This window comes from Stegodyphus dumicola, chromosome 10 (assembly GCF_044657685.1).
Source record: "Stegodyphus dumicola isolate Sdum_Otavi_A_Nest chromosome 10, ASM4465768v1".
NCBI lineage: Eukaryota > Metazoa > Arthropoda > Arachnida > Araneae > Eresidae > Stegodyphus > Stegodyphus dumicola.
The window spans coordinates 115,774,424-116,351,139 of NC_140777.1; the positions used below are offsets into that span (position 1 = coordinate 115,774,424).

The 576,716-nt window shown below is 33.3% G+C and overlaps 4 protein-coding genes across 23 annotated transcripts in view; 2 read left to right on the forward strand and 2 right to left on the reverse strand.

The window, feature by feature from the left end:
- Positions 1 to 4,068: 4,068 nt before the first annotated feature.
- LOC118186624 (chitinase-3-like protein 1) lies at positions 4,069 to 134,085 on the reverse strand. The gene is made up of 7 exons (XM_085825413.1): positions 133,931 to 134,085; positions 93,380 to 93,663; positions 73,065 to 73,322; positions 67,498 to 67,601; positions 64,792 to 64,909; positions 60,938 to 61,123; positions 4,069 to 4,626 (listed from the first exon to the last, which is right to left on the reverse strand). Exons 1-7 carry the CDS (start codon positions 133,995 to 133,997, stop codon positions 4,360 to 4,362), a joined length of 1,284 nt encoding a protein of 427 aa, XP_085681539.1. The 5' UTR covers positions 133,998 to 134,085; the 3' UTR covers positions 4,069 to 4,359.
- Positions 134,086 to 155,544: 21,459 nt separating this feature from the next.
- Positions 155,545 to 351,159, reverse strand: LOC118186626 (uncharacterized). Of its 11 annotated transcripts, XR_015043512.1 has the most exons (14): positions 335,948 to 336,103; positions 290,925 to 291,156; positions 275,039 to 275,633; positions 273,490 to 273,553; positions 268,839 to 269,079; positions 238,789 to 239,383; positions 231,242 to 231,305; positions 228,154 to 228,227; positions 221,828 to 221,897; positions 215,052 to 215,223; positions 201,649 to 201,777; positions 175,136 to 175,388; positions 163,271 to 163,382; positions 161,958 to 162,085 (listed from the first exon to the last, which is right to left on the reverse strand). XR_015043512.1 is itself a non-coding variant. In XM_085825410.1 (11 exons), the coding sequence occupies exons 2-11, from the start codon at positions 291,092 to 291,094 to the stop codon at positions 160,900 to 160,902; spliced, it is 3,231 nt and encodes a 1,076-aa protein (XP_085681536.1). In that variant the 5' UTR covers positions 291,095 to 291,156; positions 351,140 to 351,159; the 3' UTR covers positions 155,545 to 160,899. The 11 variants fall into 11 exon arrangements, 8 of the variants coding, with proteins under 8 accessions (XP_085681536.1, XP_085681534.1, XP_035212625.2 ...); XR_015043513.1 differs by lacking the exons at positions 163,271 to 163,382; positions 175,136 to 175,388 and having other exon boundaries at positions 161,949 to 162,085; XR_015043511.1 differs by lacking the exons at positions 161,958 to 162,085; positions 163,271 to 163,382 and having other exon boundaries at positions 174,973 to 175,388.
- On the forward strand, positions 349,066 to 410,449 carry LOC118199392 (uncharacterized). Of its 3 annotated transcripts, XM_035371238.2 has the most exons (6): positions 349,066 to 349,292; positions 355,371 to 355,611; positions 366,835 to 367,702; positions 383,156 to 383,240; positions 385,235 to 385,394; positions 408,543 to 410,449. In XM_035371238.2, exons 1-6 carry the CDS (start codon positions 349,268 to 349,270, stop codon positions 409,657 to 409,659), a joined length of 2,496 nt encoding a protein of 831 aa, XP_035227129.2. In that variant the 5' UTR covers positions 349,066 to 349,267; the 3' UTR covers positions 409,660 to 410,449. The 3 variants fall into 3 exon arrangements, with proteins under 3 accessions (XP_035227129.2, XP_035227130.2, XP_035227131.2); XM_035371239.2 differs by lacking the exon at positions 355,371 to 355,611 and having other exon boundaries at positions 349,067 to 349,292; XM_035371240.2 differs by lacking the exons at positions 349,066 to 349,292; positions 355,371 to 355,611 and adding an exon at positions 355,707 to 356,810.
- A 56,687-nt stretch (positions 410,450 to 467,136) lies between these two features.
- LOC118198052 (twitchin-like) overlaps positions 467,137 to 576,716 on the forward strand; it is a 480,648-nt gene continuing 371,068 nt past the window's right edge. For 6 of the 8 annotated variants that reach the window (XM_085825414.1, XM_085825418.1, XM_085825417.1 and 3 more), the window contains exons 1-3: positions 467,137 to 467,283; positions 482,895 to 483,311; positions 502,867 to 502,888. In XM_085825414.1, the coding sequence (XP_085681540.1) occupies positions 482,996 to 483,311; positions 502,867 to 502,888 (338 nt within the window). In that variant the 5' untranslated portion in view covers positions 467,137 to 467,283; positions 482,895 to 482,995. Of the gene's footprint in view, positions 467,284 to 467,693; positions 467,824 to 482,894; positions 483,312 to 502,866; positions 502,889 to 551,167; positions 551,483 to 576,716 lie in introns of those variants that run through there. The other 2 variants (XM_085825415.1, XM_085825421.1) reach the window with 2 other exon arrangements.

The window sequence follows — 576,716 nt, forward strand, 5'->3', positions numbered from 1 at the left end:
AAGTAGTTTGTACTTGCAGTCAAGTCCTAATTCCCGTATATACTGTTAAAACTTTCATAACATTGAGGATTCCACCTGTTTTCTTCCTCTTCTTGGTAGAAACTCGGCAGCCGTGAATCGGAGCCTGAATTGAAATCTTCACTTTGCATGTTCACAAGCGCTACTGAAGAACTGATAAACTAAACCAACAAGTCGTCGTTACGAACATAAATAAGCCTGATGAGGAAAGTTGGAATAATGTGCTTCTTTCCTGGTATGTCGACAAAAATTGCTTTTTTCCAGTACCAAAAATCTTTCCCCGGTTGCAGTTACGGATATAAATACTTTTGCTCGTAAACTGGTTCAGAAATTAAAGATATAAATGGTCCTCAGTCTTCGCATGTGCAACATTATGCTGAAGAATAATAATAGTAGGCAACGTAAGCCTTTCTCCTGAAGCATATATGGGAGAAATAGTGCTTAACTGCTTTCAAATTCAAAATATCCATAAACAGTTGATATTTGTCTTGCTTGGAAACACGGATTTATAAATCCGATTTAAAGATGATAATAATGCTACTAAAGCATATTTCATGCTGTTTCCATAAAAATAATTAAAATCTTTGGACTAATCACGATATATGATGAAATACATTATATCATCACACAGTTAATTCCACGTCTTATGGCTTGATCCAAGCAAATAGATTTATTGTTGCTGAACCCTAAATCACGAACAAGGTTCACTGAGCTTTGCTTAGGTGATGGTATTAGGCACTGACCTTTCTTCTTATCGTTGAGTATAATCCTCATTCTTTCACACTGATGGTCACGCTATAGAATACATTTCTTTTCATCTAAGGATAGAAGTGACTGATTACTGTGGTAGCTTTTTTCCTTTAAAATAAATTCCTTTTAACTACGGAGTCATGCAAAAGTAAGAGTAGGTTATTCGATCTCACTCCAGGTCACTCACATGGCGAAAAATATGTCCCTTTCCTCTTGCTCAAGGGACGGCAGACTTCTATACTAGCAGAGCATCATTCAGAAATGTGAGAGTTCAGCGAGTACTGAAGTAATGATGAAATATCACTGCACATTGCAGTTTTTAATGGTCGCTATAGTTGCATTGCATTAAGAAGCATACATACTTTTCTTTATAATAAATGAAACAAAATTCTTCTTCCAACTAAACATTAAAATAATGGGCCTTCTCCTTAGTATTCCGTTTTTTCATCTCGGAACACAAGCTCATATATTTTGTGTCCATGTGTATTTTGTGTTTATATTTTGTGTCCATGGCAGCAAAACATTCCAAATTGATACTTCCAGGCTATTCATGAAGCATATGCTGCAGCCTCCGTAGTTGGCTTGTTTTACTGTTGTATGTATGTTCCTCATTTACATGAAACAATAGGTCCGAATTTTCTGTATATATGGACAACAATGCTACATTGTCCAAGATGACGCAACTGAGGTGAGAATAGATACAAAAAAATCCGCACGACGAGATCTCCTTATCCTCTGCACCTCAATCTGGGAATATGTCTGGGACGCTATTTGTACGCATATGGTACAGAAAAGGCCACCACATGAAAATCTGCAGAAACATCAAAATTTTTTTAAAAATTAAAATGGAAAATTATCCAATTGTTTTCTGAATAAATTATTATACGGAGAGTATACCAACTCGATATTGAGCATGTATTGAAGTTTGAGAAGCCCACAGTATTTACTGATTTTGTTGCCATTCCGATGCAAGCTTGCATCTTCTAAGACTACTTTATGCTACTCTATGTGGCATCTTCCTTTTGTTAATATGTTTATCCCTTGTGCAAAATGAGTAATATTTTAACATAAAGATATCTTAGTTCTTCTGTTTTAGTTGTGTTATTTTTACTTTCAAAACAATGCCCATCATTAGTTAAGCCAAAATATTTAGCTGTATTTTAGCAATTATCACGCAGTGTAAATATGAGGTTTCATATTCTATATTTTTTTATTTCTCGGGAACTAATAGGCTTATAATGATTACTTAGACTAAAATTATTTTATGTATTAAACTGAAACCTACATATGAAGATCAGACTGCAGTTCTTTTTTATTCTTATGATTTTTATATTTTTGATTTTGTAAAGATTTTTTATCTTTTTAAAACTTTAATAATAATCTTTTTTAGGTGTTAGACTGTAATTTCATTTTTTCAGCGTGGAATGCTTTTTATGACACATTTTAAAATTCATTAGCGTAATTGCAGAATTTTTTAAGATTTTTTTGACAGTCAGTAACAGTTTGGGTTTCATAGACCGGTTCTTCTTATATGTAACATGAATATGGGACAGTTTCTTTAGCATATTCACGTTACATAAAAGATTTTTTATATTTGCTTAAACTTTCTCCTTGTTAATAGCCCTAATGTTTTAACTTCTCATCAACAATGTGCAGGTTACACATTTGTTATGACAACCTGACTGTCAGTAGCCTCAATAATAAATAACACTTTTGTAATATTTATGTTCTTTCACTAAACTTTGGTGCTTTTCCTGCACTCCTTTTAAAGAACTCAACTATTTCATCAAGCACTTGAGAATATTACTTAACCACCAAGACGAATTTTATATTTGTTTGAAAATGGTTCCTAGATGATCCACTCCAAAGTTTATCATCGATTCCTTATGTGTTCACTTGTCACCCAATCCCATTTAATATCTCAAAAGAAATTTATCATATCAATACGCTGAAACAAATATTCATATTCATGATATTTAAGCCCTAAACTGTTTCAAATAAAATTTTCAATCCAGCATCATAGCCCTCGAAATTTTTTCTAACTCAGAAGGTCTCATTCTTGAGCAATAGTACAGAGAATAACATTTCTGTGGAACATATCAAGTGGAAGCTGCTTTAAGCTTCTTCTAGAGACACCGAATTTTAACTATTTAATGAAACGTAATGTTCGCACTTCTGTAATAAAATGATAATTTTGTTGCAGCTTTTCCAGGAAAGGTAAATTTCAGAAACAATTTTTTTTAAATGTTTTCAATATTAATATTTTTTGTGAGTATCATTGATCGATTGCTTAAATGGTATAAGTATTTTTTTTATTTCAGACCATTCTCAGACCTTGAACAATATTTGAAATAAGTTTAGGTACTAAATTCAAAACCTAACTCAAATTTGAGTGTAAGAAAAACAGTGATGACTGACGTTGATTTCTCAATAAATAGTTTTTTATATAAGTAGTGTTTTGCTTGGCGTGTCATTCTTTCTTAGTAACGGAAAGGTGTATATGATATTTCGCTGTCCAAGTACTTTTGGTATTAAACCGTATCTCTGTAACATGAAATTTACATTAACGACAGCAACTTTAATGAACATATCGGATTGGTTGTGCTTATTAAAAAATGATAGACCTTCTAGAAATCTTGTACAATTTTTCCTACATGTTTCAGGAAGCGGGTTAAACCCAGAGACACTTTATAGCTTATGCACTGAATGAATCTATTTCCAAACTTGCAGATTTCAGGTCTATTTGAGAACTGGTGTTTGCATGATAGAGTAACAAATATTCAAAACTCTTTGTAAATCATCCAAAATCTCGAACTTCAATTTTCTTCGCGAAAAATGCTAAAAACATTTTACATGCAATGCCAACCGAAATGTCCATGAATTTTAAACATTAACTCTAAATGCCGCACATGCGAAATACAAATACTACTTAAATAACAACAGCATCTAAGCAAAATATAAAATGCACACTTGCTTTAAGTTATTCTGCTAATTTGGTCGCTATACGGGTTTGAAAAAAAATCTCTGAAGCTAGAATTAATACTTAGAGTTTTAAGATTTGAACGAACATAAATATATTATACTCGTATATGATTTTGATTCTGATAGTTTACTTTTCCTAACGCTACCCATGCCGAAGAATATTGTAATTGTATATCGCTTTCTGAATGAATATATAATGTAGTTAAAATTTAAGGAAGGAACTAAAAAATTGTAATTACCTTTCCTCATATTTAATTTTACTAACTTCAATTGCATTTAATAATTTGTTTATGCAGAACAAACTACTTTAAAAGCTACTCAGGGTTACTAATACCATTTATTACACTACAGTAATCGTACAAGAATTATTTCACAGTCTTATATTATTAACGTTTCTTAAGGGTTTCGTTTTTAAATATTAATTTGCATTAAATTAATACTATAAACATATATAATAACATCTACTACTGTTAATTGGAATCTCTAGCTTAAGATTAATTTTGTTCGAATACTTTGAGGTAACATTTTCTATAAGAATGATAACATTGATTAAAATAATATATACACTTAGGTGATATTTTAGAAAATATCACTTAATTAACTGCCACATTAAAGTCTTTTGACTTTGTGTATGATTTCCATTCTTGCCATTTTAGTCAGTGGGAATGGCATGTGGAAGCAGTTTCCTTCAAAGTCATCGGTGCTGAGATCTTTCAAAAGGACTCCACCAAGACCAGACTCGACAACATACTTGGCTTTTCTGACCACCATCATGGGAGGGTCATAACAGGACCACTGGTCACCATTATGCGAATAGAAACCAACGATTTTATCTTCCTCTTCGGTCCAGTTGCCAGCATTGAGAAATTCGCACATCTGTAAGTGAGTATGATACGAATGCATTTTGAATTAATTAATTACTACATAAGTATATCAAAAATTCATTTGAGATAACTATTTATTTAATTAAAGAATACAAACACATTTTATAAATTTTTAAATGTAAATTTTGAAAATAAAAACTTTAAATTTGTAAGATTATAAGAGTTATTAAACTTTTCTGCCTATTAATCAAATAAACATAAGTATGATTAAAAGCTTTCATCCTTTCTTAAATAGTTTCACTACCTTCAATGCAAATACGTCAGAAAATTAGTAATGCTTGATTCCGAAAGGAGGGGAACCCGTTAACTAACTATTACAATGATGCACAGGTAAGGTTGAAGCAAAATCAGCACCTGTGTATCCAGGTAGGGATATTAGGTATCGCCGGGCCTTGCTAAATGCTAAAGATCGTAAACAGATAGAATTCCAAGTGAGAACACCCGGAGGTCTGTCACCCCTTTTTCCCTTACCAACAAACTCTCGATAGGATTTCCATTAGTCATATAAACTGCACGCCCCGTTGCCCCACAGGCACTATACGCTTACAAATAGCCCTGCCTTTTCCGGGATTCAAATACGGGCTCTTGGGTACGCCCTCAGCGTAACTAACCACTATACCGTCCACGAAATGCCAGTTATGTATAATTCATTTCAAGTACCGTAAATATTATAATGTATTTTTATTGTATTAACCGTAATTTAACGCATTTAGTAAGATATATTTAAAAACTAATTTCCTGTTATTAAATGTTTATTAATGCGTCAGTTTATGTTCCTTCTTCATACGTATAGAAATGCATGTAAGAAAATATCTCAGCATGAGTTAAGTAATTTTTAATAATTTTAAACTGCAAAAATAATTTATAAAGCGATTGCATAATTGAATTCCATATATATTTTATTTTATTGTTTAAAACATTTTCCTTTTTTAAAAAATGATGCAAAAAATTTTTATGACGATCAGTATAATAATATAAATGATAAAATAATAATAATTGTCACAACTCTAGGTATAGAAAAATTTCGGCAGCTTTATGATTACAACTTTTAAGCAATTTTAATAATAAAAAGAATTTTAATTTTTTAGTAACTGATAATTGTTGAATTAAAATGTTTCATGAGATTTTAAATTTAAAATGTTAATTAGCTTTGGAACTAGTGCCTAGAACTGGGAAACTCACATACTTATTGCTATTAAACTACTTCCTTATGCATATATAAATATTTGTATAAGTAAAGAAATATTATTGACTTTGCTCACGTAAACATTTGCATATGTATTTACATTATTTACTTCAGATATAAAATATTTGATGAGCACATGTTTCTCTGTTAAATTACCATCTTCCTACTTTCGCTGTTAAGTTGGCTTTTGCAATGAGCTACGGTGCATTAATGTATTTTTCACTAATTTCTTAAATTAGGTACGCATAGAAGTGGAAGAGGCACTGTCTCCAAACTAGCCACCAAATTAAGCCCCTATTCACTAACCATCTTGAGCATAGCCACCCAACCGCTGCTATGAGCGTCTGCATTGGGGATTCAATCGCTCTAAGTTCATAACAGCTGGCAAACGTTCCACATCTAGTGTCCAGAGAGCACCTCAGGAATGACCAGCTCTAGTATTCATTTGGTTCAAGAGAAGGTTAAATTACATTGTTTCACTGGTACAACATTTTTGGTACATTGATCAAGTAAACTCGTAATGATATTGGCCTCATAAACTATAATAATTTATAAGATTTCAAATATCCAACGGTTTTTTTAAGTGTTGTACATGCATACGTATACTTGCATCCTTTTTATGATTATACCATAGTTAATTGTTGATATTTATATTAATTTATGAACAGCATGTTGGAACCTGCTCATCATTTTCCAGAAGTCCAGTATCTTATATGGTAGGGTCAACCCTACAGTAACTGTAATTTCTTTTTTCATCTTCAAACAAACTTTAAAATGGATAAAAATTTACCGGGCTTCGGTCTAAAGGTGGAGCACCAGTACGTGAGACGTTTAGAGAGTAACGGTGACATTTTGGCGTATCGAGGTGAGTTCGCAATTGACAATAATATTGATAAGAACTGGTGAAGTGTTTGCTCAGCTTGTAATCTTGTCTTGAACACTTGCCAGATTATTGTCCTTTGAAAATTAGAAAAATGGTGTTAGGATAGGTTATCGTTACTAAGAAATTGGAATATCCAGTTCTTTCATAAAGAAATAAATCAGTGAAAAGAAACTTCTTTATAACAGTTACCTAGCTCATTCATGAATTATTTTATTTTCGCAACCGCTGGAATAAGTAAAATGACATGCCAAAAATTGCAACTAAATGATCATTTAAAAGGCATGATTTTATGTTCGGAAATAGTAATGAAACAATTAACTGTGCCAATAATTTTCCTCCTTCGAGTTAGCGCAATTACGTACAATCATTTATGAATGAGTTAACGTTAATGCTATACCGAAAATATTAAGCCACGAAAGTAAATAAGTTTATGTTAGAATTATAATTAAATACACATTTTCAAAAGAACAATTATTTGATACTCGGCAAACATCTAAATTATATTTACATGTACTTACAACTATATTAAAAAATCTGAGGTGGACACCCCATAGCTTCCTCGTATAAATTATAAAAGTTTTTTGCAGCATTTCATTTAAACTTTATTTCCTCGAATTTAATTATAGATGTGTTTCTCATTCAACTCAATTCTGACTTCGCGGCAAGGCAACAATTCGTAAAAGCTCAAAACATCTTCATTAAAAATTGAAAAATATAGAAAAACATAAAAACCAAACACAGTTAAAACAGGTAAAAAAATTATTTTTACAATTTAAATTAGAGTTTCTACGCAAAAACAAGCAATTCTGCCAGCGTGCAAGGGGACTAATTTTTTGGTGCACAGAACTAAAAGTTTACTTTTGGTCCCACTCGTCAAAAAGGCCCTGAAGGGTACGGAAACTGACTTAATTCACTGTTCTGCTAAATGTCAAATATAAACAAATGGCTGCTCCATTATATTATATTTAGTCTTACATAAAGAACTTAAATTGTTGATAATTCTACAACTATTGCATGCATATTAACTAAAGGCATAAAACACTTAATCGAAATACAAGAAAAACATAATTCAATCACTTTTTAAAGAAAAAAGTACACAGTTTGCCATTATATTAAAAACAATGAGTTCATCGAGCCGAGTAACGGAGTGGGTATATATTTATGTACTTTTGGTGCAGCCGATTGCCAACAAAAAACGATGTGCACAACTACATATTATAGTAGCTCCATATAACAAAATTTCAACGTCCTGAGGCTATTCGTTTTTGAATTATGCGAGATACATACATACGTACAGATGTCACGAAAAATACATGTTCTGAATCTGTTTTAAATCTATTTTTTAATCCGTTTTGGGAAAAAGTGGCCTTTATTCTGTCCATACATACAGATATCAAGCAAAAGCATCGTTGATATGGATTCGAGAGCGGTCAAAACGGATATTTTCCTTGAAATGTGATACCCGAAATTTTCCGCGATTATAATACTTCCTTTACTTCGCACAAGGAAGTAAAAATGTGTAAGGCCTTAATAAATGCTTGGTACCTTAGAATGGATAATGACTATAGGTTAGCTGATCACATTAAAATAAAAATTCCTAAAAGATATTTGATAAAATCCATGATAGTAAATAATAGGAATTTAAAAAATTAGATTATTTATACATTGTCTAATAGTTATTAACGCATCAGTGACATCTTCTTTCACGAATATCATTTAAAGGTCAACCACTTCATTCGAAGCATTCGTCCCGATTTTCTAATTTTGAAATTAATGAGCCAGTAAATGTCATAACTTATTAGTAAGTGTACAAAATATGTCAACCGCTTTATTATATATATCCAGAGAACCATTGCGCTCCAATGCCCGCACAAACAACTACATAATCCTATTTTGTTACTAGGAAAGCAAATAATTGAAAATAACATTTACTTTACAATGACAAATAATATCGTCTTCTAATATATTGCGGCAGTAAAACGGAAGAAAACTACGGCTTGTTTTTCATTCGTTTAATATAATCGGCAATAAATTATAGTTTCCATGAAAGCATGGGTTACACATAAACTGTAACCATATATTTAAACATAAAAATTTTTGTGAACCTAGAAATGATTACAAAAGCTAAATATGATAGATTATCTTTAAGTTTCTTTAATTCGTATGATGTAAGATTCTTTCAATCATCGTAAAGGTACTCTTATTTGATGCAGGAATGCAGACCGCCCGGAAAGAAAGCGTATAACTTCCTTTCCGGGCGTACGTAGGATGTTTCCAAAGTTATAGAAATTTAGCAGTATTTTTTTATTCCATCAATATTACAAAGCAGTGTGCCATTCTCAAAGAACGTTTTCGGTGCCTTTTCTCTCTCTCCTTATTTCATGGCCCACCAGCGGCCGAGCGGTAAAGACGCTGAACACTGGTAGTTCAGTCTGAGGTTCGAATCCCGCGAACGGGCTGGCTGCATGGGCGTTTTCGTGGTTTTCCCCTTGTGTAACGTGTATACGAGCCAGTTTCCCTTAGAAAGTCCTCCACGAAAGGCATCCCTCCCTTTAGGCAGATAGCCCTCTAATTATAATCTCCTTTGCCATAATTAAATACACCAACACCTTATTTCATGGTTAAACTGCCAAATCGGTTTTTTTCCCAAATGTGAGAAAAGAATACTTCTCGTAGACTTTCATCTATTTTTGAAGTTTCATCTTCTATCCACTAGAAAAAAAAAATTGTTCTTCACCTCTTTCAGGTTGCAATACTGCAAGAGATAACTTCATATACAGGTAACCCTAGTATAACACGGTAGATAGGTTCCTAAAAAATGCCGTGTTGTGTGGAACCGTGTTTTATAAGACCCAGAGCCAGTATAATAAAAGGGTTTACGTTCCAAAAACTTATGAAAAACAAATTTTTTTAAATTATACATAAACAACTTTTATTAAAAATATATATGTATGTACAACACAAAACAAAAAATATTACATATTTTAATTTAATGCAACTTTAGTTTAATAAATTTCTTAATTGTCATTGCTCAGTATAAACAACAGAGAACGTTTTTTCGGTGGAATTAGATCGTTTTCACTTTCAGAATTTCTTTTCTTTCTTCATTTAAAGTTTTCGCATTTTCTTCCCTCTTTAAAAAATCTATAATTTTACTTTACTTACCAGTTCTTACCGGGTCATTTCAAATTTCTCGATATACAGCTAGACAGTTTTTCAGCTCCCTTTTGAATTTTCGGCTTATTTCAGCAGAAGGGTCTGCACTCAAGAAAAATAGCTAGAGATTTTCAGCTAAGAGTAGGCTTTCTTTTAATTTTTTTAATGTTAAGTTATTAACTTCACAATCTTCATCAATCATAGTGTCCTCAGAATCGATATGATTTACAGCTTCGGATGCTATTTCTATCAAATCTTCATCAATTTCTTCTTCCGTTAATAAATCTTGAACGTCTTTAATAGCCATGTTCACAAAATGATTGATTGTGCATTGATTTAGCAAGTTCTAATATGCCACCAATTTCATTTTCTGACGATTCACGCACGTTTTCTATTTCAACTGAAGTAGGCTATATCTTCATCTAACATGCACTTTAGTACATTGATGCTTTTAGTTCTTTCAACGACAAAGATACGATATCGATTCAGTTCTTGATTGAAAATGTTTTCCAAGCTTTCATTACATTAATCGGTTTTTAATCGGTTACGTCTCAAATCTACCGTAATGATCTTATTTAATATGTTTCAAAGGTATAAATAATGCCTTAATCCAATGGTTGGAGTAACGAAGTAGTGTTAGGTGGTAGGAACAGTATTTTGACATTGGGACGATTCAAATCTTGTGGGTGACATGGAGCATTATCTAATAGTAATAAGCGCCTTGAACCTCAATTTTTTCTGCCTTAAATAACGTTCAGCGTCTGGCACAAAACAATTTAAAAACCAATCTTTAAATATATTCCCAGCTACCCAAGCTCTTGGATTTGGTTTCCAATATACCGGTAAGGTGTTTTTATTTACACCTTTAAGAACAAGGATTTAAAGATCTATAAACTAACAAGGGTTTTTGTCATAAGTCCAAAGTCATACTGCACAAAAGTAGCGTTAGACAATTTTAGACACCTTAAATCAGGGGGCAGTTTTTTTCTTTTTCCGATATAAAGGTTCTACTGGGCATTTTTTCCACCAAAGCCCAATTTTGTCGGCATCGAAAACTTGAACTGCTGTGTACCCTTGTTCTATAATATTTTGAAATTTTTCAGGAAACGTCCTTCATAATCAGACGATGCAGATTCTCCTTGAATTCTTATGCTATGAATTGCAAAACGCTTTTTGAAATTTTCGAACCAACCTTTACTTACCAGAAAAATCTGGGTTGACAGAGTTCTGCAATCTGGGAATTTGGTTCTCTATGTTCCTTGAGGTGCTTGAAAATGTTGATTGCTTTTTGTTTAATAACATTACCATCCAACGAAATTCATTTTTTTACAGCTATCATCAATCCAAATGCTGAGTGCCTTTTCCATCTTCTCAATTATTAGCGCCCGCGGGAAACGAACTGCACGTTTTGCGGAGGTCGAAGATCCTGTAGCACTGCATTTCTTATTTCTTTTTCATTTTTCTTAATAGTCCGAACTGTTTCTTCATTCCAATTAAAACTTCGTCTTTTCTCTTTGTGATATCTGACGACTGTTTGGTGATCAACAGAGCGTGCTTGGCGCATGTAGCTCTTCTCCAAGAAGGATTAATGTATTTATTGAGAGTTGCATGTTAACCTCGGAAGAGGAAGGTTGTAGATTTTGCCCTGCGGTAGGAACAATGTAGTGCTCTGAGTTACTGGTATGCTTTGAATCATATTTTTAATAAATGTTCTTTTCGTCTTGCTAAATGGTGTCTTATTAAACCACGAAGCCATTACAACACGCTCTCTTACGAGATCACCATAGAGGTTAGAAGCTCAGTGCGTTGAAAACGGAAATGGAGTAAAGTTAAGCCTAACTCACGAAAGAAGTGCGCGTTTGCAAAAGAAAGTAGAAACATGAGAATTATTTAATCGAGAGTTCGAAAAGCTTGATTCTAAAGGAAAATAAAAGTAAATGTTCAAAAACGCAAATAAAGAGGATTTAGTAACAGTTCTATTGGAAATTGGCGAAGAAGCATTCCCAGATTTGAAACTGGTAGAACTGAAACACAAACTCCAGAATAGCAAGGAATACATCGAAGATGCTGATTTCGTGAAAGAAATTTTGATTACTACAGTAGAGAATAGAAAAAGAAAAGAAGAAATGGAAAGACTACAAATGGAAGAAGAAAGATGAAAAACAGAGAACACGACATAGAATTAGCGAAGATTCGAGCAACTAAAAATGAAGGAAGTAGAAGTCCGACACCTTCAATCCAAAACACAGGACGAGAAACCGAAATTTCCCTCGACAAGCTGATCAAAGGAGTAGAAACACTGACTATACCAGTACCGAAGAGAGCAGAGGCATGGAATATATTTTTCGATTCTATTGAAAGAGCATTTAAGCACAAGAAGGTTCCCGAAAAATACAAATCGGAAATATTATTGCAATTAGTTGGAGAAAAAGCTTCAAATGTTCTTGTTTTTATAAAGGAGGAAGATCTGCAAAATTACGAAAAAGGGAAAAGTCTTGTTCTGAAGGAATGCTAACCTACTCCTCAAAACTGTTTAGAAAACTTCAGAAGAACTAAACGTTATTCCGGCGAAACGCATATCCAGTTCGCTTCACGACTAACAGCTACATGGGACTATTACTGCAAGTCAAGAGAAGTAAAGGATTTGGAAACACTCAAAGAGTTAATTATTCCGGATAAATTATTCCAAGCTTTATATGAAGAAACAGCTGCATACGTCGCAATACGCCAAGGAAATAAATGGTTGAAGCCGCAAGAATTAGCTACAGAATGGGATATTTATTTCACGGCCAAAGGAAAATCTTTCGACGAAGTTCGAAATGGAATTAAACGATCACCGAGATTCCTGGATACAACATGTACACAAGATAAATATATTCCGCCACCCATGAGAAAAGAATATTCAAAACAAGAAGGATCTCAAGCGAGAAGAAAAGAATGTTGTATTTGTGGAAACTATTAACACATCGCAAGAGATTGCCCAGACAAAGGAAGAAAGAACGAAACTGCAGGAAATAAGAAGGGAAAGGATGATTCCAAAACTCAAAAAAATTCAAACAGAACATCAAAAGGGGAAGCCATCGTAGCTAAAGTTGACTCATCCCATCTACGATCCGAATTCGCAAAACGCATCGTTCAACCACTGCAAAATGTAGATGTTTTTAATAATTCTGAGAAAATCGAAGCTGTCGTAGACTCTGGAACGCAGATAACGATCGTATATTCATCGCTCGTTCCAAATTTAGAGGAGAGAGAAGAAGATAAAATATTGCTAACGTCTGCTTTCGGACAACCAATTCAAGCAAACGTTTGCCGTGTACCTATTTACCATAAAGATCATGGAAGCAATATATTTAATTTTGTGGATAGATTAATTGCAGTGACTGATAAGCTAAATGTGCCTTGCTAATAACTCCAGAAATATACGAACTGTTGATTAATTCTGCGGCAGAAGAATAAAGAGCAGAAAAAAGTAATTACGGAAGCGAAAACTTACAAACTTTATTCGCCAATGCACAGTCAAACGACAGCGTCGAGTCCCTCCCCCGCTATTGCTTATGGAGGCGAAAAATGAAGAGGAGGATGGGGAGAAGGCGAATGCTTACGTAAACACAGACTTGTCGTCTGCTTAACGCCTACGCGAAGAACAAGCTAACTGTCCCTCGCTGAGAGAAGCATGGAAGCTAGCTATAGAAAAAAAAGGAAATTATTTATTTATTTATCATCTGTTACATCACCAAGAAAAAATATTAGGACAGACTTTTTCAGTTAGTGCTTCCACTTAGTAGAAGAGCACAAGTGTTGGAATTAGCACGTAGTTCTATTTTCGATGCGCATCTTGGAATAAGGAAAACAAAGGAGCGAATACGATATTCATTTTATTGGCCTGTATTAGCACAAGATGTCTAAACTTTTTGCAAAACATGCAAAGATTGTCAGTTGAAGAGTCCAGAAAAGCGATCTGACAACATTCCCATCACACCGATCAGAAGGCCAGGATTTTTTTTTTTTTGAAGAAGTTAACATCGATGTTTTTGGACCTATTGAACTTCCCTCTGCTAGGAAACATAAATACGTGTTATGCCTGGTAGATCAACATTCCCGACAGCAAAAGCCACTTGCGACGCGCTTTTGGAGATTTTCATGAGAACAGGAATCCCGAATACAATAGCTAGTGACAACGGAAGTAACTTTGTTTCAAAATTTACTAAAGAATTCCAGAAAAGACTAGGTTCTCACCCTAGGTTCTCTACACCTGCTTACAGTGCTTCAAATGGATTAGTAGAAAGATGAAACAAGTCCCTCAATCAAATGTTACATCTTGTCATCAGGACTGATCCTTCGAACTGCGATAAGCACATCCCATACCTGCTCTTTGCATACAGAGAAGGATCAAACTGCACCACGGGAGTCTCACCATTTCCGCTGATGTACGGAAGACAGCCAAGAGGTCCTTTAGCAGTACATGCTCAGGAGTCCTCTGCAGTACATGCTTAGTCTTCATGCTCAGGAGAAATACCTATACCACCTAATCTAAGGGAATCGGCAGTGGATTACTTACAACATTTTAAAATAAGGTTTAAAAAAGCCAATTTAATTGCAAGTGATAAACAATAAAAATATGCTGAGTACTTAAATCGGAGATCAATACCAAAAAATTTCAAAATCGGAGAACAAGTTTTTTTACTCATCCCAGATTAAAATAACAAACTCTATGCACGATGGACCGGACCAGGAAAAATCGTGAATCATTGCCCACCTCATTCCTATAAATTAAAACTACCTGATGGAGAGATCGAACATGTTCATGCAAATAAAATTCGGAAGTTCCAAGCTAGCGTCAATGCAGTTGGAGGGATATTTGAAAATGAAGAAAAATTTGGAGAAACTTTGCCAGGAAAAGATCTCTCGACTCCCTTGGAAGATTTTAAAATAGATGTGAATCTGAATTTAGAAAATTTAAGTCCACAGCAAAAAAGAAAATTGATAGCTCTTATCAATAAACACCGAGCACTATTCACCGGAAAGCTGAAAATAGCTAAATTTGAAGCTCATAAAATTAGATTAATACCCAATATGGAGAGGAAGAAACCTTACATTTATAGGATTCCTGAAGCATTGAAAACCAAGGTCGATGAAGAAGTAAAAGAATATTTGAAATCGGGACTAATAGAAGAAAGTAGTGCAGAAATAGCTCATCCAGTAGTTTGTGTAAATGGAAATATTAGATTGTGACTATATTATCAAACATTGAATGCAGTAACGAAGCCAGATGACTTTCCTGTGCAAAACGCCATTGATTTAATGTACAGTATAGACGTCATAACAACTTTGGATTTACTGAAAGGATATTGGGCAATTCCCATGGAGGAACAAAGTAAAGAGTACACATCCTTCAAAACTCATCGACGTCAATATCAGTTTAAAGTGCTACCTTTTGGACTAAGGAACGCGGCAACAACTTTTCAAAGATTAATGAATAACGCACTGAAAGAATTTCAACAATTTTCAAAAGCCTATATTGACAACATAGCTATATTTTCCACAGATTTCGACACTCATCTCCAAGATCTGGATAAAGTTTTTACCAAACTAGAGTCACTTGGATTTACTATCAATTCGAAGAAATGTTCGTTTGCAAAACCTCAAATTAAATATTTAGGACACATCATTGGATCAGGAAAACATCAACCAGATCCCGAGAAAATAGAGGCAATCAAGAAGCTGGAAACGCCGAAAACGAAAAGAGATCTTAAAAGTCTGTTAGGACTATGTAATTATTATCGCGATTATATCCCAGGGTATGCAGAGATCGCCTACCCACTCACAGAACTCACGAAAAACAAACAACCGGAAATACTCGAATGGAAAGAAATTCATGAGTCAACATTTCAACAACTGAAGGAACGATTAGCGATGTCAGCGGAGCTGATCACCCCAACACTGCAGGATCCGTTTGTCATTCATTCTGATGCATCCCAAATCGGAATAGGTGCATGTTTGTCACAGCAAAGGGGAGAGAAGCAATTTCCCATCTGCTACGCGAGCAAGAAATTATCGAAACCTCAACAGAGCTGGCCGACTATAGAGCGTGAAGCTTATGCTATAGTATGGGCATTGAAGAAATTTGAACCTTGGATATTCGGTTCATCGGTGAAAATTGTGACTGATCATAATCCTCTAACCTTTATAGTGAGAAATGCTCTGCAATCGTCCAAATTACAACGATGGGCCATAGAACATTGCCCTAGAAAAAAACTGTCGAACGCAGATGCATTATCCAGACTCCCCACCTGTGAACTTTGAACATTAATTTACTGTTCATCTTCACAAACATTTTGTATAGTAAACGATTAGATGGTTTTTCTTTGCTTTTCTTAATAATTTTACAATTTTGTGCAAATAAGATGTTTATGTAAATTGAAATAGATAGAAAAATTGTTGGATAAAAAATATTCAAGGTAAGTGGTAAATTTAGATATTTGTCTCCCAAGGGTATAAATCATGCTGCAGCATCATAAATTAAAGAGAATGTTAAGAATATAATTTTATATATATATAAGAAGCTTAATAATTTTACTGTCATCATTGGAATAATACTAGGGTATATTTTAACATGTTTTTAAAAGAAAAATATCCACTTGGTTCCTTTGGGTTAAGAATTAATAAATTTTTACAATAATAATGTTCGGAACAAATGAAGTTAAAAATGTGTTATATATGTTTATGTAGTAAATTGATGTGCAATTGTAGGTATTACATTGCAAATGTCTATAGTAGTTGAGATTTGAAAATTAGGTTAGAATGTATAAATGCATATGTAGATTTTTTTTCTTTTTCTCGTTGATCGTAAACAGTTGCTAGATTTTAGTTCCCAGATTGACGATTGATTTGTAAATGGTATCAATAACAATCTTACGACGGGGGTGTGATATCTGGCCCCTGTTTGGCGATCAACAGAGCGTGCTTGGCGCATGAAGCTCTTCTCCAAGAAGGGTTAATGTATTTATTGAGAGTTCCATGTTAGCCTCGGATTGTAAATTTTGCCCTGCGGTAGGATCAATGTAGTGCTCTGAGTTACTGGTATGCTTTGAATCATATTTTTAATTAATGTTCGTTTGGTCTTGCTAAATGGTGCCGTATTAAACCACGAAGCCATTACACTCTTTTTAAAAGACAGTTCAAGATTTGTATCTTTGCTTCTAAAGAAATGAATTTCCTCTTAAACGTTGTTTTTTTATCTTTATTGGGTATGTCTGGGGACTGAAACTTAATGACGAAAAAAGACGAAAAAGTTATTCTTTAACACACCGTGCCTCAACGCAGACTGCCGACCAGCAGCGCGAAGCACTTTTGTTTTCAGGCCGTGGAGAGGAGGATTCGAGGCCGAACGGGCAGGTTGTGCGTTTTAGTGCACTTATTCTGACCTCATGTTGTTCCCCTTCTGCGATAGTGAGGTTTCTTCATTGTTATCTGGGGATATTTGTTCTTACGGGTACTAGATCTTGGAAAACAACTGGCAGAACTTACGAAGCAAAGATTGTTATGTGTTAAAGGACTATATGGGTACTTTGCATAATATGGAAAAACATTCCTGCGGATTTCGTCAAATTTCTTCAGATTGCTTGGGCAATTTTCTTATCGTATTATAGCGAAACCATGTTGTATTAGGGTTCTCGCAATTTATGAAGCGAAACCGTGCTGTATTAGGGTTCTCGCAATTTATGAATCGTGTTATAGCGTAACCGTATTACAGGATGCCGTGTTATAAGAGAGCTACCTGTACATGTCAAAACTTGTCTCTGGCCGACGCATTGCCTCAAGTTCCTGAAATTGAACTAGAGCTTTGGGAACATCTCACGTATTAACGAAAATGACTTTTCGAATTGCATTCGCAAAAGATATCACATTCAAATATTATATTCGCAAAATACCTAGTAATTTACTTTCGTTTCTAAAAGAGGTGGCAGCAGTCAAAAGTATTTTCGTCTTGTACGTCTGGACATAGATTTTGTTGGTTATTCAGAAGATATCTAAATTACAATCAACTTCCACACAGACAAACTGCAGAGTAATAGCTTACGCGGAATGAAAGCTGGAGTAACGGTTTTTTTCAGCACAAATAAACATGTCCCTTTCGTTCTATAAAACACGATTTTATAAAAGCGTCTAAGAAAGATGCGACATTAGATTTATCTTCTATACTATTAAAATCTGTGTGCCTCTGTCTGTTTGTGTGTTTGTAACATCATCTCCTCGGGAACGGCTGGGTGTAGAGCTTAGCGGAAGGTACCGTTGGATTCAGAATGCCCGTGGCTCGCCGGATTGACCATCGGCATCTTCGTGCGACTTTAATTAGCCGAGATATTAATTAAAAACTGATTTTCTCCCTACATTTCCCTACGTTTTGCACTTTCTTTCACGGGTAACGGCTCCGAGTTGAGATTCGAAACGCATATCCCCGTATTCGAAAAAAATCAACGAATCCATCGATACCGGTCCCATCTTCGTACGACAATAATCCGCGGAGTTATTAATTAAAAACTGCGAAAACAATAATTTCGGCACTCAGTCTTCCGAGTGGCAACAGTCTCGGCAGTCGTCGGAGATAAAAATGCTATGGGAACGCCAAGGCCGTTCGCCACTAACAAACTAAGAATAAAAAATTAAAATAACTTAAAGGAATAAACTGAAAAGCTAAAATAAAACTAAAAATAGAAACATTCTCTTCATTTAGTTGTCGTTAGTTGAATGTAGTTTGGTTTATGCCCTTGATAAGTCGAGTAAATGACGTCATAGATAAAATAAAAAGTTTTGTTTCCCGGTCTGGCAACAGATCAAATAGAATCAAAAGTTTAGTTTCCTGGTTTGGCAACAAAAAATTTATTTACGAATTTTGGATTTGGAAGGAGACCGTCGCAATTTTTTCCAGCATTTCAAATTTCGTAAATATTCTTATTATTACTCATTGCACTTAATCTTTATTTCTTTTTACAGGATATTTGATTGTTTTTTGCATTTATATTTGTAGTTTTAGTAATTTAAAGTAGTATTTTAGACTTTTATATGCTCCTGTTAGTTTAGAACTTGAAAATTCTTCGGAACATTAACTTGGTGACTCTTTTTATATATTTAATGTATTATTTTGTATTTTTTTAAAGATCTATTCATTCGTGTTTTATATTTCTGTTATTGTTGGTCGATAAATTGCATTTACATTTTATATTTTTGACATTTTCCTGTGTGCGATAACAATTATCGTTTTAAGGCGATCGAATGTTCTATATTTTATTAGATTTGTTATTTTGTTAGGTTTGTTATTTGAATTTCAGAATTGATTTCAGAAGTTCCTAATTTATATTTGTATTTATACCTTTTATTTATTTTGTGTTTAGGTTTTCATTTTCTGTTTATGTGCATTGTTCTCAGATTGACCTAATTATTAGAAATATTTTCATAATTTTTATCTGTGCTTGGAATTTTTCATAATATTACCCATATTATTTCTTATTTGCCAGCAATTTTTTAACAGGGAAGTTTTTGTTTTACATTTTTGATTTTTTAAAATTAATTTGCTCTTAAGTGGAAAATTTTTCATTTAGTCTAGGATTATTTTAAAATTTGTGTTGTATACATATAGAATGCATTAATTTTTTTTTCCAGCAGTATTGGTTTAATGAGCAATTTTTTTCTTTCATCTGCGTAGTCAATTTTTTGAGTCGAGTTAATATTTTAGTAGTGCTTTTTTTAACGTACTGAAATGCCGAAACGGAAAAGAGGCATTACAGGAGATGCATCAAGAAGACGAAGAGCTGAAGCACAGAGTTTACGGCGAGCTGCAGAAAATGAAGAAGAAACTGCTGCGAGACTGAGCACGCAAGCGCGTCGGCAAGCAAACCTACGCGCTCAAGAAACGGAAGAAGAAACCGCTACGAGACTCGGCAGGAAAGCTCAACATCAAGAAAATTTACGTGCTGCAGAAACGGAACAAGAAACCATTAGGAGACTCAGCAGGCAATCCCAATGTCAAGAAAATTTGCGTGCTCAAGAAAGTGAAGAAGAAACCAGTAGGAGGCACAGACTGGACTCTCATCGTCATCGTCAAGTTCGAGCGGAAGAGTCGGAAGAGGACGCTGCTACACGAAGAACGCGAGACGCTGCACGCCACAGACAAGTCCTATCCGAAGAAACAATGTCCGTACGAGAAGACAGGCTACGCATGAATGCAGCACAACGTTCACGCAGCACTCTTCACAATGCAGGAAGATGTGGACTCGAAGTTTATGTTGAGCAACACAGCGCCGGTTCAATGGAAGCTTCCTGCGATCTCTGCAACGGATTGTTCTTTACGGGAGAAAGGAATGCAAGAGGAAGATACATGCACTGCTGTAACAATGGGAAAATTGTCGAAGCTGAAAGAAGATATCCAGAAGAATGGCACAATTTAATGAATGGGAACCACCCGTTTTCTGAAGAGTTTTTTGCCAACATACGTACTTACAACTGCCTGCTCAGTTTTGCTTCATTGGGTGCCAATATAGAAATGCCTTCGGGTTCGGGTCCCTACTGCTTCAGGATTCACGGTGCCATATATCATCGAACGAGCCACCTTCATCCGCCTCATCCCGGTCAAGAATAGTATGCTCAGCTGTACATTTTAGATTCGGATCAAGCCCTCAGGCAGAGAATGAACATATTTGGAAATGTTGCCCTGAACGCCGAACTCCTGAGACAGTTGGACACAGTTTTAAGGAACGTTAATCCATATGCGGAAGCCTACAAGATGCTGAAGGAATTCGAAGAAGAAACTGTACGAGAGCAAGGTGCCGAAACTGCTGCGGATATCCGCATGTACATCAAGGGTGAAAGTGTTGCTGCAGGCGAGCACAGGGGACGTTACAATGCTCCGAAAGAAAATGAAGTTGCAGTCGTCTTCAAGAGTACGGACGGCGCTTCTCCATCGAACCGAGACATCGTGATCCATCCGAGAGGTGGCGGTCTCATCAACATCAGTACCTTAAATCCCAACTTGGAACCCATGACGTACGTACTTTTCTTTCCTCACGGCGAGCAAGGATTCAGAGTCGGACAGCAATACACAGAGTTACAGTTTTACAGTCACAGGGTGTCCGTACGACGAGATTGCTACAACCCGATTTTGTATGGCCGGAAATTGTTTCAGCAGTATCTCGTGGATGCATACGTAAAAGTTGAAGGCAACAGGATTGCGTACCTCCGGAGCCATCAGACGAATCTGAGAGTGGAAACTTACATGGGTCTTGCCGATCACATTTACAGAGTTGGTCAAGAGACGGGCGTCCGCCCTGGAATACCGGTTATACTTCCGTCAACGTTTATAGGAAGCCCTCGCTGCATGCAGCAAAACTATCAGGACTCGATGGCCATTGTGCGCGACTTTGGTAAACCGGATCTGTTTTTGACTTTCACGTGCAACCCTAAATGGCCGGAAATAACAGAAAACTTATTCCCAGGACAGAAGGCTCACGATCGCCCGGACATCGTTTCGAGGGTATTTGACCTGAAGAAAACGGCTTTGATGCAAGATTTGACAAAGAATCACATCTTAGGTGCGACCATTGCAGATATACACGTCATCGAATTTCAGAAGAGAGGATTGCCTCATATGCACCTTTTGTTGTTTTTAGCGGAAGAAGACAAAATAAGAGATGCAGAGTGCATCGACTCGCTGGTGTGTGCTGAACTTCCAGATGCTACTCGACATCCGGAGCTACACAACATTGTGAAGTCATCGATGATTCACGGACCCTGCAGTGAACTGAATAGAAACTCTCCCTGCATGAGTGATGGTGTATGTTCGAAAGGATTTCCGAAACCGTTTCAGGCAGAAACTAAAGAGAACGTGAATGGCTACCCACTCTACAGAAGAAGGGACGATGGAAACTTTATCGTGATCAAGGGTCATGCCATCGATAACAGATGGGTCGTTCCTTACAATCCGTATTTATCGAAAAAGTACAACGCCCACATAAACGTTGAAGTATGCAGCTCCATAAAATCGGTGAAGTATTTGTTCAAATACGTGTACAAGGGTCATGATGCAGCTAAAGTTGTTCTGGAAGAATCTGGAGATAGAACTTTAATGTGGGACGAGATCAAATGCATCTTAAATGCAAGATACGTGTCTGCCCCTGAAGCAGCGTGGAGGCTGTTTGAAAAAAGAATGCATTCTAAGTCGCACTCCATCATACGACTACCGGTTCATTTGGAAAACCTGCAGCCCGTCTATTTTGCCGAATCCGAAGAAAGGAATGCTTTCCAGAGAGCTGCCGAGAAAAATACCATGCTCACCGGATGGTTTGAACTGAACAGGACAGTTCCCGAAGCGAATGGTTACCTGTATGCCGAAATTCCTAAACATTTCACCTGGAGGAATCATGCCTGGCAGACACGAGTTAGACTTGGAGATTACATCATTTCAAGAATGTATTCTGTTAGCCCGAAAGATGTTGAGCGTTTCCATCTGAGGTTGCTGCTGTGTCACGTTAAAGGAGCGAAGAGTTTTGCCGACTTAAGAACTTACGAAGGTGTGGAGTATTCAACGTTCAAGGAAGCCTGCCGTGCAAGGCATCTGCTGCAAGACGACGAAGAATGGAAAAATACTCTGGCGGAAGCATCAGCTTTTCAAATGCCACCGCAGCTAAGACAGCTTTTTTGCTTCATCTGTGTTTTCTGCAACCCTGCGGAACCCGTCGCTTTGTGGAATGAATTCAAAGAGTCCCTTTCTGAAGATTTTGCGAGATCTTACTCCTTAGAAGACAGTTTCAGCCTTGCACTGAGAAGTATAGAAGACCAGTTAGAAGTGCACAATGTTTCGCTATGTTCTCTTGGTCTCCCGCAACCAACATTGACTGATGCTGTTTCTCTCGAAGTCCCGCAGTTCGATGTCCAGTATGAAAACGAACAAGCCGAAGTGTTGAACGGGATGTTGAATCCTGAACAGAAATTAGTTTACGACTTGGTTTTGGAAGCTGTACGAGATGACAATCCTAACACACCGAAGACATTTTGTGTTAATGCGTTTGCCGGAGCTGGAAAAACTTTCCTTTTTAGGACGATCCTTCATGCTGTTCGAGGAATGGGCCACGTTGCCATTCCCGTTGCGTGGACAGGCATTGCTGCTGTGCTGTTGACCGGTGAAAGAACTGTACACTCTACTTTCAAGTTGCCCGTTCCACTTCTGGAAAATTCTTCGTGCCGTGTGAGACAAGATAGCGCTGAAGGAAGGTACTTCAAGACTGCGAAACTTTCCATATGGGATGAATGCACCATGACGCCTCATTACGCTTTGGAAGCTGTCGACAGATTGCTGAGAGACTTGACCGGACTGGATGTTCCTTTTGGCGGTAAAACCTTAGTTTTAGGAGGTGACTGGAGACAAACATTACCTGTTGTCGCACATGGAAACCGAACTTCTGCGATCGAGAGCTGCCTCAGGAACTCCTTTTTGTGGCCACATTTCAAACAATGCACGCTTTCCACCAATATGCGATTGAATCCGGAAGAACAAGAATTTTCAGAATGGCTTCTGCAGTTGGGAGACGGTCGTCTTAAAAATGACAGTGGCTTGGACGAAGACATTATCGAAATTCCATCTTTGTGTGTGGTCAACAGATCGATAGTAGAAGAAATGTTTGGCTGCGGTAATGAATTCGACTTACAAGACTTGGCCAGTAAAGCGATTTTATGTCCAAAGAACGAGGAAGCTCTGAAGCTTAATGAAGAAATTCTTTCCACGTTTCCAGGTCAAGTTTTCACGCACTACACTGCAGACTCGGTTATTTGCGATGACGAAGAAGAACAAGAAACGTATCAGCTGGATTTCATCCACAGCCTGACGCCTTCTGGAATGCCACCTCATCGTCTGAATTTGAAAGTTGGAGTTATAGTTATGCTTCTACGAAATCTACATCCATCGGTTGGACTCTGCAACGGAACAAGGCTCATTGTGAAGAGAATTATGCCAAACGTTTTAGATTGTGAAGTCATCTCTGGACAGAATGCTGGATCGAGAGTTTTCATTCCACGTGTTGAACTTTCACCATCAGATTCAAACCCTCCTTTCAGCTCAAGCGAAGACAGTTTCCCATCAGGCTTGCATTTTGTATGACTATTAATAAGTCACAGGGACAGACACTTAAGAAAGTTGGGATTTATTTACCGCAACCAGTTTTCAGTCATGGAATGCTTTACGTAGCTTTTTCAAGATGTTCGTCTATGAGGAATGTTCGTGTTTTAGTGAAAGACACCAAGAAGCAAGGCCGTTTGATGCCCGCATGTTCTAAAGTATTCACAAGAAATATTGTTTACAGGGAGGTTCTGCAGTAAAAAAGTTACTCGAGACATTGAAACAGTGAGATTTTTGCAACACAAAATGAAGTTAATCAAGCCAAAGCAAAAATGAAAAAGATTTGAGGTTTTTGGATGACTGGGATAAATTGAAGCAAGTCAAGATGAAGCTGAAACAGTTTGAGAATTATGCATTAGTCGGCTTTTATGTCTGTTGTTACAAAGTGGAATTTGTAGTAGTTAGGCAATCGGAAGCTGTATTATTTTTTCAATGTTGTAAATATTTTTTATAAATTTTCCTTTTCAGGTCTACATACAATTGCGTTCATTAATTTTAAAACATTTTATGTATTTTTCTTTTTTAGGTATTTATGGAACTGATTTCAATCACATAAAAATATTTCTTTTTCAGGTGTATATAGAAATGATTTGATTCAAATTAAAATGTTTTTATACATTTCTTTTCAGATGTACATAGAACTTGTAAATACTTTTTTTTCAGGTGTATATAGAAATGATTTCATTCAAATTAAAATGTTTTTCTTTTCAGGTGTACATAGAACATGTAAATTTTTGTAAATAATTTTTCTTATTCATTGCTTGCATTTTTGTAAACACATACAAATATATATATATCTTAATTGTGCGTGTGTGTATATATGTATATACAATTGCATCAATATATATATATATAGATATATATACATATTTATATATAGTGATGCAATTTTGTCTATGATTCTGTAACAGCAGACCAGGGAAGGGGCTGATACCTGGGAGAAAAAATAACCCCCTGGTCGATGAGGTTGCAGAGGAGACCCCAGGTGTCAGGCAGTTTATGCCGTCAAAAGCCCACCAATTTTTTCTGTTTACATTTTTTACCGCTAAATCTGTACCGCTAAATTTTAAGTGTCAGCGATTTCTTCTGCGGTAACAGCATCTACAAATGACCATCTGCCATGAATATTCTTCACACATGCACGAGTTTTATTTTAGAACCGCTGATGCTTTGGGTTTATGATACTACTTGCTAATAGTATGCATTATGATAGCATAAGTAAAAAAAAAAATTACCAGTATAATCAAAATAGAACAAATTCACGACTAAAATATTATCAAGAGTCTTAGAAGACCCTTCGAAGAACATTTTTAGAAGGTAAACAAAGATAACTGACGAAAACTGATCAGCTCGAAAACCCACGCTTGAAAAATGTAAACAAACGCCGCCGAAAGCAGTTACAGTTACGACTAAGATCAAAGGTTTGCTCGCAGTTAAAAGTATTACTTCCGAGCATGAAAAAATTGTAACATAATGCTTTTAAATGTTTTCTACTATTTTAAAGGCATTTAAATGCCAGTATATATTTACTGTTATGAAACATAATTACAAAAGAGATGTTAAGTATAAAATATATAGACAGCAGTTGGAGTTTACCAAAAAGAATTTAAATAAAGGAATTTTAACAACGAGTATACTGTTGGAATATCACACCCGAAAATTTTCGCGATTACACTTCGTACAAGCAGCTGAGCGGTAAAATTGCTGAACACTGGTAGTTCGGTCCAACTTTCTAATCCCGGCGAGCGGGCTGGCTGCATGTGTGTTTTCGTGGTTTTCCGCATGCAGTATCTTCTGCATGCATACGTTAACAAAGCGGGCGCAGCAAATGTAAAATCGCTGTACACTGGTAGTTCGGTTCAACTTTCGAATACCACGAAGGCATCCGTCCCCTGAAGTAATGGGCTTCAGCCCGCTCAGCTGGCGGGCTTGCCCGCTAGTCTATACTATTAAAATCTGTGTGCCTCTGTCTGTTTGTGTGTTTGTAACATCATCTTCTCAAGAACGGCCGGGTGTAGAGCTTAGCGGAAGGTACCGTTGGATTCAGAATTCCCGTGGCTCGCCATATTGACCATCGGCATCTTCGTGCGACTTTAATTAGCCGAGATATTAATTAAAAACTGCTTTTTCCCCTACGTTTCCCTACGTTTTGCACTTTTTGGTCGGGTTTCCCCTATTTTAGGGATTTGGCCAAGTGCCAAATTCGTTTTTCTCGAATAACTACGGAACGGCTCCGAGTTGCGATTCGAAACGCATATCCCCGTATTCGAAAAAAATCAACGAATCCATCGATACCGGTCCCATCTTCGTACGACAATAATCGGCGGAGTTATTAATTAAAAACTGCGAAAACGTTATTTCATTTTTCGGAGTGGCAACCGTCTCGGAATTAGCTGAGATAAAATTGCTTTTTCGAAAGCGCCGGGGGGATGACAATTGCTTCCGCTCGAGATTTGTGCTGGCGAAAGGTCACGCGTCAATTTCTTTTTTCTTAAATATCTATGGAACGGCGCTGAGTTGGAATTCGAGGCAGGTGTCTGCGGATTCCAAAAAAATTCTACGAATCCAATGATACCATTCTCATCTTCGTAGGACGTTAATCAGCTGAGATATTAATTAAGAACTGTGAAAACGCTAATTTTCGGGCTCATTTTTCCGATTGCAACAGTTTGTTGAATCGCCGCAGATACAAATCAAGGTTATATTCTAAAGTTGAATAAAGCACGCGATTGCATGTTACCTAACTGTATTTTAAAAATATTTCGTTAATGTAGGCATTTTAAATAAACAGCTGCTTTTCACAATTTTTTTTTAATTTCAGGTTAGGATGATTGTCACGTTAATTCTTTTATTGATATTGAATAAAAGTTATTATATTACATTAAATTTAAATGATGACGTTCTTGAAGTTGTACAACTTTAATCAGCTGGGATATTAATTAAAAAATCTGAAAAAGCTATTTTTTAAAAATATGTTGTTATTTTTTTAATAATAAATTTGATTTTTTGGAATAATATATTTTTTTATGTTATTAGATACGTGCACTTAATTTAGATATTATCTTTTAATGCAAATGATATTTTAAATAAGTTCGCACCAATAAAAATTAAATTCACACTTTTTTTTTTTTTTTTTTTTTTTTAGATTAAAGATTTTTCTTTGCTCCTTTGAGATGGTATACGGTAACTTTCGAATCCCGGTGAGCAGGCAGGCTACACTCATGTTTTTTGTGATTTTACGCATATCTGTTGTGTATGCAGTGTCTTCTGGATGCATAAATGAATAAAGCTGAACTCTGGTAGTTCGGTCCTAATTTCGAATCCCGGCGAACGGGCTGGGTCCATGGGTGTTTGCGTGATTTTACGCATGTGCCTCGTGTACGCAGCATCTTCTGGATGCATAAGTGAATAAAGCGGCCGAAATTCGCTCAAAACCTCTGATTACTGGTAGTTCGGTCCAACTTTCGAATCGAAGCGACCGTGTTGGCTCAATGTGTGTTTTCGGGATTTTTCGCGTGTGTAACGTGTATGCGGTATCTTCTGCATGCATACTTGAATAAAGCGGGAGCAGCCCGCGCAAAACTACAGAACACTGGTAGTTCGGTCCAACTTTCGAATTCCGGGGTACTGTACATAAAATTTGGTCGCATACGTGAATACAGCGCGCGGATACCGGGTAAAACCGCTGAACACTGGTTGTTCGGTCAAACATTCGAATCTCTGCGAGCGGGCTGGCTGCATGGGTGTTTTCCTGATTTTCCGCATGTGTATAGTGTATAAAGTGATTTCTGGATGCATATGTGATAAAAGTGGGCGCAGCCTGCTCAAAACCTCTTAACGCTGGTAGTTCGATCCAACTTTCGGTGTCGGCGAACGAGCTGGCTCCCCGGGTGTTTTCTTGCTTTAACTCATGTGTATCGTTTATGCAGTATCCTCTCCATGCTTATGTGTATAAAGCGGGCGCAGCCCGGTCCACAAAATCGCTGAACACTGGTATTTCGGTCCTACTTTCGAATTCCGGGGTACTGTATATAAAATTTGGATGCATACGTGAATACAGCGCGCGGATACCGGGTAAAACCGCTGAACACTGGTAGTTCGCTCAAACTTTCGAATCTCGGCGAGCGGGCTGGCTGCATGGGTGTTTTCGTGATTGTTCGCATGTGTATCGTTTATAAAGTATCTCATGGATGCATACGTGAATAAAGCGGGCACAGAATACTGGTAATGCGGTTCTGGTAATGCGGTAATTTCGAATCCCGACGAACTGGCTGGCTCCATGGGTGTTTTCGTGATTTTACGCATGTGTATAGTGTATGGAGTATCTTCTGGGTGTATATGTGAATAAAGCGGGCAGAGCCCGCGCAAAGACACATAACACTGGTAATTCGGTCCAACTTTCGAATACCGGCGAACAGGCAGGCTCCATGTTTGTTTTCGTGATTTTACGCATGTGTATCGTTTATGCACCATCTTCAGCATGCATACGTGAATAAAGCGGGCACAGCACGCGCAAAATCGCTGAAAAATTGTATTTCGGTCCAACTTTCGAATCGGCAGCGGGCTGGCTGGAGGGGTGTTTTCGTGATTTTACGCATGTGTACGGTGTACGCAGTATCTTTTGCATGCACACGTGAACACTGTTTTGGGCGGGCTCCCGCCCAAAAGCGCTGAACACTGGTATTTCGGTCCAAATTTCGAATACCCGCGAAAGGGCTGGAAGCATGGGTGTTTTCGTGATTTTCCGCATATGTATAGTGTATGCGGTAACTTCTGGATGCATAGGTGAAAAAAGCGGGGGAAGCCCGCGGAATGCCGCTAAAAATGGTAGTTCGGTTCAACTTTTCAATACCGGCCAAATTTAACATAGGATATCTTTTAAAAACGAACAATGATAAGCGGGCTTCAGCCCGCTCAGCTGGCGGGCTTGCCCGCTAGTCTATACTATTAAAATCTGTGTGCCTCTGTCTGTTTGTGTGTTTGTAACATCATCTCCTCGGGAACGGCTGGGTGTAGAGCTTAGCGGAAGGTACCGTTGGATTGAGAATGCCCGTGGCTCGCCGGATTGACCATCGGCATCTTCGTGCGACTTTAATTAGCCGAGATATTAATTAAAAACTGATTTTCTCCCTACATTTCCCTACGTTTTGCACTTTCTTTCACGGGTTTCCCCTATTTTAGGGATTTGGCCGAGTGCCAAATTCGTTTTTCTCGAATATCTGCGGAACGGCTCCGAGTTGCGATTCGAAACGCATATCCCCGCATTCGAAAAAAATCAACGAATCCATCGATACCGGTCCCATCTTCGTACGACAATAATCGGCGGAGTTATTAATTAAAAACTGCGAAAACGTTATTTCATTTTTCGGAGTGGCAACCGTCTCGGAATTAGCTGAGATAAAATTGCTTTTTCGAAAGCGCCGGGGGGATGACAATTGCTTCCGCTCGAGATTTGTGCTGGCGAAAGGTCACGCGTCAATTTCTTTTTTCTTAAATATCTATGGAACGGCGCTGAGTTGGAATTCGAGGCAGGTGTCTGCGGATTCCAAAAAAATTCTACGAATCCAATGATACCATTCTCATCTTCGTAGGACGTTAATCAGCTGAGATATTAATTAAGAACTGTGAAAACGCTAATTTTCGGGCTCATTTTTCCGATTGCAACAGTTTGTTGAATCGCCGCAGATACAAATCAAGGTTATATTCTAAAGTTGAATAAAGCACGCGATTGCATGTTACCTAACTGTATTTTAAAAATATTTCGTTAATGTAGGCATTTTAAATAAACAGCTGCTTTTCACAATTTTTTTTTAATTTCAGGTTAGGATGATTGTCACGTTAATTCTTTTATTGATATTGAATAAAAGTTATTATATTACATTAAATTTAAATGATGACGTTCTTGAAGTTGTACAACTTTAATCAGCTGGGATATTAATTAAAAAATCTGAAAAAGCTATTTTTTAAAAATATGTTGTTATTTTTTTAATAATAAATTTGATTTTTTGGAATAATATATTTTTTTATGTTATTAGATACGTGCACTTAATTTAGATATTATCTTTTAATGCAAATGATATTTTAAATAAGTTCGCACCAATAAAAATTAAATTCACACTTTTTTTTTTTTTTTTTTTTTTTTTAGATTAAAGATTTTTCTTTGCTCCTTTGAGATGGTATACGGTAACTTTCGAATCCCGGTGAGCAGGCAGGCTACACTCATGTTTTTTGTGATTTTACGCATATCTGTTGTGTATGCAGTGTCTTCTGGATGCATAAATGAATAAAGCTGAACTCTGGTAGTTCGGTCCTAATTTCGAATCCCGGCGAACGGGCTGGGTCCATGGGTGTTTGCGTGATTTTACGCATGTGCCTCGTGTACGCAGCATCTTCTGGATGCATAAGTGAATAAAGCGGCCGAAATTCGCTCAAAACCTCTGATTACTGGTAGTTCGGTCCAACTTTCGAATCCAAGCGACCGTGTTGGCTCAATGTGTGTTTTCGGGATTTTTCGCGTGTGTAACGTGTATGCGGTATCTTCTGCATGCATACTTGAATAAAGCGGGAGCAGCCCGCGCAAAACTACAGAACACTGGTAGTTCGGTCCAACTTTCGAATTCCGGGGTACTGTACATAAAATTTGGTCGCATACGTGAATACAGCGCGCGGATACCGGGTAAAACCGCTGAACACTGGTTGTTCGGTCAAACATTCGAATCTCTGCGAGCGGGCTGGCTGCATGGGTGTTTTCCTGATTTTCCGCATGTGTATAGTGTATAAAGTGATTTCTGGATGCATATGTGATAAAAGTGGGCGCAGCCTGCTCAAAACCTCTTAACGCTGGTAGTTCGATCCAACTTTCGGTGTCGGCGAACGAGCTGGCTCCCCGGGTGTTTTCTTGCTTTAACTCATGTGTATCGTTTATGCAGTATCCTCTCCATGCTTATGTGTATAAAGCGGGCGCAGCCCGGTCCACAAAATCGCTGAACACTGGTATTTCGGTCCTACTTTCGAATTCCGGGGTACTGTATATAAAATTTGGATGCATACGTGAATACAGCGCGCGGATACCGGGTAAAACCGCTGAACACTGGTAGTTCGCTCAAACTTTCGAATCTCGGCGAGCGGGCTGGCTGCATGGGTGTTTTCGTGATTGTTCGCATGTGTATCGTTTATAAAGTATCTCATGGATGCATACGTGAATAAAGCGGGCACAGAATACTGGTAATGCGGTTCTGGTAATGCGGTAATTTCGAATCCCGACGAACTGGCTGGCTCCATGGGTGTTTTCGTGATTTTACGCATGTGTATAGTGTATGGAGTATCTTCTGGGTGTATATGTGAATAAAGCGGGCAGAGCCCGCGCAAAGACACATAACACTGGTAATTCGGTCCAACTTTCGAATACCGGCGAACAGGCAGGCTCCATGTTTGTTTTCGTGATTTTACGCATGTGTATCGTTTATGCACCATCTTCAGCATGCATACGTGAATAAAGCGGGCACAGCACGCGCAAAATCGCTGAAAAATTGTATTTCGGTCCAACTTTCGAATCGGCAGCGGGCTGGCTGGAGGGGTGTTTTCGTGATTTTACGCATGTGTACGGTGTACGCAGTATCTTTTGCATGCACACGTGAACACTGTTTTGGGCGGGCTCCCGCCCAAAAGCGCTGAACACTGGTCTCGGAATTAGCTGAGATAAAATTGCTTTTTCGAAAGCGCCGGGGGGATGACAATTGCTTCCGCTCGAGATTTGTGCTGGCGAAAGGTCACGCGTCAATTTCTTTTTTCTTAAATATCTATGGAACGGCGCTGAGTTGGAATTCGAGGCAGGTGTCTGCGGATTCCAAAAAAATTCTACGAATCCAATGATACCATTCTCATCTTCGTAGGACGTTAATCAGCTGAGATATTAATTAAGAACTGTGAAAACGCTAATTTTCGGGCTCATTTTTCCGATTGCAACAGTTTGTTGAATCGCCGCAGATACAAATCAAGGTTATATTCTAAAGTTGAATAAAGCACGCGATTGCATGTTACCTAACTGTATTTTAAAAATATTTCGTTAATGTAGGCATTTTAAATAAACAGCTGCTTTTCACAATTTTTTTTTAATTTCAGGTTAGGATGATTGTCACGTTAATTCTTTTATTGATATTGAATAAAAGTTATTATATTACATTAAATTTAAATGATGACGTTCTTGAAGTTGTACAACTTTAATCAGCTGGGATATTAATTAAAAAATCTGAAAAAGCTATTTTTTAAAAATATGTTGTTATTTTTTTAATAATAAATTTGATTTTTTGGAATAATATATTTTTTTATGTTATTAGATACGTGCACTTAATTTAGATATTATCTTTTAATGCAAATGATATTTTAAATAAGTTCGCACCAATAAAAATTAAATTCACACTTTTTTTTTTTTTTTTTTTTTTTTTAGATTAAAGATTTTTCTTTGCTCCTTTGAGATGGTATACGGTAACTTTCGAATCCCGGTGAGCAGGCAGGCTACACTCATGTTTTTTGTGATTTTACGCATATCTGTTGTGTATGCAGTGTCTTCTGGATGCATAAATGAATAAAGCTGAACTCTGGTAGTTCGGTCCTAATTTCGAATCCCGGCGAACGGGCTGGGTCCATGGGTGTTTGCGTGATTTTACGCATGTGCCTCGTGTACGCAGCATCTTCTGGATGCATAAGTGAATAAAGCGGCCGAAATTCGCTCAAAACCTCTGATTACTGGTAGTTCGGTCCAACTTTCGAATCCAAGCGACCGTGTTGGCTCAATGTGTGTTTTCGGGATTTTTCGCGTGTGTAACGTGTATGCGGTATCTTCTGCATGCATACTTGAATAAAGCGGGAGCAGCCCGCGCAAAACTACAGAACACTGGTAGTTCGGTCCAACTTTCGAATTCCGGGGTACTGTACATAAAATTTGGTCGCATACGTGAATACAGCGCGCGGATACCGGGTAAAACCGCTGAACACTGGTTGTTCGGTCAAACATTCGAATCTCTGCGAGCGGGCTGGCTGCATGGGTGTTTTCCTGATTTTCCGCATGTGTATAGTGTATAAAGTGATTTCTGGATGCATATGTGATAAAAGTGGGCGCAGCCTGCTCAAAACCTCTTAACGCTGGTAGTTCGATCCAACTTTCGGTGTCGGCGAACGAGCTGGCTCCCCGGGTGTTTTCTTGCTTTAACTCATGTGTATCGTTTATGCAGTATCCTCTCCATGCTTATGTGTATAAAGCGGGCGCAGCCCGGTCCACAAAATCGCTGAACACTGGTATTTCGGTCCTACTTTCGAATTCCGGGGTACTGTATATAAAATTTGGATGCATACGTGAATACAGCGCGCGGATACCGGGTAAAACCGCTGAACACTGGTAGTTCGCTCAAACTTTCGAATCTCGGCGAGCGGGCTGGCTGCATGGGTGTTTTCGTGATTGTTCGCATGTGTATCGTTTATAAAGTATCTCATGGATGCATACGTGAATAAAGCGGGCACAGAATACTGGTAATGCGGTTCTGGTAATGCGGTAATTTCGAATCCCGACGAACTGGCTGGCTCCATGGGTGTTTTCGTGATTTTACGCATGTGTATAGTGTATGGAGTATCTTCTGGGTGTATATGTGAATAAAGCGGGCAGAGCCCGCGCAAAGACACATAACACTGGTAATTCGGTCCAACTTTCGAATACCGGCGAACAGGCAGGCTCCATGTTTGTTTTCGTGATTTTACGCATGTGTATCGTTTATGCACCATCTTCAGCATGCATACGTGAATAAAGCGGGCACAGCACGCGCAAAATCGCTGAAAAATTGTATTTCGGTCCAACTTTCGAATCGGCAGCGGGCTGGCTGGAGGGGTGTTTTCGTGATTTTACGCATGTGTACGGTGTACGCAGTATCTTTTGCATGCACACGTGAACACTGTTTTGGGCGGGCTCCCGCCCAAAAGCGCTGAACACTGGTATTTCGGTCCAAATTTCGAATACCCGCGAAAGGGCTGGAAGCATGGGTGTTTTCGTGATTTTCCGCATATGTATAGTGTATGCGGTAACTTCTGGATGCATAGGTGAAAAAAGCGGGGGAAGCCCGCGGAATGCCGCTAAAAATGGTAGTTCGGTTCAACTTTTCAATACCGGCCAAATTTAACATAGGATATCTTTTAAAAACGAACAATGATAAGCGGGCTTCAGCCCGATCAGCTGGCGGGCTTGCCCGCTAGTCTATACTATTAAAATCTGTGTGCCTCTGTCTGTTTGTGTGTTTGTAACATCATCTTCTCAAGAACGGCCGGGTGTAGAGCTTAGCGGAAGGTACCGTTGGATTCAGAATTCCCGTGGCTCGCCATATTGACCATCGGCATCTTCGTGCGACTTTAATTAGCCGAGATATTAATTAAAAACTGCTTTTTCCCCTACGTTTCCCTACGTTTTGCACTTTTTGGTCGGGTTTCCCCTATTTTAGGGATTTGGCCAAGTGCCAAATTCGTTTTTCTCGAATAACTACGGAACGGCTCCGAGTTGCGATTCGAAACGCATATCCCCGTATTCGAAAAAAATCAACGAATCCATCGATACCGGTCCCATCTTCGTACGACAATAATCGGCGGAGTTATTAATTAAAAACTGCGAAAACGTTATTTCATTTTTCGGAGTGGCAACCGTCTCGGAATTAGCTGAGATAAAATTGCTTTTTCGAAAGCGCCGGGGGGATGACAATTGCTTCCGCTCGAGATTTGTGCTGGCGAAAGGTCACGCGTCAATTTCTTTTTTCTTAAATATCTATGGAACGGCGCTGAGTTGGAATTCGAGGCAGGTGTCTGCGGATTCCAAAAAAATTCTACGAATCCAATGATACCATTCTCATCTTCGTAGGACGTTAATCAGCTGAGATATTAATTAAGAACTGTGAAAACGCTAATTTTCGGGCTCATTTTTCCGATTGCAACAGTTTGTTGAATCGCCGCAGATACAAATCAAGGTTATATTCTAAAGTTGAATAAAGCACGCGATTGCATGTTACCTAACTGTATTTTAAAAATATTTCGTTAATGTAGGCATTTTAAATAAACAGCTGCTTTTCACAATTTTTTTTTAATTTCAGGTTAGGATGATTGTCACGTTAATTCTTTTATTGATATTGAATAAAAGTTATTATATTACATTAAATTTAAATGATGACGTTCTTGAAGTTGTACAACTTTAATCAGCTGGGATATTAATTAAAAAATCTGAAAAAGCTATTTTTTAAAAATATGTTGTTATTTTTTTAATAATAAATTTGATTTTTTGGAATAATATATTTTTTTATGTTATTAGATACGTGCACTTAATTTAGATATTATCTTTTAATGCAAATGATATTTTAAATAAGTTCGCACCAATAAAAATTAAATTCACACTTTTTTTTTTTTTTTTTTTTTTTAGATTAAAGATTTTTCTTTGCTCCTTTGAGATGGTATACGGTAACTTTCGAATCCCGGTGAGCAGGCAGGCTACACTCATGTTTTTTGTGATTTTACGCATATCTGTTGTGTATGCAGTGTCTTCTGGATGCATAAATGAATAAAGCTGAACTCTGGTAGTTCGGTCCTAATTTCGAATCCCGGCGAACGGGCTGGGTCCATGGGTGTTTGCGTGATTTTACGCATGTGCCTCGTGTACGCAGCATCTTCTGGATGCATAAGTGAATAAAGCGGCCGAAATTCGCTCAAAACCTCTGATTACTGGTAGTTCGGTCCAACTTTCGAATCGAAGCGACCGTGTTGGCTCAATGTGTGTTTTCGGGATTTTTCGCGTGTGTAACGTGTATGCGGTATCTTCTGCATGCATACTTGAATAAAGCGGGAGCAGCCCGCGCAAAACTACAGAACACTGGTAGTTCGGTCCAACTTTCGAATTCCGGGGTACTGTACATAAAATTTGGTCGCATACGTGAATACAGCGCGCGGATACCGGGTAAAACCGCTGAACACTGGTTGTTCGGTCAAACATTCGAATCTCTGCGAGCGGGCTGGCTGCATGGGTGTTTTCCTGATTTTCCGCATGTGTATAGTGTATAAAGTGATTTCTGGATGCATATGTGATAAAAGTGGGCGCAGCCTGCTCAAAACCTCTTAACGCTGGTAGTTCGATCCAACTTTCGGTGTCGGCGAACGAGCTGGCTCCCCGGGTGTTTTCTTGCTTTAACTCATGTGTATCGTTTATGCAGTATCCTCTCCATGCTTATGTGTATAAAGCGGGCGCAGCCCGGTCCACAAAATCGCTGAACACTGGTATTTCGGTCCTACTTTCGAATTCCGGGGTACTGTATATAAAATTTGGATGCATACGTGAATACAGCGCGCGGATACCGGGTAAAACCGCTGAACACTGGTAGTTCGCTCAAACTTTCGAATCTCGGCGAGCGGGCTGGCTGCATGGGTGTTTTCGTGATTGTTCGCATGTGTATCGTTTATAAAGTATCTCATGGATGCATACGTGAATAAAGCGGGCACAGAATACTGGTAATGCGGTTCTGGTAATGCGGTAATTTCGAATCCCGACGAACTGGCTGGCTCCATGGGTGTTTTCGTGATTTTACGCATGTGTATAGTGTATGGAGTATCTTCTGGGTGTATATGTGAATAAAGCGGGCAGAGCCCGCGCAAAGACACATAACACTGGTAATTCGGTCCAACTTTCGAATACCGGCGAACAGGCAGGCTCCATGTTTGTTTTCGTGATTTTACGCATGTGTATCGTTTATGCACCATCTTCAGCATGCATACGTGAATAAAGCGGGCACAGCACGCGCAAAATCGCTGAAAAATTGTATTTCGGTCCAACTTTCGAATCGGCAGCGGGCTGGCTGGAGGGGTGTTTTCGTGATTTTACGCATGTGTACGGTGTACGCAGTATCTTTTGCATGCACACGTGAACACTGTTTTGGGCGGGCTCCCGCCCAAAAGCGCTGAACACTGGTATTTCGGTCCAAATTTCGAATACCCGCGAAAGGGCTGGAAGCATGGGTGTTTTCGTGATTTTCCGCATATGTATAGTGTATGCGGTAACTTCTGGATGCATAGGTGAAAAAAGCGGGGGAAGCCCGCGGAATGCCGCTAAAAATGGTAGTTCGGTTCAACTTTTCAATACCGGCCAAATTTAACATAGGATATCTTTTAAAAACGAACAATGATAAGCGGGCTTCAGCCCGCTCAGCTGGCGGGCTTGCCCGCTAGTCTATACTATTAAAATCTGTGTGCCTCTGTCTGTTTGTGTGTTTGTAACATCATCTTCTCAAGAACGGCCGGGTGTAGAGCTTAGCGGAAGGTACCGTTGGATTCAGAATTCCCGTGGCTCGCCATATTGACCATCGGCATCTTCGTGCGACTTTAATTAGCCGAGATATTAATTAAAAACTGCTTTTTCCCCTACGTTTCCCTACGTTTTGCACTTTTTGGTCGGGTTTCCCCTATTTTAGGGATTTGGCCAAGTGCCAAATTCGTTTTTCTCGAATAACTACGGAACGGCTCCGAGTTGAGATTCGAAACGCATATCACCGTATTCGAAAAAAATCAACGAATCCGTCGATACCGGTCCCATCTTCGTACGACAATAATCGGCGGAGTTATTAATTAAAAACTGCGAAAACGTTATTTCATTTTTCGGAGTGGCAACTGTCTCGGAATTAGCTGAGTTAAAATTGCTTTTTCGGAAGCGCCGGGGGGGGGACATTTGCTTCCGCTCGAGATTTGTGCCGGCGAAAGGTCACGTGTCAATTTCTTTTTTCTTAAATATCTATGGAACGGCGCTGAGTTGGAATTCGAGACAGGTATCTCCGGATTCTAAAAAATTCTGCGAATCCATTGATACCATTCTGATCTTCGTACGACTTTAATCAGCCGACATATTAATTAAAAATTGCGAAAACGCTAATTTTCGCGCTCATTTTTCCGATTGCAACAGAATCTTGAATGGCCGGAAATAAAAGTCAAGGTTAAATTCTGAATTTGAATAAAGCACGCGATTGCATGTTAACTCACTGTATTTTGAAAATATTTCGTTAATGTAGGTATTTTAAATAAACAGCTGCTTTTCACAATTTTTTTTTAATTTCAGGTTAGGATGATTGTCACGTTAATTCTTTTATTGATATTGAATAAAAGTTATTATATTACATTAAATTTAAATGATGACGTTCTTGAAGTTGTACAACTTTAATCAGCTGGGATATTAATTAAAAAATCTGAAAAAGCTATTTTTTAAAAATATGTTGTTATTTTTTTAATAATAAATTTGATTTTTTGGAATAATATATTTTTTTATGTTATTAGATACGTGCACTTAATTTAGATATTATCTTTTAATGCAAATGATATTTTAAATAAGTTCGCACCAATAAAAATTAAATTCACACTTTTTTTTTTTTTTAGATTAAAGATTTTTCTTTGCTCCTTTGAGATGGTATACGGTAACTTTCGAATCCCGGTGAGCAGGCAGGCTACACTCATGTTTTTTGTGATTTTACGCATATCTGTTGTGTATGCAGTGTCTTCTGGATGCATAAATGAATAAAGCTGAACTCTGGTAGTTCGGTCCTAATTTCGAATCCCGGCGAACGGGCTGGGTCCATGGGTGTTTGCGTGATTTTACGCATGTGCCTCGTGTACGCAGCATCTTCTGGATGCATAAGTGAATAAAGCGGCCGAAATTCGCTCAAAACCTCTGATTACTGGTAGTTCGGTCCTACTTTCGAATCCAAGCGACCGTGTTGGCTCAATGTGTGTTTTCGGGATTTTTCGCATGTGTAACGTGTATGCGGTATCTTCTGCATGCATACTTGAATAAAGCGGGAGCAGCCCGCGCAAAACTACAGAACACTGGTAGTTCGGTCCAACTTTCGAATTCCGGGGTACTGTACATAAAATTTGGTCGCATACGTGAATACAGCGCGCGGATACCGGGTAAAACCGCTGAACACTGGTAGTTCGGTCAAACATTCGAATCTCTGCGAGCGGGCTGGCTGCATGGGTGTTTTCCTGATTTTCCGCATGTGTATAGTGTATAAAGTGATTTCTGGATGCATATGTGATAAAAGTGGGCGCAGCCTGCTCAAAACCTCTTAACGCTGGTAGTTCGATCCAACTTTCGGTGTCGGCGAACGAGCTGGCTCCCCGGGTGTTTTCTTGCTTTAACTCATGTGTATCGTTTACGCAGTATCCTCTCCATGCTTATGTGTATAAAGCGGGCGCAGCCCGGTCCACAAAATCGCTGAACACTGGTATTTCGGTCCTACTTTCGAATTCCGGGGTACTGTATATAAAATTTGGATGCATACGTGAATACAGCGCGCGGATACCGGGTAAAACCGCTGAACACTGGTAGTTCGCTCAAACTTTCGAATCTCGGCGAGCGGGCTGGCTGCATGGGTGTTTTCGTGATTGTTCGCATGTGTATCGTTTATAAAGTATCTCATGGATGCATACGTGAATAAAGCGGGCACAGAATACTGGTAATGCGGTAATTTCGAATCCCGACGAACTGGGTGGCTCCATGGGTGTTTTCGTGATTTTACGCATGTGTATAGTGTATGGAGTATCTTCTGGGTGTATATGTGAATAAAGTGGGCAGAGCCCGCGCAAAGCCACATAACACTGGTAATTCGGTCCAACTTTCGAATACCGGCGAACAGGCAGGCTCCATGTTTGTTTTCGTGATTTTATGCATGTGTATCGTTAATGCACCATCTTCAGCATGCATACGTGAATAAAGCGGGCACAGCACGCGCAAAATCGCTGAAAAATTGTATTTCGGTCCAACTTTCGAATCGGCAGCGGGCTGGCTGGAGGGGTGTTTTCGTGATTTTACGCATGTGTACGGTGTACGCAGTATCTTTTGCATGCACACGTGAACACTGTTTTGGGCGGGCTCCCGCCCAAAAGCGCTGAACACTGGTATTTCGGTCCAAATTTCGAATACCCGCGAAAGGGCTGGAAGCATGGGTGTTTTCGTGATTTTCCGCATATGTATAGCGTATGCGGTAACTTCTGGATGCATAGGTGAAAAAAGCGGGGGAAGCCCGCGGAATGCCGCTAAAAAATGGTAGTTCGGTTCAACTTTTCAATACCGGCCAAATTTAACATAGGATATCTTTTAAAAACGAACAATGATAAGCGGGCTTCAGCCCGCTCAGCTGGCGGGCTTGCCCGCTAGTCTATACTATTAAAATCTGTGTGCCTCTGTCTGTTTGTGTGTTTGTAACATCATCTCCTCGGGAACGGCTGGGTGTAGAGCTTAGCGGAAGGTACCGTTGGATTCAGAATTCCCGTGGCTCGCCATATTGACCATCGGCATCTTCGTGCGACTTTAATTAGCCGAGATATTAATTAAAAACTGCTTTTTCCCCTACGTTTCCCTACGTTTTGCACTTTCTTTCACGGGTTTCCCCTATTTTAGGGATTTGGCCGAGTGCCAAATTCGTTTTTCTCGAATATCTGCGGAACGGCGCCGAGTTGGAATTCGAAACGCATATCTCCGGATTCGAAAAAAATCAACAAATCCATCGATACCGGTCCCATCTTCGTACGACAATAATCGGCGGAGTTATTAATTAAAAACTGCGAAAACGTTATTTCATTTTTCGGAGTGGCAACCGTCTCGGAATTAGCTGAGATAAAATTGCTTTTTCGAAAGCGCCGGGGGGATGACAATTGCTTCCGCTCGAGATTTGTGCTGGCGAAAGGTCACGTGTCAATTTCTTTTTTCTTAAATTTCTATGGAACGGCGCTGAGTTGGAATTCGAGGCAGGTGTCTGCGGATTCCAAAAAATTCTACGAATCCAATGATACCATTCTCATCTTCGTAGGACGTTAATCAGCTGAGATATTAATTAAAAACTGTGAAAACGCTAATTTTCGCGCTCATTTTTCCGAGTGGCTACAGTTCCTTGAATCGCCGAAGATAAAAATCAAGGTTATATTCTGAAGTTCAATAAAGAACGCGATTGTATGTCATTGTATGTTGAAAATATTTCGTTTATGTCAGCGTTTTAAATTAACATTTTTAAATTTCAGGTTAGGATAATGGCCACGATATGTTATTGCCACGTTAATTCTTTTATTACCATTGAGTAAAAGTTGTTATATTACATTAAATTTAAATGCTGACGTTCTTGAAGTTCTACAATTTGAATTAGCTGAGATATTAATTAAATAAACCTGAATGCGGTGTTTTTTTAAATATGTTATTATTTAATAATAAATTAATTTTTTCGAATAATATATTTTTTCATGGTTATATAGATACGTCCACGTGATTGCATGTTATCTCACTGTATTTTGAAAATATTTCGTTAATATAGGTATTGTAAATAAACAGCTGCTTTATGCAATTTTTTTTTATTTCAGGTTAGGTTAATTGCCAGGATATGTTATTGCCACGTTATTTCAATTTATTTTTGATTTTTATTTTAGATTAAACATTTTCTATGCAGATATTTAAACATAAAGTTAAAATTACTATATTTTTTTTAGATTAAAAATTTTCTATGCAGATATTTAAAGAAGAAGTTGAAATTACTATGTAAACTACTAATTTAAATTTTCACTAAAAAAAAAATATTTTCATTCAGGGATTTAAATTGAATATGTTTTTCTTGGAGATGGTATATGAAAACCTTTCTTATTATAATTAATTATGAATTATTAATTGCATTAATGTATATATTGATACAGTTTTGCGTGTGATCATATTGAAGTTTATAAAATAAAAAGAATTTTAATAACGAATCTACTGTTTGAATAATAAATGCGAAAATTTACGCGATTACACTTTCTACAACGGCCCATTTAGCGGCTGAGCGGTAAAGTCACTGAACACTGGTAGTTAGGTCAAGTTTCGAATCCCGGCGAACGGCCTGGCTGCATGGGTGTTTTCGTGATTTTCCGGTTGTGTATAGTGTATGCTGTATCTTCTGGATGCATACGTGAATAAAGCGGGCGCAGCCCGATCAAAACAGGTGAACACTGGTAGTTTGGTCTAACTTTCGTATACCGGCGAACACGGGCTGGCTCCATGAGTATTTTCGTGATTTTCTGCATGTGTAACGTGTATGCAGTATCTTATGCATGCATATGTTAATAAAGCGGGCGCAGCTCAGGTAAAATCGATGTACACTGGTAGTTTGGTCCAACTTTGGAATCCCGCTGAACGTGATGCTTCCATAGATTTTTTCGTGATTTTACTCATGTGTATTGTGTATGCGGTTATCTCCTGTATGCATAAGCGGATAAAGCGGGCGCAGCCCGCCCAAAACCGCTGAACACTGGCAGTTCCATCCAATTTTCGAATCCAGACGAACAGGCCGGCACCATGTGTGTTCACGTGATTTTACGCATGTGTAATGTGTATGCAGTACCTTATGGAATCATTTATGAATAAGGCAGACGCAGCACGCACAAAACCGTTGTACACTGGTGGTTTGGTCAAACTTTCGAATACCAGCGAAAGGGCTGCCTGTATGAATGTTTTCGTGATTTTCCGGATGTGTAACGTTTATGAAGTATCTTGTGGATGCATACGTGAATAAAGCGGGTGGAGAACACTGGTAGTTCGGACGAAATTTCGAATCCAATCCTACGGGCTGGGTCCATGAGTTTTTTCGTGATTTTCCGCATGTTTATCGAGTAAGCAGTATCTTCTGAATACATACGTGACCAAAGCGGGCGCAGCCCACGAAAAACCACTGAACACTGGTAGTTCGGTCCAACTTTCGAATTCCGGCGAGCGGGCTGGCTGCATGAGTGTTTTCGTGATTTCCGCATGTGTATCGTGTATACAGTGTCTTCAGGATGCATATGTGAATAAAGCGGGCGCAGCAAGCGCAAAACCGATCAACACTGGTATTTCGGTCCAACTTTCGATCCCGGGGAACGGGCTGGCTGAATGCGTGTTTACGTGATTTTCCGCATGTGTAAGGTGTATGCAGTACCGTATGGATGCATACGGGAATAAACCGATTAAAATCGCCAGAAACTGGTAGTTCGGTCCAACTTTCGAATGTAGGCGAATTTGAACATAGGAATTCTTTTAAAAACGAACAATGATAAGCGGGCTCAGCCCGCTCAGCTGGCGGGCTTCAGCCCGCTAGTCTATACTATTAAAATCTGTGTGCCTCTGTCTGTTTGTGTGTTTGTAACATCATCTCCTCGGGAACGGCTGGGTGTAGAGCTTAGCGGAAGGTACCGTTGGATTCAGAATTCCCGTGGCTCGCCATATTGACCATCGGCATCTTCGTGCGACTTTAATTAGCCGAGATATTAATTAAAAACTGCTTTTTCCCCTACGTTTCCCTACGTTTTGCACTTTCTTTCACCCGTTTTCCCTGTTTTAGGGATTTGGCCGAGTGCCAAATTCGTTTTTCTCGAATAACTTGGGAACGGCGCCGAGTTGGAATTCGAAACGCATATCTCCGGATTCGAAAAAAATCAACAAATCCATCGATACCGGTCCCATCTTCGTACGACAATAATCCGCGCACTTATTAATTAAAAACTGCGAAAACAATAATTTCGGCACTCAGTCTTCCGAGTGGCAACAGTCTCGGCAGTCGTCGGAGATAAAAATGCTATGGGAACGCCAAGGCCGTTCGCCACTAACAAACTAAGAATAAAAAATTAAAATAACTTAAAGGAATAAACTGAAAAGCTAAAATAAAACTAAAAATAGAAACATTCTCTTCATTTAGTTGTCGTTAGTTGAATGTAGATTGGTTTATGCCCTTGATAAGTCGAGTAAATGACGTCATAGATAAAATAAAAAGTTTTGTTTCTCGGTCTGGCAACAGATCAAATAGAATCAAAAGTTTAGTTTCCTGGTTTGGCAACAAAAAATTTATTTACGAATTTTGGATTTGGAAGGAGACCGTCGCAATTTTTTCCAGCATTTCAAATTTCGTAAATATTCTTATTATTACTCATTGCACTTAATCTTTATTTCTTTTTACAGGATATTTGATTGTTTTTTGCATTTATATTTGTAGTTTTAGTAATTTAAAGTAGTATTTTAGACTTTTATATGCTCCTGTTAGTTTAGAACTTGAGAATTCTTCGGAACATTAACTTGGTGACTCTTTTTATATATTTAATGTATTATTTTGTATTTTTTTTAAAAATCTATTCATTCGTGTTTTATATTTCTGTTATTGTTGCTCGATAAATTGCATTTACATTTTATATTTTTGACATTTTCCTGTGTGCGATAACAATTATCGTTTTAAGGCGATCGAATGTTCTATATTTTATTAGATTTGTTATTTTGTTAGGTTTGTTATTTGAATTTCAATGAATTCGTTTTTCTCGAATATCTGCGGAACGGCTCCGAGTTGCGATTCGAAACGCATATCCCCGTATTCGAAAAAAATCAACGAATCCATCGATACCGGTCCCATCTTCGTACGACAATAATCCGCGGAGTTATTAATTAAAAACTGCGAAAACAATAATTTCGGCACTCAGTCTTCCGAGTGGCAACAGTTTCGGCAGTCGTCGGAGATAAAAATGCTATGGGAACGCCAAGGCCGTTCGCCACTAACAAACTAAGAATAAAAAATTAAAATAACTTAAAGGAATAAACTGAAAAGCTAAAATAAAACTAAAAATAGAAACATTCTCTTCATTTAGTTGTCGTTAGTTGAATGTAGTTTGGTTTATGCCCTTGATAAGTCGAGTAAATGACGTCATAGATAAAATAAAAAGTTTTGTTTCCCGGTCTGGCAACAGATCAAATAGAATCAAAAGTTTAGTTTCCTGGTTTGGCAACAAAAAATTTATTTACGAATTTTGGATTTGGAAGGAGACCGTCGCAATTTTTTCCAGCATTTCAAATTTCGTAAATATTCTTATTATTACTCATTGCACTTAATCTTTATTTCTTTTTACAGGATATTTGATTGTTTTTTGCATTTATATTTGTAGTTTTAGTAATTTAAAGTAGTATTTTAGACTTTTATATGCTCCTGTTAGTTTAGAACTTGAGAATTCTTCGGAACATTAACTTGGTGACTCTTTTTATATATTTAATGTATTATTTTGTATTTTTTTTAAAAATCTATTCATTCGTGTTTTATATTTCTGTTATTGTTGCTCGATAAATTGCATTTACATTTTATATTTTTGACATTTTCCTGTGTGCGATAACAATTATCGTTTTAAGGCGATCGAATGTTCTATATTTTATTAGATTTGTTATTTTGTTAGGTTTGTTATTTGAATTTCAGAATTGATTTCAGAAGTTCCTAATTTATATTTGTATTTATACCTTTTATTTATTTTGTGTTTAGGTTTTCATTTTCTGTTTATGTGCATTGTTCTCAGATTGACCTAATTATTAGAAATATTTTCATAATTTTTATCTGTGCTTGGAATTTTTCATAATATTACCCATATTATTTCTTATTTGCCAGCAATTTTTTAACAGGGAAGTTTTTGTTTTACATTTTTGATTTTTTAAAATTAATTTGCTCTTAAGTGGAAAATTTTTCATTTAGTCTAGGATTATTTTAAAATTTGTGTTGTATACATATAGAATGCATTAATTTTTTTTCCAGCAGTATTGGTTTAATGAGCAATTTTTTTCTTTCATCTGCGTAGTCAATTTTTTGAGTCGAGTTAATATTTTAGTAGTGCTTTTTTTAACGTACTGAAATGCCGAAACGGAAAAGAGGCATTACAGGAGATGCATCAAGAAGACGAAGAGCTGAAGCACAGAGTTTACGGCGAGCTGCAGAAAATGAAGAAGAAACTGCTGCGAGACTGAGCACGCAAGCGCGTCGGCAAGCAAACCTACGCGCTCAAGAAACGGAAGAAGAAACCGCTACGAGACTCGGCAGGAAAGCTCAACATCAAGAAAATTTACGTGCTGCAGAAACGGAACAAGAAACCATTAGGAGACTCAGCAGGCAATCCCAATGTCAAGAAAATTTGCGTGCTCAAGAAAGTGAAGAAGAAACCAGTAGGAGGCACAGACTGGACTCTCATCGTCATCGTCAAGTTCGAGCGGAAGAGTCGGAAGAGGACGCTGCTACACGAAGAACGCGAGACGCTGCACGCCACAGACAAGTCCTATCCGAAGAAACAATGTCCGTACGAGAAGACAGGCTACGCATGAATGCAGCACAACGTTCACGCAGCACTCTTCACAATGCAGGAAGATGTGGACTCGAAGTTTATGTTGAGCAACACAGCGCCGGTTCAATGGAAGCTTCCTGCGATCTCTGCAACGGATTGTTCTTTACGGGAGAAAGGAATGCAAGAGGAAGATACATGCACTGCTGTAACAATGGGAAAATTGTCGAAGCTGAAAGAAGATATCCAGAAGAATGGCACAATTTAATGAATGGGAACCACCCGTTTTCTGAAGAGTTTTTTGCCAACATACGTACTTACAACTGCCTGCTCAGTTTTGCTTCATTGGGTGCCAATATAGAAATGCCTTCGGGTTCGGGTCCCTACTGCTTCAGGATTCACGGTGCCATATATCATCGAACGAGCCACCTTCATCCGCCTCATCCCGGTCAAGAATAGTATGCTCAGCTGTACATTTTAGATTCGGATCAAGCCCTCAGGCAGAGAATGAACATATTTGGAAATGTTGCCCTGAACGCCGAACTCCTGAGACAGTTGGACACAGTTTTAAGGAACGTTAATCCATATGCGGAAGCCTACAAGATGCTGAAGGAATTCGAAGAAGAAACTGTACGAGAGCAAGGTGCCGAAACTGCTGCGGATATCCGCATGTACATCAAGGGTGAAAGTGTTGCTGCAGGCGAGCACAGGGGACGTTACAATGCTCCGAAAGAAAATGAAGTTGCAGTCGTTTTCAAGAGTACGGACGGCGCTCCTCCATCGAAACCGAGACATCGTGATCCATCCGAGAGGTGGCGGTCTCATCAACATCAGTACCTTAAATCCCAACTTGGAACCCATGACGTACGTACTTTTCTTTCCTCACGGCGAGCAAGGATTCAGAGTCGGACAGCAATACACAGAGTTACAGTTTTACAGTCACAGGGTGTCCGTACGACGAGATTGCTACAACCCGATTTTGTATGGCCGGAAATTGTTTCAGCAGTATCTCGTGGATGCATACGTAAAAGTTGAAGGCAACAGGATTGCGTACCTCCGGAGCCATCAGACGAATCTGAGAGTGGAAACTTACATGGGTCTTGCCGATCACATTTACAGAGTTGGTCAAGAGACGGGCGTCCGCCCTGGAATACCGGTTATACTTCCGTCAACGTTTATAGGAAGCCCTCGCTGCATGCAGCAAAACTATCAGGACTCGATGGCCATTGTGCGCGACTTTGGTAAACCGGATCTGTTTTTGACTTTCACGTGCAACCCTAAATGGCCAGAAATAACAGAAAACTTATTCCCAGGACAGAAGGCTCACGATCGCCCGGACATCGTTTCGAGGGTATTTGACCTGAAGAAAACGGCTTTGATGCAAGATTTGACAAAGAATCACATCTTAGGTGCGACCATTGCAGATATACACGTCATCGAATTTCAGAAGAGAGGATTGCCTCATATGCACCTTTTGTTGTTTTTAGCGGAAGAAGACAAAATAAGAGATGCAGAGTGCATCGACTCGCTGGTGTGTGCTGAACTTCCAGATGCTACTCGACATCCGGAGCTACACAACATTGTGAAGTCATCGATGATTCACGGACCCTGCAGTGAACTGAATAGAAACTCTCCCTGCATGAGTGATGGTGTATGTTCGAAAGGATTTCCGAAACCGTTTCAGGCAGAAACTAAAGAGAACGTCTATTTTGCCGAATCCAAAGAAAGGAATGCTTTCCAGAGAGCTGCCGAGAAAAATACCATGCTCACCGGATGGTTTGAACTGAACAGGACAGTTCCCGAAGCGAATGGTTACCTGTATGCCGAAATTCCTAAACATTTCACCTGGAGGAATCACGCCTGGCAGACACGGGTTAGACTTGGAGATTACATCATTTCAAGAATGTATTCTGTTAGCCCGAAAGATGTTGAGCGTTTCCATCTGAGGTTGCTGCTGTGTCACGTTAAAGAGAGCGAAGAGTTTTGCCGACTTAAGAACTTACGAAGGTGTGGAGTATTCAACGTTCAAGGAAGCCTGCCGTGCAAGGCATCTGCTGCAAGACGACGAAGAATGGAAAAATACTCTGGCAGAAGCATCGGCTTTTCAAATGCCACCGCAGCTAAGACAGCTTTTTTGCTTTATCTGTGTTTTCTGCAACCCTGCGGAACCCGTCGCTTTGTGGAATGAATTGAAAGAGTCCCTTTCTGAAGATTTTGCGAGATCTTACTCCTTAGAAGACAGTTTCAGCCTTGCACTGAGAAGTATAGAAGACCAGTTAGAAGTGCACAATGTTTCGCTATGTTCTCTTGGTCTCCCGCAACCAACATTGACTGATGCTGTTTCTCTCGAAGTCCCGCAGTTCGATGTCCAATATGAAAACGAACAAGCCGAAGTGTTGAACGGGATGTTGAATCCTGAACAGAAATTAGTTTACGACTCGGTTTTGGAAGCTGTACGAGATGAGAATCCTAACACACCGAAGACATTTTGTGTTAATGCGTTTGCCGGAGCAGGAAAAACTTTCCTTTTTAGGACGATCCTTCATGCTGTTCGAGGAATGGGCCACGTTGCCATTCCCGTTGCGTGGACAGGTATTGCTGCTGTGCTGTTGACCGGTGGAAGAACTGTACACTCTACTTTCAAGTTGCCCGTTCCACTTCTGGAAACTTCTTCGTGCCGTGTGAGACAAGATAGCGCTGAAGGAAGGTACTTGAAGACTGCGAAACTTTTCATATGGGATGAATGCACCATGACGCCTCATTACGCTTTGGAAGCTGTCGACAGATTGCTGAGAAACTTGACCGGACTGGATGTTCCTTTTGGCGGTAAAACCTTAGTTTTAGGAGGTGACTGGAGACAAACATTACCTGTTGTCCCACACGGAAACCGAAGTTCTGCGATCGAGAGCTGCCTCAGGAATTCCTTTTTGTGGCCACATTTCAAACAATGCACGCTTTCCACCAATATGCGATTGAATCCGGAAGAACAAGAATTTTCAGAATGGCTTCTGCAGTTGGGAGACGGTCGTCTTAGAAATGACAGTGGCTTGGACGAAGACGTTATCGAAATTCCATCTTTGTGTGTGGTCAACAGATCGATAGTAGAAGAAATGTTTGGCTGCGGTAATGAATTCGACTTACAAGACTTGGCCAGTAAAACGATTTTATGTCCAAAGAACGAGGAAGCTCTGAAGCTTAATGAAGAAATTCTTTCCACGTTTCCAGGTCAAGTTTTCACGCACTACAGTGCAGACTCGGTTATTTGCGATGACGAAGAAGAACAAGAAACGTATCAGCTGGATTTCATCCACAGCCTGACGCCTTCTGGAATGCCACCTCATCGTCTGAATTTGAAAGTTGGAGTTATAGTTATGCTTCTACGAAATCTACATCCATCGGTTGGACTCTGCAACGGAACAAGGCTCATTGTGAAGAGAATTATGCCAAACGTTTTAGATTGTGAAGTCATCTCTGGACAGAATGCTGGATCGAGAGTTTTCATTCCACGTGTTGAACTTTCACCATCAGATTCAAACCTCCCCTTTCAGCTCAAGCGAAGACAGTTTCCCATCAGGCTTGCATTTTGTATGACTATTAATAAGTCACAGGGACAGACGCTTAAGAAAGTTGGAATTTATTTACCGCAACCAGTTTTCAGTCACGGAATGCTTTATGTAGCTTTTTCAAGATGTTCGTCTATGAGGAATGTTCGTGTTTTAGTGAAAGACACCAAGAAGCAAGGCCGTTTGATACCCGCATGTTCTAAAGTATTCACAAGAAATATTGTTTACAGGGAGGTTCTGCAGTAAAAAAGTTACTCGAGACATTGAAACAGTGAGATTTTTGCAACACAAAATGAAGTTAATCAAGCCAAAGCAAAAATGAAAAAGATTTGAGGTTTTTGGATGACTGGGATAAATTGAAGCAAGTCAAGATGAAGCTGAAACAGTTTGAGAATGATGCATTAGTCGGCTTTTATGTCTGTTGTTACAAAGTGGAATTTTGGAGTAGTTAGGCAATCGGAAGCTGTATTATTTTTTCAATGTTGTAAATATTTTTTATAAATTTTCCTTTTCAGGTCTACATACAATTGCGTTAATTAATTTTAAAACATTTTATGTATTTTTCTTTTTTAGGTATGTATGGAAGTGATTTCAATCACATAAAAATATTTCTTTTTCAGGTGTATATAGAAATGATTTGATTCAAATTAAAATGTTTTTATACATTTCTTTTCAGATGTACATAGAACTTGTAAATACTTTTTTTTCAGGTGTATATAGAAATGATTTCATTCAAATTAAAATGTTTTTCTTTTCAGGTGTACATAGAACATGTAAATTTTTGTAAATAATTTTTCTTATTCATTGCTTGCATTTTTGTAAACACATACAAATATATATATATCTTAATTGTGCGTGTGTGTATATATGTATATACAATTGCATCAATATATATATATATAGATATATATACATATTTATATATAGTGATGCAATTTTGTCTATGATTCTGTAACAGCAGACCAGGGAAGGGGCTGATACCTGGGAGAAAAAATAACCCCCTGGTCGATGAGGTTGCAGAGGAGACCCCAGGTGTCAGGCAGTTTATGCCGTCAAAAACCCACCAATTTTTTCTGTTTACATTTATTTTTTTTTTCTGTTCAAGTTTTTGTGTTTAATATAAACTTATAACTAAGAAATTATTATTATTATTATTATTTCTTTTCAGATAAATACGGATTGTAGCTCGCCCATCTGGCGTACTTACTCGGTAGATTTTAAAAATTATTTTCTGTTTTTCTTTGAACTATTGACGCAATAACTGATTTCATTCATATAAAATATTTTGTTTTGCATGATATTTAATATACTCAAGGGATAGGCCTGTAATGTCTTTCCCAAAGTTGTGTCTTTTATAGACGTAGGTACAGTAAAATATTTTACGGGTTCACACGACTGACATTTTATGAAACGTTTGGAAAAGTTTCTGTGTGCTGCCCTACTGTGTTATCCAAAGAACAACAGTTGCAGTAGTTGATGATAATGTGTGTACAGCCCCAAATAATTGGAGACAAGGATATTTTGGAGTTTGTTCAAAGCTAAAAAAATATCATTGATGCAGATTCCGACAAAGAAAACGAAATGAATAATGCAGTTCTTGTGGATGATTTTGTTTCATTGATTTTTTATTAAATACATGCCTATATGCATATCTGTGCAAATAAAATGTACTCTAATAAACTTAATTTTGTTGAAAATGTGTTTTTTTTTTTTTTTTTTTTTTTTTTTTTTTCAATATCCTTTAACACGAAAAAATTCTTCAGTCCCTTCGGTTTCGTGTTAATAATAATGAAAGTGAGAAAAACAATTTTAATCATAGATTTAAAATTATTTTTCTGTTTTTGATTTAAATACAAAATATTTCCACAAATTTCACACAGAAACTATTTTAGACACCAGCAAAGAATTGAGTGGGTGCAGCCCACCCATCTGCAATTCTTACTCGGTAGATTTTAAAAATTATTTTCTGTTATTTATTTATTTTGAATGCGATAAAAACAGGCGACTAACTAATTTGGTTTATATGTATGTACATATATATTTTCAAATGTATATACAGGGGATATTGGACACATACAACACTATTGACACAATATGAGCTATATCCACACAATGATGGAACAAGGTGTGCAGCAGATGCAAGACATGGGCATGATTCACATGATATTTGATATACTCGAGGGATAGGACTGTAATGAGCAAATGAGTTTGTTCCACAAAGTTGCGTCTTTTACAAACACCCAACATTCGAATCCCAGTGAACGGGGTGGCTGCATGGGTGTTTTTGTTATTTTCCCCATGCGTATACGAGCCACTTTCCTTTAAAAAGCCGACAAGAAGGCATCCCTCCCCTTAGGCAGATTGCACTCGAGTGCTTTGCCGTAGCTGAATACGTTACACCACTACTTTACACACGGAAGTAAAAATGACGCTTCCTGTGGTCGTTACCTAATTATTCAAAATATTTTGATAATTATTATCTGTTCTTAGAATTTCCATAGCATTGCACATATTATTATTTAAATTCTGTTATTTACCAGCAATTTTACAATCTGCAAGTTTTGGTTTTACAATTTTTGATTTTTTAAAATTAAAACCTTCTTATACAATTTGCAAATGAGTTCATTGCCAAACATTCCCTTTCATATTACATCTGAAGAACTGTTGTAGCATTATGCAACAAACATTTCGCTGTTCATTAAAATATAGGAACACATTTCACTCACATTTTGATTAGAATTTGATGTAGATTGAAAAGTTGTTTTCAACTCAGCTGCCTTTACACTCGCAGTTGTATTCACAATTGATTCTCACGCTGGACTTTCATCATTTGTCATATTCACTAAAGGAGATTTATTTTTTAAGTGTCAGCAATTTTTTCTGCAGTAACAGCATCTACAAATGACCATCTGCCATGAATATTCTTCACACATGCACGAGTTTTATTTTAGAACCACTGATGCTTTGGGTTTATGATACTACTTGCTAATAGTATGCATTATGATAGCATAAGTAAAACGAAAGAAATTTACCAGTATAATCAAAATAGAACAAATTCACGACTAAAATATTATCAAGAGTCTTAGAAGACCCTTCGAAGAACATTTTTAGAAGGTAAACAAAGATAACTGACGAAAACTGATCAGCTCGAAAACCCACGCTTGAAAAATGTAAACAAACGCCGCCGAAAGCAGTTACAGTTACGACTAAGATCAAAGGTTTGCTCGCAGTTAAAAGTATTACTTCCGAGCATGAAAAAATTGTAACATAATGCTTTTAAATGTTTTCTACTATTTTAAAGGCATTTAAATGCCAGTATATATTTACTGTTATGAAACATAATTACAAAAGAGATGTTAAGTATAAAATATATAGACAGCAGTTGGAGTTTACCAAAAAGAATTTAAATAAAGGAATTTTAACAACGAGTATACTGTTGGAATATCACACCCGAAAATTTTCGCGATTACACTTCGTACAAGCAGCTGAGCGGTAAAATCGCTGAACACTGGTAGTTCGGTCCAACTTTCTAATCCCGGCGAGCGGGCTGGCTGCATGTGTGTTTTCGTGGTTTTCCGCATGCAGTATCTTCTGCATGCATACGTTAACAAAGCGGGCGCAGCAAATGTAAAATCGCTGTACACTGGTAGTTCGGTTCAACTTTCGAATACCACGAAGGCATCCGTCCCCTGAAGTAATGGGCTTCAGCCCGCTCAGCTGGCGGGCTTGCCCGCTAGTCTATACTATTAAAATCTGTGTGCCTCTGTCTGTTTGTTTGTGTGTTTGTAACATCATCTTCTCAAGAACGGCCGGGGGCAGAGCTTAGCGGAAGGTACCGTTGGATTCAGAATGCCCGTGGCTCGCCGTATTGACCATCGGCATCTTCGTGCGACTTTAATTAGCCGAGATATTAATTAAAAACTGATTTTCTCCCTACATTTCCCTACGTTTTGCACTTTCTTTCACGGGTTTCCCCTATTTTAGGGATTTGGCCGAGTGCCAAATTCGTTTTTCTCGAATATCTGCGGAACGGCTCCGAGTTGCGATTCGAAACGCATATCCCCGTATTCGAAAAAAATCAACGAATCCATCGATACCGGTCCCATCTTCGTACGACAATAATCCGCGGAGTTATTAATTAAAAACTGCGAAAACGTTATTTCATTTTTCGGAGTGGCAACTGTCTCGGAATTAGGTGAGATAAAATTGCTTTTTCGAAAGCGAGGGGGGGGGGGAACAATTTCTCCGCTCGAGATTTGTGCCGGCGAAAGGTCACGTGTCAATTTCTGTTTTCTGAAATATCTATGGAACGGCGCTGAGTTGGAATTCCAGACAGGTATCTCCGGATTCTAAAAAATTCTGCGAATCCATTGATACCATTGTCATCTTCGTACGACTTTAATCAGCCGAGATATTAATTAAAAACTGTGAAAACGCTAATTTTTACTCTCATTTTTCTTGAACGGCCGGAGATAAAAATCAAGGTTAATATTCTGAAGTTGAATAAAGCACGCGATTGCATGTTAACTCACTGTATTTTGAAAATATTTCGATTATGTCAGTATTTTAAATAAACAGCTACTTTTTCTATTTTATTAATTTCAGGTTAGGATAATTGACACGATATGTTATTGCCATGTTAATTCTTTATTGATATTGAGTAAGAGTTGTTATATTACATTAAATTAAAATGATGACGTTCTTGGAGTTCTATAACTTTCAACAGCTGAGATATTAATTAAAAAATCTGAAAACGCTATTTTTTTTAAATATGTTCTTATGCTTCGGAATAATTAATTTTTCCGAATGATATATTTTTTCATGGTTTTAGGTACGTCCACTTAATTTACGTGTCGTGTTATATATTTCTGTTATGTTTTTTTTTTTTTTTTTTTTTTTTTTTTTTTTCAATATTTAAAATTTACTTTTGATTTGTTTCTTTTTTAGATTAAATATTTTCTTTACAGATTTTTAAAAGAGAAACTGAAATTACTATTTAAAATACTAATTTAATTTTTGAATAAAATTATTTTTCGTTCAGGGTTTTAAGTTGAATATGTGTGTTCCTTGGAGATGGTATATGGAAACTTTTATTATTAGAAATAATTACGAATTATTAATTGCATTAATATAATATTGTGTGTGATTATGTTGAAGCTATAAAAAGTAAAGGAATTTTAATAACGAATATACTCTTTTAATAAACAAACCCGAAAATTTTCGCGATTACACTTTCTACAGCAGCCCATTAGCGGCTGAGAGGTAAAGTCACTGAACAATGGTAGTTCCGTTCGGGGTTTTAAATTGAACATATTTTCCTTGGAGATGGTATATGGAAACTTTTTTTTATTATAAATAATTATGAATTATTAATTGCATTAATATATATATTGATACAATTTTTTGAGTGATTATATTGAAGTTTATAAAAAATATAGGAATTTTAATAACGAATCTACTGTTTCAATAATAAATGCGATAATTTTCGCGATTACACTTTATACAACGGCACATTCGCGGCTGAGCGGTAAATTCACTAAACATTGGTAGTTCGGTCAAACTTTCGAATCAGGGTGAACAAGCGCGCTGCATAGGTGTTTTCGTTATTTTCTGCATGTGTAACGCGTATGCAGTATCTTGTGCATGCACACGTGTATAAAGCGCGCTCAGCCTGCGCAAAACCACCGAACACTGGTAGTTCGGTCCTACTTTCGAATCCCGGCAAACGGGCTGGGTCCGTGGGTGTTTGCGGGATTTTACGCGTATGCATAATTGAATAAAGCGGTCGAACTTCGCGCAAATCCGCTGAACATTGGTAGTTCGGTTCAACTTTCGAATCTCGGTTAACGGGCTAGCTGCATGGGTGTTTTCGTGATATTCCGCATGTGTATAGTATATGCAATATTTTCTGGATGCATATGCGAGTAAAGCGGGCGCAGTCCGCGCAGAACCGCTGAGCACTGGTAGTTCGGTCCTACTTTCGAATCGCGGAAAACGAGCTGGGTCCATGGGTGTTTGCGCGATTTTACGCATGTGTACCGTGTATGCAGTATCTTCTGGATGAATAGGTGAATAAAGCGGATGAATCCTGCGAAAAAATGTTGAATGCCGGTAATTCGGTCCAACTTACGAATCCCGGCTAGCGGGTTGGCTGATTGCGTGTTTTCGTGATTTTAGGCATGTGTATCGTATACGGAGTATCTGCTGGATGAATACGTGAATAAAGCAGGCGTAACCCGGTCAAAACCGTTGAACGCTGGTAGTTCGGTCCAACTTTGAATCCCGGCCAACACACTGACTCTATGTGTGTTTCAGTGATTTTCCGCATGTGTAACGTGTATGCATTATCTTCTGGATGCGCACGGGAATAAAGCAGGGGGAACAAGCGCAAAACCCCTGAACACTGGTAGTTCGGTCCAACTTTCGAATCCACGCGACCGTGTGGGCTCAATGTGTTTTTTCGGGATTTTCCGCATGTGTAACGTGTATGCAGTATCTTCTGCATGCATACTTGAATAAAGCGGGAGCAGCCCGCGCAAAACTTCTGAACACTGGTAGTTCGGTCCAACTTTCGAATTCCGGGGAACTGTACATAAAATTTGGATGCATACGTGAATACAGCGCGCCGATACCGGGTAAAACCGCTGAACACTGGTAGTTCGGTCAAACTTTCGAATCACGGCGAGCGGGCAGGCTGCATGGGCGTTTTCGTGATTTTCCGCATGTGTATAGTGTAAAAAGTGTTTTCTGAATGCACATGTGATAAAAGCGGGCGCAGCCTGCTCAAAACCTCTTAACGCTGGTAGTTGGATCCAACTTTCGGTCCCGGCGAACTGGCTGGCTCCCCGGGTGTTTTCTTGCTTTAACGCATGTGTATCGTTTATGCAGTATCTTCTCCATGCATATGTGAATAAAGCGGGCGCAGCCCGCACAAAGCCGCTGAACACTGGTATTTCGGTCCAACTTTCGAATTCCGGGGTACAGTATACAAAATTTGGATGCATACGTGAATACAGCGTGCGGATACCGGGTAAAACCGCTGAACACTGGTAGTTCGGTCAAACTTTCGAATCTCGGCGAGCGGGCTGGCTGCATGGGTGTTTTCGTGATTTTCCGCATGTGTATAGTGTATAAAGTGTTTTCTGGATGCATATGTGATAAAAGCAGGCACAGCCTGCTCAAAACCTCTTAACGCTGGTAGTTCGATCCAACTTTCGGTCCCGGCGAACGAGCTGGCTCCCCGGGTGTTTTCTTGCTTTAACGCATGTGTATCGTTTATGCAGTATCTTCTCCATGCATATGTGAACAAAGCGGGCGCAGCCCGCGCATAGCCACTGTACACTTGTAGTTCGGTCCAACTTTCGCATAACGGCGAAATTACGATGGCAACTCTTATACACACGAACAATGATAAGCGGGCTTCAGCCCGCTCAGCTGGCGGGCTTGCCCGCTAGTAAGTCCAATACATTTAGAATTTCAATAAGACATAATACTTCAAACTACTTTTCCTTGCAGCAATATGGTCACTTATGTTTTCGTTGTTTAATGTTTCTTAGAGAAGCACACAGTGCGGAACATTTTACAACTATATGTATTTTCATAACAGTTATTTAAAAAAATCTACTAACTACTGTAATTTTTGACAATACAATATGCAGATATCTACAGTATTTGAGTATTTTCCTCTTCGCGTTTTAGCGTTAGGTTCAGAAATTGTGTTAAATATTTGCATAATTATCCCTTTCTTCTGTTGTACATAATTTTTCCTTATAAGAGCTAGATTATTAGTACATTTCAATACCTTGATTATTTTTATTCAGCCTATTCAATTTGTATTGCATTTTTGTGATGGCATTTCATTCATTTTATTTCCTCTTTCATTTATTATTTTAAATATATTTTGTGCAGATATTTCTTTAAGCTACATAGATGCGATAGGTGTTCTCTCACTTCAGAAACTTTTGAAGCATGTGATTTCATCTTACTTCTGTTATTCATGTTTCAGCTCACCTATAACTTTATTTAATGCTATTGTGTTCATTCTTTCGAAATCTGGATCTTTTTCTACCCCATTTTCTACTCCGTTCCTTCAATGTCCGTCTTGCAAGCTGCCGTTAAGACTCATTTATAAAATTATGAAATCTAAATTTAAATGAGAATTTTCTAAATTTTTACACGTCTCCCTCAGTATTTATATTTAGATAATTCTTATAACTTAATTTTTAAAACCAAAACCAAAGTTTCCGTACAGCAAAAACTGACCGAGATATTTAATTTTAAATTTTGGATATTTAACGTTATTTTCAGTTCCTCTTAGCAGTCGATTGATTAGTAAATTTTTGCAATTCGAGGTTCATTTTTCCCTTAAATACTATTCAGTTATATTCTTTCATGATTTACTAATATGTAATATTCTTTAATTTGCAATTTTGTTGCAAATGGTACGTTCAACGAATCTTTCCAGGAGTAATTTATAAGTTTTCAATCCCTGAAAATACGTTATTATTATTTTCTTGAAGTTTGTATTTCTAGAAATTATAGTTTTTGCACGTGTAAATATAGTATAGGAACATGAGAAACGAAGGAACATGAGGCATGTATTAGGAAAAACGAAGTACATAAATCCATAGTTGCCCAGCACTGTTGGTCAGGAAAATCACATTTTCCTTTTCCCATACCCAAAGTTATTTAAAAATCATTTTCCGTTTGCGAATTAGATTTTCTACAGTTGGTTTACATTCAAAAAAATCTTTCAGCTCTAGTTAATGATCCTGCTTCCAATCCGTCTTTACCCTTAGCTTTTAAGGAAATTATTTCAGAGTTGTTTCAATTGTTCATCCGTAGATGATGCCAATAGTTTGACTGCCTTCCTGTCATTATTAATTCTTGTGCACAGGCTTCTTTTTCATCATCTGCACTTCTGCAGCTGAAGAAGGTTTTATATTTAAAACCCTCCAGATTAGTCCTACGAATATAGGAATACTACGATGATTCTTGTTGTCTTAGCACCTCCAGGAATAAATATTGGGTTAGCAAGAAATTAATTTTGGTTTGCACAAATAGATAGCAGTATGTTCGTTTGTTATTTTCCGGTCAATCACATACATTTTTTTCTTTTGACATTTGGCAGTTAACACTTTTAGGTTGCTATCGAAATAAATTCCGTGTATCTTTGTTTACAGCTGTTAGTTTACGGTAAATGGCACAAAAATTAGGCACAAAAATGAACATTTTCGACATATTTTACTTTTTTATTTTCGAAAAGGCAAAAAAGCGGCTGAGGCTCACAAAGGGATGCTTGAAATTTATGGTACTGATTGCTTAACGAAACGCATGTGTCAGAATTAATTTTAAAAATTCGCTCCGGAGATTTTTCACTTGAAAATGACTAACCTTCTGAAATTGATGATGACAGAATTAGAGCCTTAACTGAATCGAATCGTCATATAGAGATTGCAAAATGATTAAATGTATCACACAAGACAGCTGAAAATGGCATAAGATATCTTGGATTCGTTAAGAAGCTCGATATTGGGTTTCACATAAATTGAAAGAAATTTACTTAATTCGTTGAATCAATGTTTGCGATATGTATTTCAAACATAATTCGATCGACTCTTTCTTGAACAGAATTATCGCTGGTGGTGAAAAATCGATCCTCTACAATAACTGTAATCAAAAAATGTTCATGGTCCGAGTATAGTGAATCAGAGCAAATTATATCGAAAGCTGAATTGCATCAATAAATATCATGCTGTCAGTTTGGTGGGATTACAAAGGTGTTGTATATTTTGACTCACACCATTTTCATTTTCACTCTCTTTTTCCATTTTTTTCCAAGCAACTAGACAATCAGCTCAGGTGTTTACTGCCAACAGTTTATGAAATTGGAGAAAGTAATCAAAGAGAAAAGGCCAGAAATTATTGGAGCTTGGTTGGGAAAAGATGTTGCATCCCACACCATAGCCCTGACTTGCACTATCGGATTATTATTTATTTCAAAGTTTACAAAACTTCTTAAATGGTAAAAATTTCAGTCATAACGATGTCTTCAAATCACACTTGAGTTTCTGCTGACAAAGACTAGAAGTTCTGTTTGTGCGAAATTATGAAGTTACTAAAAGGATGGCAGAAGTTCATCGCATAAAATGGATGATTTATTTGACTGATTAAAGCTCATTTTCTATGTAGAAAAATTAGTTTTATTTCACACTATACTTCCTAGCTAACCCGATATATAGGTTGTTATTGTCTACTACAAAGAATGGCCTAACATAATCTTGTAAACGTTTAGAAAAATAAAATCGTGTTATCGAAATACGTACATTATGTGTTATAAGAGAATTTACGCATATTCCTTAACGTGTAAGAATGAAACCGTTTTGCCGTGGTAACTATACGAAAGATTTCACAGTTTGTTTTCTTTGTAGGGATTTATTTAATTTACTTAATTTACTTTGAAGTAACCTTTTCTAACTTTTTTGCTTTCACTTAACACTTTCTTGCCAGAATATAAATGACATAGCGCGTGTATTCAAATAAGGTAGAAGGAAGTTAGTATTTAAAAAAAGGGTTTGACAGGTGAATTTATAGCGTGTTCTGCTTTCCTGAAGACCACGTTGCTATATTTGATTTACTAGCGATTAGATTTCTGTGGCGTTGAGCGCTTCTTGCCATTAAGCTTGTTTACGCCGCAGAACTAGCCTAAGCTTTAAGTAACCTGTGAAGCCGTTAGGCTAAGCTTAATTCATTTACATTTTAAGTTAGTTACTCGTTACCTTTTTAAGTTAAGCTAAGAGTGTTGCTTTTGTTAGCACGAGTTGGTCCACCTGTGAACATCAATTTGAGTTAATAAAGGATTCTTTACACACTTCTCTGGACTTAGGGATTCTTAATTCCCTACTCAAGCTTTTAACGTCCAGTTAGTTTACGCTACAGAAGACTACGAAATGTTATGTCGTGTAACAGGGAAACCGTGTTATAAGAGGGATACCTGTATGTATCTATTACGAATTTTTGCGAAAATAAAGACTAAAGACTTTTGTAGACAAGGTGTATATAACATTTCATATTTTTAAGTGTACTGCTGCTAATCTATTTTAGATTTAGCTGTTAGATAGATTAGTTATCTATTTTAGATTGACTTCCGCCAATGTTAAACTGCAAAACAAAAAAAAAATTAATCGTATCTTAAAATAATGATAATGCAAAATCCAAAAGAAAATCTACCTCGTTATAAGCAATGAATCCGCCCTGCTTGCTTCTTGGGCCAGGTTTGCCTGGGCCTTTAGCAGGAGACCTTATTCCATGCTTCTTAGGATCAACTAATGTGAATGTGTTCCCATATAAAGGTATTCCTAAAATCAATTTCTTTTTGTCAACTCCTCCGCTTATCCAGATTTGAACAGCTGATTTCTAAAAAATTACATATGCATTTCAGTTGAAGGTTTTAAAGAGCAGAAAATATATATACAGAAATACCATTTAATATACTGCATTAATTTAATCTTTTATAAATAATTATATGTAAATTAAAATTTCATTTTGGTTTAATGAATTTCATAATTTTGAGATGTTTGGCATTTTCTTTTGTTATTTAATCCGTTTCCTTATTTGCATTTTTTAATCTTCTTTGACACTTGAAATATAGCAAAAACTAAGATTGAAGAATAGAAATGGGCCCACATAAGTTGATTCTTATTTTCACTTATTTCATATTAAAACAAGCGAAGAAACTTGTGTGTCGTTGAGTAGTCAGCTGATCAGTTTTCAGGTTTACAAAGTATTAAGTGCTGCCAAACTTTTTTTAAAATTTTCTATACTATTGAGATGTAAAGTGATAAAATTATGAAAAGCAATAATACTTTTAAACGCAAATGTTTTAGGCAATCAATGTAATAAAAAAGCAAAACGCAAAAACGAACACAAAAGAACACAATAAAAAAATAAGAAGAATGCAAAACTAGAATGGAAAACAAGAAACAAGTTGAACAGTTTTGAACGAGCTAATTTTAAAATTAAGTAAAGCTGTTTTATGACTAACATTAAGAAACTTCCATCAATACATCAAGCGCAGCCATTAACATTATTAAATTCGAACTTCTAGGCAATTGGAATCTGTGATTCGGTTTCTGAAAACTTGTTTGTATTTGAAAAATGAAATATAATAGTAATACAAAGATAATAAAACATATATTTAATAAACCACTTTTTTTTTCCAAAATATTTGTTCGCATTCTTAGTCTAATTGTTATTTTTAAGTTGTTTATGTGAAATTATTTGTATTATGATTATGTTGCATTATAGAGAAGAATGCAAGGGGTCTATGAAGAAACCCTTCCTTTAAAAATATCTTTCCTTTCCTTTAAAACCATTCCTTCAAAACTATAAAATAAATGTGAAATTCTTTGTATTAAGATTGTGTTTCATGCTGAATATTACGGAGAAGAATGTAAGGGGGTTTATGAAGAAAACTATTCCTTTAAAAAGGGTCAGTGCAAGAAAATGTTCATAATCACTGGTTCAAATCTTTATCTGAGTTTGTTTCAGTGTGCATTAGTACGACTGTCTTACGGTTCTGCGAATGGACGGTTAAAAAGGTATGGAGTCGTATAAAATCACAAGAAATTAATCAGTGGACGCAACATTTTATCTCAGTGAGTCTAGGTCCTTTATTGTACTATGATTGAATATACTTTTTCTCGAAAACTTCTCTTTTTAATCGCAGTGATCGCTGTTTACTCTGCTTTTTCAAACAGGATAAGAAACGCTGATAATTTGTGTATTCACTTTATTGGTTTATTGGAGTCATTCATTTACCCGATAAGCTGAGACTTCTTTCACAGCCTTTTTTCAAAACTAAATAAAAGGTCTGTTATGATATTTCATACTAAAATATTGAGGGATTGGAATCGTTTCGCTATGTCTTGTATTTCGGGTTATTTGTATAAGAGATTTATTTGGAAGGTTTGGTAGATTTCTATCAAATATCTCTATAATTTATTTTTCATTTCATTAATTTCCAGTTCAAATTTCAGCCAGTATTGACTGATATTGTTCATTTTGGACAGATCTGAAACTGCTGGGGGACTGAAAGTGATAGTTACATTGTGGAACTTGGCGCACCGAGGATAACACTGGATGTAAATGATATATAACAAAAGGTTTTGACTTAAGTCTTTTTCTGCGCTTAAATAAAATAAGGGAATGGTGTATATCAGCCTCTGACATAAGAAAAAGAAGATGAGATGAGCATATAATATCATGATATCTGTCAGGTCCACATCGGCATTCGTTCTGTCGTCAAGCGCTTGACTATAAGTCTAAGAGTTGCTTCATAGTAGATATTGGCTGGGATCTGAATATCGTATTTTAATGAATCCTTATCCCTGTTCTTATCTTCGACAGCTAAATCCACTCAACATTTCATGCTTCGAAAACACCACTCCAAGATGGAGAGTATCACAGCTACAACAAGCAGCCAGAATGATATCCAGTGTGATAATTGAAGAAAAATTAAATAATAATTGAACTGAACTGTAATCGAAGGAAAAATATTTTGTACGATACTATTTTCTATGAATTAGTCGTGGGATAAATGAAAAAAACAGCTAAAAGAGAAATAAAAAACAAAGGCTTACTTAATTTTCTAAGAGGAGAAAAATCAGAAAAAGCTGCACTCATGAAAATTTGAATGAAACGAAGAACTCATGAAATGAAGAATTTGAAAGTTGCAATTAAAATTATGTTCGTATGAAATATCAAAACTCTACTAGCCCAAAATGCTTTTTTTAAGTACCGCATTGATAAATGCGTGTGAAAAATCCTAACTTGATGCTTCTCGAAATGATTTCGAAAATATACTAGTATTTTGAGTGTCATTACTAGTGATCATTAGAGGAAAGAAATTTACAATTAATTTTAATTTGTTTCCCTTTACTATATGTGAAATAAATTACGATTGCATTTTACACTTATTTATCAAAATGGAAAATGATGTTTGCAATATGTTCGTAACATATTTTTACGATTCGCACGTTTAGTAATAAAACGACTGGAGTATTACTGGCATTTTTTTTAAAATCAAGTGAAAGGTAACAAAGGGAATAAAATTCCCCTCAATAGCAGAAGAAATGATACTGAAGGTTTACATATTATTAAATAAAATGTTGATTACCAAACGAAACCATACTAGTTCTCCCAACTCTTAAGTTTAACTTAATAATTTTAATTAAATATGATTTAAAGCATTTAATAGAGAATCATTTTGCTAAGTGAAACTAAATATTCATGACAGCAAACTTAAAACATATAAATTGTTATAAAGACATTTAATAAAATTTTCGAATTATTTTAGGAAGATATTCTGAAATATAAAAGCTCGAAATAAAATTTCTAATTAAGACGGCAAAATCATCAGCAAATAAGAATGTGAATTTTTCTTTACTTCTTCCATTCATGATAAGAACTGCATTTAATCATACGTTAAGGAAACCCAAAAGAGGTAATTAAAATATTGTCTCGTTAAACTCCCAAGATAATTTAATAATAATCATACAGCATGAAAAATATTTATAAATCCAACTATCGATTATAAGTAATTGGTGATGTATATAAATTGTGTATATAAAGCATTTCCTTGCGCAGGAATATTTCATTTCCGTAATTAATTATGACATAAATTTAAAGAATACAGATGAGAATACTATATGGCAACGCTTGATGGATGATTTACGGGCTTTATTGACGTCGTTTAATATTGATAAAATGATGTGTGATTACAATCGTTATCGCTTCGCTGGACATCGATTTTAGTAAACTTTGTAAACGACGACTAACTGACAACTGTTTAAACGATTTTTTTTATATTGTTTTTTTGGGGAGGGGAGAGGGTGTGTTTTTGTTACTTATGCTTACTTGTATGATAGTAACATCAGGCTAAGTCCACGAAATTCCTATATACTATATGGCACGATGCCCGGTGAAGGCGTTGCTCATTTTTCAAGCCTCTTGCCTCCAAATAACCTAATAGCTCTACAAGTTTACCAAGGAATAAAAACTCAAAAGTAAGTTAAAACACTTACTACATTAGCATAAGGGTCTGCATCCGATGGAGTTTTATCAAATTGAGCATGGTGACCTGTTTTTCCTTCCCACGGTCCGTGCATGTCGTATGTCATTAGATTAATATGATGCACAGCCCTATTAATAAACAAAAATATTGTTGTTAGTTACCAGCAATAGGTAACTAATGACAGTTGCATGGATTAATTACGAAAAGGCAAAGAATACGTTTTAACTGCATTAATTTTGTTATGAAAATTAATTATATTGAACACTAAATGGAAGTGTTAAAAATATTGCATTTTTATCCTTGATCTTTTTCCTAGAGTGAACTAAAGATTTAACTCGCAGTTATATGAGTTTTCATGCACAGATACTCATGTAGTACAACTTGAAAAATACAGATAATTCGAAACAGATAGTGTAAAAGCACACCTGATGTACTCGAGTACTGTAAAAGAAATATAGAGTGTTTAAATAAAAGAATTATAAAATTTACAAATACCTTAAGTTTTTGTCCCCTGGGGAAAAAGGTATACCATGTTTCTTCTTTTTAAAGCCATGCTGACAATTTTTCAAAAAAAAAAAAAAAAAAAAAAAAAAGACAAACAATTCCGTGAAACTATGATATTATTAAGTTACAACATAGGTTTTTTAGAAGATTATTAGGTAATCAAACCTATAAATAATATGGGAGTGAAGTAAAAATATAATGTGGAATTTGAAGAAAAGCAATAAAATACTTCCCAAAAATATTTTAAATAATTATTTTGGATGTATATGTAATGCATATAAGACTTGTTCTTAATTCAATTCGATTTTATTGCTGACTGCTGAAAAACGGAAAATAAAATGGTGAAAATCGGGGCACGAAAAGATCTGTTGCTGGAAGATGGCCTTCGATATCTCAAGTACATCGCGGAAGTGTATCGTACCGCCCTGTAAAGGACGTCTAAGAACACTGGATGCTGACTTTCGAGTCATGACAAAACAGAATCATGCGCCAAATCCAGCTAAATTTCAGGCATTGAAATACGTTTCTGAAATGAAAGAGCACAGGGCCCTGTGGAGACACCTAGGTACATATATCAAGCTTGCATGATCTTTAAGCACATCTGTTCAGCTTCCAAATTATTTTGCTTCCTGAATAACAATAGAATGTATACGACGTAAAAGGGCTTTTCCATATCCAAATCTTGCAAGTGTTACCGATATTAAAACTCCAGTTTACCTGCAAAATACTACAAGGAACGAATATTTTATTCTGTGGTATTCTGGAGAAAATGATCCTGACCAAATCCTGACTTTTGACACTGAAAATAATTTGAGATTACTGGAACAGCATCATTACTGGTTTGTGTATGGCACGTTTAATGTTGCACATGAACTGTTTTTTGAACCATTTAAGATACATTAAGAAAAATGTTGTATCCCGTTGGTCCATGAGCGCATCGTCAATGGTCTTCCGAGGGCAAGCAATTCAACAGAAGGACATTCTCGCAAAATGTCGACTGCTATCATCCGTCCGTCTGCAAACGTAACGACCATTGACGGAAAGAGAGGGATTTAGGTAAAAATTCTCATAACTACCTTGCTGAGGATATCGCAGCAACCCAGACGTAATCAAAACTAAATAAGAGTATGTACAGCTTAATCGACGCTTGAAAACATTAGTGGAAATTATGTGAACATGGAACATGGTCTTTCTTCGTGACATTGCGCGTAATCTTGAAATGCAAGTGTATAATGATATACTAGTGTCTTGTATGCATATTTCTTAAAATATGTTTTAAGAAATATTTAGAATTTAAATTTTAGCTATTTTGTTCGGCTGTTTTCAATAAAAGCTCTACTGGGTTATTTCTTCGGCACTGTACAGTTGAAGTCCTGGACATTTTGAGCTTTGGGATTATACTATTGAAAACTGAGTTTCTCGTATACTTTTAAACGATATTTGTTTACTCTTGAAAGCCATTTTGATGGGGCTGTTTCGACACGATCTATTTAGTTTTGGGTTGTTCTCTTAGGGCTTTATTTTATCGGTCTCTTATGGCTCGGGCTATCTTGTCGGATAATTTACAGAAGATTTACATGTTTTGAACAAAAAAATGTATCTAACTATAATCTTGAAATATAATGCAATAATCTTGAAATATAAATGTCAATAAACACGGTTTTTGTTGCTTTTACTGGTGTTACATACCTTATTTTTATTTTTAAAAAGTATATAAAACACAAAATATTTTTGCTGATTTTTAGGTGGCAAACCTGGATATGAATTTTGTTGAATGATGTAACATATCGATATTTGCATAGAATTTTAGAACTGAAAGTAAAAATAAAATATTTAATAGTTATATTTAGGCTATTTTGTCATGGGCTGTTTCATCCTGGGCTATTTTGTCAGAACTGTTTTGCCGTGGGTTATTTTGACGAATCCCGCATACATCCACTAATGGATACATAGGATGCAAGGCATTATAGACAGTAATATTAGTGAGCTGAAACCATACTGAGTTATAACATTATTATTAAGTAATTTTTTATTTATTTTGGTGTAAAGAGACAGCATAAAGATCTAATCATATACTATATGCAAATATAAAGTTCTACATTCGTAACATAATCACAGATTAAAATCTTTAAGTGAAGGAACTTTCTTTCAAGTTTTAACGTTTTCACAACAATTTGCAATTACAAACCAGCTTTAAAGAATGAAACCTTACTTTGAAATAGCAGGAATGTCATATGCAGCTTCGACCTCACGCTTAATTGCCCCGACACTAACAGACAGAGTCAGATCAGCCTGATCACATGCTTTTCGAAGTTCCTAGAAATTCGATACAATTTCATGAAAAACACCAGAGCGTCATAATAAGTATTATTCATTAAAAAAAGGAAAGAAAATTCATTATAAGTCATTATAAGTCACTAAAAATTATTATTCACTAAAAGTCATTAAAAATAGAAAGAAAGCAAAACTGAAAAGAATGGGACTTGAATGTCGTGCCAATGGCTTTGTTAAGATTATTTAGGCTTTCGCTGAGCATCGCAGGTTACCAATTTGCTTTTGGACTCACTCCTGCTAACATAGCGTTTTTGCCTTTCTTTGTTATTTAGCATCGATATTCGTTATATTATTTCTTTTGTAAACTAGCCTAATAGAACAGTTATCATAAAAAAGGAAAAGTATATAATAATTTTGAAGGGGCACGCTAATGTCATTTCATGAAAGTGTCTAATATTTATAATTAAATATCTCATGAACTAAATGCAGTTTTATTTAAATTAATCAGAATAAAAACAGAACTATTTTTTCAGAACTGCGTTTATCGCTTTTCAGTCAGCTTTGCTACTCAGTAACAGAAAGATTAAATTTGAAACTTCAATATATTACGCTTAATTGAATGCTAAAAAGTTGGTGCATGAAGATAATAAGTTTTCTATCTGATACAAAAGCAAAGCATTGCTTTCGAATTTGTGGGCTAAAGCTAAAAGATTAAAACTTAACCTGCACGATTTTGTAATTAAGGCCTTTGTGCTTTTTTTTTTCGGTACAATATTCTTCCGCCAAATAACCCGCATTAGAAATAATAGCCACAGAAAACGATATAGTTAAATATTGTAAGTTGCTATTTATAGTATCAGTTGCATGCGATAAAATATAATAAATTGAAATAAGAATATCTTACATTTTGTCGAATGGCAACAGACTAGCTCTACGGAGGTAGATAAATGAAGAGTGTTGCCTCTTTTCGCTTTTAAATATCTGAGTTTCTTAAACAAAAGTTCATTATATCGGTACAAAATATTAAGTAAATCAAAAATAATTAAATTCAAAATTAGGGTTTCGAGGTTCAGATGGAAAATTACATGCATTATAAATGGAAAACTACGTGGCTGTAGATGCCGTCTTTTTTCCGCAGTGCGAGGAACTTCCCTATATAAATACATACGCACAATACAGATTCTTTACTATTTATTTTTTTTTCAAGTAATACACGCCGACAGTATTGGAGAGCAACAATTTCAAAAGTAATTTTAACACAAAAATGATACGGATAAAAAAAGAGTTTTGAGATTAATAGATGAAATTGATGCTGAGCGTATAATATTGCAAGGTACATTTTAAAATTTTCATCAATCCTTTTTCATTCGCAAGCTGTTTGTTGTTCGCTTTTCCTTTTTTTCCCTCTTTTGATTCGCATTATTTATAGCCAAATGTACGCAATATGTGTTTTAAAATAACTTGCAACATTGTTAAGCTTAATCTAGGAATTATCTTCTAGGTAATGAGAATAACTGAACTGTGCAGTACTAATACATTTCTACCGAAGTATTAACAGTATTAATAGCCGCGGGTAATTACGATCATCCGGCAGTCCTTTGAATAAGTGAGTTTAAATTTGCTCTGTACTTCAGAAGTTTAATTTTACATATCCTTTCAGAAAATGAAGTATAAATTAGTTATATATTTTTATTATGTTTCAGGCTGTACTCGGTGCCCAAAGATAAGCTATAGCTTAGATTTTATTTGAAATTCTATAAATTGTTTAATTATTTCTGAATCTGTTTCTCTGCTACTTAAACATTCGTGTTGATTAAAGTTCTCTAAAGGGATAGTGATATTTTGCTAGGAGCAAGTTAAATCTGTAATTATAACAGTTAAACTGGATTTAACAATTAAGCTAATTTTTTAGCTCAAAAGCGCTATTAGTTTTCGAAATATGATTTTGACCTTCACTTTTCTTTCGATTGCTTCACATTTTATCCAAGTCTTTTTACAGTCCACAAAATGCAACATATTTTTCTTTCACATGTAATCTGTCCGTTACTAATTAACAAACTAAGCTATTTAAAAGCATCAGGTGCAGTTCTTAAGAATATTATCTTCTTATTGTTGAATCGGATGGACTGAAACGAAAATGCATTTAATTCATGATACATCTAAGAAAAAACATTCAATAGAATGATGTTACATATTTTCTCGTTTCAAATATTCAGAAGATATACATCGTTCCAATGTAAGCCTAAATGTATATTCTTCTAGTACATCAATAATAAAACATTTCACGATTCCACTAAGCCATAATAAACTTTAAAAAAGCCCTTTTGGGCAATTGAACCCTTCCAATTTCTTTGCTTCCTTGTACGAAGTAAAGGAGTGATCACGAAAAATTTCAGGTATCATATTTCAACGGAAATATCCATATTGACCACTCTCGAATCCGTTTTTATTATTTTGTTTGACGTCTAAATGCATTTTATGTGTTTACATATGCTTCATGTATTTACAAGTGTTTATGCATATATATGTATAATTTCTGTTCAAATATCACGTCAGTTTCATCAATCTGTTCTTCCAGTCAGCAAATGTAAATGAAGTAACAGCCCTTGTTTGGCAATGTAACCAAATAATATTTAACATAATCTCCGATGAGATGTCTCACGGACCGAAGGAAAAAATGCGGCTGTACAGATAGTGGTGGGCGCGGGACAATACATGTTTACCAGTGTTAGCCACTAGGTGTCCCTATCCTCAGCTGTCACCTGTACATACGGAGAGAATAAAGGACTTATTTTCCAAAACGGATCATATGCATATACGGGGTGATTCTAAATTGTTTTTACAAATTAAGAAAGGTGATGATACTCATCCCGATGAGCAATAATTATCATAGAACATAGGGTCGCATTCCACTCTGAAAGGCAGAAAAGAGGAATATTAGAATTCCAACCTGAACTTGCAACAGCCTTGGGAGAGCGAATGAATGAGATCAAAATTTGTGCAATCAGTTAGTGAAAAACTCACAGAGAGTGCACAAAACGGATAAAACAGAAAACTTGGCGTTCGAGTGTTGATTCGAGCTCAGACTTTGATGGCAAGTATACAGACGCACATCTTTGGTTCGCAAGGGTCTCAACCTTGCAAACGATTACAATAAGTTAACTAACTTTAATTATAAATTAAGTTTGAAATTTGGACCTGTCTAAGAGATATCTATTTCTTAATGTAAGATCTTATTTAGTTTAGTTTTAATCTTAAATTAGGATTCACTTTTAATTTTGTTCTGTATTTACTTTTCAAATTATAACAGGGAAGAAAAATCTTTGTTCACACAAATACGTTGTGCAAAATAACAAAGTGCAGAAAGGCAATAAAAACTTAATAGTTTTATTTTAAATTCCTTTAAATTCGTTTTTTTGGTTCAGCCAAAAGTTTAGTTTATTTTCAAATCTCCAGTTAGAGTTCGATCACAGGAAATTTCTATCAATCGTTCTTTTTCTTCACAAGATTTTTGAATTTAATAGTTAAAAATACTTTGTTTCTTTGCTTATAACCTATTTTTCTGTTGCGTACCACCGCAATCGCTGGTGTATGCATAATACTCGCCGTTCTTTTTACGAGTTTCTGCAATCAAAGCATGCTATTCCTTTGCTTAATGCTCCAAGTCTACTTGTTTTATGTATGTAAAAATATTTCTCACTTTATAAACATAAAGTATTTTGAAAGCATACAAAGCATTTTTGTGGCATTATTTTGGGGGCGCATTTTTTTAGGACACCCTATAACTTCTGGATACACAGGTCATTTGAAATGAGAAAGCGATAAAAACCAATTTTTTAAAGTTGAGCGATTTCTGTCATAACACAATTTCGAAGTAAAAAATCACATTAAAATAATGTGTTGCTGTAATTATTGAATTCTTTGCGAATGAATCAGTAGTCTCAGACTCAAACTACACAAAGGCAAAATGCACGATCTGGAAGCAGCTACGGGCTGGAATTTAAAAAACAATAATATTTTTTATTAAATTAAAAAGAAAATTACTACATATTTGCCAAAATATACGTGTAAAAATCACTAGGAAAAATTCAAATTTATACTTATATTCTGTTTGAAGACTAAAGTTTTGTGCACAAATCTTTTCATTGGTCACACTTTGTAATTCAAACGTACTGACAGTTAAATATTAAAATTTTCAGATTGCGTTTATTCAAATAATTATATTAAAGTGACTACTAAATAACTCCCTTTTACTTTAAACTAGGAAAAAATGAAAGAACACATCCCAAGAGAGACAAAACTTGAGAATAAATAATGACAACTTATTCCATTTCTTTATTTATTAAATTTTGATGAAGCATACAGAAAAAGACATATTAGTGCATAAACAATTAAAAACTTCTTAGTTTCTTACAACGTCTTTCAGTTGCAACACAACATGGTATTTCGATTTCCATAGAGTTTGTAATCTTGGAGGAATGTTTCTAAAACATATCATCACAAATTGTAGATACTCGTCGGGTAGTCTTGTTCTTTTCATAAACATACTAATTTTCAGGTACGGAAAAAAAAAACCTTTCTCACGTAAATGTACAACAAAACAAAGCGAGTATTTTTATTCCAACAATTCGTAACTGAAGCTATTTACCTTTTGATAAGTACTATACATACGTTAGGTATTTTTTGGAAGCAAGCAAGATGAAAAATTAGCAACGCCTTCGCCGGAAATCGAACCAAGGACCTCTGGAATACCGGCCCACTGTGCTAGCCATTACACCATAAAGGCACGCTAGGAAGGCGGGAGAAATACCTTATAGTACTAACAACGGTAATCAAATTTCTATCTTTAAATCTTTAAATAATATTTACATCACAGTGTAAATTAATTAGCTACATTTCTACTTTTTGCGGAGCGTTACTCAAGTTCCTTTTTAGTAACAGTAAGATGTTTTTAGAATATGATGTATATTTGGATTCGAAACCATTAAAATCTTAAACTGTTCCTCCAAATTCTTGTCGTAAAAATGTTAATTAAGTTACTAAATATGTATTCGCGGATGCATTAAAATTGCTTCGCGGACCGCAAGCGCCCCGCAACTCGCCAGTTTTAAACCACTGTAATAAATCATTAGAATCTATTTATTATTATTTATGAAGAGGTTAGGTTAGGTTAGGTTATTTAATTACGGCAAAGCCTCGAGGGCTATCTGCCTAAGGGAAGGCTTGCCTTCGTGGAGGACTTTCTGAGGTTAACTGGCTCGTATACACGTTACACATGGGGAAAACCACGAAAACACCCACGCAGCCAGCCCGTTCGCAAGATTCGAACGTCGGACCGAACTACCAGTGTTCAGCGATTTTACCACTCGGCCGCTGGTGGGTTATTTATGAAGAGAATGTATTTATAATTTATAAAGAGAACACTGGAACCTCACAAAATATTCTTAAAAATGGATCTGCAACAATAGCTCAAATTGTTACGTTCTAATTTTATTATTTTCTTACCTGTAAAAATTTTGCAAAATTCTCCTTATCGTCCGGATGTACTCCAATAGCACCTTGCCAGCAATTGGGATATTGCCAGCTAACATCTATTCCATCAAATCCGTGAGCTTTTATGAATTCCACAGCTTTTTTTATAAAATTCTTCCTCCTTGATGACGACGCTACTAAATCCGAATACTTCTTTGTACTGTCTCCCCATCCACCTAATGACAGCATTACTTTCAAATTAGGATTTTTCTTCTTCAGATCAACTGCCTCCTATAGAGAAGATGAAAAAGATAAAATTAATACTCCCTTTGTCCCATAATAATAGTAGCAGTTGATGAATTTAATTTATAGGGAAGACAAAAAAAAGTTAATACTCTATCTCTTCCATTATAATAGTAACAGTTGGTGAATTTTAATAGCTGTTGGTGAAAATTAAATTTATAGAGAAGGCTAAAAAGTTAATGCTCTCTCTGTCTCATAATAATAGTAGCAGTTGATGAACTTAATTTTTCTCACGTGTTATATTAAATACAAATATGTGTCCGGTATTGGGAAATGTCCGAGAGTTTTATATGCAAGTGATTGTATATCTAGTTTTAGGCACTTTTTTCATTAACTAGAGCAGTATTAGTAAAAAAGAATTTTCGCAGCTATGAACAATAATTGATTTTGAGAAAGAGGCAGGTTATAGTGTCAGCAGTAAAGGAAATTTTACCCTTAGAAGTTGAATTTCAGATATCCATCTAATGATTTCTTGTACATATATAAAATCTAACAAAGCGTATCAGGTTCAATGTTCCTTCTAACCTTCTTCGGGAACATGCAAGGACCTGACTCGGAACAGAGAGCTTACTAAAGCTATGTTCAAAACTGTGGGAAGTAAACAGGATACACAATACACAAGAAGGGTATACAAAACCCTTTATTTTTCTCTATTTACAATGACTTCCGTACTTCGGAATACACCGACCCGCTACTTGGGGTCAAAACGTAAAAGTATAAAAATAAAACTAAACTCTAATTTAACTTTAGAATAACACACGTGGAAGATTGGCCTTATTTTAACAGGAAGCGTATGTAGTACAGAGAACTGTGAACACTACAATACGTTTAAATTTATCAAGAGGATTAAAACCTCCGGCCTGGAAGGCAACAAGCAACTGCGTAACTTCTAAGGTAAGCGGCCTGCTTCGACTCACTGCTTCCTCTCTCTCGCTTGGCAAAACGCCACAACTTAAATACTTGGCGTTCGCCAGACAAACTTTGCATAAAAACCTTAACGCTCATAATTCTGGCCGGAAATAGAAAATAAGAAGTGATAGTAAAGATTTAAAATAAAATAAACGTTAGTAAAACTTAAGATCCTTACATACTTCCCGCCAGAGTTAATTAGTTTGAAACTGAGGTCTAAAACGACCTTGTTGAAAACTTTTAGCTCTAGAATCTAACGCGAGGCCAATCTTTTACAAATATTTTTCGCTAGAAACTAGAAATTTAAAAGAAAGAAATTTGTTTTTACAATAGCAGCTCCCAGGATACACAATTTTTTTTTCATCTGTACTGCATCTAAACAGGAGCTTTTATTCAATTCTGGTTCCTTCCAGAGATCTGGAAGGAAAACTAGTTTAATGAAATGTTACACAATGAAATGGCAAGTAACATATATAATTATACTTCTCTTAACATTCTTATTTCATTCATGACTATTTTAATTATCTCTCTCTCGGTCGCGGAATAGTTTCTTTGTGTTTGATTTAAAGTTCGGCTAAAAAATGCCACGGGCTGCTGATTTTGCGAAAGTACCGCTCCTACCGCATAATCCGAAGCATCCGCTGAAATTTCTAAATTCTCATCCTTTTCAGGAAATTTCAACACAGGGGCTTGCGTTAATGCTTGTTTTAATTTTTCGAAAGCACTATTGGCTTCGGCCGTCCACGAGAATCTTGCCTTTTTCCTTTTTAATTTTAACAATGGCTCAGCGATAGATGCAAAATCTTTTATAAAGGACCTATAATATGAACAAAGTCCTAGAAAAGAAGAGAGCTTCTTTGCCGTGTTTGGAGTCGGATACTTTTGTACAGCAATTATTTTTGATTCGTCTGTCTCTATTCCTTTCTGAGATATCTTGTAACCTAAATATTTTAATTCAGGGGCTGCAAATTTGCACTTTTCGACATTAACTTTTAGACCGGCCTCATTTAATAAAGAATACACCTGTCTTAAATCCTGTACATGTTGATCGAGATTATCACTAGTAATAATGATACCGTCTAAATAGATAAATGTGGACTTTCCAAGAACAGGTCTTAACACAATGTCCATGCATCGCTGAAATGTTGCCGGGGCCCCTGAAAGGCCAAACGGCATACGCAAAAATGCATAAGTGCCAGACTTGGTTATAAAAGCAGTCTTAGGCACGTCCTCAGGCCTAACCCCTACTTGAAAATAACCAGTCGTTAAGTCTAAAGTCGTCATAAATTTGGTTGATTTTATGTTCCTTAGAATTTCTTCAATGATCGGTAACGGATATACCGGATATTTAGTTATGGAGTTTAATTAACGGTAATCAATAGCGAATCTCTACATTTTTGGATGCGTCAAAGGATAGTCATTATTTTTCTTACATAAAACCACCGGGCTAGCATAACTACTTGAGATGGGCGTTATGATCTTTTTACGTAGCATATCGGTAATATGCCATTCTATAATTTTTTCCTTATTCTTATCATACCGGTATGGTTTTTGGCGAACTGGCATTGCATCTCCGGTGTCAATACTATGGTTAGTAACCTGAGTAAATCCTGGAATATCACTAAATAACGAAGCAAATTCACTTACCACTTGTCGGATTCTTCCTTGCTCATCATTAGGGAGATGGTCAAGTTTTAACATCGGCGGTTCAGCGTTTTCTGCAAGAACTGGTTTCATTGTCAGCTTAAGGGACGCTTCATTAAAATCCAGTGTTGCTTGTGCGTCTGAAAGAAAATCTATTCCTAAGATTAAATGTGCTTGCAGATTCTTTACTATAAAAAACATCACCTTTACTTGTTCGTCCTTGATACGGATATACAAAGGTACTTTACCAATGCACTTACATTTTTCTCCTTGCGCAGCTAACACTGTCGTATTATCCGAATTATATATGCGATATTTACGAAAATACTTCCTAAAAAAATCTTCTGCCACACAGGAACACTGCGCGCCTGTATCCAGGAGTGCGGTGGCTGGGATATTATTCACCAACACTTCAATCTTCGGAAGAGTCAAATTTTTCACCATTACTGTATTTAACTTGTAGGAAGAGGGGTTTTCTTGGCCTTCGGATTTCCGCACCCTCCCGTCAGCAGAAATCCGTTTTAGTTTAAATTATTTTTCATTTCCGTGCATTCCTTCTTTTTCCCCTGGCCTTGAGACTTTTTTCCTGGGTTGCTATTGAACTGTCGACGTTCGCCGGCTGTTTTTGAATGCTCGGGTTTCCTTGCCCACTGATTCGCTTTGCCTCCGTAGCCGTGTGCTTGAGTTTGCTGTAGTCTTGGCGTACCAAATTGGTTTCGCTGTTGATATTGGCGTCTTCTTTCGACGTCCGCCGTTCTTCTACTTTCAAACTGGATTGCTTGCTCAAATAACTTTTCCAGTGTAGTCGGATTTCTCAATTCAATAAAGTCTTGCACTTGGGGCAGTAACCTCGGCAAAATCACTTGAATTATTTCGGGATCCGGACGGTTTCCATACAAAAGTTTGAAGACGTGAATTTTTCTTAAAATAAAGCTTGAGAGGTTTTCGATTCTTTGTTGATATATACTAAAAAGTTCCGTTTCTAATTTCGCACGATCCCTTACAACAGGGAAGGCTTTTAGTAGGGCAGTCTTGAAATTTTCGTAAGTATAGGTGGGACTTCCTGCTTGACCCAAGAGACTTCTGCCTATACATTTGAACCAGTTAAGCGCTTGGCCCCTCAAAGCGCTGGTGACTAAGGTAACTTTTTGAAACTCGTGTACGGGGTAGAGCATGAAGTGGTCATCCAATTTTTCCAAAAAACTGGTTACCGGTGAGCTTCCATTAAATGTTGCTTCTGGTTTCATCGAAGCGCGCATGGTCTGGACGATGTAACCAAATCCTTCCAGGGCGGCAGCTGGCATTTCTGGATTCTGAGCCGTTTCTTCTTGAACACAGGTTCTTCTTGAAACTCGACCATGGTTATTCTTCTTCGTTGGGCGCCACTATCAGGTTCAATGTTCCTTCTAACCTTCTTCGGGAACATGCAAGGACCTGACTCGGAACAGAGAGCTTACTAAAGCTATGTTCAAAACTGTGGGAAGTAAACAGGATACACAAGAAGGGTATACAAAACCCTTTATTTTTCTCTATTTACAATGACTTCCGTACTTCGGAATACACCGACCCGCTACTTGGGGTCAAAACGTAAAAGTATAAAAATAAAACTAAACTCTAATTTAACTTTAGAATAACACACGTGGAAGATTGGCCTTATTTTAACAGGAAGCGTATGTAGTACAGAGAACTGTGAACACTACAATACGTTTAAATTTATCAAGAGGATTAAAACCTCCGGCCTGGAAGGCAACAAGCAACTGCGTAACTTCTAAGGTAAGCGGCCTGCTTCGACTCACTGCTTCCTCTCTCTCGCTTGGCAAAAAGCCACAACTTAAATACTTGGCGTTCGCCAGACAAACTTTTCATAAAAACCTTAACGCTCATAATTCTGGCCGGAAGTAGAAAATAAGAAGTGATAGTAAAGATTTAAAATAAAATAAACGTTAGTAAAACTTAAGATCCTTACAAGCGTTTCTAATGGTAAAATATTATCTAAACAAAAGCATACAAGAGTAAAATAGAAACAATAATCCTAGCTTTTGTCATTGTCACCAGAGTAGACATGTTGCAAAATTTTGTAGTTTTCATTTGAATATTTCGCTGTCTTTGCACTGTTTGCTTGTTCTTCCTGTATTTTGAATATTTTCTGTCCTTAAAGTAATTCCTTTTTATTCCTTCTTAAAATCTCTTTTGTATCATAGAGGATTATATTACGTAAATGGTGTAAGATTTTCCTAATCCCTAAAAACATTTTCTTAAAATATTCTGGACATGGGCATCCACAGAAAAGTTTCAAGCAGAGGGGAAAGAGTGGAGATACATAATTACGTCAATAAACTTCTATTTAATTTTTTAATATGGGGGAGTACAAGTAGACAATAGAACATAGTGTTGTGCCAATAAAAATGTCTACTACACGTGTACTTTGCATATGTCCACGCAAAACATATTTTTTACTCGATTCCAGTGGAATCGTGTGTTCAAGTTACTCCTATTCCCCGAACGTCCATATCTTGAATTCCCTGTCCTAAAATTTAGCAGCCTTACCCATGGGACTTTTCTTGTGGACAATGTCTGCGAGAGAGGAATTTTACAACAGTAAAAGAAGCGAAAACTTTCCCAGCCAATAATATTATTCGATCATAACACCTCCTAGTGAGAAACATTAAGTACTCTTTAGTTATTTTTCCAACTTAAACATCCTCCTTAATCTTCATCTAGTAAAAACATAGTCTACCAGCTGCAAAATTTTTAATTTGCGCTCTGATCTTTCTTCTCTTGCGTTAACTGAACACGATTTTCATCATCATGCTATATTATGCTTCAAATAAAGAAGAAACGAAAAGTCCATGACTGTCTCGAATGCCCGAATGATGGCCCTCTACAGTCCCCGAAGTATGGTCACTTCGCAAAATGATTGGCCTTCCTTAGCACTGGCCATCTGGTGTGATTCAAAATGGGCAACAAATTAACGTTATTTCGGATTTTAATTTGCCATCTCTATATTCGACTGAAAGAAACGGTATATTCCTTTTTTAGCACTTGATTACACAAAATTCAAGTTTTAAGTTTATGAAAGAAGTACTTGTTATTTAATGATATAGATCTTTGAAAGTTGCGTTTATATCATTCATACTATCATTGATTCATAATAAAATTAATTAAAATACACAAATAATGGTTTTCTCAAATGTTAAAAATATCACATGAAACAAATCATATGATTAAATTAACTTTATGACTGGTTTGACGCTAGAAACATCCTTAGAAGGAGTTTTAAAAAGAATTAAGTATTACGTTATATTAAATTGCGCTATATTATATTACTATGCACATATCTGTATGATCTTCCATGTATGGCCAACGCGACAAACACTCCAATGTCCCACATCGGTGACTGTCCACCTGTAGGTCAGAGCGACTTGTGATCGACAGTGTGCTTCAATAACATTTACTTTTAACTATCTGTCAAAATTCATTACACTGTCTGATTATTACACTAATCACACTAAATGTAATAAATTTATTACACTAATGACACTAACTGTAATAAATTTATTACACTAATGACCTATGGGTTGATAACCAGTAGCCAAACGTCATAAATGACAAACTGATGCTTTGACGAGCACCAGCAGTTTTTGATTTAATTTTATGTTAAAAGGTTTCTTAGAGTCATAAGGTTATTTTGAAGCGGGAGACATGAAAAATGTGCATGCTCTCGCCGGGACTCGAACCCAGACCTCTCGAATACACGCCAAGTGTGCTACCGTTATAGCACGAAGACATGCTGGAAAGAGGAAGAAAATACCTTATATACTCCTCTTTTAAAGGGCGAATGGGGAGTAGGGGACCCAATCGCGAAATCCTGGTAGTGACAAATTAGCGCCCCTCACCCTTTAGCTCCGGGGCCACTGTAAAATCTTTCGGTTATTTTGAAGCAGGAGACTTGAAAAATATGTCGTGCCCTCGCTGGGACTCTAACTTAGACCTCTCGAGTACGAGCCGAGCTTGCTACCGTTACACCACGAAGACATGATGAAAGGAGAGAGAAAATACCTTATACGCTTACAAAATTTACGGCATCGCTGAGTACTCATGATAATATGAATTTATTGCAACTATCAGTCTGAAGGTCATCGTTGACCAGAAATTTCAAGTACCACTGGTGTCTTCATTTTCATTTTATTATTTAAATCAATTTCTACACTGCAGTAACTGTGTGAGGTACGTGCTGTTCGTCACAGATCATGAAACTGTAAGTCATTGATATCTTGACAATAGTGTGTACAACAATTTGAAAATATAAAATATAAAATTTTTTGTTTGACTTCTAAATATATATATATGTTATTGTTGTTAAGACTTATCTCATTTGTCTGACACTAACATTAAAACAACGAAATTCATCGTGGCAAGAACAGCAAGATTGCGCTTGTCGTTGGCAAAAGCCTTGAGCAGCATAGAGGTATGACTTCGCTCAGTTCCGCCCCATTTTGATGGAGAGCATTACGGAAGGATGGGCCCGACAGTCCCCCACCCCTCTTCCCTACCACTAGCCACTCCAGAGGACTTTCAGCCCGACACATATTTAGAGTGTCCCCACGCGACAAAGACACTATACATTTACAAACATCCATACCTTCTCCGGGATTCGAAGCAGGGCCCTTCGGTACCACAATAGGCTCACCTAAATCACTATACCGTATGGGCGGCATTACACTTATTTTGCTACAAATATAAAAAACATTTTTTGAAAATAAATTTTATTTAGTTTAAAAAATTACATTACCTTTAAATTACCACCATTTTGCTCTACAAACTTAAACGCTCTTTGTAAAGATTAAACATTGCCTGTCGCAATGTTTCAGGGCTTATTTAAATTTCTTCAAGGATGTTGGCCATCTTTTCATGAACGGTTCAAGGATTGTTATAGTCTTTCAAATTACTACTACAGATAAAAACGTTTCTGGAGCAAATGAGTCAGATCAGCAAAGCAGCCATCTGATTTTATAGATTAGGTTTTTTATGATACAATTTCACGAAATTCCAGACATCCACAAATTTGTCCAATCCTTCTTCCAAAAATTTGTCTTAAAATTCAAAATTGAAAAAAAAATTTACTCGACAATCGAAGTTAGACAGAACATTACGACAGCTGATGGTTTTCTCCTTAAAAAGAGGGCATCAGTATGAAGAGCAAAATGGTGATTATTTTTAAAGGATGTAATTTTCAGAACTAAATAAAATTTATCTCTAAGAAATGTAATTTCTACTTATAACAGAGTAAATGCATATTATTAATAAATAAGAAAGTTCTTTCATTCTAAAATGGTCTAGAGACTTTTGGGTCACCCTGCTTTTGGTTGAACTTTGTATTATCATTGAAATGCATTGAAATGATTTTAAGTAGCAGAGTAGCAAGCTAATGTAAATTTAGGCAAAAAAGCAACCTTTGCCTAGTTTTAACCAGCGAAAGTGACTTTTGAGTTATGAACACCATAGCTTATCTTCAGAAAATAGGAAACTTAACTAAGATCGAAAGGATGACTAACCAAATGGAACCGTAAATGACCTAAACGAAAGTTCTTATGAAAAAACCAAGACAGAAAGAAATACCATCAGTTTGAAGAAGATAAAAATAAGATGTATCTTATTAGCAGTTTTAAACACGCGAACTTTCAAAATAAAGAACATTTTCTTATGATTTCAGTTGCCGGTTTTGAAGAAGAAATATAAAAATTATTTAAATTACTGTAAAATAAATGTCGGATATGAGTATATATTCATTGATAATGAATGACATATTTCGTCGACAATTTCGTTTTAGTTTTATTTTGCGTATTTTTTATTTATTTTTCCGCTTCTTATGAACTTATTTAAATTATCTTTTCTTGTCACCATTTTCTATTGCAAGAAGTAAGAAACACTGCATTCGAATAAATTTCTTATTTTTCAAAGCCTAATGGACACACAGGCAATTCTAAAATGTTGTATATTTGAAATATAGTACTACTTGAATGGTAATGTTTGCAATTTATCCTTACAGTGTATGATCCTAGACAAAAAAGTCCTTGCTCATTCGAGACATAAAGTAGAGAGCAAATTTCTTACATGGCGATTTACTTTGGCATAATTATTGTGCTTTTACAGAAGTATATTTATAGTTTTATTGTTAAAAGAATACTTACTCTTTATTTTATTACTTTTGCAGAATTATATACAAAAGGGATAAAAATAATAATCGTGGCAGCTCTGATTTTAAATAACTTGTTTCTTCTAATAAAAAAATCATTTTTGAGAAACTAAACAATACATTTACAAAAGGATACATTCTTTCCAAAATTATACGGTTTTTGAATTTACTCATACTTCATATTGGAGCAATAACAAAGCCTGTCTAAGGATATAAATGCATTGATCATACATGTAATGCGACGATGACGTTGTTTAGTCTTTGGTAACCTTCTTTATCATATAGAGAGTATAGAACACCATATATTAAAACGTCGCTTTTAGACAATAGATTATGCATGTATTTATTCTAATGAATGGATGACAAAAATGCATGAATTACGTCTGTTTGAAAAAGATTCTCTTGTACCTTGCACTCAAGCGAATGGTTTGTGTAAGATTAACTGTCAGGTGCACTCTTGCGGAATGAGTTTCGCTGACTGTTGACGCAGCTTATTATGCTTAATAAACCTTAGCTGTTTTCCTTTTCTAAGAAATCGTAAACTATGAATGTGATTCTCTTCACTGCCATCCTCTAATTCGGTGGAAAAACTTGAAGAAATTTTGTAAGATCCGAAATATAAACGCGAGAATTTTAGATCTTAATAGATTCATCTTTCTTGCCTAACTTCCTCTGGCAACCAAAAATCTTTCACCCAGATTTCTTTATTATGCTACCAGAGCGAGATGATTTAATAAATAAAATACAATAAAAATGTTTTATACTGTAAGCTTTTACTTAAAATGGATATGATAATTAATACGCTAAAAGTAGAAAAATAATTTATGATACATTTTAATGAGAAAAAGAGATTAAATAATTCTGCTTACAAAATTAATTTACAACTTCTTATCGCAAACAATAAAAGCGTGGTACTGTCATTATATTATTTATTATTATTCTCATTATATTACATGATAAATTACTTTTCTCCTTTTCGGGCATTAATTATCATATACATTTTAAATATTAAGACTAATTCAGAAGTCAAACAACAAAAATCAGCGTTAATTTTCAAAATTTTCACAGGACTAGTTTCGATGGTTTTACCGAACCACCATCCTCAGCTGCAAAACCACAAATGAACAAGATAGGAAGTAATGATTAGATAAGATAAGAAAGCCTGGACAAGAATAAGCAAGTGGCGGCATCTGTTGGTGAAACCAGAACTAAAACATAATTTCTTTAAAGGCCAAAGGCAAAGATAAATTGCAATTAGGATCGTTAACAAGAACAGAAAGATTTTTTGAATGTGAAATGCCAGTTCTCCAATGGAAGATGTTTTTTGAATAATTTTGGCAGCAGAAAAATTGAAAGTGTGATTTTCGGACCAACAATGTTGAGCAACAGAAGACTTCTGTGTGTCCTTTTTTCTAACATATGCCTCATGTTCCTTGACGAGAAATTTTAAGGCTCTCTTAGTTTGGCCAATGTAAATTAAATCACACTGTCAAGGGATCCTATAAATACCCCCAGGATCCAATAGTGAAGTTCTTTTATGTTCTGCTTGTTCGTTATGTTGTTTATGTTTTATGTTACAAGAAAATATGTGCAAAACGCGTTTAAACATCAAATAAAAATATCTAAATTGAATTCTAAAAACTTCTCTTCATCACATGTCACTGCAATTAACCAACGGTGAATATACAAAATTGGAACTCGGTAGCTTCCCAGGAAGTAGGTTAGAAATCGATGAGCAATATTGTAACAACAGTGAAACACCATAAGGGAATTAGATCAAAGCTTATAAAAATAAATGAATGAAAGGGCGAAAAATTAATGAAAGCGTTTATACGGTATTTTCTCCCTTCACCGCATGCCTTCGTGGTGTAATAGGGAGTGTGTGTGTGATTATGGCAAAGCCTCAGGGGCTATCTGCCTAAGGGGATGGATGTCTTCTTGGAGGACTTCTAAAGGAAACTGGCTCGTATATACGTTACACATGGGGAAAACCACGAAAACGCCCATGCAACCAGCCCGTTCGCGGGATTCGAACCTCGGACCGAACTACCAGTGTTCAGCGACTTTACCACTCGGCCGCTGGTGGGCCCTCGGGGTGTAATTGGAAGCATACTCGACGCGTATTCGGGAGGTCCGGAATTCGAGTCCCGGCGAGGGCTATGGAGATTTCCTCAGCTTCTTGATTAAGAAAGAAAAAAAAATTCTAATGACTTTAAAAGTTCATTTGGTGAAGCACTGTGAGTATTTAAATATTTTTTTAATGACATACTAGTTAAATTATTTTTCACTGCGTAACATGAACGAATATTAACTGAAACCCTTTTTTATGTCAAAAAAATGTGTTTACTTAAGTAAATTTTTACATAAATAAATAACTGTTTATATATATAATTTCATCAAGCAAACTTGTTCGCTAAAAAATAAGGTGGTTCCCTAGATAAGTTTTTTTTGTGCACTACACAAAAAGAATATTTTAAATGTGCTCTTCCTAATATTATTAAAATCAATGAATTTTCGCAAAGAATGTTTTATAGACTGCATTTCGAAAACTGTCATCAAACATTTAGCCGGCAGGAACATATGTGTGATCGATTGGTTTATCATTTGATGCTGAAATCTGAAATGTTTACAATCTGGCCTAAATGTCTTTCACATTACATCGAGCTACTTCGGTATTAATTAACCATTTAATTTGGCAAATTGCTAATTGCGACAAGTACAAGTGAAACCTAAACCAGTACCTCTGTAGTGCCACACGCGTCTGCTTAATCAGTTTCGCTGCTAAATGCATCATTTGTATTATAAATGATTTTTTCAGCTTTGAAACGACATTTGGTTCCAGAAGGATGTCGATTATAGATGTCAACACAAAGAAAATATCTTAACTTGGGAGGAAATTCCAAACATTCACGCAGTTATTTTTATGAGCATATAAAAATCCAAGAAAGATTCTCGATGAAAATATTAGCTAATAAAAACTATGCAAAAGCGGAATAAAAACAAGAATGCCAGCCATATGCATCATCTTCAGAGTACAAATGCTGCCAAAAAACATGCAGCAGTTTCCCAATACCCTGAATATTTTGTTGTCAGTGTTATATAAGTTTTTTATCTGTTATATAAGCTTGTGTAATGCACATGTAATTGATTTTTAATCACAGAAACGTTGCCACATACAGAGTATCAAAAGCTTGGCTGGTAGTAAAACCAATAACACTGGATTGATAGTGGAGAAAAATAGTTCTTAATAGAGAAATCAGAGTGTTACCTAATTGTGAAGAAGTAAAGGCAGTAACTAAAATTATACGCCAAAAAATTGACATGTAAAATTCTTCGAAAATGTCGATCGGGAAAACATCGAGGAATAGTTTGATGATTCTATTGTGATTAAATGAGCTGGGCGTTCAATGCTTGAATGATGCGAATATTGCTACAAACGTCACAAAAGCAGAAGAGGGAGAGAGTATACAAGCCAAGAAGATACAAGGCAAGAATAAATACAAGCCAAGAAGATACTGATAATTATACTAGTCCTGAGACAGTAATGACATCTGTTGCAATTGACTTCATCGACCAAAAGGGGTATTCGAATACAACGATAAAACATTGAAAAATATGCAGTGAAAAAATTTAAAAGTTCTCAAAAACAAAGTAATATAGCTGACCTTTTAAAAAATAAACATATAATATGCATGAAAATTGAAAGTTGGATTATCCATGCGTTTCAGTAATCCGTGATTTGCTTCCCCTGAACAATCGAAAGTACACTATAGTGTTTTCAATAAGCATCCGGAGAAAGTTTTCCTGAAAGGGGAAGGAACTTGGGGAAAAATTACGTCAATAAACTTTTATTTAATTTTTTAAATGGGCTTTAAAAAAATATTATAAACGTTCCTCAATGCTTTGTGAATATTTAAGGCGTAGCGTTATGTTGTTATCTGTAACGTTATGCTGTTATCTGTAGCGTTATGTTGTTATCTGTATAGTACAGCTGGTAGAATTTAAACAATAGCACTTAAATTTATTATTGGTAAAAAATGTGAAAATAATTCAGCCGTGATTAGAAGACATTTTTTTACTGCCTGAAAAATATTTATATCAATAAGTTTTAATACTGTATGCTAAGCTTTAAAAAACATTTTCTATAAGAATAATATTAGCATTTTGTACTTTAACTGTACTTTCGGAATTGATGATGTTCAACAAATCGTTCCCGACACAACACCATGAAATAAATTTAAAATAATAAATATGTGCTACTTAATATGAACTTAAGATACTCTTTTAAGCCAGTCTCCATATGTCTAGGATTATCCCAGGCTCGTCAAGATTTATAATTACGTTCAGGGCGTTACTATGCTGTTACTATGTTGTCAGGATTTCAAAAAATGTCTGGGATTCAGATATAATTAAGTTAGAAGTAGATTATAAAATACAATATTACATTAACGAAAAACATGTGCATTATGTATATACATTTCATACATCAATGTAGCAGGTACAACCAACTAAAAACATACATGGTCCGGGATACTGGTTCTTAAAATATGGTAATCTTATATTAAACCTTAGTATTTCCATAAGTCTTCTTTTAGTATTTAATCTATGGTATTTCTTTATTTTTTAAATATTGTATCTTCTTACAGGTCGCAGAGGGGCAATCTAGAATTGTGATTAATGATCCAATTAAAATATTAAGCCTCTTAAAGAACCCATTACAAAAACGTGGCCAAAAGCATCATATTTTTAAGGGCTCTTAATATCTGTTTTATTCGTTTTTGTGAAGAAAAGGCGAGAATTATCGAAATATTTGAGGATTACAGGTAAATATTTGTCCACGGTTATTCTTTGAATATCAAAAAATTTTCTATTAATCCACTGACCTATGAATTAAGTTCCTAAGCTGCTTGCAATAGTCAACAGCATATCTTCCTGCATTTGCATCTAAGAATTCAGACGAATGTCCTAAGCTGTGTCAAGTGCACTTCTTAAAGTCCATGTGTAAGATACAACTCGTTTAATTTTATAAGACGTTTGAGAAAAAATCGCAACTGACTGATTAGTAAACAAAAAAGTTTTTTTTTAAATTTTATTATTATTTTATTTTTTATTTATTATTATTATTATTATTTTTCTTTTATTTTAATGTCTGAATAAATATTTATTTTAAATTATTAACGTTTTGGAAAAACTTACAAAAAATTTAATATTTTCCAATCGCATGGTATCCTTCGAAACACTTTAACATGTAAAGGGACTTGACATTTTTGACACTCCCATATCGTTTCTTTACTCTTCTTATTGTTTAGTAGAAACTCTACAAGACCTTTACGATTTTTACTTCAATGCCGTTTGATCCACATACTTTGTGAAATTCCCTCAACGTTGCGTCTCACGTCCGTTTTTATAACGGCAGTCTTAAACCAGTTCATCTTAAATGTTGATTTCTTAAACCATTATTATACATATTCCAAAATACAATTTAATTGCATTACAGTGTAGAGGAAAATACGTTTTGTCGATCTATTATCCTTCGTTTATATGGTTTATTATTTGTTCTGCATGCCAATTCGTCCCTGTTACAATATTTTTCCAAAACAAGTTTCAAATATTACGTTAATATTATTGAATTTTCTTTTGTTTCTACTTGTTGATTTATTATAGTTTCCATTGCCTAGATGTTGATAATTAGTGTGGTCTTCATCATCATTATCATCTTTAATAACCGTTGCTGCAAAATTTTTGCTTCTTTTTAACAAAATTCTCACTATCTGTGCTAAATTTCCGTTTTAAATGTGTCCAAGAATAAGTGTAACTCGGACATAAAGACATCAGCTACAACTGACCATGATCCTGACTCATGTTATTTATATTTTAGTCGATCTAGGAAGCACATGCTTGACACGTGTTGCTTGTGTTTGTCTCTGTTGATATACCACGGCTTTCACCCATGATTCTTATATTTAGCTCTATTTCTTTACAACCAGTCTCACAAGATATTATAGACGAAGAAAATAACACCATAAAATATTAAGAAACTAATTTTCGTCCATTACATAATGCGAAACTGCTTTGGTTTTTTGCATTTACTGCACATGCTTGATTATTAAAATACTATACTATATTATATTTATTATTTAAAAATTATGAAATAAAGGAAAATAAATTGACATCATTTAAAAAATGAAGAAATCGCTTTGCATATTCAGTTTCGGAAATTGGATCTGATAACAATAATGATACAAAAAGTATTTTACTTGAAGGTAAAATGAAAAAACTAATTTCGCCAATTTCGTCATTAAGTGCGTCGTCAAGATGGCAAACTCAAAAGCAATTTTTCCATGAGAAACACATTTTTTCTTCCTTCTGCTTTGGACTGCTACACCTTTTTTAAAAATATGTAGAAAATCGCTCAATTAATACTTTTTATCATTCTTTTTTTAAAAAGAGCGCTAAAAGTTTGTTTTATAATCTGTAAAAATTTCAAAATTTGCTACTTTAGTAACCACCTTGATAGAAGTCGCCAAACTGTGGCAACCATGAGCAAAACAATTCTTCAGGTAACCATATCGATAACTGTGAGTTTGAATAAGCACAATATCATCATGCTGTTTTAGTTGTATTAGTTTTAGTTGTAAGGCAAATTACGATATTTTAGGAATTCAGCTAAATTTTGAAATATGCGCTTGTGAGATTTGCCTACATACGAAAAAAGTTGTGGGAAAATTTTTTTGCAGGAATATAATATTTTGCCACAAAGGCGGGAATATTCAGATTCCCATTTGATGATATTGTAGTTTAGAAAACAACCTTTTTTTTTTTTGCAAATGCACCGTGAATAAATGTAACGAACGCGTAGGCATTCGAAGAGACAACTGGTTCGAGAATAGTCGTACTGCCATTCACTACAGCAGTCAGATTTATATACTGATGGAGTAAAGAATCATAGAATATAGATTTTTTTTTTTTTTGGAAGAGTTACAAATGGTAGGTAAGAATGTGGTAGATTGGAATAATTTCATACAAGAGATACCATTTGTAAGTAGTTTTATTAATTGTTTTCAGGGAAAAATATTGAACTAAAATTAAAATATGTACATAATAACATGTATGATATGAAAGAAGTAACTTTCTCCGATTTGAAATCACCATTCTTTTCATCATCAAAAAACACCAGGTTCCAACCTACACCAGGTTCGTTGCAACAATACCAAAGTACCCAAAATTGCACTTCTGATACATTTTTAGACGTTTAAATTTTGAAAGTGTCAAACATAATAAGTGTCAAACAGTTTAAACAATTGAGCGATTTTCAAAAATTTGCCAATATTCCTAATTTAAGTTACAATTTTCGTACAAGTTTTATTGAAGAGATATTTTTTCGGTTTTTTTGCCGATGGTGCAAACAGTAAAATTCTGATGTACTTAATTTGCTTGTTAAATGGGCGAAGATAGAAAAAAATAAAGACAAAAAAACTTAATCGAATTTTGAAACAAATCGCTTCATCACATTACATTGTCATCAATAAACAGTGTGTGTACAAAATTCAATAGCTTAAATATGTTAAAAATCAGTGACATAATTCCACTCAGAATGAAACACCTTGAGTAAACTAAATATGAGCTCATAAAACTCATGTGAAAAGCAAAATCAATTCATCGTGAGATAGCTTTGCTGTTTACCTGTTATGCACATTTCCTGCGTGCATAAATTTGCCCACATGTATGTGCATAATCAGACATCAAACAAATAACATTAAAGGTATTGTTACGACGATTCAAATGCGTGGGTGGTGCTCTGCGCACATACTAGCTTCACGATACCGACTAACTGACGCCTAAAGGACAGGCAATTGCATCACTTTGCAATTTTTTCAAAGCTGCAAAGTGTTTAAGCTGTGTGTACCAAATGATGTTTTCTCACGTAAGGGGAAGTGCTATATAAAAGTTGCTACGCCTGACACAAAATGAGATTTCAGAAGCAATATTCTTTTCATTTCACAATTATAAATTGAATTCCCCTGGCTATTTTGGATTAATAAAATAAGATAAATTAAATTAATTTGTTGAATATTAGTAGATAACACATCAATAACATAAATTATCATTTGATGGTTTAAATGTTAATTATGTCTATCATGCTAATTACCTAATCATTATCTAATATGGTATAATTAAGTTATTTTAAATTATACACAACTTACTTAATTAGCACTATTTTCTGATAAATATGGGATTAAATGCCGAAACAATTCGCAATAATATTTTTGTTTAGTTTAACAAAAGGATATATATATATATATATATATATTTAATTAAATTTTCCCACTGAATTTATTAAACCTGATTAATTTTTTTTTTCTAGAATTTGATTCCACATCGATTTTCTTTTCACATGATTTATTTCAATCACGTAAACTGATGCCTTTTCGAAAAAACAATTAATGGGATCGCGATTAATCTTCAGATGTTGCTATGGAATTCCCGAACTCTCGACCGTTTGTATAAGCACAGGGAAAAGGCATTGCTTAGCGTGAGCAACAATTTGGTTAATATTAATTTTAAGAGTGATCAGATACAGTTCTTTTTACTTCAGAAACAAAAAGATTTCCCTTATAACAATATTGCGAAACTAAGGTTACTTATTTTGCCTAATTTTAAATCTTACATTAGTATATTCTCTTCCAATGAGGGATGTTATCCGAGTATTTAAGTTTAGATGTACACCGTTAGTCAAGTCATTTTCCAAACAGTTCGTAAATGAAAGTTTGCATTGAAAAGCATTATGATTAATTCATAAAAAAGCTTGGGCATTTTCTTGACTAAATTGCAGTGAAAGTACTTGTTTATATGCTTCTAATTATATTTATATTAAATTAGTTATATTCCGTTGCTATTTTGAAGAATATTTTTTTCTCATCGGTTTATGTCATCATTCAGTTAATGTTGCCAGAATAGATGAGAATAAATAGCCTCTAAGCAGCCCCTACTTTATTTAAACTTAATTCTAAGAAAACATATCTATCATGAAATTTTCAAAATTGAATATTGATAACAAAGATATCGCTTTCAGGAGCAAATTTGAAAACATACTCTCATTATGTATTTCGTGCATTAAAATACTTCAAATAATAAACGGACGTTAGGCATAACTATACATTATATCACAGAGAGCACTTGCTACAAAAACATGAGTATGATGATCAAAATGTTTATGACAGGAAGCTTATTGAGGGTAAGTACTAAAAGTGGGTCATCAATTTTCCTACTTAAATAATAGGTTTCAGAGTCATACTTAGCAGATAACAGAGTATTGCATAAGTGTTTAACTTCTTTCTTTCTCTAATGATATCTTGTATATTCCCGACTGTTAACTAAATCATGTTTAAGCTAAAAAAATAAACATTTGTTGTATAGATTCAGCCAAAATTGAAAATCCGTGTGACAGAAGATTGTGCAATGGCTCCTAATATGTTGAAGATGGACCAAGTAGTTGTAGCTCTTTGCACGATTGGCTTAAAATTCATTTGAAAAAAGAAACTTCTAAAAAGGAAAATTTGCTCTCCTTCCTCTTTTGCATTGACGGCACAACAAAAAATAGACGAAATTTCTCATTTCATGATTTGATCTATATCACAGACATTAATCTCGATATTTTTAAATAAACTCTAACAGTAGATGAAACATAGCAACGATAATTATGAGACAAAACATAAGGAGGATTTATCACATCCAGATGTTCGATTTCTAAAATCGCAAGTAAAGGCTATGTTGGTAACCATTTTTGATTTGATTGGGAATTTTCGCTAAATTTTTCCATAAAGAATGGAAAGTGAATCTCATATAATATAAAGACATAATGAACAGGTTTCTGAAGATAATTCAGCTCGTGAGGCTTGAAAAAAAACTCAATCTAATTATTAGTTTTTACTGTAAGGCAATGCGCTGTCACTCAATTCTATTCTGGTCGAACAGTTTCTAGCAAAGGAAAATTCCACAATTCTCAGACACCTCATATATTTGATATACTTGTAACAACAGATTCGTTTCTTTTCTCTGAGTGAATTTTCAACATAAAGACCATTATTTCAAAAGCATTAGAAAATTTAGAAAACCATTAAGAAGAGACTATACCGTTAAGAAGCATTACAAGAGAAGAATACTACGGAGGAGTCAGACAGGTTGAATTACTTCGTCAAGCACTATATAAGATGTTCCAGCAAAAGCTCCAGACTTAATATGCCTACAAAAATACTTTATGTTTAGAAAATGGAAGGCATTTTCAATGTACTCTCAACAAACAAATACTCCTATTGAAGAATGTGGAGTTTGATTTAATCTAGCAAGTCGGACATTTTATTACTATCAGTTAATTTCGAAGCTTCGTTGCAGCTTAGTCGATATGGAGCGCTACACAAAGTTACAGATAGTTTGAGTGTGAAAACTCATTATAACAGTATTAATTAAATACAGACTGTTAGAAAGCTTAGTGCAGTCTTTTGACATACAAACGCACTTAACAACCAGTCGCTGATTAATAAAGAAATCTAGGGAATCGGGTTCAACAGCAGGCATTAATTTACCACGCTCTCGATCCATTCGGGTTGTTGAAAATATCGCTTTTGTCCATAACAATTTTATTTCAAATCCTGAAGAATCCGAAATTAAAAGCTAAAAATAAAAGAATTTAAAGAGGAAACAGAACGTGTCATTAGTCATCTCGATACGTAGATATGTGAGAAAATTTTTTCGAATTTTTATCGACAGAGTACGTGCTGTAGGACAAATCTTAGAGCACATATGCCAGACATTTTTCATTCTTAATGCGGAACACTTACCTATTGTAAGTACGCAATAATATTTTATATTTACTAAAAATAAAATGTTTTGTTGGGTGCATAGAAACCGGCCTTATTATTGGAACACCCTTTATCAAAAGATAAGGATTATATACTGAAGTTTAAGAAATAAGAAATTAAACTTAGTGCAAACTTTATGTAGATGTACTACTGTCTAAATTACATAAAACATATTTACAGTGATTTGTTTTGGGGTTTATCAACTATTGCAAACATTTTTAATAAGAATATCTCTGTTTTACAAATGAGAAAAAAATCACTAAAAAAGAATAGCAGATAAAAATTACTTAAGAAAGCGATATAACAGGTCTAATGTTAGTTAAAAATTTTAATAAGCAGTATTCATCACTAAAATGAATCTTTCAGAGAACCCACATTTGAAAACAGCACTCAGGAGAAAAACAATCACTATGATTTTATTGCAAAATTTAACGTACCTGATAGAAATTTTCATGAACATCCAAATCTGGCTCTCCAGTCATCAGTTCATAGGTCATATCATCTAGTATTGCAAACTCGTAATTAACATGCGTACACAGTGTAGGATCAATCATAGCTGGAGTGAAGCCTTCTTTATAGTATTTCATATTATTAAACAAACAAACAATCTTAAACCCTTTTAAAGGATCATTGCTGGGTGTACCGGTAGTAGATACACTACTCGTTAGTGAAGCTGTTGAAGCTGAAGCGTGGATTTCAGTTCCAGTATATGATGTTTGACCTAAAAAACATAACTATTATTATCACAAAATTTACCGTAAATAATTTTTAAAAATACGTCAGACCTGAATAGTACAAATCCGAGTAGAAATAAAAAGGTAAATCATTTAAAGCCATTTGGAAGCAGGACATTTTTAGTATAAAATCTTAATACAAACTCATATTGATTTTAAAAGCCCAAAAGAGCTATTGGTCTCGAAAAACGATTTTGTGTTGTACTTTAATGCGTTTGTTTCACTTTTCATTCCAGTCTGCTGCAAGTCGGAAAAAAGTAAGATATCATTCTTTCGTATTTAATCTGTCTGTTATTAATTAAAAAAAACTATAATAAAGAAGCAGATGCAGCTCTTAAAAGTATTATTATTTTCATTTTTAATGTGATTGATTTAAACCAAAATGCATTTTTGGGTCATCCGGAAAGTTCTGCGGTTTTTCAAATCAAAGAGCATTTTCTTCTAATTATTTTGTTACTACTCATAAGGAGGGATCTTGGTTGAAGCGGATATTTAAATATGGTATTTTCTGCTCGCGTTGCTTAATTCTGGCATTCATTGTGGTGTAATGTTTCCCATGTAGTGCTAAGAATGAAGAACCGAGAAGTTCAATATCGTTCAATATCATGTTCTTTTATTTTAAAACAGTAAAAAATGATAGTCAAATTTTTCTAAAATTTGTGCTACATATGTACTGTTTGTGATGACACAATTTGAAAGCTGTTAAAGAAGTTTAAGCGTGAAAATTTAAACGAGAAGTTCAGCTTCGAAGATGATATTCGTTCTGGATAACCATCGACTTGTAAACAAGGACTTATTAAAAGGAGCTATCGCAGAAATTCCACGTTATACAGTTCAGGAACTATCAAATAGTCTAAATATTCCTAAAAGTACAGTGCATGATCATTTGGAGAAGATCTGATATGTAAGCTGCTAAGATGCATGGGTACCAATACTCTAACAGAGTAGAATATGCTTGCTCGAATTTTGGCATGGGATTCTTTGTTGAAAAAAAAAGTAAGAAAGCTCTTAGTGAAGCGGTTCATTTCCGGAGATGAGAAGTGGGAGCTATATAATAGCATTACAAGAAAAAGATTATGGGTAAAACAAGGAGAACTGCTTTCTCTTTTAACCACGTCTCCGACTCAACTCAGATCCTCCCTTGCTTCAGCCACTGGAAAATTGGTGTAAGAGTCAACCGCGCGTAGGAGGCTTCACGAAGGAGGCTGTACGAGAAGCGACCAGCCATCTGAGTGTTCCTCACGTTACGTCATAGAAGGGAGTATTTGAGGTGGGGACATTAACATGCCCACTGGAAGGCTTATCAGTGGAATGCTATTCTCTTTACGGATGAGTCCAGGTTTAGCCTCCAAAGCGAAAATAGGCGTTATTTGATTTGGAAAGAATCTGGAACCGGTTATCATCTATCAAACACCCGCGAAATAGATACATACTGAAGATGCAGTCTCTGTTTTTGAGGTGGTATCTCTTTGGGTGGACGCACAGATCTCCATGTCTTTCCACGTGAAACCATGAATGCTCAGCCCTATAGAGATGAAATCCTTGATGCTTATATGCGTTCTTATGCCGAGGAAATAGGTGATGATTTCTCACTGTAGGATGACAACGCTAAATCGCACAGGACTCGCATGGCTAATTATTTATCAGCCAGCTCGATCATCGGCCTTGAATCATATCGATCATGTTTGAAATGCTTTAAGAAGATGTATAGCTGCAGTCAGTCTTCCTCTTCAGACACTTGCCACGTTTGCAACTGCTCTGAAAAAGCAATGGCTCTCGCCTTCTCCAAAATTGACATAATTGACAGCATTTACACATCCTTGTGCTTCTGGGGAAGATTATGCAACTGCTTGCAAGAGCTTGCAACTGCTCTGCAAGAGCAATGGCTCTCACTTCCTGCAGATTTGACAATAATTGACAATAATTGACAATTGATACAAGCATAATTGACAGCATTTACACATCTTTGTACTTCTAGGGGAAATTATAGTCCATATTAAAGTTAGTTTTCCTATACCAAACTGACACATCCGATATTTTCATTTTACATATATCCTAATTTCTATAACATAATAATTGTCTGGTAATTTCTTTTCATGTTATTTTATACCTATGTGTTGTATACTGTGGGTCACTTTCATTAAATTCTACATGTAATGTTTTGAGCCATTTTTGTGATCTTTTTAATTGATTATAACCAGTATATAAACCAATTCACCAATTGATTAATGATAACCAGTGTATAAAACAATTAATTAATGATAATCAGTGTATAAACCAATTAATCAATGGTAATTAGTATATAAACCAATTAATTAATGATAACCAGTGTATAAACTAATTAATTAATGATAAATAGTGTATAAACCAATTCAACTAAGATTCAGGAGCTAAAATTTGGAGGCCTATTTTTTTTTTTTTAAGTACTAGGGCTATTTTTTCGAAAATTGTCCCTTCGGCATAATTTAAGACGTAGAATTTAATATGGAAAAAACTTGGTATGTCTTTAAAGAAAAAGTCCGATTTTTGTGCCAAAATACCTATGGTAGAACAAAGCTAAACACAAATCCAATATATAGCCTAAGTAATGCTTTCGAGACATGAAAAACACAAATTGAATTTCGTCAGTCAGCCCAGTAAAACAGGATATATAGAAGTGTTTCTTTTTTTTTATATATATATATTATTATTTGAGTTACCTTTGTAATTTTTGAAAAATGATTGCCATTCTTGTTCCATTTCCTCTATGTATGTTCACCTTAATAATATTTTGACATAAATAAAGAAACCAGAAATGAATACATATCTGTTTTATCTATTAGCTTCAGCATTGTGATTATTTCCCACACCAAAATTTCATCGCATACATATATCAGTTGCGATTTACTACATGAGATGTTACATTTTACATAATACATCAAAATAAAAGAAAAGTATATTCCTAAATTGTATATTACAATTTGTATATAAGAATAAGGAAATAAAATGTCTTGTAATTTCAAAATACTGTAAAAGGAAGTGTTTCTGATGTAAAAGTTGAAAGGATTTCATAGTTTATAGAAATCTGCTTTTATTCAAATTTTGAGATTTACGAAAATTTTCTTGCTTTTTGTTTTTTTACGTTATAACTTTTTCAAAAATAATATAAATCTAAATAAATGTATATGTATTTTTTGAATTTTAGAAAGGAGGGTTGGAGGAAATAATGTTCTGGCAATGGTAAAAAGGAAAGCTTGAGGCAAAACAAATTGAACCCTACTGGCATAGTATTGTGATAAGGTCGCATAAAGGAAGAAGAAACTGAAGATTAATATGGGCAAGGATGTCTCGTGAGCATAAGATGAAAATTGTTATTATTTAGCTTCCGAATACGTTTTCAATAGTTATTAAAATAGTTGTTATTAAAATAATTAAATTGTTGGCAATGTTAAAAATGCAAGCTCGAGAGCCACGTATTGCTCTCGCACGTAAAATTTATAGAGTTTAATTTTAAGAAAAAGATTTAGGTTTACCTCTTGGATTGTATGTGGCCATTTTTTTAGCGTTCAATAAATTTTTTTATGCTGCGTTTTTTCCAACCTGATGTCACAACCCAGGGTTTGCATAGCGGTTTCGGCCACTACACCACAGTATCTCTACGACCATGAGGATAAAATACGCAGCGAGTCCTTTCAAATGGTTTCGGGATTAAGGAAGAAAGGTGGAAGGTTTTGGGAGCCGCACCTTCGACCCGCAAATTCTCCTCCAAAATTGGGATGAAACTGGGCAAATCTTTACTGTGGCCTTTAAAGTGCCCAAGCAGCATAACGCAATCCTGCGTTCCACGGCACGATAAAATTCGTGGGCTTCTTCTGATGTTACTATCAGTCAAGTGAGATTAGTCACAACACCAAAAGAATAAAATTTCCTTCCGTATATAATGAAATTTTTTTTAGAATCCGCATTATCAAGTTCGCAGATTACAAACAAACGAAAAACAGTTTAATGAGATGCAGTTTTATATTTAGCAGAGATAAAGAGATTTTTTCTTTACAATTACATGATTTTATTCTATTTAGTTGACTTGCTATCGGGTTATTTTTCTGTTCATATTTCCACTTTCCGTCTGCATCTACCAGAATGCAAATTAGTTCAAAGCATAAATAAGAGTCAAGTTATGTGTTTAGGCACATTTTTCACTTCTCATGCTTTATTATAACCTAATTACACTACAACTTTATTTAGAATGAATAATGTTTCCATATTCAGAGGCAAGATTTTGATTTTCTTTCATTTTTCTTCCTTCCATAAATTAAAGGCAAAAAATAAAGCAAAAAACAGTTAGGTTACACAGATTTAATTATGAAATGTGATTTAATTATGAATGTGAAAAGTAAAAAGCAGTTTTTAGTTATCATAATATTCTTAATTCAAATAAAATCCTTGGGCGCCCATGTATAAATCATATTAAAAGCTTAAAGAAAAATTACTGATTTTTAGAGCCTTTAATTGAAACTATGCAGTTTAAAAAAAGATGGATGTTCATTCCAACAACTTTAAAATTATCTCGGATGAGTTGCTTAAAAGTCTCCAGTTTCAAAGCTATATGAACAGCTAGTTTATTACTCTGATTTACGCTTAACTGTCACGTTATTAATAGTTCTATTCACATCTATTAAGAACTTTGATTCTTATTGAATGTATATATCAGGGTTGGCCAAAATTCATGTCAGTAAGAGCCGCACATTTGAATTCAGGAATGTTCGAGAGCCACATCTAGATTTTCTAAGAGCCCCAAGTTTATATTTACATCATTATAGAAGAAGTGTAGGAGGTTTTAAACAGAAAGAAATTCCTGATAACTTTGTAAAAAGAGTCTAAACTAATTAATTACTTATTTTTGGACACTGAATAATTTTAGTTTACCATATTTCGTACATATATTTGATATGCAAGAGCCTCACAAATTGCCTGCGAGAAGCTCGCGAGTCGCACTATGGTCAGCCCTGGTATATACCGTATCTTATGATGTCCACATAAATAATTTTAGTCATACATTTGCGACTACCTTACGAAGTAAACCTTTAACCTTTTCGGGCGCAGTATGGTCGGTGTGAACACACCAAAAATGTTCCCTCTTTACACACTGAAAATAATCGATAAATATCACGAAAAGTACACTAATGGTTACTTTTAATCTCTTTTATGAATAATAGAGGGCAGCACCACACAAGGAAATCATTAGCGTTAAGATATATTATGTTTCTAAAAACATTGATTTCTTTTTAAAGAAATGGTTCAATTTTTTTTTAAATATAAAGAATATCAATGAAAAAAATCTTTATATAATTTTGTTGTTGGTATGCTAATCTGCCTATTCTGTATTACTTTAAATTTGTATCTTTGAAATATTGCATATAGTGAAGCCTTCAATGTATGGTGTGTTCGGACTGAACACACTGTACTGGTAGCGCCTGTCACGTGGGAGTGAGTCACAGAATCTGGTTTCGTGCTTCAAACACGAGGAACACGAGGAAGACTGAGAGAGCAGATTTATTTATATTTGTTTTTATTCTTTTCTGTTTTGGGTTTTGAAGACCCCGGTGCTTTGTTTTCACTTAGCTATTTGATTTTCAGCGAAAGGAGACCCGTTTTTTACTCTTGCTTTCATCGTGCGTAGTTTGTTTAGTTCTGATTTCTGTTGATTTTTATTTGTATATATATTTAATAATTATTTTTTCTAGTCAATAATCAATTGTAAATATTATAGTATTTTAATTCTTTTTCTTATAAATTTTAAAATAGTTTAAATGGCTCGGAGAGGCCTCAGCATTGCCGAAGTAATGAGAGTTTCCTTTTTTTCCCGATTTTTTTTTGGGGGGGCTTGTACAGTAGCAGGCTTTCCCGTGGTGCACCCTGGAGGACTCCTGGGGAGGCACCTAAATCTGCTACAGAGACCAGATTCTATTGCTTTTAAATCATAGACAAAGTATTTTACTGTAATATATGCTTCACAGTAATGCTCACCTATCACAGCTCGTGCGACTCAGTGTGTTCGCTTCGGACACACCCACAAAATGGATACGGTTTGTACAATCTTTGTAAAATTATACCTGCATACTCTCCTAGGCCTACAAATTTTTTTAGTAAAATTCCAACTTTAAAGAGTAGCGTGACGGAAAGGGTTAATCAGCAGTGCTTTTGTTTCTTAAAATTGCTATTATTTCATAAAAACATTGCTCCAAGTGTGCTGGTTTTGCTATTTCTAGAAGCTAATTTCACTCTCCTGAAGACGCTACTAGACAGGGAGGCGAGTTATCCTTTTAGTCTGAAGCAAGTGACTAATTTGTAAGGAGGTCAAAATGAGTACTTTTATTTAGCTCCTTAAATCAACAGAAGGCACTTTTTGTGCTACAGCTGAAGTTCGTACTTGCGCATATTTAAAATAACATAAGATGAAATTAATTTCAAACGTAGGTAACGTAATCTGAGACTACACACAAAACAGATTACTTAAGATGGCTCAAGATAAATAACTGCGAGTATTTTAAACAGGGGTTTTGAAAATACTTTAATAATAATATATAATTAATTTTGAAAATACTTTATAATACTAAAATACATAAGTCAGAATGAAACTTTGAGGTACGTAACTGCAATGCGAAGCTGCTACAAACTCTGACTTCAGAACAATCAAACTCTCGGCTTAAGTACACAATAAGTAATTTGCATTCTGGTGAGGATTACAAAAAGAAGAATTTAAAGTAAAGGTTCAAATCATAACACTGGTTAAATAACATAAAACCCTACAAGTGTCTCAAAACTGATGGGTGATTAAATACTTTTAAAGCCATTTTGAACATTAGGCAGCCGGAATTACATAGAATACAGTTCAGTTTCGAAGGATGTAGTTCGCTGGATTGTGTAAGTGATACCTTTTGATCATCGAATACCAGTGCTGTCTTTTATTTTATTCTTTATATACATACTTTAGTAGTAAGGAGGTGAGTAAGATCAAAAGCGTTATTATGAAGTAAAAGGTCTACATAATTAGGGATGTAAAATACATCCTGTACATGAAAATTAAATTTTGTTTAAATCCTGTTTTAAAATAAATATGTTTTTTGACTTCAACTAAACTGTTAGTTACCGAATTTTAATTTTTGGTGTCATTTAAAAAAAGTCCCTGGCATTGCGATAATTATTAGGAATTAGTTTTCAGTTTTTTTTTCCAATTCCATAATAATCACATACCGTTAAATACAGCATTTTGTTAAAACGAAGTTATTGCGTGACATTTAAGCGCATTTTGTTTCTCCCACGCACATATATGTAGACAAGCAGTAGTTTGCGATCCACCGTATAACAGCTGCCAAATTTTGTCACGACATCATATTTGTTTATACAGCCACTTTGTATTTCATATGTATTCATTATCATCCGTTTAAAGAATTAATAAGTTGTAATGTGATGATTTATAGTGACAGCAAAATTTTTGTGGTGATTTCTTCCACTAAATGATTTAAGAAATAACTTAATGATGTATATCTTAGTAACGTTTGCATTAAGTAAACTCAGTATGTAAATCTTATTGAATTTCAAATAACGAATGTGTTGTTTAAGCACATGTAATGTTCTGAAAACCGATTACTACGAAACTACAGATTTTGCATATCTTAGCTATGCAAAACTTTTAGTTCTGTTCGTATTAGCTATCTAGGTCAACGGTTAATAATTTTTCAGATTGTTGCATAATCTATCTTCCAAAGAATGGATTCCACCTTTTGATAAAACCATAGTATTAATTCTCTTATCACATAATAAGAACCTTGAATCATTCAATGAGCCGATTTGTAAAGAATAGATATCTCAAATATTTTGTCAATTTGATGATAGATTTGCAGGATTTCGTAAGATCTAAAGGCGCTTGAAGGAAGAAGGGAGTTGAAAAATATTTTCCGAAAGTGTTCCTTGAATTAAGGATAGTCTTATGTTCTCAGATACTCAGCGCGAACTGAAATCCTTATTTAAAATGCTGGGTGGTTATTTAAAGTATAGATTAAATAACCACCAAAAACTTCTTTTTGGTATATGTCCAAAAAGAAGTAATAATTAGTTTAGACTCTTTTTACAAAGTTATCAGGAATTTCTTTCTTTCTGTTTAAAACCTCCTACACTACTTCTATAATGATGTAAATATAAACTTGGGGCTCTTAGATGTGGCTCTCGAACATTCCTGAATTCAAATGTGCGGCTCTTACTGGCATGAATTTTGGCCAACCCTGTTATATACATTCAATAAGAATCAAAGTTCTTAATAGATGTGAATAGAACTATTAATAACGTGACAGTTAAGCGTAAATCAGAGTAATAAACTAGCTGTTCATATAGCTTTGAAACTGGAGACTTTTAAGCAACTCATCCGAGATAATTTTAAAGTTGTTGGAATGAACATCCATCTTTTTTTAAACTGCATAGTTTCAATTAAAGGCTTTAAAAATCAGTAATTTGTCTTTAAGCTTTTAATATGATTTATACATGGGCGCCTAAGGATTTTATTTGAATTAAGAATATTATGATAACTAAAAATTGCTTTTTACTTTTCACATTCATAATTAAATCACATTTCATAATTAAATCTGTGTAACCTAACTGTTTTTTGCTTTATTTTTTGCCTTTAGTTTATGGAAGGAAGAAAAATGAAAGAAAATCAAAATCTTGCCTCTGAATATGGAAACATTATTCATTCTGAATAAAGTTGTAGTGTAATTAGGTTATAATAAAGCATGAGAAGTGAAAAATGTGCCTAAACACATAACTTGACTCTTATTTATGCTTTGAACTAATTTGCATTCTGGTAGATGCAGACGGAAAGTGGAAATATGAACAGAAAAATAACCCGATAGCAAGTCAACTAAATAAAATAAAATCATGTAATTGTAAAGCAAAAATCTCTTTATCTCTGCTAAATATAAAACTGCATCTCATTAAACTGTTTTTTTCGTTTGTTTGTTTGTAATTTGCGAACTTGATAATGCGGATTCTAAAAAAAAAATTCATTATATACGGAAGGAAATTTTATTTAATAGTCTGTTTAGACCTACGTTAAGTATTAGTCTATTTAGACCTACGTTAGAGTCCGTTCTGGTAGACCTATTTCGTTGAAACTTGTTATATGTATTATATAGGACACGGTGAACGAATATCTGCAATTACGACCGACATATTGCTCTTTTCATGCTAAGACATTATGCAAATTTGAAGGCGTTTTAAAACACTATATGTCAATGCCGTTAAATCGTTTTTCATTATGCTTTTAGGTACGAAAGATCGAACTTTACTGATCAAGTTTTTTTTTTTTTAGAATGGCAGTTATTTTTCAACTTCACTACGAAAACACCGAAGCTTGAGAGGATAATTAAAAAGACTTATATTAAGGCAGAGTTTGAAAAAATTGACATTAAATTTGAAGATATTTAATGCTGTCTGCGCTGCGAGGAAGAGAGAGAGAATGCGGAATTCTAATGAAACTGTGGAAGAAGTCTCTCTCGTCGTGGTCAAAAGAGAGTCCGGTTTCCACTGTTCTTCGACATATGCTCGAGCGGTGTCATGTGATGTTTCTCTCATCTTGTTCGCCAGTAGGAAAAATCCTGAAAGCCAGTGGAAGGTGGTATCCATACAATATACAAAGTAGTTTTGCAAGAAATGCATCCTCTAGATCTGGACAAATGTATTAATTTCGTTATTATTAGCCTTCTTTTGGCCAGAATAATCATTGACAATGCATGGTATTGGAACATTTCGTGATCAGACGAATCGAATTTCATTCACTGTCCCTTTTTCTTTGAACAGGACGCTCCTCAACACCCCAAAGGTTTTCTACTGCCGGTGCTTGTTACTACGAACTTCTTCAGCAGCAAGCCATTCCTGCATTACAAGAATGAGAATATTTAGAGTTACTATCTTCATGCAAAATGGTGCAACACCTAACCTTGCTGGACCAGTAAAAGCACAGCTTCGCGCCGAGTTTGGAGGTGATGGGGGAGATTTCGAGAAGTTTTCCGATTGCGAGGATTCGAGTCCTCGTTCTCCAGACTTAAATCCCGCTGATTTCCGGCTTTGAGAATTCCTAAAAGATAAGTGTCTAGGGAAAATGCACACGAACTGTGTCTCAACTGAAAGCAAGCATAAAACGAAATGTTACTGCAATTGATCGAGAAACCATTCGCGCTATTGTTGAACAAGATATAACACGCTTTGAATGTGCGAATGACGCAAAAGAAATGCACATTCATATGCTGTGATTAAATAAAATTTTGTGTTTTTTATTCTTCCTGCCCACCTTTCTTACTTGGTGGTCGAAATATAGACCATTATTTTTATTGCAGTTTTCTTTTCCCTGTTATCCATATAATATGTACCGAACACCAACTTAAGACTGTTTAAGGAGTCCATTTACATAGTTCAAAAAAGGTCACTTTATCCTTACGGACTAAATACCTATCTAAGTAATACCACCAATAGACAATCAGAAGTCTCTATATAATCAGAAGCCTCTATATATGGACAATTAAGATTTTTTAGCAATATTACTACCAGAGGATCAAGAGGAGGTGATTGTAAAAACAAAAAAATTTTTTCAACACAAGATCTGAAATTAATTGTTAAAAATCTTGATTCCTACCTTGAACATAAAAAATTCGCTAAAAATGCCATAAAACTTCTGCGTACCTTTGAGAATACTACCTTATGGATTCTTATTAAAATAATTGATCAACAATCTCAATGTTTCCAAATAGTTAAAGATATGATAATAGACTTTTGCAATTTTAAACTAAAGAAAAGTAATTTTTTTCACAAAAAACTTTTTTGTACCGTACAGTTCAAGCACCCCTCTTACGATCAGTTAAAAATTCCAAGCATGTTTAAAAAATATCATTACTTGCTGCCTGAACAACAACTTCAAATTAAGCCCTGTTTTAAATTTGAAAAGACATTAGGTCAACGAGTTATCAACCACCACGTTATTCAAGAATATAGCATATGTAATTGCCAACTTCCTATTTACAATAAATATGTAGATCCTTTTCACCAACATGTTGTTACTAGAGATCTCAATGCGAGCCTAGAATTGCGAGCCCTTATGCAACCTGGCACCAAATTTCGTCCTACTTTCAGTATTAATAAGCACTTTTGCCTCAAACATTTCAATAATGATCTTGATAAATTTATCATTTTAGCTAGTAATAGATCCAATTTACATACTACTACTTTTTTTTAATGGAAAGCTGCACTAATTAAATTTCATCTTTTGCTTTTCAAGTCGCCTAATTTCAATTCTTTGCAAAGTAAAAAGCATCTAGAAAATCTTATGCAAACACTGCAAGATAACTTTATCATCACGAAGATTGACAAAGCTAGCAACAATTTTAGTGTTATTTGAAAAATTGTTTTACTTCGACCTTCTGCATAATGAATTGAATAACATTTGCACCTACCAAAAGATTACTACCAGCAATAAGATTCTTCTCAATAAATTTAATGCACTACATAAAAGACTTAAAATACATCCCCGGAAATATAATAACAGGTTGTCAAATCTCTATGCACTAGCAAAATTTCATAAGTCTCCGATCAAATTCAGGTTCATTGCCAATAGTACCAAAAGTTATCTAAAAGAAATAGATTATCTATTTGCACAAAAACTACGCCTAATACGTGACCTCATTAATAACTATGATTTTAAGGACTGCATTGCAACTGGATGATTTCAAGTAACGAACAAGTTCTAAAAACTGTAAATACACTTAAAATAGAACATATCCAATCCTATGACTTTGAAAACCTCTATACTACCTTACCACTTGAAGAAATTCATAAAAGTTTACTTGCTCTTCCTGCAATAATAAATACCGAAAAATGGCAACTTTTTCTCTCAAGCGTACTTTTCAATAATTTTATTTAATTTAACAAATACAGGGAATTTCAATGGGAGGTAATTTTTCAAGTTCTGTCTGTGATTTATTCCATTTTACAAAAGAATTGACCTTTATACGTTCACTCAGTAAGGAAGAACATAAATTTTACTAACACATCTATCGATATATTGATGATGTCATTGCCTTTAACAACTTCAACAAAATAGAAATACTAATATCTATCCTTCATGCTTAAAACTAAATAATACAAATACGGTGCAACATAATGTAGTCTACCTTGATTTACATATTATTGATTACAATTTATTAAAAGTTTACGACAAAAGAAGAGAATTCAATTTTTCAACACTAAAATTAACCAACTGGAATTCAAATATATCCAAAAGAGTCATCCTCAACACAATCTATTCACAGCTACTTAGAATTAAAAGAATCTGCAATACAGCGAAACACCTTCAAGAAGAAATACTATACTTCGTGACAATCTTGAAAAATAACCTCATTCCTCAAAAAGTAATTAAAAATACCTTAAAAAAAGCTGGCATTAGCCTTACCAATTTTTAGATTTTTTGAGTTAGATAATGATATTTTATACTTAAAGCCCAATTGCGACGGTATAAAGTGGATGGCTGATTCTGAGAATCTAATGTATAAATGTAATGATAATTCTTGTCACTACGTTTTCTTTCCTCCAAAAAATTTGGCGCAATACTTTTATTACTATTGTTTAAATAGTTTTAAATTACTTTGATGGCCAATTCTACTACTATTATTAACAAACGGGCCTTTTCGTTTCGTGAAGCTTGATCGGCCTCTTGCCTGAATAATTACGACTTTCATTAACAAATGACTATTTTTTCCATTTTTCTCTTACTTTTGTGGCCATGTTAAGTAATTTTTAGCTGAATTAGCCATTTTCACTTTTGCACCAGTCCACCTTTTTAAAAACTACTTGACAGACGCCATTTTGAACTTTTTCCACGTCTTTTCCCCCCCTTTGGCTTTAGGCGGGTTACCGCCAACGGACAGTCTTTTGACATTGGGTATTGCCCAGTGACCTTGTTTTCCCCTTCCTACGTCACACGACAAGTTGGAGAGCGATGAAAAGCGCGGAGGGGAATTACAACCCCTTTTTGTTTTCCTTCACGCAAGAGAAGACAGCATTGCCTCAGGTCTGTTTTTTTAATATTTCTTTAAAAAAAATTTTTCATGGTCTTAGGAAGACCCACGCTGTTGGTTGTTTTATTTTTTCCTCATTCCCTTAAATTTAATTTCAGATTCATTTATAAAGTTTTAATTCTTTAAGCTTGCAGGTCCAGCCCGTACGTTATTGTATATTTTGACTAATAGCATACCGCTATTTATTTTTATTTTTATTTTTATTATTGCTGTACATCGGAATTGCATCTACATTTTTTACACCTTAATGTGTTAATTTATGCGGACGTGTAGGGAAATTGGAACAGAGAATTGAGACTAAAAAAAAAATTTTAGGACAGATTATTTAATTAATTAAAAATTTTGTAACGCAAAGTTTCAGTTGTCTGTTTCGGCGAAACGCATAATGGAGTTAGCTTGGTTCGATGTTCACTCAGAAAATTTCCCTTGAAAAGCCAGAGTGGACCTCGAATTGAGCTAATTTACCATTTTCCGCTTTTTAATTTTTAATATATTTTTTACTTGTTCCATCGATTGGTTTTTTACTGTGTTTTATTTTTTGCCTTTAACTTGTTCCATCGATTAGTATTTTACTGTGTTTTATAATTTATTTCACGTGTAGGCTAATATGTCACCTCATTCAATTTAATTAGTTTTTTAAAACTGTGTTAAAATTTCCGAAAATGTTTAACATATAGTTTTTTATTCGAACTTGTAAAAACTACTGAATATGCATATGTTGGATTTTTCTTAGAGCCACAGCTTTTGGTAACTTTTTGGCGAGCTAACTACAATTTCTCTACTCATTTCCTTAATTTTGCAGCACATTGCGCAAAAAAAAATTTGACCAAAATTGGTCTTTTTTGTATTGTTTTTACAACTTTGCTTATAATAATATATCAATATGTATATATATATATAAATATATGTAAGCAAAATTGTTTCAAAAATTTGAATTTAACAAACATTCTCTATTCATAAAAAGCAAATTTAAAGTTAATTCAATTTTAAATTAAATTACAAATAAATGATTAATTATTGCTACGAACTAATCTACAATATCATTTAAATTCTGAGAGCATACTTAAATCAAGTGCAAGTATAAAATATCTATGAATAAATATATAATTCCAATAAATTTTTTTGTTCTAAAAATTTATAAAAATGCATAAGTGAATAATTGTTGAGCAGGCAGCCTCCAAACCTAACTCTTCAATCAATCAATTCGTGTTTTGTCATCCATGTAGGCAAAAGGAAAATTCAAAACCAAAAGCAAAACCAAATGTTGTGAATTGCTAAAAAGAAATTTAAACAAGTGGAATTTAGAGAAATTAGCTAGTAAAGACTAGAATTAAAAATGAAGTCAATTAAGAGTTGAAAACCAAATTTTTTAGAACACCAAAGTAATTTAGAAACTCTTGCCCACAAAAAACTTCCCCGACACGAATTAGGCAAATAAATCAAAAAGAAACTAGATATTATTTCAAAATATACATAAGTAATACTAAAAAGGCAAATAAATAGTAAGCAATAATGATTCAATTTCATTTAAAATTTAATTAATTTTAAATTTGTTTTTTACGAATAGAGAATGTTTGTTAAATTCACATATATGTAAGCAATATATACATATAAGAAATATTAAAATATAGCCTAATGTGTGATCAGAATTGTTTAATTTATGCTCAGAATTGCTTTAATTAAATAATATCATTTAACATGCATTTTATTTTATTGCAAAAATTTAACAACCGCATGGAATTCATTAAAGTTTGAACAGAAAGTGAAGAATATTATAATATATAGGTATGTATATTCATTCTTAAAATATGAATCTAAAAGCTCTGTGTTAAGAATGCTATAAAAATTTAACTTAAAATTCATTGCTAAATATTTCGTAGGTTCAATTTCAGTAACGTTTCGTGAGATTGTAAGATAAATAGTAGAAAACTTGCAAGGTCTCAGAAACATCAATTGTTCAGTAAAGATAGTCATCATCAGGAAGATGTCAAATTTAGACCATGGACTACTTCATACAGTTTTTCTTCTTTCTGTTATGTATTTACCTAAAACATGCAGAAGTATTTTATATCACCTTTGCCGCGCATTCAATCGCAAATGTTTTGCGAACGATTTTAGTACAATTCGCTAGTCCAGCAAATGATAAAAGTTAATTTGCCCTGAAAATAATTCTCAGGCAAATAACAGATCCTACACAGATCCGCCTTAATAAATGGTACCCCTAGGCATTTGCCGAAGAGCTCCACAAACTTAGAGAACTATGTTTTAAATTTCATTTCTTTGAATGGGGGGGGGGGCTAAGAGGTCCAACACTATGGTTTGCTGGGAGGCCCATAATGCTGTTGTGATGGCACTGGTTAAGGGTTTTGAACATTCTGTATATTATGCAGTTTGGTAGTTTGCATATATATGCAGATCTCATCATCAATTTAAGATTTGATTTGGTTTATTAGATTACGGCAAAGCACTCGAAGGCTATCTGCCTTAAGGGAGGGATGCCTTCGTGCAGCACATTTTAATCATCAATTTAAGAGGAAGGATGCCTTTGTGGTGTCTGAGGAATAGCTTATATTTACGTTGTACATGTAAAGCAGGTTTATAGACATGTATCAGGGTCATGATTTATCACATCGAACTTCAAGCACAAATTTAACATGAAAAATGAAAAATGAAAATGAAATCAAAAAATGAAAAATCATGTTTCTGAGGCAGCGATAGCCTTCGGATTTTTATAACTGAAAGAAATTAAAACATACAGGTTGTATGTCACTTTCCAGCAATTCATGAAATGACGAAAATTCGCATAACACAAGAATAGAACCGTTCGCGTTCAAGGAGAACAGTAACCTGCAAGAAAGGGGAGTATTAAATCACTTCCACCTTCCACGCAAACGATGATGCCACAGGAACACTTCGATTATGTACATTTGCTGAGAAATTGATTCTATAATCTGTGGATGATACTACGATTTCCATTTAGCCACCTTGTCGCTTTATGTTTAGTTTTACGCAAATTTAAGATTATTTTCCATTTTTTATATGCTTTAAATTAAATTCTTTACTATCTGCAAGCTAAAAGACTTTGCACTTATAAAATGAATATCTAGGGTTTACTACTAATACTTGGAAATTCAGTTCTTTTAATTTTTTTGAATTATTTTATTATCATTACTTGAAAGTGGTTTTTGAAAATGCTGTATTACAGAAACTATAAGAATGTAAATATTTTTACCCAATTTCTCGAAGTAACTATTCTTTAACCCTTTCGATCTAAATTAAAGATTCTTAATAAACATCATTAATCAATTATATGTGCCTTTTCCTTTTTCTACTAGAAGTTCAGCTAGGTTTTAGACAGTAGTTAATTTACTTCGTACAGTCCACTGCAAGAAGGAATAACCTATTTCTATTCAACTGAATGCTTGCTATCTTGGAGAATTAAGCAAACCATTTCTTTGAAGCGTCGTTTGGGAATATTTGACAGACGAATTATCGACAAAAAGAAATTTTGTTCCAATATCATTTCATCTGCATACATGAAATATTGCCATGCAAGCACAGTGGTGGAAGATGTGCCTAAGTATAACCCATGATGGGTAACTTTAGACGATGTAATTGAGAAACCACACTGGGAACATCACTTGGAGCATATGGCCAGGGAAATCGCACCTTAGGCGAGCAAAAAGAATAGGAAATTTCAAGCATTCATTCATTTGTATTTCAATACCAACGTTTCTTAAAAAAAAATAATGTTATTTTTTCTGTGATGTATATTATTAATTAATTTTATAATTTATGTCTTCTCTAAATTTTATTTGCCATTTTTATCATTTATGTTTGCAGCACTTCAACGAAAATAACCTTTGTTATTTAATTTTTGTCGGCCAGTTTAGCACATACTGTAAACATAACATTTTCATGTTGATCCAACGCATGAACTTTTCATGTTACAAAATGACACCTCTTGTCAATACAGAACTAAAGAAATAAAATGATTACTTCAGAATGATGTTACAGTGCTCATGGTTTGACTAGCTCGACTTATTCCGATCGAGAATGCGGTGGGATGTTCTTGATAGACACATTATAGAGTTTGACTTGTTTGAGTAACGTAAACTAGTATCAAATTCCTAAGAGAAGTAGAGCGAATTATCGCTGGTCTGAAGTAACAACAGAGTCTTTCGTAAATAAATGTACGCCTTGTGCTTACAAAAACAGCTAACACTTGGGGCGAAGTAACTTAAAATAACAGTCAAATTCAAAAGTTAAACTAAGCCTTCTAGTTACGGACTGCACAATTTAATTTAAAACTAAGTTTTCTCAGAATTTCTCACCGGCGTAACTATTAAATGTCGGCAGCAGTAACACAAAGACGAAGAATTAAAAACTTATCAGAGCTGGCAAAACTTAGTAAGGTGACCCTGAAAAGCAAAAACACGCTCTGTCTTAATCCAGAGCTTTCGATTTAAATACTCTCAAATTGATTTGCATTCCGATGAGAAAACGGAAAAGCGAAGTTATAATAAAGGTCAAATCATAATAGCTGGTTAATTAAAATGATAATAATCCTATAACATTATTTTCCTCAAACTGCTAATTATATCATCGAAAACATTTATAGTTGCTTCAATGGAATATTTGTCGTTGCCTCCAACTAAGCTGATAAGCTGATTGATATCATCATAAACAGAAAAAAAAACAAAAAACATGGCTGTTAGTTTTATGTTTTTTTATAACAGAATCCCACATTCCTTGCGCATTGAATTTGTCGTCTTTCTGATTACCAACGATTTATTCTATAACGTAATTCTTGAAAAAAAACTATTTTCTGCAAAACATATTTTACGCAGTTTTAAAACTCTTAAAATACGCTATATTTCCTCCAAATTTCATAATATCCTTAAGCGCAGCTATTTTCCTATGAGAATATTATTTATATAAATTTTAGAAAACTGTGCATTTTAATTCCATTATAAATTTATGAGAAATTTAGCACATCGACTATGAAAGAGACAGAAAGGCTTTTTATACAGGAATAACCATTTTCTCTTTACCATTATCATACAATGCAAGACTACTTTGACATCCTTATAAAATACGTGCTATGAGATCGTATGGTTGATGAAACATAATTTTTAACACATCAAGAAAGTATTATTGTTTTCACTATATATGAATATCGTGTTCTGGCGAAATAAAAATTCATACCATTTCACTTATAGAAATTATTTATTGCAAACCTTGTGTGTAAACTGTTCGAAGAAAAAAATTCAGAGCTGTATCTTGAATAGTTGAGTTTTCATTTTTTTAAATAACTTGTAGGATTGCTATAGTAACTGGAAACTAGATTTAAACTTCTGTAGACTCTACTAAACAATATCGAGTTATCACTATTTTTCTGTAAACATTTAAAATTGTAGCACTGTTTTGGAGTCTCGGCTAAGATAAATTGTAACTTACTTTGAATACCTGTTTAATCTTCCCATGGTGAATAAGGCAGGAAAATAATCTCCGCGTCTCTATGTTAGATTCCAAGAATACAATACCAAGTGAATACAATAGCAGCAGTTGAAACTTAAAGTTCCTTTGTACTACAGCCAGTATTTGTACTACTTGGTAGTTTAATGAGGTAACTAAACTCTTTTGTTTGTGCCTGAGAATGTAATATTTTAAATATTTGCAAATCAAATAGTAATTAGAATTTGTAGGGTTGCTATTATAAATGGAAACTAGAGTTAAAATCCTGCAAACCTTACCAGAAAAATAGCGAATTTTTGTTACGCCTTAAATAACTCACAAAATACAGAAGAATGTTTTTTTTTAACTTTTTATTTTAGGCTTGACTTTAGTCTATCTTTAGTCAGAACTTTTTCCTTACTAGTTTCCTTTTCATTGCTGTTTAAAGCAGGCTTTTTACCATTTTTTCACTTTTAGGTAATCCCAAACATACAATTACACAGTGATTCTCATAACAAATTGCACGTTTAATACAATTTGTGCATTTATTTGCAAAAATGACCAACCTTTAAACAGCCAAAGCAGTGCCCTTTATCTTTTAAACGCTTTTGCCTTTCCAAAAATGGCATTTTTTGAAGATAAAAGCAATTAAACGAATCATGTTTTCCGATGCAAAAAACGCATTTGATAGCAGGAGAATCAACATTCAACAAACTTGTTGCCGTTGATGGTCGTTCCTGAACAGTTATAATAGATTTAATTCCATTGGACATTTCGTTCTTAAAACCAAAACCAGCCATAGCTAAATTTATGCGTTCTTCGAATTCTACTACTGATTTAAAAACTTTCAATTAACTGTCCGGTTTATATTTTCATGAAAATTTTCTGAATTTTTTTCATGAAAATTATATTTTCGTGAAAATTTTCATGAATTATTTCTGGACCATGGGTGAACATTTGAACTTCTTTGATAGGCTCAGGTAAACAAGACTCAACTAAAACATAAAGAAGTGCAGTACTTTTATCTGTAGTGACGCTAAGGGTTTCCAAAGCCCGAATTTGTTGTTCCAAATTATCATATAATGCACATGAATTATCAGAGGAATTACTAGAATTTGCTTTTTTCAGGACCAGTTTTAACTCACATAAAATTTAATGAATTCTTTAAATTTAGTTAATTCTCTCACATAAACTTCCACTTGCAAGTCATTACGACCAAAACCAATCTTCAAACATTCTATGGCCTTGGGATAATTAGGAGTTGTAGAGGGAAAGCAAAGCTTTCTATAACTCCCTCGCACACGAACCATCAACAGTTGCTTATAATAAATATTGAAATTTATCACCGCCAGAAATCTTAGCATCTTTGTCGGTTTTTCAAACTGACTCCAAAAAAAAAAATAATAATAATAACCATTCCTTAATTTCACCATACGTTTCGCAGTTCAAGATTTGGAAGTTTGAATGTACGTTTGCGTGCATTCTCATTAACGGATTCATTTAAAATTAAATTTGAAGTACTTACGTTTTTGTAGATTCTGACAGCTTTGTCTCGACAATCTTCATTAACATCAAATTCTGATTCTATCTCGTTTTCGGTCAGTCTGTTAAGAAAACGTATGTGCGTATCTTCTAAACGTTTAGCTTTCGAAACAAAAACATTAAGTTCTGACTGCAATTCGGAAAATTTTATCTCACTTTTCTTTAGTACTTCTTCTAAAACGTTGAAGAAGTTTGTAAATATAGCTCTGTGAATCTTGTTTCCAAATTTAATGGCTTCTTTAGTTTCCATTTGATACTTTACAATTTCAAACAAACGTCTCCTCTGCCCTGCCGAGGGTACCAGAAAATGTTCGCTTACGCGTCAAAATGAAGAGTGTAACGCTACCAGCGTATCACGGACTTTAAAGACTAATAAACATATTCTAAAGTTTTCATTTATTGCTGAAGTTTGGATCTTGAATAAAACATCACTCATGTAAATAACAAAACATTACTTTTAATAAGCCTACTTGCTACTACACTCACGTATTTTTGCTAAATTTATAAGTTGTTTTGTTGCCACTTCCACAAAACAAAACTAACGATAAGTATTAGTGGCCAAAAGACATGAAGTTAATCATGTTAAATGAAAGTACGCATAAAACACAAACGACATTACATATGAAATACAACAGTTGCTTGGCAATGCAAAAAGTAAACGAAAACAGTGTTACAGGAAATTGAAACAACGAGGTTGCGTGAAAATGTCAGATCTTTTTCTAATGAATTATAAATCTGTGGTTATCAACCTTTTTCGTCCCATGCAATCCTCGCTAGATGATCATTCCCCCTGCTTTCTAAAACTCGAAAAATACATTCATATTTGTTTACATTTAGATTATTTATAATGTGTTTTATAAATTAAACAAGAAAAATATATAAAAAATGTTCATAAATACCAAAACGTAAATAAAAGTAGTTTTTTATGTTCATGAAAGGCTGAAATTTCCTCCCAGGTGGTATCCCCCCTGACTGAGAATCCTTGATATACATAGTAGTATGAATATTGAAGGAAAAGTTTTAAAACGAACTTGACAATAAATTTTCGACAGAAAGTAGAAAGCTTCTAATGGTTCTTAATAACTACACATCCTTACTTCGTATTGAAAATCTATCTCTTTCTTAATTGGGATTTTTTTCCGTCTTCCAATAAAACAGTTTTACTACAGCCGCTTGACTGAGGTATTATTCTACCCTTTAAACATTTCTGTTATGAAATTTGCTGAAATATTTATTGAGACCGTGGATAAAAACGATCATCAAAATTACCGTGATAGATGATACAATGATAAAGCGTACTTGGAGTGATAAGTACTTCAGAAAAGAATCTGTCTTATGAAACTGCTTGAGAGCATAAAAATCCGCTTAACCTGCGAATTTTCCTTTGCTATAAAAATAGAAGAAAGAACTATAATTAATTTATAAATGAAGATCCAAAATTTGAATAGTATGTGACAATAGACAATGCTTTTAGTACTGTAGAAATAGTTAATAAAGAAGAACAATTCTGAGTATAGTATTATTCTTTGATATTAAGGTAGGAAAAAACTATAAATAATTTAGTAAATGAAGATCCAGAATTTGAAGAGTTTTAGAGATAAGGTCGTAATGACTTGCAAGTGGAAGTTTATGTGAGAGAATTAACTAAATTTAAAGAATTAATTAAATTTTATGTGAGTTAAAACTGGTCCTGAAAAAAGCAAATTCTAGTAATTCCTCTGATAATTCATGTGCATTATATGATAATTTGGAACAACAAATTCGGGCTTTGGAAACCCTTAGCGTCACTACAGATAAAAGTACTGCACTTCTTTATGTTTTAGTTAGATAATTGTTTTGATACTGTAGAAATAATGAATAAAGAAGAAATATTCTGAGTGTAGTATTATCTTTTCAAATGTGTAAACTCTCATGACGAAGAAGAGCTCTGTTGTGAAGATGAACTTAACATTCCTGCGTACAAAGAAACTTAAGCAGCAATGAATATGGCTCTTTGGTCGACTAGTGGGTGACTCTGTTGTAGTGATCGGAGTTGGTAACATTTTGTTTAGGTTGCTGAGCTGAACGTATACTGAGGTGAACCCACATTTATTATAAATCTATTAAACGCACTATTAACATATCATTCTAACAAATTGATAATAAATTTTAAATGCAGAGAAGAAATTATTATTAGATGGAAAGTGCAGTTATTTTCCTCATTGTGTGAGGATACTGCTCGCGGCAATATCCTCATATAAGGAAGGTAACTGATCTTACCCCCTAAAACGTCTCTTTAGTCGAGTTTCAGAGCGTTCTGTATACTTGCTTTGCCTAGAAAACTTTTCAGACTGAATTAGTCAGGCCCTTTTTAGTTTTGGTTGTGTTTTACGTGGTTCGATTCGTTATAGTCGAAGATAGTGTCAGAGTAGCTGCAGAATCATTGGTTGGTCAAACCCCTGAAATCTGGATCTCTTGACACTAGCCGTGTAGGTACTGCTTTTGTAATATCAAATGAAGGCATTACTGAACAAAATATTACTTCTGTAATGTCAGAGAATGTAGTCGCTCACCTTGAAACAACTCGATGATTGCCACTTCTGAGGAGACTACGCACATGAATTTCTTATCATTGTGTGGTCATCCTCAGATACAATTCGTAGATTTCTCCGCGTTCAAATAGTACAAAAGAAGTGTTTTGAAAGAAAAAAGTATTTAAAAAACCCGAGCAAATTACGACTGAAAATACTTTTAAACAAAAAAATAATAAATTATATTTAAATTATTAAAGTAAAACATTATCAGTAAATTATACTATTTATTCTTTAAACGTTTGAATTTTTTTTTAATTTTTCTACCCCGACTAGACAGTAATTTCTCCATGCCAACCAGCATAAATTGACATAAATTGCTTACTCCATAACATGTCGATTTACCAAAGTCTGTACTAAAATCCTCTTTAAATTCTTCATTCTGCTTTGAATTAAAATCCGTGATATTTTGAATGATATCATGCAAGTCATGTAACTTAAAAATTGGTTAAATTATCATTCCCTCTAAACATTAACTTTATACGACAAGTATTACCTAATATTTACAAACAAAAATAAGTTCTAAAAACGAGTATGGATCTCAGTCACAAAATTAATTAATTGCAATTAACAAATACTTAAAATAAATTTAATTAACTGTTCTATGAAAATAATATTGTTGTAATCAATATGTTTCATGTTATTTTATTTTATGTAGAAAATTATAATCTATTTTAGCGTTAGAGTTGATCGATAAAGCATTTTTCAAGATTGAAAAAAAACCTTTCAATAAATATAATGTCTTGAACGATAAATTTTTCAAAAACTAATAATAACTATGGAGTATGGATATAAATTGTTTCCATAAAAACGAAACTTAAGCGAAATATTATTATAATATATTTGATACATCTGCAAGGAAAAAGGTGCGTCCTGTCAATGATTTAACTAGCGCTTCCAAAGCAATTTTATGTTCCATTTTAAGTACCATTTATAATAAATATGCTCAATTATTCACATTATGCAACATAATTAAGTCTTAAAAATATTTAAAGTTTTTAGGATTAATTTATGGATTATTTAATATTTTGTTCATATATTAAGATGCTTACACATAATTTACATATGCTTTGTGAATTTGAATGATAGTGCAAATTAGTTCGCAGCAATAACTAATCTTTTATTTGTTTACAATTGAAATAAACAATACAATTAAAATAGCTTTATATGAATGAGATAATGTTTTTGTGTTTGTTAAATTCAAATTTCATTCCTTGCAGCAATGGCGCAAGAGAATTATTTAATTTTATTTAATTTCATGTTAATTATTATTATTATGTAGAATTTTTAATAAATATGTAAATTCTGAGTCAAGGTTTTTTAAGATTAAGCATATTGAAAATAAGATTCAGTACTGGTTTTGCATTATTTGAGATAAACGAAGAGACTTTTCCAGTCTAATATTATCTAAGAGAAAATATTTCACTAATAAATTAAATTTTTACCTCCTAACGGATTTACCATTTTTGCATTAACGAATATTCACAGAATTTTACCCTTTTTTAAACATTTTTACTATTTCACTTGAGTAAACTATTTTTTATATCCACTTTTTGATTCCATTTCATTTATAGTTACTTTTGGTTTACTTAATAACATGAAATATTGAAAAAATTCAAATGATTAAAACTGCAATTATTATCATTATGTAACAACATACGTATGATTATTTTGGAAAAATTTTAATATTTATAGGCAATTTTGTGTGTAACTATTAAAATAATTTATTTCAGAATATTGCTTCAATGCATATGAGTTGGTTATCTGAAATGTGCATTTACTAAACTAATTCAAGTACTTTATTCAATATCCTGCAAATCCAAAGTCGATTTTATGCTGAACTATTTAAGCATTTTATTCTGAACGTTAAACTTTTTTGATACCTCATAATTCGAAATAATATAATTAATATATTCAAAAGAATTTGTCTATTTATTCAGCATAACATTTACGGCAGCATAACAGCATAACATTCAGCATTCAGCATAACATCTGTAGCGATTTACAGCGTCATCAATAGCAGTATTTCTCAATTTCGTATCCTAAATCTGCCAAACTTCGAGACTATCTGATTAGCATCTTGAAATACTCTTTACTTCATCGATACATTTCGTCGTTCAAACAGAATTTTTCTGTAGAAGTATTCAGCTGAATACACTGCTTATTTCTGCAATCTTCTTCCGAAAGACGGTACTGAAATTCAGGAATTCATTTAAAGCATATGAACTTTAATGCAATTGTGTCTTCTAAAGATGTCGTAAATATATAGATCTATTTATTTTATTTATCATAGAAATTTCTCGGAGGATTATTGCAGTAAAGAATAATCTGATTAAGCAATGACATATGTATATGATATTTTGACTTTTTCTTTTCTCATCGTATTTTGAGCAATGCTCAGTTTGCTCTAAAGTATCAAGTAAACTTCATTAACTTAATTTAAATTACAACAATTTAATTTTTATTTAGATTTTCCTTAAAAAATAATTGCTTTATTTTTATTGCTGTTATAAATGGAAAGAAAACACTTTTACAGTTATTACCAAAGAGCGTTATTTTTGTACTGCATAGAAACAAACATGTTTTTTTATCATATTTTACTATTTTCATAACTTTAATAATTAAATCAAGTGATTAATTAGTAAGATTTAAATCAAGTGATAATAAGTGATATTAATATATAGATCTTAACGTACGTTTGTTCCGTATTTCCTTTTGAAAGTGAAATCTTTTTTACAAATTATTACGAACTTCACATAGCAGTTATAATCCTCTGTTTAAAACTCGGAATTTTAAGCCGCGATTTGGATAAAATGTTTTTTTGATCAGGGAATTATCGAGTTTAGTGTATTTAGTAAACAAATCATTTTAAAGCATTGTGAAGATATGAAGAATAATCTACGTTATATATGAGGCTAATGAGCTGATGAATCAATGACCAAAACGTGATTCTAGAGGTTTAGGGAGAGAAATTTTGTTCCAAATTTGTATCTTCCGAACTACATTTCATTGTATATAGTTTTATGTCAATCATTACTGTTAATATTGATAGGATCACTGATATCCATCATTATTTTACGCTACGTCAGATTGGTAGACCCTATATGTTAATTCCACTAGGATTTCGAGATACCTACGAAAGTCTGAACTGATCAAGAAACTCGATACTTGAATACCGCGGATAATGAGGGCATTTCATGTTACGATGCTTCATTTTGTACAGTCATTCGGTACTTTAAAAGCAGGAGACTTGAAAAATGAGCAATGCTGTCACCGGGAGACGAACCTGGACTTCTCGAATGCGCGCCGAGTGTGCTGCCATTACACCACGAAAGCAAATTAGAGGGAGGGAGAAAATACCTTATATACTCTCTTTTAAAGGGCGCCTGAGGATTAGAGGATCTAATGGTCAATCCCGGTAGTGACGAATTATTGTCCATGACCTTTTAGTTCGGATGCTACTTTAGAGATATTAGGTTTCTTTGGAACAGAAGACGGGAAAAATGTGCAGTGCCCTCGCAGGTCCTGGACCTCTCGAATACGCGCTGAGTGTGCTGCCGTTACATCACAAAGGCATGGTGGAAGGAGGGAGAAAATATTTTAAAACTTAATATAATAAGAACATCCTTTCTTAAACATCTTATCGCTCACAATGGAAAATACAATGAAAAATGTTTTGTATAACGATATTAGTCAAAAATGATCGTGGTCAAAACGAATGAACCAATACATAATACCTAATGCAAATACAGAATACAGCCAGTACACAATGTAAATTCTTCATATAACAATTAACTACTGCTATGTTATAAAAAAATTTTAGAGCCATTTTAAAAGTTGTATTACTTTTATAAGAATCACTAAAGTAATAATCTTCACCACAACCACAGCAGTTGATGTCATTCATAATTAGTGTTTAAAATCCCTTCCCATTTGTAAATCAAATTGGGGTTAAACGTTTCAGAAAAATAGTGTTTTTCTGAGTCCAAACACTAGTAGATATTGCACTCATTAGCTGTTTTGAATTTTTTAATAGATAAGAAATGTTGCATTGATCGAAACAAATGGTAATCATAAGGACTACGTTTGGATTTGAAGTTAGATGCGACAGAATTTCCAACATATTTCTCTAATTTTTTATTCGTGATTCGTCAAGAACGAGGCAATGCCTTACCTTATTTTTTCCAGGTGTAGAGTTCTTTTGCTACTAGTTAACCATTACTACGGACGTTATATGTAGACAAGTGAATTGAGTACAACGTGAATCACAATTTATTGTTTTGCTAAATCTAAAGAATTCATGGTGAATTACGGCTGTTCCTTCCCACCAAATGCACAATAATATTTTCCCTATAAGTTTTCGACTTTGCTGTTTTTTCCGTTGAAAGAAGAATTTCTCCCAACTGACCATTGTTGATCAGGAGGGGGAATTTCACACAACAGCCAGTTCCATCTCTTGCCGTTATATTATCCGAGAAGATTCATTTGTTATCTTCATAGATGTAATTAACTAACTGAATAAACTTAAGGCTTGACATGCTAAGCACATTAAGTACGGAAGGAAGACAAAAAAAAAAAAAAAAAAAAAAAAAAATCCAGAACGAAATGCCGAAATTTGTCCTTTCAGAAAAATGGGCATCACGAAATACCAGAATAGATTTTTATGACATAAAAATAACAAGATTTGCAATATATCTTATCACTAAAAAACTGCATAGAATCAACCTACAAAAAATAGAATTTAGAATAATAAAATGCATAAAATAAACAATACCTTATCAAATAACCCATCTGTAAAACACTATTTGCACAGGAATTAAAATGTTAAAAGTACCCTCAACATTACATATACATAACATAACTCCATTAATCTTTATATATGAATACAATGTTTTGGAACTGTAAATAATAATATATTGCCATTAGAAGAGATTTTACACAGAAATTATCTTCTTAATGCTAGTATAACTGGGCATTCCCAAATGAAGAGGTAAGAATTAATACCTACCTCTTCATTTAGTTCTTCACGTTTACATCGTGTATTTATTTTAAAAAACCGATTTACATATTGAATAAAAATCTGACCATGTATGGTTTTCCAAGAACTTGCGTAAACGTGTTATACATACTTCCCTTCTTCTATCTCTATAACTCGGTTATTCCATTCTTCTTGCCACTTTTCTGTGAATTCCTCCCTAACAAATTTCTGACAATTTTCTCTGAAAGGGAGTAATATCAAACATTTGCAAAGAGTGAACAAGTTCATTTCTACAAATAGCATAGTGACCACTTATCAGTATAATTTTACAACAATCTTTACTAGTGTCTTATTCAAAAATATTTTTAATTTCTATTATATCTGCTATCTTTATGTTGTGCTAAAGCGTACCAAGTACTTCAGCAAATTCAATGTCTTAAAAATATTCTAGGTTAGTGTTACCCATGTGATAGCTGCAACTAATTTGTCTTGAAGGTACAAGGAAATAGCATTAAGTCTAAATGACTTTCTTTCTATAATAAAATTATTGAATAATTTCTTGAATTTTAAAATCTTTGTACAATTTGGCTTGCTTTGGAAGTATAAGCTAGTTTCAAAATCCTAACAGATATAAAGCGCGTTATCAGGCAGAAATACGCTCCGTATTACAATCCAAAAACCGCGACCGAGTAAGTCGCTGAACACTGGTAGTTCGGTCCGAGGTTCGAATCCCGCGAACGGGCTGGCTGCAGTTTTCGTTGTTTTCCCCATGTGTAACGTGTATATGAACCAATTTCCCTTAGGAAGTCCTCCACGAAGGCATCCCTTCCCTTAAGCAGATATCCCTCGAGGCTTTGCCATAATCACACACACAATCCAAAAACCTCAGCTTAAATACTTTCTAACTCATTTACCTTTCTAGTGAGGAAACGGAAAGGAGAAGTTATAGTAAAGGCTGAAATTATAAATAGCCGATTATTTTAAATAATAATTCTTACACTCTCAAAGATAATTTCGCCTCCTCGACCACTTGTATCTCCAGAATCCAATTCGAAGGATTTAATTTTTGTCAAATGCAGAAATGCCTTTATGATTCTAGAATTTTAACGCTACTTTTCATTTCTATGTATTTGACTGTAATATTTCTATTTCTGTTCTTAAAAATATAATTTGATTTCCATTTCGACTTTTAAGTGAATCGGCAAAAGTCCAGAAAGAAATCGGTAAGCCGCCTTTCAAGCAGTATAATACGCTTTCGAAATTAAAAAATATGGTAAATCTTTGTATCTGAGTTACCTTGCTAATTATTTTAGAAGAACCAAACTAACAAACAGAATATCATAAAGTATACTCCTTTCTAAAACTTTAAGACACAAATTGTTTAAAAAGTTCTCCATTTTAAACCACATCTATTTGGGGAAAATCTATTCAATTTATTTATTGCCTTTAAAACTTGGTGTTTTACTTTCATGAAGTGCAGCACCCATGTAAGCTTGGCATCCAAAATTAACCCAAAAAAATAATAAACCATTAATAGTAATACAAATATCCAAATAATCATTGATAGTAAAACAATTTTTCGTAGGCATATAATTTAAATGTAATCTTTTATACCCTTAATTTAGTACGTTTAGCAACCGAGTTTAGGAGATATTAAATTAAGCTCATATAAATTTCTCCAGTAATGAATTGTTTACAATTAATGAGCAACATTATCATTATCATGAGAATTGATTCCATTCGTAATACACACAATCAAAAGAAATGTCGTCAGTACATGTTCCAAGGATTACATCTTATTTCAAAATCGATTTCTACAGTAAAATCCGCAATAATAGTGCACAATGTCGATGCAATTCAAGAATCTTGTGCTGCACCTTTTTTATATATATATATACTAAACAGAAAACCCTGTATGCTACTTTATAATACAAATCAGGATATTTGCATGGATTTCTAGCCCGAGCAAATATCATATCAAGCCAAAACGATCAAGTTAGAACTTAACTTAAAATTATCTATTTGTAAATCTGGGATTAATTATCACAATTATATCGTTCGAAAGGGCTTCTTTTACATAAACCTCCATGAGTTTATTTTGCTTAGATTGTGAATACTACTGTATCAAGTTGCCCAAATTAGTATAATACTAGGTAATAGTATTAGTTAGGTAACTTTGTTCTTTATGCAAGATGTTGCAAGATCTTTATGCAAGATGTTCTTTATGCATATGTTGGTTTTATTGCATGTTTATGCAGCACCGGCATTTGTCCACGGCTATTTTGATAACATTAGACGAGTGGTAATATTAATCCATGAGAAAAAGTATGCTTCAAAATATCAACGAGCCCACCAGCGGCCGAGCGGTAAAGACGCTGAACACTGGTAGTTCGGTCCGAGGTTCGAATCCCGCGAACAGGCTGGCTGCATGGGCGTTTTCGTGGTTTTTCCCATGTGTAACGTGTATACGAGCCAGCTTCCCTTAGAAAGTCCTCCAGGAAGGCATCCCTCCCCTTAGGCAGATAGCCCTAGTGTGCTTTGCCATAATTAAATACACCAAACACCAAAATATCAACGAAATTCAAATAATTTAATATAAAAATAGCTAAAAACTTATAAATAGACATTCTCACTACATTTTTAAGCAAAAAAATGTAAGTGTTTGATTTGTCCACAATGCCTGACATATTTACAATCTTCTTATCTTATTTTGCTCTTTTATTTTTTATCTTCCGACTTTATTTTAATTTAAATTAAATCTTTCTTTGATCATTTTAACTAAATTGTTGATCACAATAAGCGATGTATTTTTCATATTTTTTATATAAACGGGCAATTCGATAACAATATGCGAATGATAACATTAACTACGATCACATCAAGCGACGTCTATTGTAGCTCTAGCAGTGATCAGAAAAATAATCACCAATATTCATTGTGACAATTATTTATTTTTGGCATAACCATCAAAACATCTCGTCAAAAAACATGCAAATTCAACTACTGTAATATCCCCTCCTCATATTAACCAAACAAAAAAGAGGGAGTTATTTTATTTAAGCAACTGTTAAGATAATCATTGGAAACAACCGACCTGAGATCCAAACAACAACAGAAAAGTATGTTTGAGAATCAAAATTCTGTAACTTTTCTCATATCATGAAAATGTTTTCGAAGCATGATTCATGAAATACATTTTTATCGACCGAGTTTTATTGCATTTTTTCCCGAAAAGCTATTAAATCGAAAACTGCTTATTCTGTTCACCACGTGTAGCCGATTTTATTGCTGATATTATCTTTTTGCTGTTTACCGATAGTTTTATTGCATAATAAATATTTTAGATGCAATCTGTTCTGCTTCTACAAGTTCAATACTTTTTATTTTTATTCATAAAATTTCTACAGGCAGAAACGTTTAGTTAAGCATTTCAAAAGTTTATTAGATTTGACGACAGTTTTTTATTTTTCAAGTGTGCTTTAGATTTTTATTATCCAGGCACGAAAAATCAAATTTGATGGCATGAGCAAAATTTAAAAAGTGTTCTTTTTTTTTTTTTTTTTTTTTTTTTTCTTAATGCCTAATGAATACTGGATTGGTATTGAAAATTTTAAAAATGTACAACTTTGCTCAATCATTTCCTGAAATGATAAGCATATTTTAGTGAATATTTTACGGTCAGAGGTTAATGTAATTCAAAAAATGTATCAAACATCAGCCATAATATACACGCATAATGTAAGGCTCATCAGCACATACAGGTACAAAGAACTCTAAAGGAGTAAGTCCTATCTAAACAAATAACAGCCCTCTAACGTTCTTATCTAAATAAATCTGGGTATAGTGACCCGGACATCTGCGAAAGGGGAGAACAGCAGCCTCGATCACTACATATTCGAATGTCCACCACTCAGAACTACCGTCTCAAATTATGAACTTATAAACGCTAGATGGCTTGGGCAGAGAATACGCTTTCGAATAAACTTTTGTACAGCTTAAGAATGAAAGAGCTGTTAATTACTGTGTTTCTATCCTATGCAAGAACTTCTCATTGTCAATGAAAACTATAATGTTTAAGAAAAACTATTTCTTCACATACCATAAATCTAATTTTATGCACTTTGCATCATTATTTTTATTATGTATTTTGTTCCATGTATTACTGTATGCTTTACGTAATTTGTATGTTTCGTGTTATTATGTATTTTGTATCATATTTTTTCCTTATTTTCTCGTGTATCATAGCTCAACTATACTTTCAAATTTGTTCTTAAATACATTTTTCATTGCTTTGTAATACATTTTATACATATCCTGATGCTAGGTAAATATTTATAACAAGAATACAAGAATGATAGAGGTAAACTTAAAAATATGCATAATGATGTGTGCCGGTACTGTATACTTGGGGATAAAATGGAACAGTTCTTTATCTCCCGTTCTACTGGGCCGATTGATGAAATTCAAATTGCGTTTTTCATGTCTCGAAAGCGCGACTTAGATTTATTTACATCATTGTTCAAATATAGGTATTTTCACACAAAAACGGGTTCTTTTCTGAAATGACATGCCAATTATTTTCCATATTTCGATTTTACGACTCAATTATCCATCGTTACCCATTGTTGTTGTAGCAACATGAATACCGATTACCCATCCTTTTCTGTTAAAAAATAACAATAAATGCATTCCTTGATACCTGCATCTGCCGAGCGATATCAATATACACATCGACTGAGGGTTGGCATTACGTTTTTGAGCAAACTGTTACAAAAAAAAAAGTTGAAATAACACGCCGAACAAATATAAATTTAAAAGTCAAACAACAAAAGTCAGCGTCATATTTGCAAATTTTCACAGGACTAGTTTCGATGGTTTTACCGAACCATCAGTCTCAGCTGCCAAAGCGCAAATGAATAAGAAAAGATATAGTGAAGAGATAAGAAAAGAATGGTTGAGCAGGAGTTAAGCTACTTGGCGCCATCTATTGATGAAACAAGAAAACTAAAACTTAATTTCCTTAAAGGCTGAAGGTAAAGATGGATTGGAATTAGGGTCGTTAACTAGAACAAAAAGAATTTTTTTTAATCTGATGGGGTCTTTAAATATGGAACTCAGAATTTTGTTGATAGGAGAATAAACGACCCGAAAGATAAATTTCTGTAAAATACATGCAATTTTATACCTAATTGAGGGAAAGAAAGGAATGACAACAAAATTCATAGAATCTCTTGAAACAAGAGTGTGCGTTTTGGTGTGTTGAAATGAGATTTTTTTAACTGCTTGGTTAATAATTTTGGGTGAAAAGCCTCTGTTAATAGCTACTGCTTTTAAATAACTTAGTTCTTGATCAAGAGCCAATTTGGAAGAGCGAACGTGAAGTGCACAGAAAACAAAGGAATAAAATGAAGCTAGCTTTTGTTTAATCGGATGACATGATTTGAAGTGTGGTGGAAGGCAAACCGATGAAGGTTTACAGTAAACCTTTGTACTGAAGTTGGATGTGTTACGTGTGACCAAACTGTCGAGGAACGGAAGAGCATTGCATGTCTTAAGTTCAAATGTGAACTGAATAACAAGATCAATGGAATTCGTTACTGAAAGAACTTTATTTAAATCATCTTTATTACCGTCAAACAGGGTATAAGTATCGTCTATCTTATCTCGGTCTTTTGCACTTTGTCAGCTGAGGATGATGGTTCAGCAAAACCATCCAAACTAGTCCTGTGAAAATTTGAAAATATAACGCTGATTTTGACTTCTAAATTAAATTGAATTGGATCACATAGCTTATAAAACACACGGTGTCCTAATTCGATCTCTATTAGTTGAGTAACCTAAGACAGTGGATAAATAATCCCGAATATATATACATGTCATAATAAAAGCAAAGGAAAAACGGAACACTATAGATGCGTAGTTATCCTATTTTGAAGAGGAAGTAATCTGATTGCGTCGTAAGCTAATGTGTTGACTTCGTAAATAAAACTTGGCAGTAGAAGCGATTTTAAATCCATTTTTATTTCCAATTGATATTTGTGGCCACAATCACTTGGCACTCTAGCCGTGCCTTTCCACAGAAGATTTACATTTTTGATATTGTTGGGATAGAAAGCAAGCCAGCGAAATCACATCTTAGCAGAGTAGCAAGCAAAAGCTGAAGTGCGTAGTTATGCAAGATGGGGGCACGCGAGGAGAAAAGTTTTGGTTTACAAGGGCAGTTTCAGTTCCCAATGATTACGTCATCAGAGCTGCGCCGATCATAGAGCGATCTAGAAATGACGCAATGCAAAGAAGTTATTACGATTTTAGAATAAAGAGGAAGAATTAATGTTTATAGTTTAATCTATAATTTTGATTCATATATTTTTATCTTACATATTCCCCCCTTCAAAAAGAAAAAGGCGTAGCGACAGAGAAGCCTTTTTAAAGAGAAAGAGTGCTTTAACTAGCAAATGTAAAAAAAATTAAAAAAAAAAAAAAAAAAAACATAAATAATAAAAATTTTCTTTGTTAAGTATAATTTATAAATAGAACTTTTTTTAAATAAATTTTTAATTTTAGAGTCCTATTGAATTTTTCACCATTTCAGTCCAAAAGTCTTTTTGTTTGAGAGTTCACATAATCATAATTCTTCAGGGAAGGTTCTTGTTATTAGAGAATATCACAAAATAAACTTTTACATAATCATTACTTATAATTAAATGTAATTCACAAAAATATTTATGATACTTATTTCTATACTGATAAATTATAATTTAACATCAGATTTTCAGAATTTATAGTTTCACCGTTATTATCTTTCATTTACAATTCCTTTATTTTTCCATACTGGAAGCCTCGCAATACTTCTAAACAAACATATCCATCAATAGGGCTGTCCTCTTGAGCTAACCAGTGTGTTTTCTGCACTGGTGGCCCTTCATACATTTTTATCTTACATACACATAGTATATATGAAAGGTGGTCTTCAAAAGAGTGCTTGGGTAATACTCCGATATGTTATGAAACCACATCAGAATCAATAATGATGGAAAGATTGCAAGTTAAAATTTTTCCTTTCTGCTTGTAGTAAAAAGGAATTCATAAGGATTGAGATTCCTATGAACTCATTTTTACTACGTAGGCATGTCCTCTCCACAAAAAACGGATTATGTAATCTCTAAATATGTATGTAATGTGTGGCTCTTTTTTCCGTAATCCCTCCAAAATCAGAGAAAATTAAATGAGACCGTTTAAGATCTAGATATCAAAATATTACAAATCATCCATCTATTTTATCGCGATGGACAATTTGCAGTTTATGAATATGACTTGCTGTGTAAAACAACCATTCAGTTTTATGCTAACACTTTGCAACGACCAATAAATATTAAGGATTTCGAACAGACTCCTAGTTTTGGAACCTTTCAAAAAACCTCGCATTGATGATCGGTATCCTACAAGCATTATTGTGCGAGTTAGAAGCTATTCAAACTCCGAAAATAAGCATCATGAAAATTAACAACTTAATAATGTGAAGAATCCATACTATTAATAATTAAAAAACTGCTCAAGGTTCTTAAGAATCTAAAATTAATTCTAAGCTCAAAGGAATATAAGTGAGTAAAGTTTTGAGGATAAGAATAAATTTTACAAATTATCGGAAGAAAATTTCTGAACTGTCTAGTAAAGCCTTTATAAAATTGATTACTTCATCAAAACAATCACAAAACAAGAAAGAAAAATGTTGAAGAGCTCAGAAAAGGGATTTTTAATGTGTGCTATGTGTGACATGGAGCGTGGAAGAAGAAAGAAAAATGATGCAAACATTAAATTTCATATTAAAGCGTGAAATACCTTTTATTGGTATTTATACGTTTTCAGGTGACCTTCGAAAGGAAAACTGCGTCACGAAATTCTTTATGCAAAAAAATTAAAATCATTATAAAGGCTGTCGCTATTATAAGCACTGAAATTGCGCAGTGAACAATATTTCCTAAGACGAATATCTTCTTTGAGTGTACAACATATTTTACGTTAATGGGATATATAAAACCTACTTTGAAAAATCATCGCTCAGCCTTAAAAGCTCCTGAGACCAACTAATGAGAAAGAAGAAAATAATGTGTGGGAGCTTCAAATATAAACTATCCCACATAGTTAAATTTACTCGGTAGTTTAGATAATTTCTATGGTATTTTATAATTTTAAAGGTTTTTTTCTTCTTCCTTTTTCATGCATTTGTAATTTTTGTCTTCTCAAAACGTAAAATAGGCTAGCAGAATTTGATATTTTGTTTTTAATTGCGTGCCCATTCTAAAAATTTAATAACTCATCACTGGTCTTACCCAGTCCACTGTACTGTTTTGCCAGCACTTTGGTAAACTGGAATTTATATAAAATATAAAGTTAATTGTAAATCTTGGGAAAAGGATAGGGTGTTCGAAAAAAGTGACGTATTTAATATGATTAAAAAAAGTGCTTTATTCTTAAAAATGGAAAGCCCACCAGTGGCCAAGCGGTGAAATCGCTGAACACTGGTAGTTCCGACTTGGGTTGGAGGCCCACCAGCGGCCGAGCGGTAAAGTCGCTGAACACTGGTAGTTCGGTCCGAGGTTCGAATCTCGCGAACGGGCTGGCTGCATGGGTGTTTTCGTGGTTTTCCCCATGTGTAACGTGTATACGAGCCAGTTTCCCTTAGAAAGTCCTCCACGAAGGCAACCCTCCCCTTAGGCAGATAGCCCTAGTGTGGTTTGCCGTAATTAAATACACACACACCCGACTTGGGTTGGAATCCAAGCTAACGGATGGCTGCACGGCCGTTTTCGTGCTTTTTCCCATGTGTAACGGGCATACGATCAAGTTTTCCATTCTATCCCTTACCTTAGGCAGATAGCTCTAGTGTGCTTTGCCATAATTAGCTAAGAAAAACTTTAAAATGGAACATTTTTAGAACAGGCATTACAGTAGCGAAATATGTCGATTTAAGAATGTCGTGTGTGATTTAACCTGGTAACACCAGCATTCTATCACTGTCAATTCATTTCGCAGCTTCGTTGCAATTTAGACCGCATAGATAGGAACAGTGACTTTTGATTATAAAAATTCATTTCTCGAATGGCAAGTGTTATGCACAGGGTATTTGAAAACTTCTTTCAGTCTTTGGACGTAAAATTACTCCTAATCAAACTACTAAAAATAATTGATAAATAAATTTGAGGGCACAGGTTCGACAGCAGGCATTAAATCACCATTCTCTCGATCTAGCCGATCTGTTTAAACATCCCTGTTTTGCATTGCGGTGTTATCGAAAGTCCCAAGGAATCCGATTTTAAAGAGAAACAGCAAAATCAATTAAGAAGAACCTGAATACATCATTATCCTACCTCGATAGGCAGTTACATTTAAAATTAATTACGAATTTCATTGGGAGAGGGTGCTGCCGCAGAGTAAGTCATGGGGAACATATGCTATACATTATTCTTAAATCAGAACATTTATCTGTTGCAAGTACCTTAAAATATCTTCCATTTTCTAAAAATAAAATTATTTTAATGGACATATTAAATACGGCGCTTTTGTTAGGACACCCTATTAGACCATCTTACGGGAAAGCATTTGAAAAACGTTCTTAAATTGAACTGTTGAAAGATAAAATTATGCTGTTTAAGTGGTTATTGAGCACTATTATTTCAAATGTCAACTAGAATTTAGTGATTTGAAAACAGATGTGGAGAGGAAACAGGTACAAAGTTCTTTGAAGTTATTTTGAAAGAAATTCGTTAAAACTTAGATACAGGTTTTGATATAATATAAACACTGAATCTGTAACACCATTGGTTCATGATGGTACGTATTAATATCTACATTAAACATATTATAACTAATTATTTTTTATTCAATTTTACCTAATTTTAAAGCAATTGTACTTTTTTTCATATCTACTATCACAGGATTTCTTAAAATTAGTTCAAAGACGGATATCTTGTTTATTATTAGGACCGATTTTTTGCATCAAAAATTTTATCACAACTACATATCATAATCGAGAAATGTATCTGTATTTAAACTTATCGATTTCATTTAGATTTCTAGCCTAATCGATGATGTGAAATACGGAGTGGGGCAAATAAAAGTGGCTCGAAGAACGGTGTTACTCTGTTTTCCAAGCCACTTTTATTTACCCCACCCTGTATAAAGCATCATTAAATCGGTTTTCCCATAACACGTTTCATATTGACATCCACTTTAAGAAACAATTAAAGATTCGTTAGTTGAAAATTTAGAAAACACTTTTAGAGATCAAATACTTTAGTTAATGGTTTAACATTACAAAAATGGTGCTTGTGAACTCAGGAGAAGATGCAGATATTCTACTCTGAGAGTATGTTGCCACTAAGAAACGATGTAAAAATAAAGATACATTCTGGCATAATATAATCGATGCAAAATACTCCCAGAAAATTCGCGAACTATCATTTGATTCGCAGTACATATTTTTATCTGACATATAGCTTGTTATTTCCCTGTACACAAGGAATACTGTACCATTCTGCTGCGTATTTTCAATCAATTTCAAATCAGTGTTTTTTTTTTTTTTTTTTTTTAAGGATTAGTTAAAATCCTTATGTGCTACATAGGCTTACAAAGAAAAGTAAAGAAATAACAAGCAATACAACAGCATAACACAAAATAAAATTACAAATTCACAGACGAAAAAAGAAAAATAAATGTATAGAAAGAAGAGTATGACAGTTTATCTTGAACATATACTTAATGTTTAAAAAAATTTTCTGAGAAATGATTTCTTTTCTTTCTTTAAACAATAGAACAACAAACGTTCGACATTTTGCACACCCAAAACTACAGGAATACTAATCCGTACGACCTCACCCGAATCTCTTCAAATATGAATTGAAATTACGTTGCCCAGTTAGAAATTTAGTCTTTTCAAAATTGAAGAAAAAAATGTTTTTTATTGAGACTGTGAGGAGTAGAAGGAAAAAGTAATTTAATCAAAAAACCAGTAAAAAAATTTGTGTATAATTCATTGCTTTATTTCAGCTTGGTTTCTTGAAGAATGACTTAAGCAGTGAAATTGTGTTCTTCTCTTAAAAGTCGGTTTGTAGTTTGCTTTGCCAACCACTTGCGCTGTTATTTGCTAGATTGCCACTTTGGCTGTGCAAGTGAGAGAAGATGACGTCAATACTTTTATTAAAAATATCTTTAAGAATTTCACGAGAAGTAATAATTAATTTATTACAGAAGAAGATATTCATAAAAGAATATAAATATGAAAGATCATCAGTACAAGTAACATAGAAAGTAACACCTTAACATTGATTACATATAGACTTAACTGATTTACTAATGCACCTTAATTCGGCTTAAAAAACACTGCATTCAATGGGAATTCTACAGAGTGTGTTTCCCAGTTCAGAATCCTTTCAACGGTTGGTGTTAATTAGGATTTGAAGTAATTCAAAAATCTTTGAAACGTTTATTACAATAATGTCCAGCCCTCTGCTGTAGGCGGTGCATTATGTCTTGACATCGCAGATGGGCGGAGCATTAATGTCGTCACAACATTTGCTTTACCTAATTGCAAATAATATTATCCTAATGTGAAATTATACTTTTAGTGAAGAAATGTATAATTTTGACGAATTATGCTTCAAAATTCAATTATCTTATTAAAAACATGGCTTAAATGTTGTTTTAGATTTTATTATAGCTCTGACTAAAGAAAATGTACCTTTTAAAATTTGAAACATTTCCTATAATCCCGCATTTAATGATCTGGATTCGTAAATGTGATAAATGCAAGTACGTTTTTACAAGAATCTTTTGTAAGTTCATTTGATAAACCTGATCGTCTTACTGTCACTTTAACTGTCAGTTTTGATGCTAATAATAGAAATTATTTATTTATTTATCGATATACTTTTAAATAACACTCCAGAACAGGAACATTTCAAAAAGACTACTTGAATAAAACTATTCTAGGTAAATAACTAAGAGAATGTAAATATTTTATTCTACTATAAAAATATCAAACATAGGTATTGAAACACTGAACACTGAAATTCATAAATTCTTTATAATTTTACTATCGTTATAAACATGGAATATTATTTTATTTTCATGCTTACAACTATGTCGATAGAAAGAGTAGAATAATATCAAATATCATTTATTTAATGAAATGCGCTTTATATTCTGAAGGTACACAAATAATTCCAAAATATGATGCTGTACAATAGCATTTACCTGCTATTACATTCTGCAACTTACTTCTTTTATATTTTAGGAAGAAATATAGTTAGAACCTGAATTTACTTATGTCGACACTTTAGAAATTGCTGAAATATGAAATTTATTCAACATCTAAAATTCACTCCTGTTTTATTCATCTTCCGCTTCAATGTTCTGGCTAATCTTAGACTATAATATCTTAAAACATAAATGTAATATATCATCTAAGCATAAGAGTATTTTCGTTTTTCACGAGCCATAAAGTAACTTTTCCACTGTACTGGATTCCTCTGAAAACATCTTAAATCTGAATTTAAATATAGTAAGACGATAACAAATTATATAAAGAAAAATATTACTCATAACTGCTTACTTTTTATGGAAGCTAAACCCATAATGAGAATGCATATCGCCCGAAGTACATTTTTACTAAACGCCATTTCTTCTCAAGCAAAAGTGTAGTTATGTCTCTTTCTTAAAATCCTATCTCTCAAAGAACGTAGTTCGCGAATCAAAATGATTGAATGGCGTCACTTAGGGATGCAAAAAGCTCAGCATCTGAATGTGACGTCACACCCAGCGACAGGTGAATGCATTGAATTTGATGAAGATATTATGGTATTAAATTGCGTTTATGACCGCGCGGATTATCATACGTGGAAAGCAGAATAAAAAGTCTTGATACCGAAAAGAAGATATGAAAGAAAAGTTTTAGTGTTGTTCTGAAACATATACTTCTCCAAAATTACTATTTGGGGACATGGGTACTATTTATTCTTTTAGGAAAGAAGCCTGAGCAGGCAAGCGACATGAAAGGCGTTGTTATTAAACATAAGGGAATCATTAGAATGTAATTCGATTAACCCAGTGTTTTCTTCATTCAAGAATTCTTTGATAAATCCGAAATAGGAAATTGCTTACTTGTTTTAAAGTCAGTTCCAGAAAATACTTGAACATTTTAATTAAAGGAAAATTCGTTACTTCTTAAGTCAGCAGCTTAGTTTCAACAGTCTGTTGAGAACTTCAATAACAAAGACACCTCTTGCAATTTTCAGCCAATTTCGAAAGACAGCACTGATGAAATTTTAAACTTAAAAGAGGAAAGGTTCCTGGAAGTAACTTTTGAAACGCCTGGAGTGGGTTCTAACTTGTCGTTTCTATTACCATAAAACTAAGGTGCTACTTTTAATCTGCGCAGTGATTTATCGCCATTAATATCTCTAACCATCTAGCAAACAGACAACAAAATTAAAATGCTTTACGTTTCCCTTAGAAAGTCCTCTACAAAAGGCATCCCTCCCTTTAGGCAGATAGCCCTCGTGTGCTTTGCCATAACTGAATAATCCAATCCAATCCATTAATGTAATTTGGGCAAGAACAGTCTTTTTATCTATCGGCAGCGCAGCGGAAACAGATCAAAGCTCTTACACTTTTATTTGTACAATTCTACACTTTTACACACAAACCTGTTTTTTTTTTTTTTTTTTTTTTTTTTTTTTTTTTGTATCGGGAATAATGTATTTAATGTTTGGCAATGCTGTTTTTATATTAACAAATTCTATGATTTGAAAGCGAGTAGTGGCAACAGTTCTGGAAATAAAGCTCATTTTTATTTCCAGCGTGCGAGACTGTTGCCACTCGGAAAAATTAGAGAGAAAATTAGCGTTTTTAAGTAATATCTCTGGCTGTAGCTTTTTAAGAAAAAAGTGTACTTCGAGCTTTTCCAGAATCCAGAAAAGAATTGTAGAAAGTTAGGTGACGATAGCTATAGTAGTGACTGAGTTAATCGCGAACAAACACACAAACATTCTTCTTTGTATATATAGATAGGTATGAAGGAAAGACCTACTGCAAATAAGTTACAGAATAGGTAGAAATCTACTGCAATTAGCTTGAGCAATGTTTATGAAAGAGTAAATTTCTGTTGATTAACTGATTATCTTGAAAACTAACTCTTGAACATAAATCATAAATTACTATGAACATATCTCATAAAGTTCCGAAAAAAACACTTCGCGAAGAACCAAATCTTTAATATTTTCATAAGTATTAATGAAGCCTTATACAAAATATAATTAGCTGATATTATAATTATTTCAGTGATTATTTAAGCAGCTGATACTGTTAATTATTTTAGTGTTTGTAATAAATAGTCTGTAAACAAAAACATTCCAATTTTCCACTGAAAACAGTAATATGATATGTATACATATTTCCAATAGTTATTTTGAGTATACATGACAAAACTAGTACAAAGAAAGCAACGCCATTCCATTCGTAAACTGTATCTTCGCAGTAATACATATCAGCTAATGTAATAGTAAAGCTTACCAACCAATGGATGTACATTTTATTACATAATCATGAATCTAAATACTAAATGGGAATAAATAATTACACGCATACTGAATTATTAGCCCAAAGGAGCGTTAGCTTAAAAGGGCTATTAATTTCATTTTGGCATTTGGTTTTATACATTTCATTTTCTTCCTTCCTTTTCATTAAGAATTCTTTTGTTACTAGGAGACTTTTGAATTGCTATATGTTTTTAATACTGATATCTTAGATAATAATTTCAAGGTATTAATGCTTTACATTTCAAACGATGCATTGTGCATTTTTCTTAGATCAACGGCTTACAAACGGTTTTTGTTTGTGTACCTCCAGAATTCTACCTCTTAGTATCTGGCTCTTCATATGCGCATATGTAATATTCCGAAGTCAAATATTTATTCGTAAGATACTAAAAACTAATAATTAAACAGTTCACAACTCTTAAATGAAATATTTATTTGTAATTAATTAAAAAAATGATGAAATAGTTTCAATATAATTGCAAAAATGCAAATTTCAGACTTTGAAAATTTTAGTTGAGAAAATTGAAACATTTTTACTTACAGAGAAAATGTTTAAAAAATGTATTACATTACTTCCAATAACATATACAAATTTATTTCTAATGTTATTAAATAGGACTCTGTAAGGCCTTACTAATGTTAACCCCGTGACTGATGTGTTGATATAGCATATTTATATCTGGCTCAAATTGTTTGAGCGTAATCTTAATTGTTGGCGTTCAACTTCACGCGATTCTGTTCCATTCTACATAGGTTTTAACTTTTCGACAGCAATCTTCTAGTCTGCACTGAAGTTAGGTTCAAAATAGGGTGGTCCCCTAAACTCTCTCGAATGGGGCACTAGATTTAAGAAATGTTTAAATTGATAGTAGAATTAAATTATTAAACGTTGTTTGAATCTTGTAAAATCTACTGTCTATTTATAATATATAGTTTTCAAATTTAATTTGTGTTCGTTTCAAGAAACATTAACATTTAAGGTTTTTGTTAACATAGAACAACAAAACTTGTTAACACCTTAAGCAGTTAACATAGAAGTTTGAATATTGAAAATAAAGTCGCAAAATAAAAGTTTAAAAAAAAATATTAAAATTTAAAAATGGTTTGAAAATTAATATTGTTTTATTTTATTTTACGCAGAAGGTTCAAGAGTACTACTGCTCACTACAAGAGCCGCCTAATGCTTGTAAGTATTTATTGAGACGTAGTTTATCATAATAATAACGTTCAGTAACACAATAAATTTTACCACAGCGATACCGATTATTCGGTATATAATGAAAGGACTACCTCTGCCTGAGTGAGTAGATTAGTTGTTGCTCAAATGATTAATACTTCTTCGAGAATTTTCTATGGACAGAATTTTTTTCCCATTAACTAAAGAAGGTTTCATAAAATATGAGCATATTTTAACTGTGAATCTCTGAACTTTTCTATGACATCACTTTATTTTATTATTAGTATTAAATTATTTTATTAATAATATTTTATCATGAACCTCTTAGCTAAACCCTGAAATTGTTGACCCCGAAATACAATTTTGTCGTGTGGACCTCGATTTGAAAATTGCTTCCGTAGATGGATGGAAACACAAAACTTGAGTTCCATGATCCTTTTACAATTGGTCCATGAATGATCTTAATTATAGATTAGGTTTAACTGTTTTTATAATTTGTTTCTGTGTGGGGCTTTGTTTATAGTAGTGATAATAGTATAGCCACCTTCTGGCAGACATAATTAATTGTTTTTGCAACTAAAAATAGCCAACCATCTTTACTTATCTACGTAACATTTATCTCCGCACGTTATAATACGTAAAAGTCATGTTTATTAAGTTTTCTGTAATATAGTTATGTACCAACTTAATGTTGCACATTATTGTATTTCTATGTCGGTTGTTTTCCCGGGCAAAACTTTTACTTAATTTAAGACATTTTATGACTAATAGATATCAGTGTTTCACTGTTATTCACATATAATTCTCATGGCACTTCTTTGTAATAAACGAAGTCCGGATTTTTAGTATATTGCGTAAGTTCACAAAGTAATTACTTTCACAGATTTAAAATACATTTAGGTATCATAGTGTTTAGGAACTGTTCGGTATTGGCATTTTTTGTGGATCTTTAGATTTTCCATTCTTGACATACTTACATACCCTTAGGGTCTTAGAAAACTTTCTCGCAGATGAATGACTTTTTACAAGGTCTTTTGCCAAAAACTGCGTTCTGTGTTGAAATGTCTTGAATATTTCATGATTTCTTTGTCTCTGGACCCTAATCTAGGATACTCACCTGTTTTTTTGTTTATCCGCAACATCTTATCTTCAGCCATGATTTAACTACGATACATGTTTTGCAACAGTCGAACATTTGAACATGGAATAATTTCACTTCCTTCATTATCGATAGTCTAGTTCTCTCTACCTATCCATTATTCAGTGTGTGTTTATGCTTATTCGTATGGCTTGAGATTTATCTGTAAGATATAGCTCAGTAAATCACATCTTTTTTTATTTTTCTACCACTAATTTTGATGTTCTTACACTTGTTAACGCTATTATGGTACTCAATGAAATTCTTTTATAATCTCCATAGTTTATCTCTAACATTTTAAAAATATAATTTCAGTTAATCTTGTTCTTAAATTTTAAATGTTTTCTAACAAACCATTTTTACTTTAAATAAGGTTAAACTTTAAACTAATTCAGAGAAACTATTTTATCTCATTAATTCTGCAGCTTTTTTCTGAGAAACTAGAGAGTATTTTAGAATGCTCTTTTCACGTATCAAGCATTGCTCAGAGTATGTATTTGTCATTATGTCACTTACTGAATACTGATTTGCAAAGATCCTTATTTTCTTTTCTAATGGTCATTAGTTCTACAAATAATAGTGTTCCTTATTATTTGTCTTTGATTTTTATTTATTTGCTTAAATTTTAAACACACATAATGTGTTCAAGTTTTATGACTAAGTTGATATGAAAAGAAAAATCGAAAAAAGAATTCATTCTTCTTAGCCTTCAATTCATAATCCTAAAAAATCTACATAAGGCTTGGCAAGGTCAATGAATTGCTTGATATCTTGGTATAACTTATGTTTTGGAATATTGTTTAAATCTCTGTTTATGGTTTTCCAAACCTCTGTACTCCTACTCAATAATGGCTTTTGAGGTGATACTTCATTTTAGGACAGAGAAATTAGTCTGAGGATAAGAAATCTGGTGAATAAGGTACGTTACTGACAATTGTGATACTTGTTTTTGTCAGAAACTGTTTGACTGAAATGAAAAGTGCGATGGTGGAGCAAAATAATTATTCGACTGAGCTTTTGCTGAATGCTCTCTAAACTCCTGCCCATTACGTCTGTAAAATAAGGAGTGCACTGTTTGGCCTTTAAAAACTATCGTTTCTCGTCCAGAAACTAACACAATTATTGATCGTTACTGGGAATTTCTGCGGCCGTGGGGAACCTCCTCCACCCCAAATAGACAATTCTCGTTTTATGTCAGAATCGTATTGCTTATTAAATTCTCTAACTAAGCTTTTGTTCCGCTGTTTATTGGATTTTAAATAGTTTTCTAATTTAGATAGGTTCACAATGAGTACGTTCAGTGTACACATACAAGGGCTTATTATTTCTATGGAGCTATAATATACTACTTAATAGTTGTTGGAAATATGCTAATTTTTAAAAGAAGCCTCTACGTATCTACTGATTATATCTGAACAGAGGCTCTTTTCAGGTTAAAAGTAAAATGGCATGCAAAAGTAAAAAGCAGGAAGAAAACATTAATATAAAATTTATTAAAAAAGGAGTAGTGTTTAGATTGATCTCAGATATTAAAATATATCTATTCAAAACTTTTGCAGAAATACATATACCAATAATAAATAAATATATTACTGTTTAATGTAGCAATCGTTTTATTAGCATGATGTGCAAAATGTCTACGATGTTTTTGCATTTATGCTACGTTATTATTTTTGCATTCTACGTAATGACTAGCAAGACTAATTCTTTTCCCGTATACTACCCAATTTCACGGTGTCCACCTATTTCTTGCTCCTGGAAGTTAAAGCTCTATAACTTTAAATATGTATCTGACCAATATTTTTTAGTATTGCGAAAGGTAAGGTAGGCAAGGTTTCCGCTAGGTAAATGTAGTATTAGACTGAACATGACAAGAGAAAATATGCGGTTTTTTTTTCTTTCCAAAATTCTTTGAATGTTAGATTTGATCACATTATTTTTTTACTTCGATACCTTAAATATTACCTCAAGCACAAAACTGTGCACAGTTCAATCAAACAGAAGGTTGATACTACAACAAGATGATCTCAAAAGTTGCGAAGTTAGTCAGTGCAATTAGTAGTGATTCTCTACTTCTATCTGTATCAAAGTACCAACTGAAAACAGTTAACCTTACTGAATAAGCAAAATTCTTGAAGTGCTGAAGACAGCAAGGAATTGCAAAAATTTGTTATCCGATCTTATAGAGCTTTAAAATAACAATGAAAGACTATAGAAGGTAAAAAAATGATGAGATTTCTCTCATGCCTCAGAACTTCATGTAATGTAGTCTGCAAAAGGCGACAATGTATGGGACGGTTAGAGTAGATTTAAAGGTGCCCCTTGGATGATCGCTAAGTTGTTGTTTCATTTATGGTAACCTGAGTAGTTGATGTTATGGAAACCGTATCATGACGTAATTGGTTGCGTGATTGCGATTAATTTGAATGATGGGAAAAAATTAAGGACTTGTTTGTGTGTTAAATGTTGCTTAGCAAGGCGGTTATTTTGTGGTTTACATGGTAAAATGGTTGAATGTGGTAAGATTAATTTGAAGTTTATGTACGATTTGGAATGAAAGGGTGAAAAAGCATATGAAGGTTTACTTAGTAGCCATTATAAGTGTCCTGTTTGTAGGAAGGAAATGCATATTGTTGAGTATTTTTTTTTTCTGACATCAGTTGTTGCGTTGTTTTCTTTCTTCACGTTCAGTTCGTGTGGATTTGGAGTGAATAAGGACGACACTCGATGATAAAGTATCGAAACACACTTTATTGGCCAGTATTGTCAGGACAGCTCCAACACACGTTTTTACAGTCGTCGATGAACTACTATAAACACGCTGACACGATCAGCGGCACAACCTCCAGGTTATCAGGCTATCACGGTGGAGACAGCTTCACGGCAAAGCACTAGAATACAGCTTCCGACTCTGCTTGGTCGTTCTCGGAACTCCACGTACACTCGAGACTCTCCACGCTACAACTCGCGATGCACTCGACGACACACAGAGCAAAGATCCCGACTCTTCGGTTCAGTCGTACCCGGAGCTCAACAGGCTCTCTCGACGATGCACTAACCACGATACACTATGAGACTCTTTCGGTGCACTCGACGACACACTCGGCACTCGCTGCCCGGCTGTCAACTCGATCGACTCCGCAGCGATTGACTCGCTAGACGAGACACCAACTCGATACTAACTTATCTCGCACTCGCCATTTAGACGAGGCACACAATCAGACACTAACAGACTCCCTCGATACTTTTAGCAGATGGTACATGCTTATTTTCCTTCGTTTCCTGGGAACCAGCTAAAATTCTACATCAGAGTCATGAAAGGAACCCAATTCTTCACAAACACAAGTATCCAAGTTTAGAATCAAGTCCTTGTCTACAAAAACTGCACTATGAGAGGCACACCCAGTTTGCAAAGTGGGTGAATTTTCTTGCAGTACTGGAGCGCAATGCTTAAGCTGCACATCAGCTTCTTCCATCTCTGCATCACATGTACTTTCAAATGGTTCAACACTTGCTGCCTGCGACTTCGTAACTTCACTATCAGTTTTGACGAACTTAACAGTCGCATTGAAACTAGAGCCATAAAAGACGATTTTGAAATGAGAGAAGTGGCTTCAGAAGAAGAAAAGGAAAAACGTAACAACTGGTGTCAGAAGTGGGTTTCACGAGTGAATGCCAGTGACCCACCTGAATAAAAAAAACATGGCGGAGGAAACGAAGACTTTGATGGACTTCTTAGCCGAGATGAAGGATGAGATAAAAGCCGGATATCAAGAGATCAAGGCTGAGTTGAAAGCCGGACTGAAGGAGATGAAAGCTACACTGGAAGAGAAGAACGCCCGATGAGAAGAATTAAATGTCGGCCAAGAAAAGGTGCGAGAGCAACTCCGACAGGTGAAAGGGGAGCTTACAGAAGAAACTAGAGCCATAAAAGACGATTTTGAAATGAGAGAAGTGGCTTCAGAGGAAGAAAAGTAAAAACGTAACAATATGGTCGAACGTCGGACGATACCGGCACTACGAAGCATACTTTTGACTCTTATTTTTGTGAATTTATGTAGCGACGCCAGTATGCACATTCTAGTTCAGATAATTTTAGGAAGTTGTGTGCTAAGATGAAATTGCGTTTTTACGTTACTTCATTGTTTGATTTAAGTTGTAGTTTATTGAGATTATATATTTTTTGTTGGCTCCTCCTTTGACTTTTTAAGTGAACATATATTGATGTGTACATGTTCAAAGTCAAGGGAATACGCAATGCCTAGTTTGTGCAACTGATTTTTTAAGTGAAAATAGGTTGATGTGTACATGGATACCGAGTTTGTGCAATTCTTTGACTTGTTTTTTTTTCGGGGGGGGGGGTAATTTGTGTAGTGCCGGTTTTTGGCCAGGCCAAAACTCGCCGCTACACAAAGCCAAAATAACAAGTCAAAGAACTGCACAAACTCAGTGTCCCTGTACCACTAAAAATCGCCAATTTTTGCCAAGGGGCACCATTAAATATACTTTTACCAATGGGACTAATATGGTACAAAACAGCAAAGTATTGAGTAGTGCCGACTAAATATTCAAGGAATAGACACCTGGACTTGCAACTCTATGGTAAATCTCATCTCTACTGCCGAGGTATTTTTGCATTTGTCAATATTCTTATTTCAAAGATGCGTGATGCTATACTTCTCGGTGTAAAATCATCAAGTCTCATCATTAAAAAAATGGTATTTTATTATGAAAACAAAGAATTAGTCATCGTTAGCGTCAGTCACTAAAATAAAATTTTTATATCTTGCAAAAACATTGTATGAATAATTATAAATCATTGCATTAAAAAAGTATCCAACTGAATGGAAATTTTCTGAGGATGAAAGTGTAAACTATAAGCGGGAAATTGGACATTTATTAAGCAATATTTAAAATTTCGGATTGATGACTATATAAACTGAGACATGGCGTTTCTTCCTGGGAATCCTGTACGAAATTTAAACAAGAAACAGCTAATGCATGTGTAGAAGACAAACTGAAGAATATCATTGGACTTTAGAAGACATGTTTTATACAGCGAGGACTGTAGAAAATTGTTTGAAAGAGAAACCCCCAATGCCAAATGCAAAATTCTACAAAACGTAATATCAGATTAATATAGAATATTAAATAATATTTTATCTCATGGATGATCTGACATAGATCCCTCATCTGGTACTTTTCCATTAAGGCCATGCCATACATTTTCGGCGCCGTATTCGGGCATTTTGGCTTGCATCTTCTCTGGTAACTTTCCATGGTAGTTTTCCCTGGAAACCTTTGTAAGAAAGTGAACCAAAAAATAACTAAAGCAAGTGAAAAACACAAACTGAAAAACATCATTTAACAATAAAAGACATATATCATGTAGCCAGAACTGTAGAGGATTCTTTGGAAGAGAAACATGCCAATGGTAAAACGCAAATTTCGACAAAATGTGATCTCATATTAGTATAGGTTTTTAATAAGATTCTGCCTCGTTAATGATCTGACATATATTCTTCTTCTAGCATTTGGCCATTAAGGACATGCCATGCATTTTTGACATCATATTGGTGCAATTTGACCTATACATTTCCTCATGCCCTTGACTATAAACTAAACACTTTTCTCCCAAACATTTTTGTTTTATTATTTTTCCTCAATTGTTCTCTCTTTTTTTCTACATTTCTGTTAATATATTTTCCTTTATTTTTGTTGGTTTCATTCCTGAAACATTCTGAAAAAAGGAGAAACATGAAACAAAATCAAATGTAGGGAAAATGCGCTTATATTTATTGGTTCTTAAATGGTCAAATAAAAATACTTAAGACTAAAATAATAATAACAGTAATTGATAAACATTGTACTAAAATGGATCATGTAAGGTTAACAATAGGCATAAAATTTAAAATGAAAAGCACGATTACAGGAGAGATGCTTATAAAGAAAATTAACCATGAAAGAAGCCAAACTAAACTGTCGATTCTTGGCGCCAAGAAAATACTGCAAAATAAAAAAATACCTAATGTGTACACCACATTGACTTCCTTGCAAAGAATATTAAGTTATACGCATTTTTTTTTTCATTTCATTTAAACTTATTGAATTGAATTAAATTTACTTCGTGGATAGCGCATAAACCACAATAGAATAAATGCACTCTTTCAAGTCACTATATTTGTTTACCATAGCGACACACTCGCGCTAACTTCACTTAACAGCGTTACATTTCGTCCATATTTTAACTCATAATGCATATAAATTTATGTCATTTGAAGAATTCTCTAATCGTTGCAACATGTTCTATTCAAATACTATATTATTATAGTATTAGATTTATATCTAAAACGATGTTAAGAAAAGAAATTAAGCAAACAAAAAACAAGAAACAGTTTTTCACAGACGATTCAGTATTTCTTATTCAATTAATTCAGTTCTCACTTCCCGACAAGGCAAAAATGCATAAATACTCAAAATATCTATATTAAAAATTACGAAGTAAATCTGAAACACTTATTTCCTCGAATAAATTCCAGAATAGATTAAACATGATTTAAATTCGCAATAATAAAAGAAGGTGTTATCTTTGTTGTTGCGAAGCTTAGTTTCTCTAGATTGGCAACAAATCCGCTATTTTGCCAAATTTGAAATGTAAACAAACATGTCCGCCATCGAAAATACATTAGGCTTAGCTGCACTTAAACAACTTATAATTTGTTGACAACTTCACAAATATTGTATGCAGATTTACTAATGGCATAAAAACCTTAACCGGAAGAAAAGAACAACATAATTCAATCATTTTTAAAGCAAAAAATGCACAATTTACAAACATATAAGAATAAAGAAACTGAGTTCACTGAGCCGAGTAACACAGTAGATATATATATACATATATTTATAATAATTTATAATAAAAAATCTTACCATCTCTAAGGAACACAAATTGAAAATTTATTTTGAATTAATATACATATCTTTATATGCGCCGATTGCATCCAAAATACAAGGTGCACATCTACATGTTATAGCAGTCCTACATACAAAATTTAAACGTTCTGAGGCTACTCGTTTTTGAGTTATGCCAGATACGTACGAACGCACAGACTCCGCGAAAAGTTCCCTTCAGAATTAATTTTAAATCAGTTTGGAAGGAAAAGAGTCCTTTTTCTGTCCTTACTTGCGGGTGTCACGCAAAAATATCATTAAATTGCATTGGATAGCGGTCAAAATCGATATTTTCGTTGAAAAATGATACCTGAAATTTTTCGCGATTACCGTTTTACTTCGTACAAGGAAGTAAAAAGCGCCAAATAGAAAGGTTCAATGCGAAAATGTTGTTTTTCTTTAGATGCAAAAACGGTTTTTGAATATTCCTAGTTATTTCAGTGCATTTTGCAGTAAAAACATAAAATTACTAATTCAGTCTTATGTTACATGACAATTAATTAATTCTGTTTGGTCAGCAAAATTGCTTAGTTTGGTCATTGAAAATCAGAGAAATTAAATACTGAATTTCAGAAGGAATGGTATCAAATTTTAATCAGATTTTAGAAAACCGTTATTTATTCTATGATGCCGAGTAACTAATACAAAGTAATTTAATGAACCATTCGAATCATTGCTGACTTTAACTGATTGCCTTCAATGATACTGATGAAATGAGCTACAAAATATTCCTGTGTGAAGTAAAGAAACAACTGAAACAAATTTATAATCGTATTTGTGTCCGCCAACGGCCGGTAAGTTGATGAACATTGACAATTCGACCTGGGTTCAGTCCCAGGCAGACTAGCCGACTACATGAGCGTTTTTGTGGTTTGTGGTTTTCACATGTGTAATGTGAGTGTACGAGTGTCCGCCGAAAACATCGCGCACGGAAACGTCACGATGAAAACAACACAAGGGAAAAACGTCGTTATACAAAATATCGTGGGAGAAAATAAAGCAAAGAGAAAACATCACGGTACAAAATATCGTGGTCGAAACTAAATCGGTTTAAAAACATTGTCGTCAAAAATATTGTGGTAAAAAAAGACGTACCTACAAATCATTGCATGACGATAACATCGCACACATGCGTTTTCGAGTTTCAAAAGTTGTAAATGCATGTCCGCATAATGGTTCGCGAGCGCAAGAAGGAAAAAAGGATTCTTTTACATGTATATTTCATACTTTTGAACGAACTAATAAATTTCTGCTGAAAAAATAAGAAGAAAACTTAAGCACATAAAAATTGAAAATGATTAGAATTTAACACAACTTATAGATCTTAACAGAATTTTAAATTTACATAGTTAATTAACAAAGGCTCATAATAAATTAACCTTTTCTTTATGAAGTTTTATTGATAATTTTTATGAAAAATACAGTCTAAAAATGCTTATAAAAAGGGAGATAAATAACTGCATAATCTGTATAAAAATTACTCAGTTTATCTGTATAAAAATTACTCAGTTAATCATCAAATTATTTTTTTCACATTGCTAACCTTATATTCTTTTAGGAAAATTATATTTTGTTTTGTTTCCGTTTATTTTTAAAGTGTCGTTAACATTTTCGTGAATAGCGTGCAATCAATTTTTTGGATGTCAATTATGATGGAGTTATGAGTTATGATGAAAGTCAGTTATATAATATGTCAGTGTAGGATTTGAAAAACGCATATGTGCAATGATATCGTCATGCGATAATTTGTAGGTACTTTATTTTTTACCACGATATTTTCGGCCACGATATTTTGTATCATGATGCTTTAGAACTGCGATTTTCCGCTTTGCTTTATTTTCTTCCACGATGTTTTTTACTCGCCTTACGTTGTTTTCTCCGCGATGTTTTCGTTCGTGATAATTTTGCCACGATGTTTTCGGCCGTAGCGTAATGCTCGAGCCAATTTCCCTTAAAAGGTCTTTCCCAAAGGCGTCCTTCCAATAGGAAGATTGCTAGTTTGGTTTCCGTAATCATATCACAAAAACATTCCCATTTATGCTTGAATGTAACTCTTCAATTTCTTGCACAGGAATACTTTACATCTAAAATACGGTAATCTGACTTCAAGAAATAGTAATATTGTTTCGGGTGTTAGTAATAAATCATATTACCATTCCATATTTTCTGTTAACATTATTGATTACAGAACTTTTGCTGAAACAAATCTTAAGCAAGTTTTATCTGTTATTCAGACAATAACATTCCAGTTGTTAAGTCATTAAGACTATTTAACTGTAAGATTACGTCATTTTTTCTCTTCTTGGCGCCTTGCATGGCGCAGATGTTCATTACAGCAACCCTGTAAACGCTTACTCAGTTTTATTTTTTATTGCTGTTGTTATTAGTAGTAAGTCATCGCTTGAAAGATGGCACGCATTTGATTAAAGTCGTCGAATAAAATATTTAGTACAGTCCACTTCTAGTTAATTTGAAATTGTTGTATAACAACGCACGCCTCGCATGAACACTTTATGGTCCGTCGAGCCGGAGGTAAAAGACATTGTTGCTAAAATTAACCTTTTAGAATATTTGGAATACTTTCGTTTGGTTGTATTACGGATAACTTCATATAGAGTGTTTGGAATGCTTTCGTTTTCGTGTGGATTACGCAATTAAGATTGGATACTGTGTCATCGTTCATTTCTGGTGTTGCTGTCGAGAAATCTGCAATCACGGTAAGTGATAAATTATTTATTTGTTCATGATGAGTGAATTGGAAGCGATTAAAGCTAACAAAAAAGTTTAAAATGCAGTATCAGAAAGTTTGAAAATAAGGTAAATTCTACAGTGGATGAAGCAGATATTTCCTTATTGGAGTTATACGAATCAAAAATATTAGAATTTAAAAAGGAATTAAGTAACATTTTCGATTCTTTATTTTCACATTGTGAAGAAAAGGACACTGACGAATTCATTAAGGAAAAGGAAAATGTAGTAGATAATCTAGATGAAATTCATTTGAAAATTAAAAGAAAAATTTCTGAGATCCGTTCTCAAAGGAATAGCTGCTCAAATGAAAACGGTTCGAGTAAAGACATAATTGTTTCGGATATAAAATTGCCTAAATTGTCTCTTCCAATATTTAGTGGGAAAATCGAAGAATGGATTGAATTTGAGGATTTATTTTCCGCAGCTGTGCATAAAAATAGCAAATTAACAAATGCGCAAAAATTGCAATATTTAAAGAGTTCGTGTAAGGCAGACGCTTTAAATATTATTCAGTCATTCCAATTTCAGATTCGAATTATGACGTAGCATGGAATCTGTTGGTTGATCGCTATTGCAACAAAAACGATTTGATCAATTCTATCATAAAGAAATTAATTTCTATACCTCAAACGAGTGATTCTACTTCGTCGCTTTTAAAATTTATCGATAAGGTGCATGAATGTTTACGATCCTTGGAAGCATTGGAGCAAAAGGTGGAAGAATTTTCAGACACGTTAATTGTTTATTTATTAGTTGAAAAGTTGGATAGAAATACTCGGTGTTGGTGGGAAAGGTCACTTAAAAAAGAAGAGATGGGAACGGTTAAACAACTGACATGTTTTTTGAAGGAACACGCTCGCACCCTATCACATTTCAAACCTCCGCATGGGGAATCGAAACGCTCATTTAATACGAAAGCTCTTACATCACTTTCGGAAAATTCAAAAAATTGTCCTTATTGTAAAGCTGATCATTTATTGTTGAAATGTGCGCAATTCTTAAATCTAACAGTCAAGAAACGATTGGAATTTGTAAAGACAAAAAAACTATGTTTTAATTGTTTATCTTTGGTCCACACAATCAAGGACTGTAAAAGTTCTAATACATGCAGAAAATGTCAGAAATTTCACAATTCGCTCTTACATTTTGATCGAAATGAAGAAAATTTCGATAGAGCAAACGGCACATCGAATCAAATCACAAACAAGACTAATAAATTAAGCAGTAATCTTTCTCCAAATGCTGATACATTTACTCCAATGGCAAGCAGACAAAAGGTTAGTGACACTAATGAAACCAACCAAGCAAAGTCCATTAACGGTACTGCGCTGAATATTTCCAGTTCTTTTAATAAACAAGTTCTACTTTCAACTGCAATTATTTTCGTTAAGGGTAATGATGGAAAATTTATCTCGCTGAGAGCCTTCCTGGATTCCGGTTCTCAAAATAATTTCATTACAAAAGAAGGTGCTGAGTTATTGAATTTGAAGAAAAGAAAAATAAACGCTTCTATTTCAGGTATCAATGGTACAGTTATGAGTGTTAAGAAAAAAGCTATAGCAACCATCGCTAACGCTACGAGAGATTTTATTCGTACCTTACAATTTTTTGTTGTTCCAAAAATAACTCGCGTAACGCCTGCTAGATATATAAACATTCCTGATGTTAAGCAGTTGCAACTCATTGGTTTAGCTGATCCAGAGTTTTATAAACCTGGTCAAATACATGTTTTATTATCTAACGAAATATTTTTTGATTTACTGGGAACAAATAGAATAAATATGCAAGACCTGATTCTCCATCAGTCAGTTTTTGGATACATCGTTAGCGGGTCAGTGCGCATGCCGCAGCAAGGCTGTGTTGATAATTATTGTGGGTTTGTGGAAAATGGGGATAATTTATCTGACAACATGAGAAGGTTTTGGGAGATTGAAGGTATTAATGAAGCAAAAAAAGTGAAAAGTCAGGAGAACAGCACTTTCTTCGTACACACGCGAGGCAAGATGATGGCAGATATGTAGTGGAAATGCCAATTAAGGAGGAAGGACTTAGCCTTTTAGGGAAATCGAGAGAAAACGCTAGCAAAAGACTGAATTATCTACTTAAACGCTTCACTCGCAATCCCGCAATGAAACACTTATACGAAGATTTCATTAAGGAATATAATAAATTAGGCCATTCCGAAGAAATTGATGAAGGGGATAGCTCTAGTTTCTCATATTATCTTCCTCATCATGGGGTTTTCAGACCCGAGAAACCTAGCACTAAACTTAGGGTAGTGTTCGATGCCACTGCTCCTACGACTACTGGAATTTCGTTAAACGATATTCTGCTGAATGGAGGGTTAGTTCAAGATTAACTATTTGATATTATTTGCAGATTTCGAACGCATAAAATTGCCTTCACAGCAGACATTGTAAAAATGTATCGTCAGATTTTGATTAAAGAACATCAAAGAGATTTATTACGCATCTTATGGAAGAGTAGTGAAGAAGAACCAGTTAAGGTCTATAGACTGAAGACTATAACTTACAGTACTTCCAACGCACCATATCTAGCAACACGCACACTTAATCAATTAGCAGAAGACAAGAAAAATAATTTTTCGTTAGCAGCGCTAATAGTACAAAGGGATTTTTATGTCGATGACGCACAGGAGCCCATACTCTAATAGAGGCTAAAGAATTACAGTCGCAATTGATTAACCTATTATCACGTGGAGGAATGCGTCTGCACAGATGGTGTGCTAATCATCCTGATCTTTTGCAGTTTCCGATGGACAAGAGGAATATTCTTTCAGTAATTTCGATGACGATCAGAGCATCAAAACTTTAGGATTATTATGGAATCCAAAGATAGATTGTTTTTCGTACAAATCAACCATCAAGAAACCAACTACTTACACAAAGAGAACAGTGTTGTCTGATATTGCTCGCATTTATGATCCAGTAGGACTGCTTGGTCCAGGGATAACAAAAGCAAAAATCTTCATCCAAAGACTTTGGTTATTGAAGCTTGATTGGAACGATCCGCTAACCGAAAGGATAATTAAGGAGTGGCAACTTTTTATTGATTCAATGCAATCTATCAACAATTTGAAAGTCAGTAGCTATGTTTTACAGGATAGTTTTTCTGATATACAAATTCATGGATTTTCAGATGTATCAGAACACGCATACGGAGTAGCCATCTATTTACGCTGTAGAAGTGACAATAATTTATCTTCACATTTGCTTTGCAGCAAGTCCAGAGTAGCTCCACTAAAACCGCTGACAGTACCTCGACTGGAACTCTGCGCAGCTGTACTGCTAGCACAGCTTGTTGCAAAGGTGGTGCCTTTATTGAAATTAGACATCAGTAAAATATGTCTGTGGTGTGACTCAATCATAGTGTTAGCATGGCTTCAGAATCCCCCGCATGTACTAAAAACTTTTGTTGCTAATCGAGTGTTGGAGATCCAAGACCTAACACAGACATGCCAGTGGAATTATGTGCGTTCAGAGGAGAACCCGGCTGACCTTATTTCCCGAGGACTGAATTTTGACAAGCTGCAGGATGCTGATCTGTGGTGGAAAGGTCCTCCATTCTTGAGTGAGGGTATCATACCTAACAAGAACATTGACTTTGAACAATTAGAAAAAACAGAGACATTTTCTAATGAACTGAGAAAAAGAACTGACATTGCTTGTTTATGCACTTTGCCTTCAAAATTTATTGATAATGTCCTAGATATCACTAACAATTATTTAAAATTATTACCTGTTGTTAGTTATATTTTCAGGTAATATTTGGAACTCTAGGTGTGCAAAACAGAAAGGAGCACAGAGAAGAACAGGAGGAGTAAGTTCAAAGGAGTTAAATGAGGCAGAATCCTTTTTAGTAAGAGAGGTTCAAAAATGTAGTTTTTATTCAGAATACAACTCCCTCGACCAAGGTAAACTCATTAATAATAAAAGTAATTTACTTTCTTTGAACCCTTTTTTGGATGCAAATAATGTAATGAGAGTAGGAGGCCGATTACAAGGGGCCAATGTAATGTTTTCACAAAAACATCAAATAATTTTGCCTGTTAAATGCAAACTAACTAAGCTGATTGCTGAGCATTATTATCAGAAATATTTACACGTAGATTCGCAAGCATTATTGTATTTTATGAGACAGAAATTTTGGCCATTACAAGGTAGGAATTTAACTAGAAAGATTACCCATGAATGTATAATTTGTAGTAAAAATAAATCAGTCATTATCGAACAAATTATGGGGTCATTACCTGCAGAGCGCGTAACTCCAAGCTCACCCTTTAATCATGTCGGCACCGATTTTTGCGGTCCATTTCTTATTAGGTACAAGGGACAGAGGAAAGGAACTCTTCATAAGGTATATTTAGCTCTTTTCATTTGCCTTATAACAAAGGCAGTGCATCTCGAACTAGTGAGTGAACTCACCACTGACGCATTTATTGCCACCTTAAAGAGATTTATTGCTAGGCGCGGAAAATGCTCAATCATTTTCTCAGACAACGCAAAAAACTTCGTTGGCGCAAATGCCGAATTGCAAAGAATTAACAATTTAATTAGAAATCCTGACAAAAAATTAGCAGATTATTTAGGTGAAGAAGGAATAGTATGGAAGTTTATTCCCCCACAGACACCTAATTTTGGTGTGGGAATCTGGAATAAAATTCGTGAAATATCACTTAAAGCGGATTGTAGGTAATGCAAGGTTGACTTTCGAGGAGTTATTAACTGTAGTAACTCAGATAGAGTCTGTTTTAAATTCTCGCCCTATTACTCCCTTATCTTCCGATGTAAATGATTTAGAGGCAATAACACCAGGTCATTTTCTCATTGGAAGACCCTTGAATGCTATAGTAGAACCCGAATTAATTGATATACCTGAAAACAAACTCTCAAGATGGAAACGAACTACCAGATTTGTCCAGTTGATATGGAATCGTTGGCATAGGGACTATTGGGACTATTTAAACACACTACAACAGCGTTCAAAATGGAAGGTAGAACAAACGAATATTAAAATAGGTATGCTAGTACTAGTTAAGGAGGATGAGCTTCCTGTTTGTAGATGGGTGTTAGGACGCATTACAAGAATTTTTCCTGGAGTTGACGGTAAGGTTAGAATAGTAGAAATACAGACAGCAAAGGGCATCATTAAGTGTGGAATTACAAAAATTGCAATTTTACCCCAAGAAGAAGCTTCCTAAGTTAGTTAAGTGTTAGCTTATTATTATAAAACTTGTATTGTACATTGTATTGTGTATAAAATTTTTATTGAAAATTGAATATTATTATATTGAATTAAGAGATATTATTCGTATTGCATTATTGTATAAGTTGTAATTGTACAATTTTGTAGGTTATTATGAGTATTATCGCACGAAATTATTGAAGTAACCCTTCAATGCCGGGGGGTATGTTAAGTCATTAAGACTATTTAACTGTAAGATTACGTCATTTTTTCTCTTCTTGGCGCCTTGCATGGCGCAGATGTTCATTACAGCAACCCTGTAAACGCTTACTCAGTTTTATTTTTTATTGCTGTTGTTATTAGTAGTAAGTCATCGCTTGAAAGATGGCACGCATTTGATTAAAGTCGTCGAATAAAATATTTAGTACAGTCCACTTCTAGTTAATTTGAAATTGTTGTATAACAACGCACGCATCGCATGAAAACCAGTTAAGCCATTAATAAACCAACATAACAAAAAATTTTAGTATTCCTTAATTAAAAAATTTAACACATCATAAAAAAAATAATACATAAACTCTAGCATAGAATTAAGGGCAGGAATAATTTGTTAAACACAACAATCACATAAACTGAAATAACGCAAGCACAAAACGCCTCATTTTCTCTTCCCGTAGCTGAGTAAGCAGCAAATACATTAAAAGTCTTATTCAATATATTTATTGAGTCATGTATTGAATAATGAATTACGGGAAACTGAATGTGTAGAATGAAGTATAAAAAGGTGAAAAAAAAAGATTTTCCTCACTGTTGGCCTTTAAAATTGCTACACCGTGAAGGCCGCATGCAACAAATGTCATATTTGGATGAAACCTTGTACTTGGATGACACCTACATGCAAATGATTAGCAATACAGCGCAGGAAAGCAGGTACGAGTAACGTCATCTACTTTGTGAATAAATGAGAAGATTGCACAGTAAGTTTTTTTATTTGGAATTCGTACGTTGATTGTTCGTGTGAAGACCATGTTTGTGCTTCGAACTAGGAGAAACTTCTACAAGCGCTTGCTAAAATTCGACCGAGACAAGATCCTGGCATATCGAAACTATGTTTTATCGTTCCGCGATATTTTGCCTGTGTTCTTCGGGATCCCCTGACTGATAATCAAGAATATGGAATCAATAGGTCCAATAAGGACCACACTAAACGCCATGCAGGATATCAGGGGCCTAGGCCTACTAATACTCAAGAGACAGATATGTTGTCCTCGGCCTTGTCGGATCATACAGACACGACACGTACCCTGAGTCAGTGACTTGCCTCATGTGCAGTACCAAAACTCTTTTCAAGAACGTTACTATGACGCCTGCAGCTACACGGACTATGAACATTGCGATCACTGTGCTCCTTTCTTTGACACCGCAGCAGGGACAGACGCCCCTACCGTAGTGCGACGAAAGACGACACTGAACTCAAGAATAGCACCATACCGTCTTTTTACATCAATTCCGCTTATGCTTATAGGATCGTAATGGAGTATCCGTGTGTGGTGGTAAAGAGGAGAATGAAGACTGCAATCGTCATCTTCATACATTCCCAGCATCTGTCGTGCACCTATGGGTGCCATTGGGTACACATCAGCTCACCTCTTGTTCACATAGTAAGTAATGTAGGCAGCCGCTATAGACACGGGCACAGACACGAATCAAGGCCTGAGAGACGCCACCTGCGACCACTTTCAACAAGGTAATGCAAGATTGCATATAGCCCGTGCTGCCCTGATCTTCCTCGACACAGAGGATGTTTAACTAACCTTGGCCAGCATGTTCTTCAGATCTCTCAATCTTTAAAAATATCTCGTCATGGGCTGCCAAGAGACCGACACGCCATCTCTCACTAGCCTCTACGACTGATGAACTTTGGCAGAGTTGAAGCCGCATGCAATGAAATATCCGTATCTGTTATCCAAGCTTAGTTCGACTCTATGCATATTACATATTATTACTACTCAAGGTCGCAACTCTGTGTATTGAATTCTGCCCGTTCTGTATCCTAAATCATTTGCAAATTTAATCACGTTTTCCTCCCATTACACCATATATACACAATAAAAAAACCTGAAGACCCTTGAAGTTTTGTCCTATTTGCCGAATATAAATTGCCATTCTGGCTTATGTGAAGTTTTCAGTACTCTATTAATCAAACTAACTTATGTAACTTGAAAAAAAATCGAAAAGATTATCAAATGCAATATTCAGCTTTAAAATGAGAGCTGATTCGATAACTTTGTTGATAATAACTGCCCATTTAAATGCCTTAAATGTCAAAAGCAATTTGAACTTGCAGAAATTAAGTGTAACGTGCAATAACTAAATTCACGCTTGACCTCTGAATAAAGACATGTAAATAACAAAAAAATTTTATTGCTCTTTTATTCCAATGACTGAAAATACATTTAATTGAGAATTTCTTTCAAGTATTCAGAAAATATTAATAGCATTGCATAGTACATTTGCTGATCTTGTAGAAAATGAGAAAGGGGGCGCTGCGCCGCCCTTATGTTTAACTAATTAAGAGTTTTCACAAGAGAGAGTGATGACGGTAGGAACTAGATATCCTGTAATCTGTATGTAATACTTGTACATAGTCTTTGACTCATAAATAGCTTTAGTTAAAGAAAAGTGCCTTAATTTGATACCATAATATATCAAGATCCACCGATGCCGAGTATCGAATATTGAGTAAGTTATTACATACAACAAGTTTTTGGTGCATCGGCCGGGAAGGATTTGACTTATCTGACAGCTGCGATAGTGAAGCAGCAGAGGTACAGATTTTAATTGGGAATGATTATTTGAACTACATTTTAACGGCGAAAACACATCCTTTAATAGACTATTTAGTATTGCACGAAAGCATATTCTGTTGGACGTTGAGTGGTAGAGTGGGGGGGGGAGTAAGAAGCTAAGTTCAGGGTCAGACTCCACCGGTTTGTTTATACACATCGATTCGGAAGAGGAATTAAAAAAATCAAAACAAATTCGTCAGCTTTGGGAGATTGAAAGTCTAGGAATTTCTCAGTGCGCGTCGGAACGGAGCGCTGCCGATTAGCAAATAATTAAACAATTTAAAGAGGAGTTGAAATATGTAGATGGGAGATATGAGGCTCGCTTGTTGTGGAATAGGAGTACAGAGCATTTGGAAAATAATTTTGGTTTTCCTTTGAGAACATACAGACTCCCCATGCACCACAATAATTTTGGTTTAGCGAAAAGGCAGTTCGAAAGGGTGCGGCGAGAGTTAAAAAGTAACAGCTTTGTGACGGAAACGTTTATGGAAATAATTAAATTTCAGACACAAAACAACAATATTCAAGAGTATGAGGATACGAGAGAGGGTTACTTTATGCCATTCCGAGCAGTGGTCCGTAAAGATAAAAAAAGCGAGCAAGTTCAAATGGTATTTAATTGCTGCAGTTGCGAAAAGAGAAAGCTATCGTTAAACGATTGCTTAGAAAAGGGCCCAAACCTAAATCTGAATATTTTGGATATCATTCTTGCCTTTCGAAAATTTAAAATTGGATTCTGTGTTGACATAGAAAAGGCGTTTTTGATGATTAGGATAGCAAGGGAAGATTTAAAATTTCTGTGGTATCCTGATAATGACAGTGAGGACTTTAAAATTATGCAAATGAACAGAGTATTATTTGGATGTAATTGTTCACCGTTTTTATTCAGTGCAACGATCAAATGTCATTTATAAAGAAATACACGGAAACAAACAAAAACTGTGTCGATATGTTAAATAGCTCACTGTACGCAGACGATTTGTGTTATGGAGGGGAAAGTGTAGAGTCAGCTTTCAGTCTTTCATCAGAGGCGGTATCTATTTTGAGAGACGCGAGTTTCAGTTTGAGACAGCTAAACACTAATTCTAAAGAGTTGTATGACTTGTGGGTTCAGAAAGGGTTGTGTGAAGAAAGTAGGTTTGAGAGAGATAGTAAGTTGAAAGTGTTAGGCTTGGTGTGGAACTTAGAAGAGGATGGTTTGAGAGTAGACATTACATCATTGTTGAGTAGTTTAGAATCGTTGAGAAATAGTAAAAGATCGGTGTTAAGCACAGCAGTTAAGGCGTTTGACCCAGTCGGATTTATTTCTCCATTTGTGGTGCGAATTAAGAGGCTGATGCAGGAAATATGGGAGACAGGTTTGAAGTGGGATTCAGAGTTGCCAAAGGAATTACGGTGCAAATGGATAAAGTGGTGCGCTGAAACTGAGGTATTAAATGCGTTGAAAATAGAGAGGTGCTACTTTCCAGAAGTTCTAAGCGTCGTTTATAATGTCGAAGAGTAGGATAGTTCCGTTAAAAACGGTGTGCCTCCCTAGGTTGGAATTGATGGGGGCTGTAGTTGCAGCTAGGTTAGGGAAATATTTATTGAAAATGTTTCAGGATTTGGTAGGTAGGTTAGTTCTGTGGACGGACTCATAAATTTGCTTGTGGTGTATAAAGGGGTCAGCGCGTGAGTGGAAGCAGTTAGTGTCGAATAGAGTTTCAGAAATACAAGACTGTACTTCGTCTGATAAGTGGAAATATTGTCCAGGGTCGGAAAACCCAGCAAATAAGTTAACTCGTTTGAAACAGCAAATGCATTGGTAAAGGATAATAACTGGTGGCATGGTCCATCATGGTTGAAAGAATCTGAAGATCAATGGCCTGAGCGGAAGTAGAAACTGATACTCAAAATTTGGAACGTTTAAGCACTTATGTTCAGGTGACTGTTCCAGAAGGAGAAACTACCTTAAACATTACCAAATTCAGCAGTCTGGAAAAATTGTTAAAAGCTATAGCTTGGGTAAAGCAATTTGTCGCCAAGCTAAGAAAACGTACCTGTGAAGAAGGTCCTCTTACTGTATTGTAGATCCAAGAAGCTGAGGAGTACTGGATGAAACAAGTCCAGAGAGAGAATTATTTTTTGGATATTCAACAATTAGAGAGGAATAATCTAATAACACCAGATTCGAAGCTTTACAGTTTAGCACCATATCTGGATAGTAGAGGTATTTTGCGTGTCAGAGGTCATTTGAAACAAACAGAATTAATAGATGACGAAAAACATCCCCATATTCTGCCGAAAACGAAGTTCACCGAACTAGTGATATTTAGTGAACACATAAAAGTATTTCATTCAGTAGTCATGGCAACATTGTCCAAAGTCATGAATAAATTTTGGATACCTAAAGAAAGACAAGTAGTAAAGAAAGTTATTAACGCTTGCCTGGTGTGTAAAAAGTTCGCAGTGAAGCCCGCTAAACTGTTAACGCATCAGTTACCAAGAGATTGTGTAGTCCAAAGTAATCCTTTCACAGTTGTAGGCATCGACTTAACGGGAGCGGTTACTATTAGAGAAAAAGCAGATATCCACAAAAAGGTGTACATAGTCTTATTGACATGCGCCGTCACTCGTGCTGCACACATTGAAGTGGTTTCAAGATATGTCAGCAAAAAGTTTCAATTTTTTCATTACGACGTTTTTTAGCAAGAAGAGGGAGCTGCAAAGTGATTTATTCAGATAATGCCAAGAATTTCCGCAGCACATGCGAAATAATTAAAGGATTTAAAAGAATCAGAGCAGAGTCAAGTGTAAGAGATTTCTTGACAACGAAAGCGACAACATGGAAATTCATACCTGTGTGTGTGTGTGTGATTATGGCAAAGCCTCGAGGGCTATCTGTCTAAGGGGAGGGATGCCTTCGTGGAGGACTTTCTAAGGGAAACTGGCTCGTATACACGTTACACATGGGGAAAACCACGAAAACGCCCATGCAGCCAGCCCGTTCGCGGGATTCGAACCTCGGACCGAACTACCAGTGTTCAGCGACTTTAGCGCTCGGCCGCTGGTGGGCCCCGAAATTCATACCTGAGCGTTGCCCATGGTGGGGATGGTTCTGGGAGCGTCTGATGAGAAGCATCAAGGAACCTCTGAAGAAAATTTTAGGGAGAGCATTACTGACTTTCGAAGAGCTCTGTACAATATTAATTGAACTCGAGTGTGTGCTAAATAACAGACCTTTAAGATACGAGAGCAAAGAGCTGGGTGAACCTCGCCCGCTCACACCTTCACAGTTTTTATTGCCAGGATGCGATATATTTAATTTCTCCAAGCATTTCTTGGAAATTTTTAACAAGGTGTCCTACAAAGAGACTTTAACTAGGAGGAAGCTTTACCAACCTAGGCTCTTAAAATTAACACGGATCAAGTGTAAAGAGCAATATTTACTCCATCTTAGAAATGCACATAACTTTGCTAATCCTAAAACTGAGCGGAACCTTAAGACTGGAGATGATGCGTTGGTAGAACGATCAAAACAATCCAAACTACTTTGGAACATGGATATAATTAAAAACGTGATTATAGGAAGAGATTGATATATTCGAGCGTGCCTCGTTCGCACGCCCAAAGGACAATTCAGAAGATCGATCCAGATGTTATATTTTTTCGAGATTTAATTTAGAGCTTTTGATATTATTTGAATTTACTATTATATTATTAATTATTACGTTCATTTGTGGCTTTGATATATACTAGTATAGATTATTCTTTTATATTATTCATTTATATATGTCGTACTATTTAGTATTAATCCATTAATAATTAATGTTAATATTGTTATGTAAGTAAGTAGGTGTACTCTTATTAAAGAGTGCAGGTGGGGGAGTGATGTAGAAAAAGAGATAGAGGGCGCTGCGCCGCCCGTATGTTTAGCTAATTAAGAGTTTTCACCAGAGAGTGTTGAGAGATTAATGAGAGTGGTAGGAACTAGATATCCTGTAATCTGCAAATAATACTTGTACATAGTCTTTGATTCAAAAATAGCTTTAGTTAAAGGAAAGTGTCTTTATTTGATACCATAACATATCAAAATCCACCGATGCTGCGTATGGAATATTGAATAAGTTATTACAGGTCTAGTCTTAGTTGATATCAGTCAAACAGAATAATAAAGAGTTGAAATAAGATACGCAATTTAAAGGAAAAAAACTAAACGGATTTTTGACAAATTGAACCCACCTAAAAAAATATATTTCATAAATATAGCTTATTTATTATGCTTTTTGCTAAAAACAAGCATGTTAGCGAATGTACATTTTTTAAAATAAAGTATGCAAAACGTAAAATAAAGCCAGAACCCTCAGACGAACATATTCCTACGTATATTCTCTACAATCTTTATACTATCTGTTAATTAAATACAGATACATTCCATAAAATAATCATAATAAAGGTAATATATAGCAGCTAGCTGTTTAAACTATGGAATTAATATAAAGGAAAAACAAATTTGAAATATGCTTAGTAAATAGGTGATCGTTCTGAAATATTCTGAAATATGAACAATACTAACTTTCCTTCTTTGCAGCTCTAAGCATACAAATGAATAGATAATTAAATAGAAAAATGATTTTAGGTAACTAAGAAGTACAACATAATGGAGCTCTAATTTTTAAGGAAAATATTTCTTAATAACAACAATCAATCAATAATAAAATACAAAAGGAAATATCGTTAAAATTATAGAAAAAGATTCATCTTTCTTCTACCAAGAAAAAAAGTTATAAATATGTATCTAAGTGATGAATAAATTTTAATGTAGAACATTTGTCATAAGAACTTGAGAACAGCATATAAAATAAAATATTAAGTAAATATTTATTATTGAAATTATATATATCTTCATTTTTATAAGTCTCTTTCATATAAAATTTAAAGATGCAATTTCTGAAGAAGTTTTTGATGATTTATAAATGAATCAAAGAAAAATTTAGTAATTACAAAATGTTTGTCTCCATTTGTAGTGTCAAGAAATATGAGCCACTCTGAGAGTGGTATCAATTCCATGCATTGCGCTTCACACAGGTTATGATAAATGTTGCAAGAATAGCCACTGGGTATATTTACACCTAAATACTGACCATTAGACACAGGCTTACAACATCCCCACTTTCTGAGATTCTGGACATGGATACGAAGACTGAGAAAAAATGAGCACTTATTCTCCAATTCCGTACAGTTTTCAGTGATAATGTAATAGTTCTTGTCAGTATCCATAATCCAATACCTTATTTTATGTTTTTTTAAATCATTTTTTGTGCGGTATGAAAGCTCCAAACGCAGATTTTCTTTTGGCACAAAGCTACTACCAAATGCGAGTTCCATCATAACCAGACTCATTGAATCAGGAAAAGATTCGAAAAATTTAAACTGGACTGTAATGGAAGCGCTGAATCCCTTTTCGCCATGGAATGAGCATTTCCGAAAGGACTTGTTGCAATCAGTTTCAGGTTTCACAGGTGCTGTTTCAATAAAATTGCTGATTTCTGGGTTTTCAAATTCGATAAACCGCACGTTTGTTGAATCATTGAACCAAAGTGGCGGTTCAAATTCTTCAGGGCAGCTTAAATTGAGCAGAATACTTGATATTTCTTCTTTTGTGAAGAAAGATGGATATGTTTTAATTATGTCGAAAAACTTTCTGTCCGTCATTGAAGACATATCTATCCACGAAAACAGATCTCGATTCGGTTCATGTTTGCTTTGAATCCAGCGAATGATACCTTCAATAAATTCAGTCTTTGATGTATCTTCAAGATTCTGCTCACATACAATATCAAATACGATCTCTTTTCTAGCAGATAAAAATTCAGGAGATTTTAAGACAGATTTCCATTCCATTTTAACTAATTGTAGGCACTTCATACGTACATGGTTGTCTTCTAATATATTCGCTGCATCCAACAAAAAACACACATTCCGTACATTAATAGCATAGTTAGAAAGCAAGTTCTTACATGCTTGCTTCAAGCTCTCTATTTCATAAATGCAAGCCGCTTTTGCAATTCCAGGTAGATCTTCCTCGTTTTGAATATCTAAATTGCCGCTGTAGATATACCTGAAATAAGACATTATTAATAAGCAAGTCTACATTAGGAATCTACATTAGTTAAATTGGTTATTTCTTCCGTTATTGTAAAGTAATTCTTATGGATGAATTAAAGGTTAATAAAAGGCTTACCATAATATTTTTGTTCAAACCTATACAATTTCAATAAAATATTCACAACAGAAAATAAAACCTATTAGGATTACTAAAAAGTACTTATGATTGAAAGGCTAAATGAAGAAGCTGTTAACAGAAACCAATCTTACGTTAAAAGAAATTTTCATAAATCAACTGGACAAACCTTATCATTAAGAAGTTGTTATTGTTTATCACTAGCGTGAGCTTTCTTTAAAAGTTCTTAATTGTACACTTTAGTTTACTTTAAATTTAGCAGCTTAATAAACTTTCTACACTTAATTCAACCTTTCTGATTTTTTTGTACAGATCATATGATATTCGTTATCGCAAAACTTTTTCGACTGCCAGTGTGCTTGGTGTGCTGAAAATGCACTCTATTATTTGAACGAGATTGGGCAATGAAATGTTTTTTTTTCTTTGAAATGACTGATAAGTTGTATCTGTTTTTCTACACAAATTTATGTTTTCAAATTTCATAGATAGTTTACCAAAATACTTTTATTATCATTACTTCATCAAACGTTGATCGACGTTTCTTGTATTATTTGCGATATTTTCATTAATTTTTTTCACCTAAAGCTTCAATTTCAGACAATGTTAATCCACTCCTGCTTATCTAAATGAAAGATTCTGCTCTACAAAAACTGTTTTCCCACAGCTCAATTTAAGAACGACATATAATTCTGTGAATTCTTGTACAATTGTATTTCTAATAATAATATACATTCGGCACTTTTAAAATTTTACCAAATAACCTCGATAAAATGACAAACTGGCTGGGACGCAAGGACTACATCATCACACTGGGGCAGTCCCAGTGAAAGCCGGACGACTGGTGAGCCTAGTAAATAGTAATCGATGCGGATCGATGAAATTTTAAAAGTCGATTTAAGCAGTCGACTGGGGGCCGATAACCCACTATGCACTGACACTTGATTGGCATAATCAAGATTGTACTGATTACAGAAAATGTGTTAATAAAATTGATAATTTATTATCTATAAATTATTATTAAATATTATTAAAGCAGGAGTTTCCAAAGGGATCGCTACTGACCGCTGAATTCGATGAAATTTTACAAGGAGTCTCTGATGATTAGGAGTAACCTAGGGTCCACAACCGAATATGCAATGGCAATTGCTCGGTGTAATCAAGATCTCACTGCATACTAAAAATATTTAGTAATAATATTGTTATAAAGCTCTATAATGTAGTAAGGAACAATTCATATATATAACATAAGCACAACAGGGAAAATACACTAAAATTAAAAATCAATAATACCTTTTAAACATATAAATTTTTAAGCAATTGATGCAATATAAAAAATTTATAGGTTAGTTTTTTTCCCTCCTTCCAGCATGCCTTCGTGGTGTAAAGGTAGCACATTTGGCGCGTATTCGAGAGGTCTAGGTTTGAGTCCCTACGAGGGTATTGCTCATTGTTCATGTCTCCTGCTTCAAAGTAACCTAATAACTCTACAAATTAAATGAAAGATCGCAAAAAGATACATAATAAAATATACAAAGCAAAACTACGATGGAAAACGAGAAACAGGTTGAATATTTTTGAAAAAGGAGATATAAAAATTAAATAGACAAATTTATGTCAAATATTAAAAAAAAATTGAATCAATACATTAAGCCATCACAAGAGTTAAACTCTAACTTTTGTGCTTTTGGGCTATCAGTGATTTTACTTCTGAAAACATTTTATATTTGCAAGCAAAAATAATAATAATAATAATAATTACACATGGATCTAATAAACCATTTTTTGAAAATTTTTGTTCACCTTCTTAATCTAATTATTATCTTTCAGTTACTTATGTATAAGTTCTTGTATTATGATTATGTTGTGGTAGATTAGGTAGAAAAATTCAAGAGGGGCAATGAAGAAATCACTTTTCAAAAGGGTTTTATACAAAAAAAAGTTAAGGAATACTTGATCTAAATTTTCTAGGGAAGGCTCAGTATGCAGCAGGAAATAAGTTTTCAAAATTCCATTTAAATTCTATTTTTGTATAATTTCTAAGCAATTAATCATTCATTTTCTTAATTATTCCGGTTTAATTATTCATTCTTTTCATAATTTCTTTTAGAATTTCATTATTTTTTACAATCAGACAGGTATAATATTAATATTCCGAACGTAGTTTATTCTGAATGCCTAAAATTTATGTTTTTATAAAAACACTTCATGTGTTTTCGTTATTATTTCAAACTTCATCTTCTTATCTAAAGCATCATACAATGCAGTTTTTCTCTTTATTTTATCTGAGTTTAATTAGTTTTTTTTCTTTTCAGAATAACATTTATGGGTTCTAGTGTAGAATTTGGTGCTCCTTCGATTAGCCACAACGTTTTTTTAAATTTTGGCGATGAAACCTCACTTCTGGTTACCATGATAGTTTTAACTGTGTTTTAGCTTCCTGATTTTAGTTCAATGAAAATGGATGGATGTGTACATGTAAAAATTTAAGGCAGTGCGCAATGCCTAGTTTGTGCAATTCTAGGATGCTTTTTTAAGTGAAAACAGATCAATGTGTACATGGGCACAGAATTTGTGCAATTCTTTGACTTCTTATTTTGGTTTTGTGTAGCGGCCATCATGAAATTGTGCGTTCTTGGCGTCAAAAAAGAATCGCCAAAAAGCAAGGGGCATCCAATTGTAAACTTTTACCCATTTTTGTAGAATTTATTTCTATTTTAAAAATCTCACTTTTTACTTCCTTGTATGAGGTATTGTAATCGCGAAAGATTTCGGGTATCAGATTTCAACGAAAATAAGGATTCTGGTTGCTATCCAATGCAATTTAATGATGTTTTTGCGTGACATCCGCAAATAAGGACTGAATAAAGGACTCTTTTCCACTCAAAAAATTATAAAACTGATTTAAAATGAATTCTGAAGAGAATTTTTCGTGGCGTCTATGCGTAGGTACTTATCTCGTATAACTCAAAAACGAGTAACCTCAGAACGTTAAAATTTTGTATGTAGGACTGCTTTAACATTGCAATCGGCCGCACCAAAAGTATATAAATATATGTAATGATTCTAAAATGCGTAGATAAAAACAACGTAACTTTTAACAGCTTAGACACTGCGTAGATGACCGAGAAGACCGTAGTGTGTTGAAGGTGGCAGAGAGCAAAAGCTGAAGTACGTCGTTATAAAAGATGGAAGCAAGCGAAGAGAAAAGTTTTGGTTTGCAATTTGGTGATTGGTCAAGAGGCATCTGCATTAAGCGTTAAGTAAGATCGCATGATTAATTTGAATGACGCAGTTTAGACTTACAGCGCTATTTAAAATTTTGGATTTATTTTGTTGACAAGATAAGAATTCTTAAATTATTTTGTAATTAAGATTATTGTTTAAAAATTTGAATTTTATAATTATTTGGAGAATGATGTCTATATGAAGTATAAATGAAATAATTATTAAATGGGAGAAAGTTAAATATTGCTAAAATTAATATACAAATATCAGAGACTTGAGAAAATTGAGTAAAGGTAATACAATTTATATCAGCATTTAATTAAAAGTAAATTGTTTTAAAATTTGTTTGGAATTATGGTAAATGAATGTTATAATTATCAATAATTGTATGTTAAATATGAAGTATTAGGAGTATTGGTTCAGAAGCAGAGGCTTGTTTTACCTCTGCATAATTATTTCTTTTACCCTCGTCATGTAATATAATATAAACTTTGAAGGCTCCCACTTTATTTATTATATAGAATTTTATTTTTTCATATGATGGAGTGTGACTAATTTTTAATATAATGAAATGTTATTACGCAGTTCTTTAACCACTCATGAAAATTTAATACATGAGTTTGTTTAAAGTGGATTTGCCCAAATAAGCTGGATGTGTGTACTAGGAAAAAGATGTGGGGTCTTCTAGTTTGTGTAAAATAAGAAAATTGTAAAATATAGTAATAAAAGTAAATCCATAATTTCAATCATGTTATTCCAAATGCTAAAAGTATCACTTATATATATGAAAATTAGTATTGTGTAAATTTTAAGATTTATGATTATTCGTAATAATTAATGGGTATATAAAAGTTTTATTATAAATGTGATCTGGTGTGCAAAAAGTTTTGGAAATCTTTCCTTGGAGTATCAAAATTGTGGCGTGAATGTTCCAGAAACAAGAACTTTTTATAGATTGGACTCAAATCTTCATAGGACTTTAAAAATTATTATTGAACTCAAAATTTTACGTATTATAATTTTATTGTTCGAAAGCTAATTTCATATTTTGTATGCTTCAAAATTATATTTCTCATATTTTTGCTACTCTAATGCTTTTTCTCTCAAAAAGGCTTCTTTATCGCTTCGTCTTTTTCTTTTTTGAAAGGAGGGAATGTGTAAGAAGATAAAAAATATGAAAGCAAACTTCTAAATTTAATTCACTATAACCTCTTTTATTTTCTTTTTCATTTGGGAACTTCATCTATCTGTCCTAAAAGTAGCGCTTTAAATCTAAACTGCGTCATTCAAATTAATGATGGGATCTTACGTAACCCTTAATGCAGATGCCTCTTGACCGATCACCAAATTGCAAACCAAAATTTTTCTCTTCGCGTGCTTCCATTTTTCATAACGACGTACTTCAGCTTTTGCTCTCTATTGTGCTAAGACGTTATTTCATTGGCTTGCTTTCTATCTCAACAATGTCAAAAAAGTAAATCTTCTGTGGAAAGGTACGACTAGAGTGTCAAGTGAATAGTGGCCACAAAATGAGAATTTAAATGAAAAAGGAATTTAATCCGGCTCGACTGCTTCTTCTTCAAAATGGATGGACGCTCTAAGCATCAAGTATCTACGCAATTAGTATTTCTACGCATCTTACGTCTCAGTGTTCTTATTTCAGTGCCTCCAAAAGAGTTCTGTCGTTACATTCTTCGGCTAGTTCTAATTATGAAAAAGGTTAAATCGCAGAATAGGCTGCATCAGTTGATGCTGTGTTTACTTCTCTTATGCTCGGACACGCCTTTTTATGACGTAATATTGGTTACGCCTCTCCATAAAAACAAGTTATAAGTATGCTATAGCTTCGTATTTAAAGAAAACTTAAATGAAGTTTTAACTGAGTTGAAATGGTAGGTTTATAATGTTCTGCGCGAGATTTTTTTTTAATTATAAATCTACTTTTGTGTGGTGTGTGGTAGTGTTGGCATTTAACGCAACGAATTATCTCTGACAAATGTATTATTAAGATACCAAACGATTGAAAACGATCATTACCAAACGATTGAAAATATTGAATGCATGAGTTAAAAATGATAACCTTAACTTCTGAAAATACAGAAAAGAATTCTTTTGCTTAAAGAATGTTTTGATTATTGATGAGAGAAGCAAAAATCGGTGCTTACTGCAGAATGGATGAGTATCTGAATCTGGATTTGTTTTTTTTTTTTTTTTTTTTTTTTTTTATATATATATCAGTTGGAGCGAAGAGGCAAAAAGAGCGTTATTGAGTGGTGTATGGAGAAAAGTTTGATTGCAATATCGTATAAGTGCCCAATTTGTGGAACAAATATGAAACTGGTAGAGAGACGGTTTTGAGACGTATAGACGATTTTGAGTGGTGCGCAATGCCGAGTTTGTGCAACTCTGAGATGTTTTGATAAGTGAAAATTGATCGATGTGCACATGGGCAAAGCCAATGCTGTGCGCGATGCCGAGTTTGTGCGATTCTGGGATGTTTTTTTAAGTGTAAATAGATCGATGTGCACATGAGCAAAGCCAGTGCGGTGCGCAATGCCGAGGTTGTGCGCGATGCCGAGTTTGTGCAGTTCTGGGATTTTTTTTAAGTGAAAATTGATCGATGTGCACATGGGCAAAGGCAATGTGAAGCGCAATGCGGAGTTTGTGCAACTCTGGGATGTTTTTTGAAGTGAAAATAGATCGATGTGCACATGGGCAAGCCAATGTGGTGCGCAATGCCAAGGTTGTGCGAGATGCAGAGTTTGTGCAATTCTGGGATGTTTTTTTAAGTGAAAATTGATCGATGTGCAGATGGGCAAAGCCAATGTGGTGCGCAATGCCGAGGTTGTGCGCGATGCCGAGTTTGTGCAACTCTGGGATGTTTTTTGAAGTGAAAATAGATCGATGTGCACATGGTCAAAGTCACTGTGGTGCGCAATGCCGAGTTTGAGCAATTCTCTGATTTTTCTTTAAGTGAAAATAGATGGATGATCATATGGACACCGAGTTTGTGGAATTCTATGATGTTTTTCGAGCGAATAATGATTGTTGTGTAGAAGAGAAAACGAGGTTGTGTGTGATGCCGAGCAGTAATGTAACTTTATTTATGTGCAATGTTTAACATATCGTTAGTGTATTTTAAATTTGTATTGTTGTTTTAATTGTGAATTATATTTAAGACGTCATTTTTCATTTAAATTGTATTTTTAATTTTTTGGCTTTGATATGTTTATAACGCTTTCCGACTCACGATATATATCGATAGCCCGATGATCTACTCAATAGTAGCAAAATTATTAACTCTAACTCTTGAAGTAACGTCTATCTCATATTTTAATATGTAGTGTTTGGTATCGTAATTGCACTTGATAATATGAGTTCATTGATAATATGTGTGTGTGTGCGTATGTGAAACATTGCTTAGTGTTACAAGTTTGTAGTATTTATTTTATTTATTATTTTCTTTCATTCTGAGAAATTAGATTTTTTTTATTTATTAATGCGTAGAATTCTAGCATGCCTACACAGAATATGGCGTGATTTAGGAATTTTAGAAACTGATATGAAAGCTGTGTAATGATGTTCATATGCAATAAAAAATATTCTTCTTTTCTTATTAATGTAAAGTTAAAATTTTTAGAAATAATGAAAATTGTCTAATTATTGGTATGTAAGGAATTATGTCGTTACGTAGCAACAAGGTAATTTGTAAAAATGATAAAATTGAAATGTTCCACAATATGAATTTAAATTTAAAAAAAAAATATTTTATTTGAATAAATAAAAAATTAATAATAATAATAATAATAATAATAATTTAATAAAAATCTTTGAAAATATTGAAGCTCTACAAGTATTAGAGACTGCGACGTTGTTTATCGTTTTAATAATTGGTAGAATTCGCTCACTGTATCATGGTAATTTTAAATATAAACAATTTATTATACTTATTATCAGTAACGCCTAAGCTTAAATGTTATAAATGTAAACTAAAAGTAAAGAATTTGATATTAATTTACAATAATAAACAATTTATTATTGTTAGTTTTCAGAGAAAATAGAAAGTATACGCAGTGTAAATGCGAGACAACATTGTGACGTCATAAGCTTAGTCACACCCATTTATATAGGTCACACAGCTCCTCCTACTGAACTTTGTTGACGCAGCCTATTCTGCGCTTTTACCATGAAAAATTCTACACGAGTTTGTTAAGCTATGTTCACAGTGAATCATGGGAAAAGTCCTGTTTCATCGGAAATTTTAATGCAAGTTTGTACCGCATTCACGATCAAATCATTCATGTCGTGAGAATAGGCTGCGTCAACAAAGTTCAGTAGGAGGAGCTGTGTGACGTATATAAATGGGTGTGACTAAGCTTATGACGTCACAATGTTGTCTCGCATTTACACTGCGTGTACTTTCTATTTTCTCTTAAAAATAACAATAATAAATTGTTTATTATTGTAAATTAATATCAAATTCTTAAATTATTGTAAATTATTAATTAAAATTATTGTAAATTAATATCAAATAGTGTGGATACCACACTATTACCCGGATCAGTGAGCTCAGTTTCTTTATTCTTATATGTTTGTAAATTGTGCATTTTTTGCTTTAAAAATGATTATGTTGTTCTTATCTTCCGGTTAAGGTTTTTATGCCTTTAGTTTGGGAAGTTATCAACAATTTAAAAGTTGTTTAAGTGCAGCTAAGCCTAATCAATTTTGCGATCGCGGACATGTTTGTTTACATTTCAAACTTGGCAAAATAGCGAATTTGTTGCCAATCTAGGGAAACTAAGCTTCGCAACAACAAAGATAACGCCTTCTTTTATTATTGCGAATTAAACCATGCTTAATCCATATAGGAATTTATTCGAGGAAATACCGTATTTGACGGCATATAAGACGCAGTTTTTTTCCTAAATTTGGTCTCAAAAATGTTACCTGCGTCTTATACGTGAAGAACACAGTCTTATAAGTGAAGATAATTGCATTCAATAATTTTTATTTGGCTTTTACGTAACGTGAGAACTAAAAGAAACCACGCTATTGAAACTTTTTTTTCCTTGTGTGTGGCCGTCTAAATAAGGGTGCGTCTTATATGCCAGTGCGTCTTATATGCCATCAAATACGGTAAGTGTTTCAAATTTATTTCGTAATTTTTAATATAGATATTTTGAGTTTTTATGTATTTTTGCCTTGTCAGGAAGTGAGAACTGAATTAATTGAACGAGAAATGCTGAATCGTCTGGAGAAAACTGTTTATTTTTTGTTTTGTTTGCTTAATTTCTTTTATACATCGTTTTAGATTTATAGTATTTGAATAGAACATGTGGCAACGATTAGATAATTCTTCAAATGATATGAATTTATGTGCATTCTGAGTTATAGTATGGACGAAATATAACGCTGTCAAGTGAACCTAGCGCTAGAGTGTCGCTATGGTAAACAAATATAGTATATTTTAAAGAGTGCATTTATTCTATTGTGGTTTATGCGCTATCGGCGAAGTAGATTTAATTAAATCCAAAAACTTAAAATGAAATGCAAGAAAATGCATATAATTTAATATTCCGTGCAAGGAAGTCGTGTGGTGTACACATCAGATTTTTCTTATTGTATTCTTGACTTACAATTCAATATATGTAACAACTCTAAAAAGATCTGTGTGGCACATTTCTGCAAAAAATTTGAAGTGCACCATAACTTATCATCTTTGTCAGAATTATGTCACACAAATTCTTTTAGAAATGCTGTTCAGTTTCCATATTGGAAGTTAGAAATACGTTGCAGTCAAAATTCATGTTAGTTAAGTTACATTAGTAATGCAATATATATTACTAATATAACATGCAGTTAAAATTCATGTTAGTTAAGTTACATTAGTAATGCAATATATATTACTAATATAACATGCAGTTAAGTTCATTACTAATATACAATAAAATGCATTTATGTTAGAATATGCATGCAGACATTGGTTGCTGGATGAAGTGAGGCTCATTATGAAATTATGTTCATGCAGTCATATATTTAAATGCGAATACAAATTACGTATTTCGTGCAAAGAACGTTTGTTTCTCAATTAAAACAAAATTATCACATCAAAACGGTGTGTATATTAATATTCAATCTAACTGTATTTTGCAATATACTTCTTGTTATTCAGACCACAAAGCGTTCCATTTGAATTACTGCAGTTTTTGTTTTGCTGCTGCATCTAAGGGCGAGCGTAGGCGCCCTCACATAGATACGCGATCTCGGCAGACAACAACCCGCTCCTCTTGTTTTGGAATAGCTCATCGAAGTTGTCGAACAGTCTCATAGTATGCTTAATATCTTCCATCTTAGCATGAATTCTACAAGTACTGTGGCCCCAAAAGATAGCTGCCATTTTTGTAATCTGATTTGCTTTTTCTTTTCTGAGTTTTGAAGTAGATCTTTTGTGACGCCACATCATTGAATGGCCTTTGAATTCAGGTTTTTTGTACGAAACTCATGTCATCACCATTTTTACGGTACCAAATAAGAAAAGCAAGCGTTGCTCCCATCCGCTTTGTCTTGATGCCTTCTGTCAAAAGCCTGGAGATCCAACGAGTCCCCAAATTCTTATAGGTTATATGATCTGTGTAAAACACAAAACAGACAAAGGGCTGCGTACATAGAAAACCAGCCTTCGAAATTAATAGGATCAGGCTGTATTTTTTTCCCCAAATTTTTATAGGTTATATGATCTGTGTAAAACAGTTGCAGCCCTTTGTCTGCGTACATGGAAAACCAGCCTTCGAAATTAATAGGATCAGGCTGTATTTTTTATAAAGTCGAAAATGTAAATATACCCTGGAAAGAACCCTTGTGCCCATAAAATACAGTTCAAGCGGAAATTTTAGCAGTTGAAAAAGCAATATAAATTGCAATTAATAATAATGATGCAGTCAGCTTACAGCTCAGTCAGATTCCTTTTCTTAGCTACATTGCTATAGCGAATTTCAAACATCCTTCTCCAGTAACCCAAGAAATATTTTATCTCCTCCAAGAAAAGAGCCAAATTTAAATTTTGCTTGGCTCGGTGAAAGTGCACACACGGAATGAAGAAATAGAAGACGCTGATTTTCTTACTAAAGCTGCAGCTACTACTCCTGATTCCGAAGACAACGAACTTAATATGGCCTAAGTCATACCTAAAAGAGAAGCGCACAAGGAAATCAATATTTTGATTTCTTTGATTTGATATCTGGCAGAATCTTGCTCTCCAAGGCAGGAGAATACATGAACTAATCAAAGTAGAGGGTGTCCCAAAATTAACGCAAGATTTGAATTTGGCACCATTTTTGCATTAAGTTGTTGGCAACCCTGAAAAAAGAACAGTTTGAAAACCAGAGTTTAGGGTTAGTGAAAATGGAGCGTTATACGATACAGCATTATTGAACAATATTTTTAAAATAATGAAATTTTTGCGGCCGTAGTTCAAAAATTTTATAAAAAATATGGTTAAAATAGTGTTTTAACCTCGTCAACTGTGAAAAGATTAACTAAAAATTCGTGGAGACTGGATCAGTTGGAGACGCTAAATACACCGTTCGTCCAAAAACAAGCCATTCAGTTCTCAATATTGAAGCAGTGCGTGAGAGTGTTGGTGAAAACCCAGGAACACCAATTTGGCGTCATGGACAATAATTGCATATTTCAAGAAGCTCTCTACAGCGTATATTCACAAAAGATCTGTGTCTTCATGCTTACAAAATTCAATTAACGCAACAGCTGAAGCCTAATGACCATGAACAGCGAAGAGAGTTAGTGGAATGGATTATTAATTGTCAAAACGTGGATGCTGGTTTTGCGAACAAAATAATCCTAAGCGATGAAGCACATTTTCACCTCGATGGCTTTGTTAAATTCCAAAATTTCCGTGTTTGGGGTTCTGAGAACCCACGTGTGATTAGCGAAAAACAAATCCACCCACAAAGTGTCGCTGTTTGAAGCGGATTTTGGGGCAAGAGGCATCATCGGACGATACTTTTTTGAGAATGAGGCTGGTCAAGTAGCAACTGTTAATGATGCTCGATATCGCAACATGATAACACAGTTCTTTCTGCCGAAATTGGATGATATTGATGTGGCCAATATGTGGTTTCATCAAGACGATGCCACATGCCATACAGCCAATGAAACAATTCAGTTACTGCATGAGACATTTCCTGATCGTGTAATCTCTCGTTTAGGTAATCAGAATTGCCCCCCCCTAGATCATGTAATTTAACACCATTAGATTTCTTCTTATGGGGTTATTTGAAGTCAAAGGTCTATGTCAACAGTTCCACAACCACACGTGCATTACAAGAGAAAATTAAACGCTATATTAACGAAATTCAGCCACATTTATGCAGAAAGGTCATGAAAAATTTAGATGAAAGGGTGCGTATGTGCCAGCAAAGTCGTGGAGGCCATTTGCCGGATGTGTTATTCCATAAATAACCCTATCCTATGTACTTTATGATTCACTTAAAAAATAAATATCTAAAGACTAAAAACTCTCTTTTATATTGAATTGAAATCTTGCGTTAATTTTAGGACACCCTTTAATAAACGGAAAAATATATCTAAATAAAATCAATTCATATCTGGACGTGGACTTTTCCTCACTTATTATTACAAGAGAAATATATCTTTCTCAGATAATTGTGTTTGTGGCGAAACAGAATTTCCAGAATACAACCTCTTCTCTTGCCTATTAACACAAGCACATCACATCATTAGACCAACTACAAGGAACTCGCGTTTCAAAGATACATAATACAGAATCCAAAATTTCATAACAAAATCAATAATATTGTAAACTAACTTTTGGAATAAAGGCAAGATATTGGTGAACAGTAACTGCTACGAAAAAGTCTCTATATTATTGTGCAATTCTTCTAAATAATAACACCATGAAAATATTTTGGAAAGCTTGCACGGAGCTTCTGTAGGATGCTTCACTAGAACAACAGCATCGCTTCTGTAGGATGCTTCACTAGAACAACAGCATCATAGCACAGTACCCGTAACACCATATAGTAAAGTCCTGTGGTGTTGTATGTTTATTCCTGTCCTTTGTAAGAGATCTCTAAAATTTTGGGGTAAAGAAGCGTGCAAAGTACCCAAGGTGAAACGCCTGTGTCCATGGGTTTTGTTGTCCACTTCGTTTCCTGCTCGACGTAACAAGTAGTGGCCGGCCACTTCAATCTTATCATACGTATTTGTTCTCCCTTCTTGAACATGATCACAGACAGCCTCATTCATTGTATTGTAATAATAAACTTGTTTTATTTGCCTAGAAACCTAAGTAGGCTAAACATTTAGCACATTCATACCTGCAACGCAAACTTGATTGTACAACAACCAGGTTCAGACATATATGGTAATTTCCTTTAACTGAGACACCTTGGCGAGCCTCTCGCACAATATGCAGCCTTTCTGGATTCCTCTCGCACAATATGCCCAGATTTACAGTAAAATAAGTTATAAAGCAGCAAATTAACAATGCATGATAAATAAAAGCAAATAAGGAGCAAATATAGATATTTATATAAAATATTCAGAAAAACATTTATAAATCAGGAAAACTAAAAAAAAAAAAAAAAAAATATGCCAGTTGTGCAGAAATTTCACAACAATTCTTTATAATCACTGATATGTTATAAAATTTAACAATATTACCATATCAGAACCTCCATAGCACAAACAGAAACATCACGAATTATGAGGACATTAGATGACACTCGACAACTGTTCCCAAAGAACATGTCGAAGAATTTTGGGCTTCGACTTGCAAGAATCAACTTGTGAGTAGACAGAGATAGGTCACCAGAATCTGACTGTACATGAAGTGTAACGTCTGCGAGTAAGTTATGTTTATACATATGCAATAAAGCTTCCTGTGTGGTCTGCATATTCAATTGCCATTTGCCAGCTAAGAAAAAAAAATAATACATCAAAGAATACATCAAAAATCAAAATTATTAAAAAAACTGATGTAAACTCCAAATTGAAGTATTTCATCGATTATGAGGTGCCATGATTGTAAGATATATCTTTGAATGCCTTTTGAACCAGGAAAAATGTGCATCTTATAATCGAAGAAATACGATAAGTATTGCTTCGCATAAAAATGTGGAACTGAGGTCTTTTCTACAGTCATGTCTTAAAAAAGTTAACCTGTAACTCTGGTTCCAAACTCTGTAATAATTATGCAATGACTTTATTTACTTCAGTATTTTTCCTTACATATCGGCAAGCAAAAAGGAATCAAAATGAACGAACTATAAAATTCATCTTGCAATGAAGTTTCTAATTAGTATTCAGTTTCGAAGCAAGCACAGTTATCATCTCTACCTACTATAATAAAATAGCAATAGTTTCTTATAATAAAAGCGCAGGAAAACATTTTATTTTTAAGGGAATTTGAAAGATCAAACTTGGAGGCAGGGCATAATTTCTAAAATAAAAAGTGTCGGATCCCTATGGAAGACCATCAGGAAAGAGGAACAAAATAAAATAAATAGAATAATTTTTAAAAAATCTGAAAGGTTTCAGATTTTAAATTAACGCCGTAAGGGGCGTTTTTTTAATATTTTATGTGTTACTTTATTAATTAAATACCATGTTCTTCGCACTTAAACCATAAAATTCAGTTCAACAGCAATGTCGCAAAATAATTTTAAAATGAGCATATCTTTAGAAATTTCCGATACACAGTTCCGCGCGCTGGAGATAAAAAAAAAGGTTTTTTCCCCCGTAGAGTTTTGCCATTGTTCGCTTTTCAATTGCTTAGTTTGTTAATCAAAAATTCGTTAAAGTTTTATAAAATATGAAATCGATAATAGAACAAATTCCAAATTTCAAATTAGGGCTTTCAGATGCCCATATTCGCAATAGGTTACGTCATTCAAAATTCGATTGCTCTAGGTACCGTTGTTTTATCACAATGCGAGAAACATACATACATTTATGCAGCTTCTTCATTATTTAATTTCTTAAAATATAATGCAGTACTCTAACATTTGGTGACAATAATTTGAAAAGTGATACGCGTCTATAGTAATTCGACGCAAAATCGCAAAACGGAAACAATAGTCCTTCAGGGACAAAAGCCCTTTAGACTAATAAAATAGTAAAATAAATAAAAATCTAAAAAGTTTCAGATTTTAAATTACGTCCAAAGGGGCTTTTTTTTTAGCATTTTGTCTGTTACCTTTATTTATTAAATATCACGTTCTTCGTATTTAAACCATAAAATTCAGTTCAAGAGCAATATCGCAAAATAGTTTTAAATTGAGCATATCCTTTAGAATTTCCGGTACAGACTCTCGCGCGCTAGAGATAAAAATGTTTTTTCTGTACAACGTTGCCATTGCACGCTTTGAAATCCTTAAGTTTGTTAATCAAAAATTCGTTAAGTTTTACAAAATATGAAATCGAGAATAAAACAAAATCCAAATTTGGGCTCCCACATGCCCATATTCGCAATAGGATTACGTCATTCAAAATTCGATGGCTCTAGGTACCGTTGTTTTATCACAATGCGAGAAATTTACATACATTTATATAGATTTTTCATTATTTAATTTCTTCAAATATAATGCAGGACTGTAACATTTGGTGGCAACAGTTTGAAAAGTGAAACCTGACATTTATAGTGAACCAACGCAAAATCGCAAAATGAAAACAATAGTCGTTCAGGGACAAGGCTACTTTGGACTAATAATTAATAATTGTATTTAAAAATAGTTTAAATAATTAAATAAAACAAATATTCAGTAAAATGTAAAGAAAATAAAAACTCAATAAATTACTAAGTTGATGATAAATGGTTAAATAACAAAATAAAATACTGGACCTTGTTTAAGCCCTTGTTAAGGACCAAGGAATGATAGGTGGTGGTGTATTTAATTATGGCAAAGCACACTAGGGCTATCTACCTAAAGGGAGGGATGCCTTCGTGGAGGACTTTCTAAGGGAAACTGGCTCGAATACACGTTACACATGGGGAAAACTACGAAAACACCCATGCAGCCAGCCCGTTTGCGGGACTCGAACCTCGGACTGAACAAGGAATGATAGGAACAAAGAGCATTGGTTTTCCAGGGCACCAATAAAAAAATATATAAAAAAGTTTAAAGCTTCACTAATCAGAGTAAAAAGAATAGAATATTGGAGGAATAGTGGAGAATTTAGGAAGTTTTAACGGAGGATGTACATGTGTTACCGTGAAAGACCGAAATTGGAGAATGTCGACATTCTCCAAATACTTCGGTAAAAGACAGAGTGTGTGGTTATATTCTTATACATTCAAACCATCCCCGATTGTTATTGCAATAATAACAAATATAATTAAGTAAGTTTATGATTGGTATTATTTTCTTTTCTCACTTAGAATGTACTGATCGGTTTACTTTCAACAATTCAACATGTACTGTTACAAGCTTTATCCTATTTTCACATTATATCATAATATCATAATGTGTTTTAATAATAATAATAATCATAATATGTTTTAATAATAATAATAATTATCATAAATAATAATAATTATCATTAATAATAATAATTATCATAATATATTTTAATAATAAAGTATGATTTAAAAACGCAACAAAAATAATTTTCTTCAACTTTCACTATCAATGCATGGCAAATGTCGACATTTGCCAGTGTAAGGGGGAAATGCAGATATTCAGCAAATATTTCAGACATACACCAAGCCACTCGGTGAATGTTGACATTCTTCAGATTTCGGTCTTTCGCAGTAATATATGCATGAAAACAAAGAGAAAAGAATCCATCACTTTCTGACAATGATCCTCTGCCAATATAATTCTACCCATCAAACAGAAGGGAGTACTTCTAATACTTTCGGAAACAAAAATTGTATCATTTCTCATAAATTCATTACACTTCTTGGAGGAAATGCCTTTGACATGCGGATGGAGGCTTATTTTGTCCCTTAAAAGTTTCACCCTATGTCCAAGGTTATTTTCCCAGGAAAGATTGGCATATAGGTAGGTAGGTAGGTTACGGAGAACTGGAACGCCTGGTGTCTAACAGAGGTAAACAGGCATGTGTTTCACGCCCTCCTCTAACAACGGCAAAAGATTCCTAGAGCCACACGAGGCTGCACCAGGAGATTATTGAGGTTGTCAAAGGGAAGTACATGGCCTTACAAGGGCATTAGTAGGATTGTATTACAGATTGAAGAGGAAAGCTGCGGTGTTACAGATAGTAGGTAGTTAAACTAAAAATACTTGGATAATAAGACGTACGCATATAAAGACATAAAAATGCATAATACACAAAGCACAATGCGTAAAATACATAAACAGAGAGCACAAAAAAAAAAAAAACAGGTACATACACATAGTCACTTAAGGCACAAAAAGACAAATGCAGTACATGAAGTCACATGAAAGCTGGAGCACAATGTAGTGTAAGGCAGTTCTGTTGTATATAAATACAGGTACATCTTGAATGATGAATGATGAGTTCATGAATACTCATGTGTGCAGAAGAGTGCAGTTAGATTGCTAAGGCGTTGATTATTGTATTGTCGCTAAGAACATGGATAACAAACACTGATAAAAAGGCACGAGGATGTTGTAGCACTAATTATTGGGCAGTGCCCCAGCAATGTGTGCACCGTGAGGCACACAAGCGTTCACTAACACTGCATAAGAAGATGCCTGTTCACATGCTGTTGAAGGGATTACACACGTATCATTATGGAGGCATAACACATCTCACTAAGGAGATGCCACGTATTTGCGAATTGTTAGTATTGCCACTTTAGATTGGTGGGCACGGGAGCTTAAACACACAGTTGTGGTGAAGCCCAGATATTGTAAAATCCATTGGACTGCTCTTAGAGCTTATCGTCAGTACACCAGAGCGTCATTTTAGCACGGTAGGCAAAGGTCTGTGTCCAATGCCGCAATGGTATTCATGATGCTGGAGATTGAATTAACAGCTCCTTTATGCGTTATAAGGAACCGGTGATAGGCGTTCTATTATTTGTAGGTAGCGGGAGATGGTGTGCAGCCGTCAAAGGACATTCAAATACGTAATGGTCTGGTGACCCTTCTGATCCACAGACACAGATATCGGTATTTGAGATGCCGTGGCGATTGTAATAGCTGGGAAACGGGCCGTGACCCGTGATGAAGTAGGTGAGAGGTGCTACGGCAAAGAGTCGATCGGTAGAAACTTTTGGGAGGTGGGTGAAAGTCCGTCTGCCTCTCTCGGTCCACTCACGTTGCCATTGGTGCCTTCCTTGCTCTCGTAGGAGGCCCTTTAGATAAGAGCAGGGCGCAGGTACGGTGATGGGTTGGGCTGTCGGGTTGGAAATTGCATCTTTGGCCAACGTGTCAGCAGCCTCGTTGTCCTCATTGTTCGCATGGGCTTTAACCCAGACTAGATTGAGATGGCAATGAGGGTGTTGCATAAGGAGATGTTGGAGACTGAGTATGAGCGGTGAGACATGATGATGGTTCTCAAGTGCAAGTATAGTTGAAAGGCTATCGGTATAGATATTTGCTCGTGGGATCTGGTAATCTATGAGATGTTGCACTGCTGCCGTAATTCCCAGTACTTCCGCCTGGAAGATGCTATTGTGAGTGCGAAGTTGTCCTTGCCAGTCGTGTACAATTTTGCCATTCTCATAGTGCACAAAAGCACTGCCTACACCATTCTCCTGCTTTGAACAGTCTGTGTAGATCTGATCCCCATTCCGTGGTGCGTGTATCGAGGTGTGAGTCTGTTGCTTGTCAATTTTGATGCGGATTCCACTTCCTCTGAGAGTTGGATGAGTATGAGTAGAAGTGGAGGGACGTTCGAACTGGACTGGACTGTAGCTGGTATTTGCGAAAGTTATATCTTTGCGTAGGTGGATCAATTTAGTGAAAGTTGCCTCCTCTGCTTTTATATGGAGTGGTAATATGCCGGCTAGAGCTGTTGCTGCACTGGTGGCGGTTGTGCGGTAGGCTTTGCTTAATGCAGGGCGAAGGAGCGTTGTAGCGTTGTAAGTTGTCTGATCTTCCGAGTTCCCATTGGTTGCGCCCAGATCACTGCAGCGTATAAAGCTATTTTTTCTACAACTGTGAGGTATAGCACTTTTTGCATATGTGGGTTTTTGGCCCCAGTTGCGACCTTGAAATTGTCTTGCTATGCGGGCGATAACTGACGTCTTGTTTCTGGTTTCCATGATATGCGGAATCCAGGTGAGACCTTGGTCCCATACTACCCCTAAATACTTGAGATTCCGCACAATTTTGATGTTTCGGCCTAGGAGTTTTATGCATGGACGACGAGTTGGATTGGTACCTCGTCTGGGAATTATTATTGCTGACGATTTTCCTATGGAGATCGTGAGCTTTAGTTTGTTGCATGCGGTGGTAAATAAGGTGCAGATCTCTGTGCTGTTGAGTTCCAGTTCTTTCCTGGTGCGTCCTCTTACGAGCAGGGCTACGTCTTCTGCATAAGCAGTGATGTTTGTATGCTGTGACCAGTTGGTTTCAAGGATTGAATTGAAGGTGAGGTTCCAGAGTGTCGGTCTCGCACAGGACCCCTGCGGACAACCTTTTTCTTGTACCTTGGACGTCGTACCGTAGTTATTTACAAACTGGATATGCCGGTCGTGGAGGTAGCTGTTGAAGATGTTGAATAGGTTGGAGGGGCAGTGTGCTCCTCTGAGGGCCTGCTTAATTGCTGGCCACCAGAGGGTGTCGAATGCACTCTTTAGGTCTATAGAAATGAAGGCTGTGTGCATGTCGCTGTTTTTATTGCGTAGTATTGTATCCTGAATATCGTGGAAAATCCTGTGCGGAATCCATACTGCCGTGGGTTGAGATGGTTAATTCTGTACAGGTGGCGCTTGAGCCTGTTAACGAGGAGTTTTTCATAAATCTTGCCTAAAGCAGAGAGGAGGCAGATAGGCCGGTAAGAACTTGGGTCTTGTGGGTTCTTATTCTTTTTAAGAAAGAGAACGACATGTCCTCTTTTGAAGGCTGCTGGAAAGATTTGTTGGTGAAGAAGTTGATTGAAGTAGGTCTTAAAGAAGGAGGGGCGTGCTTTACAAGCTATATGGATGATTGAATAATCTAAGCCGTCAGGTCCTGGCGCTTTTTTCCGAGGAAGGTGACGGAACAGCTGTTTGATTTCTTTATCGCTAAAGGGTACATCGGGAGATGTCGCAGGAATAAGTTAGAATATACATTTATACCTCACTTATTATTAAAATAAAAGATACTTACGTTATGACATCGGCCGTAAAACCTGCCGCCAAACAGTGCGATTTAGCATCATTTATGAATAAACGTGACGTAACAGCGCACTCATAACATCTGCGGTTCCGTTTGTAATCTCGACCGATTTTTTTATAAACCATCTTTTTTTTTTTTTTTTTCTTTTTGAACAAGGATATAAATTAACTGTTATTGCTGTAATTTTTCATTTTGAAGAAAATGATTAAAATTTGCAACCTGCTTTCTTTAGAGTGCCAAGCAGTGGATTATTTTCAAAGTTAGGGAATCCTACCATAAATAAAAGTGTGTATTAGTTGGCACGATATGGTCAGCTGAACATGGCCTACAAAACAGTAATAGATTGGAACTAATATCTTCGGGACTTTTGTACTCATAGAACATCCGATAAAATTGGAACGCCTAACAAAGTGCTAGAAATCGACGGAAGCTCCTTTACAAAGGACAAAAACAATGCAGATCGAATACTGATTGTTTATTAAATAAAGAAGCGTCAGTTCCTTTAGAATACCATTGGAACGACTGGCGTAATTTTGGCGGTATCGCCACCAACTTTGATATTTTGGGGGTAGCCAATTTTCACGGTCAACGAAATAATACGCAACTACCTAATAAAATTTTCGAGATGAAAAGAATTTTCTGCTTAAAATTTTGGTTCAGTTACATAAAAGAAAAGCCGAAGCTTCTTATATTTAGGCTTTGACTAAAATTATAATTTATTTCAAAAATTAAGAGGTATTGAAGCCGGGCTCTAATATGCTCCTCTTAAATTTAAGCTCTGCTTGGAGACTGAGTTTTAGTTAATAAAACATCGAGAGTTATGTGTAAATCGCTGAAGAAACTACTATTACAACGTATTCGCAAATTATAAGACGAACTCTCATTCCGAAATTGTTATATAGTATAAAATTTTATCTTATTATTTAAAGTACGTACTATATGAAACTTCAAAAAACTATAAGAAGGTATTCCTTTGATTTAATTTAGGTTTAAATAAGGGTAACTTTAATTATAATTATAACCGCCCTTTATCTGCTCACCCCTATGTCAATCCTATGACTTACAAGTTAATGATGTTTAAGAATTATGTTATAGAGATAAGTTAGTTTAGGTTATTTGAATATGGCAAAATATACAAGTGCTAGTTGCCTGTTTTACATGGGTAGGAAAAACGTATATTTAGTAAGGGAATGAAAAGTAATTGATCATCTAAATAGTTGTGTATTGTCCATCAAGTGAAACTGTATTTTACATTTTAAATCTTATCATGCCTCCCAGACGGTATAGTATTTAAGGGAGCCGACTGCGATACCGACGGACTGAGTTTCGAATCCCGGAGAAGACATTGGATGCAAATTTGTTTTTACCTTCATACGAAGTAACGTAGCCCCCCCTATTAGGTGCTTCCATAATAAAATGACCACTGCTTCTGGTCTTAGTAGTGGAGAAAACCGAAAAAGGGCTAGTGTCCGCCATTAAACCTGCCGCACAACATTATTTGTAAACAGACCAGTATTTTAAATGCATGCCTGTATCACAACTATTTATTTTCCTATCTTATGGGAATGTGCAAAAGTTATTTTGATCGCGAAGCTTGGTAAGGATCACTATAAACCTGACGGTTATCACCCGATCAGTTTACTACCAGTGCTAGGAAAAATCTACGAACGGATTATTTTATCACGCATGCAGCCTTATCTTAGTTTACTACCGCCTGAATAATTTGCTTTTCGAGCCAAACTTCCGACGATCACGCAATTAGTACCTCATTACGGAGTTTGCTGGCTAAGCTCTCCATAATAAACAGTGTGTTGCTCTGCTCACGCTAGATGTGGCGAAAGCTTTCGACCCCGTCTGGCATCAAGTTTCAAAATTGATTTCCTGTCACTTTGATAGAGAGCTATTACTTACGATACATTCTTTCATCACGAACATGACTTTTTATGTTTCAGTAAATGGTGCTGACTCCTGCAAAAAGAATGTTCGTAGTGGTATTCCTCAAGGCTCGGTCCCTTGAACCGATATTTTATTTATTTTATGCTACAGATTTTCTAGAAATACCACAGAACAACTCTATTTTGGCTTGCTATGCGAATGACACCGCGTTAGCTGTGAAATCTGCAAATGTAAATCACGCAGTCAAAAAGCTTCAAGATCTTATTCCTTTGATTGAACAGTGGTATGCACAATGGAAAATCCAAATCAATGCCTCAAAATCAGAGCTCTTGATCATTCGGAAACGCAAAAGGAACGCTGCCCGCAAAAAACAACTTTCTTTATTCAACGAAATTGTTCCACTGAATCACTGAACCACTGAATATCGCGAACCACTGAATATCGCAGCTTTTCAGCTACAATATTCTTCATGAGGACCGCCATCTTCGCCCTTTTGTTGCTTTTATGCTCAACGATAACTAAAATTTCCCTACATAAAGCTTAAATGTGCTTTCGCATGTGCTGTGTCCAAAATCTCAGCCGAATATGTTTTTATAGCATGATTTTGACTTCATCACTCATTTAATGTAAAGCAAATGGTTGTGTATATTGTGTATATGGTCTTCCAGTTTATGAGAAAACTTTGTATTTTATGTATTATATCTTTTCTCCAGGACTCACTTAGGCATTTCTGTCCCTGCATCGCTACATGAAGCAACCAAACGAAGATACCCGGTATACAGCTTGAAGCTTTGCAAGCTAGACCCGGCGACAACGGCAAACGGAACGTAACCGCCATTATAAAAAAACCATATCTCAATTTTTTTCTCAGCATGATATTTCCAAACGTTATCTATACATAAAAATTCTAACATACCATTACAACAGATATTTTACATTATTCTTGGAAGCATTATTGAAGTTGATACAACTAATTCGGTTTCTACAAGTTAATCATCACATGCAGTTCAATTCAAACGCATGTTCGCTCGTCATTTCTTATATGAATTTTGTATTACTATAAAGACGGCAATTACAGTTTAACCTTATTATTATACAACTACAGTACACTATAGACCTAAATTAAGATATATAAGGGGGAAAGTAAAAACGCTTAGTAAGACACTAGTGGTTGCTGCTTATTTTTTGCAAAGTTTTGTGCACATGTCAATACTTTGAGACAACCATTTCACAACAATGTGCAGCAGTAAAGACTGGTGGTGGCGTCTTACATACTTCACACAATAGTATATTCCAGGGGTTCTCAACAGGAGATGGATTTCTTTCTTGGGGAAATTTCATAGTTTCGGGGAGAATGTGGTCAGCCTTATGTTTATATGGTATTAATCCCCATTTTCAATTCTTTTTTCGGTTTAATTCATAAAATACGTTAAAAATCATCTAAACCTAAATAAATGTATATTTATTTTCGGGTTTTGAAAAAAAAAAAAAAAAAAAAGAGGGATGATCTTCTAACAATGGTGAAAGGGTGCATGGGGCGAAAAAGGTTAAAAACCTCTAGTATATAGAGTCTGTTTCTAAGATTTTGTATTTTTATACAGCTTAGAATTTTTACTATCCTCTTTACACAACTAAACTCATAAAGAATTCAAATATGCAGAAAACTCGTAGAAGAATCGCTAAGAAATCACGATGTGATATCAAGACGGTTTTTAAGTGGCGTTTACACTGGGGTTTATCACTTCACGTATCTTCACAAACTTCACGTCTCAAGAGCTTGATGTATTTGAGCTTCACGTATCGCGAAAATCTAAATTTCATGTACAGTGGAACTAATCGATACATGAAGACACCGTTAGCTCGGATAAATCCTAGTGTGAACGGCCGTTTAAGGCTCCTCAAAGCCCTGACTAGGAACCACTAGTAAAAAGTATTACTTAAACTAAATTTATTAATAATGAAACATTTCATAGACAAGAAGAGATTTTCTAATGATAGTATATTAATTTCTTTCATTTTGATTTGGAACAGTGCATTAAAAATAAATAGAAATATAAGCAACAAAATGATAACTACAAATATTATGCATGTTTAATTTTAGTTTATCAAAACGATGTGTGATTAAACTCAATCCTTTCACATTCATTTCCTATAAATCCATTTTGGCTTTCAATTCAACCAAAAGCATTCGAGGTTTACACATGGTGAAACTTCTCAGGAAAGCCATTTCCTTAAGATGGCCACCACTGAATGTGAACAGCATTTTTCGAATATAATAAAATCATTTACGATATTCAGATTCTTTAAGGTGACAATCTCTATAAGATCAGCTTTATAATCTCTATAAGATCAATGTGATACCATATATAATGAGTGAAAGTTTTCATTCAATGTTTGGGCTGTAGTTGTTAATCATTAATATAAGTAATGAATTTAAATAAGCTCTTCTGATGTTAATATGACCACTTCAGAAATTCTAGGCATAAGAATATTTCCTTCATTCTGATATTTATTGGCAATCACTCTGTACTGATTGCTTCAGTAATTTAATGTTATTTTTGTTTCATGTTATTTTGTTATAGACATTACAGGTTTTTTTCTCACCCAACCCACATAACAAACGTGTCATAAACTTGTTATGTTATAACAGAACAGATGTGCCAGATGCACAGCTTTGACGAAAAGTTACCGATAAAAAATTTGGCGAGAACATCTCTCGCAAACTATCGGATTGGATTGGATTATTTAATTATGGCAAAGCACACGAGGGCTATCTGCCTAAAGGGAGGGATGTCTTCGTGGAGGACTTTCTAAGGGAAACTGGCTCGTATACACGTTGCACATGGGGAAAACCACGAAAACGCCCATACAGCCAGCCCGTTCGCGGGATTCGAACCTCGGACCGAACTACCAGTGTTGAGCGTCTTTACCGCTCGGCCGCTGGTGGGCCTATCGCAAACTTGTTAGGCTTAAAGTGCAACATGTAAACAAAGAACTTGAATAATTAAAGCAACGTAAAAGCATGGTCACATACCGTTCAAAAAAGGCAAATACTGTTAAAAAAAAAAGTTTATTAAAAATGTAAAATATTCAATTTCCACAAAATTTTCAGGAATTGTTTTTTAAAAAAATAGCTTAACAAAAAAAAAAAAAAAAAAAAAATTACAGAAACGCCTAAATTGGTCAAATGGGTTGCCAAAAGAAACTAATCCTGCAAAATTGCTTGGTTACCATGCCAGACAAATAACCGCCAAATTTGGCGGATGGCATATATGTACACAAAAGAGCACAGTTTTCAATTCATTTTGAACATTCATTATAATCATTCCAGTGAAAGTTTTGCCACCAAAAGTTAACTGAGAAACCCTGGGACACGAAATAATATTACACAATTTGTTATTACGCCCGATTTTTTTTTTAATTAAGTACTACTTATTTTATTTTGTAGTAACATTTCTATGAATTGTTATGTTAGGAATAGAAATAATTTAAATAATTTTATTTTCACCAAGCACAGAAATGTATTGCCTAGTAGCAAAATAAATCATTGTAGTCCTTTATCATTTATTTGAAAGTAAAATTTCTGATTAAACACTCAGTTCCTAGATGGATACACCATAAGTATGAACTTCATAGCATGTCGTAACTAAGTTATAGCTGATTTTACTCTATCTTTACGAAAGTCTTCCAACATAAATAAAAATAAATATAAAAATAAAAATTTAAAAAAAAATTAAACATTTAATTTGTTTCCGCAATGTATTTCACTCGCCTCTTTCAATCAATCAAAATAACAAAAAATAGATTAGAAAAATATACCTTACCATGAATTAAATGCTGATGCTGCACGGGTAAAATATGCTCCATAACTTAAATTTTGGATTTCTTCAGCTTACAATACGCTTACTCAGTAGTGCGCATTTATAAATAAAAGCTTTCGTTACATTAAAAATCAGAAAGTTTATGCAGAAATTTTCAGCGCGTTTAAAGACTCATAGGATGTCAGTGCTCTGTCATATGACTTATGAAGACAAGCTGAGCGCCACTGGTTTCCTGAAAGTGACGTCACGAAAACGAAACTAGATATCTTTTTTGCTGATAAAACAGCTGCTACTGCGTGGTAAGACAATTTTTGGAATGAATTCTCTTGCTCTTATTTTTTTCTCCTAATTCAACGTTATACAGGAAGTTCCAGTACTTCAAAAAATTATCATGTAAAATCATCAAGCATAAATATCTGTTGAATGGTTGATCGTAGACCCACAGTTTCAGTGTATGAAATCAATGCAATAATGCAGGCTTTCAGAATATGAAAATTTCAGCCCCTGACATCTGTTAGCTAACACATATGATACTTACATGCACCTCATAAAAAAAGAAAACCATTATTTCATAACTATCCGTTCACGTGCCAGCTTTCTAAAATGGTTATAAAACAAAAATGCACAATGATTCTAACGAAAACAGTAAATGAAATTTCATGGATCCAGCTAGTAATTAATGATGAAAATCTGCATTTATTGCTTATAAACCACTTAATTTGTTAAATAATGTAACAACAAATTTAAAAGAAAAGTTAAACATCTTATCCTTTACTGCCGCATTGCAGTTAAAAATATTTTATTTTGGGTAGAGTCTGTAATTAAGGAACTCTACAAGCTACTCCACATCGACAAAACCCAAACGATGCCTTCACATCCCCAGTCAGACGCCATGGTAGAAAGATTTAATCGAACTAATTTTTAGTAACCCCTCGCTGCTGGTGTAGAAAAAGACATAGAAGGCGCTGCGCCTCCCGTATGTGTAGCTAATTAAGAGTTTCATGAGAGAGATTGATGAGAGTGGTAGGAACTAGATATCCTGTAATCTGTATATAATATTTGTAGTTAAAGGAAAGTGTCTTTGTTTAGGCCAATAGAACACAAGAACCACCGATAATAGAAGATAAAGTAAGTTATTACATAACAAGTCTCTGGTAGCATCAGGACAGAAGGTGAGTCATTTCATTTTATCTGCATGCAATTTATCTTTGAAAATGAGTTTTGAAGAAACTATCGAGAGAAATAGGAAAATTAGAGGTTTGGTTCGTACCAGCGTAACAAAATTAATAAGGAAATTGGAAAAGGAATTGCAAAGCGAGAATCCGAACCTAGAAGTGTTGCAGGAATCGCTTTCAGTGTTAATCGAGAGAGAAACTAGCTTGTTAAAATATGATGAAATTATTAATGCTCAAAGCACTGTTCAGGAATTAGAGACAGAGGTAGAACACTGTTTAGAATATAGCGAATCAATCATTAGATGTAAATCGAAAGTCAATATATATATTCAAAATGTGGGTAAAACCGAAACAACTTCACAAGTTTCCGAAATTCACTAGTTATAATACTAAATTACCTCGCATTACTTTAGAAACTTTCAGCGGCGATTTATGTAAATTTACTGAATTTTAGGCTCAGTATAAAGCTGCCATTCACTAAAACAATGCTCTTCAAGATGTTGAGAAATTTAACTATTTAAGATCTTTACTCACCGGTTCAGCTGCAAAAGCTATAAGCGGATTGGCATTAATAGGAGAAAAGTATAAAAAAAAACATCGAAATCTTGACTGACAGATTTGGGAAAAACGAAATTAGCACGCATATGAACGTTCTCCTAGCTTTGGAGCCAGTGCGTTCAAGTCATGTATCCAGTTTAAGAAAACTATATGATGAAATAACGGTTCAAACAAGAAGTTTAGAGACATTAGATATTAATTTTAATTCTTACAGCAATCTATTACTTCCTATTTTATATAAGTGTATACCGCAAGATTTAGTGCTACAGTTTAGTAGGGAGCAAAAGGTCGGCACAGAGTCAACAGTGTCAGATTTATTGTTGTTTCTAAAGAGAGAAGTAGAAGCATGCGAAAAGTCATTTAACTCTGGGTCTTAATCAACAAACACTTTCGACATCAAGCGAAAGAAATACTGACAACTATCGTAAGAGTGTTGCTCCAATTTAAAAAGAAAATGGTATCAGCGGCGATGCTTAATACATCAGCTGAAAATTATATGTGCGACTTTTGTCTTAAATCTCACCTCTCTAAAGACTGCGACTTAAGTATTTCAGAGAAACACAAAGCGTTATAATACGATCAATTTAAGTGCAAGCGCTGTTTAAAAAAGGTCACAAAAAACCATTTTGTAAGGCGAAATGAGTTAACTGTAATATTTGCAAATCTATGTCACATTTAGAGAGCCTGTGTGATGCAGATGAGCAAGAAAATAAATTTATGAAAAATGCTGCGAGCACAGCAAAGGAGACAAATGTTAGTTTACTATTCCTCGAAACACTGAGCAAGCAAATTCCTAATGACGTGATTTATTATCAAACATTGAGAGGCCAACTACTCGGAAATAATTCCACATTTAATGTTAGGTTGTTATGTGATTCTGCTTCCGAAAGATCTTATGTTTGTCAGTCCATTTCTAGGAAAGCAAGTTTACCAACTATTGGTAAAGAAAGATTAAGAATTCATACATTTGCATCTTCGAATCCGCCAGTACGAGAGTTTAAAAGGAAGACTCGCCAGTACGAGAGTTTAAAAATAAGACCGGGATCACTCGAAACACTCGAAGTAAACACCATATATTCCAGTGCATTACTCAGGCCATCTGCAGAAATTTTACACAAGCTTCGCCAAGAAGAATTTGACTTATCTGATAGCTGGGATAGTGATGTGGCAGAGATACAGATTTTAATTGGGAATGATTATTTGAACTGCATTTTAACGGGGAAAACGCATCATTTAACACATTATTTAGTATTGCACGAAAGCATATTCGGTTGGACGTTGAGTGGTAGAGTGGGAGGGGGGAGAGTAAGAAGGTAAATTCAGGGTCAGACTCCACCGGTTTGTTTATACACATCGATTCGGAAGAGGAATTAAAAATATCAGAACAGATTCGTCAGCTTTGGGAGATTGAAAGTTTAGGAATTTCTGAGTGCGCGTCGGAAAGGAGTGCGGGCGATGAGCGAATAGTTAAACAATTTGAGGAGGATTTGAAATATGTAGACGAGAGGTATGAGGCTCGCTTGTTGTGGAATAGGAGTCCAGAGCATTTGAAAAATAATTTTAGTTTAGCGAAAAGGCAGTTCGAAAGGGTGCGGCGAGAGTTAAACGGTAACAGCTTTGTGAGGGAGCAGTTTATGGAAATAATTAAATTTCAGACAAAAAACAACATTATTCAAGAGTGTGAGAATACGAGAGAGGGTTACTTTATGCCACTCCGAGCAGTGGTCCGTAAAGATAAAAAAAGCACTCAAGTTCGAATGGTATTTAATTGCAGCAGTTGCCAAAAAGGAAAGCTATCGTTAAACAATTGCTTAGAAAAAGGCCCAAACCTAATTCCAAATATTTTGGATATCGTTCTTGCCTTTCGAAAATTTAAAATTGGATTCTGCGGTGACATAGAAAAGGCGTTTTTGACGATTGGGATAGCGAAGGAAGATAGGCAATATTTAAAATTTCTGTGGTATCCTGATAATGACGGTGAGGACTTTAAAACTATGCAAATGAACAGAGTATTATTTGGATGTAATTGTTCACCGTTTTTATTCAGTGCAACGATCAAATATCATTTAAAGACATACACGGAAACAAACAAACATTGTGTCGAGATGTTAACTAACTCACTGTATGCAGAAGATTTGTGTTATGGAGGGGAAAGACTGATGAAAGATTGAAAGTGTAAAATCAGCTTTCAGTCTTTCATCACAAGTGTTACTTATTTTGAGAGACGCGAGTTTCAATTTGAGAAAGCTAAACACTAATTCTAAAGAGTTGCATGACTTGTGGGTTCAGAAAGGGTTTGTGAAGAAAGTAGGTTTGAGAGAGATAGTAAGTTGAAAGTGTTAGGCTTGGTGTGGAATTTAGAAGAGGATGATTTGAGAGTAGACGTTACATTATTCTTGAGTAGTTTAGAATCGTTGAGAAATAGTAAAAGATCAGTGTTAAGCACAGTATTTAAGGTGTTTCACCCAATCGAATTTATTTCTCCATTTGTGGTCCGAATTAAGAGACTGATGCAGGAAATATGGGAGAGAGCAGAGTTGCCAAAGGAGTTACGGTGCAACTGGATAAAGTGTTGCGCTGAAATTGAGGAATTAAAGGCGTTGAAAATAGAGAGGTACTACTTTCCAGAAGTAAAGGTCATACGGTTGAAATTTATATTTTCAGTGATGCGTCAGTAGTGGCATATGGAGCAGTGGTATATTTTAGAAATAAGAATGAAAGATGAGAGTTATGTACGTCGTTTATACTGTCGAATGAAGAGTAGGATAGCTCGGTTAAAAAAGTTGTCCCTCCTTAGGTTGGAATATATGGGGGCTGTAGTTGCAGCTAGGTTAGGGAAATATTTATTGAAATGTTTCAGGATTTGGTAAATAGGTTAGTTCTGTGGACGGATTCAGAAATTTGCTTGTGGTGGATAAAGGGGTCAGCGCGTGAGTGGAAGCAGTTTTCGTCGAATAGAGTTGCAGAAATACAAGACTGTATTTCGCCTGATAAGTGGAAATATTGTCTAGAGTCGGAAAACTCAGCAGATAATTTAACTCGCGGTGAAACAGCAAATGCATTGGTGAAAGATAATAATTGGTGGCATGGTCCATCATGGTTGAAAGATTCTGAAGATCAATGGCCTGAGCAGAAGTTTAAAGTAAAAACTGATACTCAAAATTGGGAACGTTTAAGCACTTATGTTCAGGTGACTATTCCAGAAGGAGAAACTGCGTTAAACATTACCAAATTCAGCAGTCTGGAAAAAATTATTGAGAGTTACAGCTTGGGTAAAGCGGTTTGTCGCCAAATTAACAAGGATCAAGTGAAAAGAGCAATATTTACTCAATCTTAGAAATGCGCATAACTTTACTAATGCTAAAAATGAGCGGAACCTTAAGACTGGAGACGTTGTGTTGGTAGAAAGACCAAAACAATTCAAATACTTTGGGACATGGGTGTAATTGAAAACGTGATTATAGGAAGAGATGAACATGTTCGAGCGTGCCTCGTTCGCACGCCCAAAGGACAATTCAGAAGATCGATCCAGATGTTATATCCTTTCGAGATTTAATTTAGAACTTTTGATATTATTGAGTTTTTATTATTATATTATTAATTATTATGTTCATTTGTGGTTTTGGTATACACTAGTATAGATTATTCTTTTATATTATTCATTTATATATGTAGTACTATTTAGTATTAATTCATTGTTAATTAATGTTAATATTGTTATGTAAGTAAGTTGGTGTACTCTTATTAAAGAGTACAGGTGGGGAGTGTAGAAAAAGAGACAGAGGCCGCTGCGCCGCCCGTATGTGTAGAAGGGTTTCATCAGAGAGAGAGTGATGAGAGTGGTTTAGAGTGGTAGTAACTAGATATCCTGTAATCTGTATATAGTATTTGTACATAGTTTTCTCTTCATTAAATAGATTTAGTTAAAGGAAAGTGTCTTTGCTTAGGCCAATAGAACACAAAAACTATCGATAATAGAAGATTAAGTAAGTTATTAATTACAGCTGGTTTCCAAAAACCAAAAGGACTGAGACAAGAAGTTAGTAGTGTTCTTAAGTTACTATTTGGCCTATCACAGTGCTGTCCACGAGACTACCGGCTATTCTTCGCCGCAGATGCTATTCTTTTGTCACCTTCGTCTGCCCTGTGATCTCTTGTCTGGTGAGGCTCCGGATGCGCCTTCATCGCCTGAGGAGCACATCCAAGATTTCCAGACCCGGTTTGTTGTTACGCACAATTTTTCACGCCAGCGAGTCAATTTGGCGGCGAAAAAGATGAAGACCCGATAAACACAAAAGCTACAGGACATCGATTCAAAGAAGGAGACAACGTGTGGTCGTGGAATCTGATTCGACGGAAAGGACTGTCACCTGAACTACAATCACCTTGGAATGGTCTTTACACAGTCCTAAACAGGCTGAGCGACGTCGTACTTCTGATCCCATAGTCATCAAATTCTAACCTAAAAGCCTTTTATTACGATAGGCTAACCCTTACTGTGGCCACACTGCGTAGTCTATATAGTGTATATAATGTAAATATTATATTAACACCATGGTCAAATTTGTATATAAATTTGTAAATTTATGCATATATTTATTGCTTTAGTATTTGATTCGCTATTTATTGAAATTATTGTTTTAGTATTTCACTGATTTTTCCTCGGTCGTAAATATGGCTTATCCAGGATCCGAAGAAAGATACCCAGTTGGTTTTACAGGTCGACGCTTCAGACTTCGCGATCGGTGGAACGCTATCACACAGTCAGTTGATGGAGATTTACAGCCTCTCGCATTTTTCTCACGAAAGTTTCACAAGCAGAAAGGAATTATAGCGCTTATGATCGTGAGCTATTGGCAGCTTATGTTGATATAAACATTTTAAACATATGTTGGAAGTCCGGAATTTTTCTTTAATCACCTATTATAAGCGTTTGGATAACATTTCGATAAGTGTTCACCTGGTCAGGTTAGGCAGTTCAAACTCCCTACCGAAATTAACCATATAAAAGGATCGGAGAATATCGCTGCTGACGCGCTTTCCGGGCATAGAAGTGATAAGCATGCCTATGCCTATCGACTATGAGGAACTCTACAAGCTACTCTGCATAATAGGTACTAATTATTTTAAGAAAGCTATCTCATATATTACATTTAGCACAGGGTTCAAAGCCACATTTTAGTTAAAAAAAATAAGCACCTGTCTAATTACATTAGACACAACTGCATAACCTTAAAAATTAGACTTGTAATTTAAAATATGAGAAATGCAGTATTTATTAAGAGAGAATAAGCATTACCTCAACCATGGAAAATAATTACTTTTTTTTTTTTTAAATTTTAAATAAAAGTTCAATTTACAGAACTAGTTTACAATTATGTAATGTTTACAATTACATTTACATTAACTAGTTTACAATTACAATGAGAGAAAAAAAAAACTATGCAGAACTAAACTATATTACAAGATTCAATGATGAAATTTCAGTTCAAAATAGAGAAAATAAATAATAATAAGGCATATTTATCGCTCCCTATTTTTAACTTCGCTAATTCTTTGTCCTTTGTGTTACATGTTTGATCAGATAGCCTGGCTCAGTAAAAGTAGGCGGCCAGTGTAACTCTGATTAAAAATCCGGTTATAACCACGTGCAGTGCTGATAAGGACCACGTGTTTCTGAGACTCCTTCCCCTTTATTTTTCTTCTTTCTAGGTATTTCTTTCTCCTGATCAGGAGGGACCTTTAGCTGCCCTCGAAATCGATTGAGTGTTTCAATATACTTACGCTAAATACAAGGTTGTTTTTACGATTTTGATTGTCAGATTAGCGTGTTTCTCTTCTAGTCTAGACTTCGGTATATTTCAATAGAGTTAAAATTTTTTGGTTTGTAAAAAAAATTTTCTGTACATCATTTTAAAGGGACAAAAAGAGAAAAAAAAAATCTGAATTGTATAGAAATATACTGAAAACGGAGTTTTTAAGTTAGTTTTAATTAACACTGCACAAAATATGAATTGTATATATACTGAAAACGGAGGTTGGATGCGGTTTTCAGTAGATTTTTATACAAATTCTAACTAAAAAAAATTTTATGACGTCAAAAAAGATTTTTTTAAATTCGTATTTGTATAGAAATATACTGAAAACGGAGGTTTGATACGGTTTTCAGAATATTTCTATAAAAATTGAATTGCAAGCATTTTTATGACGTCACAATTTTTTTTTTTTTTTAATTCGAATTTGTTTAGAACTTTACTGAAAACGGAGGTTTAATACGCTTTTTAGTATATTTATATGCAAGTTGTAATAAAAATATTTCTTGTGGCATTTTACGTAACACCTAAAAAAATCTGAATGGTATAAGAATATACTGAAAACGGTATCATATGGTTTAAGAATATTCCTATACAAATTCGAATTAAAAAAAGGACATTATCTTTAAGGAACAAAAAGAGAACACACACACACACAATTTTTTTTTAATACTTATATATTATATTATATATTACAATATAACATCAACTGTTTCAAAAAGAATTCTTTGAAGTGAAAAGGAAAAACTGAAAGGGAAACGATTACATTAATTCTGATATATTATAGTCCAACTATTAACACATAGTAATTAACCAAAAATTTTACAATAAACATCAAAGGTTTCGAAAAGAATTCTTTGAAGTGAAAAGAACTGAAATGTAAAACATTACATTACAGTCCAACCGATTAACAATTTTCTGGTATTGGAATAGATCAAAGATCTGAATGCCAAAAAGAATTCTTTGAAATGAAAAGAAAACAGTTGAAATGTACAAAAGAGTATATTACTACTGATACATTACAGTTCAAAGCTATTAACAATTTTCTAGTTGGAAGGTCAACCAAAGATCTGAATGTCGAAAAACGTATTCTTTAAAGCAAAGATTTCAAAAGGAAACAATTGAAATGTAAAAGATTCCATACTTTTAGTGACGGCTTTTCCATTATGGGAAAGCTCTTATCCAGGTTGGAGGGTCATGTTGTATTGGATCTTTAACAATGCATAGTGATCTGAAGTGAAACTTTTAAGGTTTATATAGATAGAGATGTCCTCATTCTTTAAAAAGTGGTGACGTGTCATCGGCTGGGAAAATATTTTCAGACCTCGGAAAAACTCTCTCAGAATACAAAAATAAATAAATAAATAAATAAATAAAATTAAAAAAAAAAAAACTCCCTTTCTGTTCATTTCAATGTTGCCTTTTAAAGACATCATTAAAATGAACTCTTTCCTTTTACATTTTGAGTCGACATTTCGAAGATTATATGACTGAGAATCCATTCTTAGAAGCATATAATCTGATTTGAAAATACAAAAAGGAAAGAATTAATTTTAATGATATCAATAAGGACATCATTAAAATGAACAAAAAGGTTTTTTTTAATTCTGAGTCAGATATTCTCTGAGAGATTTTCCAGCCGATGAGACTTCACTTTTTCTGAATAATGAACTCATCTCTATCTATAAAAACATTCCGGGTTTCACTTTAGAACACCGCGTGCTGTTGAAGATCCAATACAAAAAACATGGGTCTCTTCGAATTCTTCACTTTCGGCAAAGTTGACTAGCACCCGAGTGGTTTGGAAATCGCGATCGGTGCAACGGCATTTATTGGTGACGTTATCAAATGCTCGCTATGAGTGTTATTTTGTTTAACCTCCATAATAATGTTAATTTTTGAAAGTTTTAGTTTTATTCCTTTGTATATCCCTAATGATCTATATTATTGCCAAATCTCAAGTATCTAAATCATTTAGAAGTGGTATGGTTTTTGATCAGTCAGTCAGTGATGATAATAATAACACTTTTCAAATTCACTTAGTAATTCTATAACTATAAGAGGTAGATTAATGAAATTTGGGATTCTAGCTGTTCAAGGGAGCACTATTAGACATAAAAAATTGCAAGTCTGTAGGTCTAATAATTTTTTAGTAATGCGGGAGTTGAAACTAACTTGAAATGTTCGTGTAACATACACATGGCCGGTGTCCCACTGTTTTCTTTCCCATCTGTTCCGAATTTCGTTGAGACACTGCCGTTTGTCTAAATGTGTGTATTGTAATGAAATCATTTTTTGACAAGGATGCGAAAAGCCCATTCCAAAAGAGATTAGCTGCAGCTAATCTCTAATTATAGCTGGTTTAACACCTTTTTATTCTTCCCACATACACAGCTAGACTTGCTTAAAACCTATACTGGTTCTTGATTAGTTACATTGATACTTTTTATATTTTTGTAATACGCTGCTCAACATTGAAAATGCAACACCAAGAAGGAGAGGTCAGAAATTTATGCAAATTTTAGAGTAGACGCACGTCACCGAGTTATGCAAATGATGTGAAATGCGCAGCTCTCCGACGCACGTGAAGTGAGATATAAGGGAAGAAACGTGCAGAATGGGCAGTATTCGTGTCATTATTTCTGCCAGACGAACTATCGAAGAAAGTTGGTTTTTGTCCCGGAGGATGCGTGTAATAGGAGAGAATGCCAGGCCGCCGTCAACGAAGGAACTTCCAGCAGATAGACTATTTTACGAGAGGTATGGTGATTAGACTGAGAAGGACGGGTTGCACTTTACGTCAAATAGCAGCTGATACCCACATGGATGCGAGCACGGTGCATCGGCTATGGCGAACATGGCTGGAACAAGGAAATGTGGGAAGAAAGAGTGATGCAGGTGCAGCCAGAGCGACGTCAGCACGCGTGGATCGACGAATCCGCCGACAAGGTGTGGTGGTCCTGCAAGTCACTTGTACCGCGATTCTGCAGCAAGTGCAAGATAGTCTGGATGTTCCCGTGTCAACCAGAACCATTTCCTGTCGATTGGTTGAACGTGGCCTGCACTCACGGCGTCCGTTAAGAAGACTGCCATTGACCCCACAGCATAGACGGCAACGTTTAGAATGCTGCCAGATTGGAGCGATGTGGATGACAGAATGGCGAAACGTCGTGTTCTCAGATGAGTAACTCTTCTGTTTATCCAGTGACAGTCGCCGCATACGTATATACCGTAGACATGGAGACAGATCTAATCCGGCAATAACTGTGGAACGCCTCACCACGCGACAACGTGGCATAATGGTTTGGGGCGCTATTGCCTACGATTCTAGGTCACCTCTAGTTCCTATTCAAGGCACTATGACGGCCCAACGATACTTGGATAATGGACTGCGACCGGTGGCAATCCCCTACCTTCAGGGGCTGCCTAATGCAATTTTTCAGAAGGATAACACCCAACCACACAGTGCTCGTATCTGCCAACATGCTCTGCAAGGTATACAGATGCTTCCCTGGCCACCATACTCTCCTGACCTGTCACCAATCGAACATGTGTGGGATGTCAATAGACGCCGTTTGCAGACTCTGCCCCTGCCTCGTTCAGAAGACGAACTGTGGCAAATGGTTGAAAGGGAATGGAGAGTCATCCCTCAGGACACCATCCGCACTCTTATGCCTAGACGTGTTTCTTCGTGCATCGCTGTCCACGGTGGTCCTACATCCTACGACACCCTTCTCGCTCTGACTATCATTTTGAAATAAAGATCACTTATTGCTGTTTCTGTCTTTTTTCCAAATTTCATCATTTTCTGACCACTTCTTCTTGGTGTTCCATTTTCAGTGTCAAACAGTGTATATTAAAAGAAAAGAAGAGCAGCTTGCAAGCCAGAGAAGTGGACGAAGCGTACATAGATTTTAGTGCTGAAGGATTTAGAAAGACTAAAATAAAACTGGCCTGGAAAAGCAATTTTGAATTTCGTGAAAATATATTTCAAATAGCAAAGAAATCAGAAAATGGAACAGATGTTATTTAATAAGCAGTTGAATGCAACACAAAATGGTGCTAATGATAAAACCAAATATGTTCATTGTCGAGCAATGTGAAGCACAATTTTTGAAAAACGTATGCTGAGCTATTTCTTCAAAATTTTAAGATTGGAAGTGACTTGACAAAAGCTCCAGCAAAATATGCAATGGAAACCTTAGTGACAAAATAGACCGAAATGGACTCTGCAGCAAAAGGCAGTTTTCCTGTTCATTAACAAGGGTAAATTTATTATCAGAATTACAAAAATTTTCCAAATTAGGTTTCTTTTGGCCATCTTTTATTAAGAATTGAACTTTGAAGGATTAGTTAAGAATAGTAAGTTTAGTTAAGAATAACAGAATTTCGATTTGACTTCATTCCCATAGGGTAATTTAAGTTTCAGTTCACAAATTTTAACATGATAATTGGCTAAAGTATGGCATTCTTATGTATTACATTAGAATGATATTATTAATAATGCATTCTTATTTAAGTACCTTACATAAGAATCAAGTGAAAAGGAAATGATACTGGCCCTCCCAACAAATTTCATCGAAACATTCAAGGGTGATCAAATATGTGAACAAGAAACAATGGCAACTTACAATGAAAGCAAATCTCAGAAAAAGCATGTAAAATAGTGCCTATGTCTGCTAAAGGCTGTCAAATCTAATATATCTGTGAAAATTGATATATTCTATCAACAACAGATATCATGTCTCCTATCACAAAATGGTAGATCATTCCATGGCAACATGAAAGGAGGTAAGACTGCAACAAAGATAATGCATGCGGCAGCACTAGAGTTACAGGTAGGAGTATTACACATGGAACGCGCAGTAAAGTTTATGTCCAGAATTGGAAAACCACTTGATATGGAGAAAGAAATATGTGCTGGATTTAAAACTGTGTTAGCTGTTTCTTTATCCCACTGTCAATAATGAATTGCAAGTCAAATTATGCACCTTCTAGAGTTAGATTCACATATTCACAACAAAAGTCCTTAGCAACGATTGCCTGAAAATAAAGCTGGATGAATTCATGCCAGCTTTTATTTTCAGGCAATCGTAGCTTTTATTTTCAGGCAATCGTTGCTAAGGACTTTTGTTGCTCTAAAAGAACAAACAATGCCCATACAAAGCGATTACAAAAAGCATTTCATCATGTAGAATGAAATGTGAACCAATAGCATAATGCTATCTGGATGGATGAAACAACACTTTCTTAGAAGCCCAATAAAAAAGCTACATTTGTATGAAAGATTTAAATCTTATTACACTACATCAATAGTAAATCATCAGATTGCATTTAAAATATTAACTTGTATCTCAGCATATAGAATGGTTCGACCTCACATTACAGAAGGAAAAATGAATGCGACACAATAAAAATATATATGAATGTGCTTCAAAGAAAAATGCTTTTTTTCAGTTTCAAAACAATGTTTATACCTTTTAGGATGAAATACACAGAGCCATCGAGCATAACTAATAAACAGTCAGTTTTCTTCCAAATTATTTAAAAAATTGCACTAAATTTTTTACAGAAAATATCTGGAAAAGAATTGAAGAATATAGTAGAATTCATTGAAGTTGTATTTTATGTTGGTATCATTTAATTCGAAAAAAAAAAAAAAATAACCCAGCCAAACTTGTGATTAGTATGTCAAAATGATGTGAATTAATAGATAAAAATAAAGGTTTTCCTATTAAATAGTAATGATATATATAACTTGAAATGCATTTAAAATTCACTGAATAATTCTACATGCTTAATATTTTGTATTGTTACCTCATCACTTTCTTTCAAATTTAAAAATAATTAGAAGAATTATAAAAGATATATTACTGTACAGTTTTTTTCCATTTTCTCAAGCATAATACAAGTATAAATAATAATGCTATTTTAAATTTTAAAAAATATTTTGAAACCTCTATAAAATTATCTTTGAATTGATATATTGATTATTAATGTTAAAAACAATTAATATTCATTAACAATTTTATATATTAATTTTAATAAATTAATTTTTTAAATGTGATTAGATGCCCACATTACATTTTTCATGGAAGTGCAGCAGAACTTTTAGCACCATGTTTATGTTTTATTTTAATCCCATTGTTATATTATGGCAAATTTATCTACTTGTACAAAAAATATCAATTACGTATGTGTTTCCAGTGTATATATGAAACACTTATGTATAGGCAGAATAGCATTTATATGTTGAGTATTTTACAGGAGTGATTTTTCAAAATCAAAATAACATACAAGAATAAAATAGTTGTATAAATCAGTTGCTAGGAGCATAAACTGCTATTTTCAGAGAAAATTTTATATATGCATATAACTTTGTTCTTAGAATTAGTTTAGGTAAAGGCATCATTTATTATACAAAAACACTAGTTGCTGTCACATACTGCAAATTTTTTCCCTTCTTTAAAGTTGCTAAACTAAAAACTTTATATTCCATTTCTGTTTATCATCTTATATATATATGATATTCCATATCATCTTGGTCAAAGGCAAATCCATGAGGTTGCAAAAGGTGCCATTCAGAGGCACTCCAAATTCCAAGGAGCACACAAATCATTAATTAATTTATAAAAAGTAGTAAACACTCATTCTTACATGGAGAAGTCTCCCAAAAGATCAAGTGAGGTGCCCCATGTCATCCCAGTATCATTTTAGTGTGTGACTTACTATGCATGTATTGTAACTTGCATATTCAAAGGGACTGACCAAATGACAAACTTCATCCTTAAAAGATAAAATTTAATTTTAAGTAATGTAAAAATATGCAGATAACAAATATAATTTTAAATATGAATTTAGCAAGAGAAGATACCTTTATCCATACTAAGTACACACATTTATGAACAAACTACTGAACAAAATTCTCAAATAGTCAGCTTGTTTAGTTCAAAATTTATTGGTGTCTTTCATAACACTTTAATCATTAATAACTCATTGGATTGTAATGCATAATTTCCAACATAATGGAGTTCATAAATTTAAGAATGAATATGGCATAATAAAAGGAGAAGACATAAGAGGAGAATAATCTACTATACCTATTGGTATAAAGGAATGAAACTGACTAAAGGATAATTTTAACTAGTTTTAAATTGAATAGAGAATATTTTTATTTAAACCCTTCCAAAAAATCTCCTACATTACAACATAAATACTAAAACTTTGCAAGTTCGGTAATTTAAAAAAAAAAAAAAAAAAAAAAAAAAAAACTCTAAGGGAAAAAAATATTAAAAAAAAACATTAAATTTAATTTTTTTAAACCTTTAAAAGTATTCATCAACTAACAATGGTAAATATAAATTTATTATTAGAAAACATTTATCAATTATAAATATGAACATCTTTCAAAGATTTAATTATGACTGAAAAAATTATACTGTTGAATATGTACTCCATGCTGCATGAAGTGATTAAGTCCTTGCTGCAGATGTGGTTACATGCTCTGGGTGTTCATGTGATTGATCACTGTGCTGGTAAGCATTTACTGCACTATAAGGCACATTAAGGACTTTCATGGTATTAAATTCCATACATAATTTAATGTTTTCTTAGGGTGTGCAGTACACCAAATCTTGTTCCCAGCCAATAATTATCACTGCTGGATTCACTTTTATCATTTGGCTTGATACTCTCTATCTAGTAGCACCATCTTGTACTAAGCGGTAATTGAACCACTGTGATTATTCACAGTTTAGCAGTTTCATTAAGTGATGTTTGTGTAACCACAATGAGTGGCATAGAAACTGGTTATAGTATCTTTGAAACAAAATTACCCTTATAGATTTTAAACTTATTGATCTATTTTTAGTATAAATACTGATTACTCCATCACCCACCTGCGACTCCCTCTTATGAAAGCAGATTTTCCTGGGAGTGTTGAATCCAGTATTTGAAAAAATACAGGAAAGAGAAATGGAGTAGACATAAAATGATTTTATTTTAAGCGATGCAAAAAGCGAGCTACACAAAACTGAGGACTAAAATACAGAGTAGAAATCACAGGTTCTTCAACTTCATTAGCATTTTTAACAAACACAAAATCTGTTTGGTTTGCTGAGAGACAATAGTTATTGGAAATGTTACAAATTCTATTGCATAAACCTCGTCCAAAGGTTTTTTGAGCATTAGAATGTGTTTGAAATTCTATATATAAACATAAACGTTCAGACATTTTAAATGCAATTGGATTTGAAAGTATAAGGTAATAACTAGAACATTTATTTATCAAACTAAAGTTGCATTTTTTTTTCTCATCCCATTTCGATTCAGATAAACTAGCATAGAGCCTGACCGTAAATTTTTCTTGAGTTGCTGTGCCAAATGATAATTTTACAGCTATAAAATATGATACCTTGTTTTCCCACTGATGCAATTCTAAATTATATTTACATTTATATTTTCCATAAAATAAATGATTTTCCATTTGTGGAACTTTAAATTCACATGTAGAAAGTCCTTTAAGTGATGATGGTATTGTGAAGTTTCTGCAAACACTTTGTGACGTAAGTGAGCCATTGCACCATAATGGCAATGTGTTGTTGCTAGAAGATTTTTTGAATTCTTTTAATGTTAAGATCTCTGAGGTGTTAAAAAAATCTGGAAATTCCTTAATTATATCTTTAAACTCTTCTTCAGTAAGTGATACAATTGCTATCTTATTTAAAGCTTCATTACGATATTTATTATTTTCTTGTTTTTGCAGCCATAGGATGACGGACTTCAGCAAGACAGCTTCACTCTGCAAAGATAGTTCTGTTTGCTCTAATAAATGAAACATGGTCAAAGCACTAATATTTAAAAGACTGTCAAGATTTAAAATCTCCTCAGTCTGCGATCTCATTACAGAGTTACAACTATTTTGCACTCCATACAAATTCATTACTTTAGCAGCCTCCCAGATCTCTGTAACATTAGATGGGCTGATGTCCTGTTCCACACATTTCATTTCACAATAATCTTGCAGTTGTTTTATTTCAAATCTTTTAGATGCTTTCCAAGTTTCTGTAACATCTTTAAATCTTAATAGATGGAAAGCATAATCATTGATAAAACTGAGGAAGAAAAAAAAAATCTAAGTAACCATAATAAAATATAAATCATCTCACAAATTAATGAAAACATTTAAACAGATGTAAGGGAGAAACATTAATTTTGCTATTTAATAAATAATAAATTAACTTGGTTTAGCACTAAAATATAAAAATACAGAAGACACAAGATTTTCAATAAGATATATAAATTATTCTCTCACTGGGGGAAAAAAAAAAAAAAAAAAAAAATCTGTCATCTGGGAAAGAAAAGAAACATACAAATCAAATTTGCAATGCAAACATATTTTAAAGAAGAATATTTTTTTTCCCCTCTTACATGCCACTTAAATAATGCACCTTGTGCATATAATATAAAGTTGTAATAATTAATTAACTTTGAATTCCCACTTGCTCTCATTCTAAGCAATACCAAAACATCATTCATACAAATGCACAAGCTTTGAAATGTGGTCTTTCCTTAGAAATATTACAATTGTAACCATCAGATGTGAGCCAGAAGCTTCTTTCCCATCAACTGGAAATTATTGCATGAATCATAACACAAGCATAAATTTGACTGGAATGTATTTAAATACAGTAATAAAATAATTATATTTCTGAACAACTGAGTAATCACTACAATGAAAACTTCCTACATGCTGCTTATTCAAAGATTAAATTAGTGGTAGGAAGGAATTTTCAAAGTTAATAAAATTCAACCTCATAGGTTTTAATTTTAAGAATGCTTGGATTTTAAACAGCTGTTGGAGCCTTGCATCTCTCAACAATGCTTGAATCTTCTTTAAATCCCTCCTCTTTATCTCAAACTTATGGTAACATACACAATTATATCTTGTCACTTTGTATGTAGAATGCTGTCCTTTCAGAATATGTTACCAATTTATTTGTATTCAAATACTATAAAGTATGTGTAAATGTACTTCCACTGTTAAATGTTGTTCAAATATAGAAATTCAAATCCAAAATAATGGCAGTAAGGAAACATTAAACACTTTCATTATCGTTTAAATCTTTCTCTTGTTATGGTTTACAACTGAAATTTCAGATGGTGAAGCATATGTGTGCTGCAAAATTTAAAGTTAATTAGCTTACATTATGAATCCACAATGATTCTAATAATTTATGCTGACATTTCTAACTTAGCAAAAGCAATTCTTTCAAAAACTATCATCAAAGCAATTCAATTTTCTTAGGCAAAACATTTGAATCCGTTATCTGAACTTCAAACATATGGCTTAGGACATTTAACAATTTTGATCCAAGAAACATATTACATAAATATTTATGATAATGTTTTGAAACTTGTTTAGATATGAAAAAAGAAAAGCTTCAAATAAAGAATTATGTGCACAAGAGCTTCTTAATTTCATAAGAGTTTCGAGAATTTTCTTAGAATTACCAAAAACTTTATCAGAATTAGCACATGAAGAAACAATTGATACTTTCAAAATAGTACATTTCTGCCCCAAAGAAAATAATCTAGTATCAAAACACAAATTTCTTTCAATATGCAAAAAAGAAAATTAATCTATAACTAATATCTTTCTCTCAACTATGTCATATTATTGCCTATGGATTTATTTCACTATATGAATACAAGGCAGTGATATAACTAATTTATTTTTGGATGCAAAATTTATTCAAAGTATTTTAGATAACTTAATTCTAGAAAGATTTTGTACATGAACACAGATACTTTTGAAAGCATTAAAAAAAAAAAAAAAAGAAAAAAAAAGAAAGAAAGAAAGAAAAAGAAAATTAAAAGCTTTGAAACCTGGCTGTGAAATACCGAAGAAATTGAGGTTTATTACAAGTATAACAAATAGCAATGTAAATAAAATTGCAATATAACAATTTATCTGTTACGAGTCCAAAACTTCACCACAAACAATGTGCTCCATGTCAAAGCTAAGGTAACCTATGCTAAATCAGCACTCAGTTTTTAACTGAAAGTAAATTATGAGAAATTCAGAAGTAAGAATCTCTGTTTTTGCATTGGCTGATATAAACACATTACAAAGACTAGAAAGATATGATTGAAATTCATTAAAATGATTTTTATTAAAAATTCATTCAAACTCATTAAAATTAATTTTCTGTATGAAAATAGGGCATGTGAGGTGAACGTGAACTTTATGGGAAAAAAATAAGCAATTACATCAGAATCCTCACTATTTCAGATGTACAAGGGTGGAAACATTATGATATGAATCAAATTACATTCCAAGAATGAAAAGAAAGACCAGATGATCTTGATGAATACTTTTTACCATTAACACTGAAAGTTGCAAAGAAATTTTCAAAGTAAATTTAGGTGAAGTATTTACCTTCCTTCCTTGGGGCTAATTCTACAAACTTATCATCTCATCTATACTTCAAAACACAGTTGGTTGCATTTCGATCACATACCGATCATGTATTTCTGCTAAAAAGAAAATTTAATATAAAATATTCGGGAAACACACCACATGAAGTACGTTTCCTGAATTAAGATGAGTCTGAATAAGAAATCTCAAAATTAATTTTCGAGAACTTGATTCTAAGAGGTTTCTATAATGAGAGTTGCAATCCAGTATTTAAAGTATCCTCATATCTTTTAGAAAAATATGCAAGAAAGTACACTACCATACATTGTCTATGAAAAAGTCAACAAAGAAACTAATGTACTTGAACCTTGAGTATTAATTTCAAAATTAATTACAAGCAAGTGAAGATCACTTTTCGTAGTGATACCAAAAGATATGCTTCATTCAAATGTGCTTGTAAGGTAGGAGACACAGAAAAAAGTGAACAATGGGAAAAACATGAAAAACTGGCTATTCATTTTTGACCCCCAGAAAAAGTCAGTCATGTTTGAAAGTGGAGAAAAAAGTCATGGGAAAAACTGGCCAGAAGAAATAGGTTTCTTTCACTAAATGTATTTTCATTAGTAAACCACATTTAATCCACTATTGCAATACAAATTTAATATTTCATTTTCTGCATAATTTAACTATCCTCATTTATATGTACACAATAACCTTTTGTTGGTATTTATTTATTTAGAATATCTGATTTTAGATATCTGAATCTGAATTTAGATAGATTTTGAAACTGAATATCAGTTCATATCAATACTTAAAAGAGCAAAATAAGTATTCAGAAAGAATAGAAAACGAAATTGAATTTAAAAAAATATAGTATTACACAAATGAATCTCATTGTAAAAACAATTTAACAAAACAAAGCTTTGTGCAATTGTATATAACAACCTATTTTGCAGTTCTGAGTGGATAAATTAAAAACAGGAGGATCTAATCCTTTTGAAATTTACATCACACAGTTTATGTGAAATTTGATTAAATGGCAGTGCTTCTATCGTACAAGATTGAATGTATTGCAAGTGGCATCAATATAAAGTAAGCTTTTAAAAATGATATATTCGCAGTACAGTAAGCAAGCTTCTCTCATAGTGGAGAAAAATCTCTCTCACTTACTCATTCACTCACTATAACATACATACACAAAACAAAACAAAAACTTCTTTTTCCCAATTTCATATTAACAGTATTATGTTTATGTTTCATTCGTATATAACACACTATATTTCTAATCAAATATTTTTATTATAGGGACTTTGCAGGGAATATTATATAATTAGTTTGCCTTTTAATGAAAATAATAAACTATTTATTTCCAATACGTTAGATCCTTGTTAGTAAATTCATTCCCTTTAGTAGCCTCACGGTTGAATCAATGTTCATTTCTTCCAGCTTCTTGCATATCTTCTTTCCTTTCAGTTTCTTAACAGTCCTAGATGAAACTCAACCTTAGTCCCAGATCAAGAAACCAACATAATTTAAATGTACCCAATACAAAAAATACTAAATGAATGGATTATTATGACATTAAAACATCTCCCACTAAGTTTAATCCAGTTATCAGTTAGGTACCAATTTTTAAGATCGGCCAAAACCCTACTATAACCATTGTACACATAACTGTGCATCGGAAGAAATGGATGAATGCCAAAATAATCTTTAATTGTATCTTCAAAGATTGACCTGATACAATTTACATCTGAATTGAAACATCTTATGTTACAGCAATTATAGATATGTCAAGGCTTTCAAAGCAGAATAATTATGCTATTTCTCAGCAATGGTATCTTGCCTTACTTGATTTTTAATGGTTTACCCTCTTTAACAGCTTCTTCATAAGAATATGAGATTGTGATGGACATCAACATATGAATTCCATTCCAGTGAACTCAAGTTGGAAATAAGAATTGACCATATTCTTACTGCATATAATCCTGCACTACTAAATGTTCTCTTGTGCAATACCAGTTCAGTAAATATGTATTTTAGCAAATACTTTTGAGCAAGTATAGCCAGTTTCTTTTACATTAAAATCTTAGTTGAAAGTTCAATTGAAATTTAAACTCAACTTCTCAGTAAACCATTTTTCCAATTTTGTGTACAAAAGGTATTTCAATGTAGAATTAACCTCTAAAAAAATTTTCACCAATATACAAAATTACCTCAAATAATATATATATTTGCTTCAATATACTACATTCTGATTAGCATTTGAATATGAAGTAAGTTTCTGAAGAGGATAATTACTTATCCCAATTATTTGAGAGAATTAGTCCAACACAGCAATCAACTGTGAGATTAGACAGATAGCATAGCTTTTATAACTGATATTCAACAGAATTATTATATTTCAACATGATGAATAGTTGTCACAATTTAAATAGGAAACTGAAGATAATACAAAATTTACATATAAATATCCTCTTGAAGATGGCATATTTTTTAACAGTCAGCAAGTGATACCCATTAATAGGCTTATCAGATATCTTGTTTGACTGGGACAATTTTGGATTTATGATGCAATCCCCACATCCAAGCCAGTTTGTCATTTCGTCCCAGTTATATGGTAAACTTTTAAACTCTTTCTTACATAAAGCTTTGGGAAATAGTTTTGGTGAAGCAGAATCTTTTGTTTGGATAAACAACAGTGAATTAAAATGGTCTGAAATTGAAGCTTTAGGCGGAAAAAACTAATGAAATCATCATGAATAATATAATAAGCAAGGATTAATGTTGTGATTATGCAGTAATTGCAAAAGATTTCTAGTCAGTTAAATACGATTTTGTGATAAATAAAAGCTATGGAAAAAAAATGGATACAACTTTTCAGTTATCTAAAAGAAAAAATTATTTCATTCTCCAATCTTACTCAAAAAACAGAATACATTTCCAGCATGCCAGAAACATTTGCATCATTTGAAAGAGTGTTCTCAATAATGAATATCATATTGTCTGAAGAAAGGGGTAAAACAGCTGAATCAACCGTAAAAGCTTTACAAGCTGCAAAATTAGCAGTGAACTAGATTGCAATGAATTTTTTCATGCCATTAAAAATAAAGAATTTTTAAAGAAAGTTCATATCAGTCATTATATTAACAACATCTTAAAAATAATATATGTTGAGTTATTAAAAATTCCTTTTAACTCACTGTTGCTTTTTGTTAATAACTTCTTTAGAGTTTTCAATCATACATATTTATCTGAGTATGTTTTATTCTCTGCTGTGAATATTTTCTCAAAACTGCCTTGGTTGCAACAAAAATATTACAGTAAGCCTATTTATAAAGTGCTTTATGAGTCTGAAGAACTATACTGAACTCACACTGCAGTTCTTCTAATACAGACACCTAAAGCACTTTATGTATAGGCTTACTACAATATTTTTAGCTACAGCCAAGAAAGTTTTGAGAAAATACTCACAATAGAGAATAAAACCTACTTAGATAAATACCTATTACTGAAAACTCTAAAGAAGTTGTTAACGAAAAACAACAGTGAGTTAAAAGAAATTTTGAATAACACAACTGAATATATCTTATTTTTAAGAAGTTGTTAAAATTTAATAACCAGTGTGAATTTTCTTCAAAAATTCTTTATTTTTAATGGCATGAAAAAATTTATTGCAAACTAGTTCACTGCTAATTTTGCTGTAAAGCTTTTACAGTTGATTCAGCTCTTCTACTCCTTTCTTCAGACCATATGATATTCATTATTCTTCCGAATGGTGCTGATTCTGCTCCTGGCACAAACAAAATGAAAATGATACCCCAGCCTAATGTTTATTGGAAAGGAATTAATTGTTAAAATTTGAATTATTCATGGGTTAAATAAATGACATAGTCTAGGTTGAACAATCAGGTATATATTCAGAATATTTATGTTACATGAAAACAATGCACACCAGATAGGAACGAAGCGACAACACTACTGTTGCCAACTAGCATAATGTAAATATTGGGATTGGCACATATATATTATTTTTAACATGCTCCCTTGCCAGTCACACTATGTGCAAGATATTTGCATGCTTCCATAAAAAATTAATCATGCAGTGGTTGTACACATTTACAAAAGAACAATGTAGCTGCTATTACACGTGTGAACACTATTGACCTCTACTTATGAATTGTATCATTAAATGAACACATATTAAGTTATACTAGGAAACACAATGTTTACATAGAAATAATTAAGAAAAATTTGTATCTAGGCTTCTTTCTGGAGATTTAAGTCAAGTGTCTACACAGTTACAACCATAATGGTTTATGTTCGGTCATAAACTTCAAAGGAGATCATTTTTACAGGCAAGTCCTGGCATAGTTCATGTCATGTAAAGGTCTTTTCGAGGTTTGCTTAGTTAGGAGATCAGTGAGTTTGTCACTGGATGGCACATGATCAAATACAATCACATTTTCTTTCACTAGGTCTCTCAGAAAATGAAATTTAACATCAATGTGCTTACTTCTTTCAGAAGTAACATGGTTCTTGGCTCAGAAGATTGCTCCCTGGTTGTCGACTAGCACTTTTTGAGGTGAAGCAGCTAATTCACTACAGATTTCCTTGATCAAATTTTTAATCCATAGGATTTCCTTGGTAGTGTGACACATCACCAGATACTCTGCTTCTGTCGACGATAAAGCTGTTGTGGATTGCTTCTTGCTCGACCATGAGATTGGAGCACCTGCGAGTAGTATTATATAACCACTGTAAGATTTATGGTCAGGTCTGTCACCTCCCCAGTCGGCATCTGAGTAGACTTGAAGTGGCTCACCTGTCTTCTGGAATTTCAACTTTCTGTGTCATGTTCCCTTTAGGTATCTTAGAATATACTTCACACCTCTCCAGTGTTCTTCAGTGTGTTTTTCATTAAATTGACTCATGTAGGTGGAAGAATAAGAAGCCATATCTGGGCAAGTACCACAAGTCAGATAAAAGAGACTTCCTATTAGCTTGTCTATAAGGGACTTCCTTTCTGTTTCCTTTGATTTCCTCCCACTGTTGTTCATCTACCTTCTTATCCCCATTGGCATTTATTTTATGCTGGGGTCCAATGGCATGAATGCACATTTTGGGATACACGCTTGGGCATTGTACAGATAAAAATCTTCGAAATGTTTAGGAATTCTGGTGTTTCTTTTTTCACCTCTCTCACTCCCATGGGTAGGATTTTTCTGGCTGCTGCTTGGACTTCAGGGTCTAGGTTGTTAGCAACGTCTTGTATCTGTGTAACTGATTAGCCTTCATCTTCGTAATCTGGAGTATTTTCAAGCTGTAGGTCTGGACATCTTTCAGAAATTTGGTCAATTTTGGTATTTAGACGTTGGGTTTCATTCGAGTTACTTACATCACGAGTTATCTGATCTAGAGATGAGTCACGAGCTTCTGTTTCAGGTAGTCCAAGGGATATTCTGATTTAAAGCCTTCAATTTTAAGAGTAGCTTCTTCTGCAGGATTGTCACACTTGCTTAGCTTTATGGGGAAAACATTTTCTTCAAAAATGACATCTCTGCTGACAAAAAAAAAAAAAAAAAAAAAAAGTTTCTTCTTCAGATCATACAATTTGCAGCCTTTAACTTCTTTAGGATATCCCACAAAAACACATTTTGTAACTTTAGGATCAAGCTTGCTTCCTCTTGAGTGTGAGCAAACATGGCTCCAGCCTCTGCATCCGAAAACTCTGAGGTGGCCTGTTTTGCTTCCAGACCCTAACCATCTTTCCTCTGTAGTATCGCCATCAATTGCCATAGATGGGCACTTGCTGTGGAGATAGGCCGCAGCGGCCATTGCTTCAGCCCAAACCTGTGATCTGCTCCAGACTCGATAAGTAAGCATCTTGTCATGTTTATCAATGTTTGGTTCAGTCTTTCTGCCAAACCATTTCGTTGGGGTGTATCAGGTACAGTTACTTGTCTTTGGATCCTATGCATAGCGAGGTACTTATCAAACCTTATATACTCCCCACCATTGTCATTTTTCAGGAATTTGATTTTTTTTGTTTTGGAGATTTTCTACTATGGTACTCCTCAAATTTTTCTATTACTTCACTTTTGGCTTTCATAGAGAATGCCGTGGTATAGTGAGAAAATTCATCCGTGAATGTTACAAAGTAATTTGAGCCTCCAAAGGAAGGGGGAGAAATTTTACAACAACATCTGAATGTATAACTTCTAGGCTGTCTTTTACTAGTGGCCTCTGGAAATTTCTTCCTTTTCATTTTTCCCTGGATACAGACTTGGCAAGGTGCATTTACTAATACTGTTGATTTCAGGTTTCTGCCAATGGGGATAGTTTTCGTAACGTAGGCAGTTGTGATCTTTTCTTCGATTATGTACAGTCTTCCTTTTTTTCACCAGATAGAAGAGCGTTTCCATTCTTACTTGAGCTTTTCCTTCAGCAAATTCTACTTCAATTTCAGCAAATTCTACTACTAAGCCTCTTTCTTCAATTCTACCCCCAATGGATAATAGGTTTTGTCCTAGTTCTGGAACATATAGGACATTTTCAATAGTGATGTTTTTTCCTCCATCTTCTTCTCCAACAGAAAATGAAATATTTCCAATTCCAGTGACCTTTATTCTTTCTGAATTAGCAACTTCAACTTCAGATGTATACTTCTTAAGGTCTGAAAATTTTCTTTTATCAGAGGTCATGTGTTCTGTAGCTCCACTGTCTAAAATCTACAGATTACTTTTCCTTGATTTTTCTTCATTTGCCAGAAGTACAATGTTTGTCTTTAGGTCAACTGCAGTCTTGGCAGTTTTGGTTCTGATATTTGGCCTCTTCACAATTTTTAGAGATGTGCCCCCACTGGCCACAGCTGAATCATTTAGTATTTCTTCCTCTGTTAGTTTCTTCTTCATTTGGCCTTTTAGCTGCATACTTCTTCATGGGTCTTCCAAAAGCAGGCTTCTTCTGGTTGGTGGCAAAACTTTAAGTGCATGTGTGAAGAGCTTGCTCTTCATGATACACTTTGCCTGAACTCTCATTTCTAACTATACGTTTCTTTTCTATGAGTAGCTTTGGTTTCACAATCGTAGTTGTCAAATTTGCTTCGTCTTTTTCCAAACTTAGGATGAGCGATTCATAAATTCTAGGCAGTCCCAATAGCACCACTAGGATCACTTCTCTATCTGTGAAGGCATATCCACCATTAGCTAATTTGATTTGTTTATTCATTAATCTTGCTAGATACGACTGAACAGACTCATTTGGCTCCATATTTATGTTGAAGAATTCTCTCATAAGCTGCAGTATGTGAAGCAAACCGACAACAAACTTATTTTCTATGGTACTCCTCAAATTTTTCTAGTACTTCACTTTTGGCTTTCATAGAGAATGTTGTGGTATAGTGAGAAAATTCATCCGTGAAATTTACAAAGTTACAACTCTTTTAAACAGTTCCAGGCATCTCTGGCTCTAACACAATCTCCGATATCATCTAGAAATGTACCTTAACCTATGAGGAATAATAGGGTAAGAGCTTTGTCATTCTTTTTCCTCTCTGCTTCATCCATTTTAATTCCATATCCGAGTTCCACTGCTTCCCAACATCTCTTCTGCACCAGCAGGGCACGCGAACGGATACACCATATGCGATAATTGTCACCATTTAGTTTTGGCATTTTATAATCTTCAGATGTTATTCTTCAAGTAAATATATCGAGCTAAAGTCGCCAAAAAACATTTTTATTTACTTCATCAAAGGATGGTTATCCAGCTCACTTCAGATTCACAACGTGGTTAGGCTTTGGTGCGATCTTCAATCTAAGATCGTAATGGCATTTCCTTTTGAGCTTCGTGCTGATAACTTGTTAAAATTTCAATTATTTGTGGGTTAAATAAATGACACAGTCCAAGTTGAAAAATCAAGTATATATTGAGAATATTTAGGTTACATGAAAGCAAGCAACCACAGCAATGCACACAAGATGGGAACAAAGCGACAACAACACTACTGTTGCCAACTAACATAATATAAATACTGGGATTGGCACATATATATTATTTTTTAACATTAATCAGGATATAAAATATATTTCACAGACAGTGGGCTGAAATCAAAAATAAACCTTGAAACCTCTTATCCAGGAAGTCTACAATTATTCTATGATATCAAGAAAATAAAACAATTTGCAATGAAAGAAAAGTTTCTAATGAAAGATGATTAAAAAAAGGGGGCATTTTGTAATTTTTTTAATGAAACCTTTTGCAAAATTTTCAAAAAAATATTTTCTCTATACATTGCTGCTGACTTTTTTTACTCTCTCTCTATATATATATGTATATCTTATAGTTTTTGGTAATATGGTCATTAATTTTCAAATGCCTCAAGTGACACTGCAGTCAGTTTCATACGATACAGGACAATAACTTTATCACAGGTTGACACAACTTCTGCACTCAAATGTTATTTCCGTGTCTGTAAGGCTTTATTATCACTAAACTTTTACTATCCCTTTTTACACAAAAAAAAAAAAAAACTGTATTAAAACTTTTATGACCTACAATGTTCTACAAACCATACTTTGAGAATCATAAATATAAAGCACTCTACAAAAATAACATGTTCAACAGCATATTTTCTCACCTAAGCATATGACTGATACCTGTGCAGCTCAAATCTTCAAAATAAGCAACAGGATTAATAAGAGTTGGTACTGAAAGCAATTCTTTAAAAAAAATGCTTTTCTCCTTCAGAGGTGCGAATCGTGAATAAATATTTTTCTTCTCTGTTTCATCAATTACTACAAACTCTACACCTGCAAAGGAAAAAAAAAATCAGACTTGTTTATAAATTAGTTTATACATAACTGTCATAATAAAAATTGTGCATAAATAAATTGTTTATAAATACCTTATTTTATAAAATAAATTTATAACACTTTTCTTAAGACTTGCTTATTAAAAAGTACAGATAAATTACTTTATGAAATGGTTTACAGAGTTATGCCTAGATATTTATTACACCCCTCTATAGAAAGCAAACTTAGTAATTCGTACATATTTTATTAATTTTACAATAAGTATTTTAAACTATAACATTATAACTATCATGGCAACATTTAATACTTTTCTCCATTTAGAAAAATAATACATACAATGATTTGTACTTTAAGAAAGAAAGGGGAGAATATACATTCATAATTCAGCCACAATAGTAAGTTATGTAGAAACAAAATAACTCATACAAAAATATTACTAATAATACTAATTTCCTGATCATTTTGTAAAATATTACTGCGCTGACTACATGAATTTTTTCAAAATTATCAAAAGTTTTGCACAAAAGTGGTAATGCAACATAAAAATTGCTAAACTTAATAAGAGTTGGAACTGAAAGCAATTCTTTAAAAAAAAAATGCTTTTCTTCTTCAGAGGTGCGAATCGTGAATAAATCTAAAATATTCGCAAATTTTTATCCAATACATCCATTACCTTTTATTTCATATGAATATGTAATTTAAGGCGGCATCAGTTTGCTTTACGACAGATAAGTAATATTTTGTATTAATCTATTGGGAAAAGGAGAATTGAAGCAAATGAAGCTGCATGAAATATGTATGCATAAGGATAAGTAAATAAAGTTTTTTAACTATTTTTTTATTTTTCATAGACAGTTTTGACATATCTTTTAGTTGTTCTCCTGAGAACAGTGCTTCATTTACTAGTCTTTTTTCAAGCCTGATGAATAGTACAAGAAAGTACTTCAATTACAATGCTAGTCCCCCTACCTATTCAAGAACATTTAAAAACAAATAAATAGAAGGTATTTGCTGCAGAAATTCCTTTTAACACAATTTCACTTTATAAAAGAATTGAACTAATATGCTTTTCACTTATCAAGAAAAATCAAAAGAGAATTTTTTTCACATATACAGAGGGAGGGGGAGTCACCATTTGCTTTTAGGAACATAAGATATTAATCCTGAAAAATTAACTAAGCAAGTCAGTTAAAAGGAGTGGTTGAAAGGAATCCTATGACAGGAAATATAATATCATGTTTAACATCTTTGATTAAGCCCCAGGAAAGCAATAATTCTTATCTTCAGTTCTGAGACTGACTAATTGATTGAATAATTTCTGACTGATTGAACTATGCACAACATTGTGTTAGAAATAATATTTTGGATCTCATAGTAAAACACGTTGAGTTGAAACTCACTCTTCTAATAAGTTTGGCAAGGAAAAAACAGCATATTGTTTGTGGTGATGTTCAAGCTCAGAGTGCATTTAGATAATGAATACACAAAGAAAGTGCTCTAAAACATATTTAAATAGATATTCAGTTCTTAGGGGCAGAAAATAGGTAGAAGATCTGAATCTAGATATTATACAGGAAAAAATGATTTATTTATTATTATGTTGGCTTATTAAAATGTTTGATTAACAAGAAATAAAAAGAAACATTTAAATCCAGCCCAAATTATTACAAATATACATGGGGATATACACTACTCCTTTATAGTTAATATCAACAGAAACAAGAAATTGTAAAGTTGCCTTTGGTATGATTTTTTGTAGGGTCACCAGATGCAAAAGTGAAAAAGGAAATCATTTATTTTGGAAGGGAGACATTTCAAAATAAAATTCAATTAAAGATATATAAAACTTTATTGTGAGGAAAAATAACTTCAACATTAAAATAATTTTTCTAACTAAAACATCTAACTAAAAAGTAATTTAAACATACTTTTTGGAGCTGCCTATTTTTGAAAAAAGTTCTTCATTTCTTAATAATTAACTATAAAAATCCAAGCATGCCTTACTCCTAAGTTTGTATTATGTGAGTATTACCACCTTCACTGTCTCCAACTCAGTCTACTCCATTCCTTGGTCCATTGAGTGTTCATCAGTGAGAAAACCCTCTTAACATTTGCATTGTGAGTAGGAATGCAAAAATAAAATTCACAAATATTTAGTAATTCCAAAATGCAATTAATACTGGGATGAAATTTAATAAATACCATCTACTGTTGTTAATTACAACCTTTAATGGACTTTGCTTTTGGATTTGAGGTATGACAATGACATCAAATAGCAAAATTTGTCATACAATTTCACATCATGGATTATAACACCTCTTTATTGCAAGAACTCGATGCAAAGAATCAGATCTTCAAATTTGGGCTTATTGTATTCTTTAAGTGCCATCCATTCAAAACACAAGTGAAACAGTGTAAATGTAAATATAGTGAAGGAGTACTTTTATACTGCACAAACAATTTCAAAAAGGAAGAATATTTTAAGGTTGATGGAAGACATTATATTTTAATTGAAAAAGAAGAACTTGTACCTCATTTTGTATGGTAAGTTTTTAGTCATTACTATCTTGCTTCTCAGACATCTGCTAAGATGAAGCTCATGAAACTTGTAAGCATTGCAAAACATCATTAACAAGCTTGGCTCATTAATATCAGTGTGAACTAAACATTATGATGCTCTGTGCTGTACAGTTGTAAATCTCTAAATCAGCGCAACATCAATAATCACAAGTGTGCATTATAAGCATAATGGAAATTGCAAAATTAAAGCATATACAATATATATTCATATTAAAATGTTATCACTTACCACTTGCTTGAGACTTTCAAAGACACATCAATGGCAAGTTAATTTTAAATTTATTTTGCTGAAAATGCCACAGACAACATCCCATGAACTCACCTGAAACATTTCCAAGATGCAAGATCCTCAAACTCCCAATACTGAGATGTGACAAATTCACATATAACGAAATATGCATACATCAAGTACACTTATTTCATTTGCGATGTCAGATATAAAAAAATTTTCATAACTAGAACTATGTTCCTTGTGAATCTTCAGCAGACTTAAGCATTACTTTCAACTGCTATGTAATCCGGTAAATAACTGACAAGTGATCAATCCATTAAATACAATGCAGTACATCATGTTTCAGTTTGACAACTTTTAACCTACATGTCTGTAACTAGTTTTTCATTTTTCCCTATGGTTTGCAATAATGCTAAGTTTCAATTACTGTGTAAAATGGACCACAAGATTATCTGATGCTTTTCAGAAGATATAAAAGATCAATTGCATGCCACATAATTTTGCACTTACGACAGATTTAAAGGAGTGCATCTTCAGAGCCAATAAATCTGTAACTAGAGCAACATTACACATAGTTTAAAATGTGGTTCTGTCTCAAATTAAGATGTACAATATTGCTGTTTATGCGCACTGTATTAAAAGACTTTTTAGGATGTTAACTGCATCCATATCTCATGAAATTGGTATTATTTCAATATTATTTTATAAATAACTTTTAAATCTGCTACTTACACATCTTTCCCCTTATATATACTCCTATGTCATCAAGTATTATTTTACACTTAATAAAACTTTAACCATTCTTCCACTCAGTTATTTATATTCCATACTTTACTATTAAGAACAAGTATAAATGTTTAATTCAGTGCACATAGGTGTAGTGGTGTATTTAATTATGGCAAAGCACACTAGGGTTATCTGCCTAAGGGGAGGGGTGCCTTTGTGGAGAACTTTCTAAGGGAACTGGCTCATATGCACGTTACACATGGGGAAAACCACGAAAACACCCATGCAGCCAGCCTGTTCGTGGGATTCGAACCTCGGACCAAACTACCAGTGTTCAGCGACTTTACCGCTCGGCCACTGGTGGGCACAATTCAGTGCACATAATCACATTCTCAAAGTACATACTATTTTCAATGTATTTTACATGATAAAGCAATTTTTGTTATAAATAATAACTAAAGTAAGGGAATCAGATATGCTCAAAGTTGGCCTTGGATAGAAGTCATCTTATGCAATACAATCAACTGATAAAATTGCTAAAACTGGCATGAGGAATTCATTGGGAAAAAACAGCATGCTAGCTTCTCAACTCTAATTTTGAATTATAATTTTCTAAACCTTCAGAAAATTACAGATTGGTTTTCAACAAACTGTTAACACTAATTTATAAAGTTACAGCATTTTGAAATTAATCAACCAACATGAAGATCTAAGACACAGAGCAACGTTATATTTAATAAACTGGAAAAATTCACATCTATAAATTTATTTTATATTTAACAACTCACATATTAAATTCATTCACAGTTGATGAAAACAATTTTCAAAATTGCATGCATATTATTTAATATACTAAGTTATTAATACATAACAGTAATGACAAACTAGGCACTACTGGTAACACACTAATGAGCAAAAATACTTTTAAATTTTGGGTCCTTTGGAGGATGAGGCTTTATTTTTCTTAAAATTTACTGTTTTTCAAAATTATTCCAATGATTCAGAAATAATCATTTTATTTACACAAAGAACAGAAATATATGAAAATATATATTAGTATATAACCCAGGGATTTACAACCAGAGAGAAATACAGTCAGCATTTTATTTTGCTGTCAAGAATTTAGTTTATGAATATAAAAAACTACTTTTATTCGGGTCGTGTTATTTATCTAGATTCTCTATATTTTTCTGCTGTTTAATTTATATATCCCATTAAAAAATAAGCAAAAATCAAAATAAATGTATATGTATTTTTCAAGTTTGGGAATGGAGGGGGGAATGATCTAACAATGGTGAAAGTGGTCAATGGAACAAAAAGATTGAGAACAACTGACATAAACAAAGAATTACCTCAAAAGTAAACACAGACATTCAGATTATTTTCTGAAAAACTGTCATAAATTTCTTATTTATGAATACAATTTGTGGTCTGTAGTGATTGCTAGGAGTTATGATTTGTTTAACAGTCTTCGAATGACAAAGATTAATTAGAATAAAGATTCTATTTAGTACTTCATCGATACAATTTTAAATTAAAGAGTCATATTTGAGTCAATAACCTAAAACAGAAATTTTTATATCTTTTACAGGACCATTCTACTAACCTTGAGTATTTAGCTTTTAAAAAACTATTTCTATAAATTTCCCATAAGTTTCATATCTGGAATATATGATGGCTCACATCATCATATGCACACTGTGACAATGAAATGAGTTCAGAGCAGAAGAAGCACCACAGACAGGCATTGTCTTATATCTAGGCTGGTCTGCATATAAGTATTTTACATCATTTTTCTACCACTCGCTGGCATTTCTCTATGGTCAATTTTTGATTTATTTGTAATCATTCTAAAAATAAAGGCATCCTTGCATCATTAATGAGTTTCCATCATTTTAATTTCATATTTCTGTTCCGTCCTGATGCCATGCCATGCTGACTAACTAAGAAAGTGAGCGTGAAAATCTGAGAGACGCGGGTGTCACATACCCAAACGGTACAATTCCTAGAAAAGTATTCAAACAATCACTCTACGAACTCCCCGGCTTCAAGAATGTGACCTTGAATTCAGTTACAAAAGGTTTCGCCCATTTCCAGGAAAGAGGTTTGGAGATAAGGGACAAAGAATATGAGATACCCGGTGCGTGTGCTCACGGGTTAATAAAGTATTTTTTTTTTTTTTTTGCTTAATTAGCACTAATTCAAAATTGAATCAGCTTTTTCTTAAATAAGTTTTCCAATATCCAAAAAAGTATAAAATGTACTTTAGTGTACAGGTTTGAGTTTAATTCAGCTTTTGCAGTCATATCAGCAAGAATTCCATCAAATTATTTAATTTTATTATTTGCACTAATTCAAAAACATTGCATCACATTAAAAATTAAGCAAACTGATCTTAAAATCAATGGAATTTTATTCAAAATTTATGTGAATCTTAGGGTTTCTTTCTTTCCTCCCCTCCTCTAGCATTTATTTCTACACTAGCATGTTTTTTCTTCCAATTAGATAACACCAAATGGTAAAAAAATAGCTATTATCAATAAAGAATTAATGAATTCAAGGAATATAACAAACCTATTTATAATTCAGGGCTGCTATACCAGCAGCAAAAAGATTTAGGAATTTGAAAATTTTTTACATATTATATCAAAAGGAGCACACATAAGATTCACCAACATCCATATATATATATATATACTGTCTTCACAGCTGTAACATGTCATTTTTCTATAACTTTGTATACATTGTTTTTTATAAGTTAAAAATTAATAGTAATTCTATGAAATAAATCTTGCATCACAAATCAATTTTTAAATATCTTAAATAATTTCCATAATATGAAATATATCATAAAAATTTAATAGCTTGATTAGAATATATTCATATAAATTATAAGAATATAACAATTCATATAATAATAAGTTATGTATAAGAAAGTTATGTAAATATAAATGTATAAGAAACGTGAGGGAATTGCATAATCTACAATATCAAATAACATTTTTAACAGGGGGGTTTTTTAATTCCTATTTTTAGAGAAAAAGCTCTAAAAAATCATATTACCTTTTATGTTTTTCAATTCAAGATTACCATGCAGCAGAACAAATACTCCTGCTCTAAAATCTTCTGGTATCTACAAAAAATCAAATCATTAAAATATTGTCCAAACAATATCTTAAAAAAACGGTGTTTATGTTAATCCTCTGACAATAAAAAGTCATAAAATATATTCAGCATCTTTTTGTGCCTCTTTAGCAAAAATTTTAGTTGCAATTAAAATATTTTGTCTGAATATATTAAATAATGAGATCTTAAATGGAGCAGGCTGTTGTACGATACAATGTCTTACAAAATTTCTACATTCCAATATTTTTTATCTAGAAATTTCATTGCTAATTTTGTTGTACTTCCATGCCATACCTTCAAACAGACAAATTAAACCATAAGGAAACAGGAGAAAAAAATGCTTTCTGTTCAAAGTGAATTAAACATAAGGTATGTCATTTTCACCTCTTCTTTAGGATCTACAAGTAACAGATTATAAGATTGCAGGTAACTAGTCTGACTTATACAGACCAATTTACTGGATCATCTGTAGCCCTAGCCGAAGTATGCGACTTCTCTTTCTATAAATTGGTAAATTTATTATTATTTCTGAATCAATAAAAATAAAATTTTTTTCTCATGTGAACTACATTACAAAAATATCCTACTTTCTAGGGGGGATATTAAATGAAAAACCAACAACTGAAATTCAAGAAAAAATAATAGAAATGCAACTTGACGATTAGTTGGACTATCGAAATAAATGAACTCAAAAATGAATTAAACAGTTTCATGCCTTCCCCATACACAAACAAGCTGCAAAAACAAATCAATATAAAACACAACTTCTGTAAAATAAAGCCTTAAAATAAATACATAACACTCCTAGGTTTGTAAGAAATATCACATACAAAGCATGTGTTCTCAATAGATATTCTCAAAAATTCATATTAATTATGAAAATAATCAGTATATATGTGACAGCAGTTTGATCTGTCTAACTGCAGTTTGTTTTTGGACTGCATGCACATAATGTGAAAATAATAATACACACAATATCTAAACGAATGTAAATACTCTTTCTTTCTAGCATAATTTTTGTTTAATTAGACTGAAATACCTTTTTGAAAAGGATTCCAAACCATAATGATCTATTAATTTAAAAGCACTGTATGAATGCACTTAAAAGAAAAATAATGGGTATTGTATTTGAATCTAAATGTCATTTCTATACTAATTCCATTATCTTCAACAAAGTCTAATGAGGAAGTTGACTCATTCTTGACACTGCACACACCTTCTAACATCAGAATTGTAGAATGTGGCACATGATTTATTTAGTCACACATTTTAAAAAGTCACCCAGAAAAAGTACAAATTTGAGCTTCAAGGCAGATTCTAACAGTAATATATGAAAAATATAGACCTGTCAGGTGCCTCTATATCCAAGATATCGCAGTTTATATTGCTTATTGACACTTCTTAGCATTTTGATATTCAACCTGGATGTGAAGTGTAGCTTTGATCTGATAATATTGGCTTATGTTATTTTAGCAAACTCGGTCGAATGAAAAATGTCAGTTAAAAAATTGCTACTTTTCATTCGACAATATCAGTATATCAATTATAAAAATCACAATTATATAGAGAAAAAATATCAGTACCTATGTTTGGTTTGGTTTATTTAATTATGGCAAAGCACACTAGGGCTATCTGCCTAAGGGAAGGGATGCCTTTGTGGAGGACTTTCTAAGGGAAACTGGCTCATATACACATTACACATGGGGAAAACCATGAAAACGCCCATGCAGCCAGCCTGTTCGCGGGATTTGAACCTCGGGCTGAACTACCAGTGTTCAGCGACTTTACCGCTCGGCCGCTGGTGGGCTCAGTACTTATGTATTTTGTCATCTACCATTTCTGACAATGCTGCCAAACAATGCAATGTATCATCAATAATGGATAAGTATGATATCACAAACATACTCATCAGAACTTCACTTTTGTTTTTTACATAACTTTGATCTTCAGTAACTAGGTTAATTTTAATAAGAATGCTATTAAATTAACTGCTATTTCTATGTTTTTATCTTGCATTTTGAATAAAAGATCTAAAATTTGAGACCTGCCTTCTACAGAACAGCAAGTTGTGAAGTATTTTAAAAGTCGCTGGATTAGTTATACTATTGTGCATAATGAAAACATTAAAAGACTATGGAATTAAATAAAAAAAGACTCAATTGAAAACATATCAAAGCAGAATGACATCAAATAAATTTGTATTTAAGGGAAATTATGTGATGTTGAGTTCATAAAAAAGGTGATAATTTTATTTTATTTTGTATTCCAGTGGGGATTTTTGCTAACTGGGAAATGAATGGTACAGTTTCAATGAATTTCTGCAAAGAAATTCAAATAATCTTAAAGCTTGAATTTGTAGTTATTTATACTTTCATATGCCATACTTGTATCTATCAATTATCTAGTGAAAGAAGAATCTGTTCCATGAAACCTCCCCTTTAATCATTGGCACAGCTTTAGTGGGAACTTTGCAAACTTTCACAATTGATGGGAAAATATGGTAGCATCAAAATACATTTAAAAAATTATTTAAATTCTTATTTAGCTATAAGTAAAATATATTACTAGCCTAAAAGGCAATTCATTAGCTAAATAAATTAATTTACGATAGATATACTATAACCCTGTATATCAAATGTATTTATAGTGTATTACTAAAAATACTGATGAAAGGAATTATTAATTTGATTTTAAAAGTTCTAATTTAATGTAACATGATTAAAACAGACTGAGTTTTAGAATACTTATTAAATTGCTTTTCAAGAATTATACTATAAAAGAAAGATCTTCCTGAGTATGCACTTGAGTTATCATAGCAAATTCATATCGCAAATATCATCATATATATTAGAGAAAGAAAGGGAATAAGAAAGAAAGAAAAGTTCTTACAATCAATATGCATACTATCTTGAAGTATGCGACATCATAATAAATGTTTTTAAAAACTTGGGTTCATATTTAAATGCATTTGTAAATCACATTCTTTTGTGGAACAGATGCCAAAATACGTACATATCATTTATATACATGTGTATATAAATGTACAAGTTCCAACTAAGTGAATTTAAGATCATACATCTATATTTATATACATATGTATAAGTACATATGTAAATATATATGTATATAAAGGGCAAAAAATTTAATTTACTAGGGTTTTCAAATATGACGGGACTGTTGCTGTTACAAGCACTACCAATGCACAGTGCTGTGTATCCATGGATGAGTACAGCAGCTACATCACCCTTATCTCTCTTGCAGATTAGAATACACTCAGTCGTGCCTTGCAGTCATGAAAGTGATTAGCAAGCAACAGCTGCTTCTTGGCATAGAACAAAGTACTGTGATCAAATTTCTCATTCAAGAAAACATAGAGTCATCAGAAATTTGGCAGAGACTCCAAGCATAGGACAAGAAAGAGTGTCTCCCTAGATAGGACAAGAAAGAGTGTCTCCCTAGATAGGACAAGAAAGAGTGTGTCCCATGTATTTGAGTGGTTTGAGTGCTTCATTGAGATGCAAAAGCATGTGCATATGTGCACTCAGATGTAAAATCATTTGTCACCCTCATAAACATTAATCCTGTGAATGGGGTTATTCATGAGAATAGGTGCATCACTATCATAGAACTTTCATCAGTGCAGAAACCATTATGAAAATCATTTACACTATGGCAAAGTGTATGCCTGGAGGATTCCATGCATGCTGACAGACAAGAACAAAAAGATGCACATCAAACCATCAGTTCTCTCCTATGGTAGTTTGAAGATGAAGAATATGAATTTTTGAAGTCCATAATAACTATCAATGAAACATGAATCCACTATTTCAAGTCCCAAGCTTAAATCCCACTTGGGAGGCATGCTGTTGTGGTTAATGATGCCATCACTGTTAATATCCAGGCGTGGCTTTACAATCAACTGAAAAGCTTCCATGAAAAGAGCATGAAAATGCTTCCAGAACATCAGCAAAAATACACCGACTGCAGAGGGATGTACTTTAAAAGGTCATATATTCAACTCTTCCATTCCAATGAAAGTTTTGGCAAAAAAAAACTAATCCCAGTCATATTTGAACAATCTTATAATTTACAATAGAATTTTTTGGATTCTTAATAATAACTAATTAGTTTTGCACATTTGCAGCAACAATCAAATTCATATATTATTGCGATAATTAAATCAATTTTAGTACTTTCCATTTGGAAACAAACATAAAGTAAAAATCTTAAAACATCAATGGCATTGGATAAAAAATGATTACTTCAAACTCCATTAATAATTTGAATTAAATTCATTTAAAATGTCATTATAACAGCATTAATAATGTCATTATTAATGCTGTTATTAATAATTCCATTAATAATGTCATTATTAATGCTGTTATTAATAATTCCATTAATAATGTTATCATTAATAATTTCAGTTAAATCTATTCACAATCCACTAACAAAGTCAAAAATAGTTTCATTGGTACAAAAAAAAATTCATTAATTGATAAGTTAATGATGGGAAGAAGAATACATAAAGGCAATTTAGCTTGATTCTTTCTCAAGGGAATAGACCAGACAGAATAAATCTTTTTATCCAGTAATATTTCTGACCCGCATCAAACACTAAAAAGTGAAGAAATTTCAATTAATGAAATTTTCTTTAAAATAATGAACAATAACAAAATATTTGTTCATTGCTTGAATATAAGCTGCCCCCAATATGGCTTTTATTTCTCGCAAAAAAAAAAATAAATAAATAATTAAAATAAAAGTGGGTGATCAGTTTTAATGGGGTCAGATTCTTTTCAGTAGAAATAAAAAATACTTAATTCTTTTTTTTAAGTTTAATGCTATTTTTAAATAGAAATTAATAATAATTGATATTAAACTACATCAATTTTAATTATAAAGTTGATTTATTATTCTAACGAAATTTTGTAATTAAAATTTTTTTAATTCTTCGTTGTTTAATATGGGTCAGAAATATGATTAAACACAAACAAATTTATTTCATCTGGTCTATTCCCTTATGAAAGAGACAGACTAAATCAATCTTTATTAAATTTTATTTCTTCACTAAAGAGAATCACAGAATCACTAAAAGGGTTGTATCACTTTTCAAACTGTTGCCACCAAATATTATTGCCCTCTATTATATTTAAAGAAATTAAATAATGAAGAATTTGCATAAATGTAGGTATGTTTCTCGCACTATGAAAAAACTATGGTACCTAAAGATTTTTTTTTGCCAAATTTTCAAATAATTTTCAAAATCAAATTTTCAATAACGTAGTTCTCCATGCAAATATGAGCACCCGCAGCCCAAATTTATTGCCTATTTCATATTTTGTAAAACTTAACAAATGTTTTATGATCAAACTCAACAATTCCAAAACAAGCAGTCGTAACACAGTATGGGGGGAAAAGGAAAAAAAAAAAAAAAAAAACATTTTTATCTCTACTGTGTGAGATTGTCTAAAACCTATGGTATGGAAATTATTAATTTGAAAACTATTTATGGAAGTTATAAATATATGCTGTTTTTAAATATTTTCATCCCAAAGAGACATGCTCTCCCAACGTGTATGTGTGTAAAAAAACACCCCTCTGGGCATAATATAAACTCAAAAGCTTTCTTTTCAGATTTTTTTAAAACTTTTTTAGGTTTGTTTCCATTCGGAAATACTAAAATTTGTTTAATAATTGCAATAATTTATATATATAAGCATTTTTAAGTAACACTGTCTTTTGTGCATAAATTCTAAGCAGCTAACACTTTACTAAATTACCTATTTCATATTTTGTAATACTTAACGAATTTTTAATTAACAGACACAACATGGCAACACTGCATGAAAAAAAAAATTATCTGCAGTGTGCAAGACTGTCTATTGGAAAATATAAAGATATGCTGTTTTTAAATATTTTTATCCCGATGAGACATGAGCCCATATGCTCTTGAAATTCGTATGTGTATAATAAATGCTCCTTTGGGCATAATATAAAATTTGAAAGCTTTCACATTAAAAAAGAAAGGGAAAAAATCTGAAATCTGTCAGTTTTTTTAAATTGAATTTTTTTTTTATAAGGGAAATACTCAAATTTATTTAATAATTTATATATATATATATATATATATATATATATATAAATATATATATATATATATTTAAGCATTTTTAAGTAACATTATCTTTTGTGGATAAATTCTGAACTGCTAACAGTACTAAGTTATATAGGCATATAATATATAAATTATTTATTATACTCACAAGATCTTTCCCTAAAGCAGTGGGTGTATCATCATCAGAAAAGTTGTTTTCCAAATCATTTTCTTCAGTGTTTTCTTAAAAGAAGAGACTTCTAATTAAAAAATGATCAATTTCCTAAAATGGAAAATTAACTGAATTCTAATGATGAGACCTATTTTGAAAGTTCATGGACCAGATACACTTTGTTGCTCCTAAAACTGAGGTCTGTAAAGTTGCTGCTATGATTGCTGCCTGTACAATGTTCTGTTAATGCGAATAGTGGCAATTCACAGCTGTCATTTATTTGCCCTCTGCAAAAATCAAACTGTAGTATGTATTATGGTGGCAAATGAGGCAGATGTACTATTAGTTACCAAAGTTACATGAAATATTCCTGAATTTTGCTCAATATATAGAAAAAAATTCCCATGAAACATCTGATATGATCAAACTGGCATATCACGAAAAAGAAATAGGTAGATAAAAAGTGTTTAAGTGAGGGAAGCATTAAGGATAAGCAAATGCAGTGTGCAGGTTAAGCCAAGAAGTGAGCACACATCTACATTTGTAAATAAATGAAACACTGAGAAATCGGAGGCATTGTTGAAAAAAGGGAGGATTTATTGGTTCATGAACTATCAGCTTAATGATGGCATAACTAAACATCATAATATTACTAAAACGTACTTGAAAACATTTCATGTGTGAGCAAGATTACCTATCATGTTCATCAAGTGAACAACAGAAGCTTCATTCACATGTATTACTGCCAAACTTTTTCCAAGAGTGAGAAATGATCCAGAATTCTGAACAGAATTATCACCTTTAGGAGTCCTGCAACAGACAATTAGTTCTTGAATCAAAGCAGCAGTCCAGTATACTGAAGAAATGCAAGTTATTGCCTTGCAAAAGGTTTTACCCACCTGGTTTCTCAAATAAATTATAATACTGATTTTATTTTTTAATATCCATAAAATAGTACGGCAGTATCAGCTTGTTAAGAAATAAATTGTAAATGGAGAAGATTATGCTAACATTTTACAAGAAAACTCACTGGAAAAAAAAAAAAAAAAAAGACCTGAACTGCTTTATGAGTATGATTTCACTGTCAGTATCATATTAATAACATCTGGCAACATAGCCTATGAAAGTAAATAAGAAAACTGGTTGGCAGTCTTTAGTCCCTTCTCCAATACCCAGACCCAGATCATGCAGCCTGGCTGCAAATTCCAGACTCTTCACATTTAAGAAAGTTAAAGAGAGAAATTTTAACATGGACCAGGAAGCAAAAGCTATCACATCCACTATCTTATATTTACACCTTAAAAATGATGTGAAACTCATGATTGAGAAGCTAGTGAATAGAAGAAAGTGTGAAGACAGTTATTTTGAAAACAAGATCCACATCAAACTTTATAACAACTCTGATTTCAGAAAGTGATCTCTGTCCATGAACTTTTGGAATAGTGTCTAATAAAAGTACAATTGATTCAACAAGTTCGTTGGGTCAAGGACTTCAAATGGCCTGTTTCCAAGCCCATGTGTAATTTTCACCGCCTTCAAATCTTAACTATTAATAGCACACTCTTTCAAAACATTACCAATAACATAAACGATAGGTCAGCATATATTATATCTGTTTGTATGCTGACAATATGTTTGTTACATTGCATGCTCTATTTTTACAATCAGTAAGTAAGAAAAAAGAAACATTTTCTAAGAAACAAAATCACAAAGAAGAGAACATACATGTTCATGGTATTCATCAAAATCAAAACTAGCTCATCAGTTTAAAAATGAATTGTCTGTCATCATTTATATCAATATTATTATCATTTTACATCAATATTATGGCAGTGAAACTAGCAGCAGAAGCCAATGTGTTGGACATCCCCGTGTGATCAAAGAAAAGGGACGTCGGAGATTTTCCCTCTTGGTACAGCAAAATCGGCACCAGACAGTGGCTCAGCTAGCAGCCCGGGAGTAAGTGTTTTGGAACACACAGTTTAGCAAACACTGTTGGATATGGGACTGCACAGGAGACATCCCACTCGTATGCCTCTGTTGACCAAGCGTCACTTTCCAATTGAGACTGGACCATGAATAAGTAGAAAACAGTTGCCTGGTCAGATGAATCATGATTTCTCATTCATCACGTTGATGGTCGTGTCAGAATAGGCCATCTTACAGGCAAACAGTTGCTCCCCACTGTACAGCAAGTCATACACAGGCTGGTGGTTGTAGTATTATGCTTTGGGAAATGTTCCTATAGGCTGCTCTGGGACCCTTAGTTGTGGTAGAACAGAAAATGAAGGCTGTGGACTATCTGAACATAATTGCAGATCAGCTGCATCCTAATATGGCATCTGTCTTCCCAGCTGGAAACGGAATTCCAGCAGAACAAGGACTAATGTCACAAGGCTCAAACTGTGTTGGAGTGGTTCAAAGAGCATAAGGATGAATTTCAATTAATGTCCTGGCCACATAACCTGCAGAATCTTAACTCAATGGAGGGGCAGTTCAGAGCTCAAACACCAGCATGCCGGAATATCTGTACTTTGCATAACCGCTACTTAGACATTAAGTACAACCCAGTCATCTATGAAGAACTTGGGGCATCCATGCCAAGGCAAGTTGAAGTTGCTCTGCAGGACGAAGATCACGCGACATGTTATTGAATAGGTGGTCATAATGTTTTGGCACTTCAGTGTATATTAACTGATTACTGGGAATTCAACTGTTAAAGCTGATGATGAGTTTTATGTAAGAATTTTTAAAGAATGGCAATAAAGGTCAATAGACAAAAACAAAGCCCATCAGTAAAAGATGAGCCCACTGTAGACACACATAAAATTTTTATCCTTTTACAACAACAATTTTCTTTTTATCATATCAGAGGAAAAAGATAGGTTAAAATCTAAAAATTTTGTCACTTTTCATGTATTTATGTGCTTGATGGTATTTGTAAAACTAATAATAAATGATGAATATAAATAATATTAATGGCAAATTCTTTTAGTGCTAAAATAGATGACGTTATATTAATTAATCTACATATTCAAAGGTTATTTATTATGGCAAAAATTTTTTAAATGATATAAATACTTACTTTGATATTTTCCATTTCTGGAATTACTAGTAACTGTAATTTCTATTGCATTTTCATCAATAACCTTAGAAAGAAAAATATATTTTTCAAACAACTGCTTCCCTGAAATAAATTATGCATGCAGATTGCTTACATTTCATATACTTAAAAACTTCTTAAAAAACAGGTTTATCATATTCAACTTTATAACTGAAATAATTTTGTGTTATTACTATACATTAAAAATGATCATAAAAACATTAGTAAATTTATTGGCTATAATGCATATTTCATTAAATCATCTATATATAAGGAAATAACTTATTAAAGCATTCTTTCAAACTCTTATTGTGAAACTAAATACTTTCAGAATGCAAAAATAACTTTTTCAAAGCCCATTGCTATTCTTGAAAATGTGTATATTATTTTTATACATCCTGTTAACATATATACATAGGTAAGGGAGGTAATGTTTTTGGTCCAAAAACTTGATAGTGAGTTTTCAGTGAATAAACACAAATTGGGGTTCCCCACAACATGTTTTTATTAGAATAGGAGAGAAACACGCCAATGTGACAATCAAAATCGCATTAACAACCTTGTATTTAGCGTAAGTATATTAAAACACTCAATCGATTTCAAGGGCAGCTAAAGGTCCCTCCTCATCAGGAGAGCAAAATTTTGTTCTCCTGATGAGAAAAGGGGAAAAAAGAAGAAAAATAAAGCATTGGCAAAGGAATCTCAGAAACATGTGGTCCTTATCAGCACTGCACGTGATCGTAAACCGGATTTTGAATCAGAGTTACACTAGCCACCTACTTTTACTGAGCCAGGCTATATGATCAAACATATGACACATACACTAAAACGCAAGAAAATCAGCGAAGTCAAAAAATAGGTAGGGAGGAGTAACTGCACCTTCACGCACCAAATCTGAACTTCGAATAAAGTTTGATTCACCCTCGATAACTCTTATATGAAATTTCTATTTTCTATATCTAGGCTTTCTGCACTAGTATGAGGAGTTGATTAGATTTTGGGTAAAACTGGAGAACCATAACTGGAACTTTATCTGAAGCCCACAACAGATTTAACGGACAGCCAAAAATTATATTTTTGAGAGAAATTGAACAAACAGAAATGATATTTTACTTGAAATCCACGACAGTTTCTAATGGACATGATATTTTACTTGAATCCCATAATAGTTTTTCATAGAAAATTCTTTAAAGTATAATCCAAGAATTTAAATATTTAAGACTTTTATATTAATGGAAATTTCAGATTTTAGCTAAAATTGATAACCAGGAATGATACTTTACTTGAAGCTCTGAATAGATTTTCGTGAAAATTTTATTATGATATAATTCAAGATTTCTCATATTTAGCATTTAAAACTTGTATACGCATATACCAGGAGTGGCCAAGCTCCTTGATAGTCCAAGCCATTTTTCAAAATTTGAAATTTTTCGCAAGCCACAATTAAATACGTATTTAAAAGGTGTGCAAAAAAGGTATTAAAAAAATTTTTTACAGAAATTATATTTATTGAAAACATAAATAAAAGTACAAAATATGTGCATTGAATTTAAATATTAAAAATTAAACACATTTATTTTACTTCACTTGATAATTCTTTAAAATTTGGTGAATAATAGATGACAGCACTTCTCAGTAATTCTTTCAGATGCTGGTTAGTTAATACTGATCATTGTTTGGATTTCACGAATTTTAAAGGGGGAATAAAATGATTCACATATGTATGTTGTTCCGAATATTTAAATAATTCGACTAGTAGCCTTTTTTAATTCAGGATACTTCGATTCTGATTAAAATTCAGTAATCGGCGCAGACTTATTTATTTCCTTTTCTTTCAGAAATGCAGTTATCGGATCAAACAAATCTACAAATCGATTTAATATGTTGTAGCTAGATAACCATCTAACAATGAAAAAGAAATTAATGTCATTTGGAAGTTCTTCGTCCTTTAATTCTTCAACAAAATTTTTGAATTGTCGATGATTTTTTTGCATTGGTACGAATGTAATTTACAATGTGTAACACTGTTTTCATAACATCAGGATATTTTAAATATTTTGTAACAAGATATCCTGAATTGGTATGAATTGTGGAATTTGAGAATCATCTCTTAAAAGCCCACCAAGACCGATTTTTTTTTTTTTTTTTTTTTAACCCAGCATTGCCAGAGCTCCATCAGTTGCAATGCTTACAAGTTTATTAAGAGGCACATCAAAACCTTTCATTATGGAAGCTAATGCATTTTTAATATCGACACCGCAGGTTGACTCTTGAAGTGCTACTAAATCTAATAATTCTTCTTTAACAATGAAGTCAGGTGAAACAAAACATATGAAAACTGCTAATTGCGGAAGATCTGTGATATCTGTTGATTCATCAAGGGCTAAACTGAATGCAATACAGTTCTTCAAATCATTTTTAAAATTATATTCAAGAGATGTATTAATTGCAGTTATGCGTCATTCGGTTGTGTGTCTCGAGACCCTCTCGAGATTGCAAAACAACTTTGTGCACTGTGTGTGAAATTATTTGTATCTAAAACTTTAAGTACACCTTCCAAGTTTTTTTAATAAATTTTAATAAATAAACTCTCTTTCTCCATACAGGCATTTTGCATGAGCAACATTCCAGGCAATAAGCAAACTAGCTTCAGCTACATTATTAACTTGATTGCTAAGGTCATCAAAATTGACTGCTGTGTATTTAAATTTGATTTTAAAGAAGCAAGTTTACCTGATCTTAATTTGGTGGATACTGATTAGAAAACTGAGGATGATTGGTTTCCTAATGTTGAAGTAAATTGCTAGCTTTATAATTTTTTATCGTAGAATTATAAATAACACATAATGCTTTTCCGTTATTGTCAAAAAAAAAAAAAAAAAAAAGAAAGAAAGAAAGAAAGAAAACAAATTCTCCTCCCACTCATTATTAAAACTTCTATTTTCTTCCACCCATTTTTTTTTTTTTTTTTCCTCTGTCGTCATATTTTTAAAAGAACTGGAAATAAATAAAGAAATTTATAAAATACACGTTTTGTGTTATTAAAACAATAACAACACATGTTACATACTATGAAACAAATTATAGTTAACTTACCAAAAATTCCAGATTACAAATTATATCTGTAACAAGAATGACGCAAATTGTTTCCTCCAGAGCACAATGTGAACTGTCTGTTGCAATGAAAGTTTACAAATTCAAAATCGGTCTAGAGTCGGTCGAATACATAGATCGTCATTCGTCGAGAAGCAATCGGCCGGACAAGGCCTTGACTCCCATATGTTTTTCATAATTCATGAGGCAGTCGAAGGGGAAGAAAATCCGCCGAACAGAACTGTTTATGTTCGTTCACGCAGTTTTCGATGAGTCATATCATTCTTAACTTAGACGGAAATGAAATTTGCTACAACGTTGCACTTAGTCTTTCATATTTGTTGTCAGTAATTTAAAAGAGATTTTGAAACACGTACGGAACGATAATAATTTTTTTTAATATAATAACACAAAAATGTAAAGGGAACTCGGGTACATTTATCGAGAGCCACAAATAATACTTCAAAGAGCCGCATGTGGGTCGCAAGCCACAGATCGGCCACCCCTGGCATATACGATGCATATATAATCATGATTGAGAACAGCATATTAGATTTTAATTATACAGTCAAAAGTCTTTACGAACTCATTGGGATTTCGGCAATTCCGGATTATCGGTTTTTCCGGATTATACATCAATTTAAATCTGGTAAGACGGCATGCAGAAATAATAAAATTAAAAATATGAAACCGTAATTTATGAAATAAAGAGCAATTATGATCTAAAGGGTATCAAAATTTACAAAAAAAAAAGCTTAATATTTATTTGTTTACTTTAATAAACATTTCTTTCAATGCACGCATGCGTAAAGCATACATTATGCACAGTCGAAATTAGAAAATTGCAACCAGAAAACTATTTTATATGTATTCGTGATATTTATAATGACGAGGAATTTGATTTAAATTATATCAAAGACGGAGTACATTGAGATGATATACTACATTTAGTAGGGAATTATAAGCCGAATAAAATAAAAACATCTGCCCTGAAGATAAGGATTGTGCTGACAGATCAACTTCCAGTTCATTTCGCACCTCAACGTTCCACCCCCATCCCCGCATAGCAGCATGAAATCGGTAAACAGATTTCGGAATGGTTAGAGAAACAAAGCATATGCCTTTATCCATTTTTTGCAGCAATTCCACATTTTGTTTGATGAACATCGAAACATGCTCTCGCTTTGTAGATCCTTTGGCAGCTCCAGAATCGGAAATTCTTTTTGACATAATCGAAAGTTCAAGCTTACTTTTATAAAATTGCTCTGACAGTCTGCAAAAAATAATAAGCTGGATCAAATTCGAAGATTAAGGAACAACACAATCTGCAAGATTAACTGAGATAATTAGATAATTTTAGCTTAGCTTATATCGACCATTATACATTAAACGCATATGCATATGCATAAAGGAATTATGCACATGCATAAACGGATTATGCGTTTACGTATGCACAGGAAGTTTGTAGCTTTGAGGTCCGGATTATAGATCATTCCGGATTATGGACGTCCGGATTAAAGACTTTTGACTGTATATGATAAACTGTAAGTGGTACGTTTTTTGGAACTCTTAATAGATTTCCATGAAAAATATATAGAATCAATATAAGAGCTTAATAAGTAGCACATACTAAGGCTATTTCTGTTGATCCCAGAGTGCATGGTAGTCACTATTCAGCTGCTATTCCAAAAAGTAATGAACACTATTTACTGTTACCTAAATATCATGGAGATACATGTAGATCTAAATGAATTTAGATTTACTAATTTAGAAGTCAAACAACAAAAATCAACGTTATATTTGTTTTACCGAACCACCATTGTCAGCTGCAAAAGCGCAAATGAACAAGATAGGTATAATGATCAGATAAGATAAGAAAGCCTGGACAGAAAGTAAGCTAGTGGTGCCATCTGTTGATGAAACCAGAACTAAAACATAATTTCTTTAAAGGCCGAAGGCCAAGATGGATTGGAATCAGGATCATTAACTAGAACAGAAAGATTTTTTTGAATGTGAAATGCCTCTAGAAAATCCAGTTCTCCAATGGAAGATGTTTTTTGAATAATTTTGGCAGCAGAAAAATTGAAAGTGTGATTTTTGGACCAACAATGTTGGGCAACAGAAGATTTTCGTATTTCCTTTTTTTTAAACATATGCCTCATGTTCCTTGATGCAAAATTTTATGGCTCTCTTAGTTTGGCCAATGTAAATTAAACCGCACTGGCAAGGAATCCTATAAATACCCCAGGAATTCATATCCAGAATGGGGTCCCTTCTTATCTTATCTGATCATTATAACCTATCTTGTTCATTTGCACTTTTGCAGCTGACGATGGTGGTTCTGTAAAACCATCGAAACTAGTCCTCTGAAAATTTGAAAATATAACGCTGAAGATAAGGATTGTGCTGACAGATCAACTTCCAGTTCATTTCGCGCCTCAACGTTCCACCCCTGTTGTTTGACTTCTGAATTAGTATTCAGATCAGCATGTCATTGTGTCTGAATTTAGATTTGTTGATACTATAGAAATAACACAGAACAAAATTAAATTATGGTACTCATTTCAAAGTAGTTATTTTACATATATCATAAATGCTTCACTTTCTTTAATTAAAACCATTTAAATAATATATTATTCAACTGTTTAATAAAATACAATTTCTAGTAAAAAGAAATACAGGAAAAAAAACATTTGATTATGTTAGTATACATTTAGAAAAACTAGATTTTACACATGGGTAATTATACCTAGTAAAATATAATCTAAAATTTGGTCATTAGAAATGTTTCTATTTATTGGAAAAACAAATTAGATTTTGCTTACAAATGACTAATACGTAACACTTTACTTAAAGCTTTTTTCTACTTAAAACATGGAATTGGAAGCAGAACATGTGCTGGTAACAGCCTATCTTATTTATACTTATATATATATATATATATATATTTTTAGTCCAAAGGGATTTGAATCCCGAAGGACTATTAGTTTCGTTTTGGCATTTTGCGTTGGACTCATAAACGTCGGTTCACTTTTCAAACTGTTGCCACAAAATGTTAGAGTCCTGCATTATATTTGAAGAAATTAAATAATGAAAAATCTGCATAAATGTATGTATATTTCTCGTATTGTTATAAAACAATGGTACATAGAGTCATCGAATTTTGAATAACGTAATCCTCCAACGAATATGAGCATGTGGAAGACCAAATTTGAAATTTGTTTTATGATCGATTTCCTATTTTTTAAAACTTTGACGAATTTTTGATTAACAAACTCAAGGATTTCAAAGCAAGCAATGGCAACGTTGTGCAGAAAAAACATTTTTATCTCCAGCGCGTGAGTCTCTGTATTGGAAATTCTAAAGATATGCTCGTTTTAAAACTATTTTGCGATATTGCTGTTGCACTGGATCTTATGGTTTAAGTGCGAGGAACATGATATTTAATAAAGAAAGATAACACACAAAATGTTAAAAAACGCCCCTTTGGACGTAATTTAAAATCTAAAACATTTTTTTTTTTTTTTTTTTTTTTTTTACCTACATATAGTAATATTCCTGAGATAGGTTTTAGATACTACTAATATTTTTAATGCAGGAAACATGGCAAATCAATTTTGCCTTCACTGCGTTTCAAAATCACAGATCTTCTAAAAGTGCTAGCTGGATGTGCTATCCGCTCACACCATTACAATATATATGTGAGGAATATCTTCATTTCTTACAGGATGACTTCAGCTTCACAACATGTTTCTAACTGCATTAAAATGGATTTTGCTTTCAAGCACTATATAAGAAAAATTTCAAATCAGATGTTATTTGCTAAAATAAACTCGGCAGTTGAGTTTCTGTCTGGCTGTTTCATTTAATGATGCATACAGCTTTTATGTTTTGCAATACAGTTCAGGATTTTGATAAAACAGAACAGTCAAAAATATTTATGTTTTATTCTTATAGGAAACAATACTACAGTTTGCGACTTGACCAAACTGGCTGAATGAGAAGATGTACACAAGGAAGATGGGCAGTAGATGTATTTATGAGGGAAACAGGGATAATATGCAGCATACCACTGGGTAGTAAGTGTCACACAAATTAAAAGAGTTATTTTAAATATGTATTTTTAATTTTCATTCAAAATATTTCATAAAAAATATTTTGCATTTAATTGTTAACACTGGAAAATTTTACATATAAATTTGCATTTATTTTGTAAATAAATAATTACATATCACTGATCATAATTCCACTATTAAAATATGAAAATTTTAATGCAAGATTGATGTAGTTTATTTAGTTAGATTGAATTCATTAAGATGCTGACTTCTAAAAACTTTGCATTTCCCTCCCTCCCCAAAGTTTAAAGAAATATGATATTTTCTGCTTGCATATAATTCTGGAACAATAGGAATTAAAAGCCAAGAATTTGTACTTACATTTTCAGAATTAACTTCTTTGATATTTGGATATTTTAATGTTCTTTTTTTAGGCTGTACTTTGCAAAATGCAGGAAGTTCTCGAATTCCATTTCCCTTTAAGTTAGCAAGGATACTTACAACTTCAGAGTCCGTAAAAAATCCAGGGTAATGTGAAATAAAATCCATAAATTCATCTACAACAAAATCCATGATATTCATGGTGGATAAGAAAATATCTCGTTCTTCACTGCTTTGGTGACGTAACCACAAAGCAATTGCATGCAAAAGCATTATTTCAGAGCTTAGTGTAACAGTCTGAAGTTGAAGAATTGTCAATATAGTGTCACGTCTTGCTTTAGGGAAGTAAGCTGACTGAATAATAGCATCAGTGTTTTCTTGTAAGAAGTCTATACACTTCTCCACACATTCCGTTTGATGTAAGGTGGTGGCAACTTCAAGGATTTCCAAAACATTTTCATTATTAAGTGTTAGTTGGTTGAGATACTTAATACATTGGTTGGCCATGGGTTCTACGTCAAATATTTTGGCTACTTTAAAAATTTCCAGCACATCAGAAACAGAATGATAAGTCACATCATCATAATAGCTGTACCTAAAATTATATACAAAAGATACATTTAAATACATAACAAATAATAAGCATAAAGTGAATTTTAAAAAATGCTGAGTACTACTATATAAACAATTCATTATTTGCTTAGCAATCTCAGAAATTACTACAAGGCCTCTAAAACTAAATTTTTCATAGTCAAATTGAATATCATACTTACTTGTGCATTTCTTCCCTAGCTATTTCGGAATATAAATTAAGAATTTTTGATTTGTTTGCATAAGGTTTAACTTATTCCTTGAATTTAATAGCTACATATTTGACCATTTTCTAGAATTTCTCATGTTGCTATTTTTTCACATCCATTTCAAGGCTATTCATTCAATTCTCCAAACTCATTCTAGCTAAAGCTGCTCATCCTATTCCTCTCCTATGAAGATAAATGGAGAAACTGGACACATATATAATGGCAACATCCTTGAAGAATAACCCTGCGAGGCTTTAATAAAAATGGGAGAATATATCTTTATGCTAAATAAAGAAGGAAAGTACATTCTTATATTTGTGACTGTTCTGTGGAAACATAAAAGTTGTTACAGTTTGATGGCATCCTATTTGAATTCATTTTTGATGTTTGTGTTATGGTCTATGCTCACTGCAGATGCAGTCTATGATTTTCTCAATTTTAAAATTTTGTCAATTAATGTCTTTATTTGTAATACAATATTTGCAGATTTAAATTAAATAACTGAGGGGATATAAATAAATAAAAAATAAAATAGAATTAAAGTAATAATTAGCAATGAAAAACTGAAAAAGGGTATTTCTGTAAGACATGTATTTTTTTCACAACCTTTCCTCAGAACTATTACTATTAAGTTATATTTCTCACTTTTCAAGTGCTAAAAAGTTAAGGATAAAAAGGTAAAATTACACAAATCACAATAATATTTTAAAAACCAGGGGCATGCTTTTAAAAACAGAATCTATAAATTCCAAACTCACAGGTTTTAACGTACTAGTATCAAGAATATTAACATAAATATTTTTTAAACAATTACTTAAAAACAGCTTTTATCTTTATCTGCAAATTCTGAAAACCATTAACTTGGAAAAACTATTCTCTTGCTTCAGTTAAGAAGTAATTCTTTACATCTATCCAGTCAACAGATTGGTACTTATTTTCATGTCCTAAATCTTGACAAGTCACACAACAAGGTACTTCAGATGTGGTCTTGACCCACAATAATAATAAACGGCATATTGCAATAAATAATATGTATTTTTTTTATATATAACAAATTGTGTTTACAGAGTTATAAGGTTCACTTCATTATCATTTGGTGACTGGACAAAAATTTTTAATTTGGCTTAAGAAGGTTCCTTCCCCCTCCCTCCAGTGACAAATCAGCTAACTATTTGATACAAAACTTGTAGTTTGGGGCCAATTTTAGTATTTAACTTTTCTTTCTTGATTATTTCTAGTTTTTGCATTAAATCTGAAAAATGCAACTTCTTTCATTTGAGGCAACTTAATGGTTAATTTAGAAGTCAAACAACAAAAATCAGCGTTATATTTTCAAATTATTAATTTAGAAGTCAAACGCCAAAAACCAGCGTTATATTTTCAAATTATACAATTAATTTAAATTTTCAATTTATTGTTAACTTTTGCTGTTTGACTTCTAAATTAATATTTGTTCAGTGTGTTGTTGTACAGTAAGACCTCGCTTAATGCGGGGGATACGTTCCATCAAAGTAGAGCGTAATGCGAAACAGCGCTAAACGAGGCTATCTTTACATGTAAATATTGGGGTTCAGGGAAGATGGTTAGGAAATTGGTTAGGTATTAAATTTTAAAAGTATGTTTTTTTAATAAAAATAAAACCAAACATTTATTTCTTAAAGCCTAAATTAATACCACATTATTATTTCTTGCAAAAATAAAAACAAAATATAAATAACAAAACGAATATTCTTAAAAAAAACAAATAAAATTCTAAGTCAGTCATATTTAGTTAGCCTTCCGCGTTTTCAGTGTTCTGCCTTTTTGTAACAAAAGCATTTAATGTTGTTTGCCTTTTTCTTTTGCGTTGTTCTCTTAAAAGTTCTTCATAAACGGATAGAGCATCTCTAACACCACGCCTTACTTTTGAGCTCCTGTCAAAATTCGGATCATTTTCAATGAATTGATCCATTATTTCAGTTATGGTAGACAAACTCCTTTTTACAAACGCCATCGAAAGTTCTTTTTGTTCTTCTTCTGAATCACTGCTGTCAACATTTTTGTTTTCTTCTTGTTCAGTTAATTCCTTGAGCTCATCATTAGAAAGACTAGCCGCTGCTTCTTGAATTATTTCTTTGACATCTTCCACATTTACCCCTTCAAAATATGTCTGTACAATACTGCACCAAACAAGAAATACAAGTACACTCTTTCGGATATGTATTTGAAACCTATCACTGCATAATATTTCGGGGAATCCCCGTATGCTGCGAGCGATTTTGTGGAATCCCCGGGTTGAAATAAAAGAGCGCTAAACCGAAACAGCGCTAAACGAAACAGCGTTAAGCGGGGTCTTACTGTATCTTAATTAACTTAATGGTTAATTCAAATTTAATATTCCTAATAGGAATATAAATTTAATAATCCTAATAGGAATATACTATTATTGAAAATGTTTTGTATAAATGAAAGTATTGTGAAGTTTAAGAGCCTTTTTATATTGAATGCATAAATTTATTAATATATTAGAATATTGATAGAAAAGATGAAATTCATGACATGTACAAATCTGACAAATGCTAAATTTAATTGTCTTTTTATAAATTAAAAATTAAATACAGTATTTGATACTATACAGCAAATAACTATCATATAATTATAACTACTGTATGATTTACAATAAAAGAAAATGTCAGTGGCACTGATACAATGCAGTGCAAAAACAGTTATGAATAAGCATTTAGAAACAGTTATGAATAAGCAGGGGGTAATCACACACTCATAACATTTCACTTTCAATGTAACCTAAATTGATCTCAATATTTCAAACTTTGTTTTCAACAGAGATATAAATTAACTGTTATTACAGTTATTATTTTTTTCTCACATTTTGAGAGAAAAAAAAAAATTATTAAAATTTGGGACTTTGTTCTTGTTAAATAAACCGATATCATATCAAGAAACAAGTTGAAAATTAAGAAACGTATCTTTTCACATTTTTTATTGAAACTTAACAACATGTGCTTAACATTACAGTTCATACGCAGTGAAGAAACTCGGTGTTGCCAACAAGGTAAAGATAAATGTACCAAACTAACAAGCCTCCTTACATTTATATTTACTAATTACAAATAAACATAGATATAAGCACCCTTTTCATCTTTACCAATTACACTTAAGCATAGATATAAACAATAACATTCAACATTTAACACAAATTATTTTTAAAAAAAAGTTTCTTTCATTAACTTAAATGTTAAAATCAAAGTTAAATACAATTTAGTTTACATAAGGACGTTACCAAAATCTATTTCATCTTAAGCAAAAATATTTAAATAAACATCACTTAAACAGCATACAAAATTTAGTTCAATTTCAAACCTTTTCTCTGTTTCATAAATTTTAATCTTTCCTACAGACTTAGTAAAGATATCTGCAATATTTGATTCTGAATCAATCTTTACAATTTCAGTTACTCCATTTTGAACATTTTCATGTACATAATGATATTGAACTTCTATGTGTTTTGAATTTTTAGTGAAGTTCCCATACTTAGCAATAGCCAAAGCTCCTTAATTATCTTCATAAATTTTAATGAGTTAAATCAGCAAAAACATCATTCACAACATTTTTTAAAAAATTAATTTCTGTCACAGCCTCAGATAGAGCAATATATTCAGCAAATGTGGAAGATTTTGTCACACAATTTTGCTTTTCGGATTTCCAATAAATTGGATTGCCAAATAATTCAATAACAAACCCAGTAGTTAACTTTATGTCAACAATACCACGTGCCCAATCAGCATCAACATAACAATTCATAATATCAGTTTTAAGATTTTTACTATAGGTTAACTTTAGGTGTTTTGTTAAATACAAATACTTTAAAACTCTCAAAGCATATTTGAAATGTGTCTCATCATAACAATTTTGAAATCTACTTAAATAATTTACACTGAAAGATATGTCTGGTCTAGTACTATGACTAATATACAAGAGTGCTCCTATTATATTTCTATATTTAACATTCTGATTTAAATTAGATTGGCTTAGTTTTAGATTAATCTCCATTGGTGTACCATAAAGCTTTGAATTTTCAATACCATACAGTTTAGCTAAAGATTTAATATAATTTTCCTGACTCAATGTTAAGATACTACTTTTCTCATTATCATATTCAATATCAATTCCAATGTAGCTTTTTACTTTATTTAAATCCTTCATTTTAAATTTATTATGTAGTTGTTCCTTAATAGGAAGGTTGCTTATATCCTTAATATCATCAATTACTTGAGTATCTTTGCAATATTTCAACAAATCATCAACAAATAAAAGATTATATACAAATACATCATTTTCTGATTTTACATACAGGCAATAATCATATTTACTTCTACAAAATCCTAGACTCTCAATATACTCATTAAAACACACATACCAAGCACATTTCTTTCAACCCATATAGTGCTTTTTTTAATTTATATACTCTATTCGAATTATCATTATAGCCCTGTGGTTGTTTAATAAAAACCTTAGATACAACATAGCCATTTACAAAAGCAGTCTCAACATCAATTTGATGAATATTTAAATTATATTGACAAGAATATGAAAGTAACAATTTTAAGATTTGCATCTTAATGATAGTGGAGTAAGTATCCTCAATACTATCTTTTTACTGGAAACCTTGAACCACTAATCTAGCTTTAAAAACATTACCTGGTTTTCTTTTGAATACCCACTTCACATCTAGAATTGCTTTATCCAATGGTTTAGTCACTAGTGTCCAAGTGTCTTTTTAACAAGACTGTTCATTTCACTGTCCATTGCCTCTTTCCAATGTCCAGCCTCACTGCATGTTGTTGCCTCCTTAAAGGTACCTGGAACTGTAGCCTCACAAAAATTTGCACTAACACAGTAGTACCCGAATTTTTCATGAAATCGAACTAGTGGTTTGATTTGCTTTCTTGGTCTCGTTCCACCTCTTGTTTCATCCTCATTTATCACACTGTCCTTGGAGTTATCATTACTCAATTCATATGACACTTCTTGAGGTTCATTTTGCTTATTTGTATCATCTTTCTCATCTTCATCATCACAACCTGCACATATTATGTCTTCTTCAATGATGTCAACATTCCTGACAACAATTATTTTGTTATTCATCAAAACTCTTTATCCAACTTCTATATATCCACGTTCTCGCGAACGCCTGGGGAGTACTGGTAAGGATCTGTACCTAGGCAGTCTCAACCATGGGGGCATAATAACATACTTCACAGAATACAGAATACCTGAGGACTCTCAGGACAGAGTAAGACTCAGCAAGGACCATACTGGTACTGCCTTGTCTGCCCTTGCTGTGTGAGGTCGCAACAATGTGGATTGATCAAGTGGCGGGGTGGCACTTAATTCCGATTGGCACTTATTAGGCTGCATTAGGACGAAAGCCATCCCATTCCATCAGCGTTGTATATCCAAGTAAAATTGCAAATTCAGCTTTTTTATCCCACTTTGACTTTCTCTTTTCTTCTGGTATTCTTACATACACTCTACTTCCATATAATTTTAATTCATTTGCAGATGGTTTCCTGTTAAAAAATATTTCATATGGTGTCTTTTTTACAACAGTATTTGTTAATGCCTTGTTTTTCAAATAAGCAGCAGGTTTAATCACTTCAGGCCAGTAACGTCTGACAACTTTTGCTTCAGCTAAAAGACATCTTGCCATAGCCATTATAGTTCTGTTGTAACACTCAGCAGTATCATTTAATTCATGTACATGTGGTGGGCATGACCTTATCTTGATACCTTTTTCTCTTGCAAATTTGTATATCTTGCTATTCATATATTCACTACCATTATCCCATCTTAGTTCTTTGATTATCTTCCCTGTTAAATTTTGAATTTCCATTACATATTCAATTAAGCAATCAGAGACTTGATCCTTAGATTTGATACAATAAACTTTTGCCAACCTGCTATAATCATCAATAAAACTCACAAAGTATTTCTTACCATTACATCCACTTGATCTGTGGGGTCCATTTACATCTGTATGTATAATCTCCAGAATATCTTCTGCTTTTTTTCTATTATTCTTGAATGGTAAATTGTACATTTTATTTTCAGTACATATGGCACACTTCATATATTTGGTTTTTATTTCTATTCTATATAGGATTCCTTCTAATAGTTTATCTTTGCACATAATATCCAGATATTTAAAATTTACATGTCCAAGTTAACGGTGCAATTTTTCTTTTAACATTAATTTACTGTTGGTCAAATTTGCAAACATTTTACTATTTTTAACATAACTCTTTACTTTATATTATCTTTCTTCCTTCTTCGCTATTGCTACTAATGAACCATTGACATCATAAATTTTAGAGAACTTTTCTTTTGAAACTATTTTATGATTATCAGTAATCTTCGAATAACTTAATAAATTTACTTTCATTTCTTTTACATAAAATATGTTCTTTAACGTTACGACAGATTCAGAGTTATATACAGGAAAAGAAACTATTATATTGCCAACCTTTGTAGCTTTCAAAATCCTTCCAACACCAACTTTTACTTGAAAATATGATCCTTCAAAGTGACTTGCTCTTTGAAATATTCATCACTGTTTATAATGTGTTTTGTGCATCTGCTATCCAGTAACCAATTGATTTCATTTTTATTCGTCACAGTATTTACACAGGAACTTGACATGTTACTTTCAATAACAAAACATCATCAAGTCATCAATAAACAGTCATCAAGGTAACAGAAAACTATTACCTTGATGAGTGTTTATTCTGTGGTTAAAGTATGCTCCGCGTCCATAATGTCTATTAAAACCACAACTACGTTCTTGATTGTTTGAGTGAGGAAGTGAGTGAGTGAGTGAGAGTTTATTGGCACAAAATCAAAGATGATTAAAAAGGGGCCAAACACAGGATGGGATGATTACAAATGATTAAATTAAAATACAATAAATAAAAAAAAGTGGACAAATGCACCAAATCCAGAGGATGAAGTCATATAAAAACAAGGTAAAAGCACACATTAAAATCCAAAACACAATCTTCAAAATACACACATGTCCATAAATTAAGGATAATTCGGAGTCACGCGGTAATCGAACTCTAAAATAAATATATCACCTGTAAAATAACTACACACATCTTCAAGAATCATATGCAAATTTCAGGAAGTAACCAGATGACACCGACGGTACGTCACAATGACTAGAGAGTAAGAGAGTGATAAGGAATACAGACAAAGTAAAATTGTTCGCAGGCGATTTATAAGCATTTCAGTGCAATAACCGAATAGTTATGACACAAAGAACGCATTTGGATGATTTTTTACGTAGTAGAATTATCGGCCTTCTGGAATGTGGGCGTACCCAACTGGAAGTATCAGACGAACTTGGAATTGCCCAAAGTGTCATCTCCAGGCTTTGGCAACGATTCCAAAATGATGGTAATGTGAGTAGACGTTACAGCATAGGTCGCCCCAGAGTTAAACGCCGAATGAGGACCGGTATTTGGCAGTTACTGCCAAAAGAAACAGGAGGAGCACAGCCTCAGACCTGTCTTGTCAGCTCTCTTCAGCCACTGGTACGACAATTTTAAGGCAGACCATGTACAGACGCTTAGGGCAGATTAGTCTATATGCTCGTAGACCTCTCAGATGCGTTCCACTTAGTACAACTTACTGTCGCCTGCGGTTAGCCTGGAATAGAGAGCAGGCATTGTGGACACCGCAACAGTGGGCTTGTGTGATGTTTTTCGACGAGTCCAGGTTTAGTTTGCAGTCTGATTCTCGCCGGACTTTCATATGGAGAGCTCCAAGTACCCGTTACCACCAAGAAAACATCATTGAACGACACCGTTACGGTGGTGCAGGAGTGCTCTTTTGGGGTAGAATTATTCTGGATTCCAAAACTGACCTGCATGTTCAAATTGGAACTATAACAAGCCAAATTTATCGGGACGTCATTCTGGAACAACATGTACGTTTATTTCGGGGCGCCACGGAGGCACAATTTGTGTTTATGGATGACAACGCCTGTCCTCACCGTGCAAACATCGTAAGCGAATGCCTTCAATCAGAGGATATCACCTGTATGGACTGGCCAGCTTTCTCACTGGACTTGAATGCAGTAGAGCATGTGTGGGATATGTTTGGCCGACGAGTTGCAACACATCAACCTCCTCCTACATGTCTGCTGGAACATTGCTTTTTGAGTGGTGTAATGTCCCCCAAGATCAGATCGATAATTTGATACTCAGCATGCCTAGGCGTTGTACGGACTGTATTGCATCATCTGGGAGACATACACTGTATTAACAATCATACCAACCATGTAATATTGGTTTTTCTTAAATAGGTTTTTCTTAAATAGGTTTTTTTTTTTTTTTTTTTGGTAATTTGCTCCAGGGGGAAAAAACCGCTAATTTTTTTTTTAATAATATCAAACATATAGCATCTTTTTTTGCTATTTACCTTTTGTTTAATAAATAAGCTTTACAAATAAGTCAAATTTGTTTTGCTTCTAACTCTTCCTTTGCCTGATTTTGCATTATCCTTAATTTATGGACATGAGTGTAAATTACATTAGTCTCTTTAAATAATAAAATAAATTCAAAAGCCAGTCTCTTTTAAAAAATAAAATAAACTACAATTAGTCTCTCTTCCGATTAAACAGTCGAGAGGTAAGTCCCAGCTATCAGAGAGGGAATGTTCCTCAATGACAGGGCGAACTCTTAAAGGAAAGGTAGGTACACAGGATGGACGTGTTTCAAATAAAGTGTTACACACATTATCAAGTAAGCACATCTTATGATAGAATATTAAAATATTGCAAAAGGGACAATTGCTCATGCCTCAGGTAAAGTGATGGATCATTAGAGTCAACATACAGGCTCTAGACAGGAGAAGTCCTGAAAGCTCCTGAACAAATCCGCAGAGATTGATGAAAAGGTTACAGTTTTAACAATACTGATGACCGGGTGGAGCCATAAACAACCATAGTCCAGCCATAGTCCAGTTTAGAGAGAACAAGCGCTCTGTAAATGCGAAGCATAGAGCAACGCTCTGCACCCCAGGAGGTGTTCGCCAACACTTTTAAATTATTTAGTGTTTTTAAACACTTCTTTCTTAGAATTAAGACACAATAACACGCCGAATAAATACTAATTCAGAAGTCAAACAACAAAAATCAGCATCATATTTACAAAATTTTCACAGGACTGGTTTCGATGGTTTTACCAAACCACCATCCTCAGCTGCAAAACCGCAAATGAACAAGATAGGAAATAATGATTAGATAAGATAAGAAAGCCTGGACAAGAATAAGAAAGTGGCACCATCTATTTGTGAAACCAGAACTAAAACATAATTTCTTTAAAGGCCAAAGGCAAATTTGGATTGGAATTAGAATCGTTACCTAGAACAGAAAGATTTTTATGAATGTGAAATGCCTCTAGGAAATCCAATTCTCCAATGGAAGATGTTTTTTGAATAATTCTGGCAGCAGAAAAATTGAAAGTGTGATTTTCGGACCAACAATGTTGAGCAACAGAAGACTTCTGCGTTTCCTTTTTTCTAACATATGCCTCATGATCCTTGATGCGAAATTTTAAGGCTGTCTTAGTTTGGCCAATGTAAATTAAACCACACTGGCAAGGAATCCTATAAATACCCCAGGAGTTCATATCCGGAATGGCGTCCTTGAGTATGGAACTCAGAATTTTATTGATGGGAGAATTTACATTGGCCAAACAAAGAGAGCCTTAAAATTTCACGTCAAGGAACATGAGGCATATGTTAGAAAAAAGGAAACGCAGAAGTCTTCTGCTGCTCAACATTGTTGGTCCAAAAATCACACTTTCAATTTTTTTGCTGGCAAAATTATTCAAAAAACATCTTCCATTGGAAAACTGGATTTTCTAGAGGCATTTCACATTCATAAAAATCTTTCTGTTCTAGTTAACGATCCTAATTCCAATCCAAATTTCCCTTCGACCTTTAAAGAAATTATGTTTTAGTTCTGGTTTCACCAATAGATGGCGCCACTTGCTTATTCTTGTCCAGGCTTTCTTATCTTATCTAATCATTATTTCCTATCTTGTTCATTTGCGGTTTTGCAGCTAAGGATGGTGGTTCGGTAAAACCATCGAAACTGATCCTGTGAAAATTTTGTAAATATAACGCTCATTTTTGTTGTTTGACTTCTGAACTAGTATTTATTTGGCGTGTTATTGTGTCTTAATTATAGAAGCCCCAAACAGGCTTATTTTTTGCTTTCTTTTTTGCATGTGGTGTGGCCGCCATTTTGTGATTGCATGAGTTTCGGTAAGTACTTTTTTGCAATTTTCAAGTTATGTTTATGTTTTGTATATTTGGATATTGTGCTTTGCTTGTCTGATTTCATGCATTTTGCTTACAAATGTTTTGTTTTCTATTCATTTCAGTGAGGGACTTTTCTGCTGTTTTGTGTGTGCTTTATTATTGCTTAGTTAATTTAGTTTAATTTTCTGCATTGTTTATCAATGCCTTCATCCGTTAACGTTTCACTAAATTACGCCTGAAACGGTAAAAATTTCTGAATCATCTTGACTTTTTACTTAAATGTAAATGTAAAAAATCAATCCCCAATTTTTTTCAAATCAAATCTAATCAAAAACCTTTGAGTCGTTTCAAGAATTCTGTTAAATTGCAAGCTTGCCTTACTTCGGTCCGTCATAAGGGATACACGTCAACAATTGTCCAAAATTGAACATGAACTCTATAAGCTTCATTTGGAACTCGCTAAATCATATCCAAAATTCACTACCCTTGAACAAAAGTCTTGGTCTAGAACGGAGAATAAAGTTAACCGTCATAAAAACACTCTTGCAGTTAAATTCGAAAAACTTCTTTTACAGTCTTCCAGTTCATGTAGTTCAAAAAATCTTCCCACTGTAAACATCAAACCAATAGTTAATATTTCTAATGTTAGTCTTTCAGAAGAACAAGAGAGAGTTCTAAAATATGATTTTAACTTCTCACAAACCTGTAAACCCTCGATTCCAAAGATTTTGGCTCCTATCGAAAAAGCTTTCAAGTTCAGTAAAGTTTCAGATTCACAGAAAGACATGATTAGGCATTTTATCGCTCATAATGTGAAATTCAATAATAAACCTTTGAAAGCAAATCTAACTGCGAGAGAAAGAGCTACAATGCGCGAAATTCATTCTAATCCGGATATTATCATTTCAAAGGCCGACAAAGGTGGCCAGATAGTCGTCATGGATAAAAACACTTACATCGAAGGTGTCACTAAACTCTTAAACGAAGGACCATATAATCCGATCCCTAAAGATCTTTCACCTTCGGACTTGTCAAAAATAAAAACTGCGATCAAATCTTCGCAAATCATTTCAAGCAACATAAAACATTCGCTTATCCCATCTGTTGCAAATTGTGTCAGATTATATGCTCTTCCCAAAATTCATAAAAGTGGTATTCCTTTCCACCCTATTGTATCAAATTTAGGTACTGCCTCGTATCCATTAGCTAAATATTTAGTTTCTAGATTTTCCACTCTATTAGACAATAACATTTACACCATAAAAAATTCAATAGAGTTTGTAAAAAAGGTTAAAAACATTTCTCCTCGTAATTTACTCTTTCTTTTGATGTAAAATCATTATTCACCAATGTCCCAGTGGAGGGTGCATTAAGATGTCTAGAAACCAGACTTCGTGAATTTCATTTCTCTTGCATCGAAATTGATGAGCTAATTTCTCTCACTCCGCTTTGTTTGAAACAAACACATTTTGTTTTCCAAAATAAATATTACAAGCAAACTGAGGGTTTAGCCATGGGAAGCCCCCTCAGTCCCATCCTGGCTGATATCTACATGCATTATTATGAATCAAAATTGTTTGAAACTTTAAACTTCCCGGCATGGTTCCGCTACGTAGACGATACTTTTATATTGTTTGAAGGTAATAAAGATGATTTAAATAAAATTCTTTCAACAATTAATTCTATTGATCCTGCTATTCAGTTCACTTTTGAACTTGAGACTTGCAATTCTCTTCCGTTTCTCGACATTCTGGTCACATGTAACACATCCAACTTCAGTACTACGGTTTACCGTAAACCTTCATCGGTTTGCCTTCCACCACACTTTAAATCATGTCATCCGACTAAACAAAAGTTAACTTCATTTTATTCCTATGTTTTCCGTGCTCTTCAAGTTTGCTCCTCCAAACCAGTCCTTGATGAAGAACTAAATTATTTAAAAACAATAGCTATTGACAGGGGCTTTTCACCCAACATTATTAACCAAGCAGTTAAAAAATTCTCATCTCAACACACTAAAAGGCACACTCTTGTTTTAGGAGATTATACAAATTCTGTTGTTATTCCTTTCTTTCCATCAATTAGTTATAAAGTTGCACATATTTTGCAGAAATTTAACTTTCGGGTTGTTTATTCTCCCATCAATAAAATTCAGAGTTCCATACTCAAGGACCCCATTCCGGATATGAATTCCTGGGGTATTTACAGGATTCCTTGCCAGTGTGGTTTAATTTACATTAGCCAAACTAAGACAGCCTTAAAATTTCGCATCAAGGATCATGAGGCATATGTTAGAAAAAAGGAAACGCAGAAGTCTTCTGTTGCTCAACATTGTTGGTCCGAAAATCACACTTTCAATTTTTCTGCTGCCAAAATTATTCAAAAAACATCTTCCATTGGAGAACTGGATTTTCTAGAGGCATTTCACATTCATAAAAATCTTTCTGTTCTAGTTAACGATCCTAATTCCAATCCAAATTTGCCTTCGGCCTTTAAAGAAATTATGTTTTAGTTCTGGTTTCACCAATAGATGGTGCCACTTTCTTATTCTTGTCCAGGCTTTCTTATCTTATTTAATCATTATTTCCTATCTTGTTCATTTGCGGTTTTGTAGCTGAGGATGGTGGTTCGGTAAAACCATCGAAACTAGTCCTGTGAAAATTTTGTAAACATAACGCTGATTTTTGTTGTTTGACTTCTGAATTAGTATTCCTTTCTTAGGTTTAAAACATGAGAGGAGAAAGTCAATTTTCGGTCGAATGGCACTCCTAAAAATTTTACTTCGGGCATAACTGGAAAAATTGTACCATTCAGATATAACTCAGGCTCAGGATGGAGACCTCGCTTCCTACAAAAGTGCACGCACAAAGTTTTTTGTTGGGAAAAAGTAAATCCCTGTTTGTTTGACCATTCTTGGATCTTATTCAGGGCCATCTGCAATTGCCTCTCTACATATCTCATGTCTGCCCCTCGACAGCTAATCTGTAAATTATCAACATATAGAGATCCCAAGATGGTGTGAGGAAGTTCTTTTAATACAGAGTTTATTTTTAAACTGAATAGGGTTACACTAAGCACACAGCCTTGAGGCACGCCCTCTTCCTGTTCAAAAACATCCAACAAAACAGAGCCAATCCTTACTTGAAAAGTCCTAGTGTTCAAGAAATTCTGAATGAAAATTGGTAGGTTGCCCCGCAAGCCACTCTTGTGAAGTTCCCGAAGTATACCGTATCTCCATGCCTTATCATAAAGCTTTCTCAATGTCAAAGAATATTGAGACAAGGTGGCTTCTTCTGACAAAAGCTTTTCGAATAGATGTCTCTAAAAGAAGCATATTATCTACAGTCGTTCTCCTCTTTCGAAAACCGCTTTGATAAGGAGACATACTATTATTCTCTTCCAAGAAGTAGACTAGGCGGCTGTTTACCATCTTTTCAAACAGTTTGCATACACAACTGGTAAGGGCAATTGGCCGATAGTTGGAGGGATTCCTTGGATTTTTCCTTGGCTTAGCAATAGGAATGGCAAAAGCTCTCCTCCATGCACTGGGAAAAGTATGCTCCTTCCACACTCTGTTGTAAAGTGTGAGAAGGGCAGTCAGTGACTTATAGGACAGATGCTTCAGCATTTCGTATTTCACACCATTGAGACCCGGAAAAGACCTATGTGTCTGCAACAAAGCTTTCCTGAATTCAAGCATAGTAAAGTCTCTATTGTAAAACTCAGATATGGTAGAGTTGAATGGGATGGAATATATTTCAGAGCACTGCTTGATAGAAAGAAATGCAGGTGAATAGTTTCTGCTGGAAGAAACGGCAGCAAATGTCTCACCAATAGTATTCGCAATTTCTTCTATACAGCTAATCACTTGGCCATCTTTTTCCAGAAAGGAAAGTGAGTGGTCTTTATATATGCCGCATGCTTTTCTAACTCTCTCTCGAACCCGCTTACTAGGCAAAGAGGATGCTATTGATGGCGCATACAAAATCTAGGAATCCCTCTGGATCTGCCTCCTTACTTTTCATGCATTTGCTTTGGCTCTTTTAAATGCCATCAGGTTTCGCAGAGTTGGGTATCTACGAAAATTTCCCCATGCTTTTTTCTGTTTTTTCAGTGCTTCATGACAGTCACAATTCCACCATGGTTTCGAGTATTTTATTATTTTTCCTGATGTTCTAGGAATGGAGAGCATAGCTGCCTGAGTAATAACAGTTGTAATTGCTTCCACTGCATCATCGATAAGCACATCTTCTACCATTTTCTTTGTGAGCTCTGCAGAGGAAGAGAAGAATTCCCAGTCTGCCCTATCCAGTACGAACCGAGGGAGTCTCGACATGGGTTTGCTCCTCTTCGTGCAAGAGATAAAAGAATGGGATAGTGATTGCTTTTGTACAGATCACTTCCAACACTAAAATTGCAAAATGGCAATAGAGATGGTGAACAGATGGCTAGATCAAGAGCGTGGAATGTCCTTGTGGGTTCATGGAAGTAAGTGTCATGCCCATTATTCAGGAGACAGAGGCAATGGTCTTCAATTACCTGCTCAATTTGTCTTCCTTGTGAATTGGTGTCTTTGCTTCTCCACAATGGACTATGGCCATTAAAATCACCCATTATGATAAAAGGCTAAGGCAGCTGAGCCTCACAAGTTCATTTAAATCCCGCTGATCAATGTGTTCATTAGGAGGCAAATAAAGAGAAACGACTGAAACTACAATATGAAAATTTACTTGTACAGCGACAACTTGGAGAGATGTTGTCAAAGGAAAGGAACTTGAGGGATAGTCCAGTGAGGTGAAGAGACATACACCTCCACTGGCACGCTCACCTGCAAGGTTATCGTTCCTGACGACAGAAAACCTTCGAAGTTTTGCATGTTGATCTGGTTTCAGATTTGTCTCTTGTATTGCCAAGCACAAGAAAATGATACCCTGAAGGGCTACGGTACCTCGGGATTGTCACACCCGTACTCACAAGAGTGAGCCCCTGAGGGGCTTCACTGTTTGAAGCAATTCGACCATGATAATTAGTGGAGCCATTACCACGATAGTTCTCTTGATGGACATGCCAAGAATTCTTTTCAATGTGACCAGGTGTTCCGCAATTATAACAGACATTCGCTTCTGGACCCGATTTGCTTGTTTCAATTTTTAACACATTTGATTTTTCTGCTGGTGCACAATCTTCATAATCATTTTTCTCTTCAAGTAATTTTGATTTGATTTTGCTCTAAGTAATTGACTGTTCTGTCCTTCTCTGGTAATACATCTATCAAGTAACCAATGTGACCATAATTTGAAGGTAATGTTATAAGCCTATAGTTCAATTTTTCTTGTTCCATCACAGTAGCGCCGGCATGTTTCAGCTTGTTCACATACTTCTCAAAATCATCGAAAAATATATTTACATCAAGATACATTTTTTTATGACTTTGAGAAGTTTTACACATTCACATGTTTTACACATTCTAAGTTATTTCGACAAACAATTTGTAGAGATGTTGAAGTTTTGAAATACATAGCATCAAATTTCGTAATTATATCAAACGCAGTCTCACACTCCTGAATATATTCCAGTTGCTTGTTTGTTATGCCGCCGTAAATGTAATTTGTAGCTTGGATATCCTTTTCTTCCCATTTTTCCACGCCTTCGTTTTCACTGACTTTTAGCTGAACCACATTTTTTAAATTGGAGAAATTTCATCATACGCACTTTCCAATTAAAATAGTCTGAGCCATTAAATAGCGTTATACTGATATCACTGCTTCTTGCACATGCCATTTTTATGCTAGTACCAGTAACTTTTAAAACAAATTATAAATACTAAATTCTTCATTTATATTCACAACCACGAGAACTGCTACCATGTTAAATAAACCGATATCATAACAAGAAGCAAGTCGAAAATTAAGAAATGTATCTTTTCACATTTTTTATTGAAACTCAACAACACGTGCTTAATATTACACTAACAAAGCCTGCATGCAGTGAAGAAACTCCGTGTTGCCAACAAGGTAAACGTAAATGTACCAACTAACAGTTCTACAGAACATTAAGCAGTAGTTATGGGATTTTACCACTGGTCAACAAAACAGAGATAGATGGGAACAATTACCTGTGTTGAAATTTGTACTCACAGAGCTTCCAATGGCCTAACAAAATAAAATAAATCAACAAAAGCCTTTATATGAAGTGCAAAAGCAAAGCAGGTTCAATATGATTGTTTATTAAATAAAAAAGCATTAGTTCTTCTGGAAAAACAATTGGCACAAATTGGTGGCGTGTCGGCCAATTTTCATGGTCTGACGGCATCCAACTTTCACAATCAACAGGATAATATACATGTACCTAAACATTAGCCTGACAGAATGATACAAATATTCCTACCTGAAAAATTTTGTGGCAAATTCATGTCACCTGTGCGAAATGTGAAATATCTGAATTTGACTGTTAGAAGGAGTTAGTACATTATTGTACAGGAAAAATGTATGAAGAGACACATATATTGCATAGTGTTAAGTCATTAAGACTATTTAACTGTAAGATTACGTCATTTTTTCTCTTCTTGGCGCCTTGCATGGCGCAGATGTTCATTACAGCAACCCTGTAAACGCTTACTCAGTTTTATTTTTTATTGCTGTTGTTGTTAGTAGTAAGTCATCGCTTGAAAGATGGCACGCATTTGATTAAAGTTATCGAATAAAATATTTAGTACAGTCCACTTCTAGTTAATTTGAAATTGTTGTATAACAACGCACGCATCGCAAGAACACTTTATGGCCGTCGAGCCACAGGTAAAAGACATTGTTGCTAAAATTAACTTTTTAGAACATTTAGAATACTTTCGTTTGGTTGTATTACGCATAACTTCATATAGAGTGTTTGGAATGCTTTCGTTTTCGTGTGGATTACGCAATTAAGATTGAATACTGTGTCATCGTTCATTTCCGGTGTTGCTGTCGAGAAATCTGCAATCACGGTAAGTGATAAATTATTTATTTGTTCATGATGAGTGAATTGAAAGCAATTAAAGCAAACAAAAAGAGTTTAAAATGCAGTATCAGAAAGTTTGAAAATAAGGTAAATTCTACAGTGGATGAAAGCAGATATTTCCTTATTGGAGTTATACGAATCAAAAATATTAGAATTTAAAAAGGAATTAAGTAACATTTTCGATTCTCTATTTGCACATTGTGAAGAAAAGGACACTGACGAATTCATTAAGGAAAAGGAAAATGTAGTAGATAATCTCGATGAAATTCATTTGAAAATTAAAAGAAAAATTTCTGAGATCCGTTCTCAAAGGAATAGCTGCTCAAATGAAAACGGTTCGAGTAAAGACATAATTGTTTCGGATATAAAATTGCCTAAATTGTCTCTTCCAATATTTAGTGGGAAAATCGAAGAATGGATTGAATTTGAGGATTTATTTTCCGCAGCTGTGCATAAAAATAGCAAATTAACTAATGCGCAAAAATTGCAATATTTAAAGAGTTCGTGTAAGGCAGACGCTTTAAATATTATTCAGTCCATTCCAATTTCAGATTCGAATTATGACATAGCATGGAATCTGTTGGTTGAGCGCTATTGCAACAAAAAAGATTTGATCAATTCTATCATAAAGAAGTTAATTTCTATACCTCAAACGAGTGATTCTACTTCGTCGCTTTTAAAATTTATCGATAAGGTGCATGAATGTTTACGATCCTTGGAAGCATTGGAGCAAAAGGTGGAAGAATTTTCAGACACGTTAATTGTTTATTTATTAGTTGAAAAGTTGGATAGAAATACTCGGTGTTGGTGGGAAAGGTCACTTAAAAAAGACGAGATAGGAACGGTTAAACAACTGACATGTTTTTTGAAGGAACACGCTCGCACCCTATCACATTACAAACCTCCGCATGGGGAATCGAAACGTTCATTTAATACCAAAGCTCTTACATCACTTTCGGAAAATTCAAAAAATTGTCCTTATTGTAAAGCTGATCATTTATTGTTGAAATGTGCGCAATTCTTAAATCTAACAGTCAAGAAACGATTGGAATTTGTAAAGACAAAAAAATTATGTTTCAATTGCTTATCTTCGGTCCACACAATCAAGGACTGTAAAAGTTCTAATACATGCAGAAAATGTCAGAAATTTCACAATTCGCTCTTACATTTTGATCGAAATGAAGAAAATATCGATAAAGCAAATGGCACATCGAATCAAATCACAAACAAGACTAATAAATTAAGCAGTAATCTTTCTCCAAATGCTGATACATTTACTCCAATGGCAAGCAGCCAAAAGGTTAGTGACACTAATGAAACCAACCAAGCAAAGTCCATTAACGGTACTGCGTTGAATATTTCCAGTTCTTTTAATAAACAAGTTCTACTTTCAACTGCAATTATTTTCATTAAGGGTAATCATGGAAAATTTATCTCGCTGAGAGCCTTGCTGGATTCCGGTTCTCAAAATAATTTCATTACTAAAGAAGGTGCTGAGTTATTGAATTTGAAGAAAAGAAAAATAAACGCTTCTATTTCAGGTATCAATGGTACAGTTATGGGTGTTAAGGAAAAAGCTATAGCAACCATCGCTAACGCTACTAGAGATTTTATTCGTACCTTACAATTTTTTGTTCTTCCAAAAATAACTCGCGTAACGCCTGCTAGATATATAAACATTCCTGATGTTAAGCAGTTGCAACTCATTGGTTTAGCTGATCCAGAGTTTTATAAACCTGGTCAAATACATGTTTTATTATCTAATGAAATATTTTTTGATTTACTGGGAACAAATAGAATAAATATGCAAGACCTGATTCTCCATCAGTCAGTTTTTGGATACATCGTTAGCAGGTCAGTACGCATGCCGCAGCAAGGCAGTGTTGATAATTTTTGTGGGTTTGTGGAAAATGGGGATAATTTATCTGACAACATGAAAAGGTTTTGGGAGATTGAAGGTATTAATGAAGCAAAAAAAGTGAAAAGTCAGGAAGAGGAATTTTGTGAACAGCACTTTCTTCGTACACACACGAGGCAAGATGATGGCAGATATGTAGTGGAAATGCCAATTAAGGAGGAAGGACTTAGCCTTTTAGGCGAATCGAGAGAAAACGCTAGCAAAAGACTGAATTATCTACTTAAACGCTTCACTCGCAATCCCGCAATGAAACACTTATACGAAGATTTCATTAAGGAATACAATGAATTAGGCCATTCCGAAGAAATTGATGAAGGGGATAGCTCTAGTTTCTTATATTATCTTCCTCACCATGGGGTTTTCAGGCCCGAGAAACCTAGCACTAAACTTAGGATAGTGTTCGATGCCACTGCTCCTACGACTACTGGAATTTCGTTAAACGATATTCTGCTGAATGGAGGGTTAGTTCAAGACGAACTATTTGATATTATTTGCAGATTTCGAACGCATAAAATTGCCTTCACAGCAGACATTGTAAAAATGTATCGTCAGATTTTGATTAAAGATCATCAAAGAGATTTATTATGCATCTTATGGAAGAGTAGTGAAGAAGAACCAGTTAAGGTCTATAGACTGAAGACTATAACTTACGGTACTTATAACGCACCATATCTAGCAACACGCACACTTAATCAATTAGCAGAAGACGAGAAAAACAATTTTTCATTAGCAGCGCCAATAGTACAAAGGGATTTTTATGTCGATGACGTACTCACAGGAGCCCATACTCTAATAGAGGCTAAAAAATTACAGTCGCAATTGATTAACCTATTATCACGTGGAGGAATGCGTCTGCACAGATGGTGTGCTAATCATCCTGATCTTTTGCAGTTTCCGGATGGACAAGAGGAATATTCTTTCAGTAATTTCGATGACGATCAGAGCATCAAAACTTTAGGATTATTATGGAATCCAAAGATAGATTGTTTTTCGTACAAATCAACCATCAAGAAACCAAATACTTACACAAAGAGAACAGTGTTGTCTGATATTGCTCGCATTTATGATCCATTAGGACTGCTTGGTCCAGGAATAACAAAAGCAAAAATCTTCATCCAAAGACTTTGGTTATTGAAGCTTGATTGGAACGATCCGCTACCCGAAAGGATAATTAAGGATTGGCAACTTTTTATTGATTCAATGCAATCTATCAACAATTTGAAAGTCAGTAGATATGTTTTACAGGATAGTTTTTCTGATATACAAATTCATGGATTTTCAGATGCATCAGAACACGCATACGGAGTAGCCATCTATTTACGCTGTAGAAGTGACAATAATTTATCTTCACATTTGCTTTGCAGCAAGTCCAGAGTAGCTCCACTAAAACCGCTGACAGTACCTCGACTGGAACTCTGCGCAGCTGTACTGCTAGCACAGCTTGTTGCAAAGGTGGTGCCTTTATTGAAATTGGACATCAGTAAAATATGTCTGTGGTGTGACTCAACCATAGTGTTAGCATGGCTTCAGAATCCCCCGCATGTACTAAAAACTTTTGTTGCTAATCGAGTGTTGCAGATCCAAGAGCTAACACATACACGCCAGTGGAATTATGTGCGTTCAGAGGAGAACCCAGCAGCCCTTATTTCCCGAGGACTGAGTTTTGACAAGCTGCATGATGCTGATCTGTGGTGGAAAGGTCCTCCATTCTTGAGTGAGGGTGTCATACCTAACAAGAACATTGACTTTGAACAATTAGAAAAAACAGAGACATTTTCTAATGAACTGAGAAAAAGAACTGACATTGCTTGTTTATGCACTTTGCCTTCAAAATTTATTGATAATGTCCTAGATATCACTAACAATTATTTAAAATTATTACGTATTGTTAGTTATATTTTCAGGTTCATTTGGAACTCTAGGTGTTCAAAACAGAAAGGAGCACAGAGAAGAACAGGAGGAGTAAGTTCAAAGAAGTTAAATGAGGCAGAATCCTTTTTAGTAAGAGAGGTTCAAAAATGTAGTTTTTATTCAGATTACAACTCCCTCGCACAAGGTAAACCCATTAATAATAAAAGTAATTTACTTTTTTTGAACCCTTTTTTGGATGCAAATAATGTAATGAGAGTAGGAGGCCGATTACAAGGGGCCAATGTAATATTTTCACAAAAACATCAAATAATTTTGCCTGTTAAATGCAAACTAACTAAGCTGATTGCTGAGCATTATCATCAGAAATATTTACACGTAGGTTCGCAAGCATTATTGTGTTTTATGAGACAGAAATTTTGGCCATTACAAGGTAGGAATTTAACTAGAAAGATTACCCATGAATGTATAATTTGTAGTAAAAATAAACCAGTCACTATCGAACAAATTATGGGGTCATTCATTACCTGCAGAACGCGTAAATCCAAGCTCACCCTTTAATCATGTCGGCACCGATTTTTGCGGTCCATTTCTTATTAGGTACAAGGGACAGATGAAGGGAACTCTTCATAAGGTATATTTAGCTCTTTTCATTTGCCTTATAACAAAGGCAGTGCATCTCGAACTAGTGAGTGATCTCACCACTGACGCATTTATTGCCACCTTAAAGAGATTTATTTCTAGGCGCAGAAAATGCTCAATCATTTTCTCAAACAACGCAAAGAACTTCGTTGGTGCAAATGCCGAATTGCAAAGAATTAACAATTTAATTAGAAATCCTGACAAAAAATTAGCAGATTATTTAGGTGAAGAAGGAATAGTATGGAAGTTTATTCCCCCACGGACACTTAATTTTGGTGGACTATGGGAATCTGGAATAAAATCCGTGAAATATCACTTAAAGCGGATTGTAGGTAATGCAAGGTTGACTTTCGAGGAGTTATTAACTGTAGTAACTCAGATAGAGTCTGTTTTAAATTCTCGCCCTATTACTCCCTTATCTTCCGACGTAAATGATTTAGAGGCATTAACACCAGGCCATTTTCTCATTGGAAGACCCTTGAATGCTATAGTAGAACCCGAATTAATTGATATACCTGAAAACAGACTCTCAAGATGGAAACGAACTACCAGATTTGTCCAGTTGATATGGAATCGTTGGCATAGGGACTATTTAAACACACTACAACAGCGTTCAAAATGGAAGGTAGAACAAACGAATATTAAAATAGGTATGCTAGTACTAGTTAAGGAGGATGAGCTTCCTGTCTGTAGATGGGTGTTAGGGCGCATTACAAGAATTTTTCCTGGAGTTGACGGTAAGGTTAGAGTAGTAGAAATACAGACAGCAAAGGGCATCATTAAACGTGGAATTACAAAAATTGCAATTTTACCCCAAGAAGAAGCTTCCCAAGTTAGTTAAGTGTTAGCTTATTATTATAAAACTTGTATTGTACATTGTATTGTGTATAAAATTTTTATTGAAAATTGAATATTATTATATTGAATTAAGAGATATTATTCATATTGCTTTATTTTATAAGGTAGTAATTGTACAATTTTGTAGGTTATTATGAGTATTATCGAACGAAATTATTGAAGTAACCCTTCAATGCCGGGGGGTATGTTAAGTCATTAAGACTATTTAACTGTAAGATTACGTCATTTTTTCTCTTCTTGGCGCCTTGCATGGCGCAGATGTTCATTACAGCAACCCTGTAAACGCTTACTCAGTTTTATTTTTTATTGCTGTTGTTGTTAGTAGTAAGTCATCGCTTGAAAGATGGCATGCATTTGATTAAAGTTGTCGAATAAAATATTTAGTACAGTCCACTTCTAGTTAATTTGAAATTGTTGTATAACAACGCACGCATCGCATGAACACATAGTTTACGCTCAGGCAATCCAAATGTGAAAATAAATTATACTGAATAATTTGCTAGCAAATGTTTTAGCTTAATTATATTGCATATATCTCATATTATGCTTTGAAGAATGTCAAATAGTTGAAGATTTCATGTTCTTTTTGACTTAATATGATCAAACAGGAATAAAAAATAACATAAAGTATGCACATATCTATGATATAATTATCAAAGAAAAAAAGAAGTTTCAGAGAAAAAGAAAGGCATAAGGTCAGAAGAAAAAATGAAGAGGGGGGTCCTCGTTATCATCTGTCCTGGGGCCTCCAAGTCTCTACAGCCCTGACTAAATCATCTTATTTACTAAATTAATCTGCTTAGAAATACAGGCAATTCTCCATCCCCCTTCTCTGGAATAGCTGTCTGATTAACCATGATTTTAAGTAAACCATGGTAATTAATCAGAAGTTTAATTGCCTATCTTAAAGAATTTGATGAAGATAATGAGAAAATAGAAAATTTTATAGCTAAATTCAAAACCTGAAGCATGAATTTTAAAGTTTTATCCAAATACTAAACTATTACTGTTAATGAAAGAAAAAACTTAATACTCATTTTATTAAAATGGTTAGAAAGCAAAAACATCATCTAAAATCAGACAGAGCAAAAAATTCATCAATAATCAGTGCATCAGCTAAAAGATTTTAAACAGCTACTTCATAAAACAAAATCTACATAATAACAGTTTAATGAACTATTTTAGAATAAGCTATTAATATGTATATATGTGTGTATATATTGTAGATTATATTTCTATTTCAACACTTTTTTTTTTTTTTTTTTTTTTAAATTTTTACCTTACATAGTGTAAAAATTGCAGTATTTTTTTCATTCAAAATTGGAATTTTCTTCAATCATGTTTACTATTTTTCACTAATGGATTACTACTTTGTACTATAAGTAAGTTTTCATTTATGTTCTTGGTTTATTTTTAATTTCAATTTTAAATTCGGTGAAAAGTCTAATTTTATTCTTTTACTTGATTTGACATTGAATTTACCTTGCATCGAGAAGGGCATCGGAACTGTTATTAATTAAAAAACTTTATAATAATTCATCAGCTAATTTTGAATACAGAAGTTCAAGGGTATTCAGTGGAAGGGGGATTGTGATTGAGCCCAATGTATCCTCCTCTTAACAGATACATTACATTAGATTTAATCGAGTTCCTCTTGTTTATTTATTGTTCTGGCTTTGGTATATATATCTGCAGGTTTTTATAATTTGTAGGTTTTAATTTCACATTTCTTAAATTCTTATTTTGTGTATTTATAGGATAATTTGAAATTTATTGGTATTAAATTTACTTTTGGGTTGTTTTTTTTTTCGGGGGGGGGGGGGTAAAAAATTTGTTACTTTTGTATTTATTGATCAATTTTCAGCAGCATATTGCACAAAAATACTTTGAATAATTACATTTTTAAATAAAATTTTGTGATACTGTAATATATATATATATATATTTAATGTTGTATGAACTTAAATCCATTTAGTGCGAATACAAGTTATTATTACTTGCGCAATTGCTGCAAAGTTAGTTAATAATAATTTATTTCCTAAACAGTATTGATTAATTGATTATATTATCTCCTAAGTTTAATTAAAGTAGAATTATTTTAAAAGTGTGCATCCATACTGGTAAGTTATATTTTGAAAGATGTTTTGAAGTAATTTGAAAGCAAAATGTTAATAATGTTTTAACGGGGACTGGAGTTAAATCATCACGAGGAATAATATTACAATTGTAAAAGTAAAAAATAAAACATGTAATTATTGTCATTGATCGGAAATTAGTTGACTTTTCAAGGGGAACAAACCAACTCCCGTTCAATGATCAATAATTGATAAAAATACGTAAATATGAAAGTGTTTCGTCTTTACTCGAGTTATAAGTTAAAGCCAAACCGGCAATTCTAGTCAGGCCAAATATTTCCGCGAATAGTTGTTACTCAAAGAACTGATTCTCATGAAGCATTTTAGTCAATTCAATTTGGAGTAAAAATCAATTACTGTAGAGAAATCTTGTAAAACTCGAGTAATCGTCCCCGACACTATCATCTTTATGTATTTGAGTACTATATTATTTGTAGAAATTAAACATTGGAAATTGTCATTATGAAATCGAAATCAAAGTAAAGTTGAAATAAACATAGAAGATTATAAAAAGATAAATAATGCAAACTTTGCAAAAACAAATCACAGAGAACATAAAAGTAATATAAAAATAATATAAAAATAAAATAGAAAATAATATAAATAAGATCAGTGAATGTACATGAAGATATAAAGGCCAGAAAGGTATTAAGTAACTTACATTCTTTCTAGTGGGGGAGTTGGCAGTGTGTTCTCTTCGTGTCTGACTCAGAAGTGTAGGGTGTCCGAAAATTCTTAGCGGCAGTAGGGGCTTTGAATTATATCAGTCGGTAAGACTTGGTTGAAGAAATTTATGGTAGTGGGTGGGACTTTGAATTCTTGAGGGATGTATTTTGTGGAGTTCTTATCTGAGAGAGACCGTCTGTTAAGATTTTTTTTAAAATACTAGTGAATGGAAATTAATTAATTTCTGGCTAATTGTCGTGTCGCAATGATTAAGAATTTAAGAAAGGAAAAAGGCATTTTCGCTATCCAAGAGCTAGTAGACAGTCTAAAGGCAGGAAATTGGCCCATTTTTTTAGTAACAGTATAGTAACAGTATATGTCTGAAGACAATTAGCTTTTTACAATATATACATTTGAGTAATTACACTATATACAAATCTTTCAACTGACAGTCATCCAACTTATACCGCCTTCTCAGGTTTAGGAATAAATTATCATATCCCTATCAGTTAAATGATTTAGAGTGAGTATTTAACGCCTGCTCTTTTAAGGCAATGGTTGATAAATTGAAAGGGAATTAGATTATTTTTGAGAATTTTGATAAGGATCAAAATTTCGCGTTGTAAATCTATTGTATCTGTGCATATAGTTTTAATTCGTTGTATTTGATTAATTATAGTATTGTTAATTACTTTTTTGGATATGTTGGAGTTCCAATTTATTAATTTGTTAGTATTGAAATTGAAGTTTCTTGTTTTGTCAAAAAGTAAAATTTTTTTGTAGTTAATGATTTGAAGATCTAGAAAGTCTATGCTATTTTGTGAATTATTAGTTTTATTAAGTTTAAGACAATTCGGATAAATGTCGGAGTTTTCAATTTTACCAAAATTATTAATTGTAATAAGGTCATCAATAAATCTGTAGGTGTGTTTGTAGTAATTTAACTCTTGTGGTTGTAGATTTTTTTGGAAGTTAAATTCTTTGACAAATAAAAAGATATTACAGATCGAGGTGCTGGAATGTAAGCCCATTGGCAATCCTCTGACTTGTTTAAAAAGTTGATTTTGAAACTTGATGTAGTTATGAAAAAGTGTGCATTTTAGGTAGGTTTTCCATTTGTCAAGAGTCATGATATTGAGTATATTAGGGAAAAGTTTTGGTAGATCAAGTAGACTGGTATAGATTTCTTCTAGAGGAAGTGAGGTATATAAGTTTTCAAAATCATAGCAGTTAATGTTTTGGATGTTAATGGTATGAATGGTATTAATGACAGGAGTGTTATTATGAATGATCCAGCAATAGTTATGATTAGTGTTACAATCATTGAAAATAAATTTACAGATTTTATTAAGTTGAATTGAAAAATAATAGTCTATATTTTTCTTGTAATTATTAGTTCCATTAGCTATAAATCTAAATTTTAATGGTGTTTTATGGAATTTGGGAATCGCATAAAGATTAGTAAATCTGTTGTAGTTTGCATTGAAAGTAATATTGAGTTTCTTATGAAAAGTTTTAATCCTGTTTATTATAGATGTTTCTGTAAGGTTGGCTGATTGATAAGTAGTTGCGTTGAGAAGTTCTTTATGAATAATCTCAGTGTAGAATTGTTTTCATATAATACTAAAGTTATTAGTTGCTTTATCTATTTTTGTAATAGTAAAAAGCTGTTTTAATTTACTAATATCAGATGTAAGTTGCGACCAGTTCAGTGTACTTTTAAATTTGAGGTGACTGATTTCTGTGGATATGCGTTGAAGAATTTTAGCTTTCCATTTTAAGAAGGTATCTATGGGAAAATTCAGTTGATAGCTTGCTTTAACTATAAATTCGTTGATGTTGTTTTCGAAAGTCTTGTAACAGTAATTTGTAGTCATGTTTCTGACTGGTCTAAATTTTGTACCATAACTCATTAGTGTTTTTAGTTGATGGTTTTGTATGATATTCAGGTTGCCAGTAATTATGTGCTGGTGATGAGAATCTACGTAATTGCTGTAAATTGGTGTCTTACAATGTCATTCTGCAGTTTCATCTATTTCATGGTGGTTAGTAAGCAAGTTGCTTAAGGTCCTTTGATATTTAAATGCAATCATTGGTATAGTGTCAACTGCGGGGAAGTAATCTTTACAATCTCTGATGATTCTTGAGAAATGAATATTGTCAAACTGCGGATGCAGAAAATTGACTTTAAAATAAATTTTGCGTTGAGTGAGACTATTAGAGAGTCTGAAAAGACTAAAATCAAGAATCATGTCTTTAATGATTTGTATGTCGTCGTAGCTTTCTTGAATGAATTTTTTTAGTTTGATAAGGAATTTATTAGTACAGGAGTGTAACCAGTTGAGAAGTTTCTTGGGAAAACAGTCTGAGTCAAAAAAACATTTCAATTGTTTTTTCAATGCAAGTGTATCCAAAGTGGATAAAAATCTCGCATTATTTTTTATTTTGCTTCCTCTTTTTCCTCTCTGCGTTTTGATGCTGTAGATTTTAAATTGGCTGAATTGTAAACATCTTGAATTCAGATAACGCAATATAACAAAAAGAGTTCTTTACACGTAAAGATGAAACACATGATGAAAATGGCTCATGACAGGTACATTTTTACTTATACATCGAAAATCAGGAGGAAATGTTGATCCTGTTAAAATCAGTATCTTTGTTATCATATTAGGCTTCAGATTAGAAGAATTACTAATCCAGTCTTTTTTTTTTTTTTTTTTTTTTTTTTTTTTTAATGCATAAGTGAATGACTATTGAGCAGGCAGGAGACAGACTTATCAAGGGAAACTTGCCTCCAAACCTAACTCTGCAATCATTCAATTCATGTTTTACATGTTTGTTAAAATTTAAATTTCATTCCTTGCAACAATGGCACAAAGAATTAATTAAATTTGTATTTAAATTAAATTTATTCTTTTGAAACAAATTTATCAATTGCAGATATGTTTGTGGAAAACTACATTATGTTAAAGCAATATAATTATGAAAAACAGGTCTTTTTGTGAAAATTTAGTATTATATCATTTTTTTATGTTTATTTCCTTAATTTTTTTTTTTTTTTTTTTTTCAAATAACTTTATTTTCAAAATAAAAAATGTTAAAGAAATTAAATTAATTCTCATCTGCATGTCTGCACCTTAATAACTGCAATTAATCAATTCAACAATCAGGTATATCAGCAAATGTAGGAAATTAAATATTAATACAAATTTTACTAAAAACTCTAGTCTCAACTCCTTTGCTTGTTTCTGAGAAATGCATGCTAACAATTCACACACAGGCTTTTTAAAAATGGTGGAAAATCTTGGAACCTGACCACATTTCTAAATATGTTATATAGAAATATAATTTCCTTTTCAAGTAGGTTTATCATACATACACACAAATGTTCACCTTCAGTTAAACAGTACACATTCAGATAACAAGTCTTGTCAGCCTTTGATCAGACTGTCTGGGGATCTCCTATGCTATTACATAAAGGAGAAACTGTTTGTTCTACAACTATCACAAACATATTTAATTTATTAATAAAATTAGCGTCATAGCAAAAATTACCTTGAACAATAATACCAATCAAAAGGACCACTGTTCAGATGAGTATTGTAGAACAAGAGTGCATCCTTTTTAGTACAGTATCACACACTCAGAGACTAAATCTTACGGTTATACTAAAATCTGCATTTTCATAACAAATTTATAAATATACTGTAATTCCAAACTTCTTAAATCACTTCAAAATATCCTCATACAATCATCTGATCTAAAAATATGCTAAAGCTTACGTAAAATCAGTGAATAAAATAAAATTTTATCGATTTAATAGTTTTTAAAAAAATTCACCTGATCATCTGCTCAAGAGCTAAATCACTAATGCCATGCAAAGTGATGTGTCCATATTTTTCAAATAAAGCATCTGCCAGCAGTGAACTTCTCATAGCTAATACAAGTTTGTGAGCATAAAATACTCTTTGTTTGTTTCCAAGTTTTAAATTTATTTGCACATCAACAAGCAAATGCTTTTCCAATAATAGGCAAATATCTTTACAGATATCATCTTCCTCGATTCTTGTTTCTGAAGAACCTGCAACGGTTTCATATAAATTAAGCAAACCAAAGTCTTACTTTAATGCTTCTAACCTTACATAATATTAACACATCCATAAATGATGAACATAGAAATGCAGAAACAAATTTTATATTGCTGTTTGAGTACAGTAAACTCAATGAGTATTTTTTAATTATTAGAGACTAATCGCATATCTTACAAACTGAACTACCTGTTTTTTTATCAAAAAAAAAAAAAAAAAGAGAGAGAGAAACGTGTAACAAGACTCTAAAAAATTACATTTATTTTTTTAAATCTTCGTATTAAAAAGTTATACTTTGCAATTATTTGGTCAATTACATTGGTCAAAATTGTATGGTTTACATTTCTCTTAATTTGCTACTGCTTTAACGAGTCTGACTTGTAATGAAGATTTTGTCCCAAACATAAGTGTCATGAGCCAGGCTTGTGAACACAAAGCTGGGCCAAACATAAACATCACGAGTGAGGCTGGTAATATTAACATCGTAACCGAATGTTAGTTCCTATCAGTACACCACAAGAATTAGTCATGGTTCTTTATTATATAAATTATACAATATTTATTAAAATTATATATTAAAAATATAATGTATTTATAATATCTGCAAAAGGCATATATATCTGCAAATGGATTAAAGTTTACTTCCACTAAGAATTAAAGTTTACTTACTTGAAGTGTTGTTTATTTATGAAATATAATTTTGAAATTGTCATTTATTACAAAATATAATATATTTATAATATCTACGAAAGACAGAAGGATTCAAGTTTACTTCCACGTCAGCAATATCACGCAAAAGTGATCATGACAACACAGCATTTACGTTTCAGCTCGTATTGTGACTGTTCTCAAGCACCAGTCTGGCTTGTTTACCATATGTTGACTCATAACACTTGAGCCCAAATTTGGTTGAGGTAAATGGCAAGGGAAGGGGTTAATACTTTTTCTTTAAAAAGGCTTCTCTGTCACTACATCTTTTTCTCCTTGATGACGGGAGAAATGTAAGAAATATAAAAAATATGCAATTTAATTAATTAAATTTAAATTAGCAATAGCCCCTTAATGCTTGAATTTAATTTATTTATAAAAAATAAAGCTCTCTATTCTAGTATTAGTAACCTTTTTATGCACTATGTCGTTTCGAGACTAAGCCATGTTATAACATAACACTGATGATTTGTGTAAATGGATGTAAATGGAAATTAAACAGCCAATAATAATTTTACAGCAATATTAATTATCGAGTCAAATGCATTAATAACCAAAACTAACTCATTCTGAACACAACTGCACTTGCTACATTTTGGCATAGCTGGAGTGGTGTTTGCTGTTCTTTTCTTACAGCAAAACTAGAAAAAATGTAAGCGTTTTTGAATTATACACCAAATAAAGTGCCAAGCTGTTTGTGGCCGCATTACTGGAATAAAGATCGATATTTAATCTGCCTTGGCTGCTAGATTGCTCTTCATTTTGTATTTCACATTCTACATTGCTATCAACATACATGCTATCAGCACTTCTACATCATTACATATAAGTCTATTGCTTCAATGCACATATTTAGATGTAATAATAAACTGGTCCAAAGACAGAATTTAATAGAATCATTCACTAATAATCATAGCTAGAAGTTGCTGCATCACAGATAACTAAATATGGTGGATATACTGGTGCGGCCGGGTTTACTAGATGTAACTTTTGAAGAATCACAAAATCTCTTGATAATCCAAACTTATCTTTATATCTTGTTTATTAATCTGTTCAGATACATCTTATGACACTCCCCAGCATAATGAGGACAATCTGCACCCCACAATTTTAATTATGATGTGTTACATTTTTAATAATGAATAGAAGCACCAAAGCAAGAAATGTCCTTTAGCTAGCAAGCATAGGCAGAAAAAATGAGTGCATCAGAGATCATCATTCCTTAAGAAGCTTTCAACTTAAAAGGCCTTTACTAATATATGTCACATTGTCTCTACGGCTTAAAAAGAATGTGGGGGTTGTGAAGCTTATAAGGCATATATAATTGGTAAAAGAAAAATGAAATCTTTCAAAAATAAAGCTCTCTTCGCAAGTGAAGCCCTAATCTGCTACCTGAGCACTCAGATCAGTCCTGCACTCAACCGCTCAGCTGATTGGTTAGAATTTAAAGGAGATCAACAGGAATTTAATCTTCTGTTTCCGAGAATGAAATTATCATCTGGAGCGCTTGGAAGCCTATGATAAACTTTTCTTATGGAGTTTTTCAATTCTTTAGTTTTAAGACAATAAGCATTACATTTTGTAAAAATTTCAGAACGTTCTGATCCTTAAAAAATTTGAATATTGGGTTGGAGTCTTTTTTGCGAGATTTAAACTTTTTCTTTAGTATTTCACGATAGATGGAACTGTCAGAATTAGGGTTTAATGCAATTTTCGAATTTGGGAAGGACCCTTTTTGGGGGTGTCATGCTACATGTGTCTCTTCCTTTAATCCATTTTCTGGATATTTGCAAATCTTTTTTGGTATTCGAAGCAACCTTGGTATGAACTAACGAGATCTGGTAGGCATAAAATGCAGTTATTCTTTTCCTCTGGAAATTATAGTCAGAACTTCTATGGTTTTTACCACATTTGCAGCATTTTTGTTCATTGTAATATCAATGTTGAGTATGCTCAAACCACTGGCACTTATAGCACTAGGTCAAGCGTTTGATTTTTTTTAGAACAGTTCAATATGCACATTAAAGCTGAAGATCTTGTTTAATTAATATATCACCTTTTCTTCTTTAGATCTGCGAAATACATCGGATGTTTGACTACTGAGTCATTTATTTCTCTTGTGAATTGCTTTACTTTGAGAGCTGGGAATTTCCTGTCAGAGGGGTTTTTGAAGATTGCTTCTTCCGAGATGGATTTTAATAATTACTTTAATGTTTTTCCCCCTTTCCCCTTCATTTTCTTGTTGACAAGCATGAAAATTAATTTTATTTAGTCCCATGAAATTTACAGTTTTCCTGTAATCTTATTTTCGCATACAGAAAAATGGATTTGCCTCTTTACATAATTTGCTTAAAGTTTAATTGAGTGAAAGCCAATGAATGCTGTCTTGGTATACTACTATAGGCAGAATTTTATTTTTATCTTCATTTTCAGTGTGTGATTGTTCAGCTGCATAAGAAGCATTGTTTAAATCTGGGGAGAGTTTTTCAAATCAGTTTTCATGCACAATTTCCATATTCTCAATATTTAGTAGTTCAGTATGATCCAGATTCCATTGTTGTTATATTCACTTCTGCATCAGTTGTTTTTTGTTTTTGAATTTAAGGGATTTTCTTCTCAGTTGTTTGAGTTTCCATGTAAAAGTTGGTTTGGTCAATTCTGTGAAGATTTTATGGTTATTCAACATAGCTTCCCTTCGTTGGTTGAGATCTTCTGAAAGACTGGAAAAAATTTTCTCTGCAGATCCAAAATATCTTTAAAATTGAAGGATTGGGATGCTTTTTAGCTTTTTGATTTACTCATTGACTTAATACTTTCAGCACTTCTTATCGCATTAAGAATTACATTTACTGTTTCCGTATGATTTTGAAAGTCAGAATTAGTAGGATATTCACAGTCAGTTATGCTACCCATGTAATCATCCATTAGCATATGCCATGAGAGTCTGCCCTTATCAGGTGGTATTTTACTAGCCTTGAGGGGAGTCAGATAAAAAATAATATTCACAAACAATCAGGAAGTCATGTGTCACACAGTTATGCTAATCCTTGAAGAGAAAGAGTGTGTAATAGTTGCAGCAATTACAATTTCAGAGCACTTTGTTTTAATCCTGTACAGTGATTGGGCAAGATTTTTCACATTGCAATTACTGCAGGGAAAGCATAGATGCCTTGAAGAGTTGTATTTTAATTGAAAATTAGTAATTTAAAAGTCTATTATTTATTTGCTAAAATTAAGTTTAATTAATTAATAAATTTCTGTTATATTTTTATATCTTTTATTTATATAAATATATAGATTAACATTAAAATGTTTAAAAATTACTGAAAATTCTGCTATTAAAGTCGATAAAAACATTTATACAAGAATTATAAATGAATGGAAAAAAAAGGCGAATAGACAGAAACAATGCTCATCAATAAACGATGCTCCTATTGGTAGACACAGATACCTTTTCATCCTTTCACAACAACAATTTTCTTTTTATCATATCAAAGTGAAAAACAGAAATACCTACAATTTTGCTTTGTTTTCATGAATTTATATGGCTGGTTTTATTTGCAAAACTAAAGATAAATGTGACCAATATTAATGGTAAAGTGCCTTATTGCTAAAAGTGATATTATATTAATAAACAACATGTTCGAAGCTCATATATTAGAATATCACATTATTAAAATGATATAATTACTTACTTTGATCATTTTCATTTTTGAAATTATCAATGAGAGTAATTTCAACTTTACTTTCTTCAACCACCTTAGAAAGAGAAATGTGTATTTTAAACAACTGTAATAAATTGAAATAAATTATGCATGCAAATTTCTTATTATTTCATATACATAAAAACTTATCATAAGTTAATCATACTAAAGTAATGATAAGTTAATCATACTAAAATTTGTGATTAAAATATTTTTGTGTTTTTACTATATAGAGAGAAAGATATTGAAAACTTTGGCAAATTGAATATTTTATCATATCAAATAATTCACAGTATAACTTATTAGAACAAATCAAGGCCAACATTCTTTAGGTCCCCTACAACAGATTCTATTGAGCCAGAAGCCATCTGTTTTGCAATGAGAGAAACTAAATTTTCTTCGGAACACAATCCTTTTTAGAGCCTATGGTTAAGCTTCTAAAACAAATAATATAAATAAAAAATACAAGATAAGTTTGCATATCATAGGGAATGAGCGGTCCAGAGCTATTACAATTTACTATATCTATATTATTTATCTGTTTTTGTTTATAACCATAATTTTGTATTAGTCAATTACTTTATGTAAATATAGTAATATTCCCAATAGTTTTTAGATATTAGGCTTTTTAATGCAGAAAATATGAAAAATAAATTTTTCTTTACTATGTTTTAAAAAGTCACAGATCTTCTAAAGCTGCTAGTTGGATGTGCTACCCACTTACAACACAAAAATAAGCATGAGAAGAAAACATTCATTTCTTACATAATGACTTCTGCTTCACAATGTGCTAACAACTACATTAAAACGGATTTTGCTTTCAAACATGCTGTACAAAAAATTTCAAATCAGATGTTATTTACTATAATGAAGTCAGCAGTGGTGTTACTATTTGGCAATTTTCTGAAATGACACATACAGCTTTTACATTTTGCAAAAAAGTTTAGGATTTTGATAAAATAAAATGGTCAAAAACATTTTACTTTTGTTCTCATAGAAAACACTACTATAGTTTGTGACATGACTAAACTGGCTGAGTGAGATGACTGGCACATGGCAATTGGGTAGGCACATAGAGGAGGAAGGTGGTTAGTAGGTGCATCTGTGAGGGAGACACAGAATTCCTAAATAATATGCGGCATGCCACTAGACATCATCTCACAGATTAAAAGAACTGATTTAAATACATATTTTTCATAAATTTTCATTCAAAAATTTTCATAAACAATTTTCACCATTTAACCAATAATATTGGTAAATCAAATATTTATTTAAATCCGTTTTTTAATTAAAAAATGGGCATATCTCTAATCATAATAGTACTATTAAAATATGAACATCTTAATGCAATATTAATGCTGCTAGTTCATTTACATCAAATTCATTAAGATACCAATTTCTAAAATCTTTCCTTTTCTCTCATTATTAAATTCCTCTAAACTGTATTCCCCCATCTCCCTTTAATTTAAAAAATGTAATATCTGCTGCTTGCACATACTTCTTCAAAAAGAAGAATTTAAAGCCAAGAAGTAATACTTACATTTTCAGAATTAGTTTCTCTATTATCTGGAATTTTTAAAGTTCTTTTTTTATTCTGTGCTTTGCAGAATGCAGGAAGATCTCGAATTCCTTTTCTCTTTAAGTTAGCAAGGATAGTCCCAACTTCAGAATCAGTAAAAAATTCAGGGTAATGTGAAATAAAATCTATAAATTCATCCACATCAAAATCCATGATGTTGATGTTGGATAAGAAAATATCTCGTTCTTCATTGCTTTGCTGAAGTAACCATGAAGCAACTGCATGCAGAAGCAATATTTCAGAGCTTAGTGTAACAGTCTGAAGTTGAAGAATGGTTAATATAGTGTCTCGCTTTGCCTTAGGAAAATAGGTTGACTGAATAACGGCATCAGTGTTTTCTCGTAAAAAGTCTGTACACTTCTCCACACATTCCGTTTGATGTAGGGTGATGGCAGCTTCAAGGATTTCCAAAACGTTTTCACTAGTAAGTGTTAGTTGATTGAGATACTTAATACATTGGTTGGCCATGGGTTCTATGTCAAATGTTTTGGCTACTTTAAAAATTTCCAACACATCGGAGACAGAATGGTAAATCACTTCATCGTAATAGCTGTATCTAAAATTATATACAAAAGATACACATCAATGTAAAACAAATAATAAGAAAAAAATGTATTTAAAAAAATGCTATGCAAATAATTCATTATTCATTTAAAAGTCTTAGAAACTACTTCAAGATATCCAAAACTAGTTATTTTCAATATTAAATTCTTCATTGTCAAATTAAAGGATACTTATTTCCCCATTTCTCCCTTAGTTAAGAATATAATTTAAGGACTTCTGATTTGTTTGCATAATGTTTAAATTATTCCTTGAATTTGAATTTAAGAGACTGACTACTGTAAATAACGACATATTCCTATAATTTCTCATGTTGCTATTTTTTCAGATCCATTTTAGGCTGTTCATTCAATTTTTCAAATTCATTTTAGCCAAGGCCACTGATCCTCTTCATCTTCTATGGAAATAATGGGAATAGAAGAAACGTGACAGAGATTATAATGACTCCACCATTGAAGAATAACCTTATGAAGCCTTAATAAAGATGGGAGAATACGTATTTATTCTAAATAAATAAGGAAATTACATTCTTATGTAGTGGAACCTTGGATCATGAACAATTTGGCACATGAATAACCTATACTAGCCCCCCCCCCAAGAAAAAGGTCTAGATTCACCTTTCATTATGACTTGAGCTATAAATTCTCAAGCCCGCAACATGCAATTTTCAAAGGTATTTTCAGATAATTTATGCCATATCATGCCTGGAAACTTCTGGAAATATCACTTAAGTAGTTTCCATTACTTAACTGTCATCAAGAGTCTACCATGGATTGGCATGGAGTAAATTATGGCTAGATTGAATTGCAGCCAAAGATTATGAGCACTTTGATACTTAGAAGCTTTTGTTATCGACGATGTATCTCTAGGCTTTGGTTTGAAAGATTACCAATGAAAACTTGTTGGAGTTATTGGAGGACCATTAAAATGAAGTCTACAAGGAAAAAAAAAACTTAAGAAGGAACAACAAAAGGTAATTGTGAAATATATGTCTTCTGAGGAAGAGGAAAAAAAAATGATGATACAAATTCTCTGATTCACAAAATTTGTACACAATAGTATATAACATGTAATGTTTTCCTATAATGCTATTATCCTGATAAAACAATTACAAATTACATTATAAATATTTTCAGTGACAATGTCATATCTCACTTTAGAGGCATTTTAAAAAGGTCAGCAACTACAAATTACACTTAACAAATATTAAGTTAAACATAGACCGACTAAGTCCCAAGCTGAATCAAGTGATGCTTTTAAAAGAAAAGATTTAAAAAAAAAGAAATGCTCACTAAAAGGAGTTACCTGATGTTTTCATGAAAGGAAATTTTGCATTTTATCTGCTAAATATTGTCTTTATCTTTTTTGTCTTATATTTACAGGTACTTTTTTGGGGTACTGAACTTCGACACAAAGTATTTTTGCTTAAATAAGCAATCAGTTGTAGTCTTAAAACAAATTAATTTGTTTTATAAGTTCTTATGGGGAAAACTGTTCCAACTGACAAGCAGCATTCAGGAACAAATTAAATTCATGAAGTGGGATTTCCTTATATTTGAAAATAGATGGCTCTTTCCTTGCAGAAAGGTAAAGTCTTTGCTACAGTCAGATGGCATATTATTTTTCTTTCCCCTGAAATCCATAATAAGATAGGAATTCCATGGACATTGCTGATGCACTTTACAATCTTTTCCTCACTTAATTTTTAAATCTTGCTAATTTAGGCCTTTTTCTATAACACATATTTTCAGTATCTTAAAAAGAAATTTTGCTTTTATCTATAAATCCAATAGATGAGAAACAATGAACAATGTTTGAAGAGATACATATAAATAAAAAAAAATAATATTGAAACAATAATTAGCAATCAAAAAGGGTATGTCTATAAGTCACAATTTTTCAATGAGTTAAGTTCATTCTTGACTCTCTATCCTAAGAATTATCATTTTGTTTCTCAGTTTTCAGTTGTTAATGTTAAGAGATAAAAGTGGTAAAATTCCACAAATAAATCATGGTATTTTAAAAATCTGGGACGTACTTCTGAGCAAAGAATCCATAAAATCCAACCTTATAAATTTTAATATATTATCAGGCAAATTAATATAAATATTTTTCTGAACAATTATTTAAAATAGCTTTCATCTTTATCTGAAGCTTATGAAAACCATTTACACAATAAACTTATTTCTTTCATGGCCTCAATCCTACACAAATCACATTATTAAGAAACTACAGATGTGATCTCTGCCCAAAATAATAAACTGAATATAGCAATAAAACAAGTAACAGCTATCTTTTGATTTTCTAATACATAATGAATTATGTTACACACAAATAAGGTTCATTTTCTTTTTCAATTTACCTTAAGATATTTTTCTTTGCAGTCACAGATAAGCTAACTTTTTGATACATGAGATAAGAGTTTTGGGCCAGTTTTAACATTTAATTTTCTCTTTCTCAAAGATTAATTATTTCTAGTTTTTGAATTAAAATTTGAAGAATGCAACTTTTCCATTCATTTGAGGCAACTGAATGGTTATTAATAACCTTAATTTTAATATCATATTAATGAAAAAGTTTGAAATACTGTGAAGTTTAAAAGCTTTTATATTAAATCGATAAATTTTATAAAAATATTGCAAGATTATGAGAAAATGTGAAATTTATGATATACACAATTTTAGCAAATGATTAAATTCAATGAAAATATTTTTATTGTTTAAAAAGCAAACACAGTATTTGTCACTAGATAGCAAGTAACTATCATCTGACTATTATTATGTAATTTATAATAAAAGGAAATGTCAGGCAAAAATAAAATTTTAACTAAACAGAAGGAAACAAATACTCTTATTTTAAAACATCTGAAGCAAATTCCTTTCTCATGCAAGAAATCTAGAATATCTCAATGTCAGATGGAGTTAGTGCACTCTGCACAGCAGAAATGTATGAAGTGATATCATTTTGGATAGCCATAGTTCATGTTCAAGTCCAAACACTCAAATCTCTACCCTATCTCAATCATCTTGCCAGATTTCCCACCCTCAAATTCTGCTGCTCCCTCTAATCCAAAATGTTCTATCAAGTCAATATTTTTGTACAATTCAAGCAATCTAAAACAACATGGTAGCCGCTCTATGATAACAAGATTTCTCCCACTACTTCTATAGATGGCAGGAGAGCTGGAGCAAGAATGTGTGTGTCCAGTTACTTTGAAAGTGACCACACAATAATTTTTTGCATCGTAATTAAAACTGCTCTTCACATATTTTCTGCAAACATTTAGAAACCAAGAACATAAAAATATGATAGAAATAAGATAATATAAAATACTATAATAAATAAATATAATACTAAAATAAATAAATAATAATAAATGCATTAAATTCTATAAAATAAATTCAATATAGAAATAAGAGATAAAAAAATTGTATGCTGCTGCTATTATATACATAATGATATATAAAACCAGTTCAAGAATTAAATGAAAAAATGGTGGCAGATAAACTGCACTGGTTATCCTAAAGCATCCCAAACATACTTGATAGGATTTAGGTCCAGTGATTGAGCTGGGCACTCCATGCACTGAACTGTTTACTGCTGAAGTTAATCATCCATGATGCAAACCCTCTGTGATCTAGGGTTATCATTCTGTAGCAGGAAATTTTTACCTACTGCCCCAGCATACGGGTGCACATAAGCATCAAGTTGTCATTTCTATTGGCATGACCATTCATTGTGCCATGTGGAAAGACACAGAGGTCTGTGTGTCTACCCAAAGAGATACCACCCCAGACCAGAGTCGTAGCTAGGGTTTTCAGTGCCCAGGGACAACTGAAGATTTCGCGCCCACTACTGCTTGCCAAGGATGGAAAACATTTAATTCTAAAATGTCGTAACATCAGTTCGGCGCACCTTGGATTCTGCGCCCAGGGACAGATGCCCCCCTAGCAGCCCTCTAGCTACACCCCTACCCCAGACACAGATACTGCATCCTCCACATGCGTCTCTTTCCCAGATGTTTGATGGATGATAATGGGTTCCAGATTCTCTCTAAATCAAATAAGGCCTACTATCACTTTGGAAACTAAACCTGGACTCATCTGTAAAGAGAACAGCCCTCTACTGATGCACCCACCATTCTTTCCTTCTATGATGTGATTATGAGTGGCAAATGGCTGGTTGTCTCCCATATAGACCTCCTCGTGAAGCCTTCTACACACAGCTGACCTTGACACCAGCTTTCCTGTGGTTGTAGCAGAGGAGGATATTAATTGAGTTGTGGTTCTATTCCTTACATAACAATAAATATCGGTCATTGATGCTCGTCATTGCAATTGGCTGTCCTTGGCTGAATCTCCTGGATGCTAAATCTGTGGTCACAAATTATTTCCAAAGTCTATGACCCACAGAAGGACTCACATTTAGCCACTTCTGTCAGACTTTGTACTGCCTCTAGTCTCTCAATAGCTCTCCATCACAGTTTTTTGCAAATAATGCCTGGAGGTCATTGTTATAAATTTGCTATCCCAGATTTCTTGTCTCAATATCACAACAGGGAAATTCACAGGCTTGCTCTGAAACGCGCAATTTTATGCTCCTTGCAGATGATGTATTTCGACTGCAGTGCCACAAATTTGCATACTGTAGTTTTACTCAGCAATTCTTATTCGACAATACATTCAAATTTAATATGAATTGGCTTATTTTTTAACAATTTATCGTAATTTTTGTGATTTTTCCTTAATTTTTATAAACCAGTGTATTTTACAATGTATAAATATTTCTATTTAAGGTACATAATATACATCAGTGCTCCTCAACCTTTTCTCACCTGTGACGCACAAAACATCTTTCTGGAATTTCGTGGCACACCAAAAGCTAATGTATATATGTATTGATTTATACACAAAATTTACAATAAATTTTTGTTTTTAATTTGAAAAATATACAATTATAAAACCATAACACATTTATTTATATGCAATCATAATAATTATCAATGTGATACCTGCGCTTAAAAAAAAGTTATATATTTTTTAGTTCCGAGTTATCAAGGAAGTGCCGAAAAAATTCAAATGCTGACACACTTACAATCACACACACAACCACACAACAGTGAAATATATAAAAACATTTAAAATAGACATTATTAAGGGGGGGAAAATGTCATTTTGTATTAAATACATGATAAAAAATTGCAAAATGTCAAATACATGTATTTGATTGCGGCACACCTATATCCTACTCATGGCACACCGGTTGCGGAGCACTGATATACATCATTACTAGAGTTGCCAGATGTCTGGCTTTGGCCAGACTGTTTGATTTTGAAGGAGTAAGATTTATGTCTTCTTCCTTTTTCCCTGCAAGTAAATCAAATACATCCTGTCATAATTTGACGGCTTTAAAAGAATTCAGTTTCGGAAAAATTTCATTACAGCATAATAGTATGCAAAATATCAATACTAAAACACACTTGAGGAAAAAATATTCAGGACAATGAACTGTCTTCAAAATTATACTGATAATATTATTAATGATACACATTTGATTGATTGATCTTGTAACATAATCCTGTTACATCATATGCATTAAAATTGTCTATTAATGAGAAAGATTGTTGGATGGGAAGTACAGTTCAATTATAATATCTATACAGCAAGTAGCGTGCTTTAGATTTTAGAAGCGCAAATACTCACATATACCGTTTATAATCATAAATAATGCTTAAAATATATTTTAGTTACTGGAAACTTTGGGAGAAAGAATTTAGATTTATTCAGTTCCATTTGCACTTAAGCAGCTGAGAAAGATAGTTCTGTATTTAAACCATTGAAATTATTCCTGAAAGAATTTTCCAATAATCATTCTTTGGCATGTTATTTTAACCTAAATTGCACACTATGTTGATATAACATTGCAGTTTCTTCAAAGGCATGGGTGACTTACAGAAGCAGTGAAACACAGATCAAAAGTTAAAAAGTGCTTCTACTTTGAAGAATTTGGAAACATGTTTTGCCACAGAGTTTTCTCTGAAAGCAACAAACATTATGACTGCACAGCTGTGTGAAACATTTCTTTCTGTAAGACACCACAACAGTTACAATAACCATAAATATTCAGTTAAGGCTAGGTTATTTCAATACAGCTGTGCAGTTGGCTATCATTTTAAGTATCCGGTGTACAAATAAGTTCTGAGGGTTTTTTTTTTTTTTTTTTTTTTTTTTTTTTTTTTTTTTCTGAAACTTTGAAGCTTTATTCAGAGAAATTGTAAGAATGTACTTTATTAAAAGTATTGTCCATCAGTAGCTACCACTTTTCCCCATCTTTCAGGTAGCATACAGATTGCACGTTTAAAAAATTCCTCATCTTTTGAGGCAATCCAAGAACCAACCCAATTTTTGGCTTCTTCGTATGAAGTGTAGTGCTGCTTTGCCAAGTCATGAGTCATCGATCGGAACATGTGGAAGTCTTCTTCGTATTTTCCGAAGTCCAACCCAATTTTTGGCTTCTTCGTATGAAGTGTAGCGCTGCTTTGCCAAGTCATGAGTCATCGATCGGAACATGTGGAAGTCAGAAGGAGCAATGGCTGGTGAATATGGCAGGTGGGGTAAGACATCCCATTGAAGCGTCTCCAAAGTTCCCTTGACGACTGTTGCAGCATATGGGAGAGTGTTGTCGTACTGAAAGATCGCTTTGTCATGTCTTTTGGCATAAAGGGGGAGGGGGGGCGTTTGAGCTTCAATACTCAGCTCAGTTGCATCAACTGTTGTTTGTAACGTTCCCTGGTGATAGGGCATGAATCTTAGTCCAATAACCCTTCCAACTCAGCATCAACACTGAATGGGCATTTCTGTAGTTTTCTGCATGTGTAATAGGAATATGAGCCAGTTTCTCTTAGAAACAAGACAAAATACAAATTCTAAAGATATGGTCTTTTTTACATATTTTGTGATATTGCTGTTGAATTGAATTTTATGGTTTGAGTACAAAGAACATGATATTTAATAACTAAAGGTAACATGCCCCTTTGGGTGTAATATAAAATCGGAAAGCTTTCAGAATTTATTTTGTGCGTGTACTGTAGCTCTGAGAAGTTCCAATTTTGTTGATAATTAATGTTAGAACTTTTGAAGCATGTTCTACAAGATGGTTAATCTTACCATGTGTTTTTGAGAAAAAGTCTCTTGAGATAATATGTGCTAGTAAACTAATACAGTCAAAAGTCGTTAATTCGGACACCTATAATCCGGAATGATCTATAATCCGGACCTCAAAGCTAAAAACTTTCTGCGCATGCGCCGCGTTTACATATGCGCATAGGCGTTTACGCGTGTGCATAAGACCTTTTACGTCTGCACATATGCATGTGCGCAAGTGCAGAATACGTTTTCGCGTGCGCGTTTTATGTGTAACAGGCGGTATAAGCTAAAATTATCTAATTATCTATTACAGTTAATGTTGATGATTGCATTGTTCCTTAATTTCCGAATTGGATCCGACTTATTATTTTTTGCAGACTGTAAAAGTAATACTATAAAAGTAAACTTGAACTTTTGATTATGTCAAATAGAATTTCCGATTCTGAAGCTCCCAAAGGATTGTACAAAACGAAAGTACGTTTCGATGTCCATCAAACAAAAAGTGGAATTGCTGCAAAAAATGCATAAAGACATGAAGAATGTGACACAGAGGTTAGTGAAAACGAAAAAATTTCGATTGACAAGTTAGTCGGTTTTCTCGGCACAGCAATTAACGGGACTTGAACAGCGGAACTTTGTAACTGAATAAGAAATTATGTCTGTTTATAGAATTAAAGAGAAAGTATTATCACATAAAACTAAGCAACTTAAACAACTTACATTGAAAGATATGTTTAATAAAGTAAACAAATAAATATTAAGCTTTTTTTTTTTTTTTTTTTTTTTTTTTTTTTTGTAAATTTTGATACCCTTTAGATCATAATTGTCTTTTATTTCATAAATTACGGTTTCATATTTTTAATTTTAGAATTTCTGCATGCCATCTTACAAGATTTAAACTGATGGTCTATAATCCGGAAAAATCGATAATCCGGAATCGAAGTCCCGATGAGTCCGGATTAACGACTTTTGACTGTAATTGCTTACTTTAGAAGTTTAAGTGAAACTAAATTTTAGCAAAAGTTGAATGGAATGCACTGGAGAAGAGAATGAGAATTCAGAACTTACTGTATGAAACATGCTCTTCATTTGGAAGTTATGCAAAGGAAATCTTGGTTGATAATATTGAAATTTTAGAAAATAAGACTCTTTCTGGCGCATGAAAGACCTAAAGTGTAAATTAAGCAGAACTGACAGTAAGTTTTTGGCTTTTCTGCAACAAAAGTATGAAAATTTGAACTTCATACAAGCAGCAGCAATGTGAAATCCTTAACATTAAAAAAATACTTTGCTGAAGGCTATGAATGCCACCAATATATTTAAAATAATTGCAATAATTTCCTTAATAAGTAAACTTTCCTCATTTAATATATTATTTTCTGCTGATAAAACTGAAGATCTGAAAATAAGTACCGTATATTGTAATGCTCATGTAAAATTTATGTAAAAAATCTATGTAATGCTCACGTAATGTCCACACTTTTTTTACTAAAATACAGGTGCGGACATTATATGGTCGTTCAAATGTCGCACTTTTTCTCACGAGTAATTTTGGGTGTAAATTTCATTTCAAATAACCAAGTTTTAAGTGGAAGAAAATGGCATAAGTATTAAAATTATCAAATTTAAAGTTGTCTAATAGCTACCTAAAATTTACAAACTTATATTGCCCATCCACATTTATAATATAAATTACCCCATTTACGTCATCAACACTTGGCATGTATTAGTTCACACAGGAGCACAATATAGAGGCACAAATTAACCAACACTTGCAATTTTAATATTTACTTTTACACAAATTAAATAAATGTTGGTTCTTTTAATATCTTGCATACATTATTTTTTAAAAAATCTCTTTTGACACACTGTATGAAAATCCATTTCATTTCATCATTCACCACAACTAGCCTTCTCTCGCCTTGAAATGCGATGTAGGAATGTCTTCTTCTCGTGCCGCAGCAAGCGCTCTTATTTGACATATTTCCCATGTTACTGCATACCCTTGAGCATGCATATCACAAACATACGCAACTACTTTTTTTTTCTAAGTTTGGAAACTTATATTTCGAACCACGAAACGCATGTCTTGTTTTGTTCGTTGCCGCCAGTTGATCACGCTGTTTGCTACAATTGGGGACACACTTTTCATCCACCTTATATATTCTCACTGCTGCTATTTTTCCATTTTCCTGCGCAAATTCTACGACTTCTTCTTAAAAGTCGCTCTACGGCTGCTGTATTTTTCCATTTCAAGCACACTACTTGCTAATTACCAAAAATTCCAAATGATGAATGAAAAGAGAAAGCTTGAAATATGTGAATGCTCCAAGGAGGAAGGACGAGAAAGTAATTTCATTATAAAACAGTATTTCCTGGAATCCAGTGTAGTGTAAACCTGTTTGGACTGCCTTCATTTATTATCGCGTCTGCTGAGTGGATTGCTGGCTCTGATGTTGTGACTGAATAAGAACTGCACCAGAATGCAAGGAAAGTCTCTGCTTTCCATCCTGGTGCCGCCCAAAGATAAAACAAATGCATATTCTTTCTTTAAAGGTGTTTATTAACTAATGTTATTGACTAAAGGGAAAAAAGCAATGCTAAAAAAATATTTAAAGTATTAAAGTAAAGAACATTTTGGGGGTTAATTTAAAGTAATACTTTTGGGGTGTGGACATTATGCAGGTCACTTTTTTTTACATAAATTTCATCTGTAAAGTTGGGTTGCGGACATTACATTCCACACGTATATGATAAATTCCATGAAGAATATCATATAGCTAACCAAATGACATCATCTGAGAAGCTGAAGCGAGTTTCATGAGGTGAATAAAAATATTAACTAATTTTAAAGGAATGCTTCCTATTAAGAACCATATATTTAGGAATGCTTCCTCCTTTAATGAATACCTATAGAACTTAAATAATTATAAGATAACAGTTTCTTGTCTTTTTTTAATCAACTACAATACCGAATGTGACAGAATATTTTCAAAAGGGAAAATTTCTTTTGATAGATCCCGAAAATAATTCAATACTGATTTAAATATCAACATGAATATTATGCACAGCATGATTTATCCAGTTTCATAAATAAAGTAATGCTTCTTCAGCACTTCACAAAAAAAGTTCCTCAAATAATTTACCAGTGGGAAATCTGAAATGATGGAAAATAAAGCCTGATCAAAGTCCAAAGAAGTATTCATCTAACAAGGTAATAGGAATTTAAAATTCTGCTCCAGTTCTGTTCCGGTTCTAATCTTCCTGCAATTTTTAGCAATCTGAATGAGTATGCTGAAGTAATTATTCTTTCATCCACATTTAAGTTAATACCCAGTATTAAAGAGTTTTAGTCTGTTCATATTGGAATGAACACTGTGCTTGTGCAGCAACATTTTTTCAGGTGCTCGAATATTACGGTTCTGAGTCTTCGATAAAACCACATGATCCAGCTTATAGTGGATACATGTTGGCTTTTCTTCTTTAGGGAGAGTACACTATAGGTCAGGTGACTCTGACTACACTACATATATCTGGGTGGTTGTTGCAGAAGATGTGATCATGGCCAAATCTTTGACAATGAAAATAAATCATGGTATTTTTATCCTCTCTGTAAAGTTCAATTCTAACATGCTGATGCAAAATCGTCTTCTGTAAGTCGACGCTTCTGCCTTTATCTTCTCTTTTCATTGAAAAAGTGAAAAATACCGAAAGCTTTATCACATCTTGAGTTTCCTCGATAAACTGAATAACTTTTACCACACAAAATCCTTTGGCAATGAGTTCCGTCTCAGTTTTCTTGGGATCAGAATTATGTGATACAGATAACAACCTTGATAGGTGTATCCACTTTGTTTCAAAAAGTGCTGAAAGGAAAATCTTTCTTGAGAAACAAACTTAGCACCACTTTTCAGTTTTGACTGGAATCAAAGAAATAATTTTATCTCTGGTAAATGTTTCAGTAAATCCTTGTATTCATGCTCAGAGAAAAGGCTTCATATCTCTTTCCAAATGACCTCCAGTCTCAGATAAGTAGCAGATCTTTTTTTTATACTGTTCTGTTATAAGGATTGGATTCAGAAATGTATGTATGCATGCAGTGGCGAACAGGGGCAGCTGGGCAGATACCCGGTGGGTGGAGTGATCTCGGGCTGATCAAAAAAGTCGAAAGATCGAATAGACACAGATGACTCGGCGAGACAGTCCTGCATGTGAGGCAGACATGGATGTGCAGACCGCATATCACACTGAAACTCACATGAGATATGGTAGCTGTAGGGTAGGGGTAGAGAAGAACCTATAGTTGACAATTGTAAAGTACATTTATGAAAATACAGTTCTAATTTAATTGTGAAATTGAAAATATTTCATTATAACTGTAATTAAAAGAGACTCTAGTATACTTGCACTCAAGTACTTGTACTGCTTCCAGCGCTATACAAAATGCCCAGATACGACAAATGGCAAAATCTATTTTCGATAAAATATCAACTTTTAGAATAATTTTGTCTGCTCACGCATATTTGAAAATATTTCAATATAATAAGCCAGTAATGAAGTATTTGCAGACTAAAGGATTAGATTATGATTTTCAAAATTTGTGTCTTTTGTGTATATAAATTACTCTTGAAATAAAATTTATATAGCAATGCATAAGATAATGCCTTTTTTTTTTTTTTTTTTTTTTTTTTTGCTGCAGAAGTTTGTACTTACCATATCTATAATGCAAGTTGAACATGGAAAAGCTTTTTCAAAATTAAAAACTATAAAATGTAAATTAAGGAATACTATGAAGCAAGCTAATTTCTGGTCAATGCTATTGATGAACATAGAGAGATAATATATAATGAATATAGAGAGCCAAAACAAGGATATTTTGGCTAAAGCAAAACTTGAAGATACGAGGAAATATTTGCTCAGGTGCCTGGAATTAAAAAATATTTAAATGGCTAATTATGATTCAAGCACTAGTTTGTTTATATAATTATCTAATCACTGTTGTTTATTGCTTGTAGTTTATTCGCATACACACACAAATATATATGAATAAAATATTACTTTTCTGCAAAGGTATATTTTTATTTTATAAAATTATTATTATGATGATGACAATGATAACTTATATGCATAATAACATTTCATATGGAATGTTAGGGTGGCAAATTTTTTTTTCCTGCCAGGCCTGATTTCTTTGGCCAATCCACCACTGAATGGATATATGTGTTCATGTATGCATGCATATATGTAAGTATGAATGTATGTGCATGCATACATATACACAAATATGTACATAAAATACATGCATACAATTCATACATTTTTTAATTCAGTCCTAATAACAGAAGAGTACCTCCTTTTCTAGTTCAGACAAGATGTCAGAATCATGTCTTCAGCTTCAAATTTTTCATTTTTATTCTTCGCATTCTATTTTATTATTTTAGGCATGTCATCCTTTAGGGTTTCAAACTAGTTATTTGTCACGGGTTCAGGAACATGAACCTGGGCTAACTTCTTGGCGAATTTTATGGGCATAATCCAATCTGCTTTTATGTTCAACTACAGTTGAGTAGATTCCAAGTCATTTTCCCTTGTGATAGCCAATTTAACAGACTTCTTGATTTTTTAATTTTTCTTTTTAGGTTGTGAAGGAGCAACTTCAGATTTTGTCTTCTTAAATGATCTACCATGATCTCTAAACTGATTACAATTAAGATTACGTTTGGCCATCAGGGTGAGAAAATCCCCTTCCCACTTTCATAGTTTAGTTTCATAGACAGGTTTTCCAGTACGCACCTGATGTTCTAAGCCCTTGATTGTTCTTAAGCAAAAGGAAGACCATGGCTTTTTCTTCATCTGCAGTATTGTCTTAATAATAACCAGATCTCTTAAGAACATATTTTGCAATACGACACAAACTTCATAGTCGACGGGCTTCCACTGAATCCCAAGTATCTCAATATTGATACTGGGAAAGTAGAACTTTCAACATGTAAAATTTATAGACAAAGTAGCGATGATGGTAATGAAAAATTTGAAGCAAGCTTACATGCTTCATTTTATAACAAATTTTTAGTTACAAGATGGTAATTAAAGCAACTCAAAGTGACAAGAAATGCTATTAAACCAACAATTGTTTTATCAGCAACAAGAAAATGCAAACTTCTCTTTATATTACCTTTGTAATTCTTTAAAAGGACAATTTTTTTATGATTACAGTAGGCACTGCTTAATATGATCAGAGTTAATATTTTCATTCACATACTGTTATTGAATTGGTGAAGTTCTAAGTTAAGGAACATGAAAAATACATTGCTTAGTATTGTGATCAACAATTCGGCTACTGCTATCAAAATAATGCAGAGCCGAGTTTTTAGCTGAAGTAAAAAAAGATAAAATCCCCAAATAAGGTAGAAACACAGTGTAGAAACTGGCAAATGGCAGAGATGTTGCTAAGTAATGGATTAAGTCACCAGGCAGTTTGGTTTAGATTTCAGACTATCATATGCAAAGGAGCCTTTTTTCTAAGTTTTAGGAAGTTCGATTGAATTAATTAGAATTAGTGAATAATGAAGCAGAATTCTACACAACCTTGCTTTTTGTGTCAAAATACCCAAAAATGTTCAAACAATGAGAGAAGAAGATATCTGCCAGCTGTTTTCTGAAACAAATCCAAAAACATCATGTAATAAATTTCTTGAAGAAAAGAATGGTGAATTTTCAACTAATTCTGAGATGAGGGATGCCCTATAAATATTAGATATATTCATAATAAATTAGTTAAATTCTATGGATATTTTGAAGGATTAAGACACAATAACATGCCGAACAAATATTAATTCAGAAGTCAAACAACAAAAATCAGCGTCATATTTTCCTAGTCCTGTGAAAATTTGAAAATATAACGCTGATTTTTGTTGTTTGACTTCTGAATGTTGAAAGATAATTTTCTTATTGATTAATGTTATGATTTGGTGAACATTATCAAAATAGTCCTGGACAAACATGATCATATTAAATGGCACCTATTGCAATATGGTTAATCTAAGTATATTAATGAGTCAAAGTCAAACAACAAAAATCAATGTTATATTTCTAAATTTTCACAGGACTAGTTTCAATGGTTTTACCGAACCATCATCCTCAGCTGCTAAAGTGCAAATGAATGAGATAAGATAATGTAAAAAGAATAAATAAGAATGACTGGATAGGAATTAAGCTACTGGTGCCATCTATTGGTGAAACAAGAAAACTAGACCATAATTTCCTTAAAAGCTGAAAGTAAAGATGCATTTGAATTAGGGTTGTTTCTAGAACAGAAAGACTTTTTTTAATGTGAAATGCGTCTAGAAAATCTAATTCACTAATGGAACATGAACCTGGGCTAACTTCTTGGCGAATTTTATGGGCATAATCCGATCTTCTTTTATGTTCAACTACAGTTGAGTAGATTCCGAGTCATTTTCCCTTGTGATAGCCAATTTAACAGACTTCTCGATTTTTTAATTTTTGATCTTCTTGATTTTTTTTTTTTTTTTTTTTTTTTAATTTTTTGAATAATTTTGGCTACAGAAAAATGGAAAGTGTGATTTTCGGACCAACATTGCTGCACTTTGGCAGTTGAAGATGATGGTTCGGAACTAGTCCTGTGAAAATTTGCAAATATTATAATGCTGATTTTTGTTGTTTGACTTATTAATATTATTTTTCTATTTAAGAAATCTGGCAACCCTAGTTATTACTGATGCATTACCACTAAAATATAAAAAGGCAGAATAAAAATATACTGTAAGAATCAACGTATACTTTTATGAATGGCAGTACATATTGTTATTATAAAAGTTGTATGAATATTTGAAAATGTTGCCAAAAAATTAATTTGGTTGAATTACTAATGCAACTCTTTAAAAAAACAATTAGAAATTATATATATATTAATTTTGCTTAATGTATGCATGAAATAATTATGTTTATTTCTATAGTTAAAAGATTTATTTCCTTTGAGAAATGGAGGGGGAATAATTCTCAAATTTTTAAAAGGAAATTTTAATTTTGAAAGCATCATTTAAAAATTCTCTTTAAATAAATTATATTTCTTTAAATGAATCATTTATAATATACAGATTAACAAAAAGAAAATGCACCTTATCATTTGTTTTATTCCAAAATCACTGTTATCAGGTTCGGTAAAAATGATATTGTTTTCATTACAGTAAATTATTTCTGCCAATGTAGCACTTTTGATGGCAAGTACCACTTTATGTGCATATAAGCTTGTCCCACAAGGTGTTCTAAATTCCACATCAAAATGCATCTTCTGTTCATAAAAATACTGAAGAGAAGCTTCAACATTAAATGCAGAATGTCTGTCCTTTTCTGAAAAGTAAAGAAAAATATGTACACTGTAATTAAGGAAATTTAAAAATATGATACAAAAAGCATTCCGAAATTAAATACAGGTACAGTACAACTCCAATTATCTGAACTCCAACTATCTAAATCGCTGATTATCCGAATCGTTTTCAGAATCAATAGAAGAAAAGAAGGAACAGGAGAAAAAGGAAAAAGAAGCTCAAAGGAAAGGGAAGAGACAGGAGAAGAGGATGATGTGTTATTTAAGAATTTAAGAAACATTCTTTTGCAAATTGCTCGATGTTCAGAAGTTAATGCTGAGGATACAGCAAAATGGATGGTGTGCGATTCGTCAGACTCTGGGTTTCAAATTCTAAATGATGAACTTATTGAATGTGTGAGAGAAGAAAGTTGTCGAGGTAGAAGATGATCTTACTGTCGAAGTTGAAGCAGACACAGAAAAAAATGGTATGCATATGCAACTTCTCATTGTCTAGCGAATGTGCAACTTGGCCCGAAAGTAGATGAAGACAGTCACGCAGCTCACTTTGATTGAGATGTTGAGCAAGCAATGACTTTCAGTACTTATAAGTACTGTACCGTACGTTATATAACAGGTATGTCAAAGTGTTGACTTTTCATTTTAATTTAAACCTCTTTTTCTTTAAAAGGGTTTTTTTTTTTTTTTTTTTTTTTTTTTTTTTTCCATTTTCAACACAGAGTAGATACAATAATTAATTAAAGTGCATGTAGACCCTTTCTTCAGAAAAAAATCAATTCATCCGAATTTTTGATTATCCAAATGGTGTCCAGTCCCAATTCATTCCGTTAATTGGAGTTCTACTTTATTATAATCATTAAAATATAAATGAAAAATAAAATTGATCAATACTATCATTACAAATATAAAAGATACACGACAAGCTTGAATTTTATCAGCTGTTAAAATCTAACTTTTAATATAAACTTCTAATAAAAATATTCAATGTATTTTAAGACATTAATAGCAAGGCAAAACCATTATATCTTACAGTCAAAATAAAATTATATTAAGGATTAAAAATAAGTTTATTGCAATTGATTCCCCCCCTTTTCAAATGAACAGCTGAATGATTTTTCTCTCAAACTGACTCAGCATTTCATTTGATGATTGGTTGTTTGTTTGGCCACTGGAAAATCAGTTAATGAGCTAACAACACTGCTACAATGTACATAAAGTTTTTTTTTTAAGGATCTCCATTAATTTTCTGTAATGTTCTGAAAAGATGCCAATATTATAAAATATGAGAAAAACTGCTTTAGATAAAGTCAGTATTAGGATATCAGAATACATTAATGATTAATTTATCTTCTTACACCATCTAAATTGATTTATGTTTTTAAGAAGTCAGTTCTTAATCTTCTAATGAGTTAAATGATGCCTCTTTCAATTTTACTAAACACTTATGTTGTTACGATGACCTAAATTCTTCTACTTACAAAACATAAATGAAAATTAGCAGTAAAGTGGAATTACTGAATAATATAAAATATCTACATTTGTATCAATTTTTTATTTGCCAATGATGCTAGTGATAGCAAAATCCATTGATTATTAATCAACATTATAAAAATTACTCTTTATATCTCCTATTTTATTTAATTTTAATTACACAGTTTTATTGTTTTAGTTACTAATGAAATGATTCTAACAGTGGTAAAATGTGATATAGCAAATCAGTGATCTTGTGCTGAGCAGAAAACAGAATTCAGTACAACTGAAAAGTTTACTTTAATCTCTTCATTAAAAGAACTTTTTCATGTGCTTTCACAGATGACCCAGTAAATGTAAACAATACTAAAAATCAATTCACTTGTTTGATGGTAATAAATGTTCCTCTTTCTTTCTGCTTTCTTTTATAGCTGTTTGTAATTTGCACATTGCAATACCCAACTTATCATTAATCTTTGCTATATTCGCACATATAATGTAGTCTTTACTTATAGTAGTCTTATTGATTTCTTGTTTTGTGATTTTTAATTCATGAATAGATAGAATTATTTTAGGAATTAGTCAAGGAAGGAAAGGATCAGAAATGGGGCTTCAGTGATTCAAGACATATTCAAAGGGCTTAGTATGAAATTATGCCACAGCAGAAGTAGCACAGGCATGTTCTATTGCTGTCAGACTCATGTTCATTTCTTGCTTACAAAAGATGAACTAGCATTCCAGGCAAAAGGTACTTGATTCAATTAAACTAAACTTTTTTCTGAAAAAGTTACTCTTGCTCACATATATTTTTTCTTGGGAAGAAAGTTACAAAAATGCTATTTTACAAAATAGCGTAGAAAATCAAGTGACTTCACTCACAAGATAGCAACTGACATTTATATTGCAGACAACTGATTATCAAAATGATACTACATGGAATCAAATCAATGAAGACTGTTTATGTGGTTTTGCAGAATAAAAACTAAGTAAATGAGAAGTGGAAAAAGAAACAACAATCTAGGGAAAATTATGGATGGAACACAGACAGTTAAGATGTTTCAGTGACAAAAAAAAAAGGCTTTCACCTGATAATTTGTCCAGCAAACAGCAGATCATTGGAGACTCTGCATACCACTAATTAAAAAGTATGTGGCAGATGAAACAATAATTATTACCAACCAATAGCTGGCATACTCATCACACAGGCACAGGTACTGTGTGCCTCAGACTCTTACTCATTTGACAAATCCTGCAGATAAAATCGTGCACGTATCCAGCTAATAGAACTTTACTGGACGCTTCTGTAAGTGTCATTATAAAAAAGTACCGCTGAAAAGAGAATCTGTCTGATCATTTATTGAAATACGTGTTTTGATATAAAAAGAAGATATTTGCATATTATCACAACCACCTTAGTAGAAATCATCAAAGCTTCAGACTAACTAAGCTTGGTAACTATGTCCATCACAAGTATTCAGTTTTCAATTTTGGCATTTTCGAATGCATTCTTTTTGCTGTATTCCAAGTTCCAATAGATAATCCAATTCTAGATAAATTACGATTATGTTTTGTCATAAAAATGTTTTTAAAATCTGCACTTTTGGAATTTTCCTATAGCAGAAGAAACGAATGTGAAATATTTGAAATTTCCTTTAGTTATTTAGTTGCAAAATCGCTCGAAAAATAATGCTTCGAACCCTTTTTTAAAGCAATAGCTACAAAACTTCCACCATAACAAAAACTCATTTGTAACTAGGTTTACTGATTCTTTTTTGGAATAAATATGTAGTTGAAAGTAAAATATGTATGTATCTATATACACTTTTTTAAAATAAAAATAATCGCTAAGTTGACGTTTCATTTATGGTAACCTGAGCACTTGAATGTCATGGAAACCCTGTTATGATGTAATCATATTAATTATTAGAATTTGAATGATGGGAAAAGATTTGTAAGGTTGTTTGTGCGTTGGATGTTGGTTAAGAAGTACGTTGGTTATTTTGTGGTTTAAACGGTAAAATGGCTGAATGTGGTAAGATTAATTTGAAGTTCCGGTATGATTTGCAACAAAAGGCAAAATAAGCATTAACTGAGTGGTGTGTAAATAAAGGTTTACTTAGTAGGCATTATAAGCGTCCTGTTTGTATGAAGGAAATGCATATGATCGAACGTTGGACGATACCTTTGGATGATATTTTTTACTCTTATTTTTGTGAATTTATGTGGCGACGACAGTATACACATTCTAAATCAGATAATTTTAAGAAGTTTTTGGATGTTGTTAAGGAATTTTGTTTGACTAAATAAGTGGATATTTCCTTTAAATAATGCTAAGATGAATTTCCTTTTTTATGTTATTTCATTGTTTGATTTAAAATGTAGTTTACTGAAATTATATATTTTGTGTTTGGCTCTAGTGTAGAATTGGCTGCTCCTTTGATTTTTTAAGTGAAAATAGATCATGGATCATGTGTACAAAGTCAAGGGAGTGCGCAGTGCCAAGTTTGCGTAATTCTCTGTTTTTTTAGGTGAAAATAGAGAAAAATATATTTACAGGTGCTCCTTGGCAATAAATTTGCAATTTTTGGTTGTACACGGACATGAAGTTTTTGCAATTCTTTGACTTGTTATTTTGGCTTTGTGTAGTGGCGATTTTGTGACCAAAAATCCGCCACTACATAAATCCAAAACAACAAGACAAAGAATTGCACAAGCTCGTTATCCATCTACACATCAACCTATTTGCAGTGACAAAAAAATCACAGAATTCCACAAACTAGGCATTGAACACTCCCTTGACTTTGTCCACATACATATCGATCTATATTTACTTAAAAAGTCAAAGGAGCAGCCAACAAAAAATACATAATCTCAATAAACTACATTTTAAATCAAGCAATGAAGTAACATAAAAAAGGAAATTCCTCTTAGGGAAGCACTTCCGCAGAGAACCTGGTAAATGTAAACATCGCCAACTTTGGCGATAATAGTTCAAACATGGTAACCTAGCTAATTCATCTTATTCGCTTGTGCGAAGGTTGTCGTTGTTCGCATTTGGAGATTTATATTATTCTTCTCTTATTTATTGTTATTTTTTCTGAATTTTTTAACAATGAATAGATAGAAATATTTTCGCATAATTAAAGAAGTTTTTGTCGAAAGATGATGGTTCTAGGCTCGTCAGTTCGGGATCAAAGGAAGAAAATATGGCGGGAGGGGTGAATGCTAATTTGTAACATGCTGTTCACGTTATGTTCTTAATTATTACAGCTGTAAGCATGCAGAACCATGAGGTTTCCAAATCCTAAAATAATTTTTAAATGTATAAAGTTCTAGTTTTATTAACTTAACAATGCTACTGAAGAAAATTTCATTACTGTTGAAGGTTATTTGTATTGTGAAATATATTATGAAAAAGGACAGGTATTTGCTGCAACGTAAAATGCTTTAAGCTGTATGCAAGTAACTTGAAAAAAAAATACTGAAAACTATGTAAAATGGATGTATTAAAGGTCATGCATTCATTAATTTATTACATGGGCATGGCTCTTACCGAAATACATCAATCAACAGGACAAGTACTTAATAATGAAAAATGACACTTGTAACAGAAATATTAGTATTCTATATGAATTAGAGATAATACATATAAGTATAATGTAAACGTAAGTATAACAATACTAATTTTTATTTTTTAAATGAATTTCTACTTCCCGTTATGCTTAATACATTGTTTTCTGTGCTAACTTGAATTTAATACAAATTTTTTTTTGTATATCACGTTTAACCTGTTAGTTTTACATCTACATACTTATTATCTGTGAATTTTTACTACCATTGTCTGCTAACTTGAATTTACATACACTAAAAACCACGTTTACGGCTCGGCTCATCCTTGGCGAGTAAAAATGCAACGGCGCCAACGAGTTCTTTCCCGAAGCGCCAACGGGTTCTCTGCGGATGAAAACCCCCTCTTAGCACTACACAAAGGAAATATGCATTTACCTTATTTATTTCTGTGTCTTCAGTCAATCAAAATTCCTTAACAGCATTCAAAAACTTCCTAAAATTATCTGAACTAGACTGTGTATACTGGTGTCGCCACATAAATTCACAAACATGAGGGTCAAAAATATCGGTTAGAGATTTAAGAGTCGCTAAGTTTTTGTTTCATTTATTGCCAAGGTATTTCATTTATGGTAATCTGAGTAGTTGAATGTTATGGAAACCCTATTATGACGTAATTGATTGCGTGATTGCGGCGAATTTGAATGATGGGGAAAGATTTGTTAGGTTGTTTGCGAGTTGGATGTTGGTTATTTTGAGGTTTAAATGGTAAAATGGCTGAATGTGGTAAGATTAATTTGAAGTTTCTGTACTATTTGGAACGAAAAGGAAAAAAAGCATTAATTGATTGGTGTGAAAATGAAGGTTACTTAGTAGTACCCTGTTGCCATTATAAGAGCCCTGTTTGTGCGAAGGAAACGTGTATGGTCGAACGTTGGAGAATATTTTTTACTCTTATTTTTGTGCATTTATGTGGTAATGCCAGTATACAGATTCTAGTTCAGATAATTTTAGGAAGTTTTTGGATGCCGTTAAGGATTTTTGTTTGATTGAAGACACGTAAATTTCTAAATAAGTATGTGGATATTTCCTTTGTGTAGTGCTAAGATGAATTTCCTTAAGTGAAAATAGATCGATGTGTATATGCACAAAGTGAAGCAAGTGTGCAATGCCAAGTTTGTGCAATTCTCTGATTTTTTTTTTTTTTTTTTTAAGTGAAAAATAGGTCGATGTTTAAATGGAGACGGAGTTTGTGAAATTCTTTGACTTGTTTCACTAAGGGGCATCCGTAAATAAAAATATCCTCCGTAGTTCTGGTATCATCCAATGTTCGACCATACACATTTCCTTCCTACAATCAGGACACTTATAATGGCTACTAAGTAAACTTTTCATTCACACACCAATCAATTAATGTTTTTTTCCCTTTCATTCCAAATCATACAGAAACATCAAATTAATCTTTATACATTTAGGCATTTTACTGTGTAAACCACAAAATAACCATCGTACTTCCTAAGCAACATCTAATATACAAACAAGCCCTTAATTTTTCCCATGATTCAAACACTGCAATCATGCATCCAATTACATTATAATAGGGTTTCCATAGCATTCAACTACTCAGGGTACCACACATGAAAGAGCAACTTGGCGATAAATGAAACAACATAGCAATAATATTTAAATATTGAAATTAAACATAACCAATCCATTCAAGGAAATTTTAAATGCTATTAAAGACATGTTCATTGCTGGGTTCAGCAATTTCCTCAATGACATAATTCCTTTTAAAAAAGGATTATTCAGGCCACATCAATCTAATAAGAAGAAATAAGGTATTGCTACATATAAGTACATACGCTTTTTGCACTTTTTTCATAACAGACTTAATGAAAAGTCAATTCCAATTATAATGCTAACACTTATTCAATCATATATGTGAGATTTTGCTTACAGGTGTTTATTCTGCTAATTTATAATACCAAATATCAAGTTTAACCATCTGATTATTACTTACATATGCTTAATATCATAATACATAGGCTTAATATTGTAAATTACCTATGCTTTTTCTGCAAACATTAAATTACAAGTACTACATATCACTTTTAATAAGCTGATTTTTATTTCCATTAACTTAATATATTCTTTTCCTGCTAACTTTAGTTTATATGTGCTAAATATTACATTTAAGAAATTGATTCTTATTTACATAAATAGATTAAATAGCCTATTAACCTATAATTAATTAACTATAGGTTAATTAGCCTATTAGGCTAAACAGGCTCTTTTACTGCTAACTTTAATTTATATATCTAACTATCACATTTAACAATATGATTTTTAGGTACTTTTCCGTTTCACCGGCGCAAATCTCGCCAAGCAGACTTTATTGGCGACAACATACAGTATACACATAAAAAATATTAAAAAAATGTTAGTTTTAAGAATTCTTTTTTTGAAGGCATAAACATTTTAATATCGCTTAAAATTTTATAAAAAGCCAATAAATAAAGACAATAAATTTGTAAAAAAACATTAAGAATTTACTATGCTTTCATGGTTCACCATCCTGATTCGCCGGTTCATATCACGTGACCCCAAGCGATCTCATCTCACGTAAACTACTCTACAAAATTCTAATGCTCTCAGTAATTATCTACATTAATTTCAAGTTAAATCTTAATTTGGAACACAAGTTTATATGCAAGAAATATTTCAATTCGTACGAATAGCTTACTCAGAAATTATGTAAAACTGCAGTGCTTTACTTCGCTAATGCATTCTCATTAGAATTGAATTTAACCCTTGACTTTACCTTTTCTATATTTTCGGCTTCAGGTAAGCACTGTGATTGCATTCTAATTGACTTAATTACCGAAAATGGCCTTAGACATAAAGCTGAACTATCTGATAAAAATTCTATGCAATTATATGCCAGTATTGAAAAAAACAATTAATCTGATAAGAAAAAGCTGGGACTTGTTTTGAAAATGAGGCATGAAAGGTTACCAGTGAGAATATTCCGTTTGGCATCGGTTGTACCATTATTGGCAACTTTATCGCTTGCGCCGGCAAAACGGAAAAGTACCGATTTTTATTTACATGTGCTTAATCATATCCAAATTTTTAAAATAACATTATTATGCTCTTCATCATGACTTTTCTCAAATTTTGGTACAGCTTGAATATAGGATCCCATTGGTAATTTTTTTAAATGGTACACAGGATCATTGTTTCCGGTAACCAAATTCTACAATATTCCATTTTGGCAAACCTGCCACTATCTCTTTTGAACTCAAAGATTCCATCTTCTTCCTTGAATGTAACCTAATTTTACTGCTTTCTTTTATTTACTTTTTTCTTATTTAGTTTGGATTTCATTAATTGTATTTTTATACCAAATCTTTAGTTTTAAGTGCCATGAAGAAGTTTCAGGAAATATCAGAGGGTAATTTAAATTTTCAATTTTCAAATTTGAAGATGACTTTGGAAAACACTGGGTAGCCAACGGGTTATTTATTTTAGTTTGTGTCAGAATCAGCAGTTGAGGATTTTTTAAAGCAGGATTAATTAAGGGGGAACTGCATGTGAAAAGCATAACTCTGAATTTAAGACTTCAGAAATTCATCAGACGGTTTGTGTCGGTTTATTGGAAAATTACAGCAGAGAACGAATGTGGGACTCAAAAGTCAATTTGATATGAGTCCTTAGCTTACTGTTAGAGAACCTATTAGAAACTGCTAGTTAGAGAGCTGACATCCATCCTTAGCTTACTGTTAGAGAAACATATTCTCTACTATTAAGGTAAGGATGGATGAAGTACTGCTCCAAATATGAGCTGGTCAGAAGGACCCGGGGTTACTTGGAAGGAGTATATTTTGGCTTCAAATATATTAGCAGATTGGAGGCAGTTTATCAACTAAACTATTTTAGATTACATATAGTGGCTGATCTTTACTGTACAGTACCCCTTGGTTTCTGTCCCAAATTGTATTGATTGTTTGTGAAATCTCGAAGCCAACTGCACGAAATAGGTTTTTCGGTAACCCTTATATTGATAATGTTCGCGAAACTAGCCTTGGAGAAAATTGTGGCTTTTTAAAAGTTTTTGTCATTAAAAAGGGGTTGGTTGGATCCTAGCAGAGCTCACACCCTTGGCACGAATGATTTTGGGGTTGATCTTTACATTATGGTAACTTGGCGTTTTTTTGGCGAAAATTTGGCGACCAACTCTCCTACAGCAACCCTCTATTTTTTTTCCCCGCCACCATTTTGTCTTCACGAAGTAAAGACATGTTTCTTTTCTTTTTATCTCCTGAACACTTCTTCCAACAATCTACTAGCCGAATTACACTTATGCTAGAAATTTTATCAAACAAAACTGCTTAATCATGACAAATATTCACTGCAAAATTAAGAAAAACTGCACAATACCATTCTCCTTACGCATTTTTCAAAATAACTCATACACATAAACCATGTACACGCCGACTTATTTTTACTTAAAAACACATCCCAGAATTGCACAAAAATGGCATTGCGCACACTCTTCACTATATCCATGTACACTGCTTTTTTCTCAAAAATTAAAAAAATTTCACGAAAATACATGACAATTTTCTCAATCTTTAAACCCGGTAAAAAGAACATATATGAAATTACATGATCGCGAAAAAGTATTTACCCTTTACAAATATCAACATTTCCACATATAAAATAAACAGAATATCCAAAAACTTTTACCTCTAAATCATCTATTACATTATACACGTCACCAACAAATTCATACCTCAAGCATTACAAATACTTAATATCAAATATTTAAATTATTTCCATGCACGTTTATTTCAACTTAAACGTATACCAAATTCCTACAAACATAAAATTCACAAAATAACTATCATTTCATTAAAATATAATTAAATTCAAAAACACTACTTAAAATATAAATGAGCACACACATTAAATTAATAAAAATTACTTTACAATCCTAATTACTTTAAACTAAATCATTGCTAATAACAATTTTCCCAATAATACCAAATTCCTTTCCACCTTACATTTACAACAATGCATAAAAATAATATCCTCAAATAATTAAAAATACTAACTTACCTAATCTTCTTCAGAATCTTGATTACGTGGCGAATACACTTTTCTTAATTCTGTTTCAGAATCTTTAAAATCATACTTATCTTTCAAAGCAAGATACCAGGTAAAATAAATAACAAAATAAAACATCTTTATTTCTCTCTCGCACAACCTTAAAGAAACATTTATTACTATCCTTTTCAATACCACTAAATACCCATTTCGAATTCACTTTAGTTACGGCCATGGGATCCAAAAATTCACAAACACTATTTCACACAACACAGAATAAAGCCAAATACAAAATTGCCAGATTTTTTCCCGATTAAAGAACAGTAATTCGTCCATTAATATCACATAACATATCCCATGATCTCTCATTTCCCTCACACAAAATAATGCGTAATCAGAACTGAATACTACTCACATTCTTAACAAAGTCTAACTAACCTAATCTTCTTCCGAATCTTCCTTACACGGTGGATACACTTTTATTATGGATTCAATAAAATTACTGAACAATTTTTTTTCCGAATTTGATAGAATTTCATAAAAAAAAAAAAAAAATTCTCTTTATCACATCTACAATTCACTTTAGACAGCGCCATACAATCCCAAAATTATTCAACCCTACTTCACACAACACACAATGAAGCTTAATACAAAATAATATACATCCACAGATACTTGTCCAAATTCCCCCCTTTTCCGATTAAAGAACCGTAATTCGTCCATTAATATCACATGACATATCCCATGATCTCTCATTTTCCCCACACAAAATAATGCGTAATCGGAACTGAGTACTGCTCACATTATTACCAAAGTCCCAGGTAATAATGGCCGAATCCCACCTTTATCGCCTCCAAAATGTCGCCAAACTACCAGTTACCATATTATAAAGATCAACCCCAAATTCCTACAAACATAAAATTCACAAAATAACTATCATTTAATTAAAATATAATTAAATTCAAAAACACTACTTAAAATATAAATGAGCACATACACTAAATTAATACATACATAAATACCCATTTCGAATTCACTTTAGTTACAGCCATGGGATCCAAAAATTCACGAACACTGTTTCACACAACACAGAATAAAGCCAAATACAAAATTTTTAGATTTTTTCCCCGATTTCCCCCCTTTTCCGATTAAAGAACCGTAATTCGTCCATTAATATCACATGACATATCCCATGATCTCTCATTTCCCTCACACAAAATAATGCGTAATCGGAACTGAGTACTGCTCACATTATTACCAAAGTGCCAGGTAGTAACCTTTATCGCCTCCAAAATGTCGCCAAACTACCAGTTACCATATTGTAAAGATCAACTGATTTTGGTTATGGCGCGTTTTGATGTATATATGGACAAAGTCAAGGGAGTGTGCAATACCAAGTTTGTGCAATTCTCTGATGTTTTATCAAGTGAAAAAAATACATGGATACCGAGTTTGTGCAATTTTCTGACTTCTTGTTTTCAAGTTGGCAATTCTGAGAAACATGCAAAGCTGTGCACACTTTCCCAGTTTGTCGCCAAGGGTGTGGGCTGTCCTAGGATTTTACCAAAGGGATTATTTCCACAAATATCACCAAATGTGTTGTGATAAATTTAGATTTTGGCTATTTTTTATGATATTAATAATTTTGTATGGACTCGGGTTTGGTTTTCAGTTGCGGTGTTTGCTTGCATGTGCGTGGTATGGTTTTAGATTTTGAACTTGGTATTATTTTGCTGTGGGTACCAGCATTTGTGTATGTCTGAGATTAACAGCAGATGAGCCGAAGTGACCAAAAATTTAATTGAATTGCTTACGTGAAGGATGGAGCAGATGGTAGAGGGAAGCGTGAGAACATGCATTTGAAAAAAGGGTATGTTAAACAATTGACATTTCATTTATTTATTTGTCTCTAAATGTTAATTTTTATTAAAAGATTTGTTGTTTTATGTTAGGAAATATGAATTTTTGGTTACTTATTGCTCTCTGTTTGTATATTTTTGGTTATTTGTTCGTCTCTGTGGGTTAAGACAGAGGCAAATTTTGGCTAATATTTGGAATATGGTAACAGGTAGTTTGGCAACATTTTGGTAAGGCGATACTGGTTACTAGGTAGGACTTTAGCAGTGTACATGGATATAGTCAAGAGTGTGCGCAATGCCATTTTTGTGCAATTCTGGGATGTTTTTTTAAGTGAAAATAGGTTGACGTGTACATGGATGATACCGCGTATGTGCTATTCGTAAAAACGCGGCAAGCAGTGGGCGATTCCGCACTTTCTCCCAATTTCGCACCTAATCTTCGTCATGATTAAGCACTTTTGTTCCATAAAAGTTCTAGCATAAGTGTAATTTGGCTAGCAGATTGTTGGAAAAAAATGTTGAGTAAAAAAAACATGCCTTTACTTCGTGAAAACAAAATGGCGTCCAAAACAAAACTAGCAGGTTGCTGTAGCAGGGTTGGTCGCCAAATCTTCGTAAAAAAAATCGCCAAGTTAACATAATCCAAAGATTAACCGAAATTTTTTCTGGTTAACGTGATAATTTTAACTTTGCTTTAGCTTCTTGATTTCGTTTAAGTGAAAATAGATCGATGTGTACATGGACACATTTAAGCCAGTGCACAATGCCTAGTTTGTGCAAATCTCTGATTTTCTTTTAAGTTAAAATTGGGGTAAAAGTATAGTTTAGGGTACCCCTTGGCGAAACTTGGCGATTTTTGGTGGTACATGGATACCGATTTTGTGCAATTCTTTGACTCGTTATTTTGGCTTGTGAAGCGGCAATTTTTGGACAAAGTAACAAGACAAACAATTGCACAAACTCGGTATCCATGTACACATCGACTTATTTTCACTTAACCCCCCACCCCCCCCGAATTGCACAAAAATAGCATTGTGCACTCCTTTGACTTTATTCATGTACACGTCGACCTATTTTCCCTTTTAAAAAAAATCTACGAATTGCACAAAAATGACATTGCACACTCTTTTAACTTTATCCATGTACACATCGACCTATTTTCACTTTAAAAAAAATCCCAGAATTGCACAAACTTGCATTGCACACTTCCTTTACTTTGTCCATGTACACATCGATATATTTTCACTTAAAAAATCAAAGGAGCACCAAATTCTACAATATAGGCAAACAAAAATACATTTAATCTTTGGTTTATGGTAACTTGGCGATTTTTTGGCGAAAATTTGGCGACCAACGCTTCTACAACAACCTGCTAGTTTTTGTTTGGACGCCATTTCGTTTTCACGAAGTAAAGGTACTTTTTTTTTTTTTAACTCAACACTTTTTTCCAACAATCTGCTAGCTGAATTACACTTATGCTAGAACTTTTATGGAACAAAAGCACTTAGTCATGATTTAGATTAGGTGCGAAATTGGGAGAAAGTGCAGAATCGCTAACTGCTTGCCGCGTTTTTAAGAATTGCACATACATGGTATCATCTATGTACATATCGACATACTTCCAAAAATGGCATTGCGCCCACTCTTGATTTTATCCATGTACACTGCTAAAGTCATAGCTAGTAACCTTTATCGCCTTACCAAAATGTCGCCAAACTACCTGTTACCATATTCCAAAGATTAGCCAAAAATGCATAATCTCAATAAAATATATTTTAAACCAAACAATAAAATAACATAAAAGAGGAAAAACATGTTATACATTTAAGCATTACCAAAAGCAAATATTCACTTACCATGAGTTTCGAGTTCGCTTCGTACACCCAGAGCCACGTAAAAATCAAAATATCAATAAAATCAAATGATTTTTTTTCAAACCAGGTACTCTTTCTGATCGAACGCTTCACATAGTGACCATCTGAACCTTTCTTCCTACAAACCCATTCAAATCCATCTAAACGATTTTTACGTTCGACTAGACGCATATCCTTTCTACATACAGGACACTTATAATGGCTACTAAGTAAACCTTCATTTACACACCAGTCAATTAAAGCTCTTTTCCCCTTTCGCTCCAAATCGTACAGAAACTTCAAATTAATCTTACTACATTCGGCCATTCTACCATCTAATGAATCAAACCAACACACACCACAAAAACGCTTACAAAACATCCCTTGATTGAAAATTTCCCAGAATCATGCACCTGATTACGTCACAATAGGGTTTTGATAACATTCAACTGTTCAGGCTACCATAAATGAAGCAACAACTTGGCGATAAATGCTACCATAAACGAAGCAACAACTTGGCGATAAATCAAACAACTTCACCATAATACAAGGGGTACCTTAAAGTCTACTCTACCCGAAATTGGTCAATGTGTACATGAATACAGAGTTTGTGTAAGTCTTCGACTTCTTGTTTTGTGTAGCAGGCGGAAGGTGCCAATCCTTTCTGGCACCAATCTTGGCATCAAAAAAGAAATGATTTGCCAAGGGGTACCATAGGGTAACTTTTAACCCATATAGTTGTCATTGAAGGAAATAATGACATTAGGAAGATAATAAAAATAGGTGTAAATAAACTTGGGAAACACTAAATACAGTAAACGTATGCAGTTAAGAGTTAATGTGTTTATGGTAAGAGAGGATGAGAAGGAATCAAACAAGCTGTTTTTTGGAAAACAGTAGGGATCAACAAATAAATTTTAAATTCTATTTGGCCTTTTACGTGTTCAGTAATCTTGGAAGAAACAAAATGCTGATGACTTTCACAACATTCAGTATTTTTCAAGAGATGTAAATGTGGCAGAATTTAAAACTTCCTAGTAAATTATCAGCCATTGAGTAGATTTTTTTCAACTGGCAGCATTTCTTTTTCCGATATTTTTTATGTTGTTTTCTCACCTTTCTTTCCATTGTTTTTATTAATTTTTTTTAACTTAAACATATATTCCAAGCCTGTCTTTTCAATTTTACTGCTTAAAATGCTCTTAAAAACATGCTTTTTTACGGGCTTTTGGCAGCATTTTATTGCCAAGCCAAAAAAAAAAAAAAACATCCGGGATTCCCCATTCTTTTCCTTAATATTAAACAGTGTACATTAAGGATAGAATCTAAATTTTACTTTTATATATTTAATATCATGCTTAACAATAACTTTTGCGTTACCACTGAAACAATTGCGGATTAACACTTAACAGTAAAAACTTCAGGGTCACCAATAGGTCTTCTGCAGTAATAATACCGAACTCTTTTAGACTAATGTGAGATAAATAATAACTTAAAATGAATTAAACTTACCGATGTCCATCTGACAGGACTTATTTCATGTCCGGTAGCCTCTGGTTGCAGATTAAGAATACAGCAAATTTAGAAAATAATTTTGCATTGCATCTGCTACGAAGAGTTTTATACCTTAGCTTTCAATTCCAGCTAGAAAACCTTCTTTCCACCAAATTTCACAGTTAGAAAAGCAGCCAAACACAAGGCTCCTTGGACAAACAGAAACGAAACTCCACCCGGAAATGACATAAGTTCTGTTTTGCATCCTTAGTATGTTTCTACCCGTGGGACGAACAGTCAAATGTGAAAGAAGGGTGTGTGGAATAAGAGTTATTTTGTGTTGGAGCAAAAAATAATTTTGTAGGATTTGATAAAAAATTTGAAGGCCAAACAAAAAAAAGCAAATAAAAAGATATAAAAACAAAGGGCCAAACTGTTAAAAAAAAAAAAAAAAAAAAACACTATGGGCCTAACAGACAGACGTAAAAAAAGGTAGATTATTCGCTAAGGAAAAGCATATGGGGCTCACTATCTAAGGGAAGGAATACTTTGGTGGAGAATTTTCTAAAGTAAATTGACTCGTTTTCACATTATATCGGTAAAGCCGTGGAAACGGCTATGTGACTAACCCATTCCCTAGAAACTGTATTTAAGTCCAACCAGCAGTATTCAACGGTCTTATCTATTTTTGCCTCTGGTGAGCATATACTGTGAAAGAAAAATGTACTTTCTTGGTAAAGTGGCACCTATATGAACCTTAGGTAATAAACGAAATTTCTTTATCACAGATTCATTGCCGAATGAAGCATCTAGTAGGCGCTAAATGAAATTTAAATAAGAGCCCCATTTATACAAGTAGCTTCTTATGAAATCCCATGTAATATCTGTTAAAATTTTAGTACTCACATATTATCTCTTCGATCTTAGCGGACATAGCATCAATCATTCCATAGGAATTTCAAAGGAAAAGACGAATGCATACTACAAAAAAAGTTAATATATTTGAACTCAAGTTCTGAGATTATTGTGTTGTGTTTTATGTATGTTGGGTATGTGCTGAGTGATGATTACAAGATGTACACAAACATCGTTTATTCTACAGACAGACAGACAGACAAAGTAGACAGATGTCTTTAGTTGCACCCGCTAGGTCTTGGGCGAAAAATCAAGCATAGGTGCGAAGGAAAGGTATATAGAAAAGGGAGCAGTTTCGTATTTCAGAGGACAGTAAAAAGGAACTTCGTATATTTTATACGGGTTCGAAAGACCAGGAAGAAAAGATGGGACAAAATAAAGTAAAAAATAAATGGCCCAAAAGTAATGGAGAGGAAAAAAAAAATTATTTACAATTTTAAAAAAAGGGCCTATAGAAAGAAAAGGAAAGGAAGTAAGAATTTTGTTAAAAAAAAAAAAAAAAAAACCACGATTGTGTCCATGAGTGTAGTCAAAGAACGTTGTTATCATTTACATTAAATAGAGTTTTCCAGGCGTGTGTAATGAGTGTGTTTTGTAAAGCTGAATAGATGTGTAGATGGGGGAAAATTAATAATAAAATATAAATATTGGGGGTCCAGTCACATAACAGTATAAGTCTAGTTTAGAAGCTAACTTTTGCTATAACAGGAAAACTGAAGTTTAAAAATTTTTTAATTAAATTTTTATTTTTTAACATGGGAAACAGTATGTTATCCTCTACCTTAAGACACAGTAACAGAAGACACATAAGATCAAGATACATATAATATCATGCAAAAAGTAACATCATCTATTGCGGTTTCCAACATATTCATATACTCAGAAAACACCATCAGATAAAATCATAAATCTAAAATAAGGCGAGAACACATCAGCAAAAATAAATAAGTAAATAAATTACAGAGTTTTTTATTTTAGCATTAATTAATTTTTTTTAAAATAAGCATTTTATTTATTTATTAAATTAACGGTCATAATTTATTATATGTGTACTATTTTATCAATTTGAGGCACGCTGTATTAATATATGCTTTTAATATAAATAGATAGGAAATATAGATCAAAGGAGCAAAAACTACAAATCTATACATTCATTGAGGCCCAAGATCGTGTTTTTTCCCTCTCGAGAAATTCCTCAAAGGGGCCCCAATGGGTAGCGCTAACAGACTACACTACTGATAAGGGCTACTGATAAAGATAGCGTCCCTACGAGATGGTAACCAAAACACACACACACACACACATAAAAAAAGAACCACATGATTTAAAGCAATTACTAAGTATTTAATGCCAGAACATAATAAAATGAGCATAATAATAATGATCATAATAAATAAATGAATTTAAAGGTACTTTAGTGACAGATATTTGATTTAGCTTAGAGAAAAGAAGTTCTACTTATCTGAATGTTCCGTCTTGGTGTTGTAAAAGATTGCCAGGAAGATAAGGCCTTTAAATACAGGAGAACTTTCGGTTTTGAGAACGAGACAATGTAGAGGATACTCGCGAAAATTTTTCTTAAATAAATGACCTTTTTCTGAACAACTTTGAAAATTTAGCAGCTTTTCTAAGATCCTGCCTCCATCGTACGTCATATACCCCTAAATCGTTTATTCTACATTGCTCATCTTTAAAGATAATAATAGATACAGTTACAGTTACATATATAACATCTCCCTTTTTTATAAAAAAATAATAATAGTAGTAAAATTAAACATATTCTTTTAAATAATAAGGTTTCTTAACAGTCCTACCAGATCGAGTAACTTAGTTATGTCCATTTGAAAAATTTGATGATACTATACCTCTTTTATTATTTGATGACACAGCACTTCTGTTAGGTTTTGAAGGACTTACAGGCACATCTAAATTTGTAGTGCTCCTACTATTTTCATATATCTCGGGTTCATTTATAATTTCATTCTCATAGTTGTTTTGTATTGCAAACTCTTTCTGATTATTTCCTTTAAGAAGGTCTCTTCTGTTCTTGTCTACAATTCTTCCATCTGATCTTTTAATCCTATATGAACGTGGTCTTTCTGCTTCTTCTATAATTTTCCCTCTTTCATTTAGTTTTTTCCCTTTCTCTTTTATGTAAACATGATCTCCTGTTTTCAGTGGTTTTAACGGTCTTGCATTCCTATCATAATAACTTTTTGTAAGGTTTGTCTCTTCAGTAAATGCTGTTTATGGTCTTCATATCGTTTAGCTTGGACAAAATTCTCTTTTATAGGCATCAATCCATTTACTTTTCTTCCAAACATCAATTCTGAAGGTGACTTAATTTCATCTGAAATAGGAGAGTTACGATATTCCAGTAATACCAGTAATATTCCAGTAAATATGGATCCTTGTTGTCAACTACAGCTTTTTCTAACATTCGCTTGACAATTTGAATATGTCTTTCAACCGTTCCATTAGACTGTGGGTATTTTGGACGAAGTTCTGGTTTCAGAATTCCATCTTCTTGCAAAATCTTTATATTTTCTGCAATTATATTGTGGACCATTATCCGAATATACTATTTTCGGAATACCATGTCTTGCAAAAATTGATTTCAATTGCTTTATCACTGCTACACTTGACAAATCTTCCAAATGTCCAATTTCAACATATTTGCTAAAATAATCTATTACTATTAGATAATCCCTTTCTTGAAAGTAAAAGAGGTCTGTTCCCAATACTTCCCATGGACCATTAGGTATTTCTTTAAATATCATTGGTTCTTTAGTATTAGCTTTTTGTAAACTTAAACAGGTTTGACAATTCAGTACCAAATCTTCAATTTCTTTCGACATTCCTGGCCAATATAATATTTCTCTTGCTTTGATCTTGCATTTTACTACTTTTAAATAACCATAATGAATTCTGCTTAACATATCTTTTCGTAAACTTCTTGGTACAACAACACAGGAATTTTTAAATATTAATCCATTTGCTTCTGATAATTCTTCTCTGAAGTTAAAGTATGGTTTTGACAGTTCTGGAACCATACATTTTTCATCTGACCATCCAGTTTTAATTAATTTTTTTTTAACTTGTAGTTCTTCATCTTTTTCTGTTTCCAGTTGAATAATTTCCATTTTACCATTAGACATTGGTATACATTCTACAACTAATCCAACATGAGCTTCTATGTCTCCTTCAAAGAAATCAGATCAGTGAATGATCTTGATAATGCATCCGCTATAAAAAGTTTTTTTCCTGGTTTATATTCGACATCAAACTGATATGGCTGTAATCTTATACGCATTCTTTGTAATCTTACAGGGCATTTATTTAATGGCTTTTTGAAAATTGATTCTAGTGGTTTATGGTCATTTTCCAGAGTAATATATTTTCCAAATGTATACTTGTGAAATTTCTCACATGCAAATACAATAGCTAAAGTTTCCTTTTCAATTTGAGCATAATTCTTCTGTGTATCTGTTAATGCCTTAGATGCATATGCTACTGGTCAATTATTCTGAAGTAAGACTGCTCCTAGTCATTCTTGAGATGCATCTACAGATAAAACTACTGGCAGTTTAATATCATAATACTGTAAAACTGGTTTATTTACTAAGACATATTTTAGTCTTCTAAATGCTTTTTCATGTGTTGCATTCCAGTTCCAGATAACTTGTTTTTTCAACAAATCTCTTAAACATGATGTCAATTCTGATACATTAGGTATAAATCTGGAAACATATGTAATCATTCCTAGAAAAGTTTCGAATTCTTTCACATTTTTTGGTGGTTTTAGATCTAGAATAGCCTTAATTTTGTCTTCATCTGGTTTTAAACCATCTTTACAAAAACTATGTCCCATATATTTCACTTCATTCAGCCCAAATTTACGTTTATATAAATTAAATTCAACATTCTTTTCTCTGGCTCTGTCCAACAACTTCTTTAATCTTAAATCACGTTCTTTTTTATCTTTACCCCAAACTAATAAGTTATTTATATATATTTGAACTCCTTCTAAATCACTAAAAATTTCAGAAAAACTTGTGTGGAAAACTTCTGTGGTCATGAACTCAGTCCATATGGCAACATCAAAAAACAATATCTACCAAATGGAGTGTTAAATGTAGTAAATTCACAAATTGAATCGACAGATTAATTTGCCAAAATGCTTTGTTTGCATTTAGAATACTAAAGACCTTTGCATTTGTCATTTGAGATGAAATTTCTTCAAAGGTTGGTATGTGATAATGTTCTCTCAGTATACTTTCGTTAAGGTGCTGAGGATCTAAACACACTCTTCAATTACCATCCTTTTTCCTTACTACCACTAATGAATTCACGAATTCTGTTGGTTGGTTAACTTTTTTTATAATACCATCTTTTTCCATTCTTACTAATACCTTTTTTAATGGATTTAATAAACTAAGTGGAATTTTCCTACAGGGTTCTATTTTACAAACAGCTCCTGGTTTTAATTTAATATGATATGTATATCCAGTTCCTTTAAACAAATCTTGATATCCTTTTAAAGATTCTGGTAACTTTTCATTGGAATCAGGATTTACTGTACAAATCCTTTGTATTAGGTTTAATTTTTGCAATGTAGGTAAACCTAAAATAGTTGGAACAGTTTTATCACATGCTACGACTTGAAATTCTACTTCATCCTTGTCCCCTTTCGATGTTTCACATAATAATTTACATTTTCCAGCTACATCAATTGTAGTACCATTGTAATTATTTAAAGTGACTTTTGATTTAGTCAAACATTTATCTTTTTAATTTAATTGCTTAAATTTGGGCAATGGTAACAAATTACACTGAGCTCCAGTATCCAACTTAACAAATAAATATTTAGATACGTTTACTTTTAGTTTTTCAAACCATTCGGTTTTATTTTTAGAAAAGGGATTTGTATCTTCTACTGACCCTAAAATATATTCATTACCATTATTATGGAACTCATGCTCTAAAGTATTCTGTACGAAATTAACATTTTTATAAGTGCACATTTTAGAAAAGTGATATTTCTTTTTACAGTACAAGCAAATCGCAAATTTTATTATAAGTAGGACAGTTCTATAACTTATGAAAAGTTCCACATTTTCTACATGGTTTTGGATTATTGTACTTATTTCCTTGATAGTTTGAAGAAGATTTAGTACTTTGTTGCTTTTGTTTTACGTTATAGTTTTTCTTACAAGGCTGACTTTTTTCCTCTGAAGGTCGTAATTTATTACGTTTGATCGCTTCTATTTTATTTTCTTCAGTTAAAGTTTTCAGCTGAAGTTCTGCTAATTCAGAAGCTTTACACATTTTAATACATTTCTCCAATGTTAACTCATCTTCCCTTAATAATCTATCTTTGAGATTTTTATTTAGAATTCCACTTACTATTCTATCTCTTATTAAACTATCTTTTAATTCTCCAAATCCACAGTTGCTACTTAATTTCTTTAAATCGGTTAAAAAAATCATCAAGCGATTCACCTACATGTTGTGTTCGACAGAAAAATATATGTCTATCAACACTTTCGTTTGCTTTCGGTATGCAAAAATTTTCGAAAGCTTCAATTACTTTGTCAACATCCTTCGTATCTTCTTCACTTAAATTAAAAGTATTAAACTTTTCAAGTGCTTCTTCACCAATAATATGCAATAAAATAGCTACTTTAATTTCAGGTGATTTAGTAATACCACCAGACGCTAACATATAAATTTGGAATTTTTGTTTCCATTTCTTCCAATTTTCGCTTAAATTACCTTCGAAACTGAGATTACTTGGTGGCTTTAATCCATCCATACTTAATTTAAAACTTTAAATAGTTTATATATACGTATTTTTAGCCACTTCTAATAAAAATAAACAACGCACTTACCAGCGATATAAGTTTCGATTTCACTGTAAACAACTTCCCATCATGTTTTTGTTCAGAATATCTTTACCGGCGCTGCGTGGTTCTTCAAAAAAGATTTTTATTTTTAATCAACGACGGACTGCGCCATGTGTTGTATTTTATATATGTTGGGTATGTGCTCAGTGATGATTACAAGATGTACACAAACATCGTTTATTCTACATTGCTCATTTCCTATTCTATATTACAGTTATGATTAAAGATAATAATAGATACATTTACATATATAACGATTATCTGACTGATAAATTCATAAAAGCTTCCATCAGTGATTTGGACATATATAAATATCTAGTTCAAATTTTGAAACTTAGTTCTTTGAACTTTGAAATTTAATTAGATTTGTAAGCCTCCCAAGAATCGAAAACAATTGTAAATAACAACGAAAACTTCTTCGCTTCAGGCGAAATGTGTTTCGCTATTGACAAGTTCTTCCGTATAGTCGCTGGCCCGGGATAACTTAAGTGGCCGATTTTCTAATGTTTAAAGTTTTCTAATATGTTGCAGGAGATGGTAAAGGAAAATTCATGATGATAAGCAATTATATAGATGGGAGAAGAATTTGAAGTAGCAGGAACGAGTAAACAATCATAGCGTTAGGCCATGCCGCAGCTAGTCAGATTGGGCTAGGGGAGTTAGGAAGCAGAGTTAGGAAAAGAAATGCCAGTTCACGCAGTCATGTTCCAGTTGCACAATTAAAGTCAAATTGCAGTGCAAAACTTGGAAGATTACAAAAGTACAAACAGACTGTGGCGATGGTTTACTCCACAGTACTCTAAACTTGTCAGAAGTTTCATTAAAAGGAAGGCCAAATACTTTAGTAAATAATAAAATTTATTTTCAAAACATTTTTATAAATTAAAAGGTAAACTACGAAATTAAATATATGATGATAAGCAGACATCAAATGTCGACCACGACAGCGCCGTTCCTAAGCCATTGGCTACCCCCAAATTAAAAAGTAAAATGCTCAATGATTAATAAAATTTTTATTTCATTCTTACTAAGCACTTTCATATGAGAAATTGTACAATAAGTACTTACATATGACAAGTACTTAGAATGAATTTAATCAATTTAAAATATTTAGACGTGGTATCGCGAGAATCCATCCGCCAGCGTACTTTTACGTGTTGCACCCGCACTAGGAACGGCCATGGACCACAAACAAGCAGGAACAGTGAAGTATATGTGCAAGTGAGTCCAAGTCTTTATGCTTGCGCTATAGCGCGTGCGCACGTGTACAGCACAGCAAGCATGGATACTGCATGAAATTTTAAAATGTAAATATTCTCGTCGGGCAAATACTTCGCCATAGTACCCCCTCCCCCACACACAAACACACACGTATCAAAAGCACAAGAAGTCAAAGATACTTAAGTTTAAACTTGACTCTGCTGCCTGAACGAGTAGACACAGTAAACGAGCAATGGAAAGGTCAACTCAGACAGAATAACAGCGTTTTCCAAAGCGAAGCGGTAGCAATCGCAAAAGCGATTCGCTGCCTGCACACACATCAGCACAGCCCTGCTACCATCAAAACTAATAGTCTATCATCGCTGTATGCCATATGGAACCCGGACCACCCATCAGACATCATACAGGGCATACAAAAGGACCTCAGGGAAAACTTTCCTTATCGCACGAAACTGGAATGGATCAAAGCTCATGCCGGCCACCAAGGCAATAAGCTAACTGATCAACTCACCAAGGAGGCAACGACAGATCCATCCAGTACGCAAATAACCATTCCATGGCCCCACTCGTTTCTCAAAAAGACACTTCGCTTAAAGGCCACCGGTTTATGACAAAGTGAATGGGACACCAGCGCCACCGGGAGGCGCACGCACTACTTTATCAGCTACGTGGATCCCAGCAGAAACACTGCCAACACACAGCTGGTAAGATTTATATCCGGACACGGACCTTCCGGAATACTTCCACAAACGCGGCATCAGCCACACAAGCCAATGTACGTTTGGAGAAAATGGCTCACCAGAGCACTATCTTACATCTTGCCCACTTACAGAAGGGCTGCACATCAATCTACCACAGACGAACCGTCAAACCTTTTGTAAGTACATGATAAAACAGCGGCACCTAAATAAAAAGATAGTGCAACTGATGGACAAACTGTCTGACTTAAACACAGACCTGTGCCATCCTTAGATTTTTCACTCTACCTGTAATATAACAGCACGTAATATCTACACCAAGTGTATCAGCATTTACCATGAGTACGATGGTAATATAAAGTAAATATAATAAAATGCAAGCTGCGCCATGCAGTGTACTGTAATACGTAAAATAGGATAACGACCTTAATAAGTAATGAACATAATCAGCATTATGAACTTAATAAGTAAATGCATACGAAAGCAGTGTATATCTTATAAGTCTCTTAATTATGAAAGTAACATAAATTCAGTGTAAAGCAAAAGAATAAGAATGTGCACAATATGTATTATAATATTAATGCACATAGAGAATTAGTAAAAAATGTGAATAGCATGTGCACTCCTTAAGCGTTTATGTTTTAGACGTGAAGATAATGCAATGTAAATGTATCATAAGGTAAATGCAATATAAATGTAAATAGCACCATTTAATGAACATAGTAAATGCATACGAAAGCTGTGTATATGTTACAAAAGTCTTAATTATGAAAGTAACATAATTTCAATGTAACACAAACGTAATATAAATGCAAACAACACCAAGTAATGAAATTGTGAAGGAGGTACACACAGAGCACCAGTAAACAATGTGCATAGCATGCACCCTCTTTAAGTTTTTATGTTCTAGATGTGAAGATAATGCAATGTAAATGTAACATAAGGTAAATGCAATATAAATGTAAATAGCACCATGTAATGAACTCACGAAGTAAATGCAAACGAAAGCAGTGTGTATGTTATAAATGTCTTAATTATGAAAGTAACATAATTTCAATGTAATGCAAATGTAATATTAATGTAAACAACACCATGTAATGATTCTGTAAAGGTGGTGCACATAGACAATCAGTAAACAATGTGCATAGCATGTGCCCTCTATAAGTGTTTTTTTTTTTAGACGTGAAGGTAATGCAATGTAAATGTAGCAAAAGGCAAATGCAATATAAATGTAAATAGCACCATTTAATGAACTTAATAAGTAAATGCATACGAAAGCAGTGTATATGTTTTGTAAATGTCTGTTAAATGTCTTAATTATGAAAGCAACATAATTTCAATGTAATGCAAATGTAATATTAATGTAAACAACACAAGTAATGAATCTGTAAAGGTGGTGCACATAGGCAATCAGTAAACAATGTGCATAGCATGTGCCCTCTATAAGTGTTTATTTTTAGACGTGAATGTAATGTAATGTAAATGTAACATAAGGTAAATGCAGTATAAAATGTAAATAGCACCATTTAATGAACCTAATAAGTAAATGCATACGAAAGCAGTGTATATGATATAAATATCTTAAATTTGTATATAATGTATGTAAAATGTAACGAAATGTACTTAAATTTTCAATGTAATCTGTGTTCACAAACTCTGTAAAATGTGCATCCAAATGTATAATTATGCCCTTGTTTGGCCCTGTATTGCAACTAATTATTCTGGCCAAACTCTAGATAAAGGTGGACGTGGCCCTATACCAATTAACCAATTGGCAGAGGGATGGTGCCCACGTCCTCCGTCGCATGTCGCATGCCTGAACGAATAGTCCGCACTAGATATATATCGCTATTCGGTTTTACTGTAATAGTCTGCTCAGAAACAGGAATCGATGCTACAGTATCTGAAACTAAAAATGCTGGTTTCAGGCAATCAATGCCGGTCATACATTCTTTTAATTTAACAAAAAAGGTGAAATTTTTATTAGTTCTTTTTATTACTTTAAATGGTCCGCCATCCGGGCGAGTCAGTGGCGGTTTTACTGCATCATGTCTCACAAACATATGAGTGCACGATTTTAAAGCTGGCTGCACGAAATACTTATTAGTAACATGGGTCGATATATATAACAGTGCAATCTATATCATTGCCTCACTTCTGTAAAACTGAAATTGGATCAGAATAATTAAAAACTTGGGTGGGCGGCAAAAATTCTGCAGGGACACGAATAATCGTTCCATAAACTATTTCCGAGCAAGTTCCTCCGAGATCGTCTTTGTATGTTGTTCGAAGATCGAAGAGTGCAGTTGGAAAGCTCATTCTGCATTGGACATTATTATGGTACATCAACGCTTGCTTTAGTGTACGATGGAATCTCTCAAGTAATCAATTAGCAGCAGGGTGGTATGGAGAAGTCCACACTCAGTAAACACCAAACATTCAAGCATAGTTGAACATGCGTGACTCAGATTGTCAGCCTTGATTGGTATTTATGTTAGTGGGAACTCTAAACTTAGTGTGGCGACTTGTCTCCTACAACTCAACGCTGCCAGTCTGGTAACCCTATTGTACTACCATAATAAAATTTATTCTACCATAATTGGTGACCCGTGTTTATAACGAATAGCAACCTTCAATGTTGCACGAATGTGGAGGTTATAAGTCAAAATTCTGAGCAACAATAAGTTATGCAATGTGATGAGATGCAAGTAAGAGATTTCACCTCTGATTTTAAGCGTTGTGCCGCATTCTGGTGAGTCCATATATTTCTGTCATAATTTTATCGGATATATGTATCGTCTGCTGCATTTGAGCCGCCAATTTCTCTGATTTCAAGTACCAAGAAACTGTGTCACTATATACATACTAATTATTTTTGTATACATATTATTGCACAGCATATTCTATACATATTATTATTGCACATATTCGATACATGTTATTATTGTGCATATTCTATACATATTACTATTGTGTATATTCTATACATATTATTTATTGTGCATATTTGATTGATTTTAAATAGTTGACAACGATGCTGCTTCACAATTGGCGAGAGTGGCAGTTAAGCCACCACCTTTTTGTCGCCGAGACCCATCGTTATGGTTTATTCAATTGGATGCGCAGTTTAAATTTCACATTACTGCCGACGAAACTCAATGTTATACAGCGATCGCTGCGTTAGAATCAGAAGTACTGCAATCAGCTCGTGAAATGATTTTGAATCCACCGGCGACGGACAAATACAAATCTTTTTAAAAAATTTTATTTCTTTTTATGAAGAATCTGAGACAGTTAAAATCAAGCAGCTATTGCACGATTTACAGTTCGGTGATATGAGACCTTCTCAATTGCTGTCTAAAATGTCAGACTTAGCCGCCGGTAACCTAACGGATAACATTCTTAAAACATTGTGGATGAATAGACTCCCATCTAACACGCAAACCATAAAATTCACGAGCTGGCCACTCCAGGGCAAATACACGCAGTGCAGGCTCCTGATCCAGGTATTGTGCCGTTACAGGCTCAAATTGATGATTTATCCAAACAGGTTGCTCAGTTAGTAAGCATCCAAGCTGAGCCTTTTGGACGCAACCGCGCCACATCACGTAGTCGAAATACACGTGGTATCCCACTGAGGAAACGTTGTTAAAGCCCTCCTCCGAGTATTTGTTTTTACCACTACAAATTTGGAAACAAGGCAAACAAATGCCGCCCACCATGTCGTTATAACGACCAGGGAAACGAGAAGGGCCGTCGCTCGAAATCGTGAACAACAGCGGCCGGAATTTTGCACACCTTTTCGTCATCGCTAAGAATTCGGGCCTCTGACTGCTCAATTTGTGGACCGAAATCGCTTCAAAAATTGTGTAGTTTTTTTTTGCAAATTTTAAATCTATACATATTGGAGAATTGAAAAATGCATTTTTTCTTTCTAGAAAATATTTTTTATATAGGTTTTTATCATGAGAAACTAAGTTGAAAGAAATACCAATTTTTAAACGTTATCACCAAAAAAATTTTTTTAAATAAATTTCAGTCGAATTACAGTTAATTTCTATTTATTGCATAATATAAAAAGTAGAATTATAAAATTTAAGAAAATATAAAGCACTGAGGGGAAAATAAATTAAAAATGCAGTTTAGTATGATAGAGTTCAAAACGGGGTTCAAGGCAAAGTCCAACTTCACAGTTTTTGCACGAGATTCAATAAATATAATTAATAATCAATTTAATTATTAATCTAATCAAAAATCTAATTAATAATTCAATAATTTAATTACATAATCAAGATAATCGCTGAATGTTTTCGAGCGGACATTTCTGTAAGAAAAAAGCGGCAAAATGTCGTGTTTGAGCGGTAATACCACGTGCCTTCAAACGCCCCAATTTAGCGGACAACTAACGATATTTGTTGTCCAAAACGTAAACTAAACGTCTAATACTGTATATAATTTATTTCAGTGGTCAAATGGGAAAAAAACGGGATGCGCTCACCAATAAAGGAAGAAAAACACATGCCCGCGGAAATCGCGGGATGAGCAGATTTTGCTACATTTGAGTTGCCCGTGGAAATCGCAGGATAAGCAGCCAGACGGTTAAAGATTCTTGTAGATACCGGGGCTGATGTTTCTGTCGTTCCACCACATTTTCACGAACAAAAGGGCCTTAGCAAGTTATAACTTTATGCAGAAAATGGAACTCCTATTCAAACTTTTGGTGAAAGCCTCATATCTGTTGATTTAGGATTGCGCCGCAACTTCCAATGGCCATTCATTATTGCTACTGTTTCAAGTCCTATTATTGGCGCTGACTTTTTACAAAAATTTCTTTGCTTGTCGATCTTAAGAATCGCCGTTTGGTAGATTCCACAACCACCTTAACTTATCCTGGAGTAAATCGCAATAGTCAAGATTTGAGCATTAAACTGATTTCGGGTAACTCCCCATGGCATCAACTTCTCAAAGAATTCCCTACAATCACGCTCCCAGTTATGGGTATTTCCGAACCCAAGCACGATGTACTACATTATATTGAAACTACAAGACCTCCTATTGCCTCTAAACCAAGACGCTTACCTCCGGACAAGCTTAAAGCCGCCAAAGAGGAATTTCAATACATGATGGAACAGGGAATTTGCTATCCTTTAAAATGCTTATGTGCCAGTCTGCTCTATCTAGCTCGGAAACGAAATGGTAACTGGCGCCCGTGTGGCGATTATCGCCGGTTAAATGCAGCTAGAATTCCTGATCGTTACCCAGTCCCACACATTCAAGACTGTATGCAAATTTTAGAGGGAAAAGCTATTATTAAACCCTTGATCTTGAGCGGGCGTATCACCAAATGCCCTTTAACCCAGCTGATATTCCAAAAACTGCGGTTATTACGCCCTTTTGACTATTTGAGTTTCAGTTCATGACTTTCAGCTTATGCAATGCTGCTCAAACGTTCCAACGCTTCATAAATCAAGTGTTAATCGGCCTCGACTTTTGTGTACCTTATTTTGATGACGTCAGAGCAAGAACACCTATCACATTTGAGAATAGTTTTTGAACGTTTTCAAAGGTACGGTGTCAGTCTTAATCCTTCCAAATGCGTTTTTGGCCAACCAAGAGTATCCTTTCTTGGTCATGAAATTTCCGCTGATGGCGTTCGATCCCTTCCAGACAGAGTCACCGCTATCCGCGATATGCCCGAACCATCTACAGAGAAGGACTTAAGAAGATTTCTTGCTATGCTCAATTTTTATCTACGTTTCTTACCTCATGCAGCGACCATACAAGCACCTCTAAATTCGTTTTTGGTTGGAAACAAGAAAAACGATAAACGTGTTATAATCTGAACCACAGGATCTCGCGAAGCGTTCCAAAAATGCTAAAGTGATTTAATTTCGGCAACAAATTTGCAGTATCCTTCAGCATCTAAACCATTATCAGTCTACGTTGATGCATAAACAACAGGTATAGGAGCAGTTTTACAACAGAAAGATAAAAAATTATGGAGACCACTTTCATATTTTTCTAAAAAACTGTCACCAGCACAAACCAGATACAGTACTTATGATCGCGAATTATTAGGAATTTATGAAGCTGTCAAATATTTTCGACACATGCTAAAAGGACGCGTTTTCATGATCTTCATAAATCACAAACCCTTAACCTATACTTTTCAACAGCGTTCGGATAAAGCTTCTCCTCGTCAAATGAGACACCTAGACTTCATATGGCAATTTTCAACAGATATTCGTTATATTGAGGGTTCGAAGAATATTGTTGCAGACACCTTGCCTTGTATTGAAGAACTAACCGTTCCTTCATCAATAAACTTTGCTGCCCTTGCGGATGAACAGCAGCGGGATTCAGAACTACAAACCCTCTTGAAAAGCAAATCTTCCACCAAGGCTGCAGTCTCAACTTGCAGCCTATGCAGCTGTCACCTGGAAAATCACTTTATTGTGATGTTCAGGATTCAAGATTTAGACCTTATGTTTCCTCTGGGTTTCGACATGCCATTTTTAGTCAGTTACATTGTCTGTCACATCCTGGCATCAAGGCTCCGAGGAAACTGATACAGCAACGTTTTGTATAGCCTATTATGCAAAAGTACATAGCCAACTGGACACGTTCGTGCCAAAGATCTAAAATTATCAGACACACCACCAGCCAACTTAAAAATTTTAATTTACCCTCATTTCGTTTCAGTCACGTGCACCTCCACTTGGTCGGGCCATTTTCGCCTTCTAATGGATATTCCTGTATTCTTACTTGCATTGATCGATTTACTCGCTGGCCCGAAGCCGCTCCTTTGGTAGATATTTCAAGTGATTCTGTGGCAAAGGCATTTTACACCGTTTGGATTTCTCGATTTGCAGTTCCAGAGCAGATTTCTATTGACCAGGGGCGTCAGTTCGAGTCCCAACTCTTCACGTCAGTAACTAAGTATTTGGGCACTTTCAAAGTGAGAACCAGGCCCTACCATCCAAGTTCCAATGGAATTGTCGAGAGATTTCATCGCTCCTTAAAACAATCAATTCGATGCCACACTGCATTACAGAGGACTGATGCGGCATCTACTGTACTTCTAGGTCTTCGATCATCGTTAAAAGAGGATCTGAATGCCTCTTCTGCCGAACTGGTGTATGGTACTAATCTCCGTTTGCTTGGAGATTTCGTACATTCAGTCAATCCATCTACCTGCAACGTAGATCCTGTTACATTCGTGCATCAGCTTAGAAACTGTATGGCAAAATTGCGACCAGTTCCTGCTAGCGCTCATTACAAACAAACTGTGTTCTGCATAAAAAACTTAGAAACTCATCTCATGTTTTTCTCAGATATGATGCTTTAAAAACCTTCTCTTTTCATTTTCGCAATTTGTTAAGATAAAAAGAACGAATTTTGTCACCATTTACGTTACACTATATATATTGAAACCCAAAGAAAGCTCCGTCTTTTGTAGTTTTAATGCGATACTTTCCGTAGACAGTAATAGACTCAGATCGCAATCATTTCGTTGAGACTCAGCAGTCTGTGCAAAGCTAGTTATATCCAGCTTACTGATAGCAGCAATTCGTGACAATGCATCTGCCACGATATTTTCTGGTTAATTAATCTGCTGTATATCAGTACCGAATGGGGCAATATAATTCATGTATCTCATCTGCTGGAGGATGCAGAAACTGATTTTTTTAAAATAAAAATATCAGAGGGCGATGATCAGTGTATATTGTAAAATGTTGTCCCGCGAGATTATGTTAAAAATGCTTTGCAGTGCAATAGATAGTAACTAATTTTCTATGATATCTGCTATACTTAGTTTCAGCTGGAGTTAATTTTCCGGAAAAAAGATAGTAATTGAAGATGTTAATCGCATAGCGAGTGCAAAATAGCTCCAATAGCCACACCTGAGGCGTTAGCCATTAATGACAACCGCTGACCAGGAACATGAGAACTAAGCGTCATTGCATATGCCAGATCAATTTTACATTTTTCAAAGGCCATAGTTCTTTTCGCTGTCCAAAGAATAGGACATGTTTGGCTTTTCTTAGAATTTTTCAAAAGAGACTGAAGCGGTGCTTTAGTTGCGGCCCGTTATGATAATAGTTCGCTCATTCGCGTCTAAATTAATCAATAATCCAATGGTCTATATGCATTCTCTTTATTTAAATTTACATCTTCAACTAAAGTAACTAAATAATCGACCACTGGTGAGGCTTTAAAACAATAAGAAGACAGTGAACTAATATCCGCAGCAGAACACCTCTATTTTCTTCGTGGATGAGGCAGTAGCCCTTCAGCTCTATCGAGTGAAGTAAATTGAGCATTCTCCCATTTACTGAACTGGTTAAGGACACTATAAATTAAAATATGGTGAATTAAATTAAAAACTTCATTGAATTCATATAAGTAATTTTATGAATTCAATGAAGCTGCGTCGAAAGGAAAATTGGAACGTTGTGGAAACTTTAATTTTATGGGATCCATAATTTACCATGCAGTAAAACAAAAGTTGCTTTATTCAGTATACACTGCACGAGTGACCGTACAGAGTCGAGTCATGGAGAAGTTTCTCCAGAGAATTCGTTTTTGTTTCTTGGAAATCATTTACCATGTAATGCAGGGATTCTCAGTGGCGTCAGTATTGACATTTGGGCGTTGATAAAATTTTAAACGGGGTCTATGATGATCCAGGAATCAGTTGGGGGTCGACAACCGAATAAGCACAGCAAATGATTTGCAAAATCAAGATCTCATTGATTATAAAATATTTATTAATAAAACTGATAACTAATTGCTTGCTGATATAAAGTTGTATCAATATCAGTTTGTAAGGAAGAAATCTTATAAAATAAATATAAGGGAAAAATACGCTAAAATTATTTAATGCACTTTAAAAATCAATGTTATTTCAAAAATATGCAATTTTTTTATGCAGTATGTGGAATATAAAAATTTGTAACGCAACTATTTGTCTGGGAACTGAAATTAAATCCTGCAGACAATACTAGATAGGTTAGCGAGTTATCACTACGTCTTAAATATTTCCAAATATAAAAGGAGATTTTTAAATAACCTTTTATTTAGTCTGAACTCTGAACATAAAAAGCACGACTTGTGCCTCAGAGAAATCACTAACTTGTGGCAATGCAAATGAAGCAATAACATTCAAATAAATCCAAACGCGAGTAGCGTAATCTGAGACTACACATTCAATAAGCCATAACCTGGCTCAGTTATTCTATCGGTAGGTAAACTTAAAGTATCGGCTGCTCTGAGAATGCCAAATCCGGGATATCACTTTTAAATACAGTTAGTGAGGAATTCTAACAAAGCGATGCGATTGTCAGGAACTCTTGTCTCTAATATTCAAAGCTTTCAGCTTGTGTATTGTCAAAGCCAATTTGCATTCTGGTGAGGAATACCAGAAGAGAGAAGTAATAGTAAAGATCAAAATCCTAACAGGGTTTTAATTAAAATAAGAACCTTTAAGGTAAAACGCAAGAACATAAGAAAACATAATCCCCTCCCACCCAAAAAAAAAAAAAAAAAAAAAAAAAAATAGGCGAACAATGCAAAACTAGAATAGAAAACGAGAAACAGTTGAATATTTCTTAACGAAATGACATAGAATTAAACAATGTATGTATATCTCAAGAAAATTGCATCAATATACTAAGTACAGCTACTACGTTAATTCAGCACTTTTGTGCAATTAGAATCTGTGGTTTTGTTTCTAAAAATTTGTTTGTATTCGTAAAATAAAGTAAAACTAATAATAATAAATATAACTAAACATAAATTTAACATCTTAATATATTTGTTATCTTTAAATTATTTATGTACAATTTCTGTATTATAATTATGTTGTATACCAAAGAGAAAAATATAAAGCGGTCGATGAAGAAAACCATTCCTTTAGAAGGCTTCGATGCAAAATAAAAAAAGTTGGCAATGCCTGAAGTCATGTTACAAGCTATGCATCATCCATGAACGTGATTGAGTTCTTGACACGTAATGCTTTGCATAATGAAACGTACATCTTCGCACGCCTCTGATGTAACATAGAGAGAGATCTGGCTCTAGTTTTATCTAATATAAAGGGTATACCCGAATAATATTTTTTAATTAAATGGCTTAAAGGAAATGATTACAGCGGAAGCAGGGATTACGAAAATTGATATGCATCGCACTGCTACTGTCTGCGTACTCTATGTCATAGCCATGCTCATTGTGTTCTTGGAGCATCTGTAAATTAAAACTTATCAGCAGGATTTGTAACGTTAACGAACATTTTGTTGAATCTACTTTTACTATTTAAGAATTGATATCTCTGCAATTTCTCGTTCTACACATACTTTTCGAACACCATATGGCTGTTCTTTTTAAATCGTGATAAGTGTTTTATCATCGTTTTTGTCTTTCACCAGTGTGTGGTACTCTAATATTTCCTGCCAAAGTTTCAAATCTCTTTACGAGATCACTGTTAGTTGGTGAAACTATTTTGCAAGCGCCCTGTATTAGTAGAATTACAAGAATAGAAACAACATAAATTTATGTTAATTATCAAATTACTAAATTTTATGAGTTATCCGTTTTCCCTTTAGAGTACGTATTAGGGTAAAGGAAATAATATATAATCAGTAATCTTCTTAAAGAATTTGATAAATTTATTTTATATATGACAAATTAAACACATTTTCCAAAGATATTATATATTCCGCAGAAATAAACATTTCAAATTTCGTAGAAATAAACAGGATAAATTTTTATTTAATTAATAAAAGGAATTTTTATGCATAACTACTATTTAAAAATTGCATAAGATCGCTAGTAATAGTGAAAAATTCCGATATCTTTATAAAAGTTATTAATTTGCTTTATTAAATTTAGGGAATTATGCATAATTACCGGATTAATAATTTTTACTGAAAAATCTGTATCTAATCAAGATGCGAAGAGAATAAATTGAAAACATTACTATAGAATCAGAGATTGATCAAAAATAGAATTTCCCATCAGTACTTTCAAATTTAATTTTCTTCATCATAAGACTGTACAACAAACAATCTATAGTACATTTAAAAAGGATGTGATAACATTACGTAGTTTACTTCTTTCTTAAAGCTACTTTTAAATTTTTATTTATTTTACTTATTGGTGTTTCACTGTGTGATCATTTTCTAAACAACTTCCTGATAAACTATCGAGTTCAAATTTTGTGTACCCAGTGTTTGTCGATGGTAATTCAAGGTGGTAAAGCGATGTTTTTCAAAACTCGATTTAGAATTTTTAAATTTAATGGTTAAGCGATTTTTCGTACATATCTTCGTTTAAGAAGCGAAATAAACATACCAGAATTTTACTGCGTTCACCAGCGAATAGAGCGGTGTAAAATTTTTTCAATGAAAATTTTATGAAAATTGTAAATTAATTTCTGACATTTTGTCACATCTTTCAAAATCTCTCGATTTTTTAGACTATTTCTCGTTTATAATTTTAAAACTTCAGCGTTTAGAAATGTATCAGGTATAAAGTTTAGAAATTTTCACAGATTATGAAACAAACTTTGAGACTTCTTTTAAAACAAAAATAATAAAAAATATTAATTGAAGTATATTCTATAATTTTTTAAAAATATGTTGCGGAACTGAAGCATATAGAAGAAAAAATCTGATGTGTACACCACATGCATTCCTTGTACGGAATATTAAATTATACGCATTTTTTCTTGCATTTCGTTTAAACTTACTAAATTGAATTAAATCTACTTCGCCGACAGCGCATAAACCACAATAGAATAAATGCTCTCTATTTGTTTACCATACCTACACTCTGGCGCTAGGTTCACTTAACAGTATTATATCTCGTTCATATTATAACTATGTCTATGTCTATGTCTTATCACTTAGTAAGAGGCAATCGACCATTAACGGCCTTTACCAATATATGATACTTGACTTTTAAATGCTTGAAGAATCGAGTAAGTTGTATCCAATAATATGGAAGTACTTGTACACATGCTGTGCTAGAACTCAGAGATTACTAGCAACAAGAGGTGCTCGTGTGGCGCCATCTATTAGTGATCAAAAGCATTTTAGTTGACTGGAGTCTTGGTTGCGCCATCTCTTGCAGGATATATTGTAAGGCATTTTTAAAATTTCATAAAAATTATTCTTTTGATAAGCAATAATTGGCAATATTATAACTCAGAATGCACAAAATTTATATCATTTAAAGAATTATCTAATCGTTGCCACATGTTCTATTCAAATAATATAATAAAGCTAGAACGAAGAATAAAATAAATTAAGAAAACAAAACAAAAAAGAAACAGTTTTTCACAGACGATTGAGTATTTCTCATTCAATTAATTTAGTTCTCACTTCGTGACAAGGCAAAAATACATAAAAACTTAAAATATCTGGATTAAAAATTACGAAGTAAATCTTAAACGCTTATTTCCTCGAAAAAATTTCCAGAAAGGATTAAGCATGATTTAATTCGCAATAATAAATGAAGGCGTTATTTTTGTTGTTGCCAAGCTATGTTTCTCTAGATTGGCAACAAATCCACTACTCTACTGTTTCAAACGTAAACAAGCAATGGCCGCCATCAAAAAAATATTAGGCTTAGAGGCACTTAAACAACTTTAAAATTGTTGGTAATTCTAAAAATATTGCATACAGATTTACTAAAGACATAAAAACCTCAACTGGAAGATAAAAACAACATAATTCAATCATTTTTAAAGCAAAAAATGTACAATTTACAACATATAAGAGTAAAGAAACTGAGATCACTGAGCCGGGTAACAGAGTGGATATATATATATATATATATATGTAGTGGGGGAGTTGAAGATGCTAAATAACAATTCCAACGTTGTTTTCCACACCACAGAACATTTAATAAAGATAATCAGAAAAGGTACAAATTAGATTAAATACAAGTGCCGTTTGATCCAAACATAATTCTGTATAGCTTTTGCCAGTTCTTATCACATAACCGATTAGTGCTTACTCGCACTTGCTAATGTTATAAAGTCAATTTACCACCTTCGCGTGGAAAACTACAGTTCCTTATTCTACACCTTCACGTGCAGACAGTCATCGCACCACCTTCGCGTGGGATAGCAGAAGAGTCTCTCTGTCTATGTCATAGTCATCTTTCACCTCGCTGCTGGCGCATCGGTGAAGCCCTCTGATGGTTGTGTCGCACTTACGGATACTACAGTTCGGCCTTCCTGACACTTTTTCGTCCTCGAAAACACGGATCAGCAACACTGGAACATCAAGACAGTACCTGAAAATAAATTTTAAAAAAACAAAAGAAAAAAGGGAAAAAAACAAAAAGAAAGAAGTGTGGAAGACCCACGCATAGTTTTATATAGTAGAAGTCCACGGCTTCATGAGATCAGCTGCTGTAGTGGTACATCCAGGACCTTCATGGTGTCCCACTTTTTCCACCTGGTAACGATCTTTGCCTTTCCTCGCTGTCCACCTCCAAATTGCGTTCTTTGTATGGCAACTAAGTCGTTCACATTGTATACTTGTGCCTCTTTTCTCTTCTTGTATGTTTTTCTATTCTCTTCCTGAATTTTTAGAATGTTTTTCCTTGCTTCCTCTCTCATATCTTCTCGATCTTTCATCATAATATTTCTTTCTTCTTCTTCAAGAATTTCCATAATCTTTAAGTCCTCTCGATTTCTCATTTTAACACCAGTGAGAAGCTCAAATGGAGAACTCTTTGTGCTTCTGCTCTTAGTGCTGTTCAAGATCCGTTGTACATCTCCAACACTTGGTTAGATCATCTATGGATAATTTGGATAGGACTGGAATCAGAGTGAGATGAATCCTTTCCACTTGTCCATTTCCTCTAGGAACGCCGGTAGTTGTGAATATGTGCTGGATATTCTCTTGATTACAGTAATCTTCAAAATCTTTAGAGGTAAACGCCGTACCTTTATCACTTATAATTCTCAAAGGACTACCGAAAGTTGATTTCTGCAGTTTCAGCTTCTGCAATGCCTCTTGAGCTGATGTAGACTTTACTGGATAGAGCCACACGAACTTCGTGAATGCATCAACCACGGTTAAGATGTGATTGTAGTTCTTATTTGTCGACGGTAATGGTCCTATAAAATCGATATGAAAAGTGCTCAAAGGGATACTATCTTTTGGTATGGGATTCAGCAACCCTTCGCTCTTACCTCGTTTTCTGTCGCACAAAATACATTCTACACAATTTGAAATAACTTGCTCAATTCGTTTTCTAAGGTTAGGAATATAAAAGTCTTTTTTTTTTAGCAGATCTTCCGTTTTAGACACTGCGAAATGTCCCTTGTTGTGGATACTACGTATGGTTTCTAGCTCTAATGCTTCGGGTACCACAAGTAACTCGCGACCACTGTCGAACTTGTATAATATTCCATTTTTCACTAGAAAATCTTTCTTTAGTCCTTGCTCGACTAAGGATTTTAGCAACTGGAGACGCTCATCACTTCTTTGCGCAGCTGCAATTTTGGCTGTAATTTCTCCCTGAGAACCAGTAACCATCATGACCGTGTTTCTACTTAAGGAATCCACATGCTTCATTTGTTGCCCAGATCTGTGAACAATTTCATAGTCAAATTCTTCTAGAAGTAACGCCCATCTCGCAACTTTAGGGGTTAGATCTTTCTTAAACATGGTCTTCTGGAAAGCATCGCAATCCGTAACTATCCTGACCTTTGATCCTAAAAGGTAATTCCTGAATTTCTTTAGAGCTTCTACTATAGCTAAAACTTCAAGCTCATAACTAGATAGCTTCTCTTGTTGGAGACTAGTTTTTTTACTCATGAAGTAAATGGGGTGTAACTGTCCATCATCTGACTTTTGTAGCAATACAGCGCCGAAACCATGACTGCTTGCGTCTGTATGCAATTCTAATGGTGCTCCTTGTTTAAAAATATGAAGAACCGGACTTGTGGATAAAAGTTCTTTCAATTTATTAAATGCACCTTTTTGCTCAGGCCCAAATTTGAATTCTGCTCCGTTACGAAGAAGATCACTTATTGGTTTCGCTATTTTTGAATAATTGGCAATAAATTTCCTAAAATACCCAGTAAGGACCAAGAAACTTTGAATCTGCTTAAGGTTTTTGGGTTCCGGAAAATTTTGAACAGCCCTGGTTTTTTCAGTAGAGGGGCGAATTGTACCATCCTCAATAACATACCCGAGAAATTCTATTTTTCTTTTCAAAAATTGGCATTTCTTAAAACTAATCTCCAAACCATATTCTTTGGCTACTTCTAAAACGCGTTTCAACTTTTCTAACCCTTCTTTCTCATTTCGTGCTGGAATAATAAAATCGTCCATGTAAGTAACAACAGTGTCATCCCGAATTAAATCTCTAAACACATTATAAATAAATCTTTGAAACACACTAGGGGACGTGCACAAACCAAAAGGTGCTTTTAGAAATTCGTACAAGCCTGCATGAGTAATAAATGCCAAATATTTAGTGCAGTTTTCCTCAACTGGAACATGAAAAAAACCATTTTTTAAGTCTAATGTCGAAAAAACCTTTGCTTCACCCAAACGATCTAAAACTTCTTCTACTTGTGCCATAGGAAAAGAATCCTTAACTATTTTTTTATTTAACTGCCTGAAGTCAACACAAATCCGTGTCTTCCCCGATTTTTTTCTACACAAAACAATTGGCGAAGCATATTCTGAACACGACGGCTTTATAATCCCATCCTTTAACCATTCATCTATTTGATTATCAACAATTTTTTGATCAGCAAAAGGAATTCTCCTCGAATGCTGAGAAACTGGAATATCATCTTTTAATATTACTTTCATTTTTAAGTCTGTATACGCGGCTTTTCTAACGGTTTATACTCATTAATAAGAGTGGAAACAGTATTGCGTAATCCTTCATCTTTAATATGCCATAAATCTGTTTCGCTGTCTGCTTCAATGGCTGCAGAAATAAAAGACAAAAATTCCTTTCCGAAGAGACGGAATCATTTTCATATTGCGTATTCATCATTTGGTCACAACAGATCATTTTTAGACAGGAAGGGGGGGGAAATACAGTCTGTTATCAATTCATCAACTATGACTGCTTCAATCTCTTTTTGTTTTTTGCTTTCGCATAAAGAAAAAATAAACTTAGCCGTTTCCGCTTTAACCACGTGACCAAACGAACTTTTGAGTTCTATACATCCACTTGATAATTTATTCGGAAAAAGGGATTTCTTTACAACTACCAATTCACTTCCAGAATCTATTAAACATTTTACTTTCTTACCATCAATCAACAGTTCAATAAATTCTAACTTATTTCTAGCTGCATTACTCGATCCAATCTCTAACCCAGATACCTTTTTTGGAGACAAACTTTCCTCCTTTCCTAACCGTTTGGGACAATTCCTCGCAAAGTGAAATAATTCCCCTTTACTCCCACATACATAGCAAATACGTTCTGGTTTACTAGTACCCTGATTTACAAACTTCCCTGAATCCTTGAAATTGCTCTGAGCTTTTCTAAGATTGTTTTTGGAAAAATTAAGCTTTTTATTTTCTGGAGTTTCGATTCGTGTGTTACTGGTATCAACTAAAGATTTACCCCTGGATGAATAAAATAAATCACATTCTCTTCCCAATTGATTAGGTGGGAACCAACTTTGACCCTCCCGAACGCTAATATGTTCCTTTGTTTTAGAATCAAGAGTTTCATACAGCTTATCAGATACAATGAGATCACACAATTTCTTAAAGTCATCTACCTCTCTTAACTTGCAATAATAATTGAAAGTTGCACTGAGTCGAGACGCGAACTGAACATGCGATTCAGATGAATGAATGTCTCTGCGCATTTTTAAAATTGTTCAAACATTCACGCGGTGTTGGCTGAAAAACATACGTTAGAACATTATTACATTTATCACCTAATATATTAATCAACACTTCTGATTTTAACTCCACTGGTACACTTTTAGTAGTAAAAGCTTTCTCAAGTGACTGAAAAAACAAATGCATAGCTTCCGGTTTCTGAGGTACAGCTATAGTTAGTGTTTTGACGCTTTTAATGATATCTTCAACACTAGTCTGCACGTTTCTTCTATCACTTGATAATGATTGTGATTTTAAACTTTCTAATTCAATCTGCTTCTCAATTTGAGCTAATTTAAGACGTTCGATCTCTAAAAGATAGTGTTCATTACTTGTTTTAGGTGTCCGATCCTCTGCGATCGACTTGACGACGCCACGAACAAATTCAACGTTCGTTTTGAAAACATCAGAATTTTCGATAATTCTTCTAATGTCAGCTTTTTTAGCAATTTCTGGAACAATCTGTCCAATTTGTTCCGCAATTAATATTAAATCACTTTTCTTTAAATTATTTAGGAAACTCATTTTAAAAACGAAACAAACGTATCACTATCTTCAAGAAAGAAATAAAGCAAAGTTTTCACAGTACCTTCTCTGAAGTATCCAAATATCCAAATATCACGGACAGGCCCCCAGATTTTCTGTAGTGGGGGAGTTGAAGATGCTAAATAACAATTCCAACGTTGTTTTCCACACCACAGAACATTTAATAAAGATAATCAGAAAAGGTACAAATTAGATTAAATACAAGTGTCGTTTGATCCAAACATAATTCTGTATAGCTTTTGCCAGTTCTTATCACATAACCGATTAGTGCTTACTCGCACTTGCTAATGTTATAAAGTCAATTTACCACCTTCGCGTGGAAAACTACAGTTCCTTATTCTACACCTTCACGTGCAGACAGACATCTCACCACCTTCGCGTGGGATAGCAGAAGAGTCTCTCTGTCTATGTCATAGTCATCTTTCACCTCGCTGCTGGAGCTTCGGTGAAGCCCTCTGGTGGTTGTGTCGCACTTACGGATACTACATATATATATAAATATATTTATATACGTTTGGTGCGGCGGATTGCAACCAAAATACGAGGTGCACATCTACCTGTTATAGCAGTCCTATATACAAAATTTCAACGTTCTGAGGCTACTCGTTTTTGAGTTATGCGAAATACGTACGTACGTACATACGTTCGTACGAAACGTACGTACATACGTTTTTGAGTTCTGTACGAACGTATGTACGTACGTGCGTTCGTACGTATCTGGCATAACTCAAAAACGAGTAGCCTCAGAACGTTGAAATTTTGTATATAGGACTGCTATAACAGGTAGATCTGCACCTCGTATTTTGGTTTCAATCGGCCGCACCAAACGTATATAAATATATTTATATATCCACTCTGTTACCCGGCTGAGTGATCTCAGTTTCTTTACTCTTATATGTTTGTAAATTGTAAATTTTTTGCTTTAAAAATGATTGAATTATGTTGTTCTTATCTTCCGGTTAAGGTTTTTATGCCTTTAGTAAAATTGTATGCAATATTTTTAGAATTATCAACAATTTTAAAGTTGTTTAAGTGGCGCTAAGCCTAATAATTTTTTTGATGGCGGTCATTGCTTGTTTACATTTGAAACAGCAGGATAGTGGATTTGTTGCCAATCTAGAGAAACTTACAACAAAACAACAAAGATAACGCCTTCATTTATTATTGCCAATTAAATCATGCTTAATCCTGTCTGGAATTTTTTTCGAGGAAATAAGTGTTTAAGATTTACTTCGTAATTTTTAATACAGATATTTTGAGTTTTTATGTATTTTTGCTTTGTCGCGAAGTGAGAACTGAATTAATTGAATCAGAAATACTCAATTGTCTGTGAAAAACTGTTACTTTTTTGTTTTGTTTGCTTAATTTCTTTTATACATCGTTCTAGCTTTATTATAGTATTTGAATAGAACATGTGGCAACGATTAGATAATTCTTTAAATGATATAAATTTTGTGCATTCTGAGTTAACTAAAATGCTTTTGATCCCTACTAATAGATGGAGCCACGCGAGCACCTCATTTGTTCAAAGATTACTTATTCTGCGGTCGGCGGCACAGGAGCCTCCGTCGTAAGTAATCTCTGAGTTCTAGCACAACATGTATATAAGTACTTCCATATTATTGGATACAACTTACTCGATTCCTCAAGCATTTAAAAGTCAAGTATCATATATTGGTAAAGGCCATTAATGGTCGATTGCCTCTTACTAAGTGATAAGACATAGACATAGCATTCTGAGCTATAATATGGTGGTGTGGTGTGGTGTATTTAATTATGGCAAAGCACACTAGGGCTATCTGCCTAAGGGGAGGGATGCCTTTCGTGGAGGACTTTCTAAGGGAAACTGGCTCGTATACACGTTACACATGGGGAAAACCACGAAAACGCCCATGCAGCCAGCCCGTTCGCGGGATTCGAACCTCAGACCGAACTACCAGTGTTCAGCGTCTTTACCGCTCGGCCGCTGGTGGGCCCGAGCTATAATATGAACGAAATATAATAGTGTTAAGTGAACCTAGCGCCAGAGTGTCGCTGTGGTAAACAGATAGAGTGAATTTTAAAAAATGCATTTATTCTATTGTGGTTTATGCGCTGTCGGCGAAGTAGATTTAATTCAGTCCAATAAGTTTAAATGAAATGTAAGAAAAAATGCGTATAATTTAATATTCCGTACAAGGAAGTCATGTGGTGTACACATGAGATTTTTACTTCGTACAAAGAAGTAAAAAGCGTTTCTTGAGGAAAATTGTTTTTGAGTTTGTCATCTCGATGTAGTTAATGATGAATTGGCGATATTCGTTTTTTCATTTTAGATTCAAGTAAAATGCTTGTTGTAACATTGTTATTACATCCAATTTCTGAACCCGAATATTCAAAGCCATTTCTTCATTCCCTGAATGCCGTTAAGTTATTTTTCTTTACCTCATAGTTTGCTAATATTTTTTGCTTATGGTTTAAAAAATGACTACAAATTTCAACTTTGATAACGTGTAATTGAGACAAAAAATGTAATATAATTAAGAAACACTTTTATACAATAAGCTTTTACTTAAAATGTATATGATAATTAATGCGCTAAAAGAAGAAATATGTTATAAGCCATTATCAAATGTATAAATTATTATCTTTTAGAATATTCTATTTAAATTATCTGCAATTGCTTTATCAAATATATAAACTATTATCATTTTCTATTCTATTTAAAATTTTATATTAGTTTTATTGCACTGAAAATGTATAAGACATTATCTTTTTACAGTTTCTGTTTAATTTAATTGCTTTTTTAAATGTATAATCTATCATCGCTTCTAATTTACTATGGGCGCCTCGCAATTTTATTATTCGCGATATAAATTCTCTAAATAAATTTACATAATCTATTTATTCCTAACAAACTATAAGATAAATTATTTTAATTTATGTCAATAAAATATTATTACATAAAGGTCTTTTCTTTCAATTGTATTTTATGATGATACCTTAGAGAATTAATTTTCTTTTTCGTTTAAGGAAAAACGGTTTTATTTCTAAGTAATAAAATAATTCATTACAATCCTTTATCATTTATTTGAATGCGAAAGTTCATCTGATTAAAACGCTTATTTATTATGTGGTCACGAACTCTGACGTGCTACGATGAGTTTCATGGAATGTCGCAGATAAGCTACCATTGAATTTTCTTGCCTACATGAAAGCTGATTCCTTTTCATAAAAAAATAAACAAGTATTAATTTTTTTTAAATGTATCTTCTCCCTTTGAGTCGATTAAAAAAGTGTATAAAAATATAACTTACTATGACTTAAATGTTGATGCTCCATGGGCAAATTATGATCCATAACTTAATTTTAGATATTTGTTCAGCATGCTATGCCTTTACACAGGTTGACAGAAATAGGCAAAGCTTTTGTTACATTATCAAGGAGCTTGCACAGAAATGTTTAGAGCATTTAATAGACTCACAGAATATGGATCTTGTCATATGACGTTTGGAAAAAAAAAAAAAAAAAAAAAAACCGAGCTCCATATGATTGGCAGAAAATGGCGTCACGAAAGTAAAACTGATATACTTCGTACTGATAAAACAGCTGCCATTACGCGATAAAGCAATTTTCATGATATCTATTTTTTCTGCAGCTTATCACTTATTAAAATACAGAGACTTTTAATGCTTCAAAAAGCTTTCCTTGTTAAATATCTGTTGGATGTTTGATCGTAGACCATAGTTTTAACATTAAGAAATCTATATTGTACTGTAGACCAGGGTTTCTTAAACGTTTTTTCAGTCGCGACCCTCAGGACCCCATAATATTTACAAAAACTTTGTGGGACCCCATAAGTATTGTGCAAATCCGACACACGCGTGAGTGAAACTTGCAGTTTTAGGTCAGTAACTTTAATTTCTAATTTTAAGGCATAGAACAATGTGAAAATTTTAAATAAGTAACAGACGAAATAGAGTCGTGTGCAAAGTAAGGGAAATGAACATTTATATTATAAACAGAATGCATCAAAACGTTTTCCTTTTTCCTTTATCTGTACTGTCTTATCTTTATCTGTTTTCAGATACACTGTGTAAAAATATTTGTTAATTGTAAATTAAATGTATTATAGTAAATTAAAGAAATATCAAAACTGCTAAAATTTTTGGCGACCCCCTGCCTGCAGATCTCGCGACCCCCTCACTGTTTAAGAAACCCCGCGTAGACTTTCACAATATGAGGGTTTTAGTCCGTTAAGTCCTTTTAGTTACAAGATATCAAACTTTCATTTTTTATACACGCCTCATAAATAAAAACAGAAGAAAGCTTTCCATAATGAGTGAAAGAAAAAATAATCCATCTTCACACTACCAAAGTACGCACTAGACGCTAAAGTGGTTGCCAAACTCACACTCAGGACGTCGGTTAAGCTCTCGCTAGTGGCTTCACTGCAGTAGGCGCGGCTAAACGTGATCACTTTTGCCCACAGCTATTTTGGTAACATTTATCGATCAAAAGATGAGATAAAAATATCCTTCAAAATATCCATGAGACTTAACATAAATATAACAAGAAATATAAACATAGGCAATTTTAAATGCTAGAAAAATTAAGTTTATGACTGGCGCTTAGTTATTATAGCGCTTAGTTAGGTGGTTCGTCGAGGCAGATGAATAATAATTAGATTCTAAATTGCCATACCAAATTAAAATGTATTCAGAAGAAAATAATTTTTACATCCGATATAGTATTCAAAGTGATCACCATAATATCAACAGCTTTTTACACACGTTTAATGTACCTCTTTTATTTCGTCAAAACTTTTGAATGCAATTAGAAGGATCAACCAAATTATGATCACAAAATTATTCGTAAGGAAGAATTCCTCGTTAAGAGTTTTCAGAGTTTTTTCCTCTCTTTTATTTCCGTTATTGCTCAGAAAATTGAAATAGGAATGTGATTTGGCAGTCCTTTTCAATTTTTTCAGTTTCTTCTAAAATGCAGTCTTCAGAACAAAGTTCCAAACATTCTTATACTACTGCTAACTTTACTTTCCATTGCTGCAAGTATTGCTAGTAGTGAGAAGCGTTTTCTGCATAAAATTCATTGATGAGATACTTAAAAACTACAAATGAATGTTTTGCACTTCAGAAATCTTTCTCTACTGTCTACCTAACGAAAAAAATAATCAAATAATATCTAAAGTTCTGCGAACAAAAATAATAATGTACTGCTAAATAATAATAATAATAATAATAAGGTACTTTTTCGTTAGCCGGGCGCAAGCGAAAAATCGCCAGATAATGTAGAATTCCGCCAAATTTCTTACAACTATAAGGGGAATGTTCGTTTGAAGCCATGTTCTCTATTCTCTGAATTCACTCAAAAGTGAACAAGTTTTCCTTTTTATCTTTCATCTTAATTTTTGTTTTAAAAAATGATGAAAATTTGGGATTTATCCATAAGCAGTGAAGAAGAAGCAGTCTCTATTTTTTAACAGAAAGGTATATTGGCAAAGAATGCAACATGCGATAAGAATCATGAAATGAAACTGTATTTTTGTGACGGAGTACGTTGACGGTGCAATCTTCCAACATGCCGCACGAAGAAGTGCATTCGGAATGGTACGTGGTTCAAATCGTTCAGATTGAGTTTTCTAACATCTTTGAGATTTATTGACGGCTGAGGCGAAGAGATGACATCAGTCAAATATTGTGGAAAACAACTGAATATGAAGTTGTAGATTGGAACAACTACTTAAGAGAAGTATTAAAGGAACTGAGCCAAAAAAAAAAAAAAAAAAAAAAAAAAAAAGAGGTCCTGAAAAACTAGTTGAGATAGACGAGACCGTATTTACGAAACGAAAGAACAATGCCGGTCGAATTCTTCCACAATAGTGGATATTTGGTGGAGTTTGTTGCGAAACGGACGAATGCTTTCTGGTTAAAGCTCCAAATCGTTCTTTACCCGTACTGTTAGATGCGATAACAAATCACATCGAACAAGGGTCAATCGTCTATTCCGATTCCTGGAAGGGCTACTGCACAACTGAAATGGAAGAAGCTGGTCTACAGCATTTCAAAGTCAATCACAGGTACAATTTTGCTGATCCCGACATTGGTGTAAACACTCAGAAAATCGAACGACTTTGGGGCAGTGCCAAATGCAAAAATAAAAAACATCGGAGAACTCGCCATCATTTGAAGTCGTACCTCACTGAATTTATGTGCAGACGAGGAATAAACGGCCCATTTGAGCAAATCCTGAAGGACATCACCGTATTCTCAAAAAATCAATATAATTATAAGCATTCTGTAACAGCTTTAAATAGTATTAAAATCTTGTAGTTTAAATAATTTAAATAGATGAACATATAAGGTATTTGTGAATAGCAGTATTTGAAACCTGACTCGAGTGCCACGTGCGACTCTCGCACGAAGAATGTAATTTATTTTTAAATGTGAGAATATGTTTTCTCTTTTTGTTTGTATGTCGCCATTTTTTTGAGAGTTAAAATAAAAGTTATTGCTGTGTTCCATCATTGGAGTTGCTTCATTTCGCCAAAGAAGCATCACAATTCTTTTTGGGTAATACTTTATTATTAAATTATTTTATAAATATTTGTTTATAGTCGAACGTTTTCGACTTTTATTCCGTTGAATGTTTTGTCATTTGCTTCGCTTGGCGACTTAGGTCGCGTTTGGTTACGCCCGGCTAACGGAAAAGTACCGGTAATAATAATAATAATAATAATAATAATAATATATAAATAAAATCTTTCTTCAGAAATAAACGCAGAGTCTTAATTTATTTCCCTGCATGTCTTTTAGACATTCTTTACAGTTACTTAATTATATATTTAGAGGGTCGGCAAATTCACGGATCGGCCCAGGTGGCAAAAGTTCCGGCTTCGCCATTGACATAATTACACTACCATCAGGAACAAGAAGCTAGAGATGTGTTGTACTTTCGCAAACTGCTTCAAAGAACCGATTCAACTTTTTGAGAAGGCAAACGCTGATTCCTGAGAAAAGATGTGTAGTTCTTGTAGCTCTTTTAGAGTTCATTGAGAGCTCGCTTGTAGCTCTTTTATTAATTGTGCTAGAAATATTCGATTTCCATTTCAGGGGAGCAAAGAATGGTTATCTTCTCATGTTAAAGTGAGTTTTATTTTTATCATTTATTTTATCAGTAAATGTTTTAACATCCCTTTACTCTATAATTTTATTCTTAATTCTATGTAAAAAGGAGGTTTTAGGAAATTTCAAAATATAATTTGAAAGAAATTAGCTCATAAAATTAGTACTTCCATCGAGTTGTCCCTTTTCGTTCTTCGCTCCATTCTCGCACACCGGTCTTGATTCATTCCGAGTTCCCGATCTTAATCAACAACATTATTAATACTGAGCAATGCGTCATAAAAAATAACCGATTAAGTTCAGAAAGCGAATGGTTCTGACCTGATTCCATCAAAGAGCGGTTTTGCCCATCTCTACAAGAAATCTTCATTACTTTTCGGAAAAGAGTATTCGTTGTTTGCTTTTCGTTATTTTGACTGTAGTGTGTGAAGTAAAGGAAGTATTGTTATCGCGAAAAAATTCTGGTATCATATTTCAATTTAAATATCCATTTTGACTATGATTTTTATATGACGTCTGTACGTATACAGAGAATAATATAGGAGTGCTATAACATCTAGTCGTGCGCCTCTCCTTTTTATTGCAATCGGCAGTACCAAACGTGTATGTATAAAAGTACTTACCTGGCTTTTATTTTAGCAAATATTGGTCTAGTTTTTTTTCCCAATTATAGAAGCGTTTTAAATGGCGAAAACATTCATATTTTCGAAATGTCAAAGTAAAAAAAAAAAATTCGACTAATAACGAAATCTAACATTTAATTAGGTCTTCCGGTTCGTATACTTATAGAGAAAGTATTATACTTCTTATGAAAAAATAAAACTAAGAGAAATTTGAATTCCATGTGACCAAAAAATTGACCAGCATATTTAATTTCAAAATTCGCAGTTTTTGATACCAATTTCGACTTGCCTTCAGAGATCTGTTAGTAAAGTGAAAATAATTTAAGGAAATAAGTTTAAACGAAGGGAGAATATATATATATATATATATATATATATATATTTTAATAGGCCGTACAAGGAAGTCATGTGGTGTCTAAACAACATTTTAAAATTAATTTTATAGTCCGAAAGTCGAGAGAGAAAAATTATGTGCGTAATATAATTTGCGAAGAACGCGATTATAGTAAAAACATAAGAAATGAAAAGTAGTTATGGTAAACTACTGGTAACAATCACAATACTTGTTTCTTTAAAAAATACATTCCAATAGGAGTACATAGCAGAATGAATATTACAATACCTGATGGATATTGAGCCGATATCTGAGACGGACACATCATAGCACAACGTTCGGCTCAATGCAATTTTAAAGCCTCAGGGAAATCTCACATGAATGTGTCTTGACTGCATTTCCCAAGAGGGATATCAGAGGAGCGAATAAGAAAGGGAGCGAACAAAATGCCGAGTTTTGAGAGATCGAATACATCAGCAGTAGATAAGGCTAAAACGTAAATAATAGAAATAAGGTGAAACGTAAATAATTGAAAGAAAGTGAAATTACATATTTGGAAAATTTCTCAAGTCTGAGAACACCTGCCACGTCCGGATAGCTTAGAAAGAAGCTGCACAATAAAGCTTTAATGTTCCCGTTCTAAGAGATATTTTTGAAGTCATTTATGAAGTACTTAAAAGCTAAAAATGTATATTTTGCACTTTAGAAATCTTTCTCTGCTGTCTGCATAACAACAGAAGCAATCAAATAAATCTCTAAATACGAGTATCATCGACGGTTCTGCGAACAAATAATTGTAATAATAATAATATTTTTATGAATTTTGTATTTAGATAAGTAATTTCACTAGAATTATAATTAAAATTGTTGTATTTTTTTGTGTAATGTAGCGCGACACAATTTTTAAGAGAAAGCTATCCGGGAAAAGTAAGAATACAGGGGTACGTGCATTTAACATTGAGTAAATGGGTGCTCGGTAATGTGCATTGAAATTGAATAAATGCAATTGACCACTATGTTAGCTGCAACTGTATTCCCACCCTCGTATTGCTTTCCAGTAATTTTGAGAAGCAGAAAGTACTAGAAATATCTCGCGGTCGATTGAAATTATTAAGGCCAAAGAGAGAGCATCTGTTCTCAGTTGTTTAGTTAGCCGCTGTTCTTATTGTTGTGAAATGGTTAAAAGTCGCTAAATTTGGTGACCATTTGGCGACATTTTGGTCCCGTTCCTGTATTACCTTAGTAAATAAATGCGATTAAATCACCATGTTAGCTGTAACCGTAAATTTAACTTCGTATTGCTTTCCAGATCTCCTGCTATAATTTCGAGAAGCAGAAAGTATTAGAAATATCTAATAGAGCTGAGTCAGTTTTCTCTTAAGTATAGTATAGAAATAATATATACGTTATTATTCCTGCGTAATACGTGCGTACAGGTTCGTAATAAATTCAGTTTCATCAAAAGAAATATTTCAGAACTCTGGAATTTTCCACAGAAGTATTCGTACAAGTGTTCACAATATCACACAGTAGAATCAGTACTAACACTTCAAACTGCTAAGAACATTAAACACAACGCAATACAAAGTGATCTAAAAAGAAAACTAACTCGAATTTATCTCAGTTGACGCGGAACTACAACTCTCAACAATAGTAACTATGCAACTAAACTCAGATGCTCTCTCTCCGGCCTTTTATAGATTTCAACCGGCCGCCGAGTTATTTCTAGTACTTTCTGCTTCTCGAAATCACTGGATAGCAATACGATTCTGGAATTACGGTTACAGCTAACGCAGTGGTCAATTGCATTTATTCAGTTACAATACTTTATACGATAATACAGGAACCGAACCAAAATGTCGTCAAATTTGGTGACTTTTGGCGATTTCTTGCCAAATTACCGAGATATCCATTTATTCAATGTTAAATGCACTTGGTCCTGTATTCTTACTTTTCCTGCATAGCTTTCTCTTAAAACACAGAAAATTATAATAATTGTATTTATAATTCTACTAAAATTACCTATCTGAGTACAAAATTCGTAACAATATAATTTTAAAATGCTGGAATTAAAGTCGTTTATCTGAAATAAATTTAGAGTTCTAATTTATTTCCATAATTCAGGGGTTTCAAATAACAAATGCAAGGGAAAACAATCTGGATGAAATGGTAAAATAAAAATGGAAATATAAATTGTATACTCTTGTAAGGATTCATTTATTTTTAACTAACCAGGTATTTTATGTTCAACAGCTTTACTCTCCTTATTTTTCCCATTTTCCAGCTTTTATAAAAAAAAAAACTCAAACTATGGAGAAGAAAATTGAATGAAGGTACAAGCACAGGTTGTTTTTTAATATCGCAGCAATTATTTACGTCATATTATCTTCATCTTTCTCGAGATATGAAAACCATGTTTGAAGTTCACTTATCACAAATAATTATCTGGTTTAATAAATACTTTCAAAATGAAAATTTCGATAGGTTTGCATGCATTCAAGATCCATTTAACATTAGTGCTCCGTCCAAGATCCATTTAACATGAGTGCTGAATTTACTTCTGTGGAAGATGAGAATCTTATCGAGTTACCTTGCAACAACAGTTTGAAAGCAAAATTCGGTAGCATGGAATCTATAGAATTTTGGATTTCAATAAAAGATGAATATCCTTTCTAAATGATAAGGCTCAGAGGATTTTAATTCCATTTTCGACATCATATTTGTGCGAAGATGGGTTTTCGGCTGTCGCTGAAATGAAAAGCAAGCATAGAGCAAAAATCAATGTGAAAAAGAAAATGAGGGTGGACAGGTCCACTTTAATTCCCAATTTGAGAAAATGTGTAGTGATTTTCAGGCTCATCCATCACATTAATTATTAATTTAATGTTAGTAAAATTAAAAATGTTAAATAATAAAAATACACGAGGTTTATTTATTTTTATCTTTTATTTACGATTAATCATACTTTTACTTGAGGTAGGGAGCCGTGGCAAAATTTTAATTGAAAAAAGTCGCAGCGACTCAAAAGTTTGGGAAGCACTGCATTATTACATAATAAATATTATAATGCTTTTGAAAGCAAGAACATTACATAATTCAAATTATAATTAAGCAAGAAAATTACATAGTTCAAATTGTTCTTTAAAAAATCCCTAGCATAATTTTGTTAATAATATACAAATAATAGCATATTAATTATTGAAAAATCAGTAATTTCTTATTATGTTTACTACGTGCATTTTTGGCCTTCGAAGATTGAAAACAGGAATTTAAGTGGGTTGAGCCTCAACAGTAGAAAGATGCATGTTAAGATGATTGCACAATATTTCAAAACAGATGGGAATGTATATTTTACGATACAATACAAAATTCGAAATCCGGACCATCAGCTAAAAAAAAAAAATCTGATGTGTACACCACATGACTTCCTTGTACGGCAAGGATGTCAAACTCGCGGCTCACAACAAATATTTTTGTGGCCCGGCCAATATATCGGCAAATAATAATATATAATAATAAAATAACATATCGACGAAGAAAAAAAATGAAATGTTTACTGCTAAGTAATTAACGATAATTTATTCAGTGTTGTTAGATTACTCACAGCGAGCTGACACACACACTACTTAAATTACAAATGCGTGTGAGTAGCTTGCGTTCAGCTACCTTCGGCTTTTGGGGGACACGTGCACTCAGAACTTGTACGCATCCCCCGATAGCCGAATGTGGCCGAACTCATGGTCTCAGTTTTCCAATCATAGTTTTGTACGATATATTGGTGCATGCATGTGCATGCACTTTGCTTTATTATTAATTATTACTTAATTCATATTGTTACGGATTTCATAGTTATTTATTTATTTAGTTTTTTTTATTTAGAATTGTAATTATATTTGCTTCATGTTGCCTTAGCAACGCAGACGATTTTTGAAAAGACAGCTGCGTTGGAAGGTTAAAAATAGAACAGCGCGTGCATTTAATACCTAATAAATAAATATCTCGTAATTGCTGTTGCCATCCACAAAAATCCAGATATTTATAGATGTTTCCAGTATATTCGAGAAATTAATTATAAAGCTTATAAAAGCCGAGAACAAACAACTCATCTCAGTAGTAGCTGTAGTTCTAGCGAACTTTTGTTTACTTAATGCTGTGATTGATTTGTAGCGTTTTCGCTGTGAGATAGAATTAGTTTCTCTGTTTTGAATTGATTTTTGATAAACGTTTGACATTTTGTGATATTGTTAGAATATTTTTGAAGAAATGTTTCAGCATTTTGATTTATCTCTTGTGGAAAGAATACATTTTTGTTAACTTTTTAACGTTAACCGTGTTTATTCCAGCCCTTTGTATTCAGTATGTCTATATCAAAACCAAGTGGTAGTAAAATTAAACGAAAAATCGCTGACGAACATAGAATATTCCAAGTAAAATGGGAATTAGAATATTTTTGCTGTGAAATAAAAAATAAAATAATCTGCTTGATATGTAATAATACTATTAATGTACCAAAGTTATATAATATTAAACGTCATTACGAACAACACAAATCGAAATGTAACAATTACGAAGGATTAATGAGAGAAGAAAAGTTGAAAGAGCTCAAGTTAGGAGTGAAAGAGCAACAGTCCATGTTTAGTAAAGTATTGCAAGAAAGTGAAGCGGCGGTACATGCAAGCTACGTCTTGTCCGAGTTGATAGCTAAACATTCGAAGCCTTTTACTGACGGTAATTTCATCAAGGAATGCCTAATGAAAGCTGGAGAAATTGTTTGTCTTGGAAATGTGAAGGCTTTTCAATCAATTTCATTGTCTCGAAATACAGTTGCGGAAAGATTTACTGATTTAGCCGCGAATTTAAGTGCTCAGATCAAAGCAAAATCATCTAGTTTCGAAAGTTTCTCCATTGCCTGTGACAAGAGCACGGACATTGGTGGCAAAGCTCAATTAGCAGTGTTTCTTCGTTCTTGTGACAAGAATTTTAACATTTTTGAGGAATTACTGGAACTAATACCGAAGCCTGGACCGGGAAAAACAAGGGCTTCGTAGCATTACTAAGGAAAAAACTTAGTGAAATTCACGGTTCAAACATTCATCATATGCATTGTATTATACATCAAGAAGTTCTATGCTCGAAAGTAATAAATATGGAGAAAACGCTAAATACAAGGTTGTTTTTACGATTTTGATTAATATGGAGAATGTTTTGTCATATATAAAAAAAGTTATAAATTTTATAAGATCTCGAGGTTTAAATCAGCGTCAGTTCATTGCTTTCTTAAGTGAGTTAGATAGTGAATATTCGGGTTTGTCCTACTATACCGAGGTACATTGGTTATCTTGCTCCAAGATTCTCAAACAATTCTGGGATTTGAAAGAAGAAATATGTCAGTTTTTAAAAACGAAAAATCAAGACGTAAGTTTGTTTTACGATCCAATATGGATACAAGATTTATCTTTCTTGGTTGATATAACCAAACACTTAACCGATTTAAATTTATCGTTACAAGGAAAAGATCATATCATTACGAACATGTTTGACATAATTAAAGCATTCAAATGTCAACTAGTTCTTTGGGAAAAACAATTTAAAAATGAAGATTTGACGCACTTCCCGACGTGCAGCATGAACAAATCAAGTTTAGATGATACTTGTTCGTATCAAAAATACGCAGAAAAAATTGCAAATTTAACAACTGAATTTGAAACGAGGTTTAATGATTTTAGTTCCCTCGAAGAAATTTTTTTTTCGTTTTCTTCGATTTTCTCAATAAGTATTGACTCAGTACCCAGCCATATGCAAATGGAGATGATCGAGATTCAATGCAACTCAAATTTGAAAGCAAAATTCATTGAAGTGGGCGTGCCTGAATTTTACAAATATTTACCAGCCAGGTTTGAAAATACTCGAAAATTCGCATATGAAATTATTTCCATGTTTGGTAGCACTTATCGGTGCGAGCAGTTATTTTCAGTCATGAAAGGTAATAAGTCTCTTATTAGAAACCGTATTAATGATGCTCACTTTGGGTCAGCGTTGAAAGTTATCATTGCAAACAAAATTTCTCCCGAAATAGGAAAGATGATAGCAGAGAAGAGATGTCAAGTATCAGGACGTAAACATTAAATTTTTCTTGTTCTTTTCGATATATATATATATATTTATTATTGTATTATTCGAAATAAATCTACGTTTGTATGAATATTGATTTTTTTTTTTTTTTTTTTTTTCGGCCCGCCTAAAGTTAAATCTTGTTTGCTTGGCCCAAGTGTACCTATGAGTTTGACATCCCTGTTGTACGGAATATTAAATTATACGCATTTTTTCTTGCATTTCATTTAAACTTATTAGATTGAATTAAACCTACTTCGCCGACACCGCATAAACCGCAATAGAATAAATGCATTCTTTAAAATACACTTTGTTTACCATATCTCTGGCGCTAGTCTCTGGCGCTAGGTTCACTTAAAAGTATTATATTTCGTTCATATTATAACTCAGAATGCACAAAATTTATATCCTTTAAAGAATTATCTAATCGTTGCCACATGTTCTATTCAAATACTATAATAAAGCTAGAACGATGTATAAAAGAAATTAAGCAAACAAAACAAAAAAGAAACAGTTTTTCACAGACGACTGAGTATTTCTCATTCAATTAATTCAGTTTTCACTTCGCGACAAGGCAAAAATACATAAAACCTAAAAATATCTGTATTAAAAATTACGAAGTAAATCTTAAACGCTCATTTCCTCGAAAAAATTCCAGAAAGGATTAAGCATGATTTAAATAATAAATGAAGGTGTTATCTTTGTTGTTGCGAAGCTAAGTTTCTCTAGATTGGCAACAAATCCACTATCCTGCTGTTTCAAATGTAAACAAGAGCAATGGCCGCCATCAAAAACATTATTAGAATTCGTGGCACTTAAACAATTTTAAAATTGTTGATAATTCTAAAAATATTGCATACAGATTTACTAAAGGCATAAAAACCTTAACCGGAAGATAAGAACAACATAATTCAATCATTTTTAAAGCAAAAGATGTACAATTTACAAACACATAAGAGTAAAGAAACTGAGATCACTCAGCCGGGTAACAGAGTGGATATATAAATATATTTATATACGCTTGGTGAGGCCGATTGCAACCAAAATACGAGGTGCACATTTACATGTTATAGCAGTCCTATATACAAAATTTCAACGTTCTGAGGTTACTCGTTTTTGAGTTATGCGAGATACGTACGTACACACGTACGTACATATGTTCGTACAGACGCCACGAAAAATTCTCTTCAGAATTCATTTTAAAGCAGTTTTATAATTTTTTTGGAGGAAAAGAGTGTTTTATTCTGTCCTTACGTACATATATCACGGAAATACATCGTTAAATTGCATTTGAAAGAGGTCAAATGGGATATTTTCGTTGAAATATGCTGCCTGAAACTTTTCGCGATTACGATACTTCCTTTTTATTTCGTACAACGAAGTAAAAAAAAAAAAATAAAAATAAAAATAAAATAAAATAAAAAAAAATCTGAAAGGCTTCAGATATTAATGGTCGCCCAAAAGGGTTTGTTAAGGTTTTTACACTCTCGCTGAGCTCGCAGTTTATCAGTCAATTCTTGCACTCACTCCTGCTAATCTTCTCTCTGCCCCGGAGATTACTGGGGCGAGCCAGCAGAAGGGGTAACGCGACTTCCAGACTAGGGGTTTTTCAAGTAGCGGCCTCATTCTTCTTGGTCTCTAGCCCGGGAAGTGGTGACCCTGGAAAGTTAGTTCCATGTTAGGAGACAAAAGAGAGTTCATATTTTAAAGTCCGCTTTCATAAAGTGGGCTTCCATGGACGTTGAGGCAGACGGAATTATTAATTTCTCTGGGAGTTTTTGACTTATACCCCCCCGGCCTAATACAGAAACTAGAGGGCAATCCATTTATTATTGAGCTACTAGTAATAATTATCCACAGAATTAATTTTCCTCTCTCGGATAATATTAAAATCTCTATCGAATAATATTAAAATTCACAAGTAGTATATATCTTCTTATTCAGGCCTGCCTGCACTTTTGGTGTCCTAGGTAATCATTACAGTTGACGTTCCTTATGAATTAATAATTCTCGGGCAAATATACCTCTATTAGTTATTGCTTGTAAAAATAATTTAGCTAGCGCGCAAAGACGCCACTTCTGTTCCCCGAACTTGGAGTAGTCCTGCTTTATATCTTCGATTTTCTTGTCAAACCTCTGAATAAATGCTGATTCCCCTCACAGCGCTAATAAGAACATGGACGATAGATGGCGGTAGTGTATCACAACCACAACGCAATGAACCTAATGTGAAACTCCCATATCTGTAGTAAGCATAAAAAGTTCAACGTTCGGCCAAAAGGAAACGAGGGGAGTATTCTAACAATGGGGGTTTGCTTATTTTATGTAATAAATTAATTAAAAAACTGTTTCCTCTGCTAAAGTTGTTTATTAGAGTTCTTAAAAATAAAAATTGCTTCTGGGATATAAAAGGAACAAAGCCTGATAATGGATCACATGTCTAATAAGTCAGGTGAGCTTTCAACAGTTATTCGTTTTCATTACTCAGATTATTGAATACCATTACTTACAGTCGTTGCTTGATATGTTTGCTATGTATAATCTTATTCATATGCAAGTTTTCTCGTTACTGATTGATGAATTTTACGATTGTTCATTATAATGTCTTCGACTGTGTAGTATTCGCAGTAAATATGTGAAAGTAATATTTACGTGCTTCGTCTGAACATATCGACTTACTAGCTATGTATTGATTTGAATGCGCCTTGTCAACACTAAGAGAACGGGTTGCAGCCTTTGAAAACCTCGTTAGGATTCCTCTGCAGTATGCCAAACAAATTTATTTTCAAATGTATGAAAAAAGAATCTTTAGTCTCATGTAAATTTAAAATTTTAAAAAAAGTGGGGCTTAAAAATATTTTTTTAAAAAGAGGTTTTTAAAAATTAAGCTTTAATTTAAAATTCACATAATAATTAAAGAAATAAAAGAAGAAAAATAATTTACTATACAGTATTATTCGAGAAAGAGATGGAATAATCTTTTTTACAGATTTCACCTACAATCCCGAATAATAAATAAATTACCTTTTTATATTCCGAACAATAAAAGCATGGGGAGGGCTTGATAAATTTATAAAGATAATGGCTTATACTATTGAGAATGCAATGATACGAACAGATTTCGTTACTTCTGCCCATTCATTTGCCATTCGTGATTGTAGATGAATTTTGTAAAGAGAATCATTTAGTTTTTTTCCCATTATCCTTTAATTTCATTTAAGTGTTTGAGTGTTAAATAAAAGTTTATCTTAAAAAAAAACCTCTTTTTTAAATTAAATTTTTTTTTATCATTTTAATCTCAATGACAAGTTATCAATTAAATTATGCAAGTGAAAAATCGTTTTCAACACTGTAATTACTGTTTTACTTCCTACATTTCTGTTACGTAAAACATCGATTTACATCGAGTTTGATGACAGCGATGAGTTGCAAGGATTTTGCCAAGAAATCAGAAATTATGTTAAAAGTCTCATATGAACTTCATGGGAAATTTTTTTTCACACTCTCTCTGATGGTACAAACAATAAATTACGAGAATTTTAGTTTGCTTGGTAAACGAAGATATGTACGAAAAATTGATTCAGCATTATTTTAAAACATCTAAATTCAAATTTTGTGAACATTGCTTCACCGCATCATATTGTCATGGACAGTAAGTGTGTGTGCAAATTTTGATCTCCATATCTTTTCAACAAATAGTTTATAAATCGACAGCAAAATTTTGACAGTTTTGATATATACGATGAAGAAATTAAGTAAAAACTCTTAAAAGTGCAGCTGGTTTGAAACTCGCATACTTAATATAGTTTATCATTCTTGTTTTAATACAGGACGTTTGAGCTTTTAAAGTTTAAAATCTTTATAACAGATACATTTTTGCGTTTTAGGATTTTAAAATGCCATAAAAATATAATATGTTCTGTAATAAAATTAAGAAAATAAACTTTTAAAACGAAAAAAGTCGATTGCTAAGTTTTGACCACAACGGCAAACTCCATGAACGAGTTTAAAAATGAATAACATTCTAAAAAGACATCTATTGAATATTTTCCATCATTGTTGCTTTAAAAGAGGGAGAAGAGTTTGTTTTATAAAGCTTTCAAATTTCAACTTTTCATAACGGATAAATTTTAATGCTTAATTTTTAATGTCCCATAAAAGATTATAATACTACGAACCGCAATAAATTTTTTTAAAAAAATCAACTTTTAAACTGAAATGCTGAGAAAAATATATATAAACTTATAAACTAGAAAGAATTATAAATGACAGATTACATTAAAAAAATGTTGAACTTACTTATTCTTAAAACGTAAACCTATTTGTACAGAAGGTGATAAGAATCATGGACCTTATACGAGATAGAGTAATCCAGTGGGCGGAGCGCGCGTCACCTGCATGTCCGCAAGAAGGAGTAGAGACGATCTAAGTTTACTTTAACACTGAAACCTATGACGTTTGTATCGCATAACTGTTTTTATTATTAAATGTCATACGTTGTATTAAGTGATGAGATTATGAAAGTCACAGTTTTTCGAATAAGATTTAATACATCTCTTTAAAGCACTTTTTACTGCATTTTGCTCATTTTTTCCACGCGTAATTCTTGTATAAACATCTTTTAGTTTGGTAAAACGGTAAAAACTCTAAACTCAAAATTTATGAACTTGCGTTTGGGTACAAATAAAGTAAAATTAAATAAAATTGATTGAACCTAACACTACAAGACGATCATTTATTTGATTATATGATCATTAGTTTTTAACATTACAAGATGATCATAAGATGATTATTTATTTTAATTATTCATAAAATTAGGAGCATAAACTTTTCTGACTATAATGAAAAAAAGAAAGAGAATCTAGAAGCACTCAGATCTTATATTACGCCCAAAGGGACTTTTTTTAGCGTTTTGTGTGTTACCTTTATTTATTGAATATCATGTTCTTCGCATGTAAACCTCATAAAGCTCAATTCAACAGCAATATCACAAAATATTTGAAAACAGCATAGCTTTAGAATTTCCGCGCTGGAGATGAAAATGTTATTTTTCGTACAGTGTTGTCATTACTCGTTTTAAACTCGCTGAGTTTGTTAAACAAAAATTCGTTAAAGTTTTAATAATTATGAAATGGATTAAAACAAATTCGAAATTCGGCAGTCTAGGTGCCTATGTTCGGGTGGAGGTTAACGTTATTCAAAATTTGATGGCTCTAGATACGGTCCTTTTTCACAGTGCGAGAAACATACATGTATTCATGCAGATTCTTCATTATTTAATTTCTTTAAATATAATACAGGGCGATAATATTTGGCGGCAACTATTTGCAAAGTGAAACGTACAAGTATATTGAACAGCGCAAAATGCCGTTTCGAAACAAATAGCCTTTCTGTGCTACTGCCCCTTTGAGAGAATCAATTTAATTCACAGTAAATAAAAAAAATCTTATACGGAACTTGAAATAAATTTTAAAAAATAATCACTATAAAATACTAGTATAATTAATTATTACAGTTAAAAATACAATTTTAACATCAGAATAAATATATAAAAATTATTAAGGTGTTAAAAGTGTTTATCACTATGCTGTATTATGAAATATAATTGAAGTAAAATCCCTTTATAAAAATTATGCTTTAATATTCACCTATAATTTTAAAAAAAGCAGCGCAATTTAGAAGTTTAAACAAAAACTTTCAAAATTTCATTTTTAGGTATTTTAGTATTTTTTACTTATACAACAATAAAAAGCATAAAAATTGTAAGAGAAAATTGTTTGTTTGAAATTTCCTATTAGTTCATATTTAATATATTATTTCCTAAAAGTAGTAGTTACAAATTTCCTTACAGCATAGGAATACATTTTTATATATTGAAATTTTAAAATCATGTACGTCAAATAGTCGAAAAAAAAATCAAGCGATATTCGAAAATTCGCAAAAAATTAACTTCTAATTTTCATTCGAAAAATTTTCTCCGCTCTATTCAATGGTGCAAATAGTAAAGTTCTAAAATTTTAAATTTGGTCATTAAACGAAGGTATGTGCTAAAAATTGTTTAATTATTAAATAAAAACATCTGGAGTTTTGAAAAAATGCTTCAGCACATTGCATTGCCTTCGACAAACAGTGTGTGTGCAAGATTTGAACTTGATTGCATAGCAGGAAGTATGTTAAAAATCGATGGTAAAATTCCAACCATAAAGAATTAAAAAAAAGCTTGTTTTTTAATAACCGGGCGCTCAACCATTAGACTTGTACCACTACAAATGGCCGGAAGTGGTGGCCATTTCATTATGGAAGCGCCTATTGGATGGCCACCTTTGCCGCCTATGAAGAGACGAACAGTTACAACCGTGCCTTCTTTGGGATTCGAGCCCAGGCCCATCGCTACGACAGTGCGGGTCCGGCTGGGCGGCATTAAATAAACGCTTAGAATAGGAATATCATGACGAGAGAAAACGTATCAGGTGACTATTAAGAGTGCAGCTTTACATGTTAGCTGATTCTGCAGCTTTTCTGTATTAATCTCGCACTTTCTGAAGTATATCATAAAGATCATTTATCTAATTTGCAGTTAAACCTAATGTTAAATATGTCTGCTATTCCTGAATTCTTCTTTCGCGTGGCAGTCCCATTACTCTTATTTATCCCAGCGTTGGGTTTTTTAGTTATGACAAAACTCACGAAGTCTGTCTGCCTGAGGGGAGGGATGCCTTCATGGAGTACTGTCTAAGGGAAACTGGCTCGCATACGCGTTATACATGGAGAAAACCACGAAAATGAGCATGCAGCCAACCCGTTTGGCTGGATTAGTAACCGCTTGGCCGCTGGAAGTCTTATCTCTGACGCAAGCCTGAAAGCTTAGAGTGCGGTCGCATATTTCAAGATTAGATAACGTGACAAATGTAAGACAAGTTTTATAATTTCAAAATGTCGTCTAGCTCCATTGAAGAAAATGACTTTGCGGCTATTATAACTATTAGGAAACTTGATTTCCGAACGATTGTCTCATTACACACGTTCCGCGTTTTCTTCATTGAACGAAAGTGACATTTACTTAAACGATTCAACGATATGTCTGTATTGGATTAGAAGTGTCGCAAACGGTTGGAAGTAATTTGTCAGCAACAGAGTGTTGGAAATCAAAGAAAAGTCGAATCCATCAAATTGGAATTTTTGCAACGGAAAATTGAATTCAGCAGATAAACTTGCTAGAGGTATGTGTGCACGTTCTGTAATTATTGATGAAACATGGCGGAGACGTCCCTCGTGGCTAATAGAAGTTGACACTCTAAACAGTGGAAAAATACCGAATGCTTATATTAATACATTAAAAGCAGAAAAGGAGAGAAAAAAAGAGCTGTATTGCTTTCCAACATATATTGAACTTGTCAATGGCTTGTAAAATTTGCACCGATACAGCGACTTACCTAAAGTTCTTCGAATCACTGCATACGTCCCACGGTTTGTTAATAACTGTAAGATTTTAAAAAAGGATTTCAGAAAGTTTGAAGGAACACGAACTGCAGAAGAACTTGCGAGTGCTGAACGCTATTGGATTCATTTTATACATGGAAGTGAGTTTGAAAAGAATTACATTAAATTGACAAGAAAGGAATCACTTAGTTACAATTCCCAACTATATTGTCTAAACCCGATCGTAACAGCAGAAGAATTCTTATGTCTTGGTGGTAGATTACAACGTTCTAATTTTCAGTTTCAAGAAAAGCATCCGTGGATTATTCTTAGAAAATCTAGATTCACTAAATTGCTGATTAAAAGAGAACACGAGAACTTGCTTCATTTGTTGGTGTTTCAGATACACTCACCCAAACTCGAGAATATTATTAGACCATCCCAGGCAGACAAACTGAAAATCGTGCTTGAATAACTGTTCAGTTTGCAGGAAATTTAAGGCTAAAAAGGGCACTCGAGTAATTGCCGCTGAAAGAAGCTTGGAGGCGTAGTATTGCCGTCAGAAGAAGAAAGTTTCTTGTAGGTTTAGTGTAAGGAGTTAACAAATAATATCTCTGGATTAGCGGGCTGGGACTGTACTAATTTCAGTGTCATATTTAATTTAGAATAAAAAAAATAATATTAAACCAGGCAATAACGAAAATAAAGGGGAACGGGAAAATAATTAACAGTGAGCACAAAGTAGGGAAGTTGAAATTGTCCTTGATTGACACCGGTCTTAAAATGAAATTACAAGCAGAAGGTAAGGTTAATTTCTGGACCTCAGGTACCAGTGAAAAAGGATTATAGTGAACTGTGTGATGGTATTTGAAAAGTTATAATCATGTTTGCTTTTACGTATTTATGTAAGAAAGGGTTTTCATCCCTAACTCAAATAAAAAAAGAAAAAAAAAAAAAAAAACTACAGGAATGGACTTGGTTGCATGCATCAATCTCAGACTTAAGTTTACCACCACACATTCAAATACAGAACAACTGTGCAAGAATCGAAATTTTAAAATTAGTTTTTATCTGTTATCTTTTGTATTCATTTTCGTTTGTACTTTTTTAGGTAATGTTCATACTGATCCGAAGGATAGCATCGAGAGCTCAATTAGACGGCTATATGAAAATAATTTTTTGACAGATGTAGAGTTCCGAATTTCTAGTAATGAGTCTATCACCATAATACGTGCACACAAACTTCTTTTAGTATGCAGAAGCGCTGTTTTAGAAGATATACTTTACAAGGATAAACAAACAACAGTCTCTGTGTCTGACACTGGATTACTGGGAATCCAGCAGATGCTAAGGTATGTTCTTCAATGTAAGTTTTAAAATTCGATGAAGTGATGAAATTTCAGTTTAGGTCTAGATCATCCTCGTTCGGATAATTAAATATTCACTGCTCGTCAAATTTAAAAGATAATTTGAAAAACGTATGCTAACTGAATAATGTTTTTAACTGCTGTCCAATGATGTAATTATTTATATTAATTATCTTAAACTAACCTCAAAATTAGATTTCTAGGCATATGTTAGCGCATGAAATATGCAAATTAGATGACGTAAAGATGTCGCACAATAAAGCCTATTGGAATTTGGGCGTAATGTGGTTTTCTAATGACAAGTTAGTGATCAGTATTCATTTGTTATGCCTCAAAGGTATTGATTGGAAGTGCAAAAGAAGAGGTTAATTTGTAGACAGGAGGGGAAAGATCTGAATATCCCTGAGTGTTACATCAAGAACTTAGAACTGTTTTTAAGCAGGAAATCAGTTAGAAGACAGCCTGGTCAGGGACGCAAAGAACAACAATTACGTACGAAGACCGTTTTCTGCCAATGCTGGCTTGAAATAACTGTGAAGCGATTACAACACACCAAATTTTAGGCCTGAAGGCTGTCACAGAAATTCAAATCAGCTATTCATTTGCTATAAGAAGGCTTCAAACGATTGAGTTTTATATAAGAAAAATCTGGTTTATATCCCACTCACTTAATCGTACAAAACGGCCCGTTTATAGGCATGTTATCGTCAACAGAGACAAGAAGATACTGTTTGCCAATGTGTCTAGATACTTCTGAACAGTTATTCTAAATGCTTTTTGATTGGGAAGAATCGACAGCAGTTTTTCTTAGTTTATGAGAGATCTCATTTCTGTGGAAGCAGTTTCATCGTTTGAGGTGGAATATTTAAACCTACCTCATCGAGCTATATTTCTCTAATAGAGGTTCTGCAATCGGTCACAAATATATAGACGAAGTCTTGGAAATCAATGTAAGGTTATTTAAATATGCTGTTGGATAAGAAGTTGTACTGCATTAATGCCAATCTAATGGAAAGCGACGAGAGAACAAAAGTCACGCCGCGCAAGAAACAAGTAAACGTTGGCTGTCAAAGCTAGGTTACGAAGTTGTGATCTTTCAGCACGTGAGCAGCAAATGGTCTGATAAAATTATCTTCTGGAATGGTTTGCTAACTAAGGACTTCTGAAAATTTGCAGTATGACAAGTAAGTCCAGTTTTGCATTTACAATTCTTCTCAGAATATTATTCCGTACTACTGAAGGTTGTGGAAGTCTGTTTTACATATCTAAACTATTCCAAACCCTCAACGTAAATAGTTTCCAGTCTAATTTGCATCTTGATGAAGGCTACGGAAAGAAGAAGTTATAGTAATTAAGTCATAATAATTGGTTAATTAACATACAATACATTACAGAGTGCCCATGCACCTCCAAAACAGGTTAGATAATTTTTAAATCATCTTTAAATATTCGTAAATTTGATTTTAAATTCAGCATTTTAAGATTAATCAACAGGGAGACACAGCAATTCATGTAAAGCAATGCTTTTACCCAAACTGGTTTTAATCATTTTTAAGCAAGCAGCAGCTAATTTTATTCCTTTTTATATCCTTTAGATTAGACGAGTATATGGCGATTATGTGGAGCATCCGGTTAACCAAAATTCGTTTACTAGTTTAATACACTAGACCTAACCCTCGATTTACACGGTACTCGTGTTACACGGTTTAAAAATTAATGGATTTCAAAAACTTGGTAAAAATGTATATTCGGCTGCATATGCGCAAATACGTATATTTGATGTCATTTTTGAATCTCATTCTTTTGGTAATACTGCTGGCAAAAATGGATAGGGATTTCCCGTGTTGTAAAAGGGGAATCCCCGTAGTATATATATATATATATATGTATTTCACAACAATAAAGCTATTTGTTTCATGTGAACGAGTGCAGTATCAGTATTTTAGCAGCAAAGCTTACATCATTTTTATCTGCATATTTGAATGTTTAGATTAAGTATGATTTCAACATTTATATTTTTTGTGGCATTTTTATAGTTTACGCAGATTTTTTTAAAAGTTTTATAATGCCAAAAGATTTGAAAAGAACATCAAATAAAAAGAAAAGTTATTTTAGAAACAAAAATTAAAATATTAGATTGTCTACGTAATAGAGAAAGAGTAACAGATGTTGCTAAATTTTATTCCTTGAATGAAGCCACAATAAAGACAATTAGAAAAAATGAAGACTATTAAAAAAGTGTAGCAGCTGGAATTTGGAGCAGTAAGAGCACAATTTCATATGTAAGAGATGATTTAGAATGGAAAATATAGAAAAGGAATTAGTGATACGGATAGAAGCCCAAAATCAAAAACGGATTCCAATTGATACTAATGCTGTTACAAATAAGGCTTTAAAAATTTATAAAACACTTAAGAATCAGTCACCGTCGACTTCGTCAGATGAAAAAAAAAAGGTATCTTTTTTCGAAAGAGACTTTTAGAGATTGAAACAAAGACATTCTTTACATAATCTAAGACTGAAAGAAGAATGTGCATCTACTGATTCGGATGAAGCTCAACAACAAAATTTGCTGAAATCATTGCCGCCAACTCCTTCTGATCAGATCTTCAATTCTGAAGTGTCCAGGTTGTTCTGGGGGAAAAAAAAATGCCTAAAAGAACCTGTTTAGCTAAAGCTTGCAAATCAGCTAGTGGTGATAAAGTAGCGAAAAGTCGCATACCAATTCTTTTCTGTTGCAACGCTTCAGGCGATTATATTATGAAACTGTTGTATAGATAACTGTTTGATCGCGTTATAAAAAAACCAGGTGAATTATTTTTATTTTAATGCTTTAATTTTGGGGAAAAACAGATGCTTCTAAGAATATTATTTAGCTTCAAAGAATATTATTTATTTTCCTTTTATTTGCAATTTTTGTCCAAGTTTTGATTCAGCGTGAAAAGAAGCAGGGAAAGAAGTCGATTTTGCTAAGTCATGATTTTCGCGGGTTGTTTCCTCATTTAGAATGTTCGAGAACAAATTTCTTTTGTGCAATTGACCTTTAGGATCAGAGTCGTAGCTAGGGCAGGGATAAATAGAAAGGGCTAGCTCATTTCTTTGTTCGACTCCTCGCCGACGCGAGCCTAATGGGGAAAATTAACAGGCAGTCATCTGACATCACTGTGATGCCACCTGTTCTGATTTTCCGCGTTTAAAATTGTAGTTTCATTCAGCTGCGAGACGATTTTCTAGAGGTTACATATCGTAAATTAATTTTAATCATATATATATCTGTTTTCTAATAATGTATATATTTAAAATAATTTATATATATGTAATTTTAGTCAGTTTTTATTTTAAATTCTATATTGTAAAGTACCATTTACGTAATATGGCTTTTTGCGCTGTAGTAACTTGTCGTAGCATTTACAGAAGTACGAAAGGATGAGATATTTTATTTCATGGGACCAAAGGATCCAAATGAGGTTTTGCTTTTGACGAAAGAATGGATACACAAATGTCAAAGACAAGATTTTATTAATGCGAAGAGCGGAAAATCTGCAGCGGACATTTTCTATGCAGTGTTTATGAAGATGATATGAAAAATCGCTTGTTTGGATAGCCACAAAAAGAAACTGTTGAAATGGAATGCTGTGCCGAAAGTAAATTATGATGACAATAATAAATCGAAATTGATGATGACAATACAGTCAAAAGTCGTTAATCCGGACTCGTCGGGACTTTGGCGATTCCGGATTATCGATTTTTCCGGATTATAGATCATCAGTTTAAATCTCGTAAGATGGCATGCAGAAATTCTAAAATTAAAAATATGAAACCGTAATTTATGAAATAAAGAACAATTATGATCTAAAGGGTATCAAAATTTGCAAAAAGAAAAAGCTTAATATTTATTTGTTTACTTTATTAAACATTTCTTTCAATGTAAGTTGTTTTAAGTTTTGCTTCGTTTCATGTGATAATACTTTCTCTTTAATTCTATTAAACAGACATAATTTCTTGTTCAGTTACAAAGTTCCGCTGTTCAAGTCCTATAATTGCTGTGGCAAGAACACCGACTAATTTGTCAATCGAAATTTTTTCGTTTTCAATAACCTCTGTTACTTTTCTTCGCTATCGGAAGCGAATTATAATGACGAGAAACTTGTTTTAAATCATATCAAAGACGGAGCAAATCGAGATGAAATACTACATTTGGTAAGGAATTATAAGCCAAATAAAATAAAACATCTGCGCTGAAGATAAGGATAGTGCTGACAAATCAACTTCCAATTCATTACGCGCCCGCCGTTGCGTTCCCCCCGCCGAGCAGCGTGAAATTGATAAACAGATTTCGGATTTCAAAACATACTTTCGCTTTAGATCCTTTACATATTAACAAATATATATCGGAAATTCTATTTGATATAATCGAAAGTTTAAGCTTACTTTTATAAAATTGCTCTTACAGCCTGCAAAAAATAATAAGCCGGATCCAATTCGAAAATTTAAGGAACAACGCAATCATCAACATTAACTGAAATAGATAATTAGATAATTTTAGCTTATACGTCTATTATACATAAAACGCGCACGCGAAAACGTATTCTGCACTTGGGCACACTCATATGCGCAGTCGTAAAAGATCTTACGCGCACGCGTAAACGCTTATGCGCATGTGTCAACGCGGCGCATGCGCAGAAAGTTTTTAGTTTTGAGGTCCGGATTATAGATCATTCCGAATTATGGGTGTCCGAATTAACGACTTTTGACTGTAGTAAATCAAATTTTAATGATTTTGAAATAAAACTCACAAATGAAAATATAGATATTCCTGAATGCCCTAAGTTTAAGGATAAACAAGAATGCATTGATAATTTGAAGAACAAAATAATATCCTTAGAAAATTGTATTAAAGTATTGAAAAATAGAGAAAAGAAAAATTTTAGAATGTTTGTTCAGCGGCAAAGAAGGTGGACGACATCTAGACAGAAATTGGTATCAGAAATTAAAATCTCAAATAGCGAAATTTGGGGGGGGGGAAGCACAAATCGGAGAATTTGAAAAAATGTCTAAAGCCTATTTTTATAAAGACGCAGATTAATGTATTACTGAAAAAGAAGGAAAAATTCAGGTGGACTAGTGAAGATATTTCACGTTGCATTGTCATAAGAGCTCTGTCATCTTAAAGCTATGATTTTTGGAAAAAAAAAATTAAGAAAAAAAAAACTGGAATATCTTTACCTAGTGTTAGCAAATTAAAGAAATGGTGCGCTAAATTTTAGTGTAGTTCAAGAATTCAAAGTGATGTTCTTACTCTGAAGAAGGAAAGAGGCGAATATTTGTATTCTGTAGAAAAAATATGCGTTCTCAGTTTTGACGAAATGCATATAGATTGAAAACTCTACTATGACTCTAAACTGGACCAAGTTCTCGGTTCTTTTCAAAATGTGCAGTTTGTTTTAATCAGAGGTCTCATTTCGCGCTCTGCCTCAAATTACTGAGAAACCACGTTTTAGGTAAAGGATTTGTTTTAGAAGATGGAACTGTTTTAAATTTTGTTATTATTAAAGAGGTTTTAAAAAGAGATTGAGAAGAAATCAAATTATGTCACAAACTAAAACCGAATTATTTAATGGTCAAGGAAAACGAGAGGCAAAAAGTCGCTCCAGAGAAAACATTATTTTCAAAAAGTACCGCAAAATGTATACTGTACCCCACAGGAAATCAAAAAGTATCTGACTTCTATGAGTTAATCGATAATATCTTCGGTATTATGAATAGTACCAACAAGAATAACAAGTATTTAACAAACTAATTTTGTTAAGTACTTGTTAAAGTTATTCTTATTGTATCCTTTGTAACTAATTGTTGATTAGATTTTGTGCTGAATTAGCATTCTAGATAAAATATAATAGTATAAAACATTAAAGTAATTGGCATAAAAAGACTTGCTTCCTTTACTCACACTTTTAAAAAATTAAATAACTGTATTAGGTACTCTGAGTAAAGCTGTTTTGTCAAAATTAAGGTAACAATCTTACATACATTTATTTAATTGTAATATAGATATAAGTATAAATTACAAAATTATTTAAAAAAATTATTATATTGAATCGGAAGAGAATTATAACAATGTAAAATTTACAATTAGGCAAAAAATCAAACGTAGGTTAGCAGAAATGTTGCCATATATGTCATATATGTTTAAAACTATGTCAATGTAAAATTGTTTTTTGAGTAAATTTAAATAGCTGCTAGAAATACTACTTAGATACTGCTTAGAAGCAGTATAAAAATTCTCTCAGTTCACATGCAGATAAAGAAATGATTAGCAATAAACGTTCATTAAATAAAAAACCTGCAAATAAAAATTGAAAAAAACCCACGGAACTTTATGTTAAAAGAGTAGCACATTTTATCTATTATTTTAAAATTGAATAAGTATTATTAAATTTTTTAATGGTTCAGTCTAAAATGCATAAAGCAGTAACATTGTCTCTTCCAATTTATAGCTATCTTTCACACACAGCTCATTTCAAACGCTGGTTCAAAATCGCTAATTTTCAAGCTGTGAATTGCATCTGCGCGCTCAGTGTCATCATGACTACGTCATCACTTCTCACTTTCTGCTTCAGAGGGAAAAACTCTATGAGCTAGCCCTTCTCTTCTAAGTCCTGAGCTAGGGTTTTCAGCGCCCAGGGACAACTGAAGATTTCGCGCGCCCTACTGCTTGCCAAGGATAGAAAACATTTAATTCTAAAATGTTGTAACATCAGTTTGACGCCCCTTGGATTCTAATTGTAACTAATTGTTGCCCCGCCGCCGCTTGCCCCCCTCTAGCTACGCCCCTGTTTAGGATAGGAAGTACGTGAGAGGAGGGGTCAGAGGTTGCCACTTAAGTCATCTGGGTTTGGCGATCGGGGTGGAGGGTCCAGTCTTTGGCTAAGTGAAGAGGGGCGCGCATGTGTGATCACCCTTATTTTTGTCATTTAGGGGTTGAGACGTAGATTTTAGTCCCAAATAGGGGGCGATAAATGAAGCCGTTATGGGAGCCCGTGTTTATGAAGGAGACGAAGAAGAATTCGAGTTTGAATCACTTTTTGACTAAGACTTGGACTTTGAACTTGCTCTTGGGATGAACGGTAAAAAAAAAAAAAAAAAAAAAAAAAAAAAAAAAAAAAAAAAAGAACAAAATGTAGAGGCCTGCTAGATTTGCTTCCTGCGGGGAGCGGCAAATATGCTCCCCGGCCGCGCGTCTCGCTAAAATGCGAGAATGAAAGGTAAATGAACGAATTCTCCTGGAAAATGAAAGATCTGAATTATAGACTGTAGTCTTGTATTTTTTCAGTTTTGATCTGGTGGAATTAGACATGTATTACGGGAGGTCATCTGCAAAAGGAGCAGGGAGCGACTAATATTCTCTCGCCAGCTTGTGTGAACTAAATTTTCGTTTCCTGTTGTTGAAACGAACTTGAAATCATCGTGAACTTCTTTTTTTCAATATCGTAGAAGAATGAAAGTCTGCTCCAGCGTTCCGTTGGTTTCTTAACTTAATAGCTACCTTTTCCCCAGAGATGTGACTTCCAGTGTGGAAAATTTTCCTCGATGGAAAAATCAGTTACCCGGACGCGTGTTTCGCCAAAAATGCGAGAAATGAGCTATGCAAAGCCAGGAAGATGTCCTCTGAACATCGAAGGGCAACCGATGGAAGGAATTTGTTTAGCGTGGACTGATGAAAAACCTGCTTTAGCCGTTCTCTAAAATGCCTAGCTTTATTGTCTACGTTTTCCTTGGTGGAGCTGAGAGTCTAGGCCGACAGCCGTGCGATGCAAGCTGTTCTCTTGTTTCCAGTGTGAAAACGTTTCTGCCACGGACACTAGTTGCAGGCGTTCACATCGTTTTAGTTTTCTTCCAAGGGATGTGGTTATTCCGTGAAAGCGAGGTCGCACCAGTCTTTCCAAGGCCCTTTTCAAGTCTTCTAAATAACAGATAATTTATTATTATTATTATTATTGTTATCAATTTTTTCTATGAACTTTTAGGAATTTGGACTTCATACTTAAATTGAATCTCTAAATTAATCCTAAATGGTTGAAAATTGTCTCCCCTTTCCCCTTCTTAATTGACCGAGACAAACAGGAAAATCTTAAGTTAATTGTGCTGTAAAAATATAGTTTGTTTCTTGTGAAATCATCCTTAGTATAGATGTTGAATTTCAGATAATGTGGTTTTTTTTTCCATCCTAGGATGTACTGCAGTAGTTCTGGTTAAAGTTAAATTTAATGGGTCATAAAGTGAATTCTGAGACTAATTTCATTAAGTTAATTGAAAAAAAAATGAAATTTGTAAATCCTTGATTTAAATGTGTAAATGATATAAATTGATTAGTTCACATGTGTAACTGAAATAAGAAAATTGAGTATCGATTACCAAGAATGTGAAATTTAATTTTAATTGTTGAGGAATTTGAATAAACATGTATTTTAATCTGGAAATCTTTTTTCATTGTTTTCCTTATATCTATTTATGTGTTTCCTTATATGTATATTGCATTTTACCTCTTGTTTATCCGAGCCTCTCACGGCACGGTCCCGGATGCATTTACACAACGCAATGCAGATAATTTCACTTGTACGATCACGAAAAATATTGAAATTAACTAACTCTTAAGAGTTTGTTTTCAGTTTGGTAGTTAGTTAATTACGGCTTCACCAGTGTCTGTTTCTGTATCGGTGTTTACTTTTAGATGTCGATATGGAAACAGAACAAAACAATTGGTTATTAACAGATCAAAAACACCTTGCTCATTTAAAGGAATAACCTTCCCGTTTATTGGATGGCTAATAAAAAAGCGTGATCATATCAAAGTCACTGCCATAGCTTTCAATGAATGGTTTTATAACATGTTTGCTCCAAATGTCAAAAATTATTTAAATAGAAAGGGATTGCCTTTTAAGGCTCTTCTATTAATTGATAATGCATCTGTCATACTCAATATTTACAACACGAAAATGAAAAGTCTTTTTACCAAAGAATGCAACTTTCTTATTACAGCCGTTAGATGAAGGAATAATTTCAACTTTTAAGGCATTGTATATCAAGCAAGCCTTCAGGTATATTTTAAAACAAATGGAGAATGATGAATCTCTTACTCTTATGGATGCTTGTAAGAAATTTACAATCTTACACAAAGAAATTTACAAGATTGTGTTTAGCATGTTGGACTGTCATATACTGAGATTAAACAATCAACGCTGAACGCATGCTGGAAATCAATATGGCTGGATGCTGCTAAAGATGAGAAAGATAGATTACCTTTAGAGCATGAATATTCTCAGATCACTAAATTGGCCCAAACTATAGGAGGAGAAGGTTTTGGGAATTTAGCTCAGGCAGATATTAAAGAAATAATGGCTAATAAAGAACTAAACGAGGATGAGTTAGTTAATATGATTCATAAAACCAGTAAACATGATGAAGACATTAATTCTGATGAAGAGCAATCTGAACCAGTTGCGTTCACAGTAAGAGTCATTAGCGTAGGACTTGAATTGGAAAGAAAATTAGGTAATGATTCTTTACAATATGACACGAATGTTGAACGAGCTCTCGGATTCCAACGGGAGCTTAGTAAGTGCTTAAATCAATATGAGGCTGTTTACAAAGATTAGGAAAAAGAACCTAGGCAATTGTTAATTACGGATTTCACTACTCAAGTCTTGTCGATCCGAGATTTCCCGAATTCGTCAACCATGAAGCAGAATCTCATCAAGAACGCTCAAATGATGAAAGTGACATCATACCAATTAAGAAGAAAAGAATAATTTTTTGAAATAATAATTTTTTGAAATAAATAATTTTTTGAATAATTTGATTTTTTGTTCATGAAATAATTTTTTGAATGATCGTATATTTTCCTAATGTAAAATAAATTAAATATGTATTTCTATTAGCTGCATATATTTGTTATTTTAGGAACGAAATATAACTTTATTTATTGTAAGGTGTCTTACTTCTGTTTTCTGTAATTAAATAACTAAATTATGCATATTTAACGTGTTTTTCGTTTTACACGGTTTTACATAGCAAAATCCAAGATTTCGGTTTACAGCGATTTCCGTACGATTTTGTATGGAACCTATCTACCGTGTAAATCGAGGGATAGGTGTATTATAAAAAAATCTTCACTAAAATATGTGTTACAGTATGCTGTCAAAAATCATCAAAATATAAATGCATTAGAAAGTTTATAGCTGATTAAAATTATTTTTATTATTTTAAATCTTCCACAGGCTACAGAAAGGAATTTATGAACATGATGCTGGCTACGAAACTGATTTAAATTCATTTCCGATCAGCTGAATGTCATTATGCATTTTGATCACTGGGCAAGTTTCAGTTGCTATTAAAAAAACAGTATTTTTGAAATTAAAAGCAATTAGATATGGCTTAAGAAAAAGCTAAAGAATTTAAAAAAAAATATTAAATAATTTGCAATCTCAAAATTTCAGATTACAGTTACAAATCTGAAAATCACAGACCTTGAAGGATTTATCATTAAAGTTCAAAAATTTAAATAAAGACATTTACAAAATGTAAACAACACAGGATTATAGATTGTTCTTGACATGCAGGTTTTACCTTCATGCCTAAAACAATTTTAAGTTAGGTAGATGTACTAGACCTGATAGTTTAAAAGTTAATTGCCCAGCAGTTAATGCTATAGAATATAAAATATTATATCTAAAATGAGCTGTTTGTTTAACAATATTAGATAATCTGTGGTGTTATTTAGTCATAAATCAATAAGACCTGGAGACGTATGCCTTTATTTCATAAAGATTTGATTATTCAATACATTTATTACTGCACTAGATCGCTTACGAACTAGTCTTCTAACGTGTCGAATGGCAATATTTTCCATTTTGCCAGGACATAAAATCCGCAAACTGAAAACAGTAATTCTTTGAAGCAATTTTCTTATGGAAGCGTTTAATAAAATAAATCAAAATTAGTAAGGAAAGTAATATCATTCCTAATGGAATCACAGTTTCTGTAAGAGTTAAATGTGTTCATAAAAAAAGTTACTTGAAAAAGCTAACTAAAATACACAAATTTAATTAACTTTCCAGTTATGTTCTTTAGTTTTATTTTAATCAGAATTACTTATTTTTTATGGTTTTATTTTTTAATTCCTTGATTAACTTATTTGAATTTTAACAGGTACGTTTATTTTGGAGATCTAATCAATTACACTGCGACTGGCCTTCAACAAGCTTGGCAAGCATCAGTGAAATTCGGTATAAAACCATTAGAAGATCTGTCCTTTTCAAATTTACAACAAATTCACATCAACGCAGAAAATGTGTGTGAAGTTCTGGAAACTGCGCTCTTTATGAGACAAGAAGAAACTCGACAGAAATGTCTGAAGATCGTAGCTAAAGATACCGAAGCAGTCTTGAATTCTGTTTCTTTTATGCACTCTAATTTTGAGACAGCACTTTGTATATTCCAACTGCGTGATATGAACATCAGTAGCGAAGCTTATCTTTTGCGCGCTGCAATTGAATGGCTTCAGCGGAACGACTATAATCAAAATTCCGTCGAGAGAGAAAGATTGCTTTCCGCCATAGAAATAATGTGCTTACAAAGAGATGAGTTTCTGGAAGTCGTGAAAACTTTCCCATCCTTTTTCAGTGACTGTGAAATAACAAGCATTATTTTAAATATTCTAAATTGTAACGCTCGAGAATTACCAAATTTTTGCAAGATTAAAAACATCAAAAGAAGAACTGCAAATTCCGAGTTTAAGCCTTACACACCAGAATTTAATGAAAATACCACACAAACAACAATTTGTACAACGGAAAATACTGCGCAAACATCAGTTCTTACAAGAGAAAGAGGCACGCAAACATCATTTCCTGCTAGTAAAAATGATAGTCAAACATCTACTCATGCAAGAGACACCACCTCGCAAACAACAAAGCTTGAAAAGCAAATCTCAAGACAAACTGCCAACCGTACAAGGAAAGCATCCACACAAACTTTAAGTTTTGCAAGTGAAAGCGCTACACAAACAACAGATCTTGTAAGTAAAAATCTCTTTGCAAATGAAAGTGTTATGTAATTTTTTTGTAATGTCAAATCCAAGTATTGGTAACCCTCTCTATACAAAAGTTCACTTTTACGATAGCCAAGTAGCCACTTCTCGGTCACCGAAAAAGTTACTATAGTATACCTTTTCTGAGAACTCAGAGAAACCCCAAGAGTATTTTCGCGTTACGGAAAAAAGGATTAAGATTATGTAAATTACGAGAATGAATGCGAGAGCTATGCGCCAGAGCAGAGGGATCCCTCTATAGATTACATTTTAAGGGAGCTGACTCGTATTCATGTTATACGTGACGAAACGCATTTTGTTATAAATTTTGCAATACTAAAATATAACTTTAATTTTCGCTCTCACCTGTCTATACTTAAAGAACTAACTCACTTGTGAAAAGAAATTCCTGTGAAAAATCCGTATCCTTTCATACACAGCTTTCGTCGAGAGTTTGTAGGGTTCTGCTCTAAGCTTGTCTCATTGTTCTGCAGACTCTACTAGATTGGAAGAGTTATCGCTTTAGTCTGAACTGACAAAGACATAAGAAGGTTAAAATAACCTTATTATTTAACTTTTAACAGTTGAACCTCTGCCACTTGCGTCAGAGCCTAATTAAGAGCTTCAGAGTCCTTAAGCACTTAAAAGATTATGGTGCCCCATCATATGTTTTTCTTCATTCCTTTTTTCTTGGTTTTGGTTTAACTGCACCATGCATTCCATGGTAAAACCGGCAATGGGAAATATTTTGGTGCCCTTTTTTTTTCTGAACACCCTCAGACCTTTGTTTTTTCGTGGTGCCCCCTTTCCTTGATGCCCTAAGCACGTGCTTATACACTCATTTGCAAAACATCGAAGCACCAAGAAGGACTTTTGCGATCGTGACGAAATTTGGTATGCAAAAGCATCTTGATCGAACATGCAAATGATCAAAATTTCAAGGCAAATGAACAGGAATTGCGATCATAGCACGCATTTCTAGTTTGCAATTCGCAAAGTATAAAACCAGTAACAGAGGAGGAAAATTTATCTTTTTTTCGTTGCTGCCATTGTAATTCCGTAAAGAAGCAACTAAAGATGCCATTACGACGATATCGAAGACTTTACAGACAACTAAACGACTTCGAACGTAGTCGTATTGTAGGGTTGCGTGAAGCTGGCTGGTCATACTGAGTAATAGGCCGCCACCTGCAGTGTACAGACACTGCAGTGCAAAGATTTTGGCAGCAATGCTTGCTACAAGGAAATTGCCGACGAAATGAAGGCTCTGGAAGGCCAAGGAGCACAAATACGAGGCAAGATGATTCTTCGCCAGATCCGAACCGCCCAACGGTATCATTGTCGACTATTCAACGCACTACAACCACGTCTCTACCTCCTATGGTACCGTCCACCATCTCACGGCGCTTGTCTGAGGCGGGTTACGCTCACAGTGGCCTTTAAGACGTTTGGCTTTGACCCCAAAACATCGGCGGTGTCGTCTGGAGTGGTGTCGCAGCCGATCATCATGGCTGCCGTCAGATTGGCATCGTATAGTGTTCAGCGATGAATTCCGCTTCACTCTTGAAGCAAATGACCACCGTGTTCGCGTCTGGAGAGGACGGTGCCAGCTGTTCCAATCAGCCTTTGTTTTACAAAGGCATACAGCCATAACCCCAGGTGTGATGGTGTAGGGCGCAATTTCTTATGACAGCAGATCATCTTTAGTCATCCTCCGTACGTCTTTAACAGCTCAACGATATATTGATACCATCCTGCGGCTGGTTGCATTACCCTGCATGGCACGTCATCCTGGGGCCATTTTCCAAGAAGATAATGCCAGGCCACATACCGCTCGCATATCTGTATGGTTGATACTCTTCCTTTGACAGCAAGTTCATCAGACCTTTCACCAATCGAACATGTCTGGGACATGGTAGGCCGCTAGATTCGGGCACCTCAAAATATCGCATATCTGAAGAGACAACTGATGAATGCCTGGCAGATTGACATTAGGAACCTCTACCACTCCTTGCCTCGACGAATTCAAGCATGCATTGTCGCCAGGAGCGGTTCGACCAACTACTAATTTGAACACTTAATGGGTGATTGTGATCCGTGAACAGGTACTATGACCTTGAGCTTTTTAATCATTTTATTATCCGTGTATGAACTATACACATATTCAGTTTCATCAAAAACAACCTCTTCCTTCATGGTGCTTCGATTTTTTTGCAAAAGAGTGAGTTTTTGATGGATTTTTGATCCCTGATTAAATTAACATAAGGTATTAGTAGTCTGAGTCTACATAATAGATTAAGTAAGCTGGCTCGAGGTAATTAAGGTGCATATTTTAAAAGTCTGCTGGCAGGATGCTTTAAGCGGTAATAACTTTGGCAGAGTACGTAACAGCAAGGCGAGGCTGCCAGAATATCTAACCCTACAGCATTAAACTTTCGGCTTGAATAAAAACGACTAATTTGGATTCTGATGAAGACTACAGGAAGAATAAGTAAAGGTTCAGCTTATAATAACTGGTTAATTAACATAAAATCCTACAAGTTTAATGACTTTAATATGAAGTTGAGATAAAGAAATGTTTTTCCTCTAAGGTTTCACGTGCAATATTTCTTTCATGAGGCACAGTATTTTTACATGAAATTAATTTTTGATGATGTAGTTAACAGATCTCTTGCTGAACGCTTCCATTCCAATTGAAAACTTTTTATCGGCGAGATCTACTTGCAGTATTTATGAGTAAATACTTTAGTAGTACATCTTAGTAGTCCTTTAGATCAGTGCAAAGAGGTGATTGCTGCTGATGGTTTGATTATTTCGGATTGCTAATGATTTAGTTATCTTGAAACGATTAGGAAAACCAGATGTGTATTTGAAAATAATGCTCAAATCTGATGTTTGTTTGCTTCACATTTACAATACAAGATTCAGGGTTAGAAGGATATTATTGATTTTCATTAAAACAGTGCTACTCAAAATTTTTTATCCATTTTCCTTATTCATCACGTGTTAGAATATCATTCCACCTTCTCCAGGGTTGTTTGATTAAAGTAGTGCATCCTAAATAGCAGGTAAAAGTAAAATTAAAAACTTTTGTTTTAGTGTGCTGTATAAAGATGTATATACGAGCTTTATTATATTCCATAAATGTGTGATATTTATACCTTTGTTAACATATAAATTATTGTTGTAATTAATAAGTGTAGTTAAGGAAATGTTCTGTTTTCCCTACTCTTCAATGATACAATAAATCTTTGTCGAACACGGAGGTTACGTCATTACCTACTGCAAAAGTAATTTTCTATTGAAAAAATGTGTTGAGCGCAATTCATATTAAGAAAATATGTGCTGTTGTAACTGAAAGGGGAAAACGGAACAAATTTTAATTGAAGGTTTTTTTTAACTGCAATTAACTTTTTTAAGCACTTGATACAATTATAATTTTCTTAGAAGTTTTTGATTTTAACTTGGGAAAATAATTCACGTAACTCTTTAAAAGTTTGGGGTTCGGGGTGCAAAATTTTCCAGTGCTTCATAAAGTGTACATCTCTTTCTTCATATACATCAGTTTCCTTTCATTCGAAACAGACAATTCCTATGCTTTTCAGACAATTCGTTTAACTTCTTGAAAGTTAAAGGTGCTTTTTCGTCTTTATTATCGCAGCTTTCACTGTCGGCTGTTTTATAAGAACATCCAGTTCGTCATTGCACACTTCCCTATTAATTCTTTGACTCCTCTCTCTTTCATATGTGAAAATTTTTCAAAGCCAACTGCATTTATACTCTAACAATTTCTTTGCCTTCATTTTCATTCGATGAAAATCCTTTAAAATTGTTGATAACTTCTGACCAGAACTGATATTAGCAAGCATTCAGTGTTGATGTACGAATGTTGAACGCCTATGAATGATATTCTTGCGTTGGGCGAATTGAATGGTAACAATTAAAATAAAGCGCATAGGCGAAATCGCGTCCGGCCAAGTACGCGATCGGCAAGGGTTAACTGTACTTTTTCATCCCTTTTTATATGATTTCAACTCCGCTTGAGTTTTACTGTGAACATTTTATTACAATTTAATTATTTGTTTACCTTACAGTGTTAGACAGTGTCTTTCCGGAGCAGTGAAATTTCCTCTGGAGGGGGATAGGATTCCGCAGTATTTAACAGTCGTTGCATTAGAAAGTAAAATTGCCTATGCCGATGTAGTCTGTCGTTTTCCTAGCTGTATGCTAGGTTACATTTGAGACCTCCTGAGTGGCATGACCATCTTTATCCCGAAGGTCGAAACTACCACCAGAGTCCCGAGCTTAAGAGAGCCCTGAGTGAGAAGAATACAAATGTATCGAATTTTTATATTGGATATTTTATTCTAAAAATCTAAATATTAGATTTCGCTAACGATATTTATATTTTCACTTTCTAATAATTTCTCTTCAAGCGGAGAAATGATCTAATTGGAGTTTATCTAAGTGTATTTAATAGATATCCAAGTTTATTTTAGTTAGTTTATTTATTTATTTCAAGAGATTAATAGTTATCTAAATTAATCTACGTTTATCTTAATTAATTATTTAATTTCTAGAGGAACATTGAGTATAAAAGGGAAATTTAAAGAATTTCTGCAAAGATTTTGCGTGATTTTCTCTTGTGACTGGTTTCTAACAATTTAAAAATAGCGAAGCAGTATGGGAACCAAAAGGCTCGCAGTTCAGCTTGTTCTCAATTGATAAAGTTTGAGATGCAAAATATCTTCGACATCGCGACAAAAGTTTTTTTTGTCAAGGCGCCTTGTGAACGAAATTGCCCTTATCTCGCCTTCTAATTGAGCTATTTTCACCATTCCAAAGCTATTACACTCAGAATTAAAAGATTTACAATTCTGTGCAGCAAATAAACAATGAAATAAAAAACCATTAATTAGATAAAAACCAAAATAACCATTCTAAAAACTATAAATAAATTAAAGAATATAAAATACTACAACAATACAGAAAAATAAAAATAATTAAAATGTTACAAATATTTACAGTACCGTAATCACTCACCAACTAGATATTTGTCGAAAAATATTTCATTCGATTAAAAAGCTACTTTAATTCTTAAGAAAACGATCACCCATAAGTAAAGGAAAAAGTGGTTAAGATAGGGAGAAACAATAAAGAGAGGGCCCTATTAATCATCTGTTGCGCCGGGGTTCCCAAGTCTTTAGGTACGGCCCTATTATCTGTTCATGATGTTTTTTGTTACTTGGATTATATTAAATATATTTTTCTTTCTTTCTTTAATAATATAAATATCATCTTAAAGAACGGAAGTGTAGGAAAATAGTGCTTAAAATATTACATGAATTTGTCTAACAGAAGCTATTTAAATGCAGGTCTTCATAAGCAGATGAAAAAAAAAGTGCCAGTCAAAGTGTTAATTATCAGTTCTTGAACATCAAGGAAATAATATGTTTGCTCATGGTTTAAAAATTCACTATTTAGCTAATGCAGATATTGAATTTTCTGATAATTCATTTTTAATTAGTTATCCTGAACAATTTTGGGTATCATATTTCAAAGGAAATATCCATTTTGTTCCAGAACGGTCGAAATTTCCATCCATTTTTTGCGTGACGTCTGTATGTACGGACAGAATAAAAGACTCTTGTTCCTAAAATGGATTTTAAATGGATTCAATAGGGACGTTTTTCGTGACATCTGTACACACGTATTTTCGTACGTATATGTGCATATGTATCTCGCATTACTCAAAACAATTAGCTGCAGAAAGTTGAAATTTTGTATATGGGATTGCTATAACATCTAGTTATGAACTTCCCCTTTTTTATAGCAATCGGCAGTGCCAAACGTGTGTGTGTGTATCTATATATATACGAAATGCCCAGGCGCGGTGAGATAGCTTCCCCGCAAAGCAGATTTAGGGTTGCCATAAAATAGCTAGGGAAGGCATTGTTGCCCCATGTGGTGAAAAATCGTCCATTTGGCGGCAAAATTGGCGATGTGCCATAGACGGATGGAGAACTTTTTGGAACGAATTCTTACTCTTTTAGCCCGGAATGTTCTCGAACACAAGCCAAAAGCTATATAAACCCCGCTGGTACGAGGAGGGTTAGTTAATGTCTCGTCTAAAGAGTTGATAGTCAATCAGTGAGTGCCTAGTCTAGTGCTGAGTTGGTCATCCAGTGCATCGAGAGAGTCTCTTAGTGTATCGCTAATTAGTGCATCGTAGAGTTTGATCTTACAATGTGTTAAGCTCCAGGAACGACTGAACCGAGGAGTCGAGAGCTGTGTATTGTCGAGTGCATTGCGAGTTGTAGCGTGGAGAGTCTCGAGAGTACGTGGAGAACGACCGAGCAGAGTCGGGAGCTGTACTCTGGTGCTTTGCAGTAAAGCTGTCTCGACCGTTATAGCCTGATAACCTGAAGGCTGTGTCGCTGATTGTTCCAGCGTGTTTATAGTAGATCTTCGACGTCTATAAAACGGAATTTTGGAGCTGTCTTGAATGTTACTGACCAATAAAGTGTGTTTTGATACTTAATCAAGTAGTGTCGTTTTTATTCACTCCAAATCCACGAACCCCTTACCGTAACGTACGTGAAAATTCATACTATATGTATACATATAAAACTGCTAGGTGTTCATATAGCGAGGAACGTTTTCTACGATCATCTTGTATCCGCTTACTCGGCTTTAGTTTTTATCCAGCTTTTATTTTCGAAATCATTCGTCTTTCCACATATATCCAATTACATAAGTATTTTAAATGACAAAAATATTCATGTTTTAGCAATTTCGAATTTAAAAAAAAAAGTGACTTTCGACAAACAGCGAAATCTAACTTTTAATGCGGTCTCCTGTCTCCTATATTTATATTTAAGAAAGTTTTATGCTCGTTATGAAAAAATAAAATTAAAAGAACTTTGACTTCCATTCGGCAAAAATTAACCGATGTATTTAATTAAAAAAATGGCGATTTTTAATAGCATTTTCAATTTATCTTGAGGAATCGGTTAGTTAGAATAATTCGAGGATATAAGCTTAAATGAAGTGCAGCAAAAATGTATTTAATTTAATAGGCTTTACAAGGAACTCATGTGGTGTCCGCATCAGATTCTATAGATTTGTGAAAAGAGATTTATTTCAATAATAGTATATCTTTTGCTTAAAACTGCCCTTTTTCGATCAAAATAAAAGTTTAGCTCTCAAAAGAGTGGCTGATAGGACATTTCTAAACCAGTTTCGAAATAAAGGAGTCTAAATTAAGCATTATGTCTATCAGTTTCCTTAGGAGCATTTTACTGCAGAATAATTTAATTTATATACTAATGTTTTAAGAAATGCGTAAACTATAATAACTGAATGATTTTACTCTAATAAAATTTATTTATTCAGTTGCTTTAATGAAAATGCTTTATGTGTGTTGGAAAGACTTGTTGCTATTATTTTCCTTTAAACAGGCGACAGTTTACATAGAAAGGAAAAGAATTCCCTCTTTGCTGACAGTGAAAATGTGAAAGCAATAGAAAATGCATTGCACTGTCCGATAACACCTTATTCTTGGAATTTTGGACTGGAAGATTATTTTTCTGAAACTGATAAAAAGTGATAAACGGCGAGACAAAAATAACTGCTTACAATTCATTCTGAGAATTTTTTCCCTGCTGCAGCAATTATTTTCACATTTCATTTAGAATCTGACTTCAAATTGACATAAATTGTAATTAGTAATCATTTCGGTTATTTAAAACTTGATTTTAACTGGATATTGAATTTTTTGTCTGATTATTTTCAAAAATTAACGTGAGATCTGATAACTTGATATATTTATGTTATATTAGAGTTAAAAGTGGTTTCTAATTCAACTAAATTCACTCAGGCTAATAGAAAAGGGTGCACCAAGAAAGATGTACAATTGCGAAACTTTTGAAATGAGATCCGATATGCAAATGATCCAAGTTTGGTTCCAGCCCATTGAACATGATCATACACCCTGTAGTGGCACTGCAATCAGGAAGTGGACCCTAAATTAGGGCATAGATGAAGATTCATATACTTTGACGGTCACATTTCGACGCTAGGAGGATTTTAGTAGGCGAAGAATGACAGTTAGATATGTGAGAAGAGATTTCTTACACTCAAGTGAGTTTGACAACGGCCTGATCATCGACATGAAAACCACAATCCATGTTGCTCGCCAGGTCGATCTTTCGCAGTGTGCCGTCAGAGCATGTTAGGAGCAGTAGACACAAGATAGTACCCACGTGCCACGAACCGAGTCTGGAGAGACCCGGAAAATGACCAGGTGAGAGGATCGAAGGCTCGAACGGCAATCACTCGTGGATCCCACACAGTGACTCTTTCCACGATACAATTAGATGCATGGGTGCCAATTGTTCCATAAACGGTTTTTAGACGCCTTGCGGAAGCGAATCTGCAATCCAAGCGTCCTTTTCTGTAAGTTTTCCTAATCCAACCGTCTGTGTTTTCCTAATCCAAGCGTATTGCCTTTAACTCCGAAGCATCGGCGACTCTATCTACAGAGGTGTCAAGCCACAGTGACGTGGAATGCACAGACTGGCAAACCGTGATTTTAGTAATGAATCCCGGTTCGTTTTGGGGACAGATGATAACCCATAGAGGTAGGAAGTAAGATGGAGTGGCCCTAACCGGTTTCCTCTATACCCTGCTCTGAATCACTGGCGATCCCTACGTGGTGACCAAAACATTGGATAATTTACCATTAAGTTCAATGAGTTTTGACACGATCGGATGTAAATATTTTGTAATTACGTCGTAAATGTACATATAAATGTATATATTTTCTTTTTCTACAGTACTTCAGAGTCCTACGTATATGAAAAGAATACATTTTTAAACAACATTTTATTCTGAACGGAATTAACTTCTATACTTTTCACAAAAGAGTTTGCTCAGAATGGCTTAGTTTGAAATATTTTCACAAGTTTTCGTTAATTACATTAAAAAAAAAATTGAAGGTAATTCGATTTTATTCGGTTAAGGATTATAAAAATTAAGATCAAAGTTTTGTGTGTCATTGAAATTAAAATTATGCATGATTTCTTTTCTATTTATGGAGCTTCTTCCTAAAATACTTTCTCAAATATAACATATTTTAGCTTCTGAGGCATCTTTTAAATGGAAAACTATAAGTCAATTTATAATTAATGCTCTATTCGGTCCATTTCAAATTAGAGCACCTTTTATTTTAATAGCGAAATATTTTAAATAGTACTTGACTTTCTTTGAATATTTCTGAAAGGGAATAAAATGAGGATTTTTTAAAAAATATTACTTAAAACTTGTAACTAAGTTATAAAATGTAAGGGGAATAATTCTTTTAATTATAATTATCAGATTTTTTTTTACCCGTAATTTCAACAATACTTATTCCAAAACTCTTCTTTATTTCTTACTTAAGTACGCATCTCATAGAATTTGCTTTACAATACCTTTTAACAGATTGCTTTCCAGTACGAACAATTCTTACTTAAATAATTTTATAACGTATTTGTCAACAGGATTTCAGTTTATGTTTGCAATTCAATGCTAAGTTTATTATATATATTTAGATAATATTTATGATTATTATAAATTTAGACACATTTAATAATTAGATTTCTTCACAGTAACTTTCACTTGTTTATGAATGAATAAATCCTTCATTTCAAACACATTTATAAATAATTTAATAAATATTTACATATTTTGTTAAAGGCAGATGCATGCTTTTTGCAAGTACACGCATAAATATTTCATATTTTTCATTTCAGGCATGTGCAAATCTTTACTTTCTGTGCATTCACTATATTTTTCGAGCAAAGTAATTTACACTAATTTAACATATACCTGAAAGTTTTACATAAGAAATATGTATAAATATAATTTGAATGAAAATTATATGCATTATTTTTAATACCCACTCAAAGGTAAATTTTACTTCAAAATTCCTCCACGATGGCATTTCTCCCTTTAGGCAGATAGCCATTGCATGCCTTACTCTATTTAATAAAAACTTAACCCTAACTTAACCACCTATGTGCCTAATTACAAATATTTTAACATGCATAATTTTATATTTACATTTAGCCATCAAGTTTCAAACTTTTGACTTAAATAAAACATGTTTTAGGATACATTCATCATCAAATTCAAATCTTCTAATACATATATTTTAGCAGCGCACTCAATACCTCTTTTATCGATTTTACACAGTTTAATAATTCTCTGATAATATAATAAATAATAATAACTAAGTAAAACGTGTAAGCCCAAAGTGATTATTTTTCAGATATATAAAAATAAAATGATGAGTTTAAAATGAGCAACAGTAAAGCCTCGCCTCTAAAAAATTTTGAAAAGTACATGTTACAATAATATGTAGATGTGACACAAAATTATTCTATTTAAAACATTTTAGCGTTTGGAACATAAAATAAAAGTAGCGAATACACTATCAAGGGTATTGAAAGGTATACAATTTTAAAGGTACCGTAAGATATTTTTCATTCTTTAAGTATAACATTTTGCTAAAATCTATATTTTTGTAGTTCAACAGTTTAGAATTTTATAAAACAAATTCATAATCAAATAGCTGTTGTTAGTAATCGAAAAATAACAATCGCTGTTGTTAGTAGTCCAAGATGTGATTTTTGCGTAAATGTCACTAAACTATACAAATTGCTATCATCCACACTATGAATGTTTCTTTCATGCGAAAGTGTCCCGTTTTCCGATTTGTATGGAACTGTCACGTGTAGAAGTACTATCAGAGCACTGTCAAGAGAGCTTCTGAATGTCAACAAAAAACACCCCAGTTGGTGACCGAAGGTTCGAAGCAGTGCTTCACTTCTAGTGCCGATTTGGCCACTCCTTCCTTTCTTACCTCCATGTGATAACCGCATGCTGGCGTGGAGGCAACCTGGTGAACGGTACAGTGAAGATGTCGCACGACACACTACCGACACAGCAGGCGTAATGGTCTGGGAGGGGGCATAACCTATGATAGCCGATCTACTCCAAGGTTTCTAAAATATCCTAATATAAGAAATATCTAAAATATAAGAAAGTATTTTACTGATCTTGGATCTACTCTAATTGTTGTACATGGAACCTTAATGGGACAACGTTATATTGATGGCATTCTTCGACAACACGTGGGACCTTTCCTAATGGGTCTACTGGGCAATTTTCCAACAAGGTAATGCTCCTCTAGATATAGCTGGAGTTGCTCAGGACTTCCTATGTCATGTTGAGACCCTGTTTCATGGCCGTCGCGCTGTCCAGATTTTTCCGTTATAGAGCTTGTGTGGTGTTTGGGACCAGTTAAAACATTAGATGCCACCGTGTCACTTTGTACATGATTTCGAGGTGGTTGTTCAAGATTTGTAAGCCTATCTACCTCAGGACAACATCAGACGTCTAATCAACTCAATGCCGGACGTGTTGCGACATGTATTGCAGCAGAAGTCGGCCCAACGTGCTATTGAAGTTGTACTGCATTTATCTAATTATACATTTCTAATTGTGTTTAATTGTATTTGCCTATTTGTTTAACTGGGGTTAAGTTAGTCTCTCATCTGTATAATTATGTGTATTAAATTTCATTTCAGTTCGAAGCTTCATTCTTGGTGCGCTGTTTTCAGCGTTGAGTGTAGCTTCATTTTTTAACCTGACAATATAATTTTATGAGATGAACTTATACTTCTTCCAAGCCCTAAAAGTTGCTGAGCGGTAAAGGTTGCTAAATATTGGTAATTCGTTTCAGATTCGAATGTAGGCAAACATTATGGGTGCATAGATGGCTTTCGTGGTTTGCTTCATGTGTAACGTGAATATGAGTCAGTTTACCCTAGAAAGTCCTTCCCAAAGGGATCCCTCTCATCAGGCAGACAGCCCTCGCGTGTTTGCCATAATAAGATAACCTAACCTAATCTTATGCTCAATACTGTTTTAAGATCTGTTCCTTTCAAAGGGATAAGATTTTAAAAAAATTTTATTAAAATTTATCGTTAATTTCCCACGAAACTCTTTTGTGCTATATAAAAATTTATGACAAGACCTAAAAATCGGGGCTTAGAAAAAACGATAAAGAATACATTTAATCATGCTGAACTTTTAATAAATCTCTATCTCTACATAATAATAAAAGAAAGAGTCTGTGTGTGTGTCTTTCGTTCGCGTTGCGCGTAAGCTAATAGACCCACGGCTACGAAATTTGGTACATAGGTGCATCTAGATAAGAGCCAGTGCACCGCGAAGCAATTTTTTCGAAATTAGAATTTTTTTTAATTTTATGATTTGTGACGAAATCGCGTCATTTTGAGACATAATGAATGAGCTATAGGAAAGCGAGATTTTACTCTACACACTCCATTTTCACATCGTCATGAAACGTAGGCACTTAGCTATTTTACGAACTTAAAATAAATTTCGTGTTTCAATAAATCGATTAAATACGAATTTATTTAACAAAGGGAGCTTAACACCTTTTCAACGGGATTTTTTCTAAAAAAGTTTATTTTTAAAAATGTATAGCTTATTTTTCTTTGATTTTTGGACACGTTAAACTTAATCCTTGCGACTGCTTTTACAAAAAGAATTTTGGAAAAATGATAATATTTTGTATTTTAAAAAAAGAATTAAATGAAGCTTCCGAGTACACTTCTCACATCTCCCATCTTTAAAAATGTGATTTTGGCAACAATTTTCCTGTCTTATTGTTGTTGATAGATTTTTGATGAAATCGCATCATTTTGAAGAGTTTCATTCTTTTAGAAATATGGGTTTGGCAACAATTTTTCATCGTATTTCTTAGGTCACTGTTTTTAAGAGATTGGCATATTTCATTGTAATTTTTTTATATATATATAATACATTTTTATTGATTTTTTTTATAAAGTTCTTCTGCAGTGTAAAATTCTGAGCGCAATTTTATGTTTTTTGAGTTGCTTTCATGTTATTTTTTGCTATTTCACTGTTTGTAAGATATTGAAAAGTTTTGCATGATCTTTTTTTCTTCAACGGAAAGTTGGTTAATATTTTATTAGGATAATTAATATTTGTATTAAGGGAGCTTATTTCATTGTAATATTTTTCTCTTGAAAATATAAGATAAAATATCATTAATTATACTTTGCTTTTCAGAATTTTTGTTTTTTGTATTCTTTTATGTTATTTATTGCTCATTTCACTATTTTTAAGGTATTGAAATGTTTTGAGTGATTTTTTTAGGAAACAAAATTCTTAACCTCCTTTATACCATTTGAGTTCTTAAGATTTTGCAAAGGGAATTTGGTTAATTTATTTATTAGGATAATTAATATTTGTATTAAGGGATACTGCTTAGTATCATCAAATTAAATGGCTGCGATGTGGTGTTGGTGTATTTAATTATGGCAAAGCACACTAGGGCTATCTGCCTAAGGGGAGGGATGCCTTTCATGGAGGACTTTCTAAGGGAAACTGGCTCGTATACACGTTACACATGGGGAAAACCACGAAAACGCCCATGCAGCCAGCCCGTTCGCGGGATGTGACTACTGACAAATTTTCTCTGAAGATTCCTAAAGTTTCATAACATTTCAATATTTCAGAAAAAGAATCATTCAAACTATCGAGTAAGAAACTGTTTAAAAAATTTAATTTCATTGTAGAATTTTTATATGATTTTTTTATGTAATTATGATGGCGCTTAAGAAGGGGGATATAAATTATGCTTTAACAAATGTTTAATGCACATCTCATACAATCAGTTTGCTAAAAATTCAAGATGTATATGTTTTTCTGGAGATACATCAGGACCGTATGCAAGGGAGGGTTGGAATCTTAACAAAGAGAAAAAAGTTGGAAGAACTTACGCGGCCATCGGTCCCAGGTGTGTCTTTTAGGCATTTTTCCGGTACGTTTAAAAGCCAGACGAAGGCTGGCCGCAAAGCGGCTAGTGATGAAATAAAGAAAGAAAAAATCGTCTGCAACTGATATGAATTGCGTAGAATTTAATGCTTAAGTAGATATCGATTAAAAAAAAGTTGCAGCATCAGTGGTAAAAGATATCTGCCTGTTGCGTTTGAAGCAAATCCAAGCATGTAATTTCTGATGAAGAAGACGTTGGTCAAATATTTCAGAAAACATTATAAGTCTGAGCAATTCATAAATGATTTTTATAAGAATTGCAAATAGCCAATTCTTCATGACATTTTCCCTGATTAAAATGCTATGAAAATACATATTTATATATTTCTAGTTATATTTATATTAAATTTAGTTAAATACCATTGATATTTTAAAGGATAGTTGCAGTTTGTTTCTCATTGCTTATATTCGCTATTATTCAGTTAATGTTATTAAAATAGGCATGGACAAACGTTATCACATTAAGTGCAGCCTACTTACTATAACAGACCGTCCCCAGAAGTCTACGATTAACTACATGTTAACCCAGTAGTTCAGCTCATGTTTGCCTTATCCGATTACTTGTCACGCTGGCTAAGTAACTGCACCGTCGGTTGTGACCCGCCAAAATAACCCGTGACGAAATAGCCTAAATATAGCTACAGATATCATATTTCTGGTTCAGCACACTTTATCTGAATATAGACTTTTTTATCATTCGACAAAATTTACATCCAGCTTTAGTATGTAAAAAGAAATAAAAATATTTTTTATACTTAAAAATAAAAGCAAGACATGTAAGACCAGTAAAAAACGAAATCATTGTTTATTAACACTCATATTTCAATATTGTTAAATTGTTTCATGATACTTGGATACATTTTTTTGCAAGATAAGTAAATCTTCTGCAAATTTTACAACACTTATAATTTAGAATTTAAGCCAAAGGATATCAAAATTCTGTATGCTGTGGTTATTTGTATGTGGAAATTATTATTACAGCATCTTACTTTAATACGGCACTTTTCTAAATTGTTATGAAGCATTTTTTAATAAGATATTCCTATCTGCCAGCATACATATATGTACAACATCAGTTTGAACTTGTACTATGTTCTTTATAATACATTTGCGGGCAAGATATAATTACTGATCTATATACATTCGTCATAGCACTCTTTTATCATCTACATATATTTAGAAACTAACAAATAAAATAAAATAAAATAAAAAAACTGTTCGAGGGAGCCAGCTCAGAAGCTTTTGATTTAAGCTATTTTATCATTGGCTATTTTGTCGAAGTTTATTCTGACAGGGTATTACTGCCGATAGAGCATGCCATGGTCATATAGTAAGCCAAAATTAAATTAAGCTAACCCAAGTAGGCATTCATGCAGAAAGTCAGATTAAATGGAATGTTTAATTTGATGTAGACAAAATAGGAATTATTTTAAAGCTTTTGCTTAGCCAAACTATAAAAATTATATGTGTGAGAAATTATAATAATTATGTTTTGTTATTTATTAGAAATTTGCAGCTAATCATGAAGTGGATGTGAAAATTGATTGTACTCCAAATCAAGTTATTATTAACTGCACTAAAGAAGAATTTAGTAAGTATGGTAAATTCCTAATAACTTATGAGCATTCTTACGTTTTATTGCGTTAATAACCTTTCAAAATTGGTTTATTTGTAAAGTAAACAAATCTATTGCGTAATGAGAATTTATTTAAAGACGACTATGCATACAGGTGAATTATTTGCCCCTTGTATTTATGAAATAATTATTTGAATTTTGTTCTGTCTTATTCACCAACAGACAGCCTCTCTAAAATAACCCGATTATTTTAAAGATACCAAAAATAATTTTCAAAAGTAAATATATGTTAAAAATAAACATATGACAAATTTAATTTGTTAATAAATGAGTCGTAATGATCACTCATTTCGAGGATAAAAAGGTGAAATACACATTTGACTCGAAAATTGATAAGAGACCACTGCTAAAATTTCAATTAATGCATAAAAGAAAGTCTTATTTACATGACTTACGTAATGCAATAACGTATTTCAGGAGAAATAATTCAACGATACATTTAGAGTGCATTGTGAAATAATGCACTGTAAATGTATGCCCGCATGCATATATTTAGAATGACATGACACTACATACAGGATGTCCTGTTAGTCTATAGAAACAGTAGAACTTCAATTATCCGAATCAATTGGGACTGGATCCCATTCAGATAATTAAAAATTCGGATAATTGGATTTTTTTCCCGAAGAAAAGGACTACGTACACTTTAATCAATTATTGTAAGTACTTTATGTTGAAAATGGAAGAAAAAATCTATTTTTGAAGAAAAAGGTTTTTAATTAATTGAAATGAAAAGGCAACACTTTTACGTACATATTATATAGCGTACTGTACAGTACTTACAAGTGCTGAAAGTCATTGCTTGCTGAACATCTCGGTCAAAGTAAGCTGTTTGACAGCCTTCATTCATTTTCGGGCGTCAAAATCGCGCATCCCCTTGAGAGTTGCATATGGTCACACTCGGATTGACGCTCCATCCACTTCAACGCAGTTTCTGCTTCAACTTCAACTACACATGGGGAAACATAAAACATGACATAAAAGGTCATCTTCTTCCTTGACACTTTCTTCTCTCACACTTTCAGTGAGTTCATCCTCATTTAGAATTTGAAATCCAGAATCTGACGAATCACACACCATTCATTCTGCTGTATCCTCAGCACTAACTTCGGAACATTCAGGAATTCTGAATGTTCCACATTTTTTCCTGTCTATTCCCTTTCCTTTTCTTGATCTTTCTTACTTTTCCTTTTCATCCTTTTCCTTCTCTTCTTCAGTTGATTCTGAAAAGATCTGAATTTCCTAATGCGATTCGGATAGTCGGAGTTCTGCTAATTGGAGTTTTATTGTATTTTCAAAATTCATGAAAATTGAAGGATTTGGTAGAGTTGAAATAACAGGGTTTGCTAAAATGTTAGTCTCTTAAAGGGGGATTTTTTGGGGGGGAAAGGAAAAAAATATATAGTTAAAATTTTCGTCGATACAAGAACACATTAAACAAATACAAGAACAAATTTTGTACAAGAAATTTGTATAAGAATTTGTACAAAAACAAATCAAACATTTTAAGGGGAATTTTATTTATTTGCATTAGCACATTTTATTTTTTTACATGCAGGTAAATGTTTACAAGTATATCACTCGTATTCTATGTGTCCGCCATCACTATAAGTTACAGTTTGCAAGCGGGCTCAAACACCGTTAACTGTAGCATGTAGCATATCCGAAGGGATGCAAGAAATTTTGTTATGAATGACGTCTTTTAACTGCATCAAAGAAGATGGCTTATTGCGGTACACTCTGGGAAAGAAGTTGCTTACATGTTTCTTATATGTATTAAACTACTTGTAGATAAATTTCATTGAAAGGTTTTTGAAGGGTATTGTTTTCTTATCGTTTTATGTTATCAAAATAGCCGTGCACCAACGTGATCACGTTAAGTGACACCTACTGTATCAATTTTAATATGTCATTTTATATATAACAACAGTAAATATTATTTATTTCAGCATTCAAGTTCGGCTTGTATAAGAGAAGAACTGAGGAGGAAATTGCGACACATTTTTGTTTGCAGCAGGAATCTTCTTCATGTGTTCAAGAAGATAATGAGATGTTGACTAGGTGTGAAAGTTATATTGTTGAGATAGAAGGAATGTCGCACTTGATTGGGTAAGAAACACAAAATCAAACATAGTAAATTATTTTCTGACATTCCGTTTTAAACGTTAGAGATCTAACTCAGATATGTCTCTCTAGATTAGATAAGAAATACAAAATCAAACGTAGTTTTCAGAAATTTGATTTTAAAAGATACAGATCTAAGTGTAATTCCGATGTGTAAATGCTTTGATAGAAAAGGCAAAAAAATAATGGAAATTTTTAGTGGGAAAAAAAAAAAAAAAAAAAAAGAGCGAACGAAAATGTAAAAATAATGATACCACGAGCGCATATACTATATATATATGCGTGTGTGGAACGCCGTCATCCTATAGAATACGTATGCATTTTATAGGATGCCGTATGTTTTTAAACAAAGTTGTGAGAAATGAGAATTATTTTATACTTTTCGTTGGCATTGCATGAACGTTTTACATTGGATAAGTTTGAAAAATATATTTTTTGAAAGCAGGAGCATGTTGCTACAGCAAAGCGCAAGAGAAGCGAACAAAAAGAGCGAGGAAGTTCCAAGTTACTCTTTATGCAGCATGGAATTTTTGCATGCTGTGTGAGCGAGCAAAAGGAAGAGGCGATTAAAAGAGAGCGACATTGCACAGTAAAATACAAGAATGTTTACATTAAGCGAATTATAATTTCAGATACTGCGCAACAGAGATCAGGTGGCGGATCATTTTTCAGAATTAAAGATATTAAAAATTTATTGCTTTGTTATTTTTAGAATGAAGCGAGGGAGTTAAAGGGCCGCTGGTTATTTAAAAAGATAGTTATTTTATATTTTAAACACACACTTATATATATAAACAAAATTGGGAGTAACGTCGCACTTTGCGCGATGGACCGGTGTTCATCTCGGTTGCGATAAGCTAAAATTAAGATGATAAAATCAGCGATTCGGATAATTGGAGTTTTACTGTATTTTCAAAATTCATAAAAATTGAAGGATTTGGTAGAATTGAACAGGGTTTGCGAAAAAGTTACTCTCTTAAAGGGTTTTTTTTTTGGGGGGGGGTGTAAAAAAAAATAGTTAAAATTTTCGTGAATACAGGGCGCTGTACAAGAGCAAATCCAATTAAGGAGAATTTTATTTATTTGCATGCAGGTAAATGTTTACAAGCATATCACTCGCATTAAAGTCGCGCAATATGCTGCGAAATTAATTAAACAATCAAGATATAATAATTAGATCAAAATTAAATCAAGGGGACAACTTTCCAAGAGAAAATACTCAAATCAAGACGAAGACAAAAACAATACATATTTAAAATAAAAAAAGTTTAATGAAATTCATAAAATATAATGAATTGATATAAAATATCTAATTGTTGAAGATTCCTTGGCCTTTTTTCAAAGAGCAGCTGAAGAATTTTTAAGAGAGCCATACTTTTAATTGGCAGTTAATTTTTAAATAATCTTCATTGGAATTTAATTTTTAATTAATGTTTATTGGCATTTAATTTTTAATTTTAAATTGATGTTGAAATGTTTCATGAATTCACTATCATTTAGATATAATTCAGAAACTTGGCTGGTTGAAAATTCTTCGGCTGCTCCTTGAAAAAGACAAGGAATTTTCAACAATTATATATTTTATATCAATTTATTTTGTTTCATTGATTTTAATGAATTGTTATTTCAATTCTGTATTAGTTTTGTTTTAATAACATGTAAATCAAACTTCTATCTTAAAATAGCCTCTATTTTAATTTTGCTGTTTCCCCATTCTTTCCTGAAATAGTAACTGATTATAATAAATCTCTCCTAAACTGCTATTCGAAACTAATCCATATCATATGATTTTTGCATAGCGCGCATAATGTGGATACCTACATAAAGTCTCAGCCAATGATAATTTCAGACACTTAAAATTAACCAATCGAAATTAAAGTTAAACCAAAATGAAATCGTTTTCAATCGGATTTTCTTTTGAGATACATCGCTTTACGTCTCTTTTCTTTAGCTAGTTAGATTACTGTTGGTATTTTTATTCTCGGTGCAACATATTAAAAATGTAAAAGTTCTTCAAGGACAGGCACTTGTAAATTACACAGGTTATTACTCTTAATTTTATGAAGTAGTTGAATTTTAATATATTTCTGTTCATATTTGAATGTACAGTGATACCTCGATATACGAGTGCCCATACGAGTGTTTTGAGATAGGAGCCGCCGAGCGAGCGATATTTTACTTTGAGATGAGAGCAAGATTTGAGATACGAGGAATCGCACTCTACACCGCTGATCACGACCAACATGCGAGCGCATGTTGATGTCGAGTGCAGCGTCTAACAGTTTCTCCCACCTCAGACTATACCTCAGTCTGTGTGCTTGTTTCCCTCGTTTTCGAAGCATTTTTGATAAGTTTGGTTCGCGTTTTTTGCTTTTTGTACATTTACAAAACATTATCACATTTATTTTTATAACCATGGGTCCGAAGAAGAAGACAATGTCTATTGAATTAAAGCATGAAATCCTAGAAAAACATGAGCAAGGTGTGCGAGTAATTGACTTGGCGAGGATGTACGGGCGTAGCACATCAATGATATATACTGTGTTTAAACAAAAGGTGTTGATAAAGGGTATAACGCCAGCTAAGGGCGTCACAATAATTTATAAGCTGCGGACCTCTCTCCATGAAAAGATGGAGAAATACTGATGGTGTGGGTGACAGAGAAGCAGCTTCAAGGAGGAACTTTAACACAAAGCATCATAATGTGAAAAGGCACGAGCGATTTACGGTGATTTGCTGAAGCAGATCCCACACACTTCCACAAAAGAGGAATCGGAAGACTCGTTTAAAGCCAGTCGGGGGCTGGTTTGACAACTTTAGGAAAAGGACCGGCATTCACTCCGTCGTCAGGCATGGTGAGGCAGCAAGTTCGGATGTGAGGGCAGCTGAGGTTTACATTAAAACGTTTTCCGAACTTATACATCCCCAGCAAGTCTTCAACTGTGACGAGACAGTGCTTTTTTGGCAAAGGATGCCTAATAGGACTTACATAACGGCAGAGGTCACAAACCCATGAAGGATAGATTAACTCTAGCACTTTGCGCCAATGCGAGTGGCGACTGCAAAATCAAGCCTCTGCTAGTATATCATTTGGAAAATCCCAGAGCCTTTAAGTCACATAAGATTTTAAAAGAAAAATTTCCAGTTATGTGGGGGGCAAATCCGAAGGCGTGGGTCACCAGGAAATTCTTTGTCGAGTGGATAAACCTGGTGTTTGGCTCTTCTGTTAAAAATATCTACAGGGAAACAACCTACCCATGCAAGCCCTTCTCTTCCTCGACAATGCCCCTGCTCACCCACCAAATCTCGAAGATGATTTTTCAAGTTTACAAAGGTTCTCTACCTACCACCCAACACCACTCCTATCCTGTAGACCATGGATCAGCAGGTGACAGAAACCTTACCCTTCGAGAGTTCTGGAAGGACCACTTTAACATCGTGATATGCCTAAGAATTATTGATCAGGGCTGGGTGTTACAACGAGGACCTTAACCTCCATGGAAGAAGCTGTGGCCTGAGGCTGTAGCTGAAAGGGCCTTCGAAGGATTGGAACCCGAAATGTTAGTAGTAGAGGAGATTGTTTCTCTGGGAAAATTCATGAGTCTGGTGGTGGATGAGAGAGATGTGAGCGAACTCGTCGAGGAACAGTCTCAGGAGCTGACAACTGAGGAGTTAAACGATCTATATTCGCAGCAGCATACGGCGGTTCAACGAAAAATTAGTTTTGAAGAGGAGCCAGAGATGGAGGAGGTTATCCCTACAAGAGATCTTGGGAATGTGGGAGAAAGTTGTAGAGTTCGTGGATAAAAATCACCTCTAAAAAGTTGCAACTGGTCGTGCAGTTGTGCAACGAAACCTGCCTAACTCATTTCCGCAATATCCTGAAAGGGAGGAAGAAACAAACCTCTTTGGACAGTTTTTTTAAACGATCTGCAGGTGAAAATGAGCAAAGCGTGATGAAAAAAGCGAAGACCAGTGACGAAAATTAAGAGCTTCCGTAAGCACTTCATTTTTTCTTTTAATTATGTTTTTATAGAATATGTATTTGTTATTTATAAATAAATATTTCTTCTTGTAAATACATTTTTCTTATTCAAAAACACTTAAGAAAGACAACTGAGGTGGTGTTTTGGGAGCTGGAACGGATTAATGGCATTTCAATTAATTTCATTGGGACAAATTGCTTTGAGATACGAGCAATTTGACATACGAGCAAGGTTACGGAACGAATTAAACTCGTATGTGGAGGTACCATTGTATGTAACTATAAAGACTATTTGAATTATGGCCATATTGGTGGATAACTTTGATATAACTATACAATGCTAAAAATAGTTAGCTTAGCAGAACCAGGTTTTTATTGGCTATTGTATTTCAGCATCCCATAGCTGTCAACAAGTAGTACTGTTGGTTCGTTTATTTATTTAATCAAAGTTTTTTTTCATAGTGTTAGCATTCTGTTATTTGTTATTATCTAAGTCTATTTTGCATTGCTTTATGAATTGTTTTATAATGAGTAAATAACTGTATTAATACAATTTGATGAATATGTAAAGTAACGCTTTTATTTTTGTATATGACATTTTTATTAAAGAATTACAAGAGGAGAACTGTAAAAATTAAGAAATGATACTTAAGTTTGGATTTTCAAGAACTTTTATTATTTGGAAAAATTTGATGATGGGCACTAAAAATTTAGAACAGTCTTTTGATATTTTAAAAGTAAATTTGAATAGCTTTAAAACATGTAAGTTGGCTTATCATGCGGGTTTATATACTTGTATTATTTCATAATTTTACTTTCAGTTGTAATTTATAATTTTTATGCATAATTTTTTTCATTATCATGTACACTGCTAAAAAAAATGGGACAGTGCTATATCTCCCGTTCTACTGGGCCGATTGACAGAATTCAAACTGCGTTTTTCATGTCTCGAAAGCGCGACTTAGGATATATATTAGATTTATATATAGCACTATTCTAACATAGGTATTTTGACACAAAATCGGACTTTTTCTGAAATAACATACCAATTTGTTTTCATATTTCGATTCTACGACTCAAATTATGCCAGAATACCAAGTTTTGTAAAAATCGTACGAGTAGTTATTAAAATATTAGCTCCTCAATGTTAATTGAATTTGGTCAATATTTATTAATATCTCTTTTTTTATTAAACTTTTATTATTTTTCCTTTCACATTTCGAAGTTAGGTTTATTCCAAATAAAATTTACCCATTTTTTGTGTTTTATTTTTAAATTTCTATTTTTAAATAATTTTTATAAATTTTTCGAAAAAAATCTTGAATTATAACCTATAAAATTTTTACCATCATCTTAAAGTATGTTTTTTTTAAAGCATATCTGCAAAAAATTAGACTTTTTTATTCAAAATTTTCTATTTACATATTTTCGCGTTTTAAAATTTGGCATCTTCTTTTTTGGGCGATAATAACGCCAAATGTGGTTTATGGATTTTTGTTACAGTGAATTGCCACAGCTATTTTTAACCTTAAATTTCAAGTAAAATTTTACAGAGAATTAATTATATAAAAATTTTTCCCTCAATGATGCGTAATAAATATTTATTAATACTATATGAAAAGCTATTTTTTTAAATTATAGATGATGTTATTCAAATTTTTAACTATTTCTTTTTTAATTTCTCTCTTTCTTCCTTTTTAAAAAATATATTTGTAAGAGTAAATTTTTATCTTCGGCGTTTTAACGTATGCTACTTTATTTTAACTTCGTTTAAATCGAATTGTCTAAAACTGAGAACTTTCGTTTGATGTTTATTTGAATTTTACGAAAATATTTGATGACATTAACTGCATAATTTATTTCTAAACAAGCTGTTGCTTATGAAGGGGCTGAAAGAGCGGCTGGTACTATCATCCAGTATTTTTAAAGCACAGTATATTTTTATAGAAACATAAGATTTAGAATAATCATTTTTATAAAAGTCAAATTACGATATAAACATACAACCCTCCAGAGACCGAATTAATGGGAGTTCAATGGTTATGTAGAACAAACAGATCTGCAGCTACGTAATGGCTAGATAAGTCAGCAGGTTCTGTGGACAAGTAAGAATAATTGTATAAATGACACCCAAATTCTGGATTCAATTAACAACGAGGGTACGATGTTTATTAAATGAATTTAAGAAGTTTTTAAACATAAAAAATCAACTCATTTTTTTATCCTGAAATGTATTTTTATGCGTAGCGTATTTTCATTATATCCTTAAAATTATATTTTTTAGAACGTAATTGTCAAGAACTGAATTCTATACATCAGTAATATAATAAGTAATTATTACGGTTATTAATAAATCCTTCTATAAAGTAATTGCAATTATTACAAAAAACTTTCTGTCTGAATGCAAATATTTCTAATTTTATATTGATCAAGTTGCACACGATATTATTTATTTGCACTTCAATTCTTACCGTCAGCTCTAGTAGAAGTTAAAAATCAATTATATTTAATTAAGGAATGTGAACTGTACTCAGGAGCTGGTTGACTTTGTATTTAATAACAAAGATTATCATCACAAAGATATTTACTTTATTATATATTTATTAATCATTTTGTTGCTGTAGAGGAACGATCTGGCTCCAAAACATTTTAAATTCTCAATCACAAAGCTGTAAGATCTGTTACCAAGTACACAAAAGAAAAGAATACTCAATTCAAATTAGGTCGAGAGTATAACGCGCTAGTAGCGCCTCCTGTCGGCAACTCTTAAATCACTACTGAACATACTCCCGACCTTGAAACCTTACGGGTTTCAAAATATTACAATTAGTATACACTGTTTTAAAGCACAATATAATAACAAACAATTGTAAGCAATAGCAATACAATGGTTAAATTTTTAAAATACACATTAAATCATAGATGCAATATAAACACTATAAAGAAACACATTACAATACATAAATCTAATTACAATTCACAGGAAGAACACAAATGTCTCTCACATTTCTTTTTAACATTTTACCACCTGGTAATACTATGTTAATCACTCGAACTTTTTTATCTTTTCCAAAAATTATTTCTGCAATTCTACCTGTTAACCATTTTGTACTGGGCATATGCTCATCCTTGACTAACACAAGGGAACTCACCTTAACATTATCTTTAGCAAACATTCATTTACTACGTTGTTGAAGGTTATTTAAATAGTCTCTCTTCCATAACTTCCAAATTTGTTGACTATATTTCGTTATTTTTTGCCACTTTGAGAGCCTATTTTCTGGTATCTCAACAAGTTGGGGTTCAGCTATTGAAGTTAAAGGCCTCCCTATGAGAAAATGTCCGGGGGACAAGGTTTCAAAATTATCAACCTCGGATGATAAGGGAGTAAGAGGTCTGGAATTTAATACGCTTTCGATTTCTAGAATTACAGTGAGAAATTCTTCAAGAAACACATGAGCATTGCCAATAATTCGTTTCAAATAAAACTTAAAAGATTTCACCCCGGCTTCCCAAAGGCCGCCGAAGTTTGGTGATTTAGGAGGGATAAACTTCCACTCAATGTTTTCACTTAGCAAGTATTTAGTCAGTGTTTCATCTGGGTGTTTAACCAATTTATGCAATTTTCTGAGCTCAATGCTTGAACCCACATAATTCTTTGCATTGTCACTGAATAATTTTGCACATTTATCCCTGCGACTAAAAAATCGTTTCAAACAAGCTATAAAGGCATCTGAAGTAAGATCAGAGACAAAATCTAAATGGATGGCTTTGGTGCTTAAGCATACAAATATGCACACATAAACTTTGTTTGGTTTACCCTTACGCTGATTTTTAAATTTAATGTGGAATGGTCCACAAAAATCAGTTCCAACATTACTAAATGGGTAAGAAGGTGTTACTCGTTCTTTGGGCAGATCACCCATTATCTGAGTCTCAAAAACAGGTTTGTTTTTAAAACAAGTTATACATTGAAAAACAACTTTACGACAAACATTTCTGCCATTTAAGACCCAAAATTTACGTCGAACATGATACAATAATGCATTTGAACAAACATGCAAATATATCTCACAATTATTAAAGTTAATGGATGCTTATCTGGCAGAACAATTGGATTTTTCTCATATGTACTGAGGTCAGAATGTTTCAGTCTGCCTCCAACCCTTAGAACATTGTCTTTATCTAAAAAACAGTTTAAAGATTTTACCTTGCTGTTGCTGGGCACTGAGGCACCTCTCTCAAGATGTTTTATTTCATCTACAAACTCACCTTGTTGGATTGACCTAAATAAATAGATTTCCGCTCTTCTCAACTCGCTAAATGTAAGGTGACCTGTAAGCTTTTCATTTCTTACATTATTGATAAATCTAAATACATAGCACATAACATGAACGATAGTTAAATAATTATTACTCAAGGAAAGAATATCATCAACTATAGAACTATGATTTAAAACAGTAAAGGCAATAGGAGAATGATCATTAGAGTCATTAGTTTTCTTTAGTTCATCAGAAAAGTCATCTAATGAAATTAGAATGTCATTATTGTCTACCGGAACATCAGTCTTTTCTCTCAAAAATTGGGGTCCATGCCACCAAATGTCACTGTTCAATAAAATGTCAGCACTGACCCCCCTGCTGAGGAGATCAGCTGGATTTTGCTTCCCAGGGCAATGTGCCCAGGTACTGGTATCACTTAAACTCTGTATTTCGTTAACTCTGTTGGCAACAAATGATTTCCATCGTTTCGTAGATAGATCCTTTAATCCAATAGAGAGTTATTTTTGAATCCGTCCAAAAGAACACTAAGGAGGGCTTTTTTAAATCCACTGTTTTCTTGACTTTATTCACTAGTCGGGCGGCAAGCAAAGCACCGAGTAATTCTAGGCTAGGTAGAGTGATTTTCCTTAGTGGTGTCACTCGACTCTTGCTAACCAATAAATTCACTTTGATGTTATTATCCTTCACAACTCTTGCATAAATAGCAGCACCGTAAGCCTTTTGGCTAGCATCGCAGAAGCAGTGTAGTTCTAAGATATCGGTTGGCACTTGTATATTTAAATTGAGCACGTTTCTAGGAACTCGTAACTTTGAAAGATCAGGAATCTCAGAGCACCACTGAAGCCATATTTTTGTAGATCTACAGGTATTTCTTCATTCCAAGAAATTTTCTTCATCCATAAGACTTGTAGAATGAACTTTGCACGAATAGTAAACGGCGAAAGCAACCCAAGCGGATCAAAATTCTTTCCAATTGTACGTAGTAGGAATCGTTTGGTACTTTCATTTTTAGACAGACTGTCCACTAGGCTCTGCTTTCCCAATATTAGACAATCTTCAGCAGGATTCCATGACAGTCCCAAAACTTTAATAGTGTTGACTTGTGGCTGTGTATCGAAACCTTCACGTGTCCAAAACTGCATCAATGTATTGTCATTCGTAGTCCATTTTCGTAGCACTATGCTAGCTTGGCTCATTATTGATGTAGCTTGAGTAGAGATCTCAAAAGCATCCGACACATTATCAGCTCCAAAAATAAAATCATCCACATACAAACAGCGGTCTAAGCATTCTGTTGTAGTCGGGAATTCTTCAGAGTGCTTTCTCAGGTGAGTTTTCAAAGTAGCAGTCAAAAGGAATGGACTGCTCGTAACACCAAAAAGAACACGATTAAATCTGTAAACTTGAATTTTACCATTTTCTTCCCACAGAAAACGAACTGCATCTCTGTCCTTTTCGGCTAATAAAATTTGTAGGAAAGCTTTCTCTGTATCTGAAGTAAAGGCGACTTTGTTTAATCTGAAATTAACAAGAATGTCGAATATGTTCGAATTCAGGTTTGGCCCTGACCACAGGCAATCATTTAGACGTAAATGCTTAAAGTTATGACTGGAACTTGCATCAAATACTATTCTCATTTTTGTAGTTGCACTTTCCTCTCTAAAAACTGGTTGATGTGGCAAATAGAACACAGGTTTATCAACAGGTTCCTTAGGACATCTAACTTTCTCTATAATATTCTTATTTTCATAGTCTTTTAAAGTTTCAATATACTGCAAATGAAGATTTGGATCTTTTTGAAGTCTACGCATAAGTAAATTAAGTCTGTTTTTAGCAACGATGAAGTTATTATTGAGCTCTCCCCAATCTCTTTTCCATGGTAATTGAACCTCATACCGGTTATCTTTAAAACGAACAGTTTTTTCAAATGTTTCTAAAGATTGATCTATCTCATTTTCACTGGGATCATCTTTAATTCCTATAGACTCAAGTTGCCAAATTTTTTTAATTTCATTTTCTATATCACTATAATTATTAATTAATCCACAGTGAACTGATCGCGTATTTTCAGTCTCTGAACCTAAAATACTACCATTGGCTATAAAGCCAAAAACAGAATTTTGAAATCTTAGCTCTGAATTGGGTACTTCAACTTGACCGAATTTTAAGATCTGATAAAACACCTCTGCGCCTAATAATGCATCAATTTTTCCTCTTTTATAAAAGTTTGGATCAGCAAACTTAATGTTTTGAGGAAAATGTTCAGTCGGAACTTCTATATTATTTATTGGTATGGAGTCCGAGACTTTAGGCACGCACAAAAATTCTAAACTCATTTCAAAGTCAATACCGTTTGAAATATAAGCACATACTTTATAATTAATATTTATTCTCGTGTTATTTAATCCAGAAACCGCAACAGATATTTTTTCTCTTTTAATCCCTAACGAATTAGCACATTCAATCGTTAAGAATGACGTCATCGCACCTACATCACACAAAGCGCGAACTGATTTTAATTCACCATAACAATCTCTTGATTAAAATATTCGCAGTAGAAAGTAAAACATTTTTGGTCTGATGCATTCCGTTTACAGCTGTGCCGGCGAAACTACTTTCTTTATTGGTGGAAGAAGAGTCATACACAAATTTTTCAGCATTCGGATTGAGACTGACTGTCGTCTTCTGCCCCCCCCCCCCACTTCCGGCTTTGAAATATGAGCACTTTCGGATTTATTTTGTTTTTCATTTTCGAAATGTAATAGCGTTGAATGCTTTCGTGAACATTTTTGACATCGATAATTAGACGAACACGTTCGAACGGAATGGTTTTTCAAACAATTAAAACAAAGCTTATTTCTTTTCACGAATTCACACCTGTCATTGACAGAAAGATTTATAAATTCCGGACACTTATATAATGAATGGAATTCTTCACCACGGCACTTTATGCACTTCAAATTTATGTTTTTCGTATTAGAAGTGGATATAATACTCGTAAGTTTTTTATGTGAAGAATTATTACTCTTTTTTACCTCCTTTATTTTACTGTATTGAAGCGTTCTCGCTTGGCTTTGTAAAAACGAAAGTAATTTTTCAATCGTACCGAATTCTTCCGAGTTTTTTAATTCCTTTTCCCACCAGTATCGAGTCGATTTATCAAACTTATCCACTATCAAATATACAATCATTATTTCCGATAAGTTTTCTACTGTGTAGTTTAAAATATTTAAAGTTCGAATACATTCGTTCGTTACATCAATTAAATTTAGAATAGAACTAGATGTCTCACTAATACTCGGCTGATTCAAAAGCTTTTTTATTATAGCATTTAAAAGCTCACGTTTATTCGAATACCTATCTTCTAAAAGTTTCCAAGCTATATCGAAATTTGTATCCGAAATAGAAATAGACTGTATTACTCTCAGAGCTTCGTCCTTATAATGAAAAGATGCATTGTCATGCAATACAAAACATCTGGAATACGTTTTCTGACTGAAAACGTAAGATTAAAAGTCATCTGCTTAATTCACAGCCATTTAAAAGTCAATTACTCGGGCAATTGCAGAATCGTTTTGATCCTGAGCTTGTAAAACAAAAATAATATTACTAGATTTAAACTTCCGAGAACGTTCCTTCTTTAGCTCATATTCCAAGAATATTAAGTGAATACAATTATTGCAAAAGAAATTGAATATTCATTTGCACTACGGCTTGGTAGTTTACTAACGAGTTAACAAAACTTAAATTCTGCTTTTTGTGTCTAAGAATACAACAATATTTTAAATATTTATAATAGCTTTTAAATATTGCAATCTCATTGCATTACTCGAAATAGATTTGTTTTCTATTACACTAGCTTTAAACATTATCCAATTCTCTATTTTACCAATGAATGTTGGTACCGATAGCGTCGGTAACTTAACATCCGAAAACACATTTGAATTATTATTACTTGGCACAGAAGAAACAGAATGTTCAGAATTCATCTTATTTTTTACTACTGCTAATTTACGTTTAATCATCAATAGCAACTTATCAACAATATCATCTGTATCTTCTTTATAATTAATAAAGTTATCCAATTCTTCGGGTTTACATGTTTCGAAAATTGAATAAAATACAGATTTAAGTTCGTTAGAAATTTCATTAGTTTTGGTTTCAAATAGCTGCAACGCAACTGAATCTGAAACATCTAATGACGAAACAACTTTTTAACACTCTTTTTCTAGTTTTTAGAGCTTCCATATTTATAACAATTATACTCTTCAAATTTAATAGAGATTAAAATGGGAGAGCTCACGTTCGATTCTCGACGGACCACTTGAACTGTACTCAGGAGCTGGTTGACTTTGTATTTTATAACAAAGATTATCATCACAAAGATATTTACTTTATTATATATTTATTAATCATTTTGTTGCTGTAGAGGAACGATCTGGCTGCAAAACATTTTAAATTCTCAATCACAAAGCTATAAGATCTGCTACAGCAAGTACACAAAAGAAAAGAATACTCAATTCAAATTACGTAGGTCGAGAGTATAACGCGCTAGCAGCGCCTCCTGTAGGCAACTCTTAAATCACTACTGAACAGAATGATCATCTAAGTTTAGAAACAGCGTACTGTAATAGCAATTCAATTATTGGCGCCGTATCTTTCATGTTACTCCCGATTGGCAAGCTATATGATTTTTAACGAGTATTCGGGTTTTGCTAGTAACTTCACTTGGAAATCGCGCTTAAACTAGGTTAGTTGGTTATTTGAACATAGAAAGGACATGGGAGCTATTTGGTTAAGATGCTTTCATAGAGAACCTTTGTAAAGAGAACCTAGAAAACGAAAACCAACCATGCAGCCTGGGTTAGACTTCTCAACAAACAATTAGTATTTAACAATCTTCAAATGCTAGGCAACTGATGAGGCTCCAATTTAATATTTTATTTATAAATATTTAAAATATTGTTGTATTCTTAGACACAAAAAGCAGAATTTAAGTTTTGTTAACTCGTTAGTAAACTACCAAGCCGTAGTGCAAATGAATATTCAATTTCTTTTGCAATAATTGTATTCACTTAATATTCTTGGAATATGAGCTAAAGAAGGAACGTTCTCGGAAGTTTAAATCTAGTAATATTATTTTTGTTTTACAAGCTCAGGATCAAAACGATTCTGCAATTGCCCGAGTAATTGACTTTTAAATGGCTGTGAATTAAGCAGATGACTTTTAATCTTACGTTTTCAGTCAGAAAACGTATTCCAGATGTTTTGTATTGCATGACAATGCATCTTTTCATTATTCAATAACTAGTCGGAGAACCGCTTGTGTTCCAAAAATAAGTATGTGTACTCAATCGTCCTGCATGTTCTTCAAATTTGTCTTCTTGCGATTTTTTTTCTTTCAAAGGAAAGTTTTTTGACATTGAAGAGACAAAAGGAGTATGATATCTACTTTTAGAGGCATGTCAAAAACAGATCTCTACAAGCTTTCTCTTCTATTACATGTTGTGCAGTCAGACAAAAAGTTGAAACAGCGTAAATTCTATAATCTATTTTTATTACACTCTGATTACTTAATTAGCATACAGTGAATATATACTAAATCTTTTACTTCAGCTTAAGTAATTCGGAATTTTTGACGGAATTGTTGTCGGAACTAGGACTTAGAAGATAAGTCAAATTAAATATTTCGATAACTCAATAAATTCAAGGTCGAAGTTTCAATATTTTTTTAAGAGGGAGGGGAAATTTTTTCAGTTTTGGTCCATTATCCTAAGTATATTTGCTTCGATTCTTTATTTTTCCATAAAAGCGAAAATTTTACGCATGGTGTACATATAACGCATAGCTTCAAATTAAAATTTAATAATATACAGTGTGGTTATAATTAATGTTCCACATTGAAACGGTCATAAAAGGGAAACTACTGGATCTAATGTTATCAAACTTGGTAATCGTGTAAAGGAGGTCATGGGAATTTATTTTCCGCGAAAAAAAGGAAGTTCGAAACCTCACCACCAGGGGGAAATGGCGCTGTATGCAGTATTGTTAAACGAAATATGGGTCGGAATTTAACTTAACCTTTTGTTACACGGGTTTAATATGTTGTATATCATTAAGAAACTTGAAGTAAGCAAATTACCATTTAAAGGCGTAAAATTCGATAAAAGTCGAGCGCGCCATCCGTATAAGTGAGAAATTCGTCCGTGAAAACCACGAATTAGCGATTAGAAAATGTAAGATCGCAAATCACTCGCACAAGTACAATCTGGAAATCGTTTTCTTACAGATCGCTAATTTGTAATTTTTGAAGTCTGAATTCGGCCCTAAAACATGAAGATACTGATTCAAAACGCTTTCAATCAATTTAGGCCAAAGAAATCCCTCATGTTATCTATCTAGTTCCATTGCATTCTTCTAATGCATTCCATTGCATAACAGTCATTCCACACCGTATGGTGTCGAATGACAGCTAGTTTTACAACTGAACCATTCTTCTCTAAAGAGCAGTAGACAGCTGGACCACTGTGATTGCAGCTCACTTAGAGTCAATGTTAAAATGTTTCGTGATACATGAACTGCAGTAACGTGGCATTTTAGATACTACGATTTTTATGCAGGGCTGCGCCACACCTCACGTGTGTCGCATAGTTACTTAGGCAACATTTCACGAATGAACGTCTTATAAGCCGACACTTCCCCTCTTCCCACCAGATCTCAACCTCTGTGACTTTTGGCTATGGGGTTATCTCAAAAGCACTGTTTATGGTGATAATCTAAACAATTTGGCAGAAATGAAAAATGTGATACACTGACATGTCCGTAACATTCCTCCTGATATGCTAAGAGCTGCTGTTGAGAATGCAGTAACAGGATTTAACTTGCTTTCGGAAACTGCTGGACGCTGCATTGAACATGCTTTGTAACACGTTTCGGAAACTATTAAACACATTTTAAACATACGTTTTCATATCTTATTTCGTTTAACAATATTGCATACAGCGCTATTTTTCCCCTGCTGGTGAGTTTTTGAACACTTTTTTTTTTTTTTCCTTTTTCTTCGCGGAAAATAAATTCCTATAACCTCCTTTACACGATTCCCAAGTTGATAGCATTTGGTCCGGTAGTTTTCCTTTTATGACCATTTCAAAGTGGAACTTTAATTATAACCACCATGTAAATTAAACTTTAAAAGTTTGACAGTTTGGTTCAAGTCCCAGCTTTAAAAAATATATATATAATTATAATCTTTTATATTAATTCGCTTAGAAAGAATGTTTTAAGAAGCTAATTTTTCACTCGCGTTATAGATTGTATAAAAAAAAACATGATCTTTAATATGATTTAGATTGTTTCAGCCGATATAAGAATCGGGTCACTCGGCAATACAGAATAAACCCTGCTGGACTGTTTTATTTCTTTGTCATTTAGCAAAAATCATTTAATTAAAATATTTATCCTTTGGACTTCGCTTTAAACTTTATTTATAGTTAAAATGACTAGAAAATGAAAAACTGTCTTCAGCTGAAACGCAATTCATGCAATTGATATATTAAAAAATTGACAAGAATGCAAAATTTATGGAATTCTAGCAATCGAAAAATCTTAATTTTCTTGTGTGAGCGCTGAAAATAACTGTAGAAGGAAAGAAGAAAATTAGGGAGAAAAGTAAGCAAAATTTTGCAGGGAAATTTGGCTGTCAGACATACCAAGATGTTCAAAAAGTTGGACGCTTTCGAATATACTTTCAGGATACTTCAAAGAATTTAGGTGTTCAAAGAGAAAACACTTGGACGTGTACACCAGCAAATACCATCAATTGAGCTTGTTGCAAACAGAAAAGACAAAAATGATATCATTGCAGATTAAAGTGAAGAGCGACTGGTTTTAGACTATATGGTTGTATAAATTTAAATTACGTTATAGAACATCATACGTATCATAAATGGAGAATCCCATGATTTTCTCATTCGAATTATTTGAAGATTCAGGAGTTTATCCAGTGATGTATGTGGATGTCACCTAAAGATGTTTTTTTTTTCCTCCTGATGAAATAGTGGTCGAGCGGTAAAGTCGCTGAACACTGGTAGTTCGGTCCGAGGTTCGAATCCCGCGCACGGGCGTTTCGCGGTTTTCCCCATGTCTAACGTGTATGCGAGCCAGTTTTCCTTAGAAAGTCCTCCACGGAGGCATCCCTCCCCTTTGACGGATAGCCGTAGTGTGCTTTGTCATAATTAAATAAACCAAAACCTCTTGATGAAACCAGTCTTTCCTTTCATCTCATACTTTCAAAATGTTTATCTTCTAAAGACTGATAAAGGCTCTGACCAAATACTGATGAAATGGATTGAATTGGATTATTAAGTTACGGCAAAGCAGGGCTATCTGCCTAAAAGGAAGGATGCCTTCGTGAAGAAACTTTCTAAAGGAAACCAGCTGGCATACACGGTACACATGAGAAAATCCACGAAACCGCCCATGCAACCAGCCCGTTTATCGGGATTCGAACCCCGGAGTGAACTACCAGTGTTCAGCGACTTTACCGCTCGGCCGTTTGTGGGTCTCTATGAAATGGAAGGCGATAACTTTATTTAAAATGATTGTCAGAAATACCAATATATTTCGAAAATTTCGATACTTTTTAATATACTTGCAGAATGCCTAAAGAAAAAGAGCAAGGATAAAGTAGAATGCCTGAAGAAAAAAAGAAGAAAAAATAAATTTTTGCGTAAAATTTAGTATTTGTATTTTTTTTAAATTTAAAACCTTTTAATCTTATGATATTTGATTCTTGCGATTTCAAAAATAAAATATTTGACTAAAATATGAATAGCATTTTCAGAAACCAAATGTAGTATAAAACTGTAAAGCAATGAGCACAATGATAAAACTGTTTAAAGCAGTGTATGCAATTCATCCTAAGTTAAAATGTCGGTTATACATCCCTCTTATTTATATATATCTTTTCTGAACGGAACATTGAAAGGCGTGTTAATTGTCCTTTACTGTATTTTCTCTTTTAATATATGCAGTTTTCAAACGCATCGTAGTCTGGGTTACAAAGTATTCTTCCGAAAGAAACGCAATTCAAATAAATAAAATCAAATTCTGGAAAATTTATATTAAAATATATTTAAAATGCTCAGTTCGAAGGAATAAATAGAAAATTCTAAAACAATTACCTGAAGGGACAATGCAACACAAACAATTAAAATAAAAGTATAAAAATTTAAAAATTACCTAAAATAATAACTATGACAAAAATATATATAAAGAAAACTATTTGAAAAAAAAAAAAAATAAACGATGCACCTTTATTTACGCAGTTCGAATAGGTAAATAGAAATTTTTAAAACAGTTATTCGAAAAAAACCATGCAACGCAAGCAATTAAAATGAAATTCGAAAAGAAAAAAATACTTAAACTAATAACAGTTATAATTAAAAACATAATATAAAGAATATTATTTGGAAAAAAGGAACGATGGTGGCATTTTTCCCTCTCACGGGAAAGGAAACTAGGTTGCCATATATTAAGAAGTTCGCCAGGTGAATACTTGGCGCAAACTGAAAAAATGTGCTAACATAAATTTTTGAATTTCTCCGTAAATTTCGCTCCAAATTTTACAAAATTTCATATTTAGGCGTAATTTGAGTTGTAGAATCGAAATATGTAAAAAAATTGGTATGTTATATCATAAAAAGTCTGAATTTGTGTCAAAATACCTATGTTAGAATAGTGCTATACAGTCAAAAGTCGTTAATTCGGACACCCATAATCCGGAATAATCTATAATCCGGACCTCAAAGCTACAAACTTTCTGCGCATGCGTCGCATTGACGCATGTGCATTGGCGTTTACGCCTGCGCGTAAGACCTTTACGGCTGCGAATATGCGTGAGCGCATGCGCATAATACGTTTACGCTTGCGCGTTTAATGTATAACGGACGGTATAAACTAAGCTAAAATTATATAATTCAGTCAATAATGTTGCAGATTGCGTTGTTCCTTAATCTTCGAATTGGATCCGGCTTATTATTTTTTGCAGACTGTTAGAGCAATTTTATAAAAGTAAGCTTGAACTTTCGATTATGTCAAATAGAATTTCCGATATATATTTACTAATATGTAAAGGATCTAAAGCGAAAGTATGTTTTGAAATCCGAAATCTGGTTATCAATTTCACGCTGCTCGGCGGGGGGAACGCAACGGCGGGCGCGTAATGAATTGGAAGTTGATTTGTCAGCACTATCCTTATCTTCAGCGCAGATGTTTTATTTTATTTGGCTTATAATTCCTTACTAAATGTAGTATTTCATCTCGATGTACTCCGTCTTTGATATGATTTAAATCAAGTTCCTCGTCATTATAATTCGCTTCCGATAGTGAAGAAAGTGACGCAGAGGTTATCGAAAACGAAAAAATTTCGATTGACAAATTAGTCGGTATTCTTGATTTAGCAATTATAGGACTTGAACATCGGAACTTTGTAATTAAACAAGAAATTATGTCTGTTTAATAAAATTAAGGGAAAGTATTATCACATGAAACGAAGTAACTTAAACAACTTACATTGAAAGAAATGTTTAATAAAGTAAACAAATAAATATTAAGCTTTTTGTTTTTGTAAATTTTGATACCCTTTAGATCATAATTGTTCTTTATTTCATAAATTACGGTGTCATATTTTTAATTTTATAAGTTCTGCATGCCATCTTACCAGATTTAAAGTGATGATCTATAATCCGGAAAAATCGATAATCCGGAATCGCCGAAGTCCCGACGAGTCCGGATTAACGACTTTTAACTGCATATAAATCTAATATATATCCTAAGTCGCGCTTTCGAGACATGAATTTTGTCAATCGGCCCAGTAGAACGGAAGATATAGAACTGTCCTTTTTTTTTTTTTTTTTTTTTTTTTTTAAGAACTAGAGAAAAAATGACATCGTGAAACCAAAAGGTTATGACCTTGATGAAAATCTACTCTCTTTTGCATTTTTTGTCATGCTTTAAATTTATTTATGTTGTATAATAATGTTCATCTTCGTCTTCTGACGCTCGATTCTTTTTCTGTGAAAAAGGCTGAACTCGCAAAACTCTTTGAAGGGGAAAGAGGATATGTAAGATAAAAAGCGTATATAGCAAAGCTCCAACTTAATTTCATTTAATTCTCTATTTTAATTTGGTTATTCTCTCTTTCTATTGTAAAAAAAGCAACTGCTTATACTGAATCACTCTAAACTGCATCATTTAAAAACTAATCTGTGTCATATTATCCTTGCATAATGCTCATAACTCAGATGCTTACACAACACTTTAGTCAATAATTATTTCAAATTTGGAAACCGAAACGTATTATTAACCAGAAGGCATTAAATGTAACTTAAAGTTTCAAAGGTAATGGTTTTCGAGCTGGAGAAATATATTAAGAACTTTTAAAAAGTGTATTCTATTTCAATACATTCGCAAGTGCGAAACTACAAATTTAAACAAAAATCTTTAAAGATATTATTTTCTTTTTCAGAAACATTTTCTTCATCTAATTTCAAAAAAATTCTTTAAAGAAATATCGCCAATTTATTTTCGTTTCTTTTCTTTTCGATGCAGCATTTTTTCTACCTTGATGTAAGTTCTATATTCAATCCTATCAGAATTGTCTGTAATCCAAATGACACGTTTAGAGTTTGAAATCCGTCGCTTAGAAGGTGTTACATTTGAGAACAAGTCTATTCTTTAGCCCTTGTTACTGTACATTAAAAATAAATGCAATATAGTGCTATAAGTTTTGAATAATGCAATAATGCAATATAGTGCTATAAGTTTTTGCTATAAGTTGTGAATATTGCTGGGTAGTTGAGGATATTTTAGAATAGCTAATTTCTTATGGATTATCAAGATGATTAAATAAATTTAACTTTTACTTCCTACTTTTAAACCGCAGGCGATACCAAAGCATATTATCACACAAGGGACTATCCCAATGCAAACGTTGATCTGTAAAGTACAGTGGCGGCTCGTGGCTAAAATTAGTGGGGGTGCTGTTCCAAAAAATTTTAACATTTGTTTTCAAATTATGTAAAAGGAAACAAACATGTATAAAAAGAAAATTTATTTTGAAACTTCATTAAATCTTACAAGAAAAAAATTAAACATTTCTTAATTACTTTAACCAAAATTATTACAGTTCAATCTTTGTCTAGTCATTTAAAAATGAAATCCATTCCTCTTGCTTTAATTTGCGCGAATAGATCAATAATTTTCTCCTTGATCTCTGGATGACAACTGAGGAAATTTTTCTTTATTGAAAGCAATGCAAGCGCATTTAGTCTTTCCGAATTCCTAGTGCATTTTAGAAAAGTTTTCATTCTTTTCAATTTTGAAAAGCAGCGTTCTGCCTCTGATGTAGTCATGGGAACTCTCAAGAGAATTTTTATCAGTTTCGTAATTTCACCAAGAACATCATCTAGATTATTTTCGAAGATAAATTTCAATAGCTCAATTAATTTGCAGTATTCATGGATATCAGACCTACAATAGAATACTTTTAGTTCAGTTTCAAGCTTTTCTTTGCCAATCATTGGATATGCTTCAGTGGTCAGTATTATTTCTTCTGTAGAATGGTCATTCCTAAAACTAAGCATTTCTTGTTAAACAATTTAGCAGCTGCTAAGTGTTTAGTGGAAGAAAATCTGTGCATTATATCAATACATAGTATAACGTCACATATTTCCTTAGCTTCTGCCATCAGTGTCTTTGAAAAATTTATACAGTACTTTGAGTTTCTTAATTCTAAAATAGCAGTTTTGAAAACTTTAAACAAACTAATTTCTCTGGATTGCATTTAGTTGTATATTTTTTCAAGAGGTATCTGATAAAAAATCTCTAACCAAAACTTGAAATTATCATCATTTAGATATTTTAAAATTCCTGTTGCTTTTGCAATACTTTGATCTGCATTTGATGTTGACTGAATTTCAGTAAGACAATTTTTTAAAAGTTGCAAATTTTCATGACCTCTGTTTATGGTCCGTATGATGAAGTTCCAGACCTTGTGGAGGAATACCACACGCGCGGAGTAAAAAAAAATCACGTTTTCAGCAACATTCCAGAATTTCGGCACTGCAAGAGCGACACTGCTCTTCTCTCTAACTCGGCTCGCGTGCTGGTTTCTGTGTGCGCATGCGCAGAACAGCTAAATACGACATTGCTGGAACTGTGAAGCGCGCAGTTCCCAAACAAAGACTTTTCGTACCTTTTTCACAAAGTGGGGGATGGCTACTGACATTAAGCTTAAGGATTATGTATTGTAAAAGTATAAAGAAGGAATTAAAGACGAAAGGGCACAGTCTATTAAATAATAATAAGTGGAAATAGGGGGTGCTGCAGTTTCACAGTGCTTTTTACGAGCCCCCACTGGTAAAGTATTATCTTAGAAGAAAATAGTTTAACTATGGCGTTTATAAATAGGATGATAAATTATTTTTGAATTTCTATGTTGTTGTCGTATTTTGTATTCTTTTATTTATTTAGGTAATTTTGTGTTTACCTTGTGTTTAGTCTAATTAGTGGCCATATGTCTTGTATTTAAGTGTTTATTTGTTACATAGAATTGTAGATCTTTTAATTCCGTGTTGAACAGTTTTGGAATTGTAACAATAGTTTACTTAGAACTCGATACACAGGCAATATTGTTCCTGAGGAACCTTGGTGTGGTGTAGCCAAAGGTGGCGAAAACACGTTTTCGGAGCCCTACGACCTTTCGGAGCCTCACGACCTAAATTTTGTTTATTAAATAATATACAAATTTTGTAAATTATTTAATAAACAAATTTTATTTAAAGTATATTTTATTCCGTTAATATTTTTTTTTAATTTCGTTAAAAAACATTCTTGTCCGTCAGATTGTGTATGCAGCACGCGGGCAATTTCAGTTTGAGACCACTGTCGTAGAGGATTTTGTATATTGAGTTTAACAGCGTATGCCTAGCACATGGGGAGGATTTCAAAAACGGTTTGTGTAACTAGTCAAGTCATCCAAAACTGAAACCAGAGGACGAATAATATAGCGAATATAAAACAAAATGTATGGTAACATGTCTATCGGAAATTGTAGATATATGCTATTTTTAAATATTTTGAAATTTTGCTCTTGAATTATATGTGGCGTAAATGCGAAGAAAGGGATATTTAATAAATAAAGTTAAAAAGACAAAAAGTTGATAATAAAAAGATTTTAAAAAGTTGTGTAGGTCATCTTGATAAGAAAACTGCACATTGTTAAGATGAACTGAGATAAGACTGAAAACAATTATAGCAACAATCATCATATATAGGGAGTTTTGAAAATAAGCTGCTGTTAAAGATTTTGTAATTTTGTTGTTGAGTTTCATGTGGCGAAAGTGCGAAGAAACTGATGTTTAATAATAAAGTTAAAAAGACAAAAACAAGTGTTGTGTAGGTCATATTGTTAATAAAATTGAGTATGGATATAATGAGCTGAGAAAGGGTGGAAAAATAGCAATACATATATATATATATAGAGAGAGAGAGAGCAACAGTTAACACTCTATTGGGAATTGAAAAAATATGCTGCTGTTAAAAATTTTGTTATTTCTTGAACTTTGTGCCGCAAGCATGTTTGATAATAAAATGAAAAACACAAACACAGTTGTGTTAGCAAAGTGAGTTTAAGAGCAAACTGGTAAACTAGAAGCTCAGCGAGAGCATTAAAAACCTTAACAAACCGTATGGTGTGACGTGAAAATCTGATTTTCTTTTCTTTTCCTTTCTTTTTTTTATATTTATAAGTAATTTGAGTTTAATTTTAGGGAGCACTGTTTAAAAATAAAATTTTCATTTCAGGTATATGAAACAAGGCCTTAAAGATGTGACTACTAGTTCTTATGATAGCTCAGAAACTGGAAAACTAATATGCGAAGCCAGGGCCAGCGAATTTCAGGAATATTACATGGACTGGGTGAAGAAAGTATCTTATTCTCGAGATAATACGTTTGAAGTCATTTTTCCAGCCTTAAGCATAAACAAATCTGTCCTTGACAGAAAATGGGAAGCACTAGTGTCACAGCATCTGCATACATTTTTGCATTCCGACCTTTTTAAAAGTACACCTCCAGAATTTGTTTTACACGCACTGAAGCAAAAATTGCTTCCTTTAAGTTCTGAAGCTGAACTGCTGGAAGGTATAATCATATGGCTCAGTGAACCTAGTAATATATCATTTCGTGATGTTTTACTGAACGAAGTGGCAGTAACTTCCCTAACGTTAGGAGAATTCGATTATATTTGTGAAAAATACCCGGATTTTTTCTCTGAAATGGAACGGCGTGGCCTGAAAAATCATATCCAATACGGAGACATGAATGTACCATGTTGGTGCGAAACATCTCGTAAATCTAATAAAATGCTTTCGGTTTTTGAACAATGGGCAAAATGTCTTTCTTCAGATCAGCACGACATGAACTTGATTAGATGTTGCGATAAAGTTAATTTGGATAAATGTCATCAGATTTCACAGGCAGAAGTTACTTTACGTTACGAACCCTTCTCGATTAACACTCGCTTAAGATTTCGCTATTTTAATTCTTTGGCTGTGATTAAACTTGGTTTTGGCACTGATTATTCCCAAGATTTTAGGATCGAACTCTTTTCGAAAACAAAGGATTTTCCTAAGAAAATGCTCGGATTCAAGTTATATTCTACTTCCACAAATTTTTGTTTAGTGTTGTTTAATCTACTTGAAGCTACCAGTGATAAAAATGTTATTTTGGATATTCATTTTAAAGCATCCTCAAGAGAAAAATTATTTGCCATCGCTCAGTGGAATGGATATCATCCATATATCACAATAAAAGATGATAAAATTCCTTGTTTCCGAAAAGGTGGTGAATGGAGGTTTATAATTTCGGAACTTGTCTTTTTTCCGAGATGTTTCTTACTTAGAAATGATAATGATATGTAGATCTTGTGCGTCACCCGTCAAAATAGTCCACAACTAAGTAGCCTGAAGAAAACACCCCATTGCAAAATAATCTATACATAACTATGCGAATATCGACTTTTTGTAGCATTCGACAAAATTCGACCAGCTTTAGTACCTAAAAATAAACAAACATATTTTCTGTACTTTATACACATTTAAAAAATAAGGCGTGTATAACCAATAAAAAATAAAATCAGTGTTTATTGGCACCCGTGTTTCAAGATTATTGTGATACTTAAATACTTTTTCCTGCAAAACGGGTAACTCTTATTTAAATTATATAACAATTATAATTTAGAGTATAGGCCACAGGATACGAAACTTCTGAATGCCGCGATAATCTATATGCGGAAATTATTACTTCGGCCGCTTTGAGCTGTTTTGCCGAGGGCTATTTGATTGTAGATTCTTTGCCATGCGCTAATATGTCAGGGTAACGATCTTGTAATATTTACAGATTGCTTCATAAGGCTAAAAACATTTTATATATAAGTGTTGATATATGCCTTTCTTGCACTTTTTAATAATCTTCAGGAATAAATTTAAGCAGAAATTCCATGATTAAGTTTAAACATCATTCTTTGTATAAATGTACACTGATTTAGTTTTCCAGTGATAATTTTGTTTACATTTTGTTACAAAAAATTTACATTTTGTTGCAAAAAATTATATTTAAAACATCTAAAATGTTTTGTTGTAATTCGAAAATTGCGAAGAGAAATGATGTAAAGAAATCTCTACATATAATAAAAGAAAGAGTTTGTCTGTATGTGCGTGTGTGTCTTTCGTTCGCGCTTGCGCGGTAAACTAATAGACCCACGGTATTGTAGCTCTCTTCAGTTTTGAAAAAAAAGAATTTAGGAAAAAAAATTTTCAAATGACACAAATGCTTGCCAACTTCACGTTATAAAAAAGAGCCAACTTCACGTTATAGAAATATTCTTGCCTTTTATCTAATTTGACGGATGGTTCTAATTTACGTGTTACTAGAATAAGGGTAAAAAGAGCGTAGATTCATTTATTACTTATTAGAAATTAATTATCAGAATGTTTCTATATCATACAATAAATATTTCGAGACACACTGAAGAACATTTTTGCCGAAAAGTGATAAACGCAGTGTGTTTATTTGAAATTTTTTTAACTGTTCTCATGCCGAAGTTTTCTTTTTGAAAGTTCTTGTGTATGGCATGAAAATGGAGATAGCACAAATAGCCAACAGATGACATCATCAGCTGTTAGGATTATAAACAGCGCAGAAGACTCGGTGCTGGGAACAGGGAAGGATTCAACAAAAGGATTGAGCAGAGAAAAAATCCAAGGCGCAGAAGGATGGATAGAGTGTTGAACTGCAAGAGTGAGAGACAATTTTAAAGCAGTGTCTTCAGCCGAAAGAACTAAGAAGTGAAATAGATGCAAAAAACAGGAAGTGAAAGTAGGAAATCTCTGTCTGCGTTTTCCTGATATAATCAATTCACTCTATAAATCACGGTTGTCGAAGGAGAAATAAACAGCTCTCCTTGCCTCATAGTTGCAGACACTGGTACTAATGAGATTTACTGTGCGAACACATAGTTCGGGAAATGGACAGAAATCTTCTGTGCATGGGTCCACCCTTGACTCTAGAAACTCTCAACGCTTCAGTGTACGAAAGAATGAATGTACAAATCTGTGAAATTGATGAGCACACAATATATGTGTTCGATGTAATAAAACCATGCATTGTTGAATTTTTTAAAGAAATATAGGTATCGTTTAGAAATAAAAAATAATGATCTGTGAAGCTTTGATTAGAGAGGTTATCGTTGTTTGGAATGAATGAAATGTATTGCTGCAGCCATAACATTGAGGAAGAATCTGTAACATAATTTCTGTTAAGCTGTTTAATAGTTTGTAGCGTTGCGCGCCTCCAACTTGCACGCAACCAAGAGGTGACTGTGAAAACTGGATAAAAGAGAGTCTTGTTAAGGGTTTAAGTCCCTTTTTATTCAACGTAATAAATTACAAGTGCGTGCTCTTGACGCTCACAAACTGCGCCAACTCGGCGGTCAAATAAAAATAATAACCTGAAAAGAAACTAAAGACAAGACTCTAACTACGAGGCTCTCTAAAAGTAACTAACTCACCGCGTTTTACAATACCGCTGCTAATTCAGCAAACTTGAAGATCACTTGAACGATTAACACTACTTCCAGGCAAGCACACAGGCCGAAACGCGGGGTTCTTCAATTTCTGGCCAACTACACCCGCGCTCGTGAAGTAAGAATATCACACCTTGAACTCGTTTCCTTTCTATTTAAATCAGAATACTTCCGCTGATAATTTGAATCCTTGCGCGTTCTACTAAAATTTACATACTTTGGCATTGGCAGTTCCAGGGGAAAGTAAGGCTTGACAGGAAAGATAGTTTAAACTTAAAATAAGTGTTAGTTAAAATAAATATAAACCCTACAAGTTAAATAGATGTGCTGATTTCAAAACTGTAGTTAGGTTTCTTCTACCATGCCAAGTTTTTGCTGTAAACCTTATGTGAATGTAATTACTCTCTACGGTATCGAGTATGGTCATAGGAAATGATACTGCTATGCTATTGGCTAACATAAACCCTGCGATTGGCGCCGGTTGAATGAGGCCGTAGGAACGCCTGAAATACTGTAGTGAGACATAGTGTGTCTCTCTGATTATAGTAAGGCGCATTCGGACGTGGAGTCCGAGTTCTTATTTAGATACAAAGTTAGCAGTGTTTAGTTTTCCGCATGTCTGCGTCTGCGAGTTCGCGTCATAAGCGTTTAATATGTGGCTGTCAAAGATATTTTTTACCATTCCACTCAAAGACAAACATCAGTACATTTGTCAGGAAAGCTTATTTTGTCTATTTCAAAGTGAAAATTGGTGATCAAGATAAAGCATGAGCTCTTCACAGTGGCGTAGCAAGCATAACTGGCGCCCGGGGCAAAATACCTTTTTGACGCCACCCCCACAAAAAAACTTTCAGTAATATAATGTATAGAATATATTCGTAATAAGAAAATAATGCAAATAATAATAAAATGCTAAATCTGCCATAAAATACTCAAAAATATATTAAGAATAGTCACTACCTAACTACATTAGCCTCGGATTCGGAAATGCATCTGTGTCGGCGGAAAAATCAGACATACGATGATCTAGAATTAGTTAAAAACGTATTATTTATTTTACATATTTTTAATAGTGTTTTTAAAAAGTACAATTTTTAAACAATTAAAAGTTTAATATATATTATAGATAAATAGATATGTGGACACTTGCCTACTACAACTCAACTCTGCCAGTTTGGTAACCCATAGCAACCGAAAACAAAATAATATTTATTCTATTCAATTATTATAATTATGTAACGATCTGACTCAAATTATACTACCATAGTTGGTGACCCGTATTTATTAAGAATAGCAACCTTCAATGTTGCACGAATATGGAGTTTATATGTCAAAATTCTGAGCACCAGTAAGTTATCCAATGTGATGAAATGCAAGTAAGACATTTCACCTGTGATTTCAAGCGTTGTGCCGCATTCCGGTGAGTCAACATATTTCTGTCATAATTTCAGCGGATATATGTATCGTCTGCTGCGCCAATTTCTCTGATTTCAAGTACCAAGCAACTGTGTCACTATATACATATTGATTATTTTTCTATACATATTATTATTGTGCATATTTGATTTATCTAAAGTGGTTGACAATGATGCTGCTTCACAATTTGCGCAAGTGGCAGTTAAACCACCGCCTTTTTGTCGCCGAGACCCACTGTTATGGTTCATTCAATTGGATGCGCAGTTTAAATTGAGTCACATTACTGCCGACGAAACTCAATTTTATACAGCGATCGCCGCGTTAGAATCAGAGGTACTGCAATGAGCTCGTGAAATAATTTTGAATCTACCGGCGACGGACAAACACAAATCTTAAAAAAAAATTAATTAATTTCTGTTTATGAAGAATCCAAGACAATTAAAATCAAGCAGCTGTTGCACGATTTACAGTTGGGTGATATGAGGCCTTGTCAATTGCTGCCTAGGTCACCTAACGGATAACATTCTTAAAATATTATGGGTTAATAGACTCCCATCTAACATGCAAACCATTTTAGCGGCCAGTAGCGAGCAACAAAAATCTTCTCGAAATCACTGATAAAATTCACGAGCTGGCCATTCCAGCGCAAATACACGCAATGCAGGCTCGTGGTCCAGGTATTGTGGCGTTACAGGCTCAAATTGATGATTTGTCCAAACAGGTTGCTCAGTTAGTAGCTATCCAAGCTGAACCTTTTCAGCTCAACCGCTCAACATCACGTGGTCGAAATACACGTCGTAGCCCACTGAGGAAACTTTATGAAAGCTCTCCTCCGGGTATTTGTTTTTACCGCCACAAATTTGGAAACAAGGCAAACAAATGCCGCCCACCGTGTCGTTATAACGACCAGGGAAACGAGAAGGGCCGTTGCTCGAAGTCGTCAACGACAGCGGACGGAATTTTGCACGCCTTTTCGTCATCGAAAATAATTCGGGCTTAAGGTTTCTTGTAGACATCGGGGCTGATGTTTCTGTCGTTCCACCACATTTTCACGAAGAAAGGCGTCTTACCATGATATACTTTATATAGCAAATGGAACTTCTAGTTGAACTTATGGTGAACGCCTGATATCTGTTGATTTAGTATTGCGCCGCAACTTCCAATAGCCATTCATTATTCCTATTTTTTCAAGTCCTATTATTGGCGCTGACTTTTTACAAAAATTTTCTGTGTTGTCGATCTTAAGAATCGCTGTTTGATAGATTCCACAACCAACTTAACTTATCCGGGAGTAATTCGCAATAGTTAAGATTCGAGTATTAAACTAATTTCGGGTAACTCCCCATGGCATCAACTTCTCAGAGAATTCCCTACAATCACGCGCCCAGTTATGGGTATTTCCGAACCCAAGCACGATATACTACATTATATTGAAACTAACGGACCTCCAATTGCCGCTAAAGCAAGACGGTTACCTTCGGACAAGCTTAAAGCCGCCAAAAAGGAATTTCAATACATGTTGGAACAGAGAATTTGCCGTCTTTCAGAAAGTTCAGGAGCCAGTCCGCTCCATCTAGTTCGGAAAGGAAATAATAAGTGGCGATTACCACCGGTTAAATGCAACTACAATTCCTTATCGTTACCCAGCCCCGCACATTCAAGACCGTATGCAAGTTTTAGAGGGAAAAGCTATTATTACAACCCTTCATCTTGAGCGGGCGTATCACCAAGTACCCGTTAACCCAGCTGATATTCCAAAAACTGCGGTTTTTGACGCCTTTTGAACTATTTAAGTTTCTGGTCATGACTTTCGGCTTATGCAGTGCTGCTCAAACGTTCTAACGCTTCATGAATCAGGTGTTAATCGGCCTCGACTTTTGTGTACCTTTTTTTAATGACGTCTTAATCGCCTCCTCTTCAGAGCAAAAACACCTATCACATTTTAGAACAGTTTTGAACGTTTTCAAAGGTACGGTGTCAGTCTTAATCCTTCCAAATGCGTTTTTGGCCAACCAAGAGTATCCTTTCTTGGTCATGAAATTTTCGCCGATGGCGTTCGACCCCTTCCAGAGTCACCGCTATCCGCGATATGCCCGAACCATCTACAGTGAAGGACTTAAGAAGATTTCTTGCTATGCTCAATTTTTATTGACGTTTCTTACCTCATGCAGCAACCATACAAGCACCTCTAAATTCTTTTTTGGTTGGAAGAAAAAAAAGATAAACGTGTTATAACCTGGACCACAGAATCTCGCGAAGCGTTGCAAAAGTGTTTTAATTTCGGCAACAAATCTGTAGTATCCTTCCGCATCTAAGCCATTATCACTCTAAGTTTATAAGGTATTTCTCCCGCTTACCTAGCATGCCTTCGTGGTGTAGTAGTTCTGCACGCTGGGCCGGTATTCCAGAGGTCCGCGGTTCGGTTCCCGGCAAAGGCGGTTGCTAATTTTTCAATCTCTCTTGCTTCCAAATATCCTAATGTCTCTACAGTGGCGCCCGAACTAAAAAGGTGTTGGATGAGGATTCTGCGCGTCCAAGATTTGGTGACTGGGTCCCCTAAAAACCTCAGTTGCCCTTTAAAAAGGAGAGTATATAAGGTACTTCTCCCGCTTTCCTAGCATGCCTTCGTGGTGTAGTGGTTCTGCAGGCTGGGCCGGTACTCCAGAGGTCCGCGTTTAGATTCTCGGCGAAGGCATTGCATAATTTTCATCTCTTCTGCTTGCGGTTTTTCGCAGGGAAGACGCGGACTTAAATTATTAGATATCCGTTATATTGAGGGTTCGCAGAATATTGTTGCAGACACCTTGTCTCCTATTGAAGAAGTAGCGAGAGCCCAAAGATCAGTCAAGTGATTGTTATTTTAGTATAGTGAAAATGTCAGGACATAACAAGAAAAACAAACGTAAAATAAAGTATCATGGTTTATCATCAGCTATATGCCCAATACCTCACTACTCAGCGGAACTCCTAGTGACAGTTTCCAAGAATTAACCTCTTTGGAAATACAGTAATATGATTCTGGTGGACACCGAATTGACCCCAACGACGAAGATCTTGAAACTGAAAATGATTCCATTCATAAGGGATTTGACCAGCATGAGTTGAATGAATTGGTCCGACATTAGAACTAACCAAAAAAGTTTCAAAGCTCTTAGAATCAAGACTGCATGAAAAAAACGTGCTTGAAAATGGATCTAAGCTATCTACTTTCGATCAAGATAAGTGTCTCTCTGCAATACTTTCGATGTGATGATGGGTTTTGTGTATTGCCATAACGTACAGTTTAACGGAACAGTTGGGAATTTCAGCTTATAACGCACCTTAATGGAGACTGTTCATCCATAGTTCAAAGCGGATTTTGAAGTATGTCGTCCTTCCCAATGGAAATTTATTTGGTGCAGTCCCAATAGGCCATATGAAGACATTAAGAGAGTCTGAGGTGTTGCAATATCACATGCACAAATGGAACTTAAAATGTGCTCACCTTAAAATGGTCTGCTTCCTTCTTGGCGAGCAACGCGGATATACCAATTATTCTTCCTATGTATGTGGAATAGAAGAGCTTCTAAGAAGCATTGGGTGCAGTCGAATTATTTGTATGAACAAATTTTAACCAGCAGTAACCATATACAGAGGCACTTCGCACATTTTTAGACGATTTTCTTAAGCGGTAATAAAAAATCGTTTGCTGCAAAAGAAGTAATTGCAATTGTACTATGTTTTTAAAAGTCAAAATTATCGTCTGTGGTTTGAAAGTTTTGTTTTTATTCAAAATGGCGAATTTAACAAAGCAGTGGTTCGAAGGTTACATTTACGCTCTTTCCGAAGAGAAATATGCATACTCCGTTATCCAAAAACGATGTGAGAGTCATGGTTTTGTGATATCTAAAGCGTCGATAGGTAATATCATCAACAAGAAAGGAAAAAAAACGTCAAATTGGAGCCTCAATTGGGACAAAAATTCCAAGCAAGTATCCAAGGAAAAAACGGACATCTTCGACTATTGCAAAGGTACGTTGTTTAATGTTAAAAGAAAATACCCCTAGTCAAAGGACAGTTGCAAAATCGTTAAAATACTCGGTGTCCACTGTAAACAAAATGATAAACGTTGATTTAAATCTTAAGAAAGCGAAAAAACGCAATGTGCATCGTCTTCTTCCAAAGCATATCGCTCAACGCAGGACACGCTGCAGAATTCTATATGAGAAACACTTATCCAAAGAAAAATGGAAAACAATTGTCACAATAGATGAAGCATGGGTTTATTTAAATGATTGTAACAAAAAAAGAGCCATTTATTATCATAAGAGGGGAGAAAAAAATTAAGTACATGGTTCAAAGAATCGAAAGAAAGTTTTCTAAGGGATTCATGATTGTTGCTGGTTTTTCTTATAATGGCAAGTTAAAAATAAAGAGAGTGCAAAAAAGTCAAGATTAACTGCAAATACTATCAGGAACATATTTTATCGCCAATTTTGCTGAATTAAATACCATCGCTTTACCCATCTGTGAGACTCCATCAGGACAAAGCTAGCAGTCACACATCAAAATTCACTGTAAATTTCCTAAAAGAAATTGAACAAAAAACTGGTATCAAGGCCATACCCTTCACTGATATCCCTACTAAATCTCCCGATGTGTCACCTATGGAATTTTGTGCTTTCAGATTTTTAAAAACTGCATTATCCAAATGTTGTCCCAAAACCCTAACAGGACTCTGGAAAGCTGTTCGGGAGGAATGGGATAGAATACCTCTTCTGCCACTTCAAAAGGCATTATTATCCTGGAAATTGCAGTGTCGAAAGATAGTTCAGAATAAGGGATGTCAAATAGAACATTTAAAACACAAGAATTTTATGTAATTTAGTTTTGTGAATAAAATATACATCGTCTAAAAAATGTGTGAACAGACTCTGTATAGTCTTTATATAAATAAACTCTTCTTTATAAAAAGTATATTTGGTAAGTTTTCCTTTTTCTTTCCTTTATATACATATTTTGTATGACTGAGACAAAGAGAACGTATCCTCTAACTTAAAACGTTGACGGGGTAGACAAACTCTGAGGTTATATTTCGATTCAGAAGCCAAATGTTAGTCAAAAATAAATGGCAGATCTAAGACAACGAAATTGCTGTTCCCCAGTGTAATTGCTGACGACAACATGGCTACTGCTCACGAACAGAATGCATAATTTGAAGTGAAGGGAGAACTCACTAAAAGCTGTGTGCAGGAATTACTGATTTCTCAAAGGAAAATACATTTTCGAAATGACTTAACATCATATTTAAAAGCTCTTACTTGTTGCTGCGCTTTCCATACAGTAACAAAAGTAAAGGTGTCGGTTGAAAGGATCCAACGTTGATAAGCCACGTATTTACCCTAGAGGAGAAGAAACGCGAATAGCATCTGCGTGAATACCTTCACGCTCTACTCCAATTTATTAGATATTTTATATCTCACAGTATAATATTTCAGTAGAAATTATGGTAGAATTGTTTTGTACCGTACAGGGAGATGTAAAAGTATGGGAGACACCAGCCATGTACCATGGATCAACTGTTAATGCTTTCCCATATTAACTATCCCTTAAAAAATGCAAACTTTTTAAAAGTTTACAAAGAAAGGTTGAAGAAATGAACATCTGAAGCTTTCCATAGGGTTTAGAGTTTATCTATTATGGTACGTCGTGTAGTCTTGCCGTACAACCTGCATCCAGCATTTATTAAAAATAATAATTTAGGACTTACTGAGATTGATATACAATTTCAGCACAATTCGAATTTCACAAATTAGAATGAGAAGAGATGTTTGATGTAACAAAAATAACAATTAAACATATTAACAGATAAACATAATGAGATAAGTAATAATAGGTACTAGGTACATGGTGTTATAATTAACTGTACCATAAATACTATGAAATAACCACGGGGTCAAATCGTTTGAAAATATCGTATGAAAACACCGTGAGTAAGAATCTGAGACCTCAGGGATTTGGGAGTGTAGAAACTGTACAAGATACCAGCACAATTTTATAAAAAGGTGCTTAAAATGGTATGCTGGAGCAGGTTATTACAGTTTATAAAGTTCGCAAGTGGAATCGTTTTGAACACATTGACAGGAGGTAAAAGTTCATTAAATTTATGCAGCATGAGAAATTGGTGCTAGGCCGTAGGAAAAGAATCATTGCATAATCTTTTGAAACTTGGGATACTAATGATTATCTTTAATTAGAAACCTTTGGAATGCCCGGAGATCAGTATATGGGGGATTTTATGGGATTATCCTCAGTTAAGGGGCATGAGAAAGTGTAATGATTAGGAATTCCCTGTTTTTCACATAAATACACAGTCCGCCAGGAATTCCCTGTTTTTCACATAAATACACAGTTAGTCAGAAAAATGTATACACTGTTTAAGGGCGAAACAACCTATATATCATATATCTTCATTACATTTAATTATTGTTCAAACATGTGTTACAAACCTTCAAGTAAGCATATATTTACATTAGATGTTCAAAATGTTGGCGTTTGGCTGCCAACACCTAACAGAACGACGAGCGGTCGCTGCAGCTACAGCGGTCAATGTGCCAACGGAGACCGATGCACGTGCTACTGTAATCTTCTAGCAAAAGTTCTCGAGCGTGCACGGCTTACTTCGATACATTTCATCTTTCACAGTTCTCCACAAGAAGAAGTCCAATGTCCTTGCAGATTGCCATCCAGGAAAGCTCGTACTTCTAGGTGGTAATGGGGTGGGGGCCCAGTCTTGTTGGTAGAAGATCTCATCGTCTTCATAAAGCGCATGTACTCCTGGTAGAATTAATGTACGTAACACTGCAGGCATGCTTCCCCATTTACAATACCATCAAAGAAGCAGGGTCTTATCAAACCCCGAGCTGTAAGTCCACACCAGACAGAAACCCCTGTTAGACTGACTAACTTATCAACATGGGCGTGCGGATTTTTCGGTGTCCAGTAGACACAGTTATGTCGATTGACTCTTCCATTTAGTTTAAACCGGGCCTTATCTGACCACACTACCTTCGTCACAAACTGTTCATCGTTAGTTACCATTTGCTGATACCGTTCACAAAGTTTCATTTTACCTTATGAATCGTTATTATTAATGGCATGCAGTAATCGCGGAATGTAACATTTCCACTTAGCGTTTATCAAATTCATCGTACACATTTAGTGCTAATTTCATTTTACCTTATGAATCGTTATTATTAATGGCATGCAGTAATCGCGGAATGTAACATTTCCACTTAGCGTTTATCAAATTCATTGTACACATTTAGTGCTAACTCCCACCTCCCACGCACTTTGCGTAGCAAACTTCTGTGGTGATGTTTCAAACTTTTTCAACACGACAGCCGACGAAGCAGGACTTGTTGCTGCAGGCGTTCTTTCTGATCTTCCTTGAATATCGCAAAGCGTTCCAAGCGCCTCAAACTTCTAAACAATGCGTTTGATTGTTAGGCGAGTAGTTGTTCAGTATCAAACGTCCCTTTCCACTGACCTAACGCTGCACTTCCATGGCATTCCTAAACCTGATAAAACACTTCAAAACGTACTTACGCTGCTCGAACGTCAAGCGTGCTTCTGCCATTTTCTTATCTCGTGCTGACAGTGCCGACATCTATTGGGCGAAAAACGATGCTACATCATACTAAAATTTCAGCAGTTGTCAATGCCAGTATCCTGATACAGGGTGACAAAGAGTGAATGCATTTTTCTGGCGGACGCTGTAGATGCCGGAATTTGCAATATTATTTGCATAGAAATATGTGAAGAGTCCGTGCCCTGTGTTGTCTTTCTCATCAGCGTTAAAGAGTGCGATGTTGTCAATCTCATTATTCTTTTTTTTTCTATAACGCAGCTAGAATGGAATATATTTCAGATTTTTTTTTAAATATTTATTGTCGGTGGCGCGTATTCTGTCCACCAATGCAAACCAATGGCGGCCAAATTTTATGTCATTAAGAGCGCATGTTAGAATTCAGGAACGGAGCGCCGCAATTAGATTTTTCAAGGCCAGAAGTCCACATTTACATCATTTTAAAAATAATCAGACAGTTTTCAAATGGATCCATCCCGGGGGTCGACGTAGAGAACTCTGCGAAGCTACTGGCTAGGATCTGTACCTAGGCAGTCTCGGCCACGGGGGTATAAAATTTATGAACTTGGTGGTTCTGAAGGCTCTGGGAAAGGTCACTTATTGGCCGGCCTCGGAGTCTGGCACGTCCTAGCGCGGCGTGGTGCTAGTAACCCGGGGTCGCTGGGTAATGTCCCGCTGCGACGGGCTCGCCCGAGCGACTGGCAGGAGCATTAGACGACCGGTGCTGCCTGGTGACGTATCCAGGTGGTGCGCGGCTCTGCTGGAGGGTAATAGTGGAGGTTGAACCTCCACGACGTGCCCAAAGGCAGAGTCGACCTGTAGTGAGATTTAGTTACTCGGAACAGGGAAGCCGAAACCCATAGTTTTCAAATGGAAAAGAAACGCCTGATACTAAGCAATCATTCAATGATTTTTTGTCTTCAGTATGTGATGATAGGACGAAAACTGCGCGAAATTTTATGGTGTTTTTTTTCTCGAATTACAGTTTGATGTAGTAAAAAGTACTGTTTTCTGTTTTTAAATACGGCTATTCTTCCGATATATCTTCTTCTAAGTGTTGATCTATCACAGCTTTGTAATGCTCGTGAAAATTTGGATTTTTCTTAAATATGGATCACAATGACTGAAACAGTTTTTCCGCTACCACAAAATGATGCCGTAATTTCCCTGCATGCTCGTTCCATGGCAAGCAAGGTTTTCCTCAAATTTCACCTATCCTCGAAATTTTCTACACATGTAACATATATGTAACATAGTTTTCTCAGCTGCGACAGTCATCAAACTTGTTAGAAATTCCCAAAGCTTCCAGTTGCCATAAATTTCTCTTCAGTTCGGTAGTCAAATCAATATCTAAATTATTTTTAACTTGTATCAAATTCTGTATGATATTAAATGTTTCTAACTCTTCCTGTAAAGCATCCATTAATTCATCTATAGAGCATCCACAAGCAAATCTAACTTTTAAAGATTTTCTTTACAAAATTGTATGGAATCAGTGAAAGTATTAAAAAATTTTAATATTTCTATGGCGAATCCTGCTTTATAGTAACATTCCTAGTTGGGCAGGATAACCGCCAGCAGCGTTTCTCAAACACATAATCTTTGGGTAAGCAGATCTGCGATCATATCGAAGCTTTTGCAATATTAGAGGCTTAAGATTCCGGTTCGTTGGAATTCACTTAAATAATGGTGCTTGATATCTATACGTTTTGTTCTCGAACACGTCTTCATTCCATGGGAGAGTTTGGTACATCTTAACAGAGAGCCAATGATAATCTTTGTTTTAATCCTAAATGTTTTAATCCAGCAACTGTGCCTCTTTGTATAGGATTTTAACCCTCCTCACCGAGTGGCTGCTCTCATACTTTCCTAAGATTGCCTCCCCCAAATAGATAAAAAAAAAAAAAAAAAAAAAAAAAAAAAAAAAAAAAGCTCAATGATTAATAACATTTGTACTTCATACTCACTAAGTACATGTGACAAATTGTATAAAAAGTACTTTCGTATGACAAGTACTTACAATGAATTTAATGAATTTAAAATATTATTCGTGGAATCGCGAGAGTCCAGCCGCTCCTGAATTTTGCCGCCTGCGTACTTTTACGCGCGGCAATTCTGCTAGGAACGGCCCTGACTTTCAGGGTTCAAAAAACCCCTTAAACCAGAGGTTCTCAACCAGTGGTACGCAAGAGATAAATAGGTAGTACACAAAGAAGTAAAGTATTTTTAACTATTAAATTCAAAAATTAAAACCTCAACACCTTTTCTTTTTTCTCTCTTCTTCTAATTTTTTTCTAAATTTATGCGATTTCACTTTGTTCAAGGTCAATAGCCGCATATAGACTTTAACAAGATGCGAACGATCTGTCTGCATGGCAGTTTTCGTGGTTCTTCCATGTTGTACGTTTCACAAATATTCTTTTAGCCGTAGACATAACAAAATTTAAGCGAAAATCAAAGCGAGCAATGGCAACACTGTGGAGAAAAAAAAAAAAAAACACATTTGTATATCCAGCGCGCGAGACAGAGTATCGGAAATTCTAAAGATATGCTCTTTTAAATATATTGGGATATTGCTATTTTAATTGAATTTTATTGTTTAAATGCGGAGAACGTGATATTTAATAAATAAAGGTAACACAGAAAACATTAAAAAAATGCTCCTTTGGGCGTAATACAAAGTCTGAAGGCTTTCAGATTTTTTTTTTAATATTTCTATTCAGAAACTGAAAAATAATCATTGTAAAATGTAGTGGTGGTACTAAAGGTTTTCAATTTTTGTTTAGATGGTACGCGTTAGTGAAAAGGTTGAGAACCGCTGCGCTTAAACTATATAACTTTTCTTCCCCATTAATGATTTTATGAATTTCAAATAAAAGCTTTTATTATGAAAAAAATTATTCTTACTTTTGACGCACGACGACTGTTATCAATAAAATGTTCAATTGAAAGTTTATTTTCGAACAACGAAAAATCATTCTTTAGCTGTCTAGTGCTGCCATCTATTGCATTTAACGCAGCAGCTAAAAGCGAAGCTATAAAAAGAACTTTCTAAGTTAAAGCTCGCAAAAAACAGTTTTAGCTCTTTTATTTACAAAAATAATAAGCATATTTTTTGAAACCATCGAAAATGGAAGATTAATAAGCTTTTTTAAATATATACTTATCTGGTAAATTTAAGTTGTTTTATCTTTACACTTTAGATTTTTTGTTTTCCAAATCATTTTTAACTATTTATTTGCATATTTTTAAACTGAACCCTTTTAAGTACTTTTATGTGCTGCCATCTAGTACGGAGTGGAAAAACTAGTAAAAAAGTGTCTCATGAGTAGTGCTGCCATGTATTGCATTTAATGTACACTGCTGTTAGAATTAATAAATTACGTTAAGAAGTTTGTAATTCTAATTCTTTTTTTTTTTAATGTTGTATGAAAGGAGAGATAAAAATAACTTTTATCTCTCCTTTCATACAACAGTCTGTTTGTAGATTTACATAATTATTAAATCAAATATTAACAGGAAATTTTCAAAAGAATAATAGAGATAGGCCCTGTTGATATGAACGGTAAAATAACTGAGTTTTTTAGTTTATTAATTACGGTAATCAGCTGAATTTCTGCAGAACTTGAAGGCTGTCTTTTGTTTATTCATGTATGATAGTTTCAGACGTACACTGAGAAATTTGTTATCAGTCTTAAATTTTATGCGGCATCATGTAATAACATGCAAATGTTTCGTAAGCATTTGTGGTATATCGAGGATTAATCAGTACCTCCGTGTTAATGGAGAACTTTGGCGTTAATTTGATACAGTTAATTTTTCTTTGTTTTGAGTGGGAAAAGTTTGGCAATTCCTTTTAAAATAGCTTCGAAATGTTTCTTACTCTGAGATATAAATTTCTGCCGTCACATTAACTCCATTGAGGAGGACTTCCTGTATCTTCCTGTACTCCTTTCTTTCCTATTCAAACATTCTGTAGAACGCCATACCCGCTCGATATTTTGCATACGAACTCGGAATGTACGAGAATGTTTGCAAAGTTGAATTTGTGGTTCAATTTGAAAAGGTCGAAGCCCACTTTGGTATTAATGTATGAAAGCAAATACCTTGGCGCAGTCTGGCGAATTTTTACAGAAGAAATGGTAAAAATTAATTATCGGATGCAAGTTGTCAACTTTCGTTACTCAAAAAAAAAAAAAAAAAAAAAAAAAAAAACCTCAAAATATCAATATTTATCGTAAGTTCGCGAACAATATCACTATATCAAAATAAAACACACTTTAAAAATTTAAAACACAAATTTATATAATTAAATAAGGATTTTGTGCGAGATTAAAAAATAAAACACTTACTTTTTTGTGACATCTAAGTTTTAGAGCTGTTCTTCTCTCCATGTACACATCGATCTGTTTCCACTAAAAAAAATCAGAAAACTGCACGAACTCGGCATTGCAATCGGTAATCTAACAAACGCATCTCTTCGTTATTCTACCTAGCAATTTAGCGGCAAAATACTGTATTTCTCCAGAAATTTTAACGCGGTTTTCTCCGCTGTCAGAAAATTCCACAATGAATATTATGGAGACACAATTAAAATTGAGTACTTATGTATTAATGCGACCACCTTGGCTCAGTTCTGCGATTTTCGTCATTAAAAAAAATTGCCAAACTATTGATATTTATCGCAACTGAGCAAACATTATCAACATATTAAAAGAAAACAATGTTTAGCAATTTAAAATGAAAATTTTAATTATTAAATAAGGATTATATGATAAATGAAAACGTAGAGTATTTACACTTTTCGCAAAACCGTTCAGTAATTTTTTTCATTATTTCTCTGTGTCCCTATCAAACTGTTTTTGCTTTAAAAAAAATCACAGAATTGCACACGCTCGACAATGTGATTTGGCTGTGTATCAAACATATCTCATTGTTATTTCCTTTAGCGATTTTGTGGCAAAATACTCTATTCCTGCAGAAATATTAATTTATTTTCTTCCGTTGCAGACAAATTCCATAAGCACTTATTTTTAAATTAAGTTTAAGGCAAAAATAAAAATCTTTGGGAATACAACAAAAGGAACGCATATGAAAATGGCGATATTGCGTGACTGAAGAACTTCTTTTCAGCATGGTTGTCTGAAAAGCAATTATGCGCATGCTTGCCAGGGTTGGCGACATTTTAAAAACTTGGTGACTTTTACTAAGGTGGTTGCGATAATACGTACGTACCTAAAATTGTAATTCTAAACTATGTTTGTATTTACATAAATGTGGTGTGGATGTTTTTTCAAGATGGTACAGTTAGGTATTTGAAAATAACATACTTTGAATTCTAAACTATGTCTGTATTTGCAGGCATAAAGTACATACAATATGGTCAAGATGTTATTTGAAGGTTATAAAGCCAAGTATTTGAAATTAGTAATAAACTCTACGGAAGAAGGTATTTAACTGAAAAATCTGAATTGTAATATTTTAAAAAATGGCAAAGTTCAAGGAAAATTGCGGTTTACGAAGTAACAGAAACAATTCTCACTTCGTCATTTGTAAAAAGGAATCAGATAACACATCTGAAAGTGAATTTACAGATGTCTTGTTAATTAATGAATGTGAAAACAGAAAAAAAGAGCTCCAAAAGTCTAATGACGGAAGAGAATTTTAAAAGAAATTAAATGTATCTTTCAAGGTAAATGGCTTATTACAGATGGGAAAAACTATCCTGTGAACAAAATAAATCCGACAATCCAGCATGCAGTAGTTTGGCACATCCGATATTAGGCCTTCAGTTTGTCTAAATTTTTACCTAGCGCTAGTAGCATTTCATTCGGGAATATTAAAAAACTATTAAAATGCTTCATGACTTTTTGAACTTTGACCCTTTGTACAAAACTTCACGTGAATGTAAAATAAAAGTATGTAAATCAGCTTTATAATTTAATTTAGTAAAAGCCTCTTAATTCTTCATTTCTAATCTGGATATTTCCTCTCTATACCAAAAATAATATTTTTTCTGTACTGCACCATTTCTAAATTAACATGTCACATGGCTTGCGTAAAGCTGATGACGTAGATAATTCGAAACTTGAACTCAAAATTTTCAGAACTGAACCCTTTTTTACCTAAACCAAAACCTTCTCTTGGTGAGCTTCCATTCTGGATAACTGCGCTACTTCGCTGTGCTCGCTTCCTATCGTAACAGTTAATATCAACAATGGTGTGTGTGGTGTATTTAATTATGGCAAAGCACACGAGGGCTATCTGCCTAAAGGGAGGGATGCCTTTCGTGGAGGACTTTCTAAGGGAAATTGGCTCGTATACACGTTACACATGGGGAAAACCACGAAAACGCCCATGCAGCCAGCCCGTTCGCGGGATTCGAACCTCAGACCGAACTACCAGTGTTCAGCGTCTTTACCGCTCGGCCGCTGGTGGGCTAATATCAACAATGTAAATGTTCTAAAAATGTTCAGGCACGATTAGAGTGCCAAGTGAATTGTGACCACAAATGTCAGTTTAAATAAAAACGAACTTAATCTGCCTCGACTGCTAAGTTTCTTAGTAATTATGAATTCAACATTTTAGCATTTTATGCAATAAGGATTCTTTCTCTTCAGTACAGACTTACGTTCCAAGCTATTAAATATCTACGCCATTAGTATTTCTGCGTTTCTTCGTCTCAGTGTTCCTACATACGTACTTCTAAATTTGGTTTTATTTCATGTATATATCGCTTACATAGAAAATATTTCCCAAACTTGATAAAATTTTTCATAAGGAAATTAAGAGACACATGTGACTTCCACAAAATATTGAATGTTATTAATCTATTAGAAAAATATGAAAACAGAACTGTTATAATGAAAGAATTAGAGCTGAAATAAATGGGGCTAAATATGGGGGTAAATGGGGCTAACGAAAACATTGAGACTAAAAATGCCCACTAGCGGCCGAGCGGTAAAAATCCCTGAATACTGGTAGTTGGGTTCGGGGTTCGAGTACCTTCGAACGGGCGTTTTCGTGGTCTTCCCATTATGTAATGTGGATACAAGAGAGTTTTCCTTAAAAAGACGTTCACGAGGAAAGACTTTGAGTCTTTACTGCAAAACTTTTATAAAGAATTGCGCCAGTTATTGTCCCAAGCAAAAATCGCCCGTGTTTTAATTGTATCTAGTATATATTAAGCAGCAACAAAAATTCTTCCAATTAATATTTTTATTTAATTACAGCAATATTTAGGTTTGTTTTAATTGCACATACTTTCTTAATCTGAATTGTACTTAAGATACTTTTCCCATGTAAAAGTTATCTTTGTGGAAAGCGATTTTGCGAAAGCGATTTATTGTATTTTAAGGCAAAAACTCTAAAAATATAATTAAATTTTGAATAAATATATTATCTAATAAAAGTCAAAATAAGTCAAAATCCACGTAAGTCATTATCTGACTCTTTAATTTTATAGAACACAATATTTTTTTTTTTTTTTTTTTCATTCTTCGGTATATTCGATTATGCCAAAAATGCGTTGTTGAGTAGTTTTACACATAATCTACTTTATTTGGTAATCTGGTATTTTTGAAAGCCCCAAAGTACCGAATTTCTGCTGAAAACAAAAACGCATCCGGATAAATTTGATTTAATTAAACTTTAGTATCTTTTCCAGCACTGCTAATTCATTTTAATATCTTGCTCATTTTCGTATTTTCTGAGATTCTTTGCGTCGAACAAAATTGTCAAACACATCTTAACTGAATGTACTTCTAAATTTCTAATTAGTGTGAAATATCAATACTGAATCCAATTGTCTTTAGTTTGTTTCATAGGAAAATATTTATCGTTTTACAGACTGAATTTCTAGTTAGTGTGAGATTACTAATTTTATCAATACAGAATCCAATTGTTTTTATCTTGTTTCATAGAACAATATTTGTCGTTTTGCGGACTAAATTTCTAATTAGTGTGAGATTACTAGTTTTATGAATACTGAATCGAATGTTTCATAGGAAAATATTTGTCGTTTTGCAGACTACATTTCTCGTTAGTGTGATATTGCTAATTTTATCAATACTGAATCCAGTTGTCTTCAGCTTGTTTCATAGGAAAATATTTATCATAGAAAAGTATCCGAATACTAGAAATTAGCGTGAAAATGTATTCAGAAAATATGCATATATCCATCTTGCCAAAGTGTGCGGAAGACATTTGCTATGCAACCTCCTCACAAACATATTCTGGGCGAAGAAAAATGATTACCATCTGCCACTGGAAATCTTCCTTGCTCAAATTAGATTACGCATGACATATAATTAAGTAGGTGATTATTTCAATCTTCCACGAACCTGCCAAATAGGACGAATGCGGTGCCAAATTAATGAAAATTTTGTAATGTTAGGCCACCACAGTTACTCGATATTAAATTAATCTTATGAAGACTGCCGTATTTAGAATCAACGAAAGGAAATCTGAAAACTGAAATTCAAATCTCAGACTAGTTTCTTTTCGCATCGGATTTGTTCTGCCAAATATTTCGCTCATAACAAGTTTTAAATTGAATTCTTCTTTTAAAAAACCCTCAGCAAAATATAATTTATACTATTCTTGCGAACTAAATTCTATGACGATCGTAATCCATATCCATCAGTTTCTTCCTTCAAGCAGTCAGAAAATTATTTCTTGAAGGAATAAAAAATCACAAAATTTATTGAGAGCAAAACGAGTAATAAGCTGCAGAAAAATCCCTATAACCAGTTAACGTAGTAAATTATGTTATTTCTCGCTTTACGCAAGTGATCAGTTAGCTAATGCAATTTTTTTTTAATGTCAAGAGCTAATTTGTTGCCAAATTACAGCCATAAATTTGTTCTAAATCTAGCAATTATTTAACTAAATAAAAGAGACTCCTTATTGCACTTGCAGAACACTGTACATAATGGAAAACTAACAGTAACTAACTATACAAATAATGAAACACTATACATAACAGAATTTTTTAATAAAGAGTTATACAATATTTTGAATGCAAATATATTTTCAGAAAGTAATGCATTTTATCAGATATGAAAGATAAGAAAATAAGAAAAGTATTTGTCAAGCTACACAAATTCAGATTTTTAATAAAAAGTAAAAATCACATTTTTATTACACAGTTTGATTTAATCTGGTTCTTCTTCTTCTCCTTTTTTCTTGGAAGGGGGGTATGAATCAAATCTTGAAATTAATTTTTGCCTCTCTTTTTTTCAAACCAATTTTTAAAAAATTTTTCTAACATACCTATTTACAGAGGCATTCCAAAATTTCTTAGGAATTGTTTCAGTTCAATATAGTTACTTTTTATTTGTAAGTTTTTCTAGCAGATTTGTTTAAGGGGCAAACTAATCATGATATAGACCGAAAACTAATCTTGGTTTGGTTTATTTGATAATGGCAAAGCACTCGATGGTTATTGGCCTAAGGAGAAGAAAGACTTCGTGGAGGACTTTCTGAAGAAAATTGGCTCATGGGTAAAATCACGAAAACGCCCATGCAGCCACACCACAAGACCACAACACTGTAGGCCAGGATTCGAATTCCAGACTGAACTATCAGTGTTTAGCGACTTTATCGCTTGACCGCTGGGGGGGGAGAGGGCTGAAAACTAATCTTCCAAATGAAGGCTTTCGCCATTTCTAATAAAATGTGCCGAATTTTACCGGTTTCTCTTTCAATGCTTCGTGAGAATGATTTTAAATGATGATGTAATGAGAGTTCTAAATCAAATAGAAATTTAAATGAAATGAACGAAATCTTTCACCAAGTTAAAAAGAATAATATTTGTATGTTCAAAGGTGGTGATTTTTTCCCTTTCATTCTACAGACGAAGATGTCTGAAATAAATTATATAAAAAAGGTTTTATACTAATGTAGAATATTATTAATTGAAAAAAAAATAATTTTTACCTACCACAATATTTTTTGATCATATATAGTTAAAGCAAAATTTCGGAACTCCCATTAGCAGTCCTATAATTAGGTTAAGAATGTTATTTAGATTTGGGTAAAGTACACGAGTGTTATTTACCTAAGAGAACGCGCGCCTTCACCGAGAATAATTGAAACCGGCAAAAAACAACGAAAACTCTCAGCCAGGCAGCCTGTTCATCAGATTTAAAAACGGGACGAACTACCAGTGTTTAGCGATCTGACTATTGGATTGCAGATGAGCCAGAGCCTTAAAAAATTCAAGGAATAATAGAAGTGATAATATAAAAGTGATACAGACTTAGTATATAAGAGGCTATGTTCAATTCACATAAATTCTTTGACAATTTTGATATAGAAATCGCCTTTCTTAACAGCCTAAGATGTTTATATTTAGTCACATACGATCAAAAGTATTATGATTGTTAAAACCGATTGCTGTATTTTTTTCTTTCTTAGAGAACACGTTCCAAACACTTTTCTATAGCAGACTGTAGGCATCAACTTCAATTATTGGCCACTCTTTTTAAAATAAGTGTGTTGTTCTTATTTCTTATAAATAATTTTTTTATAAATAGTTCTTATAAATAGTATTTGTTTTTATAAGTTAAAGATTAAGATGTTAAAAATTCAATGAAAAGGTGAATCATTATGCTTTTTTTATTCTATTTAAATAACCAACATAATAGATATATTTCTTACGCTTAGGAAATTTTTAACACATCCAAAATGAGCTGCTGGCGAAAGTATGTTTTCTCCCTGAAAGTATTAAGTTGCAGCATATACTTTTCTAGAAAATGTTTTTTTTTTTTTTTTACGTGTATGTGCTGTAACGGAAAAGATGCAATTAATTTTTACTTTTTAGGGCATTTTTTTAAAATTGTATAATCTAAAGTGTTTTATGTTTGTATTACAATAATTTCAGCGAAAAGGAGAATCAGTGTGTTATGAAATGAGAAATTCTTTCTGTTTGTGAGAAACAATTATTCTCATTACATTTTGTGAACCCAAAAGCTGGAATAAAATAAAATTATATATATATAAAAAGAGAGAGAGAGAGAGAGAGAGAGCTTCTTTTTCAACAGTATTAATCATGGCAAGCAAATGGTAGTCGTGAAATGGAAAGTTCGCAGTTCACCAAAATTTCGATAAAACCATCATCAGATATCGGAAATTTCACCACTAAATAAAAACATCACCAACTACCCAAACATCAGGTATTTCATGTTTTTTGTAAAACTGCAACTCAGACGCCTAAACTAGAGGTTCCCAACCGAGGGGGGGATTTCATACTTTCAGGAAGATAATGCGGTCAGCCTTTTATTTACCTAGTAAGTACTTAATTTTATTTATGAAGTATTTAGTTGACTGATTATACATATAATTTTTTTTTCAAATTTTGTTATTTATCAACTTTTTCTATACGTTCTTTTGTTTAATTTATGAAAAGTATTAAAAATAAGCTAAATCTAATTAAATGTATATATAGTTTTTGAGATTTGAAGAAGAGGGGTACAAATGATTGTCTAGCAACTGTGAAAAAAGTGCATAGGGCTGTAAGGATCTTAAGTTTTACTAACGTTTATTTTATTTTAAATCTTTACTATCACTTCTTATTTTCTACTTCCGGCCAGAATTATAAGCGTTAAGGTTTTTATGCAAAGTTTGTCTGGCGAACGCCAAGTATTTAAGTGTGGCCTTTTTGCCAAGCGAAAGAGAGGAAGCAGTGAGTTCGAAGCAGGCTGCTTACCTTAGAAGTTACGCAGTTGCTATTTGCCTTCCAGGCCAGAGGTTTTAATCCTCTTAATAAATTAAACGTATTGTAGTGTTCACAGTCTCTGTGCTACATACGCTTCCTGTTATTATAAGGCCAATCTTCCACGTGTGTTATTCTAAAGTTAAATTAGAGTTTAGTTTTATTTTTATACCTTTTATGTTAGACCCCGAGTGGAGGGTCATTGTATTCCGAAGTACGGAAGTCATTGTATATAAAGAAAAAAATAAAGGGTTTTGTATACCCTTCGTCTGTATCCTGTCTACTTACTACAATTAGTGAACATAGCTTTAGTAAGCTCTCTGTTCTTAGTCAGGTCCTTGTATGTTTCCGAAGAATGTTAGAAGAAACATTAAACCTGATAGTGGCGCCCGACGAAGAATAACCATGGCCGAATTTCAAGAAGAACCTGTGCTGCCTGCAGAAACGGCTCAGAATCCAGAAATGCCAGCTACCGCCCTGGAAGGATTTGGGTACATCGTCCAGACCATGCGCGCTTCGATGAAACCAGAAGCAACGTTTAATGGAAACTCACCGGTAACCAGTTTTTTGGAAAAATTGGATGACCACTTCATGCTCTACCCCGTGCACGAGTTTCAAAAAGTTACCTTAGCTACCAGCGCTTTGAGGGGCCAAGCGCTTAACTGGTTCAAATGTATCGGCAGAACTCTCTTGGGTCAAGCAGGAAGTCCCACCTATACTTATGAAAATTTCAAGACAGCCCTACTAAAAGCCTTCCCTGTTGTAAGGGATCGTGCGAAATTAGAAACGGAACTTTTTAGCATATATCAACAAAGAATCGACAACCTCTCGAGCTTTATTTTAAGAAAAATCCACGTTTTCAAGCTCTTGTATGGAAACCGTCCGGATCCTGAAATAATTCAAGTGATTTTGCCGAGGTTACTACCCCAAGTGCAAGACTTTATTGAATTAAGAAATCCGACTACACTGGAAAAGTTATTTGAGCTAGCAATCCAGTTTGAAAGTAGAAGAACGGCGGACGTCGAAAGAAGACGCCAATATCAACAGCGAAACCAATTTGGTACGCCAAGACTACAGCAAACTCAAGCATACGGCTACGGAGAAAAAGCGAATCAGTGGGCAAGGAAACCCGAGCATTCAAAAACAGCCGGCGAATGTCGACAGTTCAATAGCAACCCAGGAAAAAAGTCTCAAGGCCAGGGGAAAAAGAAGGAAAGCACGGAAAGGAAAAATAATTTAAACTAAAACGGATTTCTGCTGACGAGAGGGTGCGGAAATCCGAAGGCCACGAAAATCCCTCTTCCTACAAGTTAAATACAGTAATGGTGAAAAATTTGACTCTTCCGAAGATTGAAGTCTTGGTAAATAATATCCCGGCCACCGCACTCCTGGATACCGGCGCGCAGTGTTCCTGTGTGGCAGAAGTCTTTTTTAGAAAGTATTTTCGCAAATACCGCATATATAATGCGGATAATACGACAGTATTAGCGGCGCAAGGAAAAGAATGTAAGTGCGTAGGTAAAGTACCTTTATATATCCGTATCAAGGACGAACAAGTAAAGGTGATGTTTTTTATAGTAAAGAATTTGCAAGCACATTTAATCCTAGGAATAGACTTTCTTTCAGACGCACAAGCTACACTGGATTTTAATGAAGCGTCCCTTAGGCTGACAATGAAACCAGTGCGTGTAGAAAAGGTTGAACCGCCAAGGTTAAATCTTGACCACCTGCCTAATGACGAGCAAGATAGAATCCGACAAGTGGTAAGTGAATTTGCTTCCTTATTTAGTGATATTCCAGGATTTACTCAGGTTACTAACCATAGTATTGACACCGGAGATGCATTGCCGGTTCGTCAAAAACCATACCGGTATGATAAGAATAAGGAAAAAATTATAGAATGGCATATTACCGATATGCTACGTAAAATGATCATAACGCCCATCTCAAGTAGTTATGCTAGCCCGGTGGTTTTATGTAAGAAAAATAATGATTATCCTTTGGAGCATCCAAAAAGGTGGAGATTCGCTATTGATTACCGTAAATTAAATTCCATAACGAAATATCCGGTATATCCGTTACCGATCATAGAAGAAATTTTAAGGAACATAAAATCAACCAAATTTATGACGACTTTAGACTTAACGAATGGTTATTTTCAAATAGGGGTCAGGCCTGAGGACGTGCCTAAGACTGCTTTTATAACCAAGTCTGGCACTTATGCATTTTTGCGTATACCGTTTGGCCTTTCTGGGGCCCCAGCAACATTTCAGCGATGCATGGACATTGTGTTAAGACCTGTTCTTGGAAAGTCCACATTTATCTATTTAGACGATATCATTATTACTAGTGATAATCTCGACCAACATATACTGGATTTAAGACAGGTGTTTTCTTTATTAAATGAGGCCGGTCTAAAAGTTAATGTCGAAAAGTGCAAATTTGCAGCCCCTGAATTAAAATATTTAGGTTACAAAATATCGCAAAAAGGGATCGAGACAGATGAATCAAAAATAATCGCTGTACAAAAGTATCCGACTCCAAACACGGCAAAGAAGCTCTCTTCTTTTCTAGGACTTTGTTCATATTATAGGTCCTTTATAAAAGATTTTGCGGCTATCGCTGAGCCATTGTTAAAATTAAAAAGGAAAAAGGCAAGATTCTCGTGGACGGCCGAAGCCAATAGTTCTTTCGAAAAATTAAAACAAGCATTAACGCAAGCCCCTGTGTTAAAATTTCCTGAAAAGGATGAAAATTTAGAAATTTCAGCGGATGCTTCGGATTATGCGGTAGGAGCGGTACTTTCGCAAAATCAGCAGCCCGTGGCATTTTTTAGCCGAACTTTAAATCAAACACAAAGAAACTGTTCCGCGACCGAGAGAGAGGCACTTGCAGTTCTGTTAGCAGTGCAAAAGTTCCGAGTCTATTTTGGAAAGGCGCCGATAACAGTATATTCTGATCATGCGGCGGTAACTAGATTGTACTCAGGGAAAAATTTATCCCCAAGGTTAATAAGATGGGCACTCAAGCTGCAAGAATATATTCTGGTAATCAAGCATACCCCCGGAAAGGAAAATATCGTAGCAGATGCCCTATCACGAATTAAATTAGACGAACAGGGTAATACCGTAAAAGTTGCAAGGCTTACAGCGTGTACTATAAATTCCCGAGAAACTGTAATAACCGAACTGGGTAAGGATCCTGAGTTTGGAAGTATTTATGAGTATTTGAAGGATCCTGAAAATTTTAGCCACCAAGATATTGTGGCGATAAGAAATAGGGCGGCCCATTACGAACTAATAGATGGTCTATTATTCTACACAAAAACTACGAATTCCAACAACGAATTTCGACCTGTTATCCCAGGTAGCCTTAGATTAAATATCCTGCAAGAGCTCCATGACAGCCCTTTAGCTTCTCATGCTGGTATTCGAAAAACTATCCAACGCGTACGCGAGGCAGTCTACTTTCCTGAACTGCAAAAGTTAACAAGGGCGTATGTCCAGTCCTGCCCAACATGTCAAGCCGTTAATTATATTAATTTCCGCCCGGCCGGGTTTCTAAATAGTATTAAATCCGAATTTCCAAATGAAATAATTGGCATCGATTTATTGGGCCCTTTCCCAAAAAGTCAGTTAAATAAAAGTCGCTATCTCCTTGTTATGGTTGATCATTTTAGTAAATGGACCGAAATTGTTCCCTTAAAACGAGCCTCCGCGAAGTTAGTTACTGATTCTATTTTAAATAAATATATTTTAAAATACGGGGCGCCCCTAAGAGTTATATCGGATAATGGTCCTCAATTTGTAAGTAATATATTTGAAGACATGTGCCAAAAACTGGGCATACGTCATTTAAAAATGGTCCCGTATCGGCCGCAATCAAATATAGCGGAACGGGTCAACAGAAATATAGTGAAAATTATCCGTAGTTATGTTAAAAATTTTCATAAAAGCTGGGATAACTATGTCAATGAATTTGCTTTCGCCCTTAGGACCGCAAAACATGATACAACGGGAAAAACTCCTGCTGAGTTATTTCTAGGCAGAAAGATTATAACACCGTTAGATAAATTATTTTATGTGCAACAAAGAGCCCCAGAATTTAAAATGGGTGATATAGAAAAACTAATAAAAGAAGCAAAAAAGAATACGGAAGTAGCACAAAGAAAACAGAAGTTATATTACGATCTGAAACGACGGGGAGTAACTTATAAAGTAGGGGATGAAGTACTAAAAATTAAGCATTCACTTTCTTCAGCACCAGAAGATAAAACTGCCAAATTTTTTTCCACGATTTGAAGGACCATATGTTATAGAAAAAATAAGTCACGCTGTTGTAGTGTTAAAGGCCAGAAATGGTGAAACTTGTTCCGCAAATATTGATCAAATTAAGCCCTACTTCGATCGTAATAAAATGCAAATCTTTTCAGATCTTTTGCAGGATCCGGCACGGCAGACACCGCAGGTACAAGTTCCAGAGGTGGGAAAACGACAAGTACAAGGGCAAGCCAATGAGAGACAGAAGCAAGTGAAAAGAAAATTGCCCCGCGGAAAAATTGAAGGTAAAAAGAAAAAGAAGCCGTTCCACCGTCCAGAAAACAGAGTTCACGAACACCCCCAGAATGAAGAAGGGAGAAGGACGACGTATGTGAAGAGGACCAGGAGAAAGGACGGCAACTATAACCCGGCTTTAAAACGGAGGATCGACTCATCCGACAGAACTCTCCGCAGCAAAAGTCGCCGAACTGCGGAAGGGCCATCAGCGGCGGAGGAAAAAGTACAAGAAAAATTTGAACGGCCAACAACGAGGTCCAAGCAGGATCACGACAGAAGTTTCCCGGTTCCGCCAAGACCAGCTGCCTTCAAACGGCCAAGACCACAAGCAGAGGGGAAAAGGAAGGTGTTCAAGGGTGGCCGTACTGGTGAAAAACGGAAGCTTCCAGAGGAAAGCACTGAAGGGCGAGCCCGTACAAGAAGGAGGATAAACCAGGCTACGGTCTGCAGTACCTTTAAAGACTGGGCCCAGAAAAGGATGTCCGAATATTACAAAGATAAGTAAAATTTTATGTTACGTTGCAAACTTAAGTTAATCTTTCATTCTTACTGCAAGTGGCAGATTTCAAGAAGTTTTACCTCATGCGAGGTCTACCTTTATCGCCAAAAGGGCGAGAAATGAGTTGTGACCGATTTTCTTATTATGTTTTTCAATTACTCGCGCGTGAAACTAAAGTTGATGTATAATAGCGTTGTGTAAAGACTTAAATATTGTAAAAAGTTATTGTATAAATTTTATTTAAAACATTCTAGCAAGAAAGAAGTTTTAGTCTGAAAGACTTTTTGAAATGTAGTATTATTTCAATGTAGAAAGAATTGGCACTTGCTTTGAAAAGAATAGAAGTTAACAATGTACTACTAATGTATGTTTTCAAATGTGTAAAATTAACGGCATGTTGATATGTTCTTATATACATGTGTTCTGTTATTTTAAATGTTAAGAAATACCGTGATATGGTAAAAGTGAAAGTAATGTTAAAAATTTGTTATTCGTGTGACTGTAAAGACTAAATCATGGCGAATATATGTTAAAGGTTGAATGATGTAGTTAGGCTCTCTGACGCTACACTTTAGAGTTAGCCACTTTTAGAATAGTACCTCAGGGTTTAGAGTTGAAAGTAGGGTGTGTTAAGAGGTCTCGTTATGTTGAATTTTAACACGTTAGTGTTTTGATTGTAGGAGGAAGTGTTGAACACATAGACATAAACACATTCGTGTTTGGTGTTCTTTTACAACACATGTCAGAGAGCAAGGGGAGAGATAATTAAAATAGTCATGAATGAAATAAGAATGTTAAGAGAAGTATATTCTATATGTTATTTGCAATGTCATTGTGTAACATTTCATTAAACTAGTTTTCCTTCCAGATCTCTGGAAGGAACCAGAATTGAATAAAGCTCCTGTTTAGATGCAGTACAGATGAAAAAAAAAAAAGATTGTTGTAGATCCTGGGAGCTGCTATTGTAACAAATTTCTTTCTTTTAAATTTTCTAGTTTCTAACGAAGTTATGATTGTAAAAGGTTGGTCTCGCGTTATATTCTAGAGCTAAAAGTTTTCAACAAGGTCGTTTTAGACCTCAGTTTCAAACTAATTAACTTTGGCGGGAAGTATGTAAGGATCTTAAGTTTTACTAACGTTTATTTTATTTTAAATCTTTACTATCACTTCTTATTTTCTACTTCCGGCCAGAATTATAAGCGTTAAGGTTTTTATGCAAAGTTTGTCTGGCGAACGCCAAGTATTTAAGTGTGGCCTTTTTGCCAAGCGAAAGAGAGGAAGCAGTGAGTTCGAAGCAGGCCGCTTACCTTAGAAGTTACGCAGTTGCTATTTGCCTTCCAGGCCAGAGGTTTTAATCCTCTTAATAAATTAAACGTATTGTAGTGTTCACAGTCTCTGTGCTACATACGCTTCCTGTTATTATAAGGCCAATCTTCCACGTGCGTTATTCTAAAGTTAAATTAGAGTTTAGTTTTATTTTTATACCTTTTATGTTAGACCCCGAGTGGAGGGTCATTGTATTCCGAAGTACGGAAGTCATTGTATATAAAGAAAAAAATAAAGGGTTTTGTATACCCTTCGTCTGTATCCTGTCTACTTACTACAATTAGTGAACATAGCTTTAGTAAGCTCTCTGTTCTTAGTCAGGTCCTTGTATGTTTCCGAAGAAGGTTAGAAGAAACATTGAACCTGATAGGGCAAAAAAGGTTAAAAACCGTTAGTTCAATAAAAATTCGAACAAAATATTTTTATTAATTTTGATAATTTTATTCTCCAGTGTAGGTTATAACTTTCTTTTAAGGTTTATGTCAATTGATAGCTGATTTACAATTATTTTTGTTATTTACTAACTATCGCTTGACTCTATTTTTTTCAGCTCCGAATAGTTTATGAAATAATGAACCGCATCAAGTGAATTTTTCCTATAGATATTACCTTCGGAAGACATTAGCTTTTTCCTGACGAAATATAATCGAATATTCACTTTTACTTTACCCAAAGAAAATCGAGAAAATAGTTCTGTGAAACATTTTAAAAATTTGCCTACTTCCAGTAAGATGGTTGCGATAACACATAAGTACCGGAAATCTTAGTAAGTTTCCTTTGCTAGAAGTAGGCAGATTGGAAACATGATAGTCCTTCGTAACTGTTCATTATATGTTTATAACTACAAATTCTGAAATATTTTTCCAGAAACAAAACGCTTCACTTTTTGATGGTTATGTAATTTACATCTAACTAACCTCAAATTGAAATCAGAATAATTAAATATTACCCCCACTCATCAGGTCAATATGTCTGCTAATGTTTCTGTCATAATATTACCAGTTCCTCTTTCGTGTATTTTAGGGTTTAATAAAAATATGATAATTTCACAAATGTCTACTCACATTTCTTAAGTAACAAAAAGTTCAAACTAAGACAAAATTTAATCTTAGATTAACGTTGCTTTTAAAAATAATGCATTACGATACTCTCCCTTCAAATGCATAAAAATCTGACTAATTTTATCTTAAATTTAAATTTCAAAATGGAGGCCATATATCTAGTATATGTGTAATGAAGACTTCGCGTTGGTTTGTTTCTATATGTGCAATTTGCACAAATCTGCAGTTTGATTCCGAGCTTAACTAAATTTTCACCTTCGAAACAAAAGGAATGTCACTGTCTACATAAGATTTCGAAAAGCCATCAAACCGGGTTAACTCGGTGGAACGGTGTGTGGCACTGTGCCTTAACCCTTCTACAACAAGTTAAAAGTTTCTAAATTGTACACAAAATAAGTAGAGTAATACAAATGATTTATATATATTAAATTAGCAACAACCCTTTAATGCTTAATTTGGTATTTTCTCTCTGTATTCTAAAAATAGTTATCTTTTCTCCTCTGTGCCATTTCGAGACTAACCCGCGTCATATGACTCTTGCATAACACTGAAGACGTAAATGAAAGTAAAACTCAAACAGTAAATAATAAATTTACAGCAGTATTAATTATTCAATCAAATGCACTGAGAACCAAAACTAACTTATTCTGAATTAAGATTTCATCCTGAACACAACTGCACTACTTTCTATATTTCGGCCTAGCTTGGCTGCTGCTCTCTTTATCAAAAATGTAAACATTTTGAAACAGGTATAAGTAGTTGTTAAGTGGTTTGTGGCCGCAACATATTCTTTTCTGCCACGGCTGCCAGTTTCCAATTTATTATACATCAAGATTCTACGCAATCAAAATTCTTGCTGTTCATTACGGATTCCATCAATCTACGTTTCTACGCCATCAATAATTCTATGTATTTGTACAATCAACTTTACCAACAATATTACGGCTAAGTCTGCTGTATAATAAGTGTCTGCTACATCCCAATGACGACATGCCATTTTTCAGCATTCTTCGCTAGCTAAGTCTGCTTTATTATATATACACTATGTATATATATATATAGAGAGAGTATAATGTTTTTATAACTTAAGAACATAATTATTTAAAGTATTTCCGCGCAATATGCAGCTGAAAATATTTAGGTTTTAGTTTCACATTTCTTTGATTTTTAATTCATATTTATAGGGTATTATGCAATTTATTGGTATTGAGTTTCACTTTCTTTTGGGTCTTTGTGTAAAACTGATTCTAAATTTCTTATTTCTCTCTCTCTATATATAAGTCGAAATATATATATATGTATATATATATATACAGTAAGTATGAAATGCAAAATATAATGGTGAAAAACAGAACGTAAATGATACAGAACAGTAGAAGAAGAACTCAAGGCATAGAAATACAAAAACAATATATAAAGAATAACGTAAGCAAAAATAAATTAAGTTTCAGTAATAAAAATTGGGTTTAAAACGGCCATAGGCCTTTTTTTTCTCTTTAAAATCATAATTATATATCTTGAGTTCAGTATTATTAAGAATTCTTAATATTAAAGTTTCTTCCCAGATGGCAATAGAACGTTCTGAGCTAAACAACATTTAGCTCTTCGCGAATTGCATTGTTCCTGATATAGCAGGGTGAGTTCGTGATAAAGACTCGAAACTTCTGAATAGTGGAACGTATGTGTGGGGACAATGTGAGAGAATTTGTGAAGATCACACCAGGATAAGTGACTTGTGTGGTCCATGGCAGGTTGTACCATAAAATTGCAAGTTCACACGATTCTTCTTTTAATCTTGTCTACATTAACTTATTATTATCATTTTCTGAGCTAGGTTTCCATTGCGTGTATGTGATTCTGAAGGTGTTGAATGACAAGATTAAGAAATGCGTTTTGTGCGAGAATCGTTGTATCATCAGCATACATTGCTAGTGTAGAGTTGGGTGTGTGAGCAACGTCGCTCACATAAATGTGTCGCGTTATAGTGACGGTTTTCTATATCTCAGGGAAAGGTGTTGCCATTTCACAGTGAGACTGATCCACAGGGTCGACATTCAGGGCGTTTATATTAGAATTTTGCGCTCACGAAACCCATCTCGCGTACACGTCACTCATCTTACGCTTACGCCACCGTTATTACCTTTCCGCTGACCGTAGAAATCAAACGTGCTAAGCAAGGGATTTATAATTGATTTTTTAATGTAAAAATAAATATTAATATTTCTATCCAGCTCCAATTTTGAAATCATGTCACCCATTCTCCCGTTGAATGTTAAATCATCTGTAAAAAGAAAAAGTCATCATCGCAACTGTATTTACGAAAGGTCATACTCTTAAAAAGCCCCATCACGATTCTGTGGCTTTCTGTCCATAAATACGTCGAATTTTTAAATAATAATTAACCAATCGTCCCTTAGAGTAGCTATATATCTTCGACCTTCATTTTTTTCCCTGGTTTTCTACTCAATATTACTGTATTTTGAAATGGTTGAACAACTACGAAGTTTCATCTCTCATTGCAATAATTTGTTAAGCTTGACCAGCTGCTAAACTTTTTACCGTCCGTCAAGCCATAGGATTTAGTGAGCCGGGTTAATATGACTTATATTTTGCAAAAATTACTGCCTTGAGAACTCATGAAGGCCGGTTAGTGCTCCCAAGGAAACCCACCAGTGCACGAGAAATATATTCATTTATTTCTTCTACTCTGTCACTGTTCATTTATATTTTACTCTCATTCCCTTTCATTCACTATCACATTTGTCATGCAACATTTTCTGGAAGATATATGCCATTAATTTGGTTTATTTCTTTGCTTAAAGCCCTTTTAAGAAAAAGCAGTCTATATTTCTTAAGTATAGCTGTATAAAATTTACCATTAGAAAAATCTTCATATTTTTACTAAAATTGACTATTTTTTATTTCTACACTCATTTATTTGACTAATTATACAGACTTGATTCTTTATAAATTTTTTGTTCTCTTTGCATTTGTTTCCAAAATCAATGTACCATTTACATATCAGAATTTCTGGATCACTGCTTTAAAATGCCAAAACTTTATACAGATTTTCGATTTTATAAGAAATATCCTTGTAGTGACGATTGGAATCTCCGGAAAGAAAAATATAAAAATCAGCAGTGCTTTCGCCTGGATTTGAGGGATGTTAGCAGGACATATTAACCCTTTACATTGCGAGAATACGCATAGGAAAAATGGGACAATTTCTTACATTTTCCCATACTTATATGAAAATTAGGGAGATGCAGAACACTCAGTGGACCAAATGCAAATAGTGACGAAATTACGACGGTATAATGGTTAATGGAGCCTACTGCGGTGCCAAAGGACCCGGGTTCGAACCTCGGAGAAACCACGCATGTTTGTAAATGTATAGTGTCTGTGCATGAGGGGACACTCTAAATATGCAGCGAGTCGAAAATCTTCTCGTACGCTTTGATGGAAGAGGAGAGGAAGGGAAGACCCTCCCCGGATGCTCGTCCTTAAGATTTGGGAGAAAAACGAAACTCGAACCAATCTTTGGAGTAGTCTCTAGCAACATTTCTTCCATGTAATATGCACACGACAACAACAACAACGTCAGTATAAAAACTGATAGGTTTTCGGAACCGGCAAACAGCAGATGTCCTCTCCAGCATTCGAACTACGAATCTTACAGAACTAGCTGAACATGATAAGCACTTATGAGAATATGCACGGTGAAGGAAGCAATAATTCCTCATGCCCTTTTCTTGGATTAGTGCATCCAGTGCTTTATAAAGCTGCTGTTTCAAATATTATTAACTCACTCAGCGAATTCCTTCAAATACAAATTGGGAGGCCCTTAGTTCCCTTTAACTCATGAGTATGAACTGATGTAAACAGCAGCAGGATTGACTCATTGAATGGTTATAGTCTACTCTGTTGAATAAATCGAAGAACTAAATAAGTTAATACCAGTCATACGTTAATGAGATTCATTTCAAACAACTGCTGAAGATTACAAGTGGATCGTTATATAACATATTTGACATCGAGCTTGTAAATAAGTTATTTTCTAGTTTTCCCGAATTCGCATATAATTTGCGTTGACGAAAGCATTATAGTACAAAGTGAACAATATTACATGACTAAGGTTTTCATGTAAGGTGACAAAGGTTTCGAAAGAAATCACACTTTGCAATTAAGAACTCACAAAACAAGAAAATCCATCAGAAGAGGGCCTTGCTAAATTCATTTCTCGGAAAAAACAGGCCTGTACCTTACATATTTTATAGTTTTTCTTCTTCCTTTTAGCTATTTTCATCATTTCTCACTCTTCTCGGAATGCGCATTGTTATGTTCTAAATACCTTATTGTGAAAGTCTAAAGACTTATGAAATGTTTAACTCTGATCTTCTTGTGCGCCATAGTAAGCACCAATATTACTTCAATTTTCCGTTCAACTTCCGATGAATACGAATAAGTTTCCTTTAGAAAGTCATCCATAAAAACATCACTCCTTTTAAGCAAACTTCTCAAGTGTGCACAAACGGCTCAAGCTTTAATCTTGCAATTAGCATATACTAAACATATAACTCACTTGAGATAAATTGTCCTTAAATCATGATATTTAGTGATAAAAAATTTTTTAATTGAATTTGGAAAAAATTTCTTTTTTTTATTTAAGTGTGTTTTACCTTAATTTTTCATAATCTTAACAAATTTAATAATGGTGCTTCATAAAAACCGGCCAGTTAATCTGTTCTCTTCCACTATTTGAATATGCAGAGATGTGTATGCACCATCACAAAGCTTACTACGCTCAGGATCGTAAAAATGTAATTAAAAAATTTTCGGTGTCTAAAATTTACTGATTTTTTGACTTTCCTCTCGATAGTTTTTTTCTTACCATTTAAGGTAAGAAAACGTTTTAATAAAATATTCAGTTCTTCTTAATTAGATGGAAAATTTGGTAATGAAATATGCGGAAATGAAACAGAAAATTCTATTAATTCTTATTCAAACATTTTACGGAATTTTCATATCAAAATTCACAAATATAAATTTTACTTAATTTCCCATAAATAATAGAAGCAAAGTTAAAAAAGAAATTGGCAGAATGCATTTTAAATTTTGTTCCTTGAAAATTATTTTGCAGAGCTAACAACAATTTAAAAAATTAAGAATATCATATGTAGCAACTATGTACTTCTTTAAGCTTCATCATCTTTGTTTTAACGAAAGCGCTCAACTTGACTGTGCTTGTTTGATCAATAACGGCAAAATATGCAATAACAACTGCCTAAGGGGATGATACATTCCTGGAGAACTTTCTCATATTCCCCTCACACGGGGAAAGCCATGAAAGTTCCTTTACTACTAACCTGTTCTCTAGACCTCAAACACGAATCAAACTACCAGAATCCAAATTTTTAACCACCTGGTGATTGGTAGGCGAGGTATTTCCATAAGCTTTTCATCCATTTAAAATTGCTTTCATTTTTTCAAAATTTTAAATTTATTACATTGAAGATTATTAAAATAATTTGAAACGGGAAACAGAGGTTGTAATGTTCCGTGCCTCTTCCTATTTACCTTTCATTTATCTATTTATTATAGCACCTGTATGCAGAAGAACTAGTATCATTGTCGATTCCATCATTAGTTTTAAAACATTAAGGATTTTTTATTTATTCGTTTGTTTATTATAGCATGTAGTATGTCTAAGAAGCAATGCAGATAACAGGTTTCAACGTCGATCGATTCCATCATTAGTTTGTAAAACCATAAAGTTTTACGTCATTCAAAATTTTATAACAGAGTTAAATTAACGAAATTTATAATTACTCTATATTCCCAAACGTTTTGCAGAAATTATTAAAAAGGGTAATGTATTCGTAATTATTTCATTAAATAGAAGTTCAAATTTAAGTGTTCTGATAGAGGTAAAAGACGTTAAGTATTAGGAAAACATTTTCTTATTAGCACCCCTTCCCCCCAAAAAGGAAAGAAAATGAGACAAATATTTATACACTTTGTAATTTTCTCCCCCCTTCTCGGTTTCTTTTTGTATCTCTTCGTTCTATTTTATGTTTTTTAAAGTGATAATGCATCCTTACACAAACATGTTAGAAACGACAGATAACTAGACCTACAGATACTTACAGAGCAAAGCTATAACCATATAAATACTTGTGAAATCATTAAAGAAATCAGAATGAAAACCAAATTAGAGAATCTAAGCATTCCCATGATTCCGTCAGTCATGTTCTATCGATATAACTTAAACGTGATTGTGATATTTTCTTCTTTTAAGATAAAAAATAAGTGCATGAAATTCGAAAAAATAATCGCGTAAAATATCAAGAGGGTTATCATATTATAATTTTTTTTCAATAGAAAGCGCATAAATTTATGCGCTCAATAGAAATCGCATAAATTTGAAAAACTTTTAATCCATTCATATATGTATATACCCATCTTCAATCATACAATTGTTTTGAATCTTTTGCATTTTAAATAATTTATTCTCAATCGTGAATGGCATTATTAGCATCCTGGTTACCTGAGGCTAAGATATCAGTGCTTAAGAATGCGACCATCTTCGAAACGGATGCAGGATCCAGTATGTACTGTTCTGTTTGGCTGAAACGAAGAAAGATAAAAGAAAGCACTGCCACCCAAAATAAACCTGGCGCCGAAATATGTTAGTAATGCCGGCGGAGAAAATCTACAGAAACTTAATATAAGCGAACACTGCTCGCCTTATATGTCTTGAGGCTCAGGAAGCTGAACACACGCTTGTCGAGCCCATTCGAGATGAAGCAGTTGAGACCTTGGCTTCCAGGGGAATGAGTCTTTCTCTGCCGAGTAGTTCGAAGTAATATATACTACATACATGTTTTTATTGCCGCATATTTGTTTAATGGAATTCATTTATCGCATATAGCTTATACTCTACGTTTAGAAGAGTAATCGAAAGTTAATGTTTTAATTCATTTCAGTTGATGATGAATGGGGACACTTAATCTCTAACTCAGAAATTATTTATCATAATTATTAAAAGAATCTCTTTCCTAATTCTAAGAATTAGTTACCACCAAGCGAAATCAAATTTCTATTAAATAATTGATGCAGTTAAAACTATTGTAAATATTAAAAATACTTCATTCTATTCAATAAAAATAACATAAATTTTTGAAATCACTAGCTCAATTTTCAATATTAAATATGCTAATTCAGTAGATTTAAGCCATACAGAAAAGAAAACCAGAATTTAGGTTGCATACTTCTTATAATCAGAAAAATGAAATGCGAATTGCTTATAAAACTGCAAAAACATTTACGTACATATTATGATTTCAAATATTAACTTAACATGTCCGCTCCATGTGACAATATCTAAAATATAAGCTGCTGCATGGGTTGAAAATGTAAAACAATGAATCTAAAGTGAAATTAAAGTTATTTCCTGTAGTTTTATCATTGTATGCTAAGTATATTTTCCATAATGGGGGGGGAGAATATAGATAATATTTATACCTATAATTTCAAAATAAAGGAAATTTATTTATATTTTAAATACCTAAAACATAAAGAAGTAGCCATTTTTAAAGAAAATATAAGGACATTATATTGTATATCACATTTCTTCAAAACATAACCGAAGTATTATAAAGTACCGAAGTACTTTGTAATACTTCGGTACACTTCAAAAATCACGTTCTCTCTTCCGTAGAAGCAAAATCATCTGCGCAAACGCACTATATCTATCGTACATAATAATTCCATAAATAGAATTTAATATTATCTCTTGAAGAAGAGAATTAAAAATTTAATTTATTGAAATGAGCTTTACAAATGATATTGGTTATTAGAAAAGGGTAAAATATTTATGGATTTTATAAAAACTAGATAAATAATTGAGTTAAAGGTTGGTCACTAATTAATAGAATTTACTTATAGTTCATTTTTATTTTGTCTTTTGCTCCTTGTTTTGTGTCATTTTCCTTGACAGATGGCCATGACATTTCTTCCGTAATATCATAAACAAGAATAGTTCGAGCTGGAAATAAAACTGCCATCTTCACGATATGCGAATAGATGTTCTACTACAGTTGTTCTCATTCTTTCTTGCCCTATGCACCTCTTCCATGATTGATAGAAGATCATCCCCTCCCTCATTTTCAAACCTTAAAAAGTATCTGGTCGCAACGAAACTTTTCCACCAAAAAACTTTCTTAATAAAGTTAGGGAAAGAAAACATGAAAGCAGTACTAATAGTGCGGGTAGTAATTACCACACAAATCTATCATTTCTTGCCAAAGTTTTAGTAGTTTTTCAAAGCCTTCGCCCCAGAAACTTGGTGGCGAGTCCGAAAACAGATCAACCTCATTTCGGACGTCCTGTGCAGAATTGAAGATAGCATCAGCAAGATGTAGCTGCGGGTGTGAAAAAAGGTAGAAGTTCTAAGGAGTGAATTCGGGGCTATATGCTGGGTGTGGCAAAAAATCCCATTCGAGTCCGTACAGAGTCCACACGGTGAATGCAGACACAAATGGTCTTACACTGTCTTCATGGAACATCACCCTTTATACACCAGATCTCATTTCCATGTTTTTCCTTGATAGCAGCATCAAAACGGGCTAGTATCTTTGCTGAACACCTTACTGTCGAGGGTTTTACCTTTTTCCAGACATTCTGTGTAGACATTCTGTGTGCAATAACGTCTAACTCCTTAGCAAGCTCTCGTGTGGTTGCATACTGATCTTCTTCCACCAAGTTCTCGCAGGTTTCTCTTCTATTTCATCAACATCAGAAGGCCGGCAAGAGCGCTCTGCTTCTTGATTGTCATAGTACTTGTTTTTGAACTTTCGGTACCAAACCTTCACAGTGTCATATGATATAACATTAGTACCAAAAGCCATATACATTATTTGCTGACTTGACTTTTTGCAACAGAACTAGAAATAAATAATGATTCTAATCTGGTAGTTCCATTTGAGAACAATTGTGAAGTTTGTAAAAAATTATCGTTGAGGATAACGATATTCTTTTACCAATTATACATCACAGTGTTCTAAAGCAAGTCTCTTTCTTTCAAATGCCAAAAAATCGTTGACAAAATATGATTGAAAACGCCAATACGAACTGTTTGCGTAGATGATATTTTGGTGTGGCGGGAAACTTTCATTAAAATCCGATAGGTATACAGGGTGTTTCAGAACTATTGTTCAGAAATGTGCATGCAGGTTCGGAACATGATAACAGACAATAATCATATAGCAACACAGAGTCGCATGAGAAACTCAGATGCGCTGCTCGCCCACACATAGACAGAAAGACACAAGACAGATCACAAATAGTGAGGATTTATAAGACCAAGAAAAATACATAGAACAGTGTTCTTGAAATGAAACTGTTAAAACAGGTGTTTGAATTTGTGGCTTGCTGATAGAATACATGTCTGGTTACGACGACGCATCGATCCGAACATGGTATGACCAGGGATGCGTCTGTTGGGAAACAAAGAAATATATAATTCCCTAGCGTACTGCTCCACTGCACTTAACTGCCCTACAAACGAGGTGCATATCCTCCATTTCGCTGCTCGAGTAGTGGTTCTTACTTCCGTACCTTCATATATACATATAACGCTTTCTGTAACTTCATCCTAGCCAGACTTCCTCCCGACGCTCAGTGCTCTGTTGCGTGTCGGTATTGCGCATGCGGCTCTATGTTCCTATATGATTATCGCCTCATATCGTGTTCCGAGTTCTATGCATATTTCTGAACAATAGTTCTAAAACATCTTTATTTATATTTAGATTATTTTTATCGTGCTTTATAAATTAAACTATAAAAATTATAGAAAACGTTGATAAATACCAAAACTTGAATAAAAGTAGTTTTTTATGTTTATAAACTAAAATACTTAATAGCTAATTAAAAGACCGATCATATTCCTTTCGAATATTATAAAATTCCACCCTTCTTGAGAAACCCTGTACTACTATGTCAGATATGCAAAGCTCTTAAGAAGCTGAGAGTAAAATCTATTTAACCACGAGACTAATTTGTTTGAGCCAGAGTGCTCTTTAAACATCATCCAAACTCTTTCTATAGCTTTCAAATTTCTATGCCTTAGTTTTATACTGTTTGATTTCGGTTTTCTTGAGATATGACGCTACGTTCATCTTTCCTTTAGTCCGCGCATTGACTTTTTTGATAAATTTAACTTTTTGCTTCTCTCATTTTTGAAATTGCACAGGTGTAAAAAAAAAAAAAATAAATAAATAAAGTTTATGCAGTAGGTACTGCTTTATGTGACCGCGTTTGTACTTGGCTATTCTGATAAATTAACCGAATAATAACATCAGGCGATAAGAATAAATACCCTTCAAAATAGCACTGGAATTTAACTAATTTAACATAAATATAACCAGAAACATACAAATAGGTACTTTAACAGCATTTTAACTACGAAAAGGCAAAATATTATTACGAACTCTTCGCAATGCTTTCATTATAAATGCTCATTTGTGAACTGTTCGTAACGTTTCTGAAAATTATTTGACAGATGCTGTTGTTGAAAAAGAACATGCCAATGTGAAACTAAAAATCAGGCCAAAAAAAAATCTACTATAGTAGATGCTTTATTCATTTTTTTTTATCAAAAGGAAGTGAACGGGAAAAATTTCTGCAGACATTTTTTTTCCTCGTGAAAAAGAGGGACCCACGTCTGACCGCCCTCAGAAACGATAGAGTTATTCAAAATCTACTCCAAACTAAGGTTTATGTATTTGTATATAAATTTTAATTATAAATAAGGAAAAAGTGATATATTAAGAAAAGAAGCTTCTTGCATTCTTCTCCAAATCTTTCTGAAATTTTTTTGCGCCATTCTTCTTCCCAAGTACACAACGATCTGGTTTCGCTAAAAAAGTCAGAGAATTACTGACACTCGGCATCGTGAAAACCTTGGAAACAGCCGACTGTCTACTATCTCCTCATTGTTCTACTGTTCCCACCATATTCACAAAGCCTACAGATCATTTCTCTACGGGCTGCTCTCATTGGAGGAAACATCTGCTTGGTGGTCATATTTGGAATGGCGAGTTATCGCCCTGTAGGCGTGGTAATTAACGCCAAACACACGGAAACAGCGTTTATTTCATTCCATATTTTTTTAGTTTATGAATGAAAGCTTAGAGGAATTGTATGGGATATATTTTAAATAACCTACTGATCTTATTAATACTAGTTTATTTGTATTTGAATTTAAACTTTTAAAAGTACGTAATTGTTTTACAAGAAAAAGGTGTTTACATGGAGATAGCATATGCACGTTTTCGTCATTTCTGTTAGAAAGAGTCTATTGTGTAAATTTCCATAGCGCATTAATTTATACAAATAAAGGAATATTAAAAAATTAACCAAATGAAAACGAAGAACATGATATTTAATAAATAAAGGTAACACACAAAAGGTTAAAAAAAATCTCTTTGGGCGTAATGTAAAATATGAAAGCTTTCAAATTTATTATTATTATTTTAATATTTCTATTCAGAAATTGAAAAATAATCGTAGTAAAATGTAGTGGTGGTACTAAAGGCTTTCAGTTTTTGTTTAGATGGTATACGTTAGTCAAAAGGTTGAGAACCTCTGATTTAATGTATTGTTCTCATTAATTTATATCATAAATTATTTTTCTCCTTTTAGTGCATTAATGATCTTATCTAATTTAAATAAAAGCTTATACTATAAAAAGCTTTTTTAATTGTACTTTATTTTCTATTTTTTAATCTCAGTTACATGTTAGTGATAAAAAAATGTAGAAAATCGCTGAATTCATATCATTTGATAATTCTTATTTTAAGTGGGCGAAACGTTCTTTTATAATCTGTGAAAATTTAAACACTTTTAGATGTTGAAACTTTAAAATCTAATAGTCTAAAACATTGAGCTATTTTTCAAAACAAAAATTCTCCAAAAGGTACAGAAGTTAAGTTACGATTTTCATACAAATTCATTGGAAATATCCTTATCCGCTCTATTCAATGGTGCAAATAGTAAAATTCTGATAACATTTAGCTTACTCGTTAAACTGAGATGTTTGTAAAAAATGATTTAAACATCAAATTAAAAAAATTATAAATTGAATTTTGAGAAAATTCCTTTACCACATTGTTTTGTCATCCACGAAAAGTGTGCCTACAAAATAGCAGCTTAATGAGGAAGTAGGTTAAAAATTGATTACAGAATATCGCTAATAGTTAAACACCATAAATGAACTAAATAAACATTTGCTAAACTATGTACTACGCGTTTGATATTCTTGAAAAATGCCATTTCGTATTTACCAAAGTTTAAACTAAAAAATCTGTTGTGAAGCGGCACATAAAATATTTTGGAATGTAATTAAAATAAAGGCATATTTTAAAATAGTACTTATTTTTTGGATTTAAAGACAATATAGTAATTATATATATAACCCATAACATATCTATTTATATTTCTGGATCCATAAACTGATCGTCGATCTCTACAAATACTATATGTATCCATACCTATTTTTATCTATTGATCTGCAGCTGCATTGCTTACCTGTAACTAATCATTTATTATTATTCACGTAGTCGAATTATACATATGTAATATTATACGTCTAACACTAATAATATATCCATCTGACTATATTTGACAAAGATGGTTTTTATGCAAACAATGCGCTGCAAAACATGAATATTACGAAAATACTGAATTTTATGTTAGAAGCTGGAGAAACGGAAAAAGAAATGGAATGTAAGCCTGTTGAACAACATTTAAGTAATGTAACCAACGCTATAAAACAGCCCCTATGTACTGCAGCACCGCTCTATTGGACGCTTTTTTTTAAAAATAACTTACGCCTGAACGAGTGTCGACGGAGGTCTATGAATATGACCTTTCATAACCTTCCATAACCACGTATTTGTTTTCCATTATAGCAGTAATTTCTGTTTTCATTTATCTTGACCTGGTCTCATGTTTTCTTTGATGGATTCTTGCCTCCCTTTCATCTCGTCTTTAACGGAATTGACGGCATCTTCCATCTTTTCTTGGAATGCAGCAAAGGCAATCACCAGTTATCTTATTTGCACATTCATCGCTAGTGTCTCCGACATTCGATCCGACTTGCTTGCGTACGGATTCGTAATGGACTGAATGCACACGGAATTGATAATAACTAATTAATTTACCAAAACGAACACTTAACAGTTCTGCAACTTTCTACATAAATACTCGTACACCTCTTCACAGTAACACAGAGTACAATCAATAGTTGCATTTCAGTTTACTAAGAACGTCAAACACAAGACAATGCAAAGCGCGTCTAAACAGCGAAGCTAATATGGAGATATCTCAATACTCCGAACTACGCTGAACTAGACAACTGTACTCCGAAACTGATGCAATATGCGGTCTTATTCACAGGATTATGTAGTTTTTATAATATAGTCTTAAATAGTTATTTCTTTTTTAGCTGTTTTACCCGTTTGGCCGCTGAGAAATCTGTAGCACTTTTCGAAATTTCTCGCCAAGTTTGGAGACAAAAATTAGTAACCAAAACCACTGCCAAGTTGGCGATATCTCGCGAATTTAGCGAGAGAGCCATTTACTCAATGCTAAATAGACTTGTCCTTCTAATCTTACTTTTCCAGCAAGCTTCGCTTTTTTAGATTTTGATGTTACATAATATGCAAAAATACAAAAATTTCAGATATAATTTTAGTAAAATTATTCATATATGTGCAAAATTCGTGATAATATTCAATAACTTATATTTGCAAATAAAATTAACAAACTTAAATGTCCGAAAACATGTGGGAGCCAGAGTGCATAAAAAATATAATAATATTGAAACTGCATATAAATTTCAGTCTCTTATATATTCAACAGTAGTAAACGCTCATGCCAAGAAACTAATAGGTAATTATGCCCTCAACCCAAAGTATTGCCTCAGAATTAAGATATGGTAAAGGGGATACTAGGAGTCAACTATTCTCATAATTATATTAAAACATTTGATTTGCTAGTTTCAAGTAAATAAAATATTCACAGGATTATGTTTACAAGCTCTCATATCAAACTGTGCTTTTTTTACAATCTAGATTGTTTCTCTTTTAAAAGTTTCAAGTTCTGATTTGTCTTCTACATTGATTAATACAATCATCAACATAAAAATTATTTTTTAGTTTCCCGTAACAGGACTATGACGAATATCTCTTATCTTGTTCAAAAAGTTCTTACGAAAATCTGACTCTATCAAACAATAAATCTATTATATTGATGCTAACAATAAAAATATCTGAACTACAGAACTTTGTTAACAACTGTGGAATTAAATGATTTTAACATCCTTGATTAGTATCTTCGACCTTGTTTAACAAGTCCTTTCGCAAATCTATCTGCCTCTATCTAACAATAAGTCTATTTTACTTATGCTACTTGTAAACACCTAATTTTGTTCTAACTAATTATTTTTATTCTAAGAAACTTTCCTTTCCCTTCTGATTTCAATTTCCTGCCAGAATGTAAATTTAATGACGCATATGCAGATCTGAGTTCGGAAATAGTATTTAAGCAGCAGTTTTAAGAGTTCGCACAGGAGAGTTACTTCTGAATTTATGCCGCGTGGTTGATTTAGCAACCTTGTAGTTGAATTGTTGATGCTAGCCACTTTCTTTAAATTATATTAATATTCTAGGCTCGAATCTGCTGTGTGCAGCCGGTTTAGCGATTTAGTTAACCCTTTGCGGCACAGTGTGTCCGGTCTGGACATACTTAAACATTTCCTTCTGTACGCACAGAAAAATTGAATGAAAAAGGATTTATAGGTTACTATAGGTTAATCTGAATTTTCTTTATTTATAGTAGATGGCAGCTCAACACAAACAAGCCCATATATTTTAGCCATGTTTAGTTTTTTAAGACCCTCATTTTTCAAAGAAATCTCCCAGATATTTTTTAGGGTATAAAAGGAATTGTTTGAAAAGAAATTTTTATGTTATGTTTTTGGATGTATGCTAATCTCCTTATTCTATATTAGTTTTAAATTTTTACTTTGAAATCTTGCCTAAAATCAAACGGCGAACCCTAGGTGTGCCCAGACCGGGCTCACCGATAATCTAGGACAACTGAGAGTCTGTATTCTTTGTTTCTCCGCATCTCACCGGTCAGTTCATTGACAACAATGCTCGTTTCAGCACTCTTTTTGAAGCTCTATTCAATCAATGTGCCACTTTGGGCACACCCACAGAATTAAAACAATAAGTGCTATCTTCATAAAATTTTATTTGTGTACTTTTCTAGGCCTAATTAGACCGCCTACTTTTTTTTTTTTTTAATCAAAACTCCGACTTCAAAAGGTAGCGTGCCGGAAAGGGTTAAAGAAGGGGACAGTTCTGTAGCTAATCATTTCTTTATTGTGATTGTATATATTATTTTCTGTTCAAGTACTTAGCCACAAAAGGTGTTAATTGTGAGCTCCGAGTGAGTGCATTTTTGTTCAGTTTAGTTAAAATAAAAAGGTTATTAAGAGTTGATAAGAATTCGCTACCTCGTCCTTCAGTAGGGTCTACCAGTTTATGATTCTGGAACACACTAGAAGACTCTACATAGTAATAAATGTATCTGAACTACAGAACTTAGTTAACAACTCTGGGATTTAATAATTTTAATACTCTTACTATATATATCTAACATCTTAATACTCTCTGATAAATACCTGGGTGAGGGGAGACTTATCTCACGAAAGGAGGAAGATACCTCATGCAAACGAATGTAACAGTGACGAAGCCTATAAGCTGAAGTTCACTGCCAAACTTCAGCTATCTGTGTTAAAAAGATCAAGATGCAATCAAGATACAATTTTTTAGAGGACAGAAAAAAAATTACAAAAAAAGAAAAAAGGAAAGAAAGGAGGGGGAAAGAAAAAAAAGAGAAAAGTCTCAACCACCTCGGACTGCGGAAGCATACTTTTTCTTGTCAACTGAGTAGGAGCCGAGAGACTAGTCTACAACCTGGATTCGAACCAATACTTGCTCCCGAAATAGTAACGATTTAGCTTCTTTTTCCGGGGCTAAGAATAACGAGATCTTCTTGTTCGCGTTCTGAATCGAAAAATACGGGAATCAAGGGCAAAGAACTTATGTAACACTACGTTATTTGTAGGTTGGATTCCTCGTGATCCAAAAAAAAGGCGTCTGCAGTCACAATCGATTCGCAAGGTTAAATGCTAACTGAATTAAACGTTTTGGAAATTGAGAGAAAGGATTTATTTTTGCCAAAAATGAGCTCAGTGAAGAAAGGAGCTTACTGAAATTTGTTTGATATCTTCCTTAGTATATCCTTCCCTTATTATTTATTTAAATAATACCAGATTGTTTCAGCCTCTGCTTAGTAGAATATTCAACTCAACATGAATATTGACTTAAAAGTTTAACAATTTCAAAACAGCACTTGTTATCTCAGTACCACAAAATTTCTTAATCTAAGTGAAACAGATTATCTTAAAATTCCCTATTCAGAATTTTCAGAAATAAACGCTATCGAGATGAATTAAAACTATGACAGTTTAACAGATATCAGTTCTGTGAATCTAACGACTTTGAGTTAAATAATTTTGTATTCAAGATTATTATGAGAAAAAAAATATGGAATTAAAAAATAGGTTTTCATACAATGAGCTTTTACTTCAAAATGTACGTGCAATAATGCTAAAATGAGGAAAATAATTAATCATGCATTTTAATGGGAATAATAGATTAAATAATTCTATTTACAGAATTTCTGTACAATTTTATATCGTGAATAATAAAAGCATTGTGCGCCCATGATAAATTTTTATAAGATAATAGCTTTTATACTTGACAATGCAGTTTGGTTATTTAGTCGCCGGACTCTTTTATTTTCATCTGTATAAATTGTAGATAAATTCTGGAAATATAATTATTTAATGTATTATTCCCATTGAACTATATGATAAATTATTTTTCTCTTTTTAGTACATTAATTATCATATATGTTTTAAAGAAAAGCTTATTGTATATAAATCTTTTTTAATGTATTTTATTTTCTGTTTTTAAGTTTCAGTTACTCGCTATTAGTGATGACATTTTTAGTCATTAAAACACAAGCAATAAATTATAAGAACTTGGAATAAGGAAATATAACTGAAAGTCATTAAGAGAATAAAGAAATCACTTTGAATATCAGTTTCAGAAACTGGATGTAACAGCAGTGTTAGTTAACGAGCATTTTACTTGCAACTAAAATAAAAATAGAATTTCGCCAGTTTCGTCTTTGAGTGCACCAAGATGACAAACTCCAAACACTTTTCCCTGCGTTCTTCAGACTGCAACATATTTTTAAAAAAATAAGAAAATCATTCAATTATTATTTTTTATTATTCTGGTTTTAAAATGGGGGCGAAAAAATTGTTTTATAATTTATGAAAATTTCAAAACTTTATATATGGTACAATTTTAGGTGTTGAAATTTAGAGATGACATAAATGTCAAATAGTCTAAAAAACCACAAGCGAGTTTCAAAAATTTCCCAGAAATTCAGAATTTAAGTTACAATTTAATGCATGTTTCACTGAGGAGATATTTTTTTCCGCTCTATTCGAGATGGTACAAGCAGTAAACTTGTGACATGCTTAGTTTGTTCGTTAAACGAAGATAATGTGCGAGAAATTGTTTAAACATTAAATAAAAAAAACCTAAATCGAATTTTGAAAATGTCGCTTTTCCACATTGCATAGTGATCAACAAACAGCGTGGATCATAGGTTTCTTTTAAAGAAATAGTATTCTAATATTTACCAAAACTTTATCTATGACTACTTTTTATTTGCTGTGTTCTTACTGTAAACGCTTATTTCGGAAATTAAATTACTCGCATAATTTTCCCCTCTCGATTTTTGAACGATAAATGATAATAAAATAAACAGTGTCAATAGGGGGGAATATGCGAAAATATAGGATATATATTCTAAGAAAATATGCATAATTACCAGAAAAAGTGCATAATTTTACTCTGTTCTTATTCTTCAAAAGGTGAAGTGTTTATATGTTTCAGACAATAAAATAAGACTCATAATTTTTGCTTGTTGCTCTCTTTGTGTGTTTGGCACACTGAAACAACTTGAAATAAAAAAAAAAATTCTAATTGTTTCATAATTAATGAAGCAAAGTGTCAGACTTCTTTGGACAAATTTGCTTAAAAGGGGAAACATACATTCATTTAGGCAACTTGACTCGCGTATGCATTTATCATTTGCAAATAAGATGCTTGAAAAAGGATTTTGCTTATTTAATTCTAAATCGATGTCCTAAACTACTGACAAAACTATTTAAGAACAGTGCTTGGAAGACAATATACAGAATTGTTCTCAAAAACAGTGTCAAAAGTAATGTGTATAAAATGCTGTAGATAACTATCACGTATTATCACATAATATCACAGATTTGTTTTTTTATTATAATCGTAATGATGCTGAACTAACATTTGAAATCGCTAATGATAAAGGATGGCTGGATACTTCTATTTCTCATATACATGTGTAGCTGACGAAATTCAACACTAGATGATTCTAAAAGAAACCCTCAAATCACTAACACAAACTTTAATCCCAGATATATTAGCCATTCTCTCAATAAAAATTATGCTACTTTAATTAATATGAAATTTCACTAAAAACTTATCATCAGTAGAATCAAATATCATATTGATAGAAAGGAATTTTTAAATCATCGTCAGTATGAATTTTGCACTGTATTGATAATCCTTTGTGGATTTCCTAAGATGAAAGAAATAATTTATTAAAATTGAAAAAAAAAATGAATATGCACATTGGCTTAAGAATAATATAAAAAGTGCTTTTAATGCACTTAGGGTCAGCAATTATAAAAGAACATAAAAAAGAATCTACCCCTTAAATTTAGTTGAAGTCATCATGAATTACATGAAAGACCATCAATATTTTATCATAATAATGTAATAATAAAAATGAAGCATGCAAAAAGCTGTCCTCAAGAGTCTTGTGCTATTCTTGAATAATTTAATATCACTTTTAACAGAAGTATTAATTATTAATTATTAGAACTGATTGACCGAACCACCGCTAAAGGTAATACAATAGCGCAACTGGAAAATCGCTGCAATACCACAATTAATTTATCCGATACACTTTGTAACATATACAAATTTATCTCAGAAAGTAAATTTTTTGCTCTAATAATTAATACACCTAGGGAAAAAGTGAAAGCGTTTCCCTATATCCAATTTCGGTGGGACAAGATTTAAATGAGTTAAAAAACTATACTTAAGCATAATATGGGATGAAACATTTAGGTGGATACCACATATATGTAACTTAAAATCGAGAACAAAAAATACCGCAGAAAAATATTTAAAAAAATTCAGGGAATTAAATACCATACATAATAGAAGCAAGCAGTTATAAGAACTGTGAAAGAAATGGTTGTTACTTACGCAACAGCTATCTGGACGTGTCCTGTGTAAAACAGAAAATATATATCAAGCATTCAGCCACCATTTGTTCTCAAAATTACGAAGACTTGCAGTACTTTGCAGCAGTCTCGGTGTTTACAAGATTACTTCTGTTGCATATTCTAATACAACACCGAGTCATTCCCATGACAATACAACTGGAAAAGAAAGTATCTATGCCAAAGAACTATTTTACTCACCTTATTATAAAAATGCTACCACTTCAGATTACATTCTTCTGACATACCAGAGAATATCTAAAAATATTTTCATTAATAACGGTATAAGTTACAATCGGGACATTTACATATTGCACCAGAACGTTTAGAATCTACCCTGTTGGTTCTAGAATTAATAATTATATGGGGATGCGGATTTGTTCAACTAGACGATGATTCATATAGATGTTACTAGAAGCCAAAGAAGTGTATATTATAAGGAGATGCACTAGTTATTGTTAATGAATATAGTGTAAGAAATAATAGTGTTCATTTAAATATACATGCTAATAGAATGTTAGTACTTCTCGCAATTTTAAATTATTTGAACACCTTACATTAAGATTTAACATTTGTTATAAAACGGCAAACAGATTCAGGTTATAAGGTATTTCTATCGCCTTCCTAGCATGACTTCGTGGTGTAGTGGTTCTGCACGCTGGGCCGGTATTCCAGAGGTCCGTGGTTCGATTCCCGGCGAAGACGTTGCTAATTTTTCACCTCTCCTGCTCTCAAAAAATCCTGATGTCTCTACAGTGGCGCCCGAACTAAAAGGATGGTGGATGAGGATTTCTCTCCACCCAGGAGTTGGCGATTGGGTCCCCTAAAAAACTCCAGTCACCCCTTAAAAGAGGTATTAAGGTATTTCTCTCACCTTCCTAGCGTGCCTTCGTGGTGTAGTGGTTCTGCACGCTGGGCTGGTATTCCAGAGGTCCGTGGTTCGACTCCCGGCGAAGGCGTTGCTAATTTCTCATCTCTCCTGCTCCCGAAAAATCCCAATGTCTCTACAAGGTAAAAACTGCTGGATAAAAGCTCAATGGTGGGTGAATGGCAATGAAATTGGCGGATCAGTCAGCAAGAGACGCAGCTGAAAGTCATAATGCAGAATATGGTTCTCTTCCGTTACCTAAACCATATCTTAAAAAATTTCTCTCGATAATCTCACTATAAACAAGGCAGGAAGAGTAGAACATTTGGGAACATGTCTGACCTGCAGTTAATTAATTATCTACCAACATTTGATATAAATCGCAAAATTTCGACGGCGCATCTATCAAGATATATAACAGGAGGTGTTCCCTTTGCATCGTTTTACTTGAAACATAGATTTTACAATATTAATCATTGTGTCTGTAGGGATATGGGATTTATAAAATCATTATAAAGGGAATGTTCCCCAAGGGAAAAAAGAATAAATGCAAAGTAAATAAGCAATTCAAAACCTAATCCAATTGCGGCTGATAACAGCAGCAGGTGGCAGTAATAATAAAAATTACTATATTTATTTAAGTATTACCTTTAAAATTCATTCCATATTCAATTTGGAATAAATCACATAAAAAAAAAAAAAAAAAAAAAAAAAAAAAAAAAAAAAAAAAAGAAGCTCAGTGGCAAACTGAAAGGAATAGGTGGCCAAAATACGCCAAAACCAAGGAAAAAAAATGTAATAAAAATGATTAAATTTACATCTTTCGTTACATCGTCATCAGGAGATTGGTGCAACGATAGAAGTAAATAAACAAAACAGCCTGTATTTGAACCGATAAAGACACAAATTAAAGTTTACAATTTAAAAATAGTCGTAGAAAAATAATAAAAGTAATATGTGTCTCAGCCAGTCCTGCCTCTACGAGCCGAAGTACGGAGAGCAAGGAAATTCAAAATTATACCATCACAAACATAGAAATTTAAAAAAAATTGAGAAATAATAAAAAAATTTATTATTTTGAGTAGATTGAGTCCAAAACCAAACTTGTAAAAATAATAATCCAATACTTGAAAACAAAACCATATGCAAATTTTTTAATCCAATGTTTGAAAAAACAAAATTTTATGCAAATTCTGAAAACATACAGACCGGATTAAAAAAAATAGCGTAAATCGTAACAAGCAATAAAGCTTAAAAATTGAATACAAGTTTTACAGTTGAATACAAGTTTAGTGCACTGCGTCCCAAAACATGTAAAACAGAAGTAATCCAACACGTGAAAAAATAAATGAAATAAATGAAAACTTGATCTAAAAAATAGAGGAGCAAGTTCTTAAAATCTGTAACACGATCAGAGAAGTTTTTAAATGGAAAATTATGTTCGCCTGAATAGTAGCCAAACTGAGTTAAGTAATGAATTTATATAAACATTTAAACTGATTACTCAAAATAACTAGAAAAACATCTGTTGTAATACAAAATATGTAATAATAAAAATGCAAAATTTGAAAAATGATAAAACATCGTTTTAACTGGATTAGGAATCCATGCATACATACACATATACGCAAGGATACGTATATTATGTAAAGGAAAGATGACTTTTGCATTATAAAGCACGGGTCTTCATTTTATGATATACAGGTTTATCCAAATCCAACTTCCTTAACTCAGAGGCCTGTGCAGAGTGTTGTATGGATCATAATGTGATGAAATTTTAAAAACAGACACTTCAGATCATGCGCTCGAGATTTATTACACACACACACACACACACACACCAAAAAAAAAAGTACAAGAAGTTTCCGATAGCTGGTGCTATAACACTATAGTAATGTGCATATTGCAGCAACGTAATTTGCAGAAATAAAGCTTCTGCGCAACGTATCCAAAAGACGAGCCCTACAAAAGTGGAAGACAGGCCTTGCACAGGCAGTTGTTTCCAGCTCGCTGATGCACAATGGCGACTTTGAAAGACAAAGTTCTATTAGTGAAACTTTTCTACCAGAATAACGAGAACTCCTGTGCTGCGATAAGAGCATTCCGTCGGCTGAACATCTTACGCCGAGGACCAATGACACCACGCGCTTTACGAGACATGATGAAGAAGTTCGAAAGAACGGTACAGCTGGGAATTTTACCAGGTAGAGGACGACAGGTTGTGGAATCTGCACGCGTAGAAGACGTTGCTTTGGCTGTCGTGGACCCCACTAGCCAATCGCCGCATGGTGTTGTCAGTGTGCCAACTGTTTCTCGTGTTGTTGATATGCCCTATACGACCGTCTGGCGTGTGATGCGTCGAATCCTCGGTTATTTTCCTTAAAAAATCCATAGTCGTCATCAGCTGTCCGACCGGGATCCTGTAGTTTGGGAAACATTTTCGTTGCAGTTCCTTGCCAGAATGGTAATCGATGCTGCTTGGCCGTAGAACATCCTTTGGATGGATGAGGCCCATTTCACCTGAATGGTCAAGTGAATACGCACAACTGCCGCATTTGGGCAAGTGAAAACCCGCGCGCAATCCATCAAGTGCCCTTGAACCCTCCAAAGGTTACTGTATGGTGCGGTTTCACTGCAACATTCGTCATTGGGCCTTATTTTTTTGAAAAGGTGACTCCAACAGGGTTCAAAACCTGTTCTGTCACAGGAAAACGGTATCAGGACATGTTGACAACGTTTGTGATCCCTGAACTGCATCAACGTGGCCGCCTCCAGGACACGATATTTATGCAGCATGGTGCACCTCCCCATATTCTTCGTGGCGTTTAACAGGTGTTACGGGCAACTTTTACCGATGCACGTGTGATCAGTCGCTGTTTCCCTACAGCTTGGCCTTCCCGCTCGCCTGATCTCACGCCATGCGACTTTTAGTTATGGGGATTCTTAAAGGATCGGGTCTACCAAGAACACCCAGCAACCTTGGCACATCTGAAAGACGCGATTATTCGACATTGTTCGTGGAATTAATGGGGACTTACTGCGTTCCGCTGTGGAACACACTACTTTGCGAATAGAAAGCGTTGTGGAGAACCACGGCACACATATAGAACGTCTGTAGAATGTCTTGTTGATCTGAAGCGCCACCTATCGGGAACTGTACTAATTTTTTTTGTTTAATAAATCTCGAGCGCATGATCTGAAGTGTCTGTTTTTAAAATTTCATCACATTATGACCCATACAACACTCTGCACAGGCCTCTGAGTTGGGGAAGTTTAATTTGGATAACCCTGTACATTAAGGATTTTCAACTCTTTTTTTGCATCGATCCCCTTTAACAAAAGGCTTTTCTTCATCGACCCCATTATCGTTTTCTCTGTAACGTACAATATACAACATAATCATAGTATAAATAATTTAAAGATAACAATTAGACTAAGAATAAACATTATAAAAAATGAGTTATTTGATTACTGCTTTATTATTTTTGCATTATTATTATTATTATTCATTTTACAAATATAAACAGGTTTTCAGAAACAAAATCAGAGACTTTAATCGAAAAGCTAAAAGAAGTACAAAAGACAAATTTATTAATTCTGAATTTTTTTGGCTTTTGTCTCTTAGATTTATTTTGGGATATATTCAATACTTGAATCATCAGAAAATTTTATTTTTATTTATTACGTTTCGTTTACGTACTGGTTTCATTTATAACAGTTTATTTGCAAACTAATATTCAATTTGTTGACTATTTATTAAAGTACTATAAAAAAGCTATTAATTTGCAATATCATTCTTTTCGCCCTTGAATTTATGTTTAATTTGTGATTTAGAATGCATTTAAGTGCTTATTAACCCAAAGGGCCATTAATTTTCTTTTGGCATTTTGTGCCGTTTCACTATGAACGGCGTTTCACCTTTCAAATTGTTGCCACCAAATATTATCGCCCTGTATTATATTTAAAGAAATTAAACAATAAGGAATCTGCATGAATATATAGTGTTTCTCCCATTGTGAACAAACAGCGGTACCTAGAGACATAAAATTTTGAATAAAGTAATCCTCCTGCGAATATGGGCATCTGGAAGTCCAAATTTCAAATTTGGAATTTGTTTCATTATCAATTTCATATTTTGTAAAGCTTTAATGAATTTTTGATTAACAAGGATCTCAAAGCGAGCAATGACAACACCGTATCAAACAAAAAGCATTTTAATCTCCAGCGCACAAGACTGTTTAACGGAAATTCTGTTTGTAAATATTTTTAGTCCAAAGAGACATTAGCTCAAACGCTCTCGAATCGTCTAAGTGTGTGTACATGAGAAAAACGCCTCTCTGGGCGTAATATAAAATAAGAAATATTTCAGATTTATTTATTTATATTTATTACTTTTTTTATTTCGCTTGGTTTTATCAAAGTTTTAGCATTTTGACACGCTCCTGCACGCTTCTTTTATACCTCATTACCATAGTTCCCAAGAGACACATCGGAGGAACGAAAGTAAAGAGAGCGAGCAGAAGACCCGACTTTAGAATGATCGAAGAGATCAGCAGGACTTAAAATTAGGCAAAATAACAACTTGGTGTTTGGCGTAGATTTAATGAGACATTAGCAGCATATAAGGATATAATGAATTGGAACGGAAATGTTAGAAGTAAAGTGATTATCGTGAGTGATCATAATAACCGTAAAGTGATTATTATGTTAAATAATAATTTGCTTTTCTATTGACTCTGTAATTAATTTGATGGCAATACGGCATTTCCTCGCGTATTTTTTCCCTGGCTTTTTAGCGCTAATTTCTGAAAATTGAAAAGTATTCTTATATTTCCCTCCTTCCTATATAGTACATAGTTTTGCCTGCTGGGAGCTAGTTTATTAGTTAATTGTATTTCCTTGATTACTTAAATTTTCGTTTTGTATTTAGTGTGTATTTGTCCCTTTTACAGTATTTCAGCCATTCCCCCCCTTTGTTTTATTATTTGAAACGTATTTTGAGCAGATTCTTCGTTAAGCTACTCGAACGTGGCAGGTGTTCTCACACTTAAGAAATTTTTAAAACGTACTATTTCACTTTACTTCTAATATTTCCATTCCAATTCATTATATCCTTATCTGCTGATAATGTCTCATTAAATCTACGCCAAACACCAAGTTGTTATTTTGCCTAATTTTAAGTCCTGCTGATCTCTTCGATCATTCTAAAGTCGGGTCTTCTGCTCGCCCTCTTTACTTTCGTTCCTCTGATGTGTCTCTTGGGAACTATGGTAAAGACACATTCATGTGAGGTGCTCCTGAAGTTTTACATAGGTTCAATATTCGTCAGATGTAGTGTTGTTAAGATTGTTATGTTTTCTTATTGGAATGTAAGTATCTTTTAAAGAAATTATATTATTATAGTTACACCAGTTGTTTATACATGATTAATTTTCATTTGTTATGTTCCTACTGTAACTGCGTTCTTGGGAAATGAAATTACTCGCAAAATTTTCCTCTCTCGATTTTTGGACGATAAAATTAGTTTAAAAAAGGGGGCACATTAGGCAAGGAAATACATTATACCTCTTATTGTTTAGTGATGAATAACGCATTTAGGCTATTTTTGATTCTTTATTTCTCACAAAAACTTTTGTATTAAACATGTGTCTCTTTAATACACCGATTTACGGATAAAGAAATCACGGAAGTTCTGTTTGATAGAAACAAAGGGATGTTTTTTTGCGAAAATATCTTTACCGCGTTAACGTCGAAAATGCAAGAAACCAAGTATCTGAAATAAAAATAGATAATAAAGAAAAATAAGTAACAACAATAATAAAATCCGTTTCTTCTCAGAAATTTCAGAAATGATGATAATTAGAACGAAGTAAGCTTATAATGCAAGTAAGAGTTTAGGTACCTGATGACGCTGGACCAAGTTAAGTTAAATTAGGTTATGATTATAATTTGGCAAAGTCACACGAGCTTAGAGGAGCGATGCCTTCGTGGAGGACGTTCTGGAGAAAACTGGCTCGTAGTCACATTGCACATGCAGATAACCACGAAAACCAAACGTACAGCCAACACAAACGAGGTTAGGCCAGCAGCAGCTAATGGTCCTAACCATTCGGCAACTGGAGCTCTTAGGAAAAAAAAAGGTGTGTCAAAAGTGAGGTTAGTTACTATTAATATTATAAATTATTAATAGTAAAATGATAAAAATCATTAAGACCGCAACCTGAAGATAACTTACTGATGTTAAAATCTAACAGTATAACTCCGAAATTACATGTTATAAAGCTATGCTTGTTATTAAATACTTACTATTAAACGAAGCGTATTTTGCATAAAAATACCAAAAGCTTGCGAAAGCACTCAGCACTTCAGCTATAAATTAAAAGGGTAAACAAATCTATGGAACTAATTATTCCGGATCCAAAACATAGTTGAAGGTAACTTTTGTCGAAATCATTTCGAAGGGCTATTAAACAACACTTTGTCATTTTAGAAATGTAGAGTTAAAATCTTAGCTTTGAAGTAAAATTCAGGTTTAAAATTATCCGTGAAGCAAATATAGCAAATGAACAAGTAATCGTCAAACAAAAAGAGTGGAATTGAGAGATTATAAATCTTTCCAAAGAAATATTTGGGTAATAAACACACGGCATTTAAGCGTTTCCTTTTTGATAGACTGAGCGACTCCCCTTGGCTTCGTGCAGCAAATTTTGACAGAAATAGTGCTGCTTCTTCGCTCGTGGCTTTCTCCCAGTCTGCCGACTTAAAACGAACTTCAGAGAGAGTTGAGGGTTGGAAGGTTTCACTTTGAATCTCAAGCTGTCAGCTTTCTCAAGTGGGACTACAAACCGACAAGGTGTGTTTTGTTTTCAAAATGAAATGACTGCTTTTCATTTTCCCTTTAATGTGATAAAAAGGTGTGAATGAACTACTCACAACGAATTTCATTTATTTCTCGACGTTCAGTCGCAGGTAAACTGCGTAGTACCATGCGCAAGAGGATTAAATATTGCTGAATGGGCGTTTCCAAGAGAAAAGAGGAAACATATTTCAATTTTCAGGAAATAATTAATAATACTAAATATGAATTTTTTAATTAATTTTATTAAGAAAAATTACTTAGTGAATTATCATACATGAATATTAAAAATGTGTAATATTTAATTTAGTAATAATACTTTTGTTTTCCTTTATTTTCCTTGTCATATTACATATGACGCGGTTTCTTCATATTTTTTGAAAAAGAAATTATCTCTCTTCATATTTCAACCAGTAGATGGCAGCACTAATCTTTTAAAATCATTCCGAAGACTGAATTGTTCCAGTTCAATAGTGTTTGTTATCCAACTCGTTCGTTCTGTTTCTTGAGGATAACTTGGGTCTTAGGCCCGAACAGGTATTCTTTTCATGCACGTTTTATATATAAAAATGTAAATTAAAATAATTATGGTATATTTTTCCTGTATTAGTTACTTCCATTAATTCCATTTTTTGCAGTTTGTTCAGCAATTAAATTTTCATGAATTGAAGAATGTTTAAAAAATTATTAAAATAATACTGACTTCTATATTTTACTCATACTATTTATAAGTCTGTATATGTATAAGGCATGTGTGCAAATTTAAATAAGAAGAAATTTCTTGTTCAATTTTAATTTGAAATTACTAAATAGTAATTCCAAATTAAATTTAGTACTCTGTTTTAATGAAATAAAAATTGTATTTATTTTCTGTATTCGCAACACACAGCATATACAATTTAAATTAAGGGACTCTTTTCCCTAGTCTTAATTATCTGATTTTTCTTTGTGTAATTTTAATCAAATTAGCTTGATTCACAGTAACTACTTATAGAGTTAGTACTTACGCTGTAATAAAATGAAACTTTTTATTGTTTTGTTAATTTGCAATACAGTTGAGATACCCCGTAATTAAAATTAAATGATTCATTGTACAGTATTATGCGATTTTCATACTAAAAAATATCAATTCTGTCTGATATGTATTCGAATTTTTATGTTAATTTTTAAATGTATAAGAATAACACTTCTTAGAAAGGAATTTTTTCTTGTTTTGTTAGTTTGGCGTCAGGGACTGTTGTAGCTTTTTCTACATCTGTTGCAAATTCATATTTTTTTAAAAATTGATCTGATGATTAAATTATTATGAGATAAAATTCTTATCTGATGAACCTTGAAATGGATAGAATAAATCGATGAATAATATTCAGCTTATTATTTTTATGCATAAAAATTATTCTCTTTCCTTTGTTTATTACATTTTATCATTTTATTTAAGAATAAAATAGTTGTCTGTGTATATAACGCAAAAAATTCCGCTTTAAATGTTCTTTAAACTGCTTGCCTAGTTAGCCCAAAAGGACTGTTAATCTCGAAACACGATTTTGTATTATTTTACTTTAATGCGTTGTTTCTCTTTTCATTCGAGTCTGTTGCCATTCGGAAAAACGTAAGATATAATTCTTTAATATTTAATCTGTCTGACATTAACAGACTAATCTATTTAAAAACAACAGATGCAGTTCTTAAGAATATTATATTTTTATTTTTTAATAGGACTTTATCGAATTTTTAGTCGGAGCAAATAAAAGTATAATCATTTCATATAATTAAAAACATTGAACAATTTTATAGAATTATAATGCATATTTTTTCACTATTTAAATATACAGAAGATATATAATGATTCCATATCAGCCATGCATATTCAACTAATATCCTATAAAATGGATCTCTCTTCTATTTGTCCTTATCTACTGATAATCTCTACTTAGAAACCATATTAAACTATAAAAGAGCCCTTTTGGGTGATCTTAAAATAATGAACCTTTTAATTTTTTTTTTGGGGGGGGGGAGTGTGATACTTCTTTGGCGATATGAAGCAACTCCAATGATGGAACACAGCAACAACTTTTATTTAACACTCAAAAATGGTGACATACAAAACAAGAAGTAAAAAACATATTCTAACATTTAAAAATAAATTACATTCTTCGTGCGAGAGTCGCACGAGGCACTCGAGTCTGGTTTCAAATATTGCCATTCACAAATACCTTAATGTTCATCTATTTAAATTATTTAAACTACAAGATTTTAATATTATTTAAAGCTGTTACAACCTTTTCCCCAACGGAGAGACTTTTGCCGAAGGGAAAAGTTCTGTAAAATTCGAAATTTTATAAGCTCGGCTTGTTAAATTGCTTAAAGAGAAAAGATAACTTCTCTCAGAAGTTTCCAAATTTTCAGGCCGAAAATTTTAAGTTTTAAACAAATATTTTTACACCACATTTAAATAGGAAGAAAATGGACCAGTGTTCAAATTAGTCTTCTTTTTTTTTCTTGACGGCGCCCAGATCTCTTCCATGGTGGACCAGTTCCTCGGCTATAATTCACAGCAAAGCCTTTCCTCAGTTCATCTGTGCCTTTCGGATAATATTCATTTGTCATTTGCTTTCGACAATTGTTTTCTTCGTCTATTAGTAGCGGCTTTGATATTAAATCAAAAGCCGAAAGATGATGATAACGCTGCATTGCAAAATGATTCTCAATATTAATTTCTTTATCATTTTTTAAATTTTCGTGAACATCTTCCTCTTTTAATTCTGGCGATTTAACTTCTTCTTCAAATACATCTCTGGATGCTTTATTTTCTTCCTTCATCGGTTCGAAGATCTGCTCTCCAGCTATTTTCTTTTCCTTTGAGCTCTAGTAGAAATGGCATTAAAATGGTATCACTAAGTTTACGTTCAACTGATAAACTAATAAAATAAGGCAGTTCAGTGTTAACAGGAAGTAATAACCTGATATCACTAATATTACGTTCAGTGATGAACTAATAAAATAAGGCAATTCAATATCAACAGGAAGTAATAACCTGGTATCACTAATATTATGTTCAGTCATGAACTAATAAAATAAGACAATTCAATATCAACAGGAAGTTACGTTCAGTGATGAACTAATAAAATAATGCAATTCAATATCAACAGGAAGTAATAATCTGGTATCACTAATATTGCGTTCAATGATGAACTAATAAAATAAAGCAATTCAATATTAACAGGAGGTAATAATCTGGTATCACTAATATTATGTTCAATGATGAACTAATAAAATAAAAATACGCACGATTTTTCGATCTCGGTCGGTGCCTCCAAAATAATTAAGACTGTAATACTTCTTTGACGAAATGAAGCAACTCCAATGATGGAACACAGCAATAACTTTTATTTAACACTAAAAAAAATGGCGACATACAAAAAAGAAGAGAAAACATATTCTAACATTTAAAAATAAATTACATTCTTCGTGCGAGAGTCGCACGAGGCACTCGAGTCTGGTTTCAAATATTGCCATTCACAAATACCTTAATGTTCATCTATTTAAATTATTTAAACTACAAGATTTTAATATTATTTAAAGCTTTTACAGGAGGAGGTTTGTTTTGAATATAGTTTTTAACTTCATGTTTAGTGATTGCGTATTAAAAAGATAGCGGAGCATACATTTCATAAATATATTTATCTATAATTATAGTATTTACTTTTTTTATTCTTAAAGGTTTCTTGATGTAAATAAGTAAAATTAATCCTTTTTTTGACCGCAATAAATGATAAATATTTTAGACTGAGTATAAAATGAGACTAAAAATATTTTAACTGTTTAACAAACTAATGAATATTCTTCAATATGCTTCGGTAAATTCTATCGTTTTTAATTGAAAATCTGAAAGCTCAATTATCACATCAAATATACATCTAATTACTGCTCATTTCATTATCTAGATCTGAAATAAAAATAAAACTTTTTTCAGTGAACACATATGTATAATTTTTTTAATATTTTTTATGTATATATGTAAGTATGAAATTGAATTAAAAAAAGGTAGCACTTAAAAACCACCCAAAGAAACCAAACAAATACAAACAAATAAAATAACTTTAAGTGACAAAAAAGAATAAATTTAGTTAACGGTTATTCGGTCTAAAATTCAAACCATGAAACATTTTTATGAACATGTTTAATAAAATAAAAATTAATGAAAAGAATGATAAATGATATTATGAAATTGAATTAAAAAAAGGTAGAACTTAAAATCCACCCCAAGAAACCAAACAAATACAAACAAATAAAGTAACTTTAAGTGACAAAAAAGAATAAATTTAGTTAACAGTTATTCGGTCTAAAATTCAAACCATGAAACATTTTTATGAACATGTTTAATAAAATAAAAATTACTGAAAAGAATGATAAATGATATTACAAAATAAAAAAGATTGCTTTAAACACGCTCTCATCTGAAGGAAGGCAAATACTCTTAATCTAATTAAAAGTTCTGTTTTTAAAACTGTACAAAACCAGGTACATTTTGGACCCGGAAATTTTTAATTTCCGAGGACGGTAGCAAAAAATAAAAATTAAAATGTGATCTTTTTTCATACAACTAAACTCGCAATATAGCTTTATCCTGAAACAAACTGAGCAAAAATCGTAGAATAATGGCCATTTATCCAAATTCAAAGCTGTAATTCAGCAACATTTAAACACTTTAAATGAAATACAGAGTAACAACAAATAGGCAACGACTAAAAGATATGGTATGTGTTCAAAACCGCAATCAAAGTGGCAAAAAGTGGCAAAAATTGCCGAAATTAAAAGTATATGAAAACAAAAATTCAAAAACAAATAAAGAATGCTTAAAATCCTTTCCCTGAAAATACACGTATAAAGTTCTTCGAACTACACGCATAAAGTACACATATAAAGTTCATAGAAAGTATGTATAAGGCGTATAATGTTGAATATAGGAATAACCATAAACAATTTAATAATATAAAATGTTACTCTTTTTAAAATTTATGAGCACTAATAAACGGTTTAAGGTTTGAATTTAATTTATTCAATTATCTTATCTTATCTCCTCGTTGATAGGTAACCATATCGGTGCATCTTATTTATTTATATAACTTAATTCATCATAAACAATTATGTGTGCTGTATTTAAGATGTAAAAATACTTCCTTTGCTTGTATTCTGGATGCAATTTCTTATTACGCGCATTCCTAGGTATTGTCTGAATTCTCAAAAACATGAAATCAAGGAAATGGAAAGCATATACAGTGGTGGCCAAAATTGTGGACACTTTTGGAAATTTTTATGTTTTTGAACTTTGTATGCTTATAGAAAATGTTACGTTTCGCAAAATGCAAACTTGTATATATCATTTTAAAGAGAATTTATTACTGAATTCAATACAAAACACAAAATTCAATTATTTGCAATACAAAAAAAGTGAAATGTACTTTAATATAAATAAAAAACACAGTTATGAAATGGTTTGTAATGTCTAGCTTTCCTGGCGAATCACTGTTTTTGTTCTGAGAACTAATCAAATGTTAGTAACTGCCAGTAGAAGCTGACATTATGTCTACACTTGAAACAATTCATTATTTTGCTTTGTTCTGTAGAAGGAGAACCTGTTTCTTATACACTGCAATTACAAGCAGGAATTTTTGTAAAAATTTTTAATATTTAATAGTCAAGAAGCAATGACATCAAATAAAAGAGTAGATTTGACACCTAGAAAGAGATGTAATATTATTGTGTTACGAGAAAGTGGTCTTTCCTATGCTGAAATTGAAAGACAGATGGGTGGTTCAGTGACTACATCTGGAGTCCGAAAGTTTTGTTTACGATATCAGGAGACAAATTCAATAAAAAACAAAGAAGGAAAAGGCCGAAAAAGGTGCACCACATCTATTGATGGCAGAAGAATAAAAAGACTATGTCTCCAAGATAGAAAAATGTCATCAGCTCATCAGCGGCCATCAGAAGTGATCTGAATGATGCTGGTGTTTCTGTCAGTTCAAGAACAATCAGGAGAAGATTAACAGATGTTGGACTGAGAGGTAGAATTCTACGAAAAAAGCCTTATCTTAATTTTCAGCAACGAAAAAAAAAGACTACAGTGGTCAAAAGAACACATTAATTGGACAGATGATCAGTACTCACTAGTTATATGATGTAATGAAACTAAGATATCGTTATTCGGTAGTGATGGGCGAAAATATGTAAGACGTAGAATAGGAGAGGAGCTACATCCTGATTGCATTCAAGCAACTGTGAAGAACCCAGTTAGTGTTATGATTTGGTCATGCATGTCAGCAGATGGTATTGGTCGCCTTCATGTCATCGATGGGACACTGAATACCAGATTCTAGAACCAAAATTTCTACCTTCCATCAGAGATCTCTTTCCCAACAATGCTTCATTTATTTTTCAGCAGGATTCTGCTCCTTGCCACACGGCCAAAATATCGAAAGAGTGGTTTCGTACAAAGAGCATTAAATTGTTGTCATGGCGAGGAAACAGTCCAGGAAACAGATCTCAATCCTATCGAAAATTTATGGCACCGTTCGAAAACTCTTGTCCGAATGAGGCGTCCGTCAAATAAAAGGGAACTAATTGAGGCTATACTTGTTTCCTGGCATCATGTAATAACGAAAGAAGAGCTTAAAACTCTTGTCAGCTCAATGAAACGTCGATGTGAAGCTGTAATCAAAAATAAAGGGTACCCTAATAAGTACTGATAACTCACTGCAATCATCACTATCTAATGTATATCGATAACTATTATCGTTTAACTTTTTTTTACTGCAAATAATTGAATTTTGTGTTTTGTATTGAATTCAGTAATAAATTCTCTTTAAAATGATATATACAAGTTTGCATTTGTGAAACATAACGTTTTCTCTAAGCATACAAAGTTCAAAAACATAAAAATTTCCAAAATTGTTCACAATTTTGGCCACCACTGTAAATGCATTTTTTATCTTTCAAATGTAATCTTGCTGCAAAGCAACACAAATTACCTATTTCAAATTGCTTCAGTAATGCAGATGACAGCTAAATACCGCCCTAAGTTACAACACAAAATTCTTCTAAAGCACGCTATTTAGAATAAGGTCAAATTCAGTCTTAGATGAATTCAGCCTTCGATTAAATTCAATCTTAGATTTATTTTATAAAAAATCTCTATAAATTTTGAAAATATGTGATCAGTATCATTCTTAGTCAAGGATCAAGAAATTTGCTAGTTGAAAAAGATAAATTTGCGTCTGATCTTCAATTGGTGATAATTTAGCAACAACAGAAACTTAACAATGGTTTTGAATTTAAAAAAAATTGTAATTACAATGACATAAAAGTACAAATTTGCAAATTCATATTTTTTTAGAATTTTTAATTTAATAAAATATTTTCGTAACTTTTACCATATTTTTGTCTCCTTTTAAACTCCTCTTTTATCATATAAAACTTAGAGAATTAGTTTTCAAATTTGATTGTGCTAGATCAAATATTCATAAAAGTTAATTTATGTGAATTAAAGACATTTGCTTTTATTTTCGATACTAGAACTGATTCTTTAACTAATTCCTTAATTATGAACACAACTTGTTGGATAGTTAACAAGGGCGAAGTGTACTAGGTGAAAATCTCAAAGGTAGAGATGATTTCCTAGAGCACATTGTAAGGGATTTATGTTCGTATTTATATTAATGTACAAAAAAAAAAGCGAAGAGAGCGGTGGTCTTAAACTCAGATTACAAGCGGGCCGAATCAAATTATCCACCATCTGAGAAAGAGGGATGGGCTAGATTATTTTTTTAACAAAAATGTTTTCATTAGCAAAATAAAAAATATTTTAAATAAATTATACTTGAGCTTGTTAAATATTTATCAAAACATACATAAACAACAATAATACTATCGCAAAGCCAAAAAAAAATCAAATCAAATTCATGTTTATTTTCAATCTGAAATGTAAAGTTTGATACCTGCAAGATACTTTTATTATTTACACTTATTAAATATTTTATAATTTTTGTTTATTTTTGTTATTTACACTTATTCAAATATCTTCTTAGCTAAATATTAAATTTTCAATTTGACAGTTATTTAAAATTGTTTTGACATGCATAATAAATTATCAAGTAATTTTCTTTAATTTGAAATCAAAATAAACAAATTATGAAAAATTTTAAAGTTTCCAGAGATAATTTTCCAAGGGGGACAAAACTTGAGTATAAATATTAACAAGATAGTCTCCTTAACTAAAAATATATATGCTTGTATACAAATAATTATAAACTTCTTTATTTCTTACTGCAGCTTGAAAATTGATGGCGTTTCATTTCTCATGAAGTTTGTAGCCTTGGAGAAAAATTACTAGAAATTATCTTCATCATGAATTGCAGATGCTCATCGGCCTGGCCGATGAGCATCTGCAATTCTTTCTTATGTTCTTTTTTACTAATTTTCAACTATGAAAAGAAGTTGTTCACATATAAATATACTCCAAAACAACACGATTTTTCTTGGTGCAGAATTTCATAACTGAGCTTATTTATTTTTTGACAAGTATGCATAAAAGTTAATCAGATCTGTATCTCTAAATCTTTCGATAGGATCCATATTACACTGTAAATTAATTAGCTCCAATTATAGATTTTCTGTTGTGTTATTCATGTTCGTTTTTAATGGTAATGAAATAAATCTAAATTTGGGCTTCAAATAACTAAAATCTCGAAGTCTTTGCAACACCGTATTTGCAGTAAGTACGTAACTGAAATCTATTCGCGGGTCTCGTAAAATTGCTTCGGGAGACGCATGTGGTCAGCGGGCTGCTAATTTGATTCTACTGCTCTTGAAAACTAAATTTAATAACATACTATATCACTGCTGAAAGATCACTTATTCACTGGTCCTTCAAACCCTTCTTGCAAAAATTCTATATGTCAGCTGTATATTTCTTTTGTATTCGAATTATGGATAATTAATTGGATTCATTTAATGTAAGATTCCCAAACCTTTCTGATGATCTCACTTTTTAATGAAAATTTGATTTATTCAATTTTCATTTTTAATACGTCAAACTGATTAAACAGGGCATGTGTAAGATAATTTTATATTAAAACATAGCAAATAACAGCAATCTGAATAAGTATGTAAACTGATTAGAAATTTCCATTTATGTAATAATTATTTGGTATTAAAAATGTTATCTATGTCAAGCTGCTAGTGTAGTTTTAATTATTCAATTATTCGAGTACTAGCTGGGGTACCCAGCTTCGCTCAGGGAGTTGATATGAGATTGTGTGGTAGTTGGAATAGAAGAATAAATTTTAAAATATAAGAGGTGGAATTTTTTCAGCTTGGATGATTTTGTCGATATCCGTGGGATGAATTCTGTCGTATAGCCATATGAGATTGTGTGAGTGAGACAGTTCTCGTTTTTGCCATTCGATTCTGTACATCCAGAATCTAATGGTTCCAAAGATGTGGTATTTTATGATGATTTCAATAAGTCTCATTTGTTTTTGTCAGAAAACTCGGGTTTATCTCGTGTCGATCCATGGAGGCGTATGTTAGTTGCTCTTTGATTTCTGGCCACGATGAGTTGCATGTAAATGTTATGAAGTCAGGTCTTCCATATTTTCTTACGTAGGATATGGCATCCTGAGTGTATTCATACATGTGTCGCGGACTTCCTATGTAAGAAGAGAGTAAGATTACATTGTTCCAATGTCGTCAATGTTTCCGTCATTTATGATCGTGTCTCAAAGATGAATGTATTCTTCCATGCGTAGTTTCTTCTGATTCAGTATTATGTATAACATCCGTTCCTACTTCTATTTTTGCGTACATAGCTACCAGGAATTATTGGAATAAATAGCAAGTGTTGAGAATGTGATTGTATTTTTCATTGTCTCTTATCATTAAGGGGTAAGCATAGAACTCCTTGGAAGTGACTTTTTTGTTTGCTTCTACACCTGTTTCAGATTAGATTTGTTTCACATTAAAATGATATCCGTCTTTCCATGTAGAAATATTAATGGATATTTGAGGGCATCATATGAACGGTGTGTCTCTGCAATGCGTTGTAGTCCTTCTCTTCTTCTTTGTACAATTTGTGTTTTCATTGTCCACAATTACGATGGCGTCTTGCGTTCGCAGTCATTTATTATAATTATGTGTCGCAATTCTTGATTTTTCAATTCGTACATTTCGTTGTTACTCGGTTTTCTGCTTCTCACAGTGTTCATTCTCCTTCGTTGGGAACGTAAACGTGGTTAACGTTCTTCGACTCTTTCGTTTTTTCGCTTTTCGTTTTCGCCGTTTTGCCTCAGAACTGGCAAGATCTCCTCTTCTCGCTTAGGCATTTTATAAAATATAATTAAATCAACTTTTTATTAAGAAATACACTAAGTACACTTTACACACTTTATTTTCGATTTTTATTCAGTCACTGTGTCACCTTAATTACTCACTCTTCAGTGTTTGTTTTTATTCACTCACTGCACTTCACTGATAAGAAACTGACGTTCGAACCTACGACGAATCTTTATAGATTCCTACTGGGTAGCCCCACCCATACAAAAAAGGCTTCGAATGGTCCACAGTGTTCCAGAACATTCCAAAGCATTCGAGAGTGCTCTGGAATGCTCCACAATGATTTGGGATATTCTAAAGCGTTCCAGATTATTCCCGAACATTGCAGAATGTTTCGGGATGATCTGGAATGTTGAAGAATGCTCTCAAATGCTCTGGACTGTCCTAGAAATTTCTTGAGGGCGAAATTTTCAGCCATTATATATTCAAAAGTATGCTCTTCGGATAAAAACCGGAACATTCTTCATGGATGGGGCATAGAGGACTATCACACCATATAACTCCCTTTATCGTACCGAGACTCGTTTCTGAAAATTAGCGGCACTCACATTGTACACTTACTTTTATAATATGCATTGATTAAATATTTAGTGCTTTGGAATCAATGGCACTAAAACGTGCTAGTGATATAATTTTTGTAAAAATTCAAATAAAAATTAGTTTCTCTTCTTTTGAAAATTTCTGACTTCCAAACTTGAGATCAATTAACTCAAAATTAAATAACAAATTCAAATACTTCCTTTGGAATAATACCACAACCAATAAAAAGTATACTGCAGTGAATATAATAAGACTTGCCTAATCATCATATCAATATTTTAAAAGCTCTTGTCATCAAAACTAAGCTTATCAAAGTATGTCATGTATACATTAACTTGTTTTAACGATTAATGTACTAATCTGAGAGACAAAGTCCAATTAAAACAGTTCATCTTTATGTACATGTCCATACCACTTAATTTCTAACTAAAATACGTACAGGAAACAAAATTTCAGTTAGTTTAGCTGTCAAAAGTGTTAAGAAGGACAAATATTCTTCAGCTGTGAGAAAGAAGCACTTAACGTTAAAACAGAGTAGAACACTGAGATAAAATCCTTTTGTATCCGTTGGAAACATAATGTATTTTTTTAACATACCTAAAACAATCCAGATCGGCAAATTTTTATTTCAAATATGCAAAAAGACCATATTTATAAAATTTTATTGCTTGTATTGCTATTGAAACACAATGATTCTTTCAAAGAGTACTATATCATATTTACATCTACAAAATGTTTTACTGTCGTGAATTTAAAAAAACAAATTCCTAGAGAATTCAATTAGTCATATATGATTTCTTTCATTGCGAACAAACGGTATAGCACGCTATTGAATTTTATTACTTAATCTGAAAGTCGAGGAAAAAGCACTCAACCAAAAGGTTATACTTTCACTTGAAAGATCTGGAAATAAATATTAACTGATTATTTCTTCCTCAAGAATCAATATAAAATATCGTGAATCTGAATGATAAAAATTATAAATAATTTATTATTCCTTTTAAAAATACACCTGTTACTATGTGCACCCATTATGGTTTTTAAATTCAAGCTAGAGACTGATTAAATTATCATTGCTTTATTTTTAAGACCCATAATTCAGGGAACTATTTGACAGAACTGGGGAAAAATTTTATTTCAGATACGTTATTGCATTTATCATAAGATGACGCACACAATTAGTTTGGAATTCAAATTTTCAGCATAAAGATTGATTTTAATTAATTTGCTTCAAGAAAATTTGATAAATGGACAAAATTAAAACGCTTTTTTTTTTAGCTTTTAATTTAGAATAAATAAGTTATGTTTAGCTAATTTTTTTTCTCTTAAACATATTTTAGTTTTTCGTTTATTATAAAATTTTGCTGAAAATGTATGATGTATTTTGAACTGAAATGCGTTTATTTAAGAAATTCTGTTTTCCTTGTGGACAAAAAGTTCTTTTATGCTTTAATTATAAATAATCCTGATGCGTTTATTTTAACATGTGAAAAAAATTTCGATTTTTTTCACATGTTAAACTCAGAATGTAGCTTAGAGTAAATTAAGTCCAACTTTTTAAAATTAAAAAGAAATTCAATTTTATAAATTTCTTTCAAAAATTTAATTTAAATTAATGTTTAAATTTTTTTATACTTGTATAAGGTATTTCTCCCACTTTCCTAACGTACCTTCGTGGTGTAGTGGATCTGCACGCTGAGCCGGTATTCCAGAGGTCCATGGTTCGATTCTCGGCGAAGACTTTTGCTCATTTTTCATCTCTCCCGCTTCCGAAAAAAAAAAAAAAAAACCTAATGTCTCTACAGTGGCGTCCGAACTAAAAGGGTGTCGGATGAGTTTTCTCCACACCCAGGATTTGGCGATTGGGTCCCCTAAACACCCCAGTCGCTTTTTAAAATGGGCAGTATATAAAGTATTTCTCCCACTTTCCTAGCGTACCTTCGTGGTGTAGTGGTTCTGCACGCTGGGCTGGTATTCCAGAGGTCCGTGGTTCGATTCTCGGCGAAGACGTTTGCTCATTTTTCATCTCTCCGGCTTCCAAAAAAATACCTAATGTCTCTATATTTGTATCTGTGTCTATCTATCTTCTTACCTGTATATATGTATCTGTAATAATTTTAAAATGCATAGATGAAGGCACTGGAATTTTTAACAGCTTTCGATATTTCGTAGATGGCTGAAAAGACCGTAGTGGCTGAAGGTAGGAAGGACTGAGTGGAAAAGCATGATGACACATTTATTACAACTGAGCTTGAATAATCACAGTCTTTATTTTTTTACGTATATCAAATCATCCTTTTGCAGACAAGATATTTCTTAATTATATTTGAATACAATATAAGTTCCATTTTGAAGTACGGCGTCATCTTAAGCAAGTAAGCGGCAGCATGGAAAAGTAGCGTGTTGCCACCACGAAAGCGTATGCGAAAAAGAGAAGAGTGTCGCAGTACTTCATAGGAAGAAGGGGGGGGGGAGTCGGAAAAGGTTCAGTTCCGAGTTTTGGTTTACAATTAATTTGATTGGACAAGAGGTATCTACATTAAAACGTTACGTAACATAGAAAAATCTGGAATCTGGGAGAAGATATGAATTTAGGGGCAGATCACCAAATTTAGAATGTTGATTTCGCGGTCGCCAATCATTTTTCAAAGCAGTCATCATATTTTGTTATATCTTACGTACTAGGTGGACCAAAACGTAATGTCGCTTTCTTACATTAAATTCACACGAATACATTTTTAACACGTTTTTATTTTTAATCAATAATGCAATCACCCTTGTTATCAGCAACCTTTTGCCATCTAGTGTGCAGATTTTCAATCCCCGAACCGATATAAATAAATTGATTTTTGAGTAAAATATCTCAAGATGGCATTTTGGACATCGTCCAAATTTTCAAATTTTTTGGCACTAATCCAATGCTGCGATATCGGCCGAGTATGGTGGGCGAGTATGGCAGTACCTCCCACCCCAATTCATTAATTTTTTCCAGTGCACAGTGCGGTCTTGCATTGTCGTGTTGCAGAAACACGCCTTTTCTGTTGACAATTGATATTTTTCGATTACAGATTGGTTCACTCCATCCAATTGTTCACAATAAGGTCTTCATTAACAGTTTTTCCAGGTTTCAGCAATTCAAAATGAACAATTCCGCGAATACTCCATCAAACACCCAGAAGCGCCTTTTCGGGATGTAAAACCTTTGTAACCCCTATTGAAACTGCCTTTTGTGTTTTGGGTTATCATATAGGACCCATTTTTCGTCTCCAGTAATCAAATGATCAAAAAACGGCTCTCTATGGTGCCGTTGAAGCAATACGTTGCATGTGATGGATAGGTTGGGTTTGTTCTTTTCGGACAGATTATGAGGGACTCAAACACCTGCTTTACTTATTTTTCCATTCTGCTTTAAATGTTCTTGGATGGTGGACCAAGTTTGGTTAAGAGTGTTTGACATGGATTTGCTTCCATAGTAAAGTTAAATTGAATTTAAATAATTCTCTTGCGCCATTGCTGCAAGGAATGAAATTTGAATTTAACAAATATTCTCTCTTCGTATAAAGCTAATTTATAGTAATTTTAAATTTAAAATTTAATTATGAAATTTTAATTGCAAATATAAAAGATTAATTATTGCTGCAAACTAATTTACAATATCATTTAAATTCTTAGAGCATATGTAAATTAAGTGCACATATCTAATACCATGAAAAAATATATAATATTCCAAAAAATTAATCCCAACAATTTTTTTAAAGAATTTCTAAGACCAAATTAATTTGCATAAGTGAATACTTGTTGAGCAGGCAGGAGACAGATCTCATTAAGGGGAAGTTTCCGTCAAACCTAGTTCTTCAATTACTCAATTCGTGTTTCGTTATCCATATAGGCAAGGGTATAGTAATATTCAAAACCAAAAGTAAAACCAAATGTTGTGAATTACTAAAAGGAAAATTTAGCAAGTAAATTGACTAGGAATTAAAATATTAATTAAAAGGTAAACTGCCAATATAATAGAAAAGCATTTTTTTAGAAAAACCAAAGTAATTTAGAAACTCTTGCCTATTGGAAACTTCCCCTACACGAATTATGCATGTAAACTAAAAATAAACTCTATACAATCTATCAAAATACAAAAATATATAAAAATAATGCTAAAAAGGCTAGTAAATAGCAGGTTTCTGAAAGATCCATTTTTCAGGAATACAAATGTGTAGTTACTAGTTAAATTAAATTAAATCCTGCTATTTGCTAGAGTTTTTAGTATTATTTTTATATATTTTTGTATTTTGATAGATTGTATAGAGTTTATTTTTAGTTTACATGCATAATTCGTGTAGGGGAAGTATGGTATTGTATTTTATATATGGTGTATATATGGTATTTTTATATATATGTCATGGTATTAGATACGTGCACTTAATTTACATATGTGCTTTGAATTTAAATGATATTGTAAATTAATTCTCAGCAATAATTAATCTTTTATATTTGCAATTAAAATTTCGTAATTAAATTTTAAATTTAAATTAACTATAAATTAGCTTTATACGAATAGAGAATATTTATTAAATATATGTATAGTTTCATGTTTCTCTATAGCCATTAATTTTCTTTTTCTGCAGAAATTTCTGATTAGAAATATCCAAATATTTAATTTATAATTTTTATTTCAGGTAGTTTTGGTCACTTCTGTGGTGCCGTACTGAAAGTGCTTCCTCCTCACTAGTGGTTAAAGGGGTCCCGTGACCCGCCCTTTTGAGGGCAAGCAACCAAGATGGGGGTGGCGGAAGAAGATGTAGCCCCAACTTTCACTAAAAAGCCCACTCTTCGTCAAGAAGATGATGGCAATAAACTGGTATTCGAATGTCAGCTAGTTACCAATCCTAAGGCTGACATCCAGTGGTACAGGGGTGATGTACCACTACACGATGACCGCAGGACTAAAGTGACAATGAAAGAAATAGGACCTAACAAGTATAACATTACTCTTGAACTGAATGATGTATTCGAGACAGATGCAGGAATGTACAAAGTAACGGCGAAGAACAAACTGGGAGATGTCTCGGCGTCCATTAATTTAAATTTCAGTCGTAAGTACCAAATTTTGTCTATGCGTTTTAAAACAGCGGCACATTATAACTATTATTATACTGCATATAATATGTCAATACATTGTTGAAACAATCTTTGAACATTTTATGTCAATACCTTTTGTATATACAGAGTGCCCCAAAAGATCTTTAATAAAACTTTGCATGCTGGTCTGTCAGAATATGGCGAACAAATTTTACATAGGAAGTGGCGTCTAAAACCCTGACCAGCTATCGCAGGCGTGCTGAAAAGCTGAGAGCTGGATCACTTCAGGCGAAGATGTTGCGGGAGAAAAGTGCATCAGTTCAGTAATGAGGAACTGACGAGCAAGCCGCGAGACATATGTACCGAGAGCGCCTCCGATAAACAATGGGGCCCACTAGTGGCCGAACGGTAACAGTAGTTCGGTCCGAGGTTCAAATTCCGCGAACGGGCTGGATGCATGGCCGTTTTCGTGGTTTTCCCGTGTGTAATGTGTATGCGAGAGAGTTTTCATTGGAAAATCCTCCACGAAGGGCTAGAGCTTTCCCAGTAAGCAGACACATTGGTCGCAACGTACTACTTGGACAACTCCGTAGAGAAAGCTGTGCTGTGGGAAATTGACAGGAGATGTGTACTCGCAAGTCACGTTCGACTACTCTGATACTTGTTCGAGAATTTCTCTCAGTTTCTTCGTAATACTTATTTTCTCTAAGAAGTATTAATTACTCCACGGCAAGAGTGCATGTAACCTAACTTCCTGTGTAAAATTTATTAATCGAACTTCTAGTGTAACATTTCAAACACAACTTCCTGTGTAAAATTTATTTCCCGTGATCTGTCAAATCAGCACGTTAAGTTTGTAAGCGACCTTTTGACCGACATGCGGTATATGTGTTCTGGCTTACAATCGATGATTTTAGGCAGTAATTCTAACTAAGTAGGTACAAAAGATGAATAATATGGAAGGAGAGGGCTCCTGAAATGGATTTAAAGTATCATACCGGGTTAACTAAAATAATACGTTGAAGAACAAATCTGGGAGACATTGAAGCAATAAGAATCAGCTTAAGTCCTTCAGCTTCGGCATTTACTGGCATTTATTTACTTGTATCATTGACTGGCAACTTACAGCGTCATCACATAAACTTCCGGCATTACCAATTTTCGGCAACTTTCGGAATCTTACAATATTTGGCATTGGACAATAAGAATCAACTTAACACTGATTCTTTTGCCTTCAGTATCTCCAACATATCGTACTTTGTTTTGTTATTATTTCGTTCCATTACGAGACCTTGAAATAAAACCTGAGATAAGGTTAACAGTTAGTCAGTGTTTAGAATTTAGTTTGGTCTAATCACTTAATACACTGCTGAAGTCCGAGAACACACTGGACATTTCTTATGAACTCCTAAATTCTGAAATTACACGAAAGTGATTGTTCTTAGTTCATGACTGACATTGCGATAGATTACTCAGATTTTGGCTTATATCCAGGTCTTATTCATTGTCTGCAACATTTCACATTGTGTTTTAACATCCCACTTTTTGCATTGTGTAACACATTGCTTCGGAAAAAGCCGTTTGTTTCTAAATACACATTCATTTGTGCTACATTTGTATTGTAAGCAAGTCGAACAGTAATCATGTCCACATAACCTCAGTTTTGTGAAGTTCGCTTTACCAAACTTCGCTTTTACGAAATAACCAAAACAGTATCTTATCTCAACTGGTAAAAGAAATCCGAAGAGGAGTGTTTTCGTTTATGAATAGGAAACAGATGAAAAGCAAGAATATCGTTCAGTGTATGTTTCATGCAACAATTTTAAAAGAGTACAACTAATTTTTGGTATAAAATACTGGCCTGAATTAAATTTGAAAGATAATTTTAATTCCTACCATACGCTAGAAAATGGAAAATGTGTGAGATATTACAACCGAGTGCATCATCTTACTTCAAGACTTTTATGTCAAGTTTAAGTGAAACACGCCAGAATTAAGTTAAAAAATCAAAAAAAAAAAAAAAAAAAAAAAAAAAAATGCAGCTTTGGTTTGTCGTAGATTTTGAACAAATTCTATTTTATTCCCTGAAGAAGAGGAATCTGTCTTTCGTTCTCAAAATCGATATACTTTTATTCAAAGCCTATGTCAAACTAAGGTTTTTTTTTTTGGGGGGGGGGGCTAAATACCTTTCACATTACCCAAAGTACAACGCGTTTCAACATTCGGCTTTAGACCAGACAGGCATGTAACGTATAAACACAGTGATTTGATAGAAACAAATAGCAATAAGACAGCAATAGACGATCTTAGTGTAACATTTTATCTTCCGATGCCGAATATCCAGTGTCTTAAAGCGCCATATATACTGACTACCACTACTTTTACAGCTTTTATTTTAACGGCTGTTCTCTTATTTTTTGGTTCCGAAAGACCAAACTACATAATTCTATGTTCCTTCCAAATATATATTGTTGCGTTCTACAGGTTCGCGGAATTGGTGTAATTGACGATATCACTTGATTGAATAATTAAAATACATAAAATACATAACATAAAATTTATTCACAATTTTATGTTTTTATAGTACTACACAGTACAGTTCCCAAAACACGTTTACAGTCGTCGAAAAATTACGATAAACACGCTGAACAATCAGCAACACAGTGTTCAGGCCATAACGGTGAAATGATCTTCACGGCAAAGCACTAAAGTACAGCTCCCGATTTGGTCCATCGCGCTCTCGCTCTTTGAACTGAAGACACTACTACTACACAACTGAGCTCAAGATACTACTACTACGCATACAAGCAGGGTATATATAGCTTTAACCTGCCTTCCAGAACATTTTCGGGAAAACCGGTAACAATTCATTCTGAATGTTCTCGCTCCGTCTGTGGCATAGCGCCAATATTGTCGCCAAATGTTGCCAAGTGGGCGACTTTGCGCCAAATCTGGTAACCTTGCCTCTTCCTGCCACTTTCTGGTAACCCTAACCTCGCTCTGCGGGGAAGCTATTTTACCGCAGCTGGGCGTTTCACAACAGTAGTTATGCGTATTTAACATATTATTATTTGCTCTACTATTGCTTTAGGTTTATAGAGGTATTTGGTATGATTTGAAAGGTTTTCCTTCTGGATGAAATGATAATGCTCATATTTTCTCTTATATTAAATGTAAAAAATAAAATCTTCTTCGCTTAATGATATTAAAGCAGGTTTTAAAACATTGCTCTATTTTTGAAAAGCGGAGGAAATCTGCAACGAATTTGGAAAAGTCATCTTTAGTTCCTAAGTGTTAATGAATATACAGCATTGTGAGTCACAATCAATTATCTATAAGCTACAATTGGATTCTTCTCAGTTGCGATCCCCAAACGGACCACATACACTTTAAGATCATTAAATTATACTGAGCAAGTATGCAGCTTATCTTCTAATCCTTTCAGTTGAAATTTTAGCATGATTGTTGTCAAACTGCCGCTTTAATAAATAATAAAATCACCGCTAAATAAAAACCTTAAAACATTTATTCTCTAGCCATATGCTCTATAAAAAGTACGTTCTAGCTCTGCACTGGCGTAATTCGTAGCCTATACGACAAATATATCGTTTCGTCGCATTTACTTAATAATTGTAGTTATAAACTTCCCAATCAAATTCTTTATTATTTAAAAATAGTTAAGCCTTTGAAAATATATTTAGCTTATGTATAAAGGTCTTAAGTTGTCTGTTTTTAACTAATTTTGCATCCTGAGCATATAACCAACAGATGGACTCAAAATTGGGCTCCGAAAATACCCTATGTATGGGACAGTTCAGCGTTTTTCGTTTATCAGTCTGATTGCTAATAAAATGCTTTTTAAAATGACCTATTTGTAATAATTTTATGGGATTTAAAAATGATTAAATGCTTGAAATGCAAAAGCAATAGACTAGAAATCGAAATTAGAAACTGCGATATCTGGAGAGTGTTTTATTTGGAGCTAAGACAGTTCACTTTATCTTGAGACGAAGGTTGTTATCCTCATTTAAATTTTTTAGCAATATATTAGCTCCTTCGTCATTTACATTTACACTCGCGCCCAGAATGTTACTTGTATTTTCAGCCATGCTTGTAAGAATGTGAATCATTGCCATTAATTTATTGTTTTGAAAAGACAACATATCTATAAATTTTTTGATAACAGAACCAGAATTACGTAATACTATACCTTTTGCAAAAGTCTTTCTGCCACAGAAGTAAAACTTAAGGATGAAATTCGATCGCAACGTATAAAATGGAATCATATATATTTTTTTGTTGTTGTTGATTTTTTTCAAATGGTAATATTTCAAATAACAATATATCTTTCCACATTCTGATGTTCATTTATTTGCGCCATTTAACATTATTTTAAAGAGAGAAATACCGTTGCTTTCGAAAACATTTGTTTAGTTTTAAGATTTATTTACAATATCTCCTATTTACCCTTCGCGTATTTTTCGCCGTAGGTTTTTAGCGTTAGGTTTTGAAACATTTAAAAATGTTCGCGTAATTTTCTGATTTCTCAATGCTTTCACAGAACGAGCTCCTCCAAATTTTAATACGGATTTGTCCACGTAGTGATTATTTTAATCTCACTAACAAAAGTAAGCTCTCGCAAACTACCAAACTACTACTGTTTGACTTCTAAATTAATACTATCGAAGGCCACCTCGAATTCAAATACAAGAATAGAATAATGCTATTCAAATACAAGAACCGACTCATCACAGTGAAGTAAACATGAACTGACATTCAGTGTAGAGTTTTGTGAGTAAGCTACATATTTAGTTTTTCTAATAATTCATGATGATATCAGGATTAAGGAGTAGCAAAAACAGCGGTAAAAACGGACGAAATTCAAGTTACAGGAAAATAAAAATGAAAATATCTTATTAGATATAGCAATGTTAATATTACTAGTAGTTTATCTATGTCTACTTTTCATTTGTTATATCCTTACTGTAACCGCATACTTCAGAAATTAAATTAGTCGCATAGTTTCCTCGTTCTTCTGGAGTGGTTTTGAACTAAACTGACTGCGCGTATAAATTATTACAAATTCAAATTCAAACATGAAGCTTATGTCACGCAGTCAGTTTAATTGCCAAAATCTTAGTTATGATATTTTGGTTACTAACCTAAAATAAATCTTAACATTCTACTAATTGTTTTATAAAATGGTGCGACTTTACAAACGCTGCAGCTGCTAAGTGTTCTAAAAGATCGGCAATTTTTTAAGAGTTCAATGTGTTTGTCATATCCTTCTTTTTCTTGGGCGTGTAGCTTCTGGATATGTATTTGAATCCTACCGTAGACGTATCGTATTGTGTGCGTGGCATAAAACAGCCATTTCAACGGCACAAAACTTTATTAACACACAAATAAAAATAATAAGTACAAACGATGAACACACAAGTATCACTTTGTATCTTGCATCTAAGCTGACATACAACACATTTCCTTCGTTACTTCGCTACTCCTACTAACTACTCTTCTCTAGTAAGTCTCATGAGAGAGAGGCGTTGCAGGCCGTTCGGCTGAACTGCGCATGCGTGGTCATTACGTCATGACACCTCCCCTCGAAAAGATTTGATTGCGTCTTTCAATGACCTGTCAAATTCATATATATAAACATTTCTTGAAACAAAATAAAATAACATTCATGAAATTTTCGAACTTAATTAACCAATTCTTACCATTTTAAATTAAAATTACTTCAACATAAATTCAGTAATCCTATTCATTTAAAAGGATGTAGCATTCAATTAACTTTTCAAACTTAAATCCTTCACATAATCATAATCATATAAGCAGTTATCATATAAACGAGACGATACAAATCAATCATTAACATTAAACATAATACTTTAGCAAACCCTAGCTAAATCTTTAAACACATTACCTAACGTTAGAAAAAAAATTTAGCATTTTAGCTAAAAAAATCAAACTAGACAGTCAAAATGTCTTATAGTTCATAGTTCATAACGTTAGTCATGCTTCACTCACTAGAATATATAATCATGTCATTTTAAGTCACGTCATCAATAAACTCAGCAAGGTCTTTTAGTCTGCACATGTTACCGTTATATTTTGTTGACACATAAACTACTGGATGCACATATCCACTCTCCGACTCAACAATTAGTCCTAGCTGCAATAGCTCATCTATTTGTCGATCAACTTCATTTCTTAGAACTTCAGGTATTCGATACGGTTTCTGCTTTCTTGGCATACTTCCAGGTTTCAGTCTGATGCTGTGTTCTCCCACATTGGCGATTTTCGGGATACCAGTTCTTAGGTTCTTATGCCTTCTTAAAACTTCCATAAGTTCTTTCTTCTTATGCGGTTCAAGGTGTGTAAAATCACATTCCTCATTAGAATAGTGTTCTTTTGCTTTCCGTGGAACAATTCTTGGAACGTTTTCAACTTCGCCGAAATCAATATCTGTATCAATTATCACACCGACATTATTCACAGCGGTATTGAACTCTCGTATCTTGTTTGCGTGAACGTGCTTCGATGAATTGTCAGGCATTTGTACTATGTAACTATAATCAGTATGCTTTTTGATGATCGTAGCAGGTCCCGTCCATCTGGCATAAACTTTGTTTTGGCTATCAGGGATTAAAACTATAACCCTGTCACCTTCCTTGAATTCTTTATGACGAGTCTTTCGGTTACGGTAGAATGCATAAGCTTGTTGCTTTCCAACATCTGTAAGTCCTGCGTATTCAGCAGCTTTTTCCAATTTCGTCTTCAAATCATTCAGATAATCGGTAACTGAACTTAACTGTCCATGAGGAACAGGAGTTTCATTAGTCCATGACGATTTCAAAATAGACAAAGGGCCATTAGGACGTCTTCCATAAAGCATTTGGAACGGACTAACACCAGTCTAGCATTAGGAACTTCACGGTAAGCCCAAAGTAAATACGGTAGATGTTTCTCCCAATCTTTCGAATGTTCTCTAACGGTATGATGTATCATTCCCTTTAAAACAGCATTAAATCTCTCTACCAGGCCATTTGAACTTGGATGATAAGGAGTCGAGAACCTTGGGGACGATCCGATCCTTTTCAAAAACTCTTGGGTCAACGAAGCAGTAAAATTAGTTCCTTGATCTGAAGCAACAATTTGAGGAATTCCTGTGCGTGAAAAGATTTGCAACAATGCATCGTATGTTGCTTTGGCATTCAAATTCTTCAATGGCACTGCCTCGGGCCACCTTGTACATTGATCAACAGCACACAAAACATATTTGTAACCTCTACAGCTTGGCTCTACAGGTCCTAGGATATCCACATTAATTACCTGGAATGGTTCTTTAGGACGTGTTACTGGCGTAATCGGAACTTCATCAAAGGGACGCTTTTTCGCTTGATGTTGACAAGAAGTACAAGCACTGCAGTATTCATTTACATCTTTCTTGATTTCCGGCCAATAGAACGAATATCTCAAACGTTCGGCTGTCTTCTTAGTTCGCAGGTGACTTCCCCACAAGCTAGAATGAGCTAAGTCCAAAATTTGTTTTCTTCTTTCTTTGGGAACGACCAACTAGTAAACTCTTTCCCCTAGAACTTTATCTTTATGATGCAAAATGTTGTCAATAACAATAAAGTTATTACTTCCGTTCTTAACATTTTGCCAGCATGTTTTTAAAGATGGGTCATTCATTTGTTGCACTCGAAACAGTTCTGAATCCGAAGCACATTGATCGTGTCCCGTGCTATCTTTGGAATCATCCTTACCTGTATCTTCATATACAAGCGCACAACATTCTATTATCTTAATTAAGACACAATAACACGCCGAATAAATACTAATTCAGAAGTCAAACAACAAAAATCAGCGTTAATTTACAAAATTTTCACAGGACTAGTTTCGATGGTTTTACCGAACCATCATCTTCAGCTGCAAAACCGCAAATGAACAAGATAGGAAATAATGTTTAGATAAGATAAGAAAGCCTGGACAAGAATAAGCAAGTGGCGCCATCTGTTGGCGAAACCAGAACTAAAACATAATTTCTCTAAAAGCCGAAGGCAAATTTGGATTGGAACGATCCTAATTCCAATCCAAATTTGCCTTCGGCTTTTAGAGAAATTATGTTTTAGTTCTGGTTTCGCCAACAGATGGCGCCACTTGCTTATTCTTGTCCAGGCTTTCTTATCTTATCTAAACATTATTTCCTATCTTGTTCATTTGCGGTTTTGCAGCTGAAGATGATGGTTCGGTAAAACCATCGAAACTAGTCCTGTGAAAATTTTGTAAATTAACGCTGATTTTTGTTGTTTGACTTCTGAATTAGTATTATATTATCTTCTTAACAGTTTCATTACATTTTTCATTAATTAGGTTTTCCCTATCATGGTTAAGTATTTCGTCAAAATTTTCAGTTTCATGAAAAGGCATTTCACCGAAACTATCATTAGCAAAGTTTACATTTTTACATTCAAAATCAAACTTTCTTTTATCATCTCCCCTTAACTCATTAAAAGCACTTAACGACAAGAGTAAATCATTACATAACTTATCCACCATTGCACATGTTATAAAAATAGGTGACCTAAATTTATCATTTTCAGAATATATTGCTAAAGGTAGGTTAATGAGAGGAGCTTTTAAAGCTTGCCCGAAAGCTGACGTGAGGATAACACTTCCATGTGGCGTACAGTATTTTTCTGGTACAATGTCGGTCTTGACAATGGTCAATTGCGTGCCTGTATCTGCTATTGCATTAATTAATTTACCATCACATATAAGTTTAGCGGTTGGCAAGTCATCTATTAATTCTTTAACTTCTTGATTCGCAGTAAAATATTTAGAACAAATCTTTGCAGTTACGGCGTTAGAATTATTCTTAATTTCTTCTTTAGCAACCCTTTCCTTATCTTCATGCAACAATATATTATGATACTTAGAATTACATTTTGAACATTTTAATTGGGAAGAGCAATTTTTTATTCTACAATTCCTTTCGAAACAAAGAAAGCACCGATTAGAAGCCCTTAAACTCTTTTTCCTTTCTTCCGGAGACATAACGCATTTTTCCGAAGCATGATTTTCGCTTTCGCAAAATAAGCAAGGGAAAGTTCGAACAACTGCAATTTTGCTTACATTAGGGAAATAGCTGGCGCCAAATTTGTTGGCGTTGAATGAATTCCGAGTGTGGAAGTTGTTTCGCTTTTCATTTGGTTGTGAATGCCTTCCAAGAGAATTAGCGTGACTCTTAGAATAAAATAGATTTAATGAAGTTCGATCGCGACTTTCAATTTCCCGTTTTAGAAATTTCATGAGGTTGTCGACATTAAAAGTTTCCTCATCTGCGTTTTGACGAGCAAAATCAAGCGTTATATCCTGAGGTATGCATTTCATTAACAAAGGGTATAGTAACTTTCCATACGATTCGGTCTTGAACCCTATCGAATTTAGTGACCTTACTTGTACGTTGCAGGTATCATATAATTCCCTCAAAGAATTAATGTCATTAGAACTTCGGACAGGCCGTAAATTTAAAAGTTTATGCATGTAAGAATTAATAAGGAGATCTTTTCGACCATACCTCTCCTTGAGAATTTTAAAAGCTTCGTCGTAGTTTTCTGGAGATAAAGAAAAGCCTTCTATTGTTTTTAAAGCTGCAGCGCCTAACAGGCTAAGCAAGTAATTGAACTTATCTACTTTAGATAGTTTTTCGTTTTGATTTATTGCCGTGTCAAAAGAATTGTAAAATGTCTGCCACATTTCAGCATTCCCATAAAATTTATCAATCATAATCTTCGGCAATTTAACATTATAATCAGAAATTTTATCGACACCAGAAATAGATAAATTGTTACTATCATTAGAAGAACCATTAGAAACTAGCGAATTATTGCTATTTCTTTTTTCTTTCAATAATTTTGTGCCTCTAAAGCTCCATTTCGAAATTTTTTCTTCGTATTCCAAGGCACTTTCGATTTCGGTTTCAATGTCATTAACATCAGTCAAAGTTTTAATTTTTTCGTCTAACGCTCTCAAAGAAATAGCTTTTACTTTTAAAATTTCCAGTGATTCTTCAAGGTCTTCAAGGTTACCGGCTGCAATTAATGATTCAATAGCATTTGTTACTTTAGTAATGGCTGAACGAATAATTTTCCGTTCTTTCTTAGATTTCGTAAGCTCTTCAGCCATTTTTGTAACCTTGAATTCCACTTTACCACAAAATAAATTCAACAAATTTCTTACCTTTCTGAAGACTCACTTACGCATTTATCCGTGAACTTTGCAGAATGACACATCCTCCTGTTCTGACACCACCGTCATATCCTTCTTTTTCTTGGGCGTGTAGCTTCTGGATATGTATTTGAATCCTACCGTAGACGTATCGTATTGTGTGCGTGGCATAAAACAGCCATTTCAACGGCACAAAACTTTATTAACACACAAATAAAAATAATAAGTACAAACGATGAACACACAAGTATCACTTTGTATCTTGCATCTAAGCTGACATACAGCACATTTCCTTCGTTACTTCGCTACTCCTACTAACTACTCTTCTCTAGTAAGTCTCATAAGAGAGAGGCGTTGCAGGCCGTTCGGCTGAACTGCGCATGCGTGGTCATCACGTCATGACAGTGTTTTTCAGAAAGTCAAATCAAAGTCTTCAGATTACTATAGGCACTTCAAAATTATGGCGTTCTTCTTTTCATTTATATCATAAGATGTGGCGTTATCACCGCATGTAAGGAATGAGAAGATTTTAGCGAATTAGAGCATTTTTCACAGCTATCGTTACCTTGGTTATGGGTCGTGGTTTGGGGAAAGAAATGGCCTTGAAATGCCTATTCTAAAGTAGTAGTCTAGAGACAAACATGCTGATACGCATAGCAACAGCACGTTAAAAGAAAGCCTTCTTTCATTGTACCATTAAGTTTTAATTTTATGCAATCCATACATTCTCCCACAAAAGCAAGTTTGTTATTATATGTTAAATTATAAAAGTTATATTCTTGTTCCATACTGCATAATAAACTTCTAAAGAAGGAAGACCTCGTAATATGTCTCTTCAAATACACTGATATTTCTTGGTTCTAAATTAATGCCAAACAAAATAAAATATCATGAATTATTAATGCTTGTGTTGATATATGTCTTCTGTCAATATGTTAGATTTTATATAATTTGTTTCATAAGATACATTCTTTTAAATTTCCATTGTCTCACAAATGTGTGCAAGTACTTTTAGTTCCTGAAAATGATGTCAAAAGTTTTAAATACACTAAACATGTTTTCGTTTGAAGTATGTTGTTACCTATATATTTAGTCTTCTTTATAAGAAAATTTTGTTTTCCAAAAATAAAGTAATTAAAACTAAAATTTCATCTTTTGGGGCAAACATTCATGTCACAAAAGGCTTCGAACTCTGATGAAAGACAAATAATTTCATCTGCAAGAAAACAGTACGTGCACTTATGATATTATTTTGCATTGAAACATAACAGGAAAATGTGTTAAAATAAACTTGAACAATTGTCTTCTTGAACTTTTTAATAGGATTTTCTTGGAATTTATGTTTGCTGGAATATTTTATTATCATTGTTTCTTCAGGAAAACATATGTGATTAAAATTTATCATTGTTTCTTCAGGAAAACATATGTGATTAAAATTTACAAATTTTTCTTAATCTGTAACTAGGAGCAGTAAAACATATTAGTGCTGAGATCTTTATAAAATGAATGATTTTCATCTGATGTAGTAAAATAGTATTTAAAACATGGCGGAAATACAAATTAAAGACTGGAGAATCATCCATTGATGCCATGTGAAATGCAACAATATTACCGAAAGTAATTAAAATAATAGACAACTGGGCGTTCATAAACATGAAATAGAGCTTTTTTTTACTATGCAGAATATCTATTAATCAAAAGATTGTTAAAATATTCAGTAAGATAGATGTAATTCTCAAGTGACATGTTACAAATTCTACATCAGTCAAAGAACCGAAACTTCCTTTCTCAAAATCTGCTATAAATAGGAATTCTGAATACTGGAATAGATTAATATTTGATGAAAGAGACTAATTTAACATCTTCATATTCTAACGCTTATAAAAGCCGAAGTAAAACTTTGAAAACTAGATGTTACTTCTATCAGTAGAAAAATGGCGAAATAGGCGTTACGAAATGGGGTTGTATATTGCATTTTTTTTCCAAACCGTAAACTTAAACTGTTTGATGTTATAATGGATGATTATAAAAGAAATGATATTTTGAAGTGAAATTGTAAATCTTCAGCACAGAAACTGAAAAAATGATCCAAAATTCTATTAAGTCAATGACCTCAAGCAATGAATGCGCGACTCTGACTATATTTTAATGTATTTAAATATTCTAAAACCACACGAAAGATATTAAGTAAGAAATAAAATAAATTCGAAAACAAAATTGAAATCAGTAATACAAAATGAATAAAGAAAAACTAGACAAGAAGTAATAAAAAAAATAGCGAAACTCATGACAAAAACGTGAAACTATATTTTTGAAAGTTTGAATAATTCATCAAAATATTAGAAAAGTTTAAATTTTTTTTGTTTTAAATGATAGAATTAAAAAAAAAAACCTTAAAAAAGAAAAGCAGTTGCTTTATAAACCTGTAAGACAAGAAAAAATGCTCTTGCCCGAGAGGTCCCCCTTTTTTATATACCAACCTATTATTTTTTACCAAGTTATTATTCCTTCTCTCCTTCTCAAGTATGTGTATTTTGTGGCATACAAACGTATTATGCGTCCTCTCGTACCAAAAGAATACATGCATATTTTTGGGTGTACATCCCTTTCTTGTTCTCAAAGAATATATATATGGTTTTGGGTATAAAAACGTATTGTACATCCTTTTCATGCCCAAAGAATATAAGAATATTTTTGGGTGTACAAACAAATTATACATTCTCTTGTTCTCAAAGAATATACGTATGTTTTTGGGTATACAAATGCATTATAAATCCTCTCGTGCCCACATAAATATGCGTATATTTTCGGAGCACGCTGCTGGGACCTTTTAAGGCCAATGTAATACTGGGAGTATGAACAGGCAGTTCCAATGATAAAACGCTGAAGGATGAAAAAAATGAAGGGATTTGCTCCCTAAATATCTTTGACGTCTTCAAAAACACTTAGAAAACATGAAAAATTCAAAAAAATGGGTTTATTTATAATCCGAACCTAAAAACGAAATTTCAGAACCGGGATTCTAATCTCTGTTTTCCAGTGAGTGACGAAACACAGTTTATTTCACGTTGACTTCTGGAAGTGAAATCTCGGAGCCATTTGCATAATTTATGTTTATTTAACGTTTTTAGTGGCCGCGTTTTAAGGAAGAATTCGGAGCTATGTTTCGTTAAGCCTCCTGTATTTTTAAACTTAAGTACGTTGTTAAACTCGAAACCCTCTAAATGTTCTTTACGTATTTGTTTAATGTTTTAAAAGTTCTCAATACTTCCGAAGTTCACACTCTGATTGTTTCTATATTAAGAATGTAGTGTAAATAAACATATATATAAATTATACTGACAGAAATATTACAGAAAATTCGGTTACTTCAGATAAAATTAGTTTCTTAAGTAAAATCACTTATTAAAAGGCAGGTGGAGATATATAAATGAAGAAACTTCCTACCAAAATGGGAAATAAAAAGGATAAAATGGTGGCACTTGTGAAATGAAATACAGAAATATGAATATTCTGACCAGCTGGGATTACAATTTCGAATATTTGAACAATCCGTATAACTGGGCTCTCCCTTCACAGCTCAAGGGGGTCAGTAGCGTATCGAGAGCGGGACAAGGCGGTCTATCATCACCAGGCGCCGCCCGAAGTGAAGCCCCAAATGGTCCGAAAGACAAGCAAGATTTTCCAGAAGATTAAAATTTTTATTTTGATCGATTTCTGGGAAATTATTTTAAATTAATAATGATTGTATTATAATTAATTATTTTCTTTTTGTGTCTATCTTATAAAATATGTTTAAATAAATAATGTTTGCTGTAAATCAGTGAAATATCTCTGTATGCGAAACGTTCTTTCTTCTTTTTTCCTGAACACTTTTTTTCTAATATAGTGAAATATTTTTTATTTTTTTTAAACGAACTGCCCTTACAGCTCACGCTTGTTATTCTAAAGTGATAACAAACAATACACTGTAGTCTTTTTGTGTACGGTAATCCCTTCGACCGTGAACCATCATTAATTAGACAGCCAAACTTTAATAATCAACTAATAAGTGACATCAAAAGAAATAAATATTATGGACTTTTATTTGATTCGACGCCTAATGTCGCTCATCGAGAACAAATGTCACAAGTATGTAGGGATATTGATTTTAGGAGCGGAAACGTTTCTATCATAGAATCTATTTTGGTATTTATTGAAATACATGCCTCAGTCAAAAATACAATTTTAGAAAAATTAAATTCCGATCAGATTTTATTACCAAACTGTAGATAAAAATATTATGATAACGCTGCCGTGATGTCAGGTCATATATCTAGCGTTCAACAAAAAATTATGGAAAAACATAATGAAACAATTATTTGAAAACTGGGATAACCACTGACTAAATTTAGTAGGAGTTACCGCATCTAAACAAGATCCAGTCACTGTAACATGTTTTGGAATAACTGAAAACATATATCTCTTTTTCTCACGTTCAACATTACGATGGGAATTAAAAAAAGGCTTAAAGAATTAAAGAAAACCGTTAAACATGAATCTGAAACAAGATGGAGTGCCAGAACACAAACGGTTAGTGTTACTGTCGATGGGCTGAATGAATTAATAGAGCTATTAGAAAAATTAGTACAGGATAGCTCTACCATAAATGACACCAGAAGTGAAGCTAACATTTTATTGCAAAATACATTGAATTTTAATTTCATAACTTAAGTCCATTTCTGGCATAAACTCTTGAAGAGAATTTATCATGTGCAGCTCAGATTACAAGATCCTAAAATGAATTTTAGAGAAGCATTCTGTGATCTTGAATCATTAGCGCTTGACTTGCAGAAATTCGATACGAGATTCGTGAAGAGGTAATAGAAAACGCGTTCCTGATTGTCTGCAGCAGGAAATACGACTAAGCGATCTTTATTTAAAATTTGGATATTTATTGGACGTTCAAAATTGATTAAACAGAGATAATATTGATAACGATCTTGAAGAAAATTATAAAATTTGGGCCTTATTTTATAATACAAATTTTAATGGAACAGAAGTCTATGTCGAAAAATGTGACTGCAAAATGTTGCACTGCAGTAGAAAAGAAGCTGAACCTAAAACTCCATTAGAGCTTCTTACGTTCATAATCTCGTAAGGAGAAAATGTTTTTCCAAATCTGACAGTCACACTTCAAATATTCCTGACTATTTCAGTGTCAAATGCTAGCTGTTCAGCAAATTAAAATGAATTTTGGCATATCTGCGATGAACGATGGGACAAGATCGCCTAAGAGACTTAGCAGTTTTAAATGCGGAAAGAGAAAAATTTGAAATGATCGACTTCGATGATTATAAAATCTGAAATGATCGATGAAGAAACATAAATTTGCTTCAAAATGCTAAGGCAAAAAAAATTGTAATAGTAATAAATTGTATTAATGTATTAGAGTATTATATTATTATTAACAAATATATCTACTTATATATAATCTATATTAACTTTTTTCATTGTTTAAAAAGTGCATGTTCTTAAAACAATTATATAAATATGTAAAATAAATAATATATTTTAAATTCTAAATGAGCGTATATCTGATTTTTCCACTGACACAGACAAATTTCAGAATGAATTTTAGTCTTGATTTTTTTTTAACTAGATTTTTTTTCTCTGAAATTTAAAGCCTAATATGAGCCTGTCATCCCGATAAACTATGTAGTTAAGTAGTGACTATTCTTATATAATAAGGCATATATTGAATTTTATTATTATTTGTATTATATTCTTATTACGAGTGTATTCTATATATTATATAACTATATGTTTTTCGGGGGAAGGGCGCCAAAACGTATCGTACCGCGGGCGCTAGTTATGTTCGCTACGCCGCTGAAGGAGGTATATTGTTTTCAATTATGATGCAAAAACATGTCATCCTGGCAAACTGATGTCTAAATAACTAACCGTACTTCGGAAACTGATGGAGAAGGTAGAAAAAAGTGTAGGTACAGCAATTATCATCCATGAAATTTGGCAAGTGTTGCCGTTGCATAAAATAAAGGACCGTATATCCACTTATCTTCAATGCGTCTCGTACATAGCAAGTTCTTAGAATACAGCCATTTGGCAAAGTACCAGATATTTACATTGGTGTGCAAAACTTAAGCAACAATGCAAATTTTAATCAGATAACCATGCAGTTTCAGAAAAGGGGTTCTTGCTATCCGTACAGTGAACACGAAATTCATTAGAAAGGTCATGCATATGCAAATGTTCGGAAAAAAAAACATCACAGGCTACATGATCGTACGCAAAACGCGTACGCTCTGCTCGAGACTACCATAAAAGGAAGGACGAAGACGCAATTAAAGACATTCGTTGCAAGTACAAATGAAATCTTTCGTGAAATATGGCTAGAAGAAATCATCTGGATGAATTCACGAGTGGAAGAAGGATAGGAAAGCTGGAGGAGGGGCATAGTGTGACCAGTGTGGCTGAAGATTTCGAAGTCAACAAAAGTGTCGTTTTGCGGGCTTGGAAAGCCTTCCAAACCATAGGTACAGCTATTAGAAAGGTTGGTGGTGGCCGCTCCAGGACAAAAACTGCAGCAGATAACCGATATATCGTCCTACAGGCGAAAAGAGCCCAAAACCAGTCAGCAAGTTCCACAGCTCAGCAACTGTGTACAGCAACCGGCGACAATTGTCGTGGTTTACTGTGTGCAGACACCTTCACAAAGATGCCCTATTCGCCCGCCGTCCTGAACGCTGCATCCCTTTGAAAGTTGGCCATCGGCGCTACCGTTTAGAGTGGTGCAAGGAGCGCAAACACTAGGCATCTCATCATTGGAGTCGTGTCCTCCTTACAGATGAGAGTCGTTTTAGTGCCCCAAGCGATTCTCAACGCCAACTTATTTGGAGAGAGGTAAGGACACTGTTTAATCTCAGTAACATCACGGGAAAATCATAAATTACCATTATGGTGTCCTGGAGATCTCGTCTGGGTAGGCATTATGCTGAACGGACGGACAGAGCTCCACGTTTTTTCGACAGAAATTCTGTAACCGGAGAGAGATCGCTATTGTCAGGAGGTGATCCTTCCCTATGTGCGTGTGTTCCGAGGTGCAATTGGACTAGACTTCGTTTTTATGGACGACAATGCACGGCGATATCGACACTGCTGTTCAGAAGCTACTGAAAAGTGAAGATATCACTCGAATGGATTGGCCAGAGTACTCCGCTGATTTAAATCCCATAGAACATGTATGGGATGCTTTGGGGAGACGCTTTGAGGCACGATTACATCCTCCGGCGAACACCCAACAACTGAAACAGATGCTGATTGAGGAATGGACACTCTCACCTCAAGATCTGTTGGACAATCTGGTGCAGAGTGTGGGAAGACGGTGAGAAGCAACCATTTCAGTAAGGGAAGGGCATATCCCATACTAAGGAACATCTGCTTGTTGTTCTTCCTCTTATACAGAAAATCATGTGTAACGATACTATGAGTTCAATAAAGCCTGTTTTTGTTTAATTCCATACTGTACGCATTGTATTCATTTTTAGCGCAATTATGCTTTCGTCATCGTTTAAATACAAAATGCTGTCTCTTATTTCTGAATTTCATGTCTCTCAGATGACCTCTCGTGGATTTATGTCAAAAAGAACACCTGTTGCTTAAGTTTTGCACACCAGTGTAAATTATCTTTAAAATTAAATAATTCTACTCTTGATTAGTAAACGGCGGAATTTAAAATCAACACAAGCCCTTTTTAATGATTTAAATATTTATTAAAAAACTTTTTTTCATATAATGTGTCTAATAGAATTTAAAATTAATGTAAAGTATAATATTATATAATATAATTTTTATAAGCATTTTCAGGTTTATCGTAATTGATAAAAGTTGTTTCTAATGCCACGTATAATGGTATTGGTAAGGAATCTTGTTATATTACACATCTTTTTCATTTTAATATTTTTACATTTGAATTTTTAAACATTTTTTCAATTAGAACATTTTTGATTGTCAACTGTTATCTGAAATTTTCACGGGTTCTGATTTATCCACCACCCTTTTTGTGTGTCAGTTATGTTGATACCTGGCTTTTATTTTCGCAATTTTCGATCACAGACATACATTTATAATTATAAAATATGTTTCAAATGACGCAAATATTCATGTTTGTTTCATTTTTTAGTTGAAAAAATCAGCTTTGTAAAAACCGTGAAATTGAATTTTTTATATGTTCCTCATATTGCCATACTTATGTTTGAAAAATAAAACAAAAACTGTTTGACTCCTGTGTGGCAAAAAGTGGCTGAGATAATTGACCGCGTGAATTTGAAAGTTCAAAATCATATTCAGGGGCCATATACAAGTTGAAGAGTAGCATGTTTGCATACTTAACTAAAACTGAAATATCATTTAGAAAAGTTTCTGAGTTTGATAGATTAAATGAGAAGCATTTCTATGCAGCATGTTGTGAAAATTGTTGATCAATATACATGTTTTATAAAATAGAACTCATTTACAAATTTTATAGAATTCGTGTTCTGAAAAATACTGGCAGACTTCTACTCAGTATCGGTAAATAGCCAAATCGTAATATTATTTGCAGGAATTAAAAACTAAAAATATTTCTAGTTTAATGAATTTTTTGTATGTTTGTTGGATAATGTTTCTAAATTAATAAGATTTCAAGAATATGAATAACGTATTTTTACCTTTTGAAAATTTATAAATTATTTGTATGAAAATTCTATCGGTATGTCATTTGTAACAAAATTATAAATTAAAGAATATTGCAGATTAATAAATCACAAACAAATGTCACTGAATGACATTAACATCAAATTCAAATTATTCTAATTTATTTATTAACCGAGCCTTCAATGCAAGTTGAAAATAATGTCAAAAATTACAAATTTTGAAGTTAAACATCTCGGTCAATTTTTGTCGTAAGGGAGTTGAACATTTTGCGTTATAGTTCTTACAACGAATGCAAAAATTTGCTAAATATAAGTACCGGATAAAGGCAGAAAATTTTAGATTTTGTAATTTTTACAAAACTGATTCCTTTAAATCTGAAAATTCCGAAACATGAATATTTGCATCATTTAAAATATTTTTTTAAGTGGAAAGATGTACATACAATCAGTGGATGAGGAAATAAATGGTGGTTTAAGACTTCTGTGGATTCGCTTATTTCTATTAGTTTGATTCATGATCATTACTCATAACTGATTGTGAAAAGCTGAAATTATACGTAAATTGAAATTATGTGTTGTTTTTGAATATTTGAATACATATTGCTGCTAATTTTAATGCTTTATTTTTATAATTTTTCAGCTGCCGACGAGCCTCACGATTAGTAAGTACATTGTTTCTGAAATTACTTACATTGAAGTTACATCTGAAATTAGTCATATTTATATTGTCTAGTTTTGCTTCTTTGCATGGAATATTGGTTTATTAACATTTCAGATTATGTGTAGTTTTTGCAGTTATCTTATACTTCAGGTTCTTGGAATTAAATCTTAATGCGTAATATTCGAATTATTAAAGTTATTAAACTAAAGGTAATCGAACTTTTTTCGAAACTATTTCTTACATACTAGTTGAAATCTTTTCATGTAATTAAGAAACGGTTTCATCAAGAACTTTAGAAGTAAATTTTAAGTTTAAAAATTCTTAAAAAATTCATGTTAAACATACTTCACACATTGAAAGAACTTTCCCCTTTATTAGAATAGTCACTAATAGTGTAAAATTAGAAAAAAAATTAGACTTTGAATTTTTTGTCTAATTTTCAACAGTAATTATTTAAAAATTATTTTGCTTTTTAAATAATTTTTACAAATCTGCAATCGATTTTGACACATAAAATCTTCACATGTTTTTGTATTTAACCCACAAAATTTCAGCTATTATGTGGTAGGTACTTATTTGTAATAATGGAAGTGTTTTAATTCAGTTTTTAACAGTCTCTGAACACATTCTACATTTCGTGAATATTGAAAATATTCATTAGCATCACAGCAAGGAAAAAATTATCCATCCAAGCTGTCGTAAAAAAATCTTGTCAAAAAGACTACACATTTAGGTTTGCAGTTTTGTGGCTATTCATGGTGGTTGCTATATTTGCTGTCGTTATGTTTCATTTATAAAACAGTGAAGATAACAATAATAGCTCTTCCTTTAGGATAAGTGAAAAGCAGTTTTTATTTTCTTTACTATTTCGAGATCTAGCGAAAATGCTGACTAAATATTGGTGCAGGTGTTGACAGTTTGGTATAGCTTGTCTTAGAATGCTAAACTGAATTAATACCTTTACAGTAAATATATCCAAAGCTTTTGAGCCGAAAGAATAGGAGCAATTATTGAGAATTGTATACAACATTTTTCAAAATGTACGAATGGCTTCATAACAAATATGCTATAGGATGGTTTTTTGCAATATAATTTAGCAGCATACTGCGCATTTTTAAATTAAAAATTTTTGCTATGCAACTACAGGAAAAGGCTGCTATGATCTTTGACAGATCTTTGCCATGATCTTTGACAGATCTTTGCCATGATCTTTGACATGATTTAGTTAAAGCTAATATTAACATTCTAATAACTGCCAATATTCACGTTACCATAATGATGACATTTATATGTGCATAACATGAAATTTGTTTTAACGTTGTTCTTGCCTCTTGCTAAAAGTTCAGATAAAAGATTCTAATTTAGGAAAAGTAGCATTTTTAAAACTTTCGCTGTTTGAACAATATACGGCTTTTAATAGTTCAATTATTAAAAGTCGTATATTGTTTAAACAGTTAATTATACAGTTATTCCAATATTTTGAAATGATAAGAATTCTGGAAGTACATTTTAATTTTTAGATAACTGTAACTGTGTAATTAATATATAATCAAACTATAATTTTAAAATAACTGTATAATTAATATATAGTATACATAAAACCAAAGTATAATTCTAAATTAATAAAAGTGCCAGACTTACTAACAGGAATAAAATTTAATATAAATCAAAACTGAAACAAAAACAAAGAATAAAATAAGAAATAGTTGAAAACCTTTTGGTCTTTTTCAGAGATCAGCCAAAAACGTTTTCACACAGCCACGTTATATGTATGCATATATGTATACTATGTATGTACTATATATATAAAAATTTTTAATTAATCATCAAGATATAATATATATATATATATATTATATCTTGATGATTAATTAAAAATGTTTTTAATTTAAGCCATTTGTATTGGGATTTTTTAATGAACTTGCAATTATTATTTTAAATTATTGCAATTATTAGTTTCTTTACCACTAACATTTCGATTTCTTTCATGAATTTGTTTTGATAATCATCCGGATGTAATTCAGAAACGTGATTCTCTTGAAAATATTTTGGCTGCTTCTTTAAAGAGACCAAAACATTTTCCACTTTTTATTTATTCTTTTGTTTCACTTTTGATTTAAATCAAATTTTATTTTGGTTAGTAAGTCTGCATCTATTATTGATTTAATTATTTTAATTATCGCTTGATTAGTTAGTTAATTTTGCAGTATACTATTCGACTTTAATAATTAATTATTTAAATTTTGCAATTTCTGAACCTTAAAATTTTATATATATATGTCTGTGTATAAGCTAAAAAATATGTAAATCAGAATTATAATTTAAATTAGCAAAAATTTCTTAATTCCTCATTTTTCATTTGATTATTTCCTCTGGGTATTCTAGAAATAGTGGTAACTTTTTCTGGACTGCGTCATTTCTAGATTATTGCATGTCATATGACTTGAATAACGCTGATGACGTAGCTATTTCGGAACTCGAACTCAAAATTTCGTGAACCGAAACTTTCTTTTGATGAGCTTCTCTACTGAATAACTGCGCACTTTGTCTCTAACTCTGTGAGTATTTAATCTGCCTTGGCTGTTAAATTTACTCTTCATTATGGATTTAATTATAGTCGAATTAGCAAACGAATAAGCAGCTTTAGGTGTATGATTATGCCAGGAGTATCTAATTTCTTAGCGCTTTATATGAAAGCAAAGAAAATCATGTAAAATATTTCAAAGTGCTTTGTAATGCTTTAGTTGACGTTTCTTATATCAATCTGCTTAAGCAATTTATCTACTAACGAATCAGTGTAAATGGAAGTATTGGTACATTTCCTTTTTTAAAGGTATAATCTGCATACATCTTTCGCCACGTGAAAAGTGAGGAAATAATAATACAGCGCTTTCCAATCTTTCTTGCCGCTCTCTATCTTTAGTTCTTCATTTCCTTCATCTCTGTTTTCTCTCTTTCATTTCTGCAAGATCACTCACCATGTGTCAGAGAAGAAACTTAAAAACAAAAAGAGAAAAGCTCCTCACTCAGGCTACTAACAATACGATCGTCTGCTCTAATAAGTTTCTTGGCAACACAACAGAACTTTTGGCTTACCTAGAATATCTAAGTCAGATAAATTGGGGGAGTGAAAGGGGGGCAAGATAGAAGTTCAGTGTATGGAAGGTGGTTTGCCGGAATGTAAGTTGATGCCTCACACTATCGTGTGTGCTGCTTCTCTTGAATGCAGTCTAATAATAGAATTCAGGCATTGGCTATGAGCGGCGTAAGCTGAGGTGTATTTCAGGGAGATGGAAAAAAAGATGATTTTTATCCCTCATACATGTTTATTTACTTGCCATCTTATTCTTTCTTTCCTTTTCTTCTGCTACATATTTCTTGTGTCTTTAGCTTGAGCTCTAAACTTCATTTAGTCTGATTTGAAGATTGCCTCGCCTTTGCTGAATAAGTTTTATGGTTTTATTTATAAATCATGTTCAGTTTCGCAAAAGAATATTGGTTTGATAACTGTTATTTTTAAAAATGTAGAGATGCTGTAGAATTAATTTTTTGAAGAAGGGGGTTAAGAATTCTAGAATAAAATCTTCATATTATGTAGCTGACTAATAAAGAAATTATTTTCCGTTTTCATTAGCCAGAAAGGGCTACTATTCGTCGTATCACTTTTGATGTTCGTATCACTTTTCAAATAAACAGATGCCACGACGTCGGTTAACTCTAGAACCGAATTCTAGGAAAAATGGTGCTCCGAATCAGTCGTATTGTTCAAGGTTGCCAGAGTTTAATTGAAGCGCTTTTTAGAATGCCATGTGATTGGAAGTTTCGTAACTCTTAAAGCAAAGAATGAAAATTTAAATTTTCCGTTATATGGGACAATAAAATAGTTAAAAAAGAATAAATAACAGGAGAGAGGAACAAGAATAGATTGGTTAACATTGACGTTAGATCATATAAAACTGAAAAAAGAAAAATTTGGGCGACTTTAAAATCTAAACCTGTTTAGATTTTTAAAACATTTGTTTATTCATTCGTTTTAAATCTCCGGGAATTTACATACTTGTTGGTGTTTCAGTTAGGTTGTAAAATTCCAGATTTTTCTAATTCTAGTTGTGGTTTACTGACATGGTGCTGGGAAACATCCGAAGTTTCTAGAGAAATTTTATCAGCTATTAAACTTTGCGCTGTAGAATAAAAGTAAAAACAGTTTCTGTGATTCTGCTGCTTGTAGAATTGTAAGCTGAACCACAGCTTAACGTCTAATGGAACTTGCACGACTAACTGAGGATTTCAGGGCAAATAAAATTGTTTAAAAATTAGAAGCGCTTAACTCAAATAGTTCAGGTAAAAGGATAATCCATCGATAAATATTATTTTATCAGTTGAGATCCTTTTAAAATAATAATTTAAATATTATGTTATCAGTTGAGATCCTTTTAAAATAATAATTTAAACGGACTTACCTACAGCACATAATGACTATACAATCCATTTTAGTATAATATAGTGTACAACTGGGAACATAACATTATCGCCAAGAGACTAACTCGGAAGAATATCTAGTACTTTAGCTATTCTATACGTATTTTATTTCGATTATCTAGAAAATGTTAACTGTTTTTTATATGTATTCCTAAATTCTTAAATAATTTGCTTATTCTAAATTAGAATGTTTATTTGAAATTGAGAACCAAATGAAGAATGATAATAAACGATCTTATCAACTAATTAAAATCTTACAATTGGAATAGTACCATGTGTTAGATTAATTCCATGGTGGTGTTGTAGTACCATTATGTGAATTTCTTTAATTTTCTCAAGGATTATTTCAGATTCCTATTACGTCATTCTCAAATCAGGAAAAAAATTTTGTAAGGGTTTATGTTAATTAACCATTTATTACAATCTGAAAATTTACTACGTTTTTCTCTAGTCCTCACCAGAATGGAAATTAGTTGCTGAGTATTTAAGCCGAGGATTTGAATACGTTACAGATTTTGGGAACCTTGTTTGCAATTACGTCCTGTCACCAAGCCCGCGAACGTTTATTTCGGCTTTAACCGTTTTGCTAACAGACCTTGTGCGCCATCTTAAGTCGACCATTTTGTATAGTCTTCAACTACGTAGCTTCATTTTGAATTTCAGCCTACATTATTTTAAGTACTCACAAGTGGCAATCATTCCTGTGCAGAAAGCTGAAGGTTACATTATGTTCAAATATGAATGGGTATGTTTGGGTGATGCGATGCAACAAACCACATTAGGGCAACCTGCTTAAAGGAAGGGATGCCTTCATGAAGGACCTTCGAAGGGAAACTAACTCATATACACGTTACTCATAGGGAAAAACACCAAAACACACATGCAGCCAGCCCATTCTACTGGAATCGAACTACTAGTGTCCGCTCTGCCGCCGGTGGGCCCCTAGTACGGTCTGAACAACATTTATTTAAGTTTCTTTAATAGCAAAACCTTACATGCTATTACTCACATTATTTTATATATAGAAACTGTTAACTGTATTTTATTAAAAACTAATTATTGAGCTGAACTCATCAGTCTATTTCCCATGGTATTTGGAGGAAGAGACATACAAGTACCCTCCATGGTTTCAAATTTGCAGATAGCCTCCGCTAATCACTACACCATTCATGGGGCTACACTGCGGGAACTGATGTACAGTAAAGCCTAATTTAAAACACAACTTCAGTTAAGGACAACCGTTTCATTTAAAGGAACTTCATTTAACTGAAACCGTGGTGAAATTGAATCGAGAGTCAGGACCAATTTGTTTTAAACTAGTTCTTTTTTTTTTTTTTTTTTTTGAAATAAATGCATATTTCTGTAAGCAAACAAGTAATCTTCCTATATTGTATGCAAAAACAGTGCCCTGCGAAATAACTAATCACTGTCTATAATATGATTTTATGCACACCTGAGTTTCCCAATCCTTTTCTTCCATCAACCTCTTCTAAAAGAATAGTTTCCTTCATCGACCCTGTTAAAGTTTTCTCTATAATTTACAGCATACAACATAATTATGATATAAATAACTGAATCTAAATAAATGAATGGTGACAGTTAAATTAAGAATATGAACAAAAGTTTTGAAAACAAAACTGTTAATTTAGATTTACGTTTTATTATTTTAATTTTATGAATATAAACACGTTTTCTGGGGAAAAATACAAGATTCTAATTGCAGAAAATTTCGATTTTATTTAAAGTCCCTTGTCATTACTGCGCTTGATGTATTGATGCATTTAATGTTCGTTCGGTAACAACTTTTATTTTAGGATGTTTCTCCTGGATGAATTTCAAATTCCAAAACTTAGCTTACCTATGTGTTTTGAATAAGACTTTATATGATATAGCTTAATATGAATAAACAATTAATTATCAATACTATTAATTAATTTTTTATAATCAATGGAATTCGATTATGCGGGTCATTTGACGGTGTATTTTCGGCTATCGACCCTTTGATCATCATCGACCACTTTTTAAAATTTCATCGACCACGTTAGGAACCCTTCTGATATACTATTAATATGATATGTGGCATAACTATTCGTAAGCGATTCGAGGAAATGAAACTAAAAGATGTCATTCACTTTTGTAATCAATAAAACAATTTAAATGTGGTATTATCAGTGGTAAATTATGAAAAATTTTAACAAAATGCTCTCACTATATCTTATAAAAACAAAATAACAAATTTTAATTAATTGTTCCACTTTTTACAAAAACAGGCGATATACATGTAATTTTGCATGAATAAAAAACTTTAAAATAATATAATAAAGATATTTAAAAAAGATTGAACACAGAAATTGTGTAGACTTGCGAGTTAATTTATTTATATGGCACGATTAATGTCAGAATTTGCAGCGTGTTATTTTCTTTTCTTTTCTTTTTCTTTTTCTTTTTTTTTTTTTAAATTAAGTTTTAAAAACTTGCGAGGATTTTTCAAAATGGTTCTATTCATAATGTTTAGGATTAAATTATCTTAAATATTTCCCGTTGAAAAGAATTCTTTGAAGTCTGAAGATGTTGTACAGTCAAGAAAAATCTTTTTGTCGTGGAAAATATTATTCATCGAGTTTATGTGAATTTCAGCTTCAAAGCTGCTAACAATCCCCATAAGGATGTTAGTTTTCTGTATACTGTTAGAAGCTTCGTTATGCAGTATTTCCGTTAAATCCTATTCAATAAAACTCCAAAAAACATTACTTTTTAATATGGTATTTATATTTTAACAGGAAACTAAATTGTGCGTATACTTTATCTCCTGCTCACAGGCCTGTTATTTCTTTCACGTCTCATGTTAAATAATTTGAAACAGTTGCTTGGTTCATCACTTTAGGTACTGAATAGTGGTTTCAATGCGACTGAAATATATTCTTTGCTGTAACATTAAAATGTTCAGATGCTTTTCTTTAGGTGAATTGCTGCAATTGTTCGAGAGCCAAAAGTTTCGACTCGACGGTCGAAATTCCTGGTTACTTCTGCTTTAATTCCATTGTTGCTTCAAAGGCCGCGTCCTCAAGCCCGAAAGGGGGGGGGTGATAAGGAACGTGAAATAAACTGTAATTGAAAAGAAGAGTTAGAAGAAAAGGTGGGCGAAACTATTTTTATCTCAATCGACGCAACTCTTCTACAGTGGGCGGTTACTTTTAAAAGAGACTCACCATACTTCCCGATCCTCCAATAATATTTTTAACTCCTTAAAGATCTTGGCCAGACGTCTCTAGTCAACGGAACCGTTTTAGACAGATTTAAAAATATATCTTAAAGAGTTTTTTGGCCTGAAAGTCAATAAGCGGACAGAAATATATGAGATGATTTTCGAGCTTGACAAACATGACAGGATGAAAAACAATCTATGGCAGCATCAGCGATTGCCATTCTTATCTGTTTCATCTGGGAAAAATACCCCATAAAGGAGCGTTCGTGGCAAAAACCCAAATTATGTTTTGGACTCGATTATTTCAGTAATACAGTATCCAGGCTAATCTACATACGAGGTTAGAGCTGAGAGACATAATTAAATCGTAGCGATACTAAATTTGCGTTTATGCTGCTAATGTTTCGATAAGCATGCTGATCCCTAAGAGGTAATTATAATATTGATGAGATATAGACTGTTGATCTATTGGATATAATTATAATAAGTTGATGAAAGATAACTACCGTATTTTCCTGTTTTTTTAACTAAAGTTATAGACGAAAAATCAAGAGCGAAACATTATGCCAGCAATTTAATTTCTGAAGTAGGTTCTCACAGTAAGAACATAACAAATGAAACGTATTCGTAGATAAACTGTAACTATCACAACATTATTTCTTTAAAAGAAACATACATTCTAATATGAATGCATAGTAATATTACTATTACAATAACTGACAGTTATTGAGCCGGTGTCCGCTTCAGTCACCTTGTAAAGCTCCGGGAGCACCTCACATAAATGAGCTTTGACCGCAGTTCCCAAGAGGGACATCGGAGGGAGAAGAAGACGGGAACACTGGATTTCGAAAGATCAAACACATCATCAATAGATTAAACTACAATGATCTGAAATGTAAATGTGATTTCAGCTTACATCGTCGATATAACCTGAAACCACAGGTTTGGAATATGCCACGTGTAGGTAACTTGACGACGAATCTGTGAAGAATATGTTTCAAATAATAAATGCGAGGGAAAATAAAATGGATGAAATGCAGATACAAAAATTCAAATACAAATTGAAAAACTGAATAAAAATAAAAATAGTCAAGGAAATACAATTTACCAATAAACTTGCATTGAAAGGGAAAAACTATGTACAATAGGGAAAGGAGAAAGTTATGCGAATATTTAAAAAGGTTTTTAGATCTTATCAATAAAAAGCTAGGGTAGGGGTTCGCAACATTTTTTACGCCTTTCTTCAGGGCGAGAAGTTCATTCCCTTCTTCTTTCCAAAACTTAAAAATACGTATACATTTATTTAGATTTGGATTATTTTTTAACGTATTTTATTAATTAAAGGACAAAAAATATGGTAAAAATCGATAAATACCATGATGTGAGTAAGAGAATTTTCTATATTTGTAAACTAAAACTAAATAATGAACAGCTAAATAACAAGATGGCCACAGTCTCCCCTCGAAAACCCCTATAAAATTTTCCTCTATAAAATATATAACGTTTTCTCCTATAAAATTCGACCCTGGTTGAGAATCCCTGAGCTAGGGCAAATAATACGTAAGGAAATGCGGTTATATTCAGAGGTGTCTTAAGCCCGTTTTCATAAAACTTTTAGTATATTATATAATCGCATTCTTCATATTTTTGTTCCTCGATTACTTAGTTTAGAATTAATCACCTTTATATTTAATTAATATAAATGCTGGGTATTGCAAAGCTATTATGCAACTAAATGGTTATTAAAGGCAGAACTGTGGTTCTATGTTATGAAATGCATCAATTAACTTTAGGAATTCCCATATTGTACCCATCTTATACGATAAGGAACTTCATTTAATATTACATTGTGTCTTATCTTACATTTTATAAGAAAATCCTCCTTGTAATAGGCAAAACTGTTCTTAAAAATTGTCAAATACTATGTGACTTACACATTGTATCCATTCGAAGCGCTAATGTTAATTCTAGGAGTTGTAACAACTGAGTTTCATTTAATGACACAATATGGAGTTTAATTTTTTTACGAATTGAGAACTTAAAAATTTATTTATCTGACTTGAAGAAATGTTTTAGAATTTATATTCAAAAACACAATGTAACATCTTTATTTATATGTGGTCCTTAATAACTTTTATTTAGGATATTTGGAGTAACTTTGTTAATTGATGACTGATCTGGCTGTGAAAGACAGTTCCTTTGGCGAAACTCCTTTTTCATGCATCTCTTATATAAAAGTTTTGTGTATTCTAACTAAAAACTACCACGTAACTAAAATTATCATAACATGAAATCTTATCTTGTTTGATTTATTTTTTAAATCAGAGCCACGAGTTATGACTATTTATTCAAGCGATATTTATTCATGTAAAAATTTTATGTACATTTGTATAAATATATATTTAGTACACTGAAAAGGCTAAAATCTGTGCGATAAATTAAAAAAAGTAAAATAAAGTAATCAAATATGTCAAATGTATGTAAAATTTAAGCACCATATTTATCAATATGACATCTGTATATGAAAATAAAATAAAATAAAACGAAATTACTTTTACTTGCAAGCCTCTATACATGCTGCAACTATGAGATTTTTAAAGTTGTTATGTATCAGGATTTTGCAGGAGGACAATGCAAAGTTTTATGCTTTTAGTTCCGGTTTCTTTAAATTACTTTTGATCTAAGTGTGAGCTCAGCTTTTTTTAAACTTTACACACTGCTTAAATAAAACATTAATAACATTCGTGATTATACATAATACAGATATCAAGCCTTTTTAAAATATGAGTGCTTTATATTATTACTGTTTTCTTGAAATAGAATTCTTATGAAAAACAGAATATTGAAAGTGAAAACCACATCGAAACAGAAAAACGAAAACGTTAGAGGATTTGAGTAGCATTAATTCCGTATTAAAATATAATGTTTTAAAGAATCATGAAAATCGTGAGTGGTACTACTATCAAAGTTTTTAATAATATAGATTTATTACATGATAGATTTTTTAAAATGTGACTTTCATTGTAGAAAAGTCCGTTAAACCATATACAGTTAAACCATATACATACATATACCATATATATATTCCTTTCTGGTTGAAATAAGTACTTTTCATGCGCCTTAATATTCCCATCACTTATAATGAAATGATAAACATAGAAAGTCTGAAATGGAACGATGTTTGATATTTTCTTCCAACACGCCTATTGTAGAAGGGGAGAAAAGGCCTGAAATGATACGGTATTTGTTGCTACATTCCGAAAGCCTGAATCGGAAAAGCCCGAACTGTGACATCACGGAAATGTCGTATGGCATTTAAGAATTGGCCATAATGTTTATTTCTATCAAAATGGTCGCTTGTTCCCAGGCTTTCTATGTCTGTATAGTAAAGAAAGTGAAAAGGAAACGAAGAAAACAGTGGCAAGGACGAACCTTAGTCTAATATTACTCCTCCTACTTCTGCTAATGCTGACACTTCTTAATATAGTTCTGATTCCAAAGTGAATTTCGCTTACGTCAGCTTCAAGTCGCAAAAGTTCTATCCCTCCGCTTCCCAAACACAATGATTGCAGCGTTAACGAGCGGAATTGTATTTCAGAAGCATGCTTAGAATAGGTTGGAGGGTGCCAGAGAGGATACAGGAAGATAACATAGTGGTACTTGAGCAACTTAAAACAAAAAGGAACTTCTTCCTCCCATGCAGATGACTAAAACACATTAACCATTGTTATAAAGTTTATTGATTAGAGAAACTGATATCTTTAATTCCTTAAGATTTATCTATAAATAAAATGCCATAAAAGAAATATATTTAGTTTAAACATTGCTCCGATTAATAGCTTTTTAACAACTGAAACTGCTTTTTAATCATAAATGTAAGAGAAACTCACCAATAATATTCTTAGTAAAAATGTAATAATACATTACGCCTAGTAATATTTAATAACTAGGCGTAATGGTTTATTAAACATGAATAAATGTAACAGCTTGAAACTAATATTTCAAACTGCTACGCAGTAGTGTAGGTCAACTGCAAAATCAGCACTGTTTATTAAAACAAACGAATCTGAAAATATATTCGGTGAATTTTCGAATTATCGTAAGTTGACGATTTTTTTGGCGAAAATTTGGCGACCAACCCTGCTACAGCAACCTGCTACTTTTTTTTTTTTTGACGCCATTTTGTTTTCACGAAGTAAAGGCATTTTTTTTTTTAATTCAACATTTTTTTTCCAACAGTCTGCTAGCCGAATTACGCTTATGCTAGAACTTTTATGGAACAAAACTGCCAAATCATGACGAAGATTAGGTGCGAAATTGGGAGAAAGTGCAGAATCGTCCACTGCTTGCCGCGTTTTTAAAAATTGCACATACGCGGTATCCATGTACACGTCGACCAATTTTCACTTAAAAAAAACATCCCAGAATTGCACAAAAATGGCATTGCGCACACTCTTGACTTTATCCATGTACACATCGACCTATTTTCACTTAAAAAGTCAAAGAAAATTGACAAAAATCCAATTCTTCTTACTCTTGTAAAAAGCGCCAAACGAAAAAGTGGGCTATTCTGCACTTTGGCAGTGAAATTGTTTCTAAGTGCTTATTAGCTAAAATCACGATCGGAATTTTCCGGAAAATGTCACATGACATGTCTCATGATCTCTCATTTCTCCGAGACAAAATAATCTGTGATTCGAACTGTGTACTTCTCAGATTATTGCTAAAGTCCTACCTAGTAACCTTTATCGCCTTACCAAAATGTCGCCACACTACCTGTTACCATGTTCCAAAGATTAGCCATATAGTCTTTGGTTTTTTTTTCCTTAATAATTTTTAAATGCTTATAAAGCGTGATTAATTATTATTGGTATTTTCTCTTATAAATATACTTTTATAATTAAGGCATATAATTGATAACGTAAGTTATTAACAGAACATATTAAAATCAAAAGTCATGGATTCAGAATAAACGAAAGGTACTAAATCTACAAACCTTACCCTAAACCAGGGATGTCAAACTCATAGGTACACTTGGGCCAAACAAACAAGGTTTAATTTTAGGCGGGCCGAAAAAAAAAAAAAAAAAAAAACAATATTCATAGAAACGTAGATTTATTTCGAATAATACAATAATAAACATATATATATATATATATATATATATATATATTTATATAGAAAAGAACAAGAAAAATTTAATGTTTACGTCCTGATACTTGACATCTCTTCTCTGCTATTATCTTTCCTATTTCGGGAGAAATTTTGTTTGCAGTGATAACTTTCAACGCTGACCCAAGGTGAGCATTATTAATACGGTTTCTAATAGGAGACTTATTACCTTTCATGACTGAAAATAACTGCTCGCACCGATAAGTGCTACCAAACATGGAAATAATTTCATATGCGAATTTTCGAGTATTTTCAAACCTGGCTGGTAAATATTTGTAAAATTCAGGCACGCTCACTTCAATGAATTTTGCTTTCAAATTTGAGTTGCATTGAATCTCGATCACCTCCATTTGCATATGGCTGGGTACTGAGTCAATACTTATTGAAAAAAATCGAAGAAAACAAAACAAAACAAAAAAAAAAAAAACAAAAAAAAAAAAAAATTGTCTTCGAGGGGACTAAAATCATTAAACCTCGTTTCAAATTCAGTTGTTAAATTTGCAATTTTTTCTGCGTATTCTTGATACGAGCAAGTATCGTCTAAACTTGATTTGTTCATGCTGCATATCGGGAAGTGCGTCAAATCTTCATTTTTAAGTTGTTTTTCCCAAAGAACTAGTTGACATTCGAATGCTTTAATTATGTCAAACATGTTCGTAATAATATGATCTTTTCCTTGTAACGATAAATTTAAATCGGTTAAGTGTTTGGTTATATCAACCAAGAAAGATAAATCTTGTATCCATATTGGATCGTAAAACAAACTTACGTCTTGATTTTTCGTTTTTAAAAACTGACATATTTCTTCTTTCAAATCCCAGAATTTTTGAGAATCTTGGAGCAAGATAACCAACGCACCTCGGTATAGTAGGACAAACCCGAATATTCACTATCTAACTCACTTAAGAAAGCAGTGAATTGATGCTGATTTAAACCTCGAGATCTTATAAAATTTATAACTTTTTTATATATGACAAAACATTCTACATATTTATTACTTTCGTGCATAGAACTTCTTGATGCATATGATGAATGTTTGAACCGTGAACTTCACTAAGTTTTTTTCTTAGTAATGCTACGAAGCCCTTGTTTTTCCCGGTCATTGATGGAGCTCCATCTGTAGCTACAGAATTTAATTTTGCCAAAGGTAGATTGTATTTCTGCAGAAGTCCAAAAACACAAGTAAATATATCTTCTCCTGTGGTAGTACCAGGCATCGGTATTAGTTCCAGTAATTCCTCAAAAATGTTAAAATTCTTGTCACAAAAACGAAGAAACACTGCTCATTGAGCTTTGCCACTAATGTCCGTGCTCTCGTCACAGGCAGTGGAGAAACTTTCGAAACTAGATGATTTTGCTTTGATCCGAGCACTTAAATTCGCGGCTAAATCAGTAACTCTTTCCGCAACTGTATTTCGAGACAATGAATTGATTGAAAATCCTTCACATTTCCAAGACAAACAATTTCTCCAGCTTTCATTAGGCATTCCTTGATGAAATCACCGTCAGTAAAAGGCTTCGAATGTTTAGCTATCAACTCGGACAAGACGTAGCTTGCATGTACCGCCGCTTCACTTTCTTGCAATACTTTACTAAACATGGACTGTTGCTCTTTCACTCCTAACTTGAGCTCTTTCAACTTTTCTTCTCTCATTAATCCTTCGTAATTGTTATATTTCGATTTGTGTTGTTCGTAATGACGTTTAATATTATATAACTTTGGTACATTAATAGTATTATTACATATTAAGCAGATTATTTTATCTTTTATTTCACAGCAAAAATTTTCTAATTCCCATTTTACTTGGAATATTCTATGTTCGTCAGAGATTTTTCGTTTAATTTTACTACCACTTGGTTTTGATATAGACATACTGAATACAAAGGGCTGGAATAAACACGGTTAAAGTTAAAAAGTTAACAAAAATGTATTCTTTCCACAAGAGATAAATCAAAATGCTGAAATATTTCTTCAAAAATATTCTAACAATATCTCAAAATGTCAAATGTTTAGCAAAAATCAATTCAAAACAGAGAAACTAATTCTATCTCACAGTACTACTGAGATGAGTTGTTTGTTCTCGGCTTTTATAAGCTTTATAATTAATTTCTCGAATATGCTGGAAACATCTATAAATATCTGGATTTTTGTGGATGGCAACAGCAATTACGAGATATTTATTTATTAGGTATTAAATGCACGCGCTGTTCTATTTTTAACCTTCCAACGCAGCTGTCTTTTCAAAAATCGTCTGCGTTGCTAAGGCAACATGAAGCAAATATAATTACAATTCTAAATAAAAAAAACTAAATAAATAAATAACTATGAAATCCGTAACAATATGAATTAAGTAATAATTAATAATAAAGCAAAGTGCATGCACATGCATGCACCAATATATCGTACAAATCTATGATTGGAAAACTGGGACCATGAGTTCGGCCACATTCGGCTATCGGGGGATGCGTACAAGTTCTGAGTGCACGTGTTCCCCAAAAGCCGAAGGTAGTTGAACGCAAGCTACTCACATGCATTTGTAATTTAAGTAGTGTGTGTGTCAGCTCGCTGTGAGTAATCTAACAACACTGAATAAATTATCGTTAATGCAGTAAACATTTAATTTTTTTCTTTGTCGATATGTTATTTTATTATTATATATTATTATTTGCCGATATATTGGCCGGGCCGCAAAAATATTTGTTGTGGGCTGCGAGTTTGACATCCTTGCCATAAACAATTAGCCAAATGGAAAAGACGCTAAATAGTGATCTTGGCTCAAATTTCCGTAAAAAGGCTGAATCGCTTTTTTACGCGCCTAGATATGCCTAGCCTGCGTTTTATACATTGCCGGTAAAGTATACATTTATTTAGCTTTCAAATATTTTTTAACCTGTTTTATTATTAGACAAGAAATAGCATAATGATAAAGTAATTCTTTTAGATTCATAAACTGATACTAAATTATTAATAACTAAAAAAAGGCTGATCGCATTTCTCCTCTAAAACTATGAAATTCCTCCAGGGAAAAATCCTTCGTTAAAAAATCCCTTCATATCGTTTTCATGACTTTCACAGTGTGTAATGTAAAGACTAATAGTCAGTTTCCATTAAAAAGTCTGCCACACATTAACCCCTCCACTAAGTCAGATAATTTTCTTGTTATCTACTTTATAAATTAACCAACCAACTATCATAATGATTAGTAGCTGATAATAATTGACTTTTTGATAAAGGAATAGGAAGCTGTTCTATCCCTTGCGCTTCACAGTTTTAAGATGGTATCTAACACGTGATTATTTGGTGTATGTCATGATCTATTGATAGTAGATTTTAATATAATTTTCAAGATGTATAAACAATTATCCTAGAATACAAAATATTAAACTTGCTTTTGTTTGTATTGTTTGTTTGAAGATTTATTGAAAATAATAAGTTTTGAAAAGTTTTAGTCAATCATATTTTATAAGGTATTTCTCCCGCCTTCTTCTTAGCATGCCTTCGTAGTGTATTGGTCAGCACGCTGGGAGTGTATTCCAGAGTTCCGTGGTTCAATTCCCGGCGAGGGCGTTGCTCATTTTTCATCATCCTGCATCCAAAATACCTAATGTCTCTACAATTTATGTTACTGAAAATATCGTTTTAGTAAGCTAAAGCTTGTTTCTTATAAATAAATTAAAGAAAAGTAAGCACACTCTATCATTAAACTAAGGCCGAGTTCATCTTTAATTTGGCTTAAGCGATAATTGGGGGAATTGGAATATTAGGGCATGATCTAATTGAGCAAGAAAGAACTCTAGGGAAATTACGTTTGTATTATTTGTTTACAACATTTTTCTTTGTTCATTTATTCTCGACGTTAGAAAAAGACGGGGTTTTCAAACGTTTTGAGCGGTTACTTGTGCGACTGATGTATTTTTCATCCACCTGGTCCTGCATCTGTCCAGAAGGCATAAGATCTTCAATGGCTTGGCACTTCCAAATGGCTTGGCAAATAGCCAGTTTACAAAACGCTGCAATACATAGCATAAGATTTTTGTTTCAAATTATATCTTTAATTATTTAATAAATTGAGCAATTTAAAAGAAGCGCATTACTTCTTGTAATTTAAATTTCAAATTTTATTTTAGTAATATATTTTATAGCATATTCAAGTGATAATTTTTTGGAACATATACCTAATTATTGTAATTAATGAGAGCTGTACCTAATGTCATTAGATTTCAGCGTATAATAGTTTTTTGGTTAAACTTTTTTATTACTTTTATTTACTTTTTCTTCTTTATCTCATGTTTTTTTTCAGTAGGTAATGTGACTACTATTGTCTTTTTAATCTCATATTTTTTTTTTTAAATTGGGAAAGAAATAATAACAGTTTTCATTGAATATATGCAAACGCTTATTACAATTGATGAGGCGATTAAGAGTTCCTTAATATTAAATTTCGAACTTTTTTATCTTTATCTAAACTTATATAAGATTAGTTTTCAATTTTTATAATTCAGTCGGGCAACCAATTAATTTCTTAAAATAGCACTTTTAATTTAGGTATGCATTATTTAAGATTACTGTTTTCTCTTTGCATTCTCTCTTTCTCTTTTCCAGCATATCTTGGACATTTTCTGATTTTATGAGGGTGTGTCATTCAGATTACCTCAACTCCTAGCAAAATATTATTTTTTATAATTTGCTAAATAAGGTTTCTTTCCTTTTTTTCTTTGTACTTAGGAAGTACTGACATTGCGAAAGATTTCGTGTATCATATTTCAATGAAAATATCCATTTGACCGTCTTCGAATCCATTTGAATGGATTTTTTGCTTGACATGTGTACCTACGAACAAAGTATTCTTTTTTTCCAAAACTCATCGTTAAATGGATTTAAAATGGATTCAAAAAAGATTTTTCATGACCTCTGTATGTATGTACATTTGCATGTATGAACGAGTAACCGTAGAACGTTAAAATTTTGTATACGGGATTGCTATAACATGCAGTTATATATATATATTCCCACTTTGTTACCCTGCTCGGTGAGCCCAGTGTCTTAATTCTTATCTGTTGATAAATTGTGCATTTTTTGCTTTAAAAGTAGTTGAATTATGTTGTTTTTGTGTTTCGTTTAAGGTTTTATGCCTTTAAATAAACTGCATGCAATAGACAACTGCATGCTGTAGAATTAGAAATTTAAAAATTTAAGTAGCGCTAGGTTTACTGAGGCCGCCATTTTTTTACATTTGAAATTCTTAGTAGAATAATGAAATTAAGTCAGTTGGTACACCAACTTCAGGATCTTTTTGTCCAGTGGGGCCAAAAGTTAACTTTCAGTTTTCTGCATCGACAATTTGGTGTTTTTGACTGTTTGCCGAATAACTTGTTTTTGAGATAGCCGAATAGCTTGCCCGGAGGTCGATGAAATTTTGAAAACGGTCAATGGTGATCAAAGGGATGAGTGGGGTTGATAACTGTTTCGAGACATTAGGTATTTGTTGGAAGCAGGCAAGATGAAAAATTAGCAACGTATTCAACCGGCAATCGAACCATGGACCTCCGGAATACCGGCCCAGCGTGCAGAACTACTACACTACGAAGGAACGCCAAGAAGGTGAGAGATATACCTTATATACTCCCCCTTTTAAAGAGCGACTGGAGTTTTTAGGGAACTCAATCGCCAAATCCTGGGTGTGGAGAATCATCATCCATCACCCTTTTAGTTCGGGCACCACTGTAGAGACATTAGGTATTTTTTGGAAGCAGGCAAGATGAAATATTAGCAACGCCATCACCGGGAATCGAACTACGGACCTCTGGAATACCGGACCAGCGTGCAGATTCACTACACCACGAAGGCACGCCAAGAAGGTGGGTATCGGCATAATCAAGAAATAGAGAGAAAACTATTAATAAAACTGATAATTGATTGTTTAATTGATTGTAATATAAAGCTATATCATCTAGTAAATAAAAAATCATAAAATAGAGGTAAGGAAGAAAGTACACTGAAATTATTTAATATAGTTTAAAAACCATTCGAGGCAAATATTCCAAAATATAAGTTGTTACTCAACCATCATTATTCACTTCCCCCCTTCTTATCTAGTGAAAGTAGTATTTAGTAAGATCAATAAGATGCTAACGATAACAAGAAATGTATTTTATATTTTTGAACGAAATGTTTTAAGAACAAACTAACTTAATAATGCAATTTTACGCCAAGTATTAGAAAAATTGCATCAATAAATCAAACGTAGCTTCTACAATAATTAAAATCGAAATTTTGAGCATTTAGAATCTATGATTTTGTTTCTGAAAGCTTACTTACGTTTGTAAAATTAAAAATGATAGTAATTCAAAATATAATAAAACTTAATCTAATTAACCATACGCAATTATTTGTATTATGATTATGTTGTATGTTATACAATACAGGTAAAATTTAAGGGGATCGATGCAATTACGGGGTTGAGAATCCTTGTTCTATACGATAATCAGGTCCTGTACATTGTTTTCAGCAATGAACAGGCACTTAAGCCTTTGCGGCACAGTGTGTCCGGTCTGGATACACCTAAAAATTTCCTTCTGTACGCACAGAAGAATTGAATGAAAAAGGATTTATAGGTTACTATAGGTTAGTCTGAACTTTTTTTATTTATAATAGATGGTAGCTCAACAGAAACCAGTCCATATATTTTAGCCATGTTTAGTTGTTTAAGACCCTCATTTTTCAAAGAAATATTTCAGATTTTTTTAGGGTATAAAAGGAATTGTTTGAAACGAAATTTCTGTGTTATTTTTTTGGCTGTATGCTAATCCCTTTATTCTATATTTGTTTTAAATTTTTAACTTGAAATCATGCCTAAAATCAAACGCCGAACCCTAGATGTGCCCAGACCGGGCTCACCGATAATCTAGGACAACTGAGAGTCTGTATTGTTTGTTTCTCCGCCTCTCATCGGTCAGTTCATTGACAACAATGCTGGTTTCAACACTCTTTTCGAAGCTCTATTCAGTCAGTGTGCCACTTTGGGCACACCCACAGAATTAAAACGATAAGTGCTATCTTTACAAAATTTTACTTGTGTACTCCTCTAGCCCTAATTAGACTCCCTAACGTTTTTTTTTTTTTTTTTTTTTTTCATCAAAACTCCGACTTTAAAAAATAGCGTGCCGGAAAGGGTTAATGTTGCGGAATGTAGGCTTTTATGTTGAAGATAAGCTAATTTAGTGCGAATGCGTTATCTTCTGTTGAAGGTTAAAACTAAAGTTAGAGAATAATATTAAATGAATAGCAGCGGAATCTACGGTTCCATTAGGTTGGTTCATTTTGTGTTAATTTAGATTTTTGAGAATAGTTGTGAACAAATTACCGCCATTTTTAATTATATATTTTATATATATTTCGTTTACAAAATATGGCACTGACTTTAATATTTTACCTTTCCTTCTGAATTATTATTTAATTACAATATACATAGCAAATCAAAATTGCGATAAGTAATCTGAGCAAGATAACTCTTACAGGATCGTAGATTTATTTCAAGAAACCACATTAAAATTTTAATAAAAAAATTATGCCTTTAAATGGTTTCCCTTCCAATCATTAACACTATCGGTATTAATTAGTTGCATTAGCCTCATAAATTTTGAACGCGTATACACTACTTATTATTTTTACTGTGTCATGATGAGAAAAGAGATAAACATAAACAGTTATTAGATTGTCTTTCATTTTGTGGGAGGAGGAAAAATGTCGTGAAAAATTAGCTGTGGCCTCACGATAATATCAAGATGAAATTTATCGCAGTTCAGCAGGTCCATGCAACCGTGGTGGCACATTCAAATATTCACTATCTTGAAAGGGAATATTAAAATCTTCTTTTGAATTTTATAAGCGGCTTGTATATAATAATATAACTTCCTTGAGCTATTTGTATGCTTTTGGTTGTGATTTCTTGTATTTTCGCGCTTTACCTTCCAGTTACAAAACATGTATGGGCGTTATAAGGTGGATACTGCTAATAGAGTTTGTGAGATAAAAAGGCACTCAAAATACACGGCAAGCTGAAAGACCTTTCGAGAGGTTGGTAATAGGGAAAGAGGGGTGTAAAACTCTCTGCCGGGGTGTTCTTTTTCAAAACTGGGGTGAAACTGCACAGTTAGTGCGGTGGGACTAATACCTGTACGAGTAACTTCTGGTCCCGTCTACTTCTACCTGCAGGAATGCTTTTAATTTCGTGTATTGCTCTCCTGTTAAACAAAGACTGATGGAGATTAGAAGAGATCCAACCAACTAAATCAAAGTGGAGACATTAAATTCGGACGGTATTGTCGTCAGGCCTTTTGTGAAAAGCTATCTTAAAAAATCAGCCGTGCTTTCGCGGGGAATAGAAATTGATCTTTCGGTTGCTAGCTGCATATATGGAATGTTAAACATCAGAAGCCATATGAGGCTAATATTTTTAATTCTTTACCAATTTACTGGTAGAACGATGTTACTTTTGCGTGAATTTATTTGAAGAAAAATATATAGAAATGGAACTGTCTCTGGACTTTTGGTATTAAATTCAGTGGAATTTCCCTTTACGTGAAAATAAATGTGAACATGGTATTGTATGGGCGTGATCGTATTCAAATAATTTTGAAAAGTTTTTAAACTTTTAATTCTAGTAATAACGGTAACGTAGAAGAAGGCGCTGTAACTATCAATTGGATATTTCGATTTAAGATTTTTTGCGTATATATTTATGATTTCATGTATGTATGCGTATTAAATGTAGCATAGAAAATGCCTTATAATATTTGGAATTTGTTATTTTGATTAAAACTGTTTTTGAAAATCTGTTCAAACATCCATACTTCTATGCAAAGTTTAAGAGATATTATAAGGTATTTCTCCCACCTTCCTAGCGTGCCTTTGTGGTGTAGTGGTTCTGCACGCTGGGCCGGTATTTCAGATGTCCGTAGTTCGATTCCCGCCGAAGGCGATTGCTCATTTTTCATCTTTCCTTCTCCAAAAAATACCTAATGTCTCTACAATATTATGAAATTTCATAAAAATAACATTTTTGCAGGTTTGCCGTTTTATATTTTTATAAATTCTTTGAAAACGATTTCCAATTAAAGTTCTTATAAATGTTTGGGAACAAATTAAAGAAAATGAAATTGATTCATTTCTTCAATAAGCCCATGTTAATACTAAATGTAATTTGACAAAGCGTTAATACAATAAATTTTAGATATGTTTTAATATTATCAGCTACCTAGAAGTCAAGTATTAGCGATATTTTACAATAGGTAATATTAGCATCTTCAGACGCTGCTTCAGTGTCTAAATTTAGCTGTCTATTTACAGATTTCGAAGTAGAATCTCCATGAACATATTCTTGTGGAGTGTTAAAGACTCTGTTATGACTTCAGTGAAATTTATGAGGGTATTGCATCTCTTTCCAAGAATAGGTTCGGATAAGACTCATACATCGATGAAACGTTTCAAGAGGCCTGAAACATTTAAGAAGAGACTTAAATTTCGGGATGTAAGTGGTATGCCGTTATAAACTATATGACTATGAAAAGACACGCTTCGCTGCATAAATACAGAAAAGAAATTAGATGAATCCTTTTCCAGTGTTGATTTGCAGTTAATCTAATTGAAATGTTGATTTAAGTGATTTCAGTTGTAATTCAGCGATTTTAATCCAAAGTAAAGTACAGAAATGCTAAAATTAAAATTTTAATGAATTTTATTATCTGAAATTCTAATTACGGTTATAAATTGGCACAGACGTTCCCCTGAGAAAAGCATGCTCTCCTGAAGACGTTTATTCTCAAACGTTTTAATTAGGGTTAAATCCATTTGACGGCCCTTCATCCTTAAAACAGGATACATTTACTCATAACAAAAATTAAATGAAGAGTAATCATTCCACATCATTCGAATATGACCCCTAAGGGAGTGCCGACAACAAAAACAGCACATTTATTAGAATATTTGATACATGCTATTGCATAGCGTCATTTTACATTACAGCAACATTGGATGATCTCGTATATCCATGGCTTAAAAATGTCAGAATATCAGAATAGTAACTGACTGTTCTGGTAATGGAAGTTATTATGGCCGAGATGCTCATAATCAAATCCAACGGATGGCTGCCCCGTCAGCGGTGAAAGCGAAAAGTAGGTTTTAATCATTTTGGCTGACATACATGGAACAAATGTCCAGCTGATAATGAAAAAAAAGAGGGAGAAATAACTTTTATTATCATTTTAAAATTTAATACATTGAATTTGAGTATATTAAAAAATTCTTAAACATCTTATTTATTTGTATTTTTTCAATCAGTTTTCGATACAAGCTGAGGAAAAAAGTGAAAGTTACCGTAAAACTTCATAATTGTTTTAGTAATAGAAACTCTGGTAGCTAATTCCTCAGAAACCTAACAATTTACAGTTCTTTTCCCACGACTCCTAGAACTAAATATGCCCATTCTTTGTTTTATGAATTTGTTTGCATATCTCAACATCTTGGATATCAAGGCATTATGTAATTAAGGATCTCTTTTGAATTGCAAGTTATTCAAATACTGGTTTGCTCAACTGAGCATTTTGTTCTGCAAACTATGAATACGGATATTCAGAATCTCATTTTTTTCACTTTCGAATTTAATATTCCCAAGACTAAAGTTTTTTTTTCTTTTTGTTGATATATAAGTTTTGATACTGATTTATTATTTATTTGATATTGTTTTACTATTAATAAATTTTTATTGGTTTTCCACGATCGGTCCCACCATTTGAAGCTGTTTGAATTACACAAGGCTTGACTCTTTTATCAAAAAATGTCGCATCAAAAGCCTGAAATTGACTAAAAATTGTAATCTCTTTAGAATTTCTTAGTCTAGTATTTCTGATAAAATTTGATGCATTGGTTGAATATCTTTTTGGTAGTCGCTGATTATCAAAGATTGATTGTTGTGTTATTTTCGGTATCCTGAATTACTTGAAAACTTTGTCTTGATAAGAAAATCAAGGGATTAGAGTATGAAGCATTTGACGGCGCTTTATGTGATAGCGATTAATGTTATCATTCGCATATTATTACCGAAGTCCCGTCCGTGTATACGGGAAACATGGAAAATACATCGTTTATTGGGATCACCAATTCGGTTAATGTGATCAACGTATTATGGAATACTTTTTTAAACTAATAAAGTAGCCTTAAAAAGTTCAAAATAGATTATAAAAATTGCCAAGTGACAGAGAAATATAGCCGAACCAGTATGGCTTCGATTTTAGTCAAGCATTTAAAATTAGGGAAAAATACTTTAACCTTACGTAGATTTTTAATAGTTCTGTAGATTTTAAGGGCATAAGGGCCCTTTATTCTCAGGAGAAAAAATTCTGCAGTATCTCTGGCAAACTTAGGCTGCGTTTTCTGCAACTTAAGTTTATGTATAATATGTTTAATAATCATTTCGCCGCCTTTAAATTTGGCCACCGATGTGCTGTGCACCATCTTGCCCCCCGCTGGAATCGGCCTTGTGAGGGATGCCTTCCGAGTATTAAGATTAAGGGTACAGAATCGGTCAAATGACTTCCAAAAACGTTATGAACAGTTCATAAAAAAACTTTTGAATTTTATGAACAGTTCGTAAAAAAACTTTGCATTTTTCTAATTAAATTGCTATTAAAGTACCATTTTATATGCTTCTAGTTAAATTTATATTAAATTAGTTAAATTCCATTGTTATTTCGAAGGATATTATTTCTCATCGCTTAATGTTATCAAAATAGCTTTGGAGAAAAGTGATCACGTTAAGCGATGCCTGATGTAAGGTGGTTGTGATATGAGAGGGATCTATTTCTGATGAGTGTATTTTAGCAAGCAGCTTCTCTTTTGAAAGGTTTCGTTAAACGGAATTAGAGCAACCTATTGTGTCTAATAATCGACTCTACAATGTAACTCCGTTTCTTTTACAATACCAGCTATGCGCTCCCGGGGAAGTAACTTACGTAACGCAGTAACCGAATTTGGCTGTCGGATACCTAACGTTCTCTGATATTCAAATCCAATTACTGCAAGTTTCATGTACACAATATGACTTTTCCGCAAGCGCTTTAAAAAGAGGAGTATAATAGTAATGTTACAGCATTTCTTCACGTAATGATGGAGTATTAATCTAATTGTCATTAAACGAAGCCCTTCCTCGAAGCAGAGCCAAACCTGTAATCAGATGGTTTGAAAGACAGCAGCAACGCAAGGAATTTCACACAGTGATTTCGAATTGGCAAGACTCCTAAAGGGTATAGAAAATATCTTCTAAAATACGAGATCAAGGAACGATAGCATAATCGCTGTCTTCCCTAGTAGAGCGAGTAAATTCATAACATCTACACGTTCCACGATTATCATATCATTTATAAATAATAATTTAAAATGCACACCGTGTCCGCAAAAGTTCTTACGAATATATTTGTTCTTATAAATGAACTATTTTCCTGTTTTTGTAGATTACGTTTTGAATTTATTTTGATCAAATTTTGATTAAGACAATTTAAATTTGTTTAAAGTGCCGCTAGTTCCGTTTCATAAGTAACCTTGTTTAATTCTGTACGTTTTCGTCAATCCTGAGATTGATATCTATTAAGAACCCTGTAAGTGGCAATTTTTGCGACGTCTTTAGAAAGTACATGCAGTGGCTCCCAAAAGTGTTTGTACACTTATGATTGTCATTGAATTAGGGCTCTATCCATTAATTAAAAGTAAACTTTCTGAATGAGATTTTACTAATAAGATCTATAATCTATTCGTAACAAAATTACATGAAATATTTTTAAAATATAGTATTATAATATATAGAAATATAGAAACTTTATTTTTAAGAAATTAATAATCAAAAAATGACAAACATTTTATCTCACAAAAGTCTTCGTACACTGAAATATTTTTGGACAAAATCAAAATTAGAATTATCGTTTACCGCTTTTTTTTAATTTTTGCCTTGTGGTGGCATTTAAAAATCGTTTGCTTTAATTTTTTATTGTTTACTTCATAATATTCTATTTATTATTGGAAAAATCGGTTGCAGTCGTAAAGAAATTACAAACAGCATTCGAAAACTGATAATTTTTCACCACAGTAGTGGTAAATCAATTCGAACTATCGCTGTATTAGTTAATTTATCCCATTCTACAGTGCTGTATGTGATAAAACGCTTTAAAGAAGAGAATCGTATTGAAAACAAGGTAAGAAGAGGTCGACCGAGAAAGTTAACTAAACGTGATGAGAGATTTATTATTAGAAAATTTGTGAAAAACCCACGTTTGAGTACTGTAAAGGTTTCTGCAGAATTTAATGCAAAGTTTTCTACTTCAATTTCACCTGACGAGTTCTCAGAGAAACTGGATTACATGGGTGTTCTGCGTAAAAAAATTGTTTGTTAGTGAGAAAAACAAAAAGCTTAGGCTTTCATTCGCAAAATCAATGATAAATACACCCGAAACGTACTGGAATAATGTCCTATTTGCTGAAGAAAGCAAATTAAGCATTTTTAGTTCCGATGGTCGAATAACTGTATAGAGATGAAAAAATTAGGAACTTCATTCTAAGAACTTAGTTGGAACAGTTAATCATGCCGGTGGAGGTATTCTTGTGTGGGGGTGCATGGGAGCATCAGGACTAGGTAATTTGGTATTTATTGAATCATTCTCTTTATTTAAATATTTTAAGAGACAATTTAAAATGATCAGCCCAAAATTTGGGTATTGGAAACAACTTTATTTTAATCATGATAACGTTCCTAAGCATACGGCTCTCAACGTTCGCCTGTGGAGTCTCTATAATTTTGTACGGGTTTTTGAAACACCACCTCAGTCGCCAGATTTAAACCCTATAGAACACGTTTGGAAAAAACTGGAGGTAAGAATACGAAAACACGACATCAAAACGAAAAGCGAACTCAAAACAGTCATAATGGAAGAACGGATGAATATTGATACAGAAATTACAAAGGAACTAGTAAAAGTTATTCCCATACGTTTAAAAGCTATTGTGCATACTAAAGGATATTCTACTAAATATTAATTTAACGAAAAATGAAAATATTTACTAATATGTCAAGATTTTTTTGAAGTGTACGAAGACTTTTGTGAGATAAAATGTTTGTCATTTTTTTATTATTAATTTCTTAAAAATAAAGTTTCGCTATATTTTAAAAATATTTCATGTAATTTTGTTACGAATAGATTATATATATTATTAGTAAAATCTCATTCAGAATGTTTACTTTTAATTAATGGATAGAGCCCTATTTCAATGAAAATCATAAGTATACGAACACTTTTGGGAGCCACTGTGTACCTGCATCTTGAAATAAGGCAATATAATAAAAAGACATAAATCCAAATAAATAACACCAGGGTCATTTTGTCGTCAAAATCAAGACAATACCTCTTTCTGATCGCAGGTTTTAGAAATCTGGGCTTTCTTATCGAAATTCCGTGCCGGTTAACATATGACAAAAAAGTACTTACTTTTTTTCTGCCTTATCTCTCATAGTAATTCTCCTAAATTATTCATCTCTTGCCGGAAATTTGAAAATCCAGCATTCTATAGGCACTTTTAAGCAAAGTATGAAGCAATTAACATTTCTTAAGTAACCTATGCCCAATAGCGGCCGGGTGGTAAAGTCGCTGAACACTGGTAGTTCCGACCTCGGTTCTATTCCTGATGAACGTGGTGGCTGCCCACGGCGTTTTCATGGTTTTTTCCATGCGCAACTTGTATGCGAGCTGGTTTCCCTGAGAAAGTCCTTCTCGAAGGCATCCCTTCCCTCAGACAGATAGCCCTTGCGTGCTTTGCCATAATTAAACAAACCAAATTCAGGTATTGTATGCAAACCGAATTATGAACCGGCAAAGTGTGAAGCACTTTAATGAACGATTTTTCACGACATTATTTTTCTATTTATAAAATATAAAATTTAAAAAAAATTCAAGACAAATTAATTTTATTGATGAAATATTCATATTTTATTTTTCTTTCTTTAATAAGAAAGGCATAACTTTTGTTTCGCATAACTTTCATTTTTCTCCCTATGTATTTTGAATAAAAGATTTTTACGGCAATCTTTTATATTTTTTCGAAGTAACATTTGTATTTCTGAAGAATGCACATCTTTTACATAAAAGCCTTATCATGACTTTCTTTCCATATTTTGTCTAAATAGTATTTGTCATTCTATAGAATGCCTAGATATTACATAAAATATCAAAATATATAATTATTCAAATAATTCTCAGATTTCATTATTTGTCTTAAAAATGCCTAGGCTTTCTAGGGAATGCCGGCGTTTCATTCATTGCTATAACATATCAGTTGTAATCATGTCCGGTTCTAGTATTTTCAGCACCCTATGCTGCACACAGTTAAGGCACCTTAAAATTTAAGTATAGTATTAATTGTTTTTACTTAGTTGTCATGATAACAATCTGACTGGCGCCATTTGAAAAAAACCGGCGAAACCGCCGTGATTATAACTCCGTTTTTAACTGGGTACACAGCAATATCTTTATTTGTCTTAAGGGATTTAATTGCCATTAAAAACCAAAAATAAAATACAAAAGTATTTTTAGAAATTATATTTTCAAAATTTTCAGCGATGAAGCATCATCTATTTTTTAAACTAACGAAGAATCCGAAAACTACGAAAGTCTGATCAGAATTGCGTTCCAAGTTTCGTTCTTGTCAACACGAAAGAATTTCTAATGATTCTATCTACTCTAGTTCCTTCGAAACAAAGATGGCGGGGCAATTTGTTTATGAATCAGGAAGTGCAAATTCAATCTTTAAGGTGACATGTAATGACTGTGCTCACTGCGACTGTTTCGACAACACCCCCTACCACACTCTCGGTGGCCGCTTCTTAACTCTATTTTTACTTTCTGAGGTTCACACCCTTCTTGGCAACTACGTGGCCTATTCTTGCTGTGCGCGACAAATGGAATAACTCACGTATGATGATCATTGTCGTGATTGAAATGACATGTCTGCTGAAATTATATGTCACGCGTTTCAGTTATTTTAGTAAAAGAATTCACTAAAGTCAACAGAATACTGTCGAGATTCTGCGCAAATTGATGGACTAGAAGCAATGCAGAAAGTGGCACGAGGGCTAAAAACGAACATTCCTGTTTTCTTTTCCACAACAGATACGTGTTTTTAGGTTTGCACTAGTACAAAAGTACTTATGCAAGAATCTCAGTAGTTTGCTATTGTGTATCAGCAATATTATTAATGGAAACTTGTTTAAACTTTGGATTCATTCGTACTCTCAAAGATATGAAATTCAATAATAATATGCTTGGAGGTTTTTTCAAGCCTTGCGAATGAAATGCCAGCGTGAAAGATATAACAAGGTGATTCTGTGATAGTTGCTGCATTCGGTCTATAACCCAGTTAATCTTTCATTGCGGCACACAGTCGGTATAGTTATTAGGGACGCTGATTAGTGTACCGATGGGCCCAATTTCGAATCCCGAAGCATGCTTGCAAGCGTATAGTGTCCCGGTGGCAGAGGTGTACCCAAAATAAGCGGAGGGCCAAAGGTCCTCTCTGGAGGTTGATTGTAGGGGAAGAGGGGTGGGAGACTCTCGAACCGCCCTCAGTGGTGTTCTCCCTCAAAACTAGAGCGGAAATTTAACAGTTCGCTGGGTTACGCAATACCTAAATCACCTGCGGTACTACAGAGGTGCACCTGTATACTTTCATTCTTGCATTAGGTGTGATAATCCAATTCCATTTTTATAGGTTTGTATTTGGCCTGAGGATAAAAGTTACGTTACTCGTTCCAATTGTCGTTTGATTTGGATTAAAATTGAAATTAAAAATAATGCATCTGACAGTCAAACCACGTAAAAACTATTCATTTGGAAATGAATTTATGGATAGCATTAAAGTATTTTGATAAAATCAATTTAATTGAAATATTTATAGACATTGCATTTTTGGAGTTAACTGAAAAATACTGACATTAACTGCAGTAAAAATTCAGAGCTAACTGTGTTTAAAAAATAAAATGTAAATTAGTGTAACTTGATGAGAATATAATTAAGAGAACTTGGTCTCGTATTATAATTAAGAGAACTTGGTCTCGTATTTTAATTAACTTGTGAATTAAATTTCGCGAGTTTTTATTTAGTTTAAATATATTAGACAACTTCATGCTTGATTTTCATTTAGCTTTGTTTTTTAACAGGATTGTCTCGTTCTGTATAAATTTTATCAATAGCATTCAAGGAAATAAAATTTAATTTAGTGATATATAAGGTATACACATTTTGTAAATGAATTTATTCGTAATTACTTCTATATTTGCCCCCCTCGGGTACTTTTCTTCCTATTTTTTTCAATCTATAGAAATTTTTGTTTGATGGTAACAATGTTAAATGATTGCATCTATCGGGAACAGTTTTGTGTAAGTTAAAAAATTATTCAAATTGATAAATCCTTTGAAATACGTAATATAATAAATAATGTGTCTTTATGTTTGCTTTTTAATATTCTATTCTATGCTTAACATAAGCCGTCTCTTTAGAAATAGTATATATCGCGTATCCCCCTTCTGTTTACGAGAGGTATATTTAGTAGAAAAAAGGCGAGAAAATACGCGAGTAAATGCGGTATATCATATAGTGTTAAATGGAATTTAATCACCTAATATCTAAATAACTGGGCTCCTAAACTTTTAATCTCACATTTTATAAATTTAAAGCCGAAAATGTTTGCATGATAAATTCGTTTTTGACTCAAATCTGAGCTCACTGGATCATTAAATGTTTTCTCTGTTAGCATTCCACGATAAAACACAAAATCTTTACTTATTTTAAGCTTCCACATTCTGCTTGAAAATAGCGCAATATTAGTATCTTTTCATTAATACATAATTTTCAGCGCCCATCGGCAGTGAAATATATAAAAACATAGAGCATCAGTTATTTGTGCATGGACTTAAATTTCGGTATAAGGGTTTAATTTCTTCATAATCATTTCTTTGAAGTGCTTCACTAATGAACAAACAACTTTGCACATAAGATCAGCAGCAATTACAGGAATAGAGATTGTTTTACGTTTGATTTAGTTAATCTTTTATTTTGTATTAATAAATATTTTCTGTTTTTATGCCCTTTATAATATTAATTGTCATTTATTATGTCTTTAATTATTTTGTCTTTATGTCTTTAATTTAAACTGAACACAATTAAACATTGGCTTATGTATGAAGTTTTAGAGACAGCTTTAACGAATTCCAAGTTTTTTTTAAAATGAGACAGAATTTAGTTTAAATAAATTACAAATTAATTCAAGGTGTTATTTGTTTAGAAAGACAGTTAGGAATTTATTGTCATTACTAAAAAGTATCGCATTTTCAGACCCTGGATTTGAATATTAACAGTATCTTTTCATTTAATTAACTGAGAAAATAATTCAAAAAAAACTAAACAAAGAAAACAAAGAAATGTTGAAATTAGAGTCAGGAATTTTAATGAAAAAAAATCATTGAGCATTTCTTAATTACGTAGCACAATCTTCAGGAACTTAAAAACTCAGCCTCACAATAGTGGTTAACGACGCTGACTGCTATACCGAAGGGTCTGAATTCAAATCTCGGAGAAGACTTAGATGTTTGTAAATGTGTAGTGTCTGTGTGGCATGGGAGCACACTAAACATGCAGCGAGCCGCAAGAGGTTGGTAGTAGGGAAAGAGGGGTGGGTGAACCACGGGCTTGTCCGCAAGGCGCTTTCCTTCAAAACTGAGAGACGGAACTGAACAAAGTCGTACTGTGACCAATGTGGTGAAGACGCCAACGAAAGGCGCAATCTTGAGAATCAATCACCTCTCTGCAAAATATATAAAATTTCATCTTTATGTAAAAGGCCTTCTTACTGATAGGAATTTTTAATTAACTGGATTTAATATTAACACATCTAGTGCGTGCCTTTTTAATATTAAAATAAACACTTTCTGACCTAATCTTGTTTTTCTCGATACAAGTTGTTTCATATTTCTCTAATTTACAAGATTTAGCTTGGTTAAGCTAAATTAGATAGCTTTTTAATGGCCTAAATTTCGTGCACTTGCCATTTATTAAACATATCTAAGATAAAACGTTTAATAAAATCTCAAGAAGAGAATTGTAAAAGTTGAATAACTAAATTTATTATTTATATTCTAGCGGGAAATCCTTTTATACATATTTAGAAGTAGGAGTCACATTTCTCATTCCTTTACAATATTTTGTATCTACAAAGAAATTCTAAAAAAAAAAGTGGTTTTTTCATGAAATGGCGATAAAATATGTTTAAATTTGGTTTTAATAATAGTTCCTAAATTTTGGGACCTGTGGTGCATGTAAAATATACAATATACTGAGGAATGGCTTCAATAATTACAATCTGATTAATATTCTTTTAGGGGATTCCAACATTTATAGTAAAATAACTATTATAAGGAATGAAAAAGCTACATAAAAGTACAAGAAGGATCTCTTCAAGTTTGAATTCCTAATGGGCTTTATTATGTAACTGTAATTTTAACTGAAAGGTCTCACTTATAAACCTTAGGCCTTAGGGGCAATATTAACGAAGCATAACATTCACGATTCACATTCATTAATAAGACAGTTTATGCATAGAAAGTTCAGCATTTGTTTCCTGTGCGAGAGAAAACAAACAAGCCAGCAAACAATCCATAGCTGAAATCACTATCTACTGCGTTATTAAGAATGCACATATAAATTATATATAAAATTTGAACAAATTCTTTATGTGCTTATATGCAATTTTTATTTAGATGTGTCAGAGAGAAGTTAAACTTTTAGGTTTAGAGCATGGAAAACAGAGGATACCAAGAGTTCATACTTGAATAAATTTAGAAATTACTGAATGAAAATAATGAATGGATACAGAATCGATGTTTATTAATTCCTTAGTTACTTTTATTCTATGTATTTTCAGCAAAAGACACAGGCAGCAAGTTAGTTCACATAAAAGTGGTTTTGAACCAAATAAAATGTATATTGTATTAAATTGGTTTTATAAATAATTTAATTCCGCACTGAGAACCGCACGCAAAGAGCAATTACTACTTTTAGAATACAGAGGGGAAATTAATTTACGTTGCTAATTTAAATTATAATTTATATTTTACGTATTTTTTATTTTTTTATGTATTCTACTGCTCTAATGGTTTTGCTAAAAAGGCTTATCTGTCGCCAAGCATTTTATCTTTTGAAAGGGGAGAATACGTAAGATTAAAAATTTGTAAATCAAAATTATAATTTAAACTAGCGGTAACCCTGTAATTTCCCCTTTCTATTCTAAAAATCGTATAACATTTCTGGACTGCGTCATTTCTAGATCAGTCTATCTCGTATGACTTGCGTAAAGTAGCTAATTTGGAACCTGAACTCAAAATTTTGAGAAATTTGAGAACTTTCCTAACCTAGACCAAACCCTTCTCTTTGTGAGCTTCCATACTGGATAATAGTGCACTTTAGCTTATGCTTTCTTCCTATAAAGAAGCTATTTCGCTGTGCTCTCTTTCTATCGCAACAATATCAATGTAAATTTTCTGGAAATATCTGGCCACAAATGTCGATTTAAATAAAAATTTAATATAATCCGCCTCGTCTGCGAAGTTTCTTAGTCATTAGAAATTTAACGTTTTAATATTCTACGCAATCAGAATTTTTCCTCTTCAATATGAAACTATGTTCTAAGTTAACTAAATGCTACGCCATCAACCGTTTATACATAATACAAAAACTAATATAATGCAATATTGTTTCAATTCTTTCATTCGCTAAATATTTACCTATTAAAAATTAACAAAGCTGTCGTATTAGAACTGTAAGATCATTATTGCTGTGCTTTGCGGGATAAAAACTAATTATGCACTGATCCGGATTCTACTCTTCTAGCATTAAACGTGGACGTCTGAATAAAACAAAATCTGATGTGGACATCACATGACTTCCTTATACAGCCTTTAAGTTTTGCACATTTTTTTGCTGCATTTCATTTAATTTATTTCCCCGAAATTCATTAGAGATATATTTCTCATTCAATCAATTCAGTTCTCGCTTCGCGGCAAGGCAAAAATACATGAAAACGGAAGACATCCTCATTAAAAATTGTAAAATAAAGTAAAAACTAAAATATCTAAGAGTTAAAAACCGTTAAAAACAATTTTTGCAATTAAAATTAGAGTTTAAATGCAATAAATTAGGCAGCAAGACAGATTTTTCGGTGCACAAAACTTTGGGCCCAACTCATCAAAAAGACACTGAAGTTAGTGCAAAAACTGACTGACTGCACTTTGTTAGTAATTTTCAAATGTAAACAAAAAGCGTCATCGTTAGGCTTAGCTGAACTTATACAACTTTTAAATTGTTGATAATTTTACATATTGCATGCAGAATAACTAAAGGCATAAAAACCTTGTCCAGAACACAAGAACAATATAATTCAATTACATTTAAAGCAAAAAATACACAATTTACCAACGTACAAGAATAAAACAATTTAGCTCACTGAGCCGCGTAGCAGAGTGGGTATATAATATATGCAGATATACCCACTCTGTGCACATCTATATGATATAGCAGTCCCATATACAAAATTTCAACACTCTGAGGTTACTCTCTATTGAGTTATGCGATATACAAACATACGTACAGTCGTCACGAAAAAAAAAAAAAAAATGTCTTCCGAATCTATTTTAAATCCATTTCACAATCCGTTTTGGAAAAAAGAGTCCTTTATTCTGTCCGTAAGTACAGATGAAACGCAAAAACATCCTTTAAAAGGAATCGAGAGTGGTCAAAATGGATATTTTCGTTGAAATACGATACCCGAAATTTTTCGCGATTACAATACTTCCTTGTACGAAGTAAAGGAAGTAGGAAGTATTGTAATTGCGACAAATTTCGCGTACAAGAAAGTAAAAATGTAATTATATATTCTTACATTTATTAACTTAATACCGTTTCCTGTAAATAACTTAATACGATAGTCTTTTATAGCAAATGTGTTAAAAATAGTAACAGTAATCAAAAGAAATAACGCAAAATTGATAAATAAAGCAATCTGCATTGTTTTAAAAATTTTTTCCTTCTGACGGTGTCATGCACCTTATTTTACAATTCTATAATTAATTTATTCAAAAGGACTGGAAATAACACCGCTTTCAGTGAACATTCGAAAAAAAATTACAGATTTATCATTCTCATTACTACAATTCATCACTTGTCATCGTAACAAATAAAGATTTTTATAAATAAATTCGATTAAAATAGCTTCATGAAGCGATAATTTTAGCATGAGGTGCATTATCTCTTCTAAAAATAAAAATAGCTGTTTTATAACAGTGAGTGTAATAGTACCCAGTTTGTGACTAACGCGCTATTTATAAAATGCTTAAGTTGATCGAAGCTTCCGAACTTTTAGACTGTAGTATGTCAAATATATTCAAAATTAAATTAATTATAAGATGGGAAAACCTTTCTGATATTTAGTTTTTGTTTTTATAATTATCTGCGTTTTCGAAAATTTTATTTATTCCATTTCTAAAATGCAGCTTCCTCTATTTACTAGATTTATTTGCAACAAAGTTATCATATTTTTTCATACGTTATCAGAAACGGCATCCTTTTTTTAAATAAAAGTTGTGCGTAAAGTGGAATTTTCAATGTTTAAACTTAATGTTAATATAAGTAAAATAATCTAAATTATTAATAAATTATGCTGCAGTGGCGCATTAAAATACAACAGTTAAAAACTAAATTAACCTGCGTCCTTCTGAAAATAATTTTTTGAACACGGAAGAACGTGTTACTGTTTTCATTAAGCGAAGAAACTTTACAATCGCGGTCATTACCAAGACAGGAATTATTGACTATAAATTAATTAATATCTCTATACATGAATTTTAAATTTTATTGTTAGGTTCTACGTAATAGTGGGCAACGCGCGCACCGTAGTCTTCGGTTGTTTGTTCCTTAACTTCGTAAAGGAAGTATTGTAATCGCGAAAAATTCCGGGTGTCATATTTCCTCGAAAATATCCATTTTGACCGCTATCGAATGCAATTTAGCGAGGTTTTTGCGTGATATCTGTGCGTAAGGACAGATAAAGGTATCTTTTTCCCCAAATGAATTATAAAGCTGATTTAAAATGGATTCAGAAGAGATTTTTTCTTGGCGTCTGTACGTACGTTACGTATGCATTTGGCATAACTCAAAAACGAGTAGCCTCAGAACATTAAAAGTTCGTATATAGGACTGCTATAATATCTAACTGCTATATACTATAACTGCTATATACCTCCCTTTTTGGTTGCAATCGGCCGTAACAAAAGTATATATATATATATATATATATATTATATACCCACTATGATACTCGGCTCTGCGAGCTCATATTTTTATTCTTATATGTTGGTAAATTGCGCATATTTTTGCTTTAAAATGATTGACTTATATAGTTCTTATGTTTCGAATGAGGTCTTTATGCTCTTAGTTAATCTTCTCGCGATTGTTATAGAATTATCAACAATTTAAAAGTTGTTTAAGTTCGGTTAAGCCTAATTTTTGTTTACCACAGCAGCCATATTTGTTTACATTTGAAACTTAGTAGAATAGTGAATTCAGTTTCTGCACCTTCAGCGTCTTTTCGCCGAGTGGGACCAAAATTAAATTTTAATTTTTTTGCATCGAAAAATCTGTTATGTTGCCTGCTGGCCGAATTGCTTATTTTTGCGTAGAAACTCTAATTTTAATTGTATAGTTTTATTTATTATTTTAACTGTATTTGGTGTTTTATTTTTTCTATATTTTACAATTTTTAATGAAGGTATTTTGAGGTTTTATGTATTTTTGCCTTGTCGCGAACTGAGAACAGAATTAATTTAATGAGAAATATTTTTCTAATGAAATTCGAGGAAATAAGTGTTTCCTATTAGCAGCAAATAATGTCGCCAGTCTATCTCGGACAAAGGAGGATATTTACGAGTAGCACATGTGCATTAGGTAAGCGGCGCTGAATCGTCTTTGTAAAACTCTTTCTTTTTTATTTGTTTACGGCAACAATTAGATAATTCTTCAGATGGTATAATTTTTGTGCATTCTGAGTTTTAAAATGAATGAGATGTAACGCTATTAAGTGTACCTAGCGCCAGAGTGTCGCTATGGTAAATAAATATAGTGGATTTAAAGAGTGCATTTATTCTATTGTGGTTTATGCGCTATCGACGAAGTAGATTTAATTCAATTCAATAAGTTTAAAAGAAATGCATTCAAAAGTGCGTATAGTTAAATATTGCGTAGAAGGAAGTCATGTAGTGTACACTTCAGATTTTTTTTAAATATACATATTTATAATATATACATTTAAATATACATACATATAATATACATTTTTTAAATATACGAATACACATGTTAATATTCCATTTTAGCTATATGTTGTTAACGTGGAATCTAAAATGCATCTTGCAATCATCTTTTTGTCTGTCCTTTCCCTGACACATATTCAGTAAAATTTCAGACATGATTCGAAGAAGTTCTATCAAATCTTGGCTCCAGAAGATTAGTAGAAACTAAACTTCCATGTAATCTTAAAGCATAATATTCAACAATTAATCAGTTTAACAGACATTAGCTAAAAATCGAAGTCTCATGTTGTGCAGGTAGAGAAAAACAATAGAAGCTTCCATATTTTCATTGATAAAACATTTTTCCATTTTTTAATTTTGTTTTTTGTATGTACATTTTAGTATTGGAAAATAATATATGCTCTTGCCAAAATGAAATTTAATAAGTGAAGTTTAATTTTAAATTTCAGCTAATTTATTTCAATTCAAAGCTGCTTGAAACATTTCATTCGAAGAACATGGGTTCCATTTCAGAAGGACAAAAAATCATTCTAATGAAGTGCATTTTTTTGGAAACCTTAGCCAAATAAAGGGGCAACTTTACAGTTAATTAAATAATTAAACAATTCATAAAACAGAAAATCAAGTAAAATACAATTAATGAATTTCAATTAATGTTCCATGGTAGATTTATGGTTCAACAGTGTTAGAATGTTTCTTGTTAAAAGTTTTTAAAATGTGTTGATTATTAGGTAAAATTGAATTAGTACTTTTGAACTCTCAATAATGATGTTATAGATATGGTAATGCTAAGAGAGTCTTTAAGATTTAAGGGAATCAACCATCAACTGTAAAAGCTGAAGCTTTTTTACTTTTCTCAAAAGGTAGTTGTCTCTTAAAATCATTTTACTTAAATATCTCATATATTATGCTGAACTAGATCTTAATGATATTTTAATAAGTTGAATGATAGTGATAAAAATGATGGTTGAAATATATGTAAATGAACATTATCTTTCATCAATATGTAGTTGTGACAGATGCAATGGATAAGTTTGCCAAAATTTTACATGATACCAATATCTACCGTTAAGGAATGTCGTTGTGAGAGGTAAAACTTTATGTTACCGTCAATTACTATGTCAATCTATAAATCCGAAACATCTTTATCATAGCCATTCCCTTTCTGAGTATTAGACGGTTGATTTCCAGGTCCAGAGTTTCTCAATATTGTAATTTATTGAGAATCACTTTCGAAATCAACCCAGGTTCTTATGACGTCACTGTACTGTCTTTCAATAATCCATTTAGCATGGTTTCGAGGTCACTTGAATTCAAACCTGCATTTATGCTTTCAGTATCCATTCAAGTGCGCATTTGAACGGATACTGAAAGCATATATTTTACCAATATAACTACCATACTTGCTAAGGTTTACCGATGGGAAATCTTCAGAGTATGTCGAGAATCTCATCATCAGTAAATGCAAAGGAATATGAAACGAGTTTTCGTATTATAAATAACCTATAGTAATTGGTTTTTTCAGATTAGTAAGTAACGGTTTTCTCTTGCCGGTGTATCTCAGGAAAATTCAAAAATATGTTTTCAAAACAAGTTTTGGCTTATTTAGTAACATTTTGAAGATTACATCCTTCAGAATCTATATTCAGTGTTAAACAATTCTGCTTCCTGTTAACTTCGAATTCTTCTATTTTATGCTATTTGACTTTTACACTTAAATCTTTTTTTAATTAATTATTATAAATATTTCAGAGCCTTAATTAAAAAATCTAAAATATTAAAATGACTTAATTTTCGGAAAACCATATTTGGCTTACGAAGACGAAGACTGGGTCTAATATGACACTCCCAAGAGATCAGATATTGGTTATCGGTACGTGATCCTGTGCCTCACACCTCAAGACTACCTTTGAACCCACAGAAGATTATACTTCTACCACCAAGCCACACTATCAGTGACAATATGTACTCGCAGCAATATCAATGGGTGCAACATGCATTGCAGGAGAAATAGCTGACTGAGGTTAATCGCACAGGTGTGCTGTATCTTCACGATAATGCGAGATCACACGTGGCAAGAACGACCACAGATTTAGGAACTTGGTTAGGAGACACTGTGCTCTCAACTTCAGTTCGTGGACAATCACCGTCGCGAGAAATTCTCTTCATTCGATTACATGAATTCAAGAAGTTGTGAAGTCATTAGTATAAGCATTTAGAGAATTTGGTAAAAATTTTCAAGGGCATCTATTTTTTACGAATAATAAATTAATTCTGCTATGAGTGAAATATTTTAATTCCTTTAATGAAACTTGCCTTAAGATGAACTGCTGTTGATAATACTATTTATTGGCACAAACTACTTAATAATTATAATAATTTATTAATTTTTTAATGAAATTAAATTTCTCAATTTCAGCTGATAAACTCTGTTTTTACTAAGACTTCAAATTCTAGATTATAATTAAAGAATGCCATCTTTATTTGGGCGCTTTTTATAAGATTCTTATAGAACAGAAAGATAAGATGAAATTACACTTCGTTTCTGTGGCAAACAACATCTTGATATATTTAGAGTTCATTATGTTCATTTCAGTGCTTTTGTACGATAACACAGGGTTAATTCCTTTTTTTTATCCTTTTGCGTTGCTGCTTAATTACCCAGTCGCTTTATTGTTGCCAACATTTGAATGATAAATAAAGGGACTCTTTCAGCCTCCCGCTTTCCTCAGCCTTGAAATGTTTGCTGATGACAAAACCTCTTTCATTTCAGTCACACTCAAATGAAAAACAAGTGGTCTTTTCTTTCTTTCTAAGCAGCCCATGGAACAATTTATTCAAAAATTTAAACTGAATGGTTTCATCGACGTTCTTTTAATCTAAAGGACAAAAGTGAATTTGGCTTATGTACAGCTCCTATCATTAATCTGATGCAGAGATAAATATAACTTCTTCATCAGTAATATAATATGACTCTAATCTATAAATATGCATAGGTGCGTATTTTTCCATTTGAAGTGCATGCGAAGAAAACAAAATCTTAAAATAAGTTTTCAAAGCAGTTTTTTTAATGTAAGTTTTATTATTAGAATTAAGTAGTTTGCAAATTAAGGGCAACGAAATCTGGATGTTCTAAGAATATTTCTCAGCTTTGAAGTAGATCTTTATGTCTAATTTACTAATAAAATAATTTAATTTATTTAAAATTATGTTTAGCAATATCAGGTCAACTTTACAAAATTACAAATTTTATGAAAATTCTTCTAAAAAATTTAGTTGGACTATGATATTGAATGAAGTTTTTAATGTAACAGGCTAAAGTAAAAAAACAAATATGTAAATCAAACGACAGCTAGTTGTTTAAATGTTATCTATGTGCTAATTTTAAATTATATCCTTTTTAATTTTAAATGCTCATTTGCGATTGCCTTTCTTTTGTATTAATCATGAACGTTTTACAGACTGATTAATAGCAGAGTTTTATTCATTCTTATAACAAATGCTTAAACTTTTTATTACTTCTTTGAAACAGTAGTGTGCCGTCCAAATGGGATAGTGGTCAGTGATTCTGACTACCGTACTAAAGGGCCCAGGTTCTAATCCCGGAGAAAATGTGGGTGTTTGTAAATGTATAGTGTCTTTGCAGCATGGAGGCATTCTAAACATATAGCGAGCCGAAAGTCCTCTCGTGTGGTTTGATGGTAGGGAAAGAGGGGCGGTAGACCTTAAGACTCATTCCCCGGGTGCTTTCTCAAAAAACCTTGGGTGGGACTGGCCAAAATCATACTGTCATTTATATGGTGCCCCAGGCTCTTGTCATCGACAGACGTAAATCATACTCCTTGCCCCGATAAATTTTTTTGAGTTTGTTTTGATGATGAGGTCGGACAACAGTAATTATGTTACAACAACCTCAGTGTTATGAATTAAGTTATTACTCACGGAACCTTTAGAACTGTAGGGTTTTTTAGGAGGGGAGCCACATCCTACCTTAGAGATTTTTTTATATTTCCAATGGAAGATTAGAAGGCAATTGTAGTCAGAAATACAAACATATTAACAGAAGAAACAGGTAATAAAACTAGAACTACAAAGTAAATATATAAATCCTTCATCTTGTGCCGAGCTGTCCAGTATTTCTCCCACAAGTGTCCTGAGCCCAGTGCAGGACAGTGACTCAAATAGTTCGCGTCCATTTTCGCACGAATATTGCACAATTAGCAAAGAGGACTTGGCAGTATTTTTATACGATATAGATGCTTGGAGAAGCAATCATGGTCAGTAGCGAGGTGAAAAGTGGCAACCGATCTGTCTTTTGGCTATAGTGGAATATTTATGATTTCCTCAATCTATTTATTGTCTTTTTTTTTTTTTTTTTTTTTTTTTTTTGCCTCTTTGATGTTATTCCAATTTCCAATAGTCCTCTTTAAAAGATTTTTAATTAACCGTTTGGCTGTATAAAAAGGAACTGGAAAAATACATTTTAAAAGCAATTTAAAGCGGATCAATAGGTATTTTATGTAAAGATTATTAAAGAATATTTTATTAAAATATTTGAACATGAAATCAATGTAATTCTCTTATTAATAGCATTAACTCTTGCTCCCTGTGTCACCTACCCTTACATTATATTTAATAACTGGTATGTGCTTGCATTTTCTTTATACAAACCGTCGAGGTGATGTTAGAGATGTTATTTGCAGTCACATTTCATATTCTACCTTTCATTTGTATCTATATTTTTTTTGTTGCCAAATGCGTTGAGAAAGAGTTTTCACACCTTGTTCCGATTGGCATTCAAGTGTTTATAGCTGTCTGAGAAAGTTCTGGATATTTAGCATGAATCTGAAACCAAAAATTTATGGTGCACATTGAGATGTTACTCATGAAAATACTTCAAATATAAAAGTCATTTTTGTCAAATACAATTTCTGTTTATCCCGTCTACCTCCTGCATATCTTACTTTATCTATATATTCTTATAGGTTTCGCTCTAAAGTATAAAAAGAACGATGGATAACCACGATATTGCCATTTCATTTAGAATCATATGAATCAGATTCAAAAGAATTAAGAGAAAGCTTTCATGTAATAGCTTTCATATAACTCCGTCATAAATTTATTCATATTAATCCATAGCTTTCATATAACTCCGTCATATTTTATTAGAGCAGAATTTATTCGATGTTAGTAGATATAATAAGGAAAATATGTTCTTACATTAAAGTATGAAGTTAAATAGTGAAATTTTCTGCACATCCTTACGCAAAGTTCAGGTTCTAGTTGTTCTTAAAAAGTCATTTTCTGATTTATAATATAATTTTTCCGTCCTTACATATAGTTTGTTACTTTAAAATAGGAACTTTAAGGATATAAGGACCCTGTCTTCATTTGCGAAATTAATGTGTGTCATGATCATCGCATACATTGAGTTAGGAAATCTTATGAAATTAGAGAATTCGACCTTTTTTCTGCAGCACTCGTTGCTGTGGCTATGAGTCACTGTATGGGGATTGAAGTACCTTTTTTAAAGCAATAGACTATAGTATTGTATCCAGATACGACAAACGTGATTTCTCTTATTAAGATTAAAAAATATTCATATTTATTGCAATATTGTATGCAAGATATTAGGAAACTCTCATTGCTTTCAAAATAATATTTGTAAGGTACTTAAAAACGCATTTTTAAATAATGAATAATCAAATGGAATCTAAATTGAAAAATAATTATACGCGAAGTCTCGAAAATTTCTAAATGCAAGACAATATTCAGTTTTATATCAAATATCTAAGGTTTTCTAGCCTCTCCCCCCCCCTAGAAAAAACCTTGAATACTTTGTTCTGAATAATATTAATATTAATGATACTGTAAGATATTTTAATACATGACATTTAAAAAAGTGGATTTCAGAATGACATTTTTATAAATGTTTCTCATTTAATATTATTCGTTAATTGTGCAGTTTAAAAGGAAATACTTTAATCAAAGAAAGTCGTACTTTATAATGTTTTTATAAATCTAGAAGGGAATGCTTTGATTAAAGAATAAGGTATTACGTTTAATTTTTAAATATTTTCTTTTAATCAGTTTGTTTCAAGAAAAAATAATTTAGTTTATAATGTTTTATGAATTTGGTAAAAAATGTTTTAAGTGTAAAGAATAAGATACTACATTTAAATGTTTTCTTTTGATCAGAATGTTCCAGGAAATTTAAATCAGTTCATAATACTTTTATGAGCCGCCCAGTTAGGGGAGCCTGACTGCGATGCCGAAGGGCCCAGATTCGAATCCCGCAGAAGGCATGGATGTAAAATTGTCCGTCCCTTCATAGGAGGTAACCGTGGCCGCCTATTAGATTCCTCCGCAATAAAATGGCCACCACGTCTGGCCTTAGTAGTAGCCGTTGCCGTTATGGGCAAGTGCCCGCCATTGGGGGAAAAGTAACGTTTCTATGAATTTGGAAGAAAATGTTTTGATTATAATATACGGTATTACTTTTCATTTAAAATTTTTTTTCTTCATTTTTTTCCCAGGAAACATAATTTAGTTCATAATGATTTTATGAATTTGGAAAGAAATGCTTTGTAAAGAATTAGATACTACATTTAATTTTTTTATGTTTTCTTTTGATCAGTTTGTTCCATGAAAAAGTAATTTTTAGTGTTTCTAAATGTAAAACTATGGTTTTTTAACCTAACATTACGTGCAGACGGAATCTGATCTTATAAATTGGTAGTACGTGAAAGTTTTTCTTAAGCCTTTCGGCACTAAATCCAAGTCAGGATGTTTAAGTAGTCCTACAAAGACTTCACAAATAGTCATGAATATTTTGAATTAATATTTTTATTAGATCTGCCACGTTTCTGGATTGACTTTTTTCGTTTGTAATTAATCATTGTGCTAGCTGCAATTAATCATTTCGCTGATTCGTTTGTTAAGCATTGTGCTGATAAAAATCCATCCTTATCCTCTCTGTAAAATAATTTTCTTTAATTGAAAATTTCTCACTGTAATAAGAAAAGTTCTTTGTTGAGCAGCTATAAGCTAAATACTGAGATTTTACAAGAATAAATGAAAATATTTTCTAATGAGCCTTTTCTCAACACCAGTCCTCCCCGCCTTAATGACAGAATGAAGCGTAAGTTCCAACTGAATGAGCAAATTTTTGAACGGATTTTATTATCTCAGAATCGCCATGTTCCAGATTACAAGTTCTGCGAAAATTTATTGTCTTTTTTCCTGTTTTACTCTGATGGTTAATGAACAAAACCCTCATTAGAGTTTGGATGCACAAGGAAAGAAGTAATTCGATATAGTAAGTCTATTGAAAATGCCAAATCAGACTATTTCATGGGCTCGGCATGCTCTGGCCAAAAAGAAGAAAGGAACACCACTCACAGAAACTGAAAAGTTATCAGAAAGAAAATCTCAATATTTCAATAAGTAGAGTTGGCAAAGAGATGAATATCTACCAAGAAGCAATTCATTTGACTGTAAAAAGAGATTTTGAACGTCAGCCTCACAAACAAAGAAATGTAAAAGAAGTGACGTTTAAAAATAAGTGCACAAGATTCTAACGATACTGAGCGCTCTTAAAGTAACCCATAAGTCATCAATGTCCAAAATTTGATTAGATTATAGTGCAGGATTTACCCCAGTCTGTAATCGTTTATGGAAGAAATGGACAAGCGTTGTAACATATGTACTCTCTGGTTACCACCTGCCTTCATAGTGTAATTGGAAGCACATCTGGCTAGCAGTCGAGGGGTTCGGACTTCAAATCTCCGCGAAGACGTTGCACATTTTTCACTTTTCCTGCTTCGACTAACCTAATGAATCTACAGGGCGAATAATAATTTTATTTTTTCCGTTGTTCACTTCGAATGCAGCACTTAATAATATTGAGAACTACTTATTTCAATTAGAAAATTCAAGGCGTCAATTAAAACTTCTCATTTCAGTATTCTAAAATAAAATAAGAACGGTTATTCTAATCCTAACTCTAATGAAAATTTATTTTGGACTTAGAAACGTTCTTAGGCCAAAATAATTTAATAATAAGCCTTCTCTTCTTAAATTTTTGTTCTTTTATGTTACGATGCATTTCATTAGGTTTTATTACCCTTGCCAGATATCTCCGTTGAGCGAAACATAAGTTCTTTCTTTTACGTAAGAACTTATGTTTCGTTCTTACGTAAAATGAATGATTAACTCCACGTTAATCATTCTTGCACATAAGAATGATTAACGTGGAGTTAATCATTCTTATGTGCAAGGTCATTTATTATTTTTTCGAGACTTAAAAGGTGAGAAAGAACTCCGAATCTCTTTACTGGTAGCCGAACGTACTTTCATTTATATCACAAAGGCATGAGGTAAAGGAGAGAAAAATCCTTACATTCTTTCTTACTTAAAGGACGAATGGAGGGAGGGAGCTAAGTTGCAAAAAACCTGGTGATAACGAATTATTTTTCCAGGGCCAGTTAAAGTCATTTAATATTTTTTAAGAGACTGCAATGATGAGAAAATCATTGATGCCATGTCCGGGATTCGACCCCAAACCTCTCGACTACTAGTTGGACATGCTTCCGTTTACAGCACGAAAGCAAACAATAAGGAAAGAGAAAATTGCGCACACAGTTCAGAGAGTGTTGCCATTCATTAGAACATAAATTTTTAAGGCATCTTTCAAAATAAATAAATACTTATAACTATCTAAAAGAACAAAGTGATGTAAAGCAATAAACGTACTTCTTAATAATTTAAATCTTTGTTTATTTTACTAATCTAATTAACTGATATAATTCTTTTAAGTACATTAAACATAGGATGTCCATGTGATAATTTTTATGAACACAGTGCAAGTTTTTATTAATATAAGACGCTTCTTTTTATTACCTGATACAGATTTTAAATAATTTAATACAACTATTTTGATTAACTTAATGAATCATTAGATTTTTACTATCGAATATCTTCTTACAAAAAAGCATAAGCAAGAAGATAACATTTTAAAAATATTTGATCACACTGAATTAGTTCCTTTTTTTCAATCCTAATATTTTTCATGCGAGGTAAATAAATGTCTTGTAAACAATATTTGAAATATTGGCTCATGTCCCACATATCTAAGGCCCTCGGCTACGTGTTGTCACTGTGCAATATTAGATGAAAATTAATGTACGCATACCTTTGTTTACACTAATGCAATGAGAGTAAATATAAAAGAAATTAGGCTTTCTTTCAAGTATGTGAATACGATGTCGTTGTTGTTGTCTTGTTCATAAATTTCAGGGAAGAATTGGTGCCAGAGCCTCAAGGAGATTGGATTTCTACTTCCACCCCAATTTTTAGGAAAAGCACTCGGGAGGGGTAGGATGAACCTTCTCCCTTTCTACCAAACCACGCGAGATGACTTTCGGCTCGCCATATATTTAAAGTTCCCCCATGCGGCTTCTCCCTAGGATTCCCTCCATTATACCGTCTGGGCTCTCAGTAGGATTCCTCTCAGTAGGATTCCCTCCATTATACCGTCTGGGCGGCATGTGCCATTATACCGTCCACTTTTTTTTCCCAATTTTTCCAATAGGCGCCTCTTAATATGATTGAATTGCCCAAGTCTTGTTCGTTTGTATACGAAAACGTGGAAAATATTTCGCTTATTGTGACCAACAATTCAGTTAATATGATAAAAATATTAAGTAATAATAAGGTCAAAATAGAGTATAAAAATTGACAAGTGACAGAGAAATGTCGCCAAGTAAGGAATTAAGTCACCAAACAGTTTGGTTTCGATTTGAATCACCCATTTAAATTAAGCGAAAAACGCAACCTTGGATTGGCCTAGATTATGACGGCGTAATGTACAGATTCCTTTCCTTTAGAAGAAAAATAAATTCTGCAGATTTTTTTTCCCAATTTTTCCTTGTTTCTGAAATGAAATCCCTGAAAATATCTACTAATGTGCTTTTTCTCGCTTAATTTAAAATTTTATATTGACATATTATATTTCAACGGGGGATTCCCAAGCATTAGCGGGCCAAAATAGCTCAAATAGTTTTCCAGATTTTTTTTTTTTTTTCATTTCAGAGGCGCGCATTTGTTTATTCAGCACTGGTCACTCCTAAGGCCAGACGTACTGATCATTTTATTGTGCAAACACATAATAGGCGGCCGCCGTTGCCTCCTATTTGAAGGGACGGGTAGTTACAACCATATTTTCTCCGGGATTCGAACCCGGGCCCTTCTGCATGGATATATCTATACCTGGGTCGGAAGCCAACTCAGCGGTTTACCTCCCCTAGACACTATACCGTCTGAGCGGTAATTACAGAAATGTTAAGAACAGTTCATAAAAATGGATTTTGGGATTAAAGTCATTGTGAACAGTTTATAAACAAATTTTTCTTTATTCGTAATTAAGATGCTGCGTGAAAGTACCTATTTGCATATTTCTGGATACATTTATATTTAAATTAGTTAAATTCCGTTGCTATTTTGGAGGACACTTTTTCCTCATCGTTTACTATTACCATTGGGTTAAAAGTTATCCAGAAAACGTGATCACATTAAGCGGTGCTTACTGAATAAGAATGTGCTGTATAAGGGAATACTATTTTAATGAGATCATGCTTATGAACCTTCGTTACTAAGAAGTTGAGATCCATTCTGTATAGATAATGTTAGGTACGCAGTGCCTTTCATTGTTTCAAATGATTAAATCTAGAAAAACAAATAGCATTTCAAAGAGATACGTGTTCCAAAACATTATACATGACACGCCGAGTCAAATTTTATCGCACGGCTCGATCCGCGAAAGTCAAAGCACATTTATCTTCAACAACAGTCAACTGAGAACAAGAGGAACAGAAAAGCAGAAGCGACAAAGTAAAATAATTGTTAAAAAAAATAGTACCAGGTGACGCCCTCTACCGGCTACGGCTATATTAGGTTCAACCTGTTAAAATGGATGACCTTCGTGAGAGAAGAGAACGTCGAGTGCCGACCGTGTTGTCACTCGAATTTTACGACTAACTCCGAAGTGTTCCCCCTGAGTTGTCATAATTGGAGATTGGAATTCCCTGTGTTCGAAGGAAAAGTTTCGATTGCAGTCAAGCTCTGAGTGTTATCTTTGTTTGATAGTGCACCTCAAACACCACGTATGGGTGGTGATCTTTCTACCTTACTTATCTATATGTTTCTGAGTGTGTTACTAGAATTTCATCAATAAAAAGGATACCTAGGAGTACCTACTGAGTTTTTGAGCCATCGAGTCCATGGGGACAAAGTAAGTCAGCAATGGAATATCTTATCTAGGAAGAAGAATGTATTGTATTCGATATTCTTATTAATATTTTTCAAATTTATTTTCGTTATTTAAGGTAAATAAAGATTTCAAATGAGCTTTATTTACCCTCTCAAAGTTATATCAAACCACTTTGGGAGGAAAATTAAATCATTACAAACTTAAATAACTATGACCTTATAGAGTTGTTTAGTAATCTTCTACGTTCGAGAAACATATAATGTAATGAGGCTAAAAATGTGTGAAGTCATTTGACTGAACCTGAAAGAAGGGGAATTGTAATAGCATACAAAATGATATTAAGCTAAATGGACTAGATTTATTTATTGAAACACGAATAACTTATGATTAAAATTTGGTTTAAGACTTCTCATTAGCTGAATAATTTATCTCAGTTTTAAAAAATTATGAAACGTTTATCTTCACTTATATTTTTTAATTTGTAATTTATACGTAGAGATATAATTTAGAAGTAGATCCTATAAATTTATGAACGAAAAACATTAGATAAGGAAGTCAGAAGTAATATTTAAAATAGAATTAAATACTGATTTTAATTTTAAGCCTGAATTTAAGTTTATTTTAAGTTGTAAACATGATATTTATTTCTGCAAAAAATAGTTACTCTTATTTTATTGTTGAATAGTTATATTATGTATGGACGTGCTTTCTTGGATAATTTTAATGGTTTCTTCACTTAAAATTATATTTATACTGTTAAATGTAACTTCTAGCCGCTCTTCTGGTGTGATAAGAAAATCAAAGAAAATTGAAGGAAAAAAATTGAATTTTGAAAGAGGGTATATTTTAACGATCTCCCAAAAGGGCTCTTTTAAAGTTTAGTATGGTTTATCAGTGGATATTATCGATAGAGGTGGCCTAGGTGGAATAGGGAAACATTTTATACGATAACAGATGAATATGCATTTAGACTAACATAGGAACGTTATATTTCTTTTGTGTATTTAAGAAGCGGAAAATGTGTAATGCAATTCTGTAAAGATATTTAACGTTTTTAATTAGATGTATCCGAATTAAATGCATTTTTATTTAAATCAGCCAGATTAAAAAAGTAAAAAATTAATATTCTTAAGAACTGCACCTATTGCTTTAAAATAATTTAGTATTTTTAATTAATAACAAACAGATTAAGTATGAAAGAATAATATTTTACATTTTTCCGAATGGCAACAGACCCGAATGAAAAGTGAAACAACTCAGAATCATGTTTCGAGATTAATAGCCTATTTGTTCTAAAAATCCAGATGAATTACAAAACTTTTAATATCCACATTTGTTCAAAATAGTTTCTTTATCTCTTATACTGTTTCATGCAGTTTCCTGTCTGAATGTTTTCCTACTTATGTTCTGAATAAAAGTTAAAATGACGGAACTAAATTAAAAAAAAAAAAAAAAAAAAAAAAAAAAAAAAAAAAAATCTGAAATGTTTCAGATTTTAAATTACGTCCAAAGGGGCGTTTTTTAACATTTTGTGTGTTACCTTTCTTTATTAAATATCATGTTCCTCGCACTTAAACCATAAGATCCAGTGCAACAGCAATATCGCAAAATAGTTTTAAAACGAGCATATCTTTAGAATTTCCGATACAGAGACTCACGCGCTGGAGATAAAAATGTTTTTTCTGCACAACGTTGCCATTGCTCGCTTTGAAATCCTTGAGTTTGTTAATCAAAAATTCGTCAAAGTTTTAAAAAATAGGAAATCGATCATAAAACAAATTTCAAATTTCAAATTTGGTCTTCCACATGCTCATATTCGTTGGAGGATTACGTTATTCAAAATTCGATGACTCTATGTACCGTTATTTTATGACAATGTGAGAAATATACATACATTTACGCAGATTTTCATTATTTAATTTCTTCAAATATAATGCAGGACTCTAACATTTTATGGCAACAGTTTGAAAAGTGAACCGACATTTATCCGTCCGACGCAAAATGCCAAAACGAAACTAATAGTCGTTCGGGATTCAAATCCCTTTGGACTAATAATTGTTGTCTGGAACAATGGTTGCCAAAGCGGCGACCCGGAGGGGACCGGGAACCTCTCCGCCACCAATCCACATGAGAGGACTTTCATCTTGCCACATATTTAGAGCGCCGGCATTATACATTTACAAATATTAACTTACCGAGTCTTAGCCGAGATTCGATCCCGGGACCCTCGGTACCGTAGAAGGCCTTCTCTACCCACTATACCGTCTAACGACATTTAAATTGCTCAGACTTGGAGTAAATAAGAAAAAGGTGAGCGTCTTCATTAGTCTTATGAGTACAGAAATGTTTTCTCTTTTTGTATTTCCTTATGGCTTGACAATTGTAAGAAATTTAATTCTAAAGGCTTTTTTCAGATAAGTACTGAAGTAATCCTCGTTATTTGCATTATGTTTGTAAATTTTACCATAAATAATTGGTACCATATTTTTTGTGACGGCAAATATTCCGTCATGCTCCATTTCAAGCTTTTTCGATTCAGGGTTTCTGGAGTAAGCAACAAATTTTGCACCGTTTCAGGCTTTCCTCTTCTGCAGGTGTTCTGGCTGAGAAAAATATGTCCCATTTCATCCTCTCTCTTTTAGCTCCGTTTGGCAGATGATTATAAAACCTCATTTTTTATTATATGGCTTAATATTCTCCTCTTCGATGAAAGTCACATTTTTAAAAATCTGCATAGTAATGAATTTGTTTTATTAAAAACTGTGATAGCAGTATTGTTTTTAAAATTACGTGCTCTGCCATTAGGCACTATACGGAAAGGGAGGAATGCCCCGTGGAGAACTTTTTAAGGAAACTGGCTTGTATCTACGTTGCACACTGAGGAAAACACGAAAACTCCCAAGCAGCCATTCCATTCGCCGATCTCGAACCCCGGACCGAGCTACCAATATTCAGTGTGTTTTACAGCTCGGCCGCTTGTGCGCTAATAGCAGTGTTACTGGCGATTTTTAAGTTCTTTCGAACATCATGTTTTTAATATGGATTTAATGTTATTCAAATGCTCAAAAGCTTTTATTTCTGCGTTTCAGTGTTTGAATTTTAATTTTCAGTGTTTCAATTTTTAAAACGTGGAACTCTCAAAATATTTTAGCCACGATTATTCTTTTAAAACCGACATTATCCTGTTTCAAGATAATAATAAGTAATAATACTGAATTGTAATCAAATTTTAAAAACATCTTACTTTATTTATATTAAGTGTTATCAGCAATGCCATATTTTGAATTAATAGGCTTGAAATCGTTCATATCTATCCCATTCAAGAAAGGCTGAAACGACATGATTTTAAAACCCGCATCTGGGAAAGTCTGAAATGGGACATAACTAAATATTTGATGATCTAACATTTTAAAATAAACCCTGTAATAATTTTTGGGGATGCAAAACAAAAACCGAATTGTTTTTTACACCTGCCTACCTGTATGTTTTCCAGCTTTTAGCTCTTCTTTGCATACCACTAAAAAGAAACGACGGATGTAAATAAACATTGAACGTTGGGATTTCGATGACTTCTCTAACGTAGATACTTAAGCTATTTAAAAATCTAGGTGTGTGTTTGTTTAACGTTTTCGCTCACTTTACTCTGAATGAAGAGTCAGTTTATTTCATTTAGGCAAGATGCCCTATGAAAGAGACGCATTTAGGTGCTATGCTCTAATGATGAAGATACAGACGGTTTGGATGACATAAATTTTCTCTCAACTTCATTTTTTAATTCCATTTCCTTCTTTCTCTGATTACTTAATATTTTTTCTTCTTCCTCCGGTCTTTCAGTCCCATTTACCTTGCACGTGAAATTAGAATTTTTGCTGGTTTTTTTTAAACTGTGAGTGATAAGGTAAAAGGTAAATATTATCGAAAACCGAGTGGCAGATATATAATTGTTAACTTTTTTTATTTCAAGGTCTGATCACGTCGCTATCGAGAGTATTTTATTTATGTTCAAGCGAATATTAGATAATGTGTTATTAAAACTTTAAGTAGTGGTGGTATACAGGATTAATCTGAGTGTCGACCGTTAATGGCCTTTAATGCGACACTAGTTTTATTATGTGAACGTTTTTGTCTAGGAAAGCTTTTTTTAGAATCTTGCTGTGGTACAGGAGACCACTGGGTCAGCAGCTGTGCCACCATGAAGACTTTCAGCTTTATTGCTCACTCAGTGGGACTTGCTGTGGTATAAACCACAGCAAGATTCTAAAAAGGCAGCAGCGGGGGGGGGGGACCACAGCAGGGGGAAGATGGCCGGTAGAGGGGTAGGAAGAGAGGCCGGATTGAAGAGAATATAAAGTAAGGAGATATTTAAACAATGCCCATAAAATTAATTTATATTTTAAATTAAAAAATTTAATTATTAAGCTCAAGTAGTATTACGATAAATTAAAAATAATTTATCGTAATACTACTTGAGCTTAATTTCAGCATGATGCTGAAAATTAGCAGCGCATAAAATTCTTCAAAAGTTTAACAAATCAAATACAAGAAGTTTTGACCGGATTCCAGAAGTTCTCGAAGGGTCGAGAATGAATGGCTGACTTCTCAAATATGAAGGATGGCATGCCAAGGAATCATCAAACCTCGTCTGTTACAGGAAGTCTGAAATTTAGCTAGCAAGGTTCAGATTATAATTTCGAGTTTTGTTATTTTGATTCTAATTCTTGTTCTCCGTTTTTTAATTTAATTCAAATTTTATTCATTTTATTTTATTGTAGCCGTCGAGAAGCCTCTGGGAAGTGCATGAGGAATGAATCCTTAACATAGTGTAGCACAGTTGGGAACCGCTGTTCTAAGCATATTTAGTCTAGTACCCCTATACTACCTACTGTTACTTTAGCTTTATGCTATACTATTTCTTTAATTGCTCTGTAGTCATCAATAGTTAATTGAATAATCCATTTTTGAAAGAGGAATAATTTTGCTGTTTGTAAGTAATATAAATCTTTTCTATATCTATTAAAGTAGTTTACAGTAGTAGTAAAGCTGTTTGACATTCTAAACTGTTTTAAGTCTACCAGCGACTGGGCAGTAAAGCCGCTGAAGAGTGGTAATTCGGTTCGAGGTTTAAATCTCTGCCAACGGGCTGGCTGCGTTTTCGTGTGTTTTACCCTTGTGTAACTTGTATACGAGGCACTTTTCTTTAGAAAGTTTTGCACGAAAGCATCTCTTCCCTTAGGCAGACAGCCTTTGCATGCTTCACTGTAATAAAATAAACAAAATCAACCCAACTACTTTAATAGTAACAGGAAGGAGCACACAGCTGAATAAATGGGATAAAGAATAAAAAATGGTTAATGACTGTCATAAAGTTAAAATGTTTTAGTGAGGTCTTATATTTGATTCGAAGGAAAGTACCTAGGAGGTTTTAAGTATTTTGGAGTCGTTCTCTTTAAATTATAAATATATGGTCTTTTTAGGGATTTAAAATAATCTTTTGCTCCTCGCAGCAAAGTTCCCCTTATTTATTGAAACCAGAATCAAATAATTTCTGAGAAATAAAATCCATAACTTCCACTAGCTTTTCACTAACTAACTTTAGCTGATCAATCTGATCGAAAGTATCATTTTGAAGTTCGTATGTATAGAATATATTTGAGATAAAAGTATAAATTTTTAATAAATACTGAAACTTAAATTATCCAATTATTATTCGATAAATTCTCGTACATTAGAAACGAATGAAAGTAAATAAAATAGAATAAAATATTTTCATCAAGATAAACAAAAAGTATTGTTTCTTATAAAAAGATGAAGGAAAATTATTTATTTAGAATTCTGAATTCCGAAATATAAAGACCAAAAATTCTCTTGAGAATTGAGAGTTTCTTATAGATCTCGATATTTTTTGCGACGATTTTTCCACCACAATCGCTGCTGAGAGATAATAACACAAACTAAGATATTACGTAAGTATTGCGTGAATGATTAAAATATTGTTTTGTTCCGTAACTTGTTTTATGTTAAAAAATAATTATTGTTAAACAGTACTAATTGTAAAGGAAACGAGATTTTTAAATTAAACACTTCACAATTTAATTGATTGAATTTGTATTATTGATTTGTCTGCATCTCCTTTCTTCTGTGCGTCTCCCTTCTTGTATGTGCTCTGTACTTGTTTACTTTAGCTGTGAAAGACTAACCAATAAAACGTTCTAAAACTAAATTCGTATATTGCTAAATATGTATTAAACAACATCTTTCTATATAAAATTTCTTACAATTGATAAAATAATTTCTATTAGCCGATTTCTGTCTAAAAACTTCGCAGGGCAGTTACGTGTATCTTTATTTAATAACTTTAATCTAACTTCATGCATCCACGTTTTCAAATTTATGTTTACGTTTACAAACGCCTTTTATTCGAGTGGCTAGGAACCCGCATTAGTGTCGAAAGTTGGAAATTAGCGAAATGCAAACTCAGCCTTTACATCTTGTAATCGCATTCTATGTCTTTAAAATGTAAACATCAAATCATTTAACACCAAATACCAAATAATATACTTTTGCGTATAGAAAATTCCACTGTAAAATAAACGCAAGATTAATTTTAAATTTATAAAATATGACAAAGTTAATAAAAAATACTATTACACTTGAAATGTAAGATTTCTGTTGTGAACGAAAAGGACAAAAGCAGCGGGTAGTCAACGGGGCTTACACACACTGTTGCCATTTTTACAAATTGCTGACCCGGACATTTTAAAATTAAGATGTTCAGGAAAATAAAAAAAATGTTTTTTATTTATCTACAGTCGGAAGAAAATAAATATTTTTATTATTGTATTTATTATGTGTATTATATTTTTAGTACTTATATTTTATTAGATTTACTATTATTTTATTGCTTTATTATATTATTTGTTTATTTATTGTTTAAAAATATTGAATTAATTAATTAATTTTAAAATCAATAAATTGTTTTTCTGCTTTTGTTTTATAAAAACGTTTAATAAAAAAATTATATCTTAGTTAAAATTATGACTTTTATCCCTTTAGTTGTTCATTTTCTTCAAATTATACATTTATTGTACATTAATAATATATATATATATATATATATATATAATGTTGTATGAACTTAAATCCATTTAGTGCGAATACAAGTTATTATTACTTGCGCAATTGCTGCAAAGTTAGTTAATAATAATTTATTTCCTAAACCGTATTGATTAATTGATTATATTATCTCCTAAGTTTAATTAAAGTAGAATTATTTTAAAAGTGTGCATCCATACTGGTAAGTTATATTTTGAAAGATGTTTTGAAGTAATTTGAAAGCAAAATGTTAATAATGTTTTAACGGGGACTGGAGTTAAATCATCACGAAGATTCCCTTTTAATTCCCTTTCAATTTATCAATAATTCCCTTTCAATTCTAATTCCCTTTCAATTTATCAACCATTGCCTTAAAAGAGCAGGCGTTAAATACTCACTCTAAATCATTTAACTGATAGGGATATGATAATTTATTCCTAAACCTGAGAAGGCGGTATAAGTTGGATGACTGTCAGTTGAAAGATTTGTATATAGTGTAATTACTCAATTGTATATATTGTAAAAAGCTAATTGTCTTCAGACATATACTGTTACTAAAAAAATGGGCCTATTTCCTGCCTTTAGACTGTCTACTAGCTCTTGGATAGCGAAAATGCCTTTTTCCTTTCTTAAATTCTTAATCATTGCGACACGACAATTAGCCAGAAATTAATTAATTTCCATTCACTAGTATTTTTAAAAAAATCTTAACAGACGGTCTCTCTCAGATAAGAACTCCACAAAATACATCCCTCAAGAATTCCAAGTCCCACCCACTACCATAAATTTCTTCACCCAAGTCTTGCCGACTGATATAATTCAAAGCCCCTACTGCCGCTAAGAATTTTCGGACACCCTACACTTCTGAGTCAGACACGAAGAGAACACACTGCCAACTCCCCCACTAGAAAGAATGTAAGTTACTTAATACCTTTCTGGCCTTTATATCTTCATGTACATTCACTGATCTTATTTATATTATTTTCTATTTTATTTTTATATTATTTTTATATTATTTTTATATTATTTTTATGTTCTCTTTGATTTGTTTTTGCAAAGTTTGCATTATTTACCTTTTTTATAATCTTCTATGTTTATTTCAACTTTACTTTGATTTCGATTTCATAATGACAATTTCCAATGTTTAATTTCTACAAATAATATAGTACTCAAATACATAAAGATGATAGTGTCGGGGACTATTACTCGAGTTTTACAAGATTTCTGTACAGTAATTGATTTTTACTCCAAATTGAATTGACTAAAATGCTTCATGAGAATCAGTTCTTTGAGTAACAACTATTCGCGGAAATATTTGGCCTGACTAGAATTGCCGGTTTGGCTTTAATTTATAACTCGAGTAAAAACGAAACACTTTCATATTTACGTATTTCTATCAATTATTGATCATTGAACGGGAGTTGGTTTGTTCCCCTTGAAAAGTCAACTAATTTCCGATCAATGACAATAATTACATGTTTTAATTTTTACTTTTACAATTGTAATATATTTCTTCGTGATGATTTAACTCCAGTCCCCGTTAAAACATTATTAACAAACATTTTGCTTTCAAATTACTTCAAAACATCTTTCAAAATATAACTTACCAGTATGGATGCACACTTTTAAAATAATTCTACTTTAATTAAACTTAGGAGATAATATAATCAATTAATCAATACGGTTTAGGAAATAAATTATATATATATATATATATATATACTATTCATAATTATAATATATATATATATATATATAATATTCAGAACTTGTTGACTTATCTTGAATAATTAAAATAGAAATTAAAAAATTTTAAATGAAACTGTCACATTAACTTTACGGTATTTGCAGGTTACAAATTCAAAATTACGTTACCTGTCACTCCTGTCCTTAAAATAAGTTTGGGGGAGGGAGTGAAATTATATTCATTATCCGTTATATTATTTCGCAAATATTTTTGAAAATTTATATTATTTCGCAAATATTTTTGAAAATTTATTTTATTTCGTTGTAATTTCAGTTTTCATCATAATTTCAATTCACAATTTCCTACGAAAACCGGACAAATTACTAGCTAATCCGGGACATGAATCTAAAAAAATCGGCTTGTCGTGGGGAAAACTGGCTTGGTGGCAACAGTGCTTATACATTTATAATTTACACATAAAGCATTTTGTAATCTTGGGACATGAAAAGAGGTAGCATACAGCTTTGCGGAAGTACTTATTATTGTAGGACAGTTGTCAGCTTACATTTGGTGTACGTAAATTTTTCTAACAGTTCGTAAATTTGCTGGTTTGCGTAGGTTGATTTTGCTTCCTACTGCCAAAAAAAGACACGTGTTGCTCACAGATGTGTTTATTTTGATTGTGTTCCGAGTATCGTTCCCACGTTTATCTACCGATGTTACCAACCACATAGAAGTTATTTCTAAGTTTAGACTTTTGTTGCTAGAAATAAATATTTTTAAACAGTTCTTCAGGTGGTATCTGAAGTTGCACGCTCTATCTGTCTGATGACACAATTGCTGCAGAGCAAATGGTTTAAAAATTCATGATCGACTCCAACATTTGAAAAATTGACGTTGCTGTTATTCCTACCATAACATGTGAACAAAGGGTGATTGCATCACGAGTATTTATTTATATCATATTTTATTTTAAAGCAAAAAGTTTACACTTAAAGAAATTGTTATTAATTTGAATCGAGGTTGCTAATTTGAATGGAAGTTATTACTGCGTCCAGTATTATGGGTTGTCTTTTAGGAAAAAATACAAAATCATCTTATTATTAAAATTAATTACCTGATATACCATATTGGGCAAAATATACAAAAGTCTCATACAACAATAAGAGCAGATTATTTTTGTTATGATTCTTCACTTATATTTTGATAATATTAACCGAATGATAAAATGCTGTAAACCTTTTATTTCAAATTAATTTATTTCGATGGAAATGCAGCTGCGTAACTAAAGTACATTTGGGGGCAATATTTATCACGTTAAGTGTTATTTTATAGGGGGTAGTCATACGAATTGTGTAGGCACGTAAAGAAGATGCCGAATTGAATACAGAATTAAACTGGGAAGAAAAATAGTTTTTACTCAACGTAAAATATTCAAAGAAATCACAACACAAATCTCATGACTTCAACTAACTACATAATTAACAAAAGTTAACGGAGATCTGAAATTATAATGTAATACAGTTTTTTATAATTTAAACGCAGATTCGGCATAAATAATATGTAGGAGAGACTGAATGCAAGATCACTTTTTACAGTGTTTTAATATTTTAATATGCTATAACAAGAGATTCCCAGCGGGGTCGGTATTGATCTTCTGTGGATCAGTGAATATTTCACAGGGGTCAGTGTTGATTAAACGGCCGATAGCCAAATGTACACTGGCAGTTGATCGGCATAAAAAGAATTTATTAATAAAATTTATAATTAATTGTTTATTGTTATATTTTTTTTATTTCGTCGAAACATTTGAACCAAAATTACGAAAATGAACTAAATTATGATTGTAACTCACTGTGGCATTATTTCCATCAGAAGATTATCCTCTTGCCATCAAAAAATGATCCTTTATGAGATTTATTTTAGTGAAGATGGAAGTGATATTTCATAGATATTCTAGGTTGAAATTTAATCCTTTGTTTTCAATAAAAATTTCTGAAATTTTCCTGTTACATAATGCTTCACTTGCTTATGTTATGTATCACACATACTCAATGTTATGTATCAAGGTATTTTGTCTAAGTTCTAATAAGACTTTAATGGTTGCTGTTAAAGAGGAATCATTATCTTTTTAAAGAAAATACATTAATGTATGAACTTTTATATAAATGCACTTAATTCCGTATGCCAACATAAAGATTTTTAAGGAAGAATAATGTAATTTTTTATGTGTGTTTTTGAAATAGAATTGTTTGCAATTCTAAATTGCTGAATTTTAGAAACAAGTAAGCCTTTAATTTGTTACGTGTTTCGCCATTTCGCATTGCACAGAAAAGGAGAAATGCTTCAGTGGCTCTAAACCACGTTATACATGGGGAAAAACTACAAAAGCGCCCATGTAGCCAACCCGTTCGCCTAGACTCAAACCCTAAACCGAACAGCCAGTGTTCAATATCTTAACCACTTGGCCGCTGGTGGACTACAAGAATATATTAATAATAAAATTTCATGCTAATCATAAATACCAGCAAAACTTCAGCTAAAACTTTTGTGTGTATGTTTTAATAAACTGCATAGATGTAATATTAGCAACAAAACATTACAACGTCGTCAAAACAAAACAACAAAAAAGCAACAAAACGTCGTCAAAAATTTGATTCTTTTTGTAAATACATTTAAATCTAATTTTTAATTTGTTTGAGGCCCACCTGCGGCCGAGCGGTAAAGACGCTGAATACTGGTAGTTCGGTCTGAGGTTCGAATCCCGCGAACGGGCTGGCGTTCGAACCTCGGACCTCGGTTTTTCGTGGTTTTCCCCATGTGTAACGTGTGTACGAGCCAGTTTCCCTTAGAAAGTCCTCCACGGAAGCATCCCTCCCTTTAGACAGATAGCCCTCGTGTGCTTTGCTTTGCTATAACTGAGTAACCCATAACCCATTTAATTTGTTTGTATGATGATAAAATTTGGAAACTTATGCATTTAATAATAAATCGTCAAAATTACCAGAAATATAAATATTTAATTTTATTTTCTTTTTTTAATACTAATTTCTAAATCTATAACTGCATATTTTTTTGAAATTTTTAGCTCAAAATTCATTTTATTGCTAAACCTTAATAAACTAACGGTTTTCGTCTCCTACTTAAGGAATGTGATAATAGTTTGCATTGAAATTGTGTTGTGAAGGATTTCATATGTTTGTAAATTGTGTTTGACGTAAAATAAGACCTTAAAATTTCTAGTTTTTTTTTCAATAATTTTTATTATGATTTATATTTTTCCTTCTAAAATCTTTCATTGAAACATACTGGAGCATTACAATAGAAACAATAGAAATAACCTCACTGTATTCTTTGATAACTTTCTTAAACTTTTTATATATAAAAAGTGGGGATCGCTTAAATTATGATCACGTTTATCCACGGCTATTTGAAAACATTAAACAATAAAATCATTAAACGATGGGAAAAATATCCTACACATCAGCAGCAGAACTTAACTAATTTTATATAAACATAAATGAAAACATAGAAGTAGGTAATTTCACAGCATTTTATTTAGGAAAATGCAAAAGTTTATTTATTAACTGCTCATAAGTTTCTTGAAATTATTTGACCGATTCTGTAGGACTAAACTTAAAACTTAGAGGACATTCCTTATTAGAAGTGAACATGCCAATGTAACATTTAAATTTAGGCAAAAAAAGCAATTTTAGTTTGGCAGTGACGCTTTGAGGCGAAAAAAAAAAAAAAAAACTGAAGTGGGACTTGTGTCTGATTGCCTTCAAAATTGATGGCTGTTGAAAATCTACATCAAATTAAGATTGTTTTTTACTTTCTTGTACGAAGTAAAAAGGAAGTATTGTAATCGCGAAAAATTTCAGGCAGCATATTTCACCGAAAATATCCATTTTGAACCGCTATCGAATGCAATTTAATGATGTTTTTGCGTGATATCTGTACGTAAGGACAGAATAAAGTACTCTGTTCCTTCAGAAAAATTATAAAACTGCTTTAAAATTAATTCTGAAGAAAATTTTTCGTGGCGTCTGTACGAACGTATGTACGTACGTGCGTACGTACATATCTCGCATAACTCAAAAACGAGTAGCCTCAGAACGTTGAAATTTTGTATATAGGACTGCTATAACATGTAGATGTGCACCTCGTGTTTTGGTTGCAATCGGCCGCACCAAACGTATATAAATATATTTATATATATATCCACTCTGTTACCCGGCTCAGTGATCTCAGTTTCTTTACCCTTATATGTTTGTAAATTGTACATTTTTTGCTTTAAAAATTATTGTATTATGTTGATTTTATCTTCCGGTTAAGGTTTTTATGCCTTTAGTAAATCTGTGTGCAATATTTTTAGAATTATCAACAATTTTAAAGTTGTCTAAGTGCCGATAAGCTTTTTTTTTTTATGGCGGCCATTGATGTTTACATTTGAAACAGGAGACTAGTGGATTTGTTGCCAATCTAGAGAAACTTAGCTTCGCAACAACAAAGATAACGCATTCATTTATTATTGCCAATTAAATCATGCTTAATTCTTTCTGAAATTTTTTCGAGAAAATAAGTGTTTGAGATTTACTTCGTAATTTTTAATATATATATTTTGAGTTTTTTATATATTTTTGCCTTCTCGCGAAGTGAGAACTGAATTAATTAAAAGAGAAATACTCAATCGTCTGTGAAAAACTGTTTCTTTTTAGTTTTGTTTGCTTAATTTCTTTTATAGATCATTCTAGCTAAATGATATAAATTTTGTGCATTATGAGTTATAATATGAACGAAATATATAAGTTAACTCTTATATAATTATTGGATTATATAACAGTTAACTTAGTTTCTGTTATATAATTATTATATAAGTTAACTGTTATATAATTATTAATACTGTTAAGTGAATCTAGCGCCGGAGTGTCGCTATGGTAAACAAATACTAGAGTGAATTTTAAAGAATGCATTTATTATATTGTGGTTTATGCGCTGTCGGCGAAGTAAATTTAATTCAATCCAATAAGTTTAAATGAAATGCAAGAAAAAATGCGTATAATTTAATATTTCGTACCAGGAAATCATGTGGTTTACACATCAGATTTTTTAGTTTGAATTTAAACGGTTCTTTAAAATCGAAACAAAGCTGTTTGGCGACTTAATTTCTTACTTAGCTATATTTTCCTGTCTCTTTGCAATCTATTTTGAACTTTCTTGATGATTGTTCTCTTTCATATGTTTATTTTACTTCAGTTAAAAAAAATTATTCTATAATATTTTGATCGTATTAACCCTGTTGATCCCAATAAGCGATATATTTTCCCTTGGCGGTCGAGACCTTGATCATTTGATAATAGCATCCGAAAGATAACATTATCCGCAATTACTAAGGGACGTCTAATGTAATTGTGCCTTAAATACAACTTGAAAGATTACTTTATGTAAATATGTTTATTCTAGATAAAGAGATGCCTTCAAATAAATTATAAAAAGATCCGATTTGAAAGAAATGTTCTTTCTCTGAATTAAGGTCTCAGTTAAATTTTAATTCTTTTGTACTTATTTTGGGACTAATAATAAATTTTTAATGCCTAATTTTATGATTAACAAAATTTTCTGTTAATTTAGTGTTTCTTGGTTAAATAAGTAAAAAATTTATTTTTATAGGTATTGTTTTGAGAATTTAATAATCTAGTAACAAAATTTCAGTGTTATCATTTTGGTTTTTAAATACTTTACAGCATTCTCATTTCATTTTAATATTTTGTCTAGATTATTGCTATAATATTCTATTTTCATTATAGTTTTTAATTAAAATATATTTTAGATTAAAGATACTGTTTTCAGAGGCATATTCTGAAATTAATGTGTGTAATGCCTAAAATAGATAAAATTCATCACATCCCGGATGAAAGAATTCTGTGCGTATTAAAAGAATTTAAAATGGCTTTTATATACAGTTAAATGGGGCATAACTGATACAGTCTTAATCAATATAGAAAGAACGGCACTTTTTTAGGTTTAAATTTAAATCCGAAATTTAGGATTTGGAGATAAAATATATGTAATGGGCTAATAATTTGGCAACTTAAATCTGGAAAACATTCCCGTTATGTTTCTGCCCTACTGATTTGACAAACCTTATTCAACCAATTCATTATCTAGAATATAAAGATGAACTACCCATCCCTTTTTATGTCTTGATGTGTGAACTTGAGGTAGTATCTATGACTTTTCAAAACCATTCGCATTGAAAGATGCTGTAGTTACTTTATCTCATGCCTGGTAAAATCTATAGAACATAACTTTACTTTACTACTTATTTAAAATGCTGCTTATGATCATGTTCGTAGATGATGAGTAGAGTGATGAATATTTCCTTTTTTCCCCTTGTTTTAAAATAAGTTTGACCCCATATCAGACCATCGTATCTTTTAGTTAGTACATGGCTCCCGTATCATTAAGTTAGTTAAATGCTCAGAGAAGATCCATGTTAGTGAAGAGGAAGTGTAAGCGTAGATGCGTGTAGACAATTCGCTTGCATTCTGTCAAGTGAGTAAGCTATCAAGTCACTGAACACTAGTAGTTCGGTTCGAGGTTTTCGTGGTTTTCCCCCTGTGTAACGTGTATACGAGCCAGTTTTCCTTAGTAAGTCCTCCATGAAGGTATCCCTTCCCTTAGACAGATAGCCCTCAACGCTTTGCCGTAATTACATAAACTGAAATAAACTGAACTTTCAAGGAAACAAGAAATTCGGACTTGTTCTGAGAAAGAAGGAAGATGATAGGAAGGAAGGGGAGGTTGAAGATGAAGATGATACGCAGATTAAGAGCGTTGCGCGGAAGGAAGCTGTCAAAGAATTGCAGTTTTCTGTAACTTTGCTGAGAAATGTTTATCTCTATCCGTACGTGATGCTTTTAAGCTGGATTCTATACACAGCGAATATTTAAAACTACTATTGCAGTATTGTAAGCAAGCATATATTCGAAGTTATTTGCCATCACACCAAGAAATTCGTAATTTTCTTTTCCGGTGATGGCTTCCAGACGGTATAGAGGTTATGTAGCCGCCCAGACGGTGTAGCCGCCCAGACGGTATAGCGATTAGGGAAGCCGGACTGCAATACCGAAAGGCCTGGTGTCGAATCCCGGAAAGGGCATGGTTGTAACCGTCTGTCCCTTCATAGGAGGCGATGATGGTCCACCTATTAGGTGCCTCCATAATAAAGAGACCACGACATCTGGCCTTGCATAGATTAATGGACTGTATTACACTGTAACTGTTCACAATCTGCCGTTGGAAAAAAATATGTATGGTAATTTTAAAATATATTTGTTTTTCTGAAATATAAAAATAATGGGTATGTATTTTAATTTAATCTTTATGATTTTTTACACTGTTAATTTAATAATGGTTGATGCCTCAAAAAATATGATCGTTGTGCTTTACACGATGCGATTCATATAGATGACATCAAGAAACATGAACAGATAATTTCCAGAAATACATATTCTCTTATTCGTAAAAAACTCTTAGATCCCGTTTGCTGCTCGTTAAGAGGGATTCTACTGTCGAAAAAATGTCGAGAAAATTTATTAAAATAGTACTTTTTATTAAACTCTTCTTTTTATTCTAGCTTTGTAAGTTCAGTAAATTTTAGTTTTGTAAGTCCAGTAAAGCTAAGTAAAATTTTTTTTGTTTCATGCAGTTTCTTTCAACTATTCAGATAATCCCTTGCGCTTTTTTATAAAAAATTACAAACCGTAATTCTGATAGTTTAAATATAGATATGTATGGTTCTTAAGTTAAACTAAACAGTTATTATGATTTTGATCTTTACTTTAACATTTGTTTTTCGTATTCCTTACTAGAATTCAAACTAGCCTGTAGTGCATTTAAGCTGAGAGCTTTGGGTCGTGTGAGAGAGAGAGAATTTGCGTAACACGCGTCTGCCACCTTTAGCTGAATGGAATTACTAGGCTTTGCTTGCTCTCGCAGCCAATACTTTGAAATTATGCGCCGTAAATTATTTGAAAAAGCTTGCAGCTTAGTTATTTAACTTAGTTTTAGCTTTTAGGTTAGTTATATATTTTATAGTCTTAGACTACTGAATCAGTGTTTAAATTTATTTGATTATTAATTTTTAATTTTCATCATAAATGGTGGTTATCTGTAAAACGTGACGTTCCATGTTTTGTTGAAAATTCTATTTAATAAAAGAGATCTTTAAAATTTTGTAAGGTTTATCATGCTATTTTAGACATAGCGATAACTCGTTACTAGTCTAATACGTTTGTAGAACTAAAGTTCCAGCATCAGATCAAGTTCAACGTTATAGATGTACGGCAAAGTTTCCTGATATTAAATTTTGCTGTTATAAAAATCACTTCTACTATTACTGATAAATTATTTAATGCTTTTTATTTTCTTGTACGAAGTGAAGGTTGCAATGTAATCGCGAAAAATTTCGGGATCATATTTCAACCGAAATATCTATTTTGACAGCTTCCTAATCCATCTAAATGTTTTCCATGACGTTTGAGCATACGTACAGAATAAAGGACTTTTTTTTCTAAAACAAATCGTAAAATTAATTCAAAAAGATTTTTTTTCCGTAACGTCTGTTCCTACGTACGTTTATATATATATATACTATGTGTGTGTGTGTGTGCGTATACCTCGCGTAACTCAGAAAAGGTTAGCCGAAGAGCTTTGAAATTTTGTTATGAGACTCATAAAACATCTGGTTGTGCACTTTCCTTTTTTATTACAATCTGCAGTACCAAACGCATATATATACTACACCCATCCCCTTAACCGGCCTTTATTTTCGCAATCGTTGGTTCTAGTTATATACTTATAGTTACAGAAGTGTCTTAAATGGCAAAAATATTCATGTTTAAAAATATAAATTTTCGATAAATAATGAAATCAAACTTTTAATGTGATCTCCCGGTTCGTATACTTATATTTGGGAATGCTTTATATTCATTAGGAAAAAATAAAATTATAAGAAGTTTGATTCCCATACGACAAAAATTGAATGGGATATTTAATTTCAACGTTTGCAATTTTTGATGTCGACTTGCCATCAGAGATCGGTTAATTATATTAGAATAATTAGAGGAAATAAGTTTAAATGAAGAGTAGCAACGTGTATAATTTAATAGGCCGTGCAAGGAAGTCATTTGGTGTCCACATCAGAATTTTTATTTTTCATCTTGCTAATTACCTTTTTAAAATAATGAGTGAATAAAATGAATAAAATATTGAGGTAACTTTTAGTGTAAAATTTAAAATACAGCAGTTCGTATAAAAGAATTTAGGAGTATTATTCGCTTTTCTTCTTCTTTTCTACTACGTTAACAATTAATGCAATAGATTTTAAATAAAAAACTTTAAGTTTGCAGTTTGCAATTCACTTATGTGAATCCTGTTTTTAGTAATGCCTAGTTATAAATAATGTATGCTCTAACGAGTGAGAAAGTTAAAGTGGTAATTGAAAACCTCGCCTTACGCTTTGCCAAGAGAACCTAATTTGAAGTGCCATTTGATACATTGTACTGAAGAGGACCTTGAATCTACTTTTGAATGCAAGTGTGAAAAATCTGTTGTTTCTGAAACACATTTATTTTCAACCCTTCTTTGAGATTTCCACAAAACAGGATATCGAGAAACCAAGTGTTTTCTCTCGCTTTTCTTCCGCACTCCTTTTCTTCCTTTTTTCTGACACAACACGTAACTTCTGCCAAGATTTAGCAAGGTGACTTTCACCTCACCTTCGTAAACTATACTCTAACCTCGATTTTGGGGACATCCCTGTTTATCTGAGTCAACTTCTGCTTTTTCTGGCATTGAATAGCTTTGCCATTTGAATTTTTTGATATTATGCAACAACATTACTCTTCTTCAATATTCTTGAAAAAGAATTTTTTTTTTAAATTTTGTGATTAATAGTTCTAGTTTCATAAATGACGCATAGTAATTAAAGCTTTCTCATCTGACAGAATTGGCATAATTTTGAGGTTAAATATAATTCAAAATTATAAATTCTATAAAAGTTAATTTTATGAATTTTTATTTGGTAAAGTGAAATCAAATATCTTGTTAAACTCAATCTTGATGTTTAAGCTTGTTAACCTCAAAAATGTTTAAACGGTATCAAAAGCGGCTAATTTTGTTTTAAATAACTGTTATTAAAGCTGTATTTTATTCAGAAATAGTTTCTTTATTTCAGTTTAGTGTTTTTAAATTTGTTAAATAAAAAATTCCTTTGTCCTTTCAATTTCTTCATTCTTTTTTTTTTTTTTTTTTTTTGGAGGGGGCTATCTATACTATTCAAATCTGTGTTCGTCTGTTTCTTTGTGGCATCTTTTCCTCCGGAACGGCGGAGAGTTGAGTTTCGAGATAGGCACCCCCGGATTCAAGTTCTTGGGAACTCATATTTCCTGTTCTCATCTTCATATGACTATAATCGGATATTAGTTAAAAGCTCTAAAAACGCTAATTTTCGCACTCATTTTTCCAAGTGGCAACAGCCTCGCGAGCTGGAGATAAAAAGCTGCTTTATTTCGAAAAGTGTTGCCACTGCTCGCTTTCAAATCGTAGACTTTATTAATAAAAAATTGTATATTTCAAAGTTGGAAATATAAATAGCATTGCCGAACATTAAATATGTTATTATTATATAAGGTTATATTCCGGCGTTGAAGAAAGCACGCGATTGTATGTGATGTCATTGTAAGTCGAAATTGTTTCGTTAATGTCAGCATTTTAAATAAATAGCAGCAGTTGACAACTTTTTTGTTTCGGGTTAGCATAATTGACACAATATGTTATTGTCAAGTTAATTATTTTATTGATATTGAGAAAAAGTTCTTATACTACATCAAATTTAAATCGTGACGTCATACGTATTAACCTAAAGTGTCAAAAGTTTTTGTTTCTAGTTTGGCAACAAAAAAATTATTTACGAATTGTATGTTGCTTGGAAAGAATGAACTGATTTCATTTATACTGACGTGTTTTTATAAATTTTCTTTTCAAAACATACAAGTTTTTTTTTTTTTTGTTTTGTTTTTTTTTGTTTTTGTGCCACAACCCGCTCATTTGGCGGGCTTGCCCTCTAGTTGGACATAAGATTTCTTAATGGCAAACTAAAAGTTGTCTTTTTAAACGCGGAAAATTATTAATTAGTTAATAATTTTAGTATAGGAAAGTTATAAATTTGTTGAAAGCCTTTTCGAATGCATCTGTATAGCCATGTATCTGTGTCGTATTACCCATCCTTTAAAATTTATATATTTCTCAAAAATATGTTAATGTGATAAAAGCTGATTGTATTGAGAAATTACTTTTGATTTTTAATGCGATTTTTTTACTGACCGTAAGTTAAATACCAGTTGTCTGTTCTTAATTTATTGTATACTGAAATTTATTCTCATAGTGTGTTTAAAATTATCCGCAGATATTGAAAGAAATCATTTGCTTTTACAGAAAAAGAAAGCAGATAACTTAAAATAAATTCAAATTTTAAAATTTTTTGTTCTTCAAAATATATGAAGCAACAATCATTTCTTTGATATTTTAGAAAAGGAAATAATGCTAAATATATGGAGTCAGTTTTAACAATGTTGGAAATATTAAAAATAAAAGGAATATGGCGAAAGAACGAGCATATTTACGTAAACGTATAATATTCCCATAATTTGAACATGTAATTATACAAGAAGTAGGAAATACTTCTACACGTTTTACATATAATTTGAGAATAATCGAATATAAGTAGTCGTTTTCTTCTATTGCACAATAGATTGCAATTTCAAATAAAATACATTTTTTTTATTCTAGTTTTTTTCAATGATGGTCTCCGACATTTAAAAAAATCTAATAACATTTAAGTTTAATGCGTATGTATCAAGTGACACATTGTTCAGTATGAGTGAAAATCATCGAATTCATATATCCTTTAAAATAATAGTGCTACTATGGTAGACGGTTGCACGGATTTTTGGCGATTTGTTTTGGTGAGCGATACGACTTATGGTAAACACATTGCTGGACAAGTTAGTTATGGTAACCGATACATTGTTGTAATTTTATTAACAAAATAATGCGTTTTATTACGCTTTTATGCGTTATGCATAAATTCCGTGTTTTAAATATTATTTATGACTTCTAAATATTAAAAATCAATTTAATTTTGCATTTTTATTTGAAATAAAAATTTGATTGTTTATGATATTTTACATAATTTTATGTTGTGGATGATATAATCAATGACGTCACCTTACTTTAAAAGTAATTGGTTTTAATATCTATAAATTTAATCTAATGTTTTAAACATTATTTATGGCTGTTAAATATTAAAATACAATTTAATTTTGCATTTTTTTAAATGATCTTATTACGTATGATTATTTAAATAGCTTTAATTCTATGCGTAATGTAATCAGCTCCCTGATTGGTTACAGAATATTTATGCATTAACGAGCTGTAATCAGCTTCCTGATTGGTTACTGAATATTTGTGCATTACCACGCCATTTTTAAAGTTTATTATTCATCTCTTCGAATTCTTTAGTTTTCATAGCGAACGGGGCTAAAGTGCAGAATCGTCCACTCATTTGTTTGGCGTTTGTTTGGCACTTTTTACAAGAGTTAGAAGACTAAGATTTTTGTCAATTTCTTTGACTTTTTAAGTGAAAATAGTTTGATGTGTACATGGATAAAGTCAAGGGAGTGCACAATGCCATTTTTGGGCAATTATGGGATTTTTTTTAAGTGAAAATAGGTCGATGTGTACATGGATATCGAGTATGTGCAATTCTTAAAAAGCGCGCCAAGCAGTGGGCTATTCTGCACTTTCCTCGCGAACGGATATGTCCCTTTCAAAGATGAATGTAGTTATTGGTAAGTACCAAGAATTATTGGTATCGGAAATCAAAAAATTTTCCTTTGAAACCTTATTTTGGCCAACCTGGCTTTCCTAATCAAAGATTGATTTATAAATTGTTACAAGGGTCAGAGGAAATTTATTTTAAATTTTTGGAGGAAACCTCGCTAATTAGCAAAGACAGCAATTTAATATATGTTTTAATGTTAAATAATTATACCTTGTAAAATTTATTTTAAAGTATTTGAAGTTAAGTAATATTTTAATTCTTTTAAACGTTGGTATGATGTTTTTAATTCGATATTCAATTTAAGTAATATTTTAATCCAATTAAACGTTGGCTCAATGTTTTTATAGCTGTGTTTTTATTCTATTTCTTTGCTATATGAAAGTAATAATTTAACCTTACTTCAGTATTTTATAATCGTAGTAACTGTATTTATTTACAAATGCCTACCATCTTAAAAAACGACGTTTTCAACAAATAATTAATCCATTATTTTTAACGCTATTTATTTTTTTTAAAGTTTCGAATACTTTACTATGCGTAAAATGCGTAAAAACAGCGTTCAAGTGGCTAACGATTGTAAAAACCGAGCCAACGTAAATCGCCAAAAATCCGTGCAACCGTCTCCCAAAATAACACCAAAATAATATTAATCTCTTTATAACCAGAAGGACATGTAAACTTTACATTTAACAAAGTAAATTTAACTAAAATAAAAACACTACATAGAAGAATTACATGTCAAAATTAATAAAAAGTAACACAAGGCAATTTACTCTTGGATAAAAGATAAAAGAGAAAAAACTCTGTTGGATACTCTTGGATAAGAGGCAATTTACTCTTGGATAAGGGAAAAAGTTATGTCCATGCAAAAGTCTGTGGAATCTCTAATTAACGGTTGAGGTGTCACATGTTTCAAAACTTTTCTGATTGTTGCCATTTTCCGATAAGTTATATCTTTTTTTTTATATTTCCAATGGAGCGCAATAGCCGTTATAGGCGCTGGCAACTACTAAAGCTGAAGTAGTGGTCACTTTATTATGGAGGTACCTAATTAGGTGGGCAACTGTTGCCTCCTATACCTTGTATTGTTTAATTAATGATACGCATTAAAATAATCTAATTCTGAATTAATGCATATGTAATTTTCAAGTTTGGGAAAGAAAGGGGAATGAACTTCTAAGAGTGGGGAAAGGGATGCAAGGGGAAAAAAAGATTGAGAACTCCTGCTTTAACGAATTGATTAAGTGAACACCGGAAACTCGTTACGATATTAATTGCATGGGAATGAGAATTCCAGAATTAAAAGTAGAGAATAAATCCAACTTTTAAGTTGTACATGTATAATTTTTATATGTTAGATAAGTGCTCAGTGACGATTACAAAATGAACACAACATCCTTTATTCTACATTGCTACTCAACTACTATTCTGTATTGCGGTTATGATTAATAATAATAGATAGTTACAGTTACATAGATAACAGTGCATACATTCTGAGACTTGAGGCTACAATTAAACGAAGATTGAATGATAAATAAATAATATTAAATACAGTTTAAACGAAGGTAGATCCATTTTTTTATTGTTTTATTTTACAAAGTAACTCAAAATTCGCGTAACAACGAACACTAAGGTTGACAAAATAAATAATCTCGTGAAATTAATCAAAAACTTCACTGCACATGATAATTCGAGTTAAAACATTGTTAAACATTAATAAATATTGACCAATTGAGTGCGTCCCCTCCATGCGCATTTTTTTCTCTTCGCCTTTTCTAATATAAAATTATTTTAACGAAATGTAATAGTATTGTAGACATCATATTTGTGGCGGTGCTACTTTGGTAGACTGTTGCACGAATTTTTGGCGATTTGCGTTGGCGCGGTTTTTACAATCGTCAGCCATCTTGAACAACGCTGTTTTTACGTTAAAAATAATGGATTAATTTTTTTGAAAATATCCTTTTTTAAGATGGCAGGCAAATGTAAATAAATAGATTTACTATGAGTATAAAATACTAAAGTAAGATTAAATTATTACTTTCATATGGCAAACAAATAGAATAAAAACACCGCTATAAAAAATTGCGCCAACATTTAATTGGATTAAAATATTTCTTAAACTGAATATAGAATTAAAAGCATCATACCAGCTTTTAAAAGAATTAAAATATTACTTAAATTGAATATCGAATTAAAAACATCATACCAATGTTTAAAAGAGTTAAAATGTTACTTAAATTCAAATCCTTTAAAATAATTTTTGAAGGATATAATTATTTAACATTAAAACATATGTGGCAATAAATATCTCGGCAATTTTTGAAAACAGTGTATTAATTTTGTTGATAAAAATTGAAGTATATAATTATAAAGTAAAAGAAAAATATGTGCTTACATTTTTTTTAGTATTAAACCTGTCGTATATTGAGGTGAAAATGTGCTTTAGCCCACTGCTTGGCGATTTTCAGTAGTGGCGATTTTTTGAAAATCGCCAGTAAAATCTCAGAATACGTTGCATAAACAAAGTTGCGAAGTCGGAGCTAAGTGACGTCCATAAATGGGTGGGACGTCATAATGTATTCTCTATAGATAGAGAAATGAGTATAATAAATTCTTTATATTTTAATAACGCAGTAAGTGAATTAAACCAGTTATTAGAACAATAAACAACGTCGCAGTCTCTCATATTTATATTTCATACAGCTTCAGTATTTTCAAAGATTTTTAAGCTTTAGAATTTATACAAAAAAAAAAAAAAAAAAAAAAAAAAAAAAAAAAAAAAAAAAAAGATTTTTATTATTAAATTTATTGCGGCAATTATATCAGAATGTTGCAAATTATTGCGCGTCTCTTAAATAAAATAGTATATACTCCAAATTGCTTTAAATCTATTAATATAAGGGCTTAATAAATTTCAAGACTTACCCCTTTGATGATTTTTTGATGCTGGATTATATTACGGATAGCTACTAGAAAAATATTAACTTCTTCTTTTGTCAATGATTCAACGTAAAATAAATCATACACATGATTTTGACTTTTTTTTTGTTTTAGATTGACATAATATTATTTACATTTTTAGTTTAAAAGGATAATCATTTAAAGAACAATATCTGATTAGATTCAAAAACTACCAAAAATCGAGTTCAAGTTCTAAAAAAAAATGCTAGTTTTCGTCTGGTTTCTCTCTGTTGCCAATACGCTCGAATCAGTAACTATTTCCCTCTTTTTTTCTTTTTCCTTTACCGAAGTAGTTGCCAGCAAATTTAAATTCATACTATCGAACATTTTAATTTTATCATTTTTACAAATTACCTTGTTGCTACGTAACGACACAATCCCGTAGGTACTTGTAAGTAGACAATCTTCATTATTTTGTAAAGATTTTAAATTTTACATTAATAAAAATTTACATATTTTTATTGCAGATCAACATCATACACAGCTTCCATATCACTGTTTCTTAAATTCTTAAATCACGTCATACTCTATAGTCATACTAGAATTCTATACATTCTACAAATAAAAAAATCTAATTTCTCACAATGAAAGATGCGATAGCA

What these genes read in the sequence shown, in the direction of transcription:
- LOC118186624 (XM_085825413.1), bottom strand. Translation starts at nt 133,997, where the DNA reads ATGGCGTTTAGTAAAAATGTACTTCGGGCGATATGCATTCTCATTATG. An exon ending in CAGACCCTTATGCTAATGTA is followed by an intron (nt 61,124 to 64,791) that starts GTAAGTGTTTTA and finishes GTAATTTTTTAG; the next exon opens with AAATCAGCTGTTCAAATCTG. An exon ending in GATTCATTGCTTATAACGAG is followed by an intron (nt 4,627 to 60,937) that starts GTAGATTTTCTT and finishes ACTCACTTACAG; the next exon opens with ATGTGCGAATTTCTCAATGC.
- LOC118199392 (XM_035371238.2), top strand. Translation starts at nt 349,268, where the DNA reads ATGGATCACATGTCTAATAAGTCAG. An exon ending in CTACACAAACAACAGATCTT is followed by an intron (nt 367,703 to 383,155) that starts GTAAGTAAAAAT and finishes GTTATTTATTAG; the next exon opens with AAATTTGCAGCTAATCATGA. An exon ending in CTGCACTAAAGAAGAATTTA is followed by an intron (nt 383,241 to 385,234) that starts GTAAGTATGGTA and finishes TATTTATTTCAG; the next exon opens with CATTCAAGTTCGGCTTGTAT.
- LOC118186626 (XM_085825408.1), bottom strand. Translation starts at nt 335,990, where the DNA reads ATGGATCATAATTTGCCCATGGAGCATCAACATTTAAGTCATA. An exon ending in GCATCAACATTTAAGTCATA is followed by an intron (nt 291,157 to 335,947) that starts GTAAGTTATATT and finishes TTTACTTTTCAG; the next exon opens with AAAAGGACAGACATTCTGCA. An exon ending in CAGAAATGGAAAATATCAAA is followed by an intron (nt 228,228 to 231,241) that starts GTAAGTATTTAT and finishes TCTTCTTTTAAG; the next exon opens with AAAACACTGAAGAAAATGAT.